The sequence below is a fragment of the Scyliorhinus torazame genome, chromosome 21 (assembly GCF_047496885.1).
Source record: "Scyliorhinus torazame isolate Kashiwa2021f chromosome 21, sScyTor2.1, whole genome shotgun sequence".
In the NCBI taxonomy this organism is placed as follows: domain Eukaryota; kingdom Metazoa; phylum Chordata; class Chondrichthyes; order Carcharhiniformes; family Scyliorhinidae; genus Scyliorhinus; species Scyliorhinus torazame.
Window position 1 is genome coordinate 67,104,105 of NC_092727.1, and position 520,323 is coordinate 67,624,427.

A 520,323-nucleotide genomic window follows, 5' to 3' on the forward strand; every position below is an offset into this window, starting at 1 on the left:
TTGGCCAGCCCCACAGTCACCGCCCTCACTCAGGAAAAAACAGTCCAACAGGTAATGGAAAATGTTAAGGCAGCCCAGCTCGCTGCAGCTGTCTGACTAGGCGCTCAGAAAAAGCCGAGTAAGGCCTGCTTTGATAAAACAGTACATGCAGTAGAGTCTCCAGTCAGTCAGCAGGTGATGGTTTCCCTATATAACCCCAGTTCAGCCCTCTCCCCTAAATTTGCAGGACCCTACTCGATTTCAGATAGAGTAAGCCCCTCGGTATATAAAATAACGTACCCTAATGGAAAGTCAGGATGGTTTCGTATCAAGCAACTTGAGGTTTATGGAACCCAGTGCAGCCACTCACACCACGTCTCCCTGGCAATAGCAGACGACTACGCCCCGCCCACTGACAACCTAGTCTGACCCTCCCCCAGCCAGGACAGCACGTCCACAGACCCGACCTTGTCTCCGCCCCCAGGATCGACTTTCCACCTGCAACAGTAGTGGACTCGCCAACACTAAGGGCATTCAAATGGTCATTGGATAGACATATGGACGATAAGGGAATAGTGTAGATGGGCTTTAGAGTGGTTTCACAGGTCGGCGCAACATCGAGGGCCGAAGGGCCTGTACTGCGCTGTAATGTTCTATGTTCAATGTCCTATGTTCTAAACTTGATTCGGACGCTAGCGACAGCGCTCCAGACTTACTTAAAATCAACACCAATGGCACAACCGCCCAGGCCCCAGTCCCTCCAGCCCCAGGAACCCCAACCAAGATACGTTTGGCCCCTCATACCTCCTTTCATTGCCACAACCAGAGCCATCGACACCGCCCGATGATAGAAATTTGCCCTTTGCAGCTACCGACCCTTCTGACCAAAGAATTCCCCATTGGCACCACGATAACTCTTGTTGATTGATACAGAACAACGATTCAGATCCCACGACGGCCCACGCGGCCACGGCACGAAAACGCCAGACACGAGTTTGGCAACCGGGAGATGTTGATGACTCAGAGTCTGACTCCCGTTGTGGTAACCCTTTTATGACGCTTTTTGAAATGGAACCCTGACGTGTCCAGATGATGAGAGTCAGGAACCGATTGAGATTTACGGTGTCCTATTTTCTGATGGAGCCTGCCTGCCTTTATTTCTGGAATTTCTTGTCACTTTATTCTTATGATCTCAGATGTTTCATTAATGTCGCCCGTCCACTAAATTTGTTGAAGTCCATATTTTTTCAAATTCTTTCCATTCGTGTAAGGTCACCCAGGCAGTGGAGTAACGACACTAATCCCCGCCCTGCCTCGGGACCCCTTATGTATTCGGTCAGCCAAGCTCGGGTAGTGGAGCAGCGGCACTGATCACCGCCCTACCCGGGAATTCCACCCATTCTTGCCCTGCCGCGGCTCATACGGACCCCATGTTCCCATCGCTGATTTGGAAAAGTTTTTAAAAACTCTTTCCTGTCTCTGGCAGGTCTTTGTTTCCCTTGATCTGGTTTTTTTTTGCGTGTGGTTTAAAGAATCCTCTTTGCCACAGTCTCTGCACTCAACTTCGGTCGCTACCCCCAACTGCTATTTACATGTTCAACACACTTGGTTGAAACAAAATTTGCTGCTATTACACAAACGACCTCAGTGCTGGACGGAGAAAATGTCCCCCCACTCAACGCATCGACCACAAGCTGCGAGAATTCCTTGCACTTTAATAGAATGTTCTTTTCGGTTTAAAAAAAAATGAGGGAGTCACACATGGTGACAATTCTAACCGGAAATTGATATTAAGAAAAAACAGACAGACAAACGAGATATTAAACAAAGGTAATAACAGATATTATGCTTGCACCCCCAGGAATATACGAGGATACAAGGAACAAAAAGACAAGATGAAGACAGAACTGATGACCTCCATTATCAGCATCATTGGATCACTACAGTTCCGCGCGTCGACGGCCCCTGTAACCCACACCACACTGGCTCCAAACACAACCATACCACACGATACCCCTAGCCCGCACACCACACCTCCCATGAAAATAAACACTGATATCCCCATATGGTGCGAAAATATCGTAAAATGGTATTCCCTCTCATACACGGTAGAAGCCCTATTAGTTATTGCAATACTCTGCAGTGTCGTTCAGACACTTAGACTTCGAAAATGGCGAACGAGAGCCTCCCATCCCCGATATATACACTCCGAGCCCCCTTTGTTGGACTTCAACAGACCCCACACTCTTTTGAACCCTTTTCTGATAAATAAAGTTCGCGTTTCGGTAAATGTAATAAGTTAAGGAATGTGATGCTGCCATTATTTCAGATTTTTGTACTGTAATATAAGTTCTTTTTGGTTATTAGCTAGCAGCATAAGTGTAGTTTAGGTAAGGACAGTTAGAGGTTCCCCTTGTGTAAAGAAGTTAAATGAATGATGAAATGTTATCGTGCCCCCTTAGAATTTATAAATGTGTGATGTATTAAAAACTTAGGTAAATGCTCCAATACGTAGGGCAGAGTAGTATAGAACCTGTCCTTGATTAAGGGTACCCGGCACACCAAAGAACCGATGAAGGATCAGTATTGTGACCCACCACGCTTCGCGTTTAGGATCGAGAGGACAGACTGTAGCCATCTGGGATGGCCACTTACAAAGGAAACATGGATACTTGCAAAGACTCAAGGGAAATATGGCCAATACAAGATTCAGGCAGGCTCAGAGCCTAAATGTATATTTGCTAACAGAGAACCAGACAGTATCGAAACCCCCAGCCGATTTGCATTCTGATGGCCCATTTCCCCAGGACTGGTACTCAGGTATCAGATACAATTCCAGACACATTGGCGCCACTCCCTTCACCCAGAAAGCCCAAACAGCCAAGGTCAATAACCACGCAGGACACGCCCAGCAGTCAAGGCACCCGCCCCTTTATTGGCTCAAATCGAAGGCAGTAATCAAAGCCTGCTGAATTATTGGGTCCAAAGCTAAGGACCGCCCAAAAGAGCGCAAAACCCCAAAGGATAAAGAGAGACACTGCCATGTGTTCGATCTCTTTTGGCCCTGGCACACCGGCACTCTTCGGCCCGGCCTGTACCTGAAGCCAACTGCAGCACCACGACCAGAAGCAAGTTCAAGATCAACGATCGCTACCAGGCGGATGAGCCCAGCAGAACCAAAGTTACCTCTCCAGACCCAGCCACTCCAGATCCGAACAAAGGCCTTGTTCCTCTGCCAAAGCTGGGTGCCTGAAAGTTAAGTACAGGTTGTTGTAGTGTTAGGTATAATTTAGCTTGTAGTGTTTTTATGTTGCATGTGTGAGTTAATCTTGTGTGCAAATAAACTATTCTTGAACTTGAACTAACTGACTGGTTGTTGGGTCTTTGATCAATATCCGGTTGAACCTTGGTATCATCTGATACCTGGCGACTCAGAAAAGCAATATCATCATTATTAATTGGCAACATTATTGGTGAAGCTGGTGGGATAATATTCCACTCAGTATTAAAAAGGGCAACACAAGCTGCAGTGGAGTTGGAGGTGGGGACCAACAGAAAAGGCTTCAGGAGGAGGTGGAGGATCTAGAGAACACGTCCCTCCGGCAGAACCTGAGAATCGTGGGTCTCCCGGAAGGAGCCGAAGGACGGGCGCAGGGGCATACATAGCGAGTATGTTCGAGAAGTTACTGGGGGAGGGGACATTCACCCGACCCTTGGAGGTGGACAGGGCGCACAGAGTGCAAGCGAGGAAGCCGCATGTAGGTGACCCCCCCCGATAGCAATGGTGGCGAGATTCCACAGGTACCTGGACAAGGAGTGCATCCTACGGTGGGCCAGGCAGACACGGAGCTGTAAATCAGAGAACAGCGTCCTGCGTTTATATCAGGATCTGTGCGCGGACGTGGCCAGGAGAAGAGTGGGGTTCAACCAGATAAAATCGACCCTTTTCATGAAGAAGGTTAAGTTCGGACTGCTGTACCCGGCTTTGGGTCACTCACAAAGAGCAACATTTCTACTTTGAGTCGAAGGAGGTTGAGGGGCGACCTCATAGAGATCTACTAAATTATGAGGAGCATAGACAGAGTGGATAATCAGCGGCTTTTCCCCAGGGTAAAGGGGTCAATTACTAGGGGCATAGGTTTAAGGTGCGGGGGGCAAGGTTTAATGTAGATGTACGAGGCAAGTTTTTTACACAGACGGTAGTGGGTGCCTGGAACTCGCTGCCGGAGGAGGTGCTGGAAGCAGGGACGATCGTGACGTTTAAGGGGCATCTTGACAAATATGTGAATAGGATGGGAATAGTGGGATACGGATCCCGGAAGTGTAGAAGATTTTAGTTTAGATGGGCAGCATGGTCGGCGCAGGCTTGGAGGGCCGAAGGGCCTGTTCCTGTGCTGTACTTTTCTTTGATGTGGAGATGCCGGTGTTGGACTGGGGTGAGCACAGTAAGAAGTCTTACAACACCAGGTTAAAGTCCAACAGGTTTGTTTCGATGTCACTAGCTTTCGGAGCGCTGCTCCTTCCTCAGGTGAATGAAGAGGTATGTTCCAGAAACATATATATAGACAGATTCAAAGATGCCAGACAATGCTAGGAATGCGACCATTAGCAGGTGATTAAATCTTTACAGATCCAGAGATGGGGTAACCCCAGGTTAAAGAGGTGTGAATTGTATCAAGCCAGGACAGTTGGTAGGATTTCGCAGGCCAGATGGTGGGGGATGAATGTAATGCGACATGAATCCCAGGTCCCGGTTGAGGCCGCACTCGTGTGCGGAACTTGGCTATAAGCTTCTGCTCGGCGATTCTGCGTTGTCGCGCGTCCTGAAGGCCGCCTTGGAGAACGCTTATACGGAGATCAGAGGCTGAATGCCCTTGACTGCTGAATTGTTCCCCGACTGGAAGGGAACATTCCTGCCTGGTGATTGTCGCACGATGTCCGTCCATTCGTTGTCGCAGATTCTGCACGGTCTCTCCAATGTACCACGCTTCGGAACATCCTTTCCTGCAGCGTATGAGGTAGACAACGCTGGCTGAGTCGCACGAGTATGTACCGCGTACCTGGTGGGTGGTGTTCTCACGTGTAATAGTGGTATCCATGTCGATGATCTGGCACGTCTTGCAGAGATTGCCATGGCAGGGTTGTGTGGTGTCGTGGTCACTGTTCTGAAGACTGGGTAGTTTGCTGCAAATAATGGTTTGTTTGAGGTTGCGCGGTTGTTTGAAGGCAAGTAGTGGGGATGTGGGGATGACCTTGGCAAGATGTTCATCGTCATCGATGACGTGTTGAAGGCTGTGAAGAAGATGTCGTAGTTTCTCTGCTCCGGGAAAGTACTGGACGACGAAGGGTATTCTGTCGGTTTTGTCCCATGTTTGTCTTCTGAGGAGGTCGGTGCGGCTTTTTGCTGTGGCGCATTGGAACTGTCGATCGATGAGTCGAGCGCCATATCCCGTTCGTACGAGGGCATCTTTCAATGTCTGTAGATGTCTGTTACGCTCCTCCTCGTCTGAACAGATCCTGTGTATACGGAGAGCTTGTCCATAGGGGATGGCTTCTTTAATGTGTTTAGGGTGGAAGCTGGAGCAGTGGAGCATCGTGAGTTTATCCGTGGGTTTGCGGTAAAGCGAAGTGTTGAGGTGACCGTCCTTGATGGAGACGAGTGTGTCCAAGAATGCAACTGATTTTGGCGAGTAGTCCATGGTAAGTCTGATGGTTGGATGGAACTTACTGATGTCATCGTGTAGTCGTTTCAGTGATTCTTCGCCGTGGGTCCAAAGGAAAAAAATGTCATCGATGTATCTGGTGTATAATGTCGGTTGAAGGTTCTGTGCGGTGAGTAGGTCTTGTTCAAACTTGTGCATGAAGATGTTGGCATATTGGGGTGCGAATTTGGTCCCCATGGCTGTTCCGTGCGTCTGGATGAAGAACTTGTTGTCGAAGGTGAAGACGTTGTGATCCAGAATGAAGCGGATGAGTTGCAGAATTGCGTCTGGAGATTGGCAGTTGTCGGTGTTGAGTACTGAGGCTGTTGCAGCAATGCCGTCGTCATGGGGGATGCTGGTGTAGAGTGCCGAGCCGTCCATTGTGACGAGGAATGTTCCTGGTTCAACTGGTCCATGGGTGCTGAGTTTCTGTAGGAAGTCCGTCGTGTCGCGACCGAAGCTTGGCGTACCTTGTATGATGGGTTTCAAGATGCCCTCGATGCAGCCAGAGAGGTTCTCACACAGGGTCCCATTGCCTGAAACGATAGGACGGCCTGGTGTGTTGGCCTTGTGTATATTCGGGAGGCAGTAGAGATCTCCAATGCGGGGAGTACGTGGGATGAGAGCACGTGGGTGGTCCGGAGTACCACCGGAAGGCCCCCGCCCCTCCAGGCTGATCACATGGAACGTAAGAGGGCTAAATGGCCCGGTTAAGAGGGCACGCGTGTTCGCACATTTGAGGGGACTGAAGGCGGACTGGTAATGTTGCAGGAGACGCACCTTAGAGTAACTGATCAGGTCAGATTAAGGAAGGGATGGGTCGGACAGGTTTTTTACTCGGGGCTGGACTTTAAGACTATAAGGGTCGCGATTCTGATCAACAATTGAGTGTCATTCAATGCGGGAAGAATAGTTGCGGATGTGGGGGGTCGGTACATCATGGTCAGTGGGAAGCTGGAGGGGTTGCCGGTGGTACTCGTGAATGTCTATGCGCCAAATTGGGATGATGTGGAGTTCATAAGGAGGATGTTGGGGAAGATCCCGGACCTGGATTCGCATAAGCTGGTCATGGGGGAGGGACTTCAACACAGTCAGTAACCCAGGGTTAGACTGGACTAGCTCAAGGACAGGCAGGGTGCCAGCAATGGCAAAGGAGCTAAAGGGGTTTATGGAGCAGATGGGAGGGGGCGGTGAGATTTGGGCGGCCGAGAGTGAAGGAGTTCTCCTTCAACTCGCACGTGCGTAAAGTGTACTCCGGATTGACTTTTTTATCCTGAACAGGGCGTTACTGACGGGGGTAGTGGACACTGAGTATTCAGTGATCACGATCTCGGATCATGCCCCGCACTGGGTTGACCTACAGGTGAGCAAGGGGGGTGGCCAACGCCCGCACTGGAGGCTGGACGTGGGACTTTTAGCGGATTAAGAGGTGTGTGGGCGGCTGACAATGTATCCAGAACTATCTGGAAGTCAACGACACGGGGGAAGTTTTGGCTGCAGTGGTCTGGGAGGCGTTGAATGCGGTGGTTAGAGGGGAGCTGATCTCGATACGGGCCCACAGGGAGAAGGTAGACAGAGCAGAGACAGACAGACTGATTAGGGAAATACTAGAGGTCGACAGGAGTTATGCGAAGGCCCCAGAGGTAGGGATTCTAAGGGAACGACGGAGGCTACAGACGGAGTTAGGCTTGTTAACTACAGGGAAGGCGGTGGAGCAGCTGAGGAAGGCGATGAGGCGATTCATGAATATGGGGAGAAAGCCAGTAGAATGCCTGCGCAGCAGCTTAGAAAGCGGCAGGCAGCCAGGGCGATAGGGAAAGTAAGGGGCATGGATGGGAACCTGGTCAGAGATTCAGCTGGGGTCAATAAGGCGTTTACGGAATTCTACAGCACGCTGTATGAGTCGGAACCCCCAGCTGGGTCGGAGGGGATGAGGCAATTCTTAGGGAGGCTGAGGTTCCCAAAGGTTGACGAAGAGTCGGTAGAAGGGCTCGGGGCCCCGATCGGGTTGGAAGAGATAGCAGAAGGGCTGAAGGCCATGCAGTCGGGTAAAGCCCCGGACCGGATGGGTACCCAGTGGAGTTTTACAAATAGTTCTCAGGGATACTGGGGTCACTGCTGATGGGGACATTTAATGAGGCAAGGGAGAGAGGGAGGCTTCCCCCGACGATGTCACAGGCCACGATCTCATTGATCCTGAAGCGGGATAAGGACCCGGAGTTGTGCGGGTTCCACAGACCGATCTCCCTGCTAAATGTGGATGCCAAACTGTTGGCTAAGATCTTGTCCTCTAGGATTGAAGACTGCGTTCCGGACGTGATTGGGGAGGACCAGATGGGATTTGTTAAGGGGAGGCAGTTGGCGGCCAACGTAAGAAGGCTGCTGAATGTGATCATGATGTCCCCAGAGGGTAGGGACTTAGAGGTAGTGGTCGCAATGGACGCAGAGAAGGCATTTGATCGGGTGGAATGGGAATATCTGTGGGAGGTACTGGGGCGATTTGGATTTGGACGGGGCTTCATCGACTGAGTCAGACTGCTGTATCAGGCTTCCATGGCGAGTGTACGGATGAACAGGTTGACATCGGGCTATTTTAGGTTGCACCGGGGGACGAGGCAGGGACGCCCTCTTTCCCCACTGCTGTTTGCGCTGGCCATAGAGCTGCTGGCAATTGCATTGAGAGCCTCAAGGGGCTGGAAGGGCTGGTCCGGGGGGAGTGGATCACAGAGTCTCGCTATATGCAGACGTCCTGCTCTTATATGTGTCGGACCCACTGGAAGTGATGGAAGTAATTTTGAGGATTCTGGGGGAGTTTGGCCGGTTTTCGGGTTGAACATGGGGGAAAGTGAGATGTTCGCGATCCAGGCAAGGGGGCAGGAGTGGCGATTGAGGGAGCTGCCGTTTAGGGTGGTAGGGGGAAGCTTTTGGTACCTAGGCATCCAGGTGGCGCGGGAATGGGAACGGCTGCACAAGCTAAATCTGGCCCGACTAGTAGACCAAATGAAGGAGGATTTTCGAAGGTGGGACGTGCCCCTGATGTCACTGGAAGGGAGGGTACAAACAGTGAAAATGATGGTACTCCCGAGATTCCTGTTTGTGTTTGTGTCTCCCCATCTTTGTTCCATGGTCCTTTTTTAAACGGGTCAACAAGGTGATCTCGGGCTTTGTATGGGCGGGTAAGACTCTGCGAGTAAAAAGGAGGATGCTGGAGCACAGCTGGGGGGAGGGTGGGTTGGCGCTGCCGAACTTTAGTAATTATTACTGGGCGGCGAATATAGCCATGATTAGGAAATGGGTGGTGGGGGGGGGTCGATGTGGGAGCGAGTAGAGGCGGCACCATGCAAGGGCACTAGTTTGGGGGCGTTGAGAACGGCGCCTCTGCCGTTCCCGCCAACACGAGAGTCTGGGGCAATGGAGGAGACATGAGGGAGCAGGGGGAGCATCAGTCTGGTCTCCAATCTGCAATAATCACCGGTTTGCCCTGAGGGGGCTAGATAGAGGGTTCCGGAGATGGCAGAGAGCAGGGATCGAGAGGATGGGAGATATGTTTATAGAGGTGGGCTTTCCCAGCCTGACAGAGTTGAGGAGAAATTTGAATTGACGTGAGGGAATGGGTTTAGGTACCTGGAGGCTGGTCTCAACCTTCCCGCTCCTACCACCAAGGGGGAAACAGGACAGGGTAGTTTCCAGAATGTGAGTGGGAGAGGGGGGGGTTTGGGACATTTATAAGGATCTCATGGGGTCAGTGGAAACGCAGACCGAGGAACTGAGACTCAAATAGGAAGAGGAGATAGGACGAGAGATCGAGGACGGTCTCTGGGCGGACGCGTTGAGCAGTGTCAATGCGTCCACATCCTGTGCCAGGCTCAGCCTGATAAGTTTAAGGTCGTTCACCGGGCTCATATGACAGTGGCCCAGATGAGCAGGTTCTTTGGGGTAGAAGATAGGTGCGCAAGGTGTGTGGGAGGACCAGCGAACCATGTCCATATGTTCTGGGCATGCCCAAAGCTTAGGGGATTCTGTCAGGGGTTTGCAGATGTCATGTCCAAGGTGTTGAAAACAAGGGTGGCACCGAGTCACCGATTTTCGGAGTGTCGGAAGGCCCGGGAATCCAGGAGGAGAAAGATGCAGACGTTCTGGCCTTTGCCTCTCTGGTAGCCCGGAGACGGATATTATTAGCTTGGAGGGACTCAAAGCCCCCGAAGACGGGGACCTGGCTAACTGACATGGCTAGCTTTCTCTGTCTGGAGAAAATCAAGTTCGCCCTGAGAGGGTCAATGTTAGGGTTCGTCCGGAGGTGGCAGCCGTTCGTCGACTTCTTTGTGGAAAATTAACCGTCAGCATAAGGGGGGGGGGGGGCGTTGGGGTTTTGTTTAGTTTAGAGTAGGGTGTTAGAAAAGGTGGGATCTGTGAAGGAGGAAGATGGCTTTTGCATATTTTTATATTTGTATGTACATTGTTTCTTCTATTAATTAAAACTATGAATACCTCAATAAAATGTTTATTTAAAAAAAGGCTAAGATCCTGGCACGGGTAGAGGATTGACTGACTGGCAGAAGGCAGAGAGTGGGGATAAAGGGGTCTTTTTCAGGATGACAGCCGGTGACTAGTGGTGTGCCTCAGGGGTCTGTGCTGGGACCACAACTTTTCACAATATACATTAATGATCTGGAAGAAGGAACTGAAGGCACTGTTGCTAAGTTTGCAGATGATACAAAGATCTGTTGAGGGACAGGTAGTATTGAGGAAGCAGGCGGGCTGCCGAAGGACTTGGACAGGCTAGGAGAGTGGGCAAAGAAGTGGCAGATGGAATACAATGTGGAAAAATGTGAGGCTATGCACTTTCGAAGGAGAAATGGAGGGATAGGCTATTTTCAAAATAAAGCTTTTCTCACTGGAGCGAAGAAGGAAGAGATGTACAAGGTTATGAGAGGCATGGATAGAATGGATAGCCAGAGACTTTTCCCCAGGGTGGAAATAGCTGTCACGAGGGGACATAATTTTAAGGTGTTTGGAGGAAGGTATAGGTGAGATGACAGAGGTCGGTTCTTTACACAGAGTGGTGGGTGTGTGGAATGCACTGTCAGCAGAGGTGGTGGAGTCAGAGTCATTAGGAACATTTAAGCGACTCTTAGACAGGCACATGGACAGCAGTAAATTGAAGGGGTGTAGGTTAGATTGATCTTAGATTAGGATAAATGGTCGGCACAACATCATGGGCCAAACAGCCTCTACTGTGTTGTACTGTTCTATGTTCTATGTTCTATGAAATCTGATGGTAAGAGGTGCAAAATCTGAAAGTGAAAACTTGATGTGAGCAGCGGAGGAAAAGCATAATATAAAAGATTTGAAAATGTGACTTTTGAAAGGGGAATTTGAAATCTCTCGTGTGGAAGCCGGAGTTCAATGAGACAAGGTGGCTTATGGTGTACGAATCACCTGGGGGGTTTTGAGGAGAAATTCACAGACATTCACTTGGGTTCAGAGAGGAGTGTGTCTTATCACAGTCATCTTGTGTGTTTAAAGGCACTTTGTATGTTAATGAGACCGTTGTTTCTTCAGATGTACTTGGTAATCCATATTAATGTTAAATCTGCATGTAACTGTTAAGCTAAGGGGGGAGTAAAGGAGTATTGTATCAAATCCAATTTTTTCATGTTTAATAAATGTTTTTTTTTGTGTTGTTAAATCTAATTAGCGGCCCTGTGAGTCTGATCCTCATTATTTTAATTTAAAAACAAGTAAAAGTTACAGCTTTTTGAGCCAGGATACCATCCTGGGATCTCCCGTCCAGCTATAACGTGGGCAGCACGGTAGCATTGTGGATAGCACAATTGCTTCACAGCGCCAGGGTCCCAGGTTCGATTCCGGCTTGGGTCTCTGTCTGTGCGGAGTCTGCACACCCTCCCCGTGTGTGCGTGGGTTTCCTCCGAGTGCTCCGGTTTCCTCCCACAGTCCAAAGATGTGCAGGCTAGGTGGATTGGCCATGGTAAATTGCCCTTAGTGTCCAAAATTGCCCTTAGTGTCCAAAATTGCCCTTAGTGTTGGGTGGGGTTTACTGGGTTATGGGGATAGGGTGGGGGTGTTGACCTTGGGTAGAGCGCTCTTTCCAAGAGCCGGTGCAGACTCGATGGGCCGAATGGCCTCCTTCTGCACTGTAAATTCTATGAAAAAAAATAACGCCAACTGGGATCGTAAAAAAAGTGGGGTCTCTTGCGGGATTTCAAAACATGGAGGAATGGTTCTTGGATACTGATTAGTTATGATTCGTTGCAAAATTTTGAAATGTGGAAAGGAAGTTACAGGAGACTGAATAGTAAAATTTTATCTGGGATTTTAAAAAAAAATGTTGGGACCTGTGAATCCTTAAAAGGAGTAAATGGGATACTGGATAAAAGAATTGGAATTACTGTGAGGTATATTTTGCAGGTTAAGAGTCCAAAATGGCATTGGAAGTTGCTAAGACTTTCTGAAAGTTGGAATGTAGAACTTTGAAGGTTTACAGAAAGTAACTGTGATGAATGATAACTGTACCTTTAATGTCATGATCCCTTTAAGACCGGGTTTGGAACCCTGGGGGACTCCGCCTCCAGCTCCGCCCCCCCAGGGAGCCATATATAAGGTAATGTTCAGTGGGCAGTGTGCAGTGAGCACACTTCTTGGCAGCTGTCTGGTTCTCTGCTAATTAAAGCCTTTGTATTACCAACCATCTCTCTCGAGTTGTAATTGAGGGTATCTCAGTAACCAAGTACCAGTTAATTGAATTGAATGGAGTTGGGATGACGTGCAAGAGTGAGGAAATCTGAAATTATTGAAAGCATAGTGAAAAATTTTACATTTCAAGGTTTGTCAGATACGCCAAGTATTTCAAAAAGGGAGGAAAATGAATTAGCTAACACAACTGGGGTCGTAACAATGGTTTCATAAGACCATAAGACAAAGGAGCAGAATTAGGACACTTGACCCATCGAGTCTGCTCTGCCATTCAATCATGGCTGATATTTTTCTCAACACCATTCTCCTGCCTTCTCCCCATAACCTCTGATCCCCTTATTAATCAAGAACCTATCTATCTCTGTCTTAAAGACACTCGGTGATTTGCCTTCCACAGCCTTCTACGGCAAAGAGTTCCACAGATTCATCATCCTCTGGCTGAAGAAATTCCTCCTCATCTCTGTTTTCAAGGATCGTCCCTTTAGTCTGAGATGGTGTCCTCTGCTTCTAGTTTTTCCGACAATTGGAAACATCCTCTCCACGTCCACTCTACCCAGGCCTCGCAGTATCCTGTAAGTTTCAATAAGATCCCCCATCATCCTTCTAAACTCCAACGAGTACAGACCCAGAGTCCTCAACCGTTCCTCATACGACAAGCTCTTCATTCCAGGGATCTTTCTCGTGAACCTCCTCTGGACCCTTTCCAAGGCCAGCACATCCTTCCTTAGATACGGGGCCCTAAACTGCTCACAATACTCCAAATGGAGTCTGACCAGAGCCTTACACAGCCTCTGAAGTACATCCCTGGTCTTATATTCCAGCCCTCTTGACATGAATGCTAACATTGCATTTGCCTTCTTAACTGCGGACTGAGAATCGTGAACAAGGTCTCCCAAGTCCCATTGTGCTTCTGCCTTCCTGAGCATTTCCCCATTTAGAAAATAGTCTATGCCTAGATTCCTCCTTCCAAAGTGCATAACCTCACACTTTTTCACATTGTATTTCATTTGCCATTTCATTGCCCACTCTCCTAGCTTGTCCAAGTCCTTCTGCAGCCCCCTTGCTTCCTCAATACTACCTGTCCCTCTACAGATCTTTGTATCATCTGCAAACTTAGCAACAGTGCCTTCAGTAGCTTCTTCCAGATCATTAATGTGTATTGTAAAAAGTTGTGGTCCCAGCACAGACCCCTGAGTCACACCACTAGTCATCAGCTGCCATCCTGAAAAAGACCCCTTTATTCCCACTCTCTGCCTTATGCCAGTCGTCCAATCCTCTATCCATGCCAGGATCTTACCCTGAACACCATGAGCTCTTAACTTATTTAACAGCCTCCTATGCAGCACCTTGTCAAAGGCCTTCTGGAAATCTAAATAAATCACATCCACTGGTTCACCTTTGTCTAACTTCCTTTTTACCTCCTCAAAGAACTCTAAGAGATTTGTCAGACACAACCACCCTTTGACAAAGCCGTGCTGACTCAGTCCCATTTTACCATGCACTTCCAAGTGCTTCGCGATCTCATCTTTAATAACGGACTCTAAAATCTTACCAATGACCGAAGTCAGGCTAACCGGCCTATAATTTCCCGTCTTCTGCCTTTCTCCCTTCTTAAACAGCGGTGTTACATTCGCCACCTTCCAGTCCTCCACAATTTCCTTAGCTATTTCTTTTATGACCCAAGGGTGTAGTCCATCCTGTACAGGTGACGTATCCACCTTCAGACCTTTCAGTTTCCCCAGAACCTTCTCCTTAGTAGTGGTCACTGCACTCACCTCTGCCCCTGGTTCTCCTGGAGCTCTGGCATCCCACTGGTGTCTTCTACCGTGAAGACTGATGCAAAGTAACTATTCAGTTCGTCTGCCATTTCTTTGTTTCCTATTATTACTTCTCCAGCCACATTTTCTAGCGGTCCAATGTCTATTTTTGCCTCTCTCTTACCTTTTATATATTGTAAAAATCTCTTCCTATCTTCCTTTAGATTACTAGCTAGTCATACTTCACCTTCTCCTCCCTTATTGCTTTTTTAGTTGTCCTCTGCTCACTTTTAAAGGCTTCCCAATCCTCTGTATGCTTTTTCTTTCGCTTGTATGCTGTCCTTGACATCCCTCGTCAGCCATGGATGCTATCGATTTAACTTCATTCCTTACTAACAATGCAACCCCGCCCCCTTTGCCCATCTGCCTGTCCTTTCGATAGGACATATATTCTTGGATATTTAGATCCCAGCTCTGATCCCCTTGCAGCTATGTCTCTGTAATGCCCACAACATCGTACCGGCCAATTTCAATGTGCGCAACAAGTTCATTTACCTTGTTCCGTATACTGCGCGCATTTAAGTACAACACCCTGCCTTGGCCACCTCACCTTTCACAGTTTCTTCAGTCCCTGTACTGTGGCCCTTTTTGATTTTTGACTATGGCTTCTCTGCCTTACACATTCCACCTTACTGCTTTTTGTTTCTGGACCCATTTTACTGCCCTCCGACTTCCTGCATCGGATCCCATTCCCCTGCCACATTAGTTTAAATCCTTCCTAACAGCACTAGAAAACACCCCCCCAGGACATCGGTTCCAGTCCTGCCCAGGTGCAGACCGTCCGGTTTGTACTGGTCCCACCTCCCCCAGAACCGGCTCCAATGCCCCAGGAATTTGAATCCCTCACTCTTGCACCATCTCTCGAGCCACGCATTCATCCTATCTATCCTGACATTCCTACTCTGACTAGCTCGTGGCATGTTTCAAGTTTCTTGAGTGATGTTGGAGTTGCACTGATCCAGATATTAGGGTGGATTCTCTGTATCAGGGACTACGTCCCCATGCCGTTATGAAAACTGTGGTCCTTTACGCCAGAAAAACTGGCGTCAAAAGGCCACAGATTCACTACCTTGCAGGGGGCTAGCAGGCAGCTGTCATGAAGCTCACAGCTCCACCTGCCGATACGGCCCCACTGCACTTCCAAGTCAGAGGCCGTTTATGCGCACAGCGGCGGCCTCCATGGCGGACTCAGACCGCGGACCTGGACCGCAGAAATAGTACCCCTGCTCGGAAGCTCGCCCGCCCCGGAGTGCCTGCACAAAAGTACCCCAGTCGCAAATGAGGACCCCCCTGCCCTCCAATCGGCCCACCCCCAGCTCTGGCGGCCGCGGACTGAGTCCGCAGCCGCCACGCGAGATTCCTGAATGGCTGGGACCAGATTAGAAATACGCCGTCAGGAATTCGGCCGGTCAGGGCGGAGAATAGTTGGGCAGGCCTCTGGCAATGGCCTCAGTACGCCGAGTACGCCGCTTTTGCGGGGGGGGAGGGGGGGGGGGGGGGCGCAGAATCGTCGAACCGGCGCTGGTCCCGATTTCATGCAGGAAACTGGATTCTCAGCCCCACCACCGAACGCAATTTCAGTGGCGGGGTGCGGGGAATCCAACCCACTGTATCTAACCTTGTGGTTTACCTGCATTGGGAGTGTTTGATGGAGACAGTGTAGGGGGAGTTTTACTCTGTATCTAACTCCGTGCTGTACATGTCCTGGGAGTGTTTGATGGGGACAGTGTAGGGGAGATTTACTCTGTATCTAACCCCGTGCTGTACCTGTCCTGGGAGTGTTTGATGGAGACAGTGTAGGGGAGCTTAACTCTGTATCTAACCTCGTGCTGTACCTGTCCTAGGAGTGTTTGATGGGGACAGTGTAGGGGAAGCTTTACTGTGTATCTAACCAGGCTGTATTTTACTGGATGAACCTTTAATGTTATTGGATCATTCTGAAAGGACCTGTGTGACCCCTGATACATCAATAGGTTATTAAGAAAGTTGAGTTATTTTAGAAAGGTCAGCTGCGTTGGCAAAGCTGACAGTAACAGAATTCATTCCTCAAGGGTTTTGATAAACTCTTGGAATCTGCTGAGCAGCAACATTGACATCACGCCACAGACTGGCCGAGGACACACAATCTCACAGCACAGTGTGCGATCTTGCAGCAGACTATGCCTCTGATCAGTGTCTGAAAAAAATCTCTAATTTGGACCTCCAGCCCAGTATTTCCCCCATAACACTGCAAATTATGGGCTGGATTCTTCATTCGGCAGACCAGGTTCTTGCTTCTGGACTGCGCTGGCGCTAACTACGGCACCCAGAAGTGATTCCCTCCCCTTTCCATGCAAATTTATGCATGGCAGGGAGCTCGGGAATTCTGGCAGAATCCCGTTCTTGAGTCAGCATTTTGAGCCCGATAACAAGGTTCAGTGTTTGGCCCTCCGCCACAATGCAAATCCTCCCCCTCACCACCACCACCAGCACAAGAATTATGGATCACTCCCCCACACCATGCATGGGAGTGACCACCCCCCCCACAATCAGATCACCCGCAGCACCCCCATCAGACCTCCCTGTCGTGTTGGGTGTTCTGGTGTCCAAACGATCCAACACGGCTGGAGATGGTGTAACTCAATTTTATTTAATACTTAACTATAACAGCACACTGCTAACTTGGGTACGTGCATTACCAGCTAATCTGTGGACCCTGTCCTATTACTATCTGGGTGAGGCACTCAGCATGTGGTTAATGTCTGAGTGGTAGGCTCTGAGCTCGGTGCTCTGAGCTGGCTGCTGCAGGAATGAGCGGGAACTGTAGTGTCCCCTGTTTTTAGAGTGCGTGATTGGCTGCGATGTTGTGTGTGTGTTGGTTGGTCCTACTGTATGTCCATCAGTGTGTGTTTGATTGCACCATGATATGCTGATCTAAATATCATGACACTCCCCATCAGAGACCCTGCCTAAAAGCTGAAAAGCAGTCTGGCAGTAGGTTGAAAAATCACTTCATTTTCACTTACGCTTTCCTAAGATCTGCTGCCTCAGATAGAATTATTCAAAGCAGCAGCTGTTACAAGTATCAGAAACGTCCCCAGAGGTCCAAAACACCTCAAAGGGCTTGAAATCCCTTGACAGCCTTTGAAATGTAGATGTTCCATTCAATTTCACACAGCAATACATTGCATTAGCAAGTGACTGACAGTTTTATTACTGTAAGAACTCTTACAACCCCAGGTTAAAGTTCAACAGGTTATTTGGAATCACAAGCTTTCGGAGTGTAGCTCCTTTTGTTTGCACTGAGTGCTGAATTTGATGCATTTGAGTGCTATAGTGAGAGTTTGGTGACTGAGGGAGTGCTGAATTTGGTGCATTTGAGTGCTATAGTGAGAGTTTGGTGACTGAGGGAGTGCTGAATTTGGTGCATTTGAGTGCTATAGTGAGAGTTTGGTGACTGAGGGAGTTAGGCGAGGAGGGAGTAAGGCGCTCCTTTCATTTCATTTCCTACATTTCCGCAAAGAGCAAGAAGGGAGCCAGGAGTTTACAGAGAGTGCAGCTGACTGGGAGCAGAGTCGGAGGGCGGAGGTCCAGTTGGTCCACAGGGCAGCTATATTCTGTAAGGTAAGAGGGGGTGGAGGCTAGGCCAGTTGCATGCTCCTCCTGTAGGATGTGGGTGGTGAGGGATACCACCGGTGTCCCCACTGACTATACCTGCGGGAAGTGCACCCAACTGGATGAACTTCAGATCATCCGGGAGGCAGAGAGGGTGATAGAGAAGAGTTACAGGGGGGTAACCACACCCAAGGTACAGGACAAGAGTAGCTGGGTTACAGTCAGGGGAAAGAAAACAAACAGGCAGACAGTACAGGGTTTCTCGTTGCCATTCCCCTTCAAAACATGTATACCATTTTGGATGCTGTTGGGGGTGATGACCTACCAGGGGAAGGCCCTAGCGGCCAGGTCTCTGGCACTGAGTCTGGCTCTGGGGCCCAGAAGGGAAGGGGGGAGAATAGAAAAGCAATAGTGATAGGAGACTCAATGGTTAGGGGAATAGATAGGAGATTCTGTGGTCGCGAGCGAGACTCCCGGAAGGTATGTTGCCTCCCGGGTGCCAGGGCCAGGGATGTCTCGGATCGTGTCTTCAGGATCCTTAAGGGGGAGGGGGAGCAGCCAGAAGTCGTGGTGCACATTGGTACCAACGACATAGGTAGGAAAAGGGGTGTGGAGGTAATAAACGAGTTTAGGGAGTTAGGCTGGAAGTTAAAAGCCAGGACAGACAGAGTTGTCATCTCTGGTTTGTTGCCGGTGCCACGTGATAGCGAGGCTAGGAATAGGGAGAGAGTGCAGCTGAACACGTGGCTGCAGGAATGGTGTAGGAGGGAGGGCTTCAGATATTTGGATAATTGGAGCGCATTCTGGGGAAGGTGGGACCTGTACAAGCAGGCCGGGTTGCATCTGAACCAGAGGGGCACCAATATCCTGGGAGGGAGGTTTTCTAGTACTCTTCGGAAGGGTTTAAACTAATTTGGCTGGGGAATGGGAACCGGATTTGTAGTCCAGCAACTAAGGTAGCCGATATTCAGGACGCCAAAGCGTGTAGTGAGGCAGTAGGGAAGGGAACACTGGCAAAGGAGAGTACTTGCAGGCACGGAGATGGGTTGAAGTGTGTATACTTCAACGCAAGAAGCATCAGGAATCAGGAGCGAAATTCTCCGGTATCAGTGCGATGTCCGCCGATCGGCGCCAAAAACGGCGCAAATCAGTCGGGCATTGCGCCGCCCCAAAGGTGCGGAATCCTCCGCATCTTGGGGGGCCGAGACCTAACCTTGAGGGGCTAGGCCCGCGCCGGACTGATTTCCGCCCCGCCAGCTGGCAGAAGTGCCCCGCCAGCTGGCACGGAAATGACATTGCCAGGCGGCGTATGCGCGGGAGCGTTAGCGGCCGCTCACGGTATCCCCGCGCATGCGCTGTGGAGGGAGTCTCTTCCGCCTCCGCCATGCTGGAGACTGTGGCAAAGGCGGAAGGAAAAGAGTGCCCCTACGGCACAGGCCCGCCCGCGGATCGGTGGGCCCCGATCGCGGGCCAGGCCACCGTGGGGGCACCCCCCCTGGGGCCAGATCGCCCCGCGCCCCCCCCCCAGGACCCCGGAGCCCGCCCGCGCCGCCTTGTCCCGCCGGTAAGGTAGGTGGTTTAATCTACGCCGGCAGGACAGGCATTCTAGCAGCGGGACTTCGGCCCATCCGGGCCGGAGAATCGCGGGGGGGGGGGCACCAACCGGCGCGGCGTGATTCCCACCCCCGCCGAATGTCCGGTGCCGGAGAATTCGGCAACCGGCGGGGGAGGTATTCATGCTAGCCCCCGGCGATTCTCTGACCTGGCGGGGGGTCGGAGAATCTAGGGCAGCACAGTAGCATTGTGGATAGCACAATTGCTTCACAGCTCCAAGGTCCCAGGTTCGATTCCGGTTTGGGCCACTGTCTGTGCGGAATCTGCACATCCTCCCCGTGTGTGCGTGGGTTTCCTCCGAGTGCTCCGGTTTCCTCCCACAGTCCAAAGATGTGCAGGTTAGGTGGATTGGCCATGGTAAATTGCCCTTAGTGTCCAAAATTGCCCTTAGTGTTGGGTGGGGTTACTGGGTTATGGGGATAGGGTGGAGGTGTTGACCTTGGAGGTGTTGACTCTTTCCAAGAGCCGGTGCAGTCTCGATGGGCCAAATGGCCTCCTTCTGCACTGTAAATTCTATGAATCTATGAAATCTCGCCCCAGGTGGGTGAACTTAAGGCATGGATCGGTACTTGGGACTACGATGTGGTGGCCATCACGGAAACTTGGATAGAAGAGGGGCAGAAATGGTTGTTGGAGGTCCCTGGTTATAGATGTTTCAGTAAGATTAGGGAGGGTGGTAAAAGAGGTTGGGGGTGGCATTGTTAATTATAGATAGTATAACAGCTGCAGAAAGGCAGTTCGAGGAGTATCTGCCTACTGAGGTAGTATGGGTTGAAGTCAGAAATAGGAAAGGAGCAATCACCTTGTTGGGAGTTTTCTATAGGCCCCCCCCAATAGTAGCAGAGATGTGGAGGAACAGTTTGGGAAACAGACTTTGGAAAGGTTCAGAAGTCACAGGGTAGTAATCATGGGTGACTTCAACTTCCCAAACATTGAGTGGAAACTCTTTAGATCAAATATTTTGGATGGGGTGGTGTTTGTGCAGTGTGTCCAGGAAGCTTTTCTAACACAGTATGTAGATTGTCCGACCAGAGGGGAGGCCATATTGGATTTGGTACTTGGTAATGAACCACGGCAAGTGATAGATTTGTTAGTGGGGGAGCATTTTGGAGATAATGACCACAATTCTGTGACTTTCACTTTAGCAATGGAGAGGGATAGGTGCGTGCAACAGGGCAAGGTTTACAATTGGGGGAAGGGTAAATACAATGTTGTCAGACAAGAATTGAAGTGCATAATTTGGGAATATAGGCTGTCAGGGAAGGACACAAGTGAAATGTGGAAGTTGTTCAAGGAACAGGTACTACGTGTCATAGAACATAGAACATAGAAAATACAGCACAGAACAGGCCCTTCGGCCCACGATGTTGTGCCGAACCTTTGTCCTAGATTAATCATAGATTATCATTGAATTTACAGTGCAGAAGGAGGCCATTCGGCCCCCTGAGTCTGCACCGGCTCTTGGAAAGAGCACCGACCCAAACTCAACACCTCCACCCAACACCAAGGGCAATTTTGGACACGAAGGGCAATTTATCATGGCCAATCCACCCACCCTGCACATCTTTGGACTGTGGGAGGAAACCGGAGCACCCGGAGGAAACCCACGCAGACACGGGGAGGACGTGCAGACTCCGCACAGACAGTGACCCAAGCCGGAATCGAACCTGGGACCCTGGAGCTGTGAAGCAATTGTGCTATCCACAATGCTACCGTGCTGCCCTTAAGAACAAATCAATCTACACTATATCATTTTACCGTAATCCATGTACCTATCCAATAGCTGCTTGAAGGTCCCTAATGTTTCCGACTCAACTATTTCCACAGGCAGTGCATTCCATGTCCCCACTACTCTCTGGGTAAAGAACCTACCTCTGATAGCCCTCCTATATCTTCCACCTTTCACCTTAAATTTATGTCCCCTTGTAATGGTTTGTTCCACCCGGGGAAAAAGTCTCTGACTGTCTACTCTATCTATTCCCCTGATCATCTTATAAACCTCTATCAAGTTGCCCCTCATCCTTCTCCGCTCTAATGAGAAAAGGCCTAGCACCCTCAACCTTTCCTCGTAAGACCTACTCTCCATTCCAGGTAACATCCTGATAAATCTTCTTTGCATCTTTTCCAAAGCTTCCACAACTTTCCTAAAATGAGGTGACCAGAACTGTACACAGTACTCCAAATGTGGCCTTACCAAAGTTTTGTACAGCTGCATCATCACCTCACGGCTCTTAAATTCAATCCCTCTGTTATTGAGCGCGAGCACACCATAGGCCTTCTTCACAGCTCTATCCACTTGAGTGGCAACTTTCAAAGATGTATGAACCTAGACCCCAAGATCTCTCTGCTCCTCCACATTGCCAAGAACTCTACCGTTAACCCTGTATTCCGCATTCATATTTGTCCTTCCAAAATGGACAACCTCACACTTTTCAGGGTTAAACTCCATCTGCCACTTCTCAGCCCAGCTCTGCATCCTATCTATGTCTCTTTGCAGCCGACAACAGCCCTCCTTACTATCCACAACACCACCAATCTTCGTATCGTCTGCAAATTTACTGACCCACCCTTCAACTCCCTCATCCAAGTCATTAATGAAAATCACAAACAGCAGAGGACCCAGAACTGATCCCTGCGGTACGCCACTGGTAACTGGGATCCAGGCTGAATATTTGCCATCCACCACCACTCTCTGACTTCTATCGGTTAGCCAGTTCGTTATCCAACTGGCCAAATTTCCCACTATCCCATGCCTCCTTACTTTCTGCAGAAGCCTACCATGGGGAACCTTATCAAATGTCTTACTAAAATCCATGTACACTACATCCACTGCTTTACCTTCATCCACATGCTTGGTCACCTCCTCAAAGAATTCAATAAGATTTGTAAGGCAAGACCTACCCCTCACAAATCCGTGCTGACTATCCCTAATCAAGCAGTGTCTTTCCAGATGCTCAGAAACCCTATCCTTCAGTACCCTTTCCATTACTTTGCCTACCACCGAAGTAAGACTAACTGGCCTGTAATTCCCAGGGTTATCCCTAGTCCCTTTTTTGAACAGGGGCACGACATTCGCCACTCTCCAATCCCCTGGTACCACCCCTGTTGACAGTGAGGACGAAAAGATCATTGCCAACGGCTCTGCAATTTCACCTCTTGCTTCCCATAGAATCCTTGGATATATCCCGTCAGGCCCGGGGGACTTGTCTATCCTCAAGTTTTTCAAAATGCCCAACACATCTTCCTTCCTAACAAGTATTTCCTCGAGCTTACCAGTCTGTTTCACACTGTCCTCTCCAACAATATCGCCCCTCTCATTTGTAAATACAGAAGAAAAGTACTCGTTCAAGACCTCTCCTATCTCTTCAGACTCAATACACAATCTCCCGCTACTGTCCTTGATCGGACCTACCCTCGCTCTAGTCATTCTCATATTTCTCACATATGTGTAAAAGGCCTTGGGGTTTTCCTTGATCCTACCCGCCAAAGATTGTTCATGCCCTCTCTTAGCTCTCCTAATCCCTTTCTTCAGTTCCCTCCTGGCTATCTTGTATCCCTCCAATGCCCTGTCTGAACCTTGCTTCCTCAGCCTTACATAAGTCTCCTTTTTCCTCTTAACAAGACATTCAACCTCTCTTGTCAACCATGGTTCCCTCTCTCGACCATCTCTTACCTGCCTGACAGGGACATACATATCAAGGACACGTAGTACCTGTTCCTTGAACAAGTTCCACATTTCACTTGTGTCCTTCCCTGACAGCCTATGTTCCCAACTTATGCACTTCAATTCTTGTCTGACAACATCGTATTTACCCTTCCCCCAATTGTAAACCTTGCCCTGTTGCACGCACCTATCCCTCTCCATTACTAAAGTGAAAGTCACAGAATTGTGGTCACTATCTCCAAAATGCTCCCCCACTAACAAATCTATCACTTGCCCTGGTTCATTACCAAGTACTAAATCCAATATGGCCCCTCCTCTGGTCGGACAATCTACATACTGTGTTAGAAAAGCTTCCTGGACACACTGCACAAACACCACCCCATCCAAACTATTTGATCTAAAGAGTTTCCACTCAATATTTGGGAAGTTAAAGTCACCCATGACTACTACCCTGTGACTTCTGCACCTTTCCAAAATCTGTTTCCCAATCTGTTCCTCCACATCTCTGCTACTATTGGGGGGCCTATAGAAAACTCCTAACAAGGTGACTGCTCCTTTCCTATTTCTGACTTCAACCCATACTACCTCATTAGGGTGATACTCCTCGAACTGCCTTTCTGCAGCTGTTATACTATCTCTAATTAACAATGCCACGCCCCCACCTCTTTTACCACCCTCCCTAATCTTATTGAAACATCTATAACCAGGGACCTCCAACAACCATTTCTGCCCCTCTTCTATCCAAGTTTCCGTGATGGCCACCACATCGTAGTCCCAAGTACCAATCCATGCCTTAAGTTCACCCACCTTATTCCTGATGCTTCTTGCGTTGAAGTATACACACTTCAACCCATCTCCGTGCCTGCAAGTACTCTCCTTTGTCAGTGTTCCCTTCCCCACTGCCTCATTACACGCTTTGGCATCCTGAATATCGGCTACCTTAGTGTCCTTGATATGTATGTCCCTGTCAGGCAGATGGTCGAGTGAGGGAACCATGGTTGGCAAGAGAGGTTGAATGTCTTGTTAAGAGGAAGAAGGAGACCTATGTAAGGCTGAGGAAACAAGGTTCATACAGGGCGCTGGAGGGATACAAGATAGCCTGGAGGGAACTGAAGAAAGGGATTAGGAGAGCTAAGAGAGGGCATGAACAATCTTTGGTGGGTAGGATCAAGGAAAACTCCAAGGCCTTTTACACATATGTGAGAAATATGAGAATGACTAGAGCGAGGGTAGGTCCGATCAAGGACAGTAGCGGGAGATTGTGTATTGAGTCTGAAGAGATAGGAGAGGTCTTGAACGAGTGCTTTTGTTCAGTATTTACAAATGAGAGGGGCGATATTGTTGGAGAGGACAGTGTGAAACAGACTGGTAAGCTTGAGGAAATACTTGTTCGGAAGGAAGATGTGCTGGGCATTTTGAAAAACTTGAGGATAGACAAGTCCCCCGGGCCTGACGGGATATATCCAAGGATTCTATGGGAAGAAAGAGATGAAATTGCAGAGCCGTTGGCAATGATCTTTTCGTTCTCACTGTCAACAGGGGTGGTACCAGGGGATTGGAGAGTGGCGAATGTCGTGCCTGTTCAAAAAAGGGAATACGGATAACCCTGGGAATTACAGGCCAGTTAGTTTTACTTCGGTGGTAGGCAAAGTAACGGAAAGGGTACTGAGGGATAGGATTTCTGAGCATCTGGAAAGACACTGCCTAATTAGGGATAGTCAGCATGGATTTGTGAGGGGTAGGTCTTGCCTCACAAGTCTTATTGAATTCTTTGAGGAGGTGACCAAGCACGTGGATGAAGGTAAAGCAGTGGATGTAGTGTACATGGATTTTAGTAAGGCATTTGATAAGGTTTCCCATGGTAGGCTTCCCACGAGAGTGGGAAATTTGGCCAGTTGGATAACGAACTGGCCAACCGATAGAAGTCAGAGAGTGGTGGTGGATGGCAAATATTCAGCCTGGATCCCAGTTACCAGTGGTGTACCACAGGGATCAGTTCTGGGTCCTCTGCTGTTTGTGATTTTCATTAATGACTTGGATGAGGGAGTTGAAGGGTGAGTCAGTAAATTTGCAGACGACACGAAGATTGGTGGAGTTGTGGATAGTGAGGAGGGCTGTTGTCGGCTGCAAAGAGACATAGATAGGATGCAGAGCTGGGCTGAGAAGTGGCAGATGGAGTTTAACCCTGAAAAGTGTGAGGTTGTCCATTTTGGAAGGACAAATATGAATGCGGAATACAGGGTTAACGGTAGGGTTATTGGCAATGTGGAGGAGCAGAGAGATCTTGGGGCCTATGTTCATACATCTTTGAAAGTTGCCACTCAAGTAGATAGAGCTGTGAAGAAGGCCTATGGTGTGCTAGCGTTCATTAACAGAGCGATTGAATTTAAGAGCCGTGAGGTGATGATGCAGCTGTACAAAACCTTGGTAAGGCCACATTTGGAGTACTGTGTACAGTTCTGGTCGCCTCATTTTAGGAAGGATGTGGAAGCTTTGGAAAAGGTGCAAAGGAGATTTACCAGGATGTTGCCTGGAATGGAGAGTAGGTCTTACGAGGAAAGGTTGAGGGTGCTAGGCCTTTTCTCATTAGAACGGAGAAGGATGAGGGCGACTTGATAGAGGTTCATAAGATGATCAGGGGAATAGATAGAGTAGACAGTCAGAGACTTTCCCCCTGGGTGAAACAAACTATTACAAGGGGACATAAATTTAAGGTGAATGGTGGAAGATATAGGAGGGATATCAGAGGTAGGTTCTTTACCCAGAGAGTAGTGGGGGCATGGAATGCACTGCCTGTGGAAGTAGTTGAGTCAGAAACATTAGGGACCTTCAAGCAGCTATTGGATAGTTACATGGATTACGGTAGAAAAATATAGTGCAGATTAATTTGTTCTTCAGGGCAGCATGGTAGCATTGTGGATAGCGCAATTGCTTCACAGCTCCAGGGTCCCAGGTTCGATTCCGGCTTGGGTCACTGTCTGTGCGGAGTCTGCACATCCTCCCAGTGTGTGTGTGGGTTTCCTCCGGGTGCTCCAGTTTCCTCCCACAGTCCAAAAATATGCAGGTTAGGTGGATTGGCCATGATAAATTCCCCTTAGTGTCCAAAATTGCCCTCAGTGTTGGGTGGGGTTATGGGGATAGGGTAAAGGTGTTGACCTTGGGTAGGGTGCTCTTTCCAAGAGCCGTTGCAGATTCGATGGGCCGAATGGCCTCTTTCTGCACTGTAAGTTCTATGATAATCTATGATTAATCTAGGACAAAGATTTGGCTCAACATCGTGGGCTGAAGGGCCTGTTCTGTGCTGTATTTTTCTATGTTCTATGTTCCTTCATCAGGTGAGTGAAGAGGTAGGTTGCACAAACACAGCATATATAGACAAAGCTAATGATGCCAGATGATATTTTGAATGCAAGTGTTTGCAGGTAATTAAGTCTTTACAGGTCCAGACGGTGCGACTGGAGAGAGGGATAATCACAGGTTAAAGAGATATGAATTGTCTCAAGTCAGGATGGCATGGTAGCACAGTGGTTAGCATTGTTGCTTCATAGCTCCAGGGTCCCAGGTTCGATTCCCAGCTTGGGTCACTATCTATGTAGAGCCTACATGTTCTCCCTGTTTCTGCGTGGGTTTACTCCAGTTTCCTCCCACAGTCCAAAGATGTGTAGGTAAGGTGGATTGGTCATATAAATTGCCCCTAGTGTCCAAAAAGGTTAGGTGGGGTTACTGGGGTATGGTGGCGGTGTGGGTTTAAATAGGGTGCTCTTTCCAAGGTGCAGACTCGATGGGCCGATTGGCCTCCTTCTGCACTGTAAAGTCAATGATTCTAGGACAGTTGGTAGGATTTCACAAGCCCAGGCCAGATGGTGGGAGGTTAAATGTAGTGAGACATGAATCCAAGATCCCAGTTGAGGTTATATTCATGTGTGAAGAACTTGGCTATCAATTTATGCTCGTGATTCTACGTTGTTGCGCGTCCTGAAGGTCGCCTTGGTCAACGCTTACCCGAAGATCAGAGACTGAATGCCCTTGACTGCTAAAGTGTTCCCTGACTCAAAGAGAACATTCCTGCCTGGTGATTGTCGCGCGATGTCCGTTCATCCGTTGTTGCAGAATCCTATCCTATCCATGCCTCTCATAATCTTGTAGTCCTCTATCAGGTCACTCCTCAACTGCCGTTGTTCGAAAGGAAGCATGGAAAATTGTGCTTCCCACTCACTAATAGGATGCAAATGGGTTCAAATGACCCATTTGCATCCACCCACCAATTCAGGGCGCTTAGCTCACTGCTACCGGTGGCGGGCAACCAGAGCATCAGTATGAGATCGGCGCCCTTTTAGCCCAATTCTCCGCTGGATCAGGAAACCTGCTACCGGTGTTGAAGAATCCACCCCTACAGCTCTCCAAGTATATACCCAAATCACAGCAATGTGCCCAGTCTCGGAATAGAATGGTAGGCGCTAAAGAGTGCAGGTTTCCTCCATGTCATGGTGTACAGCGTGTCCTGTAACACTACCTGCTCCTCATCAGAGTGTGGTCACTGCCCCTCCCCCACTGTCATGTCGGTCTGTCAACTCAGTGCACAGTAAATCTGCAAATACCGAACACACACACCCCACAGAGCAGACTGCAGAAATCTGATTATTCACATAGAGTAACGGAGACCCATAAATGGTTAATGGGCTGGAATCTAATCAAGTGATTGGTGATTATATGCTGAGCTGTTTGATAGGTTAGACTTCCTGTCAGTTGGGGATGCTCTTGATCAGGCTGCAGATGATCATGGGAGCCTGTAGCATGGTTCATGAGGGCTCCAAGAACCATGTGAGACCCACAATGCTGAACAGGAGGTTGGAGATCATGGGGAAGGTTTGATAATCCTGGGAGGAGTCTGAGTACCAGGGTGGGGGAAGTCTGTAATGTTGAGAGGGGAGGCTATTGATTTGGGGAGAGTTTGGCAATCCTGGGGTAGTTCAAAATGCTGAGGAAAGCAAACAGGTTAGCATAGGTGAGGTGGTGAAGCACTCCTGTTCCTCCCAGCCCACAAGCAGTGCTGGGAAGTCACTCATCTCTTCCATGCAGCAATCATCATCTCCCTTTAACTGTTGGATTTCTTAAGGTCCTGAAACTCAGGGTTAAACTTGAAATACAAGTAAAGCCTGCGGCATGCAGTCTGATTATAGACCAACCTACCTCCTGGCCATACTTATCCTTCAGCCACCATCACACCAACATATGCAGCGAACAGTGCTTGGGGCCCCATCTATTCACAGTCTATGTCAAAAATCAAATGCAATATCTCCAGGTTTGGTGTTGACACAAAAGTAGCTGGGAATGTCAATTGTGAGGAAGATGCAAAGAGGTTTCAAGGGGAATTAGACACAGGCCAAGTGAGTGGGCAAGAACGTAATAGATGGAATATATTGTGAAAAAATGTGAAGTTAACCACTGAGGGAGGAAAACCAAGAATGTTAGAGTACTTCCTAAACAGTGAGAGATTGGGTAGTGTTGGCGTCCAAAGGGACCTGGGTGTCCTTGTTCATAAATAATTTAAAGCAAATATGCACGTTCAACAAACAATTAAGAAGGCAAGTTGTATGTTCACCTTTATTGCAAGAGAATTTGAATACAGAAATAAGAAACTTGATGCAGTTGTACAGAGCCTTGGTGAGACTGCACCTGGGGTACGATGTACAGTTTTCATCTCCTCACCTAATGAAGGATATACATGCCAGAGAGGGAGTTCAATGTAGGTTCACTAGACTAATCCCTGGGATGGTGGGACTGCCCGATGAGAGGAGATGGAGGAGACTGGGCTTGTATTCTCCACAGTTTAGAAGAATGAAAGGTGATCTCATTGAAATTTACAAAACTATTAAGGGGAAAGACACGGTAGGTGCAGAAAGGATGTCTTTCCCGGCTGGGAATCTGAAACCAGGGAACACAGTCTCAGAATAAGGGGCAGACCATTTAGGATCAAGTTGAGGAGCAACTTATTCACTCAAGAGGGTGGTGAATCTTTAGAATTGGTTAAGGAAGGATATCCATACCGGAGAGAGAGTGCGATGCAGGTTCACCAGACTAATTCCTGGCATGGTGGAATGAGGGGAGATTGAGGAGACTGGGCCTGTAATCTCTCGAGTTTAGAAGAATGAGGGGTAATCTCATTGGAGTGACAAAATTCTTAGAGGGTTCGACAGGGTTGATGCAGGAAGGATGCTTCCCTTGGCATGGGCCGGTTCCGTTCTGGAATTAGGGGGCGAAGTCTCAGAATAAGGGCAGCATGGTAGCACAAGTGGATAGCACTGTGGCTTCACAGCACCAGGGTCCCAGGTTCGATTCCCTGCTGGGTCACTGTCTGTGTGGAGTCTGCACGTTCTCCCCGTGTCTGCGTGGGTTTCCTCCTGATGCTCCGGTTTCCTCCCACAGTCCAAAGACGTGCAGGTTAGGTGGATTGGCCATGATAAATTGCCCTTGGTGACCAAAAAGGTTAGGAGGGGTTATTCGGTTACGGGGATAGGGTGGAAGTGAGGGTCGGTGCAGACTCGATGGGCCGAATGGCCTCCTTCTACACTGTATGTTCTATGTTCTAATAAGAGGGTGTTGAATCATAGGACTTCTTTACCCCAGTAGACTGTCATTAGGTATATTGAAGTCTTCACGATATTAAAGATAATAATATTAAAGATAACAGATATCAAGCGGTATGGGGGATAATGTGGGAAAATGGTATTAAATAGAAAATCAGTCACAATGAAAATGAATATCAGAGCAGGGGCGAGGGGCTGAATGGTCTACTCCTATCTGGTCATTATCACACTGCCAATTGTGGAATCTTGCTGTGTGCAAATTGGTGCTGTTATTCCCGCAACAGTGACTATACTTCTAAAACTTCCATTGGCTGTAAAATGGATTGGATCATGCTGAGGTTGGAAAAAGGTGATATACAAATGCAGTCTTTCTTTTCTCACATCCCAAGAACAAAAAAGTCCTCTTTGTAGTATCCCTTCCACCAGACCGATGGTCACTATGGATAGGTTACTGGGTGTAAACAAAGCCTCTTGTTCTTGCCTTCTTTCCAAGATGTGTCTATTTCTCATTTCGCTGGTCTTTTTCTTTAATCTAACTATCCTCTATTTCCATCAACCACTCACTATCTGTCCATTTACCACTCTTTTGCACCTATTCTTTTCACTACCTTCTGTATCTCTGCCACATTGTTTTAGCCCTTGTCATTTTCCCTGCCTCTTTCCCTTTTATCCATTTTTCACTCTCTTTTCGATATTAATTTCTCATTCTCTGGTTAACATTTGTTTGTAACAATTAGGAAATTTACTTATACAGGTACTGAAAAGCACTGCCCTTCAACAAAAATATAGGTGTCAGCCATGGCTCAGTGTATGCACCCTTGTTTGCAAGTCAGAATGTTGTTGGTTCAAGTCCAACACCAGAAAGTTGAGCTAAAGATTAAGGCTGACACTCCAGTGGTACTGAGGGAGTGCTGCTCTGTGGAGATACTGGCTGGAATTTTCCAGTCGTTTTTGCTGGCGGGAGCTTCCAATTGTGCTGTGGGTTTCCCAGCTGTTCTCCCCGGCAGGATCTTCTAATCCTACAGAAGGGAAACCCCGCCATGGGTTTCCCAGTGGTGGGGGCTGCCTAGAATGGGAAACCCCATTGACAGCAGCGGGATCAGCTGCTGCGCAACACATTGCCCGGCCTGAGGGGAGGGGCACAGAAGTTCCCACCCACTGTATGTTGGATGATGTGTTAAAACGATTGCTTAGTGACTGTCAATTGCGTGGGAGCAAAATCTTGCACTATTTTGAAGAACTGCTGTTTTTCATCCAAGCTTCATCCCTCGGTCAACATCACAGATGATCCAGTCATTATCCCATTGCTGTTTGTAGAAGCTTACTTGCACAAATTGGCAGCTGTGTTTCCTACGTTAGAACAGTTTCAAGTGTTTGTTTGGTTGTAAAGGCCACCGTGATATCCTCAGGTTGTGAAAAGTGCTATAAAAATGCACGTGTTTCTTTTTATTTGAGATTGTTTCTCAGTTTTAATTTATGTTTCAAACTGTAAATGTTCTGGGATTATGTCAGTTTTTCCAAGTTTTTGAGATTGATGTAAACCAAAGTTGAGGAGGAGGTGGAGGTATTGGGTTTGAATCTGGTAGGAATTGGCATATCCTAAATTTGTTTTTACTTGTGACAGTGAACTCAGGTGGTTTCTATAACCTGCACCCAAAGTATTGTGTGGTTGAGGGGCTGAAAACCAGCCTCACAGAACTTTTATTTTTTTCAGTGCAAACCATTCCAACTTCCAAGAATCTTCCTTCTGGCCTAAGCACCAAAAAAAACAACAACTTGCATATCCTGTAATACCTTTCGCTTTCTTAGAATTTGAAATTGCATCGGAGGCAGTCAGAGGCAAATGTTGCAGCCAATTTGTATACAGCAAGATCTTGTAACAACTGAAAACAGTAACAAGTTTTGGCGCAGGGCCGATTGCCCGCCAGCCCTCAGGGTAACGTCGTTCGATAGGAGGCACAGCTTCTTTTGTAATTCACCCCAACAATAATATATCTCATCTAAAAGAGGGCCACTCAACCCTGCAGCACCACCTCAGCACTGTACTGAAGTATTAGCCTAGATTATGTGCTCAGGTCAGTCAAGCAGAGCTTATATTCATGACTTTGAACGGAGGGGAAAGCTTGCCATCCCCGTGTCAAGTCAACATTTTCAACACTGTTGGTTTAGTGTCAAGAGTGATTTTACTGATGAGATTTGATTTAAAAACAGTTGTGGTAAAATATACCGATAAAAATCAATAGCTGCATTGGGAGCTGCTATTTGATCTGCACTTCTTTCAAGCAATTACAGGGCTGATCTCCTTGATGAGATTGCTCTGAACAAATTGCCCTGTTATCTACTTGCACAATATTTGAACGTGGAGATGCAGCAATAACATTCTCTTCTGTCCTACACCAGGTAATTGTGTCATCTGCATTTGTATTTCTGTAGACTCTTTGATGGCAATACTAGATAAGACCAGATTTGCTACGAATGAGGTGCCAGGTAGATCATTCCATCACCCGCTTCCCTCCAACTGTCATAGTCCCATAGATGGGATGCAAGAAGCTTTAGTCTGGCAATTTCACAAAGAGTAGCGTCACAAAAAGTTGTATATTGGGAGCGACGATGATTGCTGCTGTGGTCAGAAACTGAATAAATATCTTTGACTGGGATAGAAAACCCGAACTCTCTTTCTTAAAAACAATAAACAAAAATGTTAATAGAAAATGAAAAACCACACTTTTATTGTCACATTATCGTTCTGCTGGGTTGCTGACGGCACTGCTCAGGTGATTAAAATACTCACTTCGGGACAATCATGGAAGAGTTGGGAAACCTACTTTTTCAAAAAGAAGCCATCAGAAAGTGACCACCTCAGTGGATCCCACAGGCTTGTGACTATCTGGCAAGTTTGCTCGTACAAGGTTAGACGCAGCTCAGATCCACTGGAGGATCTTGGTTTGGGGCATCACTCAAAAATGCTCGGTTTCTCCGTGGAGTGAAATTTCGAATTCTGCACTGCGGCTCAGCTGAGTCCAGGTCCTATTAGAAGAGATCCTGCAAACTGCTCCTGTTCTAGCTCTGATGGGATCCATATAGAGCCCAACCTCAACATGGATCTCACACTCAAGCCCAGCCCATGTTCTCCTGACTCATCAATCAGAGGCAGCAACTGACTGGAAAATGCCCCCCCCCCCCCCACTCCCCGATGTCGCTCCACTGTGCAATGAAAAAGAATTAACCTGGACAGAATGTTGAATTGGAAAATTCAGAATCAGGTTTCCTTTTGCATCTGGGACTTATCCAGTGTACAAGGGTGCCACAGATTTATATCCAAATGTAACTTTAATGTTGACTGAATCTGAATAAATAACAATTCAGGTATAAAGGGATTTTATGTAAGAAGGTAGTAAAATATTATCAGCGTACGCTTCACCCCCTCCACTGTGACAAAGGTTTAGAGTACGGTGACTCTGTACTCACAAGCAGTGAAGTGTGAAGACACTGTCTGTACTCACAAGGAGTGTGGGTGGGTGACAATATCTGTGTACTCACGAGTGGTGTAAGTACACTGCTGCTGCACTCATGATTCACTAGCTGCTGGTACAGTTACAGTAAAAGGGTAAAGATTTTGATCTGAAATGCTAAGTTCCAAGTTGAGCAACAATGTTCAGTCAGTGGTCCCTGATCCACCTGAGCTGGTTTGATGGGCACGCACATTATTCAGCTTCCATCAGTACCACAGGTCGCTGGATCCCAGCTAACATTTGTAGATCAATGAAGTTGGCTTTTTATGTACAAAAAATACAAATAAAGATCATCAGCATCGTGCAACTGCTGCATGAGCTCCGCTTTCAAAAGTCCCAATCCTCCACATCCAGCTGCTCTAGGCTGGACGCCAGTCCGGCCATTCCTCGCAACTCGTGTGGGTGAGTTCCTTCCATGCCGGTCATAGGGGTGACGGGTCGGAGCAGGTCGGGAAGCACCTCCACCACTCGACGCTTCAGCTTGAAGAAAAGAAGAAAGAATCAGTGATTGGTCACAGCTCAGGAGGAGTGGAATGGACAGAATGGGGAGCTGACAAACTGTAAAACCAGAGCAGCAACCCCTCCATGTAGAAAACCCATTTTCATTCTTTCATGGGAGGAGTGTGTCACTGGCAAGGCCAACATTTGTAATAACTTAACAGTAAAAAAAGTCCAAAATGGTCTTAACCTCCAGTTTTGGTATGAATGTGTCACCATTCACACCAAAGAAATTCTATCCACTTAGCAATGTTTCCAAAATTCATTCCCCAGTTTCTGGAGTCCCTATCAATCTAAACAGAAATACATTCGATACCAGCTTCATTTCACTAACTATTAAAACAGACTAGAGACCTTCACAACTTCCAGCATCTCCACATTTAAGGAAGGATATTCTTGCATTGGAGCTGATACAGTAAGGATTCACTAAATTCTCCCTGGGATGAGGAGGGTTGTCCTGCGATAAGAGGCTCAGTAAATTGGGTTTTTCTTCTCTGTAATAAAAACAGAAAATACTGGATAATCTCAGCAGGGCTGACAGCATCTGTGCAGGGAGCCAAAGCTACGTCTGGATGACACTTTGCCAAAGCTGGAGAGAACTGGAAATAGGGTCAGATTTATACTTTTGTGGGTTGGGGGCCAGCGATAGGTGGAGATTGACAAAGATGTTGTGGACAGAAAGACAAAAGGAATGTAAATGGTGGTGTTCAATGCTAAGAAGGGTGCTGACAGTGGCACGAAGAATGTGTGAATGGTGGAACAAAGGTAAGCAGTGTGTCAAAGGGCAAGTCGGAACAGATGGCCCAAGTGTGGTGAGAAACCAATGGGGAGGGAAAAACAGACAAATAGAAGAACTGAAATTAAATTGATAGAAATAAAAATGGGGTGAAAGTGGAGAAGAGAGTTCACAATCTGAAGTTGTTGAACTCAATGTTAAGTTCAGAAGGTTGTAATGTGCCTAATTGGAAAACGAGATGCTGTTCCTCCAGTTTACTCTGGGCTTCACTGGGACACTGCACAGGCCAAGGATGGACATGTGGACGGTGAGTTAAAATGGCAAGCAACAGAAGGTCCGTGTCCTGTTTGCGGAAGGACCGAAGGTGTCCTGCAAAACGGTCACCCAGCCTCCATTTAGTCTCTCCAATGTAGAGTAGACTGCATTGGGAGCAGCAAATGCAATGGACCAGATTGAAGGAGGTGCACGTGAAGCGCTACCTCACTTGAAAAGAGTGTTTGGCCCTGGTGTGGGCCTAGCCCCAGAAATTGAAATAGAAAGGTCAAGGAAGGGAATGGAAGTGTCAGAGATGGATTTTGTGAAGGAGAGAGGGGTGGAAATTGAAAGTGAAATTAATACATTTTCCCAGGCCCAGGTCCAGAAACAGTCATCAATGTACCGATAAAAGAGTTGCGGTTGGGGCTGGAGTAGGACTGGGGATAGTCTGTCCATTACAAACCCACCGACTCCCACAGCTACCTCGACTACAGCCTCTTCACACCCCACATCCTGCAAGGACTCCATCCCATTCGCCCAGTTCCTTCGCCTACATCACCTCTGCTCCGATGATGCCACTTTCCAAAACGGTGCTGCTGACGTGTCTTCATTCTTCCTTAATTGTGGCTTCCCACCCACTGTAGTCGACAGGGCTCTCAACCATGTCCGACCCATCTCCAGCACCTGTGCTATCACCCCCTTCCCATTCATCCAGAATAGCGGGTCACCCCTTTTCCTCACTTTTCACCACACCAGCCTCTGCATTCAAAGAATCATCCTCCACCAGCTCCACCAAAACTCCAGCATGATGCCACCATCAAACATCTCCCCCTCAGAATTTTGCAGGAACCATTCCTTCCGGGATACCCATTTCCACTCCCCCATCACCTCAACGTCTTCCCACAGCACCTTCCCATGCAATCGCAGGTGTAACACCCGTCCTTTACCTCCTCCATGCTCACCATCTCGGGGTCTAAACACTTTCAAGTGGGGTAGTGCTTCACATGCACCTCCTTCAACCTGGTCTATTTGCTGCTCTCAATGCGCTCTGTTCTACGTTGGAGAAACTGAACTCAGACTACTGCCTGCTTTGCAGAACACCTTTGGTCCGTTGCAAGCCAGGACCCAGACCATCCTGTTGCTGCCATTTCAACTCACCATCCTGCTCTCACGTCCACATGTCCATCCTTGGTTTGCCGCAATGTTCCAGTGAAGTCTGGCGCAAACTGGAGGAAAAACACCTAATCTTCCAATGAAGCACGTTACAGCCTTCCGGGCTTAACATTGAATTCAACAACTTCAGACTGTGAACTCTCTCCTCCACTTTCACCCCATTTTTATTTCTATCAATTTATTTTAATTTCTTCCATTGATATGATTTTCCCACCATTGACCCCCTCCCCCACCCCACTTGGACCCTGCTCCCAGTTGTCCTTTGACACACTGCTCACTGTTGTTCTGCCATTAACACATTCCAAACTCTATGGGCCACAATCAGCACCCTTCCTAGCCTTAATACATTTACATTCTTTTTGTCTATCTGTTCACATCTTTGCCAATCTCCACCAATCCAGCCCCACAGCAGCCCCCCCCCCCCCCAAACAACAGTAGAAATCTGACCCCATTTCCAGTACTCTCTAGCTTTGACAATGTCATCCAGACTCAAAACGTTCGCTCCCTTCTCTCTCCACAGATGCTGTCAGGCCTGCTGAGATTGTCCAGTATTTTTTATTTTTGTTTCAGATCCCAGCATCCGCAATAATTCCCTTTCATATTTTCTGGAGTTTTGAAGAATGAGAGGCGATCTCATTGAAACCTACAAAATTTTAAAAAGGGCTTGATGATAACGTGGATGCTGAGGGATTGTTTCTGCCGGTTGAGGAATCTAAAACACAGGGACACAGTCGCAGGGTTAGGGGGGTCGATCATTTCGGACTGAGATGAGGAGAAATTCTCTCCACCAGAGGGTTGCTGAAGCTCCGTCGGTGAATACATTGAAGGCCGGGATAGATAGATCTTTAGGCTCGCGAGGAAATCGAGGGATATAGGGAGTCGGTTAGAGTTGAAACCCCAGGGCAGCACGGTGGCGCAGTAGTTAGCACTGCTGCCTCACGGCGCCGAGGCCCCATGTTCGATCCTGGCTCTGTGTCACTGTCCGTGTGAAGTTTGCACATTCTCCCAGTGTTTGCGTGGGTTTCGCCCCCACAACCCAAAGACGTGCAGGGTAGGTGGATTGGCCACGCTAAATTGCCCTTAATTGGAAAAAATGAATTGGATCCTCTAAATTTATATTTTAAAAAATAAAAAAAGTTGAAGCCCAAGATCAGCCACGATCATATTGAATGGGGCAGCCTCAATGGGCCAAGTGGTCTACTCTTGCCTCTATTTTGCGTGTTCCAGACCTGACCTCTCTCATCCCTTCTTTCAACTTATCTCCCACAATCTCCTCTCCATCTGCGGGTTCTTCCTATAAACCCCTTTCTCAATCTCACTTCCATCTCCCTTCCCAAGATGATATGCAGTGAGTACAGTCAACTGTGAGCTTTGGAGAAAAGCCTCATCCTGTAGAATGCGTTATTCCACTCTCCTTTTGCCTGTAAAAATACAGAACCTTGGGGATCTGAGAAGGTACAGAGGGACAGGGAAACTAAATATATAAAGGATAAATCATGATGCACATACCTGCTTCACAAACGAATGGTTGAGTAATGTACTGGCTGAGGGTCTAGAAAGAACACACAAAGACAAGTGTCAGCCAAGAGTGGTAAAGCAGACAGCATCGACTGCAGCAATATTGCAGTGAGGGTGATGCAGACAGCATCGACTGCAGCAATATTGCAGTGAGGGTGATGCAGACAGCATCGACTGCAGCAATATTGCAGTGAGGGTGATGCAGACAGCACGATTGCAGCAATATTGCAGTGAGGGTGATGCAGACAGCACGGATTGCAGAAATATTGCCGTGAGGGTGATGCAGACAGCATCGACTGCAGCAATATTGCAGTGAGCGTGATGCAAACAGCATCGACTGTAGCAATATTGCAGTGAGGGTGATGCAGACAGCACGGATTGCAGCAATATTGCAGTGAGCGTGATGCAGACAGCACGGATTGCAGCAATATTGCAGTGAACGTGATGCAGACAGCACGGATTGCAGCAATATTGCAGTGAGCGTGATGCAAACAGCACGGATTGCAGCAATATTGCAGTGAGCGTGATGCAGACAGCACGGATTGCAGCAATATTGCAGTGAGCGTGATGCAGACAGCATCGACTGCAGCAATATTGCAGTGAGGGTGATGCAGACAGCACGGATTGCAGCAATATTGCAGTGAGCGTGATGCAGACAGCATCGACTGCAGCAATATTGCAGTGAGCGTGATGCAGACAGCACGGATTGCAGCAATATTGCAGTGAGGGTGATGCAGACAGCACGGATTGCAGCAATATTGCAGTGAGCGTGATGCAGACAGCACGGATTGCAGCAATATTGCAGTGAGCGTGATGCAGACAGCATCGACTGCAGCAATATTGCAGTGAGCGTGATGCAGACAGCACGGATTGCAGCAATATTGCAGTGAGCGTGATGCAGACAGCATCGACTGCAGCAATATTGCAGTGAGGGTGATGCAGACAGCACGATTGCAGCAATATTGCAGTGAGGGTGATGCAGACAGCACGATTGCAGCAATATTGCAGTGAGGGTGATGCAGACAGCATCGACTGCAGCAATATTGCAGTGAGGGTGATGCAGACAGCATCGACTGCAGCAATATTGCAGTGAGGGTGATGCAGACAGCACGGATTGCAGCAATATTGCAGTGAGCGTGATGCAGACAGCATCGACTGCAGCAATATTGCAGTGAGGGTGATGCAGACAGCACGGATTGCAGCAATATTGCAGTGAGCGTGATGCAGACAGCATCGACTGCAGCAATATTGCAGTGAGCGTGATGCAGACAGCACGGATTGCAGCAATATTGCAGTGAGCGTGATGCAGACAGCATCGACTGCAGCAATATTGCAGTGAGGGTGATGCAGACAGCACGATTGCAGCAATATTGCAGTGAGGGTGATGCAGACAGCACGATTGCAGCAATATTGCAGTGAGGGTGATGCAGACAGCATCGACTGCAGCAATATTGCAGTGAGGGTGATGCAGACAGCATCGACTGCAGCAATATTGCAGTGAGGGTGATGCAGACAGCACGGATTGCAGCAATATTGCAGTGAGCGTGATGCAGACAGCACGGATTGCAGCAATATTGCAGTGAGCGTGATGCAGACAGCACGGATTGCAGCAATATTGCAGTGAGCGTGATGCAGACAGCATCGACTGCAGCAATATTGCAGTGAGGGTGATGCAGACAGCACGGATTGCAGCAATATTGCAGTGAGGGTGATGCAGACAGCACGGATTGCAGCAATATTGCAGTGAGCGTGATGCAGACAGCACGGATTGCAGCAATATTGCAGTGAGGGTGATGCAAACAGCATCGACTGCTGCAATATTGCAGTGAGGGTGATGCAGACAGCATCGACTGCAGCAATATTGCAGTGAGGGTGATGCAGACAGCATCGACTGTAGCAATATTGCAGTGAGGATGATGCAGACAGCACGGATTGCAGTAATATTGCAGTGAGTGTTGATTTGTTATGTTGTAGGTGTAACATAAGCGGCTTCCTTGTGGTGCACTTGACAAAGGAAGGTTCAGACGTGGAGATAACTTCAACATGTCTATTAAACTATTTACACTTCTATTACTCGGGTTCCACACTACTGCTAATCCTACTATAGCCAGCCAGACGGACTAACCAGCTGCTGCAATCCATGTGGTGGGTGTAATATTGAATCTACCCTGTATCTCTACTCACTGACTGTCTCCACTGGAAAGAGGCAGATCATGTGTGTGGTGTCCTTTTTCTATGGGTTGGTGTAATGCCCTCCTGTGGTCGTGTCACTTCCTTGTGTATCGTGAATGTCCATTGGTCGTCTCCTATCTAACTGATCTCTTGGCTGAGTGTGTGCGTGAGATGTCACTGGTGCTCCCTGTAGTGTCTAGCTAGCCTACATGCATTTACATTGATGCACATCACCACATCCCCCCCTTTTTGTATGTTCATATTTTCTGTACACTTTAAGAAAATTGAACAACGAACAGGTAGATACGTTAAGGTATATAGAAGTCATGGGAACAGTGATTAAACAATAAGTCAAAATCATTTGTGCGAGTCCATAAACCATCAATCACCATGGTCAAATGTCTCTCTTGCTTCTGAATGTCATCAACGTCCCTGCGCCACAGGAACCAAGAAGTGGTCAAATCACTTTGCTGTCTGATTTGGAGTCCCTTTCTTTTTTCGATGTTTGTGATGGTGCTGTCGGATGTCATCTTGTAGCTGATAAGGTGTAGACGTTGAAGAGGTACCATCAACGGTATAATTCGAGGTCATGGATGTGCCATATGTTGAAGTTGGATAAGACTGTACATACTGGTTCTGGCCACGTTCTGTGCAGGAAGGGTGATCCTGCTGAGAACCGTTGAAGCTTGTCGAATTGGAAACAGAATTGCTGCTCGCATAAATACCTGGTGATGGTGTGGAACTAGAACCTTGCATCTGATAGGAATATGCCGTCTGGCCAGGCTGGGGTGCAGCAAATCGTGGGCTGTAACTAAGACATCCAGTCTGTAGTGCAGATTGCGCTTGAGGTAGTCCTCCTTCGGTTTTGATTCCATTGGTGGGCAATCCGTAGTGCTGGCCTGTTTGAGAATATGCTGCATAGACTGCTGGCTGCTGCATGCCTGAATACTGGGTTTGTCCATCATGAGCTGTCATTGGCTGCACTGCTGGTGTGGAAAAAATGTGGATATAGCTGTGGTGAATATTGGTGTATTCCTCTTGGACTGTAGCTGCTGCTTGTTATTACTGACCCAGTGTAATTGTTAAATGATCCATCTCCTGCCGTTGTGGCATCTGCTGTCGCCCTGAGTGTGCCATCACTGAGGTTGCGGCACTCCCTGGCTGGAGTAAAGTCCGGCTTACGTCAATCAGAGTCAGCGTTTGGCTGCTCCCCATCTGGAGTCTGGTCTGTTTTAACTGAGTCAGTGTTGGTTTGTTGATGCTCCCTGTCCGGAGTATTAGCAGGTTTACTGGAGTCAGCTGAGATGTCTTGAAACTGCACGTCTGGAGTCGGAACATGCAGGAATGCATTGACTTGTGGAGAGGTTCGAGCGAATGAGGGTGGAAGTATCGTGGTGTCGCCGGAGTCACCAGTGGTCTCACTGTGATCGTCGAGAGCCTCTGTACACACTAGCTGAGGTCCGTCACTTTGCACATCTTGCATGGGAAGTGGGATGCTGTCGTCACTCGTCTCACATACCGTGGGTAGATCCTCAGTAGCTGCTTGTTGTTCACTTGGGTTGGGTAAATTGTCAGAGACTTCATCTGATGGCGCAAGAAATGTGGGTGGACTGTCATTGTCTTGCTGTTGTATTTCATTTGGGCTTGGACTGTCACCGTCGCTTTGTTCTTCACTGTAGCATTATAGACCGTCATGGTCGTCCTGCTGTGCACTGGAGCGTGGTAGACTGTCATAGTCTTCTTGTTGTTTACTTGAGCATGGCAGACTTGCATAGTCTGCCGCTCGTTGGTCAGAGGAGGTTGCTAGACCCTCATGGTCTTGTTCCTGCAAGGACTGCGCGTCGGAGTCTTGCGTTGCTTCTATTGTGGAGGCTGTCCACGAGCTCGCTGTGGAGGCTTGTGACACTGGAGTCACGTCTTGTGTGTGCACAAGGACTGCGCTCTGGCGTCTTGCGTTTCTTCTATCGTGGAGTCTGTCCACGAGCTCACTGTGGATGCTTGTGACACTGGAGTCACTTCTTGTTCATGCAAGGACTGTGGTGTGGAGTCTTGCATGTCTTCTTTCGTAGAGTTGGGAACCCGGAGCGGTGCAGGGACCACGCTCTGTGTGGCAGCAGGCTGCTCTCTGTGGGCTTGTACCGCTCTATGTCTCTTGGTTTCAGGCTGCAGCATCATCCTGCACTCACGAGTCGGGATGTCATATCTGCTGGGCTGAAGATCCTCAAATCCAAAAAACGAATCCACGTCTGCGTCGGATTCAATACGGGGTCGCCAATGTGCAACACGTCTAGTTGTGGTTCGGATTTGGTACTGGGGTAGCCTCCCAAGGTGAAAGGTTCGTCCGAGTCGTAGTCTTCTAGGACCATATCATCACGGTTTGCGTCGGAGCTGGCACTGGGCTCGCGAGGTCCAGAAAAAATGTAAAGGTCGGTATTGAAGTATTCAAGGTCGGAATCGTCGGTTTGGGTGTAGGTAACTGCTTGCTGCAGGGTTCTTCGGAGGTTAGTTTCATTTCCTGGTTCAATTTGAGGCATTGTGCTGTCATCCCAGGTGAAGGAAGGCTGTTTTACGGCTTTATCATATTTTTTCTTTGATTTGGGACCTTTCCGCTTTAAATGACGCATGTGACGTAGCGCGTAGGAAGCGATTGTGCATGCGCAGATTGCTGTCCCTTTACCGATGGCCGTTTTCGTGATTGCGCATGCGCAAACGGACCTTCCCGTTCTGTGCGCTTCTCGGGCAACTGCAGTCCCTGTAGAAAGATGGCCGCCGACCAAAATCATTCCCTGCTCCGGGATCTTGGCTTTGAGGCGAGTACTGGCGCTTCTCTTACCTTTTCTTGCTGGTTGGAGTGTGTTTTCCTCCCAGTATTTGCCGAATTTGTCCAGGACTGCCTGGAAGTCGCTCCTGTTTTGTCCCTTGGAGAACATGAATTTTTAAAAGATTTCTTCTGCTCTGGCACCTGCGACGGTGAGCAGAAGCTCTGTTTTTTCAGGATCGGCCACTTCTTCTAATTTGGCTGCCACCAGGAAGATTTCAAACTTTTGCCGGAATGCCCGCCAGTTTTCGCGGAGATCGCCGTGGCACTGGAGCTGCTGCGGAACCCGGATCTCGAACATCTTGCCTGGGTATCGTTGCTGGTTGTCACTGTATGCGGAGGTATGGCTATCTGGATTGAAACAGTTCAGTCCTGGTACCATAATTTGTTATGTTGTAGGTGTAACATAAGCGGCTTCCTTGTGGTGCACTTGACAAAGAAAGGTTCAGACGTGGAGATAACTTCAACACGTTTATTAAACTATTTACACTTCTATTACTCGGGTTCAACACTACTGCTAATCCTACTACAACTACCCAAACTGACTAACCAGCTGCTGCAATCCATGTGGTGGGTGTAGTATTGAATCAACCCTGTATCTCTACTCACTGACTGTCTCCACTGGAAAGAAGCAGATCATGTGTGTGGTGTCCTTTATATATGGGTTGGTGTAATGCCCCCGTGGTCGTGTCACCTCGTGTATCGTGAATGTATATTGGTCGTGTCCTATCTACTTGATCTATTGGTTGAGCGTGTGTGTGATGTCTTTGGTGCTCCCTCTAGTGTCTAGCTAGCCTACATGCATTTACATTGATGCACATCACCACAAGTGTGATGCAGACAGCACAGATTGCAGCAATATTGCAGTGAGGGTGATGCAGACAGCAACGACTGCAGTGAGGGTGATGCAGACAGCATCGACTGCAGCAATATTGCAGTGAGGGTGAAGCAGACAGCAACGACTGCAGTAAGGGGAATGCAGATTAGCTAGATTGAAAAAATGCTTCTTAATGGTGCAGTTGGCAAAAACAGCAGTGAGCAGCTGCGTCATACAGACCAGACTTGTTCCTGTGTCACATTGGCTAATCTCAGCTATGTGCCACATTGATTTAGGGGGGGGTGACAATCAACTGGTGGCCCATGTTCGAATATGACCAAGTTAACATCAGAATCAGACTTGGATGATTGCCCAGAAAAAACAAACCGAGAGCATTCATGGAGATTAGTCAGTTGGCTGACATTTCATTGCAAGAGAGACTGCAGTTGGGCAGAGTCAAGGGAACTTTACTCTGTATGTCCAACATCTGTACTCAATATCACAAGAGTTAAATGGAAAGGGTTTCATCCCCTGGCATTATCAGCTGCATAAGCACAAAGATTTTTCATATATCTAATTTTGCGAATGAAATGTAGCCACTGATGTGCTTCGACAAAGCTGGTACCTCTGCTCAGGCTCCCGTTGTAGGCACAATTCCACAAAATTGTGGAAGAGCCCAGAGAAGGTCCTGTTGTATGGATGCTGCACCTGCTCCCCATTTGTTGTTTGTGTTCCACAAGCGGCAGAACTCTCGACGATGCCCGAATCCACCGCTGATTGAGAGTTTGTCATCAACAGCTCCTCTGCAGGGATGGTAGTGGTGTCCAATAGGCACGGCACTGTCCCATTCAACTTCTCCAGCAACATCTGAGGAGAGCAAAGGGTCCATGGGAATAAGAGGTAAATATCTTAAATGTAAACATTAGTTACAAAGGAGGAAAAAGGGGACGATGATAGATTGTGGTAATGTCACTGGACTAGTGAGGCAAGAGGCCCAGGCTAATGCTCTGGGGACAAGGGTTTAAATCTCACCAACAGACCTGGTGGGATTTAAATTCAATAAGTCTCAGTAATGGTGACCATGAAACAGATTTATTCAGTCGCAACCTCACCTCCACCTCTAATGTCTGAATTTCCAATAATGCTATCACTCTCTCTCACCCTGGCTGATCTCCAAGCACAACCGTCATTTTAGCTCACTTAAGTCCAAGGGACATATACTTGAAAGGATATAGTTTAGCCATCCATTGCCAGGTCTGGCTGGACTACAACACTATCGGCCCCCATTCTCATCTGCTAAAACTGCTCACTTTACCAGGATGTACGAATCGCTCTCGGCTTCCCGTGGACCGTGTTAAACTCCTCTCCCTGTCCCCGCCGTCTCACCTCCCAACAACAACTTGCAGCAGCTCATGGACTTGTTGTCACAAAGATTGAGACAATCGGATCAGTTGTCTCTGCCCAGCCTCTTCCCCTCGACCACCTGGCCAAACTTCCTTTAATACGCCCCCTCCCGCAACACCTATCCTAGCCCTGAATTCACATCCTTTTCCAGTTTTTCTTCCATCTCCCCTTATGTCCGCTCTGAGCACATCCAGTCCACGCGACCCATTGTTTGTTTCCATGATCCAATTCCCAATAAACTGCTGACCACCCAACTTGTCCACTTGGCCCTAATGGTAGCTGACATTCTCCCTCCAGGTGTTGTCCCGGTCTCCTTCAAATCTGCGGTCACTGCCCCTTCCTCAGAACCCTCTCCTCCCCAGCATCCCCACCCCCCTCGTGCAGCATCCGACCATCCATCCTTGCGAACTACCATCCCAATTCTAACCTCCCTTTCCTCTTTGACCATACAGGTGGCATGGTGACACAGTGGTTAGCACTGCTGCCTCACAGCGCCAGAGACCTGGGTTCGATTCCGGCCTTGGGTGACTGTCTGTGTGGAGTTTACAAGTTCTCCGTATCTGCATGGGTTTCCTCCCGGTGCTCAGTCTTCCTCCCACAGTCCAAAGCTGGGCAGGTTAGGTGAATTGGACATGATAAAACTGCATGTCCAGGGATGTACAGGTTAGGTGGGGTTACGGAAATAGAGTGGGGAGTGAGCCTAGGTAGGATGCTTTTTCAGGGGATCGTTGCAGACTAGATGGGTTGAATGGCCTCATTCTATACTGCAGGGATTCTATGCTTCTATGTCACAAGAGGTCAGCATCTCCAGAATTAAAATTGGTTCTCTTTTCCTTCATCAATCTCCCCTTATTTCCCACTTTACATTTGGACTTCAATTATCTCTCCACTCAGCTCTTAAATTTATTCTCCAGCTTTCCTGTAGGACCATAGCCAATATGTAGATTGTCTTTAGCACAGATCAGTTTGCTCTGCTGAATGCTGCTCTGCTATAACATTAGTGTTTAGATGACCATTAGTTTCCAAATTTCTCACCCTCTCCTTTAAATACTTTGACTACCTTCATTCTACTTGATTGGATTTGATTTATTATTGTCACATGCATACAGTGAAAAGTATTGTTTCTTGCATGCTATACAGACAACGCAGACCGTGCACAGGGAAAGAAGGAGAAAGTACAGAATGTAATGTTACAGTCATAACTAGGATGTAGAGAAAGGATCAACTTAATACCAGGTAGTCTGCAAGGAAGAAGCTGTTCAATTTAAAAAAATTCTCACCCATCGAATCTGCACCGAACCCCCCGAAAAAGCACCCCATCCAGTCCCACTCTCCTCCCCGCAACCCCATAACCTTACCTACTCTACACATCTTTGGACTGTGGGAGGAAGCCGGAGCACCCAGAGGAGAACACGGGGAGAACGTGCAAACTCCACACAGTCAGTGACCCAAGGCCAGAATTGAATCAGTGCCCCTGGCGCTGAGAGGCAGCCGTGCTAACCACTGTGCCACCATACCAACATCCAATACTTGGCACTGGTGTCATTTGAATTTCTTTTGCCATATTCACGTCATTTCCTCCACTCGTTGTGTTGCTCAAAGCTGACATAATTCCTCTTTGAAGCATAGATATGTTCAGGCACACAAAGAGGCCATTCAGCCCATCTTGTGCTTGCCAACCAGAGGTGAAAATATAAACTAGCTGCTCATTTTAATCACACTTTGCAGCACCGTAATCTTGCAGTTATAGCAGGTGCCCAGTGCTCACAGCCAACTACTTATCCACCACCAAATGAGATTACATGTCCATCAACTGGGTTAGTCTTCAGCTGCCACGGTTTGGTTCACTTGGATTTGTCCAAACCCAGCTGCAATTTCTGAGCGGTTTCCTCTTCCTCTGAATCGGTCACGATCCATGCCCCTCAGATTATTGCTGTCATAATTCTCAATTAGCACAACCATCAATTTGAGTGCTTTCTTTATTTATTTAAAAAAATATATATATTTATTAAAGTATTTTAACAAAACAAAACAGTTTTTTCCCCTTACAAACAGTAAACCCCCCCTCCCCCCGTAACAAAATAATGCAAAATCGCCCTGAGCAAGATAGATACATCGTAAGATGATATATTTACAGAGCTTTATACACTGGCTCTCGCCCATTCGTGCCAGTTTCCCCCACCCTCCATGTTATCCCCCGCTCGTCCGTCCCCTCAAACAATCTCTCGTTCCATCCCCCCTCCCCCAGGGTTGCTGCTGCTGCTGACCGACCTTCCTCGAACGCTCCGCGAGGTAGTCTAGGAACGGTTGCCACCGCCTGTAGAACCCCTGCGCAGACCCCCTTAAGGGAAACTTAATCCTTTCCAACTTTATGAACCCAGCCATGTTGTTTGTCCAGGCCTCCACGCTAGGGGGCTTCGCCTCCTTCCACATCAGCAAGATCCTTCGCCGGGCTACTAGGGACGCAAAGGCCAGAATGCCGGCCTCTTTCGCCTCCTGCACTCCCGGCTCGTCCACTACTCCAAATATTGCTAGCCCCCAGCTTGGCTTGACCCGGACTTTCACCACCTGAGATATTGCTCCCGCCACTCCTCTCCAGAACCCCTCCAGTGCCGGGCATGACCAAAACATATGGACATGGTTCGCCGGACTCCCTGAACACCTTCCACATCTGTCCTCTACCCCAAAGAACCTACTCAACCTTGCCCCCGTCAAGTGCGCTCTGTGAACCACCTTAAATTGTATCAGACTGAGCCTGGCACATGAGGAGGAGGAATTGACCCTACTCAGGGCATCAGCCCACAAACCTTCCTCGATCTCCTCCCCCAACTCCCCCTCCCATTTACCCTTCAATTCTTCTGCTAGCGCTTCCCCCGCTTCTTTCATCTCTTGGTGTATTGCCGAAACCTTGCCCTCCCCGACCCATACACCCGAGATCACCCTGTCTTGAATTTCCTGTGTCGGGAGCAGTGGGAATTCCCTGACCTGTCGCCTCACAAAAGCCCTCACCTGCATATATCTGAATGCATTTCCCGGGGGTGGCTCAAACACCTCCTCCAGTGCCCCTAGGCTCGCAAATGTCCCGTCGATGAACAGGTCCTCCATTCTTCTAATCCACGCCCGGTGCCAGCCCTGGAAACCCCCGTCCATCTTCCCCGGGACAAACCGGTGGTTAGCCCTGATCGGGGACCACACCGAGGCTCCCACTGCACCCCTATGCCGTCTCCACTGGCCCCAGATCCTTAACGTTGCCGCCACCACCGGGCTCGTGGTGTAATTTGATGGCGAGAGCGGCAATGGCGCCGTCACCAGCGCCCCCAAGCTCGTTCCTTTGCAGGACGCCTCTTCCATCCTCTTCCATGCCGCCTCCTCACCCTCCATAACCCACTTTCAGATCATCGCCATGTTTGCTGCCCAGTAGTAGCTCCCTAGGTCTGGCAGCGCCAGCCCTCCTCGGTCCCTACTGCGCTCCAAGTACCCTCTCCTTACCCTCGGGGTTTTGTTCGCCCACACAAACCCTATAATACTCCTCCCTACTCTCTTGAAAAAGCCTTTGGTGATCACGATGGGGAGGCACTGGAACACAAACAAAAACCTCGGAAGGACCACCATTTTTACCGACTGCACTCTACCCGCCAACAAGAGCAGCAACATGTCCCATCTTTTGAAGTCCACCTCCATTTGGTCCACCAACCTCATCAGATTCAGTTTGTGTAGGGCCCCCCAGCTCCTGGCTATCTGGATCCCTAGATACCGAAAAACCCCCTCCGCCCCCCTCAGCGGTATGTCCCCTATCCCTCTTGCTTGGTCCCCTGCCTGTAGTACAAAAAGCTCGCGCTTCCCTACATTGAGCTTATAGCCCGAGAACTCCCCATACTCCCTCAAAGTTTGCATGACCTCCACCATCCCCTCCATTGGGTCCGCCACATACAGCAGCAGGTCGTCAGCGTATAGCGACACCCGATGCTCTTTCCCCCCGCGGACCACCCCTCTCCATTTATTAGACTCCCTCAGTGATATGGCCAAGGGTTCGATCGTCAATGCAAACAACAGGGGGAACAAAGGGCACCCCTGCCTCGTTCCTCGGTACAGCCGAAAGAACTCCGACCTCCGCAGGTTCGTCACCACACTCGCCACCGGGGCGCTGTAAAGGAGCTTAACCCAGCTAATAAACCCTCCCCCGAACCCAAACCTACGCAGCACTTCGCAGAGGTACTCCCACTCAACTCGGTCAAAGGCCTTTTCCGTGTCCATGGCTGCCACTATCTCCGCCTCTCCCTCCTCCGATGACATCATTATCATGTTTAAGAGCCGTCGCACATTCGTATTTAATTGCCTGCCCTTTACAAATCCCGTCTGGTCCTCATGTATCACCCCCGGGACACAGTCCTCAATCCTCGTGGCCAGCAATTTTTTTCCCCGTACTCGTAGGTCGCCCCCTGCGCCTTCCTCCACTGTGTATCCGCCTTCCCAGTGGTCAACAGGTTAAACTCAGTCTGGAGCCGTCGCCTTTCCCCAAGTAATCTTTCCTCCGGGGCCTCTGCGTATCTCCTGTCCACTTGCAGAATCTCCCCCACTAACCTCTCCCTTTCCATGCCCTCTGTCTTCTCCCTATGAGCCCTGATGGAGATTAGCTCTGCCCTGATCACCGCCTTCAACACCTCCCATACCACCCCCACTCGCACCTCCCCATTGTCATTGGCCTCCAAGTACCTTCAATACACCCCCTTACCTTACCACACACCACCTCATCTGCCAACAGTCCCACATCCAACCGCCACAGCGGGCGTTGGTCCCTCTCCTCTCCCAGCCCCACTTCCACCCAGTGCGGGGCATGGTCCGAAACGGCTATGGCCGAATACTCCGTCCCCTCCACCCTCGGGATGAGCGCCCTGCCCAGCACAAAGAAGTCTATCCGGGAGTATGCCTTGTGCACGTGGGAGAAGAAAGAAAATTCCCTGGCCTGCGGTCTTGTGAACCTCCATGGGTCCACTCCCCCCATCTGGTCCATAAACCCCCTGAGCACCCTGGCCGCCGCCGGCCTCTTTCCCGTCCTTGATCTGGAGCGGTCTAGTGCTGGGTCCAGCACTGGGTTGAAGTCCCCTCCCATTATCAGGCCTCCTACCTCCAGGTCCGGGATGCGCCCCAACATGCGCTTCATAAATCCAGCATCATCCCAGTTCGGGGCGTATACATTTACCAACACCACCCACGTCCCTTGCAACCTACCAATCACCATCACGTATCTCCCTCCATTGTCCGCTACGATAGTCTTGGCCTCAAATGACACATGTTTTCCCACCAGAATTGCCACCCCTCTGTTTTTCGCGTTCAGTCCCGGGTGAAATACCTGTTCTTAACCTCTTCTTAACCTAACCTTAACATCCTCTTCTTAACCTAACCTGGTTACACCTTCAGGTGTGTCTCTTGGAGCATAGCCACGTCTACCTTCAGTCCCTTCAAGTGCGCGAACACTCGAGCCCTCTTCACCGGTCCGTTCAGGCCCCTCGCGTTCCACGTTATCAGCCGGATTGGAGGGGCTCTCGCCCCCCCCCCCGCGCCGACGAGCCATCTCCTTTTCTGGGCCAGTCCCGTGTCCGCATCTCCCTCACCTCCGTCCCGGCCACTTCTTCTGTGTCCCATTTTCTGGGCCAGTCCCGTGTCCGCGTCTCCCTCACCTCCGTCCCGGCCACCTCTTCTGTGTCCCATTCCCTTTCGGCCAGTGCAGCAGCAACCCTGTTTTCCCCCCCTCCCGCTAGACCCGTCTAGCTTTTTTGCTTCCCCCCATATCACTCCCGTAAGTCAGCTCCCACGCGCGGGAGAAAAACCCCGCGCTTTCCAGTTAATATAAAGGTCCACGCCTCTTCAGGCGTTTCGAAGTAGTAGTGTTGGCCGTTATATGTGACCCACAGTCGCGCTGGTTGCAACATTCCAAATTTCACTCCTTTCCGATGCAGCACCGCTTTGTCCCGGTTAAAACCCGCTCTCCGCTTAGCGACCTCCGTGCTCCAGTCCAGGTATATTCTAATCTCAGCATTGTCCCACTTGCTGCTCCGCTCTTTCTTGGCCCATTTCAGGACCCTCTATCTGTGAACCGTTGAAATCTCACCACCATTGCCCTTGGCGGCTCGTTTGCTTTGGGCTTGCTCGCCAGCACCCGGTGCGCCCCTTCCAGCTCCAGCAACCCCGTGGGGGCCTCCGTGCCCATCAGCGCCCCGATCATCGTGCCCGCATATGCCGCGGCGTCGGCCCCATCCACTCCTTCTGGGAGACCCAGGATCCTCAAATTGTTTCTGCTCGACCTGTTCTCCAGGTCTTCGAGTCTTCCCGCCCACGTCTTGTGTAGCGCCTCGTGCCGCTCCACTCTCACCGCCAGGCCCAAGAGCTCGTCCTCATTCTCACTCACTTTGTCCTGGATCTCCTGGATCTTCACCTCGTGGGCTTTCTGGGTTTCCCCAAGTCCTTCAATTAATGCCAGCATCGGCGCCACCATCTCCTTGCGCAGTTCCTCGAAGCAGCGCTTAATGAATTCTTGCATCTCTTCTTTGTCCCCGGCCGCCGCCATTTTGTTTATTTTACCCTTCTTCTCCCGCTGCTCCAGTGCCGTTTTTTTGGCCGTTTCGCTGTGGGTCCGGTCCATACAGGTTAGTGGGGGACCTCTCTCCTCTCTTCCCCACGGGTTGGCTGTGTAAAAAATCCTGTTGGGGCTCTTCTATCGAGCCCGAAAGTCCGTCTTAGCGGGAGCTGCCGATTCGTGCGGCCTAGCTCCGCATAGCCGCAACCGGAAGTCTGCTTTCTTTATTCATTTACATACACCCTGGATAGTTAAGTCTATCCTTCATATCCTTTGGCCTTTTTTTGATCCTCTCCGAACACAGGTCTTGTAATCTTAATGTTTTTATAGTTACTCTCCCAGTGCCTCGGTCCTCCGTTCAGTTGTCAGGAAATGAATAAGGTCGATAAACACAGACCCTGGGCTTTTCATATAATAGTTCCTCCTATTGATCCTGCTACTGGTTTCCATTCCTGATCTCCCATTGCAAGTCCTGGACTGAATCTTCTTTCCTCCTCGTGTGGCACAGCATGTAGGCAGCTGGTTATTGACACTGCTCTGCATCAACAACGGAAATACTCCTTTCCTGACCCAAGACATTCCGCATCCTGCAAGTTGTACAAATCATGTGCCTCATTCTGGATCCCATCATTCAGCTGCTGTGTTACTCACAAGTAGTAACCCTACAACTCTCTTCCCAGCTGTATTGGTGGTGACGATTTGGGCCTGCTATTTCCAGCACCGAATGTCTTCCCAACTTAAACTCACTGTCACCCTTTTGCAGCCAGCCTCTTGGGCCTTTGGTAGCCTCACAGCAGAGATTCAACAGTACCTTTGTTAAATTAAACAATATTACTAAATGTCCCATATCACTAAGTAGGACATCAGCAGTAACACCTCTGACTGGTATTATGATTTTCTTTGAAACTAGTAACTGCTTTTGTTAAAAAGAAAACCTAAATCCCAATTATTTACGGAAAGAATGCAGCCACAAGAATCCACTGCTTAAAACAGAAGATATTTTTACTATACAACAATAATAATAATCTTTATTAGTGTCACAAGTAGGCTTAAATTAACACTGCAATGAGGTTAATGTGAAATTCCCTAGTCGCCACACACTGGCGCCTGTTCGGGTACACGGAGGGAGAATTCAGAATGTCCAATTCACCTAACAGCACGTCTATCGCGATTTGTGGGAGGAAACTGACGCAGACACAGGGAGATTGTGCAGACTCCGCACAGACAGTGACCCAAACCGGGAATCGAATCCGGCTTCCTGGCGCTATGAAGCAACAGTGCTACCCACTGTGCTACCGTGCTGTGAGAAGAGACAAACAAAGGAAACAGCATACACAATCTTAGTTAACCTCCTGGGTGGCACGGTAGCAGTGGCTAGCACAGTTGCTTCACAATGCCAGGGTCCCAGGTTCGATTATGGCTTGGGTCACTGTCTGTACGGAATCTGCACGTTCTCCCAGTGTCTGCATAGATTTACTCCGGGTGCTCCAGTTTCATAGAATCTACAGTGCAGAAGGAGGCCATTTGGTCCATCGAGTCTGCACCGGCCCTTACAAAGAGCACCCTACTCAAGCCCACGCATCTACCAATACCCTGTAACACAGCAACCCCCACTTAACCTTTTCCTCCTACAAATCCCGAAAGACGTGCTGTGAGGTGAATTGGACATTCTGAATTCTCCCTCCATGTACCCGAACAGGCACCGGAGTGTGGCGACTAGGGGATTTTCACAGTAACTTCATTGCAGTGTTAATGTAAACCTACTTGTGACAATAAGGATTATTATTATTAGACTCAAACATACATGAAACCGATAGAGAGAGAATTGAATATGAATGTAAACGAGCAAGAAACCTAAAACCAGACTGTCAAAAGCCTCTGTACATATGTAAAAAAGAAAATAAGACAAATGTGAATCCATCACAGGCACAGACAGAAGAATTTATAAATGGGGAGTAGGGAAATGGCAGAGAAACAAAATAATTACTTGTGTCTGTCATCATGGAGGAAGATACAAAAGGCCTCCCAGAAATAGAGAATCAAGGGACTAGTGGGAATGAGGAACTGAAAGAAATTAGTATTACTAGACAAGTAATACTGGACTGTAATTTGATAAATCCCTGGGATCTGATGATCTACATACCAGTGGTGAAAGAGGTGGCTACAGAGATATACTGGTGGTCATCTTTCAAGATTCTACAGATTCCAGAGCATTGTCTGTAGTTTAGAAGGTAGTAAAAGTAACCTCACTATTTAAGAAAGGAGGGGAAAAAAAAAAATGAGGGAATTACAGGCCTATTAGTCTGACAAAGTTATATGGAAACTACTATAATCTATTATAAAGTTTATGATACCTATGCACTTAGAAAATACTAATCTGATTGCGCAGAGTCAACACTGATTTATGAAGGGGAAATCATGTTCACAAACCTGATGGGTGTTTTTTGAGGATGTGACGAGCAGAACTTTTTAATTCATGGAATATGGGCGGTGGTGTCCAGGTCAGCATCTGTACCTATCCTTACTCTTGCAAAAGTGGTGGTGAGTTGACTTCTTGAACTGCTGCAGTCCATGAGGTGTAGGTACACCTACAGTGCTCTTAGGTAGGGAGTCCGAGGATTTTGACCCAGCTACAGTGAAGGAATGGTGAGTGACTTGGAGGGGAACCTCCAGGTCGTGGTGTTCCCATGTGTCTGCTACTCTTTTTCTAGATGTTAGTAGTTGTGGGTTTGGAAGGTGATAACCAAGGAGCCTTGGTGAGTTGCTGTTACTGCGTGTTGGTGGTGGCGAGAGCGACTGATTGTGGATGGGGTGCCAATCAAGTGGGCTGTTTTGCCCTTGTGTGTTGTTGGAGCTGTACTCCTCCAGGAAAGTAGAGTATTCCATTGGAACAAGTCGATGTGGTGTATTTGGTTTTTCAGAAGGCTTTCAATACGGTCCTACAAACAGAATGGGTCTTTTGCAGGTTCTTAGGTTACTAGTGGGGTACCGCAAGGATCAGTGCTGGGACCATAGGCATTCACACTCTATATCAATTATTTGTGGGGGCCAAATGTAATATTTCTAAGTTTGTTGATGACACAAAACCAGATGGGACTGAAAAGTTATGAGAAAGATGTAAAGAAGATTCAGGAGAACTTGAACAAGCTTAGTAAGTGGATAAGAACATGGCAGATGGAACAACATGTCAATAATTGTGATGGAAGAATGAAACTGCACAGTATTTCTTAAATGATGGGAAATTAGGAAGTGTTGATGTCCAAAGAGACTGGGTGCCCTTGTCCATGAGTCACAAAATTAAAATGCATGTGCAGCAAGCAATTAGGAAGGCAAATGGCATGATGGCCTGTATTGCAAGAGGATTTGAGTACAGGAGTAAAGATGTCATGTTTCAATTGTATAGAACTTTCGTTAGACCACACCAGGGTGTTCAGTACAGTTTTGGTCCCTATAACTTGCCAGAGGGAGTGCAGCAAAAGTTTACCAGACTGATTCCTGGGATGGTGGGACTGTCTTATGATGAAAGATTGAGGAGACTGGGCCTTTATTCTCCAGAGTTTAGAAGAATGAAAAGTGATCTATTAGATATTTACAAAACTATTAAGGGGCTAGACACGGTAGATACTGGATGGATGTCTTCCCTAGCTGGGATTCCAGAAACAGGGGACAACATTAGAAGTAAGGGGCAGACCATTTGGGGCCTTGACCAGAGTCAGCTTTACTAACAATGTGATGACAAGCAACATCATGGCTAGTACAGATCAAGTTGCATGTTATAAAACTAAAGGGAAGATAATTTGGTGATTGAACTGAACCGTACAGTGACAAATATTGATCAACAATTCTCAACCTGCCAATTAAATCTTCCTTTATCTTTCTTCGCAATCAATTGATCATTATATTATCAGAGCCCTGTGATGTGCCAACCTCATGCTGTTGGCTGTGCCTATGGCATGCAGCACCGAGTACATTATAACACACATACCTGAGTCGCAGGCATATTTTTAAAGGGAACATGTCCATTAGCCAGTTCGCATGCCGTTATTCCCAGGCTGTAAATATCAGATTTGGCATCATAACCCTGCAGATTCTACAGGAAGGAAGGGAACAAATGGTAACAGGATACACATAGTTAGCAGCTGTAAATATTATAACAAGGCATTAATATAAAGTTTCCCAACGATCAACAGCCATGTAAATGGAACTTGGTGACTAAATAACCCATAATCAGCTGCTAGAATCTCACATAGGATCGGGTTCACTCTACTAAAAGCCTTTAATTCAGCTTACTGAGAAATAAACCTGCGACACAGTAAATAAATCACTACTTCACACAACCTCCATTCAAGAATGCAGGACTCCAGTGTACATCAATTTCTCATCACCCGACCCTGATCCTACCCCACCCTCCTGGCCTTCGGTAATCTAATGAGGATCCGACTCCTGCTGAGTGAACACAGTGGCAAAGATTTCCATGATGTGGAGATGCCGGCGTTGGACTGGAGTGAGCACAGTAAGAAGTCTTACAACACCAGGTTAGAGTCCAACAGGTTTGTTTCGAACACTAGCTTTCGGAGCAGTGCTCATTCCTCAGGTGAATGAAGAGGTATGTTCCAGGAACATATATATATATATATATATAGACAGATTCAAAGATGCAAGACAATGCTTAGAATGAGAGCATTTGCAGGTAATTAAGTCTTTACAGATCCAGAGATAGGGGTAACCCCAGGTTAAAGAGGTGTGAATTGTCTCAAGCCAGGGCAGTTGGTAGGATTTCGCAAGCCCAGTCCAGATGGTGGGGGATGAATGTAATGCGACATGAATCCCAGGTCCCGGTTGAGGCCGCACTCATGTGTGCGGAACTTGGCTATAAGCTTCTGCTCGCCGATTCTGCGTTGTCACGGGTCCTGAAGGCCGCCTTGGAGAACGCTTACCCGGAGATCAGAGGCTGAATGCCCTTGACTGCTGAAGTGTTCCCGACTGGAAGGGAACATTCCTGCCTGGTGATTGTCGCGCAATGTCCGTTCATTCATTGTCGCAGCGTCTGCATGGTTTCGCCAACGTCCCACGCTTCAGGACATCCTTTCCTGCAGCGTATGAGGTAGACAACGTTGGCCGAGTCACACGAGTATGTACCGCGTACCTGGTGGGTGGTGTTCTCACATGTAATGGTGGTATCCATTTCGATGATCTGGCACGTCTTGCAGAGATTGCCATGGCAGGGTTGTGTGGGGTCGTGGTCGCTGTTCTGAAGGCTGGGTAGTTTGCTGCAAACAATGGTTTGTTTGAGGTTGCGCAGTTGTTTGAAGGCAAGTAGTGGGGGTGTGGGGATGACCTGGCAAGATGTTCATCTTCATCGATGACGTGTTGAAGGCTGCGAAGATGTCGTAGTTTCTCCGCTCCGGGAAAGTACTGGACGACGAAGGGTATTCTGTCGGTTGTGTCCCGTGTTTATCTTCTGAGGAGGTCGGTGCGATTTTTTGCTGTGGCGCGTTGGAACTGTCGATTGATGAGTCGAACGCCATATCCCGTTCGTACGAGGGCATCTTTCAGCGTCTGTAGATGTCTGTTACGCTCCTCCTCATCGGAGCAGATTCTGTGTATACGGAAGGCTTGTCCATAGGGGATGGCTTATCTCTGGATCTGTAAAGACTTAATTACCTGCAAATGCTCGCATTCTAAGCATAGTCTTGCATCTTTGAATCTGTCTATATATGTTTCTGGAACATACCTCTTCATTCACCCGAGGAAGGAGCAGTGCTCCGAAAGCTAGTGTTTCAAACGAACCTGTTGGACTCTAACCTGGTGTTGTAAGACTTCTTACTGTGCAATGATTTCCAACAGAGACCCATCGGTCTTCAAAACAAATCACCATCTATCTGAGCATTCTGGGCAGGGTCCCCGACTACAACAGGGATGGGGTTGACGGGGTTCCAGAGAGGGGACTGAGACCAAGGTTGGTGGGCAAATTTGGATGGGAAGCTTTGGTTTTCCAATTTTGACTCCACAGTGTACAATGTTTATGGAAGAAGCTCCCACCCAGAAACCAGTCCGAGTGACAGTCTTGGCTTCCTTTTGGCTGGAGAGCACTTCAGAGCTGACCCACAAGGCCAAATAAGGAGCCAGCAGCAGCTAGTTGGAGCATGAGGCGGTTGATGGGGAGTGGGGGTACATAATCTGATCCCCAATTTTTGGGGAGGGAGATTTTCTGGATGGGCATTTCAATTGTATGAGCAGAGGAGGTAAGTTTGGTGGGCTGGGGGAAAGCACTCCCATTTTCTCCTTACCCACAAGCAGTGCTGCAAGAGCCTTTACATTTGCTCTGAAGCTTTGCTCACCTCTTGCGGTTTCTCGAGTTTTCCCGACGACTGGGAAACCCAGCTGCCCACCCAGTGTTGTACCTGTCGAATAGGGCAAGTGTGAGGCTCTCTGCTTGATTATATTTAAATGTTTCCCCATCTCATCTGTTAACCCTGCGAGTGGTCAGTTTGGAGGCAAGTTTGAGATTTAATTTTTTTTCTTGCATCCGAATAGTATTCCTTCCTGCTACAGTAATACACTAAGGGCAGATACTTCCCCTCCCCCTCATCATTGTAAATAGGAGTTCCACTGGTTCAGTAACAAACTTTCCACTGCAAACCATTCCAACAAGGAACGGTAATCATACATCCTGCGTTGTTCCTCGTTCAAAATCCTGGAATGATCTTCCTAACAGCACTGTGGTGTACCTACATCGCACGGACTGCAGCCGTTCAAGAAGATAGCTCACTATCACTTTCTCAAGGACAATTAGGAACGGCCAAAAAATACCAACTTTGCCAGTGACACCCACATCAGAAGACTGAATTAAGGCAAAACAGTCCACACTCACTTTTGTTTCCAGAATCAGTAATCAACAATTGAAACCAAGTACAAGGAGGCGGATTCTGAGCGCAAGCTGAATAAGGGGCACCAAACTCCTGACTAAGAACAGCAGGAGCATTAACCCAAGCATTGCTTCTCAATCTACAGGTTCGTAGATGAACATTTTTTTTCAACCAGCAGGAAACATCAGTGTCAAGTCTATTGGGATCTTGGCATTAGCTCTAGTGTTCTGTCACAAGGCAGACCACCATCACTGTAACTGGCCAGCAACAGGATCACTGTAGACGTGCCCTTGGCATTGGCCCAGTAACAATCAGAGGTCTTCCTGGTTTACTCAGCTGAATGTTGATTAATTCAAACAGTTTTGTTAAATATATTTTAATGCACCAGCAAATAATAAAATCAAAGATTTATCAGACTGGACTGATTTTGCCACACTTTCCTGGTTCCATACTGGCAAGATTATAAATATAAAATGCAACCCGATATGCAAAGAGCTTGGTTACAGGTGTGAACTTACCTGTTGCAGCAGCTCGGGACTCAGCCATGGTAATATTTTAACACTGTATTTAGGGAAGTCATGGATCACCCGTAGCCTCTGCCCATGGCTGATCATACTGAAAATACTGCGGAGTCCTGATAAATAAACCTGTCCATCTGACGATATTAGAATGTGACTTGCTTGAACACTCCTGGAAGGAAGGAAATAAGGTGGTTGAATATATACAGTTTGGTGAAACAGAGTAAAATGAACTGTCATGAGAGTGTGTGAGCCTGAGAGAGAACAGTGCCCAAGTGAAAAGCAGCGACAGAGTCAGTGGGAATCGGCACACAGGTTTGAAAGAAAAATGTAATATCAGAAAGTATCTGATAAGTTGCTGGTCGAGGTGGTTTGCACCCCAGGCCACGAAAGGAAGTTTTGTGGTGTTTCCCAAGGATCACCATGTAAAGTTCTGGTTAGGCTTTAACTCGCGTATTATTGTTATACACACATGTCCGTCCTTGACCTGCTGCAACGCTCCAGTGAAGCCCAATGCAAACTGGATGAGCAACATCCCATCTGCCGATTAGGCAGGTTGAGGAATTGAACTAAAGAAAAGAGCATTAGACTGGGATGATCAGTTAGAATAGTGCATTATGGACATTGATTCGGATTGCAGGGAGTGAACAAAGGGATTGGGCAAAGCATGGCGAGAGGGGGAGGGGTGACTTATAGGGACTGGTTCTTTGCACAAAGGATGCTGGGAGGCAGAGGCCCAGAGGAAGGCAAGGAATGTGTAATAAGCCTATCAGAATCAGTGGTAGTTAGATTATATGACCAAGTCAAGGAAAGGGCCTATCGGAATCTTGTATTCGTGTATGTGGAACTTGATACTGCATGAATGTAAACTAAAGACCACATGCGTTGTCTCCCTTTGTCTCACTTGTTCTGGAAGTTTCAAGAGACATGGATCTCCTGCCTTTTTATCAGTGAGTGGAGCTTGCAAGCTATTTGAAATAAAATAAATCTATACCTACAATCTGACTCGGTTTGACTGAGACCAGACCGAGGGCAGAAAGAACTCAATTTCTTCACAGCCCACAGGACTCAACATTGTGTTCAACAACTTTAGACTGTGACCATCCTCCTCCATTTTAAACACCCTTTTAAAAAAAAACATACAAGTATTGCCTCAATGCAAACACCCCCTCCCACATCAGGCAATTTGTCTTTTGCTCTGACAGTTGCTACACCTCGTTGCAATCTCTCCCAGCTACAGTTTGATATGCAACACATTCTCCCGCTCTTCAGTTCTGATGAAGAGCCAAGTGGGCTCAAAACGTTAACTCTGCTCCCTACAGATGCTGCCAGGTCTGCTGAGTTTTTCCAGCATCCTCGGTTCTTGTTTTGGATTCTAGCATCTGCATATTAAGTATTATTGTCCAGTTCTGGTCATAACACAAGGTCCTTGAGAGGGTGCAGAATACATTTACCAGAATGACTAGAGGGATGAGAGATTTTAGCTACGTTAGGTTAGGTACGAGAAGCTGGGATTGTTCTTCTTGGAGCGAAGGAGATTGAGGTGACATCTGATAGGTGTACAAGCTTATCGCAAGTTTAGATAAACGTAGACAAAGAAAAGCTGTTCCCATTAGCTACCTAGGGGCGACATATTCAAGGTTTTGGTCAAGGATGCAGAGGGGATGTGACAAGAACTTTTTTGCAGCAAGTGTAATTGAGGGGAGTGGAAGCAGAGACAATGAATAATCTCAAAAACAAATGTGGATGGGCACTCAAATGAAAAACTTACATGGTTAGAAGGATAAAACAGGGGAATGGGATTGTTTGAGTTGCTCTGCAGACCAATCTAGGGGCAGCACGGTGGCTAGCACTGCTGCATCACAGTGCCAGGGACCCGGGTTTGATTCCGACTTTGGGTGACTGTGTGGAGTTTGCTCGTTGTCCCAGTGTCTGTGTGGGTTTCCTTTGGGTGCTGCAGTTTCCTCCCACAGTCCAAAGATGTGCTGTTTAGGTGGATTGGTCATGCTAAATTGCCCCTTAGTGTCCAAGGTTAGGTGGATAGGGAATGGACCTGGGTTTAGGCAGGGGGGGGGGGGTGCTCTTTCGGAGGGTCAGTGCAGACTCGATGGGATGAATGGATTCCTTCTGCACTGTAGGGATCTCATGATTCCTATGAGATACAACACAAACTGGATGGGCCAAATGGCCTCCTGTGCTGTACCAACCTATGACTCTTTGCGGAGAGACTGGCGTTGTTCTCCTTGGAGTATGAAAGATTTAATGGTAGTGTTCAAAATTATGAAGGATTTTGACAAAAATGTTTTCACTGGCAAAAAGGTTGATAACCACAGGGTACAGGTTTAAGGCCATTGAGAAGCCAGCGACAGGGGAGGTGGGAAACAGTTTTTAAAAAATTAAAAAAATCACAGAATAGAATCATAGACTCCCTACGGCCTGTAACAGTCTGCACCAACCCTCAGAAAGAGCCCATGACACAGGTCACCCTCTCCCAGTAACCTTGTAATCTAACCTGCACATCTTTGGACACTCGGGGTAATTTAGCTTGGTCAATCCATCTAACCTGCACATCTTTGCACTGTGGGAGGAAACTGGAACACCCGGAGAAAACCTACGCAGGCACGGGGAAAATCACAGTCACCCGAGGCCAGAATTGAACCCGGGTCCCTGGCACTGTGAGATAGCCAGGGTATGCCAACATGCAAATTTAATGTTATTGGGTTGTGGTCATCTACAATGCACTGACTGAAAAATTGGTGGAAATAGATCTCGTAATTGCTTTTGGAAGGGAATTGGATAAATACTTGGAAAGGAGAAAATTGCAGAGCTACGTGACAGAGCCAGGCAGTTTGTCTAATTGGAAATCTCCACCATGGAGCCAGGCTTGCTGTAAATTCCATGATTTTATAAGTGCAGTGAGCTTAAGCACAAAATAACAAGCACCCCCAAATTATGCCTCTTCAATCCTTTGCTCAATGTAAGGAATCTTAGAATGCTGTGTCACATTAAAGATGGTATTTTCATGCAAATTACTGCCGTCTTACTCATGATGTACAGACCAGAAGTATTGAGTTAGGAAATGTTTGCAGGGGAGTGTTGTGTTCCATGGTTCCCCTGATGATGAAGAGACACAAACAACATAAATGTGTTGAATCGGTACCGTGATTTACTGTTAGATACCGTGTCCGCAAAGAATGCTGGGAAATGTAGCCCAGTGAAGGCTGTAGTTTAAATAAACATGGATGAGCAAGCTGCAGCCTAGACATTGCAATACACAGGAAAAAGGTCATCTCCAGGGACAATGAAACTACACTGTCAATCAACTCATATTTGGAAAGCCTACATGCCTCTAACACCTGCAGACATGGCCGATGAGTGCACACCCCAAAATCGATGTGGCAGCCCCCGATTTCGATCAGGGTGATCGAACCCTGATCAATTGATTGGTAATGTCCCAGGGTCCGCCCAAAAGTGCACGAAATCCAGGAAGATTAAACGGTGCTGCACCACCTTAGAATCTCTCCTGCAGCAGCCAGCAACAGCTACGTAACAACAGTGAACTTCACCAGCCACCACAAGGAGCATCATCACGCCACCAACAGAAGGAACACCAGAGCCAGAGCATCAGACCAAATCGAGGACCAAGCATCGAGGACTACAGGAGTCAGCACAGAGATAAAGGCCAATATCGATCTGGGTACTTGCTAGTCACCCAAAACTTAAGGTCTAGCATGAACTTTTAGTACTCTGTAGAATAACTTGTGTTGATGGAGTGATTGATTAACTAACATTGTGTGATGCGAATAGAGACTATTGATTCAAAATGAAGTTGACTCAATCATCTGTCCACCGTATATGGGTTAAAGACACACTGTGCGCAACAACACATGGGAAGATAACTAACAAATCAATATACAAACAAAGTTACTCAAGTTCCTGGGGAGTTACTCTAAGTGCAACTGCCCTACTATCCGTCCTACCACCAACTGCCCAGTCCCGTCAGGCACATGATGCATGTCTGATGCCACCCATTGGCAGGAGGTCATACCGGTGATTACATACATTGATAAACGGCTTTCTACATTTGTACAGTTATATACAGATATGCATGCATATCATGTATTCCCATGTGTTGTAGCGTTGGAAGCAAATATCTGAGTGAGCCTGGGCTTTGGGGTGCGGGATGGGCTGAACACTCTGCTTCTGTGCTCTGATTCTCCCCAACACCACTCATTCACGATAGCACAGTGGTTAGCACTGTTGTTTCACAGCACCAGAGTCCCAGGTTCGATTCCCGGCTTGGGTCACTGTCTGTGCGGAGTCTGCACGTTCATCCCATGGCTGCGTGGCTTTCCTCCGGGTGCTCCGGTTTCCTCCTACAAGTCCCGAAAGATGTGCTTGTTAGGTGAATTGTGAATTCTTCCTCCATGTACCCGAAAAGACGTCTAGGGGATTTTCGCAGCAATTTCATTGCAGTGTTAACGTAAGCCTACTTGTGACAATAAAGATTATTATATCACCACAGGGAATAGTTAGGGAACAAGTATTTTATCAGGTTATATCTAGTAGCACACCTATCCCAATTGGTTAGAATCAAAAAGAGGCCAGTCAACCCATCGTATCTGTGCTAACTGAAAAAAAGTAGCCACTCTTTCTAGTCTCAGTCTGCAGATAATAGCTGGCTTGTAATGCAGAACAAGGCCAGCAGCGCGGGCTCAACTCCCATACCAGCCTCCCGAACAGGCGCCGGAATGTGGTGACTAGGGGCTTTTCACAGTAATTTTATTGAAGCCTACTTGTGACAATAAGCGATTATTATTATTATTAGCACTTCAGGTGTAGATCCAAGTATCTTTTAAATGAGTTGAGCATTTTCTGCCATAACTACCAATTTGGGCAGTGAATTCTAGACACCTACCACCCTTTGGGTGAAAAACGTTTTCTTAATATCCCATCTCATCCTTTTACCAATCATCTTAAATCTGTGCACCATGGCAATTGAGCCCTGGCTAGGAGGAAACAAATCTTCCCTGTCTACTCCATATAGGCCCCATATAATTTTGTCCACTTCAATCAACGTATCCCTCAGCCTCCTCTAGTGCAAGGAAAACAACTCTATCTTACATAACCTTTCCTCATAGCTGCAATTTTCCAGCCCTGGCAAAATGCTTGTAAATCTCCTCTGCACTCTCCAGAGCAATTATGCTCATCTTGTAATGTCGTGACCAGCACAGTGTACAAAACCCCAGTTAGGTGAATTAACCAGTGACCTAACCAGCTTTTTATACAGTTCCAACATTACATCCTGCTTTTGTATTCTATACTTTGCGCAATAAAGGAAAGCATTTCATATGCCTTCTTTGTCACCTTGTCCACCTGCCCTACCACCTTCAAGAATTGTGTACATGGACTCCAAGGTCCCTTACTTCCTCTACCCCTCTCAATATCTTCCCATTTATTGAGTATTCTCTTGCTTTGTTTACCCTCCCCAAAATGCAAAACCTGAGTGTTCTCTGGAGCGAAATCCATTTGCCACTTTTCTGCCCACTCAACTAAACCATTGATATAATTCTTAAGTCGAAAGCTACCCTCGTCAGTATCAACTACACGGACAATTTTTGTGGCATCTGCAAATTCCCAATCACGCCTCCCACATTTAAGCCCAAATCATTAATATATATAACAAACTTCAAGGGCCCCACCACAGAGCCCTGTGGAACACCACTAGAAACAATTTTCCATCCTCTGAAACATCCATCAAAGCCCTTTGCTTCCTGTCACCGAGCCAATTTGGATCCAACTCGCTGTATCCCACAGGCTTTTATAAGTTCCCAATTTTCCGTGGCGTGAAAGATGGATTGAGGTGCTCCTTACCATGGCTTTGCACTTGGATCATTGTGCTTTTTAAAATTCATTTATGGGATGTGGGCGTCACTGGTTAGCTAGCATTTATTGCCCATCCCTCAATTTGAGCTAAAATTTTACAAACTGTACTTACCAACTTCAAATGTTTGAGGGGATGGTCGGATGGGATTGTGGTGCATATAGTTTGCATATCATTTGAAGGAGGGCAATAAGAAAAAAAAAAAAACAACTGCATTTCTATAGCACCCTAAATCTAGAGGTCAAATGAACATGGGAACAGGAGTAAGTCATTCAGCCCATCGAACCTGCTCCATCATTTAATACGATCCTTGTACACCCACTATCTCCATAACCCTTTCTATCAATCTCTGCTTTAAATATATTCAATGACTGAGCTTCCTCATACGTTTGGGGCAGAGAATTCCAAAGATTCATATTCCTGTGTAAGGAAGTTTTTCCTCATCTCGGTCCTAAGTGGCCTCCCCTGTTTGAAATTGTATCTCCTGGTTCTAGACTTCCCACCAGAAGGAAGATCATACCTACATCTGCCCTGTCTATTCCTTGAAGTATTTTGTAGATTTTGATGAGATCATAGATTCCCTACAGTGCAGGAGGCCTTTCGGCCCATCTGCACTGACCCCCCCGAAAGACACCCGACCTAGGTCCACCTCCCATCCCTGTAACCTCACCTAACCTTTTGGGCACTTATGAGGAAATTTTAGCATGACCAATGCACCTAACCTGCACATCTTTGGACTCGGAGGAAACCGGCACAGACATGGGGAGAATGTGCAAACTCTACAGTCACCCAAGGCCGGAATTGAACCCGTGCCCCTGGCGCTGTGAGGCAACAATGATAACCACTGCGCCACCTCTAGATGACCTCTCGTTCTTCAAAACCACAGAGAATACCGGCCCAGTTTGCCCAGTCTCTCTTCATTAGATAATCCCACCATCTCTTTGTTGCACCCCCTCTACGGCAATAAAACCCTTTCTGAGGGAGGGGGATCAAAATTGCACACAGTATTCCAGGTAAGGTCTAAATAAGCTTCTGTACAATTGTAGCAAGATCTCACTACTCCTGTACTGAAATCCTCTTGCAATAAAGGCCTTCCTAATAGTTTGCTGCATCATCATGCGTCCACCGACTCTTTATCAATTTTGCTAGTAACATCAACAAGAAACTCCAACAAGTTCATCAAACGTGATTTCCCATTTGTAAATCCATGCGGATTTAGTCCAATCTGAACATGATTGTCCAAGTGTCCATTTATCACATCCTTTAGAATAGATTCCAGCATTTTCCCAACAGGTTTGCAGTTCCCAGTTTTCACTCTCCCTCCCTTTGGGGTGGCATTTGTTACTGTCCAACCTTCAAGAACCATTCCAGAATCAGTAGAATTTTCATCAGTGCATCCATCATCTCCATAGCAACCTCTTTCAACACTCTGTGATGCATAACATCAGGTCTCGGGAAGTTACCATCTTTCAGACCCATTAATTTCTCCAATACAATCTTCTTACTTGCAATTTCCTTCAACTCTACATTCTCCCATGTCCTTTGGATCTCTATATCTGGGAAAGTTCCTGCATCTTCCTTAGTGAAAACAGACAAAAAGTAATCATTTAGCTTCTCTGCGATTTCTCTATTTTCCCAACCAAAATAATTCCCCATTATGAATTCTCCTGACGACTTCCGGTTGCGGCTATGTGGAGCTAAGCCGCACGATTTGGCAGCTCCCGCTATTACGGACTTTCGGGCTCGTTAGAGTAGCCCCAACGTAATTTTTTTCGAAGACAACCCATGGGGGAAGGGAAGAGAGAGGTCCCCCTCCAACTTTTATGGACCGGACCAGAAGTGAAACGGGCAGAAAAGCGGCATTGGAGCAGCGGGAGAAGCGAGGGAAAATAAACAAAATGGCGGCGGCCGGGGACAAAGCGGAGTGCGGGCCGGAGCTGCAGGAGTTCATCAAGCGCTGCTTCGAGGAGCTGCGGAAGGAGATGCTGGCGCCTATGCTGTCGGCAATTGAAGGACTAGGGATGACCCAGAAGGCTCACGAGGTAAAGATCCAGGAGGTACAGAAAAGAGTCAGTGAGAATGAGGACGAGATCTTGGGTCTGGCGGTGAGAGTGGAGCAGCACGAGGCGCTGCACAAGAGGTGGGCGGGAAGACACGAAGACCTGGAGAACAGGTCGAGGAGAAAGAATCTGCGGATCCTGGGTCTCCCTGAAGGAGTGGAGGGGCCGATGCCGGGGCATACGCGAGCACGATGTCGGGGCGATGATGGGCGCGGAGGCCCCTTTGAGGTCGCTGGAGCTGGACGGGGCACACCGGGTGCTGGCGAGGAGGCCCAAGGCAAATGAGCCGCCAAGGGCGATGGTGGTGAGACTTCACCGGTTCACGGACAGAGAGAGGGTCCTGAGATGGACCAAGAAGGAGCGGAGCGGTAAGTGGGACAATGCAGAGATCCGAATATACCTGGACTGGAGCACGGAGGTTGCAAAGCGGAGAGCGGGTTTCAACCGGGCCAAAGCGGTGTTGCACCGGAAAGGAGTGAAATTCGGAATGCTGCAGCCAGCACGACTGTGGGTCACATACAAGGACCAACACTATTATTTTGAAACGCCTGAAGAGGCGTGGACCTTCATACAAACCGAAAAGTTGGACTCTAACTGAGGGTTTGTGAGGGTGGGGGGGGGGTGTTTGAGGGTTGATGAGTGATGGTTGTTGCATATAGGGGGTCAATCACACGTAGGAAATGTTACATGGGCTGGGGGAGAGAGACAAGGCCGCTCCTTGTCAGGAGCTGCGCCAGAGGGGGCGGGGTAGGCTTTGGAAAGCGCGGGGTTTTTCTCATGCGCGGGAAGAAAGGCGGGAAGGGGAACAAAGGAACGCATACGGATTGGGACACTCCCACACGGGGAGGTCAATGGGACGGCGGGGGAAGCCGGGGTCAGCAGGAGTCAGCTGACTTATGGGAGTGATGTGGGCAAAAAAGCTAGACAGGGGTCTGGCGGAAAAAGGGTTGCTGCTGCACTGGCCGAAAGGGAATGGGACATAGAAGAGGTGGTCGGGGCAGGGGTCCCCCGGCTGGGGGACTGGAGGGGTACGGAGGCGGGGACAGGGGACTGGCCTAGAAAAGGAGATGGCTAGTCGGTGTGGGGGGGGGGGCGGTGGAGACCAAGACTATCGTAGTGGATAATGGAGGGCGATATGTGATGGTGAGCGGTAGGTTGCAAGGGGCGTGGGTGGTGTTGGTAAATGTATACGCCCCGAACTGGGATGATGCTGGATTCATGAAGCGCATGTTGGGGCGCATCCCGGACCTGGGGGTAGGAGGCCTGATAATGGGAGGGGACTTCAATACAGTGTTGGATCCAGCACTGGACCGCTCCAGATCAAGGACTGGAAAGAGGCCGGCGGCGGCCAAGGTGCTTAGGGGGTTTATGGATCAGATGGGGGGAGTGGACCCATGGAGGTTTGCAAGGCCGCAGGCCAGGGAATGTTCTTTTTTCTCCCATGAGCACAAAGCCTACTCCCGGATAGATTTTTTTGTTCTGGGCAGGGCGCTCATCCCGAGGTTGGAGGGGACGGAATATTCGGCCATAGCCGTTTCGGATCACGTCCCGCACTGGGTGGAACTGGAGCTGGGAGAGGAGAGGGACCAAGGCCCACTGTGGCGGCTGGATGTGGGGCTGCTGGCAGATGTGGTGGTGTGTGGGAAGGTGAGGGGGTGCATCGAAAGGTACTTGGAGGCCAACGACAACGGGGAGGTGCGGGTGGGGGTGGTATGGGAGGCGGTGATCAGGGGAGAGTTAATCTCCATCAGGGCTCATAGGGAGAAGACAGAGGGCATGGACAGGGAGAGGTTAATGGGGGAGATTTTGAGAGTGGACAGGAGATACGCAGAGGCCCCGGAGGAGAGATTACTTGGGGAAAGACGACGGCTCCAGACAGAGTTTGACCTGTTGACCACAGGGAAGGCGGAGGCACGGTGGAGGAAGGCGCGGGGGGGGGGGGGGTAGCCCCCAGCGGGGGAAGAGGGGATGAGACGATTCCTAGACCAATTGAGATTCCAGAGGGTGGAAGAGCAAGAGGTGGCTGGTTTGGGGGCACCAATTGGGTTGGAGGAGCTGAGCAAGGGTTTGGGGAGTATGCAGGCGGGGAAGGCCCCGGGACCGGACGGGTTCCCGGTGGAGTTCTACAGGAAGTACGTAGACCTGTTGGCCCCACTACTAGTGAGAACCTTTAATGAGGCAAGAGAGGAGGGGACCCTGCCCCCGACAATGTCGGAAGCGACAATTTCTTTGATCCTAAAGCGAGACAAGGACCCACTGCAATGTGGATCGTACAGGCCGATCTCGCTCCTTAATGTGGATGCTAAGTTGCAGGCAAAAGTGCTGGCCACGAGGATCGAGGACTGTGTCCCGGGGGTGATCCACGAGGACCAGACGGGATTCGTAAAGGGCAGGCAATTAAACACTAATGTGCGGTGGCTCTTAAACGTGATAATGATGCCATCGGAGGAGGGAGAGGCGGAGATAGTGGCAACTATGGACGCGGAGAAGGCCTTTGACCAAGTAGAGTGGGAGTACCTCTGGGAAGTGCTGCGTAGATTTGGGTTCGGGGGAGGGTTTATCAGTTGGGTTAAGCTCCTTTAGAGCCCCGGTGGTGAACGTAGTGACGAACTGGCGGAGGTCGGAGTACTTTCGGCTGTACTGAGGGACGAGGCAGGGGTGCCCCCTGTCCCCACTGTTGTTTGCATTGGCGATCGAACCCTTGGCCATGTCACTGAGGGAGTCTAATAAATGGAGGGGGGTGGTTCGAGGGGAGAAGAGCATCGGGTGTCGCTTTATGTGGATGACCTGTTGCTGTACGTGGCGGATCCAATGGAGGGGATCATAGAATTTACAGTGCAGAAGGAGGCCATTTGGCCCATCGAGTCTGCACCGGATCTTGGAAAGAGCACCCTACCAAAGGTCAACACCTCCACCCTATCCCCATAACCCAGTAACCCCACCTAACCTAAGGGCAATTTATCATGGCCAATCCACCTAACCTGCACATCTTTGGACTGTGGGAGGAAACCGGAGCACCCGGAGGAAACCCACGCACACACGGGGAGGATGTGCAGACTCCGCACAGAAAGTGACCCAAGCCAGAATCGAACTTGGGACCCTGGAGCTGTGAAGCAATTGTGCTATCCACAATGCTACCGTGCTGCCCCAAATGGTGGAGGGGATGGTGGAGGTCATGCAGACTTTGAGGGAGTTTGGGGAGTTTTCGGGCTATAAGCTCAATGTAGGGAAGAGTGAGCTCTTTGTATTACAGGCAGGGGACCAAGAAAGAGGGATAGGGGACCTACTGCTGAGGAGGGCGGAGGGGAGCTTTCGGTATCTGGGGATCCATATAGGCAGGAGTTGGGGGGGCCCTACATAAACTGAATCTGACGAGGTTGGTGGGACAAATGGAGGAGGACTTCAAAAGGTGGGACATGTTACCGCTCTCGCTAGCGGGTAGAGTGCAGTCGGTCAAAATGGTGGTCTTTCCGAGGTTTCTGTTTGTGCCTTCCCATCGTGATCACCAAGGGCTTTTTTAAGAGAGTAGGTAGGAGTATTATGGGGTTTGTGTGGGCGAATAGGACCCCGAGGGTAAGGTGAGGGTTCCTGGAATGCAGTAGGGACCGAGGAGGGTTGGCGCTGCCAAACCTAGGGAGCTACTACTGGGCAGCAAATGTGGTGATGATCCGCAAGTGGGTGATGTAGAGAGAGGGGGCGGCATGGAAGAGGATGGAGATGGCGTCCTGTAAAGGAACGAGCCTGGGGGCGTTGGTGACGGCACCGCTGTCGCTCTCGCCGACAAGGTACACCACAAGCCCGGTGGTGGCAGCAAAGCTAAGGATCTGGGGCCAGTGGAGATGGCACAGGGGTGCAATGGGAGCCTCGGTGTGGTCCCCGATCAGGGGTAACTACTGGTTTGTCCCGGGGAAGATGGACGGGGGGGGTTTCAGAGCTGGCATCGGGCGGGGATTAGAAGAATAGGGGACCTGTTCATTGACGGGACGTTTGCGAGCCTAGGGGCACTGGAGGAGAAGTTTGAGATACCCCCAGGAAATGCCTTTAGATATATGCAGGTGAGGGCGTTTGTGAGGCGACAGGTGAGGGAATTCCCGTTGCTCCCGGCACAAGAAATTCAAGACAGGGTGATCTCGGGTGGATGGGTCGGGGAGGGCAAGGTGTCAATGCTCGGCACAACATCAAGGGCCAAAGGGCCTGTTCTGTGCTGTACTGTTCTATGTTCTAATACACCAGGAGATGAAAGAAAAGGGGGAAGCGCTGGTAGAGGAGCTGAAGGGTAAATGGGAGGAGGAGCTGGGGGATGAGATTGAGGAAGGTCTGTGGGCTGATGCCCTAGGTAGGGTTAATTCCTCCTCCTCCTCATGCGCCAGGCTCAGCCTGATACAATTTAAGGTGGTTCACAGAGTGCACTTGATGGGGGCGAGGTTGAGTAGGTTCTTTGGGGTGGAGGACAGATGTGGAAGGCGCTCAGGAAGTCCGGCGAACCATGTCCATATGTTTTGGTCATGCCCGGCACTGGAGGGATTCTGGAGAGGAGTGGCGGGAGCAATATCTCAGGTGGTGAAAGTCCGGGTCAAACCAAGCTGGGGGCTAGCAATATTTGGAGTAGTGGACGAGCCTGGAGTGCAGGAGGTGAAAGAGGCCGGCATTCTGGCCTTTGCGTCGCTAGTAGCCCGGCGAAGGATCTTGCTAATGTGGAAGGAGGCGAAGCCCCCCAGCCTGGAGGCCTGGATAAATGATATGGCTGGGTTCATAAAGCTGGAGAGGATTAAGTTTGCCTTGAGAGGGTCTGCACAGGGGTTCTACAGGCGGTGGCAACCGTTCCTAGACTATCTCGCGGAGCATTAGAGGAAGGTCGGTCAGCGGCAGCAGAAACCTAGGGGGGGGGGCGGGGGGGGGTGGTGGTGGTGGTGGAATGAGCAAGAGATAACATGAAGGGTTGGGGAAACTGGCACGTGCGGGAGAGAGCCAGTATATAAAGCTATATAAACATATCATTTCACCATGGATATATCTTGCTCTGTGCGATTTCTTGTTATTTTGTTACGGGGGGGGGGTTATTGTTTGTAAGGGAGAAAAATTGTGTCAAAAAACTTTAATAAACATATATTTTTTTAAAAAATGAATTCTCCTGACTCTGACTGTGATGGACCTACATTTGTTTTGGCCAAATGCCTCCCTTTCAAATAGCAATAGAAGCTTGGAGTCTGTTTTCATGTTTTTTTTAAAACTAGATTCATGGCCTTCCTTTGCTATATTCTAAAAATTTCCCAAACTTCATTTTAATCTTATACAATCCTTAACTTCCTTTGTCAGCCACGGTTATTCTTTTTTTTTTACATCCTGAAGGAATGTTTAGGGCCGTACGCTATACAATAGTTCTTTGAAGACTATCCATTGCTTGTGCAATCAAACCTTTTAATATATTTCCCCAATCTACCTGTTAATTTGTCCCTCATAATTTCCTTCACTGAACTTTAATACCAAAGCACATTTTCCCAAAACACATTATAACTAATTAAATATGTTTGAAGTGTTGCAATGTCGGAAACAGGGCATCCAATTTGTGCGCAGTACTATTCTATGAAAAACAACCGGATGATGAGCAGGTGCTTTCCTTAAAGTGATGTTCATTGAAAAATAAATATTAAATGGGACATGCAAGGTATGCAATCTCTCAATTTAGCCATTCTCCTCAGACAGCAGCAGATCAATGTCATCCAATTAATGGGGAACACAAGGGAAGTATAATCTAGTTAGCATACAGCACTATTGAAGGTTCTTCAGTGTCCTATTGGGCCCTCCCCACCACCCTCCTTTCCTCTCTCTCCCCACCACACGCCCTTCCCTTCTTTTGGTACAGAGGCGAGGGTATCTGGTCTCTCCAGCGCAAAGTTTAGTGCTCGTACCATTTGTTTTTGTAAAAATGTGTTGTGAACTGTTTTAATAATCAGAGTATCCACCCCCCCCCCCCCCCCCTCCCCATACATTGTGACTGAGGGGAGGGTACCCAGTTTCTCCAACACAAAATTAGTGTTTGTACCGTTTGGTCTTGGATATATTTTTTACTGTTTTAAGAAAAAGATATGACAGTAGTGCAGCAATCAAATCCAGACACTAAAATATCAGGTTCACTCTCTTTGTGGCAGCCTCACAAATAATGTGAATCAATTGGAACTGGATTGAAAAATTCTCTGGAAGCAGCTGTGGGAAAGCTGGAATGACCTTTCAGCTACGCCTAGGGTAATAATGCAGAATGTACCTAGCAAGCTCATTAGCTATGTGTCACTTTGTCCACGTGTTCTTCAAACTTCTGCTCCAAGAGTAAACTTCTGAAGTTGCATAATAACTTGCCACCTCTCAGAACTCCTGTATACTATAAACAGCATTCTCCTTCTTACTTTGTGATGCCAGATAAATCAGCAAAGCAATAATTTAGTGCAGAAATTAGGCGTGAAGTTATAATAGGCTCCAGACCTGAGTCGAGCAGTAGGACATTTAAAGGCAATCTTGCATTTTGTAGTTATTTCCAACACGTTTCACAGGGTCTTAATAGCTTCCAGCAATTCTCCCACCTGCTGCTAAAAATAGCCCTCCAGAAAATGTTGGTGAAAGACGAGCAGCAATAGTTGCTGCTCTAACTCCAATGGGGAATGAGGCAGCTGAACATCAAATGTCATGGAATCCCACCAAGGCATTGATGCTGCCTCCTAATGCAACCTCAGAATTGCATACAGTTGTCAGCAAAACAGACTGCAAGGTATGCAATCTCTCAATTTAACCATTCTCCTCAGACAGCAGCAGACCAATGTTATCCAATTAATGGGGAACACAAGGGAAGTATAATCTAGTTAGCATACAGCACTATCCAAAACAGACTAAATTATTGCTTTGCTGATTTATCTGGCACCACACAGTAGGAAGGAGAATGCTGTTTATAGTATACAGGAGTTCTGAGAGGTGGCAAGTTATTATGCAACTTCAGAAGCTGTTTGGCAGTGCAATGATTATGTGACTGGGCTGTTATACTCTTGATGCTGAAAGAAGAATCCAAAGCCAGACTTTACTTGGGGGATAGATTTATTCAGAGAGAAGGAATTAACTTCATTTGATACAATTAACATGGACCATCAACGTGGAGCAATCATACCAAGTTGGGAAACCTAGTTCTATAAATGTAGACATTTTTGGTTTGGCCCTGTTGGATTCGGGGGGGGGGGGGGTCTTTAAAATATTAGCTAAAATGATTCTTGAAAATTATTGAATTTGCAGAAATATGAATAAGTTATAATTGTCTGAATATTGTCCGTGGCTGTCTCAAATGTTACGAATCATGTACTACAGGTTCTGATATGGAAGATACATTCTACAAGATTGAAACAATATTGAAACAATATCACAGCTGAGACCAGACGTGACGTAGGGAGTTTGAGCGTGGGACAAAAGTCATGGGACAGTTAATCAATTTGCAGTCATTGATTAATATCTAATAAACCAATCGCCTATTAAGTGACTGACAGTTTTCTGAACGAATCAAAGGGGTCTCAGCTGAGAATTAGAACCAATGAAATTAAGTAAGGGGCTAAACCCAGATAAGGATTCCCTGAAGAATGCGATCCGTCTAACTGATTAGCAGAGACAATTACAGGCGTTGGAGAATAAACATATCAACAAACACCTTTGTTGAAATGATTTAATTTTGTAAATCTGAAGTTACTTTTATCTTGAAGTTTTTGTTTCCACTTGTTGGTGCTTCAAGGACATTTTGAGAGACACGGAAAAAGCATTTTCCAGTTATTTTCGTGTGAAATTACCAAAATGTGTTTTTAAGAAATGAACTTTGCTTGCATTCATTCAACCGGACTGACTTATCTATGAGCGAGACAAGACAAACCTTACTGGCACCAAAACAAATTCTGAGAGTCTGGTGCATTATTGTAAACAGTGCTGATAAATAACCACTACATGAAACAGCCATAACCACATTCGCAGAAGCATCTTGGGATGGGCAATACATCCAACATTATTAGTATCACCCAAAGCCTGATAAAATAATTAACTATGCTGCCTGTAACTGCAAGAGTCTCCAAGTTAAATACTCTTCCAATAAGCTTGTCGGTACAATATTCTAAGAACAAAGAAAATTACAGCACAGGAACAGGCCCTTCGGCCCTCCCAGTCTGCGCCGATCCAGATCCTTTATCTAAACCCGTCTTCTATTTTCCCAGGATCTACTTCCCTCTGTTCCCCGCCCGTTCATATATCTATCTAGATGCATCTTAAATGATGCTATCGTGCCCGCCTCTACCACCTCCGCTGGCAAGGCGTTCCAGGCACCTACCACCCTCTGCGTAAAAACTTTCCACGCACATCTCCCTTAAACTTTCCCCCTCTCACCTTGAAATCGTGACCCCTTGTAATTGACACCCCCACTCTTGGAAAAAGCTTGTTGCTATCCACCCTGTCCATACCTCAATTTTGTAGACCTCAATCAGGTCTTTCCAACGAAAACAATCCTAATCTACTCAACCTTTCTTCATAGCTAGCACCCTCCATACCAGGCACCATCCTGGTTAAACTCCTCTGCACCCTCACTAAAGCATCCACATCCTTCTGGTAATGTGGCGACCAGAACTGCACGCAGTATTCCAAATGTGGCCTAACCAAACTCCTATACAACTGTAACATGACCTGCTGACTCTTGTACTCAACACCCCGTCTGATGAATGCAAGCATGCTGTATGCCTTCTTGACCACTATCGACTTGCGTTGCCAACTTCAGGGTACAATGGACCTGAACTCCCAGATCTCTCTGCACATCAATTTTCCTCAGGACTCTTCCATTGACCGTATAGTCCGCTCTTGAATTAGATCTTCCAAAATGCATCACCTCGCATTTGCCTGGATTGAACTCCATCTGCCATTTCTCCGCCCGACTCTCCAATCTATCTATATTTTGCTGTATTCTCTGACAGTCCTCCTCGCTATCTGCAACTCCACCAATCTTAGCATCATCTGCAAACTTGCTAATCAGACCACCTATACCTTTGTCCAGATCATTTATGTATATCACAAACAACAGTGGTCCGAGCACGGATCCCTGTGGAACACCACTAGTCACCTTTCTCCGTTTTGAGACACTCCCTTCCACCACTACTCTCTGTCTCCTGTTGCCCAGCCAGTTCTTTATCCATCTAGCTAATACACCCTGAACCCCATACGACTTCACTTTTTCCATCAACCTGCCATGCAAAACTTTATCAAACGCTTGGAAACTTTATCAAATTCTGACCAGATTTAGTCTTTTAAGTCAGTCTGTTGATACAAACAATCACACCAAATCAGGAAGCAGTTCTATATATCTAGGTAGATTTGGCTTGACACCAGAACAAGTTCTGAGAACCTGCTGCATTATTGTAACTGGTTCACTTGTGTCCTTCAAATATGTTTGCAGCTAAAAGCCCCATCAACAAGAGGGGGGAAAAAACCCAGAAAGACCTGGGAGATCCATCACTCAGTCAATGGATGGGGTAGTATATACATGTTCTACTAACTGATAGGATAGTTTGTAGACTTGGTGCAGCTTGGAAATACCCTGATAATCTACATGTCAGCCAGATCCCTGAGATTGTAGCCCACAGGAAAATGGCAGACAAACAGCCATGATAGTGTTTTGTTATGGTTTGTGCCAGTCTTTGGAGGTACCCCCAGTTAGGGAGGTTTAGCATTCCACAGGGGGGGGGGGGGGGGGGAAACACTATACCCACTGGATTAATTTGTTATGGGAATTGAATCATTGCCATGGTGTGATTTGCCATTCTTCCAGCATGCCTGAGCCAACAATCTCACTCTGCAGGCCAGATGACACAACAACTTGCATGTATACAGTGCTTGTAATACAGAAGTCCCAAAGTGCTTTACAGGGCAATTTGGACAGATTGGGAACAAAACAAACAATGGTGAGTGAAAGGGAAGTTGACAGTCAGGTTTAAGTAAGCTTTTGAAGAAAATTAAGAAAGATGAAAGGGTAGCGACAGAGAATTCTGGAAGCAGAATATGATGGCTGGTTGCTTAGCCACCGAAAATGGAGGGCACATGGAACACTTGACACTCAGAAGCCTGAAGAATAGCAGCTGGGATAACAGGGGAGGCTGGGCGATGTGGAACAGCACATGGATTAGTCAATTCAGGTTTACAAGACTTAAAGAACAGCACCGTAAGCAGACAAGACCATTAAATACTATGAAACATTGGGTGGTGCGAAAGGTAGAATACACAAATGGGGAAACAATGCAAATTCTTGATAAGATCACAATGTGAAGCCCAAAGCCCCGCACAAAGTAAGAAAGGTGTCTGCAATAGAGAGAGTGCAACACAGATTGTGTTTCCTGATATGCAGAAATACAAATAAGAAAAGGAAAATTGGGGCTGTATTGATTAGAGCAGATGAGATTAAAGGACTATTTGACAGATGTTTAAAATTATGAAGGTATGGATGGAGTTGTCAAAAACCGTTTCCAATGTTGACATATCTACTTCATTTTCTGTAATCTGAGCTAACGGTACATTACCTGTGTACGTATCCCATTCTATGAATATAAACCAAGGCCTTTAGCACTCCCTGCAGGATGTAAGCGATTGTTTGTTCATTTAGTCCATCAGTAAAATGGGTGTTCATCAGATCTTTAGCAGAACCTGTCAATTTGACCATATAAAATCATTAAAAGCTATTCAAATTGAAAACGTAAAGTGACCCATCTGAGACAGGGGTAAAAATCTGTCGTAACCCCTCGTACCAAACTGGTGCCTTGATTCATTAATTATTCAGTGTCCAATAATTTCAGTTTTATACAATCGTCCTCACTTTTGCCAATTTACCTTTATAGATTCAGTGAGAATTTTAGAAGATTTTCTTCCAGTTCTGGTACATTTATAAAAGCCCCTCGTGTGTAAAAAAAAACACTTGGTAGAAAATGCTGGTATCGCATTTCTGGTTACCAGTCCCATCAAACAGATACAGGATAATAATAACCTTTATTGTCACAAGTAGGCTTACATTAACACTGAAGTTACTGTGAAAAGCCCTCAGTCGCCACATTCCGGCGCCTGTTCGTGTACACAGAGGGAGAATTCAGAACGTCCAAATGACCTAACAGCACTCTTTCGGGACTTGTGGGAGGAAACAGACGCAGACACGGGGAGAACGTGCAGACTCCGCACAGACAGTGACCCAAGCCGGGAATCAAACCTGGGACCTTGGCGCTGTGAAGCAACAGTGCTAACCACTGTGCTACAATGCTGCCTGGATAGGGTTAGATACAGAGTAAAACTCCCTCTGCACTGTCCCCGTCAAACACTTGCCAGGCAGGTACAGTATGGGGTTAGACAGAGTAAAGCTCCCTCCATTTTCTCCATCAAACACTTCCTGGACAGGTACTGCATGGGGTTGGGTAAAGAGTCTACACTGATGCATCTACACTGTTGCCCATCAAACATTCCCAGTACAAGTACAGCGCTGGGTCAGACATTCAATTTCATGGTGAATTAGAAGAAATGTTATACTGAGAGTTCATATTCTTTAGAAATGGGACTGAAATTGCCCAAAATTCTTTCATAGGCAGCTTGGTGGCAGTGATTAGCACTACTGCCTCACAGAGCCAGGGTTCAATTCTGGCCTTGGATGACCGTCTGTGTGGAGGTTGTACTTTATCCGTGTCGGTGTGGGTTTCTTACAAAGATAGGGCGGGGGAGTGGGCCGAGGTAGGGTGTTCTTTTGGAAGGTCGGTGCAGACTAATGGGTCGAATGACTTCCTTCCGCACTACAGGAATTTTATGTAAAGTGCATGACCCTTAAAGTCAGTCAGAAAGAGATATCTTTTATCCCATCATTGAGCTAAAGTTGTCACCAGGATCAATGTCCCAGTTTCCAGACAGTAATTAGACCCCAATCTGGTCAATACGATAATTCTATACCTGGTGTTGTGTCATAGTGATGGCATATTATTCTGCACCTCTTCAGACTGTAATCTGGGCTGTAATGATGCAATGTTAATATCTCCAGTCTTCCTTATTGCTCAAGGAATAGTAATGGACAGAGGAGTCAGTAACGTGAAAAAAAACGTTTTCAAAGTTGTCCTTTGAAAATGAGAACAAGGGGGACTTCCGGTTGCGGCTATGCGGAGCCGAGACGCACATTCGGCGGCTCCCGCAAAAACTGACTTTTGGACTCTTTTCAGGGCCCCCAACGGCACTTTTTCTACGTTTCCCGGTGTGGGAAGGAGATTACAACAATTCCCCGATGGTATATGGCTTTTACCAGGAGCGGGGCGACTAAAAAGGTGGTGGTGAACCCAAAGAAAGTGTGAGGGAAGAAGAACAAAATGGTGTTGGCGGAGACCAGGCAGCGTGGATGCAGTGGGCGCAGGAGCAACAGGAAAGTATCCAGCGCTGCTTCAGAGAGATTAAAGCGGACCTGCTTGAGCCAATGAAGGCTGCTATTGATAAGCTGCTGGAGACACAGACGGCCCAGGGGGTGGCGATCCGCGAGGCCCGATAAAAGATCTCCGCCAACGAGGACGAGATCTTAGACCTGGCGGTAAAGGTGGAGGCGCATGAGTCGCTCCTCAAGAAATGGCAGGAGCGGTTCGAGGAGATGGCGAATCGGCCGAGGCGGAAGAATCTGCGGATTCTGGGCCTCCCGGAGGGGCTGGACGTGGGGGCCTATGTGGTCACCATGTTGAACTCGCTGATGGGAGCGGGGTCCTTCCAGGGGCCCCTGGAGCTGGAAGGGGCCCATAGAGTGCTGGCGAGGAGGCCCAAGGCTAACAAGCCTCCGCGGGCGGTGCTGATGCGGTTTCATCGGTTCGCTGATTGGGAGTGTGTGCTCAGGTGGGCCAAGGAGGAGAGGAGCAGCAGGTGGGAGAACGCAGAGGTTCGGATATACCAGGACTGGAGTGCGGAGGTGGCGAAGAGGAGGGCCGGGTACAATCGAGCGAAGGCGATGCTGCACAGGAAGGGGGTGAAGTTTGGCCTGTTGCAGCCGGCGCGACTGTGGGTCACCTACAAGGATCGGCACCATTATTTTGAGTCTCCGGAGGAGGCATGGGCCTTTGTTCAGGCCGAGAAGTTGGACACAGATGGAGAGTCGGGATGGGCGTTTGGGGACTGCGGTTGATATGTAACTTTTTGAGGGGGGGTCCTCTGCTCTTGGTTTCTTTTTCTTTGTGTTTTTCTCTTTCTGGTCGGTGAGGGGGTTGGGGCGGGTTGGGCACTGTTTTGGTTGGGTTGGTCGGGGGGGCTCTTGGATAAGCAAGACACGTAAGCAAATGGAACAGGTGTGGATGGCCGGCGGTGAGATGGGGCCCCGCGGGGGAGTGGGAGCCCCGAGTCGGGGGTGAGGGGACGGGTGGGTAGGTAGGTAGGTCAGGTGTTTCATTCGGGGCTGGATGCCAAAAATCGAGGGGTGGCGAACTTGGTGGGAAAGGTGTCATTCAAGGCGTCGAGCATTGTGGCAGACAGTGGTGGTAGGTACGTAATAGTAAGTGGTAAGTTGCAGGGAGAGAGGGTGGTACTGGTCAATGTGTATGTCCCGAACTGGGACAATGCGGGTTTTATGCGGCGCATGTTGGGTCGGATCCCAGACTTGGAAGTGGGGGGCGACTTTAACACGGTGCTGGATCCGGCACTGGATCGCTCCAGGTCTAGGACGGGTAGGAAGCCGGCGGCGGCTAGAGTGTGAGGGGATTTATGGACCAAATGGGAGGGGTGGACCCTTGGAGATTTGCAAGGCCGGGGGCTAGGAAATTTTCATTCTTCTCACATGTCCAGAAGGCTTATTCTCGAATCGACTTTTTCATTTTGAGTAGGGCGCTGATAGCGAGAGTAGAGGATACCGAGTATTCGGCAATAGCCATTTCGGACCACGTCCCGCATTGGGTGGACTTAGAGCTGGGGGAGGTGAGGGACCAGCGTCCGTTGTGGCGCTTGGAGTTGGGGCTGTTGGCGGATGAGGAGGTAAGCGTGCGGGTCCGAGGAAGTATAGAGAGGTACCTGGAAGCCAACCATAACGGGGGGGGGGGGGGGGGGGGGGGGTCCGAGTGGGGATGGTATGGGAGGCGCTGAAGGCGGTGGTTAGGGGAGAGCTGATCGCCATTAGGGCCCACAAGGAGAAGAGGGAGCGGGGGGGGGGGGGGGGAAAGAGAGAGAGGCTGGTGGGGGAGATGGTGAGGATTGACAGGAGGTATGCGGAGGTGCCCGAGGAAGGATTGTTGAGGAAGAGGCGCAGCCTCCAGGCCGAATTCGACCTGGTGACCACCAAGAAGGCGGAGGTGCAGTGGAGGAAGGCCCAGGGGGCGATTTACGAGTATGGGGAAAAGGCAAGCCGGATGCTGGCACATCAGCTTCGGAAGCGGGACGCAGCTAGGGAGATCGGGGGAGTTAAGGACAGGGGAGGGAGTGTGGTGCGGAGTGGGGTTGGCATCAATGGGGTCTTCAGGGACTTTTATGAGGAATTGTACTGGTCCGAGCCCCCACGGGAGGAGGGAGGGATGGGCCGTTTCCTGGACCAATTGAGGTTTCCGAAGGTTGAGGAGGGACTGGTGGCGGGATTGGGGGCCCCGATTGGGTTGGAGGAGCTGATCAAAGGGATAGGAAGCATGCAGGCGGGGAAGGCACCAGGGCCGGACAGTTTCCCGGTCGAATTCTATAAAAAATATATGGACCCGTTTCTAGTTAGGACCTTCAATGAGGCAAGGGAGGGTGGGGTGGGTTTGCCCCCGACGATGTCCCGGGCACTGATCTCCTTGATCTTGAAGCGGGACAAGGATCCCCTGCAGTGTGGGTCTTACAGGCTGATTTCGCTGCTGAACGTAGCTGCCAAGATGCTGGCGAAGGTCTTAGCCACGAGGATTGAGGATTGTGTGCCGCAGATCATCCACGAAGACCAGACGGGGTTCGTGAAGGGGAGGCAGTTATACGCGAATGTGCGGAGGCTTTTGAACGTTATCATGATGCCGGCGAGGGAGGGGGAGGCGGAGATAGTGGTGGCGATGGACGCTGAGAAAGCCTTCGATAGGGTAGAGTGGGGGTATCTGTGGGAGGTGCTGAAGAGGTTAGGGTTTGGGGAGGGGTTTGTCAGGTGGGTTAGGCTGTTGTATGAGGTCCCGATGGCAAGTGTGGCCACAAACAGGAGGAAGTCAGAGTACTTTCGGTTGCACCGAGGGACGAGGCAGGGGTGTCCCCTGCCCTTCGCACTGGCGATTGAACCCCTGGCTATGGCACTGAGGGAGTCGAGGAACTGGAGGGGGTTGGTGCGGGGTGGGGAGGAGCATAGGGTGTCGCTCTATGCGGACGACTTGCTGCTATATGTGGCGGACCCGGTGGGGGGAATGCCGGTGGTAATGAGGATCCTTAGGGAATTTAGGGATTTTTCAGGGTACACGCTCAACATGGGGAAGAGAGAGCTGTTCATGGTTCACCCAGGGGACCAGGAGAGGAGGATTGGCGAGCTTGCACTAAAAAGGACGGAGAGGAGCTTCAGGTATCTGGGGGTCCAGGTGGCCAGGAGCTGGGGTGCCCTGCATAGGCTTAATTTCACAAGGCTGGTGGAGCAAATGGAGGAGGAGTTCAAGAGGTGGGACGCGTTGCCGCTGTCCTTGGCGGGTATCATAGGGTAGGGTGCAGTCAGTCAAAATGACGGTGCTCCCAAGGTTTTTGTTCCTGTTCCAGTGCCTCCCCGTGTTTATCCCGAAGGCCTTCTTTAGGCTGATCAACAGGAGTATAATGGGGTTTGTGTGGGCGCGAGGAACTCAGAGGGTGAGAAGGGTGTTCCTGGAGCGGAGTAGAGATAGGGGGGACTGGCATTGCCCAACCTCGGTGGGTACTACTGGGCCGCCAATGCGACGATGGTGCGCAAGTGGGTGATGGAGAGGGAGGAGGCTGCATGGAAGAGGCTGGAGACAGCGCCTTGTGGGGTACGAGTCTGGGGGCGCTGGCCCCAGGGAGAACAGAGCCCGGTGGTGGCAGCTGCCCTCAAAATCTGGGGGCAATGGAGGCGGCACAGGGGGGAAGTTGGGGCCTCGGTGTGGACCCCAATACGGGGGAACCACCGGTTCACCCCAGGGAGAACAGATGGAGAGTTTTCGGGGTGGCACAGGGCAGGGATACGAAGGTTGGGGGACCTGTTTGTGGATGGGAAGTTCGCGAGCCTGGGTGAGCTGGAGGAGAAGTACGGGCTCCCCCCCGGGGAACACCTTCAGGTACTTACAGGTAAGGGCGTTTGCCAGGCGGCAGGTGGTGGAATTCCCATGGCTGCTGTCACACACAGTACAGGACAGGGTGCTCTCAGGGGGGTGGGTGGGAGTGTGGAAGATCTCGGAAACTTACCAGGTGATGCAGGAGGAGGAGGAGGCCTCGGTGGTGGAGGTGAACGGTAAGTGGGAGGAGGAGTTGGGAGAGGAGATTGAGGAAGGGACGTGGGCAGATGCCCTAGGGAGGGTGAACATTCCTCATCGTGCGCGAGGCTCAGCCTCATACAGTTTAAGGTGCTGCACAGGGCACACATGACAGGGACAAGAATGAGCCGGTTCTTTGGGGGCGAGGACAGGTGTGTTAGGTGTTCAGGGAGCCCAGCAAATCACACCCATATGTTCTGGGCGTGCCCAGCGCTAGAGGAATTTTGGAAGGGCGTAGCAAGGACGGTGTCGAGGTTGGTAGGATCCAGGGTCAAACCGGGCTGGGGGCTCGCAATATTAGGGGTCGCAGAGGAGCCAGGAGTGCAGGAGGCGAAAGAGGCTGGTATTCTGGCCTTTGTGACCCTGGTAGCCCAGCGAAGGATTCTTCTTCAGTGGAAGGATGCGAGGCCCCCAAGCGTGGAATCCTGGATCAACGATATGGCGGGATTTATTAAGTTGGAGAGGATGAAATTCGCCTTGAGATGGTCGGTACAAGGGTTCTTTAGGCAGTGGCAACCGTTCTTAGACTTCCTGGCAGAACGGTAGACATTGGTCGATGGCAGCAGCAACTCTGGGGGGTTTACTTTATTTTCGTTTTTGTTATTTACACTGGAGGGTCTGAGAGGGTATATACACCTGTTGTGTTAAGTCGGGGTGTTAATGTGAATTTATTATTTATGTAGGGGGGTATGGAGGGTTGCTTTTCTAGACTGTGTTTTGTACTTAACCCTGTTGGGTTCCTTTTTCATTTTGCTATTGATATTCTATGAAAAACTTAATAAAAAATTATTTTTGAAAGAAAATGAGAACAAGTTCAATTTGGCTTTGTTACACAGTGCTGTCCAAAGTATTAGACACACCACACTCACCGTAGGCCATGAATGGAGTCACGACCCACACCTCATTGTTGGCTATCAGGGTGGCTTTGTATGGCAATATATTAGGATGATGAAATAACTTTGATACGTGGAGTTCACTCTGGTGAAATAAACTCATTGTTAGGTCACATATCAAACTTCATGGTTCAGCTGCTAATGAGTTAAGAGAAAGTGATAATCAGTAAATGAAGAATCGCTTCACATCTTGTCTGATGGTAACAGGCACCACTTAGATTCCCGAATCCACAGTTTCATGGCACAACACCATTATTCTCAATGTTGTTCCTTAATGTAGATTGACTCAGAAAACATTTCCTCAATTAGCAACATGTGCCTCATGTTAGACTCTCAAAACACGAGAAATCACAAGGATAAATACATACACCCTTCCTAACATACCATAGCTTCCTTATCTATACTCTGTCCACTACCCTGCTACATGTCTCACAGCGAAGGTGTTGAGGTTTAAAGCTCCAGGCAAAATCTCTTGCTGTTTTACAGCATCAGTAAATATTCTAAGGTGTGAATTCATGCAGTGTGATGCTAGATGGGTCTAGGTGGAAAGTTTCCAGTAACGTTTCCCCAAACAAGTTAAGTTATTGGGAAGTTGCTAAAGTCCAATACTCAGGCGGTTATAGCAGGATACTTAGAAAATCATAGTTTGATCAGGCAAAGTCAACATGGCTTTGTGAAAGGAAATTGTGTTCACCCAATTTATTAGAATTTTTTGAGGAAGTAATAAGCAAGGTGGTTAAAGAGGAACTTGTAGATACGTTGTCCTTGGATTTCCAGAAGGCATTAGACAAGGTGTCACATTAAAGGCAAGATTCCATGGTGCAGGGGGTAACATCTTAGCATGGATAAGGGATTGGTCAACTAACAGGAAGCAGCAAGTAGGGATAAGTAGGTTTTTTTTGGGGGTTGTAACTAGTGGAGTGCCACAGGGATCAGTGCCAAGGCCATAACTACTTACGGTCTTTTTAATGACTTGGATGAAGGGACGGAATGTACGGCAGCTAAATTTGCCAACGGCACCAAGAGAAGTCAGAAAGTAAATTGCCAAGAGGAGAGTCTGTGAAGTGATATAGTGAATGGGCAAAAATTTGGCAGATGGGAATTTAATATGGGAAAATGTGAACTTGTCCACTTTTACAGGAAGAATAGAAGAGTATACTATTAATTGGTGTGAGATTACAAAACTCAGAGAGAGGGATTTAGGTGTCTGGTACACGAATCACTAATAGAATGCAGGTACAGCAAGTAATTAGGGAGGCAAATGGAATGTCAGCCTTTATTGTCGGGGGAAGGAATATGAAAGCAGGGATAAGAACAAATAAAACTATAGCACAGCAAAGGGCCCGTCGGCCCTCCGAAGCCCGTACCAACCATGCTGCCCAATGGAACTAAAGCCTTCTACCCTTCCGGTGACCATATCCCTCTATGCCCAACCTATTCATGTTTTACTGCAGCTGTACACAATCTTGGTGGGACCACATGTAGATTATTATGCACAATTTTGGTTTCCTTACATAATGGCATCAATAGCAGTTCAGAGAAGGTTTGCTCAACTCATTCCTGGGATGAGGGGTTTAGCTTCTGAAAAACGGTTGAACAGGTTGGGCCTATATCCATTGGAATTTAGAGAAACGAGAGGTGATCTGATTGAAACATGTAAGATTCTGAGAAGTGGGAGATGCAATTTAGGAATAAGTGGTCTCGTTTTCAAGACAAAGATTAGTTTAATTGTTTTTCCCCAGGCTCGTTAGTCTGCGAAACTCTTCTCCAGAAGGCAATGGTGATTGGGTCATTACATTTTTTAAGGCAAGAGTTTTTTTGATAGATGGTGGGTGGGTGCAAACAGCAAAATGTTTCTATGATTGATCTTTTGATCTTTGAATACATGCTCCTGGTGATCTTTATTCCCCACAGCCAATGTCTCTCTGCCATGTTTAGTATGGAATCTCAATATCGCCACCTGTTGGTATAAGAGCTCATTCTACTGCCACAAATACCATACTGACTGCATCAGTCTGACATTAGTGCAACTGCACCTAGACAGCTTCTTGCACATCGCCCTATTGGACTAGGGTGCACTGCTTTACAGACCTAAAAACATTGAGGCCTGCTCTGTGAGACAAGTTCTCAGAACCTGTGGAAGGAGGAGAGAAGAGAAAACAATTAATCAGGGTTCTAGGATCTGCTTCTACCCAGCAGCCTGCGCCAGAAAGGAAAAGCCTTGCATTGCTAAACATCCTTTCACGGACCCCCCCAAAGCTCCTTACAGATAATTAAGTATTTTTGAAGAGGAGTTGAAATGAAATGAAAATCGCTTATTGTCACAAGTAGGCTTCAAATGAAGTTACTGTGAAAAGCCCCTAGTCACCACATTCCGGCGCCTGTTCGGGGAGGCTGTTACGGGAATTGAAACGTGCTGCTGGCCTGCCTTGGTCTGCTTTCAAAGCCAGCAATTTAGCCCTGTGCTCAACAGCTCCTGTTACTATTGTAATGTCAAAAACACAGCAGTATGCACAGCAAGATCCCTTAAACAGTAGTGTAATATCCAGATAAACTGTTATGGTTATGCAGGTTGAGAGCAAGATATTGGTCAGGACACTGGGGTTAACTTTATTGGTCCTGGAACATAGGAAGGTAAGTTTCAGGACCTTGGAGCCTGCTCCGCCATTGGGCAGGATCATGGTTGATTTGGCTGCAGTCTCAACTTTACTTTCCTCTCTCCCCCACCCCAATTAACCCTCGATTCCCTTGTCTATCACAATCTATCTAACTCTGCCTTCAATAAAGTCAACGACCCAGCCTTCACAGCTTTCAGGGGACCAAATGCAGGAAAGGTTACACTATCCAGAAACCAAACATCCAAATCAGATTCATCAGCAATATCATATTTAAACAAGCTGGTGTGGAGATTGTACTTTTCTCTTCCAGTTCCTCTTACACTGACATATTCTTAAAGCAAACCATTTGTCTCATGCCGAGATACTGCTCAGGTTGACAAACTTCAGAAAGAGACTGGTGAGCAAATATAACTAGACCCATTACCTAATATGGACACCTGGGAGTGAAACCAGTCACTGCATTACTACAATTCTCAAAATAATTTGCAGACAATGTTTTTGAAGTGCCATTTTTCTTCAGCAATTGAAATTGGTGATGTTAAAAATAAGACTGCAAACACAAAACAAAAATGAAACATATTTCACAATTCCATTTGTTCATTGAATTGCCTTTTATTTATCTTTATAAAAAGGCCCCAGCCTCACAGTTGGTACTTTGCCCAGAGCTGTGACTTTCAGGCTGAATTTGGATTGCACTCCGAGCAGGTGCAGTGCACCTAATTGGCCAATATGCACCAGCCCAGTTCGGTCAGCTGTCGAGGTTTTTGTCTTCAAGTTCTCGCATTTTCTGTTTAGTTCTCAAAATTCTTTGGGAAAAAATTGGGACGTCAATTTTCAAATTGAAAATTCATAAAAAGAGTGCTTTTAAATAAAAACTGTCTGACTCTAAAATAAAGGTTGAGTTATGTCGGCCTTGGTCCATTTATCTCCAATTCCTAAGCCTGCTTAATCTGAAGAATTGGTTGTGAATTCTAGTCTGCAAATCCATGGGAGATTAGACAGTAACATAATTGGAAAAAGGGTGGGTTTGCATTGTTCAATGACAGAAGGATCTTGACATAGCTGATGGGGAGAAGGTGTTCGTGTTGTTGAAAAGGTGGAGATCGATTTTAGGTAAATTTAAGGCAAAAGAACCAAAGGTGACACGAAAAAATACTTTTTAAATGGACAGAGTGTTTAGGATCTGGAATTCACTGCCTAAGGGTACGGTGGAAGCAGATGGAATTGCGATTTTCAAAAGGAACGCCCTACGAGGGAGGTGGTGGAAGCAGATACATAGAACATAGAAAAATACAGCACAGAACAGGCCCTTCGGCCCACGATGTTGTGCCGAACCTTTTTCCTAGATTAATCATTGAATTTACAGTGCAGAAGGAGGCCATTCGGCCCATTGAGTCTGCACCGGCTCCTGGAAAGAGCACCCTACCCAAAGTCAACACCTCCACCCAACACGAAGGGCAATTTTGGACACTAAGGGCAACTTATCATGGCCAATCCACCCAACCTGCACATCCCTGGACCGCGGGAGGAAACCGAAGCACCCGGAGGAAACCCACGCAGACACGGGTAGGACGCGCAGACTCCGCACAGACAGCGACCCAAGCCGGAATCGAACCTGGGACCCCGATGGCAGAGTTTAAGATGCATCGTTCATGAGTAAGGTGGGAATAGAGGGATAGGACCTCGGAAGTGAAGGTTTTAGTTTAGACAGGCAGCACGGTAGCATAGTGGTTAGCACAATTGCTTCACAGCTCCAGTGTCCCAGGTTCGATTCCTGGCTTGGGTCACTGTCTGTGCGGAGTCTACACATTCTCCCCGTGTCTGCGTGGGTTTCCTCCGGGTGGTCCGGTTTCCTCCCACAGTCCAAAGGTGTGCAGGTTAGGTGGATTGGCCATGATAAATTGCCCTTAGTGTTGGGTGGGGTTACTGGGTTATGGGGATAGGGTGGAGGTGTGGGCTTGGGTAGGGTGCTCTTTCCAAGAGCCAGTGTGGACTCGATGGGCCAAATGGCCTCCTTCTGCACTGTAAATTCTATGAAATGATCGGCGCAGGCATGTAGGGCCAAAGGGCCTGTTCCTGTGCTGTACTGTTCATTCAATCATCCAACAGGTTTGAGGTATTTTCAGCTTGCTTGGATGAGAGTAGGGGCTGCAGGGTGGATAAGCTGACTAACCAAGGCACTGATGTACAGGAAGCATTTCTTCAGGGGGGAGCATAAAGAAAATGTTGTGGTAGTCGGCCAGAGTATAGTCAGAGGGATTGACACTGTTCTCTGCAGTAGAGAGCGCAAGTCCAGGCGACCTGCTCAGTGCCAGGGTTCTGCCACCTGCTCATGGCTGGAGAGGAACTTGCAGTGGGACAAAAGGTCAAAATCACACTTTTCACAGTAACTCCATTGCAATGTAAACCTACTTGTGACAATAAAGATGATTAATTATTAATCTATGGATTATTACCTGAACCATATGATATAGTACGAAGTCTTACAACACCAGGTTAAAGTCCAACAGGTTTGTTTCGATGTCACTAGCTTTCGGAGCGCTGCTCCTTCCTCAGGTGAATGAAGAGGTCTGATCCAGAAACACATATATAGACAAATTCAAAGATGCCAAACAATGCTTGGAATGCGACCATTAGCAGGTGATTAAATCTTTACAGATCCAGAGATGGGGTAACCTCAGGTTAAAGAGGTGTGAATGACATCAAGCCAGGACAGTTGGTAGGATTTCGCAGGCCAGATGGTGGGGGATGAATGTTATGTGACATGAATCCCAGGTCCCGGTTGAGGCCGCACTCATGTGTGCGGAACTTGGCTATAAGTTTCTGCTCGGCGATTCTGCGTTGTTGCGCGTCCTGAAGGCCGCCTTGGAGAACGCTTACCCGGAGATCAGAGGCTGAATGCCCTTGACTGCTGAAGTGTTCCCCGACTGGAAGGGAACATTCCTGCCTGGTGATTGTTGCGCGATGTCCGTTCATTCGTTGTCGCAGCGTCTGCATGGTCTCGCCAATGTACCACGCTTCGGGACATCCTTTTCTGCAGCGTATGAGGTAGACAACGTTGGCCGAGTCGCACGAGTACGTACCGCGTACCTGGTGGGTGGTGTTCTCACGTGTAATAGTGGTATCCATGTCAATGATCTGGCACGTCTTGCCACGGCGAAGAATCACTGAAACGACTACACGATGACATTAATAAGTTCCATCCAACCATCAGACTCACCATGGACTACTCTCCAAAATCAGTTGCATTCTTGGACACACTCGTCTCCATCAAGGATGGTCACCTCAGCACTTCGCTTTACCGCAAACCCACGGATAACCTCATGATGCTCCACTTCTCCAGCTTCCACCCTAAACACATTAAAGAAGCCATTCCCTATGAACAAGCGCTCCGTATACACAGGATCTGCTCAGACGAGGAGGAGCGTAACAAACATCTACAGACGTTGAAAGATGCCCTCGTACGAACGGGATATGGCACTCGACTCATCGATCGACAGTTCCAACGTGCCACAGCGAAAAACCGCACCGACCTCCTCAGAAGACAAACATGGGACACAACCGACAGAATACCCTTCGTCGTCCAGTACTTCCCCGGAGCGGAGAAACGTCATCTTCTTCACAGCCTTCAACACGTCATTGATGACGATGCACATCTTGCCAAGGTCATCCCCACACCCCCACTACTTGCCTTCAAACAACCGCGCAACCTCAAACGAACCATTGTTTGCAGCAAACTACCCAGTCTTCAGAACAGTGACCACGACACCACACAACCCTGCCATGGCAATCTCTGCAAGACGTGCCAGATCATTGACATGGATACCACTATTACACGTGAGAACACCACCCACCAGGTACGCGGTACGTACTCGTGCGACTCGGCCAACGTTGTCTACCTCATACGCTGCAGGAAAGGATGTCCCGAAGCGTGGTACATTGGCGAGACCATGCAGACGCTGCGACAACGAATGAACGGCCATCGCGCAACAATCACCAGGCAGAAATGTTCCCTTCCAGTCGGGAACACTTCAGCAGTCAAGGGCATTCAGCCTCTGATCTCCGGGTAAGCGTTCTCCAAGGCGACCTTCAGGACGCGCGACAACGCAGAATCGCCGAGCAGAAACTTATAGCCAAGTTCCGCACACATGAGTGCGGCCTCAACCGGGACCTGGGATTCATGTCGCATTACATTCATCCCCCACCATCTGGCCTGCGAAATCCTACCAACTGTCCTGGCTTGAAACAATTCACACCTCTTTAACCTGAGGTTACCCCATCTCTGGATCTGTAAAGATTTAATCACCTGCTAATGGTCGCATTCCAAGCATTGTTTGGCATCTTTGAATTTGTCTATATATGTGTTTCTGGAACATACCTCTTCATTCACCTGAGGAAGGAACAGCACTCCGAAAGCTAGTGACATCGAAACAAACCTGTTGGACTTTAACCTGGTGTTGTAAGACTTCGTACTGTGCTCACCCCAGTCCAACGCCGGCATTTCCACATCATATGATATAGGACAAATCAGATGAGAGATGAATGTGTGGCTGAACGACTGGTGTGGGAGAAGTGGTTTCTGGTTCAAGGGGCGCTGGCACCAGTACTGGGGAAAGTGGGGGCTGTACCACTGGGACCACCTAAACCATGCTGGGGTTGGTGTTCTTGCAAGCCACATATGGAGGCAGAGAGGGTTTTAAACTAAATAGTGAGGGCAAGGGATTAAATTTGGGAAGGTGTGATCAATCAAAGAGTAGAGACAAGATAAAAGAGTATTATTACAGGAAATGAAAAAGAGACTGTGATAGGAGTAAATCAACAGTCGAGACTAGAGGTTGTAAAAGGAATACAAGGATAAAACTAAAGGCTCTGTATCTAAACGCACGTAGCATTCAAAACAAAACAGATGCAGAGGGTAAATAACTACAATAGGATTCCAGACTTGGGTGACTGTCTGCACTTTCTCCCAGTGTCTGTGTGGGTTTCTTCCGGGTGCTCTGGCTTCCCCCCACAGTCCAAAGATGTTCAGTTAGGTGGATTGGCCATGCTAAATTGCCACCTAAATGTACAAAGGTTAGCTGGGGTTATGGGGATAGGACAGGACAGTGGGCCTAGGGAGGGTGCTCTTTCAGAGGGTTGGTGCAGAGTCAATAGGCTGAGTTGCTTCCTTCTGCACTGTAATGATTCTATGGGTTCCCTTTATTATGGGGAGCAATGTATGGGTCAATTTTGTCAAGTCTCCTTATAATGTTAAAATCTTCAATTCACTCTTCCCAAAATCACCTATTTTCCAATAAAACAGATTCAACTGCTTTAATAATCCCGTAAAATTTACAAAGGCAATTCTCTATATCAGGATTGTAACAGACTTCTGTTCCATCATGGATTTCAAATCTTCTATAGATGGCACCGATCAATTCAAGCATTTCTTATAAGCCACTAACAAGTAGACTCAAGAAATCTGGCCCCAGGGTCCAATCTAGCCCAGGGATAGCTATGTTCTTTGAAGTCACAGCTCTTCATTCAGAATAGAAACACATTACAATGTCAGACCGTCCTCATGTCATCAGTCACATCAAATGAAATAAAGGAACCTTTTAGCATGATCATAACTGGTTTCAAATACTTACCTGAAAATTTATTCATTTAAAATATCACTAAGGGCTCTTTTAAATCTAAAAACACAAGGCACATGCTTCCTCTACTGACACCCAACTCCCATACTTTACTAACACAAGGGATTACCTGTAATAAAGAAAACATCTCATTGGTGCAGTAGTCCAAGTTAATTCTTCGAACAGCCATCTGCTGGCCAGTCCGTTTGTACCTTCCCAAGGTCACAGTCATAATGTCATTAAATCCTTTACCTGTGCACAAAAGACAATCATTTCATTCTGGGGGGGAAAGCAGACCAGTTCAATACTGAGTTTACAGCTACATTTACTGAATTCAATAGTATTCTACTCATTCTTTCCCATACAAATGGTACATCCTTTGGGAGATGGTCCACAGGTGGATAGTATTTCTGTTGGGGAATTTTTGTTCCGTTTCTTTGGCTGACTCTGCGTCAGTTGATCTCTCTCTCAGAAACAGAGTTGGAAGGACATGGATCCAAGGTCATTCTAGAACTTGATGGAATAACCTAGGCTAAAACGCGAGTATTGTGGGAAGAGTGCTGCACTGTCAAGCGGTGCTGCCCTCTAACAGAGATAATTACAATATGGCTTAATCTGCCTGCTCCAGCAGACATTAACAATCACACGTCATTATTTGAGGAGTAGGGAGCTTTCCCAGTGTCCGAACAAAGATTCCTCCTCCAAACATGGAAGTTAGATTATCTTTCACCTCAAATGTTGTTTGTTGGATATTGCTGCAATCAAAATGGTTGGCAAGATGCCGGTGTAACTCTCTCCCAAGTAACTGCATGTATGTGAAGTACTTGCAGGCACTGCTCACTGACATCGTGAAATGCTTTATAAATATTTAAATCTTTCCTCAATTCTTTTAAAACTGTTCCTTGTTGACAGCACAATTACCAAAAGATTTGGTCTCTTTTTAGTGATGACCAGGTGCAGGTAATAAAGTGAGGGAGGGTTCATCAATGTTTGACTCTCAGTTCTGAGGTTTGTGGTAATTGGTAATGAGGATAATTTAGTGCACAAATCAGTTTGATTTTATTTTGCAGACTGAACAGTTGGTCATTTCGTTCTATATTCCAGAGTCTGCTACAATTAATTTGGTCAGATTATTGATTTTACACATCTCACACGGTCATAAGTTTATAAATTTATACTTGGGTCCTTGGTCAGTCTATTGGTTAATTTTGTCCGCTGCTGCAGGGTTTAATGTTATATTTGTTCTCTGTATATTCCTGTTTTCTATGTATTGCACAGCAGGTTTTCAGTTGTTTTGCTTCTTTTTGGCCCAACAGCTGCTCCCATGAGATTGGCTATCTCAGCGTCACCTGGGACAGTTTTTATTCCCCCATTTAGTTGTGCACAGCCTATTACCACCAAGAAATCAAAGGGTGCATCTTCCCACATGGATTGAAAGTACTGTTTCTCCATTTGGATTGGATTTGTTTATTGTCACGTGTACCGAGGTACAGTGAAAAGTAATGTTCTGCGAGCAGCTCAAACAGATCATCAGAAAATAAAATTAAAATAAAATACATAATAGGGCAACACAAGGTAAAAGATTAGCACCATTATAAGAGATGTAAAAAGAGGATCTGTTTGGGAGAGTTCGCAGAGTCGCCATGCTCCGGCGCCATCTTGTGGGAGAGTTTTTGAGAAAATATCTGTGGCTGTGACCCCAGAACGCATGTTATAACAGTATTTACTGACATGGAATTACAAGTGTATCAGGAAGCCCCCAACTCAAAGTACAGCAAGTTCCTGGTGAAGGACAGCTGACAGTCTACAAATAAACAATTCATTGACTGAAGCACTTTTAGGGGTTGCAATGTGACAAACTGGATTATCCAACATGACTGAGTTGCTGTACCTTCCAAAATGTTTTTTTTTTTTTTTTTTTTTGCAGTACTTTCAGCAGCTCCTATTTCTGCACCTTCTGATTCACTCACAATTCTGCAAAAGTGAGGGCCTCCGCGTCCCAACTGTTAATTTGGGTGCTGTAGAAAAGGTCAGCATTTATTGTCCATCCAGAAATGTCCTTGGGAAGGGGAGCTGCCTTCTTGAACTGTTTGCAGTCTATGTGCTGGGGACACACCTTCAGTGATGTTAGGTCGGGAGTTGTGGGATTTCAGCCCAGTGACAGTGAAAGAATGTTGATATATCTCCCAAGTTAAGGGAACCTTACATTTAGTAATTGTGGGGTTGAAAGGATTTGCACACATTTCCAAGATCACAGTTTGATGTCCAAATTCCATTTAATCTTTTACGTACCATAGAACTATAGAATTCCTATAGTATTGAAGGAGGCCATTTAGCTTGTTGTCTATCAGACACTTTGGCCATTTTATTAGTAAAATGTTTTACCCAGGTGCCTTTATTTGCGAGATGAACAAAGGACAAACAGAGGTTAACGAATCCACCCAAATTTGTACACAAACACAACAAAACAGTTATTTTCCCAAATATAATCTGCCCAAGGCTGTCATGAATTTGATCGAGCTGTGGGTCCAGGGTCCTCGTCCGTGAAAGTGGGTCTCACACCTCTTCCATCCGTTCTCTGGTCCGCCGCCTAGTCTCCCCAATGCCTCTGCACAGAGGAGGGTCCCTGGGTGTCGTCTTCTTATATCCCACTTCACGCCCTTCCAGAAGTTTCTCTGGCCCTCAGCCAATGATGGCGCTGGGCGAGGATCTCAACACCCAATGGAGTCGCCGACTGAAACTTTGCAGGACACCAGGAATTCCCTTCAGGGGCCCATCCTCAGGTGCATTGTCCACATGTAACCATATCCCATAAAAGGTAACGGCAGGAATTCTGGGTGTCAGAAAGTCTGGCTTCATCTTGGCAACAACAACAATTGATCCATTTGAATGGGGTCCATTATCTGCCGATCTCCTGTTTACAGGACAAGCCCAGACTTGCCCCGGCTGTGTGTCTGTCCAGGGTATTCGAGTTTGGTTGTTTGACTTCCTAGCCGGAATGTCTGTGGCTTGGACTGTGGTTAAAATTTAAAGTGTCCATTTTTATGTTGGGCCTCAGATTCAGGCCGTTGGCCATTTTACCACAGGCCTATAGAGTCTGCAAGAGCACCCAACCAGGCTCACTCTCTCTAATCCCTATAACCCCATAACCTGCACATCTTTGAACTGTGGGAGGAAACTAGTGCATCCAGAGGAAATCCACGCAGACACGGGGAGAAAGGGCAAACTCTGCACAGAAAGTCCCCCAAAGCCAGAATTGATCCCAGGTCCCTGGTGCTGTGAGGCAGCAGTGCTAACCACTGTGCCACCATGCCATCCCCAAGACTGCAGACTGAAAGGGAACCTTTTTTGCAATATGTTGAGGTGGTGAGATGATGGGTTGGCCCAGTGTGTCTCACACTGTTGTGCTGAAACTTCTGCTTCTGCCATGATTCAAAAAAACTTCATCAGCTATGTGGAGAGGCTGAATAGACTCGGACTGTTTTCATTAGAAAGAAGGTGGTTGAGGGGTGACCTGATAGAGGACTACAAGATGAGGGGTATGAAAAGAGTGGATGGACAGGCACTCTTCCCCAGGATGGAGGGGTCAGTCACCAGGGGGCATAGGTTTAAGGTCCGTGCGGCAAAGTTCAGAGGAGATGTGCGAGGCAGTTTTTTTACGCAGAGGGTGGTGAGTGCCTGGAACGCGTTGCCTGGGGAGGTTGTGGAAGCAGATAAATTATCGGCGTTCGAAAGGCATCTTGACAAACACATGGATAGGATGGGCATAGAGGGATACGGCACAAGGAAGTGCTGAGGGTTTTAGCAAAGGTTGGTACCATACGGGTACAGGCTTGGAGGGCCGACGGGCCTGTTCCTGTGCTGCATTGTTCTTTGTATCACCAATTTCAACCAGGAGGGAAGGAGAACAATTAAAAAGTATCTTTTGTTCAAAATGCTCCGATTTATCCTAAGTAAAATATTTGGCAGCAGCATATCGATTTTATAAATGTTTTGATTCCCCAGCATTGGCTCTGCCTCTCCAAGTTGTCACTGACTGGGAGCAGAATTCTAGGATCGCAGCTGGGAAAAATTAATTCATGGGATTTAGGCATCACTGGCTGGGCCATTTCAGTCACATGTAGGTAGGTCAGACCAGATAAGGATCGTAAATTTCCTTCCCTAAAGGACATTAGCGAACCAGATGGACTTTTGTGACCATCAACAAGGGTTTCATGGTCAACATTTAGTCTTTGGATTCCATAAAAATCTGGAATTAAAATTTTACTATCTGCCATGGCATGATTCAACCTGGGTCTCTGGATTACTAGCGACAATTTCGCAATACCACCACCTCCAGTAATGGCATCACAAGAGCCCATAAACATTTCTTAAGAGTTCACACTGAATTCTTTCAGTTCTCTTTTGAAGACAAGATTCTGGCAACTTAATTACCAGACAATGTCACCGACTAGACCAAGTCAGGCTCAGTTCTTTTTCTGTAATAAATTTGGAGCACCCAATTATTTTTTCCAATTAATGGGCAAGTTAGCGGGGCCTATCCACCTACCCTGCACATCTGTTTGGGTTGTGGTGCTGAGACCTACGCAGACACGGGGAAAATTGTGCAAACTCCACATGGACAGTGACCCGGGACCGATCGTGGATCCTCGGCGCCATGAGACAGCTGTGCGAACCACTGCACCACAGTGCTGCCCTGGGCTCAGTTCAATACATTGTCTGCTGTCAATTAGTCCCAGAACAATCCAAGGAGGTGACATCACTGACCCACAGGAGGCAAACCCAACCAGAGGGTCTGTGGTTGGACAGAGATACTCTATGCAATCATAAAATCCCTACAGTGTAGAAGGAGGCCATTTGGCCCATCGGGTCTGCAACGGCCCTTAAAAAGAGTACCCTATTTAAGCCCACGCCTCCACCCAAACCCTGTAACCCAGTAAATCCACCTAACCCCAATCCACCGAACCTGCACTGCTTTGGACTGTGGGAGAAAACCAGATAACTCGGAGGAAACCCACGCAGACACGGGGAGAAAGTGCAAACTCCACACAGACAGTGACCCGAGGCCCTAATTGAACCAGGGGTTGCTGGAGATGAGAGGCAGCAATGCTAACCACTGTGCCACTGAACCCGTTAAACTATTGGGGGCTTGAGATTTTCACCATGGTTTAGCTGTTCTGGAAGTTGCTAGTTTCATGGTGCAGGGCTTTACTGAATCTCAAGTCTAGATTAGTCAGTATCAGTAGCTGCATGTGCCATTCCTCTCCTGTGACCTCTTATCACCAAAAAGGGCAAGACCTGCAATGCTGTGGGACCATCTCGCTCTAAGTCACATACCAGCTTAATTTGCCACTATTCCTTTATTTCGCTGGAGTTTTATGCTGAAAGATATTGCATTACATAGATTTATACAGACTTTGTGGCACAGAAACGGACCATTTGGTCCAATTCGGCTCTGTCAGTGTTTATACTTGACATATGTCTCCTCCTACCCCTCCTCATCTCACCCTTAAACAAGAAATCAACATTAACTACAACAATTTATATTTCTAGAATTGTACATTATCATTTGACACTGACACATAGGTATTGGGGAAGATTACAAACAAAAAAAATATCAGCCAATGAGTAGGTTTTAAGGAATATCAAAGGAGGGAAGAGAATTGGAGATTTAGGGAGAGAATTTCAGAGCTTCGGGCCCTGGGAGCATGGCTGCTAAAGGAGCAATTAAAATTAGGAATGCTCAAGAGGCTAGCAATGGAGTTAAGAAGAATGAGAGGTGTTCTTATTGAAACACGATCTTGAGGGGAATTGATAAGGTAGATATTTGGAGGATGTTTTCACTTGCGGGACAGACTAGAACTAGAGGACACAGTTTAAGAATGAGGCCCCTTTTTCTCTCTCAAAGGGTCATTAGTCTGTGGAATTCTCTTCCCAGAAGCAGCGGAGGCTCATTGAACTTACTCAAGGCCGGGTTAGACAGCTTTCTGATAGACAAGAGGATCAGGGTTTTTTTTTTTGGGGGGGGGGGGGGAGGAAAAGAGAGAAAGAGGGGGAGAAACAGTTGACAAAGTGGAATTGATACACAATCAGATCAGCCATTATCTTACTGAATGGTGGAGGAGGCTCAAAAAAGGGCTGAATGGCCTACTCCCAAGTCTTATGTTGTGAAGGTGGAAATACAAAGTATTTTCAAATGGTGCAAATATGTGGTAGGAAACTAATTTCAGGACCACATACCAAGGTTGTGAACAGCCTGGTTCATCCTCAGAAAGTTGCCAGGAAGAAAATTGGAGGCATGACTTAAAGTACAGTGTTTACAGCAGGGATCAAAGACAGAGCAAAGTTCTACTGATCCAGTACTCAATATCAGGCAAGCGGTATGATAGTTTAGAGATAGCTGCAGGAGGCAAGGAAGGAAAGGTAGACTTGAGCGTTCCAATCTTCATATCCATTTTTTGATAGGTGGGGCCCACTTCATTAACGTCTCATTTGGTGTCACTGTGTTGGGATATATTTCATTGTTCATAATTGCCATGCGATAGCTGGAGTACATAAATCCACTTTCGGGTTGGATAATGCATACACATACACACCACACAAATAGAGCAGAGCTGGATTAAAACTAAAACCTAAATCACATGCTCAATTTAAAAAAAAAAGGCAACGGCAATTTATACACATGTGCAAACATTACCTATTGCAGTCAGCAGCTCATAGGAACTACTGTCTGCTGGGAAGTTGCTCACGGTATCCCAGTTCTGGGGAGATGTAATATTTTCCGATGGGTGTTCATCTGGCTGAAGGAGGAAAGAAACAGAACATGGGTATTGTAGCAGAGTGGTGAATGAACAACTTTGTGTGATCAGCAGTGAGACTTGCTGCCAGCTGTTGGTTCAGCTGAGCCATCCAACTCAGCTGGTACAACTTTATATATCTCTTCAAATTGTTGACAAAAACGCTGTTCATCCTCTCCAATTAGTGTCCCCTTTAACATCACAGCACCGGCAATCAATTTCACAGGAATATCTCAGAAACCAGCTACCCCGCATTTTCTCCGTCTCCCACAAGACAGTTCAGGCAGCCAGTGGCGCACAATATACAGCTATTTAATATCCGAGCAGGAGGCATACAACGAGCAGAGTCTTAAAAATTAACAGCAGCAATCAGGGCCAAGATCAAAGGGGGTAAGACTTGATTTAAATGTCAACAGCAAGCAGGAATAGGCAGGGTAAGCTGACAAGGAAAGCATCCGTGTACAACAGATAACACAAACAGAATCATAGAATAATACAGCACAGCAGACAGCCATTGAGTCTATCAGCATTTCCAACCACAACCCAGCTGCTCCCACTCTCCTGCCCTTTCCACCAATCATTACAATTTTTTCTCCACGTATTTATCCAACGGTCTTTTGGAAACTGCTATTGAATCGGAAACTACTCATTGCATAGAAAAGATTTTCCTCATTATCACCTCTGGTTTGTCACCTTGAATTTGTGTCTCTGGTTATTGACCATTCAGCCCTTGAAAACAGTTTGAATTACTAACTCTATCTAAACCTAACATTGATTTTAAACATCTCGATCGCCTCTCCTCTCAACTCTCATTGGTCTAAAGGGGAATAATCTCAATTTCTGCAGTCTATCCAGGAATCTGTAATCCTTCAACCATTCTAGCAAATCTTGTCCACACCCTCTCCCAAGCCTTTTAAGTTCTTTCTCAAGTTTGGTGTCCAGAATTTGATTTGATTTTTTGATTGGATTTGAATTATTGTCACATGTACCGAAGTACAGTGAAAAAGTATTTTTCTGCGGCCGAGGGAACGTACACAGTACGTACATAGTAGACAAAAGAATGGGACACAGTATTAAAAATAACGCCAAACTAGTGTTCTTTATGTTTATTATTTAGCATACTTTCCACAGGCTTCCTTTCTCTATGCCTCAAACCAGGGTCCCATTTGCTTCAACTGTTTTATTAATCATTAGTCACCTTCAAAGATAGTGCACAATTACTCCCAGATATGTCTATTTTGGCACTTCTGTCTCTACTCATTCTTCCTCCCAAAATATATCATTTCATACTTGAATTTCATCAGTCATGTTTCCATGCATTCCACCAGCTGTTTACATCCACATGAAGTCGATCATCTTCCTTACGTTTTATTATATTTCCAAATCTTCTGGAAATTGCAATTGCACTTTGCACCCCGAGATCAAAGTCATTAATTGTATCAAAAACTGGAGCATGGAACCTTGGTGAGCTTAACTTCAACTCAAACTCCCTCCAGTCCAACAAAAGTCATATGCCATCCTTTAACTAACTTTGTATCCATGTTACTACTGTCCTTTTTATCTCATCAGCTTCAATTTTGCTAACAATAGCTTTTGAAAGCTCTTATACACAACATCAACATTATTAGGGGAATGTCAGAGATAGATATTACGATTAGCTGTGTTTTGGAGAAAGGTGCAAGGGGTTGGATGGGTCAATTGCCAACAGCCATGTTTCCCAGGTTTAATGGCCATTTTGTCGAACAGGTACAGCGCAAAGGTGGTGTCCATGTTGGTTTTCTGCAAGAGCTCTGCTACCCCCACCCTATCCCTTTAGTCCAACATCTATTCAGATAACTTCTGTAGATGGTAGTTTCCAAGTTAGCCATTGAAACTTCCAAAAATAAAGTATAAAACATGAACCACTGGCGTGAGTGGTCACCAAATATGAAATGTGAAAAAACACCAGGTACTTGTATTAATATGGCACAGTTCAGTGAATACATTAATTGCACAAAGACACTTTAATCATAAATGAAAACTTTTTAGAATCCACTAAGCTAGTCTCCGGCACCCGACAAAGAGTTCATCAAATTCATTGAGTCACTTTGGCTATGGAACCATTGTGAGGATCCCACTCAATATGATGTGATGCTTTCAGTTTCAGAGTCCTCCCCCTCAACAAATCATCTTCCTCTCCAACCATTGAATTGAATATTCTGCATTTTGATTGATCCGATGACCGTTTGTGCATTACTACTGTCTGATGACAAAAATCACAAAGCAGCAAGCGACACATTTCCAATCTTTATAAAGTTCTTTCCTCCATCAACCATCCATCTATTTGATTTGGTACGGACATGATCCTCGATTGGCTTGTTGAGGCACACATCCAAAATGTTGAAATAAGGACGTTAGCCCCCAGCTTGGTGTAACTGTGGGTGTTATTCCTTCACAAGTACCTCTTGATTTAAGTGATTATTATTATTGATTTCATTGGTGATTATGGGGTCTGAACATGTCCTACACGAATAAACTGCATTCATTACATAGGCCACCAGGACACATATTTACACATCACTGATCCGTAACTTCGATCCATCCCCATTCATCAAGCTGTTGTCATGATCAGGCACTGAACCTCCAGCAGGGAACTTGCGATTATCAGCATGGTTTTAGGTTTAAAAATTACCATAGTTATCAGCCAGGCAGATTAGAAGTACCATGAATCTGGTCTTCCCATGTCCTGTGGTTTTCAAACTTTTCCTCTCCACAATTCGGTTGCTGGGCAGATAAATTCATGGGGGATTCATCCATGCTAATTGTGGCAGAATGGGTATTTTTGCCACTGTCTGATGAATCACTGGAAACTGGTTATTTTGGCATGAAGCTCTGTTGGTAGTCTCCAATGGATCTTCATTTCTGCCGCAAACTACACATTCTCACTCCGTAAAAAGGCTACAGCAGCCAGCTCGGAAATCGCTGCTGGGCTGATGTCTTGATTTCGTCCATTTAAATACACATTGCATTTTGGTGATGAGGAATCCATTCTGACAATGAGGATCATTTGCACGCTTGTCAAGATCAGGGCAGTGATTGGTCCCTGTTCTCATGGTGCATTTGGTCTTGGGCATCTTCTTTACGGTGGCTTTTTTCTTTCATTCTCGCGCCAGCTCTTCACTGACACTGCATCTCATTTATTCGGTGAGTTTGAAATGTTAGGACATGAAACTTAAAGCCAGCTTCATACTTCAATTGTTCTCCTGGAAGACTGATTTCTCTGTCATTGTCGTGCAGGGTCTTGCCTATGTATTAAACTTTCATACAGCTTCGTGACATAACCCACATCAACTTTCTCTTCTTCCCCCCCACCCTCATTCCTGCATCCATTCCATGACTGTACATTTCCTTCGCATTCTCCCTGACGAATGAATCACGTCACACTTGTCTGCATTCAAATCCTTCTCACTCGTGACCACCCATCTATGTTGAAGCCCATCACCATCATGCTCAGTGGATTGTGGCATATCAATCGACAGGACATACAAGATAACTACAATTCCCAGCATCAAAATGCATTTTTAAGTTTATACTCGGCACATAAGTCAACACCGATTTTTCAGCTGATAATGTTTAGGGCTATACTTGCCTTTAGGTCAGTGCATGGGATCAAGCAGGTGATATGGGCCATGTTGCTAGTGGTGTGTTATGGACACTTGAGACATGCCCAAACAAAGCAGACCATGCACGGTGACAGATGAACAGAAATGGATTCCGCAACAACACTGGCAGTTCATATTTTATACTCAAAGTACAAGTTTTTGGAAAGATTTTTGGAAGCTTCAAAGCTCAACTTATACACTGTAATTCATGGCAATTCCAGGTGTTGTCTCATTTGCTAATTTTGAAATAATGCCTTGCACACTCTCTGGTCATTAATATACAAAGAAAATCAGTGGTCCCAAAATCTCCTCCTGCACCATAAACAATGAGCCCACTGTCTATCTTCCTCCAATTTCTATTCCTGAGATTGCCCAATCCTATCTTTGTTTAAGAGCGAAAATGGATTTATTTTCAGTTCAGTGGGTTTGATGTTAATTCTTCAATCAAGGGCAGATCAAACTGCATATCTACAGCTGCACGAACCCCCACTATGATTCCATTTAACCCACTGCAAAGGCAAGATTCAGCTTGTTGGGCTGGTTACTGATTAAAATGAATCATAGTTCTAGAATCCCAACATTGCAGAAGGTCTTTTGGCCCACTGAGTCGGCACTGATCCTCTGAAAGAGCACCGTAGCTAGGTCCACGCCCCCGCCCTATCCCCATCCAATCTTTTGGATACAAAAGGAACAATTTAGCGTGGTTAATCCACCTAACCCACCCATCTTGGACTTTGTTACTAAATGCTGAGTCCTTGGATTTTCAAACAAGTTTTTTAAATTTAAAAAACATAATTTTCTCCAGTGACCTCTTCACACCTGCTTTGCTACCTTTATGAGAATCCGAGCACCCCCTCAGCCTCATTATTGCTCAGGTACAGCAACTCCTGCCCCATTCGGAACAGCCAGAGACCTGGCTGCCCATTGTTTAACATTAACATCTCTCAGGCTGATGAGCTAAATTTACTATTAGAGATGTGATATATTAAAAAGGGCCTCAAACAATGAGAATATGCTCAATCATCAAGGCAGCAAACTGGCCCCGACACAATATATTAGAGTCTCATTTTCTTTTCTTGTGCTAATAGAATGAGACTCTGAATCATAGAATCCCGACAGTGCAGGAGGCCATTCAGCCCATCAAGTCTGCACGGACCCTCTGAAAGAGCACCCGTACCAGCTTACCAGGTTCCCAACCTATCCTGCAACCCCGTAACCTCACTTAACCCACACATCCCTGAACATGAAGGGGCAATTTAGTATGGCCAATCCACTTAACCTGCACATCTTTGGACTGTGGGAGGAAACCAGAGAACCTGGAGGAAACCCACGCAGACACTGGGAGAAGCACCCAAGGCGGCAACTGAACCTGGGTCTCTGGCACTGTTAGATAGCAGTACTAACCACTGTACCAGCCCAAATAATGGATCTGATGTGTCTATCCAATTACCATGTCAGCTCCACACTGAATTGTCATGGGTTTCCAGTCCAGGAGTTAATACAGCAACTTTTATTCAAACTACAAATCAGTAAAAACAAATGAACAGGACAGATGCCAATCTCTCACAAGTAAAGCAGCATGTACAGAGACTCCGGAATATATGAACTTGCAATCAACAGCAGGCTCTGTCTGTTAAATCTTTGTTAGTTACAGGAAAACAAATAGATACTATATTAAACTATGAATATTACCAAAGTAGTAAAATACAGTAACTTTCGTGGCAAACACAATATTGGAAATCACTGGCCTCAGCAATGGTAGCACAATATAATGCAGACACACTGCACAACAGCCTTGTTCCCAACCACCATTTAGTGCCCCCCCCCCCCCCCCAGACAGGATCAGGTGAAAGGAGGATAAAGCCAAAAGTAATTGCGTTGCCTCTTTAGTTGCACAGCTTTTGACAAGCCAAGTGTACACTTATACTTGAACAGGTTTGCGAGGTTTTGTACTCACACCCAAGCAAGGACTTCAAGGAGAGGATAGGGAAAAATAAGAATGGTTTAAAATGGCTGGGTGAAATGAAGGCAGGGAAGTTGGACGAAAAAGCAGCAAGGGTCATGCTGCATTGCTATCCACAAACAGTTTTCACTAACAGGAGTTTGAATCTGGTTCATTACGGAAATTTCCTGGTGGAAGAATGTCATGGGAATAAAGAGAATACTGCTCCACAGCAGCCTAGCCCATGTAGCAGCACGGAGGGTTGTGTTCATGGATGGACTGCTGCATCCCCCAAAGTTGCGGCGTGAAGTATTAATCTGTGCCTTGAATTGCATCTTTCAAACAAAATGACTTTCACTTTAAACAGTTATGTTAATATTCTATAGCAATGCTCCAAATCATCTTTTAATTTAATGAATTATGAAGATCTGCACAATGAATTATCCACGGCAATTCCATCCTCACAGTTAACTATTCTCTGCTGACGAGCTGGCCACTGGCGTGGGGGGGGGGGGGGGGGGGGGGGGCATGCCCACATACCTGTCAAACTCACCTGCTGACTTTTGTAGTTTCCTTCGTAAGCAAATGGTGAGTCAGTGTCCAGCTCCACATCGCAATCGGAACCTCAGTGTCTTGCAATGAATACTGCTCAGAGCTGTCTCTACCCGTGATGTGTTACAGGAGACAATACCCTGTTGACCATTTATTCAGTGATATTTGGAGACAGATGGTATCCATCACAGAGAATGATTTGCAGTCATGACTCTTTAAAGCAGAATTTTGTAGAGTGGAGCAAGGGCTCCCAGCCTTTGGCTTTACAGATTTGGTGAGCCACTGTTATCACCATGTTTGCTTTTCAAAATACAAATATCAAAGCTTGCCACTCAGAATGTGAGAAATGCTTTGAAATTTGTTCCCAGTGCATCAAATTACAAACGGACTATGCACTGCTATTATATTAAATGTGCATGGAGGAAGTGAAAAAAAGGATATACAAAAAGATGATTCAAAATGGAGAGGTTAGCAGGGACAATGAACAAGCTGGGACTCCTCTCTTTTCCAGGCGTAACCGAACATAGGTCTTAGACGAATAAATATTTCCACTTGTGAGAAGACAAAAAACTTTGGGCCAATAAGATAGTCACTGATAAATCCAATAAGGTGTTCAGAAGAAACTTCTTTATTCAAGAGTAGTCAGAATGTGTATTTGCTACCACAGAGGAGTGGAGATGAATGGCACAGATGCATTTCAGGGGAAACAAGATTAAGTACTCAGGGAGAAAGGAATAGAAGGATATATTAATGGGTTAAGATAAAGAGGAATGGGAGAAGGCTCTTGTGGAATCAATCATAGACCTATTGGGCTTCTATGTAATGTAATTTAGAACAATTATCTTTTTAACACTATACTGTACAGAAGTGGAACAAAGTAAAACAAAAGGAACTTTAAAAAGCAAATGCACAAAATAAAATTCCCTTCAGCAACATATGGACATACAGGAGGGCAAATTTTGCAAGGATGCAGTTACAGTGAAGCCAACTGCAACACAAAATGACATTCCACATTACACAAGGGCTCACATGCAACCAATATCACAACCTTTTGGTGCTCGGTACTCACCTTTTTGTGATATTCCGCCTGAGGCCGTTCTGAAGTAAAGAAACTAAGAGTTGACTTTCAGTTGTGGGGCAGAACAATTGGCAAACAAGACTGGCAATTATGATTATAGCCGACACCTCGATCAGAGTCACAGTCACATGGCACAGAATTGCCGATTGCTCAGAGTAAAAATGTTGGCATTTCACAGCAATAATAGTATTTGAATGATAAAGAGATTGGAGTTATTTTTATTACACCAGCACAAAATTAGAGTCTTATAGTCACTTCTAACATTGAATTACATACATATTATAGACGCCATGAAAATGTTTCCAATATGGAGATCAATTTAGAATAATTCAATCACTACATTCCACAAGAGCAAAGGAATTAACATTGCAGCACTAACATTGCAGCACAGTCCTCAAATGATGGGATTCTGAAAAATACCGCAGGCCTTATATAAGACAGTGCGGTCCTCCCAAAGGCTCGAGAGATCATTTGGACACAACGATAGAAGATTATCCGGAGAATTGCAGTGTGCAACAAAGCTGAATGGCATTAAAAACATCTTTCACATCAAACTGCGCAAGGAAGAGAATAATCTTTAAGACATCAAAGATGAAATACCAAGGCTAGATTTTAAAGGCCAATAGACTGGAGGTGAAAGAGGAAAATGAGGGAGGGAAGGAGTTAAACCCCATTTAGCTCCTGAGAATGCAAGGGATATTGAAGTTGAGTGTTAGTATCCATGGAAAATAAAGAGAGGAAAGTACAGAACAGCTAAGACCATCGCAGTATAGTCAATTAGATAAAAAGGGTGCAAAGAAAGATGTTGAAGGCTATGGGTTAGAATGGATTGCTTATCAGATACAAAGACACCAAACAAGGTGAGGAAATGTTAATTGATACTCAGCTAAAACCACACATCACTCTCCCTAACCATAAATGTCTAGGCAAGACAGAGAAAAATGCCCGACCAATTTTCCAGGAAAAGGTCTGAGCAGTTTCAGGGTTATTGATGCAACTAACCAAAACTCTCCTCTCACGTTTCTCAATTTCCTTAAGAACATAAAATGAGAAGACTAGGAAAGGTATTTTCCATCAAATCCAAATATCATCGACTTTTCTATTCAAATACACATTCTGTCTAAACATCAACCATCACCCTTCCAAAATTTATAATATCCTCTATTTCCACTGCCTTTCTGGGTAGATTATTCCATAAGCGGTCTATTGTGTATTCAACCCCCCCCCCCAATCGGAGGCAGCGTCGTCCACAGCGATTGCACTGGCTCTTTGGTAGAGAAATCCAGTGAACCCTGTTGCTCTGCTCTTTTCTCAAAGCCCTGTTATTTTTTTTCTCCTTCATGCATTTATCCAATTTCCTTTTGACTGTTACAATGTGTTTGGCTTTCACCCTCCTTCCAGGCGATGAATTCCCCATTACTACATCAGTCACAGAACAGTTACAACACCATTGTGTCTGTTCTGGCTCTCCGAAAGAGCAATTCCCCTGCATTCTTCCCGTAACTCTGCACATTCTTCCTTTTCAGATAATAACCCAATTCCCTTTTGAATGCCTCGAATGGCCCTGTCCTCACCATGCTCAGATACATTCCAGATGCTAACCACATGCTGCTTGAAAAAGTTTATCATGTCGCCATTGCTTCTTTCGCCAATTAACTAAAATCTGCTCTCTGGTTCTCACTCCTTCCACTAATGGGGAAAAACGTCCCCCCATCTACTCTGTCCAAATTAAATCTCCTCTCAACCATCAAATCCATGTGACTTTAGTTATTCAGCCCCAGAACTATTCTCGTGAATCTTTTTTGCAGTCTCTCCAATACCTCCACATCCTTCCTAAAACTGCAGCGCCCAGAACTGGAAGCAATACTCCAGCTGAAGCCAAAGCAGTGCTCTGAGAAAGTGTGACATAATGTCTTTGTTTCCGCACTCTTATGCTCCTATTGATAAAGCCCATGATACTGAATGCCTCATTAACTGCTCTCAGCCTGTCCTGACACCTTCAATGATTTATGCACAAATACACCAGGTTCCTCTGCTCCGGCACCCCTTTTAGAAATGTAACCTTTTATGTTGTATCATTCATCCATATTTTTCCTCCCAAAATGAATCTGTATCAAATTTCACCTGTAACCTCTCTGCCCATTCCACAAACTTTTAAATTTCTACACCATCTCCTCACAATTCACAATAGTTTTGTATCAACCAAAAATTTTGAATTTGCGCCATGAGGTTGAGGCAATTCATATACATCAGGAAATGTTGGGGTCCTAACACTGACTTAAGGAACACCACTATAAACCTTCCCCCAATCCAAAAAACACCCATCAACCATTATTCGTGGTTTCCTGTCACTCAGTCAAATTTGTACTCACATTGTTACTGTCCCTTGAATGCCACCAATTCAACATGTCTGTTGTGGCACTGTATCAAATGCCTTATGAAAGTCTAGGTAGACCACATCAACAGCACTGCCCTCAGCAACTCTGTTACCATGTCAAAAATTTTCAGCAAGGCAAACACTATTTTCCCTTAACAAATAAATACGTCCTAGCTTTCCTCAATTAATGGACACTTGGGCAAGTGCAGGTTGATTTTGTCTCGAATCATCATTTCCAGAAGTTTCCCCACCACCAGGCATAGTTGCCTGTAGTTGCTGGCCTTATATTTATAAGCTTTCTTTCAAGAAGAGTGTACTATTTGCAATTCTCCAGCGTTCTGGCACTAACCCGAAATTAAGAATGAAACATTATGCTAAGTGTCACCAAAATTTCTACTCCCAATTCCCTCAATATCTTCGGATGCATCTCATTCAGCCCTGGAACTTGAAGTACAGGTGGACTATCCATCACCGACTCTTTCAATTTAAAAACCTTCAAGCAACTGAATTACCTCCTCTTTCAGCCTTCCCTGTACAGCATCTTCCTTGGCAAAGACAGATGCAAAATATTCATTTCATATTTCAGCCCCCTCAATGCATAAATCCTCTGTTTGGTCCCTTATTGGCCCCACCCCTCCTTTTACTATATGCCTGTAAAAGGAAATCCAAAAGTGCTTCTATGTTAGCTGCCAGTCTCTTTTCATACTTTCTCTTTGCTTCTCTTATTTGCTTTTTCAATTCCTCTCTGAATCTTTGCAATTCAGCCTGCTTCTTGGTTATATAATCCACCTGACATCTGTCACAGGCACAGGTTTTCTTCTTCATCCCGAGATCTTTTGTCATCCAGGAAGCTCTAAATTGGTTTGCCCTGCCTTTCCCAATTGTGGGAATATATTTGTACTGTGCCCAAACTCTCTTGGTTTAAAGCCAGCTCATTGCTTAGATATAATTTTGCCTGCCAATCTTAGAGTGTCTCTTATCCCATTGAAGTTTCCCCAGTTAATTATTCTTTCTCTGGATTGTTCCTTGTCCTCTTTCTAACCTAAACCTTAATGGACAAAAATCAATGCCCCCTCAACTTCCCCAACTGACACTTGATCGACTTCATCCCCAAGAACTAGGTCTAGCAATATCTTTTTTCTCGGATTGGAAACATATTGCTGTGGAAAATTTGCCTTATCACATACTTGGAACTTCTGCCATCCCCCTCCCCTCCTTTACACAACCAATTATCCAAATATACATTGGGATAGTAAAGTCCACCATTGCAACTACATTATAATTTTTGCATCTCTGTAATTTCCTTGCAGATTTGTTCCTCTACCTCTTTCCCACTAATTAGATGCACTGGGTAACGTAATTTCACCTTCTGTCCATATCTCTAACTATATAGAATCGGTCCTTAACCCTTCTGATACATTCTCTTGGTCCAGCACTGCAATATTCAATTTAATCAATAGACACCCCTCCAGCTTTCCTGCCTAAACACCGTATATCCAGGAATATTTCATTCCTGGCCTTCTTTGAGTCAGGTCTGTTATAGTCACAACATCTTATTTCCACATGGCAATCTGTGCCTGTAACTCAATCTTATTAACTATACTCCGTATATTCACATTCATGCACAGTAACTCTAATATAAGCTTTGTTAATTTCTCCGCTACTCTGAATCTAACAAGCCTTCATCCACCCTTGCTACTTACCAAAACATACCAGCTGCTCATCTCCTTTCTGTTGATGTTACTTAATTATTGGAAGCTAACTAAATGCTTTTTGTGAAATGAATCTTTTTAGTCTGCTTCAGCTTGCTCTTTAAATAAAAGACATTTCCTCCTGTTGTCCATTATCTTAAATGTGTTCTTTGGTTACTGAATGTTTTGCCACTAGAAATAGTTTCTACATTATTTGATCACTGCTACCAAAACTCTTCTTAACCTTCCGTGTGCCAAGAACAATTCTAGCTTCTCCAGTCTCTCCATGTAACTGGGACAACTCTAGTAAATCACCTCCATGCTCTCCATCTCCGAAAGTGACGTGCCCCCAATTGGATGTGATACTTAAGCAGGAAATTAACTTGGATTTTATAAAGATTTAGCATAACTTCATTGCTTTGTACTCTCTTCCTCTAATAACAAAGGCAAAAATTCCATATGCTGCAAAAACAGCCTTCTCAACTTGCCCCAAGATATATGTGTAATTATATCAGATCTCTCTTTTTCAGCATCTCTTTAAAATTGCACAGACTGCCTCACTTCATCTTCCTGCCTTCATATTTTTCAGCATTAAATTTTCTCAACTGCGTATAATTTAAAGAGAAAATTTAAAAGAACAATGTTAGCTGGGGCAAGGATAGAAAAGCAACCTGGGATTAGGCAAAGACAATCCAAAACTGTACTGGTGTTATGGGTCAGACACCTGCACCAGAATGTCTATGATTAGTTGGAATTATCAGAGTCTTGGGTGAAGATTAGAAATTTAGTTAAACTGAAGAAAATGTTCACATTTTGTATTACGCTGTAACCTACAAGAATTCCTCCAAGGGATTGCAATCGAATACATTGCCATGTCTGTACACAAAGTATGGATTTTCTGGAACAGGACTAGAATGGTACTACTCCACACAGCAGCAGCATTGTAGGAGAGAAAAATCTGCCATTTACTTATTCCCCAGTTAACTACTGAGTGGAAGAGGTATTGACCTGGATCTCACCCTCCCTCCATTCAAATTGGTGTGTGGTATGCCAGCCTCAGGGACTCTGGAGTCAAGAGAGAAACATCAGCCAGGGTTACTATTCTCAATCACTATCCAGCGATCCCTGCTGAAAAGTGAGTCAGGTGAGGACAGGTTTAGGTTTGGCTGTGATAGTTGCATGAGAGAATAGCCGGTGCAGGCTGACTGGCCAGGCTTAGATTTGGGCAAGGTGATGAGGAGCTGCTGATGCCTGGGGAGCTAAACATTCAATTAACAAAACACATTGTCATTTTTCTTCACGCAACGAGGGACAAAGTGTCATTTTTCTTCACGCACCGAAGGACAAAGTGCAGTAAATCTTTCTTAAGGATTATTAAAGCTGTTTCTGAACTCACATGGAGTAGGGACAACCATTCTCAGTCATGTCCTGTCGGGGAGACCCATGATTAGTGTTTCATTCAGCTCGTCAATCCCAATTGATATTGAGGCAGACAGGCAGCTCAAAGTATTGTGAAATTTCCAACAATTCCATGTCACAAACAAATCTACAGACTCCCAATCAAAAACACATAATTTTGAAAATAAACTGGAATAAAGACAGGAAATGTTGGAAACATAGAGATCAATCACTGAAAAGTGATCCTTCCAAAGGTTTACACCCAAACTAATTTGTCTTTCCTCATCCAGATGTTGATCATCTGGCAGCATATTTCCAGCAGTTGCTGGTTTTACAACAGGATTCTCAGTGGTACACAGCTAACAAGGCAAGATATTTCTCACTCTGCTACTCGCTTTCTTGACCCTGGTTCATAAAAATCTGGAAACATCAGCTTTGCTGATCAAAGGATTGCAAATACAGATTCTGGCAAGTGTGTGACAGAGAGGAATGAATAGCAAAGAAATTCAGAAGAGATAAGCAATAACCACAAAAGTTCAGGGTTGTTCATGGTGTGGTGATATCATACAAGGTTACTCATGTATATATTGTAAGGGTCCTTCCTTACAATACCTTAGAGACTGTGTGTGCAGCACGGTAGCACAAGTGGATAGCACTGCGGCTTCACAGCGCCAGGGTCCCAGGTTCGATTCCCCGCTGGGTCACTGTCTGTGCGGAGTCTGCACATTCTCCCAGTGTGTGCGTGGGTTTCCTCCGGGTGCTCCTGTTTCCTCACACAGTCCAAAGACGTGCAGGTTAGGTGGATTGGCCATGACAAATTGCTCTTAGTGACCAAAAAGGTTTGGAAGGGTTACAGGGATAGGGTGGAAGTGAGGGCTTAAGTGGGTCGGTGCAGACTCGATGGGCCGAATGGCCTCCTTCTGCACTGTATGTTCGGTGTTCCTGTTGATTCCCTTATTTCCCCTTTCCTTATGTTTGCTGTTATCATTTTGATCCATGGATGTTTAATGGACACATGTCTTAAACTCAAGTACAGGAAGTGAGGAACTCAAACGTTACACAATACTTGACTGTACGAGCTTTTGGACAGCAGAACTGAACTGACTTTTTAGCACCCGAGAGATCAGTGGGAGATTGGTTGGCTGGTGACCAATGAATTGGCCAAAAGGCCGTATTCTGCTGTTTGACAGGCGGTGATTGGATCCTAGCCATGTGGAGACTTTCAGAGAATCAAGGAAAGGACAGTCGGGTCCTAGACGCTCAGCGGGAGGGAACTGCTCCCTCTCGCTTTCTCCAGAATAGCTGCATAGCTGTACAGAGAATCTGGATGAATCTACAGTGAAAACTATTACAGACTGAAAGCAGAAACATCAAACTGAAAGCCTTGATTGACAGAAGGTGTGCTAGAAGTCAACCATCTAAAATAAGCTTTTATACTTTTCACTAATTTTTACACCCCTTTTTCCCCCTCGGTTTGTTTGTTGTGCGTATATATCTTAGAGGGTGGGGAAAAGTTGCGGGTGGAAGGTGGGGGAAGAGGTGAGGAGCTGGGAATTAGATAGTTAACCAGTTGTATTTGCTGCATATTTAATTATAGTTATCATTTTTAACAAAATTAATTATGTTTAAATTTACAAACCTGGTGACTGTAGTTATTGGGCAGCCAAGGCCCAAAGACTTTGGGTGCTTTTCTAAGAATTGTGTGTTAACTTCAATTGTGTTGTGGCTCCGGGTCAAGTGGGTCTGGAATTGACCATGCACTAGTCCGGGGGTCGTAACAATATTAGCAGCAGGTTTTTGGCGTTCAAAAGGCATCTCGACAAATACATGGATAGGATGGATATAGAGGGATACGGCACTAGGAAGTGCTGAGGGTTTTGGCCAAGGGTGGTAACATGACTGGTACAGGCTTGCAAGGCTGAAGGGCCTGTTCCTGTGTTATATTGTTCTTTGTTCATGGGATCTGGGCAACGTTGGCTTGGCCAGCCTGGTAGCATGGTAGTTAGCCTTTGGGCAGCACGGTAGCATGGTGGTTCGCACAATTGCTTCATAGCTCCAGGGTCCCAGGTTCGATTCCCAGCTTGGGTCACTGTCTGTGCGGAATCTGCACGTTCTCCCAGTGTGTGTGGGTTTCCTCCGGGTGCTCCGGTTTCCTCCCACAGTCCAAAGACGTGCAGGTTAGGTGGATTAGGCATGCTAAATTGCCCTTAAGTGTCCAAAATTGCCCTTAGTGTTGGGTGGGGTTAGTGGGTTATTGGGATAGGGTGGAGGTGTGGGCTTGGGTAGGGTGCTCTTTCAAAGAGCCAGTGCAGACTCGATGGGCCGAATGGCCTCCTTCGGCACTGTAAATTCTATAATTCTCATCTCCCTTCAGAAGGTGGTGGTGAACTACCTTCTTTAACCATTGCAGTCCATGTGTTGTAGCACCCACAGTGCTGCAAGGAAGGGAGTTCCAGGTTTTTGGCCCAGTGACAGTGAAGGAATGACGATATATTTCAAAGTCAGGGTGGTGTAACTTAGAGGGGAACTTCCAGGTGGTGCCCTTGTCCTTCTAGATGGTAATGGTTGTGGGTTTGGAAGATGCTGTAGATAGAGCCTTGGATAGTTGTTGCTGTGCATCTGGTAGTTTGTACACAGCTGTCACTGTACGTCAGTGGCGGAGGGAGTGACTGAATGTTTATGGTGGTGGCTAGGGTGCCAAGTCAAACAGCTTGCTTTGCCCTGGAATATGTTGGAGCTGCACTCATCTTGGCAAGTGGAGAACATTCCATCACACTTGTGCCTGGTCAATAGCAGACAGACTTTGAGGAGTCAGGTGTTTGGTAACATGCTGCAGAATTTCCAGTGTCTGACAGACTCTTATAGTTACAGTATATAAACATTAGTCCAGTATCGTATCTGTTAAATGGTGACCTCCATGGTGTTGATAGTGAAGGATTGAGCAATGATAATGCCATTGAATGTCAAGGGGTGGTGGTTAGATTCTCTCCTGTAGGAGATGGTTAGTGTCTGGCACAAATATTACTTGCCACTTATCAGCCCAAGACAGAATGTTGTCCAGGTCTGGCTGCAATGGACACAACTGCTTCAGTATCTGAAATGGTTCTGAACATTGTGAACATTCCCCACTTCTGACCTTCTAGATCTGTGATGAATGTAGGAACTTTTTATATATTGTATATTTTGTTGTAGTAATGTTGTTAAAACCCTGGTTTAAAATACATACAGACAGCATAGCTGTGATTAACGAGTCGTTAGGTGAGGTAATCATTGATTTTAACCATTTACTTGTTCACAAAGAGATGGCTAACGGAATATTGTTTATGTTTCTGGAGGTTCCCTCGGTTGTAGATAATGAGGGATGCAGGTCATGGGGTATCTTAGTAGGATTCAGATGATATAATTAAAGGGAGGAGCCAGCTCTGCCCATGGTTTTGCAGGTTGGTTATAGGATTAGAGTCTGACAAGGCAGAAGGGTTTTCAGGTTGTTCCCAAAAGGGTCTCCCTCAAAGTTCTACTCAGAGAACAGCAAGTAACCCTGATTACTAACTAGTTATGTAGATTTTGAACTGTATTGGGTTGCTTGGTTGGAATATATAAAGCAGCAGGTGTAGATAGTGAGTTAAAGCTTTTCCTTTGAAGAATGGTTTAACTTAATTGTAAAGTTATTTCTTTGATGTTAATGTGGTTAAATCTGGTGTTTAAATTAAAGTTTGTTTCAACATAAAAGATACCTATTTGGTCAGAGTCATCACTGCATCCTTTCCTCGGCTTTACAAATAGAAAAATTATTTGGGGTTTCTCATCTGGTATCCTAACAAAAATTGGGGTCTGGTCCAGAATCCTAACTGACCGAAAGTCGCTGACAATCGACAATTGATGAAGCAGCTAAAGATGGTTAAGCCGAGGACACTTGCTGCAGCCATCTCTCGAGACTGAGATGATAACCGTTAAAAACCAAAACCACCTCAGTTTGTGCTAGGTCCACGAAGTCCATGGACTTGAATTTTGCAGTGCTCTTTGATGCCACACACTGAAATGATGCATCGATTTCAAGGGTAATGACACTCGGATCACCTCTAGAATTCACTTCTCTTGTAATGCGGTCAGAAGCCAAGCTGTTAAACTAAACATCTGAAAACAGGTTATTGCTGACCAAGTGCTCTTCGCCCGAGCACCGTCATCGACCTCTCCCATCACTTTGCTGACGATCGGGGTAGACTAACGGCTACAGTTGACAGGATGAGATTTGTTGTGCTTTATTTGCCGGACATCTGGGTAATTTCTCACATTGGATTGGATTTGGTTATTGTCACGTGTACCGAGGTACAGTGAAAAGTATTTTTCTGCGAGCAGCTCAACAGATCATTAAGTACATGAGAAGATCATTAAGTACATGGCAGATAGTTGCCAGTATTGTAGTTGTAATGAACTCTTGCCGGGGTTTGGCTAGTTCAGGAGTATAAGGCTTCAGTACTACTTCCTGGGATGTTGTCAGTACCCATGGCCATTGTTGCATCAAGAATTGACTGAAGGCAATGGATACGATGTACAGTGCATCAAATTGAATGAAGTCTGGTATCTGTGATGCTGGGCACCTCATTAGGAGGCAGAGATGGATCATCTTCTTGTACGTCTGACTGAAGATGGTTGCAAATGCTTCAATCTGGTCTTTCGCATTGATGTGCTGGGCTCCCCCATTACTTGGTATGTTTGTTGTTTAGTTCGTTTTTTTATTGTCCACCATCATTGATATGGCAGGACTGGAGAGCTTTGATTTGATCTGTTCATTGTAGGATCAGTTTGCTGTCTAAGGCATGCTTCCACTGTTTGTCACGCATGTAGCCCACTGTGGTAGCTTCACCAGGTTTGTACCTCATTCTTAGATATGCCTGGTGCTGCTTCTGGTCTACTCTCCTGCACTCTTCCTTGAACCAAAGTTTGCTCACCTGGTTTGATGGTAGAGTGAGGGGTAAAGTGGGCCATGAGATTACAGATTGTGGTTGAATATACACTACATACATTTGAGCTTAAGAATATATGGCAATATCTTCAAACGTAGGATATCAAACTGGAAACAAACACCCATTCCACCATGTTAGTCTGAGCTAGTCGAGAGCTATTTTTAGAATGCCCAATACAGGAACTACTAGCTCATCCGCCTGCCTCCACATATCCCAACTCTTGGGGAGAGGTGGTCCATGGCACATTGACATCAAGTATAGGAACGAGGAGAAATAGGTATAAAGAGTGCAAAAGGGGCTCAAAGGCATTGCCATTGCTCCCTGATGAATGACCATCTCACCGTAGTTATTTATCAGTTAATCTCTAGCTGCAATGGTGCAAAATGGTTCAAAACTAACTTACCGCCAAACAGTCCCACATCCTGCAGGCTCTCCACGCTCAGCTTTTCAGACACCCACCTCTAGATCACGCAATTCCAACAAGTAGAAGAAACAAAAGGTGAGAAATCACAATTAGTATAAAACACTTCTGCTACCTTTACAAGGCTTCAAAACAATGCAGGAAATTCCAAGCAAGATCAGAAGCCGGTAAGCAACTTCCAGATTCTAATTCACTGTTCTCTCCAGTCTGCACTATGTAGCTTCAGATTTTATTGCAAAGTAGCAGTTTCAAATCTCCTCCTCCAAATGTCTCCCCTGGTTCCTCTTCTTATGGAGACTTGCAGGCATATGAGCCCATGGCACAATTTATCATCCAGTGCTTTACCCAATAGCCACTATGGATTTTGAACATCGTCCAAGGGTCAACTACACAAATGTTTGAGATACAAATGCTAACAATTAGACTCCATTGCATCCCAGAGCAACAGGCTATTCCATACTTCTTCCATCGGGCAGGAGATACAGAAGTCTGAGAACACGAACAGACTCAAAAACAGCTTCTTCCCCGCTGTTACCAGACTCCTAAATGACCCTTTTATGGACTGACCTCATTAACACTACACCCTGTATGCTTCATCTCATGCCGGTGCTTATATAGTTACATTGTATACCTTGTGTTGCCCTATTATGTATTTTCTTTTCTTCCCATGTACTTAATGATCTGTTGAGCTGCTCGCAGAAAAACACTTTTCACTGTACCTCGGTACATGTGACAATAAACAAATCGAATCCAATCCAGGCTGTTCAGGAGAGATAGCTTTGAGGTATCAGAGGTTGTCTGGCTTATCTTCTGCTCCATATATCTGTGTATTACCATGAATACTCTTGGAATTGGAGACCAATGTTTTAGCCAAAAAGTTAAGAGGTCGACTTTTATATGGGTAATGTTTGAGGGGCTTAGTTTCAACTGATACACACCAATGATGGCTCCGCAAAAGAATCCACAGGGTACTTGGGGAGGGGGGGGGGGTTTCTCCACTTCCCAGGGCAATAGTGGGTGAAGATCAAGGATACATGACTGGAGTGGATTGGATTGGATTTGTTTATTGTCACGTGTACCGAGGTACAGTGAAAAGTATTTTTCTGCGAGCAGCTCAACAGATCATTAAGTACATGAGAAGAAAAGGGAAGAAAAGAAAATACATAATAGGGCAACACAAGGTATACAATGTAACTACATAAGCACTGGCATCGGATGAAGCATACAGGGGCGTAGTGTAAATGATGTCAGTCCATAAGAGGGTCATTTAGGAGTCTGGTAACAGTGGGGAAGAAGCTGTTTTTGAGTCCGTTCGTGCGTGTTCTCAGACTTCTGTATCTCCTGCCCGATGGAAGAAGTTGGAAGAGTGAGTAAGCCGGGTGGGAGGGATCTTTGATTATACTGCCCGCTTTCCCCAGGCAGCGGGAGGTGTAGATGGAGTCAATGGCTGGGAGGCAGGTTCGTGAGATGGACTGGGCTGAGTTCACGACTCTCTGAAGTTTCTTGCGTTCCTGGGCCGAGCAGTTGCCATACCAGGCTGTGATGCAGCCCGATAGGATGCTTTCTATGGTGCATCTGTAAAAGTTGGTAAGAGTCAATGTGGACATGCCGAATTTCCTTAGTTTCCTGAGGAAGTATAGGCGCTGTTGTGCTTTCTTTATTTAAAGTTTGCTCTGGAAGTTGATCCCTGTATCCAAGTGCGCTGTTTATTAGTCTGCCCCAATCGGTTAGTTTCTCTCCCCAACATTTCCTCCCATGTACTTAATGATCTGTTGAGCTGCTCGCAGAAAAACACTTTTCATTGTACCTCGATACACATCCAATCCAATCCAATCCAATCCAAATAATTAAAATCAATCTACATTCGAAATAGAACGGTGGCACAGTGTTGCCTCATAGCACCAGAGACCCGGGTTCGATTCCTGCCTTGGGTGACAGCCTGTATGGAGTTTGCACATTCACCCCATATCTGCATGGGTTTCTTCCGGGCTCTCCGGGTTCCTCCAAAAATGTGCAAGTTAGGTGGATTGGCCATGCAAATTGCACATTAGTGTCCAGGCATTTGCAGGTTACGTTGGGTTATTAGGTTGCATGGATAGGGTGGGGGCATGGTTAAGGTATTCTTTCAGAGGGCCGGTCCAGACCTCGATGGGCCAAATGACCTTCTTCTGCATTGTAGGGATTCTAATGATTCCATGATAAAAGCAAAATACCGCGGATGCTAGAAATCTGAAATAAAAATGAATTCCAGAAAATACTCAGGTCTGTTAGCATCTGTGGGGAGAGAAACAGAGTTAATGTCTTTAGTCAAATAGGATTCTATCTGAAGATAGAAATGTGGTGAGTTTTATGCATTGCAAGGAGGGGAAGGCAAAGCAAAATAGAAAGTCTGGAATACGGTAGAGGGCAGGAGAGATTAAATGACAAAGATGGCATGGACCAAAGGGCATAGGGGGTGGTAATGGTTGTAGTAAATAAAGAAAGCATTTGTCCAGAGTGAGTCTGAATGATAGAACAATGAATAGTTCTGTCTGACCTACATTCTTCCTGCCTTCACTGACAAGTAGGAGCTGGATGGAATATAGCAAGTAACCTTTGGAATGAATTGGTGTTTTTGATTTGATTGTAGAGATTATATTTTGGATCTGAAATTTTTAGCTTCTGATCCCTTAAATTGTAGGATCGACTTTTTCCACAGGGTTTGTAAAAATGCATGGGTTTTTAGACCAGAAAACATGGGGTGAACTTTTACACGAGTATCTACGGTATCTCGAAGAAATGTTTCAGCAAGGGAATCAGCAGCTGAGATAACAGCAACCAGGAGTGATTCAAGTACAACTTAAGCGGCTTGTGCATTAAACATGGTTAGAAGGGTCCATTAACTCTTCATAAAACCACTCTACTGATCTGAGGACATGAAATCTTGTTTCAGTATCATTGAAGTAAATAACTCCAATATTTCATGTAAGTAGGCTGAAAGGATTCTGAAACAAATAAATCAGTAAGTCTTATCTGTGCCATATATTATCGATGCAGGCAACTAAGGGTTGTAACTGGAGCACATTTTTCAACAGTTATTTGCAGAGCCGGAGAAAGATACGAAAACCAAATCCTTGTCCACAGTATACATTGATCAATTATGTTGCATTGGGATAAAATTTGCTCTGTACAGCAACATGTTTACTCGGGTGTCAGTGAACCATCGAAGGAAGGAGGCGGACTAACAATTCCTGTAGGAGTAGTGGCTTTGACCCTAATGTAGGTCTCAAATAATGTACACTGGGCATCAGACCCAGTTCTATCAGTTCATCAGTTCTATTTGGATTTGACCCAAAGTGTTTCTTTCTTCCGGCTGTCAGCTCCTGACGAGTAAACACAAGCCAAAAAGGACAAAAAAATGTCCCTATTCAGCACAATCTGGGCTCCAGCTACAAAACAACTGGTGTGAAACAGAGAAAATGCTGCAATGGTGTAGGAGGGAGACGGTGTCATCTTAGGCAGTCCCCGAGAGTCAAGGATGATCTACTTCCACGGTAAAAATGGAGTGCTCAGCTGAGTGAGGAGTCTCATGCGTGACCTAGAGTCTCTGTCATGGGTTGGGGGAGGCGACACTTGGCTTTAACTTGTTCTCGGTGATGAAACTCAATGTGTGCATCCCCTTCCCAGATTCTCGCCCTCCCCCCCCAACTTTGGGCAGTCTTGGGTAAAGGAATCCAGATGTCAGTGGGAATGATGTTGTACTTTTTTATGGAAGATTTTGAGAGTGTCTCTGAAACGTTTCCTCTGCCCTCCGAGGGTTTGTTTGCCACGTCGAAGCTACGAGTAGAGCGCTTGATTCGGGGATCTTGTGTCAGGCGTGTAGAAGATGTGGTCCACCCAGGGGAGCTGATTGGGTGTGATCAATGCTTCAAATGTTGGCCTGAGCGAGAACACTGATGTTGGTGTGCCTATCCTACCAATAGATAGGCAGGATCTTGCAGAGGCAGTGCTGGTGGTACTTCTCCAGGGTTTTGAGGTACTTGCTGTACATAGTCCACATCTGAGGCGTACAGTAGGGCTGATATCATTACTGCTCTGTAGACCATGAGCTTGGCGCCTGGTCAGAGGTCCTGGTCTTCAAACGCGCTCTTCCTCAGGGGACTGAAGGCTGTGCTGGCACACTGAAAGCAGTGTTGAATCTCACAGCAGTGTTGAATCTCATCACTGTGTGCCTTGCTGACAGTAGGCTCCCAAGATAATGGAAAGAAGTCCAAGTCCTTGCTGTGGATTTTGAGACCAGGGAAGAGTGCTGTGCGGCGGAAGCAGTTTAGTCGAAGACCTTTGTCTTATGGATGTTTAGTGCAAGGCCCATGCACTTGTATGCCCCAATGAAGGTGTTCTCGATGGCTTGGAATTCGACCTCAAGGTGTTTGCAAATGTAAGCATCATCTGTATACTCTAGTTCAATGACAGAGGGTGGGATGACCTTGAGTCTGCCCTGCTAGCAGAGGCTCAAGAGGTTCCTGTTTGTTCTGTAGTTTGGCTCCACTCCAGCGGGGATCTTGCTGAGGGGTGAAATGGAGCATTGCAGCAAGGAGATCGAAACGAGCACTGGTGCGATGACACAGCCTTGCTTGACCCCAATCTGAAGGTCAATTGGGTCTGTGGTTAATCTGTTGTTCAGGATGACTCATAGCTTTAAATTGAGGGGAGATAGATATAGGACAGATGTCAGAGGTAGGTTCTTTACTCAGAGAGTAGTAAGGGCGTGTAATGCCCTGCCTGCAACAGTAGTGGACTCGCCAACACGAAGGGCATTCAAATGGTCATTGGATAGACATATGGACTATAAGGGAATAGTGTAGATGGGCTTTAGAGTGGTTTCACAGGTCGGCACAACATCGAGGGCCGAAGGGCCTGTAACGTTGTATGTTCTATGATTGCTTGTATATCATTGTGGAGCAGGCAACGGCTGGTGACAAACTTTTAGGTGCGGCCTAAATGGAGGAGGACGCTCCATCATCCCTTAGATCAAAGAAGGTCATGTCCGAGGGTTGGTTCACTGCATTTCTCTTGCAGTAGCCGCACAGTGAAGATCATGTCCATTGTGCCGCTTAATGGGCAGAATCCGCAATGTGACTCTGGAAGAAGATCTGCAGTCACAGGGAGAAGGACTCTTGCAATTACCTTATCTGTGGTCGACTGCATGGGAAATTCCTCTGCAGTTGGATTTGTCACCTTTGCTGAAGATGGTCACAATTACAGTGTTTGAGATCGCCTGGCATGTCCCCCTCCTTCCAGATAAGGGAAATGAGATGATGTATCCATGTTAATAGTGCTTTTCCATCCACAGGGATTCCATCGGTTCTTAATGTTTTGTGATTCAGTTGTTGAATGGCCTCTTCCTTTTCTACCTGGTTGGGATTGGGTTGTGCCGAGATGGTGGCGGGTAGCATGCTGTGGAATGGAGCAGAGGATACTCGCTTTTAAGACAGTCTCTGTTAAGGAGGTCTTCAAAGTGCTCCTTTCAGCGGTTACTGGCCACCTCTGTTCTTGATGAGCACCGCTGCATTCTTCAATAGCAGTGGTGTGGGGCCTTGGGTGCTTGGGCAGTTGGTGGTCTTGACTGCGCTGAAGAAAGTTTGTGCATTATTGTTGCCGGCTAACTGCTGGATCACCCGCTCTTTCACCATCCACCATCTGTTGTTTAGGTCATGCGTTTTTGCTTGACATCAGCCATCTGCTTTCTTGCTAGAGTTTGGTTGTTGCTTGAGGTTCACGGTAGCACAAGTGGTTAGCACTATGGCTTCACAGCACCAGGGTCAAAGGTTCGATTCCCAGCTTGGGTCACTGTCTGTGCTGAGTCTGCACGTTCTCCCCGTGTCTGCATTTCCTCCGGGTGCTCCAGTTTCCACCCGCAAGTCCCGAAAGACGTACTATTAGGTAATTTGGGTATTCTGAATTCTCCCTCAGTGTACCCAAATAGGTGCCGGAATGTGGCGACTAGGGGCTTTTCAAAGTAACTTCATTGCAGTCTACTTATGACAATAAAGATTATTTAAAAAGTTTCAGAAAAGCCTTGTGCTTGCTGCTTATCAACCCCATGTCATTCTTATTGAACCAGTCTTGGCATTTCCTGGTTGAATGACCAAGCATCTCTTGATACAGTGGGCATTGCATCTCTGGGTCACCAGGAGTTATCAGATTGGCAGTTTGGCGCTGGCTGAATAGGGCCCTCTGATCGGGATCTTTTCCTCAGCGTTGATTTTCCTGCTGCATTCTGTCCCATGTTGTTGCTGAGTTAGGGCTACATTGATGTTGACCAGAGTGGATTAGCCAGTGGTCCGCACAGCAGTCATTGGCTCTCCTTACGGCACAGGTAATATGCACGTCCTAGATGTCCCTCGCTCCGACAATGATGTAGTCGAACAGGTGCTTGGAGCAAGGTTTTCCACGAGATGCAAGAGGGAGACTTCTAGTCCTGGGCTAAACAGCAGAGGGATTTTTAACTTCTACGAAGCAGTGTTAACCCTAAGCTGTGGAATCTAGAAACAATAATTTATTTTGCATCATTTCATTTTAAAAGCTGCAACTGCACAGGATGTTGAGGTTTTGGAGAGGGTGCAGGGGAGGCTTACCAGGATGTTGCCTGGTCTGGAGGGTGTCAGCGATGTGGAGAGACTGAGTAGACTTGGACTGTTTTCATTAGAAAGATGGAGGTTGAGGGGTGACCTGATAGAGGTCTACAAGATTATGAGTGGCATGGATAGAGTGGATGGGCAGGCACTCTTTCCCAGGGTGTAGGGGTCAGTCACCAGGGGGCATAGGGTTATGGTCCGTGGGGTAAAGTTTAGAGGAGATGTGCGAGGCAGGTTTTTTATGCAGAGGGTGGAGAGTGCCTGGAACACATTGCCAGGGGAGATTGTGGAAGCAGATACATTATCGGCGTTGAAAAGGCATCTTGACAAACACATGGATAGGATGTGTGTAGAGGGATACAGCACAAGGAAATGCTGAGGGTTTTGGCAAAGGTTGGTATCTGACCGGTACGGGCTTGGGAGGGCCGAAGGGCCTGTTCCTGTGCTGTATTGTTCTTTGTACACAGCAAAAACAAAAACTCACTAAAAACTAAAGACAGTCAACATCTTTTCCCAAAGGTAGGGGAGTCTAAAACTAGAGGGCATAGGTTTAAGGTAAGAGGAGAGAGATACACAAGGGTCCAGAGGGGCAATTGTTTCACACAGAAGGTGGTGTGTGTCTGGAACAAGCTGCCAGAGGCAGTAGTAGAGGCTACTACTTTTTGTCTGTCAAAAAGCATTTTGACAGTTATATGGGAAAGATGGGTACAGAGGGTTATGGGCCATATGCGGGCAATATGTTAGTGGTTAAAAACTGGGCGGCATGGACAAATTGGGCCGAAGGGCCTGTTTTCATTCTGTAAAACTATGACTCTGTGCTTCATACAAACTCACTTACAGACTCGATGTCAAAACTAACTCATCCTGCACTCAAATCTGTCAACTAGCTCACATTTTTCCATAAACCAATCAGTCCTTAATTATCTCAGAGCTCAAGCGAATAAAACAGCTAGTACTTCACAATTTACATCAATGCATATATAGAAATAAAATGGGGCTTACCAAAAATGACATGGAAAAGCTGGTGTGTCACCAAACAGGCACTGCCATGAAGAGATCTAGTATGAATAAGAGCACCAATATAAACATAATGACTTTACAGTGTATCTGCATCACATCTGGTGCATGAATAGCCTGGACAGTGAATCAAAGGTGATTAAATGAGGTGCCGGAACGTCCGGTTGCCGCCATGATCTGAGCATTCGCACGAAAGGTGGCTTTCTCTTGTCTAACTTGACCTTTTAAACCTGTCAAAAAGGGTACGACAAGGTTCCCCAGCTTCACCCCCATTTCATATCCAACCGACTGAGATGCCGAAGAACCAGCAGCAGGGCCACAAGAACAGCAGAAAAAGGAAGACCCCAACCCCAGAACAAGGAGACATGTGGGTCGAACTAGACCTGAGTATGGCAGGTCCAGCAGGTCGCCAGCACCAGCCCACACATCGATGGAGTTTATCCCTGCAGAGCTCCAGAAACAGAGACTCAATAAAAGTGAACCTTATGTCGGCCAGGAGGTCTGTAATAGAGACCACGCTTGGAAAAATAGATAGAGCGGAGTGGGGACAGGAAACCCACGAGGGGATGTGCAGGGTGCCATAATATACAGCAGTATATCATGGTGCAGACACACATACTGATGGACACACAGCAAGACCAATCAACACACACAACACCAATCACCAGTTAGAGCACACTCACTATATAGACAGAGGGCATAGTTCCCGCTCATTCCGGATGCAGCTTCTCAGAAGGATAGAGCTTACAACTTACAGCACAGATCTTCACCATGTGCTGAGTGCATAGACTGGTTAGGACAGGCATAGGTCTTTAGTTTAATCTAACATCGTGTTAACCCACAGTGAAAGTATGTTCAACAGTTTCCAACTTAATAAAATACAAGTGGTACTTTAAATGTTGTACTATTTTAAATGTTGGTGGCCTGTAGGTGTTCCACAGATCCAGAGCACCCAACACATCACAGGGCATGGGGAAATCGGCCCCGACCAGATGAGCGGATCGCTTCGCCCAAAGGCAAAGTTGGTTGACGACCCAGAAAATGCTGAAGGGGAAAAGACGACCAGGAAAACAGGTCGCATCAACAGAACCGGTGGACTGTCAGCTACCGGTGGTGGCAGAGGGGAGGAAATCGACGGAATATGTCTCGAAGATCCTCGGCAAACTGGTTGGGGAGGAGGGCTTCGCCAAGCTCCCAGAGGTGGACCAGGCCCACGGGTCACTCCAGCGCTCTGTCAAAAGCCCAAGTCAGGGGAACCGCCACGGGCAATAATCGTAAAACAAAGTTTCATGATAAGGAGCGGGTTCTTAACTGGCCGAAGAGCACGCAGTCATGCACACACAATCCGCATATATCAGGACATTGGAGCCAACCTGGCGAACTGCCAGACCAAATCCGAACTATTTAAAAGTAAAGTGTGACCCGGTCACGTACAAGAACTTTGTTTTAACACGGCGGAGGAAGCGAATGTGTTAGCATGAAAGAATAGACTAGTGAAGAAACAACGAGGGACAATTAAGAACTATATGAACTTGCATGATCTGAGGGGCTTGGGGGGGGGGGAAAGAGAGAGAGAAGGGGCAGCACCATACTTGGGCACGTGGGTAGGGGGGGGGGGGGAAGAAAGAGAGAGAAAGAGAGAACAAGATGAGTTAGGCACTAAAAAAAATCAGTTATTGGGGGGAATCCACCACACCAGCGAGCGGCTGGTCTACTGAAGGTGGGGTGGGGGGGGGGGGGGGGGGAAGAGGCTTAATAATATGGTTACAACAGATCGCACATGGAAACGGTCAGAAAGAGGAAGGCGACGGTGGCCATCTTGGAAGGCCCATGAACAAAGGGGAACTCCGACGTGCAGGGGACATCCACGAGGGAAGTATGGCTGACCTCACAGGAGAGGGAGGATCCCCAATCAGAATAATCACCCGGAAAGCAAGGGGACTTCGGATTAGTGAAAAGATTCAGAGTATTTGCCCATCTAAAAACCTTAAGGTCGATGCAGTTTTCCTTCCGGAGACACATTTGAGGGAGAAGGACGACTGAGTTTTGACTCGGGCTGGAGGCCATATTGTTTAACAGAAGGACAGCCTTTACAGCGCCGAACACGGTGACGTACCCAGGTGGATGATCTGTAATGGTTAGCGGACCCTAGGAAGGGGCCCCGGTGGTACTTGCAAATAAAGATATGCCACAAACTGATGGAACGACAGTAGCAGAGACAGGTACAATTTTGTTTTTAAAAAATCATTTAGACAGTGATGGGTATAGAAGGATATGGGTCAAATGTGGGCAATTGGGACTAGCTTCGTAGTAATAACGGAGCGGCATGGACAAGGTAATATAATATAATAATAATCTTTGTCACAAGTAGGCTTACAATTAACACTGCAATGAAGTTACTGTGAAAAGTCCCTAGTTGCCAAGGTTGGGCCTGTTTCCATCCTGTAAACCTCTACGACTATGACGCTGAGTTCATTAAAAAAATAATTTTGGAGATCTCCAACCTCGACTTCATTGGGAGCAGGGGGGAGGGGGGGGGGGGGGGAAAGGAGAGAGAGAGAGAGAGAGAGAGAGAGAGAGAGAGAGAGAAGAGAAGAGAGAGACTTCAACTATGTACAGGACCCAACGATAGACGTGTCCAGCCAGATCAGGGATGACAAAAGAACTAAACACCTTTGTGGAGCAGATTGCGGTGGGGGAGGGGGGGGGGGGGGGGGGGCAATAGGTGGACCCTTGGAGGTTCAACCACAAAAAAGGGGAACCGTCGAAAAGGCAATCACAATGCTAACGTGAATTTTCAACGTGATAGCGATCTAGACAAGAATTTTTTTCAATAAAGTGTTCGTAAGGATACAATATTGTAATTACCCCGACTCAAAAATAAATGTTATATTTAGAAAAGTAAGGTAAGTAATAAAGGTGTTAGATTAGCCTAAGCCTATTGTTTTTATGAAGAGGTGAACGGAAGGTAGGCTATGACCGCATAGCCTAGGCTAATACTATATTACAAGTATTTATGAAAAAGTAAAAAAAAGGGTGAATGTGTGTTAAATTACAGGTGTTTATTATGAAAAAAGTGATCAAATAATGGTAAAACTGTGTTACATTACCTTAGCCTATGAGTTTTGGTGGCCTAGTCTTGCCTAACTTAGTCTAGCCTAGCGTAGGCTAGCTTGAACATAGCCGAGTTTAGCCTATTTAGCTTATTTATTATAAATCTTTAAAAATGGCGCTTTACTTTCCGAGAAGGGGTACCATGTGCAGCCCATTCACTTAACCTTATTGGAGAAGAGGCAGTGTCTACTGTACCTGAAGTTGTTGACTATTTTGGCATTTTGCTGGGGCTGTATGTTTTCTTTTCTGGATCTCCACAAAGATGGGAGATTGTAAACACACAGGGCAATCTACATTTTTCTCTAAAGAGCTTAAGTGTAACTAGATGCTCTGCACACTATGAAGCAGTCCGGGCAATTAAAAATGGATATATGGGTATTTTACAAACTTGCAAACATATTTTTGAAGACTCAGAAGAGAAGCCTGAATGTAAACGAGATGCAAAGAATTTATACCACAAGTTGGTAAAGCTGGAATATGCTATTTTAACAGTCGTTTGGGAAGAAGTGCTGGAGCGTTTCAACAAAACAAGTAAGAAACTCCAAACCCCTGGTTTTGATGTATTTGAAGGTTATCTTCTGCTATTATCTTTACTTTCATTTGTTAAAGAACTCAGAGAAAATTCAGCCGATAGGATTGCACACTATGAATCAGAAGCAAAAGGTTTGTGTGAAGATATCACCTCAAGTTATTCTGATGCTTCCAAACACATTGTTACAAGGAATTTTTCAGATGGAACAAGTAGTATTGCTTCTTTGAAAGGAGCTAACAAATTTAGGATAGAAGTTCTATATCAACTCTATGACTGCTTGATAATCCAGTTACGCAAGAGGATTGACCCATACGAGCAGATTGCGAAAAGGTTCAAGTTCCTCTCAGAATTGGTGAACAATTCGGAAATTGATGAGGACAGTATTAAACTTATAATATCGTATTACAAAGATGATATTGACCACAAATTAGTAAACGAGTGTTATCAGTTCAAAGAATAGTTGCACCTTAGGAAATCCCAGAACACAGAAGAAAACACGCCATCTAAAATGCAATGCGCAGAAGTTCTTCAGCTCATTTGTGAGCAACACCTAATTGAAATGTTCCCCAATATTACTACTGCGCTTAAGCTCTACTTGACAATGCCTATCATGAGCTGTGAAGCAGAAAGGAATTTTTCCAAAGCTATCCTTCATAAAGAACAAATTTTGGTCTACCATGACTGAAGAGCGCTTAAAATCTTTCTGCATATTGTCTCTAGAAAATGACATTGCAAGGAAGCTCTCATATGACAAAACTGTACGTGAATATATTGCTAGAAAAAAAAAAAGAGTATTTTGTAAAATGTGCTTCATGTAGTATGTATTCTCACAGGTGTCAAAAATAAAAGATTATATTGACTGTGGTCTTTTCTATGTTTTATTTCATCATTCTATGATGCATCATGCATGTATATAACATTTCCCTAATTTTCATCCCCCCATAACTCGAAAACTATAAGGCATAGGAAATTTTTATTCACACCAGTGACTTTGACATGAGACAATCCAGTACAGCAATTTTAATCAAAATCTGAGATGTAGTGGTTAAATTTAAAAAAGATTTGTGGTGATCTGTCGTGTAACAACCCCATTGAAGAAGATACAGTGGTTACCCAGACCTTGTTGCTGGTTGCGAAGGGGCCCCCATAACAGTTCAAGCTTCAGGGCCCTAAAAATGTGGGTCCGCCACTGGGGAAATGTTCAACGACTCGCTGTCAAGGGGAGTCCTGCCACCCATGTTGGCACAGGCCTCGATATCGCTGATCCCTAAAAACGACAAGGACACGATGAAGCGTGGGTCATACAGACCTATCTCACTCCTGAACACTGATGCCAAAATCCTGGTGAAAGCTCTGGCGAGGCAACTGGAGTGTTGCTTGCCATAAGTAATTGCTGAAGATCAGACGGGGTTTGTGAAGGGCAGACAGTTAAACGGCGAACATCAGGCGCCTGCTGAACATGACCATGACCCCATCCAGGGAGGAGAGACCAGAAGTGATCAACTCCCTGGACCCAGAGAAGGCCTTTGAAAGAAAATCGACTGGAGGTACCTCATGGAGTTTCTGGAACAATTTTGGTTTGGGCCAGGGTTCACCTCGTGGGTGAAACCATTGTACAGCACTCCTACGGCAAGCGTACAGACAAATGCCACCAGCTTTGAATATTTCCAGCTACACAGAGGCATGAGGCAGGGATGCCCATTGCCCCTCTTGTTGTTTGTCCTGGCAATCGAGACACTGGCTATTGGTGTCAGATCAGCGAAAGGATGGAGAGGCATCCAGAGGGTAGACGGGGAGCAGAGTCTCATTCCATGTAGATGACCTGCTCCTCTACGTCTCAAATCCCCGAACCAGCATGGGAAAGATAATGGAACTCCTAAGGGAGTCCGGAAGCTTCTTGGGTTACAAACTTAACCTGAGCAAGGGCAAAATCTGCCCAGTGAGCCCCCAGTGGGGGCAGAATGGGTACAGGTGGAGGAGACCTCCTGTATTGGAACGTTCCTCCGAGCACTGACCATGACCCACTCCCCGTCCCCAATGAAATACTCAAGGAGCCCAGTGCTGGTGGCCATGCGAAGGACCTGGAACCAGCTCAGACACCATTTCAAACTTGGTGACATGTCTGTTGCAGTCCCCTTCTGCAAAAACCATGAATTCATCCTGGCAAATATAGACACCACTTTCAAAACATGGGGAAAGGATGAAGGTTAACTGACAGTAGGGGTCTGTACGTAGACAGTAGAGTAGCGACACTGGGGAAACTAACAGAAGCTCCAGCTCCTGAAACGGAATGAGCTCCTATACCTACAACTGCGGGACTTCCTCCACAAGGAGACCGCAACATTTCCCCAGGTACACTCTACTGGACAGACTGCTAATGGCGGACGGATTAGGGATCGGTAAATGCACCGACATGTACAGGCGAATGTTAGACGAGATGAGGGCTCCGCTAGACGAGACACAAGAAAGATGGGATGAAGAACTGGACATGGAGGTAGGGGGAGGGGGGAGGACTCTGGATCGAAACACTGCATAGGATGAACTTCACCTCCTCATGCGCAGGGCTGAGCCTAACGCAGGCAAAGGTGATGCACAGGGCACACCTAACCAGAACACCCATGGGCAGATTCTTCCTGGAGGATGACGATAATGTGAATGGTGTCAGGGAGGTCCTGTCAACTACGCCCACATGTTCTGCTCCTGTCGGGCACCAGACAACCTTTTTCGACACCATGGCCAGGGTTGCGAGGGTGAGGGTGGAGCCGTGCCCGTTAGTGGCGGTCTTCGGGACCAGCCGGAACTCGATGGAGAAAGAGGCAGATGTCCCAGCCTTTGCCTCTCCGATGGCTCGGGTGGACATAGCTGCACCACCCAAGTCCCCGGACTGGCTTTCCGACCTAGCGGAATTCCTCAAATTGGAAAAAATAATATTTACCATGGAATTAGGGAGAAAGTTTCCATAAAACCATAAGACATCGGAGCAGAATTAGGCCACTCGGTCCATCGAGTCTGCTCTGCCATTCAATCATGGCTGATATTTTCTCATCCCCATTCCTCTGCCTTCTTCTCATAACCCCTGATTAATCAAGAACCTATCTATTGCTGTCTTAAAGACACTCAAATGATTTGGTCTCCACAGCCTTCTGCAGCAAAGACTTCCACAGATTCACCACCCTCTGGCTGAAGAAATTCCCCCTCATCTTGGATTTAAAGAATTGTCCCTTTTGTCCGGGATGGTGTCCTCTGGTTCTAGTTTTTCCTACAAGTGGAAATATCCTATCCACATGCACTCTACCCAGGCCTTGCAGTACCCTGCAAGTTTCAATAAGATCCCCCCATATCTTTCTAAACTCCAACGAGTACAGACCCAGGGTCCTCTGCCGTTCCTCACAAGACAAGCTCTTCATTCCAGGGATCATCCTCTGGGCCCTAACCATGGCCAGCATATCTTTCCTTAGGTACGGGGTCCAAAACAGCTCACAATACTCCAAATAGGATCTGACCAGAGCCTTATATAGCCTCAGAAGTACATCCTGCTCTTGTATTCTAGCCCTCTCGACATGAATGCTAACATTGCATTTGCTTTCCTAACTGCCGACTGAACCTGCACAATAACCTTGAGAATCGTGAACAAGGACTCCCAAGTCCATTTGTGCTTCTGATTTGCTAAACATTTCCCCAATTAGGAAATAGTCTCGGCCTCCATTCTCCTTCCAAAGTGCATAACCTCACACTTTTCCACATCGTATTCCATCTGCCACTTCTTTGCCCACCCTCCTAGCCTGTCCAAATCCTTCTGCAGTCCCCCTGCTTCCACAATACTACCTGCCCCTTTACAAATCTTTGTATCATCTGCAAACTTGGCAACAGTGCCTTCAGTTCCTTCTTCCAGATCATTAAGAATATTGTGAAAAGTTGTGGTCCCAGCACCGAAACCGGAGGCACACCACTAGTCACCGGCTGCCATCCTGAAAAAGACCCTTTTATCCCAGGTCTCTGCCTTCTGCCAGTCAGCCAATCCTCTATCCATGCCAGGATCTTACCCTTAACACAATGGGCTCTTAACTTATTTAACAGTCTCCTATGCAGCACCTTGTCAAAGGCCTTCTGGAAATCTAAATAAATCATGTCCAATGGTTCCCCTTTGTCTAACTTCCTTGTTACCCTCTCAAAGAACTCTAATCAGATTGGTCAGACATGATCTCCCTTTGACAAAGCCGTGCTGATTCAGTCCTATTTTATCATGACTTCCAAGTACTCGGCAATCTCATCTTTAATAATGGACTCTTACCAATGACCGAAGTCAGGCTAACCGGCCTATAATGTCCCGTCTTCTGCCTCCCTCCCTTCTTAAACAGCGGTGTTACATTAGCCACTTTCCAGTCCTCTGGGACCCTTCCTGCCTCCAGTGATTCCTGAAAGATCACCACCAATGCCTCCACAATCTCCTCAGCTATCTCTTTTAGAACCTTGGGGTGTAGTCCATCTGGTCCAGGTTATTTATCCACCTTCAGATCTTTCAGTTTCCCCAGAATCTTCTCCTTCGTGATGGCCACTGCATTCACCTCTGCCCTCGGATTCTCCCGGAGCTCTGGCACCCCACCGCTGTCTTCCACCATGAAGACTAATGTAAAGTAACTATTCAGTTCCTCTGACATTTCTTTGTTTCCTATTATTACTTCTCCAGTCACATTTTCCAGTGGTCCAATGTCTATTGTTCCCTCTCTCTTACCTTTCATATATTGAACAAAACTCTTCCCATCTTCTTTTATATTATTAACTAGCTTGCACTCATATTTCAACTTCACTCTCCTTATTGCTTTTTTAGTTGTCCTCTGCTCACTTTGAACGAAATTCCCAATCCTCCAGATTCCCACTAATCCTCGCCATTTTGTATGCTTTTCTTTTGCTCTTATGCTGTCCTCGACTCCCTTCGTCAGCAATGGATGCCTCGTCCTCCCCTTAGCATGTTTCCTCCTCCTCGGGATGAATTCCTGTTGTGCCTCCCGAATAACCCAAAAAAAACTCATGCCATTGCTGTTCCACTGTCTCCCCTGCTCAGCTCCATTCAAATCAACTCTGGCCAGCTCCTCCCTCAGGTGTTTGCAGTTACCCTTATTTAATTGTAATACCGTTACATCGGATTCCAGCTTCTCACTCTCAAACTGCAGGGTAAATTCTAACATATTGTGGTCACTGCTCCCTCAGGGTTCCTTCCCTAACCAAGTCTGCCTCATTACACGTCACCAAATCCAGAATTGCCTGTTCCCTCGTGGACTCTGTCACAAGCTGCTCCAAAAACCATCTCTTAGACATTCCACAAATTCCTTTTCTTGGGATCCACTACCAACCTGATTTTCCCAGTCCACCTGCATATTAAAATCCCCCATGATTATTGTGATATTGCCTTTTTTTATATGCTTTCTCTATCTCCAGATTTATTTTCTGCCCCACATCCTGACTACTGCTAGGGGGCCTGTACATAACTCCCATCAGGGTCTTTTTACATTTGCAATTCCTCAACTCTATCCACAGAGATCTCTGCCTTCTGATCCTATATCGCACCTTGCTATCGATTTAACTTCATTCTTACCAGCAATGCAATTCCGCCCCCTTTGCCCATCCTTTCGATAGGACACATATCCTTGTATATTTAGATCCCAGCCCTGATCCCCTTGCTGCCACGTCTGTGATGCCCACAACATCGTACTGGCCAATTTCAATGTGTGCAACAAGCTCATTTACCTTGTTCCACTACAATTCATCAGCCTGAGAACCTGTTTGTGACCAGCAGAAAACACAAAACAAATGGTTCCCATCCTGCTCCTTGGTCAAATTGAATTAACATGTCATTGAAAGAGTTTGCCAGGTGTCCCACAGACCTTGTTACAGAGAACTCTGGTTAGCACACAGATAAACACGTTGCAAAATGACTTCTCTCATATGCCAAGAGGATGGTAGGCCTGTTCTCTGCAATGACCCAAGAGGATGGTCGGCCTGTTCTCTGCAATGACCCATCAACGAATGCCCAACGCACCACTGGGGGTAAACATTTGGAATCAACATCAACACATTTCTTTTTTGAACAAATGAGGGAACCGGACAGATTCCGTAACAGCTTCATTCTACCCGGGACATGAAAATGAAACCCTTCCTATTTCTTCCATCACCCAAGTAATTCTCCTCATGCAGCTCTGGTTAGATACAGATTAAAGCTCCCTCTACTGGGATATGGGCACCAGGATGAAACGAGAGAGAAAAATTGCACACACTGGACGGGGAGACATAAAAAACTGATATAGTAGGGATCAGAGAGAGAGAAATTGCAGGCAGACTAAAATGGTTTGGAGTGTTTGATGCGTGGTAAATAACATTGCGAGCTGCAGCCACAAATTGCCACATGCAACGAACAAAGAACAATACAGCACAGGAACAGGCCCTTCAAAGAACAAAGAATACAGCACAGGAACAGGCCCTTCCGCCCTCCAAGTCTGCGCCGACCATGCTGCCCGACTAAACTACAATCTTCTACACTTCCTGGGTCCGTATCCCTCGATTCCCATCCTATTCACGTATTCATCAAGATGCCCCTTAAATGTCACTATCGTCCCTGCTTCCACCACCTCATCCGGTAGCGAGTTCCAGGCACCAACTACCCTCTGTGTAAAAAAACTTGCCTCGTACATCTCCTCTAAACCTTGCCCCTCACACCTTAAACCTTTGCCCCCTAGTAATTGACCCCTCTACCCTGGGGAAAAGCCTCTGACTATCCACTCTGTCTATGCCCCTCATAATTTGAGACCTCTTATCAGGTCGCGTCTCAGCCTCCGTCGTTCCAGTGAGAACAAACCGAGTTTATTCAAGCACTCCTCATAGCTAATGCCCTCCATACCAGGCAACATTCTGGTAAATCTCTTCTGCACCCTCTCTAAAGCCTCCACATCCTTCTGGTAGTGTGGCGACCAGAATTGAACACTATACTCCAAGTGTGGCCTAACTAAGGTTCTATACAGCTGCAACGTGACTTGCCAATTCTTATACTTAAGCCTGTGCCGGTCATGATACCACCATTGGCCAAAACCCTCAACTCTTCCTTGTGCCGTATCCCTTTATACCCATCCTATCCACGTATTTGTCGAGATGCCTTTTGAAAGCCGTTACTGTATCGGCTTCCACACCTCCCCTGGCAACGCGTTTCAGGCACTCACCACCCTCTGTTTAAAAGACTTGACTCACTAATTTCCTCTAAACTTTGCCCCATGGACCTTAAACATTTGCCCCTGGTGACTGACCTCTTCACCATGGGAAATAGTGCCTGCCCATCCACTCTGTCCATGCCCCTCAATCTTGCAGACCTCTTTCAGGTCATCCCTCAACCTCCGTCGTTCTAATGAAAACAGTCTGAGTCTATTCAGCCTCTCCACATAGCTAACACCCTCCCGACCAGGCAACATCCTGGTGAACCTCCTCTGCAGCCTCTCCAAAGTCTCCACATCCTTCTGGTAGTGTGGCAGCCAGAATTGTGCGCAATATTCCAAGTGTGGCCGTAACAAGGTTTGATACAACTGCAGCATGACTTGCCAGTTTTTATACTCAATGTCCGTCCAATGAAGACAAGCATTCCATATGATTTCTTGACTACCTTGTCCACTTGTGTTGCCACTTTCTAAGATCTGTGGACGTGCATGTCTAGATCTCTCTGATTCTATATTCCTAAGAGTTTTGCCATTTACAGTATATTTCCCCTCTATGTTAGACCTACCAAAATACATTACATCACATTTGTCTGGATTAAACTCCATTTTCCATTTCTCTGCCCAAGTCTCCAACCTATCTGCTGGATCTCTGACAATCTTCAACACTATCTGCCACTCCACCAACGTTAGTGTCATCCGCGAACTTACTAAATCAGACCAGTTACATTTTCCTCCAAATCGTTTCTGTATACTACAATCAACAGAGACCCCAGCACAAATCCCTGTAGAACACCATTAGTCACAACCTTCCATTCAGAAAAACACCCTTCTACTGCTACCCTTTGCGTTCTGTGACCGAGCCAGTTCTGTATCGATCCTACCACCTCTGATCCCATGTGACTTCACCTTTAGTACTAGGACTATGGTATTGTGGCAATGAGAGAGATCTGGTTCAAAGCAGGACCCAAATGGGAATTTAATATTCATGGCTACAGGATATTCAAGAAATTTAGGGACTGAAATTAAAGAGTAGAGGTCGCTGCAATAATCGTATAAATGATTAAATGTCAAGAGTTCCTCCGACATATGCTGGTACTGCCCTCCAGTCTCGCTGATGCTCAGTCTGTACTGTATTCTCTCAGCGGACAAAGGAAATTCTGCATTGTTTTTTAATCCATCCGGACAGAATATCTTAGTCCCACAAAGACCAAAATCTGGTCAGCGAAGGAAACCCACACACAACAATCGTATATATCCACAGCTTCCTGTTTTTCAATGAATCAACCCCAAAATGCAACCATCTATAGTGGGGGAAATTAATAAACAAAAAACTATGCAATGTTCTTTGCTTTGACAATCTCTCAGTTGCTGCAGTTCCTACATCCTATGCTCCATCAAGGATACTCCACAGGGAAATGATGGACTGGCATGCACTGTTAAAATAATGCCTGTGTGTAGGAGACAGCATTTTCTTGCATAATGTCAATCAAGATTACTCTGCACCAAAGCAAACATTTCCTGGAATGAGGCTGTGACCCATTGTGCAGGACACCACCAGGAAAAGAGAACGAGATACAGAACTTCTACTAACTCAAAACTATACTATCACTGATGATTCTTGGGAATTTGCCAAATGCTGCATGATTTGGAGAAGTAACATTGAAATGCTGGGGGCATTTCAGAGTGCCAAGGAATGTTAGAGAACACACTGTCCCTATAGCTGCTTTTATTCTGTTCTTTTAAGGTAAAGACTAATCATACATTTATATACCGAACGCTTTCTGTCCCTTGGGCATCCCAAAGTACTCCAGTGCCAACGGTTTTTATTTTGAGTAGTCATGGTTGTTCTATCGGCAAACATGAGTTGTCGTGTACAGAGCACGATCCCACAAACTGCAATTAATGATTACAGGACCCACTCCAAAGACATCAGGATCAAAATCAAAATATAGGTGACCACATAAAAGTATCTGCAAATTTGAAAACACAGTTGTTAAGTATTTCCAGTGGAAATGTCGAAATGCAGGATTGCCAAATCCAGTTGTGAATGCTGGGGTACGACAAAAAGGAGAGGACTCCACGAACATCCCCACCATCAACAAGGGTGCAGCCAGCCTGCAAGGGCAAAAGGCAAGGCTGAATCATCTGTAACCATCCTCCATGAATTTGATTGACTCCACATATCAGCACACAGAATATGAAAACAACATTGCTGAAGACTTGTGTTCCAGATCTAATCCCAAGTCTAGCCAAGATGCTCCAATAAGCTACACCATTGGCATCGACCAACAATGTGAAAAATTGCCCAGTTCTGTCCTCGCCACAAAAAAAACAGAACAATTACCACCCGATCAGTCTATTCTCAATCATTCTGAGTGAAGGCATCATTAACAAGCAATTTCAAGTGGCACTTACTCAGGAATAACCTGACCACCGAGTGAGTTTAACCAAGGTGATTCAGCTTCAAACCTCATTACACATGTGGTCCAATCACAGACAAAAGGGCTGTATCCCGGAGGGAAGCCAAGTGTGACTATTGTTCACATCAAAGTAGCGTTTGACAGAGCATGGCTTCAAAGAGCCTATTAAAACAAGTGGAAGGACATATTGGGAGACGAGTTAGCAAAACATATGGGATCTTGGGCTTCATAATTAAAGTAAGAAGTCTTACAACACCAGGTTAAAGTCCAACAGGTTTGTTTCGAATCACTAGCTTTCGGAGCACTGCTCCTTCCTCAGGTAAATCACCGAAAGCTGGTGATTCGAAACAAACCTGTTGGACTTTAACTTGGTGTTGTAAGACTTCTTACTGTGCTCACCCCAGTCCAACGCCGGCATCTCCACTTTATGATTAGAGGCATGGAGCGCAAAAGCAAGGATGTCATGTGGCACTTTTATAAATTTCTGATCAAAGGTCACAACTAGAGTAGTGTGTCCACTTCTGGACACCACAACAAGAAGGAAAAAGAATTCTTCAGAAATGCAGAGATGATTTACCAGAATAAGCCCAGAGGGGAGGGATTTTAGTTACAAGGTTAGGTTGGAGAAGCTGGGGTTATACTCCCTAAGAGCAAAGGAGATTAAAGGGAGGTTTGTTAGAGGTGTACAAGATTATAACAGGTTTAGATAAGATTAACTGCACCCATCAGCTGAATGTACAAGGACCAGAAGACACAGGTGAAGTTTTGAGGAAGAGATGCAGGCCGAGAGTGTGGCTGAACTTTTTTTTGTGCAGGAAGTAGTAATGATCTGAAATTTGCTGCCCACAAGGATGGTGGAAGCAGAGCCAATCAATGATTTCAAATGGACACCGGACACGCACTTGGGGCTAGGGGGATAGAGCAGGTGCAAGGGGAATTACTGAATGCTCAACAAAGCCAGCATTGACTCAATGGGTCCAATGATCCCCTTCTATGTCATGACTATGAGAGCCATGATGTGGAGATGCCAGTGTTGGACTGGGGTGAGCACAGTCAGAGGTCTTACAACACCAGGTTAAAGTCCAACAGGTTTGTTTCAAACACTAGCTTTCGGAGCACTGCTGAGGAAGGAGCAGTGCTCCGAAAGCTGGTGTTTGAAACAAACCTGTTGGACTTTAACCTGGTGTTGTAAAACTTCTTACTATGACTATGAGAAGTCAATGGGGATTGCAGGAAACGTCTCCACTGCTTGGAATCATGCGTAGCACAAAGGAAGATGGTTATGGTGATTGAAGGTTAATCATCTCAGCCCCAGGAATTACCATTACTACAACTACATATATTTGTTGAGTCATTTTTCAAAACTTGAAACTTTAATTAGTCAAACATAATACAATATAGCTGGTAGGGCAGGTGATGTGTTGCAGTTGTAGAATGTGGGAGCTGGTGGGCATCAGTATGGTCCACAACAACCACCATAAGTGACTGCAGCTGGAAGAACTTTGTCTCAAGTTGACGAGCTGGAGTCAGAGTTTCAGACACAATGGTGCATTAGGAAAGGGGAAGCTTATCTGGACTTGTGTCTCTTGGGCTAAATACTACAGATGTGGCCTGTGATCAGGAATGGAGAACGTTAGTACACGTCAGGCAGGTAGGAGATCAGAAGGTAGCAATGGAGTAGCATTAACCCATGCAATTGTCCAATAGGTTTGAGGTTCTTGCAGCCTTTGTGAATGTGAATGAGAGCAGAACTGCAGGGAGGACGAGCAAACAAATCACTGCACCATGGTATGCTTGTTGGGGGGGTGGGGGTGCGTGTTGGCATTCAATTTGTGGGAATAAAAGTTAATGTACCAATAGGGGACAGATACAGTCCTCTGCAGCCAAGAGTACAAGCTCCAAAGGATATGTTGCCTGCCTGAAGTCAGGGTTAATGACATCTTCTTGGGGCAAGTTAGCAAGGGACTTGGTGTGGGAGAGGAGGGATCCAGTTGTGGTGGTCCATCTGGGTCCCAATGACATCGGCAGGAAGAAAAGGGTTTGGTTGAGAGACAATGAGCTGCAAGTGCTACATTTAAAAAAAAAAAACTGCACAATAGTTAAAAATCGCTGGATTACTACCCAAGCCACAAGCAAATTGGTATAGGGTAAATAAGATCAGAAAGTTGAATGTGTCACTCAAAGATCAGTGTGGGAGAAATGGGTTTCGATTCAGGGGCAGCACGGTAGCCTTGTGGATAGCACAATTGCTTCACAGCTCCAGGGTCCCAGGTTCGATTCTGGCTTGGGCCACTGTCTGTGCGGAGTCTGCACATCCTCCCCGTGTGTGCGTGGGTTTCCTCCGGGTGCTCCGGTTTCCTCCCACAGTCCAAAGATGTGCGGGTTAGGTGGATTGGCCATGATAAATTGCCCTTAGTGTCCAAAATTGCCCTTAGTGTTGGGTGGGGTTAGTGGGTTATGGGGATAGGGTGGCGGTGTTGACCTTGGGTAGGGTGCTCTTTCCAAGAGCCGGTGCAGACTCGATGGGCCGAATGGCCTCCTTCTGCTCTGTAAATTCTATGACACTGACACCAGTCAAGGGGAAAGTGAGAGTTGTGCCATTGGGACAGCCTTCACCTGAACTGTGCTACCTTGTTGGGGAGATTACATCAAGAGCACATAGGTGTCAGTTCGCTCAGCGGGCTGGACGGCTGGTTCGTTGCCAACTGCATGGGTTCAATTCCCGTACCGGTTGAGGTTATTCAAGAAGGCCAGCCTGCTTTCTCAACCTTGCCCAAAGTGTGGTGACCCTCAGGTTAAATCACCACCAGATTGAACAGGTTGGTACCACTCTGACTTTAGGAGATTGAAAGCTATCGGATTGGAACATTGGCCCTTGACAGGATGGAAGCGGAGAGGACTTTCTCTTCAAGGGGAGGTCAAGAACTCGGAAACAATTTCATAATAAAAGGAGTCGTCCATTTAAGACTGAGGTGAGGAATTTTTCCTCAGAGGGTCACATTCTTTGGAAAGCTCCATGCTAGAGAGCAATAGAGGCTGGGTTATTGAACACTGAAATGCTTATGTTCAAAAGGTTTTGGGTACCTTTTATAGGGCCCAATGTTAATCAGCAAGTAGGAAGGCAAATCGTAAATTGGTCTTACAAGAGGAAAGACGTCTTGCTGCAATTGTACGGGACCACACTTGGTGTCCTGTGTTTGGTCACCATATTGAAGGAGGGATATATTTGTCTTGGAGGTGGTCCAACAAAGGCTCACCAGATAGAGAATTGGGGTGAGGAAGCTGGAATACGAGGAAAGATTGAATCGAATCAGTCCATATTCTGAAGTTTAGAAAAAAGTTTAGTATGGATGATCTAATTGAAGCACAGGATCGAGGGAACTGACAAGGAAGATTCAAAGGGGCTGTTCTCCTGGTTGAAAAAATCTAGAACTTGGGAACAAAGGGTAAGAGGATGGTCATTTAACCAAGATGGAGAGAAATATTGGTTGTGAATTCTTGGTATTTTGTACCCCAGAGAGGGTGCATGCTCAGTTGTTGATTATATGCAAGGCTGGGAACAACATATTTTTGCACTCTTAAGGGAATCAAGTGATATGGGGATTGGGCAGGCAAAGACTCTTATTACTAATGCCCTTACTCACAATCTCTGAGATAATTAAACAGCTGTGCCATGGTGCAGCAACACATGGACAAAATTCAGGCTTGGAATGGTAAGTGGCAAACAACACTGACACTCAAATGCAACACACGGGACATCTGCAACAAGAGACTCTAATCATCTCCACTTGACATTCAATTATTACGAACACTTATTGCTCCACCAAAACATCTTGGCGATCACCTGACCAGAAGCTTAACTGGACCAACCACAAATGCTGTTTCTGCAAGAGCAGGTCAGAGGCCGAGAACTCCATGGCAAATTAGCCAAGCCCCCACACCATCTAGAAGGCACCAAATGTGATAGAATATGGTCTACTTGCTTGGATGGCTAGAGCTACAAATATATATATATATATATATATATATATATATATTGTTGCCTGCAGAATTTTATTCCAAAACAGAACTTACACTGCACCTGACAAGCGAATATGGTCCATTTCTGAGTATGAACATAAGACCATTAGACATAGGAGCAGAGCAGGCTATTCGGTCAATCGAGTCTGCTCCGCCATTCAATGAGATCTGAAGTAAGCCTCAACTTCACTTTCCCACCTTATCCCCATAACTCTTAATTCCCTGACTGACTAAAAATCTGTCTTTCTCAGCCTTAAACATACTCAATGACCTAACCTCTACAGTTCACTGCAGTAAGGAATTCCACAGATTCATTACCCTCAGAAGAAATTCTCCTCATCTCTGCCTTACTCAGATTATGTCCTCTGATTCTAGATTCTCCCACAAGAGGGAACGTCCTCTCAGCATATAGAATGTGAGAATCTTATATGTTTCAAAAAGTTCACCTGTCAGTCATTCTTCTAAACCGCATTAGTACAGGCTCAGCTTGCTCAATCTCTCCTAAACAAATCTCTCCATACCTGGGATCAACCTAGTGAACCTTCTCTGTACTGCCGCCAATGCCAGTTTATCTTTCCTCAGATAAGGGGATCAAAGCAGTTTGCAGTATTCTAGGTGTGGTCTAACTGGTGCCTTGTGTAGCTTAAGCAGGACGTCCCTATTTTTATACTCCATTTCCTTTGAAATAAAGGCATTCTATTTGCCTTCCATTCCCTCGGAAATAAAGGCATTCTATTTGCCTTCCATTCCCTCTGAAATAAAGGCATTCTATTTACCTTCCCAATTACATGCTGAACTTGCATGCTAGCCTATGATTTATGCATGAGGACCCCCAAATCCCTGTGCTGCAGCTTTCTGCAATCTTTCTCCACTTAAATAGCCTTCAGCTCCTTTATTCTGCCGACCGAGTGCATAACTTCACATTTTCCTCCATCATATTCCATCTGCCAAGTTTTTGTCCACTCACCTAACCTGTCTATATGCCTCTGTAAACATTATTATCCTCACCACTTGCCATCACACCGAAACAAACTTAGAAGAGTAATTTTTGCTTGAGTGAGCGTAGCATTGTTCAGTCGAAGTGTTACGCTGCAATGCAACCTGCCTATTCAAGTGTAAATAAACTAGTTAAAACCAGCAAGATTCCTCCTGCTGTCTCCATTAAACATTCATTCCTTAATCAACATCAAGCAAAAACAATTCATGTATCATTTCATACAATTCTTCTTTGTGGCACATTTCCATATAAAAAGTGGCTTCTGCAATTGACTACACTTCAAAAAGCCATTAAATAGTAATAAGACACTTTGGGATTTCCTGAAGATAAGAAATGCATGATCTGAACACACTTTTTAAAATTAAGACTGTATGGGGTTCAATCACAATATATAAACCGAGGCTAACAATTAACTACAATATTGAGAGAGAACTACATTGCCCTCCTCAAATAGTTAGAAACAATCTGCAGCATCTGGCCTGCTGGGATTCCCTGCACGCCCCAATGCTGCAGCAACGGCCAGAATCTGACTCCCTCGCCCCGTGGAGCAGTCAGTCCTCCGTCCCAGAACAAGTCGCCCTATTGGATGAGGGTAGACTGTTCCCTCTATATCACTTCATTGTTTATGGAAGCTTGCTGTGCACATTTTGACCACCACAGTTCCATGACAAGTACACTTCAAAAATACTTTGTTGGCTGCAATGCACTTGATGTTTTGTGGCCCTGAAACAGTTATCCAAATGCATTTATTTTTCTTGGACCGCAACACTTGTCAATTGTTTCATTGCTGTTTGGGGCCGTGTATGCACAGAGAAAGTATTTCAAAAGTAATTAATTCACTATGAAACACTTCTGAACATGATAGGGATGTGAAAACATATACAGCACAGTCAAGTAGCAGTCACACTTGCAGCATGAAAAATACAGCAGCCAATTTGCACAAAGTAAGCTTCCACAAACTGAATTGTTTTATGTTTGAATGTGGACAGAAATATCAGCCAGGGCACCAAGAAGACCCCTGCTCATCTTTGAAATAGTATTTAAATGATCTTTTCCATTCACCTGAGACACAACAGGGTTTCGTACCTCATCAGAACTACCGGCAACGCAGTACCCCCTCAGAGATGATGATCCTACCTTGGTGCTGACCCTCTGGCAGCACAGCACAGAACCCCCTCTTTTAATAATAATCTTTACAAGTAGGCTTACAGTAACACTGCAATAAAGTTACCATGAAAAACCCCTAGTCACCACATTCCAGCACCTGTTCGGGTACAGAGGAGAATTCAGAATGTCCAATTCACCAAGCTAAGACGAGCAAGGAGGGGACATGAGAAGTATTTGGCAGGTAGGATCAAGGAAAACCCAAAAGCTTTCTATAGGTATGTCAGGAATAAGTGAATGATTAGGGTAAGAGTAGGACCAGTCAAGGACAGGGATGGGAAGTTGTGTGTGGAGTCTGAAGAGATAGGTGAGATACTAAATGAATATTTTTCATCAGTATTCACTCAGGAAAAAGATAATGTTGTGGAGGAGAATGCTGAGACCCAGGCTATTAGAATAGATGGCATTGAGGTACGTAGGGAAGAGGTGTTGGCAATTCTGGACAGGCTGAAAATAGATAAGTCCCCGGAGCCTGATGGGATTTATCCTAGGATTCTCTGGGAAGTCAGGGAAGAGATTGCTGGACCTTTGGCTTTGATTTTTATGTCATCATTGGCTACAGGAATAGTGCCAGAGGACTGGAGGATAGCAAATGTGGTCCCTTTGTTCAAAAAGGGGAGCAGAGACAACCCCGGCAACTATAGACCGGTGAGCCTCACGTCTGTAGTGGGTAAAGGTTTGGAGGGGATTATAAGAGACAAGATTTATAATCATCTAGATAGGAATAATATGATCAGGGATAGTCAGCATGGCTTTGTAAAGGGTAGGTCATGCCTCACAAACCTTATAGAGTTCTTTGAGAAGGTGACTGAACAGGTAGACGAGGGTAGAGCAGTTGATGTGGTGTATATGGATTTCAGTAAAGCTTTTGATAAGGTTCCCAACGGTAGGCTATTGCAGAAAATACGGAGGCTGGGGATTGAGGGTGATTTAGAGATGTGGATCAGAAATTGGCTAGCTGAAAGAAGACAGAGGGTGGTGGTTGATGGGAAATGTTCAGAATGGAGTTCAGTTACAAGTGGCGTACCACAAGGATCTGTTCTGGGGCCGTTGCTGTTTGACATTTTTATCAATGACCTAGAGGAAGGCGCAGAAGGGTGGGGGAGTAAATTTGCAGACGACACTAAAGTCGGTGGTGTTGTCGACAGTGTGGAAGGATGTAGCAGGTTACAGAGGGACATAGATAAGCTGCAGAGCTGGGCTGAGAGGTGGCAAATGGAGTTTAATGTAGAGAAGTGTGAGGTGATTCACTTTGGAAGGAATAACAGGAATGCAGAATATTTGGCTAATGGTAAAGTTCTTGGAAGTGTGGATGAGCAGAGGGATCTCGGTGTCCATGTACATAGATCCCTGAAAGTTGCCACCCAGGTTGATAGGGTTGTGAAGAAGGCCTATGGAGTGTTGGCCTTTATTGGTAGAGAGATTGAGTTCCGGAGTCAGGAGGTCATGTTGCAGCTGTACAAAACTCTGGTACGGCAGCATTTGGAGTAATGCATACAGTTCTGGTCACCGCATTATAGGAAGGACGTGGAGGCTTTGGAGCGGGTGCAGAGGAGATTTACCAGGACGTTGCCTGGTATGGAGGGAAAATCTTATGAGGAAAGGCTGATGGACTAGAGGTTGTTTTCATTGGAGAGAAGGTTAAGAGGAGACTTAATAGAGGCATACATAATGATCAGGGGGTTAGATAGGGTGGACAGTGAGAGCCTTCTCCCGTGGATGGAAATGGCTGGCACGAGGGGACATAGCTTTAAACTGAGGGGTAATAGATATAGACAGAGGTAGGTTCTTTACGCAAAGAGTGGTGAGGCCGTGGAATGCCCTACCTGCAACAGTAGTGAACTCGCCAACATTGAGGGCATTTAAAAGTTTATTGGATAAGCATATGGATGATAATGGCATAGCGTAGGTTAGATGGCTTTTGTTTTGGTGCAACATCGTTGTCCGAAGGGCCTGTACTGCGCTGTATCGTTCTACGTTCTAAGTCTTTCAGGACTTGTCGGAGGAAACCGGAGCAAACCCACACAGACACGGGGAGAACGTGCAGACTCCACACAGATAGTGACCCAAGCTGGGAATCGAACCTGGGACACTGGCGCTGTGAAGCAACAGTGTTGATGCTCCCTCGGCGCTGACCCTCCGGCAGTGCGGCGCCCCCTGGGCGCTGACATTGAAGTGTCAGGTTGGACAATGGGTTCTGGCTGGAATCCCTGACCTTCTGACTGGGATGAGTTATGCAGAGCCCGGCTCCCGTTGCAAAGCCAGGGTTGTCAGCCCCGCTCCTCTGCAGCATCTGGCCTGCTGAGTATTCCCTGCACGCCCCAATGCTGCAGCAACGGCCGGAAACTGACTCCCTCACCCCGAGCAGCCAGTCCTCCGTCCCAGCACAGGTCGCCAGCGGAACCGGCCAGATACGGTCACTCACCTCCAGCTGCTGCCTTCTCCCTTTACCCGCACCACACAGCGCCGGAAGTCCCGCCTTCCCTGCCCACTCCCATTCGTGCATCCTCTCGAATTGACGTTAGCGGATGAGGGGCAGCGCAGCTGTCCCGGTCTCTGATTGGTTGCTGTCGGTGCCAATCACCATCCTCCCGCCTTCCCGCTCGGTTGGTCAAAGGTCACTGTCCGGAGCTTAGCCCATGACGTCACCAACACAATCCTCAATTCTTTTTCCATTATTTTTATTTTTAGCCGACAACAAATTATCTTTTACTCATCAGGAAAATCATTTGTTTTTATTTCGCTGTAAAGGTCATTCGGTAAAAGAAAATGCCTGAGGTCGTATTGCTCTTTGACCTAGTGACGTCAAGCAGTTTGAGTGAAAACTCAAATATTGTCCAGAGTTTATTTTTATCTATTTCCCGTGTGACCGAAGACTCTTTCTGAGAAACTCAGACTGGCGGCGAAATCAACCAGAAATAAACCCGGCCTTCGCCTCAGGGCGGACAGCGCGCATGCGCGGACTGGGGCTCGATCGGGGGCCTGGAGAGAGCGGGCATCGGGAGAGAGCGGGCATCGGTGGCTTGGAGAGAGTAGGCATCGGTGGCCTGGAGAGAGCAGGCATCGGGGGCCAGGAGAGAGCGGGCACCGAGAGAGAGCGGGCATCGGTGGCCTGGAGAGAGCAGGCATCGGGGCCTGGAGAGAGTGGGCATCTGGAGAGATCGGGGCCGGGCGGAGACCCCGTGAGGACAAGGCCGCGCTGAGGAACATCGACGTCGAGTGTTTATCTTCCCTCAGGTAGGCTGGGGCTTGGCTATCCCTGGGCCCGGGTACTCAGCTGCTGCCTGTTTACAGGATTATAACCAGCACAATTCCATCCTTGTGTCCCCCGGCCTGGCTGGCCTGCACTGTCTGCGGTTTCTGGTCACAGAGTTGTGTTTAAATACGGGGGGGGCTCAGGTAGTCACCTAATTAAGGTGACAATCTTACTTATATCGCACAATGGAACTGGTCCGTCTGCCAAGGAAGCTGTTTAAATGTTTTGGATTTGAAACCTTTAGAGCGTGGAGCTCTGATGTGTTAACTGTTCTCAGATAGAGGCTGCGTCTACATGTTTCTTTATTAGGTATCTTGAGAGCAGACCGGTAGGATTGTCACTTTGTCAATGTCTTGGCATTTTACTAACCAACTTAAAATAATCAATTTGTTTTGGGTCTATTCGTAATCATCCTGGATACAGTGGAGTACACGAGTGCCGTTCCAATAGTAACCGGTAATGCAGAGGAGAGCGAGGAACTTAGGACAATCATCATCAATAGGGAAGAAGTACTAAACAAACTATTGGGATTGAAGGCAGACAAGTTCCCAGGGCCTGATGGCTTTCACCCTAGGGTCATAAAGGAAATGGCAGCAGAGATAGTGGTTCCATTGGTTATAATATTCCAAAATTCCTTGGATGCGGCAAAGGTTCCAGTGGATTGGAAAAAAGGGAGGGTGGCAGAAAGTAGGAAACTATAAGCCAGTTAGTTTAATATTTCGTTCAGAAATTATTAGAATCCATTATTGAAGAAGTAATAACTGGACATTTAGAAAGTCAAAACTCAATCCATCAGAGTCCGTATGATTTTATGAAGAATAAATCTGTTTGACCAATTTGCTAGAGTTCTTTGAAGATGTAACACACCAAGTGGATAATGGGGCTCGTGTAGATGTGGTTTATCTGGACTTCCAGAAGGCATTTAATAATGTGCCATACAAAAGGTAAGATCACATGGGATTTGGGATCATTTATTAACTTGGATAGAAAACTGGCTAACCGAAAGAAGGGAGAGAGTCAGGATAAATGGGTCTGGTTGGTAAGATGTAACTAGTGGGGTGCCATTGGATTTGGTCCTTGGGCCCCAACTATTTACAATATGTATTAATAACTTGGATGTAGGGATGGAAGATACAACAGTTAAATTTGCAGATGTCACTCAAGTACGTGGGACAGTAAGTTGCATTGAGGAAATAAAAATTTACAAATAGATATGGATAGGTTAGGTGAATGGGCCAAAATTGGGCAGATGGTGTTTAACGTGGATAACAGGTTATCCATCCATCTCTTGGTCTGGCCTGAAAAATGGAACGGCAACTTATTATCTAAACAAGATAAACTTCAGAGTGCTTCGGTGCAAGGGATTTGGGTGTCCTCGTGCATGAATTGCAGAAAACTAGCATGCAGGTACACCAGGAAATAAGGATAAGGAACGCAATGGAAATTTTGCTTTACAGCTAAAGGAATAGAGCATAAAAGTAGGGAAGTGTTATTGCAACTGTACAACGCATTAGTGAGACCGCACCTGGAATATTGTGTACAGTTTTGGTCCCCTTTGAAGAGGGGTGTAATTTATTTAGAGGCAGTTCAGAGGAGGTTCACTTGATTGATTCCAGGGAAGATGGGTTTGCTTTATGAAGAGAGATTGTAGGACGGCACGGTGGCGCAGTGGTTAGCACTGTTGCCTCACGGTGCCGAGAACCAGGTTTCAAACCTGTCCCCGGGTCACAGTCCGTGTGAAGTTTGCACATTCTCCTTGTGTCTGCATGGATCTCAGCCGCACAGGCCAAAGAGATGCAGGGTAGGTGGATTGGCCATGCTAAATTGCCCCACAGTTGGAAAAAAATTAATTGGTTTTGGAAGAATGAGTGGATATCGGCAAGATAGCACAAGTGGTTAGCACTGTTTCATCACAGCGCCCAGGAACCTGGGTTCAATTCCCGGCTTGGGTAACTGTCTGTGCGGAGTCTGCACATTCTCCCCGTGTCTGCGTGGGTTTCCTCCAGATGCTCCGGTTTCTTCCAACAAAAGGTCATAGTTGTAGGATAAAGGGTAGCAGATCTGTAACTAACATGTGGGGAAATTACTTCTCTCACAGGGTTGTGATTCTGTGGAATTCACTACCCCAGAGTCAAGTGGATGCTTGGGCATCGAGTAAATTTAAGGAGGTGATAGACAGATTTTTATTTAGTAATGAGTTGAAGGGTTATGGAAAGTGGGCAGGAAAGTGCAGTTCAGGCCAGGAGGAGATCAGCCAGGGGCTGACTTGACAAATCCTGCTCCTAGTATTTAGGTTCTTGTGTATATTGTGATTGTCATGACACACAATTGGCATTGTATAAATCCATGTATTTTTTTCTTGGGTCTGAAGATACTTGGGGATCTATATATCATGGACAAAGACTGAAAATAATTATAAATGCTTTTGGAATGTTTCCCTTTTCTATTTAGAGAATTATTGGGTAGGAGTCATGTTACAGCTATACAAAGCTCTCCTTAGACCATATGCGGAGTACTGTATTCCGTTGTGGACACCACACCATAGAAAAGCTATTTGGTCTTTTGAGGAATTGCAGCACAGATTAGTACCTGGATTACAAGGTTAAATTATGAGAGGTAATTACACAAGTTAGGCATGTGCTCCCTCAGAACACAAATCATGATTGTTTTCAGGTTATCAGGGGAACAGTAAGGATAGAAAGAAATTATTCCACTGGTTAGAGAGGTGCCTAAAAATTAGAAGTGCCTAAAAATTAAAGCCAGACGTTTCAGGGGTAAAATTAGGAAACACTTTCTTTCCATGGCACTATTTTGAAGCAGGAGAGTTCCTCCCAGGGTCCTGCCCAAAATCTATCCCTCAATCAACATCTAGAACATAGATTGCTTGGTCATTATAACATTCCTGTTCGTGGGAGCTTGCTGTGTGAGAACTGGCCTCCTTAAAGTGCTTTACAGCCAAGGAAATATTTTAAAATTGTAGCAATGAACAGTTGCAATTTAGAAAGTGCTGGAGCCAATTTGTACACTGAGCGCTCCCACAAACGAGAGTGTGAGAATGAATAGATAATCTGTGCCCGTGATGTTGATTTAGGCATAAATATTGGCTAGGAGTCTGGGAATAACTGCACTTCTCTTCAAAATAGTTCCAAGGGTGCTTTTACATCCTCCTGCAAGGGCAGATGACACCATGGTTCAACATCTCATCCGAAACATATTTACTTAGGAGCAGGGGGAGACCCTTTGAGCCTGCTCTGTCATTCATTATGATCATGGCTGATCATCCAACTAAATAGCCTAGTCCCGCTTATCCCCATATCCTTTGATCCCCTTCGCCCCAAGTGCTATATCTAACTTGTTCTTGAAAACATGCAGTGTTTTTGCCTCAACCACCTCCTGTGGTAACAAATTCCACAGGCAGACCACTCGCTGGGTGAAGAAATTTATTTTTGCCCATTCCCCTTTATCAATATCTCTTGCGATTTTACGATTCCTTCTAAACTGCTTACAGTGCTGCTTATCTTTGGGTCATAAGAAAGTTTGCATATGTGGCTGTCTGTCCCATCATGCAAGTAATGAATAAACACAGTGAATAGTTGAAGCTCCAGCACACACCTTCACAGAATCACATCCTGCCAATTAGAGCATCTATCCATTATCCCTACTTTCTGTCGCCTGCCGCTCAGTTCATTTCCAACCAGATCAATAATTTGCCTTCAATTCTGTTTGCTTGGACGAAAGATCTTAAAACAGACTTTATTATTTATCTATCATGTCCATTTACTTTTCTCTGCACTATTTTATTCTCATCTTCATAAATTCAATCAGAATCACCTGGTATGACATGACCTTTACAAATCTGTACAGCTGAAAATGTTCAAGGTTTTCAATTACTGTATTCTTAATCATAGACTTTAGTAATTTCCTGACAAAAGATATTATTGATTGGTTTATAATTCTTTGATTAAATAGCAGAGTGATTTGTAATCTGAAGGAACAGTTTCTGAATTAAGAAAATTTTTGGAAGATTAGAATTAAGCATCAGAAATGTTTTCACCTACCCAAACCCTAGGATGGATACCATTTGGGATATACGTCAATCTTTAGGGTCATTATTGCATTCATTACTGTTATCTTGCTTAATTGGTTTTAGTGAGTCCCTATCTCTGATTCAAGATCTGCTTCCTTGCGGAGTCTGTCTACTGTATTGACCATTGTTGCAAAGCAACAATTTAAAATGTCGGCCATTTTCTTTTCATTTAATTTATCAGTAGAAATTTTCAAATGGCCCACATTACTTCTGATCACTCTCTTTTAAATACAAGTGTAAGCTATTTTGTGTTGACTTTGACATTTTCATAAGTTCTCTATATATATATATATATATATATATATATATTGTGTTTGCTACTGCACCGAGTAATGCAGCACTCAGTGATCTGGGAACCCTGTGCCAAATTGGGAATTTAGTGCAGAGGGGCAAGGGGGTTTTGCTTTTGTTTTGTTTTCTCTATAGTGGTTGATGAGTGTTCTTTTGTCTCCGAGCAAGGAGACTGGCGTACCATTACTTTCACTTACCGTTATTTAGTTAAGTAATCAAATAAATAGGTTAGATGGACATGACAGGGCAGGTGGTATGTCATGGAAATAAAAGTTACTTTAGATCTAGTGTTGTGTAATGAGACAGGACTAATTAGTAATCTCACAGTAAAAGATCCATTGAGGAAAAAATGATCGTAATACAATTGAATTTCGCTTTTAAGTTTGAAAGTGACATTCTATTCCAAAACAAGAGCCAATTACACAGGTTTGAGGGAGAGCTGGCCATTGTTGATAAGTTAAATAGGTTGAAAGATATGGCGATAAATGAAACATGGGAAACATTTAAGGAAATAATTCAACATGTTCAACCAGAATACGATCTGGTAGAAAACAAAAAATCAGCCAGAAAGATCAATACAGGTCTTGATAAGGAAGTCCAGGATAGTATCAGATTAAAAGAAAAGGCTTATAATTTGCCAAAGATTAGTAGTAAAGTGAAGATTGAGAGTGTTTTAGATACCAGCAAAGAGTCACCAAAATGTTGATGAAAAGGGGAAGATAAGATATGAGTAAACTATCCAGGAATATAAAAACAGGTGAGATCTTTCAGGACTATAGAATAAAGGGGATAGAGACAGACACAAGAATGAGAATCCGATATATTGACCAGATCTAGCAGTTTCCCGGGACCAGATGGTCTACATCCTCGGGTGCTAAAAGATAGCTAGATAATGGTGGTTATGATTTTCCAGAGTTCCATTGATTCTCGAACAGTCCCAGTGGATTGGAAGTTAGTAAATGTAACTCCACAATTTGAGAAAGTTGGGAGAGAAAACCAGGGCCGACAGCCTGACATCAGCTGTCAGGAAAGAGCTGAAATCTTTTATTAAGTACGAAGTCTCACAACACCAGGTTAAAGTCCAACAGGTTTGTTTCGATGTCACTAGCTTTCAGAGCGCTGCTCCTTCCTCAGGTGAATGAAGAGGTATGTTCCAGAAACACATATATAGAGACAAATTCAAAGATGCCAAACAATGCTTGGAATGCGACCATTAGCAGGTGATTAAATCTTTACAGATCCAGAGATGGGGTAACCCCAGGTTAAAGAGGTGTGAATTGTATCAAGCCAGGACAGTTGGTAGGATTTCGCAGGCCAGATGGTGGGGGATGAATGTAATGCGACATGAATCCCAGGTCCCGGTTGAGGCCGCACTCATGTGTGCGGAACTTGGCTATAAGTTTCTGCTCGGCGATTCTGCGTTGTCGCGCGTCCTGAAGGTCGCCTTGGAGAACGCTTACCCGGAGATCAGAGGCTGAATGCCCTTGACTGCTGAAGTGTTCCCGACTGGAAGGGAACATTTCTGCCTGGTGATTGTTGCGCGATGGCCGTTCATTCGTTGTCGCAGCGTCTGCATGGTCTCGCCAATGTACCACGCTTCGGGATATCCTTTCCTGCAGCGTGTGAGGTAGACAACATTGGCCGAGTCGCATGAGTATGTACCGCGTACCTGGTGGGTGGTGTTCTCACGTGTAATAGTGGTATCCATGTCGATGATCTGGCACGTCTTGCAGAGATTGCCATGGCAGGGTTGTGTGGTGTCGTGGTCACTGTTGTGAAGACTGGGTAGTTTGCTGCAAACAATGGTTCGTTTGAGGTTGCGAGGTTGTTTGAAGGCAAGTAGTGGGGGTGTGGGGATGACCTTGGCAAGATGTTCATCGTCATCAATGACGCGTTGAAGGCTGTGAAGAAGATGACGTAGTTTCTCCGCTCCGGGGAAGTACTGGACGACGAAGGGTATTCTGTCGGTTGTGTCCCATGTTTGTCTTCTGAGGAGGTCGGTGCGGTTTTTCGCTGTGGCGCGCCTGAACTGTCGATCGATGAGTCGAGTGCCATATCCCGTTCGTACGAGGGCATCTTTCAACGACTGTAGATGTCTGTTACGCTCCTCCTCGTCTGAGCAGATCCTGTGTATACGGAGCGCTTGTCCAGAGGGGATGGCTTCTTTAATGTGTTTAGGGTGGAAGCTGGAGAAGTGGAGCATCATGAGGTTATCTGTGGGTTTGCGGTAAAGCGAAGTGCTGAGGTGACCGTCCTTGATGGAGACGAGTGTGTCCAAGAATGCAACTGATTTTGGAGAGTAGTCCATGGTGAGTCTGATGGTTGGATGGAACTTATTGATGTCATCGTGTAGTCGTTTCAGTGCTTCTTCGCCGTGGGTCCAAAGGAAAAAAATGTCATCGATGTATCTGGTGTATAACGTCGGTTGAAGGTCCTGTGCGGTGAGTAGGTCCTGTTCAAACTTGTGCATGAAGATGTTGGCGTATTGGGGTGCGAATTTGGTCCCCATGGCTGTTCCGTGCTTCTGGATGAAGAACTTGTTGTCGAAGGTGAAGACGTTGTGATCCAGAATGAAGCGGATGAGTTGCAGAATTACGTCTGGAGATTGGCAGTTGTCGGTGTTGAGTACTGAGGCTGTTGCAGCAATGCCGTCGTCATGGGGGATGCTGGTGTAGAGTGCCGAGACGTCCATTGTGACGAGGAATGTTCCTGGTTCAACTGGTCCATGGGTGCTGAGTTTCTGTAGGAAGTCCGTCGTGTCGCGACAGAAGCTGGGTGTACCTTGTACGATGGGTTTCAAGATGCCCTCGATGTAGCCAGAGAGGTTCTCACACAGGGTCCCATTGCCTGAAACGATAGGGCGGCCTGGTGTGTTGGGCTTGTGTATTTTCGGGAGGCTTCACAACAGTGACCACGACACCACACAACCCTGCCATGGCAATCTCTGCAAGACGTGCCAGATCATCGACATGGATACCACTATTACACGTGAGAACACCACCCACCAGGTACGCGGTACATACTCGTGCGACTCGGCCAATGTTGTCTACCTCATACGCTGCAGGAAAGGATGTCCCGAAGCGTGGTACATTGGCGAGACCATGCAGACGCTGCGACAACGAATGAACGGCCATCGCGCAACAATCACCAGGCAGAAATGTTCCCTTCCAGTCGGGAACACTTCAGCAGTCAAGGGCATTCAGCCTCTGATCTCCGGGTAAGCGTTCTCCAAGGCGGCCTTCAGGGCGCGCGACAACGCAGAATCGCCGAGCAGAAACTTATAGCCAAGTTCCGCACACATGAGTGCGGCTTCAACCGGGACCTGGGATTCATGTCGCATTACATTCATCCCCCACCATCTGGCCTGCGAAATCCTACCAACTGTCCTGGCTTGATACAATTCACACCTCTTTAACCTGGGGTTACCCCATCTCTGGATCTGTAAAGATTTAATCACCTGCTAATGGTCGCATTCCAAGCATTGTTTGGCATCTTTGAATTTGTCTATATGTGTGTTTCTGGAACATACCTCTTCAGTCACCTGGGGAAGGAGCAGCGCTCCGAAAGCTAGTGACATCGAAACAAACCTGTTGGACTTTAACCTGGTGTTGTAAGACTTCTTACTGTGCTCACCCCAGTCCAACGCCGGCATCTCCACATCTTTTATTAAGGACACTGAGAAAATCATGCTACATCTGTATAGAGTCAGTGTGAAAATCGCTTTGATATTTAAGTGTTTTTTGAGAGTATATTTTAATAGGGTACAAGAAGGAGAACCAGTGGATGCAGTATGTTTTAATTTCCATAAGACTTTCATTAAAATATCACACAAAGGTTAATCCGCAAGATAAGTGTTCATGGGGTTGGGGGTAATATGTTGGCATGGATGAAGAATTGGTTAACAAACAGGAAGCCATGAGTAGGGACGTACAAGTTAGGAGTAGACCACTCGTCCTCTAGAGTCTGCTCTGCCGTTCAGCGAGATCATGCCTGATCTAATTGTAATCTCAATCCCACATTCCTGCCTACCCCCGATTCCGTAAATGTTTCACCCCAGTGTTAATCAAGAATCTATAAAGCTCTGCTTTTAAAATATTCAAAGATTGTGCTTCCACTGCCTTTTCAGGAAAAGATCTCCAGAGACTCGCGGGGGGGGAGGAGGGGGCCTGATTTCTCCTCATCTCAGTCTTAAATGAGCAATCTCTTATTTTTAAACAGTGACCCCCTAGTTCTAGATTCTTCCACAGAAGGAAACATTGGGCGCGATCTTCCAGCCTCGTTATGCTTGCACTCAAGTGTAACGAGTTGATGAATAGCGGGAGAGGCCAAAAACGGGAATCGCGACAGGCGGCAAACAGTTTGCAATGCAACCAGCCTGCTGCCGTAGGCGAAATCGGAATCTCGCCTTAGCGTGACAAGAAACCAAAGGATGGGGAACCCTCTGCTGGGGGAGGGGGCCCTCTGCAGCAGTGGGCCGCCGTGTGTGTGTGGGGGGGGGGGGGGGCAATCGCTCGTGGCACCACCATCCCGATCCCTACCCCATTCCGGGGACAACCCTTGTACCTCCCATTTGTCGCAACCATAACCCTCACCGACTGCTGAGGACTCTGGCTGCGTGGTTGAAGGCTATCGCTAACAAGGCATTGGAAACATTGGTCAGTAAGCACTTGACACACAGAATCATAGAATTGACAGCGCAGAAGGAGGCCATTTGGCCCATCGAGTCTGCACCGGCTCTTGGAAAGAGCACCCTGCCCAAGCCCACACCTCCACCCTATTCCCATAACCCAGTAACCCGACCCAACACTAAGGGCAATTTTGGACACGAAGGACAATTTAGCATGGCCAATCCACCTAACCATATCTTTGGACTGTGGGAGGAAACCGGAGCACCCGGAGGAAACCCACGCACACACTGGGAGAACGTGCAGACTCCGCACAGGCAGTGACCCAAGCCGGGAATCGAACCTGGGAACCTGGAGCTGTGAAGCAGTTGTGCTAACCACTATGCTACCATGCTGCCCACACATGCCACATGGGTGGGCGGGCCATGCCTGAACACTGCGGGAGGCAGCACCACACATGCAGCAGCCAACATCCAAACACCCAGGGGATGGGACACCGCTCGGGGACATGGCCGGAGGCTGGGTAAGCGCCACGGAGGGGGTTGTTGTTGCCTGGCGAGATGGGCAAAGGGCCCCGGGGCCAGCATTGTTGAAGATAGTGACAGAGGCATCATTATGGCTGTGTAAAAATTTGTTTTATGTGCTGCACAATACCCAGTTCCGATAATGCCACCGGGAAGAGGGGTGGAACTCGAGAGAGCTGGTGGTCACCATCGTCACCCCATGGGACGGGTCCTCATTGGCGCCTCCTCTTCCCGGTCAGTATCCATAGGGCCCTGGGGTTCACCTTGGGATGGGGTGGGCAGCTGGAACGAGGCCTGGCTGCCCCTGCATCATCTGGCTTTGCCAGCCCTGGCGGTTCCCCATGGTCTGCACCATTGTGTTGATGGCCCCGGCAATGCTCCTCATTGATTGGGCCATGCTCTGCAGCATCTCGGCAATGTCCACCTGCAACTGGGACAAGCTCCTCGGCCATGCCCACCTGAGGGTGAGACATGACCTGCAGAACCTCATCAAGGTCGGCTAGCACTGGGCGACATCCCCCAGTTGAGGCAGACTTCCTGCTGAGGCCCTCTGCCATAGAACAGTACAGCACAGAGCAGGCCCTTCGGCCCTAAATGTTGTGCTGAGCTTTGTCCGAAACGAAGATCAAGCTATCCCACTGCCTGTCATTCTGGTGTGCTCCATGTGCTTATCCAATAACCGCTTGAAAGTTCTTAAAGTGTCCGACTCCACTATCACAGCAGGCAGTCCATTCCACACCCTGACCACTCTCTGAGTAAAGGACCTACCTCGGACATCCCTCCTATATCTTCCACCCTGAATCTTATAGTTATGCCCCCTTGTAACAGCTACTTCCAGCCGAGGAAATAGTCTCTGAACGTCCACTCTATCTATCCCCCCTCATTATCTTATAAACCTCTATTAAGTCACCTCTCATCCTTCTCCGCTCCAAAGACAAAAGTCCTAGCTCCGTGCAGTGAAGGTTAACAAGGGCGCCCCACCCACTCTCATAACTGGTTGGCAGTTAAGTGTCAGTCACCTTAATTTCCTTTGATCTAAAAGCAGGTGGGGGGGGGGTCTACTCAGGCCAATTTAAAAGAGCAACTTGTAACTCACTCCCAGTGAGCCAGAGAAGACACAGCTAGAGTGAGACAGGAAAGAGTGAGTTTGGGAATTTGAAGCTAGGTGGGAATTCAAAGCTTGGGGGGAGGAGGTGCTTTTTAACCCTGGTAAGTGACTGGTAAGTAGTTTTTTCTTTTTCTTTCCATTGGTATAGTTTTTTTTTAAAAATTCCGGTATTGGAGTTGTATAAGTGAACCGAAGGTTTAAGACATGGCAGGAGATCCCAGACCCGTGTCATGCTCCTCGTGTGCGATGTGGGAGCTCAGGGACACTTCCACTGTCCCTGGCTCCTTCACGTGCAAAATGTGTCTCCAGTTGCAGCTCCTGTTAGACTGCTTGACGGCTCTGGAGCTGCGGATGGACTCACTTTGGAGCATCCACGATGCTGAGGATGTCGTGGATAGCATGTTTAGCGAATTGGTCACACCGCAGGTGAAAGTTACTGAGGGAGATGGAAAATGGGTGACCAAAAGACAGTACGAGTAGGAAGGCAGTGCAGGTGTCCCCTGCAGTCATCTCCCTGCAAAACAGATATACCACTTTGGATACTGTTGAGGGAGATGGCTCACCAGGGGAAGGCGGCAGCAGCCAGGTTCATGGCACCGTGGCTGGCTCTGCTGCGCAGCAGGACAGGAAGAAGAATGGCAGGGCTATAGTGATAGGGGACTCGATCGTAAGGGGAATAGACAGGTGTTTCTGTGGACGCAATCGAGACTCCAGGATGGTATGTTGCCTCCCTTGTGCAAGGGTCAAGGATGTCTCGGAGCGGCTGCAGGACATTCTAAGAGGGGGGGGGGGTGAACCGCCAGCTGACGTGGTGCACATAGGCACCAACGATATAGGTAAAAAACGGGACGAGGTCCTACAAGCTGAATTCAGGGAGTTCGGAGTTAAACTAAAAAGTAGGACCTCAAAGGTAGTATTCTCAGGATTGCTACCTGTGCCACGAGCTAGTCAGAGTAGGAACGTCAGGATAGATAGGATGAATGCGTGGCTCGAGAGATGGTGCAAGAGGGAGGGATTCAAATTCCTGGTGCATTGGAACCGGTTCTGGGGGAGGTGGGACCAGTACAAGCCGGACGGTCTCCACCTCGGCAGGACTGGAACCGATGTCCTGGGGGGGGGGGGGGGGGGGGTGTGCGTGTGTGGTTTGCTAGAGCTGTTGGGGAGGGTTTAAACTGATGTGGCAGGGGGATGGGAACCAATGCAGGAAGCCGGAAGGTAGTAAAACAGGGACAGAAACAAAAGGCAGTAATGGGGAAAGTGTAAGGCAGAGAAGCCATAGTCAAAAATCAAAAAGGGCGACAATACAAGGTACAGTGACTGAGTGGAGCTCAGTGAATAGGCCCAGTAATACTAAAATGAATAAAATGGGAAGTAAAAACATTAATGGTAAGCGACACGGCAGGTTGTTATATGAAGATATGGGTTCAACGACAAGGAAAATTAGGAGAAAAGTTAAGAGGATATATAACTTAGGAGAGGTCACTGATCGAGGTATTAAGATTCAAAACAGAGGTATAAAAGCCAACATAACTGTACTTTACCTGAATGCTCGTAGTATTTGGAATAATGCATCGTGAATGACTATGATTTAGTGGTCATTATTGAAACATGGTTCAAGGATGGTCACGACTGGGAGTTAAATATCCAAGGGTATCAAACTATTCAGAAGGACAGAGTGGATGGTAAGGGAGGTGGTGTAGCTCTGTTATTTAAGGATGACATCCGGGCGATAGTAAGCGATGACATTGGTGCTATGGAGGATAAGGTTGAATCCATTTGGGTGTAAATCAGGAATAGTAAGGCGAAAAAGTCACTGATAGGAGTAGTCTATAGGCCACCAAATAGTAACATTATGGTGGGGCAGGGAATAAACAAAGAAATAACTGATGCATGTAAAATGGTACAGCAGTTATCATGGGGGATTTTAATCTATACGTCGATTGATTTTAACCAGGTCGGCCAAGGCAGCCTTGAGGAGGAGTTTAGAGAATGTATCCGCGATAGCTTCCTAGAACAGTATGTAATGGAACTTACGAGGGAACAAGCGGTCCTAGATCTGGTCCTGTGTAATGAGACAGGATTGATTCATGATCTCATAGTTAGGGATACTCTCGGAAGGAGCGATCACAAAATGGGGGAATTAAAAATACAGATGGTAAAATCTAAACAAAGGAGATTACAATGGGATAAGAGAAGGTAGAATGGGAGCCAAGACTTTATGGTGAAACAGGTCAGGAACAGTGGAGAAGCTTCCAAGCGATTTTTCACAGTGCTCAGCAAAGGTCTATACCAACAAAAAGGAAGGACGGTAGAAAGAGGGAAAATCGACCGTGGATATCTAAGGAAATAAAGGAGAGTATAAAATTGAAGGAAAAAGCATACAACATGGCAAAGATTAGTGGGAGACTAGAGGACTGGGAAATCTTTAGGGGACAACAGAAAGCTACTAAAAAAGTTATAAAGAAGAGTAAGATAGATTATGAGAGTAAACTTGCTCAGAATATAAAACCAGATAGTAAAAGTTTCTACAAATATATAAAACAAAAAAGAGTGGCTAAGGTAAATATTGGTCCTTTAGAGGATGAGAAGGGAGATTTAATAATGGGAGATGAGGAAATGGTTGAGGAACTGAACAGGTTTTTTGGGTCGGTCTTCATAGTGGAATACACAAATAACATGCCAGTGACTGATAGAAATGAGGCTATGGCAGGTGAGGACCTTGAGATGATTGTTATCACTAAGGAGGTAGTGATGGGCAAGCTAATGGGGCTAAAGGTAGACAGGTCTCCTGGCCCTGATGGAATGCATCCCAGAGTGCTAAAAGAGATGGCTAGGGAAATTGCAAATGCACTAGTGATAATTTACCAAAATTCACTAGACTCTGGGGTGGTCCCGGCGGATTGGAAATTAGTAAACGTGACACCACTGTTTAAAAAAGGAGGTACCCAGAAAGCGTGTCATTATAGGCCAGTGAGCTTAACTTCGGTAGTAGTGTAGATGCTGGAATCTATCATCAAGGAAGAAATAGCGAGACATCTGGATGGAAATTGTCCCATTGGGCAGACGCAGCATGGGTTCATAGAGAGCAGGTCGTGCCTAACTAATTTAGTGGAATTATTTGAGGACATTACCAGAGTGGTAGATAACGGGGAGCCAATGGATGTGGTATATCCGGATTTCCAGAAAGCCTTTGACAAGGTGCCACACAAAAGGTTGCTGCATAAGATAAAGATGCATGGCATTAAGGGTAAAGAAGTAGCATTGTGTTGCTCTTATTAGCCTTAGTTTTATTAGCTCTGATTATGTCACCTTTGCTCACGAGTCGCCAGGTATCTTTCGGATACCGCCACGTGGTTCAAGCTCGAGTTATGATTAATAAGTCAGCACACCGCTTGGTAAGATTGAAATCAACGGTCATTTATTATGTACAGCAATAAATACTTACACAATAATCCTACTATCTATATCAAAACCTACCACTACTGGCCAATACTTAACTTTTGGGGATGGCCCACCAGGTCAGGGAAACAAATGGTTTATCGAATTGGACCTGGCCTGCGGGATTCAAAAGGCTGATACGGGTCGATGGCTAGGAGTCTCTATCGGGGAGCGATCGCTGGAGTCAAACTTACAGTTTCTGGTCGATGTTCTTGCAAGGGTTGCGAGCAGGAGAAGAAGGGAGAGAGAGAGAGATCTGAACTTGTCCCCTCAATTTATAGGGCCCAGGGGCTTCCCGGCTCTCGGGGCGGCCCTTGACCCTGAGTCTCAAGTGATTGGACTTGTTCCCAATCACTGGGTTCAATATGCTCCAATAATGGGGCGATTCCTCGATCGGGGGGTGGTCGTTCATCTGTCTTTGTTTCGGCCACTGCAGGCGCCGAGAGGTCTGGCCCGGCATTCAATTGCTAATATGTTGCAATTGTTCCCGGGGATAGCCGATTAAACTGCAAATGTCTGTGTTGATGTACTGCTAATAGTCGCAGGTATCGATTTGGGCCGACTTCCCCTGAGCCAAATACGTTATTCTGTCTGCAGCTGTCCGTTTTGTGTCCTGTCGGCTGCTTTTCCCATCAGCCTTTTCGGTGAGACATTTCATATCGGGTTTTGGCCAAATTAATCGGGAATCAGCCATTTTAGGTGGCTACAGCCCTCCTTGTGATCCTAACGCGAAGCGTGAAGGATCACATAAATTTTGTCCTTTCTGTTCCCTGACCGGGGGGACACCTCCTACATGGCCACTACTCTGACCCTAGCTATGCACAAAAATTTACCTAAATAATTCTTGAGGGCGCTCTGTCAGGCAGGGGCATGTATCTAAAAAAATAAAAACTTGGAACCTCTGATTTTACCTAAATACACTCATCAAGCCTGGCATCATCCTATCTCTCTAAACATACAACAACAATTACAACATTCAATATACTCTTTCCTGGCTTGGCAGTCAAGCGCAGGATCATACATTTTCTGTTATTGGGGTTTTGTACATTTTTATTTACAGAAAAACGCAAGTGCATGTTTTATTATTGTGGTTTCATAGGTCACGGGGGTCTGGTCTTAACAGAATATAGGGGATCAGATCCGATATACCGGGGTTCGAGTGCGGTACGCTCTCCTCCATTTGCGGAGGCGCATAGTCTGCACTGCACAGCAGAGTATCGCCAACGCTAACAGTGCTTCAATTACGTAGGACAGGGAGTACCAGGTTATGAACTTGGCACACCAGGATAATGCAACGTGGCTGGTGACTGGGCCCTCGGTACTGCGGGGCAGTGAAACATTAACGGCAGGGGGGTTTGGAGTAATGGGGTCCGCGTTCCCGCGCAACCAAATGTTCATCATAAAAATTTTGATCACGATGAAAGAAGTATTCACGGCTGTCCTCTTTCTTTTTCTTTCTTTGTGTTCTGTTTTCCTTCGGTTCTGGAGTTCTGTAAAACAAGCATAGTATCTGTAACTACCTTGGTATAATATCCGGTATGTGAGTGTGTCTGTCCTTCTTGGGGCCAATTATTCCCTTATAATTGGTCACTCTATGTGACTCCCTCATTTTTTTTCAAAACAAATGTTAGGACACGGCACACTTCCCAATGGTGGACCAGTGCTAAGTTTATCATCCAAATGTTCCTGGATGTAAATAGCATGAGGCAGCAACCCAAGGGTCGCCTAAATAAATAAAACTGTTTTGAAAGGAAAAGGTCGAATGAGGTGCGTATGGGCTGCGACGGGTAAGATTTGGATGGAGTCCCCGGGTAGGACGGCTACCAATACCGTATGTCCCCTGCTCCGGTTTCCTCCCACAATCCAAAGATGTGCAGGTTAGGTGAATTGGCCAATGATAAATTGCCCTTAATGTCCAAATTGACCTTGGTGTTGGGTGAAGGTGTTGAGTTTGGGTAGGGTGCTCTTTCCAAGAGCCGGTGCAGACTCAAAGGGCCGAATGGCCTCCTTCTGCACTGTAAATTCAATGATAATCTATGATTAATCTAGGACAAAGGTTCGGCACAACATCGTGGGCCGAAGGGCCTGTTCTGTGCTGTATTTTCTATGTTCTATGTACCCGAGCGTTTTTGACCAGCGGGGGGTTCCCAGGCAGGGTGGGTCTCCCGACGTTTCTCCACTGCCTGAGCAACCGACAAGAACGGGCAAAAATGTAGCCATCATGGTGGGGTTGCTGCTGTGATTCTACCGTCAAATCAGATCGGGCATCTGGCACTCGAACCAGTACCAGCTGAAAAGCTAGTTCCTCTGAACGAGCGTTTGGTGCTGTGCTTCTACCCTCGAATCAGAACGGGCGTCTGGTACCCAAACAGGTATCAGCTAAAGTGTCTGCAGACAAGCTAGTTCCACTGAACAAGCGTCTGGGCTGTTGACCAGGTATCTCTGGACAAGTTGGTACCATTGTGGTATCTGTGGACAAATTGGTACCGCTGAACAAGCGTCTGGGTGTCCGTTGGAAAGAGCTAAAAGGTTTCAGGTGAATGGGTGTGTGACGGTGAGAAACATTCTCCTGTCGGACGAACAACGCTTAATCAAAACATACAAACAACATAAAACATCCTGCAGGTTCCATCAGGAAGGACAACACTTTTCCCAAGTGTCTCCTTTAAATCATCATGTGGACACCTCAGTTCTCTGTTGCGAACAGGGTCGCAAAGGGGTTGGCGGATTGGGGGTCTGACTCGAGGTCGTCCCCTTCTCCCGGGTGCCAAATTCTGGAGTGAATTAATGTTGAGAGGACTGCGTGGTATGAGTTGGGGTTGCTTTCGTCGTTGCGGACGAGTCTGTAGGAGTTGTCGCGGTGCCAATGGGTTTTGTCAAGTTGTGTGGGGACAAAGTTGGGGTCGTCCGTATAGTTCGGTGGTCGGTGGTGTGGTTTGTTTAAGAAAGTGATCAGGAAGGGATCACTGGAGTCGAACTCGGAGTCGCTGGGTGTGGGTCCAGGATAGTAGGGAGGCGTGCTGTGGCTATCGTCAGAGTCACAGTCGCTGTCTCTGCTGCTGCAGTCTGTGGCCATTCCGGGGCGGAGTATAAATTTTGGGGGTGGAGTCGGGGGCGAGTCTGTGTCTGGGCTGGACGTGGTGGGGATTGGTGTGGTCACGTTGGCTGTGGGCGGGGTTTGGTCTGCTGCGTCAAGCATGACGTGGTGGGCGTTGTTTGACTGTGCTCCATAAGCCTTTAACTGGTTTATGTGAAACCACGCACTCTTACGTGGGTATTTGATTTTATATACCGATGGGCTTACTTTATCCGTAATGGAGTACGGACCCGAGTATTTCGGAGACAGAAATGTGCTGGGGTTATACACAGACAACATCACTTGTTGTCCTGTATTATACTCCGTTGCATGTACTGCCTTATCAAAACATGCCTTGCTCTGTTTTCTTTTCATGCCCAGTTTAACAGCGGCTGCTAACTGAGCGGTTTTTACATTTGCAAGTAATTGTTCAACGGCTTTCTCGTGGGTGAGGGCCGTAACTTCAGGGCTGGTCAGGTCTAAATCCAACAAGTACTCTGTCCCTTTCATGGGGTGTCCGGTCATGAGGGTGTATGGGGTGTAACCTGTGGAGGTGGAAACAGTGTTACGCAAAAACATGAGCGCAAAGGGGAGGTCAGAATCCCAAGTGGTGTTGTCCTGCTGGACCATTTTTCGGAGGGTGGTTTTTAGGGTCCGATTCATGCGCTCCACTATACCACTCGACTGTGGGTGGAACGCAATGTGAAATTTTTGGGTTATGCCAAATATCGTGAGGACGTTCTGCATGACCCGTCCCGTAAAGTGAGAACCTTGGTCCGATTCAATACTGCGGGGCAGTCCCCATCTTGTAAAGATGTGGTGGGTTAGGATTTTGGCTGTGGTTTCCGCGGTGTTGGTGCGGGCTGGAAATGCTTCCACCCACTTTGTAAAAGAGTCTATGACCACCAGAACGTATTTATATCCATTCCTGCAAGGGGCAATGGACCTATAAAATCGATCTGGAGGTTAGTCCAGGGGCCGTTAACGGGTCGGGTGTGGCTGAGTTGTGCCTTTTTGGCATATATATCTGGGTTGTTCTGTGCGCAGATGAGGCAATTCTCAATGTAATGGGATACATCCTCTTTGAGATTTGGCCACCAACAAAGCTGTTTGAGGTGGGCTGCGGTGGGATCGATTCCCTGACCATCATGGAATAAACAGATTTATTGGTTCCTATCCTGCTTCGGAACTACATAAAGGGTGTCTTTCAACACCACACCGTCATGTGTGGTTATCGTATTTCTGAACCTCTCGTATGGGGCTGGATACTTCCCTTTCAAGAACTCTGTGAGAGCGCTATCCTGCTTCTGGGCCTCTACTAGATCTTCGATCCTAGTCTGCGTGACCTGAACTGCACTCACTGGCGCACTCACTGGGGCGCTTTCAGGGGGCTTCCAAAAGTACCCATGCCTGGATCCTGCTTTAGCCAGCGCGTCGGCTTTTACATTTCCAGGGGGGGAGGAACGATGGTGGCTGCGGACTTTTATAATGCCAAAAGTCCTGTCCTTGGCTTTTTTCAGAATATGGCGGAATAATGGGGCTGAAGGGAGGGGTTTCCCATCCGCGGAAACAAATCCTCTTGTTTCCCAGAGGGGCAGAAATTCGGTGAGGCTGTTGCAAACGTATAGGCTGTCTGAATATATGTCTGCCGGGCTGGGGAAGGAATCGGGGTGCTCTATAATGTAAGCGATGGCCGCAGGCTCTGCTTACTTTTAATTTTAATGCGATTTCCTCGAAGGCGAGTCCCTGCGCGTCCTCCACATAAATCCCACAACCTGTTATGCGTTGCCCATCCAGGACCGTGGAAGATCCATCCACATAGATCCTAATGGGATCTCACGTGTCCGGGTGAGGGGGGCTTTGAGATGGAGTGGCTAGTTTTCTTGGGGGTGTTTTCGCGATAAAGGGGGCCTGTATTATGGTGGGGCGAGATGATTTCACACTCCTTGCACTCTTTCCAGTGCTTCCACGTCCCTCCTATTGTGAGGTGACCAGAACTGCACACAATACTTCAAATGTGGTCTCACCAAGGTCCTGCACAGTTGCCGAAAAACCCCACGGCTCTTAAACTCAAGCCCCCTGTTAATAAACGCTAACACACTATAGGCCTTCTTCACGGCTCTATTCACTTGAGTGGCAACCTTCAGAGATCTGTGGACATGAACCCCAAGATCTCTCTGTTCCTCCACATTCCTCAGAACCCTGCCGTTGAGCCTGTAATCCGCATTCAAATTTGTCCTACCAAAATGAATCACCTCACACTTATCAGGGTTAAACTCCATCTGCCATTTTTCGGCCCAGCTCTGCATCCTATCAATGTCTCTTTGCAGCCTATGACAGCCCTCCACCTCATCCACTACTCCACCAATCTTGGTGTCACCAGCAAATTTACTGACCCACCCTTCAGCCCCCTCCTGCAAGTCATTTATAAAAATCACAAATAGCAGAGGGCCCAGCACTGATCCCTGTGGTACACCGCTGGTAACTGGTCTCCAGTCTGAAAATTTTCCATCCACCACGACCCGCTGTCCTCTATGTGATACCCAGCTACTTATCCAATTGGTCAAATTTCCCTTTATCCCACAACTCCTTACTTTCTTCGACCATGGGGAACCTTATCAAACGCCTTACTGAAATCCGTGTATACGACATCAACTGCTCTACCTTCATCTACACACTTAGTTACCTCCTCAAAGAATTCAATCAAATTTGTGAGGCAAGACTTACCCTTCACGAATCCGTGTTGACTATCCCGGATTAAGCTGCATCTTTCCAAATGGTCATTAATCCTATCCCTCAGGACCTTTTCCAATAACTTACCGACCACCGAAGTAAGACTAACTGGCCTATAATTACCAGGGTCATTCCTATTCCCTTTCTTGAACAGAGGAACAACATTCGCCACTCTCCAGTCCTCTGGCACTATCCCCGTGGACAGTGAGGACCCAAAGATCAAAGCCAAAGGCTCTGCAATCTCATCCCTTGACTCCCAAAGAATCCTAGGATATATCCCATCTGGCCCAGGGGACTTGTCAACGCTCAGGTTTTTCAAAATTGCTAATACATCTTCCCTCAGAACATCTACCTCCTCCAGCCTACCCGTCTGTATCACACTCTCATCCTCAAAAACATAGCCCCTCTCCTTGGTGAACACTGAAGAAAAGTATTCATTCAACGCCTCTCCTATCTCTTCTGACTCCATGCACAAGTTCCCACTACTGTCCTTGACCAGCCCTAACTTCACCCTGGTCATTCTTTTATTTCTCACATAAGAGTAAAAAGCCTTGGGGTTTTCCTTGATCCGACCCACCAAGGACGTCTCATGCCCCCTCCTAGCTCTCCTAAGCCCTTTTTTTTAGCTCATTCCTTGCTGCCTTGTAACCCTCAGCGACCCAACTGAACCTTGTTTTCTCATCCTTACATACGCTTCCTTTTTCCTCTTGACATGACATTCAACCTCTTTTGTGAACCATGGTTCCCTCACACGGCCATTTCCTCCCTGCCTGACAAGGACATACCTATCAAGGACACGCAGTATTTGTTCCTTGAACAAGCTCCACTTTTCATTTGTTCCTTTCCCTGACAGTTTCTGTTTCCATCTTATGCTCCCTAATTCTTGCCTAATCGCATCATAATTACCCCTCCCCCTATTTATAAACCTTGCCCTGCCGTCTGGCCCTATCCCTCTCCATTGCAATAATGAAAGACACCGAATTGTGGTCACCATCTCCAAAGTGCTCTCCCACAAACAAATCTAACACTTGGCCCGGTTCATTACCCAGTACCAAATCCAATGTGGCCCCACTTCTTGTCGGCATACCCACATATTGTGTGAGGATACCCTCCTGCGCACACTGTACAATAACTGCCCCATCCGAACTGTTCGACGTATAGAGGTTCCAATCAATATTTGGAAAGTTAAAGTCACCCATGACAACTACCCTGAGACCTCCACACATATCCATAATCTGCTTTGCAATTTCTTCCTCCACATCTCTATTACTATTTGGGGGCCTATATAAAACTCCTAACAATGTGACCGCTCCTTTCCTATTTCTAACTACAGCCCATATTACGTCAGTCGGCAGATCCCCCTCGAACTGCCTTTCTGCAGCCGTTAAACTATCCTTGGTTAACAATGCTACTCCTCCACCTCTTTTACCACCTTCCCTCCTCTTACTGAAACATCTATACCCCGGAACTTCCAACAACCATTCCTGTCCCTGTTCTAACCATGTCTCCGTAATGGCCACAACATCGTAGTCCCAAGTACCAATCCACGCTCCAAGTTCACCTACCTTATTCCAGATGCTCTTTGCATTCAAATAGACACACTTCAACCCACCTTCCTGTCTGCTGGTACACTCCTGCAACCTTGATACCCTCCTCAGTACCTCACTACTATCAACACTGGCTTCTGGACGACAGCTCGTTTTCCCATCCCCTGACAAATTAGTTTAACAACCCCCCCCCCCCCCCCCCCCCCCCCACCCTGCGAAGAGCCGCAACAAATTTTCCTCCCCAGATATTGGCGGTAACCGACTGCGCCACGCCTTGGTCACCTTCACTCATGGTTCCGACGTCGTGTACCAGGCTCTTCACTGCGGTCGCCACCCTAGCATTGTTGGCTTCGGTGCCACTCATTGCCGGTGCCATCTCCTGCACCCGTAGCCTCTGGGACTCCTCCAAGCAGCCATGGGTGTGCTGGAGTGATGCTGATTTCTCCCTCTGAATGTCCCGGCCACTCCCTATCGTCTCCATTAACTCCGGGTAACCCTGTCCCACAGGCTGTGTCAAGCTAGGACCCAGCTGGGTCTAGGGATCCAGCAGACCTCCAACTGCTGCCTCGCCTGGGGCTTCCTGCTCCACCAGATGTGCATCAGCAGCAGTGTACCCCAGAAGCCTGACCATAACATGTCCCACCGAGGTGTACTTATCTGCGCTGGTGGAGGGTGGGAATGGCAGCTGTGCCGCGACTATAACAGTTGCATCCTCGGGGCTCTCCTCCAGTGTTCTCCTCTGAGTCATGAGAGGGTGCCGCTCGGGATGGGCCGTCGCCGTTGGCTGCTGGCCCTGCGGGAGAATGGACATGTGGTTAGTTGGAGGGATGGATCAGTCAGTAATGCAATCGCTACTCACATTTGACAGGTCCTCCGAGTGGAGCCTGGTGGTTCCTCATGTCTGCGACGTCTGCCAGCCTCCCTGTTGGTGACCGTCCTGTACTTGGCCACACCAGTCTAGGGCCTGTTCTTCGAATGAGGTGAGGATTCTCATGTCTGGCACCCCACCGCCAACCTGGAGCCTCTCCTGCCAATTATGGGAGAGCTTGTCCTGAGGATATACAGAGAAGGCAAAGTTAGCCCCATGTGCGGTTCACAGTTATGGGGGGAGGAGAAGGGAGAGTTGGGGTGGAGAGAGGGTTAAAGGGGTGGGTGGAAGGAGTGCTGAAGGGGGAGGGGGATGGAGGGAAGGTTGGGGTCGCCTGGGGGGAATGCTCATTTGGGGGGGATGGGTGGGACGTTGGTGTCTACTCACTCGTGCTGCCCAGTGGAGGTCGTTGACCTTCTTCCGACACTGGAGGAGGCCAGTCCTCCTGGTCACACTGCCCGAGCTGACTGCTGCCGCCACCTCGTCCCAGGCAGCACTGAATGCCTTGTGACTCACCCTCCGCGACTCTCTGGATAACAGGACATCCCTCCTGGCCTCCACCGCATCCAGGAGCCTTCACAGGTCAGCATCTCCAAATCTTGGGGCTGGTCTCCTCGGCGCTATTGTTGCTTGCTGGAGCAAGCACAACTTAAGTGCTGCTCGACCTTGTTAGTTGGGGGCTGGCAAGCCAGCGTTTGGGGCGAGATGCCCATGAGGCCTCGTTAAGTTGACCAATTAATATAGAATTGCGTTGCCTGTTTCGCTGGGCCAAGTGCCGGGAAATATGTGGCAATTCCCGCTCGCTGCAACACTTGGAAATCTTTCCGGAAAATCGCACCCATCTTCTCCACATCCACTCTGTCAATATCCCTCAGCATCTTGAAGGTGTCGATCAAGTCATCTCTTACTCTTCTAAACTTGAATGGATACAAGCCCAGCCTCTCCAACCTTTCCTCGTAAGACACCACCCATTCCTGGTATTAGTCTAGTAAACCTTCTCTGAACTACTTTTAACACATTTACATTCTTCCTTGAATTAGGAAACTAATACTGTACACAGTACTCCAGGTGTGGTCTCACCAATCCCCTGTACAACTGTAAGTATAATCTCCCTACGTTTGTAATCAATTCCCCTCACACACAATATCATTCTATTCTATGACACCCAAATCATTCTTCACCTCGGAGCTCTGCAATCTCTCACCATTTAGATAATAAGCGTCTTTTTTTTATTCTTCCTGCCAAAATGGACAATTTCATATTTTCCCATATTATACTCTATTTGCCAGATTTTTGCCCACTCACCTTATCTATATCCATAGTCTTCTTCAGTGTTTACTTTCCTACCTAGGTTACAGACCAAGTACTGGAAAATGGGATGAGAATGGATAGGTGTATGACGGCTGGCGCAGACACGGTGGGTGGAAGGGCATTTTTCTGTACTGACTAAAACTATAAATGGGTCATTTTCAAGTTGGCAGACTGACAGTGGAGTGTCAGAAGGTTTAATGTCGGGGTCTCAATCAATAATTCGAATAAGAGAGTAATGTATTGAAGTTTGCTGATGATACAGAGCTCAGATTGTAAACCGAGGAAAGGACAAAGAGGCTGCAAAGAGATATAGCCAGGTTAGATTAGCAACAAGACAACAGATGTAATATAATGTGGGGAAGTGCGAGGTTATTAATTTTGGTCCTAAGAATAGAAAAGCAAATTACATGTAAAAGGGTGTGAAAGATGTAACTGTTGATGTTCAGAGGGACTTGGGTATATTCACACAAATTGTGCAGGAAGTTTGCATGGAGGTACAGCAAGCTATCAGGAAGGAAAATTACAAATTGGCCTTTATTGCAAGGGGAGTGGGGAACAATAATAAGGACGTTTTGCTACAATTGAACAGGGTTTTGATGAGATCACTCCTGGAATACTGTGTGCAGTTTTGGTCTCCATATTGCATTGTAGGTGTTGTAGCAAAGGTTCACCAGACTGGTTCCTGGGATGATAAGATTGTCCTATGATAGATAAGTGGCTGAATAAATTGGTTCCATTTTCTGTGGACTTCAGAATTTTCAGAGAGGTAATCTTTTGAAACACAAGATCTTGAAGGGACTTGACAGGCTCAACGCTGAGGTTGTTTCTCCTGGCTGGGGAACCTAGAACATGGGGCACAGTCTCAGGATAAGGGTTGATTATTTAGGACTGAGATGAGGAGAAATTTATTCACTCGGAGTATTGTTAATTGTTGGAATTTTCTATCCCAGAGGGTTGCAGATGATCCCTGATTGAATTAAGACCGAGACTAACCAAATTAAGCAATATGTGGAGCAGTGGGAAAGTGGATTTAAGGTTGACAATCAGCCATGATTGGATTGAATGTCAGAGCAGACTTGATGGGCTGTATGGTCTACTCCTATTTCTTATGTTGTTGCATCATTTGCAAGTTTCTTTCGATATTCACATTCTGTAGCTCTTACTATCTGTTTGTCACCCTTTGTATATTTCCAAGTCACTGGAATCGATGGAACCTGTGCTATGCTTTTGTTTTGCTTTCTCTCTTGATTTTATGTTGTCCCTTACCTCTTAAGAGATACATGTTTTTTTTGGACAAGTAGAGTTCTTGTTGCTTTATGGTTATAAACCAGTTCTGTATTATTTTAAATTCTTGTCTGAACACCACCTACTGATCTTTTGATGACTTCTTCATTAACATATTTGCCCAATTCATTGTCGGTAGTGTCCCATTCCATTGAAGTCAGCCGTATCGAATTTAGTGGCAGTTTTGCTTTTTCCAATTAATGGTATCATTGAACTCGATCAAATGATCACTGTTAATGTTCACACACTGTTGAGCTGTCTAATCCAGCTGAATACCCATTAAATCAAACATGGCTTGCCTTCTTACATAAAAGTGGAAATAGAAGCAGGAGAAGACCATTCAATAAGATCATAGCTGATCTGATTGTGACCTGAACTCCACTTTCCTGCCTGCCACTTCCATCCCACCCATAATCTTGGAGTCTTTTGTAGATCAAAAACCAGTCTAACACACCATCGATGTAGTCAAATCCCCTCAGAATCTTTCAATATGATCATAAGACCATAAGACATCGGAGCAGAATTAGTCCACTCGGCCCATCGAGTCTGCTCCGCCATTCTATCATGGCTGATATTTTCTCATCCCCATTCTCCTGCCTTCTCCCCATAACCCCTGATTAATCAAGAACCTATCTATCTCTGTTTTAAAGACACTCAGTGATTTGGCCTCCACAGCCTTCTGCGGCAAAGAGTTCCACAGATTCACCACCCTCTGGCTGAAGAAATTCTTCTTCATCTCTGTTTTAAAGGATCGTCCCTTTAGTCTGAGATGGTGTCCTCTGGTTCTAGTTTTTCCTACAAATGGAAACATCCTCTCCACGTCCATTCTATCCAGGCCTCGCAGTGCCTTGTAAGTTTCAACAAGATCCCCTCTCATCCTTCTAAACTCCAACGAGTACAGACCCAGAGTCCTCAAACGTTTCTCATACGACAGATCACCTCTCATTCTTCTGAACTCAAATGAGTGTAGACTCAATCTTTTCTTCGAAGACAATCCCTTCATCCTAAGAATCAGCCGGTTGAACCTTCTCTGAACTGCTTCCAGTGCAAACATTAGAAGGAGAGCAAAACTTCTACACAATATTCCAGGTGTGGTCTCGCCAATGGCCTGTACAGTTGTAAGAACACTTTCCAACTTTTATACTCCATTACCCTTGCAATAAAGACCAACATTCCATTTATCTTCCTAATTGCTGGTGCCCGCATGCTGACTTTAGTTATGTATGAGGATACCCAGATCCCTCTGTACCTCAGTATTCTGCAGTCTCCATCTAAATAATATTCTGCTTCTTTGTTCATCCTGCCCAAGTGAACAACCTTCTCTGCCAAACCTTTGCATTTTATTTTCCTACCTATCTTCTTGTGTATTCTAAGAATTAGTGCTGCAGAAAACTATGCTGAACACACTCAGTAAATTTGCTACCTTTCTGACATGAGCAAATCTCCTCAACTCAATTTGTAAGAATGTTTAAAATCTCAAATCAAAACTATGCTGCCTTTGCTACAGACTTGTTTAATTTCTGCATTAATACATTCTGCCACTTAACAGCTGTTGGCAGGCAATATATACATGACCATCACTACAATATTAAATACTTTTCTGTTTCTTAACTTCCCATTGCTTGATTTCCTCTCACTATATCCTCTTATCATTAAAGTAATTTCCTCCTTAATCACAAAGACCACTCCTCCTCTATCGGTTTCTACCACTGGACCATATAACCTGGTATATTTAATTGCCTGTCTTTACTGTCTTCTGATGGCAACCTTGTTGTACTCAAAAGATAAATTTGTATCTTCAATTCATTCAATTTGATCCTATAAGTGGGACATATTTTATAAAGAATACTTCTTTGGATTGGATTTGTTTATTGTCACGTGTACCGAGGTACAGTGAAAAGTATTTTTCTGCGAGCAGCTCAACAGATCATTAAGTACATGGGAAGAAAAGGGAATAAAAGAAAATACATAATAAGGCAACACAACATATACAATGTAACTACATAAGCACCGGCATCGGATGAAGCATACAGGGGTGTAGTGTAAATGATGTCAGTCCATAAGAGGGTGATTCAGGAGTCTGGTAACAGCGTGTTCTCAGACTTCTGTATCTCCTGTCCCTTGTAAGAAGTTGGAAGAGTGAGTAAGCCGGGTGGGAGGGGTCTTTGATTATGCTGCCCACTTTCCCCAGGCAGCGGGAGGTGTAGATGGAGTCAATGGATGGGAGGCAGGTTTGTGTGATGGACTGGGCGGTGTTCACGACTCTCTGAAGTTTCTTGCGGTCCTGGGCCGAGCAGTTGCCATGCCAGGCTGTGATGCAGCCAAATAGGATGCTTTTTATGGTGCATCTGTAAAAGTTGGTAAGAGTTAATGTGGACATGCCGAATTTCCTTAGTTTTCTGAGGAAGTATAGGCGCTGTTGTGCTTTCTTGGTGGTAGCATCGACGTGGGTGGACCAGGACAGATTTTTGGAGATGTGCCCATCTAGGAATTTTAAACTGCTCACCATCTCCACCTCGACCCCGTTGACACTGACAGGGGTGTGCACAGAACTTTGCTTCTTGAAGTCAGTGACCAGCTCTTTAGTTTTGCTGGCATTGAAGGAGAGATTGTTGTCGCTGCACCACTCCACTAGGTTCTCTATCTGACTCGTTGTTATTAGCGATCCGGCCACAGTCGTGTGTGTACAGGGAGTAGAGTAGGGGGCTATGTCGCAGCCTTGCGGGGCCCCGGAATTGAGGACTATTGTGGATGAGGTGTTGTTGTTCATTCTTACTGATTGTGGTCTGTTGGTCAGAAAATCGAGGATCCAGTTGCAGAGTGGGGCTGCCAAGTCTTAGGTTTTGGAGCTTTGATGTGAGCTTGGCTGGGATTGTGGTGTTAAAGGCGGAGCTGTAGTCATAAATAGGAGTCTGATGTAGGAGTCCTTGTTGTCATAGATCATAGAATTTACAGTGCAGAAGGAGGCCATTCGGCCCGTCGAATCTGCAACGGCTCTTGGAAAGAGCACCCAACCCAAACCCACACCTCCACCCTATCCCCATTACCCAGTAACCCCACCCAACACGAAGGGCAATTTTGGACACTAAGGACAATTTAGCATGGCCAATCCACCTAACCTGTACATCTTTGGACTGTGGGAGGAAACCAGAGCACCCGGAGGAAACCCACACGCACACGGGGAGAACGTGCAGACTCCGCACAGATAGTGACCCAAGCCATGAATCGAACCTGGGACCCTGGAGCTGTGAAGCAATTGTGCTAACCACAATGCTAGCGTGCTTGTCGAGATGCTCTAGGGATGAGTGTAGGGACAGGGAAATGGCATCTGCTGTGGACCGGTTGCGACGGTATGCGAATTGCAATAGATCAAGGCGTTCTGGGAGTACGGAGGTGATACCCTTCATGATCAACCCCTCGAAGCACTTCATTACGACTGAAGTCAGGGCCACCGGACGGTGGTCATTGAGGCACGTTGCCTGGTTCTTCTTTGGCAGCGGTATGATGGTGGTCTTCTTGAAGTAGGTGGGGACCTCTGAGCAGAGTAGGGAGAGGTTAAAGATGTCTGCGAACACCTCTGCCAGCTGGTCCGCGCAGGCTCTGAGTGCACGACCAGGGATCCCGTCCAGGCCCGTCGCCTTCCGAGGGTTCACTTTCAGGAAGGCCGATCTGACTTCGGAAGCTGTGATGGTGGGTATGGGTGAGTTATGGGCTGCTGAGGCACTCGACAGCGGATTGTTTGTTACCTGCCCGAACCGAGCAGAGAATGCATTGAGTTCATCAGGGAGGGGTGCGCTGCTGCCGGAGATACAGCTCGGCTTCGCTTTATAGCCCGTTATGTTGTTTAGTCCTTGTCACAGCTGCCAAGAGTCTATCTGTGACTCTAGCTTGGCTGATATTCTCTCTTGGCATCTCGGATGGCTTTGCGGAGGTCGTACCTGGATTTTTTATATAGCTCAGGGTCATTTTGACTTTAACGCCTCAGATCTGTCCTTCAGTAGAGAGTCAATCTCACGATTGAGCCATGGTTTCTCGTTGGGGAAAGCACGTACTGCTTTCTTTGGCACGCAGTCGTTCACACATTTGCTGATGAAGTCTGCGACGGTGGTGGCATACTCATTTAGGTTGGTCACTGAGTTCTTAAATATGGACCAGTCCACTGTCTCTAAGCAGTCACATAAGAGCTCTTCTGTTTCCTCGGACTGCACGATCTTCTTAGCTGGATTCTCCCGCTTGAGTTTCTGCTTGTATGCCGGGAGAAGGAGCACCGTCTTATGATCTGATTTCGCAAAGTGCGGTCGGGGGATGGAACGGGGGACACCCTCGATTTTTGAGTAGCAGTGGTCAAGAGTGTTGTCGCCCCTGGTGGGACAAGAGATGTGCTGGTGGAATTTTGGCAGTACACTCTTGAGGTTGGCCTAGTTGAAGTCTCCGGCCATGATGAGCAAGTCCTCCGGTGTTCTGTTTCGTAGTTGTTTATAACTGTGTACAGTTCGTCCAGCGCCTTCCTCACTTCTGCCTGCGGTGGGATATAAACCGCTGTGATAATGGCTGAAGTGAACTCGTGTGGAAGATAGTATGGGCGGCACTTCATGGTCATGTATTCCAGGTCCGGGGAGTAGTAGGTCGCTAGGGTCGCCACATCAGATCAGATTCCAACCTGTCCTGCTCTCATTTTTTATTCTCACATTTCTCATTTTTCTTTTAAAATTACTTTACATCTTTTACATTTCCCATTACCTGTTGGGCCTGTTTGACTATTTCTTTACTCTTTTGCTTTCAAATGATCAATACTACTCTTTCCCACCTGAGCCATCCCATTTTCTGGGTTAAAATCCTAGCCTGGTTCAAATGAACCGCAATACAACTCTACAAATCGAGAATTAAAAGCCTAAAGCTGACCATGAAACCATTGTCGATTGTCGTTGAAAACCCATCTGAATCACTAATGTCCTTTAGGGGAGGAAATCTGTCGTCTTTACCTGATTTGGCCTACATGTGACTCCGGATCCACAACAATGCGCTTGACTCTTCAATGCCGTCGGGGGATGGACAATAAATGCTGGCCGAGCCAACGACTCCCACATCCCATGAACCAATAAAAGTGTCATGTGAGAGTACCTTTAAGAAATGCGTGTTTATAAATGGGTGTGTATATAAATATCTGTAGTGAGAGTACCTTTAAGAAATGGGTGTTTACTACTGCAGTGATGCCAGAGAGTGGGTGGAGCTGGGCTGTCTGTCAGCATTTTTACTTTAATTTTTGAGCAGGCTGTAGGGTGTGTTTTAGTTTCATTTTCAGTGTTGGAGGTGAAGCCACACCAAGCAGGTGTACTGCTGTTCTCTCTGCCATCAAAAGTCTATCTCTTGATCATTTGGTGAATTCAGAATTATAAATGTTTTCAGTAGTGACTTTAACCTGATGTGCTTCTGATAAAGGTTTTGTTTTTAAGTCTTTTGGATGTTAAAAAGGAAAGCTTAAAGGTTTACTTAGTGCTGTATTCTTTGGGGGTTGCATTTGAATTAATGGTTGCTAAGATGTTCACTGTATGTTTTAAAAAGGTTAACTTGAGTTCATAGAATAAACATTGTTTTGCTTTAAAAAATACTTTTCCATTTCTGCTATACCACACCTGTAGAGTGGGCCATGTGCTCCCCATACCACAATCTATAAAAAGTTGTGGGTCAGGTGAACTCCCTGATACACTTTTGGGTTCTCTAAACCCTGGCCCATAACAAATTGGGGGCTGGGGGTGGGGGGGGGGGGATAAAAGTCTATCTATTGGATTGGCTTAGTGAACTAAAAGAACAAAGAAAATTACAGCCCAGGAACAGGCCCTTCGGCCCTCCCAGCCTGCGCCGATCCAGATCCTTTATCTAAACCTGTTTTCTATTTTCCAAGGACCTACTTCCCTCTGTTCCCCGCCCGTTCATATATCTGTCGAGATGCATCTTAAATGACGCTATCGTGCCCGCCTCTACCACCTCTGCTGGCAAAGCGTTCCAGGCACCCACCACCCTCTGCGTAAAAAAACTTTCCACGCACATCTCCCTTAAACTTTCCCCCTCTCACCTTGAAATCGTGACCCTTTGTAATTGACACCCCCACTCTTGGAAAAAGCTTGTTGCTATCCACCCTGTCCATACCTCTCAATTTTGTAGACCTCAATCAGGTCCCCCCTCAACCTCCGTCTTTCCAACGAAAACAATCCTAATCTACTCAACCTTTCTTCATAGCTAGCACCCTCCATACCAGGCAACATCCTGGTGAACCTCCTCTGCACCCTCTCTAAAGCATCCGCATCCTTCTGGTAATGTGACGACCAGAACTGCACGCAGTATTCCAAATGTGGCCTAACCAAAGTCCTATACAACTGTAACATGACCTGCCGACTCTTGAACTCAATACCCCGTCCGATGAAGGCAAGCATGCTGTATGCCTTCTTGACCAGGCTATCGACCTGCGTTGCCACCTTCAGGGTACAATGGACCTGAACTCCCAGATCTCTCTGTACATCAATTTTCCCCAGGACTCTTCCATTGACCGTATAGTCCGCTCTTGAATTAGATCTTCAAAAATGCATCACCTCGCATTTGCCTGGATTGAACTCCATCTGCTATGTCTCTGCCCAAGTCTCCAATCTATCTATATTTTGCTGTATTCTCTGACAGTCCTCCACGCTATCTGCAACTCCACCAATCTTAGCATCATCTGCAAACTTGCTAATCAGACCACCTATACCTTCGTCCAGATCACTTATTTATATCACAAACAACAGTGGTCCGAGCACGGATCCCTGTGGAACACCACTCGTCTCCGTTCTCCATTTTGAGACACTCCCTTCCATCACTACTCTGTCTCCTGTTGCCCAGCCAGTTCTTTATCCATCTAGCTAGTACACCCTGAACCCCATGCAACTTCACTTTTTCCATCAACCTTCCATGGGAAACTTTATCAAACGCCTTACTGAAGTCCATGTATATGACAATTACAGCCCTTCCCTCATCAATTAACTTTGTCACTTCCTCAAAGAATTCTATTAGGTTCGTAAGACATGACCTTCCCTGCTCAAAACCATGCTGCCTATCACTGCTAAGTCTATTTTCTTCCAAATGTGAATAGATCCTATCCCTCAGTATCTTCTCCAACAGTTTGCCTACCACTGACGTCAAGCTCAAAGGTCTATAATTCCCTGGATTATCCCTGCTACCCTTCTTAAATAAGGGGACAACATTCGCAATTCTCCAGTCCTCCGGGACCTCACCCGTGCTCAAGGATGCTGCAAAGATATCTGTTAAGGCCCCAGCTATTTCGTCCCTCGCTTCCCTCAGTAACCTGGGATCGATCCAATCTGGACCTGGGGACTTGTCCACTTAATGCCTTTTAGAATACCCAAAACCTCCCCCTTCCTTATGCCGACTTGACCTTGAGTATTTAAACATCCATCCCTAGCCTCAACATCTGACATGTCCCTCTCCTTGGTGAATACCGATGAAAAGTACTCATTAAGAATCTCACCCATTTCCCCTGACTCCACGCATAAATTCCCTCTTTTGTCTTTGAGTGGACCAATCCTTTCTCGAGTTACCCTCTTGCTCCTTGTATACAAATTAAAGGGTTTAGGATTTTCCTTAACCCTGTTAGCCAAAGATATTTCATGACCCCTTTTAGCCCTCTTGTCCTACTTTCCCGATATTCCTCCAAAGCTTCATCAGTTTTAAGTCGCTTACATCTTATGTATGCTTCCTTTTTCATCTTAGCTAGTCTCACAATTCCACCCGCCATCCATGGTTTCCTAATCTTGCCATTTCTATCCCTCATTTTCACAGGGACATGTCTGTCCTGCACTCTAATCAACCTTTCTTTAAAAGACTCTCACATTTCAAATGTGGGTTTACCCTTAAACAGCTGCTCCCAATCCACATTCCCTAGCTCCTGCTGAATTTTGTTACACTTGGCCTTTCCCCAATTTAGCACTCTTTCTTTAGGACCACTCTCGTCTTTGTCCATGAGTATTCTAAAACTTACGGAATTGTGATCGCTATTCCCAAAGTAATCACCGACTGAAACTTCAACCACCTGGCCAGCATCATTCCCCAATACCAGGTCCAGTATGGCCCCTTCCCGAGTTGGACTATTTACATACTGCTCTAAAAAAACTCTCCTGGATGCTCCTTAGAAATTCTGCTCCATCTACGCCTCCAACACTACATGAGTCCATTCAATGTTGGCGAAGTTAAAATCTCCCATCACGACCACCCTATTGCTCCCACATTTTTCTATAATCTGTCTACATATTTGTACCTCTACTTCACGCTCGCTTTTGGGAGGCCTGTAGTAAAGTCCCAACAATGTTACTGCACCCTTCCTATTTCTTAGCTCTACCCATATTGCCTCAGTGCTCAAATCCTCCATAGTGCCCTCCTTAATCACAGCTGTGATATCATCTCTGACCAGTAATGCAACTCCCCACCCCTTTTACACCCCTAAAGACAGTGAGGGATGAGCATATTGTGGGTGTTTTTCAGGTGTGGTATTTTAGTTTATGGGGGGAGTGTGTTGTGGACAATGGCTCTTTCAGAGGCTCAGAATTTTTGGGGGTGGAGACGGTCACACGTAGTACCTTACGGACAGAGACTAAAAGCAGACTGTTGGATTTGGCAAAAACATTGCAGTTAACATTACCTGACAAAATGCGAAAAGGTGAGGTAATTATGGCGTTGGCTAAGCATTTAAAGTTACTTGAGATACAGTTTGATTCATTGGAAATAGCAAAAATTCAGTTGCAAATTAAACAAATGGAACATGAGCAAGAATTAAAGCAGCTTGAATACGAAAGAGAGGAAAAAGAAAGAGAGAGCAGAATGAGAAAGAGATAGAGCAGAAAGAGAGAGGGAGGAAAAAGAAAAGGAGAGAGAAGAAAGGAGAACAGAAAGAATAGCCCTAGCAGAACAAATAGAAAGAGGAAGGGAGATACAGATCACGGAAAAAGATAAAGAGAGAGAGTTTGAACTTCAGAAAATGGCCATGAATCATGACAGTCAGTTAAAATTGGCAGACGTAAAGGGAAACGTACAGTTGGATGATAGTGATGAGGATAGTGAGAAAGAGCATCGAAGACTTGGTGGGAATCCATTTAAATATGTCTAAGCGTTGCCGAGGTTTGACGAGAAGGAGGTGGAAGCCTTTTTCATTTCATTTGAGAAGGTAGCCAAACAAATGAAATGACCACAGGACATGTGGGTATTACGGATTCAAACAAAGCTGGTAGGTAGAGCTAGTGAAGTGTTTGCATCACTACCGGAGGAGGTATCTGGGACATATGAGGAGGTGAAAAAATCCACCGTGGGTGCATATGAGCTAGTGCCTCAAGCCTACAGCCAAAGGTTTAGAAATTTAAGGAAAGAATTTGGTCAAACATACAATGAGTTTGAAAGGATCAAACAGAGTAATTTTGATAGGTGGATAAGTGCTTTGAAAATAGACCAAACGTACGAAGCTCTCAGAGAAATTATACTTTTGGAGGAGTTAAAAAATTCAATTCCTGATGTAGTGAGAATTCATGTGGAAGAGCAGAAGGTTAAAACTGCGAGGTTAGCAGCAGAAATAGCAGATGATTATGAATTAGTTCGTAAATCAAAGTTTGGTTTCCAACATCAGTTTCAGCCTGTGAGGAATAGAAACTGGGGACATGAGAAATACTCAAGTGGTAAAGGTGATCTCATGAGAGATAATAAGGAGAGTGTGCCTCAGATTTAAAAATAAATCCAGGAGGGTGGGAGAGACATGAAAAGTTTCAAATGTTTTCACTGTAATAAACTAGGCCATGTAAAGTCAGTGTTGGTGGTTGAAGAAAAGCATTGGGAAGGCTAATGTGGTACGGTAAAACAGGATAAGACGGTGGGGTTTGTTAAAGTGGTGAAGGAAAGTCCAAGTGAAGCGAAGGAGGAGCAAAAGATTGTACAGCCTGATCAAGAGGTGATTGATAAGAAGGTGCCAGAAATTCTTTAAAGAATTTACTTGTGTGGGTAAAGTTTACTCATGTGTATCAGGAGGAGCAGGCAAAGAAGTCACAATTTTAAGAGGTACGGGAGCTAGTCAATCTTTAATGGGAAGAGATGAGGAGTTATGTAGTTTGGGAAGAATATTGCCAGGAAAGGTGGTAATATGTGGAATTCAGGGTGAGAGGAGTAGCGTTCCATTATATAAGGTAAGATTGGAAAGTCCAGTGAAGAGTGGTGAAGTGGTAGTAGGAGTAATAGAGAAACTATCTTGTCCAGGAATACAGTTTATCTTGGGTAATGATATAGCTGGATCGCAAGTGGGAGTGATGCCTACTGCGGTTGATAAGCCAGTGGAAAATCAGACAACTGAAGTGTTGAAGGACGAATATCCTCGGATTTTTCTGGCTTGTGTACTAACAAGGTCGCAAAGTCACAGGTTAAGACGAGGAGAAATCAAGAGTGAAGATGAAGTTGAAGTGCAATTATCAGAAATGATTTGTGATCAGATGGTTGAAAAAGAACAAGAACAGGTGGAGGGTGAGGCAGATATTTTTAGTTCCGGAAAATTGGCGGAGTGACAACAGAAAGATGTAGAAATAAAACGGATGTATCAGAAAGCATACACGGAAGAGGAATCTGAGTGTATACCAGATTACCGTAAAAGTAATATCTTGATGAGAAAATTGAAGCCTTTACATATGCAGTCGGATGAAAAGTGGGCAGAAGTTCATCAAGTAGTGTTGCCGACAGGGTGTAGAAAGGAGGTGTTGCGAGTTGCACATGAGGTACCAGTGGGAGGTTATTTGGGAATAAGGAAAACTCAAGCTAAAATCCAGAAACATTTGTATTGGCCTGGACTACATAAAGCTGTTGTTAAATTTTATCAATCATGTCACACATGTCAAGTGATAGGGAAACCTCAAGCAGTGATAAAACCAGCGCCTTAATACCCATTCCAGCATTTGAGGAACCTTTTACAAGGGTCCTAATTGATTGCGTAGGACTGCTTCCTGAAATAAAACGTGGGAATCAATATCTTTTGACTATAATGGATGTGTCTACTAGGTTTCCAGAGGCCATTCCAGTATGTAATATTACAGCTAAAAAGATTGTGGAGGAGTTACTAAAATTCTTGACTAGATATGGACTACCCACAGAAATACAATCGGATCAAGGATCAAATTCTACCTCCAGGTTATTCCATTAAGTTATGGATAGTTTAGGAATAAAACAATTTAAATCAACTGCGTACCATCCAGAATCGCAGGGAGCGTTAGAAAGGTGGCATCAGACATTAAAGACAATGTTGAGGGCTGATTGTCACGATTATCCAGAGGATTGGGATAAAGGAATTCCATTCGTACTGTTTGCAATTAGGGATGCACTGAATGAGTCAACCAAATTTAGTCCTTTTGAACTAATTTTTGGTCATCAGGTAAGAGGACCACTTAAATTGATTAAGGAAAAATTGGTGATAGAGAAATCGGAACTTACATTATTGGATTACGTGTCAGATTTTAGGGAACATTAAATCGAACAGGTGAATTGGCTAGACAACATTTGAAAGTTGCACAAAATGTGGTGAAACGGGTAGCGGACAAGAAATCCAAAGTTCGTAGTGTTGCCAGTGGAGATAAGGTTCTAGTGTTGTTACCAGTGGTAGGTGAACCTTTAAAAGCAAGGTTTTGTGGATCTTATCAGATTGAAAGGAAATTAAGTGAGGTGAATTACATGATTAAAAACACCAGATAGAAGGAAGACTCACCGAGTGTGTCATGTCAATATGCTTAAAAGGTACTTTGAAAGGGAAGGAGAGAAAAAGGAGGTTTCAATGATTCTAACTCAAAGTGACGAACCAAATTCAGATGACTCTGAATTTGACATACCTCAAATTAAATTGGAAAATGAGGATGTTCTTAAAAATTGGGATAAATTGTTGAGTTACCTTCCAGAGGAAAATCAAACTGACCTGAAAGAGTTATTGATATCACATGGGCAAGTTTGTGGAGATAAATTGGGAAGTACTAAAATGGCTATACATGATGTAGATGTGGGAAATGCTGTTCCATCAAACAACGTCCATATAGACTTAACACTTTAAAATTGGCACAGGTTAACAAAGAGATTGAGAGTATGGTAAAAATGGCATAATTGAAGTGGGTTGCAGCCAATGGAGCTCACCCATAGTGATGGTACCAAAACCAGACGGTACCCAACGGTTGTGTGTGGACTATAGAAAGGTTAATGCAGTTACAAGAATGGACTCTTATCCTATCCCACGTTTGGAGGATTGCATTGAGAAAGTGGGACAATCAGCTGTTATTTCTAAACTGGGTTTACTTAAAGGTTACTGGCAGGTACCTTTATCCGGAAAGGCGAAGGAGATTTCAGCTTTTGTGACTCCAGATGGTATATACCAATTCAAAGTTATGCCATTTGGCATGAAAAACACACCAGCCACATTTCAACGGTTAACTGACAAAGTCGTTTCAGGTCTACCCAATTGTGCGGTGTACGTTGACGATCTGGTAATTTTCAGCCAGACATGGACAGAACATTTGAAACATCTGATGGAGTTATTCGACCGACTTCAGGAGGCGGGTTTGGTGATAAACCTAGCCAAAGTGAATTTGGAAAAGCCCAAGTCACTTTCATTGGCCATACAATCGGACAGGGTCAAATGGTCCCATGGGATGTGAAAACAAAAGTTATTGGGGAGTTTCTGATACCCTCGACACGACAGGAAACAATGCGATTTCTTGGTATGAGTGGATTTTACTGGAAATTTGTACCCAATTTTAGCAGTGTGGTCGCTCCACTGCCGGACTTGCTCAAGAAGCATAACAAATTCCAGTGGAGAGCGGAGTGTCAACAGGCATTTGACGGCCAAAAGGCAGTGTTAACCACTGCTCCAGTGTTAGCCATCCCAAATTATACAAAACCATTCAAAGTGGCTGTTGATGCGAGTGATCTGGGTGTAGGTGCGGTGCTTCTACAAAACGACGACGAAGGGCTAGAGCGGCCTATTGGTTATTTTTCAAAGAAATTGAATTCTCACCAGAAAAAGTATTCTACGATTGAGAAGGAGACTTTGAGTTTGGTGCTGGCTTTGCAACATTTGCACATTGATGTGACCAGCAATCCGTCTGACACCGTTATATATCCTGATCATATGCCATTGACGTTTTTGGAGCGATCCCGGAATACCAATGCACGGCTGTTTTGCTGGAGTTTGTTGTTGCAGCCATTTCATTAAAAAATAGTACACGTGGCAGGAGAGAAAACGTGATAGCCGGTGCTTTGTCACGAATGTGATGAACGGAAGCAATTTCAGTTGGAGGAAGAAGAACAAAAATTGTCTATTATTGTACCTGTTTGCGTGTGTGTTTTTTTTTTTTAAACAAAAAAGTATATTTACTGTGTGCATTTCTTCAAGGATAGTGAAAAGATGAAAAATGAAACCATCTTGAAGTTGATGGTTTATTTTTTTTCTTGGGGAGAGGTGTCATGTGAGAGTACCTTTGAGAAATGGGTGTTTATAAATGGGTGTGTGTGTGTATATATATATCTGTAGTGAGAGTACCTTTAAGAAATGGGTGTTTACTACTGCAGTGATGTCAGAGAGTGGGTGGAGCTGGGCTGTCTGCCAGCTTTTTCCTTTTGTTTTTGAGCAGGCTGCAGGGTGTGTTTTAGTTTTAGTCGTATGGATGTTAAAAGGACAGCGTAAGCATTACTTAGTGTTGTACACTTTGGGGGTTGTATTTAAATTAATGGTTGCTAAGATGTTCACTATGTTTGAAAAAGGTTAACTTGAGTTCATAGAATAAACATTGTTTTGCTTTAAAAAATACTTTTCCATTTCTGCTTTACCACACCTGTAGAGTGGGCCGTGTGCTCCCCATACCACCATCTCTTAAACGTTGTGGGTCAGGTGAACTCCATGATGCACTTTGGGGTTCTCTAAACCCTGGCTCATAACAAAAGAAAAACTGTAAGTTTCTTACCTGTCCCAGTATTCGCTCCAGAGATTTACAAAATGGAACCCCACTTTCCCAGATCACTCCTTCAGCCATGAGTTCATTTCCTTAAGCTGCTTAATCTATCTTAATTTGCACGTGATTGAGGGAATGAAGTCTGTTCTAATTTAGTTCCTAATACCCAATACCTGGTATTCTCTGAATCAGTTGGACAAGTGAAATTTGTTAGGCACCTCGTAGATATTCTGATCATGCTCTCTCATTCAAACATTACAAAAAATCTCAGCACAATGCTTGTCCAGGGGAGAGTAAGAGTGCCCATACTGTACACTCTCTTGCTAAAAAAGCTACATGATGTGGATAGTGGAAATCATGAAATAAAAACAGGAAGTCTTGAAGTACTCAGGTCAGGCAGAATCTGTGGAGGGAGAAACAGATAATATTTCAGGTCGCTGAGCTTTTCAGTGCTAATGCAAGGAGTTGTAATCCCTACACTCCATTCTGGAGGAGTGAATAGTCAAGAATAAGAACAAAGAAAAGTAAAGCACAGGAACAGGCCCTTCGGCCCTCCAAGCCTGCGCCGACCATGCTGCCCATCTAAACTAGAATCTTCTACACTTCCTGGGTCCGTATCCCTCTATTCCCATCCTATTCATGTATTTGTCAAGATGCCCCTTAAATGTCACTATCGTCCCTGCTTCCACCACCTCCTCCGGCAGCGAGTTCCAGGCACGCACTACCCTCTGTAAAAAAACCTGCCTCGTACATCCCCTCTAAATCTTGCCCCTCGCATCTTAAACCTATGCCCCCGAGTAATTGACCCCTCTACCTTGGGAAAAAGCCTCTGACTATCCACTCTGTCAATGCCCCTCATAATTTTGTAGACCGCTATCAGGTCACCCCTCAACCTCCGTCATTCCAGTGAGAACAATCCAAGTTTATTCAACTGCTCCTCATAGCTAATGCCCTCCATACCAGGCAACAGCCTGGTAAATCTCTTCTGCACCCTCTCTAAAGCCTCCACATCCTTCTGGTAGTGTGGCGACCAGAATTGAACACTGTACTCCTTCAAGTGTGGCCGAACTTAGGTTCTATACAGCTGCACCATAACTTGCCAATTCTTATACTCAGTGCCCCGGTCAATGAAGGCAAGCATGCTGTATGCCTTCTTGACTACCTTCTCCACCTGTGTTGCCCCTTTCAGCGACCTGTGGACCTGTACACCTAGATCTCTGACTTTTAATACTCTTGAGGGTGCTACCATTCACTGTATATTCCCTACCTGCATTCGACCTTCCAAAATGCATTACCTCACATTTGTCTGGATTAAACTCATTCTGCCATCTCTCCGCCCAAGTCTCCAAACGATCTTAATCCTGCTGTATCCTCTGACAGTCCTCACCGCTATCCGCAATTCCACCAACCTTTGGATTATCTGCAAACTTGCTAATCAGACCAGTTACATTTTCCTCCAAATCATTTATATATACTAGGAACAGCAAAGGTCCTAGCACTGATTCCTGCGGAACACCACTAGTCATAGCCCTCCAATTAGAAAAGCACCCTTCCATTGCTACTCTGTGCCTTCTATGCCCTAGCCAGTTCTGTATCCATCTTGCCAGCTCACCCCTGATCCCGTGTGACATCACCTTTTGTACCAGTCTACCATGAGGGACCTTGTCAAAGGCCTTACTGAAGTCCATATTGACAACATCCACTGCCCTACCTGCATCAGTCACATTTATGACCTCTTCGAAAAACTCTTATCAAGTTAGTGAGACACGACCTCCCCTTCGCAAAACCATGCTGCCTCTCGCAAAGACATCCATTTGCTTCCAAATGGGAGTGGATCCTGTCTCGAAGAATTCTCTCCAGTAATTTCCCGACCACTGACGTAAGGCTCACCGGCCTATAGTTCCCTGGATTATCCTTGCTACCCTTGTTAATCAAAGGAACAACATTGGCTATTCTCCAGTCCTTCGGGACATCACCTGAAGACAGTGAGGTTCCAAAGATTTCTGTCAAGGCCTCAGCAATTTACTCTGTAGCTTCCTTCAGCATTCTGGGGTAGATCCCATCAGGCCCTGGGGACTTATCTACCGTAATATTTTTCAAGACGCCCAACATCTCGTCTTTTTGGATCTCAATGTGACCCAGGCTATCTACACACCCTTCTCCAGACTCAACATCCACCAATTCCTTCTCTTTGGTGAATACTGCTGCAAAGTATTCATTTAGTACCTCGCCCATTTCTTCTGGCTCCACACATAGATTCCCTTGCCTATCCTTCAGTGGGCCAACCCTTTCCCTGGCTACCCTCTTGCTTTTTATGTACGTGTAAAAAGCCTTAGGATTTTCCTTAACCCTATTTGCCAATGACTTTTCGTGACCCCTTCTAGCCCTCCTGACTCCTTGCTTAAGTTCCTTCCTACTTTCCTTATATTCCACACAGGCTTCGTCTGTTCCCAGCCTTTTAGCCCAGACAAATGCCTCCTTTTTCTTTTTGACGAGGCCTACAATATCTCTCGTTATCCAAGGTTCCCGAAATTTGCTGTATTTATCCTGCTTCCACACAAGAACATGCCGGTCCTGAATTCCTTTCAACTGACATTTGAAAGCCTCGCACAAGTCGGATGTTGATTTACCCTCAAACATCCGCCCCCAATCTAGGTTCTTCAATTCCCGCCTAATATTGTTCTAATTAGCCTTCCCCCAATTTAGCACATTCACCCTAGGACCACTTTTATCCTTGTCCACCAGCACTTTAAAACTTACTGAGTTGTGGTCACTGTTCCTGAAATGCTCCCCTATTGAAACTTCTACCACCTGGCTGGGCTCATTCCCCAATACCAGGTCCAGTACAGCCCCTTCCCTAGTTGGACTATCTACATATTGTTTTAAGAAGCCCTCCTGGATGCTCCTTACAAACTCTGCCCCGTCTAATCCCCCAGCACTAAGTGAGCCCCAGTCAATATCGCACTAGTGATAATTTATCAAAATTCACTGGACTCTGGGGTGGTCCCAGAGGATTGGAAAGTAGCAAACGTGACACCACTGTTTAAAAAAGGAGATCGACAGAAAGCGGGTAATTATCGGCCGGTAAGCTTAACTTCGGTTGTAGGGAAAATGCTGGAATCTATCATTAAGGAGGAAATAGCGGGGCACCTGGAGGGAAATTGTCCCATTGGGCAGACGCAGCATGGGTTCACAAAGGGTAGGTCGTGTCTGACTAATTTGGTAGAATTTTTTGAGGACGTTACCAGTGCAGTAGATAACGGGGAGCCAGTGGATGTGGTATATCTGGATTTCCAGAATGCTTTTGACAAGGTGCCACACAAAAGGTTGCTGCATAAACTAAAGATGCATGGCATTGAGGATAAAGTGGTGGCATGGGTAGAGGATTGGTTAAATAACAGAAAGCAGAGAGTGGGGATAAATGGATGTTTCTCTGGTTGGCAACCTGTAACTAGTCGGGTCCCTCAAGGATCAGTGTTGGGCCCGCAGTTGTTCACAATTTACATAGACGATTTGGAGTTGGGGACCAAGTGCAATGTGGTAAAGTTTGCAGACGACACTAAGATGAGTGGTAAAGCAAAAAGGGCAGAGGATACCGGAAGTCTGCAGAAGGATTTGGATAGGTTAGGTGAATGGGCTAGGGTCTGGCAGATGGAATTCAATGTTGCCAAGTGTGAGGCTATCCATTTTGGGAGGAATAACAGCAGAATGGATTATTATTTAAACGGTAAGATGTTAAAACATGCTGCTGTGCAGAGGGACCTGGGTGTGCTGGTGCACGAGTCGCAAAAAGTTGATATGCAGGTGCAACAGGTGATTAAGAAGGCAAATGGAATTTTGTCCTTCATTGCTAGAGGGATGGAGTTTAAGACGAGGGAGGTTCTGCTGCAATTGTATAAGGTGTTAGTGAGGCCACACCTGGAGTATTGTGTTCAGTTTTGGTCTCCTTACTTGAGAAAGGACGTACTGGCAGTGGAGGATGTGCAGAGAAGATTCACTAGGTTAATCCCAGAGTTGAGGGGATTAGATTATGACGAGAGGTTGAGTAGACTGGGACTGTACTCATTGGAGTTTAGAAGGATGCGGGGGATCTTATTGAGACATATAAAATTATGAAGGGAATAGATAGGATAGATGCGGGCAGGTTGTTTCCACTGCGTGGGGAAAGCAGAACTAGGGGGCATAGCCTCAAAATAAGGGGAGGTAGATTCAGGACGGAGTGTAGGAGGAACTTCTTCACCCAAAGGGTTGTGAATTTCTGGAATTCCTTGCCCAGTGAAGCAGTTGAGGCTCCTTCTTTAGACGTTTTTAAGAAAAAGATAGATACCTTTCTAAAGAATAAAGGGATTCGGGGAAATGGTGTACGGGCCGGAGAGTGGAGCTGAGTCCACAAAGATCAGCCATGATCTCATTAAATGGCGGAGCAGGCTCGAGGGGCCAGATGGTCTACTCCTGTTCCTAGTTCTTATGTTCTTAATATTGGGGAAGTTGAAGTCTCCCATCACAACAACCCTGTTGTTTTTACTCGTTTCCAAAATCTGTCTACCTATCTGCTCCTCTTTCTCCCGCTGGCTGTTGGGAGGCCTGAGTAAACCCCCAACATTGTGACTGCACCCTTCTTATTCCTGATCTCTACCCATATACCCTCGCTGCCCTCTGAGGTGTCCGCTCGTAGTACAGCTTTGATATTCTCCCTAACCAGTAGCGCAACTCCGCCACCCCTTTTACATCTCCCTCGATCCTGCCTGAAACACCTAAATTCTGGAACGTTTAGCTGCCAATCCTGTCCTTCCCTCAACCAGGTCTCTGTAATGGCAACAACCTCATAGTTCCAAGTACTAATCCAAGCTCCAAGTTCATCTGCCTTACCGGTAATGCTTCTTGCATTAAAACATATGCACTTCAGGCCACCAGACCCGCTGTTTTCAGCAACATCTCCCTGTCTGCTCTTCCTCAGAGCCATACTGGCCCTATTCCCTAGTTCTTCCTCAATGCTTTCACCTTCTGACCTATTGCTCCGGTACCCACCCCACTGCCGTACTAGTTTAAACCCTCCCGTGTGACACTAGCAAACCTCGCGGCCAGGGTATTTATGCCTCTCCAGTTTAGATGCAACCCGTCCTTCTTATGGAGGTCACACCTGCCCCGGAAGAGCTCCCAGTGGTCCAGATAATGGAAACCCTCCCTCCTACACCAGCTGTTTAGCTGCTCTATCTTCCTATTTCTAGCCTCACTGGCACGTGGCGCAGGGAATAATCCTGAGATTACAACCCTCGAGGTCTTGTCTTTTAACTTTCTGCCTAGCTCCCTGAACTCCTGCTGCAGGATCTCATGCCCCTTCCTGCCTATGTCGTTGGTACCAATATGTACAACGACCTCTGCCTGTTTACCCTCCCCCTTCAGGATGCCCGCTACCTGTCCTGAGACATCCTGGACCCTGGTACCAGGGAGGCAACATACCATCCTGGAGTCTCTTTCACGTCCACCGAAGCGCCGATCTGTGCCCCTGACTATGGAGTCCCCTGTGACTATTGCTCTTCTGCGCTTTGACCCTCCCTGCTGAACATAAGAGCCAGCCGTGGTGCCACTGCTCTGGCTGCTTTCCCCTGATAGGCTCTCCCACCTGACAGTATCCAAAGGGGTATACCTGTTCGAGAGGGGGACAACCACAGGGGATTCCTGCACTGACTGCCTGCCCCTTCTGGTGGTCACCAATTTCTCTGTCTGCACCTTGGGTGTGACCACATTTATATAACTGCTATCTTTGACGCTTTCCGTCACCTGCATGCTCCTAAGTGCATCCAAGTGCTGCTCCAACCGAACCATGCGGTCTGTGAGGAGCTCTAATTGGGTGCACTTTCTGCAGATGAAGCCATCCGGGACGCTGGAAGCTTCCTGGACCTGCCACATCTCGCAGTCAGAGCACTACACTCCTCGAATGGACATTGCGTTAATTAATTAGTAAATTAAATTTTAAAAAAGGAAAAAAAAGTTACTGTTAACTATATGTTTCCTAGCACTAGATTTCTGCTATAAATGTGAAAGCTAAATACAGTACTCTCCGATCTCTGGCTTAGATACCCCTCTAAATTATAATTAAGTAATTAGGTAATTATGTTTAATTTAACAAATATAAATTTTTAAATTTAGCGTAGATTCCCAACCAGCCAATCCGGTCACAGCTTTACTGTGATGTCACTTCAGTTTTCCCCACACAATTTCAAAAGGTAATAAAAATAAAAATCACTTACCTTCCTAGGATGCTCTCTAGTTCTCTCCCTGCAGATGAACAGTTACAGGCCAGAAGAAAGGAAACAAAACGGTTGGGAAAAAGCACCTTCTCCCACTCTGCACCAAATTACCAAGTTCCAATTCCCACTCTGGATGTGTCTCATTCACTCGATGTGTCTCCTTCACCTGCACAAAGCTTACTGAGTGCGCTTTTTGTCTGTCTTTTATACAGAACTCCGCTAACCAGGGTGACTCACACTACTTAAGCTTCAAACAGAAGAATACAATGTACACCCTTGTGCCACTAAACAGGCCTCAGGTGACTGACAGATAACTGCCTCTCAGCAATTATGGTGGGGGCAGCTTCAGCCATTCAGACACTAAGCTACACACTGCATGTTTAACTGACAAACAGCAGAATTAGACTTGGGCTAAGTCTATGAATTAGACTTACCACTTACCTTTTCTGATTACCTCACTGCACCAAATTACCAAGTTCCAATTCCCACTCTGTATGTGTCTCACTCGGCTGTGTCTCCTTGACCTGCACAAAGCTTAGTCCCCACAACAAATATTGAGCTTCACATCCCTTCCAATTATGTGTTTACCAATGGACTTGTGGGGATATTGAATAGCTTGGAGCTCATTCTTGGTACCTTATTTGGTACCAATGTACCCTCTAATTTTATTTGTTGTGCATGGCCTCTTTTAAGTGCATGCAGCCCATTAAATTTCTTTGTCCAGCCAATTTGTGCTCATGGGAAATTCCAGCAGGTGAGATTCTGGGTTGCTTTGCAGCTTAGAGAGAACATTGGCACATCCCCTCACCCAAACCATCATCGAGGAACAGAAATCAGATACGCTTACCAATAAGTGGGCAAGGACAGCAATCCCACCCAGTGGGATCACTAGGAGTCAGGGGCCTCTCATTTCTCAAGTCACCCGAACTGGGAATCCGAACAAACTACTAGAATCCATGTGGCTGCTATCCAAGAAACTTTAGTGTATGAATCCAACAATCCTACAGGCACTGTTAATGGTTTGTAAAATGTTAAACTCACAATATATTTCCGGTGTGTTATGTTTATTTCACACCTAGCTATCCTGCTGGTAAAGCCTTTCTTCCAAAATGTATAGCTAATTAATGGTTGTCAGACATCTTGCTGACTGTTCTGCTAATATAATCTCTGATCCTATTTGTGTAGTTTATGTCTGGGTTTTTTTGGGAAGCGTTTTCTTTTTCATTTTTTCTTTTGAATTCAAAAGGCTTTATCACCGTGAAGGACTAGAGGATCTTTTCCTAGCTGTCATTGTTTGTAAAATGAAGTCTCTGATTGAAAGTGTTTTCGGGAGCACTAATCACTCGTGATTTATGTTCATGCAGCTAAAGAATGAATTGGAATAAAGGAGGCAGTGGAGCAAAGAGGGGATTTGGTTTTGGTGGCTTTGCCATTACAACTGGGAAGAAGGAAGAACCAAAGGTCCCAAAGACATCACATTCTGTATTCGGTCCGCTGGGCCCGCCAGGAGGTTATGGAAAAACACAGCCTGCTCAAACACCTTGTTTCTACAAAGTGGGCTCTAAACGGCCAAACTTCGATGAAGAAAATGCGTGAGTATTGTAGAATTTGCTGTTTACAGATTGGAATTACTGACCAGAGGGAAAAATATAAAGAAAATAACCTCACCACTGTACAAGCATGAGGAAGCGATTCAGGCCTGTTCCATTCAATTAAACCATGGCTGATTTGTATCTTAACTCCATTTACCCACATTGGTTCTGCACCCCTTAATATCTTAGTCTTACTAAAATCTTATCAGTCTTTCTTTGTTTGAAATTTCCAATTGAAGCCCAGCCAGTGCAGTTTCTTGCTCTCCTCTTTTATGGACTGTTGCAAGAAAAATATTTCTTACAAATTGGAATTGAGTGGGCCACAACAGCTGACAAATCTGATGTATAACTTGGTTACAGCTTTCACTTTAAAATAATTGCAAACTGTTTCAAAGTACTTTAAATATTCTTCATGTATTAAATATAAAGTTTGTATACCGTCTAATTTTGGAATGTGATTCCCTGATTACTCAAGACTGAATCGAAAGGCAAGCGAGAATCTTGCATCCATATCTTCAAATATTTTTACAAACTGAAAACCTGCCAGATGTAAAGTTCATATGTTTTTAAGACAGAAGAATTGTATCTCTGGTGTACTTTACTGATTTAAATTGGGAGCACCTGCCAACAATAGGGGAGACAAAATATTTCAAAGTGATCTGGAAACATTGGGGATTGAGGGTGACAGCAAATAATAATAATCTTTATTAGTGTCACAAGTATTAACACTGCAATGAAGTTACTGTGAAAATTCTGTTCTTAATTAAGGGGAATAAGTGCAAATATAAAGGGAATGATAGAAGTCGACGAGGCTTTTCCAACCTTTTCATATAAGGAGCGGAAGGGGGGAGGAACTACATTTCAAATTTTTTCTTGCTCAAAGGTCTGATCAAATTTCGGCAAGATGAGATTTGGCAGAACATTAAATATACATTTTAAAAAGTCAAAGCAATAAATTTATAATTTATTAACAATTAATAAAAATGACTGTTTAAAAAGTGCCAAGCAGCAGAGTGAACAAATAAAACCTTTTTTTGTCTCTTTGCTAATGAAGCAGAGAGAGAGAGAGACAGACTAGACCCCGAGTCCTGGTCACCAGAGAAAGGTGGGGACCCGGATTGAGCAAAGGTGTTGGGTTTAACTAGCACTGACCTTGCATTCACCTTTGGTGGCACACGTTCAGAGCTGACCCTGGCAAAATTCATACAAAAGTGTGGGCCGAAAGTAGGGTGGCTTCCAACCCAGGTTTTCCTCCTGTTTTGGTCTGCTTTTTGGATAGGTTTTTGGGGAGGGAGGGAGTGGAGGAAATTATTTGTGTGTGTATATATGTCCATCTCACACCCTGTCCGTCTCAGGGTTCTCGCTGTCACCCACTCACGCGCCTGCCTGCCCAGCCACAATTACCTCATCCGGATTTGGTCGCCCCGACATGTCTGGGCCTCCAACTAAAGAAATAAACAATATATTGTACAAGAGCACTGCAACAGTCCCTCAAATGCAGTTTGTCAGTCATGGAAAACCAGGCCACAAAGCACAGACTTTTGTTTGCATTCAGATTTCATAGTTGCTGATTTGCTCTCTTTGAATTTTATGGTTTGGAGTGGACTGTCCTTACTTCAGTTTACTCAATGGTGGATGAATCCAAAACCTTGGCACCAAGAGATGTCGATGTATATCGGCAGCTAAGATAACTGTATGGAAAACTGAAATTCAATATTATGGCCTTTAATATTTGACATGTGCATCATATACAAAACTCCTGCACACTTCTGGTGTACAGCTAGCGATAGAGACACATAACCCGTAAGGATGTACGAAATAGGAACTGAAGTAAAGCGGGGGTTAGATAGGGTGGACAGTGAGAGCCTTCTCCCGCGGATGGAAATGGCTAGCACGAGGGGACATAGCTTTAAACTGAGGGGTAATAGATATAGGACAGAGGTCAGAGGTAGGTTCTTTACGCAAAGAGTGGTGAGGCCGTGGAATGCCCTACCTGCAACAGTAGTGAACTCGCCAACATTGAGGGCATTTAAAAGTTTATTGGATAAACATATGGATGATAATGGCATAGTGTAGGTTAGATGGCTTTTGTTTCGGTGCAACATCGTTGTCCGAAGGGCCTGTACTGCGCTTTATCGTTCTTTGCTCTATGTAAGCCATTTGACCCTTTGCCCCTGCTCCGCCATTCAACAAGATCATGGCTGATCTTCTACCTCAACTCGCCTTACTGCAAGGAGGCAACAGTGAACAGTTAGAGCGCTGGCCCAGTCCCCGCAGGAATACTGTGCAGTTAGTCACTTGGAAAGGACACAAAGAAGAGAAATTGAACTGGTACAGCATTTAACTCCGAAAACTGATGAGATTTACTTTGGACTTTATGATCCCAGAGGTAATGATTGAAGTCCAATCTTGAAGCAGATGCTGTAGTTGGGAAGCATGGACACACACTCACTTTAGATTTAACTGTTCCACACGTGTGTGTGAGACTGGCACTTAATGGGATCGTGTCAACAAGTTCAAGAGGGTCCGGCATCGTGTTTTGGACAATTTTAGAGAGATTTAAGAGAGAGCTTATTTTATGGGATTGTTTGAATGAAAGGAGAGATGAGGTATTACATAAGATATGGTAAGTGATTTAACCTAGGTTTATATGGGTTTCTACTGTAACTTCCCTGTTTTTCAATTCCATTCTTCTAAAATGAACCTCAGTTCTTTGTTTGCATCTTTATAACCTTGTTAACTTGCATTGTTACATCTAATAATTTGTCAATGTATACCCCTAGATCCTTTTGTTCTTTTACCCCTTTAGGTCTCTATTCTTCCAAAATATACCACCTCACATTTATCTGTTTAAATTTGTTTACCATTTAAATGCTCTTTCTGCAGTTTAGTGGCATCTTCTGTACTTTGTTATAGCCTTAAAATGGCTATTAGCTACACGTCTCAATTTTGCGTCATCTGCAAACTTTGAAAGTGTACTTCCAGTTCTTGACTCTGTTCCAATCCTTGGCCAGGAGTGGGAGGGGGCAAACTGGTTAAAGACCAATAATGTTTTATTTAAAGTAGATAAAGGTTCAGATTCAAGACACCTGCTCTGTGAATAAAGCCACAAGGTTCTACTGGTTTTGAGCAAACAAAAACAAACTTTACTAAACAAGTTCAGAAAGATGAAACACATTTGCAACATGAAACACATTTGCAACATGTATCTTGTACTCCAACATTCAGGGTAAGTATGAGGTACATGTAAATGAACAGATGAACTGTAATTCATCTGGGGCGGCCATGAGGGGCTGCACAGTAGCACAGTGGTTAGCACAGTTGCTTCACAGCTCCAGGGTCCCAGGTTCAATTCCCGGCTTGGGTCATTGACTGCGCGGAGTCTGCACGTTCTCCCCGTGTCTGCGTGGGTTTCCTCCGGGTGCTCCAGTTTCCTCCCACAGTCCAAAGGTGTGCAGGTTAGGTGGATTGGCCATGCTAAATTGCCCGTAGGTTAGATGGGGTTACTGGGTTACGAGGTGTGGGCTTGGGCAGTGTGCTCTTTCCAAGAGCAGGTGCATACTCGATGGGTTGATTGGCCTCCTGCACTATAGATTCTACGATTAATTGAAAGCATCACATGACAGAGTAAATGACAGATGCAGCCAAGACTGAGCCTATGGATTTTTAAGGAAGCCACCTAGACATCACTACACACCAAGTCAAACAATCTCGTTCAAACTATGTCTCACAAGGTATTCCCAGCTTCACCTTTGAAGACCTCTCCTTGGAATTTTCCCCAAAAGTTGCTCCCATTAGGACAACTTCAACAATGGCCCACTTCACAGGGTTTCAATCTCACCTTCCGAGATTGCTTCTCCTTGGATTCGTGTCTGCACTTCAGCCTCTACTTGCAGGCGTAATTTCAACTTTTTGCGAGACAACTAGTTTCACTGCACTGGCACTACCCCAGAGCTTCTCCAATCTCCTGTACCAGCTACATATGACCCCTTGGGTGCATCCTGAGCGCTGTTCGGTTGCCAGGGGATGATACCAATCGACTGCAGCGGGACAAGGCTCGATAACAGAATGGACAGAAAAGTGGAACATTGAATTTAGCACAGAGAAGTGTGAGGTGATGCATTTTAGCTCGAGCAATCAAGAGAGGCCGTACAGAGTTAATGACCCAATTTTAAAGCATGTGCTGCAAACTCCCACATTGTACTTGATTGGCATCCCATCCACCAATTTCAACATTCACGCCCTCCACTACAGATGCACAAGAGCAGTGTGCACCACCTACAATATGCACTGCAGCAGCTCAACAAGGCAATTTCAACAGCACCTTCCAAATCCCTACCACGTAGAAGGACAACCTCTACCACCTAGAAGGACAACGACAGTAGAATCAGGGAACACCAACACCTGGAAGTTCTCCAAGTCGTACACCATGCTGACTTGGACCTATATCCTTGCTCTTTCACTGTCTCTGGGTCAAAGTTCTGGAACTCTCTCCCTCACAGCTCTGTGGTTGTACCTACGCAGCATGGCACACTACCACCTTCTCAAGGGCAATTAGAGATGAGCAACAAATACTGGCCTCGCATTTAATGTAACATCCCCACTAACACTTGGGAATCGCTTGGCTTAGAGCGCACAAGCTGGAGAAAAGGCATCTGCGAAGGCGCCAATCACTTTTGAGTGTCGTAGGGTGGAGCATGCGGAGGCCAAGCGTAAACAGCGGAAGGAGAGCACAGAATCTGGAGCGTCCCCTTTACCCACCTCAGAAAGTACCACCTGCCAAACCTGTGGCAGAGTCTGCGGATCCAGGATCGGACTTTTCAGCCACTGCAGAACCCACTTCCCCTGAGTGGAAGCAAACATTCTTGATGCTGAGATGCTGCCCAAGACTGGTCTAGCCAGCGAAGTCCACATCTGTGAACGAATCATAAATAAAACATAGCTGTTCCTGAACAGAAGAACAAATACAGGGTTCTCTACATATTCTCAAGATCCTGTTCTTTTAAAGAAACATGTATTCTAGCTTACTATGAGCAGTGCATGTAAATGTGTTGGAAGCGTTCAGAGGGGGTTTACTGGACTAATGCCCAGAATGGGCAAGTTGTCGAGTGAGGAAAGGTTGGACAGGCGAGGCTTGCATCTCCTGGACTTTAGAAGCGCAAGAGGCAGCTTCATTGAAACATACAAGATCCTGAGGGGTCTTCACAGGGTAGATGCGCAGAGGATATTTCCTCTTGTGGGAGAATCTAGAACCATGGGTCACTGTTTAAAATTATGGGGTAGCCCATTTGCAATGGAGATGAAAAAACTTTCTCCCCAAGGATTTTTAAGTCTTTGAAACTATCCCTGAAAAGGAGGTGGAAGCAGAGTCTTTGAATATTTTTAAGGAAAAAGTGGATAGATTTGGAAGAAACAAGGCGGTGAAAGCTAATTGGGGGTAGGTGGGTCGCAGATTTGAGGTTACTATCTGATCAACCATGATCTTGTTCAATGGCAAAGCAGGCTTGAGGGTGTGAATGACCTACTCTTGCTCCTTGTTCTTCTGTTTACACAGTGAGTGATAATGACCTGGAACTTGCAGCTTGTGAGGGTGATGAAAGCGGAAATTGGATGAGCGCTTGTGGGAAATAAACCTGCAGGCTACTGGGATGGGGGGGGGGAAATAAATGGAACGGATTGTTCTCAAGATGGCCAACATGGGCCAAATGGTCACCTTTTGTGCCACACATTACTCTATTGGATAAACAAACCATAATGTGTTGTGTATTAGGTTTACCATTTTGTTAGATTTTCTTTCAAAGATGCCATGGGACCAGCTGAAAAAGTCTGATGAATGCATCTTGCTGTACTATTGCTTTATCACCACAGCTACTGAATTGTTTGCATAGCTAAAATGTTTAAAACTGTGAGACGCTTCAATATTGGATCAGTTGCAGTATCCTACAACTGGATGAGTATTCCTCATAAGTGTGAAAATAGATCAGTCCCCTGGGCCGGATGGAAGTGTGAAAATAGTTAAGTCCCCTGGGCCGGATGGAATTTATCCTAGGATTCTCTGGAAAGCTAGGGAGGAGATTGCTGAGCCTTTGGCTTTGATCTTTAAGTCATCTTTGTCTACAGGAATAGTGCCAGAAGACTGGAGGATAGCAAATGTTGTCCCCTTGTTCAAGAAGGGGAGTAGAGACCACCCCGGTAACTATAGACCAGTGAGCCTTACTTCTGTTGTGGGCAAAGTCTTGGAAAGGTTTATAAGAGATAGGATGTATAATCATCTGGAAAGGAATAATTTGATTAGAGATAGTCAACACGGTTTTGTGAAGGGTAGGTCGTGCCTCACAAACCTTATTGAGTTCTTTGAAAAGGTGACCAAACAGGTGGATGAGGGTAAAGCAGTTGATGTGGTGTATATGGATTTCGGTAAAGCGTTTGATAAGGTTCCCCACGGTAGGCTACTGCACAAAATACGGAGGCATGTGATTCAGGGTGATTTAGCAGTTTGGATCAGAAATTGGCTAGCTGGAAGAAGACAAAGGGTGGTGGTTGATGGGAAATGTTCAGCCTGGAGTCCAGTTACTAGTGGTGCACCACAAGGATCTGTTATTTTTATAAATGATCAGGAGGAGGGCGTAGAAGGATGGGTGCGTAAATTTGCAGATGACACGAAAGTCGGTGGAGTTGGGGACAGTGCGGAAAGCTGTTACAAGTTACAGAGGGACATAGATAAGCTGCAGAGCTGGGCTGAGAGGTGGCAAATGGAGTTTAATGCAGAAAAGTGTGAGGTGATTCATTTTGGAAGGAATAACAGGAAGACAGAGTAGTGGGCTAATGGTAAGATTCTTGGTAGTGTGGATGAGCAGGGAGATCTTGGTGTCCATGTACATAGATCCCTGAAAGTTCCCACCCAGGTTGAGAGGGTTGTTAAGAAGGCGTACGGTGTGTTAGCTTTTATTGGTAGAGGGATTGAGTTTCGGAGCCATGAGGTCATGTTGCAGCTGTACAAAACTCTGGTGCAGCCGCATTTGGAGTATTGCGTGCAATTTTGGTCACCGCATTATAGGAAGGATGTGGAAGCATTGGAAAGGGTGCAGAGAAGATTTACCAGAATGTTGCCTGGTATGGAGGGAAGATCTTAGGAGGAAAGGCTGAGGGACTTGAGGCTGTTTTCGTTAGAGAGAAGAAGGTTAAGAGGTGACTTAATTGAGGCATACAAGATGATCAGAGGATTGGATATGGTGGACAGTGAGAGCCTTTTTCCTCGGATGGTGATATCTAGCACGAGGGGACATAGCTTTAAATTGAGGGGAGATAGATATAGGACAGATGTCAGAGGTAGGTTCTTTACTCCGAGAGTAGTAAGGGCGTGGAATGCCCTGCCTGCAACAGTAGTGGACTCGCCAACATTAAGGGCATTCAAATGGTCATTGGATAGACATATGGACGATAAGGGAATAGTCGAGATGGGCTTTAGAGTGGTTTCACAGGTCGGCGCAACATCGAGGGCCGAAGGGCCTGTACTGCGCTGTAATGTTCTATGTTCCTCCTGCCAGCATTGTACGTTTAAATTGGTGTTGCCATTGGCTGTGCATTGGAAGCTGGCAGCACTGGCACTGGAAAGCAGCTTTAGAAAAAAACAAATCAAAATTTTATTTTGTATTGAAAAGGTGTGTGTATTTGCTTTTTAACACTGGTTCTTTGATAGACTAGATGTCATGATGCAAGTATGATATGGAGATGCCGGCGTTGGACTGGGGTGGGCACAGTAAGAAGTCTTAGAACACCAGGTTAAAGTCCAACAGGTTTGTTTCGAATCACTAGCTTTCACTCACCTGATGAAGGAGCTGTGCTCCGAAAGTTAGTGATTCGAAACCAGTTGGACTTTAATCTGGTGTTGTAAAACTTCTTATGATGTAAGTAATTCATGAACTGAAAACAGAATAACACTGAGTTGGAATTTCAAAATAAAAACAAAGTGCTGGGAGGAAAATCAGTTCAGGCAGAAACTGTATCGAGCGGGATATAGAGTTGACATTTCACTCTGAACCGTTCATCAGAACTGGAAATAATTTGAGATATTATGTGTTTTGAGCAAAGGGTGTGTCGGGAAAAGACAAAAGTAAGGATGTGATAGGGTGAAAGTCAGGAGAGATTAACTGACAGAAGTCTTCCAGGGTCAGTGGTGATGGAGCAAGAAAAGAAACAAACAATGTCCCTAGAGCACGTAATAACTGAAATAAAACAAGCAAAGAAAAGGAAACCAAGTAAGGACTAAGAGTTTACAGTCAGAAATTGTTGAACTCAACGTTGAGTCTAGAAGTCTGCCAAATAACTAACTGAAAGATGAGGTGCTGTCCCCGAAGCTTGCGTTGAGCTTCACCAGAACAGTGAAGCAGGCCAAGGAAAGAGATGTCAGCGTGAGAGCAAGCCGTCCGCACAATTAAAATGACAGGTGTTCTACAAAGTGGTCATCCGATCTGGAGTTTGTCTCCCCAGTATAAAGGTGACCACATTGTGAATAGTGAATACAGTAAATACAATTGAAAGAAGTACATGTAAATCACATCTGGAAGGAATATTTGGGGCCTTGGACGGTGTGGAGAGAAAAGGTAAAAGGGCAGTTTGCATGCGAAAGTGCCATGGAAAGGGAATGTTATGGGTAACCTGAGAAGTCAACCATGGTATCACAGAGCGGACAGTCCCATTGGAATGCTGGAAGGGAAGGGGAAGATGGGTTTGCTGAAGGCGGCGGAAAATTATTCCTTGAATGCGGAGGTTGGTGGGATGGAAGGTGAGAACAGAGAAACCCCTCGTGGCGGACCATGACCATACGCTACCTTTTTATAAAATATATGTACTTTTGCTCATTGTAAATTTTAAAACGGGACGTTGGCTGAACACAGTCCTTAAAATGGCAGAACCTATGTCTGTCTGTGACCCCAGAAATAAAATGAGTCATTTTGCAGTTTTGGGATAACATGCACCTCGTTCTCTCTGAGGAGCCACTCATGCAGAACGTAACTTCAAAGAGAGCTATAAAAGGCCAATTGCATTTGATAACCCAGCTGACCAGCAGGAGACAGACTGTCTGCAAACACAAAAGACCCCTCAACCATTCCATTCAAACCATATTGGCTGGGACGCTTAGCAGTCTTTGAGACATAGTCAAATTGCAGGTGACTCGTGTACATCATTTGCTGAAGACCTGGTGGAGAGGTGAGGGTCATGTGACCTGGACCTCTGGCTTGTTGAACAAGTTCATATTGCCTTGCTAAGCTGAATAGCTCAGTCTGCTCATTAAACATCTGACAGAAAGGAACTCTATCTAGGTTGAGCATTTTGACACTGTTTCTGTTGTGGAGGTGCTGGCGTTGGACTGGGGTGGACACAGTAAGAAGTCTTACAACACCAGGTTAAAGTCCAACAGGTTTGTTTGGAATAGGTTTAAGGTGAGAAGAGAGGGATATAAAAGAGACCAGAGAGGAAATTTCTTCACACAGAGGGTGGTGAGCACCTGGAACGGCAGAGGTGGAGGCATGTACAATTTTGTCCTTTGAAAAGCAGTTTGACAGTTACATGGGCAGGGTGGGTATAGAGGGATATGGGCCAAATCCAGCTAAATAGGACTAGCTTTGTGATAGAAACTGGGTGGCATGGACTACCTGTAAACATCTATGACTAGCTTTCGGAGCGCAGCCTCTTCATCACATGACTCACCCGATGAAGGAGCTGTGCTCCGAAAGCTAGTGATTCCAACCAAACTTGTTGGACTTTCACCTGCTGTTGTAAGACTTATTACTGTTTCTGTTGGAAGTTCTGTGCTATCGCCTACTAGAATGATTAATCTCTGCATGATTATCTCATCTTGCAAAGTCAAGACAACCAGTAAAGTGAATTCTACAACATAGGTTTTTAGCCTGCCGAGCTCCATGAAAGAATAGCTAATTAGACTTTGATTCTGGACCCTGTCAGTTACAGTGGGGGGGAAATCTTCGATTAAGGGAAAATTACATCTCCGAAGTGCTGTTGTGGAAGACTGCATCATTAGAATAGATACAACGGAGACAGAGGAACTAGGAGAACAGGATGGAGTCCTTGGTGCAGGGTGTGAGGATGTATAATCAAGGTAGCTATGGGAGATGGGGCTTACAATGAATATTAGATACTAGCCTATTACCTGGAATGTATATAGAGAAGTTAAGGAAGGGAAGAGTCGGACATGGACCATGTGAAGCCAAGTGAAGGGTGGAAATTCAACCTTTCCTGTCTTTCACCCTATCACTCTTCTAAATCGCTTATTGTCACAAGTAGGCTTCAAATGAAGTTACTGTGAAAAGCGCCAAGTGGCCACATTTCGGCACCTGTTCGGGGAGGCTGGTACGGGAATTGAACCGTGCTGCTGGCCTGCCTTGGTCTGTTTTTAAAGCCAGCTCTTTAGCCCTGTGCTAAACCCACCCCTTCTTTTATCATTGTTCCTCCTACCCCTTGTTCAAAACGTATTGCATCTCGAACTTTACCCAGTTCTGATGAAAGGTCACAGACATGGAAGATGGGGCTCAATCTTCCCAAAATGTTCCTGAGCGAACGCGTTTTGCAGTGCTGAGAAACATGTGGATATTCAACGCGACTTGCTTTGCACAAGGGGTCTAAATGGTGAATGTGCGGCCACACTGTGCACAGCCTGTTTTGTTTTACAACAGGGAGCTCAAACGCCCACGCGGGCAACCCCAGCCCAATTGCTCGCAGTACCAGTGTGGCAGGCTGGCAGTGCCAGGGTGCCCAGGTCGCACCAGCAGTGCCAGGGCATCACCCTGCCCAAAGGGCCTGCTGGGGGCCTCCGATCCCCTGGGAGACCCCTACGAGTGCCGTTCCATCCGGTCCCCGTTTGTGGGAACAAGTATCAAACGACATTCGCCCGAGGTCCCCAAGGTGAAGGGATTGAATCCCAAAGCCTCCGGTATCTTGGGAATCTGCATATTAGAGTCAGGCTATTATATGGCATTATATGGCACAGAAAGAGACCATTAAACCTATTGAGTCCATGCCAGATCTCTGTACAGCAATCCAGTCAGCCCTATTCTGCCCCTCTATCCACGTAGCACTGCAGGTTTATTTACCTCCAATGACAATACAATGTTCTTTTAAAATTATCAATGGTCTCCACTCCTAGGTAGCGACTTCCCTATCATTATTATTTGTGACCCCGCCACGGGTAGGTAATGGCAGGAAGGGTTTTCAGGGTTTGGGGGAAAGGGCGGGGAGGTGGCTCCCAGCAGGCCCAGACCTGCCCACCCCTCTTCCCAATGCCAAGTCTTTCAATAAGGCACTGATTGCCTTTGAAGGAGGGAACCCCCAACCCACCACTATCCGATGACGGACAAACAGCTCACACAGGTTTACTTATTGTGTATGCCACGTGGCAAAAAGTCTGCCTGCAACAAGGTGAATATAAGTAGCTGCAGGATGAGGCGCTTACATAGTCATTAGTTGCCACCTAAGGGTGATGGACAACGGTGTATGGGCAAGCAAACCACAGACATCCCCACCCTGGTCTACGTCGAGGTGGAGGCAGGAAGCTGGTGGGCTGCTGCCCTCCCTGCCTCCAACCACGCCACTAGAGCGGGTAAAGATTCCACCATTATTTCTGCCAAATATATACAATATCTTTAAAAGTCCCACTGTTTAAGGAGGCTAAATAAGTTTGCCTTATCCTGATGACTTATTGGATAAATAAGGGCAGCTGGTTTAGCTTAGTTGGCTGGATAGCTGGTTTGATGCAGAGCGTGGGTTCAATTCCTGTACCGGCTAAGGTTACTCATGAAGGTCCACCTTCTCAAGCTTCCCCCTTGCCTGAGGTGTGGTGATCCTCAGGTTAAATCACCACAAGTCAGCTCTCCTCCCCAAAGCGGAAAGCAGTCTATGGTCAACTGGGTCTATGGCGACTTTACCTATGAGATAAATGCACTGCCTGATCGTGTGGCACAGTTGCATTCTGCAGAGTTAGTCACTATCGGATGGGATAAAACATGATTGCATTCCTCCTTGATAGCCCTGCAGCGGGGAACAGCAGTTTTACTTATTGTACATGCCACGTGGCAAAACGTCTGCCTGCAACAAGGTGAATATAAGTAGCCGCAGGATGGGTAATCCTAGAAGTAAGAGATTACTGCAGTGCGTTTTATGTATGGGAAAGCATTGGGCTGCATTAATGTTAGTTTTGTTTAGAGTCACCTGTGTTCTTGAAGTTAATACAATTCAGTGCTATGTGACTGTTCCAGGAATTGAATTATTTCCTTTATATTTCACTCTGATTTAGGAGAGCTTAGAATTTTACCAGGAAAAAATGACCATTAGTTTCAAGGTGTGTTTTAATTGAAAACCTTACTAAATTCTAGACTGCTATTAAGAAGAAGCAGCCGTTCAAATCACCTTCTTGAGTACTCTATATACTGTGCTTGAGTAAGATTATACTATTTTCAAATTAAATTCTGCAAATCAAAACTTCAAAATAAACATAATGCCCTCGTCTTGAGAAATTTGAGGTGTTTCCTCTTCCCCGATCTGATGTGAATACTTAACTAAAAATATTAAAAAAACATTCTTTCTCATCTGACTACATTGCTGTGTAAAAGAAAAAGCACCTCGAATGGAAGCACATTCTATTTAACCTGTCATTGGTGCTACTTCCAACTACACACAATCTTCACATTAGAATTGCGTTTTCTAGGTATTTTGAAGATGACGATGAAGATGACAGTTCAGCAAACGTCGATTTGCCTTACATCCCTGCAGAAAATTCTCCAACCAGACAGCAGTTTGCTTCAAAGGGTGATGACTCTGAAGACAGTGAGGAAGATCCATTGGATGCATACATGGCAGAAGTGGAGGTGATGTTTGTGTTTTCCTTTTTTTTTGCCTCAGGATGAGAATTATTCAGTGTATTTAGAATGCATTTTAGGCACTAACTGTCAACATCTACCACAACACACAGCCCACAAACTCCTGTTTGCTGTTGCACCTTCTGGTTTACCGGATTGATTCTAACATTGGTTTCTACACTGGATTGGGAAGAGAGAACATAGACCATTGGGTGAACAGAGTCGGGAGAGTTCTTGGTTCTATGAACTTGCCTTCTACAAATGCCTAACTCGGTGTCAGACTTTTATCACACGGATTGTGGGTAATATTGGGATTTAGTCCATGAGACCCCAGAACAAATGTAGAGGATGTTGGGTGAACGGGTAACAGAAGCGCTCTGTCACGCGTTCATAAGATCCCTCTTTGGTTCCCTTACCGTCTGCCATTATTCTAATGTATCTAGTCTGTATTTGAAATATTTCCTCCTCATAGACCACCATTGCCCCATTTGGAACATAGAACATAGAAAAATACAGCACAGAACAGGCCCTTCGGCCCACGATGTTGTGCCGAACCTTTGTCCTAGATTAAGCATAGATTATCATAGAATTTACAGTGCAGAAGGAGGCCATTCGGTCCATCGAGTCTGCACCGGCTCTTGGAAAGAGCACCCTACCCAATGTCAATACCTCCACCCTATCCCCATAACCCAGTAACCCCACTCAACACTAAGGGCAATTTTGGACACTAAGGGCAGTATAGCATGGCCAATCCACCTAGCCTGCACATCTTCGGACTGTGGGAGGAAACCGGAGCACCCGGAGGAAACCCACGCACCCACGGGGAGGATGTGCAGACTCCGCACAGACAGTGACCCAAGCCGGAATCGAACCTGGGACCCTGGAGCTGTGAAGCAATTGTGCTATCCACAATGCTACCGTGCTGCCCTGAAGAACAAATAAATCTACACTATATCATTCTACCGTAATCCATGTACCTATCCAATAGCTGCTTGAAGGTCCCTAATATTTTCGACTCAACTACTTCCACAGGCAGTGCATTCAATGTCCCCACTAATCTCTGGGTAAAGAACCTACCTCTGACATCCCCCCCTATATCTTCCACCATTCACCTTAAATTTATGCCCCCTTGTAATGGTTTGTTCCACCTGGGGAAAAAGTCTCTGACTGTCTACTCTATTCCCCTGATCATCTTATAAACCTCTATCAAGTCGCCCCTTATCCTTCTCCATTCTAATGGGAAAAGGCCTAGCACCCTCAACCTTTCCTCGTAAGACCGACTCTCCATTCCAGGCAACATCCTGGTAAATCTCCTTTGCACCTTTTCCAAAGCTTCCACATCCTTCCTAAAATGAGGTGACCAGAACTGTACATAGTACTCCAAATGTGGCCGTACCAAGGTTTTGTACAGCTGCATCATCACCTCACGGCTCTTAAATTCAATCCCTCTGTTAATGAACGCTAGCACACCATAGGCCTTATTCACAGCTCTATCCACTTGAGTGGCAACTTTCAAAGATGTATGAACATAGACCCCAAGATCTCTCTGCTCCTCCACATTGCCAAGAACCCTACCGTTAACCCTGTATTCCGCATTCATATTTGTCCTTCCAAAATGGACAACCTCACTTTTCAGGGTTAAACTCCATCTGCCACTTCTCAGCCCAGCTCTGCATCCTATCTATGTCTGTTTGCAGCCGACAACAGCCCTCCTCACTATCCACAGCTCCATCAATCTTTGTATCGTCTGCAAATTTACTGACCCACCCTTCAACTCCCTCATCCAAGTTTTTAATGAAAATCACAAACAGCAGAGGACCCAGAACTGATCCCTGCGGTACACCACTGGTAACTGGAACCCAGGCTGAATATCTGCCATCCACCACCACTCTCTGACTTCTTTCGGTTAGCCAGTTCATTATCCAACTGGCCAAATTTCCCACTCTAGTGGGAAGCCTCCCATGGGAAACCTTATCAAATGCCTTGCAATCCGTCCTGCTTGTACAGGTCCCACCTTACCCAGAATGCGTTCCAATTATCCAAATACCTGAAGCCCTCCCTCCTACACCATTCCTGCAGCCACGTGTTCAACTGCACTCTCCCTATTCCTAGCCTCGCTATCACATGGCACCGGCAACAAACCAGAGATGACAACTCTGTCTGTCCTGGCTTTTAACTTCCAGCCTAACTCCCTAAATTCGTTTATTACCTCCACACCCCTTTTCCTACCTACGTCGTTGGTACCAATGTGCACCACAACTTCTGGCTGCTCCCCCTCCCCCTTAAGGATCCTGAAGACACGATCCGAGACATCCCTGGCCCTGGCACCCAGATGCAACCTACCTTCCGGGAGTCTCGCTCGCGACCACAGAATCTCCTATCTATTCCCATAACCATTGAATCTCCTATTACTATTGCTTTTCTATTCTCCCCCCTTCCCTTCTGAGCCCAAGAGCCAGACTCAGTGCCAGCGTCCTGGCAGCAAGGACCTTCCCCGCTAGGTTATCCCCCCCAACAGCATCCAAAACGGTATACTTGTTTTGAAGGGGAACGGCCACGAGGGATCCTGTTTGTTTTCTTTCCCCTGACTGTAACCCAGCTAATCTTGTCCTGTACCTTGGGTGTGGTTACCTCCCTGTAACCCTTCTCTATAACCCCCTCTGCCTCCCGGATGATCGGAAGTTCATCCAGCTCCAGTTCCCTAACACGGTCTCTGAGGAGCTGGAGTTGGACGCACTTCCCACAGGTATAGTCAGCGGGGACGCCGGTGGTATTCCTCACCACCCACATCCTACAGGAGGAGCATGCAACTGGCCCAGCCTCCACCCCCTCTTCCCTTACAGAATATAGCTGCCCTGTGGACCAACTGGACCTCATTTTATCCTGGCTAGATCCTTTCTCATCCCATGGAGGCTAGCTCTATTCAAAAGTAGAAATTCTACTGATGAATATTTGAATTAAGAGCAGGAGTTGGTCAGTCGGCCCCTTGTGTCTGCTCCACCATTTAGTCAGATCATGGCTGATTTGATTGTAACTTCAACTCCACATTCCTGCCTACCCTCAATAACCTTCACCCCCTTGTTAATCAAGAATCTATGTCGCTCTGCCTTAAAAATATTCAAAGATTCTGCATCCTCTGCCTTTTTAGGAAGAGAGTTCCAGAGACTCAATGCCCTCTGAGAGAAAACGTTTCTTTTCATCTCTGTCTAAGACCATAAGACATAGGAGTGGAAGTAAGGCCATTCGGCCCATCGAGTCCACTCCACCATTCAATCATGGCTGATTTCAACTCCATTTACCCGCTCTCTCTCCATAGCCCTTAATTCCTCGAGAAATCAAGAATTTATCAACTTCTGTCTTAAAGACACTCAACGTCCTGGCCTCCACCGCCCTCTGTGGCAATGAATTCCACAGACCCACCACTCTCTGGCTGAAGAAATTTCTCCTCATCTCTGTTCTAAAGTGACTCCCTTTTATTCTAAGGCTGTGCCCCCGGGTCCTAGTCTCCTCTGCTAATGGAAACAACTTCCCTACATCCACCCTATCTAAGCCAATCATTATCTTGTAAGTTTCTATTAGATCTCCCCTCAACCTCCTAAACTCCAATGAATATAATCCCAGGATCCTCAGACGTTCATCGTATGTTAGGCCTACCATTCCTGGGATCATCCGTGTGAATCTCCGCTGGACCCGCTCCAGTGCCAGTATGTCCTTCCTGAGGTGTGGGGCCCAAAATTGCTCACAGTATTCTAAATGGGGCCTAACTAATGCTTTATAAAGCTTCAGAAGTACATCCCTGCTTTTATATTCCAAGCCTCTTGAGATAAATGACAACATTGCATTTGCTTTCTTAATTACGGACTCAACCTGCAAGTTTACCTTTAGAGAATCCTGGACTAGGACTCCCAAGTCCCTTTGCACTTCAGCATTATGAATTTTGTCACCGTTTAGAAAATAGTCCATGCCTCTATTCTTTTTTCCAAAGTGCAAGACCTTGCACTTGCCCACGTTGAATTTCATCAGCCATTTCTTGGACCACTCTCCTAAACTGTCTAAATCTTTCTGCAGCCTCCCCACCTCCTCCATACTACCTGCCCCTCCACCTATCTTTGTATCATCGGCAAACTTAGCCAGAATGCCCCCAGTCCCGTCATCTAGATCGTTAATATATAAAGAGATTAAGTCTTAAATGGGCGATCCCTTATTTTCAAAAAGTGACCCCTAGTTTAGATTCTCTGACAAGAGGAAACATCCACAACCTCCCTGTCAATACCGCTCCGTATTCTAAAGGTTTTGATCAAGTTGCCTCTTACTATAAACTCCAGTGGATACAACTCTAACCCCTCCAACCTTTCCTTGTAAGTCAACTCGGCCATTCTCGTGTTAGTTTTGTCAACCTTCTCTGAACTGCTTCTAATGTATTTACTTATTTCCTTAAATAAGGAGACCAATACTCCAGATGTGTTCTCACCAGTGCTTTGTTTAACTGAAACATAACCTTTAGTAATTAATTCCTCTCACAATAAATGATAACATTCTATCAGCTTTCCTAATTACTTGTAACTGTATACGAACCTTTTGTAGTTCATGCTCTAGGATCCCTCTGCACCTCAGCTCTGCAATCTCTCACCATTTAGATAATGAGCTTTTTTATTCTTCCTACCAAATAGACAATTCCACATTTGTTCACTTTAGATTGCATTTTTACTCCAACACTTCAAACAGGTATTCGCACTCAATCCGGTCAAGTGCCTTCTCCATATCCATAGATATTATCACATCTGCTTCCTGATTCCTCAGGGACATCATCACCACATTTAATAACTTTCTAATATTAGACAATAGCTATCGCCCCTTCATGAACCCCGTTGGGTCCTCACCTATCACGTCCAGCACACAATCCTCCATGTGCGTTGCCAGCACCTTGGTTAACAACAGCGCATCTACATTCAAAAGTGATGTCTATCGTCGATACGATCCACATTCCTCTGGATCCTTATCCATATTTTGAATAAGCGAAATTGATGATTGTTTCAGCGTGTGCGGAAGCTCCCCCTTATTAACTGAATCATTAAACATTTCCACTAGGAGAGGCCCCAACTCTGTAGTTAACGTTTTATGAAATTTCGCTGGGAATCCATCCGGACCCAGGACCTTCCCAGTCTGCATCGACCAATACACTTCATCACCTCTTCCAGCCCAACTGGAGTGCCCAGCCCCTGGGCCTTATCCTCCTCCACCACCGGGAAATCCAAGCCATCCAATGCCCGAGTCTCCCCCCAGGGGCTCCGACCTGCACAGTCCTTGGTAGAAGGCCTCAAACACTCCATTCATCTAACCCGGCTCAGTGACCACCCTGCCCCCGAATCCCTTATCTGCCCAATCTCCCTCGCTGCTGCCTCAACTGGTGCGCAAGCAGCCTAGTGGCGTTCTCCCAATGCTCGTATAACGCCTGCATGCAAAAACATACCTCCCTCCCACTGAATATAATTTTCCCAGTCCAGGTAACAGGTGAACCCATCAAAAATCCAAAGTCTTCAAACTTCCCTCAGTCCATGGTCCCTTAAAGAGCCTCCTCTGTCATATCGAAGTAGTACTCCTTTCCCCCTTGCGTGACCCACAGGTGAACAGGGTACGTCATCCCGAATCGTACCTTGTTGCCAAAAAGGGCGACCGTGGCTCTATTAAACCTGGCCATTCGCTTGGCCAGCTCTGCTCCCAAATCCTGGTAAATACGAACCGTATGGTGCATTCGTGTCTCCTTCGCCTACCTCAGGATCTTTTCCTTGTCTAAGTACTGATGTATCCTCACAATGATTGCTTGTGGCAATCACAGTATTGCTTGCACTCTCATCCAAACAAGCTGAAAGAACCTCAAACCTGTTGGACAATTGCAGAGGCTGACACTCCTACCTTCTGGGTCCCCTTATCTACCTGAGCTGTAGTCACACCCTCCCGTCTCTTACCACATTCCAAACCCTAAGATCCTACCCTAAGGTGTGTGACCGCCTCCTGAAACAAAGCATCCAGCTAGCTCTCACCCTCTTTGATGTGTCACAGTATCCACAGCTCAGCATCCACCTCTGAAGCTCCTCAAGTCACAGACACTTGCTGCAGATGTGCTTTCCCTGGATAACACTGGTATCCATGAACTTTACATGCTGCAGCCTCGACACATTACCTGTCCTGTTATACCTAAGAGCTTTACTTAATTATTTTATTCAATTGTTTATTTTCTTTTACACATTGGAAAAATAGATTTTGACCACTTACCGGATATTCACCAGATACTCACCAACTCACTTCTTCCCTTGTAGTGGAGCAGACACCAATTCCTACAGGTTGAAAAAGTTAAATAACTTGAAGGATAACCTCCCTTCCCTTCTCACCAAACTTCCACACTCTGTTTTAAGTTCTACTCAGTAATTTAGATTTTTTTCTTGCTCTTCTCCATCACTAATCTAAATCTTTTTGCTATGCTGATCACTCTTACCAGTGTTTTTCCACATTTGGCCCACTTGTCCTGCCACATTGTACTCTACCAGGTTTAGAAATGCCTCCTTTCTAGTTGGATCAAGAACATTGTGGTCAAAGAAATTCTGAACACATTTCAGAAATTCCTCCCCCTCCTTTCCCTTTACTCTAATGTCTTCCTAATTGATTTTTGGATAATTAGATTCTTTACCCCACCCTCCCCAACACATACATCACCACTCTATAACTTTTACACATGACCTCTGTTCCCTAAGCTCAGATGGTGAGTTCCAATCAGGCAAAAAGAACACACCAACTAACGCTCATCGGGCCAAGTTTTTCAAAATAATGCATATTCCCAGAGCTTTCTCCACTCTGACTGAACCTCATGCACTGTGTGCTGGAGACAATTTAAAAATAAGTTTATCCTCACCTGGTCACCATATATTCTGAATGCTCAATACAAAATATTGGCCAAAGTTCTGACCTCTCAACTGGACACCAGACCATCATTTATAGACTAAATAATATAATGAATCAGATATATTGCATTGTGTGTATTCGGTGCAGGAAGGATTAAAAGACTGAGGGCACGATCTTCTGGCCACGCTGCGTCGGAAAGGTATCTCGCTGTGATGCAGCGTGGTGGGTGAAAGCCGGGAGACCCCGCACCTGTGATCCACCCGGCTCGCAACGCCTAGCAACGTTTAGCGAGATTGCTTTGAATCTCGCAAGGAGAATCCTGCCCACAATGGGCGCGATCACTTTTTGGCAAATCTGCATAGAATCATAGAATTTACAGTGCAGAAGGAGGCCATTAGGCCCATCGAGTCATCTCTGGCTCTTGGAAAGAGCACCCTACTTAAGCCCACACCTCCACCCTATCCCCGTAACTCAGCAACCCCATCTAACCTAAGGGCAATTTAGCATGGCCAATCCACCTAACCTACACATCTTTGGACTGTGGGAGAAAACCAGAGCACCTGAAGGAAACCCACGCAGACACAGGGAGAATGTGCACACAGAGAGTAACCCAAGCGGCAATCGAACCTGGAACCCTGGAGCTATAAAGCCATAGTGCAAACCACTATGCTATCGTGCTGCATATTAGAGCAAGGCCGTAAGCCTTACTATATGTGCAGATTTCCAAGGTACCGGAGGCTTTGGGATTCAATCCCTTCGCCTCGGACACCTCAGGCGAGCGCCATTCAGCACTGGTCCCCACAAACGGGGACCAGGCGGAACGGCACTCGTGGGAGTATCCAAGGGGATTGGAGGCCCCAGCTGCATACCTTTTGGGCAGGGTGGTGCCCTGGCACTGCTGGTGCCACCCTGGCACTGCCAATATGCCCAGGCGACACTGCCAGCTGGCCGGGTGCACTTCATTACCAAGGTGCCAAGCTGCCATTTTCTGCTTGCGTGCGATTGGGCCAGGATTGCCCATCGTAGGTGTTAGAGGGTTTGCGGGGGGGGGCGGTTGGGGGACCCTGCCAAGTTGCATTCGGGCTGGGGGTAAGTCGGATTTTATTTGTGGACCTCCGAGATCAGGGTGCCATTTAAAAATGGTGTCCCGATCTCTTGTTACAATGGCAGTTCCGGCGAACAGAGCTCCCAGTTGTAAAAAACGTGGCTATGTGCGGCCTCAGCCGCACGTTCGCCGTTTAGGCCCCTTATTCAACATGAATGCCGTTGGATAGCCACATATTTCTCGGCACTGCGTGTGCTGGGAAACATGCGGCGAAACACGCCCGCTAGGGGACTTCGTTCTTTTGGGCTGCACGGTAGCACAATGGTTCGCACTGTTTCTTTACAGCGCCAGGTTCCCAGGTTTGATTCCCGGCTTGGGTCACTGTCTATGCGGAGTCTGCACGTTCTCCCGATGTCTGCGTGTGTTTCATCCAGTGCTCCGGTTTCCTCCCACAAGTCCCCAAGGACGTGCTGTTGGGTGAATTGGACATTCTGAATTCTCCCTCTGTGTACCCGAGCAGATGCCGGAATGTGGCGACTAGGGGCTTTTCACGGTAACTTCATTGCAGTGTTAATGTAAGTCCACTTGTGACAATAAAGATTATTATTATTTGGGGAATATCGCGCCCTGAGTTAGTATGTGACTGCTGCAATCATATTTTAAAAGAATCCTGGTTTGAAAGGTTAGGAACCAGGGTGCAATTAGGGCATTTTAAAAAGCTTGGGCTAATGCAGTTTTGTTTGGGTTAAGAGGGATCCCTGTGGAGCTAATTAAATTTCATCTTGTTAAGATGATGTAGTTACAGGGTGGAGCTAAGGTATCAGGCATTTTGCGGAAAAGCTGGTCTGTGGAGTGTTGGATTAAGCTGTGAGCAGAAGTCAAGATTTTGCTCTCTCTGCAGTTCAGTTCAAAGATATGTCTGTAGACTAATTAGTAGTGTGGCTGAAAAGGTGAACAAAACAGCTGAAGCAGCTCTTGAAGACATACAGCTAGAGTTTTTGGATGGTTCTGACAGGAGTCAGATCTTTTCTTTAAAAGAAGTGTCAAAAGGTCTTTCTTTCTCTTCGTAAATTATCCAGACATCTCTTTAAACCGAAGTGCTCGTGGTATTTAAAGTGGATTGAGAGCTGAGATGGTTTATCTTGTTGTTTGAGTGAGAATATAGATAGCAGTTAAGGGTTGCTGTGCCACTGCATTGATTAACATTGTTTAAGGAGTGATTGTAAGTTATTTGCCTTGTGGGATCTTTAATATGTTTTAATACTGTGTTAGTAATAAAGTTTGTTTTAATATATCATATCCCTATTTGGTGAGAAATCACTCCGGGAGAGGGGTATCCTTTCCTCACAGGCGTACAAAATTAAAATACAATATTGGGGTTTCTGTCCAGTATCCTAGCCACTGTTGGGGCTGGCCTGGGATCGTAATAATTGTGTTTCACTGGGGTTAATGGGACATATCATTCCTCCATGATGTTTGCTGTAAAGGGCCACTGAACCTTTTGATCTGCAACAGCTCACCTTCTAATGATAGTCCATAACAGTTCTCATCGTTGGTCCCCTTCTGATTTGTTTGTGAACATGTTTTTCAGTTCTGCTCTTTAGATGTTAGTCCATTTGTTTCAATTTAGCACCTTGAAGCAGGAATAAAGAATGAAATCAGTCATAATAAAGTAGGACTTGAGCAAATGGATAGAAAACTTTATGGATGGCCAAAGTGTCAATAGCCTTGCAAGCAAGCAGGCCACATTGTGCTCACTTTCTCTGTGCAAAATTATGTGATCGCAGATGGAACACCACATCCAACCTCACCATTATCCTCTGGATAATGCAAATATGTGGAGATGTGAAAATTGGGGTAGGCATTGCTAAGTAGCTGCTAAAGTCACAAGAAGCACATCCACTTGGAAAAGGTAGCAGGCAGTGACTCACATCCCTGGCACTGTAGCTACCGAAGGAGATGTGGGCGAGGTATATGGACAAAATAATTGGGTACAGCAGAATTTAAAGCAGGGATCTGCCAATTTTGTTCAAGCTGAATAAAATTCATGGATATACCAATCACAGTGCAGCACGCCATTCGTCAGAACTGCTCACTGACAGGAATATGATTTTTGTTGTGCATTCAAACCTTTTTTTTTGTAGGACCAAGCAGCAAAAGATATAAGAAGACTTGATGAAAAGGAAGTTGAGAAGAAAAATGCAAAGTAAGAACCATTTCTACTCTTTAATTTCTCACAAGCTCATTTGTAATTGCATTGTTATGGTAAGCTGTGCATTCTGATTCACCTATCAGTCCTAATGAATATGCCCTAGCCTTCGTTTTTGGAAAAAGTAAAACAAAGTAACATTTCCAACTCTCTTTTTTTCAGCCCAATCTGTTCCCATAAAATGGCCAAGCAATTGATATCTGGATAACCAAACAAAATTCTTCAGAAATATGTCTCATAGTTTTGGAAAATAAAAGAAAGGTTGAGGGAATCTTTTACTACATCTTAGAAAAAGGTGGTTTGAGGACACATGTGATCTGACTTGTGTTACCTTTGAAATTTTAAATAGTTTTCTCAAATTCCAAAAAAGAAACAAATAGTTTTCAAAGTGTTTTACCCAATGTGATTTCAAATAATGCATGGTATCCTTCCACCGAGAATCGTGAAAACTGAGGAAAGACACGGGTAGTAGTCAGCAGAGGGGTGCAGTTGTTCGTAGATCATCTTTGAAAAACCTTTTGAGAATACAACTGAGTTAATTGAGGTGAATTTAGTAGATTCAGTTAGCAGGGTCGACAGGCACATTTACTATTTCAATGGAGTCAGTGCAATATACTCTGATTCAGGCCTCCCCCAAGAAGCCAAGGTTCAAATCCAGTTTGAGGATCCGGGTAAGGCTTTGCAAACATACTAATGAAAAGCCTGTGAATCTATTTTACTCTGTAAACTGGGAAATACTTTCAGTAAAGTTCTTCCTGTTTTGTAGAGCGCCTGTTGGAGCACCTATAGGCTTCAAGTAAGATATGCAGACTGGTGGTAATACAGGGTGGCATGGTGAGTTTATATAAGTTTGTCACATGTTCCTTACCCTCAAGCTGCCCCAAAGGGAAAAGGTTAGCTCCAACTCGTAGGGCTGAAGGCAATCCATGAGCACAGATACATGATGTTGGTTAACAGAATTGTGACTCATGGAACAGGAGGGTCAGCATCAGCTTGGGTTTTAAAAGAGATGGCTTAAGGCAGAAAATCACTCCAAGTAAATGCTTGTTTTTCGAGACAGGAGGATGGTAGACTTATGCTCCCCAATGGTGAGTGCTATGTCTACGCTGTCTTGATATGTATGACTTAGATACATTAGAATACAGCGTAAAATTTTAAGATCTGTCTGGGATCATTTGGAGCCATGGCAAACAGGGATAATTCCTACTGGCTGCAACAAGAAGTGAATAGCCTAACTGAATATGCAGACAAGTAGCAGATAGAATTGAATATAGAGAAGTGTGAATTGATATAGTTTTTGCAGAAAGGAGAGAGAAACAATATAAACTTAACAGCATAGTTCTACAGTGTGTGCAGGAACGAGAAGCATGGGAATTTATGTGCATTGATCACTAAAGGTGGCAGAACATGTTGAGAGAGTACTTAATAAAGCATGTGAAACTTTACACTCCACAGAGACAAGTATGAGTGCATGCTCTGGTTGGACCGTAACTGGGGTATTACGTCCAATTCTGGTCACCACACTTTCGGAAGGATATGATGTCCTTGGTGCGTGCTGAGCAGGTTTACCCTAATGTTCAGGGGATGCGGGCCTTTAGCATTAGATTGGAGAAGCTGGGTATGTTCTCTTTGGATGGAGGTGCATATACTTTATATAAACAAGGTTCAGGGAAGGTAGACAAAGAAAAGCTGTTCCCATTATATGATTTACAAGGACATGATTTTACAAAGACTCGGGGCACACTTAAGATTTTGGCCAAGAGATGTAGAGGACGACCTTTTTTACACAGCGAGTGGTAAAGACCTGGACCCCATTGCAGAAGGTGGTGGATGTGGAGACGATAAATGAAGGAAATTAGATCAGCACTATGGGGATAGAGCAGGGGAAATAGACTGACTGATTTGCTCTACAGAGAGCTGACGTGCACACGATGGTCAGAATGGCCTCCTTCATGGCCATAAATTTTCTCATCCTCCATAATATGCAAAAAAGAATACTGTAGAATGTCAGCAAAGTGAAATAAAAATAGATTTCCTGAGGCATTTAAACATAAGATGAGTTCCAATTGGTTTGGTTTCATTATTGAACACACACTGACATAACTTACAGAAAAGCTACTCAGGATGTAATTGTTAGTAAATGTTGTCCAGTGTGGGATGAAGGATATTAATGTTTTCACAAAAGTTTTAAAACGCATGTTTTTGCAGCATTAGGATGCTTGCCACTTTGCACATTCAGCTGCTCTACTTCTATGGCGAGGGAAGGAGCATTTTAATATTGTAAATTCGAGAGATGTGGGTACATGAATAATTCAGAGTGAGCCCCTTCTAACAAGATTAGTGTGATTGATTGGAGGAAGGAATGTTCAAGCTAGGTTAAATTTGCATATTGCACTGGTATCGATTTTTTATCTCTCTGGCACTTGGGTTTAAATCCTGGACTGGCTAGTTGGGTAAACGTGCCCGCCCATCTGTCAAATGCAAGGTTTCTGTAATGAACTATGCTCAAGCAGTCTTGACTCAGAACCGAGTGAGCAACAGCACAGAGAACAAGCTGTTAAATGTGGTCCTCGGGTTGAGCTCCATTAAAATCCATCTCCAGCTCTGATTTGGAAATGAAGTCTGGAGAGAACGTAAATGATTTATTAATAGGGGTATAGCGTACAAGAACAAGGAAGTTACGTTAAATTTGTGTGAATCACTGGAGTTTGGGTTCAGCTGGAATATTGCACCCAATAGACTCGAGAACAGAAAACAGTGAGTCATGTTAATGGTTGTTTTTTTAAACTGGAGAATGGTAGATAGCTGTGTTTCCCCAAGCATCAATGCTAGGACCACTGCTTTTTATTAATTGACTTGTATATTGAATACAGAGTAAAGTTTTAAAATATAGAGTAAAGTTTTAAAATTATTGATGGTACAAACTTGGAGATGTAGCAGACAGTGTGGATGGTACCAACTGACTGTATAACAAATGCAGAATTTTAGATATGTTGCATTATAAATATTTGGAAATTTAAGGGTTAAAAGCTTGGGGTTAGTGTGTGTTTGATTGCAGTAGTTATGTTTTTGAAAAGAATCTTGTTTTGCAAGACCAGAAAGCTTTTAGGTGCCAGAAATGAAGTTGACCAGAGTAAAAGCAGCCTGGGCTAATGCAATGTTGTTTGGCTAGGGAGAGTTCCTGAGGAGTTAATTTGTTTTCAGCTTGGGGAGATGATATAATTTCTGTATGGAACTAAGGTATTTGCACATTTTGAGAAGGTTTTTTGAGTTGCGTTCTGATCTGACGACTTTAGACATCAGTATCTCACAGTAGGATAGTCTTAAAAAAAGGAGTAATAGTATTTAAAGCAAAGCAGACTTACCTGAGGATAAGAGGAAAGCTGAAATAGACCAGTTGAAACAGCTTTTCGAAGACATCCAGCCAGAATCTGCAGGAATTCTAACAGTCATTGGGATGTGCCATTGGGATGGATTGAGAGCTGTATGCTTTTTTTCCCCCCTTTCTTGTTGTTTAATTGGGATCAGAGATAGTAAGTAAGGGTATTGTATTTACTGTATTTAGTTGTATTGTTTAAAGGATAATTGTAAGCTATTTTCGGGTGTGATGTTAAAGAGAATGTTGTGTGAATAATAAAGTTTTGTTTTAAAATACCACATCCCTATTTTCCGTGCGATCATTCCTGGAGCGAAGTACCCTTTCCACACAGTCTTTCAAAATAAAATATTGGGGTTTTGGTCCAGTATCCGAGCCACTGTTGGGGTCTGGTCTGGGATCGTAATAGCTGTAAAAAGGACATAGTTGGCCAGTGGAATTTACAGACAGAATTTAATACAGAGAAGTGTGAGGTGATGCATTTTGACAGAAGGAATAAGGAGGGATAATCTAAATGTAATGGCACAGTTTTTAAGAATGTTCTGGGACTGAGATTTGAGGGTTTTTGTGGGTTGATCTTTGAAGGTGACAGGACATATTGAGAGACTGTTTAGCAAAGCATATCAGGTTGAGTACAAAAGCAAGAAAGATATGTTGCACCTTTTATAAAGCTCTGGTTAGACCATAATGAGAGTATTTAATCTCATTCTGGTCACTGCATTTCAGGAAGGATGTGAGGGTCTTAAGAGGGGGCGGGGTGCAGAGGAGATTTAACAGAATGGTTCCAAGGATGAGAGATCTGGAGTTATTATCCTTGGAGCAAAGAATATTGAGGGGTGATTTGAAAGCTGTACAAGTTCTGACAGGCTTAAATAGGGCAGACAAAGAAAAACTTCCCAATTCCCTATCTTGGGCAGAAGGCTAAGGCATATTGAAAAAGGGTAGCGAAAAGGCACTAAGATCAGTGCATCATTATTAGCACGCTTTATAAATTATAGCTAATATCCCCATAAACGTTTCTTTAATACGTGTGATGGTTTTTAACCATGCAGCAAGGGTAGTTGAGAATATCGATCTAATCTGTTCAGATTTATGACAATGCCACATAGTTTGAATATTGATGAGGTAGAAAACAAATCAGTTTAAATGTGTTCACTTAAAAGAAATAACATTGAAGCTGCTAAGAACTACGGCTGACTCACCATTAGCACTTCATAGTTGGATTTTTTGCAACTTGAGTGCAGTCATGTCATCCAAGAACATTTCTTTGGTATGCATCTAACGTTCACAGCAATAAATGCTATTCAGGTATGTTTTAAATTATGTAATACAATCAAATAAAATGTAGCCTGCTAGAATTACTTTGTAGAATATTGTTACTGTTTAATGTAATTAAAATGGATTTGTCCCTGAAGAAAGATACTGCACAGAAATGTCCATGTTATTGGAAAATCTGCTTAACAGAAGAATCATTTTGGCATTTGTATTTCCCTGATTTTAAAACAGGAGCAAAATGTGTAAAGATTTTCAAGAAACTAGGAACTTCTTGGTGTTTTCACACTGTGATCATTTCATGCTTTGCTGCATTCGTGCTGGGTCTGTTGAACACTTGTAGGGAGTTGGTTTTTCCCTTTGTTTTTGCAGGGGTATAAGGGATGACATTGAAGAGGAAGATGACCATGTGAGTTCTTGTGCTGTCTTTCTTGAATATACTGAAAAGATTGATATAATATTGAATGTATTGTTAAGTACATAATGCAGATTGTTGTGTATTCACTGTAGCCTTTGGTCTGGATCAATTCTTGGTATGTAGCCACATTTCCAAAAGGCGCTTAATTTCACTTTGTGTCTTGAGGTTTTTCCATAAGTCTGGCCCACATTATGGCAGTGACTTCTGCTTTCCTGCTCCATCTAGATTATTTTTGGAGGATTACTGCTCTGGAGCAGCAACATCTAGTTGCTAGTGGAGCTCCATATTTACAATCCTAGCAGTTACCTGTGGTTCAGATGGTTGTTACGGTGTCCTGTGACAACAGAGGTTGTCATTGGACCATCTCCCTCTGCCAGATGTTTTGATTGAATTTCCACTTATCAATGAAAGGACTTTCTTGACTTATGAAAAATGCTCAAAGTGTCAACTGAGAACCATATCAATGACTTGGTGCTAACTCTTGGCTGCAGTGTAAGAATTCTATGTGTGTAAAGTAACAGAAGATCTCTGTCATCTTATAATTCAGACCCGGGAAAAAGTTTTTTAAAACGTAGTTTTATTAATAATTTGTTTCTTCTTAGAAACCCCTACTATTTTCAAAGAGTAAAAAGAATCAGTGAGCTGACCTAAACTATACCCCTCATATCTTGAAGGGTTTCGTTAATGCAAGTTCTGCCCATGTGCTACTTCTTGGGCTTACTGAGTAAAAGGTAGATCATTCTGTTGATTACAGTTTCTGATTTACCTTCTGCTGATCTGTCTAACTGTGGGTGTAACCAGGTACAAGAGGTACAATTTTTGCTTTATTTTTCTAAGATTTTCTATTTTCTATTTTTTGTCACGGATCCTACAATATTTCTAATCAAAAGGAAAGGACAGCAGTGATAGTATTTCTTCCTGATTGACTATCATAGAGCAACTTCCCTCAGCTGCATGAATCAGTGCTTTCTCTACATAGCCATGTCTGATCTCACAAATACCAATTGGTGACTACAGAAATAAACAAATAGAATCATAGAATTTACAGTGCAGAAGAACAAAATAAAGAACAAAGAAAAGTACAGCACAGGAACAGGCCCTTCGGCCCTCCAAGCCCGTGCCGACCATGCTGCCCGACTAAACTGCAATCTTCTACACTTCCTGGGTTCGTATCCCTCTATTCTCATCCTATTCATGTATTTGTCAAGATGCCCCTTAAATGTCACGATCGTCCCTGCTTCCACCGCCTCCTCCGGTAGCGAGTTCCAGGCACCCACTACCCTCTGTGTAAAAAAACTTGCCTCGTACATCTACTCTAAACCTTGCCCCTCGCACCTTAAACCTATGCCCCCTAGTAATTGACCCCTCTACCCTGGGGAAAAGCCTCTGACTGTCCACTCTGTCTTTGCTCCTCATAATTTTGTAGACCTCTATCAGGTCGCCCCTCAACCTCCGTCGTTCCAGTGAGAACAAACCGAGTTTATTCAACCGCTCCTCATAGCTAATGCCCTCCATACCAGGCAATATTCTGGTAAATCTCTTCTGCACCCTCTCTAAAGCCTCCACATCCTTCCAAGAAGGAGGCCATTTGGCCCATCGAGTCTGCACCGGCATGAATGAGGTGAGTGCAGGAGGAAATTAGCATGTTAAAAAATTAGCACGACAAAATTTGGGGTTATGGGGCGAAAGGAAGAGGAGGCGGCGAAAAGGGAGGAAAAAAAGAGAGAGAAATCGTGCAGTGAAAGAAAGGCGGCAGGTGAGGTATAGAAAAGCAGAAGATTAAAGGAGTCTGCACGTTCTCCCGTGTCTGCGTGGGTTTCCTCCTGGTGCTCCGGTTTCCTCCCACAGTCCAAAGATGTGCGGGTTAGGTGGATTGGCCATGCTAAATTGCTTTTAGTGTCCAAAAAGGTTAAGTGGGAGTTACTGGGTTACAGGGATAGGGGAGAGACGTGGGCTTGAGTAGGGTGCTCTTTGGAAGGGCCGTGCAGACTCGATGGGCCGAATAGCCACCTTCTGCACTGTAAATTCTATGATAAAGTAAAAACAATTGGAAGAGGGAAATATTGCAGAAATAACAACAGACGCACTGAAGGCAGGGTGGGGAAGAGAAAGAGGAGAGTGAGCAAGAAACACAGAACTTATGGAGGGGATATGGGAGGGAATTTGATAGTTAGAGGGAAGAAGGGAGGGATGGAGAGGGACTGAGAGACAGACAGGGTGGAATGGGAATGGAGATTTATGACTGGGTGGGGTTTGACATGACAGGGAGGGAGCAGCAGAGTGGGAAGCTACATGGTGGCAGGGAGTAACAGTCTGGGACAAGAACAGAGGAAGCAATGAGATGGGGATGGACAGAGACTGGGCTGGATTTTCATAATACAGGCAGGTGACTGGAGTCACTAAATAACCCAGCTTGGCGTGCCTGCCTCGGGGAAAAAATGCTTTTAAAGGTGCGATCTTCATTCTGAGGGATGGGTGCATGCTGGAGTTGGGCCCACTGACTCCGAAAGCAGTTTGGCAGTGGCGACGGTGGCTGATCAATGCCAGGCCCACCTCATTTCTCAGTGAATTATTATTTAATATTAGGACCTTTAGCCCTCACCACGCCATGCCCCGACTAATGCCTTATCTGTGCCAACCCATGCCCCTCCACCCCGCCCCAATGGTCCATCATGCCATCCCATGCCATTTCACCTCATGACCTCCCTCAACCCATAGCCCCCCATGCCAACTTAGTGACAGCTCATGCTAAACTTCCCCCCAACCCCTTCGCCTTCCTTTGTCCTTCTATCCCCCAACTTACCCAATATTCATTATGTGCAGATCTTGGGAGCCATGCTGAGATTAAATGAGATACATTTCTGACTCTTTAAAAAAAACTTTCATTCATGAAAGCACATTCCATGCATTAAAATTCTCTCAAATGTTTAATTCTGTATAAAAATAAACATTTTTATTCATAACCCCAAATTAAAGACAGGTAATCCTTTAATATCCACTTAATAGCTGTCAATCAAACTGACCGCTACCTTCGCAGAGGCTGAGTGCCAACTCTTAGAAACTCCCCATGGACCATGACCCCATTACCAAACATCAAGTCATTGTTTCAGAACTGTCACTGATCTCAACGTCTCCGGAGATCTTCATTCCAGTTTCCTAGCTCATAGTCCCCCAACCTCGCACAGCCCGCTTCTACCACTTTCCCAAAATCTACATACGGGACAGCCGTGGTAGACAAACTGTATCAACCTGTTCCTGCCCCACAAAATTCAATTCTTCCTCTCTTAGCTCCATCATCTCTCCCCTTTGCCCAAGTCTCTTCCCACCTATATTTGTGTTTCTTCTGATGCTCTACGTCATATCAATAGTTTCCAGTTTCCTTGTCCTAACTGCCTCCTCTTCATAAGGATGTCCAATCCTTCTACACCTCCAGCCCCCACGAGGAAGGTCTGAGGGCTCTCTGCATCTTCCTTGAGCAGAGGCCCAAACAATCCCTGCCCACCACCTTCCTCCACCTGGCTAAACTTGTTCTGTCGCCCAACAATTTCCCCATTAACTTGTCACACTTGCAAATATACGGTGTGGCCATGGGTACCTGTCTGGGTCCCAGTTATGCCTGTCTTTTTGTGGGTTTTGTAGAACTTCTTCCAGTCAGACTCAGGCACGCTCCCACAACTCTCTTTCTGTTACATCGATGACTGTATCAATGCTGTTTCATGCTCTCGTCTGGACCTGGAAAAACCTTATTGATTTTGCTTCCAATTTTCACCCCTTTCGCAGCTTCACATGGTCCATCTCGGACACTTCCCTTCCCGTTCTTGACCTCTCTGTTTCCATTTCCAGTGATAGACTGACCACCCATGTTCATTACAATAATAATAATCTTTATTAGTGTCACAAGTAGGCTTACATTAACACTGCAATTAAGTTACTGTGAAAATCCCCTAGTCTCCACACTCTGGCGCTTCTTCGGGTACACAGAGGGAGAATTCAGAATGTCCAATTTACCTCAACAAGCACGTCTTTCGCGACTAGTGGGAGGAACCCGGAGGAAACCCACGCAGACACTGGGAGAACGTGCAGACTCCGCACAGAACCCCAAGCTGGGAATCGAACCCGGGTCCCTGTCGCTGTGAAGCAACAGTGCTACCTTGCCGCCCACGGATTACAAACACACCAATTCCCACAGCTACCTCGGCTACAGTTTCTTACACCCCACTCCTTGTAAGGCATCTTCCAATTCTCCCAGTTTCTTCGCCTCCATCGCATCTGTTCCGATTATGCCACCATCGCAAATGATGCTTCTGACATGTCTGCTTACTTCTGTCCTCACTCCTTCCCCTCCCTCCCAGAACGATGACAGTGTCCCCTTTTTTCCTCACTTTCCACCCTGCCAGCCTCCACATTCAAAGGATCATCCTCTGCTATTTCTGCCTAGTCCAGCATAATGCCACCAATAAACACACCTTCCCCTCACCCCACCATCAGCATTTCACATGGACCGCTGGGTCACCACTCCTTTCTCGTCCCATTCCCATAGCATCTTCCGTTGCAATAGCAGAAAGTGCGACACCTGCCCCTTCACCTCCTCACTGTTCAAGGCCCCAAACACTCCTTTCAGGTGAAGCAACCTCCTTCAATTTCGCTAAATAGTTCACTAGTGTCGTCTAGGGAAGGAAATCTGTCATCCTTAACTGGTCTGGCATATATGTGACTCCCGATCCGCATTATGTGGTTGACTTAAATGCTCTCGTGAATGGGCAACATGCCAACATCCCATGAACAAATTTTTTTTAAATGTGCTCTACTGTATTCGTCGTTCCCAATGCAGTCTCTTCTACATTGGGAGACTAAATACAGATTGGGTGACTGCTTTGCAGAACAACTTTGCTCAGCCCGCAGGAATGACCCTGACCTTCCTGTCGCTTGGTATTTCAGCTCTGTAGCTTGCTCTTATGCCCACATGTCTGTACTTGGCCTGCTGCAATAGCCCAGTAAATCCAATTTAAACTGGAGCAGTAGCACCTCATCTACCAATTAAACACATTACAGCCCTCAGGACTCAACATTTGAGTTCAGCAACTTCAGACTGACCGTTCTCCTCCATCGTGACCCTTTTTAAAATATCCAAAACATTTTTTTGTTCCAATGCAAAAAAAACTCCCCCACCAGGTCACTGTCACGTCCATAGAACATAGAACATACAGTGCAGAAGGAGGCCATTCAGCCCACCGAGTCTGCACCGACCCACTTAAACCTTCACTTCCACCCTATCCCCGTAATCCAACAACCCCTCCTAATGTTTTTGGTCACCAAGGGCAGTTTATCATGGCCAATCCACTTAACCTACACGTCTTTGGACTGTGGGAGGAAACCGGAGCACCCGGAGGAAACCCACGCAGACACGGGGAGAACGTGCAGATTCCGCACAGACAGTGACCCAGCGGGGAATTGAACCTGGGACCCTGGTGCTGTGAAGCCACAGTGCTAACCACTTGTGCTACCGTGCTGCACTTGTTCTTAAGTTTCACCTTCACTGAGCACTAAACTTTATTATTCAAGTAGTCTTTAAACCACTACTAGCACCTTCTCCTGCCTTCCTCTGTCTCATGACCTGCACATCTTTGTGGCAATCTCTCCTAGCCCCCACTAATTACTGATCTACTCTGCGCCACCTCTGCTTGTACAGTATATAATCCATCACATTTTCCCTCCCATAAGCTCTGAAGAAGAGTCATGCAAATTCGAAACGTTAAGTTATTTTCCTGGGGCAGCACGGTTAGCACTGCTGCCTCACAGCGCCAGGAACCAAGATCGATCCCGGTGTCTGTGTGGGTCTCATCCCCACAACCTAAAGATGTGCAGCATCGGTAGACTGACCACGTTAAATTGCCCCTTAACTGGGAAAAATGAATTGGGTGCTTTAAATTTATTTTTCTCTCTCCATAGATGTTGTCAGACCTGCTAACTTTTTCCAGTATTTTCTGTTTATTGTTTCAGATTCCAGCATCTGCACTACTTTGCTTTTTTGAAAGCTTTACTCTATCTCCCCTCCCAACTGTTATAATGACAGGTTATGGAAACCTTCAAGCCATAATAATGTACAGTGGTAGCCCTTAAGGTTATAGCAACAAACATCCATTGAAACCCCTGCAACAGTTTTTTTTATCACTGAGTCATAGACAGGCAGTTTTTCTTTCAAAATTTAACACGCATGGGATTTAAACCTCTGGACAGCTCAGCAGTTCAACATAATTTATACACTCTTCACCAGCATTTATGGCTCCATCACAAAGTTGTGGCACATGTACTGCAAGTTGTGACCATTCCTGGAGTGAAAATCACTTCTGCTTGTCCTGAGCACTAAATTTAAATGGCCCAGCTGAGTTTGGGATTCCCCCATGTGTGCTTCACACCCTATCCCCTACCCATGAAAATGTGTGCTGGAAATCAGGGTGGAACATCAGATCCAGATCCCATCCATTATTTTTAAAAGGTCCCTCCACAAAAATCCAACCCTATGAGACTGAAGGGGAGAGGGAGGGACCGAAGTGGCTGAGCAAATTGGTGGTGTTTTGGAAAAGGGGCAGATGGGTATGAAGTGAGAAAAGACCAAAATATTTGAGGGAAAAGTATGGGGAGATGTTCTGTTGAAGGAGAGGAGGTATAGACCTGGGCTTATTAGAAAGGAGGGAAAAACGTGGCTGAAGTAACGGAAATGTGGAGTAGGGAGAGCAGTAGAACTAAATAATGCCGAAGGAGCAAATTGTGTGTGTGTGGTGGTGGGGGGGGGGGACAGAAAATGCTGGAACTGTATGGCTGATCCAGTCAGTATGTAGCTGTTGTTTCAAGAGTGGTTCTTCTTTCAGAACACACATAGAAACCACAAATTGTTTCCTCCTGTGACTGCAGATTCCCAAAATGTTTGTGTGACACAATTATATGGCTTATATTGTAAAGTAAAATTGTTTCTGGGTTTTACAACAAACCAAGTGAGCAATTTGCCATGTGTTTTTTTAAATCTGCTTACTGACTAGATCCAAAGTACTTCCAAGTTCATTTGATGGTACTGTTCTGACAACCTTACAAAGTTCCATCTTTCGAGCGTTTTAAAAAAATATAGCAGTTTTTGCAACAGCTGATTTAGAGTGATTTTAATTGCCCTTTTTTGACATTTGTCAGTATCATGAAAGCCAGGGTGTATCATTCTGTCACTGGGACAGTCAGGGAATCAGCACACTGGTCCTGTCCTTCCATTAACTAAACAAGTTCTACTGTGATGCTGCTTGCATTCCATACTGCTGCTGATCCCCAAGGATAGAGGGTGTACATAATGATAGCCAGAGCAATAACCAGAAATAATAGATAATGTAGCTCGGAATGGATGGAAATAGGAGCAGAAAAGATGTCTTCAAAAGGAGAACAGGAGAAACAAATTAATAGTGTGGATAAAAATTAATTGCAGGATAAAAAGGGATCATTGAAAAGGAGAGAATAATAACATCAAGAGAAAGCGCACACAGAATATTCACCTGATTGTGTGAGTGCACTGTGCATTTAGAAAGCACAGGATGATGATTATACTGCACACAATTCATGGAGAAAATCCTTGCCCTCAATGAACAACTACCAGTGTTTTGCGGCAGGTGACTGGCACTGCAAACTGGTTTCAATGCCTGTCCTTTCAGAGTGAGTGCCCTACCAAAGACTTTTTGCCCTATTCATAGGTTTTTTTGTGTGTTCAATACTCTTAAATCAATTTGATCTATTTAGTGAATACTGCTTGAAAGTATTGTATTTTTCAGGGGTTGATCTAGATCGAGGAAGTGTTCAGTACACTGAGCAGTGATGCGTTCTCTCTCCAGTTTGACTTGTGGATTACTTATGTGCAGGAAGCCTACTTTCGGTACATGGCTGAAAATCCTAACGCTGGTGTGATTCAGGAGGAGGAGGATGATATTGAATATGACAGCGATGGTAATCCCATACCTCCACAGAAAAAAGTAATTGATCCATTGCCTTCTATTGACCATACGGAGGTAAGCAGAAATCTGAAAAAGTTCTTAGTTGTACAATGTCTGACTGTTGATCCCCTTGAAAATGAACCTGTTGGACAGATGTCTGCTGTAAATAATAGCCTCGACTGATGGGGCAGATTGGATCTTTGATTTCACCTGGAATGTTTAACTCATCCCTATGGATATGAGGAAATGCATTTGTTGGAGGGGCAATTAATGTTGTGACATTTATGATCGGCTGACTATCTTTCTGACAAAGATAATAGAGTGACATGAAAAATTAAGTTTTTTTTCAGAAAAATCCACATCAACTTGCCATTATGAGACATTATTGAGAGAACCTGGTTATTATTGAATTATGAGCAGTTTGTGTTAATGGATCCATGGAAAACTGGATTGAAACTGTACCAAACTCAAGTTCTTAAACATGTGGTCAACAGTGGCGCCTTATCACAATCTGAGTTCTTTCCGAACTCAAAAAGTAAAACCTCACTGCTGTAACTAGCTCTCCAGTCTTTAATTTGTGGACATATTTGTTGAAAGCATATTTGGACTAAGAGGGTTTTGCTCCTCACATTATAATAAAGACCAATCTTCTGAGACTGCTCAATCCTTCTTACCTTCAGGCGGTTCTCACTAATCTGGAGATTTTGTGCTGTTTAGTGAATGTATAACATCATTGGATATTATTATAAAACTGCATCCAATCCAGGAAACAGACGAGAACATTTTTGACAAAAGATCAACATCAGATTTTAGTAATTTGTCACTTTAAGCATTCTGTTGAAATGACTTGTAACTTGTAAATCTTTTAGATTGAGTACCAGCCATTTGAGAAGAATTTCTACATTGAGCATGAAGAATTGGTGAAACTTTCACTCATACCATTAGCTGAACTCCGGCAGAAACTGAACTTGAGAGTAAGTATGGAATTCCATCTACTAATGCTTTACATTATTATTTTGACAGGCAGTTAGCAAAATGCTGAGTTTTACTAAAAATGTCAGTTTGGTCTGCATCTAATCTTAGAACTCAAGTAGCAGTTTGGTTGAGGTTGATCAAACTACTGAAGGTTGTCTCTGACCAGTTTAGTGTCATGTGAATGGTCATGTTAGAATCATAGAATAGAATCATAGAATCCCTACAGTGCAAAAGAAGGTCATGCGGCCCATCAAATCTGCAACCACCCTCTGAAAGAACACCCTCCCTGGGTCCACTACCTTGCCCTATCCCCGTAACCCCACCTAACCTTTGGACACTTAAGGGGCAATTTAGCATGGCCGATCCACCAAACCTGCACATCTTTGGACTGTGATAGGAAACCAGAGCACCCGGAGGAAATCCAGGCAGACACTGGGAGAATGTGCAAACTCCACACAGGCAGTCACCCAAGGCCAGAATTAAACCCAGGTCCCTGGCGCTGTGAGGCAGCAATGCTAACCGCTGTGCCACCTTTCTCATCCATTTTTCAATCTTTTCTCCTTGTACAGTACCCAGTCTAGAATAGCCCATTCTCTGGTTTGTTTCATCAAAGTATTGATCGAAAAAACCATTAGGTACACGTTTATAGGGGGTCAATGGTGTAACGGTATTGCTATACTGTTGTGTAAAGAATATAAAAGACCAAGATCTGCTAAATGGATTAAACCCCTGCACAATCTCATTGTGTGATAAAGAATAATGTAGGCTTAAGTGTTTGAAATATGCAGTCTATGTACAGCTTCAGAATATTTGGAAGAGGCAGCCATTGACTTTGGCTGGGAATTACATCTGCCATTTTCTATGACCAAACGGCCAGTGCAGCCTTTAGCACTCTGTGGTCCAGTATAATATGATTAGATTCTTCCTTTGGAGCTTCCAGAAGGTGAGCTGTATTTTGAAACCTGCTCAGGTTGAAAAGATTGTTGGTGGAGAGGATGAATGGGTGGAGGATTATGTGGTGGAGGCAAGAGAATGGCACTAAGTGAATTCAGAGAGCCAGTGCAGCGACCATGGGGTGAATGGCCTCTTCTGCACTTCTGCGATATGAAACAAATATTTTAGAATCGTTAAAGGAACATTAACTTTAAAAAAACAGCTAAGTTTGTAACAAGATAAAGTTGATTGAGTTGAACATATTGGTTCCATTCCGCCATACTAGTTAGATTCCAGTTGCCTATTCTTTAGAAATTGGTCTTGACAGTGAGATTTGGTATAGCACCATTGTGACTGGTTAAAAGGAATGTAAATGTCATCCCAGTCCTAGAGAACCATCGGGAACCCTTCCCTTTGAGAGCTGGCTGGTGGTGATTTAACCTGAGGGTCACCACACCTCCTACGCGGGCCAAGGTTGAGAAGGCAGAGCCTTCATAAATAATCTCAGCCGGTACGGGAATTGAACCAGCGGTGTTGGCATCACTCCTGTCACGAACCAGCTGTCCAGTAAACTGGCAAATTGTGAGAGACTGCCTTCAGGTTTATCCATGCACATATGACTGCACCACAGTGCATGCAGTCTTTTTAAATTAAATTTCCACTGGTAACAGAAAACTGATGGCTCTGCCTGGATAGTTCAAGTCTGCAGTCTGCTTTTTGTCATCCTGCACAGGTACATGTTTGCTATAGTGGGCGAGATTCTCCGACCCCCCGCCGGGTCGGAAAATCGCCGGGGGGGGGGGGGGGGCGGCGTGAATCCTGCCCCCGCCGGCCTCCGAATTCTCCCACCCCCCCAAAAACTGGCGTGCGTGAGTCGCGCAGCCCCCCTCGGCGAATGGCGGGCTCCGGCGCGGCTCAATGGGCCCCGGGGCCGCCCAAATTCTCCGGCCCGCGATGAGCCGAAGTTTCGCCCGCCTGTAGCCTGTCCCGCCGGCATAAATTGGAGTTGGGCCCTTACCGGCAGGACCTGGCAGCACGAGCGGCCTCCAGGGTTATTGAGGTGGTCGGGGAGGGACCTGGCCCTGGGATGTGCCCCCACGGTGGCTTGGCCCATGGTCGGGGCCCACCGATCCGCGGGCGGACCTGTGCCGTGGGGGGCACTCTATTCATTCCCCACCGGATGCCGTGGTTATCCGCCATTCCCGGTGCGGAAGTGACTCCATGTGCGTGTGCACGGGGATGACGTCAGCAGATGCTGACGCTCCAGTGCATGCGCGGACCTGCGCCGGCTGGCGGAGTCCCTTCAGCCCCGGCTGGCGTGGCGCCAAGCCCCTTTCCTGCCAGCTGGCGGGGCACAAACCACTCCGGGGCGGGCCTAGCCCCTGAATGTGCGGAGGATTCCGCACCTTTGGGGCGGCCCGACGCCAGAGTGGTTCACGCCACTCCGTCCCGCCGGGTAGGGGAGAATCCCGCCCAGTATCTCTGCAGTGCTCAAGTAGTTGCATAGAATATTGTTTCTTGTCTTGCTGGAATTGGTATTTCAGTGTTTTAGGTGTACACATTCCACAGCTTACGGAAGAGTAACATGCTCACAAACATGCAATTGAGAAAAAAATCATCAAAAATGTTTGTTCTAAAATTGTCTAGCTGAATTTATGTGCAATACTCTTAATTTGAACCGTATTTAACGTAACAGAATTTCTTCCTCCACAGGTCTCTGGTGCGGACCCTCCAAAACCTTGCAGTAGTTTTGCTCACTTTGGCTTTGATGAGCAGTTGATGCACCAGATCCGAAAGTCGGAATACACACAGCCAACACCAATACAGTGTCAGGTAATAGTCTGAACATTTCACATACACCGTCTTCCTTTTATGCAAGACGGTTGAAATAGCTACCTTATAAATACTACTCTCATTTCCATTTTCACATGACTTGTATCTTGGATTGTAAACTTGGAAGAGTGACAAAAAATGAAGATGATATGAATCGCCTGAAACAGTGAAACCATCTTCAGCTGCTTCATCAATGATCTCCCTTCCATCATAAACACAGAAGTGAGGATGTTCGCAGATAACTGCACAACATTCACGACTCCTCAGATAATGTCTAAATGCAGCAAGACCTGGACAATATCCAGGCTTGGGCTGACAAGTGGCAAGTTACGTTATGCCACACAAGTGCCAGACACTATTCATCTCCTACAAGAGAGGATCTAACCACCGCCCCTTGACATTCAATGCCATTACCATCGCTGAATCTCCCACAATCAACATCCTGGGGGTTACCATTGATCAAAAACTGAACTGAACTTGCCATATAAAAACTGGCTACCAGGTTAGGTCAAAGGCTAGGATTCCTACAGCGAGTAGGACCCCCCCCCCCCCCCCCAAGAGCTTATCCACCATCACACCCCCCACCCCAAAAAGAGCTTATCCACCATCTACAAAGCACAAGTGAGGAACGTAATGGAATGCTCCCCACTTGCCTGGATGGGTGCAGCTCATCATCATAGAATTTACAGTGCAGAAGGAGGCCATTCGGCCCATCGAGTCTGCACCGGCTCTTGGAAAGAGCACCCTACCCAAGGTCAACACCTCCACCCTATCCCCATAACCCAGTAACCCTACCCAACACTAAGGGCAATTTTGGACACGAAGGACAATTTATCATGGCCAATCCACCTAACCTGCACATCTTTAGACTGTGGGAGGAAACCGGAGCACCCGGAGAAAACCCACACACACACGGGGAGGATGTGCAGACTCCGCACAGACAGTGACCCAAGTCGGAATCGAACCTGGGACCCTGGAGCTGTGTAGCAATTGTGCTATCCACAATGCTACCGTGCTGCCCTACAACATTCAAGAAGCTTGACCCTATCCAGGACAAAACAGTCCGCTTGATTGCTACCCCCTCCATAAACATTCAATCCATCACCAACGAATAGTGGCAGCTCTGTGTACCATCTACAAGATGCACTGCAGTAACTCACCAAGGTTCCTTAGGCAGCACCTGCCTAACCCACAATCACTACCATCTAGAAGGATAAGAGCAGCAGATATCTGGGAACCCCACCACCTGGAGGTTCCCCTCCAAGTCATTCACCACCCCGACATGGAAATATATCTCTTTTCCTTCACTGTCACTGGGTCAAAATCCTGGAACAACAGCGGTTCAAGCAGGCAATTCCCAACCACCTTCTGAAAGGCAATAAATGCTGGCCTAACAATAGATGCCCACATCCCATAAATGAATTTTTAAAAAGAAAGTAGGATGGGAGGCAGATGGAAATTAATATTAAGTATGAATTGATGCATTTTGGCAGAACGGATAGAGAGAAGAAATAGACTAAATAGCATAGATTTAAAGAGTATGCAGGGACAGAGGAACCTGGCGGTGCATGTGCATTGATCTTTGAAGGTGGCCGGACATATTGGCAAAGTATATGGGATCTTCAGCTTCATGAATAGAGATATTGAAAACAAAAGCAAGGAAGGTATGCTGAACCTTGAAAAGCTCTGTTTACGCCTCAGCTAGCGTATTGCATCCGGTTCTGGTCATAACATTTAAGGAAGATGTGTGGTTCTTTGAAAGGATTCAGAGATGTACCAGAATGGTTCTAAGGGTGGAAGATTGTAGCTACAAGGTTACGTTGGACAAACTAGTATTGTTCTCCTTGGAGAAAAGAACATTGAAGGGAGATTTGATGGAAATGTACAAGATTGACCGGTTTGGACAAGGAAAAACCTTTTCCACTAGCTGATAGTACAATGACTGGGGCAACACTGATTTAAGGCTTTGGCAAGAGATGCAGGGTTACGGGGATACAGTAGTGCAATGGAACTGACTGGATTGCCCTACAATAGGTTGCCATAGACTTGATGGGCCAAATGGCCCCCTTCTGTACTGTAAATGAGTCTGTGACTTCAGGTTTGTGATATTACTTGTATTTAAGAGGCATTAAGGATAGAACTGAAGTGAAGAAAAGATTCTAGAATGATTGGGTGGCATAGTAGCACAGTGGTTAGCACTGCTGCCTCACCGCGCCAGGGACTCGGGTTCAATTCCGGCCTTGGTGTGACTGTGTGGAGTTTACACATTCTCCTTGTGTCTGCATGGATTTCCTCCGGGTGCTCCGGCTTAATCCCACCGTCCCCAATGTGCAACTTAGGTGGGGTTACAAGGATAGGGTGGTGGAGGCAGGTTGCTCTTTTGGAGGGCCAGGGCAGACTCAGTGGGCTAACGCGCACATGTGCACTGTATCGATTGTATGATTCGATAAATCATTAACTACAGGAGAGCAGGTCAGTTACTGTGTTTGTTGCCTTTGATCCTAAAAATGTTGATGGATCCTCGGCATTGGTATTGGAGGCGGTATTTTCAGGTCAGCAAATCCTTAGAAAGGCTATCTCATGTGTCATGCTACTGTTTGATGAGAGTAGGTTAAACTGCTCATGTGCTGTTCTGGTGTTACAGAAAACTGCAAAGGGAATTCTGTTCTTTGACTGCAAGCTGGGCAGTCCTGATATTAACATGATCTTTAATTTTTCAGTTGCATTATATTAGAACAAAAGTAGACCCTTGAGCCTGCTCCATCGTACACTTAGATTGTGATTGATCCATATCACAACTCATCTACTGGAGGAATTAATGGAATTGAACATTAATAAATCCCATGGACCAGGGGCGAAATTCTCCGGTATCGGCGCGATGTCCGCCGACTGGCGCCCAAAACGGCGCAAATCAGTCGGGCATCGCGCCGCCCCAAAGGTGCGGAATGCTCTGCATCTTGGGGGGCCGAGCCCCAATCTTAAGGGGCTAGGCCCGCGCCGGATGAATTTCTGCCCCGCTAGCTGGCGGAAAAGGCCTTTGGTGCCCCGCCAGCTGGCGCGGAAATGACATCTCCGGGCGGCGCATGCGTGGGAGCGTTAGCGGCCGCTGATGGCATTCCCGCGCATGTGCAGTGAAGGGAGTCTCTTCCGCCTCCGCCATGGTGGAGACCGTGGCGAAGGCGGAAGGAAAAGAGTGCCCACACGGCACAGGCCCGCCTGCGGATCGGTGGGCCCCGAGTGCGGGCCAGGCCACCGTGGGGGCAACCCCCGGGGCCAGATCGCCCCGCGCGCCCCCCCCCCCCCCCCCCCCAGGACCCCGGAGCCCGCCCGCGCCGCCTTGTCCCGCCGGTAAGGTAGGTGGTTTAATCTACGCCGGCGGAAGAGGCATTTTAGCAGCGGGACTTCGGCCCATCCGGGCCAGAGAATCGCAGGGGGGGCCGCCAACCGGTGCGGCGTGATTCCCGCCCCCGCCGAATATCCGGTGCCGGAGAATTCGGCAACCGGCAGGGGCGGGATTCACGCCAGCCCCCGGCGATTCTCCGACTCGGCAGGGGGGTCGGAGAATCTCGCCCCTGATGATCAACGTCCCAGTGTGTAGAAGGAGGAGGTCATCTTCCAAAATTCTATTCATTTTGGAATGGTTCCTGTAGATTGAAAGGTCGCAAATAGAAAAAAATTATAGTCCCAGGTGATCATAGGCTGCTTTCCCCTTTTAGGGGAGAACTGACTGGTACGATTTAACCTGAGGATCAACACACCTCAGGCGAGTTGCAAGGTTGAGAAGGATTTTCATGAATAACCTCAGCTAGTACAGGAATTGAACCTGCACTGTTGGTCTCACTCTGCATCGTGAACCAGCTGTCCGGCCAACTGAGTGAAACCGGCCCTGCTATGAAAGAAAAGAGAGGGAGAGAAACAACAGACGATAGCGGGCTGTTCTGATAATTGCCGGGCTGACCATAACCCAAAGGGAAACATGATCAAGCTATCACAACGATTTGCAATTTGTACTTTCTTGTGATAATCATTGAATTTACAGGCAGAAGGAGGCCCTTTGGCCCATGAAGTCTGCACCAGCCCTTGGAAAGAGCATCCTACTTAAGACCACGCCTCCACCCTATCCCCACAATCCAGTAACCCCACCTAATCTTTTGGACACTAACGGGCAATTTAGCACGGCCAGGTGCGAGGGGCAAGGTTTAGAGTAGATGTACGAGGCAAGTTTTTTACGCAGAGGGTAGTGGGTGCCTGGAACTCGCTGCCGGAGGAGGTGGTGGAATCAGGGACGATAGTGACATTTAAGGGGCATCTTGACAAATACATGAATAGGATGGGAATACAGGGATACTGACCCAGGAAGTGTAGAAGACTGTAGTTTAGTCGGGCAGCATGGTCGGCATGGGCTGGAGGGCCGAAGGGCCTGTTCCTGTGCTGTACTGTTCTTTGTTCAGTCCATCTAACCTGTACATTTTTGGACTGTGGGAGGAAACAGGAGCACCCGAAGGAAACCTACGAAGACACGAAGAGAACGTGCAGACTCCACACAGAAGAACTGAAGAATTCAGATACCACTTTTCGGAGAATTTAAATATTAAATTAAAACATTTTTTAAAAGTAAAGAAAACTTAAACACTCAAGATTACATTTATATAGTTAGAAATAGTCATAACAACATTTACAAAAAGATTTTTGCTTAGTTAAACTCACAACTAAACAACGGCTGTGGTACCTGGATTCTGTCCCATTCTAGCCGGCTGTGGTACCTGGATTCTGTTCCATTCTAGCCGGCTGTGGTACCTGGATTCTGTTCCATTCTAACCGGCTGTGGGAGTGGATTCTGTTCCATTCTAGCCAGCTGTGGTACCTGGATTCTGTTCCATTCTAGCAGGCGTCGTACCTGGATTCTGTTCCATTCTAGCTGGCTGTGGTACGTGGATTCTGTTCCATTCTAGCCGGCTGTGGTAGCTGGATTCTGTTCCATTTTAGCCGACTGTGGTACCTGGATTCTGTACCATTCTAACCGGCTGTGGTAGTGGATTCTGTTCCATTCTAGCCGGCTGTGGTGCCTTGATTCTGTTCCATTCTAACCGGCTGTGGCAGTGGATTCTGTTCCATTCTAGTCGGCTGTGGTACCTGGATTCTGTTCCATTCTAGCCGGCTGTGGTACCTGGTTTCTTGTTACATTCTCGCCGACTGATACCTGGATTCTGTTCCATTCTAGCCGGCTGTGGTACCTGGATTCTGTTCCATTCTAAGCCGGCTGTACTGTATAGAACATTAGTTAGGCCACACTTGGAGTATAGTGTTCAATTCTGGTCGCCACACTACCAGAAGGATGTGGAGGCTTTAGAGAGGGTGCAGAAGAGATTTACCAGAATGTTGCCTGGTATGGAGGGCATAAGCTATGAGGAGCGATTGAATAAACTCGGTTTGTTCTCACTGGAACGAAGGAGGTTGAGGGGCGACCTGATAGAGGTATACAAAATTATGAGGGGCATAGACAGAGTGGATAGTCAGAGGCTTTTCCCCAGGGTAGAGGGGTCAATTACTAGGGGGCATAGGTTTAAGGTGAGAGGGGCAAGGTTTAGAGTAGATGTACGAGGCAAGTTTTTTACGCAGAGGGTAGTGGGTGCCTGGAACTCACTGCCGGAGGAGGTAGTGGAAGCAGGGACGATAGGGACGTTTAAGGGGCATCTTGACAAATATATGAATAGGATGGGAATAGAAGGATACGGACCCAGGAAGTGTAGAAGATTGTAGTTTAGTCGGGCAGTACGGTCGGCACGGGCTTGGAGGGCCGAAGGGCCTGTTCCTGTGCTGTACATTTCTTTGTTCTTTGTACTTGGATTCTGTTCCATTCTAGCCGACGTGGTACCTGGATTCTGTTCCATTCTAGCCGGCTGTGGTACCTTGATTCTGTTCCATTCTAGCTGGCTGTGGTAGTGGATTCTGTTCCATTCTCGCCGGCTGTGGTACCTGGATTCTGTTCCATTCTAAACCGGCTGTACTACTTGGATTCTGTTCCATTCTAGCCGGTGTGGTACCTGGATTCTGTTCTATTCTAGCCGGCTGTACTACTTGGATTCTGTTCCATTCTTGCCGACGTGGTACCTGGATTCTGTTCCTTTCTAGCCGGCTGTGGTACCTTGATTCTGTTCCATTCTAACCGGCTGTGGTAGTGGATTCTGTTCCATTCTAGTCGGCTGTGGTACCTGGATTCTGTTCCATTCTAGCCGGCTGTGGTACCTGGTTTCTTGTTACATTCTCGCCGACTGATACCTGGATTCTGTTCCATTCTAGCCGGCTGTGGTACCTGGATTCTGTTCCATTCTAAGCCGGCTGTACTTGGATTCTGTTCCATTCTAGCCGACGTGGTACCTGGATTCTGTTCCATTCTAGCTCGCTGTGGTAGTGGATTCTGTTCCATTCTAGCCGGCTGTGGTACCTTGATTCTGTTCCATTCTAGCTGGCTGTGGTAGTGGATTCTGTTCCATTCTCGCCGGCTGTGGTACCTGAATTCTCTTCCATTTTAGCCGGCTGTGGTACCTGGATTCTGTTCCATTCTAATCGGCTTTGGTTCCTGGATTCTGTTGCATTCTAGCCGGCTGTGGTATCTGGATTCTGTTCCATTCTAACCGGCTGTGGTACCTGGATTCTGTTCCATTCTAGCCGGCTGTGGTACCTGGATTCTGTTCCATTCTAACTGGCTGTGGTACCTGGATTCTGTTCCATTCTAGCTGGCTGTGGTATCTGCATTTGTACCTGTCCCGAGAAAATTTACAGGTATTGGATGGGCACAGCCCATTGAGAAAGGTGGTGGGAGTAGTGTTGAAATCTTTAACATACAAGTCAGACTTTTAGACTGAAAGAAGTTTAACAGATAACAACACAGGTGAAGGTTAAATGATTTTACTTGTCACAAGGAGAGAGGCTGCTGGAATCGAGGGTCACAGCAGGCACACTCTGAGGAACGTGATGGACGTAGAGATCTTTATACACAGAAGAACCCCTCCCCCAGGTGATACATTGGTAATTGCTGAGCTTTTCAGTTGGCTTACACAGAGACAAAGGTACGATTCCAATACAATGAAGGGGTGATCAGATGACGTCAATGTCTACTGCAGTAATTGTACAGAGATTAATATACATTAGCAATACAAAGGCCATGCTAATCGACTGACATCATTGGCTTCGATGGTACTGTTATTGAACAATGGTATGTGTGTAAATAAGGCCAGAAGACATAGGAGCAGAATTGGGCCACTCGGCCCATCGAGTCTGCTCCACCATTCAATCATGGTTGATACTTTCTCATCCCCATTCTCCTGCCTCCTCCCCATAACCCCTGATCCCCTTATTAATCAAGAACCTATTATCTCTGTCTTAAATACACTCAGTGAATTGGCCTCCACAGCCTTTTGCGGAAAAGAGTTCCACAGATTCACCACCCTCTGGATGAAGAAATTCCTCCTCATCTCTGTTTTAAAGGATCGCCCCTTTAGTCTGAGATGGTGTTCTCTGGTTCTAGTTTTTCCTACAAGTGGAAACATCCCCTCCACGTCCACACTATCCAGGCCTCGCAGTATCTTGTAAGTTTCAATAAGATCCCCTCTCATCCTTCTAAACTCCCAACGAGGACAGACCCAGAGTCCCCAAACGTTCCTCATATGACCAGTTCTTCATTCCAGGGATCATTCTTGTGAACCTCCTCTGGACCCTTTCCAAGGCCAGCACATCGTTCCTTAGATACGGGATCCAAAACTGCTCACAATACTCCAAATGGGGTCTGACCAGAGCCTTATAGAGCCTCAGAAGTACATCCCTGGTCTTGTATTCTAGCCCTCTTGACATGAATGCTAACTTTGTATTTGCCTTCTTAACTGCCGACTGAACTTTCACATTAACCTGAAGAGAATCATGAACAAGGACTCCCAAGTCCTTTTGTGCTTCTGCTTTCTGAAGCATTTCCCCATTTAGAAAATAGTCTATGCCTATATCCCTCCTTTCAAAGTTCATAACCTCACACTTTTCACCATACAAACTGAATTAATCTCGTCAAGAGATCGATTAAACTCAAGACAATGTAATCACGTTACAGGGGGCCATCTGTCTGCTGACTGAATTAATGAGGTAGTAAAGAAATTCACAATGGGATCCTTTTAGACTTTATGTCATGTATCCCATGAGGCTGCAAAACGGCCTTGTTAAGTTTCCACATTAGTTATCCTTGCTGCAGAAGGAACATGGTATGTCTGCCGGTATGCTTGGCACCCCATGTACAGAACAGCTTATAACCAATGATAACAGTGTGATTTAGTTGGGAAGGTGGTCATAGTTTATGTTGCATTGGTTTTGCTTTGATTGGACCATATGCTTCCTCCTTGTATTAGTTTGCCCCAAAAGAAGCATTTGTCTCAGTGTTATCCTCCATTCTCATTGGTCTGAACTCAGGACCAAAGCTGCCTCTAATTTCGAACAAATTGGAACAAAGTGAGCAGTGAGGCCACTCGATAAATGGTGTCAGAAATGCTGCAAGAAGGGCTGAGGCATAGGAGTGAAGGAAACTTGGTTCTATGTTCTACCAATGCTTGATGTAAACACTCAAAGCCTAAAATATATGAACACAAAGTTCATATAAAAGCCATGAATTGCTTAGATTGTTATAAAATAAGGTCATTATAAAAGGGCTATATAAAAACTGTGCTTACTATGTATGTTTGTTTGAATGCAGGGTGTCCCCATTGCACTGAGTGGGAGAGACATGATTGGAATCGCCAAAACTGGGAGTGGTAAAACTGCAGCCTTTATCTGGCCGATGCTGGTTCACATCATGGATCAAAAGGAGCTGGAGCCCGGGGATGGACCTATTGGTGTGATTGTTTGTCCTACCAGAGAACTTTGCCAGCAGGTACAGTCGATGATGCTAATCCATGAAAACAGCTGACCACCAGAGCAGCACTGATTTAGAAACGGAGCAAATGATAATGTTATAGAGTCAGCTTCTCAAAGTTGAATAAAAAATCTTTGAGTAAATGATTGTTCCTTAAGCATTCAAGTTATCCCTTTGAATGTTAAGACTGCGGCATTATTTTTTTAAAATCCCTCATATCTATGGATCAACAGCATGGATAGCTGAAATAAGAGAAGCATTGCAACCAGTTAAAGAAAAAGTTAAAAATACTGGAAATATAAAACGGAGGTCAGTCAGCGCCTGTGGAGGGAGCAGGTCAGTCAGCGCCTGTGGAGGGAGCAGGTCAGTCAGCGCCTGTGGAGGGTGCAGGTCAGTCAGCGCCTGTGGAGGGAGCAGGTCAGTCAGCGCCTGTGGAGGGATCAGGTCAGTCAGCGCCTGTGGAGGGAGCAGGTCAGTCAGCACCTGTGGAGGGAGCAGGTCAGTGAGTGCCTGTGGATAGAGCAGGTCAGTCAGCGCCTGTGGAGGGTGTAGGTCAGTCAGCGCCTGTGGCGGGTGTAGGTCAGTCAGCGCCTGTGGAGGGTGCAGGTCAGTCAGCGCCTGTGGAGGGAACAGGTCAGTCAGCGCCTGTGGAGGGAGCAGGTCAGTCAGCGCATGTGGAGGGAGCAGGTCAGTCAGCGCCTGTGGAGGGTGTTGGTCAGTCAGTGCCTGTGGAGGGCGTAGGTCAGTCAGTGCCTGTGGGAGGAGCAGGTCAGTCAGCGCTTGTGGAGGGTGTAGGTCAGTCAGCACCTGTGGAGGGAGCAGGTCAGTCAGCGCCTGTGGAGGCAGCAGGTCTGTCAGTGCCTGTGGAGGGTGTAGTTCAGTCAGTGTCTGTGGGAGGAGCAGTTCAGTCAGCGTCTGTGGAGGGTGTAGGTCAGTCAGCGCCTGTGGAGGGAGCAGGTCAGTCAGCGCCTGTGGAGGGATCAGGTCAGTCAGCGCCTGTGGAGGGAGCAGGTCAGTCAGCGCCTGTGGAGGGAGCAGGTCAGTGAGTGCCTGTGGATAGAGCAGGTCAGTCAGCGCCTGTGGAGGGTGTAGGTCAGTCAGCGCCTGTGGCGGGTGTAGGTCAGTCAGCGCCTGTGGAGGGTGCAGGTCAGTCAGCGCCTGTGGAGGGAGCAGGTCAGTCAGCGCCTGTGGAGGGAGCAGGTAAGTCAGCGCCTGTGGAGGGAGCAGGTCAGTCAGCGCCTGTGGAGGGTGTTGGTCAGTCAGCGCCTGTGGAGGGAGCAGGTTAGTCAGCGCCTGTGGAGGGAGCAGGTCAGTCAGCGCCTGTGGAGGGAGCAGGTCTGTCAGCGCTTGTGGAGGGTGTAGGTCAGTCAGCGCCTGTGGAGGGAGCAGGTCAGTCAGTGCCTGTGGGAGGAGCAGGTCAGTCAGCGCTTGTGGAGGGTGTAGGTCAGTCAGCGCCTGTTGATGAAGCAGGTCAGTCAGCGCCTGTGGAGGGTGTAGGTCAGTCAGCGCCTGTGGAGGGTGTAGGTCAGTCAGCGCCTGTGGAGGGCGTAGGTCAGTCAGTGCCTGTGGGAGGAGCAGGTCAGTCAGCACTTGTGGAGGGTGTAGGTCAGTCAGCGCCTGTGGAGGGAGCAGGTCAGTCAGCGCCTGTTGATGAAGCAGGTCAGTCAGCGCCTGTGGAGGGTGTAGGTCAGTCAGTGTCTGTGGGTGGAGCAGGTCAGTCAGTGCCTGTGGAGGGAGCAGGTCAGTCAGCGCCTGTGGAGGGAGCAGGTCAGTCAGCGCCTGTGGAGGGAGCAGGTCAGTCAGCGCCTGTGGAGGGTGTAGGTCAGTCAGTGTCAGTGGGAGGAGCAGGTCAGTCAGTGTCTGTGGGAGGAGCAGGTCAGTCAGCGCCTGTGGAGGGAGCAGGTCAGTCAGCGCCTGTGGAGGGTTTATGTCAGTCAGCGCCTGTGGAGGGAGCAGGTCAGTCAGCGTCTGTGGAGGCAGCAGGTCTGTCAGTGCCTGTGGAGGGTGTAGTTCAGTCAGTGTCTGTGGGAGGAGCAGTTCAGTCAGCGTCTGTGGAGGGTGTAGGTCAGTCAGCGCCTGTGGAGGGAGCAGGTCAGTCAGCGCCTGTGGAGGGATCAGGTCAGTCAGCGCCTGTGGAGGGAGCAGGTCAGTCAGCGCCTGTGGAGGGAGCAGGTCAGTGAGTGCCTGTGGATAGAGCAGGTCAGTCAGCGCCTGTGGAGGGTGTAGGTCAGTCAGCGCCTGTGGCGGGTGTAGGTCAGTCAGCGCCTGTGGAGGGTGCAGGTCAGTCAGCGCCTGTGGAGGGAGCAGGTCAGTCAGCGCCTGTGGAGGGAGCAGGTAAGTCAGCGCCTGTGGAGGGAGCAGGTCAGTCAGCGCCTGTGGAGGGTGTTGGTCAGTCAGCGCCTGTGGAGGGAGCAGGTTAGTCAGCGCCTGTGGAGGGAGCAGGTCAGTCAGCGCCTGTGGAGGGAGCAGGTCTGTCAGCGCTTGTGGAGGGTGTAGGTCAGTCAGCGCCTGTGGAGGGAGCAGGTCAGTCAGTGCCTGTGGGAGGAGCAGGTCAGTCAGCGCTTGTGGAGGGTGTAGGTCAGTCAGCGCCTGTTGATGAAGCAGGTCAGTCAGCGCCTGTGGAGGGTGTAGGTCAGTCAGCGCCTGTGGAGGGTGTAGGTCAGTCAGCGCCTGTGGAGGGCGTAGGTCAGTCAGTGCCTGTGGGAGGAGCAGGTCAGTCAGCACTTGTGGAGGGTGTAGGTCAGTCAGCGCCTGTGGAGGGAGCAGGTCAGTCAGCGCCTGTTGATGAAGCAGGTCAGTCAGCGCCTGTGGAGGGTGTAGGTCAGTCAGTGTCTGTGGGTGGAGCAGGTCAGTCAGTGCCTGTGGAGGGAGCAGGTCAGTCAGCGCCTGTGGAGGGAGCAGGTCAGTCAGCGCCTGTGGAGGGAGCAGGTCAGTCAGCGCCTGTGGAGGGTGTAGGTCAGTCAGTGTCAGTGGGAGGAGCAGGTCAGTCAGTGTCTGTGGGAGGAGCAGGTCAGTCAGCGCCTGTGGAGGGAGCAGGTCAGTCAGCGCCTGTGGAGGGTTTATGTCAGTCAGCGCCTGTGGAGGGAGCAGGTCAGTCAGCGTCTGTGGAGGGTTAGGTCAGTCAGCCCATGTGGATGGAGTCAGTCAGCGCCTGTGGATAGAGCAGGTCAGTCAGCGCCTGTGCATAGAGCAGGTCAGTCAGCGCCTGTGGAGGGTGCAGGTCAGTCAGCGCCTGTGGAGGGTGCAGGTCAGTCAGCGCCTGTGGAGGGTGCAGGTCAGTCAGCGCCTGTGGAGGGAGCAGGTCAGTCAGCGCCTGTGGAGGGAGCAGGTCAGTCAGCGCCTGTGGAGGGCGCAGGTCAGTCAGCGTCTGTGGCGGGTGTAGGTCAGTCAGCGCCTGTGGAGGGAGCAGGTCAGTCAGCGCCTGTGGAGGGTGTAGGTCAGTCAGTGTCTGTGGGAGGAGCAGGTCAGTCAGCGCCTGTGGAGGGTGTAGGTCAGTCAGTGCCTGTGGAGGGAGCAGGTCAGTCAGCGCCTGTGGAGGAAGCAGGTCAGTCAGCGCCTGTGGAGGGTGTAGGTCAGTCAGTGTCTGTGGGAGGAGCAGGTCAGTCAGTGACTGTGGGAGAAGCAGGTCAGTCAGCGCCTGTGGAGGGAGCAGGTCAGTCAGCGCCTGTGGAGGGAGCAGGTCAGTCAGCGCCTGTGGAGGGTGTAGATCAGTCAGCGCCTGTGGAGGGAGCAGGTCAGTCAGCGCCTGTGGAGGAAGCAGGTCAGTCAGCGCCTGTGGAGGGTGTAGGTCAGTCGGTGTCTGTGGATGGAGCAGGTCAGTCAGCGCCTGTGGAGGGTGTAGGTCAGTCAGCGCCTGTGGAGGGTGTAGGTCTGTCAGCGCGTTTGGAGGGAGCAGGTCAGACAGCGCCTGTGGAGGCAGCAGGTCAGTGAGCACCTGTGGAGGGAGCAGTTCAATCAGCGCCTGTGGAGGGTGTAGGTCAGTCAGTGCCTGTGGAGGGAGCAGGTCAGTCAGTGTCTGTGGGAGGAGCAGGTCAGTCAGCTCCTGTGGATGGTGTAGGTCAGTCAGCGATTGTGGAGGGAGCAGGTCAGTCAGCGCCTGTCTAGGGAGCAGGTCTGTCAGCGCCTGTGGAGGGTGTGGGTCAGTCAGCACCTGTGGAGGGAGCAGGTCAGTCAGCGCCTGTGGAGGAAGCACGTCAGTCAGCGCCTGTGGACGGTGTAGGTCAGTCAGTGTCTGTGGGAGGAGCAGGTTAGTCAGCGCCCGTGGAGGGAGCAGGTCAGTCAGCGCCTGTGGGGGGACCAGGTCAGTCAGCGCCTGTGGAGGGAGCAGGTCAGTCAGCGCCTGTGTAGGGAGCAGGTCAGTCAGCGCCTGTGGAGGGTGTAGGTCAGTCAGCGCCTGTGGAGGGAGCAGGTCAGTCAGCGCCTGTGGAGGAAGCAGGTCTGTCAGCGCCTGTGGAGGGTGGAGGTCAGTCAGCACCTGTGGAGGGAGCAGGTCAGTCAGCGCCTGTGGAGGGTGTAGGTCAGTCAGCGCCTGTGGAGGGAGCAGGTCTGTCAGCGCCTGTGGAGGGTGTAGGTCAGTCAGCACCTGTGGAGGGAGCAGTTCAGTCAGCGCCTGTGGAGGGTGAAGGTCAGTCAGCACCTGTGGAGGGAGCAGGTCAGTCAGGGCCTGTGGAGGGAGCAGGTCAGTCAGCGCCTGTGGAGGAAGCATGTCTGTCAGGGCCTGTGGAGGGTGTAGGTCAGTCAGCACCTGTGGAGGGAGCAGGTCAGTCAGCACCTGTGGAGGGAGCAGGTCAGTCAGCGCCTGTGGAGGGAGCAGGTCAGTCAGTGCCTGTGGAGGGAGCAGGTCAGTCAGCGCCTGTGGAGGGTGTAGGTCAGTTTGCGCCTGTGGAGGGAGCAGGTCAGTCAGCGCCTGTGGAGGGTGTACATCAGTCAGCCCCTGTGGATAGAGCAGGTCAGTCAGCGCCTGTGGATAGAGCATGTCAGTCAGCGCCTGTGGATAGAGCAGTCCAGTCAGCGCCTGTGGATAGAGCAGGTCAGTCAGCGCCTGTGGAGTGTGTAGGTCAGTCAGCGCCAGTGGAGGGTGTAGGTCAGTCAGCGCCTGTGGAGGGAGCAGGTCAGTCAGCGCCTGTTGAGGGTGTAGGTCAGTCAGCGCCTGTGGAGGGAGCAGGTCAGTCAGCGCCTGTGGAGGGAGCAGGTCAGTCAGCGCCTGTGGAGGGAGCAGGTCAGTCAGCGCCTGTGGAGGGTGTTTGTCAGTCAGCGCCTGTGGGGGGAGCAGGTCAGTCAGCGCCTGTGGAGTGTGTAGGTCAGTCAGCGCCAGTGGAGGGTGTGGGTCAGTCAGCGCCTGTGGAGGGTGTTGGTCAGTCAGCGCCTGTGGAGGGTGTAGGTCAGTCAGCGCCTGTGGAGGGAGCAGGTCAGTCAGCGCCTGTGGAGGGAGCAGGTCAGTCAGCGCCTGTGGAGGGAGCAGGTCAGTCAGCGCCTGTGGAGGGAGCAGGTCAGTCAGCGCCTGTGGAGTGTGTAGGTCAGTCAGCGCCTGTGGAGGGAGCAGGTCAGTCAGCGCCAGTGGAGGGTGTAGGTCAGTCAGTGCCTGTGGAGGGAGCAGGTCAGTCAGCGCCTGTGGATGGAGCAGGTCTGTCAGCGCCTGTGGAGGGTGGAGGTCAGTCAGCACCTGTGGAGGGAGCAGGTCAGTCAGTGTCTGTGGGAGGAGCAGGTCAGTCAACGCCTGTGGAAGGAGCAGGTCAGTCAGCGCCTGTGGAGAGCGTAGGTCAGTCAGTGCCTGTGGGAGGAGCAGGTCAGTCAGCACTTGTGGAGGGTGTAGGTCAGTCAGCGCCTGTGGAGGGAGCAGGTCAGTCAGCGCCTGTTGATGAAGCAGGTCAGTCAGCGCCTGTGGAGGGTGTAGGTCAGTCAGTGTCTGTGGGTGGAGCAGGTCAGTCAGTGCCTGTGGAGGGAGCAGGTCAGTCAGCGCCTGTGGAGGGAGCAGGTCAGTCAGCGCCTGTGGAGGGAGCAGGTCAGTCAGCGCCTGTGGAGGGTGTAGGTCAGTCAGTGTCAGTGGGAGGAGCAGGTCAGTCAGTGTCTGTGGGAGGAGCAGGTCAGTCAGCGCCTGTGGAGGGAGCAGGTCAGTCAGCGCCTGTGGAGGGTGTATGTCAGTCAGCGCCTGTGGAGGGAGCAGGTCAGTCAGCGTCTGTGGAGGGTTAGGTCAGTCAGCCCATGTGGATGGAGTCAGTCAGCGCCTGTGGATAGAGCAGGTCAGTCAGCGCCTGTGCATAGAGCAGGTCAGTCAGCGCCTGTGGAGGGTGCAGGTCAGTCAGCGCCTGTGGAGGGAGCAGGTCAGTCAGCGCCTGTGGAGGGTGCAGGTCAGTCAGCGCCTGTGGAGGGAGCAGGTCAGTCAGCGCCTGTGGAGGGAGCAGGTCAGTCAGCGCCTGTGGAGGGCGCAGGTCAGTCAGCGTCTGTGGCGGGTGTAGGTCAGTCAGCGCCTGTGGAGGGAGCAGGTCAGTCAGCGCCTGTGGAGGGTGTAGGTCAGTCAGTGTCTGTGGGAGGAGCAGGTCAGTCAGCGCCTGTGGAGGGTGTAGGTCAGTCAGTGCCTGTGGAGGGAGCAGGTCAGTCAGCGCCTGTGGAGGAAGCAGGTCAGTCAGCGCCTGTGGAGGGTGTAGGTCAGTCAGTGTCTGTGGGAGGAGCAGGTCAGTCAGTGACTGTGGGAGAAGCAGGTCAGTCAGCGCCTGTGGAGGGAGCAGGTCAGTCAGCGCCTGTGGAGGGAGCAGGTCAGTCAGCGCCTGTGGAGGGTGTAGGTCAGTCAGCGCCTGTGGAGGGAGCAGGTCAGTCAGCGCCTGTGGAGGAAGCAGGTCAGTCAGCGCCTGTGGAGGGTGTAGGTCAGTCGGTGTCTGTGGATGGAGCAGGTCAGTCAGCGCCTGTGGAGGGTGTAGGTCAGTCAGCGCCTGTGGAGGGTGTAGGTCTGTCAGCGCGTTTGGAGGGAGCAGGTCAGACAGCGCCTGTGGAGGGAGCAGGTCAGTGAGCACCTGTGGAGGGAGCAGTTCAATCAGCGCCTGTGGAGGGTGTAGGTCAGTCAGTGCCTGTGGAGGGAGCAGGTCAGTCAGTGTCTGTGGGAGGAGCAGGTCAGTCAGCTCCTGTGGATGGTGTAGGTCAGTCAGCGATTGTGGAGGGAGCAGGTCAGTCAGCGCCTGTCTAGGGAGCAGGTCTGTCAGCGCCTGTGGAGGGTGTGGGTCAGTCAGCACCTGTGGAGGGAGCAGGTCAGTCAGCGCCTGTGGAGGAAGCACGTCAGTCAGCGCCTGTGGACGGTGTAGGTCAGTCAGTGTCTGTGGGAGGAGCAGGTTAGTCAGCGCCCGTGGAGGGAGCAGGTCAGTCAGCGCCTGTGGGGGGACCAGGTCAGTCAGCGCCTGTGGAGGGAGCAGGTCAGTCAGCGCCTGTGTAGGGAGCAGGTCAGTCAGCGCCTGTGGAGGGTGTAGGTCAGTCAGCGCCTGTGGAGGGAGCAGGTCAGTCAGCGCCTGTGGAGGAAGCAGGTCTGTCAGCGCCTGTGGAGGGTGGAGGTCAGTCAGCACCTGTGGAGGGAGCAGGTCAGTCAGCGCCTGTGGAGGGTGTAGGTCAGTCAGCGCCTGTGGAGGGAGCAGGTCTGTCAGCGCCTGTGGAGGGTGTAGGTCAGTCAGCACCTGTGGAGGGAGCAGTTCAGTCAGCGCCTGTGGAGGGTGAAGGTCAGTCAGCACCTGTGGAGGGAGCAGGTCAGTCAGGGCCTGTGGAGGGAGCAGGTCAGTCAGCGCCTGTGGAGGAAGCATGTCTGTCAGGGCCTGTGGAGGGTGTAGGTCAGTCAGCACCTGTGGAGGGAGCAGGTCAGTCAGCACCTGTGGAGGGAGCAGGTCAGTCAGCGCCTGTGGAGGGAGCAGGTCAGTCAGTGCCTGTGGAGGGAGCAGGTCAGTCAGCGCCTGTGGAGGGTGTACATCAGTCAGCCCCTGTGGATAGAGCAGGTCAGTCAGCGCCTGTGGATAGAGCATGTCAGTCAGCGCCTGTGGATAGAGCAGGTCAGTCAGCGCCTGTGGAGTGTGTAGGTCAGTCAGCGCCAGTGGAGGGTGTAGGTCAGTCAGCGCCAGTGGAGGGTGTAGGTCAGTCAGCGCCTGTGGAGGGAGCAGGTCAGTCAGCGCCTGTGGAGGGTGTAGGTCAGTCAGTGTCTGTGGGAGGAGCAGGTCAGTCAGCGCCTGTGGAGGGTGTAGGTCAGTCAGTGCCTGTGGAGGGAGCAGGTCAGTCAGCGCCTGTGGAGGAAGCAGGTCAGTCAGCGCCTGTGGAGGGTGTAGGTCAGTCAGTGTCTGTGGGAGGAGCAGGTCAGTCAGTGACTGTGGGAGAAGCAGGTCAGTCAGCGCCTGTGGAGGGAGCAGGTCAGTCAGCGCCTGTGGAGGGAGCAGGTCAGTCAGCGCCTGTGGAGGGTGTAGATCAGTCAGCGCCTGTGGAGGGAGCAGGTCAGTCAGCGCCTGTGGAGGAAGCAGGTCAGTCAGCGCCTGTGGAGGGTGTAGGTCAGTCGGTGTCTGTGGATGGAGCAGGTCAGTCAGCGCCTGTGGAGGGTGTAGGTCAGTCAGCGCCTGTGGAGGGTGTAGGTCTGTCAGAGCGTTTGGAGGGAGCAGGTCAGACAGCGCCTGTGGAGGGAGCAGGTCAGTGAGCACCTGTGGAGGGAGCAGTTCAATCAGCGCCTGTGGAGGGTGTAGGTCAGTCAGTGCCTGTGGAGGGAGCAGGTCAGTCAGTGTCTGTGGGAGGAGCAGGTCAGTCAGCTCCTGTGGATGGTGTAGGTCAGTCAGCGATTGTGGAGGGAGCAGGTCAGTCAGCGCCTGTCTAGGGAGCAGGTCTGTCAGCGCCTGTGGAGGGTGTGGGTCAGTCAGCACCTGTGGAGGGAGCAGGTCAGTCAGCGCCTGTGGAGGAAGCACGTCAGTCAGCGCCTGTGGACGGTGTAGGTCAGTCAGTGTCTGTGGGAGGAGCAGGTTAGTCAGCGCCCGTGGAGGGAGCAGGTCAGTCAGCGCCTGTGGGGGGTGGAGGTCAGTCAGCACCTGTGGAGGGAGCAGGTCAGTCAGCGCCTGTGGAGGGTGTAGGTCAGTCAGCGCCTGTGGAGGGAGCAGGTCTGTCAGCGCCTGTGGAGGGTGTAGGTCAGTCAGCACCTGTGGAGGGAGCAGTTCAGTCAGCGCCTGTGGAGGGTGAAGGTCAGTCAGCACCTGTGGAGGGAGCAGGTCAGTCAGGGCCTGTGGAGGGAGCAGGTCAGTCAGCGCCTGTGGAGGAAGCATGTCTGTCAGGGCCTGTGGAGGGTGTAGGTCAGTCAGCACCTGTGGAGGGAGCAGGTCAGTCAGCACCTGTGGAGGGAGCAGGTCAGTCAGCGCCTGTGGAGGGAGCAGGTCAGTCAGTGCCTGTGGAGGGAGCAGGTCAGTCAGCGCCTGTGGAGGGTGTAGGTCAGTTTGCGCCTGTGGAGGGAGCAGGTCAGTCAGCGCCTGTGGAGGGTGTACATCAGTCAGCCCCTGTGGATAGAGCAGGTCAGTCAGCGCCTGTGGATAGAGCATGTCAGTCAGCGCCTGTGGATAGAGCAGTCCAGTCAGCGCCTGTGGATAGAGCAGTCCAGTCAGCGCCTGTGGATAGAGCAGGTCAGTCAGCGCCTGTGGAGTGTGTAGGTCAGTCAGCGCCAGTGGAGGGTGTAGGTCAGTCAGCGCCTGTGGAGGGAGCAGGTCAGTCAGCGCCTGTTGAGGGTGTAGGTCAGTCAGCGCCTGTGGAGGGAGCAGGTCAGTCAGCGCCTGTGGAGGGAGCAGGTCAGTCAGCGCCTGTGGAGGGAGCAGGTCAGTCAGCGCCTGTGGAGGGTGTTTGTCAGTCAGCGCCTGTGGGGGGAGCAGGTCAGTCAGCGCCTGTGGAGTGTGTAGGTCAGTCAGCGCCAGTGGAGGGTGTGGGTCAGTCAGCGCCTGTGGAGGGTGTTGGTCAGTCAGCGCCTGTGGAGGGTGTAGGTCAGTCAGCGCCTGTGGAGGGAGCAGGTCAGTCAGCGCCTGTGGAGGGAGCAGGTCAGTCAGCGCCTGTGGAGGGAGCAGGTCAGTCAGCGCCTGTGGAGGGAGCAGGTCAGTCAGCGCCTGTGGAGTGTGTAGGTCAGTCAGCGCCTGTGGAGGGAGCAGGTCAGTCAGCGCCAGTGGAGGGTGTAGGTCAGTCAGTGCCTGTGGAGGGAGCAGGTCAGTCAGCGCCTGTGGATGGAGCAGGTCTGTCAGCGCCTGTGGAGGGTGGAGGTCAGTCAGCACCTGTGGAGGGAGCAGGTCAGTCAGTGTCTGTGGGAGGAGCAGGTCAGTCAACGCCTGTGGAAGGAGCAGGTCAGTCAGCGCCTGTGGAGAGCGTAGGTCAGTCAGTGCCTGTGGGAGGAGCAGGTCAGTCAGCACTTGTGGAGGGTGTAGGTCAGTCAGCGCCTGTGGAGGGAGCAGGTCAGTCAGCGCCTGTTGATGAAGCAGGTCAGTCAGCGCCTGTGGAGGGTGTAGGTCAGTCAGTGTCTGTGGGTGGAGCAGGTCAGTCAGTGCCTGTGGAGGGAGCAGGTCAGTCAGCGCCTGTGGAGGGAGCAGGTCAGTCAGCGCCTGTGGAGGGAGCAGGTCAGTCAGCGCCTGTGGAGGGTGTAGGTCAGTCAGTGTCAGTGGGAGGAGCAGGTCAGTCAGTGTCTGTGGGAGGAGCAGGTCAGTCAGCGCCTGTGGAGGGAGCAGGTCAGTCAGCGCCTGTGGAGGGTGTATGTCAGTCAGCGCCTGTGGAGGGAGCAGGTCAGTCAGCGTCTGTGGAGGGTTAGGTCAGTCAGCCCATGTGGATGGAGTCAGTCAGCGCCTGTGCATAGAGCAGGTCAGTCAGCGCCTGTGCATAGAGCAGGTCAGTCAGCGCCTGTGGAGGGTGCAGGTCAGTCAGCGCCTGTGGAGGGAGCAGGTCAGTCAGCGCCTGTGGAGGGTGCAGGTCAGTCAGCGCCTGTGGAGGGAGCAGGTCAGTCAGCGCCTGTGGAGGGAGCAGGTCAGTCAGCGCCTGTGGAGGGCGCAGGTCAGTCAGCGTCTGTGGCGGGTGTAGGTCAGTCAGCGCCTGTGGAGGGAGCAGGTCAGTCAGCGCCTGTGGAGGGTGTAGGTCAGTCAGTGTCTGTGGGAGGAGCAGGTCAGTCAGCGCCTGTGGAGGGTGTAGGTCAGTCAGTGCCTGTGGAGGGAGCAGGTCAGTCAGCGCCTGTGGAGGAAGCAGGTCAGTCAGCGCCTGTGGAGGGTGTAGGTCAGTCAGTGTCTGTGGGAGGAGCAGGTCAGTCAGTGACTGTGGGAGAAGCAGGTCAGTCAGCGCCTGTGGAGGGAGCAGGTCAGTCAGCGCCTGTGGAGGGAGCAGGTCAGTCAGCGCCTGTGGAGGGTGTAGGTCAGTCAGCGCCTGTGGAGGGAGCAGGTCAGTCAGCGCCTGTGGAGGAAGCAGGTCAGTCAGCGCCTGTGGAGGGTGTAGGTCAGTCGGTGTCTGTGGATGGAGCAGGTCAGTCAGCTCCTGTGGAGGGTGTAGGTCAGTCAGCGCCTGTGGAGGGTGTAGGTCTGTCAGCGCGTTTGGAGGGAGCAGGTCAGACAGCGCCTGTGGAGGGAGCAGGTCAGTGAGCACCTGTGGAGGGAGCAGTTCAATCAGCGCCTGTGGAGGGTGTAGGTCAGTCAGTGCCTGTGGAGGGAGCAGGTCAGTCAGTGTCTGTGGGAGGAGCAGGTCAGTCAGCTCCTGTGGATGGTGTAGGTCAGTCAGCGATTGTGGAGGGAGCAGGTCAGTCAGCACCTGTCTCGGGAGCAGGTCTGTCAGCGCCTGTGGAGGGTGTGGGTCAGTCAGCACCTGTGGAGGGAGCAGGTCAGTCAGCGCCTGTGGAGGAAGCACGTCAGTCAGCGCCTGTGGACGGTGTAGGTCAGTCAGTGTCTGTGGGAGGAGCAGGTTAGTCAGCGCCCGTGGAGGGAGCAGGTCAGTCAGCGCCTGTGGGGGGACCAGGTCAGTCAGCGCCTGTGGAGGGAGCAGGTCAGTCAGCGCCTGTGTAGGGAGCAGGTCAGTCAGCGCCTGTGGAGGGTGTAGGTCAGTCAGCGCCTGTGGAGGGAGCAGGTCAGTCAGCGCCTGTGGAGGAAGCAGGTCTGTCAGCGCCTGTGGAGGGTGGAGGTCAGTCAGCACCTGTGGAGGGAGCAGGTCAGTCAGCGCCTGTGGAGGGTGTAGGTCAGTCAGCGCCTGTGGAGGGAGCAGGTCTGTCAGCGCCTGTGGAGGGTGTAGGTCAGTCAGCACCTGTGGAGGGAGCAGTTCAGTCAGCGCCTGTGGAGGGTGAAGGTCAGTCAGCACCTGTGGAGGGAGCAGGTCAGTCAGGGCCTGTGGAGGGAGCAGGTCAGTCAGCGCCTGTGGAGGAAGCATGTCTGTCAGGGCCTGTGGAGGGTGTAGGTCAGTCAGCACCTGTGGAGGGAGCAGGTCAGTCAGCACCTGTGGAGGGAGCAGGTCAGTCAGCGCCTGTGGAGGGAGCAGGTCAGTCAGTGCCTGTGGAGGGAGCAGGTCAGTCAGCGCCTGTGGAGGGTGTACATCAGTCAGCCCCTGTGGATAGAGCAGGTCAGTCAGCGCCTGTGGATAGAGCATGTCAGTCAGCGCCTGTGGATAGAGCAGTCCAGTCAGCGCCTGTGGATAGAGCAGGTCAGTCAGCGCCTGTGGAGTGTGTAGGTCAGTCAGCGCCAGTGGAGGGTGTAGGTCAGTCAGCGCCTGTGGAGGGAGCAGGTCAGTGAGCGCCTGTTGAGGGTGTAGGTCAGTCAGCGCCTGTGGAGGGAGCAGGTCAGTCAGCGCCTGTGGAGGGAGCAGGTCAGTCAGCGCCTGTGGAGGGAGCAGGTCAGTCAGCGCCTGTGGAGGGTGTTTGTCAGTCAGCGCCTGTGGGGGGAGCAGGTCAGTCAGCGCCTGTGGAGTGTATAGGTCAGTCAGCGCCAGTGGAGAGTGTGGGTCAGTCAGCGCCTGTGGAGGGTGTTGGTCAGTCAGCGCCTGTGGAGGGTGTAGGTCAGTCAGCGCCTGTGGAGGGAGCAGGTCAGTCAGCGCCTGTGGAGGGAGCAGGTCAGTCAGCGCCTGTGGAGGGAGCAGGTCAGTCAGCGCCTGTGGAGGGAGCAGGTCAGTCAGCGCCTGTGGAGTGTGTAGGTCAGTCAGCGCCTGTGGAGGGAGCAGGTCAGTCAGCGCCAGTGGAGGGTGTAGGTCAGTCAGTGCCTGTGGAGGGAGCAGGTCAGTCAGCGCCTGTGGATGGAGCAGGTCTGTCCGCGCCTGTGGAGGGTGGAGGTCAGTCAGCACCTGTGGAGGGAGCAGGTCAGTCAGTGTCTGTGGGAGGAGCAGGTCAGTCAACGCCTGTGGAAGGAGCAGGTCAGTCAGCGCCTGTGGAGGGAGCAGGTCAGTCAGCGCCTGTGGAGGGTGTAGGTCAGTCAGCGCCTGTGGAGGGAGCAGGTCAGTCAGCGCTTTTGGAGGGTGTAGGTCAGTCAGTGTCAGTGGGAGGAGCAGGTCAGTCAGTGTCTGTGGGAGGAGCAGGTCAGTCAGCGCCTGTGGAGGGAGCAGGTCAGTCAGCGCCTGTGGAGGGTGTATGTCAGTCAGCGCCTGTGGAGGGAGCAGGTCAGTCAGCGTCTGTGGAGGGTTAGGTCAGTCAGCCCATGTGGATGGAGTCAGTCAGCGCCTGTGCATAGAGCAGGTCAGTCAGCGCCTGTGCATAGAGCAGGTCAGTCAGCGCCTGTGGAGGGTGCAGGTCAGTCAGCGCCTGTGGAGGGAGCAGGTCAGTCAGCGCCTGTGGAGGGTGCAGGTCAGTCAGCGCCTGTGGAGGGAGCAGGTCAGTCAGCGCCTGTGGAGGGAGCAGGTCAGTCAGCGCCTGTGGAGGGCGCAGGTCAGTCAGCGTCTGTGGCGGGTGTAGGTCAGTCAGCGCCTGTGGAGGGAGCAGGTCAGTCAGCGCCTGTGGAGGGTGTAGGTCAGTCAGTGTCTGTGGGAGGAGCAGGTCAGTCAGCGCCTGTGGAGGGTGTAGGTCAGTCAGTGCCTGTGGAGGGAGCAGGTCAGTCAGCGCCTGTGGAGGAAGCAGGTCAGTCAGCGCCTGTGGAGGGTGTAGGTCAGTCAGTGTCTGTGGGAGGAGCAGGTCAGTCAGTGACTGTGGGAGAAGCAGGTCAGTCAGCGCCTGTGGAGGGAGCAGGTCAGTCAGCGCCTGTGGAGGGAGCAGGTCAGTCAGCGCCTGTGGAGGGTGTAGGTCAGTCAGCGCCTGTGGAGGGAGCAGGTCAGTCAGCGCCTGTGGAGGAAGCAGGTCAGTCAGCGCCTGTGGAGGGTGTAGGTCAGTCGGTGTCTGTGGATGGAGCAGGTCAGTCAGCGCCTGTGGAGGGTGTATGTCAGTCAGCGCCTGTGGAGGGTGTAGGTCTGTCAGCGCGTTTGGAGGGAGCAGGTCAGACAGCGCCTGTGGAGGGAGCAGGTCAGTGAGCACCTGTGGAGGGAGCAGTTCAATCAGCGCCTGTGGAGGGTGTAGGTCAGTCAGTGCCTGTGGAGGGAGCAGGTCAGTCAGTTTCTGTGGGAGGAGCAGGTCAGTCAGCTCCTGTGGATGGTGTAGGTCAGTCAGCGATTGTGGAGGGAGCAGGTCAGTCAGCACCTGTCTCGGGAGCAGGTCTGTCAGCGCCTGTGGAGGGTGTGGGTCAGTCAGCACCTGTGGAGGGAGCAGGTCAGTCAGCGCCTGTGGAGGAAGCACGTCAGTCAGCGCCTGTGGACGGTGTAGGTCAGTCAGTGTCTGTGGGAGGAGCAGGTTAGTCAGCGCCCGTGGAGGGAGCAGGTCAGTCAGCGCCTGTGGGGGGACCAGGTCAGTCAGCGCCTGTGGAGGGAGCAGGTCAGTCAGCGCCTGTGTAGGGAGCAGGTCAGTCAGCGCCTGTGGAGGGTGTAGGTCAGTCAGCGCCTGTGGAGGGAGCAGGTCAGTCAGCGCCTGTGGAGGAAGCAGGTCTGTCAGCGCCTGTGGAGGGTGGAGGTCAGTCAGCACCTGTGGAGGGAGCAGGTCAGTCAGCGCCTGTGGAGGGTGTAGGTCAGTCAGCGCCTGTGGAGGGAGCAGGTCTGTCAGCGCCTGTGGAGGGTGTAGGTCAGTCAGCACCTGTGGAGGGAGCAGTTCAGTCAGCGCCTGTGGAGGGTGAAGGTCAGTCAGCACCTGTGGAGGGAGCAGGTCAGTCAGGGCCTGTGGAGGGAGCAGGTCAGTCAGCGCCTGTGGAGGAAGCATGTCTGTCAGGGCCTGTGGAGGGTGTAGGTCAGTCAGCACCTGTGGAGGGAGCAGGTCAGTCAGCACCTGTGGAGGGAGCAGGTCAGTCAGCGCCTGTGGAGGGAGCAGGTCAGTCAGTGCCTGTGGAGGGAGCAGGTCAGTCAGCGCCTGTGGAGGGTGTACATCAGTCAGCCCCTGTGGATAGAGCAGGTCAGTCAGCGCCTGTGGATAGAGCATGTCAGTCAGCGCCTGTGGATAGAGCAGTCCAGTCAGCGCCTGTGGATAGAGCAGGTCAGTCAGCGCCTGTGGAGTGTGTAGGTCAGTCAGCGCCAGTGGAGGGTGTAGGTCAGTCAGCGCCTGTGGAGGGAGCAGGTCAGTCAGCGCCTGTTGAGGGTGTAGGTCAGTCAGCGCCTGTGGAGGGAGCAGGTCAGTCAGCGCCTGTGGAGGGAGCAGGTCAGTCAGCGCCTGTGGAGGGAGCAGGTCAGTCAGCGCCTGTGGAGGGTGTTTGTCAGTCAGCGCCTGTGGGGGGAGCAGGTCAGTCAGCGCCTGTGGAGTGTATAGGTCAGTCAGCGCCAGTGGAGAGTGTGGGTCAGTCAGCGCCTGTGGAGGGTGTTGGTCAGTCAGCGCCTGTGGAGGGTGTAGGTCAGTCAGCGCCTGTGGAGGGAGCAGGTCAGTCAGCGCCTGTGGAGGGAGCAGGTCAGTCAGCGCCTGTGGAGGGAGCAGGTCAGTCAGCGCCTGTGGAGGGAGCAGGTCAGTCAGCGCCTGTGGAGTGTGTAGGTCAGTCAGCGCCTGTGGAGGGAGCAGGTCAGTCAGCGCCAGTGGAGGGTGTAGGTCAGTCAGTGCCTGTGGAGGGAGCAGGTCAGTCAGCGCCTGTGGATGGAGCAGGTCTGTCCGCGCCTGTGGAGGGTGGAGGTCAGTCAGCACCTGTGGAGGGAGCAGGTCAGTCAGTGTCTGTGGGAGGAGCAGGTCAGTCAACGCCTGTGGAAGGAGCAGGTCAGTCAGCGCCTGTGGAGGGAGCAGGTCAGTCAGCGCCTGTGGAGGGTGTAGGTCAGTCAGCGCCTGTGGAGGGAGCAGGTCAGTCAGCGCTTTTGGAGGGTGTAGGTCAGTCAGCGCCTGTGGAGGGAGCAGGTCTGTCAGCGCCTGTGGAGGGTGTAGGTCAGTCAGCACCTGTGGAGGGAGCAGTTCAGTCAGCGCCTGTGGAGGAAGCAGGTCAGTCAGCGCCTGTGGAGGGTGTAGGTCAGTCAGCACCTGTGGAGGGAGCAGGTCAGTCAGCGCCTGTGGAGGGTGTAGGTCAGTCAGCGCCTGTGGAGGGTGTAGGTCAGTCAGCACCTGTGGAGGGAGCAGGTCAGTCAGCGCCTGTGGAGGGTGTAGGTCAGTCAGCGCCTGTGGAGGGAGCAGGTCTGTCAGCGCCTGTGGAGGGTGTAGTTCAGTCAGCACCTGTGGAGGGAGCAGGTCTGTCAGCGCCTGTGGAGGGTGTAGGTCAGTCAGCACCTGTGGAGGGAGCAGTTCAGTCAGCGCCTGTGCAGGAAGCAGGTCAGTCAGCGCCTGTGGAGGGTGTAGGTCAGTCAGCGCCTGTGGAGGGTGTAGGTCAGTCAGCGCCTGTGGAGGGAGCAGGTCAGTCAGCGCCTGTGGAGGGAGCAGGTCAGTCAGCGCCTGTGGAGGGAGCAGGTCAGTCAGCGCCTGTGGAGGAAGCAGGTCAGTCAGCGCCTGTGGAGGGTGTAGGTCAGTCAGCGCCTGTGGAGGGAGCAGGTCTGTCAGCGCCTGTGGAGGGTGTAGGTCAGTTTGCACCTGTGGAGGGAGCAGGTCAGTCAGCGCCTGTGGAGGGTGTAGGTCAGTCAGCGCCTGTGGAGGGAGCAGGTCTGTCAGCGCCTGTGGAGGGTGTAGGTCAGTCAGCACCTGTGGAGGGAGCAGTTCAGGCAGCGCCTGTGCAGGAGGCAGGTCAGTCAGCGCCTGTGGAGGGTGTAGGTCAGTCAGCGCCTGTGGACGGTGTAGGTCAGTCAGCACCTGTGGAGGGAGCAGTTCAGTCAGCGCCTGTGGAGGAAGCAGGTCAGTCAGCGCCTGTGGAGGGTGTAGGTCAGTCAGCACCTGTGGAGGGAGCAGGTCAGTCAGCGCCTGTGGAGGGTGTAGGTCTGTCAGCGCCTGTGGAAGGTGTAGGTCAGTCAGCACCTGTGGAAGGAGCAGGTCAGTCAGCGCCTGTGGAGGGTGTAGGTCAGTCAGCGCCTGTGGAGGGAGCAGGTCTGTCAGCGCCTGTGGAGGGTGTAGGTCAGTCAGCACCTGTGGAGGGAGCAGGTCTGTCAGCGCCTGTGGAGGGTGTAGGTCAGTCAGCACCTGTGGAGGGAGCAGTTCAGTCAGCGCCTGTGCAGGAAGCAGGTCAGTCAGTGTCTGTGGGAGGAGCAGGTCAGTCAGTGTCTGTGGGAGGAGCAGGTCAGTCAGTGTCTGTGGGAGGAGCAGGTCAGTCAGCGCCTGTGGAGGGAGCAGGTCAGTCAGCGCCTGTGGAGGGTATAGGTCAGTCAGCGCCTGTGGAGGGAGCAGGTCAGTCAGCGCCTGTGGAGGGAGCAGGTCAGTCAGCGCCTGTGGAGGGAGCAGGTCAGTCAGCGCCTGTGGAGGGAGCAGGTCAGTCAGCGCCTGTGGAGGGTGTAGGTCAGTCAGCGCCTGTGGAGGGAGCAGGTCTGTCAGCGCCTGTGGAGGGTGTAGGTCAGTCAGTGTCAGTGGGAGGAGCAGGTCAGTCAGTGTCTGTGGGAGGAGCAGGTCAGTCAGCGCCTGTGGAGGGAGCAGGTCAGTCAGCGCCTGTGGAGGGTGTATGTCAGTCAGCGCCTGTGGAGGGAGCAGGTCAGTCAGCGTCTGTGGAGGGTTAGGTCAGTCAGCCCATGTGGATGGAGTCAGTCAGCGCCTGTGGATAGAGCAGGTCAGTCAGCGCCTGTGCATAGAGCAGGTCAGTCAGCGCCTGTGGAGGGTGCAGGTCAGTCAGCGCCTGTGGAGGGTGCAGGTCAGTCAGCGCCTGTGGAGGGTGCAGGTCAGTCAGCGCCTGTGGAGGGAGCAGGTCAGTCAGCGCCTGTGGAGGGAGCAGGTCAGTCAGCGCCTGTGGAGGGCGCAGGTCAGTCAGCGTCTGTGGCGGGTGTAGGTCAGTCAGCGCCTGTGGAGGGAGCAGGTCAGTCAGCGCCTGTGGAGGGTGTAGGTCAGTCAGTGTCTGTGGGAGGAGCAGGTCAGTCAGTGCCTGTGGAGGGTGTAGGTCAGTCAGTGCCTGTGGAGGGAGCAGGTCAGTCAGCGCCTGTGGAGGAAGCAGGTCAGTCAGCGCCTGTGGAGGGTGTAGGTCAGTCAGCGCCTGTGGAGGGAGCAGTTCAGTCAGCGCCTGTGCAGGAAGCAGGTCAGTCAGTGTCTGTGGGAGGAGCAGGTCAGTCAGTGTCTGTGGGAGGAGCAGGTCAGTCAGCGCCTGTGGAGGGAGCAGGTCAGTCAGCGCCTGTGGAGGGTATAGGTCAGTCAGCGCCTGTGGAGGGAGCAGGTCAGTCAGCGCCTGTGGAGGGTGTGGGTCAGTCAGCACCTGTGGAGGGAGCAGGTCAGTCAGCGCCTGTGGAGGGAGCAGGTCAGTCAGCGCCTGTGGAGGAAGCACGTCAGTCAGCGCCTGTGGAGGGAGTAGGTCAGTCAGTGTCTGTGGGAGGAGCAGGTTAGTCAGCGCCCGTGGAGGGAGCAGGTCAGTCAGCGCCTGTGGGGGGACCAGGTCAGTCAGCGCCTGTGGAGGGAGCAGGTCAGTCAGCGCCTGTGTAGGGAGCAGGTCAGTCAGCGCCTGTGGAGGGTGTAGGTCAGTCAGTGCCTGTGGAGGGAGCAGGTCAGTCAGCGCCTGTGGAGGAAGCAGGTCTGTCAGCGCCTGTGGAGGGTGGAGGTCAGTCAGCACCTGTGGAGGGAGCAGGTCAGTCAGCGCCTGTGGAGGGTGTAGGTCAGTCAGCGCCTGTGGAGGGAGCAGGTCTGTCAGCGCCTGTGGAGGGTGTAGGTCAGTCAGCACCTGTGGAGGGAGCAGTTCAGTCAGCGCCTGTGGAGGGTGTAGGTCAGTCAGCACCTGTGGAGGGAGCAGTTCAGTCAGCGCCTGTGGAGGGTGTAGGTCAGTCAGCACCTGTGGAGGAAGCATGTCTGTCAGCGCCTGTGGAGGGTGTAGGTCAGTCAGCACCTGTGGAGGGAGCAGGTCAGTCAGCGCCTGTGGAGGGAGCAGGTCAGTCAGCGCCTGTGGAGGGAGCAGGTCAGTCAGCGCCTGTGGAGGGTGTAGGTCAGTCAGCGCCTGTGGAGGGAGCAGGTCAGTCAGCGCCTGTGGAGGAAGCAGGTCAGTCAGCGCCTGTGGAGGGTGTAGGTCAGTCGGTGTCTGTGGATGGAGCAGGTCAGTCAGCGCCTGTGGAGGGTGTAGGTCAGTCAGCGCCTGTGGAGGGTGTAGGTCTGTCAGCGCGTTTCGAGGGAGCAGGTCAGACAGCGCCTGTGGAGGGAGCAGGTCAGTGAGCACCTGTGGAGGGAGCAGTTCAATCAGCGCCTGTGGAGGGTGTAGGTCAGTCAGTGCCTGTGGAGGGAGCAGGTCAGTCAGTGTCTGTGGGAGGATCAGGTCAGTCAGCGCCTGTGGAGGGAGCAGGTCAGTCAGCGCCTGTGGAGGAAGCAGGTCAGTCAGCGCCTGTGGAGGAAGCAGGTCAGTCAGCGCCTGTGGAGGGTGTACATCAGTCAGCCCCTGTGGATAGAGCAGGTCAGTCAGCGCCTGTGGATAGAGCATGTCAGTCAGCGCCTGTGGATAGAGCAGTCCAGTCAGCGCCTGTGGATAGAGCAGGTCAGTCAGCGCCTGTGGAGTGTGTAGGTCAGTCAGCGCCAGTGGAGGGAGCAGGTCAGTCAGCGCCTGTGGAGGGTGTATGTCAGTCAGCGCCTGTGGAGGGAGCAGGTCAGTCAGCGTCTGTGGAGGGTTAGGTCAGTCAGCCCATGTGGATGGAGTCAGTCAGCGCCTGTGGATAGAGCAGGTCAGTCAGCGCCTGTGCATAGAGCAGGTCAGTCAGCGCCTGTGGAGGGTGCAGGTCAGTCAGCGCCTGTGGAGGGTGCAGGTCAGTCAGCGCCTGTGGAGGGAGCAGGTCAGTCAGCGCCTGTGGAGGGAGCAGGTCAGTCAGCGCCTGTGGAGGGAGCAGGTCAGTCAGCGCCTGTGGAGGGCGCAGGTCAGTCAGCGTCTGTGGCGGGTGTAGGTCAGTCAGCGCCTGTGGAGGGAGCAGGTCAGTCAGCGCCTGTGGAGGGTGTAGGTCAGTCAGTGTCTGTGGGAGGAGCAGGTCAGTCAGCGCCTGTGGAGGGTGTAGGTCAGTCAGTGCCTGTGGAGGGAGCAGGTCAGTCAGCGCCTGTGGAGGAAGCAGGTCAGTCAGCGCCTGTGGAGGGTGTAGGTCAGTCAGTGTCTGTGGGAGGAGCAGGTCAGTCAGTGACTGTGGGAGAAGCAGGTCAGTCAGCGCCTGTGGAGGGAGCAGGTCAGTCAGCGCCTGTGGAGGGAGCAGGTCAGTCAGCGCCTGTGGAGGGTGTAGGTCAGTCAGCGCCTGTGGAGGGAGCAGGTCAGTCAGCGCCTGTGGAGGAAGCAGGTCAGTCAGCGCCTGTGGAGGGTGTAGGTCAGTCGGTGTCTGTGGATGGAGCAGGTCAGTCAGCGCCTGTGGAGGGTGTAGGTCAGTCAGCGCCTGTGGAGGGTGTAGGTCTGTCAGCGCGTTTGGAGGGAGCAGGTCAGACAGCGCCTGTGGAGGGAGCAGGTCAGTGAGCACCTGTGGAGGGAGCAGTTCAATCAGCGCCTGTGGAGGGTGTAGGTCAGTCAGTGCCTGTGGAGGGAGCAGGTCAGTCAGTGTCTGTGGGAGGAGCAGGTCAGTCAGCTCCTGTGGATGGTGTAGGTCAGTCAGCGATTGTGGAGGGAGCAGGTCAGTCAGCGCCTGTCTAGGGAGCAGGTCTGTCAGCGCCTGTGGAGGGTGTGGGTCAGTCAGCACCTGTGGAGGGAGCAGGTCAGTCAGCGCCTGTGGAGGAAGCACGTCAGTCAGCGCCTGTGGACGGTGTAGGTCAGTCAGTGTCTGTGGGAGGAGCAGGTTAGTCAGCGCCCGTGGAGGGAGCAGGTCAGTCAGCGCCTGTGGGGGGACCAGGTCAGTCAGCGCCTGTGGAGGGAGCAGGTCAGTCAGCGCCTGTGGAGGGAGCAGGTCAGTCAGCGCCTGTGGAGGGTGTAGGTCTGTCAGCGCCTGTGGAAGGTGTAGGTCAGTCAGCACCTGTGGAGGGAGCAGGTCAGTCAGCGCCTGTGGAGGGTGGAGGTCAGTCAGCACCTGTGGAGGGAGCAGGTCAGTCAGCGCCTGTGGAGGGTGTAGGTCAGTCAGCGCCTGTGGAGGGAGCAGGTCTGTCAGCGCCTGTGGAGGGTGTAGGTCAGTCAGCGCCAGTGGAGGGTGTAGGTCAGTCAGCGCCTGTGGAGGGAGCAGGTCAGTCAGCGCCTGTTGAGGGTGTAGGTCAGTCAGCGCCTGTGGAGGGAGCAGGTCAGTCAGCGCCTGTGGAGGGAGCAGGTCAGTCAGCGCCTGTGGAGGGAGCAGGTCAGTCAGCGCCTGTGGAGGGTGTAGGTCAGTCAGTGTCAGTGGGAGGAGCAGGTCAGTCAGTGTCTGTGGCGGGTGTAGGTCAGTCAGCGCCTGTGGAGGGAGCAGGTCAGTCAGCGCCTGTGGAGGGTGTAGGTCAGTCAGTGTCTGTGGGAGGAGCAGGTCAGTCAGCGCCTGTGGAGGGTGTAGGTCAGTCAGTGCCTGTGGAGGGAGCAGGTCAGTCAGCGCCTGTGGAGGAAGCAGGTCAGTCAGCGCCTGTGGAGGGTGTAGGTCAGTCAGTGTCTGTGGGAGGAGCAGGTCAGTCAGTGACTGTGGGAGAAGCAGGTCAGTCAGCGCCTGTGGAGGGAGCAGGTCAGTCAGCGCCTGTGGAGGGAGCAGGTCAGTCAGCGCCTGTGGAGGGTGTAGGTCAGTCAGCGCCTGTGGAGGGAGCAGGTCAGTCAGCGCCTGTGGAGGAAGCAGGTCAGTCAGCGCCTGTGGAGGGTGTAGGTCAGTCGGTGTCTGTGGATGGAGCAGGTCAGTCAGCGCCTGTGGAGGGTGTAGGTCAGTCAGCGCCTGTGGAGGGTGTAGGTCTGTCAGCGCGTTTGGAGGGAGCAGGTCAGACAGCGCCTGTGGAGGGAGCAGGTCAGTGAGCACCTGTGGAGGGAGCAGTTCAATCAGCGCCTGTGGAGGGTGTAGGTCAGTCAGTGCCTGTGGAGGGAGCAGGTCAGTCAGTGTCTGTGGGAGGAGCAGGTCAGTCAGCTCCTGTGGATGGTGTAGGTCAGTCAGCGATTGTGGAGGGAGCAGGTCAGTCAGCACCTGTCTAGGGAGCAGGTCTGTCAGCGCCTGTGGAGGGTGTGGGTCAGTCAGCACCTGTGGAGGGAGCAGGTCAGTCAGCGCCTGTGGAGGAAGCACGTCAGTCAGCGCCTGTGGACGGTGTAGGTCAGTCAGTGTCTGTGGGAGGAGCAGGTTAGTCAGCGCCCGTGGAGGGAGCAGGTCAGTCAGCGCCTGTGGGGGGACCAGGTCAGTCAGCGCCTGTGGAGGGAGCAGGTCAGTCAGCGCCTGTGTAGGGAGCAGGTCAGTCAGCGCCTGTGGAGGGTGTAGGTCAGTCAGCGCCTGTGGAGGGAGCAGGTCAGTCAGCGCCTGTGGAGGAAGCAGGTCTGTCAGCGCCTGTGGAGGGTGGAGGTCAGTCAGCACCTGTGGAGGGAGCAGGTCAGTCAGCGCCTGTGGAGGGTGTAGGTCAGTCAGCGCCTGTGGAGGGAGCAGGTCTGTCAGCGCCTGTGGAGGGTGTAGGTCAGTCAGCACCTGTGGAGGGAGCAGTTCAGTCAGCGCCTGTGGAGGGTGAAAGTCAGTCAGCACCTGTGGAGGGAGCAGGTCAGTCAGGGCCTGTGGAGGGAGCAGGTCAGTCAGCGCCTGTGGAGGAAGCATGTCTGTCAGGGCCTGTGGAGGGTGTAGGTCAGTCAGCACCTGTGGAGGGAGCAGGTCAGTCAGCACCTGTGGAGGGAGCAGGTCAGTCAGCGCCTGTGGAGGGAGCAGGTCAGTCAGTGCCTGTGGAGGGAGCAGGTCAGTCAGCGCCTGTGGAGGGTGTACATCAGTCAGCCCCTGTGGATAGAGCAGGTCAGTCAGCGCCTGTGGATAGAGCATGTCAGTCAGCGCCTGTGGATAGAGCAGTCCAGTCAGCGCCTGTGGATAGAGCAGGTCAGTCAGCGCCTGTGGAGTGTGTAGGTCAGTCAGCGCCAGTGGAGGGTGTAGGTCAGTCAGCGCCTGTGGAGGGAGCAGGTCAGTCAGCGCCTGTTGAGGGTGTAGGTCAGTCAGCGCCTGTGGAGGGAGCAGGTCAGTCAGCGCCTGTGGAGGGAGCAGGTCAGTCAGCGCCTGTGGAGGGAGCAGGTCAGTCAGCGCCTGTGGAGGGTGTTTGTCAGTCAGCGCCTGTGGGGGGAGCAGGTCAGTCAGCGCCTGTGGAGTGTATAGGTCAGTCAGCGCCAGTGGAGAGTGTGGGTCAGTCAGCGCCTGTGGAGGGTGTTGGTCAGTCAGCGCCTGTGGAGGGTGTAGGTCAGTCAGCGCCTGTGGAGGGAGCAGGTCAGTCAGCGCCTGTGGAGGGAGCAGGTCAGTCAGCGCCTGTGGAGGGAGCAGGTCAGTCAGCGCCTGTGGAGGGAGCAGGTCAGTCAGCGCCTGTGGAGTGTGTAGGTCAGTCAGCGCCTGTGGAGGGAGCAGGTCAGTCAGCGCCAGTGGAGGGTGTAGGTTAGTCAGTGCCTGTGGAGGGAGCAGGTCAGTCAGCGCCTGTGGATGGAGCAGGTCTGTCCGCGCCTGTGGAGGGTGGAGGTCAGTCAGCACCTGTGGAGGGAGCAGGTCAGTCAGTGTCTGTGGGAGGAGCAGGTCAGTCAACGCCTGTGGAAGGAGCAGGTCAGTCAGCGCCTGTGGAGGGAGCAGGTCAGTCAGCGCCTGTGGAGGGTGTAGGTCAGTCAGCGCCTGTGGAGGGAGCAGGTCAGTCAGCGCTTTTGGAGGGTGTAGGTCAGTCAGCGCCTGTGGAGGGAGCAGGTCTGTCAGCGCCTGTGGAGGGTGTAGGTCAGTCAGCACCTGTGGAGGGAGCAGTTCAGTCAGCGCCTGTGGAGGAAGCAGGTCAGTCAGCGCCTGTGGAGGGTGTAGGTCAGTCAGCACCTGTGGAGGGAGCAGGTCAGTCAGCGCCTGTGGAGGGTGTAGGTCAGTCAGCGCCTGTGGAGGGTGTAGGTCAGTCAGCACCTGTGGAGGGAGCAGGTCAGTCAGCGCCTGTGGAGGGTGTAGGTCAGTCAGCGCCTGTGGAGGGAGCAGGTCTGTCAGCGCCTGTGGAGGGTGTAGTTCAGTCAGCACCTGTGGAGGGAGCAGGTCTGTCAGCGCCTGTGGAGGGTGTAGGTCAGTCAGCACCTGTGGAGGGAGCAGTTCAGTCAGCGCCTGTGCAGGAAGCAGGTCAGTCAGCGCCTGTGGAGGGTGTAGGTCAGTCAGCGCCTGTGGAGGGTGTAGGTCAGTCAGCGCCTGTGGAGGGAGCAGGTCAGTCAGCGCCTGTGGAGGGAGCAGGTCAGTCAGCGCCTGTGGAGGGAGCAGGTCAGTCAGCGCCTGTGGAGGAAGCAGGTCAGTCAGCGCCTGTGGAGGGTGTAGGTCAGTCAGCGCCTGTGGAGGGAGCAGGTCTGTCAGCGCCTGTGGAGGGTGTAGGTCAGTTTGCACCTGTGGAGGGAGCAGGTCAGTCAGCGCCTGTGGAGGGTGTAGGTCAGTCAGCGCCTGTGGAGGGAGCAGGTCTGTCAGCGCCTGTGGAGGGTGTAGGTCAGTCAGCACCTGTGGAGGGAGCAGTTCAGGCAGCGCCTGTGCAGGAGGCAGGTCAGTCAGCGCCTGTGGAGGGTGTAGGTCAGTCAGCGCCTGTGGACGGTGTAGGTCAGTCAGCACCTGTGGAGGGAGCAGTTCAGTCAGCGCCTGTGGAGGAAGCAGGTCAGTCAGCGCCTGTGGAGGGTGTAGGTCAGTCAGCACCTGTGGAGGGAGCAGGTCAGTCAGCGCCTGTGGAGGGTGTAGGTCTGTCAGCACCTGTGGAAGGTGTAGGTCAGTCAGCACCTGTGGAGGGAGCAGGTCAGTCAGCGCCTGTGGAGGGTGTAGGTCAGTCAGCGCCTGTGGAGGGAGCAGGTCTGTCAGCGCCTGTGGAGGGTGTAGGTCAGTCAGCACCTGTGGAGGGAGCAGGTCTGTCAGCGCCTGTGGAGGGTGTAGGTCAGTCAGCACCTGTGGAGGGAGCAGTTCAGTCAGCGCCTGTGCAGGAAGCAGGTCAGTCAGTGTCTGTGGGAGGAGCAGGTCAGTCAGTGTCTGTGGGAGGAGCAGGTCAGTCAGTGTCTGTGGGAGGAGCAGGTCAGTCAGCGCCTGTGGAGGGAGCAGGTCAGTCAGCGCCTGTGGAGGGTATAGGTCAGTCAGCGCCTGTGGAGGGAGCAGGTCAGTCAGCGCCTGTGGAGGGAGCAGGTCAGTCAGCGCCTGTGGAGGGAGCAGGTCAGTCAGCGCCTGTGGAGGGAGCAGGTCAGTCAGCGCCTGTGGAGGGTGTAGGTCAGTCAGCGCCTGTGGAGGGAGCAGGTCTGTCAGCGCCTGTGGAGGGTGTAGGTCAGTCAGTGTCAGTGGGAGGAGCAGGTCAGTCAGTGTCTGTGGGAGGAGCAGGTCAGTCAGCGCCTGTGGAGGGAGCAGGTCAGTCAGCGCCTGTGGAGGGTGTATGTCAGTCAGCGCCTGTGGAGGGAGCAGGTCAGTCAGCGTCTGTGGAGGGTTAGGTCAGTCAGCCCATGTGGATGGAGTCAGTCAGCGCCTGTGGATAGAGCAGGTCAGTCAGCGCCTGTGCATAGAGCAGGTCAGTCAGCGCCTGTGGAGGGTGCAGGTCAGTCAGCGCCTGTGGAGGGTGCAGGTCAGTCAGCGCCTGTGGAGGGTGCAGGTCAGTCAGCGCCTGTGGAGGGAGCAGGTCAGTCAGCGCCTGTGGAGGGAGCAGGTCAGTCAGCGCCTGTGGAGGGCGCAGGTCAGTCAGCGTCTGTGGCGGGTGTAGGTCAGTCAGCGCCTGTGGAGGGAGCAGGTCAGTCAGCGCCTGTGGAGGGTGTAGGTCAGTCAGTGTCTGTGGGAGGAGCAGGTCAGTCAGTGCCTGTGGAGGGTGTAGGTCAGTCAGTGCCTGTGGAGGGAGCAGGTCAGTCAGCGCCTGTGGAGGAAGCAGGTCAGTCAGCGCCTGTGGAGGGTGTAGGTCAGTCAGCGCCTGTGGAGGGAGCAGTTCAGTCAGCGCCTGTGCAGGAAGCAGGTCAGTCAGTGTCTGTGGGAGGAGCAGGTCAGTCAGTGTCTGTGGGAGGAGCAGGTCAGTCAGCGCCTGTGGAGGGAGCAGGTCAGTCAGCGCCTGTGGAGGGTATAGGTCAGTCAGCGCCTGTGGAGGGAGCAGGTCAGTCAGCGCCTGTGGAGGGTGTGGGTCAGTCAGCACCTGTGGAGGGAGCAGGTCAGTCAGCGCCTGTGGAGGGTGTAGGTCAGTCAGCGCCTGTGGAGGGTGTGGGTCAGTCAGCGCCTGTGGAGGGAGCAGGTCAGTCAGCGCCTGTGGAGGAAGCACGTCAGTCAGCGCCTGTGGAGGGAGTAGGTCAGTCAGTGTCTGTGGGAGGAGCAGGTTAGTCAGCGCCCGTGGAGGGAGCAGGTCAGTCAGCGCCTGTGGGGGGACCAGGTCAGTCAGCGCCTGTGGAGGGAGCAGGTCAGTCAGCGCCTGTGTAGGGAGCAGGTCAGTCAGCGCCTGTGGAGGGTGTAGGTCAGTCAGTGCCTGTGGAGTGTGTAGGTCAGTCAGCGCCAGTGGAGGGTGTAGGTCAGTCAGCGCCTGTGGAGGGAGCAGGTCAGTCAGCGCCTGTTGAGGGTGTAGGTCAGTCAGCGCCTGTGGAGGGAGCAGGTCAGTCAGCGCCTGTGGAGGGAGCAGGTCAGTCAGCGCCTGTGGAGGGAGCAGGTCAGTCAGCGCCTGTGGAGGGTGTTTGTCAGTCAGCGCCTGTGGGGGGAGCAGGTCAGTCAGCGCCTGTGGAGTGTATAGGTCAGTCAGCGCCAGTGGAGAGTGTGGGTCAGTCAGCGCCTGTGGAGGGTGTTGGTCAGTCAGCGCCTGTGGAGGGTGTAGGTCAGTCAGCGCCTGTGGAGGGAGCAGGTCAGTCAGCGCCTGTGGAGGGAGCAGGTCAGTCAGCGCCTGTGGAGGGAGCAGGTCAGTCAGCGCCTGTGGAGGGAGCAGGTCAGTCAGCGCCTGTGGAGTGTGTAGGTCAGTCAGCGCCTGTGGAGGGAGCAGGTCAGTCAGCGCCAGTGGAGGGTGTAGGTTAGTCAGTGCCTGTGGAGGGAGCAGGTCAGTCAGCGCCTGTGGATGGAGCAGGTCTGTCCGCGCCTGTGGAGGGTGGAGGTCAGTCAGCACCTGTGGAGGGAGCAGGTCAGTCAGTGTCTGTGGGAGGAGCAGGTCAGTCAACGCCTGTGGAAGGAGCAGGTCAGTCAGCGCCTGTGGAGGGAGCAGGTCAGTCAGCGCCTGTGGAGGGTGTAGGTCAGTCAGCGCCTGTGGAGGGAGCAGGTCAGTCAGCGCTTTTGGAGGGTGTAGGTCAGTCAGCGCCTGTGGAGGGAGCAGGTCTGTCAGCGCCTGTGGAGGGTGTAGGTCAGTCAGCACCTGTGGAGGGAGCAGTTCAGTCAGCGCCTGTGGAGGAAGCAGGTCAGTCAGCGCCTGTGGAGGGTGTAGGTCAGTCAGCACCTGTGGAGGGAGCAGGTCAGTCAGCGCCTGTGGAGGGTGTAGGTCAGTCAGCGCCTGTGGAGGGTGTAGGTCAGTCAGCACCTGTGGAGGGAGCAGGTCAGTCAGCGCCTGTGGAGGGTGTAGGTCAGTCAGCGCCTGTGGAGGGAGCAGGTCTGTCAGCGCCTGTGGAGGGTGTAGTTCAGTCAGCACCTGTGGAGGGAGCAGGTCTGTCAGCGCCTGTGGAGGGTGTAGGTCAGTCAGCACCTGTGGAGGGAGCAGTTCAGTCAGCGCCTGTGCAGGAAGCAGGTCAGTCAGCGCCTGTGGAGGGTGTAGGTCAGTCAGCGCCTGTGGAGGGTGTAGGTCAGTCAGCGCCTGTGGAGGGAGCAGGTCAGTCAGCGCCTGTGGAGGGAGCAGGTCAGTCAGCGCCTGTGGAGGGAGCAGGTCAGTCAGCGCCTGTGGAGGAAGCAGGTCAGTCAGCGCCTGTGGAGGGTGTAGGTCAGTCAGCGCCTGTGGAGGGAGCAGGTCTGTCAGCGCCTGTGGAGGGTGTAGGTCAGTTTGCACCTGTGGAGGGAGCAGGTCAGTCAGCGCCTGTGGAGGGTGTAGGTCAGTCAGCGCCTGTGGAGGGAGCAGGTCTGTCAGCGCCTGTGGAGGGTGTAGGTCAGTCAGCACCTGTGGAGGGAGCAGTTCAGGCAGCGCCTGTGCAGGAGGCAGGTCAGTCAGCGCCTGTGGAGGGTGTAGGTCAGTCAGCGCCTGTGGACGGTGTAGGTCAGTCAGCACCTGTGGAGGGAGCAGTTCAGTCAGCGCCTGTGGAGGAAGCAGGTCAGTCAGCGCCTGTGGAGGGTGTAGGTCAGTCAGCACCTGTGGAGGGAGCAGGTCAGTCAGCGCCTGTGGAGGGTGTAGGTCTGTCAGCACCTGTGGAAGGTGTAGGTCAGTCAGCACCTGTGGAGGGAGCAGGTCAGTCAGCGCCTGTGGAGGGTGTAGGTCAGTCAGCGCCTGTGGAGGGAGCAGGTCTGTCAGCGCCTGTGGAGGGTGTAGGTCAGTCAGCACCTGTGGAGGGAGCAGGTCTGTCAGCGCCTGTGGAGGGTGTAGGTCAGTCAGCACCTGTGGAGGGAGCAGTTCAGTCAGCGCCTGTGCAGGAAGCAGGTCAGTCAGTGTCTGTGGGAGGAGCAGGTCAGTCAGTGTCTGTGGGAGGAGCAGGTCAGTCAGTGTCTGTGGGAGGAGCAGGTCAGTCAGCGCCTGTGGAGGGAGCAGGTCAGTCAGCGCCTGTGGAGGGTATAGGTCAGTCAGCGCCTGTGGAGGGAGCAGGTCAGTCAGCGCCTGTGGAGGGAGCAGGTCAGTCAGCGCCTGTGGAGGGAGCAGGTCAGTCAGCGTCTGTGGAGGGAGCAGGTCAGTCAGCGCCTGTGGAGGGTGTAGGTCAGTCAGCGCCTGTGGAGGGAGCAGGTCTGTCAGCGCCTGTGGAGGGTGTAGGTCAGTCAGTGTCAGTGGGAGGAGCAGGTCAGTCAGTGTCTGTGGGAGGAGCAGGTCAGTCAGCGCCTGTGGAGGGAGCAGGTCAGTCAGCGCCTGTGGAGGGTGTATGTCAGTCAGCGCCTGTGGAGGGAGCAGGTCAGTCAGCGTCTGTGGAGGGTTAGGTCAGTCAGCCCATGTGGATGGAGTCAGTCAGCGCCTGTGGATAGAGCAGGTCAGTCAGCGCCTGTGCATAGAGCAGGTCAGTCAGCGCCTGTGGAGGGTGCAGGTCAGTCAGCGCCTGTGGAGGGTGCAGGTCAGTCAGCGCCTGTGGAGGGTGCAGGTCAGTCAGCGCCTGTGGAGGGAGCAGGTCAGTCAGCGCCTGTGGAGGGAGCAGGTCAGTCAGCGCCTGTGGAGGGCGCAGGTCAGTCAGCGTCTGTGGCGGGTGTAGGTCAGTCAGCGCCTGTGGAGGGAGCAGGTCAGTCAGCGCCTGTGGAGGGTGTAGGTCAGTCAGTGTCTGTGGGAGGAGCAGGTCAGTCAGTGCCTGTGGAGGGTGTAGGTCAGTCAGTGCCTGTGGAGGGAGCAGGTCAGTCAGCGCCTGTGGAGGAAGCAGGTCAGTCAGCGCCTGTGGAGGGTGTAGGTCAGTCAGCGCCTGTGGAGGGAGCAGTTCAGTCAGCGCCTGTGCAGGAAGCAGGTCAGTCAGTGTCTGTGGGAGGAGCAGGTCAGTCAGTGTCTGTGGGAGGAGCAGGTCAGTCAGCGCCTGTGGAGGGAGCAGGTCAGTCAGCGCCTGTGGAGGGTATAGGTCAGTCAGCGCCTGTGGAGGGAGCAGGTCAGTCAGCGCCTGTGGAGGGTGTGGGTCAGTCAGCACCTGTGGAGGGAGCAGGTCAGTCAGCGCCTGTGGAGGGTGTAGGTCAGTCAGCGCCTGTGGAGGGTGTGGGTCAGTCAGCGCCTGTGGAGGGAGCAGGTCAGTCAGCGCCTGTGGAGGAAGCACGTCAGTCAGCGCCTGTGGAGGGAGTAGGTCAGTCAGTGTCTGTGGGAGGAGCAGGTTAGTCAGCGCCCGTGGAGGGAGCAGGTCAGTCAGCGCCTGTGGGGGGACCAGGTCAGTCAGCGCCTGTGGAGGGAGCAGGTCAGTCAGCGCCTGTGTAGGGAGCAGGTCAGTCAGCGCCTGTGGAGGGTGTAGGTCAGTCAGTGCCTGTGGAGGGAGCAGGTCAGTCAGCGCCTGTGGAGGAAGCAGGTCTGTCAGCGCCTGTGGAGGGTGGAGGTCAGTCAGCACCTGTGGAGGGAGCAGGTCAGTCAGCGCCTGTGGAGGGTGTAGGTCAGTCAGCGCCTGTGGAGGGAGCAGGTCTGTCAGCGCCTGTGGAGGGTGTAGGTCAGTCAGCACCTGTGGAGGGAGCAGTTCAGTCAGCGCCTGTGGAGGGTGTAGGTCAGTCAGCACCTGTGGAGGGAGCAGTTCAGTCAGCGCCTGTGGAGGGTGTAGGTCAGTCAGCACCTGTGGAGGAAGCATGTCTGTCAGCGCCTGTGGAGGGTGTAGGTCAGTCAGCACCTGTGGAGGGAGCAGGTCAGTCAGCGCCTGTGGAGGGAGCAGGTCAGTCAGCGCCTGTGGAGGGAGCAGGTCAGTCAGCGCCTGTGGAGGGTGTAGGTCAGTCAGCGCCTGTGGAGGGAGCAGGTCAGTCAGCGCCTGTGGAGGAAGCAGGTCAGTCAGCGCCTGTGGAGGGTGTAGGTCAGTCGGTGTCTGTGGATGGAGCAGGTCAGTCAGCGCCTGTGGAGGGTGTAGGTCAGTCAGCGCCTGTGGAGGGTGTAGGTCTGTCAGCGCGTTTCGAGGGAGCAGGTCAGACAGCGCCTGTGGAGGGAGCAGGTCAGTGAGCACCTGTGGAGGGAGCAGTTCAATCAGCGCCTGTGGAGGGTGTAGGTCAGTCAGTGCCTGTGGAGGGAGCAGGTCAGTCAGTGTCTGTGGGAGGATCAGGTCAGTCAGCGCCTGTGGAGGGAGCAGGTCAGTCAGCGCCTGTGGAGGAAGCAGGTCAGTCAGCGCCTGTGGAGGAAGCAGGTCAGTCAGCGCCTGTGGAGGGTGTACATCAGTCAGCCCCTGTGGATAGAGCAGGTCAGTCAGCGCCTGTGGATAGAGCATGTCAGTCAGCGCCTGTGGATAGAGCAGTCCAGTCAGCGCCTGTGGATAGAGCAGGTCAGTCAGCGCCTGTGGAGTGTGTAGGTCAGTCAGCGCCAGTGGAGGGAGCAGGTCAGTCAGCGCCTGTGGAGGGTGTATGTCAGTCAGCGCCTGTGGAGGGAGCAGGTCAGTCAGCGTCTGTGGAGGGTTAGGTCAGTCAGCCCATGTGGATGGAGTCAGTCAGCGCCTGTGGATAGAGCAGGTCAGTCAGCGCCTGTGCATAGAGCAGGTCAGTCAGCGCCTGTGGAGGGTGCAGGTCAGTCAGCGCCTGTGGAGGGTGCAGGTCAGTCAGCGCCTGTGGAGGGTGCAGGTCAGTCAGCGCCTGTGGAGGGAGCAGGTCAGTCAGCGCCTGTGGAGGGAGCAGGTCAGTCAGCGCCTGTGGAGGGCGCAGGTCAGTCAGCGTCTGTGGCGGGTGTAGGTCAGTCAGCGCCTGTGGAGGGAGCAGGTCAGTCAGCGCCTGTGGAGGGTGTAGGTCAGTCAGTGTCTGTGGGAGGAGCAGGTCAGTCAGCGCCTGTGGAGGGTGTAGGTCAGTCAGTGCCTGTGGAGGGAGCAGGTCAGTCAGCGCCTGTGGAGGAAGCAGGTCAGTCAGCGCCTGTGGAGGGTGTAGGTCAGTCAGTGTCTGTGGGAGGAGCAGGTCAGTCAGTGACTGTGGGAGAAGCAGGTCAGTCAGCGCCTGTGGAGGGAGCAGGTCAGTCAGCGCCTGTGGAGGGAGCAGGTCAGTCAGCGCCTGTGGAGGGTGTAGGTCAGTCAGCGCCTGTGGAGGGAGCAGGTCAGTCAGCGCCTGTGGAGGAAGCAGGTCAGTCAGCGCCTGTGGAGGGTGTAGGTCAGTCGGTGTCTGTGGATGGAGCAGGTCAGTCAGCGCCTGTGGAGGGTGTAGGTCAGTCAGCGCCTGTGGAGGGTGTAGGTCTGTCAGCGCGTTTGGAGGGTGCAGGTCAGACAGCGCCTGTGGAGGGAGCAGGTCAGTGAGCACCTGTGGAGGGAGCAGTTCAATCAGCGCCTGTGGAGGGTGTAGGTCAGTCAGTGCCTGTGGAGGGAGCAGGTCAGTCAGTGTCTGTGGGAGGAGCAGGTCAGTCAGCTCCTGTGGATGGTGTAGGTCAGTCAGCGATTGTGGAGGGAGCAGGTCAGTCAGCGCCTGTCTAGGGAGCAGGTCTGTCAGCGCCTGTGGAGGGTGTGGGTCAGTCAGCACCTGTGGAGGGAGCAGGTCAGTCAGCGCCTGTGGAGGAAGCACGTCAGTCAGCGCCTGTGGACGGTGTAGGTCAGTCAGTGTCTGTGGGAGGAGCAGGTTAGTCAGCGCCCGTGGAGGGAGCAGGTCAGTCAGCGCCTGTGGGGGGACCAGGTCAGTCAGCGCCTGTGGAGGGAGCAGGTCAGTCAGCGCCTGTGGAGGGAGCAGGTCAGTCAGCGCCTGTGGAGGGTGTAGGTCTGTCAGCGCCTGTGGAAGGTGTAGGTCAGTCAGCACCTGTGGAGGGAGCAGGTCAGTCAGCGCCTGTGGAGGGTGGAGGTCAGTCAGCACCTGTGGAGGGAGCAGGTCAGTCAGCGCCTGTGGAGGGTGTAGGTCAGTCAGCGCCTGTGGAGGGAGCAGGTCTGTCAGCGCCTGTGGAGGGTGTAGGTCAGTCAGCGCCAGTGGAGGGTGTAGGTCAGTCAGCGCCTGTGGAGGGAGCAGGTCAGTCAGCGCCTGTTGAGGGTGTAGGTCAGTCAGCGCCTGTGGAGGGAGCAGGTCAGTCAGCGCCTGTGGAGGGAGCAGGTCAGTCAGCGCCTGTGGAGGGAGCAGGTCAGTCAGCGCCTGTGGAGGGTGTTTGTCAGTCAGCGCCTGTGGGGGGAGCAGGTCAGTCAGCGCCTGTGGAGTGTGTAGGTCAGTCAGCGCCAGTGGAGGGTGTGGGTCAGTCAGCGCCTGTGGAGGGTGTTGGTCAGTCAGCGCCTGCGGAGGGAGCAGGTCAGTCAGCGCCTGTGGAGGGAGCAGGTCAGTCAGCGCCTGTGGAGTGTGTAGGTCAGTCAGCGCCTGTGGAGGGAGCAGGTCAGTCAGCGCCAGTGGAGGGTGTAGGTCAGTCAGTGCCTGTGGAGGGAGCAGGTCAGTCAGCGCCTGTGGATGGAGCAGGTCTGTCAGCGCCTGTGGAGGGTGGAGGTCAGTCAGCACCTGTGGAGGGAGCAGGTCAGTCAGTGTCTGTGGGAGGAGCAGGTCAGTCAACGCCTGTGGAAGGAGCAGGTCAGTCAGCGCCTGTGGAGGGAGCAGGTCAGTCAGCGCCTGTGGAGGGTGTAGGTCAGTCAGCGCCTGTGGAGGGAGCAGGTCAGTCAGCGCTTTTGGAGGGTGTAGGTCAGTCAGCGCCTGTGGAGGGAGCAGGTCTGTCAGCGCCTGTGGAGGGTGTAGGTCAGTCAGCACCTGTGGAGGGAGCAGTTCAGTCAGCGCCTGTGGAGGAAGCAGGTCAGTCAGCGCCTGTGGAGGGTGTAGGTCAGTCAGCACCTGTGGAGGGAGCAGGTCAGTCAGCGCCTGTGGAGGGTGTAGGTCAGTCAGCGCCTGTGGAGGGTGTAGGTCAGTCAGCACCTGTGGAGGGAGCAGGTCAGTCAGCGCCTGTGGAGGGTGTAGGTCAGTCAGCGCCTGTGGAGGGAGCAGGTCTGTCAGCGCCTGTGGAGGGTGTAGTTCAGTCAGCACCTGTGGAGGGAGCAGGTCTGTCAGAGCCTGTGGAGGGTGTAGGTCAGTCAGCACCTGTGGAGGGAGCAGTTCAGTCAGCGCCTGTGCAGGAAGCAGGTCAGTCAGCGCCTGTGGAGGGTGTAGGTCAGTCAGCGCCTGTGGAGGGTGTAGGTCAGTCAGCGCCTGTGGAGGGAGCAGGTCAGTCAGCGCCTGTGGAGGGAGCAGGTCAGTCAGCGCCTGTGGAGGGAGCAGGTCAGTCAGCGCCTGTGGAGGAAGCAGGTCAGTCAGCGCCTGTGGAGGGTGTAGGTCAGTCAGCGCCTGTGGAGGGAGCAGGTCTGTCAGCGCCTGTGGAGGGTGTAGGTCAGTTTGCACCTGTGGAGGGAGCAGGTCAGTCAGCGCCTGTGGAGGGTGTAGGTCAGTCAGCGCCTGTGGAGGGAGCAGGTCTGTCAGCGCCTGTGGAGGGTGTAGGTCAGTCAGCACCTGTGGAGGGAGCAGTTCAGGCAGCGCCTGTGCAGGAGGCAGGTCAGTCAGCGCCTGTGGAGGGTGTAGGTCAGTCAGCGCCTGTGGAGGGTGTAGGTCAGTCAGCACCTGTGGAGGGAGCAGTTCAGTCAGCGCCTGTGGAGGAAGCAGGTCAGTCAGCGCCTGTGGAGGGTGTAGGTCAGTCAGCACCTGTGGAGGGAGCAGGTCAGTCAGCGCCTGTGGAGGGTGTAGGTCTGTCAGCGCCTGTGGAAGGTGTAGGTCAGTCAGCACCTGTGGAGGGAGCAGGTCAGTCAGCGCCTGTGGAGGGTGTAGGTCAGTCAGCGCCTGTGGAGGGAGCAGGTCTGTCAGCGCCTGTGGAGGGTGTAGGTCAGTCAGCACCTGTGGAGGGAGCAGGTCTGTCAGCGCCTGTGGAGGGTGTAGGTCAGTCAGCACCTGTGGAGGGAGCAGTTCAGTCAGCGCCTGTGCAGGAAGCAGGTCAGTCAGTGTCTGTGGGAGGAGCAGGTCAGTCAGTGTCTGTGGGAGGAGCAGGTCAGTCAGTGTCTGTGGGAGGAGCAGGTCAGTCAGCGCCTGTGGAGGGAGCAGGTCAGTCAGCGCCTGTGGAGGGTATAGGTCAGTCAGCGCCTGTGGAGGGAGCAGGTCAGTCAGCGCCTGTGGAGGGAGCAGGTCAGTCGGCGCCTGTGGAGGGAGCAGGTCAGTCGGCGCCTGTGGAGGGAGCAGGTCAGTCAGCGCCTGTGGAGGGAGCAGGTCAGTCAGCGCCTGTGGAGGGTGTAGGTCAGTCAGCGCCTGTGGAGGGAGCAGGTCTGTCAGCGCCTGTGGAGGGTGTAGGTCAGTCAGTGTCAGTGGGAGGAGCAGGTCAGTCAGTGTCTGTGGGAGGAGCAGGTCAGTCAGCGCCTGTGGAGGGAGCAGGTCAGTCAGCGCCTGTGGAGGGTGTATGTCAGTCAGCGCCTGTGGAGGGAGCAGGTCAGTCAGCGTCTGTGGAGGGTTAGGTCAGTCAGCCCATGTGGATGGAGTCAGTCAGCGCCTGTGGATAGAGCAGGTCAGTCAGCGCCTGTGCATAGAGCAGGTCAGTCAGCGCCTGTGGAGGGTGCAGGTCAGTCAGCGCCTGTGGAGGGTGCAGGTCAGTCAGCGCCTGTGGAGGGTGCAGGTCAGTCAGCGCCTGTGGAGGGAGCAGGTCAGTCAGCGCCTGTGGAGGGAGCAGGTCAGTCAGCGCCTGTGGAGGGCGCAGGTCAGTCAGCGTCTGTGGCGGGTGTAGGTCACTCAGCGCCTGTGGAGGGAGCAGGTCAGTCAGCGCCTGTGGAGGGTGTAGGTCAGTCAGTGTCTGTGGGAGGAGCAGGTCAGTCAGCGCCTGTGGAGGGTGTAGGTCAGTCAGTGCCTGTGGAGGGAGCAGGTCAGTCAGCGCCTGTGGAGGAAGCAGGTCAGTCAGCGCCTGTGGAGGGTGTAGGTCAGTCAGCGCCTGTGGAGGGAGCAGGTCTGTCAGCGCCTGTGGAGGGTGTAGGTCAGTCAGCACCTGTGGAGGGAGCAGGTCTGTCAGCGCCTGTGGAGGGTGTAGGTCAGTCAGCACCTGTGGAGGGAGCAGTTCAGTCAGCGCCTGTGCAGGAAGCAGGTCAGTCAGTGTCTGTGGGAGGAGCAGGTCAGTCAGTGTCTGTGGGAGGAGCAGGTCAGTCAGCGCCTGTGGAGGGAGCAGGTCAGTCAGCGCCTGTGGAGGGTATAGGTCAGTCAGCGCCTGTGGAGGGAGCAAGTCAGTCAGTGCCTGTGGAGGGTGTGGGTCAGTCAGCACCTGTGGAGGGAGCAGGTCAATCAGCGCCTGTGGAGGGTGTAGGTCAGTCAGCGCCTGTGGAGGGTGTGGGTCAGTCAGCGCCTGTGGAGGGAGCAGGTCAGTCAGCGCCTGTGGAGGAAGCACGTCAGTCAGCGCCTGTGGAGGGTGGAGGTCAGTCAGCACCTGTGGAGGGAGCAGGTCAGTCAGCGCCTGTGGAGGGTGTAGGTCAGTCAGCGCCTGTGGAGGGAGCAGGTCTGTCAGCGCCTGTGGAGGGTGTAGGTCAGTCAGCACCTGTGGAGGGAGCAGTTCAGTCAGCGCCTGTGGAGGGTGTAGGTCAGTCAGCACCTGTGGAGGGAGCAGTTCAGTCAGCGCCTGTGGAGGGTGTAGGTCAGTCAGCACCTGTGGAGGAAGCATGTCTGTCAGCGCCTGTGGAGGGTGTAGGTCAGTCAGCACCTGTGGAGGGAGCAGGTCAGTCAGCGCCTGTGGAGGGAGCAGGTCAGTCAGCGCCTGTGGAGGAAGCATGTCTGTCAGCGCCTGTGGAGGGAGCAGGTCAGTCAGTGTCTGTGGAGGGAGCAGGTCAGTCAGCGCCTGTGGAGGGAGCAGATCAGTCAGCGCCTGTGGAGGGAGCAGGTCAGTCAGCGCCTGTGGAGTGTGTAGGTCAGTCAGTGTCTGTGGGAGGATCAGGTCAGTCAGCGCCTGTGGAGGGAGCAGGTCAGTCAGCGCCTGTGGAGGAAGCAGGTCAGTCAGCGCCTGTGGAGGAAGCAGGTCAGTCAGCGCCTGTGGAGGGTGTACATCAGTCAGCCCCTGTGGATAGAGCAGGTCAGTCAGCGCCTGTGGATAGAGCATGTCAGTCAGCGCCTGTGGATAGAGCAGTCCAGTCAGCGCCTGTGGATAGAGCAGGTCAGTCAGCGCCTGTGGAGTGTGTAGGTCAGTCAGCGCCAGTGGAGGGTGCAGGTCAGTCAGCGCCTGTGGAGGGAGCAGGTCAGTCAGCGCCTGTGGAGGGTGTAGGTCAGTCAGCGCCTGTGGAGGGAGCAGGTCAGTCAGCGCCTGTGGAGGGAGCAGGTCAGTCAGCGCCTGTGGAGGGAGCAGGTCAGTCAGCGCCTGTGGAGGGTGTTTGTCAGTCAGCGCCTGTGGAGGGAGCAGGTCAGTCAGCGCCTGTGGAGGGCGCAGGTCAGTCAGCGTCTGTGGCGGGTGTAGGTCAGTCAGCGCCTGTGGAGGGAGCAGGTCAGTCAGCGCCTGTGGAGGGTGTAGGTCAGTCAGTGTCTGTGGGAGGAGCAGGTCAGTCAGCGCCTGTGGAGGGTGTAGGTCAGTCAGTGCCTGTGGAGGGAGCAGGTCAGTCAGCGCCTGTGGAGGAAGCAGGTCAGTCAGCGCCTGTGGAGGGTGTATGTCAGTCAGCGCCTGTGGAGGGAGCAGGTCTGTCAGCGCCTGTGGAGGGTGTAGGTCAGTCAGCACCTGTGGAGGGAGCAGGTCTGTCAGCGCCTGTGGAGGGTGTAGGTCAGTCAGCACCTGTGGAGGGAGCAGTTCAGTCAGCGCCTGTGCAGGAAGCAGGTCAGTCAGTGCCTGTGGGAGGAGCAGGTCAGTCAGTGTCTGTGGGAGGAGCAGGTCAGTCAGCGCCTGTGGAGGGAGCAGGTCAGTCAGCGCCTGTGGAGGGTATAGGTCAGTCAGCACCTGTGGAGGGAGCAGGTCAGTCAGCGCCTGTGGAGGGTGTAGGTCAGTCAGCGCCTGTGGAGGGTGTGGGTCAGTCAGCGCCTGTGGAGGGAGCAGGTCAGTCAGCGCCTGTGGAGGAAGCACGTCAGTCAGCGCCTGTGGAGGGTGGAGGTCAGTCAGCACCTGTGGAGGGAGCAGGTCAGTCAGCGCCTGTGGAGGGTGTAGGTCAGTCAGCGCCTGTGGAGGGAGCAGGTCTGTCAGCGCCTGTGGAGGGTGTAGGTCAGTCAGCACCTGTGGAGGGAGCAGTTCAGTCAGCGCCTGTGGAGGGTGTAGGTCAGTCAGCACCTGTGGAGGGAGCAGTTCAGTCAGCGCCTGTGGAGGGTGTAGGTCAGTCAGCACCTGTGGAGGAAGCATGTCTGTCAGCGCCTGTGGAGGGTGTAGGTCAGTCAGCACCTGTGGAGGGAGCAGGTCAGTCAGCGCCTGTGGAGGGAGCAGGTCAGTCAGCGCCTGTGGAGGAAGCATGTCTGTCAGCGCCTGTGGAGGGAGCAGGTCAGTCAGTGTCTGTGGAGGGAGCAGGTCAGTCAGCGCCTGTGGAGGGAGCAGATCAGTCAGCGCCTGTGGAGGGAGCAGGTCAGTCAGCGCCTGTGGAGTGTGTAGGTCAGTCAGTGTCTGTGGGAGGATCAGGTCAGTCAGCGCCTGTGGAGGGAGCAGGTCAGTCAGCGCCTGTGGAGGAAGCAGGTCAGTCAGCGCCTGTGGAGGAAGCAGGTCAGTCAGCGCCTGTGGAGGGTGTACATCAGTCAGCCCCTGTGGATAGAGCAGGTCAGTCAGCGCCTGTGGATAGAGCATGTCAGTCAGCGCCTGTGGATAGAGCAGTCCAGTCAGCGCCTGTGGATAGAGCAGGTCAGTCAGCGCCTGTGGAGTGTGTAGGTCAGTCAGCGCCAGTGGAGGGTGTAGGTCAGTCAGCGCCTGTGGAGGGAGCAGGTCAGTCAGCGCCTGTGGAGGGTGTAGGTCAGTCAGCGCCTGTGGAGGGAGCAGGTCAGTCAGCGCCTGTGGAGGGAGCAGGTCAGTCAGCGCCTGTGGAGGGAGCAGGTCAGTCAGCGCCTGTGGAGGGTGTTTGTCAGTCAGCGCCTGTGGGGGGAGCAGGTCAGTCAGCGCCTGTGGAGTGTGTAGGTCAGTCAGCGCCAGTGGAGGGTTTGGGTCAGTCAGCGCCTGTGGAGGGTGTTGGTCAGTCAGCGCCTGTGGAGGGTGTAGGTCAGTCAGCGCCTGTGGAGGGAGCAGGTCAGTCAGCGCCTGTGGAGGGAGCAGGTCAGTCAGCGCCTGTGGAGGGAGCAGGTCAGTCAGCGCCTGTGGAGTGTGTAGGTCAGTCAGCGCCTGTGGAGGGAGCAGGTCAGTCAGCGCCAGTGGAGGGTGTAGGTCAGTCAGTGCCTGTGGAGGGAGCAGGTCAGTCAGCGCCTGTGGATGGAGCAGGTCTGTCAGCGCCTGTGGAGGGTGGAGGTCAGTCAGCACCTGCGGAGGGAGCAGGTCAGTCAGTGTCTGTGGGAGGAGCAGGTCAGTCAACGCCTGTGGAAGGAGCAGGTCAGTCAGCGCCTGTGGAGGGAGCAGGCCAGTCAGCGCCTGTGGAGGGTGTAGTTTAGTCTGCGCCTGTGGAGGGAGCAGATCAGTAAGCGCCTGTGGAAGGAGCAGGTCAGTCAGCGCCTGTGGAGGGTGTTGGTCAGTCAGCGCCTGTGGAGGGAGCAGGTCAGTCGGCGCCTGTGGAGGGAGCAGGTCAGTCACCGCCTGTGGAGGGTGTAGGTCAGTTATTCAACCGCTCCTCGTAGTTAATGCCCTCCATACCAGGCAACATCCTGGTAAATCTTCTGCACCCTCTCTAAAGCCTCCACATCCTTCTGGTAGTGTGGCGAACAGAATTGAACACTAAGGTTGCAACATGAGTTGCCAATTTTTATACTCAATGCCCTGGCCAATGAAGGCAAGCATGCCGTATGCCTTCTTGACTACCTTCTCCACCTGTGTTGCCCCTTTCAGTGATCTGTGGACCTGTACACCTAGATCTCTCTGACTGTCAGTACTCCTGAGGGTTCTACCATTCACTGTATATTCCCTACCTGCATTATCCTTCCAAATGCATTACCTCACATTTGTCCGGATTAAACTCCACCTGCCATCTCTCCGCCCAAGTCTCCAAACGATCTAAATCCTGCTGTATCCTCTGACAATCCTCATCACTATCCACAATTCCACCAACCTTTGTGTCATCCGCAAACTTACTCATCAGACCAGTTACAGTTTCCTCCAAATCATTTTTATATACTACGAACAGCAAAGATCCCAGCATTGATCCCTGCGTAACACCACTAGTCACAGCCGTCAAATCAGAAAAGCATCCTTCCATTGCTACTCTCTGCCTTCTATGACATAGCCAGTTCTGTATCCACCTTGACAGTTCACCTCTGATCCCGTGTGACTTCACCTTTTGTACCAGTCTGCCATGAGGGACCTTGTCAAAGGCCTTACTGAAGTCCATATGAACAACATCCACTGTCCTACCTGCATCAATCATCTTTGTGACCTCCTCGAAAAACTATTATCAAGTTAGTGAGACACAACCTCCCCTTCACAAAACCGTGCTGCCTCTCGCTCATACGTCCATTTGCTTCCAAATGGGAGCAGATCCTGTCTCAAAGAATTCTCTCCAGTAATTTCCCTACTACTGACGTAAGGCTCACCGGCCTGTAGTTCCCTGGATTATCCTTGCTATCCTTCTTAAACAAAGTGTCATGAGAATGTCGCTTTAAGAAATGTTTGGCTGCTCATGTTACTGCAGTGATGTCAGAGTGTGGGTGGAACTGAGCTCTGGTTCTGCTTTTTAATTTCAGTTTGAGAAAAGCTTGGGTGTGCCTGTCTTTTTGGTTTAGTTTTCAGAGCTGGATAGCTGCAGTCACAGCCAGACGGTGTATGAATTTCTCTGTAATCTAAAGACTGTAAATCGAGCCTGGTGATTTAAAACTAAGAACAGTAATGACTTTAACCTAATGTGCTCCTGTTTAAAGGTTTGTTAAGTCTTTTGGGTGTAAAAGGACAGCATACAGGTTACTTAGTGTTGTATTCTTTGAGGGTTATCTTTCAATTAATGGTTGCTAAGATATTCACTGTTTGTTTTAAAAAGGTTAACTTAAATTCATAGAATAAACATTGTTTTACTTTTAAAAATACTTTCCATTTCTGCTGTACCATACCTGTAGAGTGAGCCGTGTGCTCCCCATACCACAATCGATTAAAAGTTGTGGGTCAGGTGAACTCCATGATACACTTTGGGATTCTCTCAACCCTGTCCCATAACAAAAGGAACAACATTGGCTATTCTCCAGTCCTCCGGGACATCACCTGAAGACAGTGAGGATCCAAAGATTTCTGTCAAGGCCTCAGCAATTTCCTCTCCAGCCTCCTTCAGTATTCTGGGGTAGATCCCATCAGGCCCTGGGGACTTATCTACCTTAATATTTTTCCAGACGCCCAACACCTCGTCTTTTTGGATCTCAATGTGACCCAGGCTATCTACACACCCTTCTCCAGACTCAACATCTACCAATTCCTTCTCTTTGCTGAATACTGATACAAAGTATTCATTTAGTACCTCACCCATTTCTTCTGACTCCACACATAGATTCTGTTATGAGCGAGGCTTTTCAGAACCCCAAAATGTATCATGGAGTTCAACCAACCTCTCCCTTTAATGGATTTGTTGCTTTTCCGAGCACACGGCTTTTTCCATAGGTGTGGGATTACAATTATGGACACGTGGGTTTTTAAACACAAAACACTGTTTAATCCACGAAATCAACTTAACATCTTAAATAAACATTGGACCTCTTAACACCCCTTACTTCAAAGATAACTCAGAAAATATTGCAACAGCAAATAATTCCTTAAAATGTTTCTTCAAACTTCCAAGAGACTTAACACCTTTAAACAGAATCACATCAGGTTAAAGGCTTTACAATTATGAGTTTAAATCACCCAAATGATCCAGAGATAGTCTTTCATGGCAGAGATCCAGCTCTCTGGAAACACACAGACACTCCCAAGCTCTTTTCAAACTGGCTTTCTCCCTTCGAGCAACTCACAGCAAACCAGAACTTCTCGAGCTGCTGTCTCAAACTGGCTTTCCCCTTTTAATCAGCTCACAGCAAAACAGCCAGGCACTTTGAAGCTGCTCTCAGCAAAACCAGCTAGGCACTTTTCAAACTGCAAAACCAAGCTGCAAAATGGCTGAACTGAGCTGAGCTCCACCCACTCTATGACATCACTGTTTTCTTAAAGGTACATTGCTTAAACATCTAGTTAAAGCCACTCTCGCATGATAATTCCCTCGCTTGTCCTTCAGTGGGCCCACCCTTTCCCTGGCTACCCTCTTGCTTTTTATGTACTTGTAAAAAGCCTTGGGTTTTCCTTAACCCTATTTGCCAATGACTTTTCGTGACCCCTTTTAGCCCTCCTGACTCCTTGCTTAAGTTCCTTCCTACTTTCCTTATATTCCACACAGGCTTCATCTGTTCTCACCCTTCTAGCCCTGACAAATGCCTCCTTTTTCTTTTTGACGAGGCCTGCAATATCTCTCATTATCCAAGGTTCCCGAAATTTGCCATATTTATCCTTCTGCACTAAACATGCCGGTCCTGAATTCCTTTCAACTAACATTTGAAAGCCTCCCACATGTAAGATGTTGATTTACCCTCAACCATCCACCCCCAATCTAGGTTCTTCAGTTCCTGCCTAATATTGTTATAATTAGCCGTCCCCCAATTTAGCACATTCACCCTAGGACCACTCTTATCCTTGTCCACCAGCACTTTAAAACTTACTGAATTGTGGTCACTGTTCCCGAAATGCTCCCCTACTGAAACTTCTACTCCCTGGCCGGGCTCATTCCCCAATACCAGGTCCAGTACAGCCCCTTCCCTAGTTGGACTATCTACATATTGTTTTAAGAAGCCCTCCTGGATGCTCCTTACAAACTCTGCCCCATCTAAGCCCCTTGCACTAAGTGAGTCTCAGTCAATATTGGGGAAGTCTCCCACCACAATAACCATGTTACCTTTACTCATTTCCAAAATCTGTCTACCTATCTGCTCCTCTATCTCCCGCTGGCTGTTGGGAGGCCTGTAGTAAACCCCCAACATTGTGACTGCACCCTTCTTATTCCTGATCTCTACCTATATAGCCTCACTGCCCTCTGAGGTGTCTTCCCGCAGTACAGCTGTGATATTCTCCCTAACCAAAGGGCCAAATGGCCTCCTGTTTCCATTTTCTATGGTTGATATGCACTCTTCAATGCGTTCACATCGTTCTTATAGTGTGCTGCCCAGAACTATACACAATATTCCAGCTGAGGTCCAACTAGTGCCTTCTACAAGCTCCTTGCCCCTCAGGTATGGACGCCAAAGCTGGTTATTTATGTGGCTTAATCCAGAAGCACATTCCTTGTCGATTGTACTGAATCTGAAGAGGTCCTAATGTTGAAACCTTCCACTTTGATTTGTTATGCTTTTCTTATATTTATCAACAGGAGTTTGACTGTTCTGTTTGATAATGCAAATATGACAGTTACTGTCACAACCATACCCCATTATAGTGACTCATCACTTAGTTGCATTTTGTGTGATACAATTCCTGCTTGTCTCCCTGTATGTTCACACTAAATTAGTTCACTTCCTGTAATATACAGATTCATTCTGAGTGTCGGAAGTTTGGAAAAGCCTACAACCTGAGGTCAGTGGCCGTGTATGGTGGAGGCAGCATGTGGGAACAGGCAAAGGCTCTACAAGAAGGGGCAGAGATCGTCGTGTGCACACCGGTCAGTACAAAAAATGGAGAGGCTAGAGCCACGTAGTAAGAGAATGCTTTCCAGAATAGCAGATCAAAGGAAGAAGTGTCAAACTTTCTGCGACTATCAAGATTTGTGGAGTAGTATAATGCTGCAATTTGTAAAATGAAATGTCTGTTATAGCTTTTGACAGTGAGATGTTAACAATGGAAGTCAGCTGATCAGACCATATAGTTACTTTTAAAAATCTTGAAAGGAAGTCTTAAAACCTAGAATTTCAAAATACTTCCAAATTCACAAAGACAAAAAAAAAGACTTGCATTATAAGCACTTCTCACAAGCTCAGGAGTTCCAGCTAAATACTTTTGAACTATAATCATTGGAATGTAGGAAATTCCGGTGTCAGTTTGAATCTGGCAAGCTCCTAAAAACACCAATGTGTTAATGACCGGGCATTTTTTATGTTATTGAGTAAGGGATACATATTGGCCAGGACACCAGTGATGATTCCTCTGCTGTTCTTCAAAATAGTGTCTTGCTTTAACGTCTCATCCAAAAGTTGTCAGCTCCAACAGAGCAGCACTCTACATTCAACAGCGCTGGACTGTTGCACTTGATTACTGTGTTCAAACCCTCAACTGGGACTTGAACTGACAACCGACAGACTCAAAAGCAAGAGTGCTACCAGCAGAGTCATAGTCGACACTTTAATTGAGACCTGAATATTCGCTATCGAGGCTGAGATTTGCCGTGCGGAGGGGGTACACCTCGACCCAAGGCAGATGGACGGTGTCAGGGTAATTTTCCACCTCAAGGGGAGTGGGGGGGGGGGGCACGAGGAGGAGTGAATGGAAAGGTCTTCATTCTGCAGGGACAGGTGCGCACTGGAGTTGGGCCTGCTGCCCATCCAGATCAGTGGAAGTCACTGGGACTGGTTAGAAGGTCAGCCTCGGTTATCTGGGGATTTGCCTCAGATGTGAGGGCTCTCACACATTGCGAGATAAGGTCCCCGCTCCAGTGAAAATGGGGTCTGTTTGGACTCAGCACTGAGTTTAAATGGCCCTTCTGAGTTCATTGTTTCCCTCATGTGAGTCACTTCCTGTCCCCGTTCCCCTACCAGCAAAAATAGGATCTGTCGGAAATGGGGGCAAGGCTTTTGGATTCGGGTTCCATGTGTCATTTTTATTTAACTGTGGAGTCTCCATAACTGCAAAATATAGGCTGAAGTAACCACCCTGAATCTCTGCTGAATTGAGAATTCCTTTCAGCAATTTCCTTCCATTTTGTGGTATTTGTCAAGTGGACCTTACTGGGTTATTCCAAACATAGAGGGCATTTTTAAAATCTCCTATTTGACTTTAAGTAGTATACCGTTAATTATGAAATAGCTTTTGAAATCCCAACCATATTAATATTCCAGGAGTAGAAGCTGCCACAAATCATTCAACTTTCTTTGACCAGTGAGCACAAATACTTGGTGTCCAAGTAAGCCACTAAACAAATTGTTAGATTTTACGTGTTGCTCTTTCTCCCCAGGGTCGATTGATAGACCACGTGAAAAAGAAAGCCACCAATCTCCAGCGAGTGACCTACTTGGTATTTGATGAAGCTGACCGAATGTTTGACATGGGCTTTGGTAAAAGATCAGCAGTTGTTCTTGTTTTGTTAGATTTGGATAATTTAGCATGGTGGCCTCTCGGATATTTACATCTTAATGCAATATTCTTTAAATGTTATGCCTCTGCACTTGTTACATATAAATGGATAGATTTTACAAAGAGCCAGCACAGCAGCGATGGGTTGAGTAGGCTCCTTTTGTGCTGTACGAACTATATTCTTAAATCATCTCAAATTATTCCTTCTGTGCCTCCCATCAATGGCATGCATGCACACTATAATAATAATTTTTGTTGTCACAAGTAGGCTTACATTAACATTGCAATTAAGTTACTGTGAAAAGCCCCCAGTCGCCACATTAAGGCGCCTATTCGGGTACACAGAAGGAGAATTAGAGTGTCCAAATTACCTAACAGCATGTCTTTCGAGACTTGTGGGAGGAAACCAGAGCATCCGGAGGAAACCCACCTAGTCACGGGGAGAACGTGCAGACTCCGCACTGACCGTGACCCAAGCCGGGAATCGAACCTGGGGCGCTGCCGCTGTGAAGCAACAACGCTAACCACTGTGCTACCGCGCCGCTTCACCTATGCAAGTTCACTCTGGCTGAATCTTAATTGCAACAGTAAAATTCAGATTTGCATTTTTAAGCTCTTTAAGAGGACATAATGCTGAGCTGCCTGTTAATTTACTGAATGAGGATGCATTAGTGAGTGTATGTCATGATATAGTGATTTCTTTATCTTTTACAGAATATCAGGTCCGATCATTAGCTAATCATGTCCGGCCAGACAGACAGAGTAAGTTATGTTTTATTGTATTCCTTATTGCGTAACCAGCGAGTTCAATTAAAGTTTACAGTTTATAGCAGTCATTGTACTGGAGAAAGATGGGAAATTGTGCACTCATTGGCATGAAATAGTTTCAGCTCCTTTATGGGAGGGAATAGAATTCATAACTATCTGCAGAAACAGTGGGCGGGATTCTCCACTCCCACGCCGAAGTGCCCACGCCGTCGTGAACACCGTTGAGGTTCACGACGGCGCGAAACGGCCCCTATCCCAACCGATTCCGGGCCCGATAATGGGCTAGCAGCGGGGCCGCGTCATTTACACGCGCCAGGCCTTGTCGCCAGGTAAAGGCGGCGCCGCATACATAACGCGGCCGGCGCCGTGTAACTGGTGTCACCCACGCGTGCGTGGTTGCCGTCCTCTCCGAGTCCACCCCGCAAGAAGATGTCAGACAGATCTTGCGGGGCTGCGGAAGAAAGGAGGTCCTCCTTCAGAGAGGACGGCCCGACGATCGATGGTCACCGATCGCCGGCCAGACCCCATTTGAGGTCCCCCCGTCCCCGTCCCCCCCGCAGGCTGCCCCCTCCCAGCGTTCCTGCGCTGTTCCTGCCGGCAGCGATCAGGTGTGGACGCCGCCGGGGGGAACCCGCCGTTTTGACCTGGCCGCTCGGCCCATCCGGGCCTGAGAATAGCAGGGGTGCCGGAGAATTGCCATTTTGGGTGTCTCGGGCGATTCTCCGGCCTGCGCCGCGGGGAACTCGGCGGGGCCATTCTCGCCGCTTGGGAGAATCGCGGGGAGGGCGTCGGACCGGCGTCACGGGAAAATTCGGCGACCCAGGCGATTCTCCCAACAGGTGCGGGAGTGGAGAATCCTGCCCAGTACTTTGTGAGCAGGTGATCAGCTATTTAACATTCTCCCTACGGAGCTGGTGTTATCCCTATTGATTATTATTTTTTTCCTTTATTTTATCAGTTCATGGGACTTGGGCGTCGCTGGCTGTGCCAGCATTTATTGCCCATCCCTAATTGCTCTTGAGGGGGGCAGTTAAGAGTCAATCACATTGCTGTGGATCTGGAGTCACATATAGGCCAGATAGGGTAAGGATGGCCAATTTCCTTCCTGAAGCACATTAGTGAACCAGATGGGTTTGTATGGCAATCGAGAAGGGTTTCATGGTCATCACGAGAAAATTCCAGATTTTTTTTTTGAATTCAAATTTCACCATCTGCAGTGGCGAGATTTGACCCTGAAACCCTGGAGCAGTACTCTGGGTCTCTGGTGAGGAACCAGTCCAGTGACAACGCAACTACGCCACCGCCTCCATTTCCAATGGAAATACAAGTAACAGTTGGGATATATTTTGAGTAATTTGAACAGTGCCATTGTCTATGTCTAACTTGCTTGTGTGGAACTGGTTTTTGGACCGATGATTCCCAGGGCACTCCACTGCAGGTGTTTTCTGCATTTTGTCTGGGTCTCTTGTGAGCATATTGATAGAGATTGGTTGCTAGGATTGGTTAATGGTTCTATTCTTGTTAAATCATGCGATGAACAAGTTGACAGATGCTGAATAAGATGAATCTGTCTTTTGTCGTCTAGCGCGTCCTGTGAACAAGTGCACGTTACTTCTCAGGAAAACCTCGGAATTTTTAAATATTTGATCTTCAAACGAGGCCAGCATTTATTGCCCACCCCTAATTGCCCTGATGTGGTGGTTATGGTGGGGTATTTTGATAAACTGCACTCCTTCTGGTGGTGCTACATTATTGATTTTAGTGAGTGTTATGGGCCAGGGTTTAGAGAACCCCATAATGTATCATGGAGTTCACCTGACCCACAACTTTTAATAGATTGTGGTATGGGGAGCACACAGCCCACTCTACAGGTGTGGTACAGCAGAAATGGAAAGTATTTTTAAAAGCAAAACAAAGTTTATTCTATGAATTCAAGTTAACCTTTTTAAAACATACAATGAACATCTTAGCAATCATCAATTCAAATATAACCCACAAAGATTACAACACTAAGCAATCCTTAAGCTGTCCTTTTAACTTCCATAAGACTTTAAAAAAAATTTTTTAACAGAAGCACATCAGGTTAAAATCTCTACTGAGAGCAGTTATTAGTTTTAAATCACCAACGGATCGATTTACAGTCTTTAGATTACAGAGAGACTAATACACCTTCTGAATGTGACTGCAGCTATCCAGCTCTGAAAACGAAACTAAAACACACCCTGCAGCAAACAGCCTAAAACGAAAGTAAAATGCTGACAGACAGCCCAGCTCCACCCACACTCTGACATCACTGATAAACACCCATTTCTTAAAGGTACATTTCTTAAACATCCATTTCTTAAAGGTACTCTCACATGACATGAGGAATTCCAGAATACTAAGCCATCATTAGAATCTCATGGATCGTTGACAAAGAAACAGTGATGCATATCCAAGTCAGGATGGTGTGTGACTTATGATAGTGTCCTCGCACGTCTCAGCGGGCAGTAGTTGCAGGAAAGGGCACTGCTGTCAAAATAACCATGATGAGTTATTGTAGTACAAGTCCGAATGCTGCATGAACTGCTCGTGATGGAGGGCGTGAGTACGAGTCCAGTTATAATTCCGATAATGTAAAATATCGCATTGTACTGGGCCACCCTCAAAATGTAGTGACTGTCATGTGGCTATTATCAGTAGGTGGTGAGCTATGTATCCAGAAAACTCCAGAAAAGAAATGAAAAGTATTATTTGCAGCAATGTTATATAATTATAGCAATCCTGTCACCTGTACAAACACTTCAACTTCACCCTTGGGTGGGATTTTCCGCACGTCCCACTGAGTGTTTCGCAGCAGCGGAGGAGACCCAGCATTGGCTGACAGTGGGATCTTCTGGCTCGGCCTTTGTCAACGGGTTTTCTGTTAAATTTCTAAATTTCACCCCTCCCCGGAGCCGGGAAACCCGCAACGGGTGTTCGCCATCGGCGGGTCTGGAATATCCTGCCGGCGGGAATGGCTGGAAATTCCAGCCCTTGTGTTTATGTCCTTATTCAAGTCTTGGGTATATTCCACTTGTGTGGTTTCTATTTTTCATATGTTGTTTGCAAATGTTCTGTGACAGTGATTTCTTTTCCAATCTTATTTTGTGCAGTGTTGACTCAACTGTAACACAAACTCATTATTGTCACTTTTTGAATAAATTCAGGAGCTCTTGTCCTCAACTCTTTTTTTTTTGGAGTTGAGCTACTGATAACTGTGTTACCAGGCTCAGTTGGTGCAGCCATTTCTTGGGGAACTGCGAGGTCTGCAGTTGTTTGTGGATTACAAAAAACAAAGGGTAAAATTAAGGTTACCTGACCCAACAGTGTCTTCAATCCCACATCCAAGTGGTTAACTCTTTGCTGCCATCTGAAGTGACCCAGCAAACCTCTGTTTTCTTTCTTCCATACAGTAATTCAAGAAGAATGCCCAATAGCACCTTCATGTACATCTGTGGGGTGGACAATAAATGCTGACCTTGTCAGCAATGTCTACATCTTGAGAATGAATCAAAAAAAGTTGTGCTGCACAGTTACAAGATTGAGACCTGCTTTGTTGGAGATGCAGTACCAGGCAGCCTCACTACCCATATAGCTATGTAAACAGGGCAGACCTGTAGTAGTGCTGGGTGATACTTGAGATCAAAAGGGTGTGTTTTCAAGTTATACGGCTTTATGTGCTAAACTTTTACAATTTTTCTATTGCTATACCAATGGTACTATCAATAAATGTTTTTTATTCTTCCCTGGAATATGAGCTCCTTTGGCAAAGCCTACATCCCTAACTGCTTTTGAGAATTATGAATTAGTGAAAGGCTGATCGATAAGTTCACTAGATCTTACTTTTGTAAAGATAAGTACACATGAGGGATGTCATTTGGCTCACTCTTCCATCGAAACCTACATTGCCCCATCATGTTGTTTCACTGCCCCAAAGTATTTGTCTTCAGTACCCCATCCTTACACCATTTCAGGTACTGGCCACTCTGCATAGCTAGAATTTGCCTTCCACCAGTTTATAGTTGGAGTTTGAAATCATTAGAATTGTAGTCCTTAGAATTACACTCATTCGGCTTCGCATTGCATTTACCTCTGATGTCACTTCCTTTCAAAGCAGGAGAGCCTATATCCTGACCGCTCCTCGTAACTCAACACACTTACACTCAAGATTAAAACAAGTGCAGGAGAAATTTCAGTAATCTGCAGTAGATTTCAGGTCCAGGGTATGTGATTTGATTGGCATATTGTCACCATTTTCTCATATGGATTGTCTTACAGCTCTGCTCTTCAGTGCTACTTTCCGGAAGAAGATCGAGAGGCTGGCTCGAGACATTCTCATTGACCCTATTCGAGTTGTACAGGGAGACATAGGAGAGGTAATGGGGCACCTTATTGTTAACCGACTTGATTTCCTATTAATATTAAATGCAGTAAATAAAGTACAAGCTATTCCCAGCGTTAATCACAGAATGGGAGGCAACTAATGTATGGCTTTCTAAACTAGAATCTTTGGCTAGCTAAGTGCCTCTACTGTGCAGCCAAGGGATAGAGGATAAGCACTTCTCCATCGGGAGCAAAGTGCAGATCATAGAGCATTTTACCCGTGGCTGCTAATAGGCTCCACCCTGCCCCTTACGACCTGCTTATTATTTGCAAGCTGGTAGAAAATGTATAGGTTCTTTTTTATATTAACTGCCAATCTATTCGCATATTCTCTCTTTGATCGTCTTATTTTCCACTTCACTTCCCTTCAACTCATTGCAGCCTGGTTCTCGCATGGAAAAATTCAACCGACATGCATCATACATCCTTTTTTTTTAAATGTCCTCTGTCTCCCTCATCATCCAAGGAGCCCTGGCTCTGGTTCCCTATTTTCTGCCTTGTTGGAGTGTACCCAGCCTATGCCCAAAACATGTTCTTCTTAAAGCTCACTCATTTTTCTGTTATAGCTTTTCCTGTTGGTCTTCAGCTGCATTTTATTCTGGCTAGATCTTCCCTCACCTATTGAGTTTAGCTCTTTTCGAATGCAAAAGTTCCACTTTAAATTGTTCCTTCCTACTCTGCATTAGTAATCTAAACCTTATAATAAGATGATCACTCCTTTCCCAATTCCACAGACACTTGGCCTACGTCATTGCCCCAGTACTAGATCCAGCAATGCCTCCTTCCTATTTCGACTGAAACAGACTGGTCAAGAAAGATTCACGTGAGGAGAGATGAAAAGTTAACAAGAAAGGACAAGACGATAGTGCAGGGTTGTGATATGGGCAATTATAATCAGAGTGTGACGGGAAACATGCAAACATAAGACTGCACCAGCAAATAAGGTTGGAGTGGGGAAAAATGGTAAAAATACAGAATACATGGGCATTTGTAATAAGATGGATGAATTGATAACAGAAATTGGTGAGTATGATATGAGAACCATGACAGAGTTGTTGTTGCAAGGTGACCAAAGGCTGAATATTGTAGGATATTTCAACATTTTGGAAGGACAGGAAGAAAGGGGGAGCAGGTGAAGGAGATTTGTTAATAAAGGGCAGCATCAGAAATAATTGTGGCTCAGAAGATCAAGATATAGAATCAGTTGGGGTAGGGTTAAGAAATAACAAAAAAAATAAGTCACTGGTGGGAGTAAATTATAGGCCCCCTAACAGTAACTGCACTGTAGGACAGTGTGTAGATCAATAAATAAGGAAGCCTTGCATAAAAGGCAATAATCATGGGCAATTTTAATTTCCTTTAGATTGGACAAATCAATATGGCAAAGCTAGCCTTGAAGATGAGTTCATAAGAGTGTTTTCATAGAATAGAATCATAGAATCCGTACAGTGCAGAAGGAGGCTACTCGGCCCATTGGGTCTGCCCCGATGCTCTGTCTTATTTCCTTTTGAATGCCTCAGTGGAACCTGCCTCCATCACATGCTCAGGAAGCGCATTTCCGATCTTAGTTGCTCACTGCATGAAAAAGTTTTTTTTCTCACTTTGCAGTTTCTTCTCCTGTAAATGATTTCAAAACTGTACTTTCTCGCTCTCGATCCTTTCCCAAGTAGGAACAGTTTCTATCTATCTACTCTATCCAGACCCCTCATAATTTTGCTTATCTCTAATCTCCTCCGCCTTTTCTTCTCCAAGGAAAACAGTCTTCTCCGATCTAACCTCATACCTGAAGTTTCTCACCCCTGGAACCATTCTCATGAATCTTTTCTGCATTCTCTCCAATGTCTTCATATTCTTCCTAAAGTGCGGTGCCCCGACCTGTACGCAACTGAAGCTGAACCAGTGTTCTATTCAAGTTTAACTTAACCTCTTGCTCTCGGGCTCTGTGCCCCTATTAATAAAGCCTAAGATATTGTATGCTTTATTAACCTCTCTCTCAACCTGTCCTGCCACCTTATTTGACCCATGCACATATATGCCCAGGTCCTGATGCTCCTGCAATCCCTTTAGAATAGAACCCTTTGTTTTATGTTGTCTCCATGTCCTTCAGGGAAAATTTTAGAATATGGAAAAAAATGGGATCAGAATAGATAAGTGCTTGAAGGAGATACTAGAATGTGAGGAAACTAGTAAAAAATATAAAAACAGATAGTAAAAGCTCATTCAAGTATATTAAGTAAAACAGTAGCTGAAGTGAGCATTGATCCCTTGGAGGTTAAGACTGGGGACATAATAATGGGAAACTAGGAAATGACAAACTTTAAACTAGTGTCTTGTATCTGACTTCACAAAAGAAGACAAAAAAGGCATCCCAAGAACAATGAAAAATCAAGAGGCACAAGGGAGGGAGAAACTTAATAAAATCAATTAAATTGCCCCTTGGTGTCCAAAAGGCTAGGTGGGGTTGATTGCTTTGACAAAGGGTCATCTGGACTCGAAATGTTAGCTCTTCTTTCCCTACAGATTCTGCCAGACCTGCTGAGATTTTCCAGCATTTTCTATTTGGTTTCAGATTCCAGCATCCACAGTAATTTGCTTTTAAAACAATCACAATCACCAGAGAAAAAATAGCAGGAAAACTAACATGACAAAATGCTGGCAGATCCCCTGGAACTGATGGCCTCCATCCGAGGATCTTAAAATAAGTAGCTGCAGAGATGGTGGTCGAGATCCCCTCCACCCCCGGCATGTTTATGTTTTGTGGCGATGGGGGTGGCCCACTATTGACTGCTGGTGGGATTTTCCATCCCGCTGCTATCAACGGGATTTCCCGTTCACCCCCTCTACCACAGATTTCGCTGTTGGCAGGATTTGAAGATCCAATCAGTGGGTACGGCTGGAAAATCCCACTCAGTTACAACAATAGAGTTTTACAGCACGGAATTGCATCTGCACGGCCATCAAGCACCTATCTATCCTAATCCCATTTTCCAGCCTTCGCCCATAGCCTCATATGCAATGGCATTTAAAGTGCTCATCTAAATACTTCTTAAATGTCGCGAGGGTTCCCGCCTCTACCACCCTTTCAGACAGTGAGTTCCAGATTCTCACCACCCTCTGCGTGAGAACGTTTTTCCTCACATCTCCTTTAAACCCTGTGCCCTGGTTATTGACCCTTCCACTAAGGGGAAAAGTACTTTCCTCTCCACCGTATCTATGTCCCTCAATTTTATACACTTCCATTAGGTTCCCCCTGAGCCTTCTCTGCTCCAGGGAAAACAACCCCAGTCTACAAGCTCCCTTGAAGCAGCACGTAAGCACAGTGGTTAGCACAGTTGCTTCGCAGCTCCAGGGCCTTGGGTTCAATTCCCGGCTTGGGTCACTGTCTGTGTGGAGTCTGCATGTTCTCCCCGTGTCTGCGTGGGTTTCCTCAGGGTACTCTGGTTTCCTCCCACAGTCCAAAGATGTGCAGGTTAGGTGGATTGGTTGCGCTAAATTGCCCATGGTGTCCAAAAAAACGGTTAAGTGGGGTTACGGGAATAGGGTGGAGGTGAGGGGATAGGGTGGAGGTTTGGGCTTAGGTAGGGTGCTCTTTCCAAGGGCCGATGCAGACTCGATGGGCTGAATGGCCTCCTTCTGCACTGTAAATTCTATGATTCTATGAAGCACTCCAGCTCAGGCAACATCCTGGTGAATCTCCTCTGCAACTCTCCAGTGCAATCACCCCCCTCCTATAGTGTGGTGACCAGAACTACTCCAGCTGGGGCCTAACCAGCATTTTATACAGCTTCAATATAATTGTATTCAAAGCCTCGGTTACTAAAGGCAAGAATCCCATAATCCTCCTTACCCACCTTATCTGCCTGTCCTGCTGTCTTCGGAGATCTGTGGACATGCACACCAAGGTCACTTTGATCCTCTGTACTTCCTAGGGTCCGACCATTCATTGTATATTCCCTTACCTTGTTAATAGAATCTCTACAGTGCAGAAGGAAGCCATTCAGCCCATCAAGTCTGCACTGACCCTTGGAAAGAGTATCCTGCCTAGGCGCACGCCCCGACCCGATCCCTGAAACCCCACATAACCTTTTGGACACTAAGGGGCAATTTAACATGGCCAATCCACCTAATCTGCACATTTTTGGACTGTGAGAGCAAATCCACGCAGACACAGGGCAAAAGTGCAAACTCCATCAGTCACCCAAGGTCGGAATTGAACCCATGTCCTTGGTGCTGTGAAGCAGCTGTGCTAACCACTGTGCCACCGTGCCCCAAAATGCATTACCTCACACCTTTCATGGTTAAATTCCATCAGCCCATCTAACCACTCCGTCTTTATCATCCTGTAATCTAAGACCTTGGGCGCGATTCTCCACTCCCACGCCGGTTGGGAGAATCGCCTGGGCCGCCAAAATTTCCGGGGACGTCGGTCCGACGCCCTCCTGCGATTCTCCCAAGCAGCGGAAACGGCCCGGTTGAGTTTCGCAGGCCGGAGAATCGCCGGAGACACCCAAAATGGCCATTCTCGGGCACCCCTGCTATTCTGAGGCCCGGATGGGCCGAGCGGCCAGGCCAAAACGGCGGGTTCCCCCCGGCGCCGTCCACACCTGGTCGCTGCAGTCGTGGGTGGTGCGTGAACGCTGGGGGGGCGGCCTGTGGGGGGGCGAGGGGGGATCCTGCACCGGGCTTCACCTGGAATGTGGGGTGGACGCGATCGGTGCCCACCGATCGTCGGGCCGTCCTCTCTGAAGGAGGACCTCCTTCCTTCCGCGGCCCCGCAAGATCCATCCCCCATCTTCTTGCGGGGCGGATTTAGACAGGACGACAACCACGTATGCGCGGATGACGTCCGTTATGCGGCGCCGGCCGCGTCATTTATGCGGCGCCGCTTTTACGCGGGCGACAAGGCCGGGCGCGTGTAGATGACACGGTCCCGATACTGGCCCATTGTCAGGGCCTGAATCGGTCGGGACCGGGGCCGTTCCGCGCCGTCGTGAACCTCGACGGCGTTCACGACGGCGCGGCCACTTCGGCGTGGGAGTGGAGAATCCCGCCCCTTGTTCCTCATAATTTACTACACCACCAATTTTTGCGTCATCTACGAACTTACTTATATTGCTACATTCACATCCAGATCATTAATGTATTCTTCAAAAAACAAGGGACCCAGCACTGATCCCTTCGGAACACCACTGGACACAGGCTTCTAGTTACAAAAACAACCTTCAACCATCACCCTCTGCCTCTTATCACTAAGTCAGTTTTGGATCCAGTTTACCAAATTGCCCTGGATCCCATCAACTCCTACCTTCTTCATCAGCTGCCCATGTGGGACCTTGTCAAAAGCCTTCCTAAAGTCTATGTATACAACATCAACCGCACTACCCTCATCTACACACCTAGTCACCTCAAAAAATTCAATCAAATTTGTAAGACATGGGGCGAGATTCTCCGGCCCCCCCCCCCCCCCCCCCCCGGCCGGGTCGGAGAATCGCTGGGGGCTGGCGTGAATCCCGCCCCCGCCGGTTGCCGAATTCTCCGGCACTGGATATTCGGCGGGGGCGGGAATCGCGCCGCGCCGGTTGGCGCCCCCCCCCCAGGATTCTCTGGCCCAGATGGGCCGAAGTCCCGCCGCTAAAATGCCTGTCCCGCTGGCGTAGATTAAACCCGGGTCCTGGGGTGGGGTGGCCGTGGGGCGATCTGGCCCCGGGGGGTGCCCCCACGGTGGCCTGGCCCGCGATCGGGGCCCACCGATCCGCGGGCGGGCCTGTGCCGTGGGGGCACTCTTTCCCTTCCGCCTTCGCCACGGTCTCCACCATGGCGGAGGCGGAAGAGACTCCCTCCACTGCGCATGCGCGGGAATGCCGTCAGTGGCCTCTAACGCTCCCGCGCACGCGCCGGCCGGAGATGTAATTTCCGCGCCAGCTGGCGGGGCACCAAAGGCCTTTTCCGCCAACTGGCGGGGCGGAAATTCGTCCGGCGCGGGCCTAGCCCCTTAAGGTTGGGACTCGGCCCTCAAAGACGCGGAGCATTCCGCACCTTTGGGGCGGCGCGATGCCCGACTGATTTGCGCCATTTTGGGCGCCAGTCGGCGGACATCGCGCCGATAACAGAGAATTTCACCCATGATCTCCCTTTGACAAAACCATACTCCTCCAAATGGAGATTAATTCAGTTCCTCAGATTTATGTCCACTAGTTTCCATACCACTGAAGTTAGACTCACTTGCTGTAATATCCTGGTTTGCCTCTACTTCCCTTCTTGAATAATGGACCCACATTAGAAGCCCTCAGTCCTCTGGCACCTCTCTTGTGGCCAGAGAAGATTTGAAAATTTTTGTCAGAGCCGCCTCAATCTCCTCACTTGCCTCTTGCAGCAAACTGGGATACATCTCATCTGGCTCCAGGGACTTATTCACTTTTAGGCCCGTTAAAACTGTTAATACATCTTCCCTCTCAATGTTAAGTCACTCAAATAAATCGCCATGTGCCTCCCTGATTTCTGTACCTACATCATCCTTCTCCGTAGTGAACACAGATGCGAAGTACTCATTTAAAACCTCACCTATATCTTCTGGTTCCACACACAAATTGCCATATTGGTCTCTAGTAGGCCCTACCTTGGACAACCTCTTGCCCTTGATATACTTATAAAACACCATTGGATTTTACTTTATTTTACCCGCAGTGGTTTTTCATGCCTCCTCTTTGCTCTCCTAATTTATTTCTTTAGTTGATGCATATACCAGATTACCCAGATCCCTCTGTACTGCCCTATTCTGCAGCTTTTCAGCATTTAAATAGTGGCTGCAATCTTCCAAAATTTCCTAGACTCTGGAAAGGTGACAGCGGATTGGAAATCTGCAAACGGAACATGTCTGATCAAGATAGGTCGGAGAGAAAAATCAGGAAATGATGGGTCACTTATGGTCTTATTTAGTCTAGCATGTGTTAATAGGGAAATACTGGAATCCATTTTTAACAAAGCAGTAGCAGAGCACTTAGAAAATCATAATACCATCAAGCAAAATTAACATTGTTCTGTGAAAGGGAAATTATGTTTGGCAAATCTATTCGAGTTCTTTGGGGATGTAACCAACAGGGTGGTTGAAGGGGACTAACAGATGTTGTGTATTTGGATTTCCAAAAAAGCATTCAGTAAGGTACCACAATATAAGAACTTATATTGTTTGGGGAAATTTATTAACATGGATGGAGGAAGGCCAACTAACCAGAAACAGAAAATCAAGATAAATGACTCATTTCCAGGATGGCAGTTGGAACCAAGTGTGTTGTAGTTAAATTTACTGATGATACAAAAATATGTAGAAGAGCAAGTTCTGAGGAGGTTTGCAAAGGGATATAAGTAGGTTATGTCAGTGGGCATAACAACTTCAGGAAGAAAAGAATTGCAGTACTATTTAAATGCTGAAAATCTGCAGAATAGGGCAGTACAGAGGGATCTGGGTAATCTGGTATATGAATCAGAAAAGGTTAACATGCAGGTAGAGCAAGCAATTAGGAAGGCAAATGTTGGTCTTTCCAAGGGTGATGGAGTATAGCATGCTGCAGGTGTACGAGGCAATGGTGAGACCACACCTAGAGTACTGTGTACGTTTTTTGCCTCCTTAAGGTGGGACATCGTTGCATTGGAAGCAGCTCCGAAGTGATTGCAATGGGGTTGGAATATAGAATCATTGGAATCCCTACAGTGCAGAAGGAGGCCATTCAGCCCATTAAGTCTGCACCGACCCGCCGAAAGAGCACCCTACCTAGGCCCACTCCCCCACCTTATCCCTGAAACTCCGTTACCTAATCTGCACATCTTTGGACATTAAGGGGCAATTTAGCATGGCCAATACACCTAACCACATCTTTGGACTGTGGGAGGGAACCGGAGGAAATCCACACAGACGTGGGGTGAAAGTGCAAACTCCACACACAGTCACCCAAGGCCAGAATTGAACCTGGGTCCCTGGTGCTATGAGGCAGCAGTGCTAACCACTATGTTGCCAAAGTAGGGAATAAAAATAAAGTTCTGGAAAAATGAAGCAGACCTGGCAGCATCTGTGGAGAGAGAAACAGAGTTAACATTTTAAGTCCAAGATGACTGTTCAGTGCTGAGATGACTCTTAGGATCTTGTGTTCTTTAGGCAGTTTTACCAAACACATTTTGGAAATATCTCCCTCTCCTCGCCCTTTATCCTGATATTATGTCAGTCGATATTTCGGTAATTAGAGTTCCCCATTTTTACACATCTCTCTCACTCTCTCTCATACTCACTCTCACACACACTCACTCACTCTCTCACACACTCTCACTATTTGGAGGCAATGATGTTGCTTCTCAGCTCCAGCCAAGTGGATTTTGACTGTGCCTCCTCAAAGGCACCCTTTCTTATCTAACCTGTGCTGCCACCTTTTTGCGTTCCCTATCTTTTTTAAACACTTTATTTCCTTGAATATTACGTGTGCAGTCCCGTTTCCGTTATTACCAATACATTGTATTCCCACATGGCTCCTTGTTCGTCACCAACCTTATTCACCATAACTTGTTTATTTTGTTTTAGGCAAACGAGGATATTACTCAGATTGTGGAGATTTACGTGGCTGGCTCCGACAAGTGGAACTGGCTCACGAGGAGACTGGTTGAGTTGACATCCAGAGGCAGCGTTCTGATCTTTGTGACCAAGAAAGCGAACAGTGATGAACTTGCTGCCAATCTAAACCAGGAGGGTCACACGGTTGGGCTGTTGCATGGCGACATGGATCAGAGTGAAAGAAACAAAGTCATCTCTGATTTCAAGAAGAAGTCAATTCCTGTTCTTGTGGCGACAGATGTTGCAGGTGAGTCCTCCTACACATATGGAATTTGTTGTGGCCAATTACACACATGGGTCTGGAGATAGCGTGGGGGGAAAAGGCATTGAAGTGGATGATCAGCTGTGATCATATTGAGTGGTGGAGCAAGCTTGATAGGCTGAATGACCTACTGCTTTTATGTTCTGTACAGATAACCTCCTCAAATTTTCCACTATATCCACGCAGCTCTTTACAATTGGAACAACAAAAGGCTTACAGCAATATTAGGCTTTTCTACACTAGTAAATGAATCCTTACAATCTCAATTTAGAGCAGGTTTTGTTGGTCTACTGCAGTTTGCCTGCTATACAAGTTGGATACATATTTGAGCAAATAGTTCCTGGCCCTAAGTAAGTTTTGGAATAGGAAAAGACATTGGTGCTTTGCATGGAAAGGCACACTCTGATTTCTTGATTGTTATAATTTTCTCCTCTTGCAATTATTGCCTGTAAAAAGAACAGTAGAGGCAGTAGTAGCTCGAACACCGCTGAAGCTTGATATGGGGAAGAATAACGAATGGCTAAAGTTGAAAAGCTGAAATAAAAACTGGAAATGCTAAACGCATGAGTGGAAAGAGAAACAGATTGATTGATGATGGGTTTCCATCAGAACTGCTATGCGTTCTAGCACTTCCTGAATTTATTGCAGATTTTCAGCATCCACAGTATTTTGCTATTTTAAAAAGTGGTTCGAATTTTTGTACATGAACTGCTTGGTTGGGTTATTGTAATGAATTAGATGGCCAGCTTTATGGATGCCTGTTTCTGCCTCTACTCGCTGGTGGTTTTAATATTCTGTATGAATTGAAATAAATTATTTTGTTTACAACCTTATTAACCGGAAGTATTGCAATTAATGTTGCGTGAACTGCCGCTAAATACCTCTGCTCTTGCAACAGCGCTGAGCTGCTTCCATGCAGAAGATAATTACAGCTGTTCTTTTAAACTACAAAATGGACCATCTCATTTACTGACGTAGAATCATAGAATGATATCACACAGTAATTTATTCATCCTATTGTGCCTGGTAAACAATTTCTCCGTATTTTATCAAACTCCTTCATGATTTTGATCACCTCTCTGAAATGACCTCTTAACTTTCTCTGTTTTAAAAACAACTGCACTTCTCCTGTGTCTTCAGATAACTGAAATTCCTCACTCCCGGTACTGTTCTGGTACATTTTGGCTACATACTCTCGAAGGGCCCCGCATCCTCCCAGAGCTGAACACATTGCTCCGGCTGAGGTCTGACTAGTGTTTAATAAATGTTTAGCATATCTCACTTGCGTTTGTGCTCTGTTCCTCGGTTAATAAAGCTGAAGATGCCTTAGCTTTTTTCATAAAAGCAAAATACTGCGGATGCTGGAATCTGAAACCAAAGAGAAAATCTCAGCAGGTCTGGCAGCAGTGTCCTGCTCTTCACCAGTGTCCTGCTCTTCAGCCCGAAATGTATATGTGGAACCAATGCTTGTGAAATGCCAGCCAGCAAAAAGGCAGAGCCTTCATAAGGGAATGATGCGGAGATGCCGGCTTTGGACTGGGGTCGGCACAGTTGGACTGGGGTCTGTCACGTGTCTGCCCATTTCACCAGTCTGCCTTTCTGAGGTCTGCTGTTATCTGCCTTAGTGTTTGCTACATTCCTAAGTTTTGTATTAACTACAAATGGTGAAATTGTGCCCTGTATTCTAGTCCAGGCCTTTAATCCCAAGGGGTAGTAGTGCAAAGTGCATCCTGTGGGGAGCACTAGTGTCCTTCTCTTCAGCTTGAAATGTATATGTGGAACCAATGCTTGTGAAACGGCCAGCCAGCAATAAGGCAGTGCCTTCATAAAGGAATGATGTGGAGATGCTGGGGTTGGCACAGTAAGAAGTCTTACAACACCAGATGAAAGTCCAACAGGTTTGTTTCGAATCACTAGCTTTCAGAGCGCAGCTCCTTCATCAGGAAGGAAGAATGAGACTTCTGGTGACGGGGATGTGCTGAGAGGATGCACGAAAGGTGGCTCTCCCCCAGGAAACTCTGAATTAGGCACTTCTAACCCAAAATAGCCATCTAAACCCGGGGAAAAACCTGCCACCCTCCTCCCAACGCCACCGCAACAAAAGATACATGCCAAGCAAAAACAACCCGAGAGGCCGAAGAGATGGCAGAGGCAGTAAATGCCGGAAGGAAAAGACTGAGGCGATGGCGAACACTGGGGCAACGAGGTTCCGGGCACACCCAAATGGGGTGGAACACCAGAACATATGCTTGGCTACCTCCTGATGAACGAATGGAGGGAATTCCTAACACAGGAACTCGAAGAGCTCAAGGACGCCATCAAACTCAAAATAATGGCGATGGTGAAAGTGGCTGATCATCTCGCAAGCAGCGCTGGAAAAGATGGAGCGGCACTTAGAGATGTAGGAGATGACAATCAGAGAGCTGGAAAAGGCCACAACCAGCCAGAGCGATCGGATTGTCTCACTGGAGACCGAGATGGCAAGGTTGGTGATGGCGTAAGGGACACTCTGGGAAGGTCAAGGACCAAGAAAATCGATCACGCCACCAAAACCTCCTCATTGTGGGCGTAATGGAGGGCACCGAGGGCAGGAACCCTACGCAGTATGTGGCCCAGATGCTGGGCAAACTGATTGGAAGGGAAATCTTCCCGAACCCCCAGGTCACTCCTGTCGGCTCACCAGCTGAGAAAGGAGGCAGCCACAAGGGAAATAGCTCAGGTCAAAAACAGAAGCGGCAGCCAAGTCGCCACACTGGAAAGTCTGGTGCAAGCCATGTGGGTGTGTTTGGCTGGACCTCCCATGTACCGTTCACATTTGTCCTCCACCTCCGGAAAGAACCTAGCCATTTGGGCTCTGGTTAGGTGCACTCTGTGCGCCACCTTTAGTTGCGTTAGGCTGAACCCTGCACATGTGGGAGGTGGAGTTCACCCTGTGCAGTGCTTTAATCCAGAGTCCTCCCCCTATTTTTATGCCTAGTTCCTCTTCCCATTTTTCACTTGTCTTGTCCAGGGGGGAGTGTACCTCCTCCAACAGTTGCCCAAACAGGTCCCCAGTTTTCCTTCCCTCGGTCACCATGTCCAACAGTTCTTCGACTATTGTATGTCCTGATATTTGGGAGTACGTCATCATTTCCTTACGGAGGAAACCTTTGACTGGTATGTCTTAGCTCATTTCCTTTTGGCAATTAGAACCACTCGTGTATTCCCCCAGGGTCATCCGCGTCATCAGTGTCCCCATGTCCTTGAAGGTGGCCGTCGACCGGGAGCTGTACACCTCTGAGCCATCGAGGGGGACTTTGGTTCACTAATATCCTTCAGGGAAGGAAATTTGCCGTCTTGACCTGGTCTGGCCTACATGTGATACTAGACCCACAGCAATGTGGTTGACACTTAACTGTCCCCTCAATGGTAGTTAGGGATGGGCAATAAACGCTGGCATAGCCTGCGACGCCCATGAACGAATAATAAGAAAATGATGGCTGTTTACGATTATAATAATCCATCTGAGTGTCTCGGCTCTGCGGTGCGCGTCATCAAAGTCCAATCTTAAGAGTTGCTAGGTGTTTTTGTGGAGATGGACAGGGAGGTTCTTGCTGCAGAGAGCATTGTCAATGGAGCACATTTAATCCTGTCTTGGGGTGTGTTTGGCCTCCTGACCTCGGTCCTGTGTTGTCCTGTTCCGTCAAGAAAGGTTGGGGTTGACTGAGGCAGCCGGATCATTCCCCTTCCTGTTGGAGCCTAGGTTGTTGGCAGCCTGGGTTTGGGTGAGATGGCAATAAGATTTCTTATTCAATCGTTGGAACCCATGGGAGATCCTGAAGTTTGTTCACCATTTTTGATCCTGCTTTGTCCTCTATTCTACTTTCTTGTGCGCCAATGGAGAAATCTTTATCCTGATAACGGTCTTGCATCTCCATTGTTATCCTGGACTTCGCTCCCTGATAGTCATGTTGTTGTTTGTTGATGTTGTCATTGCATTTGCTTGAGGGAAAGTGAATAGGTTGGGTGTGATGTCCTGTACTGTTGGGTATCCTGATATATATCATGTCATGCTATATGTTAAGTTTGAGATGTGTGCACAGTCTCATTATCCTAATATATCCTTGGTAGAAGGATGTCGGAGCAGGACGAGGGATAGAGGGGAGGGGTTGGTAGGGTCGGTTTTGTCCTCGCTATGTTCGAGGAAGGTACCCCCAATGCGAGTTAATCTTTTACTTTTGTTTGCCGCCTTTTCAGGCAGACAGTATGTTCTGCCTGTTCTGGTCTGGGCCTGGAGAAGAGAAGAGTGTAGTTTGTGCTGTGAGCATTAGTCGATTTCCCCTTTAGCTCTGGGGTTCTCAACATTGTTTTTTTTCCTTCTGCCATTTTGTTTTGTGGCTAAGTGTGTGATGTAGGTCTGTGATGTTGCCTGTATCATTGATACCCACAGCTATCTTTTTTTTTAATAGGGGTTGTGTGTTGTTGACTCTATCCTAGTCTGGTACAGGCAGGTCTTTATCTGTGAAAGGAGCAGTTTGGGGATACTTTGGTGCCTCTGGTGTAAAGTGGGTTGAAGGATGGGGGTAACAGCTCAAGCCTGATTGTGACGTGAAAACTCAGTCTTATTTTTCTCTTTGGCCTATTCAATGGTGGCAGTCTGCAATATTTTGGGGTGTACGACCTGAATTGACATCCTTCTGTATTCATATAATCTTACCCTCTTTCCCCACTCACTGTGTTAACTTGTTGATTTAACCTAGGGCCCGTGGTCCCTCAAATGTCCTGTTCTGAACTGACTTTGTCCAGTGTTAAGACCATAAGATGTTGGAGCAGAATTAGGCCATTCGGCTCATCGAGTCTGCTCCACCGTTCGATCATGGCTGATGTTTCTCATCCCCATTCTCCTGCCTTCTCCCGTATCCCCGATCCCCTTACTAATCAAGAACCGTCTCTGTCTTAAAGACACTCAGTGACTTGTTGCTTGTATTTATGGTAGAAATAACTCTTGTTCTGCTCTGTACCCTTTCTGGACTAATCTTTCTGTTACTTTGTTGCATTTATTGTTTAAAAAATGGGGATAAAAACCCAATTCAAAATATATTAAATAAAATACAAGGTTTGTGACTGCCCCGAGATGCTGAAACACCTTTTGAGATCCTGTGGTTGTTTGAGGTCACTCCACCTGTTGATTTTGAAATAATTGCATTGTTCCATTTATTATAGCACGTGGTTTGGATATTCCATCCATTAAAACGGTGATTAACTATGATGTGGCTCGTGATATTGATACACACACTCACAGGATCGGACGTACTGGCAGAGCAGGTAAGGAGGTGTTGTTAACTTCTGCAATGTGCGTGCGTACATTATAATGTCCAGCTTAAAACTTAAAAGTTCCACATTATTTTACATTGTGTAGAAGTGGTCACAAGGGGATGAATACATGTCTTCAGCCACTCTGATAGTTTAGGCTTAATGGAATTCTCCAATCTGACCAATGTGAACATTTTCTTTTCTCAGTTTTTCTACTATTGCCAGATTATTCACTTCACAAATTTTATGCGGTATCTAGTCCCAAACAACTTTTTTAATCATTCATACGTAGCTTTTCTTCACTTATGCAACATTCTATACATTTAGGAATAACAATTTCATATTTTTATTTTATTAAAATTAGCAAACTATAGAATTGTGGATATTTTCCCAACCCATTACAAAACTCAGTCAGCGAAATTATCTAAAATTTATTTGAATGCAAATCTTTCTCTCACATGCTCTTATTACGGTACCCAGAACAGATACCAATTTATATTAGGAAGCCGGAAGTATGCCCCAGTTTTTCAATTTTATAAAATGAGGAAATGATTCCGTGGCCTACTGGGAATCTTTTATATGAAAACAAACTTTCGTATCAACACAGAACTAACACCATTAACATCCAAGCTTTTCAATTAACAGTTAAACAGTTCTTTAAAAAAAAAAGGTCTTTGAGCATACTTTCCCATCTACTTCTAAAACTTTCAATTAAGCAAAATCTACACACACCGGTCAAATGCCATTTATTAATAAAGTTAACACTCAGTGGCTTACAGAGTTATGCATAGAGTCCTTGGGAAAGAAGCTTTCAGAAGTCAGTCTGAGAAACACACCTTTCCTCAGAACCCAGAGCAGAACTCGAGAAAAATTAAACCAAAAGCAACAGACATAGGGCAGGGCTGAAAATGAAACTAAAAATAAACTGAGCCCCTCCATGAGTGACATAGCAGCCTACCCAGCTGTTAGCCCCTTAATCACAGTTTTAGCAGACATATAATCTGGATACTGTAAAAGTTATTTTAATTATATTGCTGCAATGGGCATATTATACAATATATATAAAAAATTCCTTCATTCATCACACCGTATTGTCTTTTACCTCCTAACTTACCATTCTCAATGCATGTTGTAATAGGTTTATAGTGAAAAGCAGCGCACTTTGGAAAGAAGATAAATAGCTCATGGTGTTGATGCACTAGTAACCAATGCTTATCATAGAATCTCTACAGTGCAGAAGGAGACCACTCGGCCCAACGAGTCTGCACCCACTCATGACCCTATCTTAAATGGGATACCCCATAATTTTAAACAGTGACCTCTAGTTCTAGATTCTTCCACAAGAGGAAACATCCTCTGCACATCTACCATGTCAAGACCCCTCAGAATCTTATATGTTTCAATCAAGTTGCCTCTTAATCTTCAAAACTCCAGTGGATACAAGCCTATCCTGTCCAACCTTGCCTCAGAAGACAACCCACCCATTGCAGGTATTAGTCTGGTGAACATTCTCTGAAATGCTTCCAATGCATTTACATCCTTCCTTAAATAAGGTGACCAATACTGTACACAGTACTCCAAATATGGTCTCATTAGTGCTCTGTACAACTGAAGCGTAACCTCCCGACTTTTGTATTCCATTCCTGTCACAATAAATGATAACATTCTATTAGCTTTCCTAATTACGTTCTGTACCTGTATATCAGCCTTTTGTGATTCATGCATTAGGACATCCAGATCCTTCTGCATCTCAGAGCTCTGCAATCTCTTACCATTTAGGCAATAAGCATCTTTTTTTATTCTTCCAGCCAGAATGGACAATTTAAAAAAAAAAAAAAAAGTTTTATTAAAGCTTTTCCAACCAACGGTTTTACATAACAAAGATAGAAGTACAAATAATAATAAAAATAAACAAGAATTATTAAACAAAACAAGGTGGGTGTTGTCTTCCTATAAAACTTACATTATATCAAACCCCCCCCCCCCCCCCCCCCCCCCCCCCCCGGATGCTGCTGCTGCTGACAATTACTGCTCCCCTAGAAAGTCAAGGAAAGGTTGCCACCGCCGGGAGAGCCCCATCCAGGACCCTCTCAAGGCGAACTTTATTCGCTCCAGGCTGAGGAACCCCGCCATATCGCTAACCCAGGTCTCCACACTCTGGGTTTCGAGTCCATCCACATTAACAAGATCCGTCTCCGGGCTAACAGGGAGGCAAAGGCTCGACCTCTTTCGCTTCCTGCACTCCCGGATCCTACAACACCCCAAATATCGCTACTGTTGGACTCACCTTCACCCGAGTGTCCAAAATCCTAGACATCACCCTCGCAAACCCCTGCCAGAATTCTTTAAGCGCCGAGCATACCCAAAACATATGGGCATGGTTCGCCGGACTCCCTGCACATCTCGGGCACCTGTCCTCTACCCCAAAAAACTTACTCATCCTTGCTGCCGTTATGTGCGCCCAATGCACCACCTTTAACTGAATTAAACTGAGCCTGGCACATGATGAGGAGGAGTTCACCCTGCCCAGGGCGTCAGCCCACAGGCCCTCATCCAGCTCCTCACCCAGCTCCTCCTCCCACTTGCCCTTCAACTCCTCCACTGAGGCTTCCTCCACCTCCTGCAGCTCCTGATATATGTCCGATACCACCCTGTCCTGGATCCTATGCGGGGGCAGCAGCGGAAATGTCCCCCCCTGTTTTCTAAGAAAGTCTCGAACCTGTAGGTACCTGAACGCATTCCCCGGGGGCAGGCCAAACTTCTCCTCCAGCGCCTGCATGCTAGGGAAAGTCCCGCCTATAAACAGGTCCCCCATCCTCCTAATACCTGCCCTATACCAGCCTTGGAATCCCCCATCCATCCTACCTATGGTTAGCAAATCTATGGTTATTCCGTATCGGGGTCCACACAGAGGCCCCCTCCTCCTGCCTGTGTCTCCTCCATTGCCCCCAAATCCTCAGTGCCGCCGCCACCACCGGACTTGAGGTGTATCGCGCCGGTGAGAACGGCAGCGGAGCCCTAGGCTGGTGCCTTTGCATGACGCCGCCTCCAGCCGCCCCTATGATGCCCCCTCCTCCATCATCCACTTCCTAATCATGGCCACATTGGCTGCCCAATAATAGCGGCAGAACCAGTTCCCCCCCCCCCCCCCCCAGGGCTACGCTCCAAGAATGCCCTTTTAACTCGCGGGGTTTATTCACCCACACAAATCCCGTAACAATCCTATTCACCCGCTTAAAAAAGGACTTGGGGATGAAAATGGGGAGGCACTGAAAGACGACGAGGAACCTGGGGAGAACCGTCATCTTCACAGTCTGCACCCGTCCCGCCAGGGAAAGCGGGAGCATATCCTACCTTTTAAACTCTCCCTCCATCTGCACCACGAGCCGGGTTAAGTTGAGCCTGTGCAGGGCATCCCAGTTCCTGGCTACTTGTATCCCCAAGTACCAAAAGCTCCTCTCCACTATCTTGAGCGGGAGCTCCATCAATCTCTCCTTCTGGCCCCTAGCGTGGACCACAACCAGCTCACTCTTCCCCACGTTCAATTTATACCCCGAGAAGCGCCCAAAGTCCCTCAGGATCCTCATGACCTCCCACATCCCCTCTAGCGGGTCCGAAATGTACAACAACAGGCCATCCGCGTAGAGGGAGACCCGGTGTTACACCCCCCCCCCCCCCCCCCCCACCCTCACCCCCAGCGCACCAGCCCCTCCAATCCCTTGAAGTCCTGAGCGCAATGGCCAACGTCTCAATTGCCAGGGCAAACAGCAACGGGGACAGGGGACACCCCTGCCTCGTCCTCCGGTGCAGCCTGAAATACTCCGACCTTAGCCGATTCGTGGACACGCTCGCGACAGGGGCCTGAGACAGCAGCTTGACCCACCCTACGAATCCCTCCCCGAATCCAAACCTGCCTAACGCCTCCCACAAATACTCCCACTCCACCCTGTCAAAGGCCTTCTCCGCATCCATTGCAGCCACCACCTCCGCATCCCCCCCCACTCCGAGGGCATCATAATATTCAGGAGCCTCCTCACATTCGTGTTCAGCTGCTTGCCCTTCACAAAACCGGTCTGGTCCTCCCCAATCACTCCCGGGACACAGTCCTCTATTCTGGTGGCCAGAATTTTTGCCAACAGTTTGGCATCTATATTCAGGAGCGATATCGGCCTGTAGGACCCACACTGAAGCGGGTCCTTCTCCTTCTTCAAGATAAACGAAATCAATGCCTGCGACATCGTCGAAGGGAGGGTCCCTCTCTCCTTTGCCTCATTGAAGGTTCTTAGCAGGAGTGGGCTCAGTAGCTCCGAGAACTTCTTTTAAAATTCTACAGGGAAGCCGTCCAGATCCAGGGCCTTGCCCGACTGCATGCTTGCCAGCCCCCTGACTACCTCCTCCAACTCAATTGGGGTCCCCAATCCCTCCACCCGCTCCACTTCCACCCTCGGGAACCTCAACCGGTCCATAAACTGCCTCATCCCATACCCCTCCCCAGGGGATTCCGCCTCGTATAACTTCCCATAGAACTCCCTGAAGACTTCATTGACCCCCTCTGGGCTCAGCACCATGTTGCCCTCCTTATCCCGCACTCCCCCAATCTCTCTAGTCGCCTCCCTCTTGCGCAGTTGGTGCACCAGCATCCTACTCGCCTTCTCCCCATACTCGTAGACTGCCCCTTTCACTTTCCTTAACTGCGCCTCCGCCTTCCCCGTGGTCAGCAAATCGAACTCCGCCTGAAGTTTCCGGCGTTCGTTCAGCAGCCCCCCCTCTGGGGCCTCCGTATATCTCCTGTCTACCTGGAGTATCTCTCCCACCAGCCTCTCTCTCTCTGCCCTCTCCTTCTTCTCTCTGTGGGACCTGATGGAGATTAACTCTCCCCTAACGACCGCCTTCAAAGCCTCCCACACCACTGCCACCATTACCTCCCCTGTGTCATTCGCTCCCACATAGTTCTCAATGCTCCTCCCTATCCGCCCACACACATCCTCATCCCCCAGCCATAGGTCCACCCAGTGCGGGGTATGGTCCGAGACCGCAATGGCCGAGTATTCAACCCCCTCCACCCTCGGGATCAGCGCCCTACTCAACACAAAGAAGTCTATCCGCGAATAGACTTTATGGATGTGGGAGAAAAAGGAGAACTCCTTCGTCCTTGGCCGCGCAAACCTCCACAGGTCCACAACCCCATCTGGCCCATGAACTCCCACAGGGCCCTGGCCACCGCCGGCCTCTTTCCCAACCTGGACTTGGAACGGTCCAAAATTGGGTCCAAGACCGTATTAAAGTCCCCTCCCATAATCAGGTTACTTGACTCCAAGTCCGGGATTCTACCCAACACACGCCTCATGAAGTCGCATCATCCCAGTTTGGGGCATACACATTCACTAGCACCACCCGGGCCCCCTGCAGCTTGCCACTCACCATTATTTACCAGCCCCCCTTGTCCGCCACGATACCCCCGCCTCAAATGCCACTCGTTTACTAACCAAAATTGCCACCCCTCTGGTCTTTGAGTCTAACCCCGGATTCGGGTTGTCCCACCCATCCTTTCCTTAGCCTCGTCTGGTCCGCGAGCTTTTAAGTGCGCAGAATGGACAATTTCAGATTTTCCCACATTATGCTCCATTTGCCAGATCTTTGCCCATTAACCTGTCTATATCTTTATGTGGCCTAGTAAGGGCAGCATGGTGGACACTGGTTAGCACTGCTGCCTCACAACGCCAGAGACCCAGGTTTGAATCCGACTTGGGTGACTGTCTGTCTGTGTGGAGTTTGCACGTTCTCCCCATATCTGCGTGGGTTTCCTGCGCGTGCTCCGGTTTCCTCCCACAGTGCCAACGATGTGGAGGGTGGGTGAATTGGCTACTCTTAATTGCCACTGGCGGGGTTTTGGGCATTGGGCCAAGGTACGGTGCTCTTTCAGAGGGTCGGTGCAGACCCATTGGGCCAAATGGCATCCTTCTGCATTGTAGGGATGCTATGATTCTAATGTCCTCTTCACAACTTACTTTCCTACCTATCTTTGTGTCATCAGCAATCTTGGCAACCATCCTTTGTCAGTCTGCCATCCAATTGATTTGTATAAATTGTAAGCAGTTGAGGTCCCAGCTCTGATTCTGTGCCAGCCAGAAAAATACCTATTCATGCCTACTTTCTGCTTCCTGTTAACGAGCCAATCTTCAATCTGTGCCAATACGTTACCCCCGACAACATGAGCTTTCATTTCCTGCTTTGATCTTTCATGTGGCCCTTCTTCAAAGCTCTTCTGCAAATGTGAATTAACCCCATCGGGTGTGATGCAAAACTCCAATAGTGTTACTATTGACTTTCAAGGGAACATTTCACCTCTATCTGGTCTATCCTATATGTGATTGCTGTCGACACCACATAGTGATTCTTGCTGTCCATCACTATGAAGCACCAGTACCACAGTGACTTCAGAGGTTCAAGAAATCATCTCACTGTCTCAACAGGAAGGGCTGCATGTGCTGCCGTGCCAATGTCAGTAATGCAGAATTTTAGCTCTTTACAGCTGATGAAGTACTTTTGAAATGTAGTCACCATTACTTGTGCGCAGCAAGCTCCCACAAGCAGAAGTGTGATAACCAGATGATCTGTTCTCTTGGTGCGAGTTGAGGAGTTAATGTCAGCCAGGACACTGGAGAGAACTCCCTATCTGTTCAAAATTGTGCCATAGAATCTTGAGAGGGTAAACAAGCCTTGGTTTAACTTCTCGTACAAAAGAGAATACCTCCTGAAGTATCAGCCTAGATTTGTGCTCCAGTCTCTGGAGTGAACCTTGGCACCGCTTTCTGATTCAGAGATGAGAAGGCAACAAACTTGAGTCATAAATTACACCCTGTTCAATAGGTAGAAAGGTGCCTGACAGTGAAAGCCATATGATTGTCCACATTGATACTAATGACAAAGGCAGGAAGCGGGCAAAGGTCCTGCAAAGACAATTCGGGGAGTTAGGTCGGGAGCTAAAATGCAGGACCTCTAGGTTTTAATCTCTGGATTGCTCACCATGCCACGTGCTAGTGAGGCTTGGAACAGGGAGATAGTACAGTTGAACACGTGGCTACACGTGGCTGAAGAGCTGGTGTAGAAGGGAGGGTTTTAGATATATGGATCACTGCGATGTCTTCTGGGGAAGGTGGGACCTGTACAAGAGGACGGGTTGCATCTGAACTGGAGTGGCACCAATATCCTGGGCGGGATGTTTGCTAGTGCTGTTCAGGAGGGTTTAAACTAGTGTGGCATGGGGGTGGGAACCGGAACAGCAGGCGAGTAAGTGTAGAGAGAGATAAACATAGCGCAGAGTAAGAACAGGCAGAGGGAAGCCGCAGGGCTCAGCGAGACTAGATTTGGAGTGCGTTTGCTTCGATGGAAGAAGTATAACAGCTAAGACAGATGAACTGAGAGCCTGGGTCACTGCATGGAACTATGATGTAATTGAAATTACGGAGACGTGTTGAAAGGAGGGACAGGACTGGCAGCTCAACATTCCAGGATATTGTTGTTTTTAGACAGGACAGAAAGGGAAACAAGAGGGGGGGACTTGCATTGCTGAAAAAATGAAAATTGCTTATTGTCACAAGTCGGCTTCAATGAAGTTACTGTGAAAAGCCCCTAGTCGCCACATTCCAGCGCCTGTTCGGGGAGGCTGGTACGGGAAATGCTGATTAGGGAGCAGATCACAGCTGTGTTGAGGGAGAACACATTGAAGAGATCTTGTAGTGAGGCATTGTGGGTGGAGCTCGGGAACAAGAAGGGTGAAATCACAATGTTTGGAGTAAACTAGAGACCTCCCAACTGCCCACAGGAGACAGAGGAACAGTTGTGTAGTCAGATACTGAAAAGGTGTAATAACATTTTTTTTTTTAAAGCAAGCAGGGTAGTTGTGATGGGTGACTTTAACTTCCCCCATATTGACTGGGAACCCCTTACAGCCAGGTGCTCGGATGGATGTTGTTAGATGTGTCCAGAAGGACTTTTTGATACAGTATGTTTACAATCCAACCAGGGAGGGGGCCATACTAGACTTGGTATTGGGGAATGAGCCAGGCCAGGTGATTGATGTTTCAGTGGGGGAGCATTTTGAACTCTGAGACCATAATTCCATAAGATTTTGAGTAGTCATGGAAAAGGACAAGAGTGGCCTGTGGGTGAGGGTGCTTAATTGGGTGAGGGCTAATAACCTCCAAATTAGACAGAAACTGGAGAATGTGGATTGGGAGCAGCTATTTGAAGGCACATCTGACATGTGAGAAGCTTTTAAAGGCCAGTTAATTGAAGTGCAGGACAGGCATGCCCCTGCAAAAATTAAGGATAGAAATGGCAGTTTTCAGGAAGCATGGATGACTAGGGAAATTGTAAGCTTGGTCAAAAGGAAAAAAGAAGCATATGATAGGTCTAGGCATCTAAAACTGACAAAGCCTTTGAGGAGTACAGTGGAAGTAAGAAGGAACCAAAAATTAGGAGGGCTATAAAAAGGGCCATGATCTTTCGCAAATATAGTCCAGGAGAAACCCAAGGCTTTTTATGCATATATTAGGAGCAAGAGGGTAGCACGAGAAAGAGTAGGCCCACTCGAGGATAATCAAGGCAAGTTATGCGTGGAACCACAGAAAGTGGATGAAATCCTTATTGAGTACTTTGTATAGGTATTAACCAGGGAGAAGGACATGACAGATGTTGAGGTCCGGGATGGGTGTGTGAGCTCCTTAAGTACGTCAATATATCAAAGGAGAATGTGTTGAGTAGACAAATCCCCAGGGCCGGATGGAATCTATCCCAGGCTTCTGCGGGGGGCAAGGGGAGAAATAGCTGGGGCCTTAACAGATATCTTCACATCCTCTTTGACCACAGGCGAGGTTCCAGAGGACTGCAGAATAGCCAATGTAATTCCCTTGTTTAAGAAAAGAAACGGATAATCCAGCAAATCTTAGCCGGTGAGCCTGACATCAGTGGTGGGGAAGCTTTTGGAAAAGATACTGAGGGACAGGATATATGCACATCTGGAGGAAAATGGACTAATTAGTGACGGGCAGCATGGTTTGTACGGGGAAGGTCATATCTCACCAACTTGATTGTGTTTTTTTGAAGAGGTGACAAAGAAAATTGATGAGGGAAGGGCTGTGTAGTTTATGTGGACTTTAGTAAGGCGATGTGCAGGGTACGCTTTTCACGCAGAGAATGGTGGGTGCCTGGAATATGCTGCCAGAGGATGTGATGGAAGCAGGCGCATTAGCAACATTTAAGAGGCATCTGGATGGATACATTAATGTGAAAGAAATAGTGGGATAATAGTTTTTTTTTACACTAGAAAAAGTTTGTTACACAGAGGGTAGCGGGTGCCTGGAATTCGCTGCCGGAGGAGATGGTGGAAGCAGGGACGATAGTGACATTTAAGGGGCATCTTGACAAATACATGAATAGGATGGGAATAGAGTGATCCGGACTCCGGAAGTGTAGAAGATTGTAGTTTAGTCGGGCGGCATGGGCGGCGCAGGCTTGGAGGGCCGAAGGGTCTGTTCCTGTGCTGTACTTTTCTTTGTTCTTTGTTTGTTCTTGATACGGACCAAGTAAGGGCAGAAGATTTTTTTTAGTTAGGGCATCATGATCGGCACAGGTTTGGAGGGCAAAAGGACCTGTTCCTGTGCTGTACTTGTCTTTGTTCTTTGTTCTCCTTGATGGTGTTCGTTTGGCATGATGGTACACTCTCATCTCAATGAGTCAAAGGACCTGGTTTCAAGCCTCATTCAGGACATGAGCTCGGCTGGCAGTTCATTGCGTGACAGAGAGAGTGCTCCACTGTCGTAGATGGCAACCTTATACGAATATATGAATTAGGATCAGTTATCGGGCCCTCTAACCTGCTCTGCCATTCAATAAGATCATGGCTGATCTGTTTGTAACTTCCTGCTGACCCCTGATAGTCTTTCACCCCCTTGTTTATCAGGACTCTATTTTTCTGCCTTTAAAATAATTGAACCAAGATCTAGTCCATCAAATCAAAGGAGAGTGGAAAAGCACTTCTGAGATTCTTCCATTGTCCTGACATTTATTCCTCAACCAATGTCGCCAAAACAGATTCACTTGTCACTTCTCTCTTTCTGGGACTTTATTGTGCACAATAGGCTACTCAGTTTTTCCCCACAACAATGATTGGTTGAAAAGTACTTTTGAATGTCCTGAGAGCTTGACAGCACTATCTAAATACAAGGGGTGGGATTCTCCGTCCCGCCGCACTCGTCAGTAGGCCAATGGGGTTTCCCATTGTGGGCACCCCCACGCCGTCGGAAAATCCCTGGCCATGAGTGCGCTGCCGGCGAAACGGAGATGCTGCTGACCGAGAATCCAGTCCCAGGTTCTTTCCTAGCCAGAAGTAGATATCTAAATAAAAAATGCAGTTCCATCCCTAGATTTCCTCCCCATTTAACTCGTGTTATTAAAACAACTCGCCTTAGTAAAGAGAAATTTTAATTCTGCCATGGTTTGTCCTGTTTCTGTCCAGGAGAGAAAGGTGTGGCTTATACATTGATGACCTGCAAAGACAGTAATTTCGCTGGGGATCTCGTTCGCAATTTGGAAGGGGCTAACCAGTATGTTTCCAAAGAACTGTTGGATCTGGCTATGCAGGTATGTTGCTTTAAACTCCTGGATCATATCTACCATCATGAAGGCCCGCCTTCTGAATCTTGCCCTTTGCCTGAGATGTGGTGGTCCTCCGAATAAATCACCACCAGTCAGCTCTCTCCCTCAAAGGGGACAGCAACTTCTGGTCATCTGGGACTATGGCGACTTCACCTTACCTTTACCTTTCCTCAAACACAAGTGTGATGAGTGTAGGTATTTCAGATATATTGTTTTTTATATATTTTAGATAACAGGGGCGGCACAGTGGTTAGCACTGCTGCCTCACAGCACCAGGGACCTGGGTTCCATTCTGGCCTCAGGTGACTTTCTCCTGTCTGCGTGGGTTTCCTTTCCTCCCACAGTCCAGAGATGTGCAGGTTAGGTGGATTGGCCATGCCAAATTGTCCCTTGCTGTCCAAAGGTTAGGTGGGGTTATACGGGTTGCGGGGCAGAGGGCCTAGATACGGTGCTCTTTCAGAGTGCAGACTTGATGGGCTGAATGGCCTCCTTCTGCACTGTAGGGATTCTATGGTGCAGTCAGGGTTAAAAGCCTGGGTTAATGTGTGTTAATGTTTTATAAATCCTGGTTAGCAAGACAGCTTGGCATTTTGGGAACCAGAGGTGCAATTAAAGTACAACTAAAGCTTGGGCTAATGGATTTCTATTTGGATTAAGAGGGTTCCCTGTGGAGTATTTAATTAGAGACATCGTGTTCAGTTAGTAAGATGATGTAGTTAATGGGAGGAGCCCAGGGCTGAAGCAGTCAGTTCAGAGTTTTAGTGGCCTGGCTGGAAGGTGAGCTGAAACAAGTGCTAGAAACTGGGTGGCAGTGATAGAAACTGGACAGCATGGATAAGCTGGGCCAAAGGGCCTGTTTCCACGCTGTAAACATCTATGACTCTAAGCTGAGAAGCAGCTTCTGAAGAAATACAGCCAGAGTTTCTGCATTGTTCTGAAAGGGTCAGGTCTCTTTCTTAAAAGCAGTGTCAACTCATTCAAAGTGGAGTTTCAACACAGCAAATATTCCTGAGTGCTAACTGTATTTAAAAGTGGATTGTGCTCTGAGATAAAGAACAATACAGCACAGGAACAGGCCCTTTGGCCCTCCAAGCCTGTACGGTCATGATACCACCCTTGGTCAAAACTCTCAGCACTTCCTTGTGCCTTATCCCTCTATACCCATCCTATCCATGTATTTGTCGAGATGCCTTTTGAATGCCATTAATGTATCTGCTTCCACAACCTCTCCAGGCATTCACCACCCTCTTTGTAAAAAGGCCTGCCTCACACATCTCCTCTAAACGTTGCCCCGTGGACCTTAAACCTATGCCCCCCTGGTGACATACCCCTCCACCCTGGAAAAGAGTCATGATGTGGAGATGCCGGCGTTGGACTGGGGTGAGCACAGTACGAAGTCTTACAACACCAGGTTAAAGTCCAACAGGTTTGTTTCGATGTCACTAGCTTTCGGAGCGCTGCTCCTTCCTCAGGTGAATGAAGAGGTCTGTTCCAGAAACACACATATAGACAAATTCAAAGATGCTAGGAATGCGACCATTAGCAGGTGATTAAATCCTTACAGATCCAGAGATGGGGTAACCCCAGGTTAAAGAGGTGTGAATTGTATCAAGCCAGGACAGTTGGTAGGATTTAGCAGGCCAGATGGTGGGGGATGAATGTAATGCAACATGAATCCCAGGTCCCGGTTGAGGCCGCACTCGTGTGCGGAACTTGGCTATAAGTTTCTGCTCGGCGATTCTGCGTTGTCGCGGGTCCTGAAGGCCGCCTTGGAGAACGCTTACCCGGAGATCAGAGGCTGAATGCCCTTGACTGCTGAAGTGTTCCCCGACTGGAAGGGAACATTCCTGCCTGGTGATTGTTGTGCGATGTCCGTTCATTCGTTGTCGCAGCGTCTGCATGGTCTCGCCAATGTACCACGCTTCGGGACATCCTTTCCTGCAGCGTATGAGGTAGACAACGTTGGTCGAGTCGCACGAGTATGTACCGCGTACCTGGTGGGTGGTGTTCTCACGTGTAATAGTGGTATCCATGTCGATGATCTGGCACGTCTTGCAGAGATTGCCATGGCAGGGTTGTGTGGTGTCGTGGTCACTGTTGTGAAGACTGGGTAGTTTGCTGCAAACAATGGTTCGTTTGTAAGACGTGCCAGATCATCGACATGGATACCACTATTACACGTGAGAACACCACCCACCAGGTACGCGGTACATACTCGTGCGACTCGGCCAACGTTGTCTACCTCATACGCTGCAGGAAAGGATGTCCCGAAGCGTGGTACATTGGCGAGACCATGCAGACGCTGCGACAACGAATGAACGGACATCGCGCAACAATCACCAGGCAGGAATGTTCCCTTCCAGTCGGGGAACACTTCAGCAGTCAAGGGCATTCAGCCTCTGATCTCCGGGTAAGCGTTCTCCAAGGCGGCCTTCAGGACCCCCGACAACGCAGAATCGCCGAGCAGAAACTTATAGCCAAGTTCCGCACACATGAGTGCGGCCTCAACCGGGACCTGGGATTCATGTCGCATTACATTCATCCCCCACCATCTGGCCTGCGAAATCCTACCAACTGTCCTGGCTTGATACAATTCACACCTCTTTAACCTGGGGTTACCCCATCTCTGGATCTGTAAGGATTTAATCACCTGCTAATGGTCGCATTCCTAGCATCTTTGAATTTGTCTATATATGTGTTTCTGGAACAGACCTCTTCATTCACCTGAGGAAGGAGCAGCGCTCCGAAAGCTAGTGACATCGAAACAAACCTGTTGGACTTTAACCTGGTGTTGTAAGACTTCGTACTGGAAAAGAGTGTCTGCCCATCCACTCTATCCATGTCCCTCATAATCTTGTAGACCTCCATCAGGTCACCCCTCAACCTCCGTCATTCTAATGAAAAGAGTCCTAGTCTATTCAGCCTCTCCGCATAGCTAACACCCTCCAGACCAGGCAACACCCTGGTAAACTTCCTCTGCACCCTCTCCAAAGCCTCAACATCCTTCTAGTAGTGTGACGACCAGAATTGTGCGCAATATTCCAAGTGCAGCCGTACCAAGGTTCTATACAACTGGCACATGACTTGCCAATTTTTATACTCAATGCCCCGTCCAATGAAGGCAAGCATTCCGTATGCTTTCTTTACTACCCTGTCCACTTGTGTTGCCACTTTGAACGATCTGTGGACCTGCACGCCCAGGTCTGACTTTCTATATTCCTAAGAGCTTTGCCATTTACGGTATATGTACCCTCTTCGACCTACCAAAATACATTACCTCACATCTGTCTGGATTAAACTCCATTTGCCATTTCTCTGCCCAAGTCCCCAATCTACCTATGCTCTCTGACAATCTTCAACACTATGTGCCACACCACCAACCTTGGTATCATCCACGAACTTACTAATCAGACCAGCTACATTTTTCTTCAAATTGTTTATACTACAAACAACAGAGGCCTCAGCACAGATCCCTGTGGAACACCATTAGTCACAACCTTCCATTCAGAAAAACACCCATCTACTGCTACCCTTTGCCTTCTGTGACCGAGCCAATTCTGTATCCATCTTACCACCTCACCTCTGATCCCGTGTGACTTCACCTTTTGTTCCAGTCTGCCATGAGGCACCTTGTCAAAGGCTTCACTGAAGTACATGTAAACAACATCCACCGCCCTCCCCTCATCAATCATCTTTGTCACCTCAAAAAACTCAATCAAGTTAATGAGGCACGACCTCCCCTCCCCATGCTGTCTATCGCTAATGAGTCCATTTGTTTCCAAATGGATATAAATCATGCCCCTGAGAATTCTCTCCAATAATTTACCTACTACCGACGTGAGGCTCACCGGCCTATAGTTTCCTGGATTATCCCTGCTATCTTTCTTGAACAGCGGTACCACATTAGCTATTCGCCAATCCTCTGGGATCTCACCTGTAGCCAATGAGGGTACAAAGATGTCAGTTAAGGCCCCAGCAATTTCCTCCCTTGCTTCCCTCGATATTCTGGGGTAAATCCCATCTGGCCCAGGAGATCTATCGACCTTAATGTCTTTTAAAAGACCCAGTACCACCTCCTTTTCAATGTAAACATGACCAAGACTGTCCACACACCCTAGCCAAGAATCTTCTTCCACAAAGTCCTTTTCTTTGGTGAACACTGATGCAAAGTTCTCATGTAGTACCTCGCTCATTCCCTCTGGCTCAACACATAGATCCCCCCCCCCACTATCCTTAAGTGATCCAATCCTTTCCCTGACCACGCTCTTTCTTTTTACATATGAATAAAAAGCTTTGGGATTCACCTTAATCCTACTTGACAAGGACTTTTCATGGTCCCTCCTAGCCCTCCTAATTTCTCGCTTAAGATGGTTCTGTTGTCTGGATGACAGTTAAGGGTTACTGTGTTACTGCATTGATTAGCATTGTTTGGGAGGTAATTGTAAGCTATTTTCTTGTGTGATGTTAAAGATATTTTTTCTACTGTGTTAGTAATAACGTTTGTTTTAATATATCATATCCCTATTGTGTGAAATCACTCCTGGAGTGAGGTATCCTTTCCTCAGAGTCTTACAAAATTAAATTAAAATATTTGGCTCTCTATCCAGTATCCTAGCCACTAATGGAGATGAATGCATCTCCATTGCCCTGCTTTGATGCGAACCACAATGTATACGGTCCAGGATCGTAATGCAAGTAACTTTGTTGCTGAATCATTTCTTCATGGCTGGTTTCCAAAAGCCTGGAATCATCCTGGTTACACATCTCCAAACCCTTGCTAAAAACCTTCCCTTTTTTAAGACATGTGGATCTAAAATACACAACATTGCAATCTGAAATGTCAATCTGATTTGTTCTGATGTGTAATCCCATGTTCTCCAGATGCACTGGACAATATGATTTGTCCTAATAATAACTGCTTAACACTGACCAGATGTATCATCAATGCTCACTCCAAATCAGTTCCTTTTCAGTGTCTGCCCATGCAGCGAAATCCACTGAATTGTTTCAGATAACAATTTAGGTAGGTCAGACCTTCCCTGAACAGTGTTGGTGGTGTTGCCCCTTTACTGTGAGGTCCCTGTGTAAATTTCAGTCCACTAGGATACTAAAGAAATATTTTTTTGTTTTGTGCCTTCCATATTTTCTGTATATAGTGTATGATTTTTTTTTCCTGATCTTTCACAGATTTGTGAGTAAATCTTTATTTTTGCTGTGGTTTCTGTGTTCCTTTGTATGCCGCATATAAGGTGTAGAGCTTTTGATGTAACTAATTAGCAAATCATAGTAACTTAACCTGGCTTTCAGCATTCAAGAATCTGAACCCACGATTGAAAGGCACAAGCTTTTTTCCTCCTTCCTGTCCTGAAGACGCTCACTCATGCTGGCTTACAGTTCCAGCTGAGCTTCTGGAACATTGCCTAGATGTTGCCAGTCTTTGAGTCTGAACCTACATAATGAACAACCATTTAATATGCGCTATCACAACCCTATCTAATCTCATCTTTCTCAAAAGTTCATGTCCATGTTTTCCACTAAGGGGCACAGAGCAGTGCGTGTAAACAGGAGGCCTTGCTGATTTTTCTCCCTTCCCTGCTGTTGAAACCAATTATACAACTACCGTTGTAGCTGAGTTGAGCTGTCAGTTGAGATCATGATACCTGGGCCATTGATCATAGAATTTACAGTGCAGAAGGAGGCCATTCGGCCCATCGAGTCTGCACCGGCTCTTCGAAAGAGCACCCTACACAAACCCACACCTCCACCCTATCCCCATTACCCAGTAACCCCACCCAACCCAATACTAAGGGCAATTTTGGACACTAAGGACAATTTAGCATGACCAATCCACCTAACCTGCACATCTTTGGACTGTGGGAGGAAACCGGAGCACCCGGAGGAAACCCACGCACACACGGGGAGAACATGCAGACTCCACACAGACAGTGAAACAAACCGGGAATCGAACCTGGGACCGTGGAGCTGTGAAGCAATTGTGCTGCCCACATTGATAAAGTACAAAAAAGCCAATCATTCAAAAAAAACAATTACCATTTGAATATCAGGATGAAAATGGAAAAAGCTACTCCGTGCTCCTGTTTCTATGTCATTCAGGTTCACCTGCAGGTGCTCGTTAAAGGAAATGTGTTGCATGTGAAGTGAGATGCAAAGGTGCAATCTTTCTTATCAAAGTATCGGCAATTTTTCCTAGTTTAGTGATACCAAGCTTGTCCCTTTTATGACTCAGCAAGAATTCCCGGTTCTTTCATGAATACAGTGGGCAGAATTGTCAACCTCTCCTAAGGGTCTACTTCCAAAGTATTAATAACTTTTTTTCTCTTATTAGATGCTAGCTCCCACAAATCTATGGCACTTGCATAATGCACTCCATTATTGTACATTATCTTGGCTGGGATTCTCTGTCTTGGAGATTAAGTCCACCCACCAGTGGAGAATCGGGACTGGTCTGCGCTGGTACTGGGAGTGGAGCCCAGGTGCAAGTCTCACTCCTTAACCATGCAAATACATGCATGGTAGTGTTAAGGGCCAGGGTTTAGTGTAGTTTAGTGTATCATGGAGTTCACCTGACCCACAACTTTTAATAGATTGTGCTATGGGGCGCACACGGCCCACTCTACAGGTGAGGTACAGCAGAAATGGAAAAGTATTTTTGAAAGCAAAACAATGTTTATTCTATGAACTCAAATTAACCTTTTTAAAACATACAGTGAACATCTTAGCAATCATCAATTCAAATACAACCCCCAAAGAATACAACACTAAGTAATCCTTAATAACCTCTTAAACATCATCCAGAAGACAGAAGAAACACCTCTTAACAGAAGCACATTAGGTTTACATTCACTGCTGAAAACATTTATAATTCTGAATTCACCAAATGATCAAGAGATAGTCTTTTGATGGCAGAGAGATCAACAGTCTGGCTTCAGCTCCAACACTGAAAACTAAACTAAAACACCCCCTGCAGCAAACAGCCTAAAATGAAAGTAAAAAGCTGACAGACAGCCCAGCTCCACCCACACTCTGACATCACTGATAAACACCCATTCTTAAAGGTACATTTCTTAAACACCCATTTCTTAAAGGTAATCTCACATGACACCTCCCCCCAATAAAAATAAATAAACCATCAACTTCAAGATGGTTTCATTTTTCACTTTTTCACTATCGTTTAAGAAATGTACACAGTAAATATACTTTTTTGTTTCAAAAAAACCCACACAGGCAAACAGGTACAATAATATAGTCCATTATTGTTCTTCTTCCTCCAACTGAAATCCTTCTCGATTGACAGTCTCTTTGAACAAGAAGGTCTCTGCACGATCCGTCCATTTCTCTACGCCTCGGCATTTCTCTGAAAAGTCAGATACTTTAGTTCAATCTGATCACAGAGCCCCTTGTAATTCTCCAACACATGAGCACTGGTTATCACAGCTTTCATGCCGTCAAATGCCTGTTGAAACTCTGCTGTCCACTGGAATTTGTTAGCTTCTTGAGCAAGTCCGTCAGTGGAGCAACGACACTACAAAAACTTTTCACCAGTGTTCGAACAAATCCACTCATGCCAAGAAATCGCATTATTTCCCTTCATCTTGAGGGTATCGGAAACTCTCAATAACTGTTGGTTTCACATCGCGTGTGACCATTCGACCCTGTCCGATTGTATGGCCAAGGAAAGTGACTTGGGCTTTTCCAAATTCACTTTTGGCTGGGTTTATCACCAAACCCGCCTCCTGAGGGCGATCGAATAACTCCATCAGATGTTTTAAATGTTCTTCCCATGGCTGGCTTAAAATTACCAGATCGTCGATGTATACCGCACAATTGGGTAATCTGGAAACAACTTTGTTGGTTAACCGTTGAAATGTGGCTGGGGCGTTTTTCATGCCAAATAGCATAACTTTGAATTGGTATATACCATCTGGAGTCACAAAAGCTGAAATCTCCTTCGCCCTTTAAGATAAAGGTACCTGCCAGTAACCTTTAAGTAAATCCAGTTTGGAAATAAAAGCTGATTGTCCCACTTTCTCAATGCAATCCTGTAAACGTGGGATAGGATAAGAGTCTGTTCTTGTAACTGCATTAACCTTTCTATAGTCCACACACGACCGTTGGGTACCATCTGGTTTAGGTACCGTCACTATGGGTGAACTCCATTGGCTGCAACCCACTTCAATTAGGCCATTTTTAAGCAGACTCTCAATCTCTTTGTTAACCTATGCCAATTTTAAAGGGTTAAGTCTATATGGATGTTGTTTGATTGGAACAGCATTTCCCACATCTACATAATGTATAGCCATTTTAGTACTTCCTAATTTATCTCCACAAATATGCCCATGTGATATCAATACCTCTTTCAGGTCAGTTTGTTTTTCCTCTGGAAGGTAACTCAACAATTTATCCCAATTTTTAAGAACATCCTCGTTTTCCAATTTAATTTGAGGTGTGTCAAATTCACAGTCACCTGGATTTGGTTCGTCACTTTGAGTTAGAATCATTAAAACCTCCTCCTTTTTCTCTCCTTCACTTTCAAAGTACCTTTTAAGCATATTCACATGACACTTGGTGGGTTTTCCTTCTATCTGGTGTTTTTAATCATATAATTCACCTCACTTAATTTCCTTTCAATCTGATAAGGTCCACAAAACCTTGCTTTTAAAGGTTCACCTACCACTGGTAACAACACTAAAACTTTATCTCCACTGGCAAAACTACGAACTTTGGATTTCTTGTCCGCTACCCGTTTCATCACATTTTGTGCAACTTTTAAATGTTGTCCAGCCAATTCACCTGCTCTATTTAATCGTTCCCTAAAATTTGACACACAATCCAATAATGTAATTTCTGATTTCTAACTCACCAATATTTCCTTAATCAATTTAAGTGGTCCTCTTCCCGCATGGCCAAAAATTAGTTCAAAAGGACTAAATTTGGTTGACTCATTCAGTGCACCCCTAATTGCAAACAGTACGAATGGAATTCCTTTATCCCAATCCTCTGGATAATCTTGACAATAAGCCCTCAACATTGTCTTTAATGTCTGATGCCACCTTTCTAATGCTCCCTGTGAATCTAGATGGTACGCAGTTGATTTAAATTGTTTTATTCCTAAGCTATCCCTAATTTCTTTGAATAACCTTGAGGTAAAATTTGATCCATGATCCGGTTGTATTTCCGTGGGTAACTCCTCCACAATCCTTTTAGCTGTAATATTACATACTGGAATGGCCTCTGGAAACATAGTAGACACATCCATTATAGTCAAAAGATATTAATTCCCACATTTCGTTTTAGGAAGCGGTCCTACGCAACCAATTAGGACCCTTGTAAAAGGTTCCTCAAATGCTGGAATGGGTATTAAGGGCACTGGTTTTATCACTGCTTGAGGTTTCCCCATCACTTGACATGTGTGACATGATTGACAAAATTTAACTACATCTTTATGTAGTCCAGGCCAATAAAAATGTTTCTGGATTTTAGCTTGAGTTTTCCTTATTCCCAAATGACCTCCCACTAGTACCTCATGTGCAACTCTCAACACCTCCTGTCTATAGCCTACCGACAATACTACTTGATGAACTTCTGCCCACTTTTCATCCGGCTGTATATGTAAAGGTCTCCATTTTCTCATCAAGACATTACTTTTATGGTGATAACACTCTGGTATACAAGCAGATTTCTCTTCCGTGTATGCTTTCTGATATATCCGTTTGGTTTCTACATCTTTTTGTTGTAACTCCGCCAATTTTCCTGAACTAAAAATATCCGCCTCATCCGCCACCTATTCTTGTTCTTTTTCAACCATCTGATCAAAAATCGTTTCTGATAATTGCACTTCAACTTCATCTTCACTCTTGTCTTAACCTGTGACCTTGTCACTACACAATCCGGAAAAGTCCCAGGATATTCGGTCTTCAACACTTCAGTTGTCTGATTTTCCACTGGCTTATCAACCACAGTAGGCATCACTCCCACCTGCGATCCAGATATAACATCACCCAAGATAAACTGTATTCCTGGACAAGATAGTTTCTCTATTACTCCTACTACACTTCACCACTCTTCACTGGACTTTCCAACCTTACCTTATATAATGGAACACTACTCCTCTCACCCTGAATTCCACATATTACCACCTTTTCTGGCAACATTCTTCCCAAACTACGTAACTCCTCATCTCTTATCATTAAAGATTGACTAGCTCCCGTATCTCTTAAAATTGTGACTTATTTCCTGCTCCTCCTGATACACATGAGTAAACTTTATCCACACAAGTAAATTCTGTAAAGAGATCTGGCACCTTCTTATCAATCACCTCTTGATCAGGCTGCACAATCTTTTGCACCTCCTTCGCTTCACTTGGGCTTTCCTTTACCACTTTAACAAACCCCACTGTCTTATCCTGTTTTACCACATCAGCCTTCCCAATGCTTTTCTTCAACCACCAACACTGTGACTTTACATGGCCTAGTTTATTACAGTGAAAACATTTGAAACTTCATTTCTTTCCACCCTCCTGGATTTATTTTTTAATCTGAGGTACACTCTTCCTTATTATCTCTCATCAGGTCACCTTTACCTTTACCACTTGAGCATTTCTCATGTCCCCAGTTTCTATCCCTCACAGGCTGTCGGAAACCTAGCTTTGATTTATGAACTAATTCATAATCATCTGCCATTTCTGCTGCTAATCTCGCAGTTTCAACCCTCTGTTCTTCCACATGAGTTCTCACTACATCAGAAATTGAATTTTTAAACTCCTCCAAAAGTATAATACCTCTGAGAGCTTCATACGTTTGGTCTATTTTCAAAGCCCTTATCCACCTATCAAAATTACTCTGTTTGAGCCTTTCAAACTCCATGTATGCTTGACCAAATTCTTTCCTTAAATTTCTAAACCTTTGTCGGCTTCAGGCACTAGTTCATATGCACCTAAGATTGATTTTTTTTCACCTCCTCATACGTCCCAGATACCTCCTCCGGTTGTGATGCAAACACCTCACTAGCCCTACCTACCAGCTTTGTTTGAATCAGTAATACCCACATGTCCTGTGGCCATTTCATTTGTTTAGCTACCTTCTCAAATGAAATGAAAAAGGCTTCTACCTCCTTCTCATCAAACCATGGCAATGCTTGGACATATTTAAATAGATCCCCACCAAGCCTTCGACTATGACGCTCTTTCTCACTGTCCTCATCACTATCCTCCAACTGTACTTTTCCCTTTACATCAATTTTAACTGACTGTTATGTTTCATCGCCATCTTCTGAAGTTCAAACTCTCTCTTTTTCCCTTTCCTCGCTATCGTTTTTTGTTCTGCTAGGGCTATTCTTTCTTTGTTTCTTTCCTCTCTCCTTTTCTTTTTCCCCGATCTGCATCTCTCTTTCTCTTTTTCTCTCATTGCACATTCAAGCTGCTTTAATTCTTTTTCATGTTCACATTGCTTAATCTGCAAATGGATCATTGCCATTTCTAATGAGCCAGACTGTATCTCAGGCAACTTTAAATGCTAAGCCACCGCCATAATTACCTCATCTTTTCGCATTTTATCAGGTAATGTTAACTGTTTTTGCCAAATCTACCAGTCTGCTTTTAGTATCTGTCCGTAAGGTACTGCGTGTGACCGTCTCCACCCCCAAAAACTTCAGAGCCTCTGAAAGAGCCATTGTCCACAACACACTCTCCACTTAAACTAGAATACCACATCTGAAAAGCAACCACAATATGCTCACCCCTCACTGTCTTAAGTTCACTAAGCCAATCCAGTAGATAGACTTGTATTCCCCTCGAGCCCCCAATTTGTTATGGGCCAGGGTTTAGAGAACCCCAAAGTGTATCATGGAGTTCAGCTGACCCACAACTTTTAATAGATTGTGGTATTCTGAGCACACGGCCCACTCTACAGGTGTGGTACAGCAGAAATGGAAAAGTATTTTTGAAAGCAAAACAATGTTTATTCTATGAACTCAAGTTAACCTTTTTCAAACATACAGTGAACACCTTAGCAACCATCAATTCAAATACAACCCCCAAAGAATACAACACTAAGTAATCCTTAATAACTTCCCAAACAACATCCAGAAGACAGAAGAAGCACCTCTTAACAGAAGCACATTAGGTTTACATTCACTACTGAGAACTTTTATAATTCTGAATTCATCAAATGATCAAGAGATAGTCTTTTCATGGCAGAGAGATTAACAGTTCACCTGCTCTGCCTGGCTTCAGCTCCAACACTGAAAACGAAACTAAAACATACCCTGCAGCAAACAGCCTAAAACGAAAGTAAAATGCTGACAGACAGCCGAGCTCCACCCACACTCTGACATCACTGATAAACACCCATTTCTTAAAGATACATTTCTTAAATACCCATTTCTTAAAGGTACTCTCACATGACAGTAGAGAGTTCGCCGGATTCCGTCGGAATCTCTATCGGTCTGGCATTTTGAACGGGCGGCCTGATCCCAAGGTCCAGCGGCAGGCCTCCCTGCCCCCCCACAATGCTAATCCTGCCCCCCCCCCCAATCCCAACCGTCACCCCTGTCTTGAAAGCTCAAGGACAGTTCAGGCAGTCTGGTGAAAAATCAAAAGTCTTAAAAGCAGTAGCTAGCTTTTACAAGTGTCAGAGGCTTACGCCAAAGCCAAGTACACTTGAAAGGGCTTCAAATCCCCTGACAGCCTTTGAAAGGCAATCTTCCATTCAATTTCACATGCAATGATTGGCATTTTTATTGGTGCAGTCACAGGTGTTTGGTGGATTGTTTATTTACCTTCCCCTTTACACATGAATGTATCTCCATTACCCTGCTTTGATGCTAACCACAATGTTTAGAAATACTCTTACTATGATTGACAACGTCTAGCCATGTCAAAAGCAGCTAAGTAGTTTCTGCTGTGAAAAAAAAAAAGTAGCAGCTGCTGCTTGAAAGACTTTTGTTTGAGGCAGCAGATGTTAGGAAGGCGAAGTGAAAATGCTGTGATTTGCACTATACTTTCTGGACTGCTCTTCAGCCTTCAGGCTGACTTGGCTAATCTTGCACCATTGCCCACCAGGTGGAGTTCCTGATGAGGGGGCCAGAGCATCATGGTGAGGTGGGGGTTAGACTCTGGCTTAAAGCCTGTTAATTGCATGCATATGCATGCTTTAATTTACATATTCCCACTGCACAGGGAAAGTTGTGCATGCTGCCGCCAGCTGGGGATCGGAGTCTGGGCGGCGAACCTGTTTTTTGGGAGATGCTCTATTCTTCGCCAGAACGGGATTCCCGATCGGAACCAAGGGAAATTCCCAGCCCTTGTGTTTCTAGATACTATTTTCACCCTCATACCCAATTGCTAGGTATACATAGAGTTTTCTGAATGATATTCCTCTCCATTCCAGCTATACCCAAAGAGAGAAAATGAGGGGGAGTGATAACTCTCTATATCTGGCACTATTCCAGCTGTGTGTTTCAGTGATGTTTTTCAAGGTCTAGAGATGGATCACCTGCTATCTTGACCATGAAGGGTCAGGGAGACGATCAAATAGGACCAAAATAACTTTTGTTTATTGAGTTTCTTAAGTTAAAGGATTACCTTAATTTATTGCTATGTATCAAACATTTCATGAAAGTATTAATTTACTGGTTTAATAGTGTGTGTGTTACTATTTAAGTTAGCAGTAAGTATTCTAATCATTTTTATTCACTGTTAGAACCCATGGTTTCGAAAATCTCGTTACAAAGCTGGGAAAGGGAAGAGAATGAATATTGGAGGTGGAGGACTAGGCTACAGAGAACGTCCAGGGCTGGGCGCAGACACCTCCGTGAGTAAATGATGTTTTTGGTGTTGCTGCCATCAATGAATATTCTTTAGTTGACAGTAGTGCTGTCAGTGTCACATTGGAACTGCTGGCTTTTTACTGCTGTATACAAATACGAATGAGCCAGTGTCTTGAAAACTACCATTAACCTTATGTTCTGTCTAGGACTGTTCCAATTTTTTTTGGATAAGTTTCTCCAATCAAATTGAAGCCAAAAATGGAATAAACTAGATTAAAAATAATGTTCCATTTTCAGTCTTTAAGCTGCAATTGAGATGGACTGTTACTCAATCCTTTTTAAAATCTGTTGATTATGGTTTTACATTTTAGCAACAACACAACAAAATTACAAAATAAATTGATTGATTGATTTGATTTATTGTCACATGTACCGAGGTACAGTGAAAAGTATTGTTCTGCGTACAGTCCAGACAGATCGTTCCATACATGAAAAAAAATCGGACATACTGCATGCATGATGTGGAGATGCCGGCATTGGACTGGGGTGAGCACAGTAAGAAGTCTTACAGCACCAGGTTAAAGTCCAACAGGTTTGTTTCAAATCACTAGCTTTCGGAGCACTGCTCCTTCACCTGAGGGAAGATGTATTAGCAATTTTGAAAAGCCTGAGGGTCGACAAGCCCCCTGGGCCAGATGGGATATATCCGAGGATTCTTTGGGAGTCAAGTATTGAGATTGCAGAGCCTTTTGCTTTGATCTTTGGGTCCTCACTGTCCACGGGGATAGTGCCAGAGGACTGGAGAATGGCGAATGGTGTTCCTCTGTTCAAGAAAGTGAATAGGAATGACCCTGGTAATTATAGGCCGGTTTGTCTTACTTCGGTGATCGGTAAGCTAATGGAAAAGGTGCTGAGGGATAGGATTAATGACCATTTGGAAAGATGCAGCTTAATCCAGGATAGTCAACACGGATTCGTGAAGGGTAAGTCTTGCCTCACAAATTTATTGAATTCTTTGAGGAGGTAACTAAGTGTGTAGATGAGGGTAGAGCAGTTGATGTCGTATACATGGATTTCAGTAAGGCGTTTGATAAGGTTCGCCATGGTCGGCTCATGAAGAAAGTAAGGAGGTGTGGGATAGAGGGAAATTTGGCCAATTGGATAAGTAGCTGGGTATCACACAGAAGACAGAGGGTGGTGGTGGGTGGAACATTTTCTGACTGGAGACCATTTACCAGCGGTGTACCACAGGGATCAGTGCTGGGTCCTGGGGCAGCATGGTAGCACAGTGGTTAGCACAAATGCTTCACAGCTCCAGGGTCCCAGGTTCGATTCCCAGCTTGGGTCACTGTCTGTGCGGAGTCTGCACGTTCTCCCCGTGTGTGCGTGGGTTTCCTCCGGGTGCTCCGGTTTCCTCCCACAGTCCAAAGATGTGCAGGTTAGGTGGATTCGCCATGCTAAATTGCCCTTAGTGTCCAAATTGCCCTTAGTGTTAGGTGGGGTTATGGTGATAGGGTGGAGGTGTGGGCTTGGGTAGGGTGCTCTTTCCAAGAGCCGGTGCAGACTCGATGGGCCGAATGGCCTCGTTCTGCACTGTAAATTCTATGAAATTCAATGATAACTTTCGTCCTCTGCTATTTGTGATTTTTATAACTGACTTGGAGGGGGCTGAAGGGTGGGTCAGTAAATTTACTGATGACACCAAGATTGGTGGAGTAGTGGATGAGGTGGAGGGCTGTTGTAGGCTGCAAAGAGACATTGATAGGATGCAGAGCTGGGCCGAAAAATGGCAGATGGAGTTTAATCCTGATAAGTGCGAGGTGATTCATTTTGGTAGGACAAATTTGAATGTGGATTACAGGGTCAACGGCAGGGTTCTGAGTAATGTGGAGGAATAGAGAGATCTTGGGGTTCATGTCCACAGATCTCTGAAGGTTGCCACTCAAGTGGATAGAGCCGTGAAGAAGGCCTATAGTGTGTTAGCGTTTATTAACAGGGGGCTTGAGTTTAAGAACCGTGGGGTTATGCTGCAACTGTACAGGACCCTGGTGAGACCACATTTGGAGTATTGTGTGCAGTTCTGGTCACCTCATTATAGCAAGGATGTGGAAGCATTGGAAAGGGTGCAAAGGAGATTTACCAGGATGCTGCCTGGATTGGAGGATAGGTCTTATGAGGAAAGGTTGAGGGAGCTGAGGCTTTTCTCATTGGAGTGAAGGAGGATGAGAGGCGACTTAATAGAGGTTATAAGATGATGAGAGGGCCAGATAGAGTGGACGTTCAGGGACTATTTCCTCGGGTGGATGTCGCTGTTACAAGGGGACATAACTATAAGATTCAGGGTGGAAGATATAGGAGGGATGTCCGAGGTAGGTCCTTTACTCAGAGAGTGGTCAGGGTGTGGAATGGACTGCCTGTTGTGATAGTCGAGTCAGACACTTTAGGAACTTTCAAGCGGTTATTGGATAGGCACATGGAGCACGCCAGAATGACAGGGAATGGGATAGCTTGATCTTGGTTTCGGACAAAGCTCGTCACAGCATCGAGGGCCGATGGGCCTGTTCTGTGCTGTACTGTTGTTCTATGTAAATACATAAAGAGCAAGAATATTTCTAAGGAGTCGGGCCTATTAGAGATCAAAAATGTAATTTGTGTATGGAGGCAGAAGACATGAGCATGATTCTAATGGGTACTCTGCACCTGTCTTCTCAAAAGAGAGGAACAATAGGCAGCACGGTGGCGAAGTCCCAGGTTCGATCCTGGCTCTGGGTCACTGTCCGTGTGGAGTTTGCACATTATCCCCATGTTTGCGTGGGTTTCACCCCCACAACCCAAAGATGTGCAGGATAGGTGGATTGGCCACGCTAAATTGCCTGTTAATTGGAAAAAATTAATTGGGTACTGTATATCTATTTTTTTTAAAAGAGAGGAACAATGCAAATTTTATAGTTGAGTTGGAGGAATGTGAAATCTTGGATTGGATAAACAAAGAGGGAGTAGGAAGGTGTTTAGCATCTTTCAAAGTGAATACATTGCCAGTCCCAGGTGCAATGTATGTCAGTCTGCAAAGTGAAAGATGAGAAGAAATAGCGGTGGCTCAGATCACCATTTTCCAATCCTCTCTGACTACAGATTTGGGGCCAAAGGTCTGTAGGGCTGATGACATTGTATTATTGTTTAAAAGGGTGAAAGAAACAGATCAAGTAATTCAGGTGTGTGATGAATGGAGGAAAGTGTTATACATAATATTTTATATTTGTCGTAATGTTATTAACAACCCTGGGTTCGGTGAATCTCCGCGCTCGACAGGCCGAGTGTCCGCCGAGTCGCGCCGTCCCGAGTGTCCGCCGAGTCCCGCCGCCGTGGTTCACCTGTGGTCCCACCTGGTGGGTCCTTGGCGTTCTAGCTGCGGGGGCCGTCCTGGAGGGGAGGTTTGGTGATCCGACTCCAGGTGGGGTCATTACATCATCCACGTTGGCCAGGCCCGCAATCGTTGGCTAACGATCAGCGGGCATGCTCATTGGGGGGGGGGGGGGAATGTTCCTCTGCACCAGGTCACTGTAGGACTCCGCCATGTTGCGCAGGGGCCGGTGTGAAGACGGCCGCCGCGCGCGTAACTGTAGAGCCCCGCCGGCAGCCAGATCTGCGGGACGCATGGCAGGGCCCTGCTAGCCCCCTTGAAGACTAGGAAAAAGGCCGGAGTGATTCTCGCCCGCTTTCCAGCGGGCATGGGACTTAGTCCCAGAAAGGAGAATCCCGCCCACTGTTTTGATTTAGGAGGATTCCTGGAGTGTAGATAATTTGAGGGATTATGTTTACTCCTAGCTATGCAGGTTATGGGACATCTTAGTGGGCGTAGACTGGAGAATGTCTTATACTTGGGATACAGATTATGTAATTAATGGGAAGGGCCAGGCCTGTGTCATTTTTTCAGTTTTGCCATAGGATTTCAAGTTGAAAAGAACTGTCTTGACAAGACACAAGAATTTTCAGGTTGTTCCTGAAAGTGTGTCTTTCCAAAGGTCTGCACTGAAAAGCAAGTAAACCTGATTGTCAACTTTATTTATCAATGGCATTTGGACTATATTGGGTTGCTGTGGCTGGTGTTGCTGCGGATCTTCTACAGCTGTCTGCTGCGAAGGAGCAGCTTCTCCAGTTGTTTATATATGTTTGTGGTATATTTGGTTGTTCATTTTCACCTTGTACAATCGAGGTGACAACTTCTCAACACAAGTCCGAAGTTGCCAAGTGGGTTAACTTTTGAGTGCATTGAATGTTTGCACTCTGACTGGCTCTCAATTCTCAACTCGTGCAATGACCTGGCAGCTTTATCAAAGTGAAATTTGACTTTCTGAGTTAATTTTAATTTTGTCACTCACATTCCTGTTATTACTTCTGACTTCAGTAGTATTTTAGCTATTAAAAGAGTAGTTTGGGTGAGACATTAGTCTCTGAACTGGACTATCTCCATGCCTTCAGTCGGTGTGTTTCTCCACTCTAAGATTGTCTTATACACATCTGTGCCAGATATATTCCATTTTCTAATGATCCCTTCGGAAATTTTCACTGCTGCCTCAGCCTTTCCATTTGACGGGAGTTAGTGCAGAAATGACATGTGGTGCTGATTTTCCCCAATGGTTTTGGTAACGTCTGGATTCTACAGCCATCAACTGAGGGCCATTGTCACTCAACAGAATGCTGGTAATGTCATAAACGATTGAAGTGAGTTGTCAGTCATTGTGCAATCTCAATGGTGGCTGTTGACATCAGCTTGTCTTAACTCCCAATGGTCTGTTCTCAACAGTGGAGATAGTCAGTTCCAAAGAACTTCAAGCTTCATCCATAGTCTGTCTGGGGTGTCATGAGTGGCTCTTTAGCTTGGTAACTTGATACTCATTTATAGACATTGCACTGACTGATATGGTCCTTGATCTCACTTCTCTTCAGACTAGATTTAATTTCTTAATGGTTTGCTTGGACGCTATTCCGCATCTCTTTAGGGATGATGACTCCTAGTTCCTTTGTACAAGATGCCATCTTGGGTCATCACTTCATCCCTGCATGCCCAATACTCCCTTATAGCAACAGGTACGACTTAATCATTCTTTTATCACTACATCCTGCAGGACTAGGGCAGTTGCATCTCGTTACGTAGTTCACTTGATCTGAGCAAAATGCTTGTCTGTCAGGTCAATGCCCCTGCTGGGTTGATGATTTTCAGAGCTGTTGCTTCTTGCTGTATCTGGTAGATTTCACTCTGTACCAGCAGCAGTAACTTTCTTCAAAAAGGAGCACAGCTCTTGACAGCCTGTCGGTGATGTACATCGACTTCCCCGATTGTACTTAATTTCCAAATGATATCGCTGCAAATGAGTAACATCCTTTGTAGACACTTTGAAACAAGTAGAAGTGGTTTGAGAAAGATTCTTTAAACTAGCATGTAGTCAGACTCTACCGTCAGTTTGTTCCTTTCAAACAAGTACTGTTAAAATGTGTGACAACAAATACAAATGCCGGGCATTCTTTCTCAGTCTGTGTGACAGTGTTTGGTTTGCGTGAATGCTCTGGATGCAAACATAACCAGTTGGCCTTGCTGCATGAGGCTGCTCCAAGTTCTGTCCCGCTGTCACCACACCTCAGTGTGACCTCATTGTTAACACCCCAGTGTTGGCATTGTTGTCACTACTTATTTGATATGAGTGAAAGCTGCTGCTTGTTCTGTGCCCCAATACCACTGAACATCTTTGGAAGTGAGATTGTGTAGAGGTTGACACAATGATGACAAATTGGCAAGAACTTTGCTGGGTAGTTCACAAATCCACAAATCGTTCCAGAGCCTTCGCATCCTTTGATTGCTGCATCTCTGCTACAACTCTCATCGTGTCAGGATCAGGGCGAACACTTTTCACTGTCAGTAAACAGTCTGTCAGTGTGACTTCAGTCATCTTTGGTTGCAGTTTTTTCTGATTCAACTACAGGTTCATCTGGCGAGCTCTCTGCAGCCTCATTAGATTCTGATCATGGTCTGCGATGGCTTCATCCATCATTTCTCACATCCATAGATTAGCAGGTCATTTCTGCTGGCCAGATCGCTTCTACTCCTGGAAGATCTTTAATTGTCTTGTGCTGTCGTTGATACTCTTCTGGAGCAGTAGAAATGCCAAATGGTATCCGCGACCATCGGTACCACCCAAATGACATCCAGAATATAGTCGGAAACTACTGCTTTCATCGAACTTCACTTGTCAGTATCCATCCTTCTCATTCAGGGTAGACCTTTGCCATGGAAAGTCGCAGCAAAATCTCTTCTGTAGTTGGGATGGAGTAGTGAGATCTCTTTAAAGTTCAATGAGATCCTTTGATCTCTGCACACTCCGCTGTCCAGCTTGTTTTGCTGCTACCATGCTGCTAATCTACTCAGTGAGAGTTATCACTTTCTTAGTTACTCCTATCTTTTCAAGTTTCTCTATCGTATCGTTCTGGCTGGACTTGAGGGGAGCTGGAACTGCCCTTGGAAAATGCTGAGTTGGTTTCACTCTCATTTACTTCCAAGATGATATTCAACAGGAAGATGTCCAAGACCTGTGAAAACATCTCAGTCATTTTTTAGGATTTGTTGAGCAGTCTGGTTTTATGCTGTGTGAAACACTGCAACCTTCTAGTACTTGAAGGATTACCAGTCCAAGCTTTCGACTTGTTTCAGCTGCAATGAATACATTTTGCTGTGTCCATTATTCTGAACTGCATATCTACTTTCTTCCCATTGCATTGGGGTTTCAACTTAGTTTGCCTTCCTTGGGGTAAGTAGGGTGGCACAGTAGCAAAGTGGTTAGCACTGTTGCTTCACAGCACCACGGTCCCAGCATCGATTTGCGGCTTGTGTCACTGTCTTTGCAGAATCCGTACGTTCTCCCTGTGTCTGCGTGAGTTTCCTCCGGGTGCTCCAGTTTCCTCCCCCAGGTCCCGAAAGACGTGCTTGTTCGGTGAATTGGACATTTTGAATTCTCCCTCAATGTACCCAAATAGGCGCCGGAGTGCGACGACTAGGGGATTTTCACAGTAACGTCATGGCAGCAGTGTTAATGTAAGCCTACTTGTGACACTAATAAAAGATTATTAATGTTCCATCTTATAGCCTCAACTTTACCTGTGGCTTCATTGTTGGGACTTTCAAAGACCTTGAGCAACTTCACACAGGTCTTTAAAGCTCATGATGTTGCTCGGAGCATCAGTGCCTGTCTGACACTTCACGTTAACTTGATGGTCTCCTTCTACAGTCATCATTGCAATCTTCACAATCCATTTTTCCCCCTCTAGACTTGAGGGCACCAGTCTGTTCTCGGGCGCCAGGTTCACCTTCCAACATCATAATAATTTTTATTAGTGTCACAAGTAGGCTTACATTAACACTGCCACGAATTTACTGTGAAAATCCCCTAGTCGCCACACTCCGGCACCTGTTTGGGTACACTGAGGGAGAATTCAGATTGTCCAATTCATCGAAGCAGCACGTCTTTCGGGACCTGCGGGAGGAAACAGGAGCACCCGGAGGAAACACACACACACTGGGAGAACGTGCAGACTCTGCGCAGACAGTGACCCAAACCGGGAATCGAACCCGGGTCCCTGGCACTGTGAAACAACAGTGCGAACCACTGCTCTTGTGCCGCCCATCACTCCTGAGAACATGTTTTTTAGCTAGTTTTTTCTCTTTCCAGCAAAATACTTGTGTACAAAGTGATTCATCTTCTTGCAGTCAGAGCATGACTTTCCCCACACTGGACCTTTCTTTGTGTCCTCAATATTTACATGCAGTACTCTGGCTATCATCTCTCCGCTGGCCCTTCTACAAATAGTTATTCTTTTTCTCTATTGTCTTAAGCCTCATCATTATTTGGTCGACACAATGACATAATGGTTAGCACTGCCGCCTCACCGCTCCAAGGACCCGGATTCTATTCCGGCCTTGGTTGACTGTGTGGAGTTTGCACTTTCTCCCTGTGTCTGTGTGAGTTTCCTCCGGTTGCTCCGGTTTCCTCCCACAATCCAACGGTGTGCAGATTAGGTGGATTGGCAATGCTAAATTGCCCCTTAGTGTCCAAAGGTTAGGTGGGGTTACTGGTTTACGGGAATAGGGTGTAGGTGTGGGCTTAAGTAGTGTGCTCTTTCAAGGGCCAGTGCGGACTCGATGGGCCAAATGCCCTCCTTCTGCACTGTAAATTCTATGATTCAATTCTCCCATCAGTGCTCTGCAGCTGATTGACCGCTTCTGCACATGTCAATATCTTTCTTTAGAGAAAGTTTCTCTTTGCTCAGCAGATGTGCTGTTATGGCAGGATCTGTTGTCCGAAGACAATCCTATCTGATCAGATCATCCTTCAGTTGCTCAAACGCACAAGATTCAACTGGATATATCAGTGCAGTCACAGACTAATCAATGTTTCCCCCCTTTCCTGAATTCTGGTGTTGACCGAGGGCCACAGCAAAGACGCTCCCGCACAGCCACAAAATCACGGCTTTTTGGAGGGGGTTTTCCCGGGGAATTTAAAAAAAAAATTTAAATTCCTTAGGCCCCGTGAATTCGGCCCTGCCCAGGCCCCAAAGCTCCGATCCACGGAGCTGGAGAGGGGGACAAAAAGGTGAGCTGCACGTGGAGGAGGAGTGGGGATCGCTCCGAAACGGCCTGAAAGTCTGAGCACGAATGAGAATTTGCTATTGTCAGTCCGAATGAAATGATCAATCGAACACCAAGTCACTTCAACGTACGTTTATTCACGGCTGGGCCTGCACCACTGTACTTCGGGGAGCACAGCAGCAAGCCAATATCAGTACATTTGACAGTAGCTTATATACAGTATAACACTCTCTCTTTTCTGAGGACGGCCCGCCTTAGAGGCCCAAGTTAGGAACACTTTCTGTTGCTCTCAGCTAAATTATTATGCTCTCAGCTAAATTATAATTATCTTTAAATGAGGAACCCATTCCCTCATCTGCGTCCTATTATTGCCGACTGTCTGGTGCAAAAGCAGAAGCGATTCATCTCGAAAGTCACGTACACAGTTACAAAGCTTCGACATTCCATTTCCCATCAAGCTCTATTCTATCTTGATTTGACATTCTATTTCCCATCAAGCTCCGATTCAACCTTGAGCCAAACTCTCACGGAGAGGATCACAAGGACAAAATAAGATTTTTTTAATTCAACCTTCCTTGTTCCTCTCCTGCAAATTTTTTTTTTTAAAGGAAAACCTTTTTAAAGGGGGGAAAAAAACTTTCAAAAAAAAAAAAAAGGAAGGTACAGACAGAAATATGCCTCCAAATAATAAATTGAGGGGACGGCGAGATGTAAGAAGGAACAGCGGCGAAGGAAAAAAGGAGCTGCAGCCGCGCAGGCAGACGACCCCACGGGGCAAGGCGGAGGTTCAGGCGAATCAGGAAGCGGAAAAGCTGGTGAGTTGAGCAGGAACCGGATGCGGAGACCATCTCCCCCCCACCCCGCCCGCACACGGGGATGAATGGAGAAGCCTGCTGAGAACAGAAATAAACGCCATAAAGGAGGAGATAAAAACGGAGATAAACGCCATGAGGGAGGCACTCAGGACAGAGCTCCACACAATGATGAAGGAGATGCTGGCTGAGACAACAGAAAAAATGCAGCGAACCATCAATGGCCTGGAAAGGAAGGTGGAGGTGCAGGAGAATACTATTCAGGAGTTGGAGACGGCCGCCTCGGACCAGAGCGACAGGATGGTAACTCAGGAAACCGTGGTGAAAAGGCTGGTAACCTAAGGGGGAAAGCGGAGGACCAAGTAAATAGGTCCAGACGGCAGAATGTTAAAATAGTGGGTCTGCCAGAGGGGATGGAGGGCAGCGATCCAACAGGCTACATCACCCAAATGCTGGGCAAGCTAATGGGAAGGGAGAAGTTTCCAAACCCCCCCCCCGGAAATCGACAGGGCGCACAGGTCGCTCCGACCCAGGCCCAAAGCCAGGGAGCATCCCAGAGCGATTATCGTGAAGCTGCACAGGTTCCAAGACAGGGAAAAAAATCCTAAAGTGTGCCCGGCAGACGAAAGCGCACACGTGGGAAGGGAAGACCATAAAGGTGTACCAGGACATTGGGGCGGACCTGGCCAAAAGAAGGACTGAATTCAACAGGGCCAAATCAGCACTCTACAAAAGTAATGTGAAATTTGGGATGTTATTCCCGGCCAAACTCTAGGTAACATTTGAGGGGAAGGAGCTGTTTTTTAACACCCCAGCGGCAGCGGAGGAGTTCATTAGAGCAAACAAACTGGGGGAGGGACAGCCACAACGGCCATCATGAAAGCGACGGGGAAGGAAAAGAAAGGATGAATCGGAACAAAGAGCAGCGGGCAGACCGCAAACAGAGACAATAAGATCACGAACTGTACACACATGTTTGGTGCACTGTGCGGGACTGTGCTGACTCGTTCCCGGGCTCGTTGCACCTCTCAATGCAATGGGGGGAGCGAAGCAAGGTGAATGAGGGTGAAAAAGGCGGACCGGAGGGCGAGACGAGGGCTAGCAAAAGGATGGTAAAACAGGACCAGAACAGGGCAAGTGCTGGGAAGGGGGCCACCGTGCTAGCTAGGAGGGCTAACACGGGTGGGCAGGAAGAAAGGAGGACCGCGGCGCGCTTCTCAGGGGAGAGGGAGCGCCTGGCACAAAGAGAAAAAGAGAAGGGGGGGCAGGGCTGAAGGGGGGGGGGGAAGAACACCGGGGGGGGGGGGGGGGGGGAACAGAGGAACAGGGACTAAGTGGGGGGGGAGTCGGGGGAGAGCGCAGAGCAAAAGGGAAGGGTGAGGTAGATAAGCAGCACGAACACCGGCCTCAGCAGGCATGGAGCAGGGCGAGGAACCAAGACGGTGCCACAAACAGCCACTCGGGAGGGCTTCAGGACGAAGGGAGACCCTGGAGTGCAGGGGCGCAGCCACGTGACGTACACACAGCTGGCAGCCATGGTGGGTGCCCCCTGGACAAAAGGAAACCCCGGAGCCCTGGGGCCCGACCTTATGGTGAGAGCGGTGACCGCGGCCATTTTGTACGGCCCCCTAATGAAGGGATACCCCGGAGGGCAGGGGCGCATCCACCAGGTAAGTATGGGAGACCCCACAGGACCGGGGGGTCAAAAAACCCCCATCAGGGTTGTTACCTGAAACGTAAGGGGACTCAGTGGCCCGGTCAAAAGATCCAGAGTCTTCACCCACCTAAGAAGCCTGAAAGCAGACATAATCTACCGACAGGAGACGCACCTGAGGGAGAAGGACAGATGGCTGGTAAGGAAGGGCTGGGTGGGACAGACATACCACTCATGCTACGGGACGAGGGCTAGGGGAATAGCAATATTAATTATTAAGAGGACGAGGTTCACGGAAACCAAGACAGTTACGGACCCAGGGGGACGGTACGTCATGGTCAGCGGTGTCCTGGAAGGGGCACCCGTCGTACTGGCAAATGTGTACGCTCCCAACTGGGACTACACAGAATTCATAAAGAAGACCATGGCAGAAATCCCCGACCTTGACACACACCGACTTATCATGGGGGGCGACTTCAACTGTGTACAGGACCCACTGACCGACCGATCAAATCCCAGAGCAGTGAAAAAGACTGACATGGCTAGGGAACTAGGAGCATTTATGGAGCAGATGGGGGCGGTGGACCCATGGAGGTTCCTGCACCCGGGAGAGAAGGAATTTTCATACTTCTCACAAGTTTGCACTGAGTGCTGAATTTGGTGCATTTGAGTGCTATAGTGAGAGTTTGGTGACTGAGGGAGTATAAGGCTTCATTTTTATCTAAAGTCTCGTCTTTCTTTAATTTATTTAATGAACTGAAAAGTTGCTGTTTGGTTTAGAAGAAGGTGAATTTTCAATCAGCTTTAAACAAAGCTTCTACTTGTAGGCACTTGCAGCTGGAGCTTGTTAATTAGTTAATTGGATTAGGTCAGTTTTCAGAGGCTAGATTCACAGTATAAAAGTGATCCCCCTACAGTGCAGACTTTGTTTGCAGTGAGTGCTGAATTTGGTGCATTTGAGTGCTATAGTGAGAGTCTGGTGACTGAGGGATTGCTGAATTTGGTGCATTTGAGTGCTATAGTGAGAGTTTGGTGACTGAGGGAGTTAGGTGAGGAGGGAGTAAGGTGCTCCTTTCATTTTGTTTCCTACATTTCCGCAAAGAGTGAGAAGAGAGCCAGGAGTTTACCGAGAGTGCAGCTGACTGGGAGCAGAGTCGGAGGGCGGAGATCCAGTTGGTCCACAGGGCAGCTATATTCTGTAAGGTAAGAGGGGATGGAGGCTAGGCCAGTTGCATGCTCCTCCTGTAGGATGTGGGTGGTGAGGGATACCACCGGTGTCCCCGCTGACTATACCTGCGAGAAGTGCACCCAACTCCAGCTCCTTAAAGACCGTGTTAGGGAACTGGAGCTGAAGCTGGATGAACTCCCGAATCATCCGGGAGGCAGAGGGGGTGATAGAGAAGAGTTACAGGGAGGTAACCACACCCAAGGTACAGGACAAGAATAGCTGGGTTACAGTCAGTGGGAAAAAAAACAGGCAGACAGTGCAGGGATCCCTCGTGGCCATTCCCCTTCAAAACAAGTATACCGTTTTGGATGCTGTTGGGGGGGGGGGGTGACCTACCGGGGGAAGGCCCTAGCGGCCAGGTCTCTGGCACTGAGTCTGGCTCTGGGGCTCAGAAGGGAAGGGGGGTGACTAGAAAAGCAATAGTTGTAGGAGATTCAATGGTTAGGAGAATAGATAGGAGATTCTGTGGTCGCGAGCGAGACTCCCAGAAGGTATGTTGCCTCCCGGGTGCCAGGGCCAGGGATGTTTCGGATCGTGTCTTCAGGATCCTTAAGGGGGAAGGTGAGCAGCCAGAAGTCGTGGTGCACATTGGTACCAATGACGTAGGTAGGAAAAGAGGTGTGGAGGTAATAAATGAGTTTAGGGAGTTAGGCTGGAAGTTAAACGCCAGGACAGACAGAGTTGTCATCTCTGGTTTGTTGCCGGTGCCACGTGATAGCGAGGCTAAGAATAGGGAGAGAGTGCAGCTGAACACGTGGCTGCAGGAATGGTGTAGGAGGGAGGGCTTTAGGTATTTGGATAATTGGAGGGCATTCTGGGGAAGGTGGGACCTGTACAAGCAGGGCGGGTTTCTTCTGAACCAGAGAGGCACCAATATCCTGGGAGGGAGATTTTCTATTACTCTTCGGGAGGGTTTAAACTAATTTGGCAGGGGAATGGGAACCGGATTTGTAGTCCAGCAACTAAGGTAGCTGATATTCAGGACGCCAAAGCGTGTAATGAGGCAGTGGGGAAGGGAACACTGACAAAGGAGAGTACTTGCAGGCACGGAGATGGGTTGAAGTGTGTATACTTCAACGCAAGAAGCATCATGAATAAGGTGGGTGAACTTAAGGCATGGATCAGTACTTGGGACTACGATGTGGTGGCCATCACGGAAACCTGGATAGAAGAGGGGCAGAAATGGTTGTTGGAGGTCCCTGGTTATAGATGTTTCAATAAGATTAGGGAGGGTGGTAAAAGAGGTGGGGGGGGTGGCATTGTTAATTAGAGATAGTATAACAGCAGCAGAAAGGCAGTTCGAGGAGTATCACCCTATTGAGGTAGTATGGGTTGAAGTCAGAAATAGGAAAGGAGCAGTCACCTTGTTAGGAGTTTTCTATAGGCCCCCCAATAGTAGCAGAGATGTGGAGGAACAGATTGGGAAACAGATTTTGGAAAGGTGCAAAAGTCACAGGGTAGTAGTCATGGGTAACTTTAACTTCCCAAACATTGAGTGGAAACTCTTTAGATCAAATAGTTTGGATGGGGAGGTGTTTGTGCAGTGTGTCCAGGAAGCTTTTCTAACACAGTATGTAGATTGTCCGACCAGAGGAAGGGCAATATTGGATTTAGTACTTGGTAATGAACCAGGGCAAGTGATAGATTTGTTAGTGGGGGAGCATTTTGGAGATAGTGACCACAATTCTGTGACTGTCAGTTTAGTAATGGAGAGGGATAGGTGCGTGCAACAGGGCAAGGTTTACAATTGGGGGAAGGGTAAATACGATGTTGTCAGACAAGAATTGAAGTGCATAAGTTGGGAACATAGGCTGTCAGGGAAGGACACAAGTGAAATGTGGAACTTGTTCAAGGAACAGGTACTGCGTGTCCTTGATATGTATGTCCCTGTCAGGCAGGGAAGAGATGGTCGAGTGAGGGAACCATGGTTGACAAGAGAGGTTGAATGTCTTGTTAAGAGGAAAAAGGAGACTTATGTAAGGCTGAGGAAACAAGGTTCAGACAGGGCGTTGGAGGGATACAAGATAGCCAGGAGGGAACTGAAGAAAGGGATTAGGAGAGCTAAGAGAGGGCATGAACAATGTTCGGCGGGTAGGATCAAGGAAAACCCCAAGGCCTTTTACACATATGTGAGAAATATGAGAATGACTAGAGCGAGGGTAGGTCCGATCAAGGACAGTAGCGGGAGATTGTGTATTGAGTCTGAAGAGATAGGAGAGGTCTTGAACGAGCACTTTTCTTCTGTATTTACAAATGAGAGGGGCCATATTGTTGGAGAGGACAGTGTGAAACAGACTGGTAAGCTCGAGGAAATACTTGTTAGGAAGGAAGATGTGTTGGGCATTTTGAAAAACTTGAGGATAGACAAGTCCCCCGGGCCTGACGGGATATATCCAAGGATTCTATGGGAAGCAAGAGATGAAATTGCAGAACCGTTGGCAATGATCTTTTCGTCCTCACTGTCAACAGAGGTGGTACCAGGGGATTGGAGAGTGGCGAATGTCGTGCCCCTGTTCAAAAAAGGGAATAGGGATAACCCTGGGAATTACAGGCCAGTTAGTCTTACTTCGGTGGTAGGCAAAGTAATGGAAAGGGTACTGAAGGATAGGATTTCTGAGCATCTGGAAAGACACTGCTTGATTAGGGATAGTCAGCACGGATTTATGAGGGGTAGGTCTTGCCTTACAAGTCTTATTGAATTCTTTGAGGAGGTGACCAAGCATGTGGATGAAGGTAAAGCAGTGGATGTAGTGTACATGGATTTTAGTAAGGCATTTGATAAGGTTCCCCATGGTAGGCTTCTGCAGAAAGTAAGGAGGCATAGGATAGTGGGAAATTTGGCCAGTTGGATAACGAACTGGCTAACCGATAGAAGTCAGAGAGTGGTGATGGATGGCAAATATTCAGCCTGGATCCCAGTTACCAGTGGCGTACCGCAGGGATCAGTTCTGGGTCCTCTGCTGTTTGTGATTTTCATTAATGACTTGGATGAGGGAGTTGAAGGGTGGGTCAGTAAATTTGCAGACGATACGAAGATTGGTGGAGTTGTGGATAGTGAGGAGGGCTGTTGTTGGCTGCAAAGAGACATAGATAGGATGCAGAGCTAGGCTGAGAAGTGGCAGATGGAGTTTAACCCTGAAAAGTGTGAGGTGGTTTATTTTGGAAGGACAAATATGAATGCAGAATACAGGGTTAATGGTAGAGTTCTTGGCAATGTGGAGGAGCAAAGAGATCTTGGGGTCTATGTTCATACATCTTTGAAAGTTGCCACTCGAGTGGATAGAGCTGTGAAGAAGGCCTGTGGTGTGCTAGCGTTCATTAACAGAGGGATTGAATTTAAGAGCCGTGAGGTGATGATGCAGCTGTAGAAAACCTTGGTAAGGCCACATTTGGAGTACTGTGTACAGTTCTGGTCGCCTCATTTTAGGAAGGTTGTGGAAGCTTTGGAAAAGGTGCAAAGGAGATTTACCAGGATGTTGCCTGGAATGGAGAGTAGGTCTTACGAGGAAAGGTTGACGGTGCAAGGCCTTTTCTCATTAGAACGGAGAAGGACGAGGGGCGACTTGATAGAGGTTTATAAGATGATCAGGGGAATAGATAGAGTAGACAGTCAGAGACTTTTTCCCCGGGTGGAACAAACCATTACAAGGGGACATAAATTTAAGGTGAATGGTGGAAGATATAGGGGGGATGTCAGAGGTAGGTTCTTTACCCAGAGAGTAGTGGGGGCATGGAATGCACTGCCTGTGGAAGTAGTTGAGTCGGAAACATTTGGGACCTTCAAGCAGCTATTGGATAGGTACATGGATTACGGTAAAATGATGTAGTGTAGATTTATTTGTTCTTAAGGGCAGCACGGTAGCATTGTGGATAGCACAATTGCTTCACAGCTCCAGGGTCCCAGGTTCGATTCCGGTTTGGGTCACTGTCTGTGCGGAGTCTGCACATCCTCCCCGTGTCTGCATGGGTTTCCTCCGGGTGCTCCGGTTTCCTCCCACAGTCCAAAGATGTGCGGGTTAGGTGGATTGGCCATGATAAATTGCCCTTAGTGTCCAAAATTGCCCTTAGTGTTGGGTGGAGGTGTTGACTTTGGGTAGGGTGCACTTTCCAAGAGCCGGTGCAGACTCAATGGGCCGAATGGCCTCCTTCTGCACTGTAAATTCAATGATAATCCATGATTAATCTAGGACAAAGGTTCGGCACAACATGGGCCGAAGGGCCTGTTCTGTGCTGTATTTTTCTATGTTCTAAGTGCACAAGGTATACACCCGTATCGACTTCTTTGCAGTGGGGAAATCGGTGCTTCCAGGGATCACGGGAACGGACTACTCCGCGACCGTTATCTCTGACCACGCTCCACACTATATGGATGTAAGGTTGGAGACAGGCCGTGCCCAGCGCCCCACATGGAGGCTGGACACGGACCTCCTGGCCGACAAGGCCTTCTGTCAGAAAACATCCCGGACCATCGGCGACTACGTGAGTAACAACCAAAACGGGGAGGTCTCACCCTCCACGTTCTGGAAGGCACTGAAGGCCATGATCAGAGGAGAGATCATAGCCTACAACGCAAGCAGAGATAGGGAAGGGAGGGTGGCCAGGCAACAACTGGTGGACTCCATTCTGGAAGTCGATAGAAAATACTCCGAGGCCCCGGCCGTAGGGCTGCTGGCGGAGAGGAAAAAGCTGCAAATGGACTTTAACCTGCTATCCACTCGGAAAGCAGTGTACCAAATCCGTCAGACACGGGGGACCTTCTACGAACACGGAGACAAGGCTGGCCACCTATTGGCTCACCAGCTGAGAAAGCAGGCAGCCACAAGGGAAATAGCGCAGGTAAAGGATAACAGAGGCAGACTGGTAACAGAACCAAAGGAGGTCAATCGGGCATTTGAGACCTTCTACCGGGGATTGTACACCTCCGAGCCCCCCCAACGGGGACGCGGGGATGAAACTGTTCCTAGACGGACTGGAACTACCAGTTGTGGGGAAGACAGACGGGCGGAGCTGGAAGCACCGATAGACCTGGGAGAAATCATGGGGAGCATCAGCTCCATGCAGGCGGGGAAGGCACCGGGACCCGATGGATTCCCGGTGGACTTCTACAAAAAATTTGCACCAGTACTGGCCCCACACCTAAGGGACATGTTCGCGGACTCACTGGCAAGGGGCACCCTGCCCCCAACGCTAGCGCAGGCTACAATTTCACTGATGCCCAAAAAAGATAAAGACCTGACGGAATGCGGATCATACAGACCCATTTCACTGCTGAACGTGGATGCGAAAATACTCGCAAAGGTCCTGGCCAAAAGGCTGGAGGGCTGTGTGCCAGAGGTGGCCGCAGATGACCAAACTGGCTTTGTCAAGGGTAGGCAGCTCACAGCGAACATCAGGCGGCTGCTGAACGTAATAATGACCCCCTCTGGGGAGAGAACACCAGAGGCGATCGTCTCCCTGGACGCAGAAAAGGCCTTCGACAGAGTCGAATGGAAATACCTCCTCGAGGTACTGGAACGGTTTGGGCTAGGAGTGGGGTTCACTGCCTGGGTGAGGCTCTTGTACAACGCTCCCAAAGCAAGCGTCCGAACTAACACCACCAGCTCTAAATACTTCCAGCTGCAGAGAGGAACAAGACAGGGCTGCCCCCTGTCCCCGCTCTTGTTTGCTCTAGCCATCGAACCCCTGGCGATAGCCCTGCGGGACGCGAAAAGCTGGAAGAGAATCCGGAGAGGAGACAGAGAGCACAGAGTTTGGAACCTTCTCGGGCTACAAACTTAACCTGGGCAAAAGCGAGGCATTCCCAGTGAACCCAAACGGGAGGGAGAGAGCTGGAGGGGCTCCTGTTCAAAACAGCCCAGAACAGATTCTGCTACCTGGGGATCCAGACAGCCAGAGACTGGACACAGATCCACAAGTGGAACCTGACCAGTCTGGTGGAGGAAGTAAGAAGAGACCTTCAAAGGTGGGGCTCACTCCCACTCTCCCTGGCGGGGAGAGTGCAGACGATCAAGGTGAACAAACTGTCAAGGTTCCTCTTCCTGTTTAGATCCATTCCTATCTTCATCCCCAAGGCCTTCTTCCAAAACGTAGACAGTCTAATCTTGGCGTTTGTGTGGGGGGGGGGGGGGGGTTAAGAACCCGAGAATCCCAAAACAGACACTGCAAAGAAGGAAAATCAAAGGGGGCTTGGCCTTATCAAACCTACAATACTACCACTGGGCAGCAACGGCAGAAAGAGTGAGGGGATGGGTACAAGAACCTGACACAGATTGGGTACAAATGGAGGAGGCATCCTGTAAAGGAACGACCCTCCGGGCCCTGCCCACAGCAGCACTCCCATCCCCCTCAACAAGATTCACAACAGGCCCAGTGGTAGCGGTCAAGCTGAGAACATGGACCCAGCTCAGACAACACTTCGGGATAACTAAAATGTCCCCCATGGCACCCATCTGCGGCAATCACAGATTCCCCCCAGCCATGCTAGATACCACCTTCAAAAAATGGAGGCGGGACGGGGGCACATTGACGGTCGGGGACTTCTACGTAGGGCACAGACTGGCGACACTCGACAAACTGACAAGGAAGTGGAGGCTAGCAAAAGGACAGGAAATGAGACACCTCCAAATAAAACACTTCCTCTGCAAAGAGACAGTGGGGTACCCTGGGGCCCCAGAAAGCACACTACTAGAGGACCTGATAGGCACAAGCAACGAGAAGGGGGGGCTATGTGGGAAAATCTATGGACAGCTACTGGACAGAGCCTGCACTCCACTGGACGAGACCAGACAAAAATGGGAGGATCAGCTGGGGACAGAGGTAGGATGGGGACTCTGGAGCGAAGCACTGAGCAGGACGAACTCCACCTCCTCCTGCGCAAGGCTAAGCCTAATGCAGCTCAAGGTTCTGCACAGAGCGCACCTGACCAGAACCCGAATGAGCAGGTTCTTCCCGGAGGTGGAGGACAAATGTGAACGATGCCAGAGGGACCCGGCCAACCACACCCACATGTTCTGGGCTTGTCCCAAACTTGCTGGATTCTGGACAACTTTCGCCAAGGCAATGTCCAAGGTTGTGGGGCTGAGGGTGAATCCATGCCCAATAGTGGCAATCTTCGGGGTATCGGAGCAGCCAGAGTTACACATGGGGAAGGGGGCCAACGCCCTTGCTTTCGCTTCCCTAATCGCACACCGGAGAATTCTGCTCGGCTGGCGATCGGCAGCACCACCCACAGCTGCAGACTGGCTCGCTGACCTCTCGGAATTTCTCCACCTGGAGAAGATTAAGTACGCCACCCGAGGGTCAGAGGAAGGCTTCCTGGATACTTGGGGGCAGTTTGTCGGTCTGTTCCAAAACCTGTTCGAGGCCAACAACGAGGAGTAACCTAATAAGAATTTTTTTAAAATGTTTTTATTACTAAAACACCAAGATAGATGAGTTACCAAAAAAGTGGGGGGGGGATGCAGGGAAACCACGAGAGATGATTCCACTCTGTCCGGTCCGGAAAATAAAAGAAAAGCACAGCCGAAGCCGGGGTGGGCGGCGGGGGGCTGAACAGGGTAGGGGGTGGAACCATAGACCGATCCAGAGGGCAATGAAAGGCACGTAGGGTCAGTTAAACAAAGGACAAACTAAACCTCTGTATAATAAAGAAAATTAGCACAGGTGAGAAAAATGTGATGTGTATATATACAACTGTTTATAAATATGAGGTGGAGATGCCGGCGTTGGACTGGGGTGAGCACAGTACGAAGTCTTACAACACCAGGTTAAAGTCCAACAGGTTTGTTTCGATGTCACTAGCTTTCGGAGCGCTGCTCCTTCCTCAGGTGAATGAAGAGGTCTGTTCCAGAAACACATATATAGACAAATTCAAAGATGCCAAACAATGCTAGGAATGCGAGCATTAGCAGGTGATTAAATCTTTACAGATCCAGAGATGGGGTAACCCCAGGTTAAAGAGGAGTGAATTGTCTCAAGCCAGGACAGTTGGTAGGATTTCGCAGGCCAGATGGTGGGGGATGAATGTAATGTGACATGAATCCCAGGTCCCGGTTGAGGCCGCACTCATGTGTGCGGAACTTGGCTATACGTTTCTGCTCGGCGATTCTGCGTTGTCGCGGGTCCTGAAGGCCGCCTTGGAGAACGCTTACCCGGAGATCAGAGGCTGAATGCCCTTGACTGCTGAAGTGTTCCCCGACTGGAAGGGAACATTCCTGCCTGGTGATTGTTGCGCGATGTCCGTTCATTCGTTGTCGCAGCGTCTGCATGGTCTCGCCAATGTACCACGCTTCGGGACATCCTTTCCTGCAGCGTATGAGGTAGACAACGTTGGCCGAGTCGCACGAGTATGTACCGCGTACCTGGTGGGTGGTGTTCTCACGTGTAATAGTGGTATCCATGTCGATGATCTGGCACGTCTTGCAGAGATTACCATGACAGGGTTGTGTGGTGTCGTGGTCACTGTTCTGAAGACTGGGTAGTTTGCTGCAAATAATGGTTCGTTTGAGGTTGCGCGGTTTGAGGTTGCGCGGGACAAGCGCTCCGTATACACAGGATCTGCTCAGACGAGGAGGAGCGTAACAGACATCTACAGACGTTGAAAGATGCCCTCGTACGAACGGGATATGGCACTCGACTCATCGATCGACAGTTCCAACGCGCCACAGCGAAAAACCGGACCGACCTCCTCAGAAGACAAACATGGGACACAACCGACAGAATACCCTTCGTCGTCCAGTACTTCCCCGGAGCGGAGAAACTACGTCATCTTCTTCACAGCCTTCAACACGCCATTGATGACGATGAACATCTTGCCAAGGTCATCCCCACACCCCCACTACTTGCCTTCAAACAACCGCGCAACCTCAAACGAACCATTGTTTGCAGCAAACTACCCAGTCTTCAGAACAGTGACCACGACACCACACAACCCTGTCATGGTAATCTCTGCAAGACGTGCCAGATCATCGACATGGATCCCCCTATTATACGTGAGAACACCACCCACCAGGTACGCGGTACATACTCGTGCGACTCGGCCAACGTTGTCTACCTCATACGCTGCAGGAAAGGATGTCCCGAAGCGTGGTACATTGGCGAGACCATGCAGACGCTGCGACAACGAATGAACGGACATCGCGCAACAATCACCAGGCAGGAATGTTCCCTTCCAGTCGGGGAACACTTCAGCAGTCAAGGGCATTCAGCCTCTGATCTCCGGGTAAGCGTTCTCCAAGGCGGCCTTCAGGACCCGCGACAACGCAGAATCGCCGAGCAGAAACTTATAGCTAAGTTCCGCACACATGAGTGCGGCCTCAACCGGGACCTGAGATTCATGTCACATTACATTCATCCCCCACCATCTGGCCTGCGAAATCCTACCAACTGTCCTGGCTTGAGACAATTCACACCTCTTTAACCTGGGGTTACCCCATCTCTGGATCTGTAAAGATTTAATCCCCTGCTAATGCTCGCATTCCTCGCATTGTTTGGCATCTTTGAATTTGTCTATATATGTGTTTCTGGAACAGACCTCTTCATTCACCTGAGGAAGGAGCAGCGCTCCGAAAGCTAGTGACATCGAAACAAACCTGTTGGACTTTAACCTGGTGTTGTAAGACTTCGTACTATAAATATGAGAAATGCCAATAAAAATATTTTTTTTTTTTTAATTTCTGGTGTTGAACACCTAACGTTCATAAATACCATTTGAGTGCTCAAAGTTGCTCCTTAAGGCAACAACATTTCACAAGATTGGCTTTTCTGCTCCTTGGTGATACAGTAATACAGCTTGCAGTGTTCTTTACCAAGCACTGATAACAGAGTTGCTAACCTTAATTGTTCAGGCTTCTTGTTTAGCTCTGCGGCAATTTCAGTTTTGCCATTGAGACTTTCCAATTCATTTTCAAATCTGTCTTCATCTTCATAGGAGCAGATGTTGGAATATTCAATGCCCTAGTGATTCACGCAGTGACCAGTGTCCTGTACAAAGTTGCAGAATGAAATTTTAATTATCCTCTGCCATTTCTTACACCTTCTGGCTCCCTTGCAGCTATCAAAGTCAACTCAATTTCCGTTGCACACTCTGACACCATGTTCAAATGGTGGATTAACTGGCTTTGGCTCTTGAGCCTTCATGCAGCAAAGATGTCCGAGATTACATGATCATGGCCGGTCTCTGGCCACAAAAGGCACTTCTCCAAACAATCACAATAGTGAGAGTACAGAGGAGATTTACAAGTGTCCAGTAGAAATAGGATAGGCTGGGGTTTTCTTTGAACAATGAATGCTGAGGGGAGTTTTAATTGGGCTGGATAAAATTACGAGGAGCCTAGTGGATTTTGTCCTTCTATTTCCCTTAGCAAAGAGGTAATAAACAGGATGCATAGATTTAAGAAGTATTTGGATTTACAGTTGAAAGACCATAACATAAAAGGCTGCAAATCATGAGCTGGAAAATGACATGAGGCTGGATATGTCTCAGCTGTGATGGACAGAATGGGCGTACATTTTCTACATTCCACTCTGTTGAATCCTCTTCGGCAAACTGCTGTTAAAAAAGCATTGATGTAAACCCCTCTATCAAATCCTATCACAATATATTCCTCAGCTAACTCATGAATTTCTAATCCGTGAACTTTGACGTTTATTTTACTCTATTAATCTTAAACCTGTTACTTGATACGTGGTAACCACAATTGACTTTTACAGGACAGAACATCTGGCAACGTGCTGTCTAATTATGAAGCATACAAACCATCCACAGGAGCAATGGGAGACAGAATGTCAGCAATGAAAGCAGCGTTTCAGGTAAAGATTCTTTGACAGATCTATGCTGTTGGGTTTTTAAATTGTAGCTACCCCTAACATATTTCAAGGAGATTCTTTTGTTGTTCCTGGGGTTATAAAAGTGATCCTTGTTATATTTTGCACCCGAGGAACCCTCCCTATTGCTTCACCTTCCAATGCAGTGCTCAGAGTATTTTTATATTCCATTCTTTGTTATCAATTCAAAACAGCAATTATTTAAAATACAAGTGGACACCCACCCAGAGATACCTAGCTGTACTACATTGATGCGTCTTTGGAATCCTTGACAGTTAATAAGTTAAAGATAACTAGCAGCCTACTCATGGGACAAATAGTCCAGCAAATGCAAAATTGTGCCGAATGTTAGCTCAAGTAATAATGGTGGGGGGACTGTCACTAAGGTAGGCAAAAGCACCAAACTGCAACAATATAGTGTCAAATGTTTAAAGCAGATGAATTATCACTGTAACTGGTCGTTATGAATAGTGATACTGAGCAAAAATTTATGAGGCCATAAACAGCTCTCTGGAGGCCACAAGAACTTAATTTCTGCAATGTTCACTATCAGACCAATCAAATGTTTTTTTAGAAAGACTGCTGACGCTAACATTACATTAAAACATTTAAAAATGTTACATTAACCAGGATTTATGTGACCTTTGTGATTCCCACAATTTTGATGACTATATTTATTTGTTTTAAATTCTGTCACTCCAAGCAACGTATTAGGTGGCCGACTTTTGGTTTTGAGAATCTGCATTACTGATGTATTTGTAATCTATAAAGAAAACTCAGCACTGTGGATCAAATGTATCCTGCAATTAATTAAATCGCATTAATCTGTCCTTTTGATTAATGTTCTCCTTCCCAACCTGGACGGGTGCCCCTCCGTGAGAGAAAAATATGAATTCCACCACTCATCAATACAAAAGGTCCCAGATTTAGTTCCTGGTTCTTGCTGCATTAACTGGTCTCAGCAGTTGAGTTTAGTGTCAGTGGATGGGGAAATTCCTCTGGGTTCCCATGCAGGCATGTTTGCTTAGACGAGAAATTGCCTGTAATCTGGTATCCCACTCTCTAACCCAACTTTAACAGTTAACAGAGATCATACACTGAGAACATCCTCCATCTGAGCCCTCAACCAATCGGCAATTATTCTCGCTTGAGGGTTATTCGGCTCATCTTCTGCAGAGGGCATCCTTTGATGTTGGAGCTATTCTGGGTGTGTCACAAATTGCTGGCAGAAGCCATGGGGATTTGCACCTCCTTAAGTTAGACTCAATGAGCTCAATTGTAGGAGCACCATTACTGTCCTGGCCCAGATAGTCAACACAACATTGTCTGGTGATTGAGTTCTTCGTGTCTGTCAGGCTTGGTGCTGCTAACGAGCATGTAAGGGACATAAATCAATTCTAACTGATGTTGCGTCTCTCAATCTCGCCAAATTATCATACATTGAGTCTGGATCTGCTAGTTATTGTAACTAGATACGTGATGAGAAATGGCCCAGTGCTCGTGTCACTCCAGTCTGGATGCAACATGTTGTAGCTCCATCACACAGGCAGCAGTTTAGTTTCACCCTAAATTCACAGCAAAGGCATGATCAACCCTTTCTTTATGAACACTCAGGAACTGACTGTGTCAAAGTTGTAGATTCCTTTAGACAAGAGATCCCCATAGAGTCTAAACCATATATATAGTTGTTTGGCAGTACAGAACTTGAATATTGCTGAATAAAGATTTTTATTGTCGAAGCTTTTATCTTATACCCATCAGGACATTCGTAAGACTATAATGCAAAGTAGATCAACAAATTTATATTGTATGAGACGAGAGTGCTGATTGATTGGCAAGTGGACTCTAATTGGTCGAGGCATTGCCATGGGGAATGCACCAGTTGCACCCGGCCTTGAACTGCCAAGCATTGTTTGAAATTTAAATAGACATCTTGACGTTGGTCAAGGCATTGCCCTGAGAAATGAATGAGTGAATGGCTGTCACTTATTTTGTTTAACTGAAACAGGCGCAATGTGTGTTCATGTTCTTTCTGTCTGTAAAGAGCAGGGCCCCTGTATTAATATATGTAGCTTCCAGTACATGCAAATGCACCATACTGCGAGCCCGAATGACCATGTTAAATCTGTTGTCAGTGTAATTTTATGCACACAGGATTATTTAGCAAATGTTGTCTAATCACTGAATCACATCCAATGTTGGACACTATGTTTGAGTTTGCAAGCATGGGCTGGTTGGGTACAGTCTATACCTTTCCTATTGTGAACAGCGGCTGCAACATGCTGTTTCATATGATCCACCAGTCGTGGGAACAAGCAGCCTACCTACCTAGCGTCACACTGGCACTGAAATTCATGTACCACGTTACTCATTGGGCAATAGGCATCCTATTAGTGGTGAATACCACTTGTATTTATACTGCATAGTAACAGAGCAAAACAACTAGCTTACTAGCTTTACAAAAATAGTTCCAGGGATGAGGAACATCTTGTTAGAATAGAATGGAGAGGTTGGGGCTGTTCCCCTTGGAGAGCAGAAGGATGAGAGGAGATTTGATAGAGATATTCAAAACCATGAGGGGCTGGACAGAGTAGAGAGGGAGAAATAGTTCCCACTCACTCATAAAAGGATTAAGAACAAGTGGTTTGCAAAAGAAGCAAATGTGATGTGAGAAAAAGCTCGTTCACACAGCGAGTTGCTCGGGTCTGGAATGCAGTGCTTGAGAGTGCGATGGAGGCAGGTTGAATCAAAACATTCAAGAGGGCATTAGATGATTACTTGAATAGAAACAAGGGGAAAAGGCAGGGGAGTGGCACTAAGTCATGATGTTCGTCTGGAGAGCTAATGCCGTAACAATTCTGTGATTTTTGTGCTTCCCTGTTGTTTGCATGTTTTGAGGTACCTTGCCTTTCCAGGGTAATGTGAGGTGGACTGGGCATTTTTCAAAACTGAGTGTGACAGCCTTAGGCCTGTTCATTGGTTTGTGTGACATACAGCCCAAAATAATATGACCAGCGTAGCCATTAATCCTACAGGATGTCTTTGAAGTGCCCTATTTCAGCATCAAGCTTGCATGGTGAGCAAAATGGCTCTGACCCTATTTATCGTGTTCCCGATTATTTTATGCAGCTGCTGATTTAAATATCTTATACGTATAATTCACATATCAGAAATATGTACGGTTAGGTGTCATTCCAGCAAAGATGCATGGAACTCAACAAAAATGTTCGCAATGGGCAAGGTTCACACCGCACCCAACCAACCATGCTTGAAAAACACAAACGCAGTGTCCAACATTAGATGTGATTTTGCAATTGGATGAAAAGCTTCGACAGAATTTTTTTTTCAGCAATAAACCAGATATATTCTACAATAATGAAAAGTGTCTAAGACCAACAGCACCACATGCAATATCGCACTGTCCTTCAGCATACTGCAAAAGGAGATCAGTGAAAGCCTCAAATCCTTGAGCCACAACAGACCATTCTAACCTACCGTATTTGTTGATCACATGATATTTTGTATTAAGCAATATTACGTAGTAGAACATCACAGCTCAATCTATTGATGCAATGTTTCTGATACAGGTTGAATATCTGCAAGACTAATGCTTGCGTTTGGGGATGTATGTCACTGCACACTAACATTGTATTTTTTTTATTCCACCAGTCACAGTACAAATCACACTTTATTGCAGCCACTGGTAGTGCTCCTAAGATCACAGGCTCTGCCGCTGGTACTAGCAACTGGACAAGTGCTGGGAGTCTCAGCATTATCCCCACCTGTCCTCTGGGAAATCCAATCACCAACCAACCCCCAGCTCCCAGCGCTAACAGCGGAGATGGTGTACTGAAAAAAGACAACAGCAGTCGTCCTGGTGAGATCAAGGTGAACCGTGTCGTTGATGGCGGCCCTAGCCGTTTTGAAAGCACCAGTCGGCACAGTGACAACTTTAGTCGTCATGGCGATAGTGGCAGCCGTCACAGTGACAGCAGCAGTCGTCATGGTGATTCTAGCAGTCGCCATTCTGTCAGCAAATACAATGATCGCGGAGGAGAGAGCAGACACAGCGACCGAGGCAGTGAGAGGCACAGTGACCGGGGCGGTGACCGGAACAGCGAAAGACATGTTGACCGCAGTGACAGCAGGCATGGCGACCGGCGCAGTGACAGCCGACACAGCGATAGGCACAGTGAGAGTCGAAGTAGTGATGGCCGGCATGGCGAGGCCAGAAGTGCTAGCCAAAACCGGAGTGGTGGGGAAAGTGCGAGGGAGAGCGGGAGTGTGAGAGAGAGCGGGAGTATGAGGGAGAGCGGGAGTGTGAACGAGACCGGGAGCAGCGGAGAGAACAGGAGCACCAGCGAAAGCAGGAATGGAGACAGCAGAAGTAGTAATCGGACCAGTCCCGCTGAGAATGACGGCTTTGCAGTGCCAGAACCACCTCCCAGAAAGAAGAGGAGCAGATGGGATAATTAAATCCCGACATTTGTGTTCCACACATTCTCTTGCAGACAAGAGATGCTTACACTTTGAATCTCTGTTAGAAACTAAATTGCATAGTTTTATCTGCATAACCATCGATACAAAAAGGGACACTACAAAATGGATTTTTATTTAGAGTAGTGAACTATGTATCTTGTATGTTAGTGTTGGTCTTTGAAATAGAAAGCGGTCATTGAGAGTTTTTTCAAATTGTCAGATACTTTCAATATACATCTGTTTCACATGTTTTGCCTTTGCTCTGCTCTCTTTGTGAAACAGTAAAGTCATCTCAAATGTTTCTAAAATTGTCCTGAATCCTATCTACTTTTATTTTTCGCTGATTTACAGATTTACATTGTGAAATGCGGCTATGTTTGGGTTGAAATTGCCTTTCTGGCAGGAGAAGGCTACCATGGGGGAACTTTCTTATTATCTTTACCCCAGGCTAAGGCCAGCAGATTCTGCTGTCAGTTTTGTCGAAGTCTACTCACTAAGTCACTTGTGATTACTTTTGAGAACTTGGCTCTTTTATGAAAAAATAAAGAAAGGACAATTCAATTAAATGAAATGTTTACAGAAGCTCTGATTGAACTGATTCACATGTTAAGAATGTACAAGAGCAGCCGTGCGCCACAGCTTTTCTATTTTGTGCTGCTTTGTGAATGGAGAGGAGAGGTGTAAACCAAACAAATGTAGTGTGAAGAAACTTCTGAGGTATTGGGTAGCAAGCATTAGAGCATTGTCATTACCCCTACAGAACTCTAGCTTTTCATACAATGTGTGGTAGCTGGGGATATCTGACAGGGGAGGAAGTAACTTGTGGATCTTACATTGAGGAGCACAGGCAGTTCAGCCACTTGGTGCCAATTTTTGTGAAATATATGTACCATTGCTGAGGTATGCCTCCAGCAGCTCCTGGGTTCCCAGCAGAAGTGCCCATGAGTCAAGTGGCAGCAGCAGAAAAAACATTTATATCGAGCCATTTGTGACCTTTGGGTGCCCCTAAGCACTTTGCAGCCAATAACGTACTTTGGAAGTGTCTATCAACAGTCGGGGATGAGGCATCCAAAAGGAACTGCTACCTAGATTTGGATTGCCAAGCACCCAGGGAGCAGAAATTCTTGAGCAGGTACTTTTGGTGATACTCTTTTTCATTTCCTGCTTCTGCTGGAATGTTAAAGAAATTTATAATTGAAAAAGTCTTAATACGCTTGGGAAACATGGGTAATCAGAAAAGTCAGCATGGTTTTCGAAAAGAGAATTCATGCCTGACAAATTTATTAGAGTCTTTCGAGGATGTAATTCGGAAAGGGGAACCAGTGGTTATGACCCTTGGCCTGACCCTGGGATCTGGGGCGGTGATCCGGATACATAGATACATAAAAGTGCTATATCCAGCCGCCTCTTGAATATATTCAAAGTTTTAGCATCAACCACTTTCTATGGTAATGAATTCCACAGGCTCACCACTCTTTGTGTGAAGAAATGTCTCCTTATCTCTGTCTGAAATGGTTTACCCTGAATCTTCTAAACTGTGACCCCTGGTTCTGGACACGCCCATCATTGGTAACATCTTCCCTGCATCTGCCCTGTCTAGTCCTGTTAGAATTTTATAAGTCTCTGCGATTCCCCCTCATTCTTCTGAACTCCAGCAAGAACAATCCCAACCTAGTCAATCTCTCCTCATATGACAGTCTCGCCACCCCTGGTTAGGGACCAATATCATTTTGTTTAAAGTAGACGGGCAGCACGGTGGCGCAGTGGGTTAGCCCTGCAGCCTCACGGCGCCGAGGTCCCAGGTTCAATCCCAGCTCTGGGTCACTGTCCGTGTTGCGTTTGCACATTTTCCCCCGTGTTTGCGTGGGTTTTGCCCCCACAACCCAACGATGTGCAGGGTAGGTGGATTGGCCACTCTTAATTGCCCCTTAATTGGAGAAAAGGAATTGGGTACACTAAAAATGTTTTTTAAAGTAGATAAAGTTTGCGATTCGAGCCACCTCAGTGAATTAAACCACAAGAGTCCACAGATTTTGAACAAACATTAACAAACTTAAGTTCAGAAAGATAGAACAATTTACAAAATTTATCTTGCACTCCAACATTCAGGGTAAGTTTGAAATACATGTGAATTAACAGCGGAACTGTGGTTGAACACACCACACCACAGAATAAATGACAGATGCAACCAAGATTTGAGTCCATGGATTTTTCAAGAACCCACCTAGACGTCCGTGAACAAGTCAAATAATCTTGTTGAAACTATGTCTCATGAGTAATTCCTAACATTTCCTTGCCTTTGAAGGTCTCTCCTTAGAATTCTCTCCACAAGTCACTGCCACAGATGGATTTAACAATAGTCCACATTACAGGGTTTCAACCTGCCCTTCGAGATTCCTTCTCCCTGGATTCCCAAGACTGCAGTTCAGCCGCGACATACTGGCGTAATCTCGGGTCTTTGCGAGACAGCTAGCTTCGTTGAGCTGGCTCTACCCCTGGGATTTTTCCGAACTTTGTCTCCTGGCTGTATTCAGCTATAAATGGCTTTTAGGGCTTCCCTTTAGCCCTCTTTGATTCCCAGGGATTCCTCTGAGCCCCTTTCTCAGCTCCTCAAAGCTAAAGGCAGCATGGAGCTTTTCCCCAGTGCTCCTGATTCTCACGAAACTGACCACTTCAAAAGGAGCTATTCATAAACCCTTGAGTTGTTCTGGTCACCTACCAAAATACACCCAGAAGGTTCCACCTTGGTCTCTCGGCAGGAACTAACATAACAAGCATTGGAACATGTACCTTAAATGTTACAGTCTCCAAAGGTGGCTAATTTAGCCCCCAGGAACACATAAATTAAGGGATTTCATGTTACGAAGCTGGGTAGAAATGTAAGCTCTGAGGAGGGCATGACAGCTGCAAAGAGATATAGACAGGTTAATTGATTGAACTGGGCAAGAAGGCGAAGCAGACAATGGTTACGGCACCTTTTCTGGCCTTCCCTCATACAAGGGCAGCGAGAGAATGGTCCTAAAAAGGACCAATCAGTCAATCCTAAGGCCTGTGTGCAGCTTTGCGGCTGCAGCTCTCAGTGAATTCACACCTGCTGCTACTTCACACATCCATCGCCACAGGACTTATGACAAACCACCAGTTCTGGATGAGATGCATCCAAGGATATTGAAGGAAATGAGAATGAAAATTACAGGGGCACTGGCCATATTGTTCCAGTCTTCTCTAAACTCGGGGGCGGTGCCAGAGGACTGGAGAATCGCAAACGTTTCACCCTTTTTCAAAAAAGGTAAGAATAGCCCCAGGAATTGCAGGCCAGATTGGTAGGGAAGCTCCAGAAATAACTATCCAGGATAGAGTTAATAGTCACATAGAAAACTGGATTAAATAAAAAGCCAGCATGGATTTCTGAAGGGAAAATCATGTTTGATGAACTTTTCCGGGGCAATGAGGGTAATACTGTTTATGTGGTGCACGGGGACTTTCAGAAGGCATTCAATACCGTGCCACATAACGGACATGTGAGAAAAGTTACAGCTCACAGAATAAGAGAAACAGTCACAACATGGATACAAAATAGGCTGAATAATAAATAGGAAGCAGAGAGTAATGGTCAATGGATATTTTGCGGGCTTGACAAAGGTTTGCAGTGATGTTCCCCAGGATCCAGTATTGGGACCCTTGCTTTTCCTGATATATATTAATGATCTAGATCTTGGTGTGCAGGGGACAATTTCAAAGTTTGTAGATGACACCAAATTTGGAATTATTGTAAACTCTGAAGTGGGGAAGATTGACGGGCGACCTGATCGAAATATTTAAGATTATGAGGGGCGTGGACAGGGTGGATAGCGAGCAGCTGTTCCCCTTGGTTGGAGGGACCGTTACGAGGTGGCACAAATTCAGGTGCAGGAGGTTTAGGGGGATTTGAGGAAAAACCTTTTTACCCACAGGGAGGTGTTGGTCTAGAATGCAATGCCTGGGAGGGTAGTACAAACAAAAAAAGAGCAAAGAAAATTACAGCACAGAAACAGGCCCTTCGGCCCTCCCAGCCTGCGCCGATCCAGATCCTTTATCTAAACCTGTCGTCAATTTTCCAAGGATCTACTTTCCTCTGTTCCCCGTCCGTTCACTTATCTGTCTAGATGCATCTTAAATGATGCTATCGTGCTCGTCTCTACCACCTTCGCTGGCAAAGCGTTCCAGGCACCCACCACCCTCTGCGTAAAAAACTTTCCACGCACATCTCTCTTAAACTTTCCCCCTCTCACCTTGAAATCGTGACCCCTTGTAATTGACACCCCCACTCTTGGAAAAAGCTTGTTGCTATCCACCCTGTCCATACCTCTCATAATTTTGTAGACCTCAATCAGATCCCCCCTCAACCTCTGTCATTCCAGCGAAATCAATCCTAATCTACTCAACCTTTCTTCATAGCTAGCACCCTCCACACCAGGCATCATCCTGGTGAACCTCCTCTGCACCCTCTCTAAAGCATCCACATCCTTCTGGTAATGTGGCGAACTGAACTGCACGCAGTATTCCAAATGTGGCCTAACCAAAGTTCTATACAACTGTAACATGACCTGCCGACTCTTGTACTCGATAGTCCGATGGGACTTCCGGTTGCGGCCATGCCTGAATAGGTCGCACGTTCGGCAGCTCCCGCCGGGAACGGACTTTAGGGCCCTCTAGAGGGGCCCCAATGGCACTTGTTCGACGGCTTCCAGTGTGGGAAGGTGACAGCAAGGTCCCCCCGACAGTGTATGGTTTGGACCAGGAGTGGAGCGGTGAAAAAAGGGATCTTGGACCAGCGGAAAGTGAGAGGGAGAAAAAGCAAGATGGCGGCAGGTGGAGACCAAGCAGCGTGGGCGCAGTGGCCGCAGGAGCAGCAGGAGTTTCTTAAACGCTGCTTTGAGGAGCTGAAGACAAATGCTGGAGCCAATGAAGGCGGCGATTGAGAAGCTAGTGGAGACCCAGAGGGCAGCAATCCGGGAGGTGCGGCAGAAAGCCTCTGAGAACGAGGATGAGATCTTGGGCCTGGCGGTGAAGGTGGAGGCACACGAGGCGCTGCACAAGAGGTGGGCGGAAAGATTTGAGGACCCGGAGAATAGGTTGAGGAGGAAGAATCTTCGGATTCTGGGTCTCCCCGAAGGAGTTGAGGGGCCCGATACCCGGGTATATGTGAGCACGATGCTCAATTCGCTGATGGGCGCGGGATCCTTCCCGAGCCCCCTGGAGCTAGATGGGGCTCATCGGGTCCTGGCGAGGAGACCCAAGGCCAACGAGCCGCCAAGGGCTGTAGTGGTGAGGTTTCACCGCTTTATGGATAGAGAGTGTGTCTTGAGATGGGCCAAGAAAGAGCGGAGCAGCAGGTGGGAGAACACGGAGATCCAAATCTACCAGGACTGGAGTGCAGAGGTGGCCAAGAAGAGAGCTGGCTTTAATCGGGCCAAGGCGGTGCTCCATCGGAAGGGGGTGAAGTTCGGTATGCTGCAGCCAGCGCGATTGTGGGTCACATTCCAAGATCGGCACCACTATTTCGAAACGCCTGAGGAGGCTTGGAGCTTTATACAGACTGAAAAGTTGGACTCAAATTGAGGATCTGTGGCTGTGGGGGGGATGTCTGGAATATACCCTTGGTTGGGTGCTGGATGGGGATGGGTGAAGGGATTTGATGGGGAGGCTGTGGGAGAGTGTGGGTGCCGGTGTTGGAGGGAGGGGAGGCCCGGGGATGGGGGAATTGAGATAAGGCCGCAAAAGGAGCTGCGCCAGAGGGGGCGGGGCTGGCTCAGGAAAACACGGGCATTTTCCCGCGCTAGGGAAGGACAGCGGTGGGGGTCAGAGGAGCGCACACTGACTGAGGGGGAGGGGGGATTCCCACACTGGGGGTTCGATGGGAAGGCGGGAGAGGCCGGGGTCAGCAGGAGTCAGCTGACTTACGGGAGTGTTATGGGGGGAGCAAAAGAGCTATATATGGATCTAGCGGGGGGAGGGGGGTATAGGGTTGTTGCTGCATTGGTCAATGGGGAACTGGAAATAGGAGAGGTGGTCGGGGCGGGGGTCCGCCGTCTAGGGGACTGGAGGTTGCGGGAGGCGCGGGCACGTGGCTGGCCTAGAAAAGAAGATGGCTAGTTGGCGGGGGGGGGGAAGGGGTGAGAAGCCCCCCAATCCGGCTGATAACTTGGAATGTGAGGGGCCTGAATGGGCCGGTTAAGAGGGCCCGAGTGTTCGTGCACTTAAAGGGACTGAAGGCAGACGTGGTCATGCTTCAGGAGACACATTTGAAGGTGGCAGACCAGGTCAGGTTGAGAAAGGGATGGGTAGGACAGGTATTCCATTCGGGGCTGGATGCGAAGAACAGAGGGGTTGCAATACTGGTGGGGAAGCGGGTGTCGTTTGAGGCCAAGAATATTGTAATGGATAATGGAGGTTGATACGTGATGGTGAGCGGTAGGTTGCAGGGGATGTGGGTGGTACTGGTAAACATATATGCCCCGAACTGGGATGATGCTGGATTTTTGAAGCGCATGTTGGGGCGGATTCCGGATCTGGAGGCAGGAAGTTTGATAATGGGGGAGGATTTCAACACGGTGCTGGATCCAGCATTGGATCGCTCTAGGTCCAAGACTGGCAAGAGGCCGGCTGCGGCCAAGGTGCTTAGGGGGTTTATGGACCAGATGGGGGGAGTGGATCCATGGAGGTTTCCCAGGCCCCAGGCCAGGGAATTCTCATTCTTTTCCCATGTACATAGAGCCTACTCCCGGATAGATTTTTTTGTTTTGAGTAGGGCGCTAATCCCGAAAGTGGAGGGAATGGAGTATTCGGCCATAGCCATCTCAGACCACGCCCCGCACTGGGTGGAGCTGGAGTTAGGAGAGGAGAGGGACCAGCGCCCGCTGTGGCGTCTTGATGTGGGATTATTGGCGGATGAGGAGGGGTGCGGGGGTGCATTGAGAAATACACGGAGGCCAATGACAACGGGGAGGTGCAGGTGGGGGTAGTCTGGGAGGCGTTGAAGGCGGTGGTCAGGGGAGAGTTAATCTCCATTAGGGCCCACAGAGAGAAGAGAGGGCAGGGAGAGGGAGAGGATGGTGGGGGAGATCTTAAGGGTGGACAGGAGATATGCAGAGGCCCCCGAGGAGGGGCTACTTAGGGAGCGGCGAAGCCTCCAGACGGAGTTTGACCTGTTGACCACAGGGAAAGCAGAGGCACAGTGGAGGAAAGCACAGGGGGCGACGTATGAGTATGGGGAGAAGGCGAGCCGGATGCTGGCTCCCCAGCTCCGTCAGAGGGTGGCAGCGAGGAAGATAGGTGGAGTTAAGGATAGCAGGGGGAATATGGTGCGGAGTGCGGTGAGAGTAAATGAGGACTTCTATGAGGAGCTGTAGAGATCTGAGCCCCCAGCAGGGGAAGAGGGGATGCGACGATTTCTGGATCAACTGAGGCTCCCAAGGGTGGAGGAGCAGGAGGTGGCTGGTTTAGGGGCGCCAATTGGGTTGGAGGAGCTGGTTAAAGGATTGGGGAACATGCAGGCGGGGAAGGCCCCGGGGCCAGATGGGTTCCCGGTCGAATTTTGTAGGAAATATGTGGACCTGCTAGGCCCGTTGTTAGTGAGGACTTTCAATGAGGTAAGGGAGGAGGGGACCCTCCCCCCGACAATGTCCGGGGCGCTGATCTCGCTGATTCTGAAGCGGGAGAAGGACCCACTGCAATGTGGGTCGTATAGACCGATCTTGCTCCTCAATGTGGATGCTAAGTTGCTGGCAAAAGTGCTGGCTACGAGAATTGAGGACTGTGTCCCTGGGGTGATTCATGAGGACCAGACGGGATTTGTAAAGGGCAGGCAGCGGAGGCTCCTCAACGTGATTATGATGCCATCGGTGGAGGGAGCGGCGGAGGTAGTGGCAGCTATGGACGCGGAGAAGGCCTTCGACCGGGTGGAGTGGGAGTATCTTTGGGAAGTGATGCGGAGGTTTGTGTTCGGGGAGGGGTTTAGCAGTTGGGTCAGGCTCCTATATAGAGCCCCGGTGGCGAGTGTGGCTACGAATTGGCGGAGGTCTGAGTACTTTCGGCTGTACCGAGGGACGAGGCAGGGGTGCCCCCTTTCCCCCTTGTTTGCATTGGCAATCGAGCCTTTGGCCATGGCACTAAGGGAGTCCAGGAAATGGAGGGGGTTGGTCCGAGGGGGAGAGGAACATCGGGTGTCACTGTATGCGGACGATCTGTTGCTGTATGTGGCAGATCCAGTGGAGGGGATGGTGGAGGTCATGTGGATCTTAAGGGAGTTTGGGGACTTCTCGGGCTATAAGCTCAGCATAGGGAAAAGTGAGCTCTTTGTGGTGCGACCAGGGAAGGGGGATAGACGACCTACCATTGAAGAGGGCGGAAAGGAACTTTCGGTACTTGGGGATCCAGGTGGCTGGGAGCCGGGGGGCCCTGCATAAGCTCAATTTGACGTGGTTGGTGGAGCAGATGGAGGAGGATTTCAAAAGATGGGATGTGCTGCCACTCTCGCTAGCGGGCAGGCTACAGTCGGTTAAAATGATGGTCCTCCCGAGGTAGAAGCCTTTGTGTTCCAATGCCTTCCCATTATGATTACCAAGGCCTTTTTTAAACGGGTAGGTGTGGGTTTCGTGTGGGCAAATAAGACCCCGAGGGTAAAGAGGGTGTTTCTGGAGCGTAGCTGGCGCTGCCGAATCTGTGCGGCTACTATTGGGCAGCCAACGTGGCGATGATCCGTAAGTGGGTAATAGAGGGAGAGGGGGCGGCGTGGAAGAGGTTGGAGATGGCGTCCTGCAGGGGCACGAGCCTGAGGGCGCTGGTGACGGCACCGCTGCCGCTCTTGCCGACAAGGTACACCACGAGTCCGGTGGTGGTGGCAACGTTGAAGATCTGGGGGCAGTGGAGGCGGCATAGGGGCGAGGTGGTAGCCTCGGTTTGGTCCCCGATTCGGGAGAACCATCGGTTCGTCCCGGGAAGGATGGATGGGGGGTTTCGGAGCTGGCATCGGGCAGGGATCAGAAGAATGGGGGACCTGTTTATAGATGGGACGTTTGCGAGCCTAGGGGCGCTGGAGAAGTTTGGGTTACCCCCGGGAAATGCGTTCAGGTATATGCAAGTGAGGGCGTTTGTGAGGCGGCAGGTGAGGGAATTCCCGTTGCTCCCAGCACAGAGGATTCAGGACAGTGTGATTTCGGGTGTATGGGTCGGAGAAGGCAAGGTTTTGGCGATCTGTCAAGAGATGAAAGAAGAGGAGGAGGTTTCGGTAGAGGAGCTAAAGGGCAAGTGGGGGGAGGAGCTTGGGGAGGAGATTGATGAGGGTCTGTGTGCTGATGCCCTGAATAGGGTTAACTCCTCTTCCTCTTGCGCCAGGCTCAGCCTAATACAATTCAAGGTTACTCACAGAGCGCATATGACAGGGACGAGGTTGATTAGATTCTTTGGGGTGGAGGACAGATGTGGGAGGTGCTCGGGAAGCCCGGAGAATCACGTCCACATGTTCTGGTTGTGCCCGGCACTGTGGATGGGTTTTGGAGGGGTTTCGTGAGGACTATGTCCAAGGTGGTGAAAGTCCAGGTCAAGCCGAGTTGGGGGTTGGCACTATTTGGGGAAACGGACGAGCCGGGAGTGCAGGATGCGAAAGAGGCCGGTATCCTGGGTTTGCGTCCCTGGTAGCCCGGCGGAGGATCTTACTATTATGGAAGGACGCGAAGCCCCCCAGTGTGGAAGCCTGGATAAATGACACGGCAGGGTTCATTAAGCTGGAGAGGATAAAGTTTGCCTTGAGAGGGTCTGTGCAGGGGTTCTTCAGGCGGTGGCAACCGTTCCTCGACTATCTCGCGGAGCGCTAGGAGGAGGTCAGCAGCAGCAACCCAGGGGGCAGGGGGGGGTATTTGGGTGGGTGGGGAGGGGGTTCCCCAAGGGTATTTTTGAATGTCATTATATGCGGGAATGTTAATATATGCGGGAGAAACCCAATGTATAAATAGTGTATTATTTTTGATTGTGGCGTGTGTGTTCTTCTTTTTGTTATGGGGTGGGGGGCGTTTGTTTATTCCAAAAATTTTGTTGGAAAAATTTGAATAAACATTTTTTTTTTTTAAATACCCTGTCCGATGAAGGCAAGCATGCTGTATGCATTCTTGACCACTGTCGACCTGCGTTGCCACCTTCAGGGTACAATGGACCTGAACTCCCAGATCTCTCTGTATATCAATTTTCCCCTCAGTATCTTCTCCAACAGTTTGCCTACCACTGACGTAAAGCTTACAGGTCTATAATTCCCTGGATTATCCCTGCTACCCTTCTTAAATAAGGGGACAACATTAGCAATTCTCCAGTCCTCCGGGACCTCACCCGTGCTCAAGGATGCTGCAAAGATATCTGTTAAGGCCCCAGCTATTTCTTCCCTCGCTTCCCTCAGTAACCTGGGATAGATCCCATCCGGACCTGGGGACTTGTCCACCTTAATGCCTTTTAGAATGCCCAAAACTTCCCCCTTCCTTATGCCGACTTGACCTAGAGTATTTAAACATCCATCCCTAACCCCAACATCCGTCATGTCCCTCTTCTTGGTGAATACCGATGCAAAGTACTCATTAAGAGTCTCACCCATTTCCTGTGACTCCACGCATAAATTCCCTCTTTTGTCTTTGAGTGGGCCAATCCTTTCTCTAGCTACCCTCTTGCTTCTTATATACGAATAAAAGGCTTTGGGATTTTCCTTAACCCTGTTAGCCAAAGATATTTTGTGACTCCTTTTAGCCCTCTTTATTGCGCGTTTGGGATTTGTCTTACTTTCCCAATATTCCTCCAAAGCTTCACCAGTTTTAAGTCGCCTAGATCTTATGAATGCTTCCTTTTTCATCTTAGCTAGTCTCAATTCCACCCGTCATCCATGGTTCCATAATCTTGTTATTTCTATCCCTCATTTTCACAGGGACATGTCTGTCCTGCACTCTAATCAACCTTTCCTTAAAAGACTCCCACATTTCAAATGTGGATTTACCCTTAAATAGCTGCTCCCAATCCACATTCCCTAACTCCTGCCGAATTTTGATATACTTGGCCTTTCCCCAATTTAGCACTCTTCCTTTAGGACCACTCTCGTCTTTGTCCATGAGTATTCTAAAACTTACGGAATTGTGATCGTTATTCCCAAAGTAATCACTGACTGAAACTTCGACCACCTGGCCGAGATCATTCCCCAATACCAGGTCCAGTATGGCTCCTTCCTGGGTTGGACTATTTACATACTGCTCTAAAAAAACTCTCCTGGATGCTCCTTACAAATTCTCCTCCATCTACGCCTCCAACATTACATGTGTCCCATTCAATGTTGGGGAAGTTAAAATCTCCCATCACGACCACCCTATTGCTCCTACATTTTTCTATAATCTGTCTACATATTTGTACCTCTACTTCATGCTCGCTTTTGGGAGGCCTGTAGTAAAGCCCCAACAATGTTGCTGCACACTTCCTATTTCTTAGCTCTACCCATATTGCCTCAGTGCTCGAATCCTCCATAGTGCCCTCCTTAATCACAGCTGTGATATCATCTCTGATCAGTAATGCAACTCCTCCACCCCTTTCACCTCCGTCTCTATCCCTCCTGAAGCATCTATACACTAGGATATTTAGTTGCCAATCTTGCCCTTCCCTTAACCAAGTCTCAGTAATACCAATAACATCATATTCCCAGGTACTAATCCAAGCCCTAAGTTCATCTGCCTTACCAGCTACACTTCTCGCATTAAAACAAATGCACCTCAGACCATCTGTCCCTTTGCGTTCATCATCTCTTCCCTGTCTACTCTTCCCCTTCGTCACAATGAGTTTATTATCTAGTACCTTACTGGCTTTAGTTGCTGCATCTTTACTGACCGCTACCTTCCTAATCTGGTTCCCATCCCCCTGCCACATTAGTTTAAAACCTCCCCAACAGTGTTAGCAAAAGCACCCCCTAGGACATTGGTTCCAGTCTGGCCCAGGTGTAGACCATCCGATTTGTAATGGTCCCACCGCCCCTAGAACCGGTTCCAATGTCCCAAAAATCTGAACCCCTCCCTCCTGCACCACCTCTCAAGCCACGTATTCATTCTGACTATTCTTGAATTTCTACTCTGACTGCCTCGCGGCACTGATAGCAATCCTGAGATTACTACCTTTGAGGTCCTACTTTTTAACTTATCTCCTAACTCCGTAAATTCTGATTGTAGGACCTCACCCCGTTTTTTACCTATATCGTTGGTGCCTATATGCACCACGACAACTGGCTGTTCACCCTCCCCCTTCAGTATGTCCTGCAGCCGATCCGAGACATCCCTGACCCGTGCACCCGGGAGACAACATACCATTCGGGAGTCTCGTTTTCGACGACAGAAATGCCTGTGTACTCCCCTTACGATTGAATCCCCTATGACTATAGCCCTGCCAGTCTTTTTCCCGCCCTTCTGTGCAGCAGAGCCAGCCATGGTGCCATGAGCCCGGCTACTGCTGCCTTCCCCTAGTGAGTCATCTCCCCCAACAGTATCCAAAACGGTATACCTGTTTGGGAGGGAGATGACCGCAGGGGACACCTGCACTGCCTTCCTGCTCTTTCTCTGCCTTTTGGTCACCCATTCCCTGTCCCCCTCATCAATCCTAATCTGCGGTGTGACCAACTCACTGAACGTGCTAACCACGACCTCCTCAGCATCGCGGTTGCTCCAAAGTGAGTCCATCCGCAGCTCCAGAGCAGGCATGCGGTCTAACAGGAGCTGCAGCTGGACACACTTCCCGCACATGAAGGAGTCAGGGGCATTGGCCGCATCCCTGAACTCCCACATTGAGCACGAGGAGCATAACACGAGTCTGGGATCTCCTGCCATTTTTACACTTTACCTTAACTGATTACAAATATAATATCAAATAATGAATAAGTGAAAGGAATAAAGATTTTACTTACCAATCACAATATTTACCAACACACGAAGAGTTAGATTTCTCCCAGCTCCTGCTAATTGGAGCACTTTCCTTACCAGCCAATCAGGTCACTGCTTTGCTGTAATGTCACTCTTCAAATTTATCCCCAAAGACCCTGTGGCCGCTGTTTAAGCAGCGAAGCAGCTAGTTTAAATACTCACCGCCCGACTCTGTAGCTCCGCCCACTCCAACAGCTGAATTCCCGCCGAGAAGACTCAAATCCGCGAAGCAGCTAGTTTAAATACTCACCGCTCGACACTGTAGCTCCGCCCACTCCAACAGCTGAATTCCCGCCGAAAAGAGTAGAGGTGGGTTGCCCTTACGTTCTTTACAGAATAAGTGGATGAGCACTTGGCACGTCATAACATTGTAAGCTATGGGCCAAGTATTGGTAAATGGGATTTGGTAAGCACGGTAACACAGTGGTTAGCACTGTTGCTTCACAGCACCAGGGTCTCGGGTTCGATTCCTGGCTTGGGTCACTGTATGCACATTCTCCCCGTGTCTCCATGGATTTCCTCCGGGTGCTCCGATTTCCTACCACAAGGAATACAGGGTTAACGGTAGAGTTCTTGGCAATGTGGAGGAGCAGAGAGATCTTGGGGTCTATGTTCATACATCTTTGAAAGTTGCCACTCAAGTGGATAGAGCTGTGAAGAAGGCCTATGGTGTGCTCGCGTTCATTAACAGAGGGATTGAATTTAAGAGCCGTGAGGTGATGATGCAGCTGTACAAAACTTTGGTAAGGCCACATTTGGAGTACTGTGTACAGTTCTGGTCGCCTCATTTTAGGAAGGATGTGGAAGCTTTGGAAAAGGTGCAAAGAAGATTTACCAGGATGTTGCCTGGAATGGAGAGTAGGTCTTACGAGGAAAGGTTGAGGGTGCTAGGCCTTTTCTCATTAGAACGGAGAAGGATGAGGGGCGACTTGATAGAGGTTTATAAGATGATCAGGGGAATAGATAGAGTAGACAGTCAGAGACTTTTTCCCCAGGTGGAACAAACCATTACAAGGGGACATAAATTTAAGGTGAAAGGTGGAAGATATAGGAGGGATATCAGAGGTAGGTTCTTTACCCAGAGAGTAGTGGGGGCATGGAATGCACTGCCTGTGGAAGTAGTTGAGTCGGAAACATTAGGGACCTTCAAGCAGCTATTGGATAGGTACATGGATTACGGTTAAATGATATAGTGTAGATTTATTTGTTCTCAAGGGCAGCACGGTAGCATTGTGGATAGCACAATTGCTTCACAGCTCCAGGGTCCCAGGTTCGATTCCGGCTTGGGTCACTGACTGTGCGGAGTCTGCACGTCCTCCCCGTGTCTGCGTGGGTTTCCTCCGGGTGCTCCGGTTTCCTCCCACAATCCAAAGATGTGCAGGTTAGGTGAATTGGCCAATGATAAATTGCCCTTAATGTCCAAATTGCCCTTGGTGTTGGGTAAAGGTGTTGAGTTTGGGTAGGGTGCTCTTTCCAAGAGCCGGTGCAGACTCAAAGGGCCGAATGGCCTCCTTCTGCACTGTAAATTCAATGATAATCTATGATTAATCTAGGACAAAGGTTCGGCACAACATCGTGGGCCGAAGGGCCTGTTCTGTGCTGTATTTTCTATGTAAGCCTTAAAAGACGTGCTGTTAGGTAATTTGGACATTTTGAATTCTCCCTCTCAGTACCCGAACAGGAGCTGGAATGTGGCCACTAGGGGCTTTTCATAGTAACTTCATTGCAGTGTTAATGTAAGCCTACTTGTGGCAATAAAGATAATTTTTTAAAAAATTATCAGGTCAGTTGTTTTTCATGCATTGGTGCAGACTCAATGGGCCGTATTATGCTGTGATTCTGTGATAGTGTAGAACTTCAAAAGTACATAGACAAGTTGCTGATGTGGGCAAATAGGTGGCAGATGAATTTCAATACGGCAAAGTGTGAGGTGATGCATTTTGATAGGACGAACATGGAGAGACAATTTATAATAAGGGTTGAAACTCTTAAAAGGGTGCAGGAGCAGAGGGACCTGGGTGCATTTGTGCATAGGTCATTAAAGGTGACAGGACAGGTGAAGAGAGCAGTTATAAAGCTTATAATATTCTGGGTTTTATTAATAGGGGCATAAAGTAAAAGAAAAAGGATGATATGCTGAATTTATACGAGATACTAGTTAGACATCAACTGGAATATTCTGTACAGTTCTGGGCACCACTATAATCCCATAATCATTACCCTGTTACTTTTACACTTCTCTAAAATCTGCCTACATATCTGCTCTTCTATTTCTCTCGAACTATTAGGGGGCCTATAAAGCACTCCCAGAAATATGATTGCTCCTTTTTGGATTTTATCCCTCTTTACTGCTGTAATTGATTCCCTGATCAAAATTGTGACAGCCCTCCTATTTTACGATCCTTCTTTGTCTCACTTGAAGATCCTATGTCCTGGAATATTGAGCTGCCAATCCTGCCCCTCTCTCAACCATGTCTCAGTGACAGCAATGACATCATACCCCCATTTTTAAATTCATGCCCTCCAAGAAGGGAATATACAGTGAATGGTAGAACCCTCAAGAGTATTGAAAGTCAGAGAGATCTAGGTGTACAGGTCCACAGGTCACTGAAAGGGGCAACACAGGTGGAGAAGGTAGTCAAGAAGGCATACGGCATGCTTGCCTTCATTGGCCGGGGCATTGAGTATAAAAATTGGCAAGTCATGTTGCAGCTGTATAGAACCTTAGTTAGGCCACACTTGGAGTATAGTGTTCAATTCTGGTCGCCACACTACCAGAAGGATGTGGAGGCTTTAGAGAGGGTGCAGAAGAGATTTACCAGGATGTTGCCTGGTATGGAGGGCATTAGCTATGAGGAGAGGTTGAATAAAGTTGGTTTGTTCTCACTGGAATGAAGGAGGTTGAGGGGCGACCTGATAGAGGTCTACAAAATTATGAGGGGTATAGACAAGAGTGGATAGTCAGAGGCTTTTCCCCAGGGTAGAGGGGTCAATTACTAGGGGGCATAGGTTTAAGGTGTGAAGGGCAAGGTTTAGAGGAGATGTACGAGGCAAGTTTTTTTTTTTACACAGAGGGGAGTGGGTGCCTGGAACTCGCTGCCGGAGGAGGTGGTGGAAGCAGGGACGATAGTGACGTTTAAGGGGCATATTGACAAATACATGAATAGGATGGGAATAAAGGGATACGGACCCCGGAAGTGTAGAAGATTTTAGTTTAGATGGGCAGCATGGTCAGCGCAGGCTTGGAGGGCCAAAGGGCCTGTTCCTGTGCTGTACTTTTCTTTGCTCTTTGTTTTTGTTCTCAACTCATCTGCCTTGTTCGCCAGACTCCTTGCATTAAAATACTGTCCAATCTTGCCAAACTCCCTTGTGACTTAACTGTCCCCAATTTTGGCTGTGTATCTCCCCCTTCTCTAATGATTTCTGCCCCCTGCCAAGTTAGATTCTACCTTCCTAACAGCACTAACAGCCCTCCCTGCAAGGAGGGTGTAACCTATTCGCTCTGTAAAGGTCTCATCATCCTTAAAAATGGACCCAATGTCCCAGAATTCTAAAACCCTCCCTCCTGCACTATCTCCCGAGCCACACATTTATCTGGACTAACCTCCTATTTCTATACTCAACAGCACTTGGCACTGGAAGTAGCCGGAGTTTGCTACTTCCTGGGTCGATTTTTTTTAAAAAATAATTTTTATTAAAGGTTTTCACAAAACATCAATAACAAAATGAGAAAGAAAAAAGAACCCAACAGGGTTAAGTACAAAACACAATCTAAAAAAGTAACCACCAAACCCCTCCCCCCCCCCCCCCCACACCTGTACATAAATAATAAATTAACATTAACACCCCGACTTAAGACAACAGGTGTATACACCCCCTCAGACCCTCCAGTGTAAATAACATAAACAAAAATAAAGTACCCCCCCCCCCCCCCCCGAGCTGCTGCTGCCATTGACCAATGTCTATCGCTCTGCCAGAAAGTCTAAGAACGGTTGCCACCGCCTAAAGAACCCTTGTACCGACCTTCTCAAGGCGAATTTCACCCTCCAATTTAATGAACCCTGCCATATCGCTGATCCAGGATTCCACGCTTGGGGGCCTCGTATCTTTCCACTGAAGGAGAATCCTTCGCCGGGCTACCAGGGACGCAAAGGCCAGAATTCCAGCCTCTTTCGCCTCCTGCACTCCCAGCTCCTCTGCCACCCCAAATATTGTGAGCCCCCAGCCCGGTCTAACCCTGGATCCTACCACCCTCGACACCGTCCTCGCTACGCCATTCCAAAATTCCTCCAGCGCTGGGCATGCCCAGAACATATGGGTGTGATTTGCTGGGCTCCCTGAGCACCTAACACACCTGTCCTCACCCCCAAAGAACCGGCTCATCCTTGTCCCGGTCATGTGTGCCCTGTGCAGCACTTTAACTGTATGAGGCTGAGCCTCGCGCACGATGAGGAATGTTCACCCTCCCTAGGGCATCTGCCCACATCCCCTCTTCGATCTCCTCTCGCAACTCCTCCTCCCACTTACCTTTCAACTCCACCACCGAGGCCTCCTCCTCCTCCTGCATCACCTGGTAAGTTTCCGAGATCTGCCCCACTCCCACCCATCCCCCCGAGAGCACCCTGTCCTGTACTGTGTGTGGCAGTAGCCGCGGGAATTCCACCACCTGCCGTCTGGCAAACGCCCTTGCCTGTAAGTACCTGAAGGTGTTCCCCGGGGGGAGCCCGTACTTCTCCTCCAGCTCACCCAAGCTCGCGAACCTCCCGTCCACAAACAGGTCCCTCAACTTTCGCATCCCTGCCCTGTGCCACCCCGAAAACCCTCCACCTGTTCTTCCTGGGGCGAACCGGTGGTTCCCCCGTAATGGGGTCCACGCCGAGGCCCCAACTTCCCCCCTATGCCGCCGCCACTGCCCCCAAATTTTGAGGGCCGCCACCACCAGGGCTCGTGGTACACCTCCTTGGAGGGAGCGGCAGCGGCACCGTTGCCGGCACCCCCAGATTCGTACCCACATAGGACGCCATCTCCAGCCTCTTCCATGCAGCCCCCTCCCCCTCCATCACCCACTTGCGCATCATCGTCGCATTGGCGGCCCAGTCGTACCCACAGAGGTTGGGCAGCGCCAGCCCCCCCCCCTATCTCTACTCCGCTCCAGGAACACCCTTCTCATCCTCAGAGTCCCTCGCGCCCACACAAACCCCATTATACTCCTGTTAACCCGCCTGAAAAAAGCCTTCGGGATAAACTCGGGGAGGCATTGGAACAGGAACAAAAACTTTGGGAGCACCGTCATTTTGATTGACTGCACCCTACCCGCCAAGGACAGCGGCAACGCGTCCCACCTCTTGAACTCCTCCTCCATTTGCTCCACCAGCCTTGTAAAGTTAAGCCTATGCAGGGCCCCCCAGCTCCTGGCCACATGGACCCCCAAATATCTGAAGCTCCTCTCCGCCCTTTTTAGTGGGAGCTCGCCAATCCCCCTCTCCTGGTCCCCTAGCTGAACTACAAACAGCTCGCTCTTCCCCATATTGAGCTTGTACCCCGAAAAGTCCCCGAATTCCCTAAGGATCCTCATTACCTCTGGCATTCCTCCCACCGGGTCCGCCCCATACAGCAACAGGTCGTCCGCATAAAGCGACACCCTATGCTCCTCCCCACCCCGCACCAACCCCCTCCAGTTCCTCGACTCTCTCAGTGCCATAGCCAGGGGTTCAATCGCCAGTGCGAAGAGCAGGGGGGACAGGGGACACCCCTGTCTCGTCCCTCGGTGCAACCGAAAGTACTCGGACCTCCTCCTATTTGTGGCCACACTCGCCATCGGGACCTCATACAACAGTCTAACCCACCTGACAAACGCCTCCCCAAACCCGAACCTCTTCAGCACCTCCCACAGGTACCCCCACTCTACCATATCGAAGGCTTTCTCAGCGTCCATCGCCACCACTATCTCGGCCTCCCCCTCCCTCGCTTGCATCATGATAACGTTCAAAAGCCTCTGCACATTCGCGTTCAACTGTCTGCCCTTCACAAACCCCGTCTGGTCTTCATGGATGATCTGCGGCCCTCAATCCTCGTGGCTAAGACCTTCGCCAGCACCTTGGCATCTACATTTAGCAAGGAAATCGGTCTGTAAGACCCACATTGCAGGGGATCCTTGTCCCACTTCAGGATCAAGGAGATCAGTGCCCGGGACATCGTCGGGGGTAAAGCCCCCCCCCTCCCTTGCCTCATTAAAGGTCCTAACTAACAGCGGGCCCAACAGGTCCATATATTTTTTATAGAATTCGACCAGGAAACCGTCCGGCCCCGGTGCCTTCCCCGCGTGCATGCTTCCTATCCCTTTGATCAGCTCCTCCAGCCCAATCGGGGGACCCCGTCCCGCCACCAGTCCCTCTTCCACCTTTGGAAACTTCAATTGGTCCAGGAAACGGCCCATCCCTCCCGTGGGGACTCGGATCGGTACAATTCCTCGTAGAAGTCCCTGAAGACCCCACTGATGCCAACCCCACTCTGCACCACGCTCCCTCCCCTGTCCTTAACTCCCCCGATCTCCCTAGCTGCGTCCCGCTTCCGAAGCTGATGCGCCAGCATCCGGCTTGCCTTTTCCCCATACTCGTAGACCGCCCCCTGGGCCTTCCTCCACTGCACCTCCGCCTTCCTGGTGGTCACCAGGTCGAATTCGGCCTGGAGGCTGCGCCTCTTCCTCAACAATCCTTCCTCGGGCTCTTCCGCATACCTCCTGTCTACCCTCACCATCTCCCCCACCAGCCTCTCCCTCCGCTCCTTGTGGGCCCTAATGGAGATCAGCTCTCCCCTCACCACCGCCTTCAGTGCCTCCCATACCATCCCCACTTGGACCTCCCCGTTGTCGTTGGTCTCCAAGTACCTCTCTATACTTCCTCGGACCCACTCGCTCACCTCCTCGTCCGCCAACAGCCCCACCTCCAAGCGCCACAGCGGGCGCTGGTCCCTCTCCTCCCCCATCTCCAAGTCCACCCAATGCGGGGCGTGGTCCGAAATGGCTATTGCCGAATACTCGGTATCCTCTACTCTCGCTATCAGCGCCCTACTCAAAATGAAAAAGTCGGTTCGAGAATAAGCCTTATGGACATGAGAAGAATGAAAATTTCCTCGCCCCCGGCCTTGCAAATCTCCAAGGGTCCACCCCTCCCATTTGGTCCATAAATCCCCTCAACACTCTAGCCGCCGCCGGCTTCCTACCCGTCCTACACCTGGAGTGATCCAGTGCTGGATCCAACACAGTGTTAAAGTCTACCCCATTATCAGGCCCCCCACTTCCAAGTCTGGGATCCAACCCAACATACGCCGCATAAAACCCGCATCGTCCCAGTTCGGAGCATACACATTGACCAGTACCACCCTCTCTCCCTGCAACTTACCACTTACCATTATGTACCTACCGCCATTATCTGCCACAATGCTCGACGCCTCAAATGACACCTTCTTTCCCACCAAGATAGCCACCCCTCGATTTTTGGCATCCAGCCCCGAATGAAACACCTGACCTACCCACCCTTTCCTCAGTCTTACCTGGTCTGCCACCTTCAGGTGTGTCTCCTGGAGCATAACCACATCCGCCTTGAGCCCCTTCAGGTGCGCGAACACGCGGGCCCTCTTAACCGGCCCATTCAGTCCCCTTACATTCCAGGTTATCAGCCGGATCAGGGGGCTACCCGCCCCCCTCCCCCGCCGACTAGCCATGACCCCTCCTCGGCCAGCCACGCACCCGCACCCCAAACCCGGCCCCTTCCCCACAGCGGCATACCCCCCGTCCCGACCCCCTCCCACTCACTCCAGCTCCTCCTTGACCTTAGCAGCAGCAACTCGATTCCCCCCCACCCCCCACCTCCGGCTAGGACCCATCCTAGCTGGTTTACTCCCCCCCCTTGCACTTCCTCAAGTCAGCTGACTCCTGCTGTCCCCAGCCGCTCCCACCTCCCCTTCGACTCCACCCATTGTGTGGCACACCCTCCTCTCCTGCTCCCCATCCACAGGCTAGCCCCCTCCCCCCTCCGTGCTAAGCGCGGGAAACAATCCTCACTTCCCCGCCCCGGCCCTCCCCCCCCCCCCCCCCCCCCCCCCCCCCCGCAAGTCTTCGGCGCGGGGAAAAAAGCCCGCGCTCTCCACCTACCAGGCCCCGCCACCAACCAAAACAGTGCCCAACCCGCCCCATCCACCCTCCCCAACCCGAAAGGGAAAAGCACAGAGAAAAAGAAACCCAAAACAATGCAAAGGCCCCCCCCTACCCCGAACCAAAAATAGGCATAACATATCCACCGCAGTCCCCAATCGCCCATCCCGACCCTCAGTCTGTGTCCAGCTTCTCGGCCTGAACAAAGGCCCACGCCTCCTCCGGAGACTCAAAATAATGGTGCCGGTCCTTGTAGGTAACCCACAGTCGTGCCGGCTGCAACATGCCAAACCTCACCCCCTTCCTGTGCAGCACCGCCTTCGCTCGATTGTACCCGGCCCTCTTCTTCGCCACCTCCGCACTCCAGTCCTGATATATCCGAACCTCCGCGTTCTCCCACCTGCTGCTCCTCTCCTTCTTGGCCCACCTGAGCACACTCTCCCGATCGACGAACCGATGGAACCGCACCAGCACCGCCCGTGAAGGCTGTTAGCCTTGGGTCTCCTCGCCAACACTCTATGGGCCCCGCCCAGCTCCAGGGGCCCCTGGAAGGACCCCGCTCCCATCAGCGAGTTCAACATGGTGACCACATAGGCCCCCACGTCCGGCCCCTCCAGCCCCTCCGGGAGGCCCAGAATCCGCAGATTCTTCCGCCTCAACCTATTCTCCATCTCCTCGAACCGCTCCTGCCATTTCTTGTGGAGCGCCTCGTGCGCCTCCACCTTTACCGCCAGGCCTAAGATCTTGTCCTCATTGTCAGAGATCTTTTGTCGAGCCTCTCGGATCACCACCCCCTGGGCCGTCTGTGTCTCCAGCAGCTTATCAATAGAAGCATTCATCGGCTCTAGCAGGTCCGTTTTAATCTCTCTGAGGCAGCGCTGGATACCCTCCTGTTGCTCCTCCGCCCATTGCTTCCACGCTGCCTGGTCTCCGCCCGCCGCCATTTTGTCCTTCATCCCTCCCTTCCTCCCTTCTTCTGGTCCACCACCACCTTTTTTTGTCACCCCGCTCCTAGTTAAAGCCATATACTGACGGGGAGCTATTAACAACTCCTTCCCACACCGGGAAACGTCGAAAAAGTGCCCTTGGGGGCCCTGAAAAGAGCCCAAAAGTCCGTTTTTGCGGGAGCCGCGGAATGTGCGACTTCACTCCGCATAGCCGCAACCGGAAGTCTCGAGAGGGAATCCTTTTGGCAGTGTTCGCTTCACCAATCTGCCCCAAAAAGTCTGTGGAAACCCCTGAAAAAGGTCTGAGAGTCTGTTCCAGACGGGAGCTGCCGAATGCGCGACCTACTCCTCCATGGCCGCCACCGGAAGCCTCGTCCCCGCTTCTTCAATGGCCTTGGTAGATCTTTTCACAGTTGTTCCCTCTGCTGCTAGAATTCACCTTTTAATAAAGGCCCTCAAGTCAGCTTGCAGCTTTAAGCTTGCCCTTCCCCCGCTTGCATGCCGGAAGAGGCCCCTCTCTCCCCTGCAGTTACAGCCAAATCTTTTACTGTTTCTGCCAGGTCTGGTAACCAAGAGACATACCATTCCTGGGAGACATTGTCAGGGGAATGTTGCAGCCTTCTTCCCACACCAAGAAATGTCAAACAAATGCCGTGGGGGCCCTGTAAAGAGCCCAAAAGTCCGTTCCAAGCGGGAGCTACCGAATATGCGACCTAGCTCTGCATAGCCACACCCAGAAGTCCTGGGTCGATTTTTAATCTACTTCCAAGCTCCCGAAATTCTACTTTCAGGACTCATCCCTTTTTCTGCCTATATCATTGGTCCCAATATGTACCATGATACCTGTCTGTTTGCCCTAACCCTGGCACCAGGGAGGCAGCATTCTAGAATGAACAAACAACAAAGGAAAGTACAGCACAGGAACAGGCCCTTCGGTCTCCAAGCCCGTGCCGACCATGCTGCCCGTCTGAACTAAAATCTTCTACACTTCTGGGGACCATATCCCTCTGTTCCCATCCTATTCATGTATTTGTCAAGATGCCCCTTAAACATCACTATCGTCCCTGCTTCCACCACCTCCTCCGGCAGCGAGTTCCAGGCACCCACTACCCTCTGTGTAAAAATAAAAAAGGCTTGCCTCGTACATCTACTCTAAACCTTGCCCCTCGCACCTTCAGCCTATGCCCCCTAGTAATTGACCCGTCTACCCTGGGGAAAAGCCTCTGACTATCCACTCTGTCTATGCCCCTCATAATTTTGTAGACCTCTTTCAGGTCGCCCCTCAACCTCCGTCGTTCCAGTGAGAACAAAGTGAGTTTATTCAACCGCTCCTCATAGCTAATGCCCTCCATACCAGGCAACATCCTAGTAAATCTTCTGCACCCTCTCTAAAGCCTCCACATCCTTCTGGTAGTGTGGCGACCAGAATTGAACACTAAGGTTGCAACATGAGTTGCCAATTTTTATACTCAATGCCCTGGCCAATGAAGGCAAGCATGCCATATGCCTTCTTGACTACCTCCTCCACCTGTGTTGCCCCTTTCAGTGACCTGTGGACCTGTACACCTAGATCTCTCTGACTGTCAATACTCCTGAGGGTTCTACCATTCACTGTATATTCCCTACCTGCATTATCCTTCCAAAATGCATTACCTCACATTTGTCCGGATTAAACTCCATCTGCCATCTCTCCGCCCAAGTCTCCAAACGATCTAAATCCTGATGTATCCTCTGACAATCCTCATCACTATCCACAATTCCACCAACCTTTGTGTCATCCGCAAACTTACTCATCAGACCAGTTACATTTTCCTCCAAATCATTTATATATACTACGAACAGCAAAGGTCCCAGCACTGATCCCTGCGGAACACCACTAGTCACAGCCCTCCAATCAGAAAAGCACCCTTCCATTGCTACTCTGTGCCTTCTATGACCTAGCCAGTTCTGTATCCACCTTGACAGCTCACCTCTGATCCCGTGTGACTTCACCTTTTGTACCAGTCTGCCATGAGGGACCTTGTCACAAGGCCTTACTGAAGTCCATATGAACAACATCCACTGCCCTACCTGCATCAATCATCTTTGTGACCCCCTCGAAAAACTCTATCAAGTTAGTGAGACACGACCTCCCCTTCACAAAACCGGGCTACCTATCACTAATACGTCCATTGACTCCTGTTAGAGCCTGTCTCAAAGAATACTCTCCAGTAATTTCCCTACCACTGACGTAAGGCTCACCGGCCTGTAGTTCCCTGGATTATCCTTGCTACCCTTCTTAAACAAAGGAACAACATTGGCTATTCTCCAGTCCTCCGGGACATCACCTGAAGACGGTGAGGATTCAAAGATTTCTGTCAAGGCCTCAGCAATTTAATCTTCTTGCCTTCTTCAGAATTCTGGGGTGGATGCCATCAGGCCCTGGGGACTTATCTACCTTAATATTTTTCAAGACGCCCAACACCTCGTCTTTTTGGATCTCAATGTGATCCAGGCTACCCTTCTCCAGACTCAACATCCACTAATTCCTTCTCTTTGGTGAATACTGATGCAAAGTATTCATTTAGTACCTCGCCTATTTCCTCTGGCTCCACACATAGATTCCCTTGCCTATCCTTCAGTGGGCCAACCCTTTCCCTGGCTACCCTCTTGCTTTTTATGTACGTGTAAAAAGCCTTGGGATTTTACTTAACCCTATTTGCCAATGACTTTTCGTGACCCCTTTTAGCCTCCTGACTCCTTGCTTAAGTTCCTTCCTACTTTCCTTATATTCCACACAGGCTTCGGCTGTTCCCAGCCTTCTAGCCCTGACAAATGCCTCCTTTTTCTTTTTGACGAGGCCTACAATATCTCTCGTTATCCAAGGATCCCAAAATTTGTTGTATTTATCCTTCTTCCTCACAGGAACATGCCGGTCCTGAATTCCTTTCAACTGACATTTGAAAGCCTCCCACATGTCAGATGTTGATTTACCCTCAAACATCCGCCCCCAATCTATGTTCTTCAGTTCCCGCCTAATATTGTTATAATTAGCCTTCCCCCAATTTAGCACATTCACCCTAGGGCCACCCTTATCCTTGTCGACCAGCACTTTAAAACTTACTGAATTGAATTCTCTTTTGCGGCCACAGAAATGCATGTCTGTCCCCCTTACATTTGAACCACTGAAGTCCTGCCGTTCTTCCTCCTCCCCTCTTGTGCAGCAGATTCACCCATGGTGCCATGAAGTTGGCCACTGCTTTACCCTGTACAGTCATCTCCCCCAAAAGTATCCATAGGGCCACAGGGGACTCCTGCCCTACCTGCCTTCCTCTACTCTGCCTGGTGGTCACCTATGCCCTTCCGACCTGTTCAATCTTCACCTGCGGTGTGATAACCTCACTGAACATGCTACCCAGACTTGCTCAGCATTACAGACTTCCTGCACACATGGTCACCAGGGATAACTGAAGGTTCCATGATTTGCCACATAGCACAGGAGGAGCATATTATGGGTGCGAGCTCTCCTGCCATGACTACTCTTAAACCCCTTATTTACTCCTTTTTTTAACAAAAGATTATGCCTCAATAAGAATACTATTACTTATCTTCCTTATGCTAACTTCTAAAAAAAGCATTTTTATTGGCTTTCGGCATTATTTACAATAACGTGTGTAATACACAGTAGCGTTAATAGCGATATCCAACCTAACAGGAAAAAAAATAGGAAAAAAAGACCCAAACTGGGGCCTGCGTACGTACAACCAAAAAGTAACCAGGAAACAAAATTATGTGGGACAGAGGAGTTGTCTTCATTAGGCAATAAGGGAGGCAAAGGCTAGGGCATCTGCCTTTCTCCCCGTAGAGAGCTCTGGCTGCTCCGATACCGCAAAGCCTCCCACGAGCAGGCACGGTTTCACCCTCGCCCCACAACCTTGGAAATAGCCTCAAAAAAGGCTGGCCAGTAACCGTTAAGTCTGGGACAGGACCAGAACGCGTGGGTATGTTTGGCCAGGCCTCCTTAGCACCGTTCACATTTGCCTTCCACCTCTGGGAAGAACCCGCTCATTCTTGTCCTGGTCAGGTGTGCCCTGTGTACCACTTATAGCTGCGTTAAGCTCAGTCCTGCGCATGTGGAGGTGGTGTTTGCCCTGTGCAAGTGCTTAGATTCAGAGTCCTCCCACTATCTCCATGCCCAGTTCCTCCTCCCATTTCTCATGTGGCCTGTCGAGGGGTGACCGTTCCTCCTCTAGCAGTAATCCGTTCCTGTCAACGTATTTACCGCATTCTAGTTCGCCCACGGTCAGAAGTCTGTCCAGTAGTGAGAACAATACAGCACAGGAACAGACCCTTCGGCCCTCCAAGCCTGTACTGGTCATGATACCACCCTTGGCCAAAACCCTCAGCACTTCCCAATGCCGTATCCCTCTATACCTATCTTATCTATGTATTTGTCGAGAGATCTTTTGAACGCCGTTAATGTATCTGCTTCCACAACCTCCCCTGGCAGTGCGTTCCACTCACCACCCTCTGTGTAAAAAAAACCTGCCTCGAACATCTCTCAACTTTGCCCCACTGACCTGAGTGTCCTAGCTCTGGGGAACGTCATTGTCTCTTTTCAGAGGAAGTTTCTAATTTGCATGTATCTTAGCTCGTTCCCTTTCAGGAGTTGGGGCTTGTCCGTGAGTTCCCCCAGGGTCGCTATTCTACCCTCCATGTATAGGTCCCCTACCTTCAGTGTCCTTTCGTCCTGTCTCCACCATTTGACGGAGGTGTCCATCGTCGTGGGGATGAATTTGTGGTTTTTGCAGATGGGAGGCATAACAGACATCGCAGTTATACCAAGTGGTACTGCAGTTGGTGCCACGTTCTCAGCGTGGCTACTACCACTGGGCTTTTTGAGTATCTGGCTGGGGGGGACTGGAGGGGGCCATGGCCACACTCGATGGGATGTCCCCATACAGGAGTTCTCCTCCATCTTAACCCATTCCGCCCCCGTCAAGACCTATCCCCGTACCCTTTGTGTGGTAGCAGCACAGTGGTAAAATTGGAGGTTCGGGATAAGCAGGTTCCCCATGTTCCTCCTCCTTTGTAGCATCTTTTTCCTGATCCTCAGATTCTTTCTGCTCCTCCCCCCGCCCCCCCCCCCCCCCCCCTCCACACAAATGGCATGATTAATTTTTCAGGAGGAATCTGGATGTTTCCCCTCTTAATGCCGCTGCACCCCTCCACTGATCTGAGAGCAATAGCCAGTGGCTCGATTGCTGGGGCAAATAATAGTGGGTGCAGTTGGCAACCCTGCCTCATTCCTCTGTGCAGCCGGAAGGATCCAGAGCTGGTGGTGTTTGCCCGTATGCTCGCATGGGAGCGCTGTACAGTAGTTTCAGCCATAAAGTGAACACTGGCCTGAACCCAAACCAAAACCAATTCCAGTACCTCTGTGAGGTGCCTCCATTCGACCATGTTGAAAGCCTTCTCTGCGTCTAGGGAGATGATCACCTCTGGGGCCTCTTCCCCGGATGGGGTCATGATCACGTTCAGCAGGCTTCTGATTGCTGTTTGCTGTCTTACCTTGACAAAGCCGGTCTGATCATCCGCCATTACCTCTGGCACGTAACTCTTCAGTCGCCTTCACCAGGACTTTGGCATCAGTGTTTAGGAGTGAGATGGGTCTGTATGACCTGCACTTTGTTGAGTCTTTGTCTTTTTTTAAAAATAAATTTTATTCAAATGTTCACAAAATATCAACAACAAAATACAGAAAGAAAAGAACAACCCCCCCCCCGTATACATAAATAATAAATTACAGCCTTCATCAACACAAAAGCAAATATACACGCCCACAACAAACCGAGCCCCCCCCCCTGCCCAGGTTGCTGCTGTTGCTGACCATCTTCTAACGTTCTGCCAGGAAGTCTAGCAACGGTTGCCACCGCCTGAAGAACCCTTGCACCGATCCCCTAAAGGCAAATTTTACCCTCTCCAATTTAATAAACCCCGCCATATCGCTGATCCAGCATTTCACGCTTGGGGGCCTCGCATCCTTCCACTGAAGAAGAATCCTTCGCCGGGCTACCAGGGACGCAAAGGCCAGAATACCGGCCTCTTTCGCCTCCTGCACTCCCGGCTCCTCTGCCACCCCAAATATTGCGAGCCCCCAGCCCGGCTTGACCCTGGAACCTACCACCCTCGACACCGTCCTCGATACACTCTTCCAAAAGTCCTCCAGCACTGGGCACGCCCAGAACATGGGGGTTACTGGGCTCCCTGAGCACCTCACACGCCTGTCCTCGCCCCCAAAGAACCGGCTTATCCGTGCCCCGGTCATGTGAGCCCTATGCAGCACCTTAAACTGTATGAGGCTGAGCCTCGCGCAAGAGGAGGAAGAGTTCACCCTCCCCAGGGCATCCACCCACGTCCCCTCGTCAATCTCCTCACCCAACTCCTCCTCCCACTTACCCGTTAGCTCCTCCACCGAGGCCCCCTCCTCCTCCTGCATCACCTGATACGTTGCCGAGATCCTCCCCTCTCCAACCCACACCCACGACAGCACCCTGTCCTGGACCCCACGTGGCGGCAACAGTGGGAACTCCACCACCTGCCGCCGAACAAACGCCCTTACCTGCATATATCTGAAGGTGTTCCCCGGGGGAAGCCCAAACTTCTCCTCCAGCTCACCCATGCTTGTGAACTTCCCGTCCACAAACAGGTCCCCCATCCTTCTAATACCTGCCCTGTGCCAGCTCAGAAACCCTCCGTCCATCCTCCCCGGGACAAACCGGTGGTTCCCCCGTATCGGGGACCACACCGAGGCCTCCACCTCCCGCCTGTGACATCTCCATTGCCCCCAAATTTTGAGGGTAGCCGCCACCACCGGGCTCGTGGTATACCTCGTTGGAGGAAGCGGCAGCGGCACCGTCACCAGCGCCTCCAGGCTCGTGCCCACACAGGACACCATCTCCAGCCTCTTCCATGCCGCCTCATCCCCCTCCATCACCCACTTACGCACCATCGCCACGTTGGCGTCCCAATAATACCCACAGAGGTTAGGCAGCGCCAACCCCCGCCTATTCCTGCACTGCTCCAGGAACACCCTTCTCACCCTCGGGGTCTTCTGCGCCCACACAAACCCCATAATGCTCCTATTAACCCGCCTAAAGAAGGCCTTAGGGATCAGGATGGGGAGGCACTGGAACAAGAACAAAAATCTCGGGAGCACCGTCATTTTAACTGACTGCACCCTACCCGCCAGGGAGAGTGGCAGCACGTCCCACCTCTTAAACTCCTCCTCCATTTGCTCCACCAGTCTCGTGAAGTTAAACGTATGCAGGGCCCCCCAACTCCTAGCCACCTGGACCCCTAGGTACCTGAAACTCCTCTCCGCCCTTTTTAGTGGGAGCTCACCAATCCCCCTCTCCTGGTCCCCTGGGTGAACAACAAAGAACAAAAGAACAAAGAAATGTACAGCACAGGAACGGGCCCTTCGGCCCTCCAAGCCCGTGCCGCCCATGCTGCCCGACTAAACTACAATCTTCTACGCTTCCTGGGTCCGTATCCCTCTATTCCCATCCTATTCATGTATTTGCCAAGATGCCCCTTAAATGTCACTATCGTCCCTGCTTCCACCACCACCTCCGGTAGCGAGTTCCAGGCACCCACTACCCTCTGCGTAAAAAACTTGCCTCGTACATCTACTCTAAACCTTGCCCCTCTCACCTTAAACCTATGCCCCCTAGTAATTGACCCCTCTACCCTGGGGAAAAGCCTCTGACTATCCACTCTGTCTGTACCCCTCATAATTTTGTAGACCTCTATCAGGTCACCCCTCAACCTCCTTTGTTCCAGTGAGAACAAACCGAGTTTATTCAACCGCTCCTCATAGCTAATGCCCTCCATACCAGGCAACATTCTGGTAAATCTCTTCTGCGAGTCCTCCTCCGGGGACTCAAAATAATGATGTCGATCCTTATAGGTGACCCACAGACGCGCCGGCTGCAGCATGCCGAAATTCACCCCCCTCCTGTGCAGCACCTCCTTCGCCCGATTGTACCCAGCCCTCTTCTTCGCCACCTCCGCGCTCCAATCTTGGTAGATCCGGACCTCCGCGTTCTCCCACCTGCTGCTCCGCTCCTTCTTGGTCCACCTTAGCACGCACTCCCGATCAATGGAATACTCTTCACTTTCCTGGGTGATTGCAGCTCCAACATTCAAGAAGTTCAACATTATCCAGGACAAAGCAACGCACTTCACTGGCGCCCCATTCACCACCTTCAACATTGATTCCCTCCACAACCAAGGCTGTAGTGTGCACCATCTACAGGATGCAGTGCCGCTAAGGCTCCTTTAACACCAACTTCCAAACCCACCCAGAAGAACAGGGACAGCAGATGCATGGGAACAACACCACCTGCAAGTTCCCCTTCAAGCTACGCAGCATCCTGACTTGGAATGAAAGCACATTCCTTTACTGTCTCTGGTTCAAAATCCTGGAACCTCCTCCTTACACCACATGGACTGCAACAGTTCAACAACATGGCTCACCGCCAACTTCTCAAGGGCATATGGACAAATAAATACTGGCCTTGCCAAAGATGCTCACACCATTGCAATAGTCTTTTTTGATTTCCATTTGTCCCTAAGTGTTGGGGCTGGTTGACTGACAAGACAGAAAATGTAAGTGATGCTCCTTGTTGCAAACAGCTTGCTATTAAAGTGCAGAATTGATTTGAGGACAACACAGGTTGTGCATGTTTCCTATGTTTTCATTTATTTAACCTCATTGTTCTTTCCTCCATTCAGCAACACCCCCCCACCCACCCCTATGTACTTCCTTAAAACCTGATACATTTCTAACCTTGCAGTTCCAATGACCGGAAGCCTTCATTCTATTTCTCTCTTGACGATGTTGCCTGACTATCTGAGTATATCTAGCAACTGCAGTATTTTGTTTTTGTGTCAGATGTAGATCTAGCGATCTTGTCAGTTTTCCCTTGCCATTTGGGGAAAATGCCTGCTGGAGATTGTACACTGCCGCACAATAGACAGAGCTCATCAAGGATAATAATAATCTGTATTGTCACTGTGCTACCTTGCTACCATTCTCTCTTTCTAGATGGGTTTATGATCTTGTTACACAATGTACAGAATAATTGTCCATCATCCAACTCGCTCTCCTGCATTTCCCATCCAGGCAGCACGGCAGCACAGTGGTTAGCACTGTTGCTTCACAGCGCCAGGGTCCCAGGCTCGATTCCCGGCTTGGGTCACTGTCTGTACGGAGTTTGCACGTTCTCCCCCATGTGTTTCCTCCGGGTGCTCTGGTTTCCTCCCATAAGTCCTGAAAGTCGTGCTGTTAGGTGAATTGGACATTCTGAATGATACCTCTGTGTACACGAACAGGTGCCGGAGTGTGGGCGAGTAGGGGATTTTCACAGTAACTTCATTGCAGTGTTAATGTAAGCCTCCTTGTGACAATAAAGATGATTATTGTTAAGATTATTATCCTCCTGTCGCCATGTGCAGTGAAGCCCCAACTTCCCCATCCCATCATTCAGTGCTGAAAACATAGCGAACATTTCTGACAATACGTTTTGCCGATTCCTCACCCCTGATAACGAGCTAGCATTGCTCAAAATGAATTGCTGTAATACTTCACTAGCTTATCTCTGTGTTGCGTGGGGGATGGGAACAGCAAATCAACATAAGTGCGATTAACTGTTGGCAGGGTCCGGAGGTTGGCATGGTAACATGTGACTTTACAACCCCATTTGCTGGTTCCATTTCAGAAAGGTCGAGTTTCAGGATTGAGGTATCCAATTCATCAATTTCTAATCCTCCAATGTGTCACCTACTCCGTGCACCGCCGCTAGATTTCTAACAAGACTTTTATCTCTTGGGAAATATTCTGCTGTGATGGCAATCAGTGTTTGGAATTCACATTCCTCTTCAAAGAACAAAGAAAAATACAGCACAGAAACAGGCCCCTTGGCCCTCCAAGCCTCTGCCGACCATGCTGCCATCTAACCTCAACCCTTCTACACTTCCTGGGTCCGTATCCCTCTATTCCCATCCTATTCATGTATTTGTCAAAATGCCCCTTAAATGTCACTATCGTCCCTGCTTCCACCACCTCCTCTGGCAGCGCGATCCAGGCATCCCCTACCCTCTGTATAAAAAACCTCCCTCGAACATCTCCTCTAAACTTTGCCCCTCGCAAATTAAACCTAAGTCCCCTACTAATTGATTCTTCCACCCTGGGGAAATGCTTCTATCCACATCCTTGTAAAGATTCTTCAAAAGCAGATTGAACTCTGGAGTAAGAGAGACCTCCTTGGGCAGATGGTTATCATAGAATCAGAGAAAGTTTATGGCACAGAATGAGGCCAGTCTGCGCATCTTGTCTGCGCCAGCTGGAAATCGAGCCCGCAGCCTAACCCCACTTTCCAGCATTTGGTCCATAACCCTAAAGTTTGTGGGACTTCAGGTGCAAATCCCAACACCTTTTAAATTATGTGGAGATGCCGGCGTTGGACTGGGGTGAGCACAGTAAGAAGTCTTACAACGCCAGGTGAAAGTCCAACAGGTTTGTTTCAAATCACTAGCTTTCGGAGCGCTGCTCCTTCCTCAGGTGAATGAAGAGGTGGGTTCCACAAACACATATATAGACAAAGTCAAAGATGCCAGACAATGCTGGGAATGCGAGTCTTTGCAGGTAATTAAGTCTTTACAGGTCCAGGTGGAGCAGGTTGAAGAGGTGTGAATTGTCTCAAGCCAGGGCAGTTGGTAGGATTTTGCAAGCCTAGGCCAGATGGTGGGGGGTGAATGTAATGTGACATGAATTCAAGGTCCCGGTTGAGGCCGCACTCATGTGTGCGGAACATGGCTATAAGTTTCTGCTCGTCGATTCTGCGTTGTCGCGCATCCTGAAGGCCGCCTTGGAGAACGTTTGCCTGAAGATCAGAGGCTGAATGCCTTTGTTGAAGTGTATCCCCGACTGGCAGGGAACATTCCTGCCTGGCGATTGTTGCGCGATGTCTGTAAAGACTTCATTACCTCAAAGACTAGCATTCAAAGTATCGTATTGCATTTTTGACTTTGTCTATATATATGTTTCTGGAACCCACCTCTTCATTCTCCTGAGGAAGGAGCAGTGCTCCGTAAGCTAGTGATTCGAAACAAACCTGTTGGACTTAAACCTGTTGTTGTAAGACTTCGTACTGTTAAATAAGGTGAGGGTCTCTGCTTCTTCCACCCTTTCAGGCGGCGAGTTCCAGACCCCCAAAACTCTCTGGGCGAAAAACATGTTTCCCACCTCCCCACTAATCTAAAACAGAGTATGCAGGATTGATGGCGACAGTCTGGCAAGGCGGGGGGGGTGGGGGGGGGGGGGGGTTGCTGCAGATCCTGCAAGGCCGACTCCTCAGAGATTGGGCACCATCTTTATAAGGTGCTTCAATCAGTGCAGGAAGTGAGTGGCCCCTCCCTGCCACAGACACGAGGGCCCTTCTTCAAAAGCATCGGGGGCTCCCCCCACCCACCATAACGCCAGCATTGGGGCTCTACCTCCCCTCCCCAGTGCCAGCATCAGCCCGCCACTCCCTTCATAGGCTCTTCGCTCTTCCACCCCCACCTCGCTGGCATTGGGGTGTCCCCCAACCACAGCAGTCTCAGGATCACCCACCGCCCCAGCCCTCCCAACCCACGTATGGGGCACCCCTCCCATAGGGCTGCCCCGAGGGCCCACCACTGGCACTGCCCCTGGCACAGGGGGCTATACTAGCGTTAACGTCCTGGTGAGGTCCCCTTGACTGTTTCCTGTTTCCACAGACCTGTTTTGACCCTTGACGAACAGATGTCACATCAACGACATTCCAATATTCAGTGAGGGGGAGGCCTTTTAATAATACATAAATGTTTTAAAATGTAATTAAACCTTGAGACCTTGTAACGTCAGCGGCGAGGAGCGGGGAGATTGGGGAATGACGATCCCGCCAGCGAGAAATGGGTTTCCTGACTCTCGCGGGATTATGCTCCTGTGTCACCACTCTCGCTGAAGATGAAGATGGGCACAAATGATATAGGTGATACATAGTTACATGGGCATAGACTCACACACACTGACTCTCACTGGGATACAGTTCCACACACACTGACTCTCACTGGGGTACAGGTTCCACACACACTGACTCTCACTGGGATACAGTTCCACACACACTGACTCTCACTGGGGTACAGTTCCACACACACTGACTCTCACTGGGGTACAGTTCCACGCACACTGACTCTCACTGGGGTACGGGTTCCACACACACTGACTCTCATTGGGGTACAGTTCCACACACACTGACTCTCACTGGGGTACGGGTTCCACACACACTGACTCTCACTGGGGTACAGTTCCACACGCACTGACTCTCACTGGGGTACAGTTCCACACACACTGACTCTCACTGGGGTACAGTTCCACACACACTGACTCTCACTGGGGTACGGGTACCACACACACTGACTCTCACAGGGGTACAGTTCCACATACACTGACTCTCACTGGGGTACAGTTACACACACACTGACTCTCACTGGGGTACAGTTCCACACAAACTGACTCTCACTGGGGTACAGTTCCACACACACTGACTCTCACTGGGGTACAGTTCCACACAAACTGACTCTCACTGGGGTACAGTTACACACATACTGACTCTCACTGGGATACAGTTCCACACAGATTCTCACTGGGGTTCGATTCCACACACACTGACTCTCACTGGGGTACAGTTCCACACACACTGACTCACTGGGGTACAGTTCCACACACACTGACTCTCACTGGGGTACAGTTCCACACACACTGACCCGCAGTGGGGTATAGTTCCACATACACTGACTCTCACTGGGATACAGTTCCCACACACTGACTCTCACTGGGATACGTTTCCACACACACTGTTTCTCACTGGTGTACGGGTTCCACACACACTGACTCTCACTGGGGTACGGGTTCCACACACACTGGCTCTCACTGGGGTACAGTTCCACACACACTGACTCTCACTGGGGTATGATTCCATACACACTGACTCTCACTGGGGTACAGTTCCACATACACTGACTCTCACTGGGGTACAGTTCCACACACACTGACTCTCACTGGGGTACAGTTCCACACACACTGACTCTCACTGGGGTATGATTCCATACACACTGACTCTCACTGGGGTACAGTTCCACATACACTGACTCTCACTGGGGTACAGTTCCACACACACTGACTCTAACTGGGGTACAGTTCCACACACACTGACTCTCACTGGGGTACAGTTCCACACACACTGACTCTAACTGGGGTACAGTTCCACACACACTGACTCTCACTGGGGTATGGGTTCCACACACACTGACTCTCACTGGGGTACGATTCCAAACACACTTATTCTCACTGGGGTACAGTTCCACACACACTGACTCTCACTGGGGTACAGTTCCACACACACTGACTCTCACTGGGGTACGGGTTCCACACACACTGACTCTCACTGGGGTACAGTTCCACACACACTGACTCTCACTGGGGTACGGGTTCCACACACACTGACTCTCACTGGGGTACAGTTCCACACGCACTGACTCTCACTGGGGTACAGTTCCACACACACTGACTCTCACTGGGGTACAGTTCCACACACACTGACTCTCACTGGGGTACGGGTTCCACACACACTGACTCTCACAGGGGTACAGTTCCACATACACTGACTCTCACTGGGGTACAGTTACACTCACACTGACTCTCACTGGGGTACAGTTCCACACAAACTGACTCTCACTGGGGTACAGTTCCACACACACTGACTCTCACTGGGGTACAGTTCCACACAAACTGACTCTCACTGGGGTACAGTTACACACATACTGACTCTCACTGGGATACAGTTCCACACAGATTCTCACTGGGGTTCGATTCCACACACACTGACTCTCACTGGGGTACAGTTCCACACACACTGACTCACTGGGGTACAGTTCCACACACACTGACTCTCACTGGGGTACAGTTCCGCACACACTGACTCTCAGTGGGGTATAGTTCCACATACACTGACTCTCACTGGGATACAGTTCCCACACACTGACTCTCACTGGGATACGTTTCCACACACACTGTTTCTCACTGGTGTACGGGTTCCACACACGCTGACTCTCACTGGGGTACGGGTTCCACACACACTGACTCTCACTGGGGTATGATTCCATACACACTGACTCTCACTGGGGTACAGTTCCACATACACTGACTCTCACTGGGGTACAGTTCCACACACACTGACTCTAACTGGGGTACAATTCCACACACACTGACTCTCACTGGGGTACAGTTCCACACACACTGACTCTAACTGGGGTACAGTTCCACACACACTGACTCTCACTGGGATACAGTTCCACACACACTGACTCTCACTGGGGTACAGTTCCACACACACTGACTCTAACTGGGGTACAGTTCCACACACACTGACTCTCACTGGGGTACAGTTCCACATACACTGACTCTAACTGGGGTACAGTTCCACACACACTGACTCTCACTGGGGTATGGGTTCCACACGCACTGACTCTCACTGGGGTACGATTCCAAACACACTTATTCTCACTGGGGTACAGTTCCACACACACTGACTCTCACTGGGGTACAGTTCCACACACACACTGACTCTCACTGGGGTATGGGTTCCACACACATTGCCTCTCACTGGGGTATGGGTTCCACACACACTGACTCTCACTGGGGTATGATTCCACACACACTGACTCTCACTGGGGTACAGTTCCACACACACTTATTCTCACTGGGGTACAGTTCCACACATGCTGACTCTCACTGGGGTACAGTTCCGCACACACTGACTCTCACTGGGGTATGACTCCACACACACTGACTGTCACTGGGGTACAGTTTCACACGCACTTATTCTCACTGGGGTACAGTTCCACACACACTGACTCTCACTGGGGTACAGTTCCACACACACTGACTCTCACTGGGGTACGGGTTCCACACACACTGACTCTCACTGGGGTACGGGTTCCACACACACTGACTCTCACTTGGGTACGGGTCCCACACACACTGACTCTCACTGGGGTACGGGTTCCACACACACTGACTCTCACTGGGGTATGGGTTCCACACACACTGACTCTCACTGGGGTACGGGTTCCACACACACTGACTCTCACTGGGGTACGGGTCCCACACACACACTGATTCTCACTGGGGTACGGGTTCCACACACACTGACTCTCACTGGGGTACGATTCCAAACACACTTATTCTCACTGGGGTACAGTTCCACACACACTGACTCTCACTGGGGTACAGTTCCACACACACACTGACTCTCACTGGGGTATGGGTTCCACACACATTGCCTCTCACTGGGGTATGGGTTCCACACACACTGACTCTCACTGGGGTATGATTCCACACACACTGACTCTCACTGGGGTACAGTTCCACACACAATTATTCTCACTGGGGTACAGTTCCACACATACTGACTCTCACTGGGGTACAGTTCCGCACACACTGACTCTCACTGGGGTATGACTCCACACACACTGACTGTCACTGGGGTACAGTTCCACACACACTTATTCTCACTGGGGTACAGTTCCACACACACTGACTCTCACTGGGGTACGGGTTCCACACACACTGACTCTCACTGGGGTACAGTTCCACACACACTGACTCTCACTGGGGTACGGGTTCCACACACACTGACTCTCACTGGGGTACAGTTCCACACGCACTGACTCTCACTGGGGTACAGTTCCACACACACTGACTCTCACTGGGGTACAGTTCCACACACACTGACTCTCACTGGGGTACGGGTTCCACACACACTGACTCTCACAGGGGTACAGTTCCACATACACTGACTCTCACTGGGGTACAGTTACACTCACACTGACTCTCACTGGGGTACAGTTCCACACAAACTGACTCTCACTGGGGTACAGTTCCACACACACTGACTCTCACTGGGGTACAGTTCCACACAAACTGACTCTCACTGGGGTACAGTTACACACATACTGACTCTCACTGGGATACAGTTCCACACAGATTCTCACTGGGGTTCGATTCCACACACACTGACTCTCACTGGGGTACAGTTCCACACACACTGACTCACTGGGGTACAGTTCCACACACACTGACTCTCACTGGGGTACAGTTCCGCACACACTGACTCTCAGTGGGGTATAGTTCCACATACACTGACTCTCACTGGGATACAGTTCCCACACACTGACTCTCACTGGGATACGTTTCCACACACACTGTTTCTCACTGGTGTACGGGTTCCACACACACTGACTCTCACTGGGGTACGGGTTCCACACACACTGACTCTCACTGGGGTATGATTCCATACACACTGACTCTCACTGGGGTACAGTTCCACATACACTGACTCTCACTGGGGTACAGTTCCACACACACTGACTCTAACTGGGGTACAGTTCCACACACACTGACTCTCACTGGGGTACAGTTCCACACACACTGACTCTAACTGGGGTACAGTTCCACACACACTGACTCTCACTGGGATACAGTTCCACACACACTGACTCTCACTGGGGTACAGTTCCACACACACTGACTCTCACTGGGGTACAGTTCCACATACACTGACTCTAACTGGGGTACAGTTCCACACACACTGACTCTCACTGGGGTATGGGTTCCACACGCACTGACTCTCACTGGGGTACGATTCCAAACACACTTATTCTCACTGGGGTACAGTTCCACACACACTGACTCTCACTGGGGTACAGTTCCACACACACACTGACTCTCACTGGGGTATGGGTTCCACACACATTGCCTCTCACTGGGGTATGGGTTCCACACACACTGACTCTCACTGGGGTATGATTCCACACACACTGACTCTCACTGGGGTACAGTTCCACACACACTTATTCTCACTGGGGTACAGTTCCACACATGCTGACTCTCACTGGGGTACAGTTCCGCACACACTGACCCTCACTGGGGTATGACTCCACACACACTGACTGTCACTGGGGTACAGTTTCACACGCACTTATTCTCACTGGGATACAGTTCCACACACACTGACTCTCACTGGGGTACAGTTCCACACACACTGACTCTCACTGGGGTACGGGTTCCACACACACTGACTCTCACTGGGGTACAGTTCCACACACACTGACTCTCACTGGGGTACAGTTCCACACACACTGACTCTCACTGGGGTACGGGTTCCACACACACTGACTCTCACTTGGGTACGGGTCCCACACACACTGACTCTCACTGGGGTACGGGTTCCACACACACTGACTCTCACTGGGGTACGGGTTCCACACACACTGACTCTCACTGGGGTACGGGTTCCACACACACTGACTCTCACTGGGGTACGGGTTCCACACACACTGACTCTCACTGGGGTACGGGTCCCACACACACACTGATTCTCACTGGGGTACGGGTTCCACACACACTGACTCACTGGTATACAGTTCCACACACAGAGTCTCATAACATTTTTAGAAGAGTCAATCATACTATAAAGCCATGCCAAAGCGGCATGGTAGCACAGTGTTTAGCATTGCTGCTTCACAACACCAGAGTCCCAGGTTTGATTCCCGCTTGGGCCACTGTCTGTGCAGAGTCTGCATGTTCTCTCTGTGTTTGCGTGGGTCCCTGACATTATAAGATTTGCTTTTCTTGATTTTCTGAGTACAGAATTTGTAAAATAAATTTGCATGCTGAAAGTGAGATGGAATCAATCCATTGTGAGATGTTGCTGTGTTGAATTGACGATGAACAGGGAGGTTTTACCAGGTGGATCAGGTCTGTTGCTCGTCCTCCATCTACACTTTCTGTTTGTTCTGAGCATTTGGTTGATGTAACCAAAATCTGTAATTGCCAAAATGTGCAACTGTCAATTTGAAATGTATTTCCTGGCTAGAGACTGTTACATTCAGTGGTGTTCCCGGACCCTGGGCCTGAGGTTTTGCAAATTTTCTTCTCTTATCCCATATCTCCTGAAGGAAATAATTCAGGCACCGACTGCTCTTTGCTACCTCAACAAAGTGACCATTCTTCAAACCTTCCACCACTTCAAGAATATTACTGAGCAGTTGGAAAAGGAGCGACATGCTAACTGTGTCTTCAATGAAAGAGAACTTTAGCAGGGTGTCATTTTGAGAATGTATCTACTCATCACTGGACGTTATTAGTGTGTTTTGAATGGAAAGAAGGTGAATTCTTATCCTTGAAGTTTGTATGATAATTAAATTACACAGGAGCAAGCTTTCATGAGTTTAAAATAAAGATTATTTATTCTCACACACCCTGAATTAATGCAACGCCACGCACTCAGTCTGATACACACACTTACACACAGACACACACAACATTTGGATGCAGATAGCAACTGTTAATCTAATTTTCACTCTCCCACATGGCAGACCTGTGGTTTCTTGAATGGATTTGATGATTTAAAGTTGAGGTCTAAGCCTGTGAAGTGCAGGGTGAGCGGTTTCTAACGGTCGAATATCTAGGAGGTTGGTTCTCAGGTGAACTTTGATACCAGAACAGGTTAAGTATTTTAGCTGTTTGATGACTAGTTTCAGAGTTCAGACTAACTGATGACTGATTGTTCTTAAGAAGGCAAATATGACACTACCTTTTATTTGCTTCTTCTGTGTTTACCTGCAGACGGCCCAGGTCTTCTCTGGGTTTCTACATCAAATCTGCTTATCTCCAGGTGGATTCAATCACATGACCAATATTGGTATTGTTTAACCAGAATGATTTGGAACCCTAAAGACATTACAGCACTTTAGGGGATAGCTAGCGATCTTTCGAACTTATTCACTGGATAAGTGCTCTCTTCAGTCTCTGGTGAGGCATTGGCCTTAGAGACAGCTTGGTGCTGGATTCTCCGATCCTGCGGCTTTGTCCACAGGGTCCGTCTGGTCTTACCACCAGAAAGTCGCCTCTGCCCCCGCACCAATCCTCCTCCCGGTGGGGGTCTAGCATCCACGCAGCGTAAAGCCCCCGGCTTTACCTGCGGATACGGCCGGACAATGGCTGGGGCCGTGGCCGCGCACGGCAGCGGTCTGTGGCGTTCAACATAGCGCCGGCTGCGTGCGGACCCGGCCTGCCAAACACTGCCCTCCTGTAATCAGCCTTGCCACCCCTGGAACCCCCAGCCCGGGCCAAAGTCCCCACTGCCAACGGAACGGCTCACCCCCCAACTGTGGCGGCGCTGGACTCAGTCCACAGCCGCCACGCGAGATCCCCGAATGGTGTGAGCACATGTGTGCTACGCCGTCGGAGACTCAGCCCTTCGAGCATCGGGGGAGGACCTCGGGTGACGTCCTGAGGCCGTCCATAAGATGTGCAGTACGCCGTTTTTGAGGGAGCGGAGCATCGCAAAAACGGCACCGCCCCAGATTCCGGCGTAAATGGGGATTCTCCAGCCGATCGCCGAACACATTTTCGGCATCGGTGATCAGGGAATCCAGCCCATGAAGTCTGAAGGTCTACTGATTCTGTGGTTGGAGCAAATTTCAAATAATGGCTTGTGTGAATTCCATCGGAGCTCCCTTGGCAAGTCGGGAAGCCTGCCACCAAGATGACTCAATTAGGAACCTTCCCAGAAAGATTGAGATTTTTTTGTCTTGAAGCTACAATCATAATCTGACCCTTTAGCAGCTATCTTTTGAGCGTCTATATTAAAATATAAAAGATCATTCCCGAAGCTTCCACAGGAACACAGTCCATGTTTGGCATTGAGGTGCCATCCGTGGGCATGGCAAGAGCAGTGGATCATAGAATCTACAGTGCAGAAGGAGGCCATTTGGCCCATCGAGTGTGCACCGGCTCTTGGAAAGAGCACCCTACTTAAGCCCACACCTCCACCCCCACCCCATCACTCAGCAACCCCATCTAACCTAAGGGCAATTTAGCATGGCCAATCCACCTAACCTGCACATCTTTGGATTGTGGGAGGAAACCGGAGCACCCGGAGGAAACCCACACACAAACGGGGAGGATGTGCAGACTCTGCACAGACAGTGACCCAAGCGGGAATCGAACCTGGGACCCTGGCACTGTGAAGCCATATTGCTAACCACTATGCTACCGTGCTGCCGGGATGACAGATTGCCAATGATGAGCAATGAGCAATAAGCTGTGTGTGTCTGTCTCATCGTTATCAATGAAGAATGTGTTTATTCAGCAGCAGAATTATGACTTGCTCATGTGAATACAGGTCACTGGTGTTTATTTAACGGGGCCATTTCTATGTGTGCTCTCTGTTGAGGAGATACACATTTGAAAAGCGCTCACTGATTGGTACCTGCCTGTGAAATCAGACTGCCAGAATTGGCATCAAAATATTTAACTAAAATAAAGAATTGATTAGTATCATGAGTGTAGGATTGTTACTGTCTCTGGCATTCCCACAACTGGTCAGTAGACATGTGTGGTATTTCCAAATAGGCACAGGGCTAAATCGCTGGCTTTGAAAACAGACCAAGGCAGGCCAGTAGCACGGTTCGATTCCCGTAACAGCCTCCCCGAACAGGCGCTGGAATATGGCGACTAGGGGCTTTTCACAGTAACTTCATTTGAAGCCTACTTGTGACAATAAGTGATTTTCATTTCATTTCATTTCATATTATTCTTCCCCTGAAATGGCATTTTGTCTATCAGTGAATTGTTATCTGCCCCACCTACACATCCAACGTGTACTGAGCAAAAACTGGGCTAGTGGAGTTTCTGAGACACAGTCCCAGAGTGTGGATCCTTGTGAATGCTTTGCAAAGCTAATTTAATCATTTCTCGTTTCCACTCAACATGCAAAGTTGCTGTTTATTGAGTAAAGTTTCAAGCTGTAATACAATCTGTGTTTTAATGATTGTGCAGAGGACATTTGGATTTCTGCTGCTCCTGATTTGCACAGTGCTCCTGGCTCTCCATCTTCCTCTTGATGCTCTCCAGGCTTGGCGAGGACAGAGAGTTTTCTGACTGGGAGGTGCTGGTGATGTCAGCAGGCAGGTTGGAGAAGGAGTGCAGCGGCAGTACAGAGTGCTTGATGCTAGCGTGTAGTGTGGACACTCCTCTGGTGGCCATACTGGTACTGATGCTACAGGTGGCGTGAGAGGTCACTGCTCCATATTGGCAGTTGCTGCCAGCTCGCACTTTCTGATTCAAGTTCAGACTTAGATTCCTCCTGAACCAGAATTTCTTTATCTCCGCTTGGACCTAGTTAGCACAGAATAAAACACACAATTATAGATGGAGTCTTGGGGTGTGATGTGACTGTAATGAGTTAATTTAGATTAAGATCTTGTTCAGTGGCGGTTAATACAAAGTGATTATTTTGCTCTATTTGTAATAGCCACTCTTGACTCAAAGGTCATGGGATCGAACCCGTTTCCAGACACTATCAAAGAACAAAGAAATGTACAGCACAGGAACAGGCCCTTCGGCCCTCCAAGCCCGTGCCGACCATACTGCCCGACTAAACTACAATCTTCTACACTTCCTGGGTCCGTATCCTTCTATTCCCATCCTATTCATATATTTGTCAAGATGCCCCTTAAATGTCCCTATCGTCCCTGCTTCCACTACCTCCTCCGGTAGCGAGTTCCAGGCACCCACTACCCTCTGCGTAAAAAACTTGCCTCGTACATCTACTCTAAACCTTGCCCCTCTCACCTTAAACCTATGCCCCCTAGTAATTGACCCCTCTACCCTGGGGAAAAGCCTCTGACTATCCACTCTGTCTATGCCCCTCATAATTTTGTATACCTCTATCAGGTCGCCCCTCAACCTCCTTCGTTTCAGTGAGAACAAACCGAGTTTATTCAATCGCTCCTCATAGCTAATGCCCTCCATACCAGGCAACATTCTGGTAAATCTCTTCTGCACCCTCTCTAAAGCCTCCACATCCTTCTGGTAGTGTGGCGACCAGAATTGAACACTATACTCCAAGTGTGGCCTAACTAAGGTTCTATACAGCTGCAACATGACTTGCCAATTCTTATACTCAATGCCCCGGCCAATGAAGGCAAGCATGCCGTATGCCTTCTTGACTACCTTCTCCACCTGTGTTGCCCCTTTCAATGACCTGTGGACCTGTACTCCTAGATCTCTTTGACTTTCAATACTCTTGAGGGTTCTACCATTCACTGTATATTCCCTAACTGCATTAGACCTTCCAAAATGCATTACCTCACATTTGTCCGGATTAAACTCCATCTGCCATCTCTCCGCCCAAGTCTCCAGACAATCTAAATCCTGCTGTATCCTCAGACAGTCCTCATCGCTATCCGCAATTCCACCAACCTTTGTGTCGTCTGCAAACTTACTAATCAGACCAGTTACATTTTCCTCCAAATCATTTATATATACTACAAACAGCAAAGGTCCCAACACTGATCCCTGTGGAACACCACTGGTCACAGCCCTCCAATTAGAAAAGCATCCCTCCATTGCTACCCTCTGCCTTCTATGGCCTAGCCAGTTCTGTATCCACCTTGCCAGTTCACCCCTGATCCCGTGTGACGTCACCTTTTGTACTAGTCTACCATGAAGGACCTTGTCAAAGGCCTTACTGAAGTCCATATAGACAACATCTACTGCCCTACCTGCATCAATCATCTTAGTGACCTCCTCGAAAAACTCTATCAAGTTAGTGAGACACGACCTCCCCTATCCCAGACACTCATGATTCCCCAGACACCCTATCACAGACACGCCATCTCAGACCAATCCCCCAGACATGCCGCTCCGGACATGCTGCCCCAAACACACTGCCCAGATATGCCGCCCAAACACGCTGCCCAGACATGCTACCACAGACACGCCACATCAGACATGCCATTACAGACATGCCATCATAGACATACCGCTCCAGACACGTCGCCTCAGACAAGCCATCCCATGCACGCCACCCCAGACGTGTGTCGTGTTAGGTACACTGGTCTAACACTGGCTGCAACTGGATGCAGCTTAGATCAGAAAGATACTCCAGACCTTGAAGTTAGTTCAATCTGGTTTATTGCACTAATAGCACAGTTAGCACAGTTCTCTGTGAGTTCGACTCTCTGCTAACTTAAGTGTGGTTACTCTGTCTGACTGAACCAGACTAGCTCTTAGCCACGTGGTGGAGGTGTGAGATTGTAACAACACCCTTGACTGACTCTCTAGATGTTCATCAGTGGAAAGAGGCGGAGTGTGAGTGCCTCGTGTCTTTTATAGTCAGATCCCACCCCTGAGTGTCCTGCCTGCTTATTGGTCATGTCCTGTTCTCTGTGTCCATTAGCTGCTTGTCTGTATATCATTATGTGTGTGTCCGCATGTCATGACAATGTGTTGCCCCAAACACACCACCCCAGACACGCCACACCAGACATGCCATCATAGACGCACTGTCATAGACACCCCATCCCAGACACTGCCCCAGGCATGCCAACCCAGACACTGTTCCAGATACGTCTTCCCAGAAAGGCTATCTCAGACAACCCACCCATGACATGCTGTGTTAGACACGCCGCTCCAGACACGTCGTCTCAGACACACCATCCCAGACCCGCCACCCCAGACGCACCGCCCCAAACACACTGCCCCAGACATACCATCCCAGACATGCCACACCAGACACTCCAACACAGACACGCCATCCCAGGCACTGTCCTTGATATGCCATCCCAGACACTGTCCCAGCCACACCTTCCTGGACACCCCATCCCAGACACCCCACCCCTGACATGCAGTCCCAGAGACACTATCCCAGACATGCCATCCCAGACATGCTGTCCCTAACACGCCACTCCATACATGCTATCCCAGACACACCACCCCAGCCACGCCATACAGACACGCCATCACAGACCTACCATCCCAGACATGCCATCCCAGGCACGCCGTCCCAGACATGCCGTCCCAGACACGCCGTCCCAAACACTGTCTCAGACACAATGCCCCAATACACCGCCCAGACACGCCGTCCCAGACGTACCATCATCGGCTCTTTGACTCTTTGTCACAGCTTTGACAAAGAGTCATCAAACTCGAAACGTTAGCTCTTTTCTCTCCCTACAGATGCTGCCAGATTTGCTGAGATTTTCCAGCATTTTCACTTTCGTGTCATGACGTTACAGGCACTGCCCCAGACACACCATCCCAGACACTGCCCCAGACACACCATTCCTGACTCGCCATTCCTGATACGCCGTCCCAGACAGGCCGTCCCAGACATACCATCCAGACATGCCATCCCAGGCATGTCATCCCAGACACTGTCCCAGACACATCGTACCAGTCATGCCTTTCCAGATACTGTCCCAGACACAGTCCCAGACACAGTCCCTGACACTGTCACAGACACTGACACAGACACTGTCTGTTGGGTGGGGTTACTGGGTTATGGGGATAGGGTGGAGGTGTTGAACTTGGGTAGGGTGCTCTTTCCAAGAGCCGCTGCAGACTCGATGGGCCGAATGGCTTCCTTCTGCACTGTAAATTCTAAGATAATCTATGATAATCTAGGACAAAGGTTCGGCACAACATCGTGGGCCGAAGGGCCTGTTCTGTATTTTTCCATGTTCTTTGTTCTATGTCACAGCCAGTGCCACAGACACTGCCACAGAGACAGTCCCAGACACTGCCACAGAGACAGTCCCAGACACTGCCACAGACACTGCCACAGAGACAGTCCCAGACACTGCCACAGACACTGCCACAGAGACAGTCCCAGACACTGCCACAGACACTGCCACAGAGACAGTCCCAGACACTGCCACAGAGACAGTCCCAGACACTGCCACAGACACTGCCACAGAGACAGTCCCAGACACTGCCACAGAGACAGTCCCAGACACTGTCACAGACACTGCCACAGACACTGCCACAGGGACAGTCCCAGACACTGCCACAGACACTGCCACAGAGACAGTCCCAGGCACTGCCACAGAGACAGTCCCAGACACTGCCACAGAGACAGTCCCAGACACTGCCACAGACACTGCCACAGAGACAGTCCCAGACACTGCCACAGACACTGCCACAGGGACAGTCACAGACACTGCCACAGACACTGTCACAGAGACAGTCCCAGACACTGCCACAGAGACAGTCCCAGACACTGCCACAGAGACAGTCCCAGACACTGCCACAGACACTGTGACAGAGACAGTCCCAGACACTGCCACAGAGACAGTCCCAGACACTGCCACAGAGACAGTCCCAGACACTGCCACAGACACTGCCACAGAGACAGTCCCAGACACTGCCACAGACACTGCCACAGAGACAGTCCCAGACACTGCCACAGAGACTGCCACAGGGACAGTCCCAGACACTGTCACAGAGACAGTCCCAGACACTGCCACAGGGACAGTCCCAGACACTGCCACAGACACTGTGACAGAGACAGTCCCAGACACTGCCACAGGCACTGCCACAGAGACAGTCCCAGACACTGCCACAGACACTGCCACAGAGACAGTCCCAGACACTGCCACAGAGACAGTCCCAGACACTGCCACAGACACTGCCACAGACACTGTCACAGACACTGCCACAGACACTGACACAGAGACAGTCCCAGACACTGCCACAGACACTGCCACAGAGACAGTCCCAGACACTGCCACAGACACTGCCACAGAGACAGTCCCAGACACTGCCACAGAGACTGCCACAGAGACAGTCCCAGACACTGCCACAGAGACTGCCACAGAGACAGTCCCAGACACTGCCACAGACACTGCCACAGACATTGCCACAGAGACAGTCCCAGACACTGCCACAGACACTGCCACAGAGACAGTCCCAGACACTGCCACAGACACTGCCACAGAGACAGTCCCAGACACTGCCACAGACACTGCCACAGAGACAGTCCCAGACACTGCCACACTGCCACAGAGACAGTCCCAGACACTGCCACAGACACTGCCACAGAGACAGTCCCAGACACTGCCACAGACACTGCCACAGAGACAGTCCCAGACACTGCCACAGACACTGCCACAGAGACAGTCCCAGACACTGCCACAGCCACTGCCACAGACACTGCCACAGAGACAGTCCCAGACACTGCCACAGACACTGGCACAGAGACAGTCCCAGACACTGCCACAGACACTGCCACAGAGACAGTCCCAGACACTGCCACAGACACTGGCACAGAGACAGTCCCAGACACTGCCACAGAGACAGTCCCAGACACTGCCACAGACACTGCCACAGACACTGCCACAGAGACAGTCCCAGACACTGCCACAGACACTGCCACAGACATTGCCACAGAGACAGTCCCAGACACTGCCACAGACACTGCCACAGAGACAGTCCCAGACACTGCCACAGAGACAGTCCCAGACACTGCCACAGACACTGCCACAGACACTGCCACAGGCACTGCCACAGACACTGTCACAGAGACAGTCCCAGACACTGGCACAGAGACAGTCACAGACACTGCCACAGACACTGCCACAGACACTGTGCTAGATACGCCATCCCAGACATGTCGCCCCAGACATGCCGTCCCAGACATTATCCCAGATATGCCGGCCAGGCACTGCCATCCCAGACATATCGGGCTGGATTTTCCGCCGTCGGGATGCTCCGTTTTGCCGGCAGCCCGGGGGTTTCCCGACAGAGTGGGACTGCCCCACAATGGGAAACCCCATTGAGCAGCCGGCGAAACGGAGCATCCCACCGGCGGGGTGAACCAGAACTTTGGTGGAACGGAGAATACAGCCCGTCATCTTAGACGTGCCGTCCCAGACACTGTCCCAGACATGCCATCCCAGACACCCCACCCCAGACATACCGCTCCATACACATTGTCATCTCAGACACACCTTCCTAGACATGCCACCCCAGACACGCAACCTCAAACATACTGCCCCAGACATGCAGTCCCAGACACAGCACATCAGATAAGCAATCACAGCCATGGCATCCCAGACACTGCCCCAGACACCCCATCCCAGATACCCCATCCAAGATACGCCATCCCAGACGTGCCATCCCAGACACACCATCCCAGACACGCCATCCCGGGCACACCATCCCGGGCACACCATCTCGGGCACACCATGCCAGGCACACCATCCCAGGCACACCATCCCGGGCACACCATCCCGGGCACACCATCCCGGGCACACCATCTCAGGCACGCCATCCCAGGCACACCATCCCGGGCACACCATCTCGGGCACACCATCCCAGGCACGCTGTCCCAGACACGCCATCCCGGGCACACCATCCCGGGCACACCATCTCGGGCACACCATCCCAGGCACGCTGTCCCAGACACGCCATCCCAGGCACACCATCCCGGGCACACCATCTCGGGCACACCATCCCAGGCACACCATCCCAGGCACACCATCCCGGGCACACCATCCCGGGCACACCATCCCGGGCACACCGTCTCAGGCACGCCATCCCAGGCACACCATCCCGGGCACACCATCTCGGGCACACCATCCCAGGCACACCATCCCAGGCACGGTGTCCCAGACACGCCATCCCAGGCACACCATCCCGGGCACACCATCTCGGGAACACCATCCCAGGCACACCATCCCAGGCACACCATCCCGGGCACACCATCCCGGGCACACCATCTCAGGCACGCCATCCCAGGCACACCATCCCGGGCACACCATCTCGGGCACACCATCCCGGGCACTCCATCTCAGGCACGCCATCCCGGGCACACCATCCCGGGCACACCATCTCAGGCACGCCATCCCAGGCACACCATCCCGGGCACACCATCCCGGGCACACCATCCCGGGCACACCATCCCAGGCACACCATCCCGGGCACACCATCCCGGGCACACCATCCCGGGCACACCATCCCAGGCACGCCATCCCGGGCACACCATCCCGGGCACGCCATCCCAGGCACGCTGTCCCAGACACGCCATCCCGGGCACACCATCCCGGGCACACCATCCCAGGCACGCCATCCCGGGCACACCATCCCGGGCACGCCATCCCAGGCACGCTGTCCCAGACACGCCATCCCGGGCACACCATCCCGGGCACACCATCCCGGGCACACCATCCCGGGCACACCATCCCAGGCACGCTGTCCCAGACACGCCATCCCGGGCACACCATCCCAGGCACACCATCCCAGGCACGCTGTCCCAGACACGCCATCCCGGGCACACCATTCCGGGCACACCATCCCGGGCACACCATCCCGGGCACACCATCCCGGGCACACCATCCCGGGCACACCATCCCGGGCACACCATCCCAGGCACACCATCCCGGGCACACTGTCCCAGACACGCCATCCCGGGCACACCATCCCGGGCACACCATCCCGGGCACACCATCCCAGGCACGCCATCCCGGGCACACCATCCCGGGCACGCCATCCCAGGCACGCTGTCCCAGACACGCCATCCCGGGCACACCATCCCAGGCACACCATCCCAGGCACGCTGTCCCAGACACGCCATCCCGGGCACACCATTCCGGGCACACCATCCCAGGCACACCATCCCAGGCACGCTGTCCCAGACACGCCATCCCGGGCACACCATCCCAGGAACACCATCCCAGGCACACCATCCCAGGCACGCTGTCCCAGACACGCCATCCCGGGCACACCATCCCAGGCACACCATCCCAGGCACGCTGTCCCAGACACGCCATCCCGGGCACACCATTCCGGGCACACCATCCCGGGCACGCCATCCCGGGCACGCCATCCCGGGAACACCATCCCAGGCACACCATCCCGGGCACACCATCCCAGGCACACCATCCCAGGCACGCCGCCCCAGGCACGCCGTCCCAGACACGCCATCCCGGGCACACCATCCCAGGCACACCATCCCAGGCACGTTGTCCCAGGCACACCATCCCGGGCACGCCATCCCGGGCATACCATCCCGGGCACAGCATCCCAGGCACACCATCCAAGGCACACCATCCCGGGCACGCCATCCCGGGCACACCATCCCGGGAACACCATCCCAGGCACACCATCCCAGGCACACCATCCCGGGCACGCCATCCCGGGCACACCATCCCAGGCACACCATCCCGGGCACACCATCCCAGGCATACCATCCCGGGCACACCATCCCAGGCACACCATTCCGGGCACACCATCCCGGGCACACCATCCCAGGCACGCCATCCCAGGCACGCCATCCCGGGCACACCATCCCGGGCACACCATCCCAGGCATGTCATCCCAGACACTGTCCCAGACACATCGTACCAGTCATGCCTTTCCAGATACTGTCCCAGACACAGTCCCAGACACAGTCCCTGACACTGTCACAGACACTGACACAGACACTGACACAGACCCAGATACTGACACAGACACTGTCTGTTGGGTGGGGTTACTGGGTTATGGGGATAGGGGGGAGGTGTTGGCCTTGGGTTGGGTGCTCTTTCCAAGAGCCGCTGCAGACTCGATGGGCCGAATGGCTTCCTTCTGCACTGTAAATTCTAAGATAATCTATGATAATCTAGGACAAAGGTTCGGCACAACATCGTGGGCCGAAGGGCCTGTTCTGTATTCTTCCATGTTCTTTGTTCTATGTCACAGACATTGCCACAGACACTGCCACAGAGACAGTCCCACAGACACTGCCACAGACACTGCCACAGCCAGTGCCACAGACACTGCCACAGACACTGCCACAGCCAGTGCCACAGACACTGCCACAGACACTGCCACAGAGACAGTCCCAGACACTGCCACAGCCAGTGCCACAGACACTGCCACAGCCACTGCCACAGACACTGCCACAGCCACTGCCACAGACACTGCCACAGAGACAGTCCCAGACACTGCCACAGACACTGCCACAGACACTGCCACAGAGACAGTCCCAGACACTGCCACAGAGACTGCCACAGAGACAGTCCCAGACACTGCCACAGAGACAGTCCCAGACACTGCCACAGACACTGCCAGAGACAGTCCCAGACACTGCCACAGACACTGCCACAGAGACAGTCCCAGACAGTGCCCCAGACACTGCCACAGCCACTGCCACAGAGACAGTCCCAGACAGTGCCCCAGACACTGCCACAGCCACTGCCACAGAGACAGTCCCAGACACTGCCACAGAGACAGTCCCAGACACTGCCACAGAGACAGTCCCAGACACTGCCACAGCCACTGCCACAGAGACAGTCCCAGACACTGCCACAGAGACAGTCCCAGACACTGCCACAGAGACAGTCCCAGACACTGCCACAGACACTGCCACAGAGACAGTCCCAGACACTGCCACAGACACTGCCACAGAGACAGTCCCAGACACTGCCACAGAGACAGTCCCAGACACTGCCACAGAGACAGTCCCAGACACTGCCACAGGGACAGTCTCAGACACTGCCACAGAGACAGTCCCAGACACTGCCACAGGGACAGTCTCAGACACTGCCACAGAGACAGTCCCAGACACTGCCACAGAGACAGTCCCAGACACTGCCACAGGGACAGTCTCAGACACTGCCACAGAGACAGTCCCAGACACTGCCACAGAGACAGTCCCAGACACTGCCACAGACACTGCCACAGAGACAGTCCCACACACTGCCACAGAGACAGTCCCAGACACTGCCACAGACACTGCCACAGAGACAGTCCCAGACACTGCCACAGAGACAGTCCCAGACACTGCTACAGAGACAGTCCCAGACACTGCCACAGACACTGCCACAGAGACAGTCCCAGACACTGCCACAGAGACAGTCCCAGACACTGCCACAGACACTGCCACAGCCAGTGCCACAGACACTGCCACAGACACTGCCACAGAGACAGTCCCAGACACTGCCACAGACACTGGCACAGAGACAGTCCCAGACACTGCCACAGACACTGCCACAGAGACAGTCCCAGACACTGCCACAGACACTGTCACAGACACTGCCACAGACACTGTCACAGACACTGCCACAGAGACAGTCCCAGACACTGCCACAGAGACAGTCCCAGAAACTGTCACAGACACTGCCACAGACACAGCCACAGAGACAGTCCCAGACACTGCCACAGACACTGTCACAGAGACAGTCCCAGACACTGCCACAGAGACTGCCACAGAGACAGTCCCAGACACTGCCACAGACACTGCCACAGAGACAGTCCCAGACACTGCCACAGACACTGCCACAGACACTGCCACAGACACTGCCACAGAGACAGTCCCAGACACTGCCACAGAGACAGTCCCAGACACTGCCACAGACACTGCCACAGAGACAGTCCCAGACACTGCCACAGACACTGCCACAGAGACAGTCCCAGACACTGCCACAGAGACAGTCCCAGACACTGCCACAGAGACAGTCCCAGACACTGCCACAGACACTGCCACAGACACTGCCACAGACACTGCCACAGAGACAGTCCCAGACACTGCCACAGACACTGCCACAGCCATTGCCACAGAGACAGTCCCACACACTGCCACAGACACTGTCACAGACACTGCCACAGACACTGTCACAGAGACAGTCCCAGACACTGCCACAGACACTGGCACAGAGACAGTCCCAGACACTGCCACAGACACTGCCACAGACACTGCCACAGACACTGCCACAGCCATTGCCACAGAGACAGTCCCAGACACTGCCACAGACACTGCCACAGACACTGCCACAGACACTGCCACAGAGACAGTCCCAGACACTGCCACAGACACTGCCACAGACACTGCCACAGCCATTGCCACAGAGACAGTCCCACACACTGCCACAGACACTGTCACAGACACTGCCACAGACACTGTCATAGAGACAGTCCCAGACACTGCCACAGAGACAGTCCCAGACACTGCCACAGACACTGCCACAGACACTGCCACAGCCATTGCCACAGAGACAGTCCCAGACACTGCCACAGAGACAGTCCCAGACACTGCCACAGAGACAGTCCCAGACACTGCCACAGACACTGCCACAACCACTGCCACAGACACTGTCACAGAGACAGTCCCAGACACTGCCACAGAGACAGTCCCAGACACTGCCACAGACACTGCCACAGACACTGCCACAGAGACAGTCCCAGACACTGCCACAGACACTGCCACGGAGACAGTCCCAGACACTGCCACAGAGACAGTCCCACACACTGCCACAGACACTGCCACAGAGACAGTCCCAGACACTGCCACAGACACTGCCACAACCACTGCCACAGACACTGCCACAGAGACAGTCCCAGACACTGCCACAGACACTGCCACAGAGACAGTCCCACACACTGCCACAGAGACAGTCCCAGACACTGTGACAGAGACAGTCCCAGACACTGCCACAGAGACAGTCCCAGACACTGCCACAGACACTGCCACAGAGACAGTCCCAGACACTGCCACAGACACTGCCACAGACACTGCCACAGAGACAGTCCCAGACACTGCCACAGACACTGTCACAGAGACAGTCCCAGACACTGCCACAGGGACAGTCCCAGACACTGCCACAGACACTGGCACAGAGATAGTCCCAGACAGTGCCCCAGACACTACCACAGACACTGCCACAGAGACAGTCCCAGACACTGCCACAGACACTGCCACAGACACTGTCACAGAGACAGTCCCAGACACTGCCACAGAGACAGTCCCAGACACTGCCACAGAGACAGTCCCAGACACTGCCACAGACACTGCCACAGAGACAGTCCCAGACACTGCCACAGACACTGCCACAGAGACAGTCCCAGACACTGCCACAGAGACAGTCCCAGACACTGCCACAGACACTGCCACAGACACTGGCACAGAGACAGTCCCAGACACTGCCACAGACACTGCCACAGACACTGGCACAGAGACAGTCCCAGACACTGCCACAGACACTGTCACAGAGACAGTCCCAGACACTGCCACAGACACTGGCACAGAGACAGTCCCAGACACTGCCACAGACACTGCCACAGAGACAGTCCCAGACACTGCCACAGAGACAGTCCCAGACACTGCCACAGACACTGCCACAGACTCTGCCACAGCCATTGCCACAGACACTGCCACAGAGACAGTCCCAGACACTGCCACAGACACTGGCACAGAGACAGTCCCAGACACTGCCACAGACACTGCCACAGACACTGCCACAGACACTGTCACAGAGACAGTCCCAGACACTGCCACAGACACTGGCACAGAGACAGTCCCAGACACTGCCACAGACACTGCCACAGAGACAGTCCCAGACACTGCCACAGACACTGCCACAGAGACAGTCCCAGACACTGCCACAGACACTGGCACAGAGACAGTCCCAGACACTGCCACAGACACTGCCACAGAGACAGTCCCAGACACTGCCACAGACACTGCCACAGACACTGCCACAGACACTGCCACAGACACTGCCACAGAGACAGTCCCAGACACTGCCACAGACACTGCCACAGACACTGCCACAGACACTGCCACAGAGACAGTCCCAGACACTGCCACAACCACTGCCACAGACACTGCCACAGACACTGTCACAGACACTGCCACAGACACTGCCACATACACTGTCACAGACACTGACACAGACACTGTGCTAGATACGCCATCCCAGACATGTCGCCCCAGACATGCCGTCCCAGACATTATCCCAGATATGCCGGCCAGGCACTGCCATCCCAGACATATCGGGCTGGATTTTCCGCCGTCGTTTTGCTCCGTTTTGCCGGCAGCCCGGGGGTTTCCCGACAGAGTGGGACTGCCCCACAATGGGAAACCCCATTGAGCAGCCGGCGAAACGGAGCATCCCACCGGCGGGGTGAACCAGAACTTTGGTGGAACGGAGAATACAGCCCGTCATCTTAGACGTGCCGTCCCAGACAGTGTACCAGACATGCCATCCCAGACACCCCACCCCAGACATACCGCTCCATACACATTGTCATCTCAGACACACCTTCCTAGACATGCCACCCCAGACTCGCAACCTCAAACATACTGCCCCAGACATGCAGTCCCAGACACAGCACATCAGATAAGCAATCACAGCCATGGCATCCCAGACACTGCCCCAGACACCCCATCCCAGATACCCCATCCAAGACATGCCATCCCAGACACACCATTCCAGACACACCGCCCCAGACACGCTGCTCCAGACAGTCATCTCAGACACACCATCACAGGCACACCGCCCCAGACATACCCTCCCAAACACACTGCCCCAGGCATGCCACGCCACACATGCCATCACAGGCACGCTGTCATCGACACACCATCCCAGGCATGCCATCCCACTGTCCCAGAGACCCCTTCCCAGACACCCATCCCAGACAGCCCGCCCTGACATGGAACCCCAGAAATGCCATCCCAGGCACACCATCCCAGACACACCATCCCAGACACACCATCCCAGAAATGCCATCCCAGACACGCCATCCCAGACATGCCATCCCAGGCACACCATCCCAGAAATGCCATCCCAGACACACCATCCCAGACATGTCATCCCAGGCACACCATCCCAGGCACACCATCCCAGACATGCCATTGCGGGCACACCATCCCGGGCACACCATCCCGGGCACACCATTCCGGGCACACCATCCCGGGCACACCATCCCAGGCACACCATCCCAGGCACACCATCCCAGACATGCCATTGCGGGCACACCATCCCGGGCACACCATCCCGGGCACACCATTCCGGGCACACCATCCCAGGCACACCATCCCAGGCACACCATCCCAGACACGCCGTCCCAGGCACGCTGTCCCGGGCACACCATCCCGGGCACACCATCCCGGGCACACCATTCCGGGCACACCATCCCGGGCACACCATCCCAGGCACACCATCCCAGGCACACCATCCCAGACACGCCGTCCCAGGCACGCTGTCCCGGGCACACCATCCCGGGCACACCATCCCGGGCACACCATCCCAGACACGCCGTCCCAGGCACGCTGTCCCGGGCACACCATCCCGGGCACACCATCCCGGGCACACCATCCCAGACACGCCGTCCCAGGCACGCTGTCCCAGACACGCCATCCCAGGCACACCATCATAGACACTGTCCCAGATATGCTGCCCCAGACACGCCATCCCAGAAACTGCCCCAGGCATGCTCTTCCAGACACTGTCCCATGAAGAGTTCTAGACACTGCCCCAGCCACTGTCCCAGACACACCTTCCCAGACATCCAATCCCAGACAGCCCCCCCCAGACACAGAACTCCAGACATGTCATCCCAGACATGCCATCCAAGACACACCATCCAAGACACGCCATCCTAGACACGTCATCCCAGTCGTGCTGGCCCAGACATAATGCCAGACACGTCATGCCAGACACGTCGCCCAGTCATGCCTTTCCAGACACTGTCCTAGACACTGTCCCAGACACTGCCCCAGACATTACCCAGACACTGTCCCAGTCACTCCATCCCAGACATGCCATTCCAGTCATGCTGCCTCAGACACTACCCCCAACACTGTCCTAGATACTGATATCCCAAGCCCTATCCCAGATATCCTATCCCAGACACGTTGTCCCTGACATGCTGTCCCAGGCACGTCATGACAGACACGTCATCTCAGACACTGTCCCAGACACATCATCCCAGTCATGCCTTCCCAGACATAGTCCCAGACACTGCCCCAGGCATTGTCCCAGACACGTTATCGTAGACATACCATCCCAGACATGCTGCCACCAGACACTGGCCTAAATACACTGCCCCAGACACTTTCCCCAGCACTGTCCTAGACACTGATGTCCCAGGCCCTATCCCAGGCACGCCATCCCAGACAAACCATCTCAGATACGTCATTCCAGACAGGCTGTCCCAGACACGCCAACCCAGACACGCCGTCCAAGAAACACCATCCCAGAGACGCCATCCAGACACATCACAAATTCCAGCAATCGGCCTCAGCATCCACGACAGACTCCTGAGGGTGTCTCAGTAATTTCTCATTGATATGTACCCACGGTTTGTACAGACAGATCAACCAGGACCTGTTGTCAACTATTGTTGCCTGTCACAAAACAACAGATAGCTCATACTCACTGTGTGAATTACTGCAGTTATTTAAAATGCTGGAAAAACACGTCAGGCCAATTTTGATTTGTTGAGAGGACAGAATGTTTCAGGAATGGACTAACCAAAGGGCCAACTGTGAAATATGAATGTGTAAAGACGAGCATTTCGCTGAGGATAACTGAAGGAGACTGCAGGGAAACATAGGCAGGTTAAGTGAGTTGGCAAAGATCAGGCAAATGGAGTATAATGAGGGAAAATGTGAAATTGTGAAAATGTAAAATTCCCCAGACACTGCTCCAGACACGTCATCGCAGACAGGAAGTTTATAAAAGAATCATATTATCTAAATGGTGAGGGATTGCAGAGCTGAGAGATGCAGAGGGAAGTGCATGAACTACAAAAAGGCTAGTATCCATGTACAGCAAGTAATTGGGAAAGCAAATGGAATGTTATTGTTTATTGCGAGGGTAATTGAATATAAAAGTGGGAGGTTATGCTTCAATTGTACAGAGCATTTGTGAGACCACATCTGGAGTATTGGGTACAGTATTGGTCTCCTTATTTAAGGAAGGATGAAATGCCTTGGAAGCAGTTCAGAGAAGGCTTACTGGACTAATACCTGCAATGGGTGGGTTGCCTTCTGACAATTGGGGGAAGGGTAAATACGATGTTGTCAGACAAGAATTGAAGTGCATAAGTTGGGAACATAGGCTGGCAGGGAAGGACACAAGTGAAATGTGGAACTTGTTCAAGGAACAGGTGCTACGTGTCCTTGATATGTATGTCCCTGTCAGGCAGGGAAGAGATGGTCGAGTGAGGGAACCATGGTTGACAAGAGAGGTTGAATGTCTTGTTAAGAGAAAAAAGGTGACTTATGTAAGGCTGAAGAAACAAGGTTCAGACAGGGCATTGGAGGGATACAAGATAGCCAGGAGGGAACTGAAGAAAGGGATTAGGAGAGCTAAGAGAGGGCATGAACAATCTTTGGCGGGTAGGATCAAGGAAAACCCCAAGGCCTTTTACACATATGTGAGAAATATGAGAATGACTAGAGCGAGGGTAGGTCCGATCAAGGATAGTAGCGGGAGATTGTGTATTGAGTCTGAAGAGATAGGAGAGGTCTTGAATGAGTACTTTTCTTCTGTATTTACAAATGAGAGGGGCGATATTGTTGGAGAGGACAGTGTGAAACAGATTGGTAAGCTCGAGGAAATACTTGTTAGGAAGGAAGATGTGTTGGGCATTTTGTAAAACTTGAGGATAGACAAGTCCCCCGGGCCTGACGGGATATATCCAAGGATTCTATGGGAAGCAAGAGATGAAATTGCAGAGCCGTTGGCAATTATCTTTTCGTCCTCACTGTCAACAGGGGTGGTACCAGGGGATTGGAGAGTGGCGAATGTCGTGCCCCTGTTCAAAAAAGGAACTAGGGATAACCCTGGGAATTACAGGCCAGTTAGTCTTACTTCGGTGGTAGGCAAAGTAATGGAAAGGGTACTGAAGGATAGGATTTCTGAGCATCTGGAAAGACACTGCTTGATTAGGGATAGTCAGCACGGATTTGTGAGGGGTAGGTCTTGCCTTACAAATCTTATTGAATTCTTTGAGGAGGTGACCAAGCATGTGGATGAAGGTAAAGCAGTGGATGTAGTGTACATGGATTTTAGTAAGGCATTTGATAAAGTTCCCCATGGTAGGCTTCTGCACAAAGTAAGGAGGCATGGGATAGTGGGAAATTTGGCCAGTTGGATAACGAATTGGCTAACCGATAGAAGTCAGAGAGTGGTGGTGGATGGCAAATATTCAGCCTGGATCCCCGTTACCAGTGGTGTACCGCAGGGATCAGTTCTGGGTCCTCTGCTGTTTGTGATTTTCATTAATGACTTGGATGAGGGAGTTGAAGGGTGGGTCAGTAAATTTGCAGACGATACGAAGATTGGTGGAGTTGTGGATAGTAAGGAGGGCTGTTGTCGGCTGCAAAGAGACATAGATAGGATGCAGAGCTGGGCTGAGAAGTGGCAGATGGAGTTTAACCCTGAAAAGTGTGAGGTTGTCCATTTTGGAAGGACAAATATGAATGCGGAATACAGGGTTAACGGTAGAGTTCTTGGCATTGTGGAGGAGCAGAGAGACCTTGGGGTCTATGTTCATACATCTTTGAAAGTTGCCACTCAAGTGGATAGAGCTGTGAAGAAGGCCTATGGTGTGCTCGCGTTCATTAACAGAGGGATTGAATTTAAGAGCCGTGAGGTGATGATGCAGCTGTACAAAACTTTGGGAAGGCCACATTTGGAGTACTGTGTACAGTTCTGGTCGCCTCATTTTAGGAAGGATGTGGAAGCTCTGGAAAAGGTGCAAAGAAGATTTACCAGGATGTTGCCTGGAATGGAGAGTAGGTCTTACGAGGAAAGGTTGAGGGTGCTAGGCCTTTTCTCATTAGAGCGGAGAAGGATGAGGGGTGACTTGATAGAGGTTTATAAGATGATCAGGGGAATAGATAGAGTAGACAGTCAGAGACTTTTTCCCCAGGTGGAACACACCATTACAAGGGGACATAAATTTAAGGTGAAAGGTGGAAGATATAGGAGGGATATCAGAGGTAGGTTCTTTACCCAGAGATTAGTGGGGGCATGGAATGCACTGCCTGTGGAAGTAGTTGAGTCGGAAACATTAGGGACCTTCAAGCAGCTGTTGGATAGGTACATGGATTACGGGAAAATGATATAGTGTAGATTTATTTGTTCTTAAGGGCAGCACGGTAGCATTGTGGATAGCACAATTGCTTCACAGATCCATGGTCCCAGGTTCGATTCCGGCTTGGGTCATTGTCTGTGCGGAGTCTGCACGTCCTCCCCGTGTCTGCGTGGGTTTCCTCCGGGTGCTCCGGTTTCCTCCCACAGTCCAAAGATGTGCGGGTTAGGTGAATTGGCCAATGATAAATTGCCCTTAATGTCCAAATTGCCCTTGGTGTTGGGTGGAGGTGTTGAGTTTGGGTAGGGTGCTCTTTCCAAGAGCCGGTGTAGACTCAGGGGGCCGAATGGCCTCCTTCTGCACTGTAAATTCAATGATAATCTATGATTAATCTAGGACAAAGGTTCGGCACAACATCGTGGGCCGAAGGGCCTGTTCTGTGCTGTATTTTCTATGTTCTATGTTCTATGAAACGTTGGACAGGCTAGCCTTGTATCTGACGGAATTTGGAAGAGTAAGAGGCAACTTGATTGAAACATACAAGATTCTGAGGCGTCTTGACAGGGTGGATATGGAAAGGATGCTTCATCTTGTGCAGGAATCTAGAACCAGGGGTCACTGTTTAAAAATAAGGGGTCACCCATTTATAACAGACGTGAGGAGAACTGTTTCCCACTCAGAGGGCAGTGAGTCTCTGGAACTCTCTTCCTGGAAAAGGTGGTGGAAGCAGAGTCTCTGAATAATTTTACGGCAGAGGGACATTGATTCTTGGTAAACGATGGGGGTGAAAGGTTATCCGGGGTTGGCGGGAGGTTACAGTCAGATCAGGCATGATCTTATTGGAAGGTGGACCAGGCTGAAAGGGCCGAGTGGCCTCCTCCTGTTCCTTGTTCAAATGTTCATATGTCCATTGAGTTTGTAATACAGGGAAAAGTTCACCAGGTACTTTGCAGAAAGACAGCATTTGACCCAAAGTTACAAAATGACTTAATTGGCAGGTGAACCAAATGTTTTGGTCAAAATGGTAAGCTTTAAGGGGTGTTTTAAAAGGTTGAGATGCTGATGTATTTTCCAGGATTTTCTGATTTGGGATTTTTACGAGCAGCTTGGTGACTCACCTCTCCATTGCAGAAACAATAAATAATAGCAACAAAAAAGCCCTGTTTGGAAAAAGGAAAAAAATTATAAACAGCACCATAGAATAGCAGACAAGGAACATTCAGCCCATTGAATCTGTGGCAGCTCTTTCGGAGACCAATCCAGTCAGTCCCCCCCTCCCCACTACTCCACCTGCCCCCGATTCCCCCTCCCCCCCCCCCCCCCCCCCCCCACCCCGTTCTTTTCCCATATTCCTGCCATTTATTTCCTTCAGGTTGTTCAAGTTTGAAAGCTGCTATTGATTTTCCATCCACCAGACTCCCCCCCGCAACCTGGTCTGACCCTCCAACCCCCTGACTCAATGCCCCTCCCCCTCCCGGCCTGCGCACCCCCCCCCGCGCGCCGCCCCCCCCCCCCCCCCTCGGTCTGAGGCCTGCCTCTCCTGTCCAAAACTTCATATCCCCCACTCTGCCATTACCACCAAGTCAGGGTTTCAACCCTGGTTCAATGAAGAGTGCAGGAGAGCATGTCAGGAGATACACCAGGCACAATGAAAAATGAAGTGTGAACCTGGTGTCGCTACAACACAGGATTACTTGTGTGCCAAATAGCATAAGCAGCAAGTAATAGACAGAGCTAAGAGATTCCACAACCGACGCATCAGATCTAAGCTCTGCAGTCCTGCCACAGTCAGTCATAACCGACTCACTGGAGGAGGAAGCCCCACAAATATCCCCATCCTCAATGATGGAGGAGATCAGCACATCTGTGCAGAAGACAAGGCTGAGGCATTCGCAACAATCTTCAACCAGAAGTACCGAGTGGATGATCCATCTCGGTCTCCTCTGGAGGTCCCCACCATTACTGATGTCAGTCTTCAGCCAATACGATTCACTCCACGTGATACAAAGAAATGGCTGAAGACACTGGATACTGCAAAGGCCTTTACAATATTCCAGCAATAGTACTGAAGACTTGTGCTCCAGAACTTGCCGTGCGACCTAGCCAAGCTGTTCCAGTATAGCTGCAACAATGGCTTCTACCTGGCAATGTGGAAAATTGCCCACATATATCCTGGACACAAAAAGCAGGATAAATCCAACCCAACTGTCATGATATTCAAACATACATCATAACACATACATAATGATAGACAGGCCAACGGACCAATTAGCACACATAACACGACAGCCAATCACAGACAAGAGCAGACACAGTATAAAACAAGAAACACGACACTTTCTAGGCAGTCCATCTGGAGACGGCACAGGGCCAGGACCTCATAGCAAGACACTCACACAGTCACAACGTGCTGAGTACCAAGTCTGATGTATAAGTAGTTAAATGGAATAAAACAGCGTTGTACCAATCGCAACCGTGTTGGTTCGTCTGTACCTCAGAGCACCCAACACTTCATGATACCAGGAGTGAATCGATACCTACCGGCAAATCCGCCATCCTGAGCCATGGACACCCGCAACAAACCGCAGCCGTTGCAAGTCGCTGGGAACCCGGGCACAAATTGGAAGCTCTTCAAGCAGCGCTTTGAACTCTTCATGCAAGCCAATGAAAACCAGGGCGCCTCGGACGAAACAAAGATTGCCATGCTCCTCACTAACGCAGGTCAGCACGCCATCGATGTATACAACTCCTTGGTGTTCGCGGGAGGCGAGGACAAAGCTAAGTATGACACGGTCCTCCTCAAGCTCGACAAGCACTTCAACGTTGAGGTCAACGAAAGCTTTGAGAGGTATGTCTTTCAACAGCACCTGCAAGGTAAGGATGAGCTCTTTCAGTCCTTCCTGACGCACCTCCGCATACTAGCGCAGTCCTGCGGCTACGACACCACCTCAGAGTCCACTGCCATGTGTTCGGCCTCTTTTGGACCTGGTGCTCCGGCAACGTCCATCTCCAACTGCAGCACCACGACCAGAAGCAAGTCCAAGTTCAACGCTCGCTACCAGGCGGATGAGCCCAGCTGAACCGCAGTTACATCTCCAGACCCAGCAGATCCAGATTCGAACAAAGGCCACTATTCCCCTGACCTAAGCCGGGTGCCTGAAGTTAAGTACAGGTTGTCATAGTGATAGGTGTCATTTAGCTCATAGTGTTTATGTTGCATGTATAAGTTAATCTTGTGTGTAAATAAAGTATCATTGATCTTGAACTAACTAACTGGTTGTTTGGCTCTTTGATCGATACCCGGTTGAACCTTGTGGCGGTATCATTTGATACCTGGCAACTCTGAAAGCATATCATATTCATATCCATATTAAGAAAGGCAATCTTATTGACTGCCATATTTATGGCAAGTAAATATCGCAACACCTTCTTAAACAAAGGAACAACACTGGGTATTCTCCCATCCTCCGTCCACCTGAAGACAGTGAGGATCCAAAGATTTCCTCAGCAATTTCCTCTCCAGCCTCCTTCAGTATTCTGGGGTAGATCCCATCAGGCCCTGGGGACTTATCTACCTTAATATTTTTCAAGACGCCCAACACCTCGTCTTTTTGGATCTCAATGTGACCCAGGCTGTCTACACACCCTTCTCCAGACTCAACATCCACCAATTCCTTCTCTTTGGTGAATACTGATGCAAAGTATTCATTTAGTACCTCGCCCATGTCCTCTGGCTCCACACATAGATTCCCTTGCCTGTCCTTCAGGGGCCAACCCTTTCCTTGGCTACCCTCTTGCTTTTTATGTACGTGTAAAAAGCCTTGGATTTTCCTTAACCCTATTTGCCAATTATTTTTCGTGACCCCTTTTAGTCCTCCTGACTCCTTGCTTAAGTTCCGTCCTACTTTCCTTATATTCCACACAGGCTTCGTCTGTTCCCAGCCTTCTAGCCCTGACAAATGCCTCCTTTTTCTTTTTGACGAGGCCTATAATATCTCTCGTTATCCAAGGTTCCCGAAATTTGCCTTATTTATCCTTCTTCCGCACAGGAACATGCCGGTCCTGAATTCCTTTCAACTGACATTTGAAAGCCTCCCACATGTCAGATGTTGATTTACCCTCAAACGTCCGCCCCCAATCTAGGTTCTTTAGTTCCCGCCTAATATTGTTATAATTAGCCTTCCCCCAATTTAGCACATTCATCCTAGGACCACTCTTATCTTTGTCCACCAGCACTTTAAAACTTACTGAATTGTGGTCACAGTTCCCGAAATGCTTCCCACTGAAACGTCTACCACCTGGTCGGGCTCATTCCCCAATACCAGGTCCAGTACAGCCCCTTCCCTAGTTAGACTTTCTACATATTGATTTAAGAAGCCCTCCTGAATGTTCCTTACAAACTCTGCCCTGTCCAAGCCCCTAGCACTAAGTGAGTCCCAGTCAATATTGGGGATGTTGAAGTCTCCCATCACAACAACCCTGTTGCTTTTACTTGTTTCCAAGATCTGTCTACCTATCTGCTCCTCTATCTCCCGCTGGCTGTTGGGAGGCCTGTAGTAAACCCCCAACATTGTGACTGCACCCTTCTTATTCCTGATCTCTACCCATATAGCCTCGCTGCCCTCTGAGGTGTCCTCCCGTAGTACAGCTGTGATATTCTCCCGAACCAGTAGTGCAACTCCACCACCCCTTTTACATCCCCCTCTATCCCGCCTGAAACATCTAAATCCTGGAACGTTTAGCTGCCAATCCTGTCCTTCCCTCAACCAGGTCTCTGTAATGGCAACAACATCATAGTTCCAAGTACTAATCCAAGCCCTAAGTTCATCTGCCTTACCCGTAATACTTCTTGCATTAAAACATATGCACTTCAGGCCACCAGACCCGCTGTTTTCAGCAACACCTCCCTGTCTGCTCTTCCTCAGCCACACTGGCCCTATTCCCTAGTTCTCCTTCAATGTTTTCACCTTCTGACCTATTGCTCCGGTACTCACCCCCTGCCATTCTCGTTTAAACCCTCCCGTGTGACACTAGCAAACCTCGCAGCCAGGATATTTATGCCTCTCCAGTTTAGATGCAACCCGTCCTTCTTATACAGGTCACACCTGCCCCGGAAGAGCTCCCAGTGGTCCAGATAACAGAAACCCTCCTACACCAGCTGTTTAGCCACGTGTTTAGCTGCTCTATCTTCCTATTTCTAGCCTCACTGGCACGTGGCACAGGGAGTAATCCCGAGATTACAATCCTGTCTTTTAATTTTCTACCTAGGTCCCTGAACTCCTGCTGCAGGACCTCATGTCCCTTCCTGCCTATGTCGTTAGTGCCAATATGTACAAGGACCTCTGCCTGTTTGCCCTCCCCCTTCAGGATGCCCGCGACCCGTTCTGAGACAACCTGGACCCTGGCACCAGGGAGGCAACATACCATCCTTGAGTCTCTTTCACGTCCACAGAAGCGCCTATCTGTGCCTCTGACTGTAGAGTCCCCTATGACTATTGCTCTTCTGCGCTTTGACCCTCCTGCTGAAAATCAGAGCACGTGGTGCCACTGGTCTGGCTGCTGCTGTTTTCCCCTAATAGGCTATTCCCCCCAGCTGCTGTTTTCCCCTAATAGGCTATTCCCCCCAACAGCATCCAAAGAGGTATTGTTCGAGAGGGGGACAACCACAGGGGATTCCTGCACTGACTGCCTGCCCCTTCTGGTGGTCACCCATCTCTCTGCCTGCACCTTGGGTGTGACCACATTTACATAACTGCGATCTATGATGCTTTCCGCCACCTGCATGCTCCTAAGTGCACCCAATTGCTGCTCCAACTGAACCATGCGGTCTGTGAGGAGCTGCCATTGGTTACATTTGCTGCAAATGTAGTCGACCGGAACGCTGGAAGTGTCACAGATCTGCCAGATCTCACAGTTGGAGCACTGCACCCCACTGAGTGACATTCAAGCACTAATTAATTAATTTAAAATAAACACTTGAATTATTGTTAGATTGAGTTCCATTAACTATATGGCCCTGACGCTAGATGATTTTTACTGTAAAATTAAATGCTAAATACCGATCACTGCCCTCAGGTTTAGTTACTCCACTATCTAGTTAATCAATTAGATTTTTATTGTAATATTAATTTTTTTTCAAATTTAACAGATTCCCAACCAGCCAATCAGGTCACAGCTTTACTGTGATGTCACTTACAGTTCCCCCCCCCCCCCACACACAATTTGAAAAGGAAATAAGAATCACTTACCTTCCCAGGATGCTCTCTGGTTCTCTCCCTGCAGATTAACAGTTACAGGCCAAAAGAAAGGAAACAAAACGGTCGGGAAAAAGCAACTTCTCCCACTCTGCACCGAATTACCTCACTGCACCAAATTACCAAGTTCGAATTCCCACTCTGGATGTGTCTCACTCAGGCTGTGTCTCCTTGACCTGCGCAAAGCTTACTGAGTGCGCTTTCTGTCTGTCTTTTATACAGAACTCAGCTAACCAGGGTGACTCACACTACTTAAGCTTCAAACAGAAGAATACAATGTACACCCTTGTGCCACTAAACAGGCCTCAGGTGACTGACAGATAACTGCCTCTCAGCAATTAGAGTGGGGGCAGCTTCAGCCAATCAGACACTAAGCTACACACTGCACTTTTAACTGAAAAACAGCAGAATTAGACTTAGAGTAAGTCTTACCACTTACCTTTCCTGATTACCTCACTGCACCAAATTACCAAGTTCCAATTCCCACTCTGGATGTATCTCACTCAGGATGTGTCTCCCTCACCTGCGTAAAGTTTACTGAGTGCTCAGAACCCAGAGCCCAGCACCCAGAGCCCAGTGCCCAGAGCCCACGGCTCAGAGCCCAGTGTTCAGTGCTCAGAACCCAGAGCCTAGCACCCAGAGCCTAGACCTCAGGGCCCAACATCCAGTGGCCAGAGCACAGAGCCCAGTGTCTAGTGTCCAGAGCCAAGAACCAGAGGCCAGCATTCAGAGCCCTGCACTCAGAACCGAAAGCCCAGCGTTTGTGGTCCGAGTCCACCATTCAGAGCCCAGTGGCCAGAGCCCAGTGGCCAGAGCCCAGTGGCCAGAGCCTAGCACCCAGAGCCCGATGGCCAGAGCCCATAGCCCTGTGGCCAGAGCCCAGCACCCAGAGCCCAGTGGCCAGAGCCCAGTGGCCAGAGCCTAGCACCCAGAGCCCGATGGCCAGAGCCCATAGCCCTGTGGCTAGAGCCCAGTGGCCAGAGCCCATAGCCCAGTGGCCAGAGCCTAGCACCCAGAGCCCGATGGCCAGAGCCCATCGCCCAGAGCCCAGTGGCCAGAGCCCAGTGGCCAGAGCCTAGCACCCAGAGCCCGATGGCCAGAGCCCATAGCCCTGTGGCTAGAGCCCAGCACCCAGAGCCCTGTGCCCAGAGCCCTTTTTCCTGCGGGCAGAGCCCAGCGGCCAGAGTCCACTGTGACAAAATGGTCAACAGCCTGAAAAGCGAGGCCAGGTATAGAATTGGACAATCTAAATTAAACAGCTCTGGGAAATTTGGACAGGTTTAATAAACAGAGACACTGATCAGAGGCAAACAAGAGCAAGTCTGAACTTGCCCTGGAGTTTGGAACTGGAAGTGCTCGACCCTGACCAATAAGGACAGTATTTTGTGTACTGACTAGTATCAGCCAGACGCGCAGGCACCTCAGGTCCAGTATCGCTCAGACTCAATGGTGCCTCAACACCATATATGGAAAGGGCTACTAGCGCTCTGTACACCTGAGAATGGACCCCCCACCCGCCCAGAACCTCATTGGTAGGAAGCCAGAAAACCTTCCAGAAGAGCATGAAAGAGAGTGTCTGTTAGGACACCTGGAGGCCACCCCGAACGAAGACCACCCCAGTGAAGAGAAGACATGGCGATGACCAGAGAAGGCGTGCGAGACCAACCTTTGCGAAGACCCTGAGTTCAGAAGCAAGGTCATCGGAGTGGGCAGAGTACAGTGAAGAGTCATACCCGGCAGAGCAGCCTGACCAAGTTCTGAGTCTCAGTTAAACCACAGTATTACCTTATGCAAAGCCAGCCCTGCCATCCAAGAGCAGCCGCCGACCCAGGAAGCGGGGAAAACATGCCGGCCTGAAGGTGAAATTTAAATTACGTGGCTTCAAGACTCCTCTCCCCAGCAAACGTCCCAGCGATTGAGAACAAGCTGGATGACCTCTACGCTAGATTTACCTCCCAGAGGGAAGTGAGAAACTGCTGTGTGCTCTGCTTCACCAAGACACGGCTCACTCTGATCACACCGGACTGCGCCATCCAACCCGAAGGCTTCTTGATCCACCGGATGGACCGCACGATGGCGTCAGGCAACTCGGGGGTGTTTGCCTCCTCATCAACACCTCCTGTTGTTCGGATGTGGTGTCCTTAGCGTGCCACTGCTCCCCAGATCTAGAATTCCTGACCATGAAGTGTCGGCACTTCCACCTCCCACACGACTTCACCTGTGTACTCATCACAGCAGTCTACACCCCACCCCAGGCAGAAGTGAAGAAAGCACTTGACGAACTACATTCCACCATCAACAACCAAGAAACAAATCACTCTGAAGCCCTGACAATTGTGGCTAGAGACTTCAACCAGGTCAACCTCAGGCAAGTTCCACCCAAACTCCATCAACATATCTCCTGCCCCATCAGAGGTGCAAACACCCTGGACCACTGCTACACGAGCATCAAAGGAGCCTACCGCTCCATTCCCCGACCACACTTTGGCAAATCCCACCACAAGTCGGTACTCCGACTTTCAGCTTACTATTAGCAACTCAAGCGTACTGAGCCAGTCAAGAAAACCATGCAGTGGTGGTCCGAGGCATCTGAGAACATCCTCCGTAACTGCTTGGAGACCGTGGATTGGTCCATATTCAAGGCCGTGGTAGCTAACCTGGACGAGTACGCAACCACCGTCATAGACTTCAGCAGTGTGTTAGAACATAGAACATACAGCGCAGAAGGAGGCCATTCGGCCCATCAAGTCTGCAGTGACCCACTTAAGCCCTCACTTCCACCCTATCCCCGTAACCCAATAACCTCTCCTAGCCTTTTTGGTACTAAGGGCAATTTATCATGACCAATCCACCAAACCTGCACGTCTTTGGACTGTGGGAGGAAACCGAAGCACCCGGAGGAAACCCATGCAGACACGGGGAGAACGTGCAGACTCCACACAGACAGTGACCCAGCGGAGAATCGAACCTGGGACCCTGGCGCTGTGAAGACAATACGGGTATTCCCCAATCGGAAACCCTGGCTCAACCAAAGGGTTCACTCCCTGCTGAAGTCCCGGATGGAGGCGTTCAAGTCTGATGGCCCTGACCTATATAAGAAATCCATGTACGACGTACAGAAAGCCATCAGGGATGCAAAAAGACAATACCGCATCAAACTGGAGTACCAGGCTAATGACACTAACCCACGACGTCTATGGCAGGGCTGACATGAGATCGCAGGCGACACAGCAAGGCTTCTTGAAAGTGAACCCACGGAAAGTGACGGACCCCAACAGAGTCCCTGGGCGGGCACTGAGAGCCTGCGCAGACCAGCTGGCGAGTGTATTCGCAGACATCTTCACCACCTCACTCCCCCGCTCTGAGGTACCCACCTCCTTCAAGAAGACTACCATAATACCAGTACCAAAGAAGGACAAGGTAGCCTGCCTCAACGACTACTGATCAGTGGCCCTGACGTCTGTTATCATGAAACGCTTCGAGCGGCTAGTCATGAGACAGATCAATGCCAGCCTCCCAGACAGTCTTGATCCATAGTCAAGGAGTAAGACTCTGCAAGTCAGCCCTGAGCGGTGCTCGGCATGGAACCATAGAATCCCTACAGTGCAGAAGGAGACCATTCGGCCCATTGAATCTGCACTGACCCTCTGAAAGAGCACCCTAACTAGGCCCAATCCCCCACACTATCCCCCTAACCCCACCTCGGGTCAATTTAGCATTGCCAATCCACCTAGCCTGCACATCTTTGGACTGTGGGAGGGAACTGGAGTACCTGGAGGAAACCCACGCAGACATGGAAAGAATGTGCAATCATTCTGAGGTCGGAATCGAACCCAGGTCTCTAGTGCTGTGAGACAGCAATGCTGACCACTGTGCCACTGTGCCGCCTCTTGTGTGTATTGGGTTGGAGGAACTGGGCGGGAATTTTGTGTCAGCTGGACCTTCCCCTTGGATGAATCCTAAAAAGAGGAAAATGGCAAGTTGCCCAGAATGGGAGGAAACCCTGTGAGGAAATATTTAAATAATAAATGGCCCAAGTGTGTTGAATACTAAGCCAATGTCAGGTCAGGGTCAGAAGGACATCGCAGAGGACAGAATGTTCGGAAGAGGTGCACAAACTATTAGGTAAGCATGATTACAAATTAACTGAGGCAATAGCGATAACCAGTTGTGCAGAACAGTTAGGAGGTAAAGAAGTGGAGAATTTAAAACTCAAGGAGGAATTGGTGCGTGTAAGGGAAGAGATGGGGAAAATAAAGAGAAGCATGTTTTAAATTTTTTTTCAATGTTATTTTTCACTTTAAAAAAATTTACAGTACCCAATTCATTTTATCCAATTTGGGGCAACTGGGTAGAACCCAAGTCAACTTGGACCAAAACTCTCATGTCGCACACCAGCAGAGGGAGTAGGAGGGCAATGAGAGACTTTTGACCCTGCTGATGATGCACACACGGAGGCCTGGGTACTTGGGGATGGCCAAGCCTGGGAAAAGGAAGTTCAGGAAATAGATACGGCAAAGGCCAATAAAAACGGAAAAATGAATCCAGTTAACACAGACCCAAGCCCTGTCCCAGTATGGCGCAATGAAGATGGAGACAGAAGTAGAGGGGGTTATTATAGAGGTCTCCTGCCCTCATACACTCCTCCTCCCGGAACGAGAGGTCGAGACCAGCCCCAGGGGCACCCTAAATATCAACCACTGGGGAAGTGTTACAATTGTGGCTGGGCAGGCCACTTGGCCAGAGAGTACAGAGCACTCCATCAGCAATCGCAGGAACAGGGACCGGAAAAGAGACCCTCGACCATACCACTAGAGGGGCCGACGAGACAAGCTGCGATAACCCCAGTGGGGGAGACGGAGTATCCCTCTGCCCTATTACCCCAGGTGGACACAGATCCCAGAGCGTGACAGTGCCAGGCCTCACCAAGATGTGTGCAAAATGGGATACTGTAAGGTAACCCTTGGTAGAAGGCGAGGTAGGAGGCCATCCTGTCGAGTTCCTATGGTACACAGGGGGCTCCCGCACTAACCTGAACACATCCAGAGACATCGACACAACATGGCGCACCAGAAAGAAGATCATTTTAAGTGGATTCACAGGACATTTACAGGAGGGACCAGAGACCTATCTATTAAAGTTAAGGTTAGGGGATCTAGTATGCCACCACCCAGCCGTACTCGTCGACCTCCATCCGAGAAGCAGCGCATATCCTGGGCTCCGGCTTTAAGCATACATGCAAACCTGTCCTTTGATCCAGCAAACTGCTGCATTTGTCAGATGGTCGAGGCAGATGAGACCCCCATAGATGTTTCCGCAGGGAGATACACAGGCAGTGTTTGCACTGTGGGAGAACTGTAGATAAAGCCCATAGAAATGACTGATGACCTGAGAGCACAGTGAATCCTAGCGAAGCATGTCCAAGCATTCACAAGCCAGAAGCATGACTGTGGTTGGATAACAGGGGAGGCAGTGTTGGAAGGCCCTGACCTGCAACCCCAGAAACATTACTGTTTCCCTAAACAGGCCGAGGGTGAGGTAGTCAAGGTAATAAACAGCCTACTGCAGCAGGGAGACCTCCACCAACAATTCCCCGATTTGGCCAATCAGGAAACCAGACGGCTCTTGGAGGTTGACAATCGAACACCTAGAGCTGAACAAAACAGCCCCAATCATGGCACCAATAGTCGCGATCAGCCCCGCCGCCATGATGGAACAGGCCCCACATGCCAGGTATTTCACCTTGCTGGACATAAGCAATGTGTTTTGGTCGATTTCCCTCAGTAAACGGTGCCAGTACAAATTTGCGTTCACTCCTCCACACAACGTGAGAAAGCGAAACCCCGACCCATAATCAAAAAGAGAAAGACACTGGTGGTAATCTGCCCATGGAGTAAGGAGCGCACCTGGCACTTGGTAATCAGAGCCCTCTTACGTAGACAGCTAACTCCTCCCAGGAAATGTCTGGGAATGGCAGTGGTTTTGTTTTAAAAACAAGCAAACCAAGTCTTCACAAAGTTCCAGATAAAGCTTTTTTTGTAGTCTCCCCCACCATAGCTATGGTTGATATTAGTCCCCATCCTGACACTCAGAGACTACTCCTGTGGCCTTCTTCAATGCTCTTCTTCAAAGTAGTTACGCTTCATGGAGTCGTTTAAAGAAAATTTCTCATCCTGAAAGAGCACCACTCTGGTTTTACTCCTTCAAATTGTGGTCCTGCTATTGGACTTGGAGACAAGTTCAGTTTCGATGGCACATTTTCTTAGAGTCGACTCTCTGGTTCCATGCTGGAAGTAGCAGCATCACCTCAGGTAATCCCTTCTTCGTAAAATATTCATGAAGGGAGTACGCAGGTTATCATCCCCTCATTCTCCATGAACAAAACATTGTCTTCTCATCATGTAATTGTCCATTATTGTGCCAGCTGCATCCCCAGCATTGTCCACCAGCTCTGCCAAAACACCAAAATGAAACTCATGAGTGATTCTTCAAGGCCTCCAGCTTCTTCTTTTTGCTGTGCCCGTATTCTTCCCCTCATGAGATTTCACCTCTCTGCGAAGTACATTTTGCTCCTGTTCTGGAGCATCACACCCCCTTATCAACCATGACAAAACTGTTTTGGTCTTCCGCACTAACACCACATACTCTGCAGGATGATGTCCGCCTTTTAACATGACCTCCATGGCTACCATACTCTTTGTATCATTAGCTCATTTCAGTGCAGAAGGAGGCCATTCGGCCAATCAAATCTGCACCGATTCACTCCACCTTATACCCATAATCCTGTAATTTAACCTCTACATCCCTGAACACTAAGGAACAATTTAGCATGGCCAATCCACCTAACCCGCACATCTTTGGACTGTGGGAGGAAACTGGAGCACCTGGAGGAAACACACGCAGACACGGGAGAACGTCTAAAGTCCACACAGTCACCGGAGTCGGAAATTGAACCTGTGTCCCTGACGTGTGAGGCAGCAGTGCTAACCATTGTGCCGCTATGCTGCTTTAAAAGCTGCCACATTTTCCCAAGAAGCACCAATTTAAACATGCATGCTTGACTGCATACACGCTCCAAACTCCAAAATTTGTGAAAGACCCTTAGAACATCTGGTCAGGTCTGAATTGATACCTGACAAAATCGACGTGGAAAAAGGAAAAGGGAGTTGGGAGAATTGATTCCAAAACGGAAAGATTTGACAAACTGCTCCACAGGTGGAGGACTATTTTGGGTTAGACAGATATTAATTAAGAATAATAATAGGTGTTACCTTGATTGTCTTCCTTTCGTGATCAAAAACATGAGAGGCTTTGTGGTGGTCGTCCTCGTGAGCCTGATAACAAGTGTGTATTATTCAAAGGAACCGACCAGACAAGAACTCACCCGGAGTTGCCCAGGATATAGGTGATTCGTCCCACCAGATGTGGGCGAATGCGAGGGTGGAATCTTATGGGTTCACCCCAGTAAAAGTGTGATGTTTGGGTGTAGCAATCATTGGGTAGTGAATCGAAAATAAAACGGGAGCTCAGAACATTGTTATCTGACTCGGGAACCCACAAATGTTTGGTGGGGATCATCCCCTGCACCAAAATTGGGTGTTTGGCCATTGGTGGAGAAAGGGGGCTGGAATTAGGCCAAAGATGCCCAGCAGGGAAACTTATAGAAGAGGAATACGTAGCCTACGAAATGAGGAATGGGCTGAAACAGGCAGTAAGTGTGCCCCTCCCCACTTGTCCTGAAGCCACCCTGGAGCCATGAAATAGGTTGGTTTTAAAACACACAGGCAAAGTCCTGGGCGACAATATTCATTACAAATTGGTGCCCGTGGTGATAGATACAACTGGGATCCAACTGCCAGAGTGGTGTAGATTATTGGAATGGGAAACAGGGAGTGATCAGGGTAGAGCCAGACCCAGACAGAAGTATTGCAGAAAGTGATAACTGTTTAACTATTTGGCAACCGCATTCGGGGCAGGGGTAACCACAATTAATACCTCTATTTGGCAAATTTGGACAATAAGCTCAGGATCTTATCCTGAAAAGTTAAACACACCTTGGACAGAAGAAATTAACTGGAATCTAGGCCAGCAGCCACATGGTTAGTGTGCTAGAAGAGCACGCCAGGACAATAAATCAGATCACCCAAGGAAAGATACATGACAACAGCAGGCAACGGAACCGAACCCTGTCAAATCATAGCATCCTTACAGGGCAGAAGGAGGCCATTTGGCCCATCGAGTCTGCACCAACCCTCCACTCAAGTCCACTCCCCTGCCCTATCCCAATAACCTCTTAACATAACTCACATATTCGACACGAAGAGGCAATTTAGCGTGGCCAATCCACATAAGCTGCACATCTTTGGGCTGTGGGAGGAAACCGGAGCACCCGGAGAAAACTCACGCAGACACGGGGAGAACGTGCAAACTTCACAGAGACAGTGAAGACTCCACCTCAGTGAAGATTCCACCCCAGCGAAGATTCCACCCCAGGGAAGACTCCACCTCAGTGAAGATTCCACCCCAGCGAAGATTCCACCCCAGTGAAGATTCCACCCCAGCGAAGATTCCACCCCAGCAAAGACTCCACCCCAGCGAAGATTCCACCCCAGCGAAGACTCCACCTCAGCGAAGATTCTGCCCCAGTGAAGATTCCACCCCAGCGAAGATTCCACCTCAGCGAAGACACCACCCCAGTGAAGATTCCTCATCAGTGAAGACTCCAACTGAGTGAAGACTCCACCCCAGCGAAGATTCCACCCCAGCGAAGATTCCACCCCAGTGAAGACTCCACCCCAGTGAAGATTCCTCGTCAGTGAAGACTCCACCGCAGTGAAGATTCCACCCCAGTGAAGACTCCACGTCAGTGAAGACTCCACCCCAGTGAAGACTCCATGTCAGCGAAGACTCCACCCCAGTAAAGATTCCACCCCAGTGAAGATTCCACCCCAATGAAGACTCCACATCAGCGAAGACTCCATCACAGTGAAGATTCCACCCCAGCGAAGATTCCATCCCAGTGAAGATTCCACCCCAGTGAAGACTCCACGTCAGTGAAGACTTGATCCCAGTGAAGATTCCACCCCAGCGAAGATTCCACCCCAGCGAAGATTCCACCCCAGTGAAGACTCCACCCCAGTGAAGATTCCTCGTCAGTGAAGACTCCACCGCAGTGAAGATTCCACCCCAGTGAAGACTCCACGTCAGTGAAGACTCCACCCCAGTGAAGACTCCATGTCAGCGAAGACTCCACCCCAGTAAAGATTCCACCCGTGAAGATTCCACCCCAATGAAGACTCCACATCAGCGAAGACTCCATCACAGTGAAGATTCCACCCCAGCGAAGATTCCATCCCAGCGAAGATTCCACCCCAGTGAAGACTCCACGTCAGTGAAGACTTGATCCCAGTGAAGACTCCATCACAGTGAAGATTCCACCCCAGCGAAGATTCCATCCCAGCGAAGATTCCACCCCAGTGAAGACTCCACGTCAGTGAAGACTTGATCCCAGTGAAGATTCCACCCCAGTGAAGATTCCACCCCAGCGAAGATTCCATCCCAGCGAAGATTCCACCCCAGTGAAGACTCCACGTCAGCGAAGACTCCACCCCAGTGAAGACTCCACCCCAGTGAAGATTCCACCCCAGCGAAGATTCTACCCCAGCGAAGATTCCACCCCAGTGAAGACTCCACGTCAGCGAAGACTCCATCCCAGTGAAGATTCCACCCCAGAGAAGACTCCACATCATCGAAGACTCCACCCCAGTGAAGATTTCACCCCGGTGAAGATTCCACCCCAGCGAAGACTCCACCCCAGCGAAGACTCCATCCCAGTGAAGATTCCACCCCAGCGAAGACTCCACCTCAGCGAAGGCTCCACCCCAGCGAAGACTCCACCCCAGCGAAGACTCCATCCCAGCGAAGACTCCACCTCAGTGAAGATTCCACCCCAGGGAAGACTCCACCCCAGTGAAGATTCCACCCCAGCGAAGATTCCACCCCAGCGAAGACTTCACCTCAGTGACGATTCCACCTGAGTGAAGACTCCACCTGAGTGAAGACTCCACCTGAGTGAAGCAAAGAAACGGTTAGGGAGTGCAAAATCTACCTTTGCAAAGAAGATCATCGGAATCAGCAGAGCTCAGCGAAGAATTGAACCCGGCAGAGCAGCCTGACCAAGTTGAACTGTACAGGTAGTATCGGAGTCTCAAATAGACAATATGAGGTAATTTAAGGATTTAGATTTCGTTGTGCGAATAGAGTTTGGATCATAAGATTCCAGAATAAAATCAGGTTGAACCAGCAATTCACTCTTGTCCTTTGTTCGTCTCATAAGAAAGTGCCTCCGGGTAAACGGGTTTGAGATAAGTTGGTCGAAGTGGATAATGTTTTCAAATAGCAGAGCCCAGAGAGCAGCACCCAGAGCCTAGCATCCAGTATCCATCACCCAGAGCCCAGCATCCAGCATCCATCACCCAGAGCCCAGCATCCATCACCCAGAGCCCAGCATCCAACATTCATCACCCAGAGCGCAGCATCCAGCATCCATCACCCAGAGCCCAGCATCCAGCATCCATCACCCAGAGCCCAGCATCCAGCATCCATCACCCAGAGCCCAGCGTCTGGCATCCATCACCCAGAGCCCAGCATCTGGCATCCATCACCCAGAGCCCAGGGCCAAGCATCCATCACCCAGACCCCAGGGCCCAGCGTCTATCACCCAGAGCCCAGCATACGGCATCCATCACCCAGAGCCCAGGGCCCAGCATCCATCACCCAGAGCCCAGCGTCTGGCATCCATCGCCCAGAACCCAGCGTCCAGGCATCCATCACCCAGAGCCCAGGGCACAGCATCCATCACCCAGAGCCCAGGGCCCAACATCCATCACCCAGAGCCCAGCAACCATCACCCAGAGCCCAGCATCCATCACCCAGAGCCCAGCATCCATCACCCAGAGCCCAGCGTCCGGCATCCATCACCCAGAGCCCAGGGCCCAACATCCATCACCCAGAGCCCAGCAACCATCACCCAGAGCCCAGCATCCATCACCCAGAGCCCAGCATCCATCACCCAGAGCCCAGCATCTGGCATCCATCACCCAGAGCACAGGGCCCAGCATCCATCACCCAGAGCCCAGGGCCCAGCATCCATCACCCAGGGCCCAGGGCCCAGCATCCATCACCCAGAGCACAGGGCCCAGCATCCATCGCCCAGAGCCCAGCGTCAGGCATCCATCACCCAGAGCCCAGCGTCCATCACCCAGAGCCCAGGGCACAGCGTCCATCACCCAGAGCCCAGGGCCCAGCATCCATCACCCAGAGCCCAGCGTCCCGCATCCATCACCCAGAGCCCAGACACCAGCATCCATCACCCAGACCCCAGCGTCCATCACCCAGAGCCCAGCGTCCATCACCCAGAGCCCAGGGCCCAGCAACCATCACCCAGACACCAGCATCCAGCATCCATCACCCAGAGCCCAGAGCCCAGCATCCATCACCCAGAGCCCAGGGCTCAGCATCCATCACCCAGAGCCCAGGGCCCAGCATCCATCACCCAGAGCCCAGGGCCCAGCATCCCTCACCCAGAGCCCAGCATCCATCACCCAGAGCCCAGGGCACAGCGTCCATCACCCAGAGCCCAGGGCCCAGCATCCATCACCCAGAGCCCAGCGTCCCGCATCCATCACCCAGAGCCCAGACACCAGCATCCATCACCCAGACCCCAGGGCCCAGCAACCATCACCCAGACACCAGCATCCAGCATCCATCACCCAGAGCCCAGAGCCCAGCATCCATCACCCAGAGCCCAGGGCTCAGCATCCATCACCCAGAGCCCAGGGCCCAGCATCCATCACCCAGAGCCCAGCGTCCGGCACCATCACCCAGAGCCCAGGGCCCAGAATCCATCACCCAGAGCCCAGGGCCCATCATCCATCACCCAGAGCCCAGGGCACAGCATCCATCACCCAGAGCCCAGCGTCCCGCATCCATCACCCAGAGCCGAGCACCCAGCATCCATCACCCAGAGGCCAGACCCCAGCATCCATCACCCAGACCCCAGGGCCCAGCATCCATTACCCAGAGCCCAGCATCCATCACCCAGACCCCAGCATCCATCACCCAGACCCCAGCATCCATCACCCAGACCCCAGCATCCATCACCCAGAGCCCAGGGCCGAGCATCCATTACCCAGAGCCCAGCATCCAGCATCCATCACCCAGAGCCCAGGGTCCAGCATCCATCACCCAGAGCCCAGGGCCCAGCATCCATAACCCAGAGCCCAGCGTCCGGCATCCATCACCCAGAGCCCAGGTTCCAGCATCCATCACCCAGAGCCCAGCATCCGGCATCCATCACCAAGAGCCCAGAGCCCAGAATCCATCACCCAGAGCCCAGGGCCCAGCATCCATCACCCAGAGCCCAGCATCCATCACCCAGAGCCCAGAGCCCAGCATCCACCACCCAAAGCCCAGCGTCCAGCATCCATCACCCAGAGCCCAGGGCCCAGCACCATCACCCAGAGCCCAGCATCCATCACCCAGAGCCCAGCATCCATCACCCAGACCCCAGCATCCAGCATCCATTACCCAGAGCCCAGGGCCCAGCATCTATAACCCAGAGCCCAGCATCCGGCATCCATCACCCAGAGCCCAGGGCCCAGCATCCATCACCCAGAGCCCAGCATCCGGCATCCATCACCCAGAGCTCAGGGCCCAGAATCCATCACCCAGAGCCCAGGGCCCAGCATCCATCACCCAGACCCCAGCATCCGGCATCCATCACCCAGAGCCCAGCATCCATCAGCCAGAGCCCAGAGGCTGGCATCCATCACCCAGAGCCCAGGGCCCAGCATTCATCACCCAGAGCCCAGCGGCTGGCATCCATCACCCAGAGCCCAGGGCCCAGCATCCATCACCCAGAGCCCAGCATCCATCACCCAGAGCCCTGCGGCTGGCATCCATCACCCACTGCCCGGGGCCCAGCATCCATCACCCAGAGCCCAAGATCCAGCATCCATCACCCAGAGCCCAGGGCCCAGCATCATTCACCCAGAGCCCAGCGTCTGCCATCCATCACCCAGAGCTCAGGGCCCAGCATCCATCACCCAGAGCCCAGCATCCATCACCCAGAGCCCAGGACCCAGCCTCCATCACCCAGGGCCCAGCATCCATCACCCAGAGCCGAGCAACCAGCATCCATCACCCAGAGCCCAGGGCCCAGCATCCATCACCCAGAGCCCAGCATCCAGCATTCATCACCCAGAGCCCAGAATCCATCACCCAGAGCCCAGGGCCCAGCATCCATCACCCAGAGCCCAGGGCCCAGCATCCATCACCCAGAGCCCAGGGCCCAGCATCCATCACTCAGAGCCCAGGGCCCAGAATCCATTAACCGGAGCCCAGGGCCCAGCATCCATCACCCAGAGCCCAGGGCCCAGCATCCATCACCCAGAGCCCAGCATCCATCACCCAGAGCCCAGGACCCAGCATCTGTAACCCAGAGCCCAGGGCCCAGCATCCATCACCCAGAGCCCAGCATCCAGCATCCATCACCCAGAGCCCAGGGCCCAGCATCCATCACCCAGAGCCCAGGGCCCAGCATCCATCACCCAGAGCCCAGGGCCCAGCATCCATCACCCAGAGCCCAGGGCCCAGCATCCATCACCCAGAGCCCAGCATCCAGCGTCCATCACCCAGGGCCCAACATCCATCACCCAGAGCCCAGCGTCCGGCATCCATCACCCAGAGCCCTGGGCCCAACATCCATCACCCAGAGCCCAGCGTCCATCACCCAGAGCCGAGCATCCAGCATCCATCACCCAGAGCCCAGGGCCCAGCATCCATCACCCAGAGCCCAGCGTCCGGCACCATCACCCAGAGCCCAGGACCCAGCATCCATCACCCAGAGCCAAGCATCCATCACCCAGAGCCCAGCGTCCGGCACCTTCACCCAGAGCCCAGGACCCAGCATCCATCACCCAGAGCCAAGCATCCATCACCCAGAGCCCAGCATCCCGCATCCATCACCCAGAGCCCAGGTCCCATCACCCAGAGCCCAGCGTCCAGCATCCATCACCCAGAGCCCAGAGCCCAGCATCCATCACCCAGAGCCCAGCGTCCATCACCCAGAGCCCAGCATCCATCACCCAGAGCCCAGTGCCCAGCATCCATCACCCAGAGCCCAACGTCCAGCATCCATCACCCAGAGCCCAGCGTCCATCACCCAGAGCCCAGCATCCAGCCTCCATCACCCAGAGCCCAGTGCCCAGCATCCATCACCCAGAGCCCAACGTCCAGCATCCATCACCCAGAGCCCAGGGCCCAGCATCCATCACCCAGAGCCCAGTGCCCAGCATCCATCACCCAGAACCCAGCGACCAGCATCCATCACCCAGAGCCCAGGGCCCAGCATCCAGCACCCAGAGCCCAGTGCCCAGCATCCATCACCCAGAACCCAGTGCCCAGCATCCATCACCCAGAGCCCAGGGCCCAGCATCCAGCACCCAGAGCCCAGCGTCCAGCATCCATCACCCAGAGACGAGCATCTAGCATCCATCACCCAGAGCCCAGAGCCCAGCATCCATCAGCCAGAGCCCAGCGGCTGGCATCCATCACCCAGAGCCCAGGGCCCAGCATCCATCACCCAGAGCCCAGTGCCCAGCATCCATCACCCAGAACCCAGTGCCCAGCATCCATCACCCAGAGCCCAGGGCCCAGCATCCAGCACCCAGAGCCCAGCGTCCAGCATCCATCACCCAGAGACGAGCATCCAGCATCCATCACCCAGAGCCCAGAGCCCAGCATCCATCAGCCAGAGCCCAGCGGCTGGCATCCATCACCCAGAGCCCAGAGCCCAGCATTCATCACCAAGAGCCCAGCGTCCAGCATCCATCACCCAGAGACGAGCATCCAGCATCCATCACCCAGAGCCCAGAGCCCAGCATCCATCAGCCAGAGCCCAGCGGCTGGCATCCATCACCCAGAGCCCAGCATCCAGCATCCATCACCCAGAGCCCAGAGCCCAGCATCCATCACCCAGAGCCCAGGGCCCAGCATCCATCACCCAGAGCCCAGGGCCCAGCATCCATCACCCAGAGCCCAGGGCCCAGCATCCATCACCCAGAGCCCAGGGCCCAGCATCCATCACCCAGAGCCCAGGGCCCAGCATCCATCACCCAGAGCCCAGGGCCCAGCATCCATCACCCAGACCCCAGGGCCCAGCATCCATCACCGAGAGCCCAGCATCCATCACCCAGAGCCCAGCATCCATCACCCAGAGCCCAACATCCATCACCCAGAGCCCAGCATCCATCAACCAGACCCCAGCATCCATCACCCGGAGCCCAGGTCCCATCACCCCAGAACCCAGCATCCCGCATCCATCACCCAGAGCCCAGCATCCTGCCTCCATCACCCGGAGCCCAGCGTCCATCACCCAGAGCCCAGCATCCCGCATCCATCACCCAGAGCCCAGCGTCCAGCATCCATCACCCAGAGCCCAGAGGCCAGAATCCATCACCCAGAGCCCAGCGTCCCGCATCCATCACCCAGAGCCGAGCACCCAGCATCCATCACCCAGAGCCCAGGGCCCAGCATCCATTACCCAGAGCCCAGATCCCAGCATCCATCACCCAGAGCCCAGCATCCATCACCCAGAGCCCAGGGCCCAGCATCCATCACCCAGAGCCCAGCATCCATCACCCAGAGCCCAGCATTCCGCATCCATCACCCAGAGCCCAGCGTCCATCACCCAGAGCCCAGCATTCCGCATCCATCACCCAGAGACCAGCATCCATCACCCATCACCCAGAGCCCAGCATCCATCACCCAGAGCCCAGAGCCCAGCATCCATCACCCAGAGCCCAGAGCCCAGCATCCATCACCCAGAGCCCAGCGTCCGGCACCATCACCCAGAGCCCAGCATCCATCACCCAGAGCCCAGCATCCATCACCCAGACCCCAGCATCCATCACCCAGAGCCCAGGGCACAGCATCCATCACCCAGAGCCCAGCATCCAGCATCCATTACCCAGAGCCCAGGGCCCAGCATCTATCACCAAGAGCCCAGGGCCCAGCATCTATAACCCAGAGCCCAGGGCCCAGCATCCATCACACAGAGCCCAGCATCCGGCATCCATCACCCAGAGCCCAGGGCCCAGAATCCATCACCCAGAGCCCAGGGCCCAGAATCCATCACCCAGAGCCCAGGGCCCAGAATCCATCACCCAGAGCCCAGGGCCCAGCATCCATCACCCAGACCCCAGCGTCCGGCATCCATCATCCAGGGCCCAGCATCCATCACCCAGAGCCGAGCATCCATCACCCAGAGCCCAGGGCCCAGCATCCATCACCCAGAGCCCAGCGGCTGGCATCCATCACCCAAAGCCAAGGGCCCAGCATCCATCACCCAGAGCCCAGCATCCATCACCCAGAGCCCAGCGGCTGGCATCCATCACCCAGAGCCCGGGGCCCAGCATCCATCATCCAGAGCCCAAGATCCAGCATCCATCACCCAGAGCCCAGGGCCCAGCATCCATCACCCAGAGCCCAGCGTCCATCACCCAGAGCCCAGGACCCAGCATCCATCACCCAGAGCACAGCGTCCCGCATCCATCACCCAGAGCCGAGCAACCAGCATCCATCACCCAGAGCCCAGACCCCAGCATCCATCACCCAGAGCCCAGGGCCCAGCGCCCATCACCCAGAGCCCAGGGCCCAGCATCCATCACCCAGAGACGAGCATCCAGCATCCATCACCCAGAGCCCAGAGCCCATCATCCATCAGCCAGAGCCCAGCGGCTGGCATCCATCACCCAGAGCCCAGCATCCATCACCCAGAGCCCAGGGCCCAGCATTCATCACCAAGAGCCCAGCGTCCAGCATCCATCACCCAGAGACGAGCATCCAGCATCCATCACCCAGAGCCCAGAGCCCAGCATTCATCAGCCAGAGCCCAGCGGCTGGCATCCATCACCCAGAGCCCAGCATCCAGCATCCATCACCCAGAGCCCAGGGCCCAGCATCCATCACCCAGAGCCCAGGGCCCAGCATCCATCACCCAGAGCCCAGGGCCCAGCATCCATCACCCAGAGCCCAGGGCCCAGCATCCATCACCCAGAGCCCAGGGCCCAGCATCCATCACCCAGAGCCCAGGGCCCAGCATCCATCACCCAGACCCCAGGGCCCAGCATCCATCACCCAGAGCCCAGCATCCATCTCCCAGAGCCCAGCATCCATCACCCAGAGCCCAACATCCATCACCCAGAGCCCAGCATCCATCAACCAGACCCCAGCATCCATCACCCGGAGCCCAGGTCCCATCACCCCAGAACCCAGCATCCCGCATCCATCACCCAGAGCCCAGCATCCTGCCTCCATCACCTGGAGCCCAGCGTCCATCACCCAGAGCCCAGCATCCCGCATCCATCACCCAGAGCCCAGGGCCCAGCATCCATCACCCAGAGCCCAGGGCCCAGCATCCATCACCCAGAGCCCAGGGCCCAGCATCCATCACCCAGAGCCCAGGGCCCAGCATCCATCACCCAGAGCCCAGGGCCCAGCATCCATCACCCAGACCCCAGGGCCCAGCATCCATCACCCAGAGCCCAGCATCCATCTCCCAGAGCCCAGCATCCATCACCCAGAGCCCAACATCCATCACCCAGAGCCCAGCATCCATCAACCAGACCCCAGCATCCATCACCCGGAGCCCAGGTCCCATCACCCCAGAACCCAGCATCCCGCATCCATCACCCAGAGCCCAGCATCCTGCCTCCATCACCCGGAGCCCAGCGTCCATCACCCAGAGCCCAGCATCCCGCATCCATCACCCAGAGCCCAGCGTCCAGCATCCATCACCCAGAGCCCAGAGGCCAGAATCCATCACCCAGAGCCCAGCGTCCCGCATCCATCACCCAGAGCCGAGCACCCAGCATCCATCACCCAGAGCCCAGGGGCCAGCATCCATTACCCAGAGCCCAGATCCCAGCATCCATCACCCAGAGCCCAGGGCCCAGCATCCATCACCCAGAGCCCAGCATCCAGCACCCAGAGCCCAGCATTCCGCAACCATCACCCAGAGACCAGCATCCATCACCCATCACCCAGAGCCCAGCATCCATCACCCAGAGCCCAGAGCCCAGCATCCATCACCCAGAGCCCAGAGCCCAGCATCCATCACCCAGAGCCCAGCGTCCGGCATCCATCACCCAGAGCCCAGCATCCAGCATCCATCACCCAGAGCCCAGGGCCCAGCACCATCACCCAGAGCCCAGCATCCATCACCCAGAGCCCAGCATCCATCACCCAGACCCCAGCATCCATCACCCAGAGCCCAGGGCACAGCATCCATCACCCAGAGCCCAGCATCCATCACCCAGAGCCCAGCGGCTGGCATCCATCACCCAGAGCACGGGGCCCAGCATCCATCATCCAGAGCCCAAGATCCAGCATCCATCACCCAGAGCCCAGGTCCCAGCATCCATCACCCAGAGCCCAGCGTCCATCACCCAGAGCCCAGGACCCAGCATCCATCACCCAGAGCACAGCGTCCCGCATCCATCACCCAGAGCCGAGCAACCAGCATCCATCACCCAGAGCCCAGACCCCAGCATCCATCAGCCAGAGCCCAGCGCCCATCACCCAGAGCCCAGGGCCCAGCATCCATCACCCAGAGCCCAGCATCCATCACCCAGAGCCCAGCATCCATCACCCAGAGCCCAGGGCCCAGCATCCATCACACAGAGCCCAGGGCCCAGTATACATCACCCAGAGCCCAGCATCCATAACCGAGAGCCCAGGGCCCAGCATCCATCACCCAGAGCCCAGCGTCCGGCATCCATCACCCAGAGCCCAGCATCCGGCATCCATCACCCAGAGCCCAGGGCCCAGCATCCATCACCCAGAGCCCTTGGCCCAGCATTCATCACCCAGACCCCAGGGCCCAGAATCCATCACCCAGAGCCCAGGGCCCAGCATCCATCACCCAGAGCCCAGGGCCCAGCATCCATCACCCAGACCCCAGCATCCATCACCCAGACCCCAGCATCCATCACCCGGAGCCCAGGGCCCAGCATCCATCACCCAGACCCCAGCATCCATCACCCAGACCCCAGCATCCATCACCCAGACCCCAGCATCCATCACCCAGAGCCCAGCGTCCGGCATCCATCACCCAGAGCCCAGCGTCCGGCATCCATCACCCAGAGCCCAGCATCCAGAATCCATCACCCAGAGCCCAGGGCCCTGCATCCATCACCCAGAGCCCAGGGCCCAGAGCACAGCGTCTGGCATCCATCACCCTGAGCCCAGGGCCCATAACCCAGAGCCCAGGGCCCATCACCCAGAGCCCAGCATCCATCACCCAGAGCCCAGCATCCATCACCCAGAGCCCAGGGCCCATAACCCAGAGCCCAGCGTCCATCACCCAGAGCCCAGCATCCCGCATCCATCACCCAGAGACCAGCATCCAGCATCCATCACCCAGAGCCCAGGGCCCATCACCCAGAACCCAGAGCCCAGAGCCCAGCATCCATCACCCAAAGCCCAGCGTCCAGCATCCATCACCCAGAGCCCAGAGCCCAGCATCCATCACCCAGAGCCCAGCGTCCGGCATCCATCACCCAGAGCCCAGGGCCCAGCACCATCACCCAGAGCCCAGCATCCATCACCCAGAGCCCAGCATCCATCACCCAGACCCCAGCATCCAGCATCCATTACCCAGAGCCCAGGGCCCAGCATCTATAACCCAGAGCCCAGGGCCCAGCATCCATCACCCAGAGCCCAGCGTCCGGCATCCATCAAACAGAGCCCAGCATCCGGCATCCATCACCCAGAGCCCAGGGCCCAGCATCCATCACCCAGAGCCCAGGGCCCAGAATCCATCACCCAGAGCCCAGGGCCCAGCATCCATCACCCAGACCCCAGCGTCCGGCATCCATCACCCAGAGCCCAGCATCCATCAGCCAGAGCCCAGAGGCTGGCATCCATCACCCAGAGCCCAGGGCCCAGCATCCATCACCCAGAGCCCAGCGGCTGGCATCCATCACCCAGAGCCCAGGGCCCAGCATCCATCACCCAGAGCCCAGCATCCATCACCCAGAGCCCAGCGGCTGGCATCCATCACCCAGTGCCCGGGGCCCAGCATCCATCACCCAGAGCCCAAGATCCAGCATCCATCACCCAGAGCCCAGGGCCCAGCATCATTCACCCAGAGCCCAGCGTCTGCCATCCATCACCCAGAGCTCAGGGCCCAGCATCCATCACCCAGAGCCCAGCATCCATCACCCAGAGCCCAGGACCCAGCATCCATCACCCAGGGCCCAGCATCCATCACCCAGAGCCGAGCAACCAGCATCCATCACCCAGAGCCCAGGGCCCAGCATCCATCACCCAGAGCCCAGGGCCCAGCATCCATCACCCAGAGCCCAGGGCCCAGCATCCATCACCCAGAGCCCAGGGCCCAGAATCCATCACCCAGAGCCCAGGGCCCAGCATCCATCACCCAGAGCCCAGGGCCCAGCATCCATCACCCAGAGCCCAGCATCCAGCATCCATCACCCAGAGCCCAGGGCCCTGCATCCATCACCCAGAGCCCAGGACCCAGCATCTGTAACCCAGAGCCCAGGGCCCAGCATCCATCACACAGAGCCCAGCGTCCGGCATCCATCACCCAGAGCCCAGGGCCCAACATCCATCACCCAGAGCCCAGCATCCAGCATCCATCACCCAGAGCCCAGGGCCCAGCATCCATCACACAGAGCCCAGCATCCAGCATCCATCACCCACAGCCCAGGGCCCAGCATCCATCACCCAGAGCCCAGCGTCCGGCATCCATCACCCAGAGCCCAGCAACCAGCATCCAGAGCCCAGCGTCCATCACCCAGAGCCCAGCGTCCGGCATCCATCAAACAGAGCCCAGCGTCCGGCATCCATCACCCAGAGCCCAGGGCCCAACATCCATCACCCAGAGCCCAGCGTCCATCACCCAGAGCCGAGCATCCAGCATCCATCACCCAGAGCCCAGGGCCCAGCATCCATCACCCAGAGCCCAAGATCGGCATCCATCAGCCAGAGCCCAGGGCCCAGCATCCAGCATCCATCACCCAGAGCCCAGCGGCTGGCATCCATCACCCAGGGACCAGGGCCCAGCATCCATCACCCAGAGCCCAGTGCCCAGCATCCATCACCCAGAGCCCAGCGTCCATCACCCAGAGCCCAGGGCCCAGGATCCATCACCCAGAGCCCAGCGTCCCGCATCCATCACCCAGAGCCGAGCAACCAGCATCCATCACCCAGAGCCCAGACCCCAGCATCCATCACCCAGACCCCAGCGTCCGGCATCCATCACCCAGAGCCCAGCATCCGGCATCCATCACCCACAGCCCAGGGCCCAGCATCCATCACCCAGAGCCCAGGGCCCAGAATCCATCACCCAGAGCCCAGGACCCAGCATCCATCACCCAGAGCCCAGCGTCCGGCACCATCACCCAGAGCCCAGCATCCGGCATCCATCACCCACAGCCCAGGACCCAGCATCCATCACCCACAGCCCAGGGCCCAGCATCCATCACCCAGAGCCCAGGGCCCAGCATCCATCACCCAGAGCCCAGCGTCCATCACCCAGACCCCAGCATCCATCACCCAGAGCCCAGTGTCCGGCATCCATCACCCAGAGCCCAGGGCCCATCACCCAGAGCCCAGCGTCCGGCATCCATCACCCAGAGCCAGGGGCCATCACCCAGAGCCCAGGTCCCATCACCCAGAACCCAGCATCCCGCATCCATCACCCAGAGCCCAGCGTCCATCACCCAGAGCCCAGCATCCCGCATCCATCACCCAGAGCCAGGGGCCATCACCCAGAGCCCAGGTCCCATCACCCAGAGCCCAGCGTCCATCACCCAGAGCCCAGCATCCCGCATCCATCACCCAGAGCCCAGGTCCCATCACCCAGAGCCCAGCGTCCAGCATCCATCACCCAGAGCCCAGAGCCCAGCATCCATCACCCAGAGCCCAGCATCCATCACCCAGAGCCCAGAGGCCAGAATCCATCACCCAGAGCCCAGCGTCCATCACCCAGACCCCAGCATCCATCACCCAGAGCCTAGGGCCCAACATCCATCACCCAGAGCCCAGCATCCAGCATCCATCACCAAGAGCCCAGGGCCCAGCATCCATCACCTCGAGCCCAGCGTCTGGCATCCGTCACCCTGAGCCCAGGATCCCGCATCCATCACTCAGGGCGCACGGCCCACCATCCATCACCCAGTGCCCAGTCCCCACCATCCATCACCCAGAGCCCAGGGCCAAGCGTCCATCACCCAGAGCCCAGCATCCATCACCCAGAGCCCAGCATCCATCACCCAGACCCCAGCATCAATCACCCAGAGCCCAGGGCCCAGCATCCGTCACCCAGAGCATAGCATCCATCACCCAGACCCCAGCATCAATCACCCAGAGCCCAGGGCCCAGCATCCATCACCCAGAGCCCAGCATCCATCACCCAGACCCCAGCATCTATCACCTAGAGCCCAGGGCCCAGCATCCATCACCCAGAGCCCAGCATCTATAAACCAGAGCCCAGGGCCCAGCATCCATCACCCAGAGCCCAGCATCCGGCATCCATCACCCAGAGCCGAGCATCCAGCATCCATCACCCAGAGCCCAGAGCCCAGCATCCATCAGCAAGAGCCCAGTGGCTGGCATCCATCACCCAGAGCCCAGGGCCCAGCATCCATCACCCTGAGCCCAGGGCCCATCACCCAGAACCCAGCATCCCGCATCCATCACCCAGAGACCAGCATCCCGCATCCATAACCCAGAGCCCAGCGTCCATCACCCAGAGCCCAGCATCCCGCATCCATCACCCAGAGACCAGCATCCATCACCCATCACCCAGAGCCCAGCATCCATCACCCAGAGCCCAGAGCCCAGCATCCACCACCCAAAGCCCAGCGTCCAGCATCCATCACCCAGAGCCCAGGGCCCAGCACCATCACCCAGAGCCCAGCATCCATCACCCAGAGCCCAGCATCCATCACCCAGACCCCAGCATCCAGCATCCATTACCCAGAGCCCAGGGCCCAGCATCTATAACCCAGAGCCCAGCATCCGGCATCCATCACCCAGAGCCCAGGGCCCAGCATCCATCACCCAGAGCCCAGCATCCGGCATCCATCACCCAGAGCTCAGGGCCCAGAATCCATCACCCAGAGCCCAGGGCCCAGCATCCATCACCCAGACCCCAGCATCCGGCATCCATCACCCAGAGCCCAGCATCCATCAGCCAGAGCCCAGAGGCTGGCATCCATCACCCAGAGCCCAGGGCCCAGCATCCATCACCCAGAGCCCAGCGGCTAGCATCCATCACCCAGAGCCCAGGGCCCTGCATCCATCACCCAGAGCCCAGCATCCATCACCCAGAGCCCTGCGGCTGGCATCCATCACCCAGTGCCCGGGGCCCAGCATCCATCACCCAGAGCCCAAGATCCAGCATCCATCACCCAGAGCCCAGGGCCCAGCATCATTCACCCAGAGCCCAGCGTCTGCCATCCATCACCCAGAGCTCAGGGCCCAGCATCCATCACCCAGAGCCCAGCATCCATCACCCAGAGCCCAGGACCCAGCCTCCATCACCCAGGGCCCAGCATCCATCACCCAGAGCCGAGCAACCAGCATCCATCACCCAGAGCCCAGGGCCCAGCATCCATCACCCAGAGCCCAGCATCCAGCATTCATCACCCAGAGCCCAGAATCCATCACCCAGAGCCCAGGGCCCAGCATCCATCACCCAGAGCCCAGGGCCCAGCATCCATCACCCAGAGCCCAGGGCCCAGCATCCATCACCCAGAGCCCAGGGCCCAGAATCCATCACCCAGAGCCCAGGGCCCAGCATCCATCACCCAGAGCCCAGGGCCCAGCATCCATCACCCAGAGCCCAGGGCCCAGAATCCATCACCCAGAGCCCAGGGCCCAGCATCCATCACCCAGAGCCCAGGACCCAGCATCTGTAACCCAGAGCCCAGGGCCCAGCATCCATCACACAGAGCCCAGCGTCCGGCATCCATCACCCAGAGCCCAGGGCCCAACATCCATCACCCAGAGCCCAGCAGCCAGCATCCATCACCCAGAGCCCAGCGTCCGGCATCCATCACCCAGAGCCCAGCATCCAGCACCCATCACCCAGAGCCCAGGGCCCAGCATCCATCACCCAGAGCCCAGGGCCCAGCATCCATCACCCAGATCCCAGGGCCCAGCATCCATCACCCAGAGCCCAGCATCCAGCGTCCATCACCCAGGGCCCAGCATCCATCACCCAGAGCCCAGGGCCCAACATCCATCACCCAGAGCCCAGCGTCCATCACCCAGAGCCGAGCATCCAGCATCCATCACCCAGAGCCCAGGGCCCAGCATCCATCACCCAGAGCCCAGGGCCCAGCATCCATCACCCAGAGCCCAGCGTCCGGCACCATCACCCAGAGCCCAGGGCCCAGCATCCATCACCCAGAGCCCAGCGTCCGGCACCATCACCCAGAGCCCAGGACCCAGCATCCATCACCCAGAGCCAAGCATCCATCACCCAGAGCCCAGGGCCCATCACCCAGAGCCCAGCGTCCCATCACCCAGAGCCCAGCATCCCGCATCCATCACCCAGAGCCCAGGGCCCATCACCCAGAGCCCAGCGTCCCATCACCCAGAACCCAGCATCCCGCATCCATCACCCAGAGCCCAGCGTCCATCACCCAGAGCCCAGCATCCCGCATCCATCACCCAGAGCCAGGGGCCATCACCCAGAGCCCAGGTCCCATCACCCAGAGACCAGAGGCCAGAATCCATCACCCAGAGCCCAGCGTCCATCACCCAGACCCCAGAGCCTAGGGCCCAACATCCATCACCCAGAGCCCAGCATCCAGCATCCATCACCCAGAGCCCAGGGCCCAGCATCTATAACCCAGAGCCCAGTGCCCAGCATCCATCACCCAGAGCCCAACGTCCAGCATCCATCACCCAGAGCCCAGTGCCCAGCATCCATCACCCAGAGCCCAGCGTCCAGCATCCATCACCCAGAGCCCAGTGCCCAGCATCCATCACCCAGAACCCAGCGACCAGCATCCATCACCCAGAGCCCAGTGCCCAGCATCCATCACCCAGAGCCCAGGGCCCAGCATCCAGCACCCAGAGCCCAGCGTCCAGCATCCATCACCCAGAGACGAGCATCCAGCATCCATCACCCAGAGCCCAGAGCCCATCATCCATCAGCCAGAGCCCAGCGGCTGGCATCCATCACCCAGAGCCCAGAGCCCAGCATTCATCACCCAGAGCCCAGGGCCCAGCATTCATCACCAAGAGCCCAGCGTCCAGCATCCATCACCCAGAGACGAGCATCCAGCATCCATCACCCAGAGCCCAGAGCCCAGCATCCATCAGCCAGAGCCCAGCGGCTGGCATCCATCACCCAGAGCCCAGCATCCAGCATCCATCACCCAGAGCCCAGGGCCCAGCATCCATCACCCAGAGCCCAGGGCCCAGCATCCATCACCCAGAGCCCAGGGCCCAGCATCCATCACCCAGAGCCCAGGGCCCAGCATCCATCACCCAGAGCCCAGGGCCCAGCATCCATCACCCAGAGCCCAGGGCCCAGCATCCATCACCCAGACCCCAGGGCCCAGCATCCATCACCCAGAGCCCAGCATCCATCACCCAGAGCCCAGCATCCATCACCCAGAGCCCAACATCCATCACCCAGAGCCCAGCATCCATCAACCAGACCCCAGCATCCATTACCCGGAGCCCAGGTCCCATCACCCCAGAACCCAGCATCCCGCATCCATCACCCAGAGCCCAGCATCCTGCCTCCATCACCCGGAGCCCAGCGTCCATCACCCAGAGCCCAGCATCCCGCATCCATCACCCAGAGCCCAGCGTCCAGCATCCATCACCCAGAGCCAAGAGGCCAGAATCCATCACCCAGAGCCCAGCGTCCCGCATCCATCACCCAGAGCCGAGCACCCAGCATCCATCACCCAGAGCCCAGGGCCCAGCATCCATTACCCAGAGCCCAGATCCCAGCATCCATCACCCAGAGCCCAGCATCCATCACCCAGAGCCCAGGGCCCAGCATCCATCACCCAGAGCCCAGCATCCATCACCCAGAGCCCAGCATTCCGCATCCATCACCCAGAGCCCAGCGTCCATCACCCAGAGCCCAGCATTCCGCATCCATCACCCAGAGACCAGCATCCATCACCCATCACCCAGAGCCCAGCATCCATCACCCAGAGCCCAGAGCCCAGCATCCATCACCCAGAGCCCAGAGCCCAGCATCCATCACCCAGAGCCCAGGGCCCAGCACCATCACCCAGAGCCCAGCATCCATCACCCAGAGCCCAGCATCCATCACCCAGACCCCAGCATCCATCACCCAGAGCCCAGGGCACAGCATCCATCACCCAGAGCCCAGCATCCAGCATCCATTACCCAGAGCCCAGGGCCCAGCATCTATCACCAAGAGCCCAGGGCCCAGCATCTATAACCCAGAGCCCAGGGCCCAGCATCCATCACACAGAGCCCAGCATCCGGCATCCATCACCCAGAGCCCAGGGCCCAGAATCCATCACCCAGAGCCCAGGGCCCAGAATCCATCACCCAGAGCCCAGGGCCCAGAATCCATCACCCAGAGCCCAGGGCCCAGCATCCATCACCCAGACCCCAGCGTCCGGCATCCATCATCCAGGGCCCAGCATCCATCACCCAGAGCCGAGCATCCATCACCCAGAGCCCAGGGCCCAGCATCCATCACCCAGAGCCCAGCGGCTGGCATCCATCACCCAAAGCCAAGGGCCCAGCATCCATCACCCAGAGCCCAGCATCCATCACCCAGAGCCCAGCGGCTGGCATCCATCACCCAGAGCCCGGGGCCCAGCATCCATCATCCAGAGCCCAAGATCCAGCATCCATCACCCAGAGCCCAGGGCCCAGCATCCATCACCCAGAGCCCAGCGTCCATCACCCAGAGCCCAGGACCCAGCATCCATCACCCAGAGCACAGCGTCCCGCATCCATCACCCAGAGCCGAGCAACCAGCATCCATCACCCAGAGCCCAGACCCCAGCATCCATCACCCAGAGCCCAGGGCCCAGCGCCCATCACCCAGAGCCCATGGCCCAGCATCCATCACCCAGAGACGAGCATCCAGCATCCATCACCCAGAGCCCAGAGCCCATCATCCATCAGCCAGAGCCCAGCGGCTGGCATCCATCACCCAGAGCCCAGAGCCCAGCATCCATCACCCAGAGCCCAGGGCCCAGCATTCATCACCAAGAGCCCAGCGTCCAGCATCCATCACCCAGAGACGAGCATCCAGCATCCATCACCCAGAGCCCAGAGCCCAGCATCCATCAGCCAGAGCCCAGCGGCTGGCATCCATCACCCAGAGCCCAGCATCCAGCATCCATCACCCAGAGCCCAGGGCCCAGCATCCATCACCCAGAGCCCAGGGCCCAGCATCCATCACCCAGAGCCCAGGGCCCAGCATCCATCACCCAGAGCCCAGGGCCCAGCATCCATCACCCAGAGCCCAGGGCCCAGCATCCATCACCCAGAGCCCAGGGCCCAGCATCCATCACCCAGACCCCAGGGCCCAGCATCCATCACCCAGAGCCCAGCATCCATCACCCAGAGCCCAGCATCCATCACCCAGAGCCCAACATCCATCACCCAGAGCCCAGCATCCATCAACCAGACCCCAGCATCCATCACCCGGAGCCCAGGTCCCATCACCCCAGAACCCAGCATCCCGCATCCATCACCCAGAGCCCAGCATCCTGCCTCCATCACCCGGAGCCCAGCGTCCATCACCCAGAGCCCAGCATCCCGCATCCATCACCCAGAGCCCAGCGTCCAGCATCCATCACCCAGAGCCCAGAGGCCAGAATCCATCACCCAGAGCCCAGCGTCCCGCATCCATCACCCAGAGCCGAGCACCCAGCATCCATCACCCAGAGCCCAGGGCCCAGCATCCATTACCCAGAGCCCAGATCCCAGCATCCATCACCCAGAGCCCAGCATCCATCACCCAGAGCCCAGGGCCCAGCATCCATCACCCAGAGCCCAGCATCCAGCACCCAGAGCCCAGCATTCCGCATCCATCACCAAGAGACCAGCATCCATCACCCATCACCCAGAGCCCAGCATCCATCACCCAGAGCCCAGCATCCCGCATCCATCACCCAGAGCCCAGCGTCCATCACCCAGAGCCCAGCATTCCGCATCCATCACCCAGAGACCAGCATCCATCACCCATCACCCAGAGCCCAGCATCCATCACCCAGAGCCCAGAGCCCAGCATCCATCACCCAGAGCCCAGAGCCCAGCATCCATCACCCAGAGCCCAGCGTCCGGCATCCATCACCCAGAGCCCAGCATCCAGCATCCATCACCCAGAGCCCAGGGCCCAGCACCATCACCCAGAGCCCAGCATCCATCACCCAGAGCCCAGCATCCATCACCCAGACCCCAGCATCCATCACCCAGAGCCCAGGGCATAGCATCCATCACCCAGAGCCCAGCATCCAGCATCCATTACCCAGAGCCCAGGGCCCAGCATCTATCACCAAGAGCCCAGGGCCCAGCATCTATAACCCAGAGCCCAGGGCCCAGCATCCATCATACAGAGCCCAGCATCCGGCATCCATCACCCAGAGCCCAGGGCCCAGAATCCATCACCCAGAGCCCAGGGCCCAGAATCCATCACCCAGAGCCCAGGGCCCAGAATCCATCACCCAGAGCCCAGGGCCCAGCATCCATCACCCAGACCCCAGCATCCGGCATCCATCATCCAGGGCCCAGCATCCATCACCCAGAGCCGAGCATCCATCACCCAGAGCCCAGGGCCCAGCATCCATCACCCAGAGCCCAGCGGCTGGCATCCATCACCCAGAGCCAAGGGCCCAGCATCCGTCACCCAGAGCCCAGCATCCATCACCCAGAGCCCAGCGGCTGGCATCCATCACCCAGAGCCCGGGGCCCAGCATCCATCATCCAGAGCCCAAGATCCAGCATCCATCACCCAGAGCCCAGGGCCCAGCATCCATCACCCAGAGCCCAGCGTCCATCACCCAGAGCCCAGGACCCAGCATCCATCACCCAGAGCACAGCGTCCCGCATCCATCACCCAGACCGAGCAACCAGCATCCATCACCCAGAGCCCAGACCCCAGCATCCATCAGCCAGAGCCCAGCGCCCATCACCCAGAGCCCAGGGCCCAGCATCCATCACCCAGAGCCCAGCATCCATCACCCAGAGCCCAGCATCCATCACCCAGAGCCCAGGGCCCAGCATCCATCACACAGAGCCCAGGGCCCAGCATCCATAACCGAGAGCCCAGGGCCCAGCATCCATCACCCAGAGCCCAGCGTCCGGCATCCATCACCCAGAGCCCAGCATCCGGCATCCATCACCCAGAGCCCAGGGCCCAGCATCCATCACCCAGAGCCCTTGGCCCAGCATTCATCATCCAGACCCCAGGGCCCAGAATCCATCACCCAGAGCCCAGGGCCCAGCATCCATCACCCAGAGCCCAGGGCCCAGCATCCATCACCCAGACCCCAGCATCCATCACCCAGACCCCAGCATCCATCACCCAGAGCCCAGCATCCAGCATCCATCACCCAGAGCCCAGGGCCCAGCATCCATCACCCAGACCCCAGCATCCATCACCCAGACCCCAGCATCCATCACACAGAGCCCAGCGTCCGGCATCCATCAAACAGAGCCCAGCATCCGGCATCCATCACCCTGAGCCCTGGGCCCAGAATCCATCACCCAGAGCCCAGGGCCCAGCATCCATCACCCAGAGCCCAGCGTCCGGCATCCATCACCCAGAGCCCAGCATCCGGCATCCATCACCCTGAGCCCTGGGCCCAGCATTCATCACCCAGAGCCCAGGGCCCAGATCCATCACCCAGAGCCCAGGGCCCAGCATCCATCACCCAGAGCCCAGGGCCCAGCATCCATCACCCAGAGCCCAGCGTCCGGCATCCATCACCCAGAGCCCAGCATCCGGCATCCATCACCCTGAGCCCTGGGCCCAGCATTCATCACCCAGAGCCCAGGGCCCAGAATCCATCACCCAGAGCCCAGGGCCCTGCTTCCATCACCCAGAGCCCAGAGCACAGCGTCTGGCATCCATCACCCTGAGCCCAGGGCCCATAACGCAGAGCCCAGGGCCCATCACCCAGAGCCCAGCATCCATCACCCAGAGCCCAGGGCCCATCACCCAGAGCCCAGCATCCATCACCCAGAGCCCAGCGTCCATCACCCAGAGCCCAGCATCCATCACCCAGAGCCCAGCATCCATCACCCAGAGCCCAGCATCCATCACCCAGAGCCCAGGGCCGAGCATCCATTACCCAGAGCCCAGGGCCCATCACCCAGAACCCAGAGCCCAGAGCCCAGCATCCATCACCCAAAGCCCAGCGTCCAGCATCCATCACCCAGAGCCCAGAGCCCAGCATCCATCACCCAAAGCCCAGCGTCCAGCATCCATCACCCAGAGCCCAGAGCCCAGCATCCATCACCCAGAGCCCAGCGTCCGGCATCCATCACCCAGAGCCCAGGGCCCAGCACCATCACCCAGAGCCCAGCATCCATCACCCAGAGCCCAGCATCCATCACCCAGACCCCAGCATCCAGCATCCATTACCCAGAGCCCAGGGCCCAGCATCTATCACCAAGAGCCCAGGGCCCAGCACCTATAACCCAGAGCCCAGGGCCCAGCATCCATCACCCAGAGCCCAGCGTCCGGCATCCATCAAACAGAGCCCAGCATCCGGCATCCATCACCCAGAGCCCAGGGCCCAGCATCCATCACCCAGAGCCCAGGGCCCAGAATCCATCACCCAGAGCCCAGGGCCCAGCATCCATCACCCAGACCCCAGCGTCCGGCATCCATCACCCAGAGCCCAGCATCCATCAGCCAGAGCCCAGAGGCTGGCATCCATCACCCAGAGCCCAGGGCCCAGCATCCATCACCCAGAGCCCAGCGGCTGGCATCCATCACCCAGAGCCCAGGGCCCAGCATCCATCACCCAGAGCCCAGCATCCATCACCCAGAGCCCAGCGGCTGGCATCCATCACCCAGTGCCCGGGGCCCAGCATCCATCACCCAGAGCCCAAGATCCAGCATCCATCACCCAGAGCCCAGGGCCCAGCATCATTCACCCAGAGCCCAGCGTCTGCCATCCATCACCCAGAGCTCAGGGCCCAGCATCCATCACCCAGAGCCCAGCATCCATCACCCAGAGCCCAGGACCCAGCATCCATCACCCAGGGCCCAGCATCCATCACCCAGAGCCGAGCAACCAGCATCCATCACCCAGAGCCCAGGGCCCAGCATCCATCACCCAGAGCCCAGCATCCAGCATTCATCACCCATAGCCCAGAATCCATCACCCAGAGCCCAGGGCCCAGCATCCATCACCCAGAGCCCAGGGCCCAGCATCCATCACCCAGAGCCCAGGGCCCAGCATCCATCACCCAGAGCCCAGGGCCCAGAATCCATCACTCAGAGCCCAGGGCCCAGCATCCATCACCCAGAGCCCAGGGCCCAGCATCCATCACCCAGAGCCCAGCATCCAGCATCCATCACCCAGAGCCCAGGGCCCAGCATCCATCACCCAGAGCCCAGGGCCCAGCATCCATCACCCAGAGCCCAGGGCCCAGCATCCATCACCCAGAGCCCAGCATCCAGCGTCCATCACCCAGGGCCCAACATCCATCACCCAGAGCCCAGCATCCAGCATCCATCACACAGAGCCGAGCGTCCGGCATCCATCACCCAGAGCCCAGCGTCCATCACCCAGAGCCCAGCGTCCATCACCCAGAGCCCAGGGCCCAACATCCATCACCCAGAGCCCAGCATCCATCACCCAGAGCCCAGGGCCCAGCATCCATCAGCCAGAGCCCAGCGGCTGGCATCCATCAGCCAGAGCCCAGGGCCCAGCATCCAGCATCCATCACCCAGAGCCCAGCGGCTGGCATCCATCACCCAGGGCCCAGGGCCCAGCATCCATCACACAGAGCCCAGCGTCTGGCATCCATCACCCAGAGCCCAGCATCCAGCATCCATCACCCAGAGCCCAGCGTCCATCACCCAGAGCCCAGCATCCATCACCCAGGGCCCAGCATCCATCACCCAGAGCCCAGCATCCAGCATCCATCACCCAGAGCCCAGCGTCCATCACCCAGGGCCCAGCATCCATCACCCAGAGCCCAGCATCCAGCATCCATCACCCAGAGCCCAGCGTCCATCACCCAGGGCCCAGCATCCATCACCCAGAGCCCAGCATCCAGCATCCATCACCCAGAGCCCAGGGCGCAGCATCCATCACCCAGAGCCCAGCATCCAGCATCCATCACCCAGAGCCGAGCATCCAGCATCCATCACCCAGAGCCCAGCGTCCGGCATCCATCACCCAGAGCCCAGCGTCCATCACCCAGGGCCCAGCATCCATCACCCAGAGCCCAGCATCCAGCATCCATCACCCAGAGCCCAGCATCCAGCATCCATCACCCAGAGCCCAGCATCCAGCATCCATCACCCGGAGCCCAGCGTCCATCACCCAGAGCCCAGCGTCTGGCATCCATCACCCAGAGCCCAGCATCCAGCATCCATCAAACAGAGCCCAGCGTCCGGCATCCATCACCCAGAGCCCAGCGTCCATCACCCAGAGCCCAGCGTCCATCACCCAGAGCCCAGCGTCCGGCATCCATCACCCAGAGCCCAGCATCCAGCATCCATCACCCAGGGCCCAACATCCATCACCCAGAGCCCAGCATCCAGCATCCATCACCCAGAGCCCAGGGCCCAACATCCATCACCCAGAGCCCAGCGTCCATCACCCAGAGGCGAGCATCCAGCATCCATCACCCAGAGCCCAGGGCCCAGCATCCATCACCCAGAGCCCATGATCGGCATCCATCAGCCAGAGCCCAGCGGCTGGCATCCATCAGCCAGAGCCCAGGGCTCAGCATCCAGCATCCATCACCCAGAGCCCAGCGGCTGGCATCCATCACCCAGGGACCAGGGCCCAGCATCCATCACCCAGAGCCCAGCGTCTGGCATCCATCACCCAGAGCCCAGCGTCCGGCATCATCACACACAGCCCAGGACCCAGCATCCATCACCCAGAGCCCAGGGCCCAGCATCCATCACCCAGAGCCCAGGGCCCAGAATCCATCTTCCCAGAGCCCAGGGCCCAGCATCCATCACCCAGAGCCCAGCATCCTGCATCCATCACCCAGAGCCCAGGGCCCATCACCCAGAGCCCAGCGTCCGGCATCCATCACCCAGAGCCAGGGGCCATCACCCAGAGCCCAGGTCCCATCACCCAGAACCCAGCATCCCGCATCCATCACCCAGAGCCCAGCGTCCATCACCCAGAGCCCAGCATCCCGCATCCATCACCCAGAGCCAGGGGCCATCACCCAGAGCCCAGGTCCCATCACCCAGAGCCCAGCGTCCATCACCCAGAGCCCAGCATCCCGCATCCATCACCCAGAGCCCAGGTCCCATCACCCAGAGCCCAGCGTCCAGCATCCATCACCCAGAGCCCAGAGCCCAGCATCCATCACCCAGAGCCCAGCATCCATCACCCAGAGCCCAGAGGCCAGAATCCATCACCCAGACCCCAGCATCCAGCATCCATCACCCAGAGCCCAGGGCCCAGCATCCAGCATCCATCACCCAGAGCCCAGCATCCAGCATCCATCACCCAGAGCCCAGGGCCCAGCATCCATCACCCAGAGCCCAACGTCCAGCATCCATCACCCAGAGCCCAGTGCCCAGCATCCATCACCGAGAGCCCAGCGTCCAGCATCCATCACCCAGAGCCCAGTGCCCAGCATCCACCACCCAGAGCCCAGCGACCAGCATCCATCACCCAGAGCCCAGGGCCCAGAATCCATCACCCAGAGCCCCGGGCCCAGCATCCATCACCGAGAGCCCAGCGTCCAGCATCCATCACCCAGAGCCCAGAGCCCATCATCCATCAGCCAGAGCCCAGCGGCTGGCATCCATCACCCAGAGCCCAGAGCCCAGCATCCATCACCCAGAGCCCAGGGCCCAGCATTCATCACCAAGAGCCCAGCGTCCAGCATCCATCACCCAGAGACGAGCATCCAGCATCCATCACCCAGAGCCCAGAGCCCAGCATCCATCAGCCAGAGCCCAGCGGCTGGCATCCATCACCCAGAGCCCAGCATCCAGCATCCATCACCCAGAGCCCAGGGCCCAGCATCCATCACCCAGAGCCCAGGGCCCAGCATCCATCACCCAGAGCCCAGGGCCCAGCATCCATCACCCAGAGCCCAGGGCCCAGCATCCATCACCCAGAGCCCAGGGCCCAGCATCCATCACCCAGAGCCCAGGGCCCAGCATCCATCACCCAGACCCCAGGGCCCAGCATCCATCACCCAGAGCCCAGCATCCATCACCCAGAGCCCAGCATCCATCACCCAGAGCCCAACATCCATCACCCAGAGCCCAGCATCCATCAACCAGACCCCAGCATCCATCACCCAGAGCACAGGTCCCATCACCCCAGAACCCAGCATCCCGCATCCATCACCCAGAGCCCAGCATCCTGCCTCCATCACCCAGAGCCCAGCATCCCGCATCCATCACCCAGAGCCCAGCGTCCAGCATACATCACCCAGAGCCCAGAGGCCAGAATCCATCACCCAGAGCCCAGCGTCCCGCATCCATCACCCAGAGCCGAGCACCCAGCATCCATCACCCAGAGCCCAGGGCCCAGCATCCATTACCCAGAGCCCAGATCCCAGCATCCATCACCCAGAGCCCAGCATCCATCACCCAGAGCCCAGGGCCCAGCATCCATCACCCAGAGCCCAGCATCCAGCACCCAGAGCCCAGCATTCCGCATCCATCACCCAGAGACCAGCATCCATCACCCATCACCCAGAGCCCAGCATCCATCACCCAGAGCCCAGCATCCCGCATCCATCACCCAGAGCCCAGCGTCCATCACCCAGAGCCCAGCATTCCGCATCCATCACCCAGAGACCAGCATCCATCACCCATCACCCAGAGCCCAGCATCCATCACCCAGAGCCCAGAGCCCAGCATCCATCACCCAGAGCCCAGAGCCCAGCATCCATCACCCAGAGCCCAGCGTCCGGCATCCATCACCCAGAGCCCAGCATCCAGCATCCATCACCCAGAGCCCAGGGCCCAGCACCATCACCCAGAGCCCAGCATCCATCACCCAGAGCCCAGCATCCATCACCCAGAGCCCAGGGCCCAGCATCCATCACCCAGAGCCCAGCATCCAGCATCCATTACCCAGAGCCCAGGGCCCAGCATCTATCACCAAGAGCCCAGGGCCCAGCATCTATAACCCAGAGCCCAGGGCCCAGCATCCATCACACAGAGCCCAGCATCCGGCATCCATCACCCAGAGCCCAGGGCCCAGAATCCATCACCCAGAGCCCAGGGCCCAGAATCCATCACCCAGAGCCCAGGGCCCAGAATCCATCACCCAGAGCCCAGGGCCCAGCATCCATCACCCAGACCCCAGCGTCCGGCAGCCATCATCCAGGGCCCAGCATCCATCACCCAGAGCCGAGCATCCATCACCCAGAGCCGAGCATCCATCACCCAGAGCCCAGGGCCCAGCATCCATCACCCAGAGCCCAGCGGCTGGCATCCATCACCCAGAGCCAGGGGCCCAGCATCCATCACCCAGAGCCCAGCATCCATCACCCAGAGCCCAGCGGCTGGCATCCATCACCCAGAGCCCGGGGCCCAGCATCCATCATCCAGAGCCCAAGATCCAGCATCCATCACCCAGAGCCCAGGGCCCAGCATCCATCACCCAGAGCCCAGCGGCTGGCATCCATCACCCAGAGCACAGCGTCCCGCATCCATCATCCAGAGCCGAGCAACCAGCATCCATCACCCAGAGCCCAGACCCCAGCATCCATCAGCCAGAGCCCAGCGCCCATCACCCAGAGCCCAGGGCCCAGCATCCATCTCCCAGAGCCCAGCATCCATCACCCAGAGCCCAGCATCCATCACCCAGAGCCCAGGGCCCAGCATCCATAACCGAGAGCCCAGGGCCCAGCATCCATCACCCAGAGCCCAGCGTCCGGCATCCATCACCCAGAGCCCAGCATCCGGCATCCATCACCCAGAGCCCTTGGCCCAGCATCCATCACCCAGAGCCCAGGGCCCAGCATCCATCACCCAGACCCCAGCATCCATTAACCAGACCCCAGCATCCATCACCCAGAGCCCAGCATCCAGCATCCATCACCCAGAGCCCAGGACCCAGCATCTGTAACCCAGAGCCCAGGGCCCAGCATCCATCACCCAGAGCCCAGCATCCAGCATCCATCACCCAGAGCCCAGGACCCAGCATCTGTAACCCAGAGCCCAGGGCCCAGCATCCATCACACAGAGCCCAGCATCCGGCATCCATCACCCTGAGCCCTGGGCCCAGCATTCATCACCCAGAGCCCAGGGCCCAGAATCCATCACCCAGAGCCCAGGGCCCAGCATCCATCACCCAGAGCCCAGCATCCGGCATCCATCACCCAGAGCCCAGCGTCCGGCATCCATCACCCAGAGCCCAGAGCACAGCATCCATCAGCCAGAGCCCAGCGGCTGGCATCCATCACCCAGAGCCCAGGGCCCAGCATCCATCACCCAGAGCCCAAGATCGGCATCCATCAGCCAGAGCCCAGCGGCTGGCATCCATCAGCCAGAGCCCAGGGCCCAGCATCCATCACCCAGAGCCCAGCAGCTGGCATCCATCACCCAGAGCCCAAGATCCAGCATTCGTCACCCAGAGCCCAGGGCCCAGCTTCCATCACCCAGAGCCCAGCGTCTGGCATCCATCACCCAGAGCCCAGTGCCCAGCATCCATCACCCAGAGTCCATCACCCAGAGCCCAGGGCCCAGCATCCATCACCCAGAGCCCAGCGTCCCGCATCCATCACCCAGAGCCGAGCAACCAGCATCCATCACCCAGAGCCCAGACCCCAGCATCCATCACCCAGACCCCAGGGCCCAGCATCCATAACCCAGAGCCCAGGGCCCAGCATCCATCACCCAGTGCCCAAGATCCAGCATCCATCACTCAGAGCCCAGCGTCTGGCATCCATCACCCAGAGCCCAGGATCCAGCATCCATCACTCAGGGCGCACGGCCCACCATCCATCACCAAGAGCCCAGTCCCCACCATCCATCACCCAGAGCCCAGGGCCCAGCATCCATCACCCAGAGCCCAGGGCGCAGCATCCATCACCCAGAGCCCAGGGCCCAGTATACATCACCCAGAGCCCAGGGCCCAGCATCCATCACCCAGAGCCCAGGGCCCAGCATCCATCACCCAGAGTCCAGCGTCCAGCATCCATCACCCAGAGCCCGGCGTCCGGCACCATCACCCAGAGCCCAGGGCCCAGCATCCATCACCCAGAGCCCAGCATCCTGCATCCATCTCCCAGAGCCCAGGGCGCAGCATCCATCACCCAGAGCCCAGGGCCCAGCATCCATCACCCAGAGCCCGGCGTCCGGCACCATCACCAAGAGCCCAGGGCCAAGCATCCATCACCCAGAGCCCAGCATCCCGCATCCATCACCCAGAGCCCAGGGCCCATCACCCAGAGCCAGGTGCCATCACCCAGAGCCCAGGTCCCATCACCCAGAGCCCAGCATCCAGCATCCATCACCCAGAGCCCAGAGGCCAGAATCCATCACCCAGAGCCCAGCGTCCATCACCCAGACCCCAGCATCCAGCATCCATCACCCAGAGCCCAGCATCCAGCATCCATCACCCAGAGCCCAGGGCCCAGCATCTATAACCCAGAGCCCAGTGCCCATCATCCATCACCGAGAGCCCAGCGTCCAGCATCCATCACCCAGAGCCCAGTGCCCAGCATCCACCACCCAGAGCCCAGCGACCAGCATCCATCACCCAGAGCCCAGGGCCCAGAATCCATCACCCAGAGCCCAGCGTCCAGCATCCATCACCCAGAGACGAGCATCCGGCATCCATCACCCAGAGCCCAGAGCCCAGCATCCATCAGCCAGAGCCCAGCGGCTGGCATCCATCACCCAGAGCCCAGAGCCCAGCATCCATCACCCAGAGCCCAGGGCCCATCATCCATCAGCCAGAGCCCAGCGGCTGGCATCCATCACCCAGAGCCCAGAGCCCAGCATCCATCAGCCAGAGCCCAGCGGCTGGCATCCATCACCCAGAGCCCAGAGCCCAGCATCCATCAGCCAGAGCCCAGCGGCTGGCATCCATCAACCAGAGCCCAGAGCCCAGCATTCATCACCAAGAGCCCAGCATCCTTCACCCAGAGACGAGCATCCAGCATCCATCACCCAGAGCCCAGAGCCCAGCATCCATCAGCCAGAGCCCAGCGGCTGGCATCCATCACCCAGAGCCCAGCATCCAGCATCCATCACCCAGAGCCCAGGGCCCAGCATCCATCACCCAGAGCCCAGGGCCCAGCATCCATCACCCAGAGCCCAGGGCCCAGCATCCATCACCCAGAGCCCAGGGCCCAGCATCCATCACCCAGAGCCCAGGGCCCAGCATCCATCACCCAGAGCCCAGGGCCCAGCATCCATCACCCAGACCCCAGGGCCCAGCATCCATCACCCAGAGCCCAGCATCCATCACCCAGAGCCCAGCATCCATCACCCAGAGCCCAACATCCATCACCCAGAGCCCAGCATCCATCAACCAGACCCCAGCATCCATCACCCAGAGCACAGGTCCCATCACCCCAGAACCCAGCATCCTGCCTCCATCACCCAGAGCCCAGCGTCCATCACCCAGAGCCCAGCATCCCGCATCCATCACCCAGAGCCCAGCGTCCAGCATCCATCACCCAGAGCCCAGAGGCCAGAATCCATCACCCAGAGCCCAGCGTCCCGCATCCATCACCCAGAGCCCAGGGCCCAACATCCATCACCCAGAGCCCAGCATCCATCACCCAGAGCCCAGGGCCCAGCATCCATCACCCAGAGCCCAGCATCCAGCACCCAGAGCCCAGCATTCCGCATCCATCACCCAGAGACCAGCATCCATCACCCATCACCCAGAGCCCAGCATCCATCACCCAGAGCCCAGCATCCCGCATCCATCACCCAGAGCCCAGCGTCCATCACCCAGAGCCCAGCATTCCGCATCCATCACCCAGAGACCAGCATCCATCACCCATCACCCATAGCCCAGCATCCATCACCCAGAGCCCAGAGCCCAGCATCCATCACCCAGAGCCCAGAGCCCAGCATCCATCACCCAGAGCCCAGCGTCCGGCATCCATCACCCAGAGCCCAGCATCCAGCATCCATCACCCAGAGCCCAGGGCCCAGCACCATCACCCAGAGCCCAGCATCCATCACCCAGAGCCCAGCATCCATCACCCAGACCCCAGCATCCATCACCCAGAGCCCAGGGCCCAGCATCCATCACCCAGAGCCCAGCATCCAGCATCCATTACCCAGAGCCCAGGGCCCAGCATCTATCACCAAGAGCCCAGGGCCCAGCATCTATAACCCAGAGCCCAGGGCCCAGCATCCATCACACAGAGCCCAGCATCCGGCATCCATCACCCAGAGCCCAGGGCCCAGAATCCATCACCCAGAGCCCAGGGCCCAGAATCCATCACCCAGAGCCCAGGGCCCAGAATCCATCACCCAGAGCCCAGGGCCCAGCATCCATCACCCAGACCCCAGCGTCCGGCATCCATCATCCAGGGCCCAGCATCCATCACCCAGAGCCGAGCATCCATCACCCAGAGCCGAGCATCCATCACCCAGAGCCCAGGGCCCAGCATCCATCACCCAGAGCCCAGCGGCTGGCATCCATCACCCAGAGCCAGGGGCCCAGCATCCATCACCCAGAGCCCAGCATCCATCACCCAGAGCCCAGCGGCTGGCATCCATCACCCAGAGCCCGGGGCCCAGCATCCATCATCCAGAGCCCAAGATCCAGCATCCATCACCCAGAGCCCAGGGCCCAGCATCCATCACCCAGAGCCCAGCGGCTGGCATCCATCACCCAGAGCACAGCGTCCCGCATCCATCATCCAGAGCCGAGCAACCAGCATCCATCACCCAGAGCCCAGACCCCAGCATCCATCAGCCAGAGCCCAGCGCCCATCACCCAGAGCCCAGGGCCCAGCATCCATCACCCAGAGCCCAGCATCCATCACCCAGAGCCCAGCATCCATCACCCAGAGCCCAGGGCCCAGCATCCATAACCGAGAGCCCAGGGCCCAGCATCCATCACCCAGAGCCCAGCGTCCGGCATCCATCACCCAGAGCCCAGCATCCGGCATCCATCACCCAGACCCCAGGGCCCAGAATCCATCACCCAGAGCCCAGGGCCCAGCATCCATCACCCAGAGCCCAGGGCCCAGCATCCATCACCCAGACCCCAGCATCCATCACCCAGACCCCAGCATCCATCACCCAGACCCCAGCATCCATCACCCAGACCCCAGCATCCATCACCCTGAGCCCTGGGCCCAGCATTCATCACCCAGAGCCCAGGGCCCCGCATCCATCACCCAGAGCCCAGCATCCGGCATCCATCACCCAGAGCCCAGGGCCCAGCATCCATCATCCAGAGCCCGGCGTCCGGCATCCATCACCCAGAGCCCAGCGGCTGGCATCCATCACCCAGAGCCCAGGGCCCAGCATCCATCACCCAGAGCCCAAGATCGGCATCCATCAGCCAGAGCCCAGCGGCTGGCATCCATCACCCAGAGCCCAGCAGCTGGCATCCATCACCCAGAGCCCAGGGCCCAGCATCCATCACCCAGAGCCCAAGATCGGCATCCATCAGCCAGAGCCCAGCAGCTGGCATCCATCACCCAGAGCCCAAGATCCAGCATTCGTCACCCAGAGCCCAGGGCCCAGCTTCCATCACCCAGAGCCCAGCGTCTGGCATCAATCACCCAGAGCCCAGTGCCCAGCATCCATCACCCAGAGTCCATCACCCAGAGCCCAGGGCCCAGCATCCATCACCCAGAGCCCAGCGTCCCGCATCCATCACCCAGAGCCCAGACCCCAGCATCCATCACCCAGACCCCAGGGCCCAGCATCCATAACCCAGAGCCCAGGGCCCAGCATCCATCACCCAGAGCCCAGCGTCCGGCATCCATCACCCAGAGCCCAGCATCCAGCATCCATCACCCACAGCCCAGGGCCCAGCATCCATCACCCAGAGCCCAGGGCCCAGAATCCATCACCCAGAGCCCAGGACCCAGCATCCATCACCCAGAGCCCAGCGTCCGGCACCATCACCCGGAGCCCAGCATCCAGCATCCAGCACCCAGAGCCCAGCATCCATCACCCAGAGCCCAGAGCCCAGCATCCGTCAGCCATAGCCCAGCGGCTGGCATCCATCACCCCGAGCCCAGCATCCAGCATCCATCACCCACAGCCCAGGGCCCAGCATCCATCACCCAGAGCCCAGGGCCCAGAATCCATCACCCAGAGCCCAGGACCCAGCATCCATCACCCAGAGCCCAGCGTCCGGCACCATCACCCGGAGCCCAGCATCCAGCATCCAGCACCCAGAGCCCAGCATCCATCACCCAGAGCCCAGAGCCCAGCATCCGTCAGCCATAGCCCAGCGGCTGGCATCCATCACCCAGAGCCCAGGGCCCAGCATCCATCACCCAGAGCCCAAGATCCAGCATCCATCACTCAGAGCCCAGCGTCTGGCATCCATCACCCAGAGCCCAGTCCCCACCATCCATCACCCAGAGCCCAGGGCCCAGCATCCATCACCCAGAGCCCAGGGCACAGCATCCATCTCCCAGAGCCCAGGGCGCAGCATCCATCACCCAGAGCCCAGCATCCTGCAACCATCTCCCAGAGCCCAGGGCGCAGCATCCATCACCCAGAGCCCAGGGCCCAGCATCCATCACCCAGAGCCCAGGGCCCAGCATCCATCACCCAGAGTCCAGCGTCCAGCATCCATCACCCAGAGCCCAGGACCCAGCATCCATCACCCAGAGCCCAGCATCCTGCATCCATCTCCCAGAGCCCAGGGCGCAGCATCCATCACCCAGAGCCCAGGGCCCAGCATCCATCACCCAGAGCCCAGCATCCCGCATCCATCACCCAGAGCCCAGGGCCCATCACCCAGAGCCCAGCGTCCGGCATCCATCACCCAGAGCCAGGTGCCATCACCCAGAGCCCAGGTCCCATCACCCAAAACCCAGCATCCTGCATCCATCACCCAGAGCCCAGCATCCATCACCCAGAGCCCAGGGCCCAGCATCCATCACCCAGAGCCGAAGATCCAGCATTCGTCACCCAGAGCCCAGGGCCCAGCATCCATCACCCAGAGCCGAGCAACCAGCATCCATCACCCAGAGCCCAGACCCCAGCATCCATCACCCAGACCCCAGGGCCCAGCATCCATCACCCAGAGCCCAGCGTCCGGCATCCATCACCCAGAGCCCAGCATCCGGCATCCATCACCCACAGCCCAGGGCCCAGCATCCATCACCCAGAGCCCAGGGCCCAGAATCCATCACCCAGAGCCCAGGACCCAGCATCCAATACCCAGAGCCCAGGGCCCAACATCCATCACCCAGAGCCCAGCATCCAGCACCCAGAGCCGAGCATCCATCACCCTGAGCCCAGAGCCCAGCATCCGTCAGCCATAGCCCAGCGGCTGGCATCCATCACCCAGAGCCCAGGGCCCAGCATCCATCACCCAGAGCACAAGATCCAGCATCCATCACTCAGAGCCCAGCGTCTGGCATCCATCACCCAGAGCCCAGGATCCAGCATCCATCACTCAGGGCGCACGGCCCACCATCCATCACCCAGAGCCCAGGGCCCAGAATCCATCACCCAGAGCCCAGGACCCAGCATCCATCACCCAGAGCCCAGCGTCCGGCACCATCACCCGGAGCCCAGCATCCAGCATCCAGCACCCAGAGCCCAGCATCCATCACCCAGAGCCCAGAGCCCAGCATCCGTCAGCCATAGCCCAGCGGCTGGCATCCATCACCCCGAGCCCAGCATCCAGCATCCATCACCCACAGCCCAGGGCCCAGCATCCATCACCCAGAGCCCAGGGCCCAGAATCCATCACCCAGAGCCCGGGACCCAGCATCCATCACCCAGAGCCCAGCGTCCGGCACCATCACCCGGAGCCCAGCATCCAGCATCCAGCACCCAGAGCCCAGCATCCATCACCCAGAGCCCAGAGCCCAGCATCCGTCAGCCATAGCCCAGCGGCTGGCATCCATCACCCAGAGCCCAGGGCCCAGCATCCATCACCCAGAGCCCAAGATCCAGCATCCATCACTCAGAGCCCAGCGTCTGGCATCCATCACCCAGAGCCCAGTCCCCACCATCCATCACCCAGAGCCCAGGGCCCAGCATCCATCACCCAGAGCCCAGGGCACAGCATCCATCTCCCAGAGCCCAGGGCGCAGCATCCATCACCCAGAGCCCAGCATCCTGCAACCATCTCCCAGAGCCCAGGGCGCAGCATCCATCACCCAGAGCCCAGGGCCCAGCATCCATCACCCAGAGCCCAGGGCCCAGCATCCATCACCCAGAGTCCAGCGTCCAGCATCCATCACCCAGAGCCCAGGACCCAGCATCCATCACCCAGAGCCCAGCATCCTGCATCCATCTCCCAGAGCCCAGGGCGCAGCATCCATCACCCAGAGCCCAGGGCCCAGCATCCATCACCCAGAGCCCAGCATCCCGCATCCATCACCCAGAGCCCAGGGCCCATCACCCAGAGCCCAGCGTCCGGCATCCATCACCCAGAGCCAGGTGCCATCACCCAGAGCCCAGGTCCCATCACCCAAAACCCAGCATCCTGCATCCATCACCCAGAGCCCAGCATCCATCACCCAGAGCCCAGGGCCCAGCATCCATCACCCAGAGCCCAAGATCCAGCATTCGTCACCCAGAGCCCAGGGCCCAGCATCCATCACCCAGAGCCGAGCAACCAGCATCCATCACCCAGAGCCCAGACCCCAGCATCCATCACCCAGACCCCAGGGCCCAGCATCCATCACCCAGAGCCCAGCGTCCGGCATCCATCACCCAGAGCCCAGCATCCGGCATCCATCACCCACAGCCCAGGGCCCAGCATCCATCACCCAGAGCCCAGGGCCCAGAATCCATCACCCAGAGCCCAGGACCCAGCATCCAATACCCAGAGCCCAGGGCCCAACATCCATCACCCAGAGCCCAGCATCCAGCACCCAGAGCCGAGCATCCATCACCCTGAGCCCAGAGCCCAGCATCCGTCAGCCATAGCCCAGCGGCTGGCATCCATCACCCAGAGCCCAGGGCCCAGCATCCATCACCCAGAGCACAAGATCCAGCATCCATCACTCAGAGCCCAGCGTCTGGCATCCATCACCCAGAGCCCAGGATCCAGCATCCATCACTCAGGGCGCACGGCCCACCATCCATCACCCAGAGCCCAGTCCCCACCATCCATCACCCAGAGCCCAGGGCCCAGCATCCATCACCCAGTGCCCAAGATCCAGCATCCATCACTCAGAGCCCAGCGTCTGGCATCCATCACCCAGAGCCCAGGATCCAGCATCCATCACTCAGGGCGCACGGCCCACCATCCATCACCAAGAGCCCAGTCCCCACCATCCATCACCCAGAGCCCAGGGCCCAGCATCCATCACCCAGAGCCCAGGGCGCAGCATCCATCACCCAGAGCCCAGGGCCCAGTATACATCACCCAGAGCCCAGGGCCCAGCATCCATCACCCAGAGCCCAGGGCCCAGCATCCATCACCCAGAGTCCAGCGTTCAGCATCCATCACCCAGAGCCCAGGACCCAGCATCCATCACACAGAGCCCGGCGTCCGGCACCATCACCCAGAGCCCAGGGCCAAGCATCCATCACCCAGAGCCCAGCATCCCGCATCCATCACCCAGAGCCCAGGGCCCAACATCCATCACCCAGAGCACAGCATCCAGCATCCAGCAACCAGAGCCCAGGGCCCAGCATCCAGCACCCAGAGCCCAGAGCCCAGAATCCATCACCCTGAGCCCAGAGCCCAGCATCCGTCAGCCATAGCCCAGCGGCTGGCATCCATCACCCAGAGCCCAGGGACCAGCATCCATCACCCAGAGCCCAGGGCCCAGAATCCATCACCCAGAGCCCAGGGCCCAGCATCCAGCACCCAGAGTCCAGAGCCCAGAATCCATCACCCAGAGCCCAGTGTCCTGCCTCCATCACCCAGAGCCCAGGGCCCATCACCCAGAGCCCAGCGTCCGGCATCCATCACCCAGAGCCAGGGGCCATCACCCAGAGCCCAGGTCCCATCACCCAGAACCCAGCATCCCGCATCCATCACCCAGAGCCCAGCGCCCATCACCCAGAGGCAAGCATCCCGCATCCATCACCCAGAGCCAGGGGCCATCACCCGGAGCCCAGGTCCCATCACCCAGAGCCCAGCATCCCGCATCCATCACCCAGAGCCCAGCGTCCAGCATCCATCACCCAGAGCCCAGAGCCCAGCATCCATCACCCAGAGCCCAGAGGCCAGAATCCATCACCCAGAGCCCAGCGTCCAGCATCCATCACCCAGAGCCCAGAGCCCAGCATCCATCACCCAGAGCCCAGAGGCCAGAATCCATCACCCAGAGCCCAGAGGCCAGAATCCATCACCCAGAGCCCAGCAGCCAGCATCCATCACCCAGAGCCCAGGGCCCAGCATCCATAACCAAGAGCCCAGAGGCCAGAATCCATCACCCAGAGCCCAGCATCCGGCATCCATCACCCAGAGCCCAGCATCCGGCATCCATCACCCACAGTCCAGGGCCCAGCATCTATCACCCAGAGCCCAGGGCCCAGAATCCATCACCCAGAGCCCAGGACCCAGCATCCATCACCCAGAGCCCAGGGCCCAACATCCATCACCCAGAGCACAGCATCCAGCATCCAGCAACCAGAGCCCAGGGCCCAGCATCCAGCACCCAGAGCCCAGAGCCCAGAATCCATCACCCTGAGCCCAGAGCCCAGCATCCGTCAGCCATAGCCCAGCGGCTGGCATCCATCACCCAGAGCCCAGGGACCAGCATCCATCACCCAGAGCCCAGGGCCCAGAATCCATCACCCAGAGCCCAGGGCCCAGCATCCAGCACCCAGAGCCCAGAGCCCAGAATCCATCACCCAGAGCCCAGTGTCCGGCATCCATCACCCAGGGACCAGCATCCATCACCCAGAGACGAGCATCCAGCATCCATCACCCAGAGCCCAAGATCTAGCATCCATCAACCAGAGCCCAGCATCCATCACCCAGAGCCCAGGGCCCAGCATCCATCACCCAGAGCCCAGCATCCATCACCCAGCATCCAGCATCCATCAACCAGAGCCCAGCATCCTGCCTCCATCACCCAGAGCCCAGGGTCCATCACCCAGAGCCCAGCATCCCGCATCCATCACCCAGAGCCCAGGGCCCAGCATCCATCACCCAGAGCCCAGCAACCGGCATCCATCACCCAGAGCCCAGGGCCCAGCATCCAGCGCCCAGAGCCCAGCGTCCGGCATCCATCACCCAGAGCCCAGGGCCCAGCATCTATCACCCAGAGACGAGCATCCAGCATCCATCACCCAGAGCCCAGAGCCCATCATCCATCAGCCAGAGCCCAGCGGCTGGCATCCATCACCCAGAGCCCAGAGCCCAGCATCCATCACCCAGAGCCGAAGATCCGGCATCCATCAGCCAGAGCCCAGCGACTGGCATCCATCACCCAGAACCCAGGGCCCAGCATCCATCACCCAGAGCCCAAGATCCAGCATCCATCACCCAGAGCCCAGGGCCCAGCATCCATCACTCAAAGCCCAGCGTCCCGCATCCATCACCCAGAGCCGAGCAACCAGCATTCATCACCCAGAGCCCAGGGCCCAGCATCCATCACCCAGAGCCCAGGGCCCAGAATCCATCACCCAGAGCCCAGGACCCAGCATCCATCACCCAGAGCCCAGGGCCCAACATCGATCACCCAGAGCCCAGCATCCAGCATCCAGCACCCAGAGCCCAGCATCCATCACCCTGAGCCCAGAGCCCAGCATCCGTCAGCCATAGCCCAGCGGCTGGCATCCATCACCCAGAGCCCAGGGCCCAGCATCCATCACCCAGAGCCCAGGGCCCAGAATCCATCACCCAGAGCCCAGGGCCCAGCATCCAGCACCCAGAGCCCAGAGCCCAGAATCCATCACCCAGAGCCCAGTGTCCGGCATCCATCACCCAGGGACCAGCATCCATCACCCAGAGACGAGCATCCAGCATCCATCACCCAGAGCCCAAGATCTAGCATCCATCACCCAGAGCCCAGCATCCATCACCCAGAGCCCAGGGCCCAGCATTCATCACCCAGCATCCAGCATCCATCAACCAGAGCCCAGCATCCTGCGTCCATCACCCAGAGCCCAGGGTCCATCACCCAGAGCCCAGCATCCCGCATCCATCACCCAGAGCCCAGGGCCCAGCATCCATCACCCAGAGCCCAGCGTCCGGCATCCATCACCCAGAGCCCAGGGCCCAGCATCCAGCACCCAGAGCCCAGCGTCCGGCATCCAGCACCCAGAGCCCAGGGCCCAGCATCCATCACCCAAAGCCCAGCGTCCCGCATCCATCACCCAGAGCCGAGCAACCAGCACCCATCACCCATCACCCAGGGCCCAGCATCCATCACCCAGAGCCCAGCATCCTGCATCCATCACCCAGAGCCCAGGGCGCAGCATCCATCACCCAGAGCCCAGGGCCCAGAATACATCACCCAGAGCCCAGGGCCCAGCATCCATCACCCAGAGCCCAGGGCCCTGCATCCATCACCCAGAGCCCAGCGTCCGGCACCATCACCCAGAGCCCAGAGCCGAGCATCCATCACCCAGAGCCCGGCGTCCGGCATCCATCACCCAGAGCCCAGGATCCAGCATCCATCACTCAGGGCGCACGGCCCACCATCCATCACCCAGAGCCCAGTCCCCTCCATCCATCACCCAGAGCCCAGGGCCCAGCATCCATCACCCAGAGCCCAAGATCCAGCATCCATCACTCAGAGCCCAGCGTCTGGCATCCATCACCCAGAGCCCAGGATCCAGCATCCATCACCCAGAGCCCAGGGCCCAGCATCCATCACCCAGAGCCCAGGGCACAGCATCCATCACCCAGAGCCCAGGGCCCAGCATCCATCACCCAGAGCCCAGGGCCCAGCATCCATCACCCAGACCCCAGGGCCCAGCATCCATCACCCAGAGCCCAGCATCCTGCATCCATCTCCCAGAGCCCAGGGCGCAGCATCCATCACCCAGAGCCCAGCATCCTGCATCCATCACCCAGAGCCCAGGGCGCAGCATCCATCACCCAGAGCCCAGCATCCTGCATCCATCACCCAGAGTCCAGGGCGCAGCATCCATCACCCAGAGCCCAGGGCCCAGAATACATCACCCAGAGCCCAGGGCCCTGCATCCATCACCCAGAGCCCAGCGTCCGGCACCATCACCCAGAGCCCAGGGCCGAGCATCCATCACCCAGAGCCCAGCATCCAGCATCCATCACCCAGAGCTCAGGGCCCAGCATCCGTCACCCAGAGCCCAGGATCCAGCATCCATCACTCAGGGCGCACGGCCCACCATCCATCACCCAGAGCCCAGTCCCCTCCATCCATCACCCAGAGCCCAGGGCCCAGCATCCATCACCCAGAGCCCAAGATCCAGCATCCATCACTCAGAGCCCAGGGCCCAGCATCCATCACCCAGAGCCCAGGGCCCAGCATCCATCACCCAGAGCCCAGGGCCCAGCATCCATCACCCAGAGCCCAGCATCCTGCATCCATCTCCCAGAGCCCAGGGCGCAGCATCCATCACCCAGAGCCCAGGGCCCAGCATCCATCACCCAGAGTCCAGCGTCCGGCACCATCACCCAGAGCCCAGCGTCCGGCATCCATCACCCAGAGCCCAGGACCCAGCATCCATCATCCAGAGCCCGGCGTCCGGCACCATCACCCAGAGCCAGGGGCCATCACCCAGAGCCCAGGTCCCATCACCCAGAACCCAGCATCCCGCATCCATCACCCAGAGCCCAGCGTCCATCACCCAGAGCCCAGCTTCCCGCATCCATCACCCAGAGCCAGGGGCCATCACCCAGAGCCCACGTCCCATCACCCAGAGCCCAGCGTCCATCACCCAGAGCCCAGCATTCCGCATCCATCACCCAGAGCCCAGGTCCCATCACCCAGAGTCCAGCATCCATCACCCATCACCCAGAGCCCAGCATCCATCACCCAGAGCCCAGAGGCCAGAATCCATCACCCAGAGCCCAGCGTCCAGCATCCATCACCCAGAGCCCAGAGGCCAGAATCCATCACCCAGAGCCCAGAGGCCAGAATCCATCACCCAGAGCCCAGCGTCCAGCATCCATCACCCAGAGCCCAGCGTCCCGCATCCATCACCCAGAGCCCAGAGGCCAGAATCCATCACCCAGAGCCCAGCGTCCAGCATCCATCACCCAGAGCCCAGAGCCCAGCATCCATCACCCAGAGCCCAGAGGCCAGAATCCATCACCCAGAGCCCAGCGTCCCGCATCCATCACCCAGAGCCGAGCACCCAGCATCCATCACCCAGAGCCCAGGGCCCAGCATCCATCACCTGAGCCCAGCATCCATCACCAAGAGCCCAAGATCTAGCATCCATCACCCAGAGCCCAGGGCCCAGCATCCATCACCTGAGCCCAGCATCCATCACCCAGCATCCAGCATCCATCAACCAGAGCCCAGCATCCCGCATCCATCACCCAGAGCCCAGGGCCCAGCATCCATCACCCAGAGCCCAGCGTCCGGCATCCATCACCCAGAGCCCAGCAACCGGCATCCATCACCCAGAGCCCAGGGCCCAGCATCCAGCACCCAGAGCCCAGCGTCCGGCATCCATCACCCAGAGCCCAGGGCCCATCATCCATCAGCCAGAGCCCAGCGGCCCAGCATCCATCACCCAGAGCCCAGCAACCGGCATCCATCACCCAGAGCCCAGGGCCCAGCATCCAGCACCCAGAGCCCAGCGTCCGGCATCCATCACCCAGAACCCAGGGCCCAGCATCCATCACCCAGAGACCAGCGTCCCGCATCCATCACCCAGAGCCCAGAGCCCAGAATCCATCACCCAGAGCCCAGCATCCTGCATCCATCACCCAGAGCCCAGGGCGCAGCATCCATCACCCAGAGCCCAGCATCCTGCATCCATCACCCAGAGCCCAGGGCGCAGCATCCATCACCCAGAGCCCAGCATCCTGCATCCATCACCCAGAGCCCAGGGCGCAGCATCCATCACCCAGAGCCCAGCATCCTGCATCCATCACCCAGAGCCCAGGGCACAGCATCCATCACCCAGAGCCCAGGGCCCAGAATACATCACCCAGAGCCCAGGGCACAGCATCCATCACCCAGAGCCCAGGGCCCTGCATCCATCACCCAGAGCCCAGCGTCCGGCACCATCACCCAGAGCCCAGGGCCGAGCATCCATCACCCAGAGCCCAGGGCCCAGCATCCGTCACCCAGAGCCCGGCGTCCGGCACCATCACCCAGAGCCCAGGGTCGAGCACCCATCACACAGAGCCCAGCATTCCGCATCCATCACCCAGAGCACAGGGCCCATCACCCAGAGCCCAGCGTCCGGCATCCATCACCCAGAGCCAGGTCCCATCACCCAGAACCCAGCATCCCGCATCCATCACCCAGAGCCCAGCATCCTGCATCCATCACCCAGAGCCCAGCGTCCATCACCCAGAGCCCAGAGCCCAGAATCCATCACCCAGAGCACAGCGTCCATCACCCAGAGCCCAGGGCCCAGCGTCCATCACCCAGAGCCCAGGGCCCAGCATCCATCACCCAGAGCCCAGCGTCCATCACCCAGAGCCCAGGGCCCAGCATCCATCACCCAGAGCCCAGAGCCCAGCATCCATCACCCAGAGCCCAGCGGCTGGCATCCATCACCCAGAGCCCAGCATCCATCACCCAGACCCCAGCATCCATCACCCAGAGCCCAGGGCCCAGCATCCATCACCCAGAGCCCAGGGCCCAGCATCCATCACCCAGAGCCCAGGGCCCAGCATCCATCACCCAGAGCCCAGCATCCATCACCCAGAGCCCAGGGCCCAGCATCCATCACCCAGAGCCCAGCATCCATCACCCAGAGCCCAGCATCCTGCATCCATCACCCAGAGCCCAGCGTCCATCACCCAGAGCCCAGAGCCCAGAGCCCAGAATCCATCACCCAGAGCCCAGGGCCCAGCGTCCATCACACAGAGCCCAGGGCCCAGCATCCATCACCCAGAGCCCAGCGTCCATCACCCAGAGCCCAGGGCCCAGCATCCATCACCCAGAGCCCAGAGCCCAGCATCCATCACCCAGAGCCCAGCGGCTGGCATCCATCACCCAGAGCCCAGCATCCATCACCCAGACCCCAGCATCCATCACCCAGAGCCCAGGGCCCAGCATCCATCACCCAGAGCCCAGGGCCCAGCATCCATCACCCAGAGCCCAGCATCCATCACCCAGAGCCCAGGGCCCAGCATCCATCACCCAGACCCCAGCATCCATCACCCAGAGCTCAGGGCCCAGCATCCATCACCCAGATCCCAGCATCCAGCATCCATCACCCAGAGCCCAGGGCCCAACATCTATAACCCAGAGCCCAGTGCCCAGCATCCATCAGCCAGAGCCCAGCGGCTGGCAACCATCACCCAGAGCCCAGGGCCCAGCATCCATCACCCAGAGCCCAGGGCCCAGCATCCATCACCCAGAGCCCAGAGCCCATCATCCATCAGCCAGAGCCCAGCGGCTGGCAACCATCACCCAGAGCCCAGGGCCCAGCATCCATCACCCAGAGCCCAAGATCCAGCATCCATCACCCAGAGCCCAAGATCCAGCATCCATCACCCAGAGCCCAGGGCCCAGCATCCATCACCCAGAGCCCAGCGTCTGGCATCCATCACCCAGAGCCCAGGGCCCAGCATCCATCACCCAGAGCCTAAGATCCTGCATCCATCACTCAGAGCCCAGGATCCAGCATCCATCACTCAGGGCGCACGGCCCACCATCCATCACCCAGAGCCCAGTCCCCACCATCCATCACCCAGAGCCCAGGGCCCAGAATCCATCACCCAGACCCCAGGGCCCAGCATCCATCACCCAGAGCCAAAGGCCCAGCATCCATCACCCAGAGCCCAGCATCCTGCATCCATCACCCAGAGCCCAGGGCGCAGCATCCATCACCCAGAGCCCAGGACCCAGCATCCATCACCCAGAGCCCAGGACCCAGCATCCATCACCCAGAGCCCAGGACCCAGCATCCATCACCCAGAGCCCAGGACCCAGCATCCATCACCCAGAGCCCAGCGTCCAGCATCCATCACCCAGAGCCCAGGACCCAGCATCCATCACCCAGAGCCCAGGGCCCAGGATCCATCACCCAGAGCCCAGGGCCGAGCATCCATCACCCAGAGCCCAGCAACCAGCATCCATCACCCAGAGCCCGGGGCCCAGCATCCGTCACCCAGAGCCCAGCGTCCGGCATCCATCACCCAGAGCCAAGGGCCCAGGATCCATCACCCAGAGCCCAGTCCCCACCATCCATCACCCAGAGCCCAGGGCCCAGGATCCATCACCCAGAGCCCAGGGCCGAGCATCCATCACCCAGAGCCCAGCAACCAGCATCCATCACCCAGAGCCCGGGGCCCAGCATCCATCACCCAGAGCCCAGGGCCCAGCATCCATCACCCAGAGCCCAGGGCCGAGCATCCATCACCCAGAGCCCAGCATCCAGCATCCATCACCCAGAGCCCAGGGCCCAGCATCCGTCACCCAGAGCCCGGCGTCCGGCATCCATCACCCAGAGCCCAGCATCCATCACTCAGGGCGCACGGCCCACCATCCATCACCCAGAGCCCAGTCCCCTCCATCCATCACCCAGAGCCCAGGGCCCAGCATCCATCACCCAGAGCCCAAGATCCAGCATCCATCACTCAGAGCCCAGCGTCTGGCATCCATCACCCAGAGCCCAGGATCCAGCATCCATCACTCAGGGCGCACGGCCCACCATCCATCACCCAGAGCCCAGTCCCCACCATCCATCACCCAGAGCCCAGGGCCCAGCATCCATCACCCAGAGCCCAGGGCACAGCACCATCACCCAGAGCCCAGGGCCCAGCATCCATCACCCAGAGCCCAGGGCACAGCACCATCACCCAGAGCCCAGGGCCCAGCATCCATCACCCAGAGCCCAGGGCCCAGCATCCATCACCCAGAGCCCAGGGCCCAGCATCCATCACCCAGAACCCAGCATCCTGCATCCATTTCCCAGAGCCCAGGGCGCAGCATCCATCACCCAGAGCCCAGGGCCCAGTATACATCACCCAGAGCCCAGGGCCCAGCATCCATCACCCAGAGCCCAGTGCCCAGCAGCCATCACCCAGAGTCCAGCGTCCGGCATCCATCACCCAGAGCCCAGGGCCGAGCATCCCTCACCCAGACCCCAGGGCCCAGCATCCATCACCCAGAGCCCAGGACCCAGCATCCATCACCCAGAGCCCAGCGTCCGGCACCATCACCCAGAGCCCAGGGCCCAGCATCCATCACCCAGAGCCCAGCGTCCGGCATCCATCACCCAGAGCCCAGGACCCAGCATCCATCACCCAGAGCCCGGCGTCCGGCACCATCACCCAGAGCCCAGGGCCCATCACCCAGAGCCCAGCGTCCGGCATCCATCACCCAGAGCCAGGGACCATCACCCAGAACCCAGCATCCCGCATCCATCACCCAGAGCCCAGCGTCCATTACCCAGAGCCCAGCTTCCCGCATCCATCACCCAGAGCCAGGGGCCATCACCCAGAGCCCAGGTCCCATCACCCAGAGCCCAGCGTCCATCACCCAGAGCCCAGCATCCCGCATCCATCACCCAGAGCCCAGCGTCCATCACCCAGAGTCCAGGTCCCATCACCCAGAGTCCAGCGTCCATCACCCATCACCCAGAGCCCAGCATCCATCACCCAGAGCCCAGAGGCCAGAATCCATCACCCAGAGCCCAGCGTCCAGCATCCATCACCCAGAGCCCAGAGCCCAGCATCCATCACCCAGAGCCCAGAGGCCAGAATCCATCACCCAGAGCCCAGCGTCCGCATCCATCACCCAGAGCCCAGGGCCCAGCATCCATCACCCAGAGCCCAGCGTCCCGCATCCATCACCCAGAGCAGAGCACCCAGCATCCATCACCCAGAGCCCAGAGCCCAGCATCCATCACCCAGAGCCCAGAGGCCAGAATCCATCACCCAGAGCCCAGCGTCCGCATCCATCACCCAGAGCCCAGGGCCCAGCATCACTCACCCAGAGCCCAGCGTCCCGCATCCATCACCCAGAGCCCAGATCCCAGCATTCTTCACCCAGAGCCCAGCATCCATCACCCAGAGCTCAGCATCCATCACCCAGACCCCAGCATCCATCACCCAGAGCCTAGGGCCCAGCATCCATCACCCAGAGCCCAGGGCCCAGCATCCATCACCCAGAGCCCAGGGCCCAGCATCCATCACCCAGAGCCCAGCGTCCGGCATCCATCACCCAGAGCCCAGATCCCAGCATCTATAACCCAGAGCCCAGCGTCCAGCATCCATCACCCAGAGCCCAGAGCCCAGCATCCATCACCCAGAGCCCAGAGGCCAGAATCCATCACCCAGAGCCCAGCGTCCGCATCCATCACCCAGAGCCCAGGGCCCAGCATCACTCACCCAGAGCCCAGGGCCCAGCATCCATCACCCAGAGCCCAGCGTCCGGCATCCATCACCCAGAGCCCAGATCCCAGCATCTATAACCCAGAGCCCAGTGCCCAGCATCCATCACCCAGAGCCCAGCGTCCGGCATCCATCACCCAGAGCCCAGCGTCCAGCATCCATCACCCAGAGCCCAGGGCCCAGAATCCATCACCCAGAGCCCAGGGCCCAGCATCCATCACCCAGAGCCCAGGGCCCAGAATCCATCACCCAGAGCCCAGAGCCCAGAATCCATCACCCAGAGCCCAGGGCCCAGCATCCAGCACCCAGAGCCCAGAGCCCAGAATCCATCACCCAGAGCCCAGTGTCCGGCATCCATCACCCAGGGACCAGCATCCATCACCCAGAGCCCAGCATCCAGCATCCATCACCCAGGGCCCAAGATCTAGCATCCATCACCCAGAGCCCAGCATCCATCACCCAGAGCCCAGGGCCCAGCATCCATCACCCAGAGCCCAAGATCTAGCATCCATCACCCAGAGCCCAGCATCCATCACCCAGAGCCCAGTGCCCAGCATCCATCAACCAGAGCCCAGCATCCTGCCTCCATCACCCAGAGCCCAGGGTCCATCACCCAGAGCCCAGCATCCCGCATCCATCACCCAGAGCCCAGGGCCCAGCATCCATCACCCAGAGCCCAGCGTCCGGCATCCATCACCCAGAGCCCAGCAACCGGCATCCATCACCCAGAGCCCAGGGCCCAGCATCCAGCACCCAGAGCCCAGCGTCCGGCATCCATCACCCAGAGCCCAGGGCCCAGCATCCATCACCCAGAGCCCAGGGCCCAGCATCCATCACCCAGAGACGAGCATCCAGCATCCATCACCCAGAGCCCAGAGCCCATCACCCAGAGCCCAGAGCCCAGCATCCATCACCCAGAGCCCAGCGGCTGGCATCCATCACCCAGAGCCCAGCATCCATCACCCAGACCCCAGCATCCATCACCCAGAGCCCAGGGCCCAGCATCCATCACCCAGAGCCCAGGGCCCAGCATCCATCACCCAGAGCCCAGCATCCATCACCCAGAGTCCAGGGCCCAGCATCCATCACCCAGAGCCCAGCATGCATCACCCAGAGCCCAGCATCCTGCATCCATCACCCAGAGCCCAGCGTCCATCACCCAGAGCCCAGAGCCCAGAATCCATCACCCAGAGCACAGCGTCCATCACCCAGAGCCCAGGGCCCAGCGTCCATCACACAGAGCCCAGGGCCCAGCATCCATCACCCAGAGCCCAGCGTCCATCACCCAGAGCCCAGGGCCCAGCATCCATGACCCAGAGCCCAGAGCCCAGCATCCATCACCCAGAGCCCAGCGGCTGGCATCCATCACCCAGAGCCCAGCATCCATCACCCAGACCCCAGCATCCATCACCCAGAGCCCAGGGCCCAGCATCCATCACCCAGAGCCCAGGGCCCAGCATCCATCACCCAGAGCCCAGCATCCATCACCCAGAGCCCAGGGCCCAGCATCCATCACCCAGAGCCCAGCATCCATCACCCAGACCCCAGCATCCATCACCCATCACCCAGAGCCCAGCATCCATCACCCAGATCCCAGCATCCAGCATCCATCACCCAGAGCCCAGGGCCCAGCATTCATCACCCAGATCCCAGCATCCAGCATCCATCACCCAGAGCCCAGGGCACAGCATCCATCACCCAGAGCCCAGGGCCCAGCATCTATAACCCAGAGCCCAGTGCCCAGCATCCATCACCCAGAGCCCAGCGTCCGGCATCCATCACCCTGAGCCCAACAACCGGCATCCATCACGCAGAGCCCAGGGCCCAGCATCCATCACCCAGAGCCCAGCGGCTGGCAACCATCACCCAGAGCCCAGGGCCCAGCATCCATCACCCAGAGCCCAAGATCCAGCATCCATCACCCAGAGCCCAGGGCCAAGCATCCATCACCCAGAGCCCAGCGTCTGGCATCCATCACCCAGAGCCCAGCGTCCATCACCCAGAGCCCAGGGCCCAGCATCCATCAACCTGAGCCCAGAGCCCAGCATCCGTCAGCCAGAGCCCAGCGGCTGGCATCCATCACCCAGAGCCTAAGATCCAGCATCCATCACTCAGAGCCCAGGATCCAGCATCCATCACTCAGGGCGCACGGCCCACCATCCATCACCCAGAGCCCAGTCCCCACCATCCATCACCCAGAGCCCAGGGCCCAGAATCCATCACCCAGACCCCAGGGCCCAGCATCCATCACCCAGAGCCAAAGGCCCAGCATCCATCACCCAGAGCCCAGCATCCTGCATCCATCACCCAGAGCCCAGGGCGCAGCATCCATCACCAGGAGCCCAGGTCCCAGCATCCATCACCCAGAGCCCAGGACCCAGCATCCATCACCCAGAGCCCAGGACCCAGCATCCATCACCCAGAGCCCAGGACCCAGCATCCATCACCCAGAGCCCAGCGTCCAGCATCCATCACCCAGAGCCCAGGACCCAGCATCCATCACCCAGAGCCCAGCGTCCAGCATCCATCACCCAGAGCCCAGGACCCAGCATCCATCACCCAGAGCCCAGTCCCCACCATCCATCACCCAGAGCCCAGGGCCCAGGATCCATCACCCAGAGCCCAGGGCCGAGCATCCATCACCCAGAGCCCAGCAACCAGCATCCATCACCCAGAGCCCGGGGTCCAGCATCCATCACCCAGAGCCCAGGGCCCAGCATCCATCACCCAGAGCCCAGGGCCCAGCATCCATCACCCAGAGCCCAGGGTCGAGCACCCATCACACAGAGCCCAGCATCCCGCATCCATCACCCAGAGCCCAGCATCCTGCATCCATCACCCAGAGCCCAGCGTCCATCACCCAGAGCCCAGCATCCCGCATCCTTCACCCAGAGACCAGCATCCATGACCCAGAGCCCAGAGCCCAGAGTCCATCACCCTGAGCCCAGCGTCCCGCATCCATCACCCAGAGCCCAGCATCCATCACGCAGAGCCCAGCATCCACCACCCAGACCCCAGAATCCATCACCCAGAGCCCAGGGCCCAGCATCCATCACCCAGAGCCCAGGGCCCAGCATCTATAGCCCAGAGCCCAGTGCCCAGCATCCATCACCCAGAGCCCAGCGTCCGGCATCCATCACCCTGAGCCCAGCAACCGGCATCCATCACCCAGAGCCCAGGGCCCAGCATCCATCACCCAGAGCCCAGAGCCCAGCATCCATCACCCTGAGCCCAGCAACCGGCATCCATCACCCAGAGCCCAGGGCCCAGCATCCATCACCCAGAGCCCAGCATCCAGCATCCATCAGCCAGAGCCCAGCGGCTGGCATCCATCACCCAGAGCCCAGGGTCCAGCATCCATCACCCAGAGCCCAAGATCCAGCATCCATCACCCAGAGCCCAGGGCCCAGCATCCATCACCCAGAGCCCAGGGCCCAGCGTCCATGATCCAGAGCCAGCGTCTAGCGTCCATCACCCAGAGTCAGCGTCCATCACCCAGAGACCAGTGTCCAGAGCCCAGCGTCCATCACCCAGAGCCCAGCATCCATCACCCAGAGCCCAGCGTCCTGCGTCCAGCACCCAGAGACCAGCATCCATCACCCAGAGCCCAGCATCCATCATCCAGAGCCAGCGTCTAGCGTCCATCACCCAGAGTCAGCGTCCATCACCCAGAGACCAGTGTCCAGAGCCCAGCGTCCATCACCCAGAGCCCAGCATCCATCACCCAGAGCCCAGCGTCCTGCGTCCAGCACCCAGAGACCAGCATCCATCACCCAGAGCCCAGCGTCCTGTGTCCATCACCCAGAGCTCAGAGACCAATGTCCAATGCCCAGCACACAGGGCCCAGAGTCCAGAGCTCTACACACACTCACACACACCCCTACACACACTCACACACACATCCCTACACACACACACACACGCATACATAGTCCAGACCCTAGAGTTAGGGCCCAGAATCCAGAGTCCAGAGCTCCAAGCACTCACACACATCTCTATACACACACACACACACACACACAGTCCAGAGCAGAAAGCCCAGATCCCAGAACCCAGAGCCCAGCATCCATCATCCAGAGCCCAGAGGCTAGCATCCATCACCCAGAGCCCAGAGGCCAGCATCCATCACCAGAGCCCAGAGCACAGCATCCATCACCAAGAGTCCAGAGCCCAGAGCCCAGCATCCATCACCCATCACCCAGAGCCCAGCATCCATCACCCAGAGTCCAGAGCCCAGAGCCCAGCATCCATCACCCAGAGTCCACAGCCCAGAGCCCAGCATCCATCACCCAGAGCCCAGGGCCCCGCATCCATCACCCAGAGCCCAGAGCCAAGCATCCATCACCCTGAGCCCAGGGCCCAGAATCCATCACCCAGAGCCCAGCGTCCGGCACCATCACCCAGAGCCCAGCATCCATCACCAGAGCCCAGCATCCATCACCCAGAGCCCAGAGCCCAGCATCCATCACCAGAGCCCAGAGCCCAGAGCCCAGCCTCCATCACCCAGAGCCCAGCCTCCATCACCCAGAGTCCAGCATCCATCACCCAGAGCCCAGCATCCATCACCCAGAGCCCAGCATCCATCACCCAGAGCCCAGCATCCATCACCCAGAGCCCAGCATCCATCACCCAGAGTCCATCACCCAGAGCCCAGAGCACAGCATCCATCACCCAGAGCCCAGCTTCCATCACCCAGAGTCCAGCATCCATCACCCAGAGCCCAGAGCCCAGCATCCATCACCCAGAGTCCAGAGCCCAGCTTCCATCACCCAGAGTCCTGAGCCCAGAGCCCAGCATCCATCACCCAGAGCCCAGAGCCCAGCATCCATCACCCAGAGTCCAGAGCCCAGCTTCCATCACCCAGAGTCCTGAGCCCAGAGCCCAGCTTCCATCACCCAGAGTCCAGCATCCATCACCCAGAGCACAGCATCCATCACCCAGAGCCCAGCGTCCCGCATCCATCACCCAGAGCCGAGCACCCAGCATTAATCACCCAGAGCCCAGGGCCCAGCATTAATCACCCGGAGCCCAGCATCCATCACCCAGAGCCCAGCATCCACCACCCAGACCCCAGCATCCATCACCCAGAGCCCAGGGCCCAGCATCCATCACCCAGAGCCCAGGGCCCAGCATCTATAACCCAGAGCCCAGTGCCCAGCATCCATCACCCAGAGCCCAGCATCCAGCATCCATCACCCAGAGCCCAGGGCCCAGCATTAATCACCCGGAGCCCAGCATCCATCACCCAGAGCCCAGCATCCACCACCCAGACCCCAGCATCCATCACCCAGAGCCCAGGGCCCAGCATCCATCACCCAGAGCCCAGGGCCCAGCATCTATAACCCAGAGCCCAGTGCCCAGCATCCATCACCCAGAGCCCAGCATCCAGCATCCATCACCCAGAGCCCAGGGCCCAGCATCCATCACCCAGAGCCCAGAGCCCAGCATCCATCACCCAGAGCCCAGCGTCCGGCATCCATCACCCAGAGCCCAGCATCCAGCATCCATCACCCAGAGCCCAGGGCCCAGCATCCATCACCCAGAGCCCAGAGCCCAGCATCCATCACCCAGAGCCCAGTGCCCAGCATCCATCACCCAGAGCCCAGCGTCTGGCATCCGTCACCCTGAGCCCAGCAACCGGCATCCATCACCCAGAGCCCAGAGCCCAGCATCCATCACCCAGAGCCCAGCGTCTGGCATCCGTCACCCTGAGCCCAGCAACCGGCATCCATCACCCAGAGCCCAGTGCCCAGCATCCATCACCCAGAGCCCAGCGTCCGGCATCCATCACCCAGAGCCCAGGGCCCAGCATCCAGCACCCAGAGCCCAGGGCCCAGAATCCATCACCCAGAGCCCAGGGCCCAGCATCCATCACCCAGAGCACAGGGCCCAGAATCCATCACCCAGAGCCCAGCATCCAGCATCCATCACCCAGAGCCCAGGGCCCAGCATCCATCACCCAGAGCCCAAGGCCCAGCATCCATCACCCAGAGCCCAGCATCCAGCATCCATCACCCAGAGCCCAGGGCCCAGCATCCATCACCCAGAGCCCAAGGCCCAGCATCCATCACCCAGAGCCCAGGGCCCAGCATCCATCACCCAGAGCCCAGCGTCCGGCATCCATCACCCAGGGACCAGAGCCCATCATCCATCAGCCAGAGCCCAGCGGCTGGCATCCATCACCCAGAGCCCAGGGCCCAGCATCCATCACCCAGAGCCCAGCATCCAGCATCCATCAGCCAGAGCCCAGCGGCTGGAATCCATCACCCAGAGCCCAGGGCCCAGCATCCATCACCCAGAGCCCAAGATCCAGCATCCATCACCCAGAGCCCAGGGCCCAGCATCCATCACCCAGAGCCCAGCGTCTGGCATCCATCACCCAGAGCCCAGGGCCCAGCGTCCATGATCCAGGGCCCAGCGTCCATCACCCAGAGCCCAGGGCCCAGCGTCCATGATCCAGGGCCCAGCATCCATCACCCAGAGCCCAGCATCCATCATCCAGAGCCAGCGACTAGCGTCCATCACCCAGAGTCAGCGTCCATCACCCAGAGACCAGTGTCCAGAGCCCAGCGTCCATCACCCAGAGCCCAGCATCCATCACCCAGAGCCCAGCGTCCTGCGTCCAGCACCCAGAGACCAGCATCCATCACCCAGAGCCCAGCATCCACCACCCAGACCCCAGCATCCATCACCCAGAGCCCAGGGCCCAGCATCCATCACCCAGAGTCCAGAGCCCAGCTTCCATCACCCAGAGTCCTGAGCCCAGAGCCCAGCTTCCATCACCCAGAGTCCAGCATCCATCACCCAGAGCACAGCATCCATCACCCAGAGCCCAGCGTCCCGCATCCATCACCCAGAGCCGAGCACCCAGCATTAATCACCCAGAGCCCAGGGCCCAGCATTAATCACCCGGAGCCCAGCATCCATCACCCAGAGCCCAGCATCCACCACCCAGACCCCAGCATCCATCACCCAGAGCCCAGGGCCCAGCATCCATCACCCAGAGCCCAGGGCCCAGCATCTATAACCCAGAGCCCAGTGCCCAGCATCCATCACCCAGAGCCCAGCATCCAGCATCCATCACCCAGAGCCCAGGGCCCAGCATTAATCACCCGGAGCCCAGCATCCATCACCCAGAGCCCAGCATCCACCACCCAGACCCCAGCATCCATCACCCAGAGCCCAGGGCCCAGCATCCATCACCCAGAGCCCAGGGCCCAGCATCTATAACCCAGAGCCCAGTGCCCAGCATCCATCACCCAGAGCCCAGCATCCAGCATCCATCACCCAGAGCCCAGGGCCCAGCATCCATCACCCAGAGCCCAGAGCCCAGCATCCATCACCCAGAGCCCAGCGTCCGGCATCCATCACCCAGAGCCCAGCATCCAGCATCCATCACCCAGAGCCCAGGGCCCAGCATCCATCACCCAGAGCCCAGAGCCCAGCATCCATCACCCAGAGCCCAGTGCCCAGCATCCATCACCCAGAGCCCAGCGTCTGGCATCCGTCACCCTGAGCCCAGCAACCGGCATCCATCACCCAGAGCCCAGAGCCCAGCATCCATCACCCAGAGCCCAGCGTCTGGCATCCGTCACCCTGAGCCCAGCAACCGGCATCCATCACCCAGAGCCCAGTGCCCAGCATCCATCACCCAGAGCCCAGCGTCCGGCATCCATCACCCAGAGCCCAGGGCCCAGCATCCAGCACCCAGAGCCCAGGGCCCAGAATCCATCACCCAGAGCCCAGGGCCCAGCATCCATCACCCAGAGCACAGGGCCCAGAATCCATCACCCAGAGCCCAGCATCCAGCATCCATCACCCAGAGCCCAGGGCCCAGCATCCATCACCCAGAGCCCAAGGCCCAGCATCCATCACCCAGAGCCCAGCATCCAGCATCCATCACCCAGAGCCCAGGGCCCAGCATCCATCACCCAGAGCCCAAGGCCCAGCATCCATCACCCAGAGCCCAGGGCCCAGCATCCATCACCCAGAGCCCAGCGTCCGGCATCCATCACCCAGGGACCAGAGCCCATCATCCATCAGCCAGAGCCCAGCGGCTGGCATCCATCACCCAGAGCCCAGGGCCCAGCATCCATCACCCAGAGCCCAGCATCCAGCATCCATCAGCCAGAGCCCAGCGGCTGGAATCCATCACCCAGAGCCCAGGGCCCAGCATCCATCACCCAGAGCCCAAGATCCAGCATCCATCACCCAGAGCCCAGGGCCCAGCATCCATCACCCAGAGCCCAGCGTCTGGCATCCATCACCCAGAGCCCAGGGCCCAGCGTCCATGATCCAGGGCCCAGCGTCCATCACCCAGAGCCCAGGGCCCAGCGTCCATGATCCAGGGCCCAGCATCCATCACCCAGAGCCCAGCATCCATCATCCAGAGCCAGCGACTAGCGTCCATCACCCAGAGTCAGCGTCCATCACCCAGAGACCAGTGTCCAGAGCCCAGCGTCCATCACCCAGAGCCCAGCATCCATCACCCAGAGCCCAGCGTCCTGCGTCCAGCACCCAGAGACCAGCATCCATCACCCAGAGCCCAGCATCCACCACCCAGACCCCAGCATCCATCACCCAGAGCCCAGGGCCCAGCATCCATCACCCAGAGCCCAGGGCCCAGCATCTATAACCCAGAGCCCAGTGCCCAGCATCCATCACCCAGAGCCCAGCATCCAGCATCCATCACCCAGAGCCCAGGGCCCAGCATTAATCACCCGGAGCCCAGCATCCATCACCCAGAGCCCAGCATCCACCACCCAGACCCCAGCATCCATCACCCAGAGCCCAGGGCCCAGCATCCATCACCCAGAGCCCAGGGCCCAGCATCTATAACCCAGAGCCCAGTGCCCAGCATCCATCACCCAGAGCCCAGCATCCAGCATCCATCACCCAGAGCCCAGGGCCCAGCATCCATCACCCAGAGCCCAGAGCCCAGCATCCATCACCCAGAGCCCAGCGTCCGGCATCCATCACCCAGAGCCCAGCATCCAGCATCCATCACCCAGAGCCCAGGGCCCAGCATCCATCACCCAGAGCCCAGAGCCCAGCATCCATCACCCAGAGCCCAGTGCCCAGCATCCATCACCCAGAGCCCAGCGTCTGGCATCCGTCACCCTGAGCCCAGCAACCGGCATCCATCACCCAGAGCCCAGAGCCCAGCATCCATCACCCAGAGCCCAGCGTCTGGCATCCGTCACCCTGAGCCCAGCAACCGGCATCCATCACCCAGAGCCCAGTGCCCAGCATCCATCACCCAGAGCCCAGCGTCCGGCATCCATCACCCAGAGCCCAGGGCCCAGCATCCAGCACCCAGAGCCCAGGGCCCAGAATCCATCACCCAGAGCCCAGGGCCCAGCATCCATCACCCAGAGCACAGGGCCCAGAATCCATCACCCAGAGCCCAGCATCCAGCATCCATCACCCAGAGCCCAGGGCCCAGCATCCATCACCCAGAGCCCAAGGCCCAGCATCCATCACCCAGAGCCCAGCATCCAGCATCCATCACCCAGAGCCCAGGGCCCAGCATCCATCACCCAGAGCCCAAGGCCCAGCATCCATCACCCAGAGCCCAGGGCCCAGCATCCATCACCCAGAGCCCAGCGTCCGGCATCCATCACCCAGGGACCAGAGCCCATCATCCATCAGCCAGAGCCCAGCGGCTGGCATCCATCACCCAGAGCCCAGGGCCCAGCATCCATCACCCAGAGCCCAGCATCCAGCATCCATCAGCCAGAGCCCAGCGGCTGGAATCCATCACCCAGAGCCCAGGGCCCAGCATCCATCACCCAGAGCCCAAGATCCAGCATCCATCACCCAGAGCCCAGGGCCCAGCATCCATCACCCAGAGCCCAGCGTCTGGCATCCATCACCCAGAGCCCAGGGCCCAGCGTCCATGATCCAGGGCCCAGCGTCCATCACCCAGAGCCCAGGGCCCAGCGTCCATGATCCAGGGCCCAGCATCCATCACCCAGAGCCCAGCATCCATCATCCAGAGCCAGCGACTAGCGTCCATCACCCAGAGTCAGCGTCCATCACCCAGAGACCAGTGTCCAGAGCCCAGCGTCCATCACCCAGAGCCCAGCATCCATCACCCAGAGCCCAGCGTCCTGCGTCCAGCACCCAGAGACCAGCATCCATCACCCAGAGCCCAGCGTCCTGTGTCCATCACCCAGAGCTCAGAGACCAATGTCCAATGCCCAGCACACAGGGCCCAGAGTCTAGAGCTCTACACACACTCACACACACCCCTACACACACTCACACACACATCCCTACACACACACACTCACACACACACGCATACATAGTCCAGACCCTAGAGCTAGGGCCCAGAATCCAGAGTCCAGAGCTCCACGCACTCACACACATCTCTATCCACACACACACACACACAGTCCAGAGCAGAAAGCCCAGATCCCAGAGCACAGAGCCCAGCATCCATCATCCAGAGCCCAGAGGCCAGCATCCATCACCAGAGCCCAGAGCACAGCATCCATCACCAAGAGTCCAGAGCCCAGAGCCCAGCATCCATCACCCATCACCCAGAGCCCAGCATCCATCACCCAGAGCCCAGAGCCAAGCATCCATCACCCTGAGCCCAGCATCCATCACCCAGAGTCCAGCATCCATCACCAGAGCCCAGCATCCATCACCCAGAGCCCAGAGCCCAGCATCCATCACCAGAGCCCAGAGCCCAGAGCCCAGCCTCCATCACCCAGAGCCCAGCCTCCATCACCCAGAGTCCAGCATCCATCACCCAGAGCCCAGCATCCATCACCCAGAGCCCAGCCTCCATCACCCAGAGTCCAGCATCCATCACCCAGAGCCCAGCAGCCATCACCCAGAGCCCAGCATCCATCACCCAGAGTCCATCACCCAGAGCCCAGAGCACAGCATCCATCACCCAGAGCCCAGCTTCCATCACCCAGAGTCCAGCATCCATCACCCAGAGCCCAGAGCCCAGCATCCATCACCCAGCGTCCAGAGTCCAGCATCCATCACCCAGAGCCCAGAGCCCAGAGCCCAGCATCCATCACCCAGCGTCCAGAGTCCAGCATCCATCACCAGTGCCCAGAGCCCAGAGCCCAGCATCCATCACCCAGCGTCCAGAGCCCAGCATCCATCACCCAGAGTCCTGAGCCCAGAGCCCAGCATCCATCACCCAGAGCCCAGAGCACAGCATCCATCACCCAGAGACCAGCTTCCATCACCCAGAGTCCAGCATCCATCACCCAGAGCCCAGAGCCCAGCATCCATCACCCAGCATCCATCACCCAGAGCCCAGCATCCATCACCAGTGCCCAGAGCCCAGAGCCCAGCATCCATCACCCAGAGTCCAGAGCCCAGGGCCCAGCATCCATCACCCAGATTTCAGAGCCCAGAGCCCAGCATCCATCACCCACAATCCAGAGCCCAGAGCCCAGAGCCCAGCATCCATCACCCAGAGTCCAGAGCCCAGGGCCCAGCATCCATCACCCAGATTTCAGAGCCCAGAGCCCAGCATCCATCACCCACAATCCAGAGCCCAGAGCCCAGCATCCATCACCCAGAGTCCAGAGCCCAGGGCCCAGCATCCATCACCCAGAGTCCTGAGCCCAGCGCCCAGGGCCCAGCATCCATCACCCAGAGTCCAGAGCCCAGAGCCCAGCATCCATCACCCAGAGTCCAGAGCCCAGGGCCCAGCATCCATCACCCAGATTTCAGAGCCCAGAGCCCAGCATCCATCACCCACAATCCAGAGTCCAGAGCCCAGAGCCCAGCATCCATCACCCAGAGTCCAGAGCCCAGGGCCCAGCATCCATCACCCAGAGTCCTGAGCCCAGAGCCCAGGATCCATCACCCAGAGCCCAGAGCCCAGGGCCCAGCATCCGTCACCCAGAGCCCAGAGCCCAGCATCCATCACCCAGAGTCCAGAGCCCAGAGCCAGCATCCATCACCCAGAGCCCAGAGGCCAGAGCCCAGCATCCATCACCCAGAGCCCAGAGCCCAGCATCCATCACCCAGAGTCCAGAGCCCAGAGCCCAGCATCCATCACCCAGAGCCCAGAGCCCAGAGCCCAGCATCCATCACCCAGAGCCCAGAGCCCAGCATCCATCACCCAGAGCCCAGAGCCCAGGGCCCAGCATCCATCACCCAGAGCCCAGGGCACAGCATCCATAACCCAGAGTCCTGAGCCCAGAGCCCAGCGTCCTGCGTCCAGCACCCAGAGACCAGCATCCATCACCCAGAGCCCAGCATCCATCATCCAGAGCCAGCGTCTAGCGTCCATCACCCAGAGTCAGCGTCCATCACCCAGAGACCAGTGTCCAGAGCCCAGCGTCCATCACCCAGAGCCCAGCATCCATCACCCAGAGCCCAGCGTCCTGCGTCCAGCACCCAGAGACCAGCATCCATCACCCAGAGCCCAGCGTCCTGTGTCCATCACCCAGAGCTCAGAGACCAATGTCCAATGCCCAGCACACAGGGCCCAGAGTCCAGAGCTCTACACACACTCACACACACCCCTACACACACTCACACACACATCCCTACACACACACACACACGCATACATAGTCCAGACCCTAGAGTTAGGGCCCAGAATCCAGAGTCCAGAGCTCCAAGCACTCACACACATCTCTATACACACACACACACACACACACACACAGTCCAGAGCAGAAAGCCCAGATCCCAGAACCCAGAGCCCAGCATCCATCATCCAGAGCCCAGAGGCTAGCATCCATCACCCAGAGCCCAGAGGCCAGCATCCATCACCAGAGCCCAGAGCACAGCATCCATCACCAAGAGTCCAGAGCCCAGAGCCCAGCATCCATCACCCATCACCCAGAGCCCAGCATCCATCACCCAGAGTCCAGAGCCCAGAGCCCAGCATCCATCACCCAGAGTCCACAGCCCAGAGCCCAGCATCCATCACCCAGAGCCCAGGGCCCCGCATCCATCACCCAGAGCCCAGAGCCAAGCATCCATCACCCTGAGCCCAGGGCCCAGAATCCATCACCCAGAGCCCAGCGTCCGGCACCATCACCCAGAGCCCAGCATCCATCACCAGAGCCCAGCATCCATCACCCAGAGCCCAGAGCCCAGCATCCATCACCAGAGCCCAGAGCCCAGAGCCCAGCCTCCATCACCCAGAGCCCAGCCTCCATCACCCAGAGTCCAGCATCCATCACCCAGAGCCCAGCATCCATCACCCAGAGCCCAGCATCCATCACCCAGAGCCCAGCATCCATCACCCAGAGCCCAGCATCCATCACCCAGAGTCCATCACCCAGAGCCCAGAGCACAGCATCCATCACCCAGAGCCCAGCTTCCATCACCCAGAGTCCAGCATCCATCACCCAGAGCCCAGAGCCCAGCATCCATCACCCAGAGTCCAGAGCCCAGCTTCCATCACCCAGAGTCCTGAGCCCAGAGCCCAGCATCCATCACCCAGAGCCCAGAGCCCAGCATCCATCACCCAGAGTCCAGAGCCCAGCTTCCATCACCCAGAGTCCTGAGCCCAGAGCCCAGCTTCCATCACCCAGAGTCCAGCATCCATCACCCAGAGCACAGCATCCATCACCCAGAGCCCAGCGTCCCGCATCCATCACCCAGAGCCGAGCACCCAGCATTAATCACCCAGAGCCCAGGGCCCAGCATTAATCACCCGGAGCCCAGCATCCATCACCCAGAGCCCAGCATCCACCACCCAGACCCCAGCATCCATCACCCAGAGCCCAGGGCCCAGCATCCATCACCCAGAGCCCAGGGCCCAGCATCTATAACCCAGAGCCCAGTGCCCAGCATCCATCACCCAGAGCCCAGCATCCAGCATCCATCACCCAGAGCCCAGGGCCCAGCATTAATCACCCGGAGCCCAGCATCCATCACCCAGAGCCCAGCATCCACCACCCAGACCCCAGCATCCATCACCCAGAGCCCAGGGCCCAGCATCCATCACCCAGAGCCCAGGGCCCAGCATCTATAACCCAGAGCCCAGTGCCCAGCATCCATCACCCAGAGCCCAGCATCCAGCATCCATCACCCAGAGCCCAGGGCCCAGCATCCATCACCCAGAGCCCAGAGCCCAGCATCCATCACCCAGAGCCCAGCGTCCGGCATCCATCACCCAGAGCCCAGCATCCAGCATCCATCACCCAGAGCCCAGGGCCCAGCATCCATCACCCAGAGCCCAGAGCCCAGCATCCATCACCCAGAGCCCAGTGCCCAGCATCCATCACCCAGAGCCCAGCGTCTGGCATCCGTCACCCTGAGCCCAGCAACCGGCATCCATCACCCAGAGCCCAGAGCCCAGCATCCATCACCCAGAGCCCAGCGTCTGGCATCCGTCACCCTGAGCCCAGCAACCGGCATCCATCACCCAGAGCCCAGTGCCCAGCATCCATCACCCAGAGCCCAGCGTCCGGCATCCATCACCCAGAGCCCAGGGCCCAGCATCCAGCACCCAGAGCCCAGGGCCCAGAATCCATCACCCAGAGCCCAGGGCCCAGCATCCATCACCCAGAGCACAGGGCCCAGAATCCATCACCCAGAGCCCAGCATCCAGCATCCATCACCCAGAGCCCAGGGCCCAGCATCCATCACCCAGAGCCCAAGGCCCAGCATCCATCACCCAGAGCCCAGCATCCAGCATCCATCACCCAGAGCCCAGGGCCCAGCATCCATCACCCAGAGCCCAAGGCCCAGCATCCATCACCCAGAGCCCAGGGCCCAGCATCCATCACCCAGAGCCCAGCGTCCGGCATCCATCACCCAGGGACCAGAGCCCATCATCCATCAGCCAGAGCCCAGCGGCTGGCATCCATCACCCAGAGCCCAGGGCCCAGCATCCATCACCCAGAGCCCAGCATCCAGCATCCATCAGCCAGAGCCCAGCGGCTGGAATCCATCACCCAGAGCCCAGGGCCCAGCATCCATCACCCAGAGCCCAAGATCCAGCATCCATCACCCAGAGCCCAGGGCCCAGCATCCATCACCCAGAGCCCAGCGTCTGGCATCCATCACCCAGAGCCCAGGGCCCAGCGTCCATGATCCAGGGCCCAGCGTCCATCACCCAGAGCCCAGGGCCCAGCGTCCATGATCCAGGGCCCAGCATCCATCACCCAGAGCCCAGCATCCATCATCCAGAGCCAGCGACTAGCGTCCATCACCCAGAGTCAGCGTCCATCACCCAGAGACCAGTGTCCAGAGCCCAGCGTCCATCACCCAGAGCCCAGCATCCATCACCCAGAGCCCAGCGTCCTGCGTCCAGCACCCAGAGACCAGCATCCATCACCCAGAGCCCAGCGTCCTGTGTCCATCACCCAGAGCTCAGAGACCAATGTCCAATGCCCAGCACACAGGGCCCAGAGTCTAGAGCTCTACACACACTCACACACACCCCTACACACACTCACACACACATCCCTACACACACACACTCACACACACACGCATACATAGTCCAGACCCTAGAGCTAGGGCCCAGAATCCAGAGTCCAGAGCTCCACGCACTCACACACATCTCTATCCACACACACACACACACAGTCCAGAGCAGAAAGCCCAGATCCCAGAGCACAGAGCCCAGCATCCATCATCCAGAGCCCAGAGGCCAGCATCCATCACCAGAGCCCAGAGCACAGCATCCATCACCAAGAGTCCAGAGCCCAGAGCCCAGCATCCATGACCCATCACCCAGAGCCCAGCATCCATCACCCAGAGCCCAGAGCCAAGCATCCATCACCCTGAGCCCAGCATCCATCACCCAGAGTCCAGCATCCATCACCAGAGCCCAGCATCCATCACCCAGAGCCCAGAGCCCAGCATCCATCACCAGAGCCCAGAGCCCAGAGCCCAGCCTCCATCACCCAGAGCCCAGCCTCCATCACCCAGAGTCCAGCATCCATCACCCAGAGCCCAGCATCCATCACCCAGAGCCCAGCCTCCATCACCCAGAGTCCAGCATCCATCACCCAGAGCCCAGCAGCCATCACCCAGAGCCCAGCATCCATCACCCAGAGTCCATCACCCAGAGCCCAGAGCACAGCATCCATCACCCAGAGCCCAGCTTCCATCACCCAGAGTCCAGCATCCATCACCCAGAGCCCAGAGCCCAGCATCCATCACCCAGCGTCCAGAGTCCAGCATCCATCACCCAGAGCCCAGAGCCCAGAGCCCAGCATCCATCACCCAGCGTCCAGAGTCCAGCATCCATCACCAGTGCCCAGAGCCCAGAGCCCAGCATCCATCACCCAGCGTCCAGAGCCCAGCATCCATCACCCAGAGTCCTGAGCCCAGAGCCCAGCATCCATCACCCAGAGCCCAGAGCACAGCATCCATCACCCAGAGACCAGCTTCCATCACCCAGAGTCCAGCATCCATCACCCAGAGCCCAGAGCCCAGCATCCATCACCCAGCATCCATCACCCAGAGCCCAGCATCCATCACCAGTGCCCAGAGCCCAGAGCCCAGCATCCATCACCCAGAGTCCAGAGCCCAGGGCCCAGCATCCATCACCCAGATTTCAGAGCCCAGAGCCCAGCATCCATCACCCACAATCCAGAGCCCAGAGCCCAGAGCCCAGCATCCATCACCCAGAGTCCAGAGCCCAGGGCCCAGCATCCATCACCCAGATTTCAGAGCCCAGAGCCCAGCATCCATCACCCACAATCCAGAGCCCAGAGCCCAGCATCCATCACCCAGAGTCCAGAGCCCAGGGCCCAGCATCCATCACCCAGAGTCCTGAGCCCAGCGCCCAGGGCCCAGCATCCATCACCCAGAGTCCAGAGCCCAGAGCCCAGCATCCATCACCCAGAGTCCAGAGCCCAGGGCCCAGCATCCATCACCCAGATTTCAGAGCCCAGAGCCCAGCATCCATCACCCACAATCCAGAGTCCAGAGCCCAGAGCCCAGCATCCATCACCCAGAGTCCAGAGCCCAGGGCCCAGCATCCATCACCCAGAGTCCTGAGCCCAGAGCCCAGGATCCATCACCCAGAGCCCAGAGCCCAGGGCCCAGCATCCGTCACCCAGAGCCCAGAGCCCAGCATCCATCACCCAGAGTCCAGAGCCCAGAGCCAGCATCCATCACCCAGAGCCCAGAGGCCAGAGCCCAGCATCCATCACCCAGAGCCCAGAGCCCAGCATCCATCACCCAGAGTCCAGAGCCCAGAGCCCAGCATCCATCACCCAGAGCCCAGAGCCCAGAGCCCAGCATCCATCACCCAGAGCCCAGAGCCCAGCATCCATCACCCAGAGCCCAGAGCCCAGGGCCCAGCATCCATCACCCAGAGCCCAGGGCACAGCATCCATAACCCAGAGTCCTGAGCCCAGAGCCCAGCATCCATCACCCAGATTCCAGAGCCCAAAGCCCAGCATCCATCACCCAGAGCCCAGCATCCATCACCCAGATTCCAGAGCCCAAGGCCCAGCATCCATCACCCAGAGCCCAGCATCCATCACCCAGATTCCAGAGCCCAGAGCCCAGCATCCATCACCCAGAGTCCAGCATCCATCACCCAGAGCCCAGAGCCCAGCATCCATCACCCATCACCCAGAGCCCAGCATCCATCACCCAGAGTCCAGAGCCCTGCATCCATCACCCAGAGCCCAGCATCCATCACCACAGCCCAGAGCCCAGCATCCATCACCCTGAGCCTAGCATCCATCACCCAGAGTCCAGAGCCCAGCATCCATCACCCAGAGTCCAGAGCCCAGCATCCCATATAGTTATAGGGGACTCTATAGTCAGGGGCACAGATAGGCGCTTCTGTGGACGTGAAAGAGACTCCAGGATGGTATGTTGCCTCCCTGGTGCCAGGGTCCAGGATGTCTCCGAACGGGTAGAGGGAATCCTGAAGGGGGAGGGCAAACAGGCAGAGGTCGTTGTACATATTGGTACTAACGACATAGGCAGGAAGGGGCATGAGGTCCTGCAGCAGGAGTTCAGGGAGCTAGGCAGAAAGTTAAAAGACAGGACCTCGAGGGTTGTAATCTCGGGATTACTCCCTGTGCCACGTGCCAGTGAGGCTAGAAATAGGCTGATAGAGCAGACAAACACGTGGCTAAACAGCTGGTGTAGGAGGGAGGGTTTCTGTTATCTGGACCACTGGGAGCTCTTCCGGGGCAGGTGTGACCTGTATAAGATGGACGGGTTGCATCTAAACCGGAGAGGCATAAATATCCTGGCCGCGAGGTTTGCTAGTGTCACACGGGAGGGTTTAAACTAGTATGGCAGGGGGGTGGGCACGGGAGCAATAGGTCAGAAGGTGAGAGCATTGAGGGAGAACTAGGGAATAGGGACAGTGTGGCTCTGAGGCAGCGCAGACGGGGAGAAGTTGCTGAACACAGCGGGTCTGGTGGCCTGAAGTGCATATGTTTTAATGCAAGGAGCATTACGGGTAAGGCAGATGAACTTAGAGCTTGGATTACTACTTGGAACTATGATGTTGTTGCCATTACAGAGACCTGGTTGAGGGAAGGGCAGGATTGGCAGCTAAACGTTCCAGGATTTAGATGTTTCAGGCGGGATAGAGGGGGATGTAAAAGGGGAGGCGGAGTTGCGCTACTTGTTCAGGAGAGTATCACAGCTATACAGCGAGAGGACACCTCAGAGGGCAGTGAGGCTATATGGGTAGAGATCAGGAATAAGAAGGGTGCAGTCACAATGTTGGGGGTATACTACAGGCCTCCCAACAGCCAGCGGGAGATAGAGGAGCAGATAGGTAGACAGATTTTGGAAAAGAGTAAAAACAACAGGGTTGTGGTGATGGGAGACTTCAACTTCCCCAATATTGACTGGGACTCACTTAGTGCCAGGGGCTTAGACGGGGCAGAGTTTGTAAGGAGCATCCAGGAGGGCTTCTTAAAACAATATGTAAACAGTCCAACTAGGGAAGGGGCGGTACTGGACCTGGTATTGGGGAATGAGCCCGGCCAGGTGGTAGATGTTTCAGTAGGGGAGCATTTCGGTAACAGTGACCACAATTCAGTAAGTTTTAAAGTACTGGTGGACAAGGATAAGAGTGGTCCGAGGATGAATGTGCTAAATTGGGGGAAGGCTAATTATAACAATATTAGGCGGGAACTGAAGAACATAGATTGGGGGCGGATGTTTGAGGGCAAATCAACATCTGACATGTGGGAGGCTTTCAAGTGTCAGTTGAAAGGAATACAGGACAGGCATGTTCCTGTGAGGAAGAAAGATAAATACGGCAATTTTCGGGAACCTTGGATGACGAGTGATATTGTAGGCCTCGTCAAAAAGAAAAAGGAGGCATTTGTCAGGGCTAAAAGGCTGGGAACAGACGAAGCCTGTGTGGCATATAAGGAAAGTAGGAAGGAACTTAAGCAAGGAGTCAGGAGGGCTAGAAGGGGTCATGAAAAGGCATTGGCAAATAGGGTTAAGGAAAATCCCAAGGCTTTTTACACTTACATAAAAAGTAAGAGGGTAGCCAGGGAAAGGGTTGGCCCACTGAAGGATAGGCAAGGGAATCTATGTGTGGAGCCAGAGGAAATGGGCGAGGTACTAAATGAATACTTTGCATCAGTATTCACCAAAGAGAAGGAATTGGTAGATGTTGAGTCTGGAGAAGGGGGTGTAGATAGCCTGGGTCACATTGTGATCCAAAAAGACGAGGTGTTGGGTGTCTTAAAAAATATTAAGGTAGATAAGTCCCCAGGGCCGGATGGGATCTACCCCAGAATACTGAAGGAGGCTGGAGAGGAAATTGCTGAGGCCTTGACAGAAATCTTTGGATCCTCGCTGTCTTCAGGGGATGTCCCGGAGGACTGGAGAATAGCCAATGTTGTTCCTCTGTTTAAGAAGGGTGGCAGGGATAATCCCGGGAACTACAGGCCGGTGAGCCTTACTTCAGTGGTAGGGAAATTACTGGAGAGAATTCTTCGAGACAGGATCTACTCCCATTTGGAAGCAAATGGACGTATTAGTGAGAGGCAGCACGGTTTTGTGAAGGGGAGGTCGTGTCTCACTAACTTGATAGAGTTTTTCGAGGAGGTCACTAAGATGATTGATGCAGGTAGGGCAGTAGATGTTGTCTATATGGACTTCAGTAAGGCCTTTGACAAGGTCCCTCATGGTAGACTAGTACAAAAGGTGAAGTCACACGGGATCAGGGGTGAACTGGCAAGGTGGATACAGAACTGGCTAGGCCATAGAAGGCAGAGGGTAGCAATGGAGGGATGCTTTTCTAATTGGAGGGCTGTGACCAGTGGTGTTCCACAGGGATCAGTGCTGGGACCTTTGCTCTTTGTAGTATATATAAATGATTTGGAGGAAAATGTAACTGGTCTGATTAGTAAGTTTGCAGACGACACAAAGGTTGGTGGAATTGCGGATAGCGATGAGGACTGTCTGAGGATACAGCAGGATTTAGATTGTCTGGAGACTTGGGCGGAGAGATGGCAGATGGAGTTTAACCTGGACAAATGTGAGGTAATGCATTTTGGAAGGGCTAATGCAGGTAGGGAATATACAGTGAATGGTAGAACCCTCAAGAGTATTGAAAGTCAAAGAGATCTAGGAGTACAGGTCCACAGATCACTGAAAGGGGCTACACAGGTGGAGAAGGTAGTCAAGAAGGCATACGGCATGCTTGCCTTCATTGGCCGGGGCATTGAGTATAAGAATTGGCAAGTCATGTTGCAGCTGTATAGAACCTTAGTTAGGCCACACTTGGAGTATAGTGTTCAATTCTGGTCGCCACACTACCAGAAGGATGTGGAGGCTTTAGAGAGGGTGCAGAAGAGATTTACCAGAATGTTGCCTGGTATGGAGGGCATAAGCTATGAGGAGCGATTGAATAAACTCGGTTTGTTCTCACTGGAACGAAGGAGGTTGAGGGGCGACCTGATAGAGGTATACAAAATTATGAGGGGCATAGACAGAGTGGATAGTCAGAGGCTTTTCCCCAGGGTAGAGGGGTCAATTACTAGGGGGCATAGGTTTAAGGTGAGAGGGGCAAAGTTTAGAGTAGATGTACGAGGCAAGTTTTTTACGCAGAGGGTAGTGGGTGCCTGGAACTCACTACCGGAGGAGGTAGTGGAGGCAGGGACGATAGGGACATTTAAGGGGCATCTTGACAAATATATGAATAGGATGGGAATAGAAGGATACGGACCCAGGAAGTGTAGAAGATTGTAGTTTAGTCGGGCAGTATGGTCGGCACGGGCTTGGAGGGCCGAAGGGCCTGTTCCTGTGCTGTACATTTCTTTGTTCTTTATCCATCACCCAGATTCCAGAGCCCAGAGCCCAGCATCCATCACGCAGAGCCCAGCATCCATCACCCAGATTCCAGAGCCCAGAGCCCAGCATCCATCACCCAGAGTCCAGCATCCATCACCCAGAGCCCAGAGCCCAGCATCCATCACCCATCACCCAGAGCCCAGCATCCATCACGCAGAGCCCAGCATCCATCACCCAGAGCCCAGAGCCCAGCATCCATCACCCACCACCCAGAGCCCGGCATCCATCACCGCAGCCCAGAGCCCAGCATCCATCACCCTGAGCCTAGCATCCATCACCCAGAGTCCAGAGCCCAGCATCCATCACCCCGAGCCCAGCATCCATCACCCAGAGTCCTGAGCCCAGAGCCCAGCATCCATCGCCAGAGCCCAGAGCCCAGAGTCCAGAGCCCAGAGCCCAGCATCCATCACCCAGAGCCCAGAGCCCAGGGCCCAGCATCCATCACCCAGAGCCCAGGGCACAGCATCCATAACCCAGAGTCCTGAGCCCAGAGCCCAGCATCCATCACCCAGAGTCCAGAGCCAAGAGCCCAGCATCCATCACCCAGATTCCAGAGCCCAGAGCCCAGCATCCATCACCCAGAGCCCAGCATTCATCACCCAGAGTCCAGAGCCCAGCGTCCATCACCCAGAGTCCAGAGCCCAGAGCCCAGCATCCATCATAAGAACATAATAACTAGGAGCAGGAGTAGGCCATCTGGCCCCTCGAGCCTGCTCCACCATTCAATGAGATCATGGCTGATCTTTTGTGGACTCAGCTCCACTTTCCGGCCCAAACACCATATCCCTTAATCGCTTTATTCTTCAAAAAACTATCTATCTTTATCTTAAAAACATTTAATGAAGGAGCCTCTACTGCTTCACTGGGCAAGGAATTCCATAGATTCACAACCCTTTGGGTGAAGAAGTTCCTCCTAAACTCAGTCCTAAATCTACTTCCCCTTATTTTGAGGCTATGTCCCCGAGTTCTGCTTTCACCCGCCAGCGGAAACAACCTGCCAGCATCTATCCTATCTATTCCCTTCATAATCTTATATGTTTCTATAAGATCCCCCCTCATCCTTCTAAATTCCAACGAGTACAGTCCCAGTCTACTCAACCTCTCCTCGTAATCCAACCCCTTCAGCTCTGGGATTAACCGAGTGAATCTCCTCTGCACACCCTCCAGTGCCAGTACGTCCTTTCTCAAGTAAGGAGACCAAAACTGAACACAATACTCCAGGTGTGGCCTCACTAACACCTTATACAATTGCAGCATAGCCTCCCTAGTCTTAAACTCCATCCCTCTAGCAATGAAGGACAACATTCCATTTGCCTTCTTAATCACCTGTTGCACCTGAAAACCAACTTTTTCTGACTCATGCACTAGCACACCCAGGTCTCTCTGCACAGCAGCATGTTTTAATATTTTATCATTTAAATAATAATCCCTTTTGCTGTTATTCCTACCAAAATGGATAACCTCACATTTGTCAACATTGTATTCCATCTGCCAGACCCTAGCCCATTCACTTAGCCTATCCAAGTCCCTCTGCAGATTTCCAGTATCCTCTGCACTTTTTGCTTTACCACTTATCTTAGTGTCGTCTGCAAACTTGGACACATTGCCCTTGGTCCCCAACTCCAAATCATCTATGCAAATTGTGAACAGTTGTGGGCCCAACATTGATCCCTTAGGGACACCACTAGCTTCTGATTTCCAAACCGAGAAACACCTATTAATCCACACTCTTTGCTTTCTATTAATTAACCAATCCTCTATCCATGCTACTACTTTCCCCTTAATGCCATGCATCTTTATCTTATGCAACAACCTTTTGTGTGGCACCTTGTCAAAGGCTTTCTGGAAATCCAGATATACCACATCCATTGGCTCCCCGTTATCTACCGCACTGTTAATGTCCTCAAAAAATTCCACTAAATTGGTTCAGTGCGACCTGCCCTTTATGAACCCATGCTGCGTCTGTCCAATGGGACAATTTCCATCCAGATGCCTCGCTATTTCTTCCTTGATGATAGATTCCAGCATCTTCCCTACTACCGAAGTAAAGCTCACTGGCCTATAATTACCCGCTTTCTGCCTACCTCCTTTTTTAAACAGTGGTGTCACGTTTGCTAATTTCTAATCCGCCGGGACCACCCCAGAGTCTAGTGAATTTTGGTAAATTATCACTAGTGCATTTGCAATTTCCCTCGCCATCTCTTTTAGCACTCTGGGATGCATTCCATCAGGTCCAGGAGACTTGTCTACCTTTAGCCCCATTAGCTTGCCCATCACTACCTCCTTGGTGATAACATCCATCACCCAGAGCCCAGCATCCATCACCCAGAGCCCAGAGCCCAGCATCCATCACCAAGAGCTCAGAGCCCAGCATCCATCACCCAGAGCCCAGAGCCCAGCATCCATCACCCAGAGCCCAGAGCCCAGCATCCATCACCAAGAGCTCAGAGCCCAGCATCCATCACCCAGAGCCCAGAGCCCAGAATCCATCACCCAGAGCACAGCATCCATCACCGAGAGTCCAGAGCCCAGAGTCCAGCTTCCATCACCCAGAGCACAGCATCCATCACCGAGAGCTCAGGGCCCAGCGTCCATCACCCAGAGCTCAGAGACCAGCATCCATCACCCAGAGCCCAAGGCCCAGCATCCATCACCCAGAGCCCAAGGCCCAGCATCCATCACCCAGAGCCCAGGGCCCAGCATCCATCACCCAGAGCCCAGCATCCATCACCCAGAGCCCAGTGTCCCGCTTCCATCACCCAGAGCCGAGCAGCCAGCACCCATCACCCAGACCCCAGCATCCATCACCCAGACCCCAGGGCCCAGCATCCATCACCCAGAGTCCAGGGCCCAGCATCCATCACCCAGACCCCAGCATCCAGCATCCATCACCCAGAGCCCAGCATCCAGCATCCATCACCCAGAGCCCAGGGCCCAGCATCCATCACCCAGAGCCCAGCATCCATCACCCAGAGCCCAGGGCGCAGCGTCCATGACCCAGAGCCCAGGGCCCAGCAGCCATCACCCGGAGCCTAGCATCCAGCGTCCATCACCGAGAGCCCAGAGCCCAGAGCCCGGTGTCCATCACCCAGAGCCCAGAGACCAGCTTCCAGCACCCAGAGCCCAGAGCCCAGCATCAAGCGTCCAGTGTCAATCACCCAGAGCCCAGAGTCAGCGTCCATCACCCAGAGCCCAGATCGCAGCACCCAGAGCCCAGCGTCCTTCATCCAGAGGCAGCGTCCAGCGTACATCGCCCAGAGCCAGCGTCCATCATCCAGAGCCCAGCGTCCAGCGTCCATCACCCAGAGCCCAGTGTCCAGAACCCAGCGTCCATCACCCAGAACCCACCACCCATCACCCAGAGCCCAGCGTCCTGCGTCCAGCACCCAGAGCCCAGCGTACTGTGTACAGCACCCAGAGCCCAGCGTCCATCACCCAGAGCCCAGTGTCCAGAACCAAGCGTCCATCACCCAGAGCCCAGCATCCATCACCCAGAGCTCAGAAACCAATGTCCAATGCCCAGCACACAGGGCCCAGAGTCCAGAGCTCTACACACTCACACACACACACACATACACAGTCCAGAGCCGAGAGCTAGGGCCCAGAATCCAGAGTCCATAGCTTTACACACTCACACACACCCCTACACACACTCATACACACCTCTACACACACTCACACACACATCCCTACACACACACACTCACACACACACGCATACATAGTCCAGAGCCTAGAGCTAGAGCCCAGAATCCAAAGTCCAGAGCTCCATGCACTCACACACACTCACACACATCTCTATACAAACTCACACACACCCATACACACACTCACACCCCCCGACACACACACACAGTCCACAGCCGAAATCCCAGATCCCAGAGCCCAACACCCATCACCCATCACCCAGAGCCCTGCATCCATCACCCAGAGCCCAGAGCCCTGCATCCATCACCCAGAGCCCAGAGCGCAGAGCACAGCATCCATCACCCATCACCCAGAGCCCAGTACCCAGAGCCCAGTATCCATCACCCAGAGCCCAGGGCCCAGCATCCATCACCCAGAGCCCAGCGTCCATCACCCAGAGCCCAGAGCCCTGCATCCATCACCCAGAGCCCAGGGCCAAGCATCCATCACCCAGAGCCCAGAGCCCTGCATCCATCACCCAGAGCCCAGAGCCCTGCATCCATCACCCAGAGCCCAGGGCCCAGCATCCATCACCCAGAGCCCAGAGCCCTGCATCCATCACCCAGAGCCCAGAGCCCTGCATCCATCACCCAGAGCCCTGCATCCATCACCCAGAGTCCAGAGCCCAGAGCCCAGCATCCATCATAAGAACATAAGAACTAGGAGCAGGAGTAGGCCATCTGGCCCCTCGAGCCTGCTCCACCATTCAATTGAGATCATGGCTGATCTTTTGTGGACTCAGCTCCACTTTCCGGCCCAAACACCATATCCCTTAATCGCTTTATTCTTCAAAAAACTATCTATCATTATCTTAAAAACATTTAATGAAGGAGCCTCTACTGCTTCACTGGGCAAGGAATTCCATAGATTCACAACCCTTTGGGTGAAGAAGTTCCTCCTAAACTCAGTCCTAAATCTACTTCCCCTTATTTTGAGGCTATGTCCCCTAGTTCTGCTTTCACCCACCAGTGGAAACAACCTGCCCGCATCTATCCTATCTATTCCCTTCATAATCTTATATGTTTCTATAAGATCCCCCCTCATCCTTCTAAATTCCAACGAGTACAGTCCCAGTCTACTCAACCTCTCCTCGTAATCCAACCCCTTCAGCTCTGGGATTAACCTAGTGAATCTCCTCTGCACACCCTCCAGTGCCAGTACGTCCTTTCTCAAGTAAGGAGACCAAAACTGAACACAATACTCCAGGTGTGGCCTCACTAACACCTTATACAATTGCAGCAGAACCTCCCTAGTCTTAAACTCCATCCCTCTAGCAATGAAGGACAACATTCCATTTGCCTTCTTAATCACCTGTTGCACCTGAAAACCAACTTTTTCTGACTCATGCACTAGCACACCCAGGTCTCTCTGCACAGCAGCATGTTTTAATATTTTATCATTTAAATAATAATCCCTTTTGCTGTTATTCCTACCAAAATGGATAACCTCACATTTGTCAACATTGTATTCCATCTGCCAAACCCTAGCCCTTTCACTTAGCCTATCCAAGTCCCTCTGCAGACTTCCAGTATCCTCTGCACTTTTTGCTTTACCACTTATCTTAGTGTCGTCTGCAAACTTGGACACATTGCCCTTGGTCCCCAACTCCAAATCATCTATGTAAATTGTGAACAGTTGTGGGCCCAACACTGATCCCTTCGGGACACCACTTGCTTCTGATTTCCAAACCGAGAAACACCTATTAATCCACACTCTTTGCTTTCTATTAATTAACCAATCCTCTATCCATGCTACTACTTTCCCCTTAATGCCATACATCTTTATCTTATGCAACAACCTTTTGTGTGGCACCTTGTCAAAGGCTTTCTGGAAATCCAGATATACCACATCCATTGGCTCCCCGTTATCTACCGCACTGTTAATGTCCTCAAAAAATTCCACTAAATTAGTTCAGTGCGACCTGCCCTTTATGAACCCATGCTGCGTCTGTCCAATGGGACAATTTCCATCCAGATGCCTCGCTATTTCTTCCTTGATGATAGATTCCAGCATCTTCCCTACTACCGAAGTAAAGCTCACTGGCCTATAATTACCCGCTTTCTGCCTACCTCGTTTTTAAACAGTGGTGTCACGTTTGCTAATTTCTAATCCGCCGGGACCACCCCAGAGTCTAGTGAGTTTTGGTAAATTATCACTAGTGCATTTGCAATTTCCCTTGCCATCACTTTTAGCACTCTGGGATGCATTCCATCAGGTCCAGGAGACTTGTCTACCTTTAGCCCCATTAGCTTGCCCATCACTACCTCCTTGGTGATAACATCCATCACCCAGAGCCCAGCATCCATCACCCAGAGCCCAGAGCCCAGCATCCATCACCAAGAGCTCAGAGCCCAGCATCCATCACCCAGAGCCCAGCATCCATCACCCAGAGCCCAGAATCCATCACCCAGAGCACAGCATCCATCACCGAGAGTCCAGAGCCCAGAGCCCAGCATCCATCACCCAGAGCCCAGCATCCATCACCCAGAGTCCAGCATCCATCACCCAGAGCACAGCATCCATCATCCAGAGCCCAGGGCCCAGTATCCATCATCCAGAGCCCAGGGCACAGTATCCATCATCCAGAGCCCAGGGCCCAGTATCCATCACCCAGAGCCCAGCGTCCATCACCCAGAGCTCAGAGCCCAGCATCCATCACCCAGAGCCCAGGGCCCAGCGTCCATCACCCAGAGTCCAGGGCCCAGCATCCATCATCCATCACCCAGAGCCCAGCATCCATCACCCAGAGTCCAGCGTCCCGCTTCCATCACCCAGAGCCGAGCAGCCAGCATCCATCACCCAGAGTCCAGGGCCCAGCATCCATCACCCAGAGTCCAGGGCCCAGCATCCATCACCCAGAGCCCAGGGTCCAGCAGCCATCACCCGGAGCCTAGCATCCAGCGTCCATCACCGAGAGCCCAGAGCCCAGAGCCCGGTGTCCATCACCCAGAGCCCAGAGTCAGCGTCCATCACCCAGAGCCCAGATCGCAGCATCCAGAGCCCAGCGTCCTTCATCCAGAGGCAGCGTCCAGCGTACATCGCCCAGAGCCAGCGTCCATCATCCAGAGCCCAGCGTCCAGCGTCCATCACCCAGAGCCCAGTGTCCAGAGCCCAGCGTCCATCACCCAGAACCCACCACCCATCACCCAGAGCCCAGCGTCCTGCGTCCAGCACCCAGAGCCCAGCGTACTGTGTACAGCACCCAGAGCCCAGCGTCCATCACCCAGAGCCCAGTGTCCAGAACCAAGCGTCCATCACCCAGAGACCAGCATCCATCACCCAGAGCTCAGAAACCAATGTCCAATGCCCAGCACACAGGGCCCAGAGTCCAGAGCTCTACACACTCACACACACACACATACACAGTCCAGAGCCGAGAGCTAGGGCCCAGAATCCAGAGTCCATAGCTTTACACACTCACACACACCCCTACACACACTCATACACACCTCTACACACACTCACACACACATCCCTACACACACACACTCAAACACACACGCATACATAGTCCAGAGCCTAGAGCTAGAGCCCAGAATCCAAAGTCCAGAGCTCCATGCACTCACACACACTCACACACATCTCTATACAAACTCACACACACCCATACACACACTCACACCCCCCGACACACACACACAGTCCACAGCCGAAATCCCAGATCCCAGAGCCCAACACCCATCACCCATCACCCAGAGCCCTGCATCCATCACCCAGAGCCCAGAGCCCTGCATCCATCACCCAGAGCCCAGAGCGCAGAGCACAGCATCCATCACCCATCACCCAGAGCCTAGTACCCAGAGCCCAGTATCCATCACCCAGAGCCCAGGGCCCAGCATCCATCACCCAGAGCCCAGCGTCCATCACCCAGAGCCCAGAGCCCTGCATCCATCACCCAGAGCCCAGGGCCCAGCATCCATCACCCAGAGCCCAGAGCCCTGCATCCATCACCCAGAGCCCAGAGCCCTGCATCCATCACCCAGAGCCCAGAGCCCTGCATCCATCATCCAGAGCCCAGGGCCCAGCATCCATCACCCAGAGCCCAGAGCGCAGAGCACAGCATCCATCACCCATCACCCAGAGCCCAGTATCCATTACCCAGAGCCCAGTATCCATCACCCAAAGCCCAGTATCCATCACCCAGAGCTCAAAGCCCAGCATCCATCACCTAGATTCCAGAGCCCAGAGCCCAGCATCCATCACCCAGAGCCCAGCATCCATCACCCAGAGTCCAGAGCCCAGCATCCATCACCCAGAGTCCAGAGCCCAGAGCCCTGAGCCCAGCATCCATCACCCAGAGCCCAGAGCCCAGAGCCCAGCATCCATCACCCAGAGTCCAGAGCCCAGCATCCATCACCCAGAGCCCAACATCCATCACCCAGAGTCCAGAGCCCAGAGCCCAGAACCCAGCATCCATCACCCAGAGCCCAGCATCCATCACCCAGAGCCCAGGGCCCAGCATCCATCACCCAGAGCCCAGCATCCATCACCCATCACCCATCACCCAGAGCCCAGCATCCATCACCCAGAGCCCAGAGCCCAGCATCCATCACCCAGAGCCCAGGGCCCAGCATCCATCACCCAGAGCCCAGGGACCAGCATCCATCACCCAAGCCCGGGTCCCAGCATCCATCACCCAGAGCCCAGGGCACAGCATCCATCACCCAGAGCCCAGAGCCCAGCATCCATCACCGAGAGCCCAGAATCCCAGAGCCCGGTGTCCATCACCCAGAGCCCAGAGACCAGCTTCCAGCATCCAGCACCCAGAGCCCAGCATCAAGCGTCCAGTGTCAATCACCCAGAGCCCAGAGCCAGCGTCCATCACCCAGAGCCCAGATAGCAGCACCCAGAGCACAGCGTCCATCATCGAGAGGCAGCGTCCAGCGTACGTCACCCAGTGACAGCGTCCATGATCCAGAGCCCAGCGTCCATCACCCAGAGCCCAGCATCCATCATCCAGAGCCAGCGTCTAGCATCCATCACCCAGAGTCAGCGTCCATCACCCAGGGACCAGTGTCCAAGCCCAGCGTCCATCACCCAGAGCCCAGCATCCATCGCCCAGAGCCCAGTGTCCTGCGTCCAGCACCCAGAGCCCAGAGCCCAGCGTCCTGTGTCCATCACCCAGAGCTCAGAGACCAATGTCCAATGCCCAGCACACAGGGCCCAGAGTCCAGAGCTCTACACACTCACACACACACACATACACAGTCCAGAGCCTAGAGCTAGGGCCCAGAATCCAGAGTCCATAGCTCTACACACCCCACACACACTCACACACACCCCTACACACACTCACACACACATCCCTACACACACACACTCAAACACACACACGCATACACAGTCCAGAGCCTGGAGCTAGGGCCCAGAATCCAGAGTCCAGAGCTCCACGCACTCACACACGTCTCTATACACACTCACACACACCACTACACACACTCCCACACTCCTACACACACACACACACACACACACACAGTCCAGAGCAGAAAGCCCAGATCCCAGAGCCCAGAGGCTAGCATCCATCACCCAGAGCCCAGAGGCCAGCATCCATCACCAGAGCCCAGAGCACAGCATCCATCACCTAGAGTCCAGAGCCCAGAGCCCAGCATCAATCACCCATCACCCAGAGCCCAGCATCCATCACCCAGAGCCCAGAGTCCAGAGCCCAGCATCCATCAACCAGAGTCCAGAGCCCAGAGCCCAGCATCCATCACCCAGAGTCCACAGCCCAGAGCCCAGCATCCATCACCCAGAGCCCAGGGCCCCGCATCCATCACCCAGAGCCCAGAGCCAAGCATCCATCACCCTGAGCCCAGCATCCATCACCCAGAGTCCAGCATCCATCACCAGAGCCCAGCATCCATCACCCAGAGCCCAGAGCCCAGCATCCATCACCAGAGCCCAGAGCCCAGAGCCCAGCCTCCATCACCCAGAGCCCAGCCTCCATCACCCAGAGTCCAGAGCCCAGAGCCCAGCCTCCATCACCCAGAGCCCAGCCTCCATCACCCAGAGTCCAGAGCCCAGAGCCCAGCCTCCATAACCCAGAGCACAGAGCCCAGCATCCATCACCCACAGTCTAGAGCCCAGAGCCCAGCATCCATCACCCAGAGCCCAGCATCCATCACCCAGAGTCCAGAGCCCAGAGCACAGCATCCATCACCCAGAGCCCAGAGCCCAGCATCCATCACCCAGAGTCCAGCATCCACCACCCAGAGCCCAGAGCCCAGCATCCATCACCCATCACCCAGAGCCCAGCATCCATCACCCAGAGCCCAGAGCCCATAGCCCAGCATCCATTACCCAGAGCCCAGCATCCATCACCACAGCCCAGAGCCCAGCATCCATCACCCTGAGCCTAGCATCCATCACCCAGAGTCCAGAGCCCAGCATCCATCACCCAGAGTCCAGAGCCCAGAGCCCAGCATCCATCACCCAGAGCCCAGAGCCCAGAGCCCAGCATCCATCACCCTGAGCTCAGCATCCATCACCCAGAGTCCTGAGCCCAGAGCCCAGCATCCATCACCAGAGCCCAGAGCCCAGCATCCATCACCCAGAGTCCAGAGCCCAGAGCCCAGCATCCATCACCCAGAGTCCAGAGCCCAGAGCCCAGCATCCATCACCCAGAGCCCAGAGCCCAGGGCCAGGCATCCATCACCCAGAGCCCAGGGCACAGCATCCATAACCCAGAGTCCTGAGCCCAGAGCCCAGCATCCATCACCCAGATTTCAGAGCCCAGAGCCCAGCATCCATCACCCACAATCCAGAGCCCAGAGCCCAGCATCCATCACCCAGATTCCAGAGCCCAGAGCCCAGCATCCATCACCCAGAGCCCAGGGCACAGCATCCATAACCCAGAGCCCAGGGCCCAGCATCCATCACCCAGAGTCCAGAGCCCAGAGCCCAGCATCCATCATAAGAACATAAGAACTAGGAGCAGGAGTAGGCCATCTGGCCCCTCGAGCCTGCTCCACCATTCAATGAGATCATGGCTGATCTTTTGTGGACTCAGCTCCACTTTCCGGCCCGTACACTATATCCCTTAATCGCTTTATTCTTCAAAAAACTATCTATCTTTATCTTAAAAACATTTAATGAAGGAGCCTCTACTGCTTCACTGGGCAAGGAATTCAATAGATTCACAACCCTTTGGGTGAAGAAGTTCCTCCTAAACTCACTCCTAAATCTACTTCCCCTTATTTTGAGGCTATGTCCCCTAGTTCTGCTTTCACCCGCCAGTGGAAACAACCTGCCCGCATCTATCCTATCTATTCCCTTCATAATCTTATATGTTTCTATAAGATCCCCCCTCATCCTTCTAAATTCCAACGAGTACAGTCCCAGTCTACTCAACCTCTCCTCGTAATCCAACCCCTTCAGCTCTGGGATTAACCTAGTGAATCTCCTCTGCACACCCTCCAGTGCCAGTACGTCCTTTCTCAAGTAAGGAGACCAAAACTGAACACAATACTCCAGGTGTGGCCTCACTAACACCTTATACAATTGCAGCATAGCCTCCCTAGTCTTAAACTCCATCCCTCTAGCAATGAAGGACAACATTCCATTTGCCTTCTTAATCACCTGTTGCACCTGAAAACCAACTTTTTCTGACTCATGCACTAGCACACCCAGGTCTCTCTGCACAGCAGCATGTTTTAATATTTTATCATTTAAATAATAATCCCTTTTGCTGTTATTCCTACCAAAATGGATAACCTCACATTCGTCAACATTGTATTCCATCTGCCAAACCCTAGCCCATTCACTTAGCCTATCCAAGTCCCTCTGCAGACTTCCAGTATCCTCTGCACTTTTTGCTTTACCACTTATCTTCGTGTCGTCTGCAAACCTGGACACATTGCCCTTGGTCCCCAACTCCAAATTATCTATGTAAATTGTGAACAGTTGTGGGCCCAACACTGATCCCTGAGGGACACCACTAGCTACTGATTGCCAACCAGAGAAACACCCATTAATCCCCACTCTTTGCTTTCTATTAATTAACTAATCCTCTATCCATGCTACTACTTTCCCCTTAATGCCATGCATCTTTATCTTATGCAACAACCTTTTGTGTGGCACCTTGTCAAAGGCTTTCTGGAAATCCAGATATACCACATCGATTGGCTCCCCGTTATCTACCGCACTGTTAATGTCCTCAAAAAATTCCACTAAATTAGTTAGGCACGACCTGCCCTTTATGAACCCATGCTGCGTCTGTCCAATGGGACAATTTCCATCCAGATGCCTCGCTATTTCTTCCTTGATGATAGATTCCAGCATCTTCCCTACTACCGAAGTTAAGCTCACTGGCCTATAATTACCCGCTTTGTGCCTACCTCCTTTTTTAAACAATGGTGTCACGTTTGCTAATTTCCAATCCGCCGGGACCACCCCAGAGTCTAGTGAATTTTGGTAAATTATCACTAGTGCATTTGCAATTTCACTAGCCATCTCTTTTAGTACCCAGGGATGCATTCCATCAGGTCCAGGAGACTTGTCAACCTTTAGCCCCATTAGCTTGCCCATCACTACCTCCTTGGTGATAACATCCATCACCCAGAGCCCAGCATCCATCACCCAGAGCCCAGAGCCCAGCATCCATCACCAAGAGCTCAGAGCCCAGCATCCATCACCCAGAGCCCAGCATCCATCACCCAGAGCCCAGCATCCATCACCCAGAGCCCAGCATCCATCACCCAGAGCCCAGAGCCCAGCATCCATCACTCAGAGCCCAGCATCCATTACCCAGAGCCCAGAGCCCAGCATCCATCACCCAGAGCCCAGAGCCCAGCATCCATCACCCAGAGCCCAGCATCCATCACCCAGAATCCAGAGCCCAGCATCCATCACCCATCACCCAGAGCCCAGCATCCATCACCCAGAGTCCAGAGCCCAGAGTCCAGAGCCCAGCATCCATTACCCAGCGTCCAGAGCCCAGAGCCCAGCATCCATCACCCAGAGCCCAGCATCCATCACCCAGAGCACAGCATCCATCACTGAGAGTCCAGAGCCCAGAGCCCAGCATCCATCACCCAGAGCCCAGCATCCATCACCGAGAGCCCAGAGCCCAGCATCCATCACCCAGAGCCCAGAGCCCAGCATCCATCACCAGAGCCCAGAGGCCAGCATCCATCACCAGAGCCCAGAGCCCAGCATCCATCGCCCAGAGCCCAGCTTCAATCACCCAGAGCCCAGAGCCCAGCATCCATCACCCAGAGCCCAGCATCCATCACCAGAGCCCAAAGCCCAGAGCCCAGCATCCATTACTCAGAATCCAGAGCCCAGCATCCATCACCGAGAGCCCAGAGCCCAGAGCCCAGCATCCATCACCCAGAGACCAGAGCCCAGCATCCATCACCCAGAGCCCAGAGTCCAGAGTCCAGAGCCCAGAGCCCAGATCCCAGATCCCAGGGCCCAGCATCCATCACCCAGAGCCCAGAGTCCAGAGTCCAGAGCCCAGAGCCCAGAGCCCAGATCCCAGATCCCAGTGCCCAGCATCCATCACCCAGAGCCCAGAGCCCAGAGCCCAGCATCCATCACCCAGCGCCCAGATCCCAGGGCCCAGCATCCATCACCCAGAGCCCAGAGCCCAGCATCCATCACCCAGAGCCCAGATCCCAGCATCCATCACCCAGAGTCCAGAGCCCAGAGCCCAGCATCCATCACCCAGAGCCCAGATCCCAGGGCCCAGCATCCATCACCCTGAGCCCAGAGCCCAGAGTCCAGAGGCCAGAGCCCAGAGTCCAGAGTCCAGAGTCCAGAGCCCAGAGCCCCGATCCCAGATCCCAGAACCACGAGGCCAGAGTCCAGAGCGTAGAGTGCAGCAACCACAGCCCAGGGCCCATAGGCCAGAGTTCTGATCTCAGAGTCCAGATTCCAAGCCCCAGAGTCCAGAACCCAGTGCCAAGCGTAAAGACCCCAGAGGTCAGAGTCCAGCCCCCAGAGGCCAATGCCCAGACATTAGTGACCAGATCATAGTCCAGCGGCCAGAGTCCAGATTCTAGAGTCCAGACCCGGAGCCTAGCACCCAGCGTCTAGAGACCAGGGTCCAGGGTGCAGAGCCCAGTGCTCAGAGCTCTGAGCCTAGTGCCCAGAGGCCTTCCCCAGTGCTCAGAGCCCTGAGCCCAGTGCTCAGAGGCCTTCACCAGCGCTCAGAGCCCTGAGCCCAGTACCCAGAGGCCTTCCCCAGCGCTCAGAGCCCTGAGCCCAGTGCTCACAAGCCTTCACCAGCGCTCAGAGCCCTGAGCCCAGTGCTCAGAGGCCTTCACCAGCGCTCAGAGCCCTGAGCCCAGTGCTCAGAGGCCTTCACCAGCGCTCAGAGCCCTGAGCCCAGTGCCCAGAGGCCTTCCCCAGTGCTCAGAGCCCTGAGCCCAGTGCTCAGAGGCCTTCACCAGCGCTCAGAGCCCTGAGCCCAGTGCCCAGAGGCCTTCCCCAGTGCTCAGAGCCCTGAGCCCAGTGCTCAGAGGCCTTCACCAGCGCTCAGAGCCCTGAGCCCAATGCCCAGAGCCCAGTGCTCAGAGCCCTGAGCCCAGTGCCCAGAGGCCTTCACCAGCGCTCACAGCCCTGAGCCCAATGCCCAGAGCCCAGTGCTCAGAGCCCTGAGCCCAGTGCCCAGAGGCCTTCCCCAGTGTTCAGAACCCTGAGCCCAGTACCCAGACCCCAATGTTCAGAGCCCTGAGCCCAGTGCCCAGAGCCCTTCCCCTGTGCCCAGAGCCATGAGTCCAGTGCCCAGAGCCCAGAGCCATGAGCCCAGAGTCCAGTGCCCAGAGCCCAGAGCCATGAGCCCAGAGCCCCGTGCCCTGCAGCCAGAGTCCAGAATCGAATCTCCGGAGCCCAGTGCCCAGCAGGCAGACGCTAGCACCAAGAACCCAGAGCTCAGCGCCCAAAGCCCAGAGACAGAGTCCAAAGTCCAGCACCCAGAGCCCACAACCTAGACCCTAGTGCTCAGAGATAGTGCCCAGAGACCAGTGCGCAGAGCCCAGTGCCCAGACCCTAGCACCCAGAGCCCAGAATCCAGCGCCCAGAGCCAATTGCCCAGAACCCAGAGCCCAGAGTCCAGTCCCCAGAGCCCACTGCCGAGCACCCAGATGCCAGTACCAAGAGCTCAGAGCCCAGTGTCAGCAATCAGAACCCAGACCCACATTCCAGAGTTCAGAGTCCAGTCATAGAATAGAATTTACAGTGCAGAAGGAGGCCATTCGACCCATCGAGTCTGTACCGGCTCTTGGAAAGAGCACCCTACCCAAGGTCCACACCTCCACCCTATCCTCATAACCCAGTAACCCCACCCAACACTAAGGGCAATTTTGGACACTAAGGGCAATTTATCATGGCCAATCCACCTAACCTGCACATCTTTGGACTGTGGGAGGAAACCGGAGCACCCGGAGGAAACCCACGCACACACGGGGAGGATGTGCAGACTCCGCACAGACAGTGACCCAAGCCGGAATCGAACCTGGGACCCTGGAGCTGTGAAGCAATTGTGCTATCCACAATGCTACCGCGCTGCCCAGTGCCCAGCATCCAGGCGCTAGCACCAAGAACCCAGTGCCCAGCGCCCACACCCCAGACCTTAGTGCCCAGTGCCGAGTCCCCAGACCGCAGAGTCCAGCGCCCAGAGCCCACTGCCCAGAGCTCAGTGCCCAGAACCCAGAACCCAGATCCCAGAGCCCAGCGCTCAGAACCCAGAGTTTAGTTCCCAGATCTCGAGCTAATAATCAGTGGCGTAAATCCAAAATTCAGAGTCTTACCTGAGAGGAGTTGAAGAGCATCTCATAATGCATTTGGATCTGCCAAAGGATCCCTGACACAGCAGAGTATGGCATTGCCATGAAAAGCGCATAATGGACCCCAAAGAGCGGTATGAGTACAAGTGTGGATTTCAGCAGTTTTCTGGAAGAGAAACAAAACAAATTGAAAGACAGAGAGAACAGCAAAATGGCAGAGTGCACACCAAGTGGAAGTTGCAGCTTCTATCATCACAGACAGAGCAGAGAGCCCAGGGCACAGGCAGCATGGTAGCAGTGGTTAGCAGCACCAGGAACTAGGCCAGAGCAGAGAGCCCAGGGCACAGGCAGCATGGTAGCAGTGGTTAGCAGCACCAGGGACTAGGCCTTGGATGAATGTGCGGAGTCTGCACGTCCTCCCCGTGTCTGCGTGGTTTCCTCCGGGTGCTCCGGTTTCCTCCCACAGACCAATGATGTGCAGGTTAGGTGGATTTGCCATGTTAAATTGCCCCTTAATTTTCAAAAGGTTAAGGTGGGGTTACGGGGGAGCGGGCCTAGGTGGGGGCCCTCTTTCAGAGGGTCGGTGCAGACATGACTGTAGGGATTCTATGTTCTTTGATTCATAGAGTTCAGAACCCAGAGCACAGAGTCCAGAAACCTGGGGTGAAATTCTCCGGAAACGGCGCGATGTCCGCCGACTGGCACCCAAAACGGCGGCAGACGGGCATCGCGCCGCCCCAAAGGTGCGGAATGCCACGCATCTTTGGGGGCCGAACCCCAACATTGAGGGGCTAGGCCGACGCCGGAGGAATTTCTGCCCCGCTAGCTGGCGGAAAAGGCCTTTGTTGCCCCGCCAGCTGGCGCGGAAATGACATCTCGGGGTGGCGCATGCGCGGGAGCGTCAGCGGCCGCTGACAGTTTTCCGCGCATGCGCAGTGGAGGGAGTCTCTTCCGCCTCCGCCATGGTGGAGACCGTGGCGGAGGCGGAAGGGAAAGAGTGCCCCCACGGCACAGGCCCGCCCGCGGATCGGTGGGCCTCCGATCGCGGACCAGGCCACCGTGGGGGCACCCCCCCGCGCCCCCCCCAGGACCCCGGAGCCCGCCCGCGCCGCCTTGTCCCGTCGGTAAGATAGGTGATTTAATTTACGCCGGCGGGACAGGCAATCTATCGGCGGGACTTCGGCCCATCCGGGCCGGAGAATCGAGCGGGGGGGCCCGCCAACCGGCGCGGCCCGATTCCCGCCCCCACCGAATCTCCGGTGCCGGAGACTTCGGCAACCGGCGGGGGCGGGATTCACGCCAGCCCCCGGCGATTCTCCGACCCGGCGGGGGGTCCGAGAATGTCGCCCCAGAACTTGTTTATGAGATTGTGTACTTGTGTATAGGTTTGTGGACTTGAGTATGGGTGTGGTAGTCACCACTGATGTATATATTGTATATAGAGGATGCAGATATAGGTGCTTTACGGTAAGGCCCTGTACTACAGGTACGGGGATAGATCCCTGCCTGCTGGCTCCGCCCAGTAGGCTGTGTATAAATATGTGTGCTCCCAGTACAGCAGCCATTTTGCCAGCTACTGTAGGAGGCCACACATCTCAGTGTAATAAAGCCTCGATTACATCCTACTCTCGTCTTTGTGTAATTGAGTGTGTAGAGGTGTGTGTGTGTGTAGGGGTGTGTGTGAGTGTGTAGGGGTGTGTGTGAGTGTAGGGGGGTGTGTGAATGTGTTGGGGTGTGTGTGAGTGTGTTGGGGGTGTGTGAGTGTGTTGGGGTGTGTGTGAATGTGTTGGGGCATGTGTGTGTGTGTGTGTGTGAGTGTGTTGGGGTGTGTGTGAGTGTGTAGGGGTGTGTGTGAGTGTAGGGGTGTGTGTGAATGTGTTGGGGTGTGTGTGAGTGTGTTGGGGGTGTGTGAGTGTGTTGGGGTGTGTGTGAATGTGTTGGGGTGTGTGTGTGTGTGTGTGTGTGTGAGTGTGTTGGGGTGTGTGTGAGTGTGTTGGGGGGTGTGAGTGTGTTGGGGTGTGTGTGAGTGTGTTGGGGTGTGTGTGAGTGTGTTGGGGTGTGTGTGTGTAGGGGTGTGTGTGAGTGTGTAGGGGTGTGTGTGAGTGTAGGGGTGTGTGTGAATGTGTTGGGGCGTGTGTGTGTGTTGGGGGGATGTGAGTGTGTTGGGGTGTGTGTGAGTGTGT

At 50.7% G+C, this 520,323-nt stretch overlaps 3 protein-coding genes across 8 annotated transcripts in view; 1 reads left to right on the forward strand and 2 right to left on the reverse strand.

The window, feature by feature from the left end:
* Positions 1-28,661: 28,661 nt before the first annotated feature.
* On the reverse strand, positions 28,662-146,473 carry LOC140398331 (STE20-related kinase adapter protein alpha-like). Of its 4 annotated transcripts, none has more exons than XM_072486904.1 (13): positions 146,420-146,473; positions 124,537-124,592; positions 116,900-116,957; positions 106,058-106,086; positions 98,754-98,856; positions 92,187-92,308; positions 83,800-83,908; positions 77,051-77,174; positions 58,536-58,707; positions 55,134-55,238; positions 43,796-44,037; positions 37,355-37,397; positions 28,662-33,663 (listed from the first exon to the last, which is right to left on the reverse strand). In XM_072486904.1, exons 2-13 carry the CDS (start codon positions 124,546-124,548, stop codon positions 33,511-33,513), a joined length of 1,272 nt encoding a protein of 423 aa, XP_072343005.1. In that variant the 5' UTR covers positions 124,549-124,592; positions 146,420-146,473; the 3' UTR covers positions 28,662-33,510. The 4 variants fall into 4 exon arrangements, with proteins under 4 accessions (XP_072343005.1, XP_072343006.1, XP_072343007.1 ...); XM_072486905.1 differs by lacking the exon at positions 146,420-146,473 and adding an exon at positions 146,079-146,097; XM_072486906.1 differs by lacking the exon at positions 106,058-106,086.
* Positions 146,474-146,969: 496 nt separating this feature from the next.
* LOC140398332 (ATP-dependent RNA helicase DDX42-like) lies at positions 146,970-360,110 on the forward strand. 3 transcript variants are annotated; one of them, XM_072486909.1, is made up of 19 exons: positions 146,970-147,231; positions 193,755-193,982; positions 206,704-206,863; positions 216,941-217,002; positions 222,026-222,062; positions 229,937-230,110; positions 230,905-231,009; positions 233,657-233,776; positions 242,508-242,684; positions 286,388-286,516; positions 288,023-288,122; positions 288,856-288,903; positions 293,209-293,306; positions 301,880-302,156; positions 307,374-307,475; positions 317,983-318,107; positions 331,841-331,951; positions 354,947-355,045; positions 358,730-360,110. In XM_072486909.1, the coding sequence occupies exons 2-19, from the start codon at positions 193,762-193,764 to the stop codon at positions 359,534-359,536; spliced, it is 2,952 nt and encodes a 983-aa protein (XP_072343010.1). In that variant the 5' UTR covers positions 146,970-147,231; positions 193,755-193,761; the 3' UTR covers positions 359,537-360,110. The 3 variants fall into 3 exon arrangements, with proteins under 3 accessions (XP_072343010.1, XP_072343011.1, XP_072343012.1); XM_072486910.1 differs by having other exon boundaries at positions 229,964-230,110; XM_072486911.1 differs by lacking the exons at positions 146,970-147,231; positions 193,755-193,982; positions 206,704-206,863; positions 222,026-222,062 and having other exon boundaries at positions 216,942-217,002; positions 229,964-230,110.
* A 42,414-nt stretch (positions 360,111-402,524) lies between these two features.
* LOC140398334 (parathyroid hormone/parathyroid hormone-related peptide receptor-like) overlaps positions 402,525-520,323 on the reverse strand; it is a 365,863-nt gene continuing 248,064 nt past the window's right edge. Inside the window, exons 12-14 of the mRNA XM_072486912.1 lie at positions 518,165-518,306; positions 421,504-421,545; positions 402,525-402,916 (exon numbers count right to left, since the gene is read on the reverse strand). Of these exons, the coding sequence (XP_072343013.1) occupies positions 402,563-402,916; positions 421,504-421,545; positions 518,165-518,306 (538 nt within the window). The 3' untranslated portion in view covers positions 402,525-402,562. The remainder of the gene's footprint in view (positions 402,917-421,503; positions 421,546-518,164; positions 518,307-520,323) is intronic.

Excerpts from the sequence above, each read along its gene's own strand:
- LOC140398332 (XM_072486909.1), top strand. The coding sequence starts at position 193,762 with ATGAATTGGAATAAAGGAGGCAGTGGAGCAAAGAGGGGATTTGGTTTT. Across the intron at positions 230,111-230,904 it reads CTTCTATTGACCATACGGAG|ATTGAGTACCAGCCATTTGA; the intron begins GTAAGCAGAAAT and ends TAAATCTTTTAG. Across the intron at positions 286,517-288,022 it reads AGATCGTCGTGTGCACACCG|GGTCGATTGATAGACCACGT; the intron begins GTCAGTACAAAA and ends CTTTCTCCCCAG.
- LOC140398331 (XM_072486904.1), bottom strand. Across the intron at positions 83,909-92,186 it reads AGATGTTTTCTTTATTACAG|AGTGAACTCCACGTATCAAA; the intron begins GTAATCCCTTGT and ends TTATTTCACCAG. Across the intron at positions 37,398-43,795 it reads CAACGGGAGCCTGAGCAGAG|ACCCTCAGCCAGTACATTAC; the intron begins GTACCAGCTTTG and ends TGTTCTTTCTAG.